The 576322-nt window shown below is 46.3% G+C and overlaps 3 protein-coding genes, 1 long non-coding RNA gene, 1 other non-coding gene and 5 pseudogenes across 15 annotated transcripts; 3 read left to right on the top strand and 7 right to left on the bottom strand.

Moving 5' to 3' along the window:
• The first annotated feature begins 16263 nt into the window (after window positions 1–16263).
• Window positions 16264–48153, top strand: EXOG (exo/endonuclease G). Its single transcript, XM_066628675.1, has 6 exons — window positions 16264–16454; window positions 25437–25586; window positions 29039–29178; window positions 30154–30230; window positions 32832–32946; window positions 47515–48153. The coding sequence occupies exons 1-6, from the start codon at window positions 16271–16273 to the stop codon at window positions 47974–47976; spliced, it is 1128 nt and encodes a 375-aa protein (XP_066484772.1). The 5' UTR covers window positions 16264–16270; the 3' UTR covers window positions 47977–48153.
• Window positions 48154–83487: 35334 nt separating this feature from the next.
• Window positions 83488–95499, bottom strand: LOC136651852 (uncharacterized). The gene is made up of 3 exons (XR_010794547.1): window positions 95365–95499; window positions 94343–94411; window positions 83488–83738 (listed from the first exon to the last, which is right to left on the bottom strand). It is a non-coding gene; the product is annotated as an uncharacterized lncRNA (long non-coding RNA).
• An 84313-nt stretch (window positions 95500–179812) lies between these two features.
• On the bottom strand, window positions 179813–499360 carry LOC136654387 (sodium channel protein type 5 subunit alpha-like). 11 transcript variants are annotated; one of them, XM_066631371.1, is made up of 28 exons: window positions 499146–499360; window positions 424056–424379; window positions 421956–422073; window positions 408925–409015; window positions 401462–401590; window positions 380176–380267; window positions 364799–365029; window positions 352167–352230; window positions 341583–341724; window positions 340762–340959; window positions 331155–331334; window positions 328582–328965; window positions 319095–319227; window positions 316613–316851; window positions 314883–315056; window positions 312803–313159; window positions 280215–280682; window positions 243385–243534; window positions 239990–240113; window positions 233718–233872; window positions 231931–232104; window positions 214486–214608; window positions 199753–200034; window positions 191087–191140; window positions 188608–188749; window positions 186872–186972; window positions 183841–184111; window positions 179813–181986 (listed from the first exon to the last, which is right to left on the bottom strand). In XM_066631371.1, the coding sequence occupies exons 2-28, from the start codon at window positions 424320–424322 to the stop codon at window positions 180761–180763; spliced, it is 6069 nt and encodes a 2022-aa protein (XP_066487468.1). In that variant the 5' UTR covers window positions 424323–424379; window positions 499146–499360; the 3' UTR covers window positions 179813–180760. The 11 variants fall into 11 exon arrangements, with proteins under 11 accessions (XP_066487468.1, XP_066487470.1, XP_066487471.1 ...); XM_066631373.1 differs by lacking the exon at window positions 214486–214608 and adding an exon at window positions 215380–215502 and having other exon boundaries at window positions 239990–240110; XM_066631374.1 differs by having other exon boundaries at window positions 243385–243531.
• On the bottom strand, window positions 231309–231427 carry LOC136655010 (5S ribosomal RNA; annotated as a pseudogene).
• LOC136654699 (5S ribosomal RNA) lies at window positions 280940–281056 on the bottom strand (annotated as a pseudogene).
• On the bottom strand, window positions 284866–284986 carry LOC136655186 (5S ribosomal RNA; annotated as a pseudogene).
• Window positions 455872–455988, bottom strand: LOC136654750 (5S ribosomal RNA; annotated as a pseudogene).
• Window positions 499361–511140: 11780 nt separating the features above from the next.
• On the bottom strand, window positions 511141–563293 carry LOC136651561 (sodium channel protein type 5 subunit alpha-like). Its single transcript, XM_066628083.1, has 27 exons — window positions 563042–563293; window positions 561951–562069; window positions 557298–557402; window positions 556039–556167; window positions 554079–554170; window positions 552085–552336; window positions 550061–550124; window positions 549463–549604; window positions 548569–548766; window positions 546558–546737; window positions 545631–546044; window positions 544458–544581; window positions 543115–543353; window positions 541411–541608; window positions 537378–537731; window positions 534454–534900; window positions 532215–532349; window positions 530162–530282; window positions 528725–528879; window positions 526890–527063; window positions 524734–524856; window positions 523302–523580; window positions 520755–520808; window positions 518761–518902; window positions 517541–517641; window positions 514875–515145; window positions 511141–512522 (listed from the first exon to the last, which is right to left on the bottom strand). Exons 1-27 carry the CDS (start codon window positions 563282–563284, stop codon window positions 511291–511293), a joined length of 6087 nt encoding a protein of 2028 aa, XP_066484180.1. The 5' UTR covers window positions 563285–563293; the 3' UTR covers window positions 511141–511290.
• LOC136654851 (5S ribosomal RNA) lies at window positions 547025–547148 on the top strand (annotated as a pseudogene).
• Window positions 563294–573642: 10349 nt separating the features above from the next.
• On the top strand, window positions 573643–573833 carry LOC136654865 (U2 spliceosomal RNA). Its single transcript, XR_010794617.1, has one exon. It is a non-coding gene; the product is annotated as a U2 spliceosomal RNA (small nuclear RNA).
• The last annotated feature ends 2489 nt before the right edge of the window (window positions 573834–576322 follow it).

Below are 576322 nucleotides of genomic sequence, written 5' to 3'. Positions count from 1 at the left end.
AGTGCTCAAGATTTGGAAGTAACCACAACAGAATTGCTGGTGCTGAAAATGTGGGTTAATTCTGATGGGTTTTTGAAAATCAGTCATTGAAAAGTAGTGGTTTAGGCGAATTTTTAAAAAATCACATATTCCAGATGACTTATCGCTTGCATTAACAGCTTTAAAATTGCAATTTTTAATAGTACAAAATAACATCAGAAGTGACTTTTTGCCATTTTAACGCTGTTAATACAGGCGATAAGTCATCTGGAATATGTGATTTTTTAAAATTAAGTTTTAAATTGAGGGCAAATTTGAACTGCCTTCGTGGTAGAAAATATACTGAGGTTATAAAATGTCAGTCAGCCCAATTTTATCTGTATGTATTTATTTTGCACAGTACTTCTGTTTAGATGGCAGCATGCTTTTTAAGGTGGTATAGCAGGTTATGTAGCAATTCATCCTTTTCCAAACATTAGAATTGAATGTGAAGCAAGCAAACTATCCTGTGTGAGGAAACTGCATGCAGGTCAACGAGAGCTCAGTAATAATAGTAATAATGTCTCTATCTTACAGACATATATCACATTTTCAGTCCTCCAGAATGTCATTACAAACTAAATGTTCATAATGCTGTAGGAAAATCGACAGGTGGCTGTCTAAAAATAGGTAAAATTAGCTGCTGTTACCATGAACAAGATAAAACTTGGCTTCTGATACTTATTACCCCTTTCTGTGATCATTGCTATTCACAGAAGTAGTAGCATATAATCCAATCTTGTGCATTGAAACAAAACTGCCTTGGATCCAGAGAGTCTCTTGGGCAGATAGAAGGCAGTTTCTTTTGTCTTTGGCAGGGGTGGGCAAAATTTCAGCTTTAGGCCTCCTGGACATTTAACAATTATGTAGAGGAGGGTATTTCAGCAGGTGCAGCTTGTCACCTGTGAAATAACAAGCTGCACCTGCTGAAATTCCCTTTTCTATACAATTGTTAAAGGTCCAAGAGCCCTAAAGTTGAAAGTTTACCCAACCCTGGTCTATGGAGTATCTTTGATTTCCACTATATATCCCTTGCTACTTTCTTCCATGCCATATCCCATGTCATTCTGGAGAGTTGTCTGACCCTCAGGAGTGGATGGGGGGGTCTTGGGGGTAGCAGCAGGAAGGAGGTGGAAAAGCACTCTGGCATGAGCGAAAATCTGTGTGTGTTTCCCCCAATCCAAGCCTACATGGCATGCATGAAATGTGAAAATGAGCTGTGGTTGCCAACTTTTTCTTACTGGCCTACTCCTGTGCAAGTTTTAACAGCAAGTTGATATGGAATTAGGTAAATTTTTTCCCCATTCCTTTATCTCCATATTGGGGAAAAATTTTACCAGTGGCTCAGGCTGCTGGAAACGTTTAGTAAAAGGAAAAACTGGCAATTGTAAATACTGCTCTATGATCAAAACCACCTCTTTCCTAAATGTGGATTTCACCATCTTCTTAATTGCTGCATCCAGTTGTAACCCAAATTTGATCAAAGTATATACAGGTAGTAAACACAAAACACAATGTACTGCATTAATCTGTGGGAATAACTTCATTGTCTCTCAACCTTGTTCCGGCCAAGCACAAACTTCATGAAAATGTGTTTTGTCTGTAAGCAGTGAATGGGAATGGCTTCAGTCTCTGGCCTCTCTCAAGAACTGTGAAGTGTTGATGCGTAAATGTAGCTTTATGCAAGTGAGGGCTACTCCATTCTTTTCAGTGTCAGGAAATATTCCATAAGTGCATTTCCATAATGTTGAAGAGATGAAGCAGCCTCTGCTCATGTGGTGCACAATGAGGGCATCAGTGCCACACATGCACCAAGCATACCATTGCATACTAAGCATAATAAATGCATACCATTTCTGGAAAATGGAGATTGGAAAAAAGAAAAAAAAATGGTTTATATAGAGAGGCTGTAGAATTAGGCTTTTTCCATTTCAGCCCCATCCTGATAGCATTTCATTTGTAAAGTGGATAAGGGTTTACTCAGTATTATCTGTCCTTTGGTGTATATTGAATATATATTTTTAAAACTGTCTATATAAGTAATAGGGGAAATGACATTTTTGGGTTTTTTAAAGTTTAAATAAATATAGATACATAGAGTCACATGTTAATGAAAATTCTGGATTGTGTGAAAACTTTTTTATACCACAAATTATTTTTGTAAAGTCTGATATGTTTCTGCAGGGAAAAGAAAAAATGAACAGCCAGGTATGATATTAACTGTCTACTACACTGAGGGTTGAAAGTTGGTGTTCAATAGTTTGGTCTGAATTCATGAACTGCAATGCACTGTAGGGATTGCAGCATGTGTCCATCCCCCATTGTCTTGCATATAAATCCCTTCTGCAAAAAAAAAAAAGCTTGACTGTTTTTGCACAACCATAAAATTTTACAACTCGCAGATATGTTTCTTCATATGTGTGACATATAGGAAATACACATTTGGATAAGCCCTTTGATACGCTGTGTGTCCTGACCCATTAAAAAATCTGAAAACTGCAATAGCAGCACATCAAACTTCTCCTTTCTAAAATGAGAGCCCCAGTTTTAGCAGCCTTGTGTACTCCATTGACAATATGATCTGTAATGAGGTGTTCTTCTCATTCCATTGTCAACGGGTCCTTTCCCTCACTTGAAAATGCACAGACAAATATTTGCAAATCAGATTTCTCTGGATCCCAGAAGTTAGCCCTTTGCTTTCTTGAACTAAAACCTGGTGTGCAATGTAAAGGATGCTTCCATTTCATTTTTTAAAATGGATATTGCAAAGTTCAAATTCTTACATGGTAAACATTTTATACCACAAACCTGGCCTGTGCATGTAGTTTTGACAGACTGATAGCAGTAAATCACACCTTTGAAAGAGTTGAATAGATTGTTGAAAGAACTAAAATGGTTCTGCAGTGGCCCAAGATGGAGGTCACATTCTCTAATGGGTAAGAGGTCAGGAGCATTCCATAGGCTTGGGAGCACCTCCTTTTTCTGTGTTAGCCATAGTATAGTGTCATGTACATACAGAGGTTAATACTAACCACTGTTAGCTTGAAAACAGATTTTGAGCTCAGGGTTTGAAGTTGATTTATAAACCTTGGTTAAAGTTAATCATAGCAAGCATTAACCAGTGCAGGTGAAATGCTACATCTTGGTTAACACTGAAAGGGGCAGGGAATTCATGAAGAGGGTGGAATGCAAGCCCATTCCTAGATCAGGATATATTATATCCGAGCAGGCCAGTGTTCAGACAACATGCCTGATGTATAATACCCCTGAGGTTTTCATCTGAAGAGGCTCAATTAAATGGGATACCTGAAATCGATTCAGAGTTGCATTTCTGAATTTTTTATGTAAGCATGGAATTCTAGGATGAAAATATCCTCATCCTCATCAATATCTTAGGTTACCTTAGAAATCAACTTATCTGTGTAGCTGTAATCCAATGCATGGCCAGAATGAAGGGATTGCATGTGGTGGCCACTCACATGGGCCTTTTCCACTTGGTTTTCACCTGGTTTGGAGGGCAGCAATGAGATGGCAATGTTCATGTGCCATTTTAACCCGATAGCTTACCCCTTGCAAGGTTTGTGATGTAGAACTCCCTTCTCCAGCTCAGCATAGTGCTTAAAATCACCAAGTGCCGTGGTTTATAACTCAAATTGTGTCACAGTCCTTCAGAAGGCATGTCTGTACTTTTCAGATGCTGTCAGATTTCAGCACTGAGCACAGCCTATTGCTTAACAGCCAAACTTACTTCAGAGTCCATTGCCCTATCATACCTCTTATTCCCAGTGCATTTTCTAAACCTACCTGGCCAATATCCTCTTTTTGCTGTGTGCTGCACAGAACATTTAACTTAAAAGAAGATAAATCTGATTTTGTAAGAGTTCACTCATTAAGTAATGATTGATGGAATCTTTTCTCTTAGGATACATAGAAAGGAGGTTCTTTGAGGTTCATCAGTTCTGAATTCTAATGCTATTTTTTGTGCCTTCATTTGTTTTATGCAAAGCAACTGCTGTAAGTTTTTTGTTTTTTTTTCCCATTGGGGAGGGTGCTTTTCATTACCCAATAGTTATTTCTGGATGCAGTCTGTGATCCAGGTATTTCAAGAACCAATTACCTCAAACCTCATGCTAAAACAGTTTTGTTCTCTGGAGTCTTCTTCATACTGCAAGAGTGTAACATACAGTACATAGAAAAGAAACCATGCTACACATGGTGTGTTTATATATAATATATAGATGAAGAAATGGAAATTGGTCTCTTAGGACTGAATTAATAAGAAAAAAAGCTTGTGTTTCCCTCCCCCCCCCCCCAAGATTAAACCAAAAGGGCTTTTGTGTCAAGCTCTCAAATAGCATTGTGTTGGATGTATGTACAGAAAAGGGTGTTACTAAAAAGTGCTTCCTTGCCCTGGTCTTTAGAGTTCTACTTCTTTTCAGTGTTTTGTTGGGAGAGATTTCCTGGTGATCTGGTCAAAGTTACTCTGAACATCTAACATGGCATAAAGGGTTCTCATAACCCTATAAACGGGGTAATTTCCAAGGGGATACAACTTGGACAGAGCACAGGGCTATATTCATTCAGCCCTTGAATATAGATTGATCTTCCCCTCTACCCCATGTACAGCAAATTAGAACACTACCACTTTATGTGGAATGAAAATCTATAGCATTATTTTCACTAATCTTGGTTTGGGTTTTTCAGAAGGGGGAAGCAATGACTAGACCTTAAAGCATCTATTCAGACATTTAACTTTTATTCCAGATCACAGATACAATACAGTACATCAAAATTAAGTCTGTAGCTTTACCAATGTGTCACTGTCCTAACAAAACTTGAATGGTGGGATGGAGATCAGTTCTTCTACCCCCCCCCAAAGTCTTCTGAAAGCATCCGTGTTTATCAAATATTGTTTAACCTTTTTGTGGTTTTGGGGTGGGGGCTTAAAACACTTTTTTCTCCCTTCTATAAAGCATCCTGTGAGTCATTAAATTATTTAATGATGCTCAATACCTGTAAAGGTGGCTACTGCAGATTTCAAAACTTGGTCTCCAGTTCTCTGCCCTACATTTTCACAATGTCATGGCATTCATCCTGACAGTCTATCCACTCTTGAATTTATTTGGATGACCCCACCACCACCACAATGGGAACTGAAGGCCTACAATCTTTCACCTGTGAATATTTGTCACATTTTGTCCTTAAGTTTGGTGATTTCTACTGTAAAGTTGACTTAAGTACAGTTTGTCAGTTCTTGTGGAAAGAGCTTTCTGCATTGTTAATACCAATAGATAACTTACAGTTAAACAACACAGCATAAAACAAAATTCAGGAAAAAATGCAAAAGAAACTCATTTTGTCATTTTTGTTATTGTCCAGTGTATCAGCTACTTCTAAATAGTGCATTTTATTCAAGGAACTGAAATAGTCCTAAAACTAGTCTAGCCTAGTGAGATGTGTCTATCAGTTTTAGAATGAATAGGTACAATTTATTAAGCTGTGTTACTTAACTTGTACATAAAAGGTATAAACAGGAGTTTGCAGTAACTGTTTCTGTGAGATGTTCATTTTGAATGCTCAGCTAACTCCAGTGATGAGAATTAACTAGTTTACAAAATTGCTAAATGCAGAAAGCTCTACCAGATGGTGAAATAATTTAACAAATTATTGGTCCTTGGCTCAAATTCCAATGTACTGTTCGTATACCAAGATATGTGAAATGTAAATGTTGTAGGTTATATTTCACTCTTGTAGCTAAAAATAAATTGTAGACCAGAGATAGCTTGTACTACTGAGTTAACAAAACTTATACTAAAGTATCCACTTTAAAAAAAAAAGTATACAGAGTTGAGCTCATTGCTGTAACCCCTTCGGATTGAAAAGTGTGCTGATTTTTATCTATTATATATTATATATATATATATGTATGTGTGTATATGTATGTATGTACACACACATACATACATACACATGTAAGATGGTCTAACAAAGACATCCGCTATACTGCAGTTATGAAATAAAAATGTTTTGAAACATTGTATCATAATTCATAAATTTGCAATGGATCTTTGTTCCTTTTTACTGTGGTATTTTAGAAATGAGTCTCATGTCTGAAATTAGATCTGCCAAGTTTGGGTATTGCTGCTTCAGCTAAGCACAGGGAGCCTGAATAAACCAGTTTGAATGTACTATTTTTGCCCTCTGTGAAGCAGCTCCACTCCAACGAATAAGAGGAAAAAACTAGAAAGAGCTATTTCAAATTTATCTCTTTTTTGTATATTAAAATAAACAAATTACAAATATTGGCTTTTGTTGTTGTGACTTCTAGAAGCACCTTTCCTTCCTCTATCTTCTGGATAACCAATTTTCAAACTTCATACAATCAGGGCAGGGACTCCTTTCCATATTGACATGTCTACCTAGAAAACCCTGAGCATCTGCCCTGGAATTCTATGCAGAAGATTCTGAGATATATTCTATGGTAATTCAGACAGTCTGTTCTTGCAGAGCACCTGGCACCAACTGATTGTATGCTCAAGAATACACCCAAAACATCCTTGTGACTCCAGATTGCACGGAGGATGAGGAGTCACTGGAAATCTTGTATCTCAGAGAAACTTCTCTACTATAACTTGATTTGCCTGAAAAATTCCAGAGTTCCCAAGAGTTCCCAGGATTCCCCAGATCATCATTTGGAAATTGCTGTTCTAGATCAGACATTCTCCAACTTTGCGGTAGTGAGCTTTCTTTGTCCTAGCCATCGCCCTCAAATGCAAGAAAGTGCTATTTACTCTTGCCAATAGGGAATAAATGATTAGACTGAAAATGGGCTTACACAGACCTAGCATATCCTCTTAAATTATCTAGGGAGGAGCTATGGGGAGACAGAAACTTGTGAGAATAAAAGAGGGTGATGTGGTGAACTTAGTCAAGGGAGCCCTAGGTTTGAATCATTGCATGTTATCAAACTCGGGGTGCAATCCTAATCCCTTATGTTAGTGCTTTCCAGCACTGGCATAGTGGTGCCAATGGGACATATGCTGTATCCTGCGGTTGGATGACACTCACAGAGGCATCCTCAAAGTAAGGGAATGTTTGTTCCCTTACCTCAGAGCTGCATTGCCCTTATGTCAGTGCTGGAAAGCACTAGCATAAGGGGTTAGGATTGTGCCCTCAGTGGGTAACAAGAGCCAGCCACAACAAGCCAGTTGTTGTGAGGATCAAGGAAGGTTAGTGTAACACATGCTACTGTGAAGTCCTTGGGAAAAGGGTAGGTTATAAACGAGACAAACTGCAGCTCCTCCAATTTACTCAGTTTCTAACAAGTCTTGGCTGCTGTACCCATCTTTTGCACCAAGGAAAGGGGAAGGAACTGATTCCTGCCCCCCCCCCCAAGGAAAGCTTGTGTCACACACTGACAGCCTGACCCTATGGACAGGTCTTCTATGTGTGTATAAGATTGTAGCCTGAGAAGCACTGTCCTATATGGCTGTTGAGATCTACTAGCTACAAAAAACTTCTCTGAAGAGCTACTTAAACTATTTTTGGTCAAATAAGAATCCAACAAAATACACAACCATCAAAATAGAAACCATTTGAACAAAATAAACAATATCACAATAAATAAAACAAACTTTAGAAAGGACAGCAATATAACTGCAAAGGCAACAAAGTGAAATTCAAAATGCTTGTTTAAATACTGAGGCTTCCCAACTTCAGACCATGCAACTTTCAAGATACAAAACACTTGGGCATACATGCTAATTACTGTCACTAATCATTATAGTCTAGTTCAGGGTTTCTCAAACTGTGGGTCGGGACCCACTAGGTGGGTCGTAAGCCAATTTCAGGTGGGTCCCCATTCATTTCAATATTTTTAATATATTAGACTGGTATGTGACTGCAGTTAGAGAAATGTTACAGAGCTGTACTTTTAACAGGTTATTATGTATATGCTTTTAACAATGATAGTCACTCCTGGGTGTGGGTAGGATTCCAGCCTAGAATTGTTAAAATTTTCCTGCTTGATAATGTCACTTCCGGTCATGACATCACTTCTGGTGGGTCCTGACAGATTCTCATTCTAAAAAGTGGGTCCTGATGCTAAACGCTTGAGAACCACTGGTCTAGTCCAACAGTTCTCAAAAGTTTTAGCACCAGGACCCACTTTTTAAAATGACACTCTATTGGAACCTACCTAGTTTTACAAGACTTTAAAAAAATGTAATCTAGAATTCATTTATTTACTTACAAGTACAGGTGTTTGCCCTTAATGCCCTTCCTGCCAGTGACAAATCATATATGCGATGGCCGCCACTGGTCACATGGTTGGACCTAGGCAACCCCCTAAGCCTCTGTAGACAAGGTGAGGTCTGTGTGCTGCCTCTGAATGCTCCAATTGCATGAGAGATGTGATTTCCGGTTTTCTGGCATTCTGAACCTTGCAGAGGCAGTGCATGGATGGGTGCTGCCTCTGGGAGGCTCAGAAAAGGCTCCAAAGATGAGGGAAGTGAGCATCCCCTAACCTCTGGAGGCTTTGAATTACATCAAGCCTCGCTTGACGACAGAGATGCTGGTCCACATCCCTGTTGTTAAGTGGTGCACAACTGAATATTTTATTCATTCATCTATTTGCAAAAAAACACGATCCATTTCTTGTAATGCGGCAGCCCTATTGAATAATATCAAGCTTTGAGGAGCTTAGTTATGTGATCCAGCTTTTGCCTGCCCTCCCACTACCTGACCTTGATGGATTTGGAAAAAACATACCAGGAAAAAGACACTCATACACAAGCTTGCAAACTGCAGGCACTCAGCTCTTTACAGAGCAGTTGGCAGAAATCTGGTTTTTTAATAGCCTCAGGGTGTGAGATAATTAGTTATCTGATCTTTCCCTCACCCGTGTTATCACTGGAGGATCTGACGGACCCACCAGAAATCGGATCGTGACCCACCAAGTGGCTGCAGCTGTGGATGGTCCAATCGCTGCCCTCTCCAATAGTACACAGGGAGTGTGCACTTGGGAGACACTTCGTCAGGGACCACCCACAGCCACAGCCAGCAACAAAAGCAGCAACCTGCAAATCTCTATAGATAATAAATATCTAATAAATCTTCTCTAATTATTACAAATTTACCATAGATACTCACCTATAAGGCGAAAAATTTCTTTCCAGAAAGGCAGCCTGAATCATTGCCCCACCTTATCTCTGGGCAGCCAAGCATCCAGGCTGGGGGAAGGTAAGTGAGCCTGCCAGGCAGCCAGCCAATCAATAATGTGGGAGGGAGGGAGGGACCGACCAGAAAGAAAGTGATCTTTGGAGAGGAGGCATTGTGCAGGCTGGGGCTGCTGCTGAGCATTGGCAGCTGCCTGCAAGGGGGGGGGAGCTTCATGTGCTCCTTCAGGCTGTTGCCCAGCTGCAGGAGCTTGATGTGCTGGGCTGCACAGGGCAGGAGCATCTGCCACCACAGCCATCAGCAGCCCCCCCCTCCCCGCTCAGCACTAGCACCCACAGAGGCTGGAGCGGCACCCAAGACAGAGCAGGATGCGAAGGAGGCAATGAACTGTGTGTGCACGCACACGTGTGGGAGGGAGAAGCAGTCATTTGAAACAGCTGAGTCCATCTCTTTCCTTCTTGTTCCCCCTTCCTACTGTATATATTGGCAACCTTCAGTCTCGAAAGACTATGGTATCGCGCTCTGAAAGGTGGTTCTGGCACAGCGTCTAGTGTGGCTGTAAAGGCCAATCCGGGAGTGACAATCCCTTCCACACCAGGAGCAAGTGCAGTCTGTCCCTGGTCTGTCTCCCTGGCTATGGGCCTTCCTTCTTTGCCTCTTTGCCTCAGACTGTTGGCCAAGTGTCTCTTCAAACTGGAAAAGGCCATGCTGCACAGCCTGTCTCCAAGCAGGCCGCTCAGAGGCCAGGGTTTCCCACTTGTTGAGGTCCATTCCTAAGGCCTTCAGATCCCTCTTGCAGATGTCCTTGTATCGCAGCTGTGGTCTACCTGTAGGGCGCTTTCCTTGCACGAGTTCTCCATAGAGGAGATCCTTTGGGATCCAGCCATCATCCATTCTCACGACATGACCGAGCCAAAGCAGGCGTCTCTGTTTCAGCAGTGCATACATGCTAGGGATTCCAGCACGTTCCAGGACTGTGTTGTTAGGAACTTTGTCCTGCCAGGTGATGCCGAGAATGCGTCGGAGGCAGCGCATGTGGAAAGCGTTCAGTTTCCTCTCCTGTTGTGAGCGGAGAGTCCATGACTCGCTGCAGTACAGAAGTGTACTCAGGACGCAAGCTCTGTAGACCTGGATCTTGGTATGTTCCGTCAGCTTCTTGTTGGACCAGACTCTCTTTGTGAGTCTGGAAAACGTGGTAGCTGCTTTAACAACGCGTTTGTTTAGCTCGGTATCGAGAGAAAGAGTGTTGGAGATCGTTGAGCCAAGGTACACAAAGTCATGGACAACCTCCAGTTCATGCGCAGAGATTGTAATGCTGGGAGGTGAGTCCACATCCTGAACCATGACCTGTGTTTTCTTTAAGCTGATCGTCAGTCCAAAATCTTGGCAGGCCTTGCTAAAACGATCCATGAGCTGCTGGAGATCTTTGGCAGAGTGGGCAGTGACAGCTGCATCGTCGGCAAAGAGGAAGTCACGCAGACATTTCAGCTGCACTTTGCTCTCAGTCTGGAGAGGTTGAAGAACTTTCCGTCAGATCTGGTCCGGAGATAGATGCCTTCTGTTGCAGTTCCAAAGGCCTGCTTCAGCCTGACAGCGAAGAAAATCCCAAACAAGGTTGGTGCAAGAACACAGCCCTGCTTCACGCCACTTCGGATGTCAAAGGGGTCTGATGTGGAGCCATCGAAGACAACAGTGCCCTTCATGTCCTTGTGGAAGGATCTGATGATGCTGAGGAGCCTTCCTACTGTATATTCATTCATTCATTCATTCATTCATTCGATTTATATTCCGCTTTTCTCCTCGAAGGGCACCCAAGGCGGCTAACAATCAGGTTAAAAATACAAAACAGCAGATAAAGATTAAAAATACAAAACAGTTAAAACAAGATAAAATATGTGGATAAAATACATAGCACGCAGTGAAAGACAACTTTATAACAACAGTCCTTATGGTGCCTTGAAGGCTTTCCTGAATAAAAAAGTCTTCAGGCCCCGCTGGAATGCTAATAATGACGAAGCAGCTCTCAATTCAAAGGGTATATAAACTTCGAGCATTCCATTGGAAAGCCCAATGTTAGGAGTGAGCCCTAAGTCTGTTAAACTGAGGGTTCACTGCAGAAGGTTTACAACAGTTTTGTAATCACACCTCAGAACTCTGAAAAAATGCCATTGCAACCCACTTCTGAGTTGCAATTGCACAACCGGAAATGGGTTGCATTTTTCTAAGTTCTGAGGTGCAGGGAGCCCTGTATAGGGCTCTGTGGGTCAGGACCCATTAGGTGGGTCACGAGCCAATTTCAGGTGGGTCCCCATTCATTTCAATATTTTATTTTTAATCTTGGACTTGATGCTACCTTGGTATGTGACTGCATTTGGGGAAATGTTACAGACCTGTACTTTTCGCAAGCTACTATGTAAATTCTTCTAACAATGATAGTAAATGGGGCTTACTCCTGGGTAAGTGTAGATAGGATTGCAGCCTAGGATTGTTAAAAATTTTCCTGCTTGATGATGTCACTTCTGGTCATGACATACTTCTGGTGGGTTCTGACAGATTCTCATTCTAAAAAGTGGGTCCTGGTGCTAAACGTGTGAAAACCACCAATTTAAAGCTTCCAAATTCTTTTCCCCCTCTGAATTTACCAGTATAACTAATAACTAACTAACTAATAAATAACTAATCTACCAGCATAACTACCAGCATAATTGCTGGGCTTCCTCCCCCTTAATTATAAATGTATCTGTAAAACTGTGGTTGCCCAGGGGCAATGCAAAATCACTGCAAGGTTGTACCCTGAATTCCAGGGCTCAAGCAAAGTTTTTTAAACAAAAGGGGTTGCTTTTGTTTTTTCTGTGGTTTGGAGTTATATAATACATTGAATTCATGGACTTTAAACTATTGCCTTACAAACGACTTCTGTCCAAAAGATGGGAGAGGAAAGTGCATGGCTCATTTCTATGCTGAAATCTAGAAATCTGTTTTCTAAGCCAGTGGTTCTCAGATACAAACAGCAGCTGACACGGGCAACATCAGGGGAATGTATGATGGTATCAAGCTGGCCCTAGGTCCAACACAGAAGAAAACTGCCCCTCTGAAGTCTGCCACAGGCGAGGTCATCCAGGACTGGATGCAGCAGATAGAATGCTGGGTGCAGCACTATTCTGAGCTGTATTCCCAAGAAAATGCAGTAACCGAGGAAGCACTGAACAACATCGAGTGCCTGCCTATTTGGAGCAGCTTGACAGTGAACCAACCCTAGCAGAACTTCACATGGCCCTGGACTCCCTTGCCTTTGGCAAGGCACCTGGGAAAGACAGCATCCCTGCTGAAGTCCTAAAGTGCTGCAAAGAGATCATCGCCACTGAGCTGCATGAAATCCCGTCTCTGCTGGAGAGAAGGTGGAATACCACAGGACATGAGAGATGCAAACATCTTCATGCTGTACAAGAACAAAGGCAACAGGGGTGACTGCAGTAACTACTGCGGCATCTCTCTCCTTAGCGTTGTAGGAAAGCTGTTTGTCCGAGTTGCACTAAAGAGGCTCCAGGTACTTGCAAAGAGCGTCTATCCAGAATCGCAGTGTGGATTGCGAGCCAACAGGTCCACCACTGATATGGTATTCTCCCTTAGACAGCTGCAAGAGAAATGCGGGGAACGACAGCCACTCTTTATAGCCTTCATAGATCTCACGAAGGCTTTCGACCTGGTCAGCAGGGACAGCCTCTTCAAGATTCTCCCCAAGATAGGATGTCCACCCAGGCTCCTCAGCATCATCAGGTCTTTCCACGAGGACATGAAGGGCACTGTAGTCTTTGATGGCTCCACATCAGACCCCTTTGACATCTGAAGTGGAGTGAAGCAGGGTTGTGTTCTTGCTCTGACCTTGTTTGGGATTTTCTTCACTGTCCTGCTGAAGCAGGCCTTTGGAACTGCAACAGAAGGCATCTAACTCAGGACCAGATCAGAGGGAAAGCTCTTCAACCTCTCCGAACTGAGAGCAAAGTGCAAAGTCCAGCTGAATGTCTGCCTGACTTCCTCTTGGCGACAATGCAGCTGTCACCGCCCACTCTGCCAAAGATCCAAACAACACAGTCCTGGAACGAGCTGGAATCCCCAGCGTGTATACACTGCTGAAACAGAGATGCCTGCGTTGGCTCGGTCATGTCATGAGAATGGGCAATGGTCGGATCCCAAAGGTTCTCCTCTATGGAGAACTTGTGCAGGGAAAGCGTCCTACGGGTAGACCACAGCTGTGCTGCAAGGATATCTGCAAGAGGGATCTGAAAGCCTTAGGAATGAACCTCAACAGATGGGAAACCTTGGCCTCTGAGCGTTCCGCTTGGAGGCAGGCTGTGCAGCATGGCCTTTCCCAGTTTGAAGAGACACTTTGCCAACAGACTGAGGCAAAGAGGCAAAGAAGGAAGGCGCATAGCCAGGGAGACAGGGACACACTACACTTGCTCCCAGTGCGGAAGGGATTGTCACTCCCGAATCGGCCTTTTCAGCCACACTAGACGCTGTGCCAGAACCACCATTCAGAGCGCAATACCAGAGTCTTCCGAGACTGAAGGTTGCCAACACAAGGTTCTCACGTATTTAGTGTCGGGACCCACTTTTTAGAAAAAGAATCTTGTCGGGACCCACCTGTAGTGATGTCATGACTGAAAGTGACAACATCGAGCAGGGAAATTTTTAACAACCCTAGGCTGTGATCCTACCTAAACTTACCCAGGAGTAAGTCCTATTTACTATCATTGCTAAAAGTATATACATAGTAATCTGTTAAAAGTACAGGTCTGTAACATTTCCCCAAATGCAATCACATGCTATGGTATCATCAAGTCTAATATATTAAAAATAAAATATTGAAATGAATGGGGACTCACCTAAAATTGGCTCGTGACCCACCTAGTGGGTCCCGACCCACAGTTTGAGAAACACTGTTCTAAGCCTTACAAAATAGCAGCACAAAAAAAAATCAATAAGAAAATTACAACACTTTCTCTGGTTAAAGAGAGAAAGCATGAAACGTGAAAGGCTATGAGCAGTTGGGAAACTAAGGATGGCCAAAGACTGAGGGAAACCTTGGTAGGAGGAAGGGATGAGGGCATTTTCTTTGAAGCATTGCAGATAGCTGTGCAACAGCAACACACAGAGAGAATCTTGTGGCCCCTGAAAAGGGCTTGAAACGCTGTTTCAGTCTGTGATGTTGGATTTATTGCATGCTTTAAAAAAAAAAAGTTGCTTTGCAAACTGCAGGTTATTGCAATAAATGTCACAGTCTGTTTGTGCCCGGAGAAATCTGTTGCCCTTTCAGAGTCCACAAAATATGTTTTGTTTTAAATCACTTTCAGCTGGGAATGATGCTTGTTAAAAGAGGCCATGTCTTTTGGGTGGCTATGCCCACAGAAAGGGCAGGTGGAGGTAGATGGATGAAGTGTTTCTGTGTTTTGTTTTTTAAATAATAACAGCGGGTTCCCTGAATTTTGGGTTAAAAGTGAGTTCTGTCTCAGAAAGCTGAAGCTGTTGGGGAAGAAATGACCTTCATAGCACTTCCATGGGTCTGAGGAGGAAGTGGACTTGAGGTCAAACATAAGAAGGTCCTCACTGGATCAGGTCAAGGGCCCATCCAGCTTCCTGTATCTCAGTCACCAATCAGTTGCCTCAGGGAGCACCCAAGACAACAAGAGACCTGTGTGCTGGTGCCCTCCCTTGCATCTGGCATTCTGACAGGCTCCTTCTGAAACCAGGAGGTTGCACATACCCATCACAGCTTGCAACCTGTAACAGACTTTTCCTCCATCAATTGATTCAATTCCCTTTTCAAGACATATAGGCCAGACATCCTCACCACATCCTGTGACAAGGAGTTCCACAAACTAATTACACAAGTGTATTTCCAATAGAATACGAGTATCCTAGTGCCCTCCCTTATACCTGGCCTTCTGAGGTAGCCCACTTCTAAAACCAGGAGGCTGTACAGACCCATCAGTTTGTAACCTGTGATGGACTTTTCCTCCAGAAATCTGTCCAATCCCCTTTTAAAGGCATCCAGGCCAGATGCCATCAGGACATCCTGTGGCAAGGAGTTCCAAAGCTAAAGGACTGCTCACAACTAGAGATGAGACAAGCTTAACCCAGGAGGGATACCCATCATGGCTTGTAACCCATGATGGACTTTTCCTCCAGAACTCTTTAAAAGGCATCTAGGCCAGATGCCATCACCACATCCTGTGGCAAGGAGTTCCACAGACTAATTACATGCTGGGTAAAGAAATATTTTCTTTTTCTTTCCTAACTCTCCCACCAATTTTAGTGGATGTCTCCTGGTTCTGGTGTTGAGTGAGAGGGAAAAGAGCATCTCTCTGTCACTGTGGGGCTGGGTTGGATCCAATCCCCTTTTAAAGGAACCTAGGGGGCATCCTGTGACAAGGGGTTCATCAGACTAATTACACAGTGGCGTTGTGTGAGAGGGAAAAGAACATCCCTCTAACCACTCTATCCATCCCCTGCTGATTTTGTGCATCTCAATCACGTTCCCTCTTAGAGAACTATTAAGGGCATGTAGGCCAGACGCCATCACCCACTTCCTGTGGCAAGGAGTTCCACAGACCAATGACACGATGGGCAAAGATGTCTCCTCTGTATACCCCTCAGAGGTGAGGGCGGGGAGTGGACAGATGTCTTTCCCGCCTTTTTCCCCCCCTCAGAGGTGGGGGCGGGGAGTGGGCAGTTGACTTTCTCGCCTTTTCCCCCCTTCAGAGGCGGGGAAGCAGAGCGAACAGTTGAGTTTCCCGCCCTTTTTCCCCCTCAGAGATGGGGGTGGAGAGCAGGCGGTTGACTTTCCTGCCTTTCTTCCCCCTCAGAGGTGACTTTCCTGCCTTCCCCCCCAGAGGTGGGGGAGGGGAGAGGGCAGTTAACTTTCCCGCCTTTTCCCCCCTCAGAGGTGGGGGAGGGGAGTGAGCTGTTCAGTTTCCCGCCTTTCCTTCCCTCAGAGGAGGGGCGGGTGACAGCTGCCCACGGGGGGAGGGGCCCAGCTTCCCCAGCCCTCCTCAGCGCTCCTCGAGGCCAGGAGATGGCGGAGGCCGTGGTGGCTCGTCTTGCCCGGCGCCGCTTCTTAGGCGGCTTCGTGTGCGGTGCGGCCGTCGGGTTGGCCTCCGCCCAGCTCCTGAGGGGCCGCCGCACGAGCTCCCCTCCCCCTTCCCAGCTGAACCCCGCTGCACCCCTGAAGGAGCCACAGCAGGAGGGTAAGAAGCCGAGTGCGCACGCGCAGTGGCAAGCGCACGCTTTCACCTCAGTGTTCACAGGACGCGAGAGATGAATCGGGAGGGGGCGGGGCCGTGGGCGGGATGGGCGGTTGCCGCGCGACCTCCAGCATGATTGACGTGTTTCAGAATAGGATGGCATGAGAGGGACCTTGGTGGGTTGGACGTGCACCCCACCCCTCCTTCTCCCACATAGCCAATCAGATGCCTCCCTGGAGCCCCAGCAGTGACCCTCCCCTCTCCTCTGCCCAGCAAGTGGCCTCCTGGGTTAGATCGCCTCTCACCCACGAGGTTCCATTGAGCCGGCAGGTCTCATGGTTGGAGGCCAGAAAAATAGTTTTATTTTTTTATGGATTGTACTCAAGACCTACGCTACAATTTATAAATTATAATTAGAAAATTCATTAAAATTTATAAAAACTATTACAATTTATTAAAAGCTACAAAAATTTATTATATCTACAATTTTATATATATTATATATTTATATAACCTATAAAAACATGATGATTACAAATTACAAGTATAATTTATTTTTATAAATTATATGTTACAGTATAAATAATATAATTTTTGTCAATTATTTATAATTATAAATTATAATGGAAAAACAAAGAAATCCATGAAGAGAAATAAAGCCATTTTCTCTGGCCTCTAACTATTAGACATGCTGGCTAAATGGAACCTCCTGGGTAAGTTTTAATTTTTTGCAGATTTTGGGTTTTGTTTACAAAAATGAGAAGTGCAGAAAGTGTTGTTAGGTGGTTTTTTTTAACATATTTTTTTAATGTCATCACTGTTTTCATCTACCTGTACTTATAACTCTTGATGAACTGCACCTCCATTAATGTGTCTCCCTCCCCTGTAACTTTTCCAAGCTATGGCTATGAAGCTTTTGTGGTCTAGGACTGAGTCTCCATCAGGTGCATGAATTTATTCTCACACTTGGGTACCAAGGCAAGGGTGCATCATGGTTGACAGTGGAGTGAAGAGCAAGAGGTCTAAATGACCTCAGATCTCAAGATGCAGTAAGATCCCATCCTGGTTCCTGACTCGGTTGCAAAGGTTTGCCTGGAAGTAAGAACGGGCATAATTCCAAACAGCTGGTTCTTGCCAGCTCAGTCCTGTTGCGCTTGTGTGAAAGCACCAGAACAGTTGAATGCGCTGGTGCAAAAGGGCCGATGTGGCCATCTGTAAGTTAAATGTACGTAACTCAGGGACCCAGGGTACAGTTGAGCTTCATGCAGCGATGTCGTAAATCTCTTGCTATGCAGGCTTTATTTTGGACCCCACACTGTACAATTAGCAATGTGTGTTTGTGCACATGTAGCCTTGTTCTCGCAGCATATCCAGGGTGAATGAACATGCATATAGGAGGGGGCAGGATCATGACAGCAGACCCCACCTCAAATCTACACACATCCAGTTGAATCTCGGTGTTACAGAGGAAAGTGCGTCATGCACCTGTCTGAATGGCATCAGATCCACAAATGCTCCACAAATTTTGATTGCATCAAAATCTTGCAGTTTTGAAAGGGCTCTTGGAACAGACCTTTGGTTATTCATTTATGAGCATAAGCCATCATAGTGGCAACGGCTGCGATTCTGTGCATGCCTACCTCCAAGTATGTCCCATTAAAATCAGTGGAGCTTGCTTCTGACTACTAATGGACAGGGTTATCCCATAAGAGACTGAGCATGATGTCCCCTTGATGTTTGGACCTTGTCATGAACTCGCTAGGTGGCTGTAGATGAACCACACTCTCAGCCTGTACAGTGTGTCTTTCCAGTCTTCCTCATCATGCAGCATTTAGTACTTTGCTAGCATTTAGGTGCCAGGTTAACAACTGTTTGTTTTGCTCAGGCATTTAGAGGCATCTGATACTGAGAATTTATGCTGTTTTTACGACCCAATCCTATCTTCAAGGTGTGTTGTCATATGTCCACAAAGCAGTGTGGTGCAATCACAGCCCCACGGTCATGATAGGCCACCTGCTGAGGGACATGTCATGCTTTATGAAGTAATGACAAGGGCATACTGAACCATTTTAACTCAGACACTAGCATAACCTGCCAGCAGAGAGACCAAAAGGGGGAGGGGGAGAGATCAGGTTGTAACGGGGGCAGGAAAACCAGGAAGAGCAGGTGTGGACTGGAGGATTGCAGGGCCAATTCTAACTGGCAGGATCCATTCCATCAAGAATGGAGGTGTGCCAGAGGCTTCCCACCTTTGCAGAATGGAGTTTGCCGTTGAGGCTTGGACCTGCAGTCCTCCGATCCATGCATTCTCTTTCTGGTGCTTAACTGCAGTGGCTGCAGTTGGATCAATTGCCTGGTGACAACCAACATGTCTGGCAAGCAGAGGATCACCACTTCTGCCCTGGCAGTTTCAGAAGCCCATACTGGGCTTCAGTGGCAGCACCATAATAGCCCTGTGACTGCGGTGCACATGCACAGTGGTTACCCAAAGACAAATCACTGCTTAGTGGTTGCCCCGCTATCTGTGTTCTGTGGTTGCAGGACTATCGTGGCACCCATGCTGTGCCTGATGTAGTCTTTGGAATGGCATTCCAGAGTAACTTTGGGTTCCTAGGGATGCTGGTGGGCTTTCATTTACTTACTGGAAGCAGCAGCAGCTGCCCAGGAATGCGGGGAACCCCACAGAAGCCTCTTGCAGGGCTCTCCAAGCCACAGAGAATGTAAAAATGATTGCGACCCACTTCCGGTTTCATGATTTTGGCTCTTCTGCAGGTTGGTGCAACATCTAAGCCCTCTGGCTTGCTCTTTAAGGGCCAGAGGCTGCTGACTCCCAGCCTGTAGGAGTGGGTGGAGCTGGTGGATTGGGACACCTGGCCTGTGGCTGACCCTCCCCCATTTTGGCTCTTCTGCAGGTTGGTTCAACATCTAAGCCCTCTGGCTTGCCAGAGGCGTGAGCCTTTGGCGCGAGCCAAAGGGCTCTTTGCCCATGGCTCTTCGCCTGTGGAGTGGAGCCTGGAGCCCGGAACATCTGTTGCTGTCGTCACCAGTCACCCTGCCAATCCCCCCGTGGATTGATAAGCGCCAGCCACGCTCTTCTCCTTATTTCTGGAGCCTTTGAGCCTGTCAACATACCAACATCAGCCTTTTTAATTGAGTGAGTGTTAGTGTGAATGTGATTGCCTGGCCTGAGTGAGAGTCGGGCCAGGAGGGTTGAATGGTGTACCTGCCTCTGTGAGAGGGGGGTAGGGAGGGATGGGCTAGAGAGCACCTCTGCCTCGGTGAGAGAGAGGCAGAGGTGTGCAGCCTCGGTGTGAGGGGGGGTGAGGGTTGCTGCATTGGTTGGTTGTGGTGTGTGTGTGTGAGTTTGTGTGTTTTAGTTTTATATTTGTGTGGCTGTTGTTGGTTTGTAGGTCAGTCCGGAACTATGTGTCTGACACCACGGGGGAGCTTGGGAGGGGAGGGAGGCCACCATCACTAGAGTTACGGGCAACGGAAGGTATGGCGGTGGGGGTTGGCCTGGACGTTACAGGAGAAGGAGGGTCAGTCGTAGACAGACTGTCCCTCTTTCTGGCCCTCCTCTCATCCCTCTGACCCTTGGCATGCCTGGCAACAGCCCCCTGAGTCTGAAACTGCTGCTTCTGAATGTCAGGTCCGTGAATAATAAGATCTATTTAATCCAGGATTTAATCCTGGAGGAAAAGGCTGACCTGGTATGTATCACGGAGACCTGGTTGGGTGAGCTGGGGGGGGGGTTAGCCTTTCCCAAATTTGTCCACCAGGTTTCTGGGTTCTGCAGCAGCCAAGGCTACAGGGGCGGTGAGGCGGGTTTGCAATGGTCTACCGGGATTCCATCCGTCTTACCAGAATCCCTGTTCAGCAGTCCACCAAGTTTGAGTGTCTTCGTGTTGTGTTGGAGGGGCGAGACAGAACAGGGATTCTGTTGGTGTACCGCCCTCCTTGCTGCCCAACAGACTCCCTGCCTGAGCTGATGGAGTTAGTCTCGAGCGTGGTGTTTGAGTCCCCCGCCTATTGGTGTTGGGGGACTTTAATGTCCATGCCGAGGCCCCGGGAACAGCTGCGGCTCAGGATTTCATGGCCTCCATGGCAACCATGGGTCTGTCTCAAAGAATATCTGCCCCAACGCATGATGCGGGACATATGCTAGACCTGGTGTTTACTGTTGGGCAGGTTGATGGTGATCTGGAGGTGGAGGACATTAAGATCACTCCTTTGTCATGGACAGATCACTTTCTGGTGGGATTTAGGCTTGTTGCGGCCTCTCACATCTGCAATGGCGGGGGATCACATGTTATGATCTGCCCTCGGAGGCTGATGGATCCAAATGGATTCCTGAGGGCTCTGGGGGATTTTCCTGCTGCCAGAGCTGGAGATTCACCTGGCGCTCTGGTCGATCTCTGGAATACGGAGATGGCCAGGGCCCTGGATGAGATCGCTCCCGAGCGTCCTCTGCCCAGTCGCAAAGTCAGAGCGGCTCCTTGGTTTTCTGAGGAGCTGCGAATGATGAAGCGGCAGGGCAGACGACTAGAGCGTCAGTGGCGAAAGACTCGTACCGAATCTGACCATACACGGGCTAGGGCCCAGTTGAGAGCGTATTCTAAGGCGGTGGTGGCAGCTAAAAGGGTGCACCTCTCTGCCACCATTGCATCTGCAGAGAACCATCCAGCTAAGCTCTTTCATTTGGTCCGTAGCCTTTTACATCTGGCCCCCCTCTACTGGTGGGGAGGAGCACACAGAGGCTCACTGTGATGAGTTTGCAAGACACTTTGCAGAGAAGGTCGATCAGATTCGGCATGACTTGGACGCCGCTGTGGGCATGTCTAGTGATGTCCCCGGGGCACCTGTCTATCCTGCTATTTGGGATTCTTTTCAGCTTGTAGGGCCTGAGGATGTGGACAGGATTCTCTGGAGTGTGAGACCTGCTGCTTGCCCGCCTGACCCGTGCCCGGCATAGTTAATTAGGGCTGCCTGGGAAGGGCTGGCGGAGTGGACGGGGAGGGTGGTGAACTCATCTCTGAGGGAGGGGGTGCTCCTGCCTGCCTTGAAGCAGGCGATGGTTCGCCCCCTCCTGAAGGAGCCCTCCCTGGATTCTACTAATTTTAACAACTTTTGGCTGGTCTCGAATATCCCATTCCTGGGCAAGGTGATTGAGCGGGTGGTGGTGTCCCAGCTTCAGAGGGTACTGGAGGAAACGGATTATCTGGACCCATTCCAATCTGGCTTCAGGCCGGGGTTTGGGACCGAGACTGCCTTGGTCGCCTTGGTGGATGACCTTCACCGGGGGATGGACAGGGGGAGTGCAACCCTGTTAGTCCTGCTGGACCTCTCAGCGGCTTTCGACACCATCAACCATGGTGTCCTTCTGGGTCGGCTGGCCTGGTCGGGGCTTGGATGCACTGTTTTGAAGTGGTTCCGGTCCTTCCTGGCTGACAGATCCCGGAAGGTGGTGCTGGGGGATGCCTGTTCGGCACCCCAACCTCTTAGATTTGGGGTGCTGCAGGGTTCCATCTTATCCCCCACGCTTTTTAACATCTACATGAAGCCGCTGGGAGAGGTCATCTGGGGGTTTGGAGTGGGTTGCCATCAGTATGCTGATGACACCCAGCTTTATCTCTCCTTTCCCCCTGATTCTGAGGAGGTCCTGGATTCTGGAGGTTGGGGTCCTGGATCGCTGTCTGGAGGCGTTTAGGGGCTGGATGTAGGCGAACAAGCTGAAATTAAATCTGGATAAGACAGAGGTGCTCTTGGTTCGGAAATCCACAGCTCGGGTACTGGACTATTGTTCTGCTCTGAATGGGGTTGCACTCCCTCTGAAGGAGCAGGTTTGCAGCTTGGGGGTTCTCCTGGATCCACAGCTGCTCCTGGAGTCCCAGGTGGTGGCGGTGGCCAGGGGAGCCTTTGCTCAGCTTTGGCTGATTCGCCAGCTGCGACCATACCTGAGCTGCGCGGACCTGGCCACAGTAACCCATGCCCTAGTGACATCTAGATTAGATTATTGCAATGCACTCTACGTGGGGCTGCCTTTGAAGACGGTCCGGAAATTACAACTAGTACAGAACGTGGCTGCTCGTGTGGTTACTGGGGCACGTCGGTTTGACTCTGTCGAGCAGTTGCTTCAGCGGCTACACTGGCTGCCGGTTCTGTTCCGGGCCCAAGGTGCTAGTTTTGACTTTTAAAGCCCTTTACGGCTCGGGTCCGGGGTATTTGAGGGACCGCCTCCTTCCCTACAATCCTGCCCGTGCTCTTAGATCATCTGGGGGGGCCCTTTTGACTGTGCTGCCACTAAGAGATGTGAGAGGGGTGGCAGCCAGGAAGAGGGCCTTCTCGGTGGTGGCCCCCGAACTGTGGAATACCCTCCCCTTAGAATTGAGAACCGCTCCCTCGTTGCTAACATTTCGGCATGGACTGAAGACCTTTTTTATTTCAAAAAGCTTTTAATTGTTGACAGGCTGGCTGGCGTTCTTGCTTTTTTATATGAGAATCCACAGGGTTTGTTTTTTGATTTTTAATTATTGTAAATTGTTTTAATGATTGTTTTTAATGTTGTATTTTAAATTGTTTGTAAGCCGCCTTGTGTGCCCTTTGGGCAAAAAGGCAGGGTATAAATTAATAAAATAATAATAATAATAATAGTAATAATAATAATGATCACATACCGGAAGTGGGTTGCGATCATTATTGTTACATTTCCACAGCTTGGGGAGTCCCTCCACAGGGAGGCTGCTGCTACTTTCAGAAAGTAAAAATAAGCCCCTGGCAGGGCATGATTCTGGGAATTGTGTTGCTGCATTTCCCCTTCCCCACCCCTTAGAGCAGGGGTGCCCAAACCCCGGCCTGGGGGCCACTTGCGGCCCTCAAGGCCTCTCTATGTGGCCCTCAGGGAGCCCCAGCCTCCAATGAGACTCTGGCCCTCCAGAGATTTGTTGGAGCCCACACTGGACCGATGCAACTGCTCTCAGCATGAGGGCAACTGTTTGGCCTCTCGAGTGAGCTGTAGGATGAGGGCTCCCTTCATTGCTTGTTGTTTCATGTCTGTGATGCAGTAGCGGCAGCAAAGGAAAGGCCAGCCTTGCTTTGTGCAAGGCCTTTTATAGGCCTTGAACTACTGCAAGACCTTCATTCATTCATATAAGTTCATCTTTAATATATTCATTTATGTAAATTTATTCAAATTTGAAATGTAAATTAATTCGGCCCCCGACACGGTGTCAGAGAGATTATGTGGCCCTCCTGCCAAAAACTTTGGACACCCCTGCCTTAGAGGAACAGCGACACTTAGGCCACAATGCCCCAGTTTGAGAACCTCTGCCATATTACAGGAGGCTACATATCATGGAAAGAAGCTGGGATACATTTGTAGATGTATCCACTTGTTTTTAGCATCCACTTTTATTCTTTTGATGTCTGATTCGTAGAATTACCGTTGGCATTTCCTCTCAAAGTCTTAAGTTAATATCCTGCTCTTCCAGTGGTCTCCCAGTCAAGGAGCTGTTTAGGTTCTCATCACAAATCTTCAGCAACACTACAACCTCAGAAACTCCCAAGACATTCACTGGTCTTCTATCTAAAGAAGAAGCACTTTGGGGAAAAAATCAATCTATTGTTAAAATACTTTGTATCAATATTGCATTTTAGGCTCTTGGAAGTTATGCTAGTTATATTTTACAAAACGTACTGAAATAAATGTGCTCAACAGAATAGAGTACATTGATTTCTTTTACATATTTCCTTTTTTAACAAGGTGCTGAAAAGTTACTTTTAACATTTATTTGCCGTTAAACAATAACAGTACAATAATAGTATGCTTTTTTAAAAAGGCAAAATCTTTTACCATGGCTCAAAAATCAGACAAAGCAACCTGTGGTTTCTTCATAAACCATTAAATATAAATTGAATTAAAAATGACATCCAGCTACTTTCTCCCTCAGCACTGTACTGAAAATCAATCAGCATTGTACTGAGAAAGTAGTTTTCTTTGGCTCTGTCATGCCTGTAGTTAATTACTAGCAATGACATATTTTTCATTTTATGGTGGCTTAAGTGTATTTGTATTACTATTATAAAAATCAATGTGAAGTGGTGGGCGAAAAGCTGTGGTATGCAATCTACTCGTTACTTTCAAGCATTGAATGTTTTTGAATATGTGATAAGTGAAGTGAGTTCTCAAATCAATATCTACAGGTGTTTACTCCTGGTAAGATAGGATTATAGCCTAACTCTTACTGAACACAATGGGCTTACTTCTGAGTAAAATTAAATAACACGGTTTTCAAACGCCTCTAGCAATCTCTCTTGTGTTTGGTTGATTTCTTTGGGTCTCCATTTTGTTTCTGGAAGGGCTCCTCTGCTTTTTGCAGGATTAGACCAACTAGTTCCACATTCTGTTTTTTAGGTACATTCATGCTAGTGTATGTACATTCATGCTTCTGTACACTGTCAAGCAAGGCATGATAGTGATACATGTTGTTTTCCCCCACTGCTCAGAGGAATGCTGCCTCTGAACATACAAGCAGAAAATTAGCAGTCTGAAGCTTTCCTCATCATTGTATTTTCATGATGGGAGAAACTCAGCTGCAAAATTCCTGCTCATCCTGAAGCTATGAAAGACACAGGGATTCTACCAGGAAAACATCGGCAGCCCTACACATGGGTGTCCAACCCATATAACTTTGAACCTCCTATCTCCTTTATTGTTTTTGGCTGTATCTCATTGCTTGGGCATCTAAAAATCTGGTCAAGAAATCTCAAATAGTTCTTTATGTATTTAACTGTGTAGCCTGCCCTGTCCCTTAGGGTTGATAGCTTAGCGCCTTTGATTTAAAGCCAGCTTTAGTGGCTTAAAGAAGATTTGTGAGACTTGTGACAATTGCTCCATCATGAATAAGATTGGTACATGAAGATGTTCTTCTGGTTCTTGGGGATTTAATGTATTTTTCAGCTGTCCTTCAATAAGCATTATTCTGTCTGTTTCTCTCTTAGAACCAGTGACAGAGTCTCTGTTGAAAAAGTATGGCTTTCCTGCAGCTGGAACACAGACCAGATGTTACACCAATCATGCGTTATCTTATGACCAAGCAAAACGGGTCCCGAGATGGGTGATTGAACATATTTCCAAGGACAAGACAGTGGGTAACTGAACATGTGTGTGTGTGTGTGTGTATCTGCATTGTTGTAATTGGTTTCCTTGTGACTTGGAGGCAATACATCACAGGCAATGCATGAATATTACAGTATCTCATTTTGAAGATCTTTCCCAGTTCTGCAGCTGTGATCTAGCCAGATAAATTCTGAATTTTGATGAGCAGCTATTTTTTGCACATGCCACCCATCACTCTTTCATTGTAAAACTCCCTTGCGGGGCAGCAGGTATAAAAGGGACATACTTTGCCACTGTGGCTCACTAAGTGAGAAAGAAAATCCAAAATAGGTAATGCCTTCCTTAGGACAAATTGAAAATATACAAGATATTAAACAGCAAATTTTTCAATTCTGTAGGATTCACCAGTTTAAATGGAAGGAGATTGGTTGATATGGGACAATTAGAGAAGGTCAGTGAAATGTGAGGGTCCATCCTATGGATGCCTGCAGCAGCCTACTGTGGCCTACTGCCACTTGGTCTAGTGCCTGCAAGCTCATGAGCATCTTTGGCAGAACCCAGTGATATCATCTTGATTCTAGTATTTATTATGCAAATTACAGCAGGCTGGCATTCAGTCAAAAAGGTCTTTATTCTTATGCTTCCTGCTCACAATTCTTTTTAGATCCGCTTCTCTTTGTGGTCCTTTGACATGGTGGGTGGGAAACATAGCAATACCTGATGATGGTAGCTTGACAGTTCCTCCCCCCCCCCCTAAAAGCCACTTTGGGAGGGGATGGACTGTGAGCAGAACAGCGGGGAGGATGCTTTTAGCTTTTTCCCTGCCTACTGTTTCTCCACACTCGGTGTCCACCTCCCAAACTGGTTTTTCAGTTTTAAAGAAGAGGACTTTGGAATACAGTTACTATAAGGCTGCATTTTAGTGTAATTGGGCCCTGAGACATAGCACTGTCTCTTATGTCTCCTCCAGCTTGCTGTGGGAGCTGTTTGAGCTATGATTGCAGGTACTTAAAACTTCTGACAATAACATAATTTGTGTTTTCCACTTTACATCACTGAAGGAGAATGCCTGATCCTGTAGTCTGGGTACAATTCTTAATTTCACCACTTCCTTGTTATGCCCTCTTTTGCCCACATCTGACTTGTACATAGCCTTAGGAGGTGCAGGTGCTGTGCAACAGTACTATCTGTAGTTGTTACAGATGCATTTGGGTATTAGGCTGCACCAGTGCACTGCTAAAATAGTCTACGCATAGCAAGCCTTAGGATGAGGTCTAAATCTCATATTCTTAAAATATGCAGTGATTATGCACACAAAAGACAGCAAAACACATAGACGAACAACTCTTGCTAAGGGAGAATCAGCCTGGCTTCTGTAAGGGTAAGTCTTGCCTTACGAACCTTTTAGAATTAATTGAAAAGGTCAACAGGTATGTGGATGCAGGAGAACCCGTGGACATTATATATCTGAACTTTCAGAAGGCATTTGACATGCTGAACCCTACACGAACAAACCTACCTCTCTGCCTCCCCACTCCCTCCACCCTCCCGCCCGCCCTCTCTCCGCCCCCTGCCTCCCCATCATGCCTCCTCCCTGCCCTCTCTCAGCCCTTTGCCAGCCTCCCCCCTCCCCTGAACACCTCCTCCCCGCCCCCCTCCCCACCCTCACTTACCATGCCACGGCTCGGCAGTCTTGAGATCGCTAGCCTAGCACCAGCCAGTGCTGGGTTAGCACAGGCAGTAGCCCAGCAGTAGGACTTGTAGACGTGCTTTATTTATTTATTTATTCGATTTGTATTCCACCTTTCTCCCCAAAGGGCACCCAAGGCGGCTAACAACCAAGTTAAAATACAAACAAAGATTAAAATAAACGTTAAAAATACAAAACAATTAAAACAAGATAAAATATATAGCCCTTTGGGGAGCACATGGATGAAGCGGATTATCTGGATCCTTTTCAATCTGGCTTCAGGCCTGGCTTCAGGATGGAGACGGCCTTGGTCGCCTTGGTGGATGACCTACGCCAAGGGCTGGATGGAGGGAGTGCATCCTTGCTAGTCCTTTTGGACCTCTCAGCGGCTTTCAACACCATCGACCATGGTGTCCTTCTGGGACGATTGGCCGAAGTGGGGATCGGAGGCACTGTTTTGCAGTGGTTCCGGTCCTTCTTGGCCGACAGATCCCAGATGGTGGTACTGGGGGACTCCTGTTCGGCACCCTGGCCCTTGAGGTGTGGGGTGCCGCAGGGTTCTGTATTGTCCCAGCCAGTGATGTGGGACAAGATCTGGCCACGGTGGTCCATGCCATAGTGACATCAAGATTAGATTATTGTAACGTGCTCTATGTGGGGCTGCCCCTGAAGACGGTCCAGAAGCTACAGCTAGTGCAGAATGCAGAGGCTCGGGTAGTTGCTGGGTGTCGGTGGTTTGACTCTGTCATGCCGCTACTCCGGTGACTGCACTGACTGCCCATTCGTTTCCGGGCTGAATTCAAGGTGCTGGTTATGAGCTTTAAAGCCCGAAACAGCTTGGGACCAGCGTATTTGAGAGACCGCCTTCTTCCGTATAGTCCGGTCCATTCTCTGAGGTCATCAGGAGGGGCCCTGCTGGTTGTGCCATCATTGAGAGTGGTGAAGGGAATGGGGGGCAGAAACAGGGCCTTTTCAGTGGTGGCACCTGCGCTATGGAATTCCCTCCCCTTTGAATTGAGGACAGCTTCCTCATTATTGACGTTCTGGCAGGGCCTGAAGACTTTTTTATTCAGGAAAGCCTTCAAGGCGCTATAAGGGCTGTTTTTATAAATTTATAAATTATGTCTTCTATTGTGTGCTTTTAATCTGCTGCTATATATTTTATCTTGTTTTAATTGTTTTTAAGTGTTTTGTGCTGGATGACTCCACCACCTGCTCAATCACTTTGCCCGGAAACGGGAGGTTCGAGACTGGCCAATAATTATCCAATATAGAGGGGTCCAGAGAGGGCTTTTTCAGGAGGGGCAAACCACTGCTTGCTTTAATGCCAGAGGCATCACCCCCTCCCTCAAAGATGAATTTACTACCCTCTCTATCCACTCGTCCGGTCCCTCCTGGGCAGATCTAACCAGCCAGGCTGGGCACAGATCCAGTGGGCAGGTGGATGGCCTCACATTCCAAAGGATCCTGTCCACATCCTCAGGTTCTACAAGCTGAAAAGAATCCCACAAAACAGGATTGACAGGTGTCACTAGACATTGTCAACAATGCCTTATGGCACGTTTGCAACAGTGCGCGACCGCACAAAGCCGCTGCGCCGAGCTCAGGATTGGGCTCTAAGACAGCTCTTCTCAAATCACTCAGTAATGATGTGGTCTCAGTGTACATCATGCAGTCACTTTGCTGAATCTAAGCAGAACTCAGTCTGATCAGTGCCTGGATGCTGCCTTGAATTCCACCAGGGGAGTAAGGCAGGACAGAAATGTAACACTAACTTGTTATCTTGTTTCTTAGGCAATGCAGAGAGGAAATACTGTAAATTTAGACCAGATCCAAGCATACCTCCAGTGTTCAGTGCCATGAATGAAGATTATCTTGGGAGTGGCTGGTCAAGAGGCCATATGGCACCAGCAGGAGATAACAAATACTCACCAGTAGGACTGCTACTAAAATTTTTGGCTTCTTTGAAGGAAAAGAGAGGGAATATTAAAAGCAATATATACCATGATTGTTTTCAGCAGCATTGGGTAATACTTAAAACATGGAACAGGAATCTAGGAATTATGGATTCTGTTCTGCTGTTTACTATATGTACTATATTCACAGACAAATCTCTTCACTTTTGAACCTAGCCCATAGCCAACAGGAGGGAAGTGAGGGCCCAATCCTAAACAGTGCCCGCTGGCTTATTGCCTGCATGCACTGTCACAAACATGCCGTAAAGCACGTTTGCAAGCCCTTAGTGCCAGTGGAGCACCAGAGCTAGCCCAGTGCCAGCGTAGGTGGCAGATGCCTAGCCCAGTGCCCGTAGCCCAGTGCCCGTAGCCAGCCCAGTGCCAGCGTAGGTGGGGGAGGCAGGGAGGAGGTGTTCTGTGGCGGGGAGAGGGTGGGGAAGAGGCATACCAAGGGGAGGGAGTGGGGCGAGAGGGAGGCGGGATTGGTAGAGCTCAGCTTCACCAGATCCTGAGCTCCATGTGGGGCTATGCGACCCAACATGGAGGCTTTTGATTCTGTGGCAGCTCAAGGGCTGCTGTAGAATCAAGTAGCCCCATTGTGGCGCTACTTCCCTTCCCTGGGGGAAGGGACAAAAGTCCCCTTCTCCCAAGGAGCCACCGGCGGCTGCCCTGTTGCGCACAGGATGCCGCAACAGTCCCGGCGGAACAGGCAGCTCAGGATTGGGCTGCAAGTAAATTTTTTTTAAAAAGCATGTGATAGCCCATATAATTGAGTTATGACAGAGCATTATTGTTTTCTATGAGAAATGTGATAGCAATTTTTCCTTGTTGTTTGCTATTAGTTAAAGAACCATATATTAATTGTGACCATTTAATCCTTCCTTAGTTCTTAGTGTTTAAGCAGGCCTAGGCACCCATCCAAATTTCAGTTGCAATTTTTTATTTTTTTTATAGAAAGCCATGACAGAAACATTTTATCTGTCCAACATTGTCCCACAGAACTATGAGAATAATGCTGGATTCTGGAATAGGTATGTTGTTCTAGGTCAACTAAATGCATAATTTAAAAATGGTTATATTTTTACCCACCTTGATATTGGGTATTATTACACCTTGATAAAAGAATAAGCAGTAACCTAGAAAAAGCATGAGACTAGTTTGCTATGGTGAAATGGGTGGTGACATATTAATTGTATGCTGGTGATCCAAATAGAAAAGTCCTGCACAGTCTGTTTATACAGTGAGAGAAAATTTGTTTCGGGCAAGTGGCAAGCAGGTTAAATTTGACTGCATTTACTTTAGTCCAGGGTTCAAATATTTTATTTATTGAGATGTAGAGTCTGTCTGTGAAGGTTCATAGTGTGTATAACTCAAAGCATATAAATTCAGAAATGGAATAACACTTCATTACTGAGATACATGCTACCATGTAAACAGTTTACTTCAAACAGTGAACATACCATGATAATGGCTTCAGTAAATTTGGTAACTGCTAATGTGGGTAGGTTCCCTGTTTGGTCCTCTGCTTTCCACTTGTTGCAAGCATATATGCTCACCTCAACTCACTAAGCATGATGCAAACAATATGCTATTCTTAAACCTAAAAGATGTAAACAAAGTCTTCTTCTTCAGTGGTTCAGCAGGAGGTAGTCTCATCCAATAGCTCCTCTAAGATGCCAGTGCCAGCACAAAACAATCAATGAAAATTACATGTTGGGTAGAAAGGTTGCCATTTTGAATAAATTAGGGTGCAATCCTGAGGCACCCATGGGCTGGTGCAAGCCCCTTTATGTTATGCCAGATCCCAAGCCCCTTTCCTGGGGAGATTGGTGAGGCTTCAAGCCACTCTGCTGTCCTCGGACTTTTGTGTGCCACCTTGGGAGGTGGTGCAAGTCTGAGGAGATCCAAAGAGGCAAGGGCGCTTTACCCAGGGGTAAGGGGAAAAGTGTCTCCTTGCCTCTGGCTGAGCTGCCTTGGGCTCCTATCCTGCGCTGGATACAGTGCAAGCCTCTTGGCTTGCCTGTTCCAGCGCAGGGTAGGATTATGCCCTTAGTCTGTGATGTCTTCTCGTGGACAATTCATTTGAACGTATCGGTTCTAGAAATGCACTTTCTCAAACTTTGCTTTTATGTGCATGATGCATCATTTGAAAATTATTATACTGGAAATGAGACTATTTCAGAATTGTTCCATAAGGCCAAGGCTTTTCAAACTGAGGTGTTGTGACGCCCCAGCCTGCGGGCCCTAGCCCCTGCTCCCTTAAGGGGCGGGGGGAACCTGGAGGCAGGGAGGAGGCAGCGGCATGATCCCTAGGATTGCACCGCTCAGGGGGGCTGCAGGGGCTTGGGTGTACTTACTCAAGCCTCCTGCAGCCTCCCCAGGGTGCGGGGAGCCCGGCGCGACTTGTGGCAGGGCTCCCCGCAGCAGTGAAAGTGGATGCGGAGTGATCGCGCTCCACGTGGGGCAGGGCGCGATCGCTCCACATCCACTCTCCCTGCTGCGTGGAGCCCTGCCAGAAGTCGTGCCAGGCTCCCCGCACCCCGGGCAGGCTGCAGGAGGCTTGAGTAAGTGCACCCAAGCCCCTGCAGCCCCCTGTGCGGTACGATCCTGGGGATCATGCCGCTGCCTTCTCCCTGCCCCCGCTGCTTCCTCCCCCCGCCCCTCCAAGGACTTAGTGGCTCTCAAACTCTCAGAGAGTTTGAGAACCACTGCATAGTCCCATAATCGTTACCTTTTAAAAGCATGATTTGAAGTCCTAGTGCATCATATCTTATTTACCTTGTGAAGTCAGGCCAGGTTGCAGTTCTGTGGGTGGGTTTTTTTTTTTTTAACTTCCAATATTAACTTTTTTAACTTCCAACATTAATAATGGAATACCAATAACTATAAAGAAAAAAATAAACTGTTAACATGTCCTATACTGAGTCCCTTCTGATATGCAAATATGAAGTAGCATTTGAAACAAACTTTGCAAGGAAAAAAGCCAGATGAGTTATGACACCTTATAGCACAAAAGCTTTAAAAAAAACGTGAAGAACAAAACAGGACATGAGAAGACTTGGAGATGAAGGTTAATGGTGTGGCTTTCAGCTACTGAGGTTGAGCAAAGATACTTTGTTATGAATGGAGGAAAGAGATTTAGGTTGCAATCCTAACCACACTTTCCTGAAAGTAAGCCCCGTTGAACAAAATAGGACTTACTTCTGAGTAGACCTGGTTAGGGCACAGTCCTAACCAACTTTCCAGCAGTGACATAGCTGTGCCAATGTGGTGTGCACTGCATCCTGCAGTGGGGAGACAGTGAAGGAGGTCTCCTCAAGGTTAGGGCATTTACCTGGCCTTGGGGCTGCATTGCGGCGAGGTCACTGCTGGCAAGTTGGTTAGGATTGCGCCCTTAGTTTGTGATGAGGTTGCACAGCTAAAGATTCAAGATTAAGATTTAAGAATAAACTGAAAATTAATACATCACCTCCTTTCTGGCAAACATTTCATCTGTTATGCTTAACACAATGTCCGTAGCATGTAAAATATTATTTCTCCTACCCCTAGTGCCCATTTGCCCAGGCATGGTTGAATTTTTTGATGCAAAGTCCAGCCCATCTGTTTATCCTATCTGTTTGATATATCTACAGAATGGAAATGTATTGCCGGGAACTGACTGAAAGATTTGAGGACGTCTGGGTTGTTTCAGGACCTTTGACATTACCCCAGATAGGTGATGATGGAAAGAAAAGAGTTATCTATCAGGTAAGTGCCTCCACCCTGTGAACAAAATTGCATTACTAGAAACAAAGTCTGTTTTATGATTTTTTGAAACTTTTAGCCATGCATTTGTTTATAGGATTTTATTGAATGCACCCCTGAGTTTGCATGCAGGACGAGGGCAACAACAAAATGGCAGGATCTGAGGAAAGGAGGTGCTGCTGCTGTTGAGAAATGATTCCAATTTTATTTTATACTACCCTCTGCTGTTGAATGCAAGCATGGGATTGTGCGCATGGAGTAGGCCAGCAGTCTAAGGTACTAACCTTAAAGACGTGTTTTGAAGGTGGAACAGCAGCATCTTGTAGACTGTGAGCAGTGTGCTTAGAAACAAGACAGGGCAGTGCATTCCCTAAAGTATGTGGAGCAGGCACTGCAGGCTACAGTAAACATGAGGATGTGGGTTTTTCACAGGACTGTGGGTGTGCTGTGTGCTATATAAATCAACATTCTGTGAACTATGCCAACGTGCCCGCAGATAATCTGGAAAGGCAAGGTACAACTTATTTGAAACAGACTTTGTATAAATCAGCTTCCTTCTCTGTATTTGGTTCTAATCAAATACGGTATGATAGTTTAATATTGTATTTGGTTCTACTCATGAGGCAGGTTGAAATTGTGTATGGGGCATCACCCACCTCTGTATTTTAAAAGACTTCACGAAACCTGACATACTTTCAAACTTCTTTTCACAATCATATGGGCTAGAACATTTTTTAAATGAAACCTGAGATTCCCAGAATCCTTACCTGCATTTATAATATAAGTATAATAAAACTGCAATATTACTACTAACTTTAGATGGATTTTTTGTGCCAGGGTGGTGTAGTGGTTTGGGAGGTGGACTTAGACCTGGAAGGTCCAGGTTCAAATCCCACCTCAACCATGAAGCTTCCTGGGTGACCTTGGGCCCGTCACTTTCTCTCAGCCTCACCTACCTCACAGGGTTGTTGTGAGGACAGAAGGAGGGGAGCAGCTATGTACACCGCCCTGAGCTCCTTGGAGGAAGGGTGGTATAAAAATGTGAATAATAATAATAATAATAATAATATGGTTATTTTTAGATCTCTTGAGGGAGAGGAAAATACCCCCAAAGTATGGGTCACACCATTGTCCCTTGCTTTTACTCGGGCTGTTTATTGCTGATTGCCAGGGGCATTAATTTGAAACTCCATATATGCTGATGTTCTATCTGTTGGCTGAATTTGGTGTATCCCAAGGCACCTGGCCTCAGTTTGTCTGTCTTGGTAAAGACATTTGTTGCAAACATAGACTGATGACCACATGTGGTATTTGAGCGAGTTGCATAATATGGCTGGAAATGTAAAACAGAATGCCAATAGGAAGAATCTGTTCTGTGTCACTGGTGAGGCAGAAGCAGTTTTTCCATCTTTATCCAGAGCAAATCAAAATGACAGTGTCTTCTTTTATACATTGCTGTTCTCCAGTGAACATCAGCTTGTTGACTTCTGTCCGCTAGATGATTTTTATTTCTAAATGTATCCTTTTGCAATTATTTTTTCTTCGTACGCGTCACTCAGAGTGAGTCCATATTAAATGTATAATTTAGAACTTTGTCACCAACAGTTGCCACAATCTGCTTTTTCTTGTATTTGCTTCATACTTCAGGGGAAACCTGGTGTTAGAAAGGTTTTCACTGCTGGAATGTTTAATGGACCATCAGTTATATATATTTTAGCTAACCATGCTTAATCTAACTAACCCAAATGAAAGGAGGCATTAGCAAAGGCAAGTAATATTTTGCAGACAGGCTCATGCTAACATTTGATTCATTTTTTTGAGTAAATGCAGTGCTGCTTGGGGAGTGAGAGATTGCCTTTAAAGATACTTCTGTCATGAAATAATATAGACCACGTTGCTGTGTGCTGAAAGGCTGATTTCACATTTCATTTTGGTATGGAAAACACCATAAGATTATTTTATCAGTTTGACTTGGTGAATATATTCTCTGAATATATTCCATTGTTATGAGAGCTGGCTTTTGATTGTCAGGTCAAATTCAAGTTTTCAGAAACTCTGCCAGATGTGTTAAAATACCAGCCCCAACAATACAAGGATGTGTTCAGGCAACAATTTGCCACACAAAACTGTATTTCATTTAATCATAGATCAGATCCATTGTTCTTCCTCTGGGGTCTGTCTGTCAGACTCTGCCCTGATTTTCAATATCTCTTTTCCCCTTCCTGAGCAACTGAAAAACGACTGAACAAGACTGCAATCTTATGTACAAATAACAGGGAGTAAGGGCCCAATCCTGTCCAACTTTCCAGCACTGACATAGTCACAATGCAGCCCTGATGTAAGGGAACAAACGTTATCTAATCTTGAGGAGGCTTCTGTGACTGCCCCTCTGCCACAGGATGCAGTGCATACCCCCTTGCTGCAAAATTCCTGTACCCATTTACAATCTTCATAGTATTATGAAAAAAGACATATAATCACAACCCACAATTTTACTAAATAAGCCTTATGTAGTGTTTATTTTAATATTACTGTCAAGAAGCAAGAGCATACCTAAGACGCAAGGTATGTTTTACACACAATATTGATAACAATGTTCTCTGAAGAAGGAAAGGCAAATTAGTAACATAGAACAAGAGATCAAATGGTATATTTTAAATATCACTTGAATAAATGAACATGTTCTTTTTTTCCAATTTCTAAGAAATTTAGCCTCAGATAATGAAGACAGGGAACAAAATGTTGCTACTGCTTATGGAGGGGGCATAGGATCTTTCCATTGTACTCAGGATAAGAGAGATGCCCTCTATTTCATTGAGTCAGTCTTTTTTGTACTTCTACAGATATCATCAAAGCAGGAACAAATATTGAGAATGTGTAGAAGCCCCTTGGAGCTAAGATTTCACTGTTAACTCAAAGGCTCCTTAAAGACTGCTTCTGACAGAACCCAGAAGAGATGGGTGTGTGATAACAGGATGAACACAGTGCCCAATAACAAAGTAATCTAAAGAGTAGTGGGGGTTAGTGGAGGGAACACCATATATTGTTAAGAAAATATCATAACCTAAAAAACACATTGTCTAATAATCAAGAGAATTCTACACCAGTCTGCTGCTAGTTCTCTTTCTTTAAAGAATGCTTATAATAAAGCTCGAGTGAGTGAGCTGGGCCTGCAGTGATATCAGTTGGAATAATGTTATCTATAGGAAGATATTTAATGGTCAGTATCAACCCTCAGGTGACAGCCTGGGCAAACCAAGCATGTTCATGGAGATGTTGAACCTAAGGGAGCCATAGCCTTAATCTAAAGCAAGAAGGATGATGCATTTGCAAGTCACTGTACAAGATTGTTACTGCCAAATGAATTTGGGGCAGGGAGTGGCTGTTTGCATTACTCCTAATCCTAGGTGGCTGCTGAAAAATGAATATACAGTAAAGATGTTGTGGCAATAGTTTATGGGTTATATCCAAATCAAATGATTCCTAAATGCCTTTGGAATGAATGGGACTTGCATTACTGACAACAAACTTTTCCATTGATTAAAATGGTGCTTAATTGGATTCACTTTGTTTGGGTACAATGCAGTAGCTAGAGGGGGGTGCAAAGCAGTAAGTTCTGTACGGAGCCTCACTGCAGCATGCTAGTGGCCCCCTTCCCCTTCAGAGACAGGCGAATGCCTCCATTTTGCTCCCCATACCTGGAATGACTTTGAAGGGGAGGGGCCGCTTGCACCCTGCGGTGAGGCTCCTTGCAGAACGTAGTGCTTTATACCCCCCTCTAGCTATGCCACTGGCACAACCCAATGTGTGTGGTTCACTTTGAAATGTTGATAATTACTCTGTGTTCACGTGCTTTAAAAATACTAGAATTATTGTTACCTGATTGCAATTTAGCTCAGGGCAGACTGACAGATGAATTCGTCTGTACAATGCATAATTAACCCATGGTGATAATCACCTACACTGCATGTTTTGATGACTCCTAGCATACTGGGGTCTTGCAGTGAAACTAACTGGCAATAGATTCAGGACGGACAAAAGACATCTTCAAACAATGCATAATTAGCATATGCCCTTCATTGCTTCAAAATGTGGTGACAGCTACTAGTTTAGATGGCTTACTAATGGGATTGGACAAATGGATGGAGGAAAGGGCTATGCATAGCTATGAGTCCCGATGGCTGTGTGAAACCTCTGTGTTCAGAGGCAGCATATCTTTGGATTCCAGTTGCTGGAAGGAGCAACATCAAGAGAGAGCTTTTTATTCTATTAATTTATGTAGATGTTTGTATCCTGCTTTTCAACTTCCTAAGAGGCCTTCAGTCTGGTTCACATTTGGCTAACTGTGAGGAGCAAGGTGTACACTTGGCTTTTAAAGGCACAAATACTAGTCTTCATGCCATGAAAGTGAGTTTCCCTGAGGCAGCTGGTGAGCCACTGGTGGGAAAAAGATGCGGGACTTGACTGATGGACCTTTGGTCTGATCCACCAGGGCTCTTAAAAGTAGGGTTAGATTGTTCATAGGGTGTAGGTTTATAGGAGATTGCTACCGCCATCATGGCATGGAGAACCTGGCTGGCCACTGTTGGAGACAGAGCACTGGACTAGATAGATGAATCTTTAGTCTTGACCTGACAAAGATATTCTTATGGTGCTGTTTGTAGCAACAGTATACAATCATATTTGTGTTCAGGCATCTTTTCCAGAATTTTGAAGCATACTCAGGAAGGAAAGGGTTACTGTAGTACAGAAAGAATTTTCATGGCTGCTGTTTTAATGCATCTGACAATATTGTTGCCTCTGATGCAAACAGAACTGTGCAGGGTTGGATAATGTGTGCTTGCAGCTAAGTCTTGATGGAATTTGATTTCTATTGACTGTATCCTGCAGAAATCTTGGGAAATTGCCATCTCGGAGGCAGAGCTCACTGTGACAAAAGCCCAGTGATCACCACTAATTTTGTTTACCATCGCACATTGCATTGTCCACTCACTAGAGGGCACTGACTTCATGAGACCTCGATACATTTCTTTCCTTTCTTCCTTTCAACCAGTTTCTGTTGGAAACAAAGCAAGCGTCCTCCATTAAAGAAGGAAGACATTTAAGATGTCTTTTTCCACCTGCCTTTCAGGTCACCCTCTCTGATAAAGACAGAAGGGTTAATGGATATTGTGCACACTATTGCTAAATGCCAATAATAATTTATCTTCGAGAGCTGACAGGCAGAGTGTTGCTCTCAGTTGCCAACTGTATCAGAAAAGCTGGGTGAAAATGAATTTTCCTTCCAAGGTCAGACTGGTGAGATTTTGGTGGCTTTTCACCTCTTTCAGAAGTGTATAGCATCACTTGCTTTTATGATTCATCTGGGCTTTTATATTACTAAACTTTCAGCCCAATCCTAACTAGTTTTCCAGTGCCAATGCTACCCTGCCAACAGGCTGCATACTGCATTCTGGGGGGGGGGGGGGCAATCACAGAGGCCTCCTGAAGGTAAGGGAATGGGGCTGCACTGCAGATGCATTGGTGCTGAAAAGTTGGTTAGGATTGGGCTGTTAATTCTTTTAGTTCTCGTAGTTTTTTAGTTAATTCCAGAAAAGTAATGCCAGTTGTGTGCCACATAGAAACCACACATTTTATGGTCCCAGAATACATTCTGTAAATTAAACAACTCTGTTTAATTACTATTGATTTTACTTTTTTTTTCATTTCGATCACATACTCTCAGAGAGAGGCAGCCCAGTCGTATTGGTTGCCCTGCTAGAGGATTGCATGTTCTGCCAGTACTGGCTGGTGCAAAACATCTGTAAAGCGTGCTTCAGCAGCACGCAGTGTAGCGTTGCCAGCAGTTGCATAACTAGAGGGGGTGCAAAGCACTAAGTTTTGCAGGGAGACTCACCGTGGTATGCAAGTAGCCCCCCCCTTTGGAGCCATTCTGGGTGGGCGGAGCAAAATCTGGGCATTTGCCTCCGTTTTGCTCCTCCCACCCAGAATCGCTCCAAGGGGAGTTGCTGCTTGCACGCTATGGTGCGTCTCCCTGCAAAACTTAGTGCTTTGCACCCCCTCTAGCTATGCCATTGACTGCCAGAGTGCCATCAGGACGCGTGTCACTAGATTGCTGGCCATCTGCCAGGACAGGTAAGACAGCAGGGGGAGGGGGAGGGTGAAACGGGGGCAATGAGGGGGAGGAACAGGGCAGGGAGGCTGTGGGAGGGGTTGAATCAGGCAGTGATGCGGCACATTGGATTCTATCTCTTTCAATAGCAGCCTGGCACAGGGTCTCTGAGGAGACCCACTGTGGAGCAGTAGGTATTAATACTACTACTACTACTAATAATAATAATACAGTATTTATATACCGCTTTTCAACGGAAAGTTCACAAAGCGGTTTACAGAAGAAAAAATCAAATAACTAATGGCTCCCTGTCCCAAAAGAGCTCACAATCTAAAAAGATGCAGAAGAACACCAGCAGACAGCCACTGGAAAAGACACTGCTGGGGTGAGGTGGGCCAGTTACTTTCCACCTGCTAAATAAAAGAGGAGCACCTGCTTGAAAAAGTGCCTCTTAACCAGTTAAGGAAGTTAAATTTGTTTCCGTTCTGAAGCCCCCTGCCTACTGGATATAGCACATGCTTTTTTGGCATGGCAGTACCAGAGGTAGGGAAGAGGAGAAGATTGGGGTGCTAGTTTTTTTATTGGTTGTGTTAATAGCAACTAAGGTTGTCATTGATAGGATTGAAAGCTGTGACTGAGTAATGAAACTTAGAGCCCAATCCTGATGTCTGCAGCACAGCTCCACACTGCGGACCTCAGTCGGGGCTCGGTGCCGGGCTCCTGCCGGAGCTAGCCCAGCTCCGTCTGTCGCTGGGCTAGCGCATGGCAGTCGCCTGGGTTCTGCGGCTTGGTGGTCTACCGGACCGCTGGGCTGCGGAATGGGAGTCGGGGGTGTGGTCGGAGGCCTGGGGGAGGCGTGTCGGGAGGAGGGAGCGAGGTGGAACCACGGAGCCGAGCTCCGCAAGATCCAAGGCACTCCTGCAGGGCTGCGTGCCCTACAAGAGCTCCTTTAGTGCCAACCTTTTGGTTGTCGCTAAAGTGATAGCCCCATTGCGGGGCTGCTTCCCTTACTCAGGGGAAGAAGACAAATGTCCTCTTCTCCCGAGGAGCCTCCTGCGGTAGTGCGGGAGGCGCAGGATCCAGCAGCAGCCCTCCACAGAGCCGCTGGACCTGGGTGCTGCGGGCAGCTCAGGATTGTGCTGCCCATTGGTAAGACTGCAAGTTAAAGGCACATGTGTGTATAAATACTGTTTTTGTTCTGGATTACCTAATAGAAAATGTGAAATAGAAGTGTTAAGGTGGCAATTCTTTCTACAAGTTACTTCAGTATCTCAAAAAGAGGTTTCTGGGTTTAAATTTTGGTTACATGCAGATTGACCCTGAATGTTGTACCATCCTTTTACCAGCATTTTAATTGCACTTGAGCACCTTACACAGGAAGGGAAAATTGGTGACCATTCAATGGTTATTGCAGTCTTCTGGTCCAGGAATGCCTGCTTCAGCATGACAGCCCACCCCATTCTCAAATACTAGTCAAGCTAAACATCTGTAATACTTCCACAGGATGTTCGTGTTTGATCTTGTCAGGACTCCCAGGGATGATAGTTCAAGATTGTACAACAACCAAGTTTGTGTGTGTGTGTGTTTAACTTCTGTTTCCAGGAGAGGTCAAAGAGCAAGGGCAATGGAATTCAACTGCTTGAGTGTTTTCTGGCCCTCAGCTGTATAAAGATATTGTCTTGTTGAATTAGGGAATTCAGTCACTACTCTGGCTGGGAGAAAGTTAAATCTGACTTGCCCCAGATACCTGTGGCAGTAGGGAATCTGGAGACGCAATTACACTTAACCTTTGTTCCATGTATGCTACCAATAATTGGCAGTGGCAGCGATAAGCAGGCACAGTGCCGTTTTCAAGCATTGTAATTATTTGCTTTGCAAACCTGTCTGCCAAAAGCGATTGGTTTTTCCCCTCTCTCCATTGATTTTGCTAAGTTGTTGTACCTGTTTTAATTGGGAATGCTGCACAATAAAAGGACTGTAGTGTGTTCAAAGCAGGTACTAAAGTTGGCATGCATTAGTTACAGCCAATAGTAGCAGCCCTCACCGATAGTGCCTCAGACCAAATAGCAATTTCTTGGCCACAGCATCACCTTTTAAAAGGGTCTGTAGGCCTGTAAAATACTATTTTGGGTTGACTGGGGATTACACTATGTTGAATAATGTAGAGGGATTCCCTCTACCTTATTCAACATAGTCTAAGGCAGTGGTTCTCACACATTTAACACCGGGACCCACTTTTTAGAATGAGAACCTTTCAGGACCAACCAGAAGTGATGTCATGAACGGAAGTGACATCATCAAGCAGGAAAATTTTTTAATAATTCTAGACTGCAGTCCTACCTACACTTACCCAGAAGTAAGTCCCATTTACTGTCATTGTTAAGAGCATGCACACAGTAGCCTGTTAAAAGTACAGATCTGTAACATTTCCCCAAATGCAGTCATGTACCATGGTAGCAACAAGTCTAATATATTAAAAATAAAATATTGAAATGAATGGGGACCCACCTGAAATTGACTTGTGACCCACCTAGTGGGTCCCGACCCACAGTTTGAGAAACACTGGTCTAAGGACATCTCCATGAAATAATTGCATATTCTTCCCCGTTTTCCTTGGCAACATTCCCCACCCTTTCCTCTGCTGTATCTGTATTGCCTAGTTTTGTTTGTGAGGTTCTTGTGGCAGGGACCTGCCCTCTCTTGTGTTGTAACATGCCAAGCACTTTGATGGCACTATAGAAATAATTATTATTCAGACAGCCCAATGGTTGAGCAGAAATTTGAGCCAGCTGGCTGACACTCTTGGCCACTACAAGACATTAGAAGACTCTCTTCTCCCTTCACATTCTCCCTAGCTGGACTGCAGTGTTGCATATCCCTCCTTCCAGGGTCTTACATATCTCTCCTTCCACAATCTTGCCCTGTGAAGGAGGAGAGTGTTGGCCAGGTACTTGCATCTTTCCTTCCTGCTGTCTACCTTACTTTCCAAAGTCTTAAAAACTACAACTGCATTGTATAATCTTAAACTGGTTTAACTGTCATGGCGTCCCCCTCCAAAGAGTTGTGGAAGTTGTAATTTCTTTGAGTTAGCCAGAGAGTATGTTATAGACCAGGGGTGTCCAAAGTTTTTGGCAGGAGGGCCACATCGTCTCTCTGACACTGTGTCGGGGGCCGGGGGAGAAAAGAATTAATTTACATTTAAAATTTGAATAACTTTATATAAGTTTACATAAACAAATATATTAAAGATGAACTTATATGAATGAATGAAGGTCTTGCAATAGCTCAAGGCCTATAAAGGGCCTTGCACAAAGCAAGGCCATTTCCTTTGCTGCTGCTACTGCATCACAGACGTAAAACAACAAGCAGTGGAGGGAGCCCCCATCCCACAGCTCATGCAAGAGGTCAAACAGTCGCCCTCACGCTGAGAGCAGTTGCATTGGGCCAGTGTGGGCTCCAACAAATCTCCGGAGGGCCAGAGGCTCATTGGAGACTGGGGGCTCCCTGAGGGCCTCATTGAGAGGCCTCGAGGGCCACAAGTGGCCCCAGGGCCAGGGTTTGGGCACCCCTGTTATAGACTGTGGGAGCAGAAACCATATACCATGCAACTGTCAACCTAAAAGGCTTGGTTTGACAAAGCCACTCAAGTGGAGATGGAATAGGAGATTGGCTGCAAAATAGGGGTTTGTTTCAGTGACTCCCTAGAGTTCAGTAAGGGCACATTTTCTGAAGTATTTTGGAAGGTTCAAATGTGCCAGATCAGCAGATCCAGTGCCTTCAATCCACATGGCAACCATGCCGTTCCCCTGCACTGTAGATGAGGAGATTGTGAATGATAATTGCAAAAGGACATGTCCCATAAAACATAGTGCAATATTGCACTTCTAACAGCTTTTAATCTCAGCAAGTCAGCAAATACTGTAGAAAGATTGCTGCTGTTCTCTGGCCAGGATGCCTTCTTGCAGCTTCAAACAGGGACTCTTGAAAAGATCATTCTCTGCATGTGGGTAGAGTGTTGCAAATCAAAGAAGACATGAGCACGTGGATAATCTTTAGATGCTTTCTGTTCAGCTACCAGGAGGGCATATGTTCTCGGCATTTCTTAGACAAGTTAGAGAAATGTGTGTCAGATCTAAATAATGGAGATTGATGTGCAAGTTCTGAGTAACATAGTTACATCAGAGCAAAAGAACATAAGAACTCTGCTGAATCAGGTCAAAGGGGACCCATCTAGTTTAGCATCCTGTTTCCCACAGCTGCCTCTGGGAGAGAAAGGCATAGTAGAAGATCCACTAGGTGGCAGTCAGACATCAGCTATCTAGCATGTCACTATTTTCTGGTCCTAGAAGATGAAGATAGTCTTTTCTTTCAAATCTATACAGATATGGCTTATTATCATGCTGATTTTTTTCAGCTTGCTTGGGCTGAGCACTAATGTAGAACAATGCACATTACTTGTCTGAAGACGACACTGTAATAAAACAAAAATGTATGCTGCAATGAAGTTCACATGGTGGAAGTAAGACTCTTCTTGTTCCTGTGTTTGTCAGTAGGATAATAGTGAGATTCTTTTCTGAGTAAGATGTTGCTACTTGCCTTCTAAAGAAGGAAATTATGCCATAGCTTGGAAAATGGAAACCTTAATACTTAATCCTTAACCACCTTTGGCCTACTCCAGAGGCAGAGATTTCAAATTTTTTGAAAGTACCATATTTTCCAAATGCCACCTTTTACGGGTAGTGCTTTTCAAGCATCACTGGAGCCAACAGCTACACACAGGAGTGGGCAGCTTGTCTCTTGGTTGGGGTCTTCTTTCTCCAACCATGTGTTTCTTTGAAGGACCAAGTAATTGTGCAGCTGCATTTTGCCCAATGGTGCACCATCACCCAGTGGCATTACTAGGGGTGTGTGGGCCTTACTGGGTGACATGCACAAGGGGGGGTGACACCACTACTGGCCTTTTTTTTTAATCTTGGTATTTCTGAATAACACCATCATATTATATATCAATCGATGCGTAATTTCATGCAGAATGCAATCTCTATTCTATCAAGAAATATAGCCAGAAAATCAGCAGAGGCAGGGCACTGGTTCTGGTTAGCTTCTGGTTAGCACAAATCTAGTGGACTAATCGCCCATCAGAAGAAAAAGGTGTTCAGAGGTTGTCAAAGTCTCACATGTTCACACCAGCTGCACTTCCGATAGCGGAAGGACACACAAGGCATACGAACTGATCTTAGTAGACAGGCAGACTCAGGGGGAGGGAAATGGTCCTCTAGGAATGTCCCAGGCCTAAATCCAGTTAAGCCAGATCGGGCTTCCTCTTTTGCTACTCTTGAAAGGAGTGTAGTGTAGCCTTCCAGCTGCCTTGTGTAGATCTCTCATTTGCACAAATGCATGTTTCATATTTGCAGTGTGGAGTCGCAGCCACACAGAAGCACTTTGGAGCAGCAACTGCATTTGTGTTAAGGCTGGAACTACTTCCAAATATGAACAACATGTTCCAGTGTGCCTCAGCCAGTGGCTCTGATAATAGGAATTCCATCATATGGGGTAACAGCTTGGTCTTCTAGAAATATGTATTGCATATTTTGGCTGTATTGGCTGTAAGTCTTTAAGACAGTCAGCCTGCTTTTTATGCAAAGATTAGGTTCTGGACAGCCCAATCCTAACCTGCACTGGAACAGGCAGGCCGACTGGTCTGCACTGTATCCAGTGCAGGGTTGGAGGTGGCTGTGGCACAATTCAGGGCAAGGGGATATTTTTCCCCTTACCCCGAGCACTGCCCTAGCCACCACAACAGGGTACTTGGATCTGTGTCAGCTAAATTGCTGGCGCTGATCTGAACAGCCCAGTATTAGGCCTGCTCGAGAGTAGGGTTAGCATCTGGCCTAAGTTTCAGAGGCTAATCACCCCCTCCCAGTCCCAGCCCACCCATTGGTCCACCTGCTACCCATCCTCCCCTACCCTGGAATGCCCATGAAGTGCCCTCCCTCATGCCGGCAGCCCACTACTGGCACAAACTTACCCTTCCCAGGGCTTGCTCCAGCACAGGAAGGCTGGCTCCCGCAGTGGCACAAACATACTTTATGGCACATTCACAACACCCAGAAGTGCAACACGCCAGTTTAAGTGCAACTCTGGATTGCACTGTAAGTCATCGCCTAAGGGAAAATGGGGTATAGACATGACCCCTTATCTGTGTTGGTTCCATGCCCTCTGTTAGGCTCAGCTCAGCAGCTGAAAACATGTGACTTGCGGATTCACAGAGAAACTGGAAGTGACATTTTTAATGCCTTATAAGACATTTATAATAATAATAATAAATAATAATAATAATAATACAGGTATTTCTATACCGCCTTTCTTGGTCAGATTTCTCCTTATTCAAGGCGGTTCACATAGGCAGGCAATTTAAATCCCCGTAGGGATTTTTACAATTTGAAAGAAGGTTTCTATCTTTCAAGAAACCACAACATTCAGATGTTTCTTTCTTGATCTAGTCACACATTCTGGCCTCCATCCTCCCACGCTCAGAGCAGATGGAATAGCTCGGCTCAGCTTGTCAGCTGCTTCAAGGTTGCACGGTGCCGGTGGCCTCGAACTGGCGACCTTCGGATGGTATCTTCAAGCAAATAGAGGCTCAACCCTCTAGACCAGACCTCCTTCCCTATCTGCCTTATATGCCTTATCTGGTTTTTGTATCCAGTTTCTAATGCCTTTAATGATCCACGGATAACTGAACCTGAAGATACAGGATTCATGGATATGGAGGCTCCCCTGTTTGCTCAAAGCTACCTTAAATCTGCAAAATATTTACTTTAAAAACTAAAATCCTTTAATAGAAACATGATAATTTTATTGACTGAGGGGTCAGCAGCTTCATTCTTGCACTCACTCCAGTGCATATACTTAGTCAATGGGATGGCCTACACTATTCAAACTATTGTTACTCTTTTTTTTGTTTATTTCCCCGACATGCATGCTTAAATTTGTACAAATAAAGTGTGCATAAGATGTGGGCTGGTTGTTACTGATCTTTAAATACCCTTGTTTAAGTAATCTGCTGTAACTGGCGTTACAATGAAAATCTGTGTGTGCCACAAATAAAAATAATTGTGTGTCTTCAGTAAATATTTTTCTGTTCTTACAATCACAGTAAATTTAACAGCTCTCTCTTTTGTTGAGTTTAATGGCAAATCAGTTGTATAGGGTACAAGACAGAGCTTGCAATCAGTGTTCTGGGACAATCTTCAGGGAAAAGTCAAACATCAGTGAAATTTTACACAGCAACAGCCTAAACCACTACAGTCTTGATGAAATGTATACAGTGCAATATAAACCAGTTTAGTTTTAACCTGGTTTAATTGACATGGTTTCCTTAAACTGATTTGAATAGTTTTCTAAAAGGGTTGCGAATGATCGAACCATTTAACATGTCCGGGTGGGAAGACCATGGTAGTGTCAAAGAATTAAAATCCATGTTGTTAAAAATGTCCAAGGTTTCATTCTGTAACTTTTTCAAAACTTCATCAGGTAATGAACCTAGATAGAACACATTGCTCTAAAGCAGGGGTCTCCAAACCCCGGCCCGGGGGCCAGATGTGGCCCGCAGTAAGCCTCTATCCGGTCCACAGCCAGGCTTTTGTCCCCTGAAAGCCTCTGGCCCACTCAGAGCTGTGCTCTGGCCCAGAGCTGTGCTCTGGTTGTGCCTGGAGGGTGTTCTGAGGACCAGAGAGGTAGAATGAATGAGTCCATTCACTCATTCATTCACTCATGTAAGTTTCATCTCTAATTTATTTATTTAAATTTTATATTTAAATATTTATTTCCAGCCCTCAACACCATGCCAGATATTTGATGCGGCCCTCTGGCCAAAAAGCTTGGAGACCCCTGCTCTAAGGATTGAGAATGCTTTATAATCAAAATATGTAAGTCTCCTGAGCTGAAATCCAATGTTCACTTGCCTGGGGGTAAGCTCCAATGCATATAGTGGAGTTTATTTCTGAGTAAACATGCTTAGGAGTGGAGAACAGTATTCCCAGCATTCTCTGGCAGAGGAAATGGGTACATGGCTTAAAGTGTAAACATGCTCTTTCCAGAAGATTGTGCTCCCTTACACAACCCTTCTGCAAAACCTATTCTTGTCTCTGTCAAACCATGAAGATTATGAAGTGACATGACAGCAGTTGTGCTGCTTTAAAAAAATTCCTGTTTCTTGAATTCATCCTTTTGTGAACAGGGGCATTATCAATTATTAGTTTGAGTCTAATATGACAGGTATGCATAAGAGAATTACAATTTGTCTGATACTGGGGGAGAGGAATCTTTAATATGGTGTGTGGATGATCTCTTTGGCAGTTGCACATTACATAGAAAATATTTGTTCTTAATGTGGGAGGATTATGGCCTAGTTTCAGATGAGTTTGAGTGATAGAATCTCTCTGCTCTGCTGATAGGTAATTGGAAAAGACGACGTTGCTGTGCCTTCACATCTGTACAAAGTGATCCTCGCTCGACAAAATGAAATGTCCACAGATCCCTTGGCACTTGGGGCCTTTGTGGTACCCAACAAACCTATTGGATTTGACCGCCAGCTGCTGGAATTCCAGGTTGACATTGAAGACCTGGAGAAAATGTCAGGCCTCGTTTTCTTCCCGCAGGTGAATAAAGCCCAAGACGTTAGAAATATCTGTGAGGTTGACACTTGCAAGCTGATGGGCTTTGAGGAGTTCACTTTGTATATCACCACTCGGAAGCTACAGAGTGCTCGGACGGTTGAAAGATTGAGGAAGATCATGTCAGAGTTGCAGGAAAAAGGAATCGAGCCTGATGAGTATCTCTTGAAAGTTTACAAAAGAAAGGAAGAGGAATTGGGAATACAAAAGCCAATGGAAACTAGAGAAGGGAGAGCTGGCTGAGGTCCACTTTTCAAAACTGTGTTTGGAGTGCGTGTTTCCAGTAAGAAACTGTTGTATAGGTAGGCTGCTGGTAGTGATAAGACTGACAAAATCTTGGACAAGCCTTCCCGTGGCTTTGCTCTCTTTGGTGAAAGTGGGATACTTCTCTGTAAGAAATGAAAACCATTACCTTGGCTCAGGACAGTAATGGGACTTGTGGTAACTTGTTTGTACTCTTTTCTGAATTGTCCATCAGATGTTGGGATTATCCAGAATCCTTCTAGGAATACTATAAACATAGGAAGTGGTTGCCCTGGGAATGTAAGCAGCTCTTGCTTTGATATCACTTCCCCTTTTCTAACACGATACTTTAGAAGTGACATTATTTTGGAATACAGCAAGTTAAAGTATGTGCCTTGGTTTTTACATCTGATGCTATTTTTAAAATAGAGCAAATTTCTATCAGTGTCTTTCTTCAGCACAGCTTTCAACTACCTTTCTTGATCATGAGAACCTGGTTATCCAAAAACATCTCTGTATATTCCCTGTGTAAATATAAAACTCATGTAAATAACACTTCTGTCTAAATGTAACATGCTTGAGCTTGGAATGTTTTGGGTGTTCTGGTAGGCAAGTTGTTCGTTGTTTATATGTTTGATTTTCCCCCTCACTATAACAACATAATTAAATTGTTTTCATTAAATTAAACCAATTGGGAAAGTTTTTGGTTCTTCAACAAAGCCTCTCTCTTACTACTGCTGTGGAAATCCTTTAGTGTCCCAGCTTATTTTTGTTCATGTTCACTACTTGAAACTGTATTCACTTGAAACCAGTATTTTAAGCTGTAACTTGCACATAACAATGTGTTGAGAACCTGTTTGTTATTTTAAGTGTGAGTTAAAATAAACGTTTTCCTATGATTTTAATTTTGACTTTGTCTTATAGGATCAACTGTCTCCGTGAGCAGGTGTGTGCTTAAATGGAGGGTTTTTTTCCCTTTCAAGCCCTGTGCCATATCATACATTGCTTTTTAAACACTGGAAAAGTTAATATGCAAACACTGGAGACGGGCAAAGGATGCAATATACCAAAAAGAAAAGGATGTGTTACATGTTCTGGTCTATCTCTCAGCATCTCTGAAGCACAGATATGTTCTTTTCTTGACTCTGAGGTACAGATTTTGTATTTGAGCTGCAAATACTATCAAGAAAATTTTTCCAAAGTGATGAGGTTTTTAAAACTATGTTCACAAAATCATAATTTGATTTTCCCTAAGGACAGCTTTTTTATTAGTTTTTTTTTTTTAATGATTTGATAGTAGGTCATTTGGTAAAAAAAAGATCAAGTTGTCAGGGTATTATTATTATCAAACAATGGTCAAGTATTTTTAATGCAAAGAGAACAACAAAAAAGATTTTGGCTTTTCCTTACATCAAAATTGAGTATTCAGGAGTATCTTGAATGGTTTCTCCAACTACTCCCTTCAGTTCTTTCAACAGCTACAATTTTTTTAGAGCTGAGTCTAATTCCTCACTGGAGCTGTGTGGACCAAACTGCCAGATCTCGTGAGAGGAGGCAATCCCTGGTTCCTGGAGCAAGCAAGATGGAGTCCTGTGTGGTTCTAGGAGATGGCTTTTGTAACTGATGCCTCCTTGTGTTCCTGTTCAGAGATTCCTGCAGTTCTAGCAGATTGAACTTGTAGAGCAGAGGCCAACAACCTATGATCAGGCCACCATCCAGCCCATGCAGAGCTCAGCTACAGGGACTCTACAAGCCTAGACAGACGGCTTGCCGTTCCCTGTCCAGCACAAGGGCTCCCAAGCCAACTGATTTTATTTTTATTTTTCACATTCCAAAGAAAGCTTAGGGCTGTGTACACAGCTGCTTCCCTCCTTTTGCCCTCACAACAACCCTGTGAGGTAGGTGAGGCTGAGAGAAAGTGACTGGCCCAAGGTCACCCAGGAAGCTTCATGGCTGAGGGGGGGTTTGAACCTGAATCTTCCACGTCTAAATCCACCTCCCGAACCACTACAATGCCCTGGCTCTCATTTCTGCATTGTCACTTCTGGGAGATCAGCAACTCGGCTCAGCAATTGGGCTTAGCAAAAGCCCAGTCCTATCCAACATTCCAGCACCAATGCAGTTATGCCAATGGGGTGTGCCCTGCATCCTGCAGTGGGGAGGCAGTCTTGGAGATCGTTTTGTCTCTGTTTTGCTCCTCCCACCTGGAATGGCTCCGTAGGCAAGGGGAAAGGGCCACTCAGCAGGTTCAACCTAAACACTGGGCCCCCTTGCTGAAAAGGTTGCTGACTCCTGCTGTAAAGGGAGCTTTGCAGTGCTGCTACGCTTGCCCTGATTTCTGCAGAGCTAGAGTGCAAGCAGCTCTTTTGCTGTCCTTTGTAACAAATAAAAGAGGTAAGCGGCCACCAATGTAGTGGCAGTTTCACAGAAAACTTAAATGTTTGACTGTGTTCAAATAATAGGCTGGCACACCAACCCTCTTTGGCAGTAATAATAATAATAATAATAATAATAATAATACAGGTATTTCTATACCGCCTTTCTTGGTCCTCAGATTTCTCCTCGGACTTTATTCAAGGCGGTTTACATAGGTAGGGTAATTTAAATCCCCGTAGGGATTTTTACAATTTGAAAGAAGGTTCTATCTTTCAAGAAACCACAACATTCAGATGTTTCTTTCTGATCTGGTCGCAACATTCTGGCCTCCATCCTCCCACGCTGTTAAATAGTATAACCTATTTAACACACTCTAAAATTTCATTCTGCATCATCCTTACTCTTGATTAAAAAAAAAATCTTCCTCATCTATGAGGGAAACTTTTAAGAAAATCCATTCTACTCAGAGTCATACAATAAATAGTATTTGGTGCTTTTCATGTTAAGACCTGAGTAACATTCACAGAAGAAGGATGGTTTTGTTGTCCTTGTTCCATGGAAAAACTGAAGCAGATAATTAAAAGATTTGTCAAAACTGCCACTTCAAATTGGGGGAAGGAAAAGGGGTGAGGAGTGTCATGGGTCTGATGCCATGGCATGGGTACTAGAGTTTAAAATGCCTTCCTTTAAAGACCTGTCATCCATCTCAGCGTGACACCGCAGGAGGCTACTTAAACTGTTCAAAACTGGAACACTTCATTTCAGATAGTGAAGGGTGCTGGGACTGCCTTGTATTTACTCGGAACATTTCACAATCAAACTCCATAGACTTGAAACCGCAGCTTCCTTGTGTTGTCTTTCATCATAACATAAAATAAAATATGTGTATTATTCTCAAATGTCAACGTTGTTTTGTCAAATAATGTCAAAGGGCCAATGTATGATCTTGAACAAAAAACTTGCACAACCAAGTCACTTCTTACTTGAAGGGGGTGACAGCCCCTTATCGCTGCTCTTCAGAGTCAGAAAAAGGGAAGTGGAGGATTGTACAGCATCTTAAGTGTTAAGAACTCCCTTTGCACGGAAAGCTAGTATGTCAAGGGCTAGATGAGAACCCTTCTCTATCATAGGTTAGCTTGCCAGGGATTTTGACAAGGTCTGATCGTGGGAGCATGAGGAGCAGGTATCACTGAGGGCAGCATTTGATTAGCCCTAACAATGAGAAGGTGCTCCTTCGACCCACTTGCCTTTGCTTCTTTCCCTGGATTAGGAAGAAGAAGACAGAGTGGAAGTGTGGAGGAGAGGAGAGTGGTGAGCCAGAGTGCCAGAGGTGCCATTCTGCTTGATCCCCCTCCTTCTTTTCAAATTCTAGGAGCAGGAGAAGCAGGCATCACTAAAAGCCCAATCCTATCCAACATTCTAGCACCAATGCAGCCATACCAATGGGGTGAGGAGGCAGTCTTGGAGGCCTCCTCAAGATAAGGGAACATTTTGCCCCTCCCACCTGGAATGGCTCTGAAGGCAAGGGGAAAGGGCCGCTTGCACATTATGCTAAGGCTCCCTGCAAAACTTAGTGCTTTGCACCCCCTCTAGCTACGCCACTGATGCTAAGTGCCATCTTGCATGTATCAAAAATTGTAAGGCTGCCCTGCCATTTTGTTTCTAGATTTCATCAGGCATTTTGGGTGGCATTCAAGCAACTGGCCTTTAGAGGGCACTCAAGAATAACATTCATTAGAAGTCCATGCAACTCTTTTAGGCATTGGAGGGCTTGTGGCCAAACTATACATTGCCTTAAATGTGTGTGCCTGCTACTGACCTGTGTCTTCCTGCATTTTCTGGTAATGCTTGAATCATAGCAGATGCTTGGCACGGCGGCATTGTCCCCACTGCAATTTATTGGCTGCTCCTTACAGTGGGTTGGGTGGGGCAGGGAAATGGTGACCATGACACTTAGAGAGGAACCACAGCTCAGTGACAGAACCCATTTGGGTACAGGAGGGCCCAGATTCAATTCTTGGCAGCGTCTCCAGGCAAGCCTGGAAAAAGACCTCTGCCTGGAGAGCCACCGACAGCATAGACAATACTGAGCTAAACTGACCAACAGTTGGACTCAGTAGAAGGAGCCTCATTGGTTCATTCCATGCAGCTTCTCCAACCAACAGTGGCCAGGGCAGTAGCATGGCTATAGGGGCAGTGGTGCAGTAAGTATTGCAGGTGCCACAACATGCTGTGTCAGCGGCCCCTCCCACACGCTGTCGGAGCCATTCTGGGCAGCAGTGCTTGCATGGCACATTGCAGCGCCTGTAATGCTGACCACACCACAGCCCCCTGTAACTATGCAACTGGGCCAGAGTACATTGGGGGGGGGGGGTGATAGGGATTGGCAGCAACTGCCATGCATTTGGCCTTTAAAATGGGGGAATATGACTTGATTGTCCAGCATATCCTTTGGCGGAGAGAGATGCTTCGCTATTTTAATTCTGTTGTAAGAACATCATTTCTTGCTTGTGGGGCCGCTACAACCATCAGAAGAAGCTGTGTTCATGGTGTGATTTAAGATGTACCTGCGCAGACTGGTTGGACTGTTTGGGATATTTAAAATAAACTAAAGTAAATGTCAGGGAAACGGTGAACAGCCTGTTGAAAAACTCCAAGGGCAGCAAAGAGGATGGTTCCATGTGGTGGTGTGGTGTATAATGAGTAGTGCAAGGGAATTTCCCCTTCTTGCTTTGGTGAATAATATTCTCCCCTTCCCCGTGCACTGTTTAGCAATTGTTCCATGCTGTCCTCTCTCTGGTGTTGTCTTGTGTGCGTTTCACTGAGCAGTTCAAGGTTATGCCAATGACACACCTCCTTAGTCATCACTTCTGCACAGAAACGTATTAGGAAGCGGCCTGCATTAATGTAACGCTGCTGTCTCAAGCAGCAAAGACAGTGCTGAGCTCTAGTTTTCCAGTCGATGAGAGAGGTTCTGAGAGAGACTGTCTGTGTTTAAAATGTCCAGTAACCATGGGCCATTGTTGGATTTTGGATTGGGAATCTGAAGGATGAAAGAGAGGAGGCCTGGCCCTACCACTGCAGCTACAATCAGGGCCCACCCAAGGCCTTTTGGTGCAAGTGCCTGGTCACTGCCATTGCTGCCTGTAATGGTTGTGATGGCAAGTGGGAGGGCTTGCTTTCATGCCACATTGTGGTCCCTGCAGTACTTACTAGGCTACCACCCCTCAGGCTATGTTACTGCCAGGATGTGAGGGGCAAGGAGAGCAACAAGATAAAATAGGGCAGTAGTTCTCAAACGCTTTAGAACGTTTGGGATCCACTTTTTTGAATGATAATTATCTATTTGGACCCACCAGAAGTGATGTCATTATCCAGGAAGTGATGTCATGGCCGGAAGTGACATCATCAAGTTTTTAAAATCAAATTTTTAACAACTCACATAACAAAAATCATATCTGATTACTTAAGTAGTAAATAAATTAAAAGTTCACAATAAGTTTTTAAAAATATTTAAAATAAAGAAGAACCCCTAGCAGTTGCTGATATCTTTAAAACAAATTCCCCAAGGCTGCAATACTATCCATACTTACCTGGGAGTAAGCCCCATTGATGATTATTGTTAAAAGCATATGCATAGTAGCCTGTTAAAAGCACAGATCTATAACATTTCCCCAAATGCAGTCACATACCATGGTAGCATCAAATCTAATTTATTAAAAATAAAATGCGCATTGAAATGAATGGGGACTCACCTGAAATTGGCTCATGATCCATCTAGTGGGTCCTGCCACACAGTTGGAGAAACACTAGAGTAGGGAAAGGCCAGAGAGGTTTGATGATAAAGACAAATAATTTTGTGCTGAATGTGGATGGAGATGGGAAGTTCATGTGGGGATTTAAGGAGAGGTATTGTATTCCATCACAGTGACTGTCTTAAAATATTGATTTGATCATATTTACACTTAGCTTCACTTGTTCAGCTTTCAATATGGTTTTCAAAGGGTTTGTGATGTTTTTGTGGCTGTAACAGCAATAGAAAGAGTGAAGAGTTGAGAACACAGAAATTTGAAAAAAGAGTAAAGAAGGACTAAGGGCAAGGAAATCATTGAGAGCTGATGTAACATAGAGGCTAAGAGACCAGGCTACATGTTGAGAAGTTCCTGACTGAAGGCTCGCCTGCCATGAACTTACTAGGTACCGTCTGGCAGGTCTTGCTCTCTCAGCTGGGTCTCCATTTGCAACACGACAATCATTCCACTGATGACTCTATCTTGCTGACTTCTTGTACTGGCCACCAAATAATGCATGCAAAGTGCTTTGAACAGTGAAAATGCTGTATAAATGGTTACTTACTATTCATGTAATGATAGTTGTTTTATGTATATATAAATATAGAAAATATTCAGGGCACTGAAGTTCCACCCCCACCTTCTGGGCTGTTGAGGATTCTTCTCGGTCTGGTGCTGGTTTCTGATACGTTGCCAGACATTCCCTGCACATTTTCACATGAGTCCCTGCAGCTGCTATACAGACCTGAAAATTGACTTATAGAAAACAAACATTGGAATTTTCGGTCCGTCAAATTCTGTGCCAGATGTTGAATCCCACTTTTCTGCAGCAAAGCAATGGCCATTGGAATACCCAGAACATTCACTTCTGTTTGTTATTTTTAAGATCCCAAAGGTGCTTTTTATCACTTTAGCTGTGACGGCTGTGACATCATTGTGCTGGGTGTTACGCAGGGGGATAGAAGATTGGAGGAATGTGCCATGCTCCTTTGGCTATAGGCAGTGAGGGGGTGCAAAGCACTAAGTTTTGCAGGCTCCCGAATACGCCATGCAAGCGGCCCCTCCCCTTTGGAGCCATTTCGGTACACCTCCATTTTGCTCCCCCCTCCCAGAATGGCTCCAAAGGGAAAGGGGAGGGGCCACTTGCATGTTGCATTCAGGAGCCTGCAAAACTTAGTGCTTTGCACCCCTTCTAGGTATGCCACTGGCTACAGGAGGATCATCTCCTGCGCTTCACCTCCATCATTAGGGTGTTTGAGAATGTTTTTATTATGACATTTTTGCACAGTCAGGTTGGTGTTATTGACTGGTTTGTTTTATCGAGACATTGAGTCTTGGGATGCCTGGTTTTTCCCCCTATAAATACCATCAAAAAATGTAAGCTGTTCCAAGTAACGCTGCCTTTTGCAGTTGACTGATGGTAGTTTCTGTGGCCCCAATGCTGTTCAGGTGCTCTTCCAGGTGTATTGGAATACAGCTGAAGTGCCAATCACCACTGGGATCACTTTGGTCTTCTTCTGCCACAGCCTTTCAATTTCCATTTGTTGTATAACCTCTTCTGGTTGGGCTAGACTTGTAATAGCATATAATTACTTCTGCTTAAGTGACATTTCTTCCAGTAGCAGTCTCCAATCCTGGTTGCTCAACTATTATTATTATTATTATTATTATTATTATTATTATTATTATTATTATTGCTGCTGCTGCTGCTGCTGCTGCAGATTTCATGATTTTTCATGACTGAAAGGCAGAAAACAGTGTTTTGTGTTTTTATTCCACGTTCACTCCAAGTTTTATTCCAAGTTCACTCTCACTCCAACTCCTCGTTTTTATTAATTTTAAACACTACTAGGTAGGTGATATATAGATGATATAGTGCAGATATAGTGCAGCAGATATGGCCACAGTATTATTTCTAACTGGAAAAGTAGTCTATTTTAATTTCTGGATAATGTCTTAAACCCCAAAATGCAGTATTTTGTGTTTTTATCTGGATATTTTAAACACAAAATGTGGTTTTTGTGTTTTTATGTATTTGTAACATAACCAAAAAACCACCTCTACCTATCGTTTCTTTCTCTGCAACACCACAAACTTGGGGTCCAGGGATGAATATATAAAGCTGTCTTCTAGTGAATTATAACATTCGTACAGTCTTAGCCCATGGTTTAATGTCAGAGTTCTATGTCATTATGTCCATTATGTCCAGAGTTCTATGTCATTTTGTTTACCATTGTTCATGCGTACGGGTGGTGCATAGTCATTGAATCATGGTTAGTGCACATGCCTGATTTCTGTATGGTGGCACACTGACAGCTCAATGCTATCCAATGCTGGTGCAGTGGGGCCTCCAGGTCCACACTATATCCAGCACTGGATTTGTGCAGGTAAGAAGTCTCCTTGGGGTAAGTTTGAGGTTCTCAAACTGGGGCTCATGGCGCCCCAGCTTAAGAGCCCCAGCCACTTACCCTTTAAAGGGTGAGGAAAGAGGGAAGGCAATGATGTGACCCCCAGGATCGCTCTGCTGCGGGGGAAGGGGGGCTGTTTTTTAAACTTAACTTACCTGCTGCCGGGGTCTGAGGGGTGCGGTGAATCCCACGGTGCACTATGCAGGACTTCCCGTGGCTTGTAGAAAGTGGAAATAGTGATTGCAACCCACTTCAGAGTTGGGATCGCGAAACCGAAAGTGGGTTGCAATTGCTATTTTCATTTTCTACAAGCTGCGGGGAGCCGAGCAGAGTGCTCTGTGGGGCTCACCACACCCCTCGGGCCCTGGTTAAGTTTAAAAACAGCCTTGCCTTCCCCATGGCATTGCATCACTAACTTCCCCCTCCCCTGCAAAGACTTAGCTTGGGAGTTTCACTCCCAAGAAGTTTGAGAACCCCTGGGGAAAAGGAACATTTTGCTGGCGCAGAACCAAGTAGATATGTGTAGGACTTTCAGGGCTGGGTTGGGGGTTAGGATGACAGAGGCCTGCTCTGATATCCACATCCCCCTCCTGGGCTTGAACTGCCCACTCCCCACCCTGAAACACCCCTTCGCCACCTGCGGAATGCTCTCCCTTCCACCTCTCTGCAGCCTAGCGCTGCACTTACCTGTCCTCGCAGCTATTGGATGGGATGTGGCACCCATGGGACAGTGCAGGTCCTCCCACTGGCACCACTTACTCTCAGGGTGTCAAAAAGCACTTTATGGCACTTCTATGACACCCAGCGCCTGTGCTTTAGCCGCAGCGCCAGCACTCAGCAGCCTTAGGTTAGGGCTGGGAGAAAAAGGACGGCCACTCAACTAGCCTAGGTTGCTCATTAGGGGTTTAGACTGGCCCTGGTTCTCCAGAGTTTCAGACAAAAGCCTTTCCCAGTCCTACCTGGAGATGCCAGAGATCAAACCTGGGACCTGCTGTATGCAAAGCTCTGCCACTGAGTTCAGTCCCTCATATGCAACTTTGATGAACATGACATGGCTTGACTACCATCACTGCCTCTTGAGAAAGAGAGGGAATTGGCGCATGACCTGATCACACTCTCTTTCTCTCTGCTTGCAGTTTTGACCCTTTTAGGCTGCCCCACATCTGATGTACTTGGGTTACTCAAACATTCAGTAACTGAGCCAAAGCTTCAATTATGAGAGGTGTTTATGCACACATGCTGCTCACACACATTTATTAAACTCCAGTGCTTCCCTGATCCAAGACGGTTTCTGCCTAAGGCAGCATGGCTGAGGAAAAGAGCCACATCAAACTGCATCAGGTCTAAAAAAAATACAAATCTCAAGAGCTACAATCTTTACTCGATTTGTCCCTGATTAAAAGCCTTTTGAACTCAGTGCAGCGGCATAAGTGGAGGGGGTACAAAGCACATAGGGCCCAATCCTATCCAATTTTCCAGTGCTGATGCAGTTATGCAATGGGGTGTGTGGTGGAAGGGCAGTCCCTGGGGTCCTCTCAAGGTATGGGAACATGTGTTCTCTTACCATGGGGCTGCATTCTGGCTACACCAGAGCTGGAAAGTTGGATAGGATTGGGCCCTACGTTTTGTGCATGCCTCCATTTTGCCCCTCCTGCCTGAAATGGCTCCAAAGGAAAGGTGGAGAGGCCACTTGTAGGCTACATTGAAGCTTACCTGCAAAACTTAGTGCTTTGCACTAAGACATAGTGGAAATGGAAAAGGTGCAAAAGAGAGCGACTAAGATGATTGCGGGGCTGGGGCACCCTCCTTATGAGGAAAGGCTACGGCGTTTGGGCCTCTTCAGCCTAGAAAAGAGATGCCTGAGGGGGGACATGATTGAGACATACAAAATTATGCAGGGGATGGACAGAGTGGATAGGGAGATGCTCTTTACACTCTCACATAACTCCAGAACCAGGGGACATCCACTAAAATTGAGTGTTGGGCGGGTTAGAACAGACAAAAGAAAATATTTCTTTACTCAGCGTGTGGTCGGTCTGTGGAACTCCTTGCCACAGGATGTGGTGCTGGCGTCTAGCCTAGACGCCTTTAAAAGGGGATTGGACAAGTTTCTGGAGGAAAAATCCATTATGGGGTACAAGCCATGATGTGTATGCGCAACCTCCTGATTTTAGAAATGGGTTATGTCAGAATGCCAGATGCAGGGGAGGGCACCAGGATGAGGTCTCTTGTTGTCTGGTGTGCTCCCTGGGGCATTTGGTGGGCCGCTGTGAGATACAGGAAGCTGGACTAGATGGGCCTATGGCCTGATCCAGTGGGGCTGTTCTTATGTTCTTATGCACCCCCTCTAGCTACACTACTGCTTTGGCTAGTTCTTTTGCTAATGGCTGAAAGACGCAACCTGCAAAAGTATGGAAATATAGGACTAAATGAGGGATGGAATAAATATATAAGGGAAGTAATGACAAGGTTTTCACCCACCTAAAGGGGATGACCAACTGTATTACAAAGACTTTTTTTTTCTTTTTGAGAAATGGCTCCCCTTTATGATGATCACAAACTCTTCAGAAAGCCAGTTAAGATACCAGCAAGGCTTAGGCCTATTTATACACCAATCAATAATGTTTCCTCTGAACAGGTTAAGCTGCTACATCATTTCTTTTATGGTAATAATTTGTAAAAAGCAAAAATTGGATTTCTGTTCTGTGTTGTCTTTCCTAATGTTGAGGAGTTCTTTCCTTCTTTCTCATTTACTGTTTTTCCTTTTATGCTCCACAGAAAAAAAAAGTCAAAATTAAAATTTTTAAAAACATTTTTTTGAAGAGGCTTCCTTGATAAATCAGGCAACACATTTTAAAAACTGTTAATTATTTTAGTAAAAGTGCTTATCAAAACTGCAGTTGACAGATATCTTATTTATTCTTTAAATGTAATTCTTTTAAATAGAGCCTTGTAAATGCTGCAATGGCACATCAGGGGACCCACAGCAGTTCTCTTTTTTTGGGGGGGGGGGAATTTTCAGTGGGAACATGACAAGTAAGTAAATGCTTAAACACTCTCTGCAGTCCTGATCCAAATCAGGCACCCACACAACTACTATTTTTACTTTAAATCTGAAACTCCACAATGACATATGTACCGTCCTATCTAGTTTGGCCTGACAATTATATAAGATGTCCATGGATCAGACAAGAAAGACTCCCTAGGGCTCAAGTCTTGTTGTGACAATAGTTGGGCAGCTGGGAGTTAAGAAATGTGTGCTGGTTGCTTCTTACTTTGATATTTTGTGTTGTTGCTGTTGTATGACAAGAATATAGAACATGCAGTGATTGTAAGAACCAAAACCGTATTTGTAATAAGATGTTTGCCTTCTGGTTTCACCTCTTTCTTGAAATGTGATGAATGTTGTTGCTGATTCTACTGCAAACCATTCCAGAGACCTGCCTGTCATAAGAACATAAGAACAGCCCCACTGGATCAGGCCATAAGCCCATCTAGTCCAGCTTCCTGTATCTCACAGTGGTCCACCAAATGCCCCAGGGAGCACACCAGATAACAAGAGACCTCATCCTGGTGCCCTCCCTTGCATCTGGCATTCTGACATAACCCATTTCTAAAATCAGGAGGTTGTGCATACACATCATGGCTTGTACCCCGAAATGGATTTTTCCTCCAGAAACTTGTCCAATCCCCTTTTAAAGGCATCCAGGCTGGAATCCAATGTACCTTCTACCCACCACCAATTTTAAGGGCATCCCTTTGCATGTCATTCAGTTATTTCTTCAGCTTCTTCACCAAGATTCAGCTCTTGGTGTACTATCTGCTAATTTGAGAAGAAGGCGACGGATGTAACCCTGTGTCAAGATCAGGCATCAGTGTGTCACTATTGATTCTTTCCTCCTAATATTAAAAAAAATGAATGCCTCTAATATTTATTTCAAATGTACCCTGTTTGGGGGCATATAATATGCCCTGTTTGGGAGCATATAACCATGAAGGTGACTAGCAGCATACATAACAATGAAACATAAGATTAAAAACAGTTAAAGAAGGAAATCAATCACAGCCATAAAGCAGTAAAACTAGGCACAGGAGCCAATCCATCAATTAACAGCTAGGCAGAAAAGAAGGTCTTCTTAACGACCCACCTCATAGCCAGCAGCAAAGGGACCAACTGCGCTTCCCAGGGTAGGGTCATAGTCTGGATGCAACTCTTGAAAAGGTCCCATCCCCACCAACAGACTTCCAAAGGTGATGGAACCTGACCTGTGATGATGACCACAACAGATGAGTTGGTACCTGTGGAAGAAAGTGGTCCTTCAAAGTCCATGTCTCAGGCTACTTAGGACTTTAATGACCAGCTCCTTATCTAAATATCTGGACACCAGTGAGTGGATGGGCATGTGAATGCCCCAGGGCTGAGTGTCATATGTGATGTTGTGGCAGCTTAGCTGTCAGGAATGTTGGCCAGCCCGGTGCCTTTGGGAAAACCAGAAGCAAGTTGTGATGGCAGCAGTGCTTCTCTGTTGTCGCTCCCCCCCCCCCCCGATGTGGCTCCTGAACCTAGAGGTTCTCTGTACTGGTCATGACTAACAGCAACTGGCCAACAGAAACCTCCTATAAGTTGGACTATCGGCCTGAGCCCATGCAGCTGTCATTTGTGTTGCCCTGGCTGATCGTTTTTCTTGTGGCAAGGTTTGTTGCCTAGCAATAAGTGTACACAAGAATATGTATATATACCCAAAAAGTGCTCCACATGCGTTCTGACTCTCTGCTGGGGAGACAAGCAGCAATCTTGGCTGGGTTATTTTTGAATTGACACCTCCTGTAAGTGTGCAGGAAAAGTGTTCCTTGCGACGTTGTCAAGAGTCGCAATCAGCAGGGATCGAGGAAATACATCGTCCTCTGGTTCAGGTCTGTCTAATCAACCCCACCTACGCGCAGTTCTTGCGGTGCCATTTCCTAATAGCTGTCTGCCAGGGTAATGAATGGAATACCTGGTGTTCACATAAAGTTGCAAGAAGGTACCAAACAGTGGTTTCAGGGCTTTACCTAAAAATACTTTGGAGTGTCCACTTGGATGGATTAGGTCAAGAATGTCAAATGAGACATAATGCAGGTCTCCCCCTCCCATTTGCTGAAACTGTGTACAGCCCAGCATTGCACTCCCATGTTGTTCTTCAAACCGCTCTGCCAAGGTGCTTTCCCACCTGGCGAGAGCCAAATTAGCAGTTGTGGAACAATAAAAGCCCCGGAATAATCATTCTCAGAAAAGCTGAATGAAAACCATGGCAGTCTGAGAAGACGACAACAGTCAGCCCCCTTCAGTACTTGGAGACTGACAAGGCAGGGCATGGAGGAAGGCAAATGTGACTTCAGAAAGAGCGTTTGTGTTGCTGGAATCTAATCCCAAGAACCGAAACTGGACTGCAGAACCTTTTTGAACAGATTTCATTTTGAAAGCAAAGAGGGGACAAAGCAAACATCTCCCGGCGGCCTGAAAGTGCTTTATGGCACTTTTGCAACACCGTCGCACCGTTTTGCAGCACTTGTGCTAGTCCATTCCCATGTTTGGATTGTGCTCTTAGTGAGCTGATATCCATGCATAACCTGCTGCTGCTAATCTACCCATTCTGTCCTTCACCCCATTGCATTCCTTTGCCAATCTTCCTTTCTTCATGCTTCCCATTCCTTCCCCATCTGTTGAAGCAGAAGGTCACCTGCAACACAGCAGAGGGAAATGTCCTTTGGTTTGCTACTACAAGAGAATTCCTGCTTCCCACAAACTTGTATCCAAAGGGTCAATTTATGCACAGTGGCGTCACTAGGGCTTGTGTCACCTAGTGTGGAATGCTGCACATTACCCCCTTGATGGACCTCCTCCCATGCAGGGGCAGGGCAACGCCCTGAGCTGTGGTCATGGTAATGCACTATTGCCCACCCAGATGGTTTTTTGGTTATAACTTTTGAAAGAATAGAGATATTTCACCATGGCTTGTTTCACTGCATTCTGCATGAAATTACACATTGAATGATGTAGTATTATTCAAAATTACCAAGATTTAAAATTTTTTGTCCAGTAGTGCTGTCCCGTCCCCCCCTTGGGCATCACCCAGTGCAACCTGTACACCCTGCACCCCCTAGTGACTAGACATTATGATAAGCACATGCTTAATGCTGACATGCATGTCTCTTTTAAACTAAATGGCAGTTGAATGCTGCTTCCCCACAGACTGGAAATGTAGCATGGGGTTCACATGGGCTTTGATCTTCCCACCATGGTCCAGATCTATATGCCCAGGGGGGAAAAGTTCTCATCAATGCAGTTGTAGGCAAGTATAAGGAATCTATAGTTGTGTAATGAGGTCCCATCTGGTGGAGAACTATTCTAGTGGAGAATTTAATTTAGGAGCCTGATATTTCAAGGGCAGAAGGCACAGTGTGTTTCCTCCAGCACACCATTTGCTGGATCTGTGGAAGAAGGGTTTCTGAATCTATGGAGAATCTATGGAGAAAGCCACTGTCTGAATCGTTCTTCGTAACCTTTATGAGAATTAAAAAGCTGGAGGATTGCTCTGTTGTATTTGCTGCCCAGCTACCCAGGAGCTGCCATCAACTGTCCATAAAGTTGGAAATGGAGCATGCAAGAATGGAGGCAAGAGGAGGATGAAGTTGCATGAGGTATGCAAGACCCAGGTAATTTTTTTCCCCCAACACTTCTTGGGAATGAAAGAAAAAAAATGTTAAAGTGTCACAGTGGAGCAAAAGGGAGCGCATGTTTACCCTGAAGCACAATAAACAATTGTTCACGACACACTTCACCCATGTCAGATGTTTGCAGCTTTTGCTTAGCTGAACTTGCCATGCATCACTGGATGCTGGAGTTGGGGATTGGTGTGTTGCACGTGGAATGTCTATAATGTAGGGAATTTGCAAAATGCTGCTTCACAGGCAACATCTCGTACATACATCTGTTGAGAGCCAGGATGATGCAATGGTTTAGGAATTGGACTTAGACCCAGAAGATCCAGGTTCAAATCGCCACTCAGCCATGAAGCTTCCTGAGGGCGCAATCCTAACCCCTTTTGTCAGTGCTTTCCAGCACTGGCATAGCGGTGCCAATGGGACGTGTGCTGCATCCTGCAGTTGGATGTCACTCACAGAGGCCTCCTCAAAGTAAGGGAATGTTTGTTCCCTTATTTCAGAGCTGCATTGCCCTTATGTCAGTGCTGGAAAGCACTGACATAAGGGGTTAAGATTGTGCCCTCAGTGACCTTGGGCCAGCCATGATCTCTCAGCCTCGCCTACCTCACAGGATTGTTGTGAGGACAAAAGGAGAGGGGGAACTATGTGCAAGCCCCCAGCTCTTTGGAAGAAGAATGGTATGAAAAATAAATAAAAACAGTGAAGCTCATCCCCAAGTGGAAGCGCCCAGGTGGTGCACCAAGGAGAAGACATAGCCCTTGTCAGGGGAGCAGCCATACTTCCAAAAGCTGGAGTATAGCACCAGGTGGCTGTACTGGCAATGTTGGACCAGGCTTCAGTCTATGCTCATAGTTCACACTATATTTATTTGTGACATACATCCTATCTTTACTTCATCACAGTACTCAAGACAGCATACCTAGGGTTGTCATAGAGTAATCAAAGTTCTCTGAAATGATGCATTAACCCATTCCAACAATATCTTTTACCAAACGTAAAGGAAAACATTCCTTGAACTGTGTTAGGTGCTGGCTGACCCTTGTTACCTTATCGCTATGTTCCAGGTATGTGCAAAGCACAAGACATGCAGGCTATAAGTGGCTGAGATCAAGATGGAAAGAAGCTGACAATGGTCAGTGCTATACACAGGTAATTTGACTCTACATCTTTGTAGTGACTTTCAATTCTCTCTCTCTCTCTCTCTCTCTCTCTCTCTCTCACCTGCAAAGAACTCAAGAGTAGTTTTTCCAGGAAGAAACCAATTTTGCTGAGTCACCTCAGGCCGACCAAGCCAAAATTATGTCAGCATCAAATATTGGAAATTATATGGTAGAGTGATATCAGATCCTAGACTTACATACTGGCAGGACTTCATCACTCAAATGATAGCGTAAATCAGCCCGAGCAGTTCCTGTGAGTCGTTGTGAATTTTTGGGAGTTGTGCTGTCAGAGGGACACAATCCAGAGTCACATGGCTAGTTTTGCCCCCCTCTAGGGTCGCTTTTCTTGAATAGCACCTCTTGCATGGCAAGTTTACTCAGCGCGTGGTCGGTCTGTGGAACTCCTTGCCACAGGATGTGGTGCTGGCGTCTAGCCTAGACGCCTTTAAAAGGGGATTGGACAAGTTTCTGGAGGAAAAATCCATTATGGGTTACAAGCCATGATGTGTATGCGCAACCTCCTGATTTTAGGAATGGGTTAAGTCAGAATGCCAGATGTAGGGGAGGGCACCAGGATGAGGTCTCTTGTTATATTTTGTGCTCCCTGGGGCATTTGGTGGGCCGCTGTGAGATACAGGAAGCTGGACTAGATGGGCCTATGGCCTGATCCAACAGGGCTGTTCTTATGTTCTTAACTACAATTCCCAGGAGGCCTTGCAGGTCTCTTGTTATCTGGTGCGCTCCCTGGGGCATTTGGTGGGCCGCTGTGAGATACAGGAAGCTGGACTAGATGGGCCTAAGGCCTGATCCAGTGGGGCTGTTCTTATGTTCTTAACTACAATTCCCAGAATGCCTTGCAGGTGTCTTGTTATCTGGTGTGCTCCCTGGGGCATTTGGTGGGCCGCTGTGAGATACAGGAAGCTGGACTAGATGGGCCTATGGCCTGATCCAGTGGGGCTCTTCTTATGTTCTTATGTTCTTAAGTTGCAGGACTACCAGTTTTATTTACAGGAAATGCGTGAATGAAGAAGCATCTCCATCCAAATGGTCCCTTTAAATAAAACAGGAAGTCCCACACAAGGAGCATGGTAAGGGGTGACACCAGCATTGGTAGCAACTGAGGTCATGCCACCCCTGGTTTTGGCTACCTGGTGGAAAATAGCTGCTGGACAGACACTTTACATATCCCCAGATCTGAAGGCACTTCGACTTCCTTTCTAAACCTGAGCCTCTATGTTGCTATTTTCTCACATCTCTGGGCCTGATGTACACGACAAATGTACATTTTTTACTATACCAGTTTAACATGGATGTGGTTCAGGATGCTTCAGAAGCAAAAGGGGGTTTAAATCCCCTTGTGCCTCTGTAAGTCTCCTGCTTTGCTATGGATCGCCTCAGACCTTGGTGCAGGATCCACCCCCTCCCACAGCCTCCCCGGCTGGATTCTGCCCTCCCCCACTCCCTCCCCTGCTATCTTACCTTGATTGGCAGGCATCTGAGGATCAACTGGCATGGGCAGGAAAGCTCTGGCCTTTCTGCCACTGCCCCAGCAGCAAGCTACCCAGGGGACTGCTGGAGTACCAGCGAAACTCATGTTCTACTGCCACTCAACCACAATAAGATTGGGCCATGTTTAGATGAACCTTAGAACTTCAAAACCAGTAGTTTACAACTGTAGTGCTTCAGCTGTATGGAGGCTACATCCATACGTGCATTCTTATTCTGTGTTTGGTTTAACCCTGTATGTTGATGTGCAACCCAGAGGGGACCTGTGCATCAATACGTAACACTGTTCAAAACTGTGCATCAATATGCCACACCACAACAGAGCTGTGGGCAGTGGCGTCACTAGGGTGCGCGTCACCTGGCGCGGGATGCCAGCGCGTCACCCCCCATGCAGTGGGTGGGGCAACACCCCAGGTGGTGGGTGTGGTGATGTACCATCGCTCTGCCCCCACTGGTTTTTTGGCCGTACCTTTTGATAGTACGAAGATAGAACACATTCTGCATGAAATTACGCATTGATTGATATATAACATGACAGTATTATTCTTCCAAATTATGATTTTAGTGATTCTGATCACTAGTGGTGTCACACACACACCCCCGGGTGTCAACTTACTAACACCTTATTGCAGCAGTTCTCAAACTTTTAGCACTGGGACCCACTTTTTAGAATGACAGTCTGTCCAAGACCCACCAGAAGTGATGTCATGGTGGAAGTGACATCATCAGGCAAATTAAAATAAATAAGTATAAATAATTAAAGTAAAACAAATAATTAAATAAGCAGAAGCCAGCCCTGTTCCTCTGTAGCCTGCCTGCAATAACACCCCCGTCCAAAACCAGTAAGGTTTTCAGTGCCCACTTCAATTTAAGAACTTCTGTTTAAACCAGATCACTGTCAGGATCCACCTGGCTTTGCAAGTCTCAAAAAGGTTCACCTTATCAGCTGAAGCCTCTGTTTTGATCCTTTTTTAGTGAGGGGGGCTGCCTTCTGGAGCACTTGTTTAGCTGCAGGTGCATAGGATCAGGACCATTCTGGTAGCCTTGCAGTCTCCTTCACCTGATCTTCCACACCAGCCAAGGCATGGTTGCTTACTTGCAAGTAAATGCGACCGTGAGGCTTAGTTTCGCTTTCCATAGGGCTCAATACATTCATCTGCTTGGAGGGAGGGACTTCCTTCTCAGGTGTTTTTGGGGGCTGCATTCATTGGATCAGGACCATTCTGGTGTTGTTGGATTCCTCTCAGCCTGCCCTTTCCAATGGACTAGGGCAAGTTCATCTACTCACGAGTAAACACGCGATACAGCTCGGTTTCACTTTCCATAAGGATCCATGTATTTTTCGTACTCTGGTTTTTTGGCCATAGCTTTTGATAGAAAGCAGATATTTCACTCTGGTTTATTGCTTTGCATTCCACTCAAAATTCTGCATCCAACGGTATATAATATGATGGGGTTACTCCTAACCACTGCAATTTTAGGGTGTCACCCCCCCAGTGCGCGTCACCCGGTGCGTCCCGCACCCCCCGCACCCCATAGTGATGCCACTGGCTGTGGGATCTACCCTGTAGCCATACCATCCTGGGGGCTATATGATATCTGGAGTGGAATCAGCCCTGGATTGTCCTGGGCCACATTCCTCCGGTCCTGGTTTTCTATCTGCTGCAGAATGAGAGCATGAAGAAAATGTTTGCTTGGTTGTTTTACATGCAGGTACCACTGGGAAGTTGAAATGGTAAAGGAGTTTCAGCAAGCTCCAAATTAGGACAGTTTTAGCCTAGAAGAATCCTTGTGGACTGACGGGCATGGATTATTCCAGGCTTTGCTCTATCATTGCCATGAGTAAGGTCAGTTCTTGCCTAACTTTTCATTTTGTTACATTTTTAGATTTGGCCAGTCATGCAGTTTTCAGAAACAAAGCAAGTTTGAAGTCTGAGCATTTATACAACCCAACTTGCTCTGTTTCTGTCCGAATTGCACTTATGATGCAGAACAAAGAGTGTATCTGTTCATGGTTTGAATAGGCCCCACATAACAGGGGCAAAAATCTGGACAAATTTCTTATGCTACCCTGGTGAGCCACTGCATGCAAATTGCTTACTGCCAGTGTTCGCTCTAAAAATCAGTGCCATTGCTTGGAGCCCTCCTATGGCTGTGCAACGATACTATGGCATCTTCCTGGTATTCAGTGATGACGTCATTATATCGTCACCAACTTCTGGTTCAACTGAGCTCTGAGCTGTGCAGAGCTTAGGGGGAACACTGCTTTCCACACGTGCCAATGGAGCCATATGGAGACTGGCTCTGAGTTAGCACATGGACCTGGCCTAGGCATTACACTCATAGCTTGTCAAATGATTCCTAGCCATGTTGAGAGTCCTTTCCCCACCCCAGCTGGCAGCCACCAATGACATGGTGCAGGGGCAGGAATCTGATAGGGTAGGAATTTCCTGTGGGCTCTACAACATGTGAGCCAGTAGGGTATAGGGGTCAAAGAAGTCAAATTGATTGATTGCACACTGAGCCAGTGGGAGGCAGTGGTGGAAGTGTCAGGCTAGGAGCAGGGCAACCCAGACTCAAAGTCACTGTTCAGTCATGAAGCTCACTGGTCATCGAATGGTGAGTGCCTGCGTGTTGCCATCACTGCCCCTGAATGGCTCTGATGACAACTGGGAGCAGCTGCTTACAAAGGGTGTTGTTGCACCTGCTGTACTTGCCACGCCACCCCCTGGCTACATGCCTGGTGTTGGGGCCTGACTTTTTGTAGCAGCGGAAGGTTAAAATGATGTGTAGTTGGAGAAAGGAGAGGAGAGAAGAAAGGAATGCCCATCTCTATGGTGAACATCATGCATCAATGGCCTGCCTGGCTTCGTGACAAAGTCCATGTGCAGAACGTCCTAACAGCCTGTGCTGATGGAGTCCACCCAATGACCAATACAAAGCAGGACAGCATTTTTGCCATTGCAAATATCCCTAGCACTGCTTAGAGTGTGAGGGAGGGGTGTCTTGCTGAGCGTTTACCTGTGAGAGTGAGATTGAAGTGACCTCTGGTTAGCCTTGAGCGGAAAAGGGGCATCGGGCTGGCAGCTGCTGATCAGATCTCATATGGTGTTTTCCTCTAGATGGATGCTTTCGAACAGTGAGACAAGAGCAGAGGCTGCCGGCAGCACAGGAAAGCCCCCAGGGCAAAAAACAGGCAGGTTGACTGGCTGGTTTTGTTCCCTTCCCTGGGCCGGATTTCTGCTGTATTGAACAAGCTTTTTCACTGATGAGCAGGTGGCAAACAGCCTCTTGCAAAATCGACAACGGCCATCGAAGCAGAAGTGTCTCCCTTCTGCACAGTTTTTTTTGAGAGGGTACTCAAAATAAGTCATGCAATGACATGTATTTAAAAGATTTATATCCCACCTCTCCCTTATAAGGGAAGAATCCCCAGAATAAGTCATCTGAGGTGGCACACAATACACAATATGATAAAATACTATCTATCTATCTATCTATCTATCTATCTATCTATCTATCTATCTATCTATCTATCTATCTATCTATCTATCTATCTATCTATCTATCTATCTATCTAAACCTTAAACCAGTAAAATAAAAGCATAACCAAGCACAAAGAGCAAAGCAAAAAGCAAAATTTAAAAACCACCACAAACCAAAGCAACTCCCAGACTAATTTAACTAAAATCAATATGATTTCTGCAAATTTATTATCTACTGGCTGGGTTTTACGCGAGCAAGACTTCAGGTGAGCTGCCTGCTGAACAATGTCGGTACATACATTGAGAGCTCTAAAGTTTGTATCATTAGGAAGGTAGATTTTGGTAGGATCACATTCCCAATGATGATATTTTATATGCTTTCTGCAAATTTGGTGTTTCTCATATTCTTGAATGGACCAAAAGGTGGTGGTGGTGGTGATGATGTTGATTATAATACAGGATTTCTCTATTGCCTTTCTCACTGACTCTCACAATGAATGAGAATTTTACAGTCCCAAAGCAGTTCACACAGGTGGGCTATCACTAAACTCCTTTTTTTTTTTTAACTAATGGAGTTTTTACAATCAATGTTCTCTTTCACTTCCAGGTGTCTTGCCCTCAGGTCGTGGTCATCATTATTCTTACTGCCTGAACTTCCAACAGGAGCAGCCACAAATCAGCCAGGTGTTATTCACTCTTGGCAGCTGACCTCCACACTCCTTCACCTTGGGGCTTATCGCCCGAATTCCTTTGCCCTCCTGCAGGCCAGCTATTAGCAGCAACAATGACTCCTCATGGCTCAGGGCTTATCAGCTGCATTGGTCTCTCTTCCAAATCATGGCCAGGGTTACTCCTACTTAGCTTCTTTGGGCAACGCAGCATCTTAACCAGCAGACCACACCCAAGACAGGAGCAGATACCTCCACTTCCTATCAACCTCTGCCTTCCAACTGTCATATCCTGGAAAGCAGGAACATCACAGAAAAGTGCTTTCTGGAGATGACTGGTCTCATGGGGAGGTGTGAATCCCCACTGCAAAACTCTTCAAATGCTGCTTTAGGTGAAATCTTGTGGATGTGCTAAATGCCCTAAGAAGCATCACTCCATTGTGATGTGTCTTGCCATGTGTGATGGTGCTTGGTCCTGTGTCTCCTGCAGTTTTCAAAAGGCAGAGGTGAGCAGGAAGTAGGTGGAGGTTAAAATGATGACCTAGATAGCAGCATGCCCTGAGAGCCTCCACTCTCATTTCCTCCACACATTTCTTTTCCACTCACCTCTGCCTTTTGAAAACTGCAGGAGGGGAAGAGGAGACAGTCGAGGGGTAGCTGCAGCTTGTGTAGCAGGAGGAGGAGGAGGAGGGTGGGGGCACAGAGCTTGCATGGGGCATCGCTTGTCACTCTGATGCCAGAGGTGACTGCCTCACCACTCCTCAGCAGCAAGCCAGCTGTGGTCTCACCTGGAAATGTGGATGCCCTACCAAATAAGGAAAGCCTCTACGTCAGTGGTTCCCAAATGTTTTAGCACTGGGACCCACCTACGTTTACAAGCTGAACTCATTGCAGGACAACCAGCTGCTATCTTGCAAACTGCAGGAGCTGAGCTCTTTGCAAGGCAATCAGCAGCTGCCTTGCAAACTCTGGGAGCGGAGTTCTTTGCAGGGCAATTAGCAGCCATCAGGTTTTTGAACAGCCTCAGAGCTTGAGGCAATTAGTTATCTGATCTTTCCATCACCCTTGTTTTCATTGGTCCTACTCGACTGACCAAAATTGGGTCATGCCCCCCAAAATTGGGTCACGACACTTTGGGCATCTCTGCTCGATGGCCCTCCTCAGGAGCAGCCCAATAATAATATAAAGAGCAAAGAAGCACAACTGAATAAATTGCAGCACAGGGAGGGAAAGAGAGAATGTAGCCTTTTCCACCAACCTGCCTGGCTCTGCTGGCCCCTTCCCCCTTGGGCTACACTGCATGGTGCAGAGGGAGAAAGAAATTCCGTCCTGCCTTTCCCCTGACGGAGCCTTCCCTTTCGCTCCACTTTCTTTTCCTCTCAAACGTGTTAGCTTGAGAATATCTGCCGGAGGACAGAGCCTCTGTTGATTCTGATTTTTTGGACAGTGCCTAGCAACGGCAGGTGCTTTCACCACAACACAAATTACTGAGTGTTACTAACAGGCTGCTGAAGTCCTCTGGACTCGGATGGAATGGCAGCAGCTCAGCAGTGTGTAGGGTTGCAGGCTGTGACTTGAGAAGCCAGGCACAGGAAGAGCAGCCTTCCCACTGGAAGGGATTCTTGCTGAGCACCCCCAGCTCACTGATGAGAGATACAGTTCCATACAAGCCTCATCTCAGACACCTCCACTTTGCTACCTCCCTTGTTTTCTAGATTGCAAGCTCCTTGCAGCACAGACCTGCCCTCTCACTTTTTGTAAAGGGCTGTGTACTCACAGATGGAGTAAGAATTATAGTAATAACAGCAGTCATGGGAAGGGATAGAGATCGGCCAGAACACCTTTTTTACACAAGAGCCAAAGAACATAAGAAGCAGTCTGCTGGATCAGGACAAAGGCCTATCTAGTCCAGCTTCCTGTATCTCACAGTGACCCACCAGATGCTCTCTCTCTCTCTCTCTCTTCAGTAACCTTTATTGGCATATTAAGAGTTTACAAAAACAAATATATCAAGATAAAATAGATACAACTTAACAAAAGATGTTAGCCTGAACCAGATGCTTCAGGAAGCACAGAAAACAGCAAGAGACCTGCATCCTGGTGCTACTTTCTTGCACCTAGCATTCTGAGGTAGCCTACTTCTAAAACAGGAGGTTGCACATACCCATCACGGCTTGTTACTTATGATAGACTTTTCCTCCATAAATCTGTCCAATCCCCCTTTAAAGGCATTTAGGCTAGATGCCATCACCACATCCTGTGGGAAGAAGTTCCACAGACTACACACTGGGTTAAAATATAGCAACAAAGGCAGGTGGGACCAACGAGTTGACTTGGCTGCTTTAGGCTCATGCATTTAGGCTTCAAAAATAATGCCCCACTTAAGGCATAGTAAAAAAACAGGTTTTCTGTATTGTTTTTCTGGAGAGATTCCCTCTTCTCCCCCCTCCCCCACCTCACTGTGCAGCAGAAAAACATAATAGGGAAAAAAATGGTAGGCTCCACAATCCTTCTCCTTAATCACATCTGAAAACATAGGGCGCGCTAAGGCCGAGAAAAGCCTTGCAAAAGCCTGCAGATTATAGCTCTTGCCAGAGCATGTTCGGAAGCACAATGGTTCAGGTTTATTGCTGGCACAGTTAACAAAAGAGGGATTAGGGAGGGACATTTTAAAAAGGCCACGCAGGCAGGGAACCACCTGTCCAAGAGCCAAAAGAATGGGAAACAGATTGCTGCCAGAATCACGGGGATGACCAGAGAGCGACTCCACCTGATCACACTTGCCGCACAGAACCAGGAAAGAAAGATGCAAAGTTCCTATAGCAAAAAGACAGGATGCAACATACTCCAGTGATTGCGCTTTGGGTTAAGTCATGGCCAGCCCATCTGTGAGGCCAGCTGATGCAAGTTGGCAGATTGCAAGGGGGTCCGAGAGGGCAGCAGACTTGGGGTGCCTTTCACCCTGAGACTCTTGCCACCGCTGCCTCCTTCCAACCGGCCACCAAGCCACAATGAGCAAGAAGCAGATCATTCCCCTCCCTATTTATTATTATTATTATTATTAACAGTATTTATATACCGCTTTTCAACTAAAGTTCACAAAGCGGTTTACAGAGAAAAATCCAATAACTAAATGGCTCCCTGTCCCAAAAGGGCTCACAATCGAAAAAGATGCAAAAAGAATACCTGCAGACAGCCACTAGAACAGACACTGCTGGGGTGAGGTGGGCCAGTTACTCTCCCCCTGCTAAAAAGAGGAGCAGCAACTTGAAAAAGTGCCTCTTACCCGATTAGCAGGGGTTACCGTGCTCCTCACGCACTGCCATAAACCCAGAAGTGCAAGACTTCCTGTTTCATTTTCAAAAAGTATGAAGCAGGAAGTTCCACATTTCCAGGTTTGACAGCAGCGTGCAAGGAGCATGGGGACGGTTTTGGTGTGCTTGTCCTTTCTGAGATGTGGTGACACAAAATGTACACAATACTCCAGAAGAATTAGAGGAGCTGATTGCTACCTTTAAGAGTGAGTGGCTCAGCCCCCCCCCCCCCAATTCTCAGGCTCCCTAATTCTCCACCCAAAGCAGGTGACTTCACATTACTGCATGGAAGGGCTGACCTGGACTCTTCATCTTACAGCGGCAGTTCTGCTTTGTAAAGTTGGAACAAAGCATGATTGAAGTTAGTGTGGCGACAGGACCAGGAGAGGTAGTTTCTGGTACCCATTACTATTTCTTTCCCCTGGACTGGATTCTAGTCAGGTGACTCAAGTTTGAGTAGCAAAAAGATGTGTTTTCTGCTGACTCATACAGACTTGAATCACCTGCATCAATGTCTTGGGCACTGACTCTAGTCTGAGACCACTGACTCGGCACTAAGTCCCCATGCAGGCAGTCTCACGTTTGTCTGTCTCTGAGTGTGCTTACTACTTTTTTTCATGGCATGAAAGACCTCATGAGGCCACCATTCAGACTGGGCAAGCAGCAAGGGAGTTCCAGTCAGGAGGCAGGGAAGAGGTAATGTTTGCTTTTGCATCACAGCAGGAGAGGGGGAGGCAGGAACAGGCTCTCTTGTCCATCTCTGAAGGAACCGATGGTCATTGGACGAAGGATGGGCAGTCTGATTTCTTTCTTTGGATGAGGTAGGGCAGAAGGAAGAACCCAAGAGGGTTCTTGCCTTAGAATTGGCTGGGCAATCAGAGAGGGGGGAAAAGAAGGCAGGGAAGCTGGGGGGAGGAGGTAGTTTGTAGTGATCATGCTTTCCAACCACATGGCTCCTTTGTTATTTGGGAAGAGGAAGCCTCACTGAACAACAGGTGCAAATGGGACTACTTCTGAGTAGAGCTGCCAAGGATTGGGGTCATACTGGTAAGCTTCCCAGTTGCTGTGTGTGACCCTCCTCGCTCTTGCCACTTCAGTCCCCACTCTGACGCAGTCCATCCCTCCTCTTCCTGCCTTGTTTACAAATTGGATGGGGGCATTAGGGGAGTGATCAAAGAGAACTCCAACACACACACAGGCTGGCAGCAGCCCTGTTTCCCCCTCCCCCCACCATTGGAGCTGTGTCTGACTTTTTAAAGGGAATGACTCAAATCTATGAGTCCCCAAAACGCTCTGGACAACTAGGAAAGTCCTCCTCTTAGGACTCATTTTTAGTCGAGTCGCAGGGGGTCGAGACTCATGACTCACCTTGAGTCAAACTGCGTTGGACTCACCCATACCTGCTGGGAATTGATCATTGGGTTGATTTGTTTTTTAAAAAGAAACCATGTGGCCAGTGGTATAGCTAGAGGGGGTGCATAGCACTAAGTTTTTCAGGGAGCCTCCCTTTTGTTTCTACTGCTGGAAATGACTCCGAAGGTGAGGGGGAGGGGCCCCTTGCATGCTGTGGTGAGGCGTCCTGCAAATTTAGTGCTTTGAACCCCCTCTAGCTATGCCACTGCATGTGGCTAAAACACCAATATGTGTGTGCGTGGAGGACTACAATACAGGTGAGATGAACCAGTCTTTCATACAGCTGCAGACTGAATAAGGGAGCCAAAATCCATTCTGCAAAGTGGGAAACCCATTCATGAAGCCCATCACAATAGGAAAGGGGGAGGGGAAGAGACATTAATTACCCAGCCATGATTAGATTATGAGAGAGCAGAGGAAATAGGACTAGCCCTATGTTTGTGTGTCTGGCATGAAACACTTACCTAATTCAATCAAGATTCATTAACTAGTGCAGAGTGTGTGGCTGGAAGAGATGAGGAACACACTGAATCTGGAAACGTGTGTGTGTGTGTGTGTGTGTGTGTGTGTGTGTGTGTGTGTGTGTGTGTGTGTGTAAAAGCTACTGCATGCTGTTTCTTCTAAAATCTAGGCACCAGTTTTTAGAGCATTGTTGATCCATGAAACACTCATCTAGCACCCATTTGTGTTGCTGGAAAGGAACTGGCCCATTAAATTAACTGGCTCTGACCTACAAAAGAGAATTTCACAACAGAATTCCTCATTTCCATTTCACACATCCTGACTACAAACCCTCCTAAAGCAGCTTGAGCATAGTTCTCATAAATGTAGTCAATATATATTTTAAAAGCCGAGCCATGCTGTCAGTCACATAGAACTACTAGTTGCTATGGCAGTGCTGAAATGGAAAATTTAATGTAAATTTGTGTCATCAGTATTTACATCAGAAGGATCTGCAACCTTTGCCCATAAACTTTCACTGTTCTTTTTGTGTGCAATGTTCTTTTTGTGTGCAACTAAAGATGACAAATGTATGGAGCTTACTGTGATATTTTGAAGAAGAAGAAAAAAAGAGGGGGGGGGGGAAATGAAAGAAACCACTAATTCCTATACCACTAAACCACTATAGCAAACACATCGCAAGGGAAAGAAAAGCTGACCAAATAAGAGACAGTTAATTACTAATCCTCCCAGCTGTGCTGATCTGGGAAGGAATAAAACAGATTTAATCTGTAAATAGAAGGCGCTCAGTGTTATAGGACAGAACCTTTGTTGAATGGAACCTACTTGTGAGTAGACATTATAGAACAGGGGTCTCCAAACCCCGGCCCGGGGGCCAGATGCGGCCCGCAGCAAGCCTCTTTCTGGCCCGCGGCCAACCTCTTGTCCCCTGAAAGCCTCTGGCCCACTCAACTGAACATGACCAGAACTGTGCTCTGATTGTGTCTGAAGGGTGTTCTGAGGGCCAGAGAGGTTGAGTGAATGAGCCCATTCATTCATTCATTCATTCATTCATTTATTCACTCATCTAAGTTCCATCTCTTATTTATTTAAATTTTATATTTAAATTGTTTTTCCACACCACACCAGATATTTGATGCGGACCTCTGGCCAAAAAGTTTGGAGACCACTGTTATAGAAGGATCTTGGCCACAAGGAAGGACATTGCTGGTAATACAGGGTTATCTTAAGGGCTGAGGACAGTCTCTGTTTTAATTCCATGTCCAACTATTTGCAATTTTTCTGCAATGCTGAAGAGCACTGCCCTTATGGAAGCAATCCAGGTGCCCCTCTCTCACACACACTTTCCAATTCCCAGGAGGGTCATTGTACAGTGGGAGGCAGAACTTCTCTGTGGGGTAGCTCCTTCAGCCCTGAAGGATCTGTCTATGGAAAGCCAGGAGACAGTTGATGATGAGTTGTTGGCCATTTGAGTGCATTAAACAATTAGGCCAACAAACACGAGGAATTAGCAAAGGAAGTACATCCTTTGCTAATTCCTTTCATTACCTTGCATTAAGATTCTTGTCTCCCAGATGGATGTTTAACAGCTGTGCTGTTTCAAATGCTGAGAGAGTCCCATTAACAGCTTTCCAGTGCCACAGGATTACTCTTAAATAACACCTCCACAAGACTGTTGTCTGCCAATCCTTTTCTCCTTTTTTTGAAATGAACAGGCTTCCCAGCTAGATAACTGGAGGAACACAGTTCTGTTGGGTATAGCAGAAGGTTATTTTCTACAGCAATAAAATAGGAAGATGCTGGTTTTGAAAAGCTATGATGATAAAGTAGTGTGCAATTAATTTAGGAAGGAAAAACACACACACTTTCCAAAACAAAAATCTGAAATTCACTTCTGACTGTTGCAGAACAACAACATTCCTGTGGAAAATTTTGATTTACTGTCTTTTGCGTGGTTTGGGAAAAGATTTGGGGGAACAGTTCAGCTTTCTCTGTGCTTATATGTCTGAAATGGAATATCCATTTGATCAGTCAAGGTATGCCAGAGAGAGACCTGCGAGCTCAGGAAGTTCCATCACATTCTCACATTGCAAAGAACCAGAATCCAAGACAGAGCTAAGAGATCAGATTCAGTGTTCTCAATGACAACCATTACATTACATGGGAAAAAGTAGGCAGGCTGCAATCAGATATGGCTGAGAGGGACCCACATTTGCTGAGGATCCCTGACTCTGGGTCACTCAAGGCAGTCCCCAAGTACAGCCACTGACTTACTTCCATATAAATGCCAGCTTCCTTACAATGCTAACCGATAACTTCCAATGTGCAGATCCCACTTGGTTTTTACCGTCCCAGGTCAGCCCAGCTGGGGGATTAGTACTGAAATGCTGCTTAATTGATCAGCTTTACTTTCCCATGCAATGTTTGCTTCATTAGTGGTTTCTTTCATTTCTTTGCTCCTATTTCTATGGAGAAACAGTAGTTGTAGATGCTGGTGTCGTAAGGTCATCCCTGATTCTGAGTGCCCTGGTTCTTGCTGATAAGGAGTCCAACCTCTTGGTCACTTGCTCCAAGGTCTTCCCAGGATTTGGAGCACACAAAGCAGTGGGAAAATGGTCACTGAAACCAAAGCAGAGCTCACGTACACATCTTGCATGTGCTGTACTACAGCTTCTCCTGCAGTATTCTAGTTTGAACTCACAAAGAGAAAACACAAGCCAGCGTCTCTTTGAGCTCTCCTTGGCCTCCTGTACACTTTGAGACAAGTGACTCAAAGTGCACATTTGTCAGTTTTGTTTTCAAAACAAAATGTCCAGCTCCCTTGGGCCTTGTTTTATCTCCTTTATTCAGTTGTAGGGACAGAAATACACAGTCACAGAATTTTCCTGGGAATTACCTAACATTTATACTAGGATTGACCTTAAAGGGCACCTCCAGATTGGGCTTGACTGGAGTTGGGTGTCTTAAAGAAAAGGGGAAATAAAGGATTTTGTTTAAAAGCTTTCATAATTCACACCCCAAGACCAAATTGGGCATTTGTTTAGCGCAACACTGTCTCAGTATTAACACATGTGTGTTTGCCTGCATTTAATATTTATTTTTGTATACAGTTCCTGCAATTTTGCAAATATATATGAATGCCATTGTATTAATGACAATAATCCCCTGGGGGCTGGGGATAAGAATAGGCCCTCAGTTTGGCTGTACTTATCATAAGAGGCGACTAAACAGCTACTGGGTAGATGGGACTCCTTAGCCTGGGAAGGCAGCTCATCTGAGAGAAGGAAAACTCTGATCCCAAACCTCCACTGCCTTGTGGCTACATCCAGTTATGGAAAAGGCTTCAGGAGTCAACCTCGAGGCAAAATCCGGAGCCAGAGTTACTGAGGCAGTTCATGGCTGAACACAGTCATGTTCTGGCAACTCCTGCGACGCCACTGGAACCAACCGTATTGGCCTCTGCCTTTCTATTGGACCATTTCAGCGATGTGGAGAGGGGGGATTTGCTGCATGGGTAACGGTCTATCCTCCATATCTACTTTACCCAGGCTTCGCGCACTGGAGAGGACACTCTGTTCCAGAACCACCATTCAGAGCGCGATACCATAGTCTTCCGAGACTGAAGGATGCCAACAACAATGACAATAATCAGTCCCTAGGAAAATTCCTCACTTACCTGGAGACTATATAAAAAAACAACAAACCAGGGGTGTGTTGGCAACCTTCAGTCTCGAAAGACTATGGTATCGCACTATGAATGGTGGTTCTGGAACAGAGTGTCCTCTCCAGTTCGCAGCTGTGGTCTACCTGTAGGGCGCTTTCCTTGCATGAGTTCTCCATAGAGGAGATCCTTTGGGATCCGGCCATCATCCATTCTCACGACATGACTGAGCCAATGCAGGCGTCTCTGTTTCAGCAATGCATACATGCTAGGGATTCCAGCACGTTCCAGGACTGTGTTGTTTGGAACTTTGTCCTGCCAGGTGATGCCGAGAATGTGTCGGAGGCAGCGCATGTGGAAAGCGTTCAGTTTCCTCTCCTGTTGTGAGCGAAGAGTCCATGACTTGCTGCAGTACAGAAGTGTACTCAGGACGCAAGCTCTGTAGACCTGGATCTTGGTATGTTCCGTCAGCTTCTTGTTAGACCAGACTCTCTTTGTGAGTCTGGAAAACATGGTAGCTGCTTTACCGATGTGTTTGTTTAGCTCGGTATCGAGAGAAAGAGTGTCGGAGATTGTTGAGCCAAGGTACACAAAGTCATGGACAACCTCCAGTTCATGCTCAGAGATTGTAATGCAGGGAGGTGAGTCCACATCCTGAACCACGACCTGTGTTTTCTTCAGGCTGATCGTCAGTCCAAAATCTTGGCAGGCCTTGCTAAAATGATCCATGAGCTGCTGGAGATCTTTGGCAGGGGTATGGTGAAGGAAAGGAAGAGCAGTGGTCAGTTTTGCAAATGATGCTTGGCTGTCCCTGCCTCCCTCTTTTTTTTGGCCCATGCCTTTCCATCCTTTATGGTCCTGCTGCTGCTGACACACTTGACAAGGCCACAAAAATAATAATTGTGGTTTGTTATGACATCCATTTTCATGGCAGATACTGAAGACCCCTTTCCAATGAGACCAAAAAAAACCACTACAAGAAAGGAAAATAACCAAATGTGCTTGCAATTAGATCTCCTGGTATGAGCACACAATCTCAGATAATGTTGGGGTAGATCAGTAGTGCAGTCCCACCAGCTACAGCGTACTCCTCTTGATTCATGGCTGCAGGGGGAAACTGGATACACAGGACACAAACCAGGAACCAAAAACAAATGGCATAGTCCAGCATTTCCCAAACAGTGGTTCGTGATCCTCTGGTGTGTCACAACCTGATTTTCAGTGGGTCACAGGCCAACTGTGTCAGGAAGCAACTTTTAGATTGTGCCGGCGCAAGACCAGCATAATTGGATGCATTGCACTATTACATCATGCCTCAGAATGCCTCGTGGAAGCTGCCCACAAGGCATTGTCAGGTGTGATGCAGTGCAGTACAATTTGGCCTGTTAATGCGGGTCGCTGGCTGGGTTCGTGCTTTACAGCTTCCTGGTCATGGGGTGGATGACAAAGTGGGTCATGAAGGGAAGAGGTCTGGGAACTGCTCAACATTTTGCTGTCCCTTTCATATTGACAGTAAAATGTTTTGGTAGCAAAATCCTCCTGAATTCAGAGAGGAATGACTCACTCAGCAGGAACACAGGATTCCTGATGATTCAAGGGATTCTCTGTGAGGACAAGAACATTTGTAGGGAACAAAAGATGGCCAGCTTCACCTGCCAACTGCTGTCCTTCCACCAAACCACTTTTCTCCACTTGCCCAAGACCTGCATCAGGGAATGTATCCATTTACTCCAAATACAGTACCTTGATTTTATTTCATTTGCAGACTGTTCCATGGTTCTGATACATGGTCATCATGCACAATTTACCTTTGTGACGCAAGGCAACATGTGTCTAGAAATCTGTATCCATCAGAGTACGTCCAGGACATTCCACTGCCTGTAGCAAAGGATGAGATGGCACCCCCCCTCCCCCCATACAGAAACAAATAAAAATAGTAGAGGGCTGTGTTGGTCCACGAGAAGAAATACCCACAATTCAGAGGAAGAGGATACTTTATTTAGAACAAACTAAAAGTAACCAAGTATCAACGAGCAGCTGTTTGAGTACTACAGAACTCTTCATCAAGCAGATGGTTAGCAAAGGCAGTGGGGAGAGCCTGTTATAGGGACCCCAACAGTCTGCAGTTTGTAAATTATAAAGTAATACTTTACCCAGTAGCCTTGAACTACCCAGCATGGCATGGGATGGTGTTAATACACAAAAAGGGTTGCTTGGGTGGGGTGGCCAACCTTTCAACGTTAGGGCTCCTGGACCTTTAACAATTGTGTAGAGAAGGGAATTTCAGCAGGTGCAGCTTGTCATCTGTGAGACAAGATGACACCCCCTGGCTTAAATAAAGGAAAGAAGCCAGAAATGATTAAGTCCTTCTCCTGACCATTCTGAAAATAGAAAGCCTGTGAGTTTGCTCAGACTGCAACCCTATGCACATTTATCTGGGAGTAAGTCCTGCTGAATTTCATGAGACTTACACACGAGCAGCAGCTTGTGCTGTCCGGCTAGGCTCCAGTCAAAACTTGCAACACACAGGTCCATCCAATGCAGAGATCAGGGAAAGAAAAAGCAAAACTGATATTTAGGGAAGAGTAAATGGGGGGGGGGAGAAATGGGCAGTGCTGGAGCAAGTTACGGGGAGAATGGAGATAGAGGACAATGCTGGAGGTGGGGGAGGAGAAGATGGAGAGTATTGGAGATATGAGTGGGGGAGAAGAAAGGGAACAGAGAAGAGAGGTAGGAGGGGAGAAGAGAGAGAGCAGAAGCATAGGCAGAGGGGATGTCTGTGGTAGTTCCCATGTAAGTGGCCACTCCCCCTCAGCGTTGGAGCCATTTGGGGCAGTGGCTGCAACAGACTGCTATACTTACTGTGCCCCCCCCCCAGGCGACACCAGGGACAATATTTCTGCCTGTCCATCTGCTTGCTTTAAGATTCAGTGAGACTCACAAACAGGAGATGTGGAGGCTGCTCATTTAGGCTGGGGCTTCAATTGCCACCTGCAGTCTGTCATGGGAAGAAGAGCAGGAATGTTGCTGGTGAGGCCCCACAGCATAGTTCCCCGAGTAGCAGGCAGCTGCTCTTCCCCCCACACTGCCAATGTGTTGGTTTCAGAGTTTGCGCAGAGCTCACAAGGAGGCACTGGCTGCAGTGAGGGCCAGGAAGTTTCCTTATCTTGCCAGCCCAGCTGGAGCTGAGCACAGTGAGTTCAAGCTGTGCTAATGCACGGGCAGGCTTTGCCCCCTCACTAATCTGCCACTCAATGCAAACAGCTCAGCTTGCCTCATCAGCCAGCCAGCCAGCCTTGGTGTTCATTCATGGCATATGCAAGCAAAGAATAACCACATGTGTTTCCTCCAGTATTTTAAGAAGATCTAAAATACCCAGCAACACAAGCACACAGACTCTCGTGGGGTCACAGGCAGTTGCTTGGCTCACGTGGGCCTAAGAATTTCAGAAAACTTGCCAATCCCATATCATTATGCTTTTCAAAAAGAAAAAAATAAATAGGTGTTCAAATGATAATTTCTGATCAGATTACACACACACACACACACACACACACACACACACACAATGTCTCATGTATTTTGTTGTATTGTTTGGGATTGGAGCTTTCCCAAGGCACATACATGCAATGCATTTTTACGGCTCGCCATAAGAACATAAGAACAGCCCCACTGGATCAGGCCATAGGCCCATCTAGTCCAGCTTCCTGTATCTCACAGCGGCCCACCAAATGCCCCAGGGAACACACCAGATAACAAGAGACCTCATCCTGGTGCCCTCCCTTGCATCTGGCATTCTGACATAACCCATTTCTAAAATCAGGAGGTTGCGCATACACATCATGGCTTGTACCCCATAATGGATTTTTCCTCCAGAAACTCATCCAATCCCCTTTTAAAGGCGTCTAGGCTAGACGCCATCACCACATCCTGTGGCAAGGAGTTCCACAGACCGACCACACGCTGAGTAAAGAAATATTTTCTTTTGTATGTCCTAACCTGCCCAACACTCAATTTTAGTGGATGTCCCCTGGTTCTGGTATTATGTGAGAGTGTAAAGAGCATCTCCCTAGCCACTCTGTCCATTCCCTGCATAATTTTGTATGTCTCAATCATGTCCCCCCTCAGGCGTCTCTTTTCTAGGCTGAAGAGGCCCAAACGCCGTAGCCTTTCCTCATAAGGAAGGTGCCCCAGCCCCGTAATCAACTTAGTCGCTCTCTTTTGCACCTTTTCCATTTCCACTATGTCTTTTTTGAGATGCGGCGACCAGAACTGGACACAATACTCCAGGTGTGGCCTTACCATCGATTTGTACATCGGCATTATAATACTAGCCGTTTTGTTCTCAATACCCTTCCTAATGATCCCAAGCATAGAATTGGCCTTCTTCACTGCCGCCGCACATTGGGTCGACACTTTCATCGACCTGTCCACCACCACCCCAAGATCTTTCTCCTGATCTGTCACAGACAGCTCAGAACCCATCAGCCTATATCTAAAGTTTTGATTTTTTGCCCCAATGTGCATGACTTTACACTTACTGACATTGAAGCGCATCTGCCATTTTGCTGCCCATTCTGCCAGTCTGGAGAGATCCTTCTGGAGCTCCTCACAATCACTTCTGGTCTTCACCACTCGGAAAAGTTTGGTGTCGTTGCCGTTTGTTTTCTAAAATGTTTAGGAATTTTGTTGTACAGGTAGAAATCGAATTGCCAGCCCTCAAAGGCGCACCAACCGTTCTCCAAGCTGGCAACTTAAGCGGTTTGATCCCGGGCTCTCCTCTTGCTTTTGAAATCTCTACCTGTGCCGGCAGCTGAAATGAAAGGTCAGTTCCATTTCTAGGCTGTTCAAACAGAGACTGAATCATTTAGCAGTGACTCATGTGAAAATTAACTTGATGCAAATGTTAATTTGACAACCTGAAAATAGAGAGACAGTTTCAGCCAGATCAAACGCTGGTTGGGTGGGTGAGAGGGGGGCGTGTGTGTTTAGCTGGTTTCGTGTGGTGGCAAAAGGATGGAGCTTTGAATCAGGAATTCCTTGGGTGAATCTTGCCTGTGTCACAAGCTTGCTAAGTGACCATACTGGGCAAGCCCCTTCAACCTGCAACCTTCAACCACCTGCATCTGCAATAGGGGGAGAGAATATTGTCTGACCTTGCAGGGTCAATGTTCATCTACTTATTTTAAACCCTTTTTGCCCTGTCTTTCTTGCCTGTCTTTCTTGCCTTGCAATATAAGGACATCTGCAAGAGGGATCTGAAGGCCTTAGGAGTGGACCTCAACAAGTGGGAAACCCTGGCCTCTGAGCGGCCCGCTTGGAGGCAGGCTGTGCAGCATGGCCTTTCCCAGTTTGAAGAGACACTTGGCCAACAGTCTGAGGCAAAGAGGCAAAGAAGGAAGGCCCATAGCCAGGGAGACAGACCAGGGACAGACTGCACTTGCTCCCAGTGTGGAAGGGATAGTCACTCCCAAATTGGCCTTTTCAGCCACACTAGACACAGTTCCAGAACCACCTTTCAGAGCACGATACCAGAGTCTTTCGAGACTGAAGGTTGCCAACATGTCTTGCCTGGTGCGACAACATGATGACAATGCAATTACCTGAAGTGCTTTGAATGCCTGAATGTGCTCCATGAACAAGTCATGCTCCCTCCCTCAACTGGTCCAAACCAAAGGAAATGAAGCCTCTCTTGCACTGAGCTGTGGATGATACCTACATTTTTGGCAAATGTTAGCTCACAACAATTCCAAGTGCCCATGGGGGAGGGTAATTATTTATTCGTTCTGCTCCTTCTAAGTATGCCAGTCTTCTGTTTCCTGTGGCACATATTACAGTGGGCAACCCATCACATTAACGCCTCAGCAGATTTGCCTCTATCAAGATCCTATGAATGACACATACAGCACAATTCTAGGCATTTATACTCAGAAGCATACATTACTCTTAAATTCCTTGGCTCGCTCTCAGGAAAGGGTGCAAAGGACTGCAGCCTTGGTGTCTATACAGCATTTTTTGTAAATGCTCAAAGCGTTTCTCACACATGAGATCACTAATCCCTGCAAAAATTCTGTACAGTAGACCAGTATTAATATCCCCTTCCCTCTTCCCCATTACTGATGAAAAGGAAGCCAGAGATAGTGGAGTTCATAGAGCTCATGGTGAATGAGATTCATATCACTTTGGGTGTCATAGCGAACACGTCGAAAGGCACAGGGCAGGCTGCACACATCACTTCTGATTCACTTTCTAATCCTTGAACTGATTCTCCATTTCCACAAACAGCAGTGCTTGCCTTGCTGCAGTGGCTGGGTGTAGGGAGGTCTAGCCTGCTGTAAAAAAAAGCAGAACTGATGTCAAGGTCAGGATGCTTCTTTTTCCACCCACTGGCTCCATATCTCTCTACTGCCACTTCTTTGGAAGGGGGAAGATGTAGGATTTAGTGCTGGAGAGGAAGGTGTGAATATCCTCCAGACAAAAAAAAATGCATGGTCTCAGTTCTGATATAACAGTGGTCTTCAACCTTTTTCGTGCCATGATCCCAATAAATAAATAATGAGACCACTGTTGACCCAACCCCCCTCCTGGGACTCTATTCTCCCACCCACACCCATGTCGCCACCCATCCCATTCCCCCTTAATGCCTTCCCAGCACTGTTCACTAACAAAATATTCAAAAAAGTTACCATGAAGCCTGGCACTAGTGAAAGCTATTTTAGCCCCATTCCTAAGGATCTGAGCAGGACTGGGACACCATCTCCTGGTACCTGAAGGTGTACACCAGATGCCTCCCCCTTTACCGAGTGGTGCTCTAGTCCAGTGGTCTTCAAACTTTTTCATTCCTGTAAGTTGCCACGACCCCATAAGCCCTCCCCTTCCCCGCAATTGGTTTCCCAACCCCAAGGTTGAAGAACACTGCGATACAGGATTTTGATGTTTGATTGCTTGCATTCCAGTTGAACTCTGGGAAGCCGTATTGTCCTTAAAGGAATAATTTTTTTTCACTTTTTTTTTGAGAAAAAAAAGCTTCCATGTGAGTCAGGATGTAAGCTCTGAGGTGGCCCCATGTGCTCCTGAAATGTGAGCACATGTGTAGGGGAGGGGGCTATTGAATGTCAGAACTGGCCAGAAGGGTGGGGTTACGTAACGCACAACTCATCATTTTTCTTCTTCTGGCTGTTCCAAAAACACTGCACAGCCAGGCAAACATCACTGTGCAAAATCAACTCAAGGTCTGATGTATTTATTCGGGTGGACCCAAAGAATGCTGAGTTCTGTGTAAAACCTAAAGAGATATAAGGGAAGTCAGAATCCTTAACCAAACAAGCCTGTCAAGCAAATCAGCCCAAGTGACATTTAAAATGTCTTTTCTTTTCAGGTTACAAATTAAGAGCTGAATCAGGAAGATTTCCTTTTCCCAAATGTGGAGCCTCTCAACAAATACTGAATCCCCTTTCTAGAAATGATCTCCGCGGAACGAGTTATTTGCGCCTTTGGGAAATTATGGGCTGCTTCGTACACTGTGCGTATTTTTGAAATCATTTCTGAAGCAGTGCCACAAAACTTCTGACCCCTTGTGAGCTCTATTTGCAGAAATATGATTACTCCCATTTGAAAGGTTTGTACCTTTCACCAACTACTTTCACTATCAAAGTAGTGGCACCAACATTATGGAACTCCCTTCCCCTTGACTTGAGAATGGCTCCCTCTCTTGATACTTTTTGGCGAGGCCTGAAGACCCTTCTGTTTAAACAAGCCTTCTGAGTTCATGGCCTTTTTAACATCTTTTCTACATCTTTTAGTATTTTTTACAGGCCTGATCTGCTGCTTTATGCTCCTTTTACCTGACTTTTCATCTGACTACTGTTTTTATGGTATCTGTTAATGTAAGAACATAAGAACATAAGAACAGCCCCACTGGATCAGGCCATAGGCCCATCTAGTCCAGCTTCCTGTATCTCACAGCGGTCCACCAAATGCCTCAGGGAGCACACCAGATAACCAGAGATCTCATCCTGGTGCCCTCCCTTGCATCTGACCTTCTGACATAGCCCATTTCTAAAATCAGGAGGTTGCGCATACACCTCATGGCTTGTACCCCGAAATGGATTTTTCCTCTAGAAACTTGTCCAATCCCCTTTTAAAGGCATCCAGGCCAGATGCCGTCACCACATCCTGTGGCACATTAAAAAAAAAAGTGTTTTTAAAATGTGTTTTTAATATGTTTTTATCTGTTGTTAAATGATGTTTCTAATTTGTTTTTAACATGCTGTAAGCTGCCCTGGGTCCCTTTAGGGAGAAGGGAGGGGTATAAATAAAGTTTATTATTATTATTATTATTATTAATGATACATTTTGCAAATTTATTTCACCTATACGAAGCTGCTCATACTGTCATTTGTTTCAGGTGGCAATTCTATACACACTTAACAGGGAATAAGGCCCATTGAGAATAGTGTGTAGGGGCTTGAGACGGGCGTGCCCCAGCAAGAGCATCAGGCTTGCTCAGGGGGAAGGGGTTAATGCACCCTGGTCCTCCTCCCTGGTTTGGTTGGTTTGCCCTGGGTCTTGGGAAGGAGCTGTTGACTGCAGAGCCTTGCCTCTCTTTCTGCTCTGCCTGTCATCACGGGCCACCCGCATCTTACGGGGCTTCCTGCTTCCTCTTACCTTTCCCCTTCCTGCCTGAGGGGTTGAAAAAGGGCACCTGCTCGCAGCTGCCGGCAGGTGCCTGCCCTTAGGCATCCTTGACCCCACCCCTGGGTCCACTGAGCCAGTATGGGGCCCTGGCTGCTGGTCTCTGCCTTATGGGACTCCTGCCCTGGTAAGTTGGGATCCCCGGGGAAAGGGGGACCCCCAACATAGTGGAACTTACTTCTGAGTAAACAAACAGGTGGGGCCTCTATCTGTGGATTCAGCAATTGCAATTTCCCTTACTGTGGATGCTGGGCCCCCGATTGCTCCCCTGCAGATCTCCCAGATGCGGCTGGAACCACATCTGGGAGATTTTCTGAATCTCGTAGAAGCTGCACGCCACTGCACATGGCCTCTCCAAGGCCCAGAATGCCACCTGGGGGCTTTAGAATGCCACTTCTGGTTTTCGGCAAAAGCCGGAAATTGCATTCTAAAGACTCCGGTGCCTTACTGAGCTTCTCCGAGGCTGCGCGGGTTGGCATGGTGACTCTCTGAGGCCCAGAAGGGCACTGGATGGGAAGAAAATCATGGATTTGAGTATCCACAATTTTCAGTATCTGCAGAGGGAGGGGTCCAGGAATGCCTATCCAGGGATGTAGGAAAGTAAATTACCTCTTCACATCGTTTTGCTTCAGGGAAATGTGTGAGCTTAAGGTATTTCTCTTGGTCCTGCTCATGAATGCTGCATCATGCTAACCCATGGTTTAACATTTTCTCTACATGTGACTTCTGTCATTCCATTTTCCAAAAACCTATGCCATTGTTCAAGATAAATGAATGCTATCCTTCAACATAGGAACAGCCCCGCTGGATCAGGCCATAGGCCCAATAGTCCAGCTTCCTGCATCTCACAGTGGCCCACCAAATGCCTCAGGGAGCACACAAGACAAAAAGAGACCTGCATCCTGGTGCCCTCCCTTACATCTGGCATTCTGATGTAGCTCACTTCTAAAATTAGGAGGTTGCACATTACGCATCATGGCTTATAACCCGTGATGGACTTTTCCTCCAGAAATTTGTCCAATTCCCTTTTAATCCAGTCCAGCTGCCATCACCACATCCTGTGACAAGGAGTTCAGCAGACTAATTACATGCTGGGTAAAGAAATATTTTCTTTTGTCCTAACTCTCCCAATACTCAATTTTAGCGGATGTCCCTGGTATTGTGTGAGAGGGAAAACAGCATCTCTCTATCTACTCTATCCATCCCCGGCATATTTTTGTGCGTCTCAAACATGTCCCCCCTCAGGAACCTTTTTTCTAGACTGAAGAGCTACAAATACTGTAGCCTTTCTTCGTAAGGGAGGTGCCCCAACTCATTAATTGTTGTAGTCGCTCTCTTTTGCACCTTTTTCATTTCCACTATGTCCTTTTTGAGATCTGGCGACCAGAACTTAACGCAATACTCCAGGTGTGGCCTTACCATCTATTTGTATATAATGGCATTATAATATTAGCCGTTTTATTCTCAATACCTTTTCTAATGATCCCAAGCATAGAATTGGCCTTCTTCACCGCCGCTGCACATTGGGTTGACACTTTCATTGAGCTGTCCACCACCACCCCAAGATCACTATCCTGTTCCATCACAGACAGCTCAGCTCAACAAATCACCTTAGCCTGGAGTGTGACATGTATAGCATCTAGCATCCAGTAGCAGAAGGGGAGTGAGGCTGTGGTCCATGGAGGTCAAACATAAGGCCCATGGGCCGAATGTGCCCCCCCAAGCAATTTATCCAGCCCCCATTATAATTGGGCTCTCTCAGCCTGATAATTGGGCTCTCTCATATCTTGAAAATATGAACAAGTTTTGCACATTTTCTCATCTATCATTTGTAGCTAATGAGTTTCTATGTGAGAACAAAGTGCTTATCTTGAGCTATCATCTGCTTAATTATATCACTACCTGTTTAATGATGTCACTTCCAGCTATCAGCAGTGAATGCTAACTTCAGCCCCCTGCATGAATCAAGTTTGACACCCCTGCTATAGTCATTCGAGGTCTGCCACTGACTGTTTATTTCAGGCTAAAAAGGAGATAAACCTTCAGTGAAGAAAATGGTTTGTGAGTGGAAGCTTTCCAGTAATTAGAGAGTTTCGTTAAGGTTAAAAGGTAGCTGTACCCTTTTCTAATAGAAACTTTACTGTGCAGGGCTGCTGAGTGTGTGGATGACCACAGCGAATAAACTCTTTAAAGGAAATTGGGAGTCTGGAGTGGTTATTGTGTGCAGCAAATTAAGCAAGTATATCACAAGGAAATGTAGAGCCGCTTCATTCAAAGGAAAGCCAAAAAAAAAAAAAAAAAAAAAAAGCTTGTTCCATAAGAAAAATATGATTTGCTTAAAAAAAAAAATGCTTTCCTTAATGCTTAGTAAAAGTCTTGTTACAATTATCACTGACATATTTTAATGCTCTCCGGAAAAATGAAAGCATGATGAAAGCCACCAAGCATTCAGTTTTAATTGTTGCTGCACTCTCCCAGAGGGTTTTTGCCAAAGGACTAAGCATTAAATGCTTGTATGGGCTTCTTGTGAGGACATAAATGGGACATGTATGCTGGACAGTGAATCAGGATTGCACAGTAAGAACTGAGCTTAGGTTTTTGGTTCAAGGTTACTTAATATCAAGCCAGACACAAAGTAGAACCAGCTGTAGATTTGGGAGGAGGGGAACTCCACACCCCAGAACATCACCATGGTCCACCTGGCCCTGGAAGATCCCTTGCACAGTGCTGGAACTTTGCACATGCCTTTGGGTACTGTTGCATCCTCTATGTGCTCCAGCATCCAGATGCCTCAGCCTTGAGTGCATGCATCACACAGACCATTTCAATCATTTCAAAACGTTCTCCATACGATGCACATATGGAGGTGCATTTGTGTGGTTCACATTGCCTGTACCTGTATTTTTAAAAGATGGTTGTATGTCACCATGCATCAAAACCATCAACGCAGGAGATTATCTAAGGCAGTAATATAGCTAGAGGGAGTGCCAAGCACTAAGTGTTGCACAGAACTTCACTGCAACATGCAAATGGCCCTTTCCCTCTCCCCTTCAGAGCCATTCTGGGCCACTAGTGCAAAACTAGGGGCACAATCCTAACCAGGTCTACTCAGAAGTAAGTCCTATTTTATTCAATGGGGCTTACTCTCAGAAAAGTGTGGCCAGGATTGCAGCCTGAGAGCCCAATCCTATGGTCCGTGCCATGGAGGTGCAGTGCAGACCACAGTCGCAAACGTGGCATAAGGCATGTTTGCGGGGCTTTCCGCCCGGGCTCCCGCCGGAGCCGCCTCAGCTCCGGCCGGTACTGAGCCAGCGCATGGCGGATGCCCGCATTCTGCAGCTTGGCGGTCTAGGTGACCGCCAGGCTGCGGAATGGGAAATGGGAGCATGGTCGGGGGTGTGGGGGAGGCGTTCCAGGGAGGGGGGAGGCATGGTCAGGGGCGTGAGGGGGCGTTCCTAAGGGTGGGGGAGAGGCGGGTCCGTGGAGCCGAGCTCTACAGGGTGCTCGGGCAGGGCTGCTCGCCCTACACAAGCGCCTTCACTTTAGCGGCGACTAAACAGTCGCTGCTAAAGTGAGTAGTCCCATGGCAGGACGGCTTCCCTTACTTGGGGGAAGGGGACGAACGTCCCCTTCTCCCAAGGAGCCTCCCGCAGTAGCGCGGGAGGCTCTGGATCCGGCGGCAGCTCAGGATTGGGCTGCCCATGTCCAACAAATGTACAACAATTGGTTGTGTTGGAAGACAGATGTGAGCTTAAGGAGAAAAAGTTTGGGTCCGCATTAAGAAAGCAAGCAGGATTATTAACTGGCTATTTGCCATTTTAGGACATGCACACAATGATGACTTGTTGTCCAGGCATTCAATTTTGTACACACAATTCTTTTGTGAGGTTTGTAGGCCATTAAAGGAATGTCAACTGCCTTAACCAACTGGACTTAGGTTGAGGTCTGAACATTTTTTTCCAGCTCTGGTAGTCTGAGGTTCCTTATTTAATTATCAAAAGACTGAATTTAGACTAGACAGAAGTATTGCTGGTCAACAGGAAACTTGACTTGGGTGTTCAGCCTGTTCTTGATGATGATGTTGATGATGATGATGATAACAACAACAACTTTATTTTTACCCCGCCTTTCTCCCCAAAGGGACTCAAGGCGGCTTACAACAGGTTAAAACAGATTAAAAACATAATTTAAAACAAATAAAAAACATATTAACAAATATCATAAAAACAGCAGTCAGATAAAAAGTAGTCAGGTAAAAAGAGCATAGAGCAGCAAATCATCAGGCCTGTAAAAAATATTAAAAGATGTTGAAAAGATGTTAAAAAGGCTGAGAACTCAGAAGGCTTGTTTAAACAGAAGGATCTTCTGATGGGATATTCCTCCCACTGAGATAGCAAAATTGCCACCTAGGAAGGGTCTTGGAGAAGCTGGTGGCAACAATGATAAGGGGTACTTTTTGAGAAACTGTGGTTGGTGTTCCAACCATATCCCTTTTTGAGAAAAGCAGAGTATGCAACATACTCTGACCATGCAGGGCATGAAGAATATATGAGCTTCAGAAACACTCCAGATGAATGGAGACTGACATTAGCAAACACTCAGCTATCCACAACTTGTAACTACACATTGCAGTGAAGTTCGTCAGTGATAGGCAAGCTGTCTTTCAGCTAATCTTATCGGCCATGGCTGAACTTCTCATTGAGGAACACCTGATAAGCTCCCAAGTTTATAAGCTTTCTCTCTGCTTTGGAAAAACACAACAATCTTGTGGATTATCATTTTTGGATCAAAGCCTCTTGAAAGGAACACCTGTGTACTGAAACTATAGTGTTAGGTATCATGAGCTTTTTAGAATTGGTAGAAAACACATTCAGACACATTATATGGGTTTCTATTTTGGATATCTGAAATCACCACACTTGTTGGAGAGGTATCAAGCTAAATCTCAAAACAACTTACTGGAAAGGCACAAGCTGCTGCCACAACACCTATCGCGCGCTTGCGAGTCAAGGATCTTTCAGACAAGCCTCCTCCTATCTCCCATCAGCCAGCACCTTCTCCACACCATTCCAGGCTCAGATAAGTGATGTTTTTATTTCCTGAAGGTTCATTTGCATGGTGACATACCGTTCCTCACAGTCCCATTGAAGGGACTGATAGGACTGCGCATATTGGGTGTCAGGCAAGAGGACACTGAGAAGGGACTTGAGTTGCTGGGAAGCAACTTCTAAGTAGACATTTGGTGCTAGTCCGCTACCTCCAGCAGTGAAAAAACTAGATTTTTGGATGAAGGAGAACCTTTTCCCCAACTAGCAAATGCCCAGAGTGAAGACGGCAGCCATCATTTTTCATACAAGAAAATATCAGGTTCACCTCAGTTTGATGAAGATTTAAACTTGCTTAATAGTCATTTCCTATTCCCCAAGATACTCCTGTAACTCTTGGTGGGGAAGGTTAGGGAAAGCTAAAACGTAATTTTCAGCATCCTCACTAAATTATGGTTTCCAGGATTCTTTGTGGGAAGCCATGGCTGATAAAACTAGTACAAAACCGACATAAATTTGTAGCATAAGCTAGAGTTACCACTGGAGTATAACCCAGTCAAGGAAGCAATGGAGGAGAAAGAAGGCCTTGAAAGAGACTTTCCACTGTCAGAAGATACTTCTTGAGACCTGTTTGCCTCAGGCATTTTAATGGCAACCTGTGGCCATTTTAACAGCAGTATTTCAATCGGTGGCTTCTTCATCCTGAACAAGTCAAATTGTGTGGACTGAGCTAAGGTTACTGTGTTCTGTACTGGGGCAAATAAAATCATTATTATTATATGGCAGGGGTCCCCAAACCCCAGCTCAGGGGTCAGATTCAGCCCTCGGAAGGATTTCATCTGGCCCCCAAGTTTCCCCAGCCTCTAAGGGCTAACAATAACTCAAAAGATGCACTTCCGAGTATATTCCTCATTCAGCCACTACACGTGCTGAATGTAATGCAATCTAATGGAAAGAAATTATTCCATTCCATTCAGCACCTCTATTGACTGAATGAGGTTCATACTGATGCTGGGAGACCTGGAACATAATTATAAATTAAAGTTTGTTGAACTTAAAATGGAGCAGAAACTGAGACCAAAAAAGCTTGTGAACTGCATTGCAGGTTGCTTGATGCTTTTTCACAATTCATTCCTCCCCTTCCTGTGCAAATCAATTTTGCCCTCTGCTCCCCTCTTCCTTCCAACCCCACCCGCTTACTATATTCAGTAATCAGTTCTCCATATTTATTTATTTTTCGGTCCTTGACACCATGTCAGATACACAATGCAGCCCTTGTGCCAAAAAGTTTGGCGATCTCTGTTAAATGGCATATAAACATTAACCCACACATATGAACAAGGATGCACATGTGCATTGGAAAGCTGCAGAAATGTGTGATAATTGTGTGCGATACACATGTGATAATGTCACAGCTCTAGGAGAGCTGCAGACCTGATCTGACCAGGGAGTGGAGTGCAAGGGCAAGGTGGAGAGAGACAGAGGCAAATGATAGAGAAAGGTAGAGACAGAGAAGGGGAAAGAGAAAAGGGAGGAAGAGAAGAGGAAAGAGGTGGTGGGAAGGACCAGGGGAAGGAGGAAAAGAGGATGGTTAAATGGACTTCTGTGGGCTAGCCTGGGAACCTAACAATATTTTTAACCTTGAAAGGGCACACCAAGTTCCAAACAACCCACTTACAAGCAAACTTCTGGAAAACAAGCCATGTGTGAAGTTGGGACTTCCTCTATTTGTAGGAAAGTTTCACCTCTGAAAAACAGAAGACGCACAGTTCAAGATGGGACTAGTTCAAATAATGCTAATAATCCCCTTCACTTCTAGATGAATATACCACGTGCAGGTCCACACCTGTCTTGGAGCCAGTGGCTTGGGACCACATCACAAGGCACTGCAGTTCTCCAACGAGCACGGATGTCCTTGTTCACATGCATAGGTTGGTGTTTGTTAGCCAGATAATAACAGCAGCAGCAACAACCGCTACTACTACTAAGTGAATAAGTTAGGAATTTTTGTCCTTGTGTCTTCTGGGGACACTTCCTCTGACCACTTCCCTGATGGAAACCAGAAAAACTAGTGGACTATTAGGTGAATGTACCTGAGTTTACAAATGGTTGTTCTAAAGTAACCATGCAGCAGCCCTTTTGCTGTTACCACAGTCCACATGTTGGTAGTTCTAGGACTGTGTCACTAGATGAGGTCCCTCTGTAGATTTGTTATATATGTTTCTTTGACTATACTGGGAAATGGTGGTTCTGGAACAGCGTCTAGTTTGGCTGAAAAGGCCGATTCGGGAGTGACAATCCCTTCCACAACGGGAGCAAGTGCAGACTGTCCCTGGTCTGTCTCCCTGGCTATGGGCCTTCCTTCTTTGCCTCTTAGCCTCAGACTGTTGGCCAAGTGTCTGTTCAAACTGGGAAAGGCCATGCTGCACAGCCTGCCTCCACGTGGGCCGCTCAGAGGCCACGGTTTCCCACTTGTTGAGGTCCATCCCTAAGGCCTTCAGATCCCTCTTGCAGATGTCCTTGTATCGCAGCTGTGGTCTACCTGTAGGGCGCTTTCCTTGCATGAGTTCTCCATAGAGGAGATCCTTTGGGATCCAGGCATCATCCATTCTCACAACATGACCGAGCCAACGCAGGCGTCTCTGTGACTATAGCTTACATGCAAAATCATATTCAAAACACGGAAAGCAAACGACTTACCTCACCAGTTCTTCATAGGAATGGATGTGAACAGCGCGGACATAAAGTTGACCAAAAAAGGACATCGAGAATTTGACAATCTGTTCCCCGCCCTCAGTCTCACCCAGACAAGGGCTGAGTTTTCATATGCTGCTGCTGACTGGTGATGTTTAGCTATGACATATGAAGCTAGGAATCAATCACTTTGATGTTTTATCTTATCTGAAAAGATAAGGCTTAGTGGCCTGTTTGGTAGCTGTTGTAATGCTACTTTAACAGCCTCTTCCTGAAGTGCGATAGCCGTTCTTTATTGCCTGTTGTGAGAATGGAAAAGTTGACACCACAGCTGCCTGGTGAAATGGCCGTCAAGGAACCCACATAAGATGGCCACAGCCTGTCCTTGTTGAACACGGCTCTTTTTTTTGGTCACAATGAATAGTTCCCACCAGGGGGCACAAAAAGTCCCTTAAAAGAAGGATTATCAACATGCGTATAGTTCCCCCCCCCTGTGATTTAAGGAAAATGCCCCCAATTCCCACAGATAGGACAGGAGGCAAGGGCCAGGAGGCACATGTTCTGTGAGTATGCCCATCTTTCACCATGTGGGGTTAGTTGAGTGTTATATTGCCCAAACTGGCCCCTTGTCTTTCTGAGGAGCTCCTGATGCAGTGGAGGAGTCAAGCTGGGCCTCAGGAATTCTGAAAAAGCCAGGAAGTTCATCCCACTCCCTCCTTCCTGCCATGGTGCCTAGGAGAAGGTCTTGCTGCACATTGCTTCTTTCACAGGAAAGCCATAAGGGTTGCAGCTCTTATACTGGAGAGCCAAACAAGCACACCAAAAGTCTCTATTGATCAGGGACAATCCCTAATTTTGTCTATATATGATAAGGCCCAAATCCTGACCAACTTTCCAGCACTGACTTAGCTGGCATGTGCTGCATCCTGCAGTTGGGTGGCAGTCATGGAGGCATCCTCAAGGTAAGGGAGTGTTCCCTTAACTTGGAGCTGCAGTACCCTTACCTCAGTGCTGGAAAATTGGTTAGGATTGCACCCTAAGTCTTTGTTAATGTGGGTTGCTAAAGTTCTTGTTCTTCAGGGGTTGTCTCCTCCTGCAGTCTCTGTTCTGACTGACAGAAAGGAGCAGACGTGATGTTGGGCTCAATTGGGCAGGTTACTGGCCAATGTGGCCCATGTGGTCAGGCCAGTATTCAGTACTCAGGCCAACCCTCAGGCCAACTGGTGGCAACGGAAGCACTGGCAGAACGGAGCAGCAGCAAGGTGCGGGGAAGAGGGTGGATCAGGGCCAGCAAAGGGATGGGTTCAGTGGTAGCAGCACCTGCCAAATCCAAACTCTCTTCCCAGCCTCAATCCCCCCAACCTGGGTCAACATGGACTTACCCCAGCTATAGAGTTGGTGCAGTTCTGAGTAGACCCAGCGGCGTGGCACAGCTAACCACGGGGCAAGGGGACAAATGCTCCCTTACACTGAGGAGGCCCCCAAAGGTCAAAATTACCCTGCAGGATACATTAGCACCATTGCACAGAGTTAGTTAGGATTGGACTGACTCCCTGGCAGGAGCTTATATACTGGGGTTGGTATGATTTGGCTGTGTCATGTAGACTGTATCCTATGCGCCATCATAAGAAAATGGGTGGAATGGGGGTGACATGACATGTTCTTTTCTGTTTTCCCCCCTTTCCTATTGTTCCCTATGAGCTTACTGCTTCCTAGGCCAGCTCTTTCATTGGCATCGTGTTTTTCTGGCATCAGGGACACGTCCATTATCTTAAGGGGAGTTAGGACTTAGATCAACTCCTAGTCCCTCCCATGATATGCCCCAAACTCCTCTCTGCTTCCTCTCCACCAGCAGAGTTGTACCAGCTTCTGAGCTACGTCAGCCCAGCACCCGTGCTGCATGTGCTGGTGGTGAAACCATCCTTGCATCAGGGTGCGTGGACATACACTGGTGTATCGCAAGGTTAGGATGTTAATTACTATAACAAATTAGAGAGAGAGAGAGAGAGAGAGAGAGAGAGAGAGAGAGAGAGAGAGAGAGTGAGAGAGAGAGTGTACAGCATTTAGTGATCATGTACACAGAGACTTGGCACAGTGATCTGTGCTCACAAGGTACGAGGCTCACAAGGTGATCTGTGCTCACAAGTATGTTACAAGCATCACATGTCCATATTTTCACCTGCAATGTACCAGCCACCATTCACCCCCCCCCCCGAAGCACATTTCTTCATATCTGAAGAAGCTGCTAAACTCAGATGTTATTTTATTACAGCATTATGAAAACATGTCTTCTCAAGCTCAAATAAGATATATTTATCTCTTAGGTTACTTCTTTGGGAGTTTTGCTGTAACACAGTGTTTCCCCATCTGTGGGTCAGGACCCCCCCAGTGGGCCACAAGCTGATTTTGGTGGGTCACAAGATGATTTTGAGTGGGTTTTTGAAATATTAAAAAAAAATTTGCAAGTACCTTTGCCCGATTTGCAAAAGAAAATTGTTAGCTGAAATGCTAACCTGTGGTATAAGGTAATCTTCATTCTCCCAAATTAAAATGTCACATTTTCCAATTTTCTCTAGTAATTGTCAGCAACTGTTACCCTGCAGATGCCCGATCTTGTCTGATCTCGGAAGCTAAGCAGGGTCAGGCCTGGTTGGATGGGAGACCTCCTGGGAATACCAGGTGCTGTAGGCTTATACCATAGTCTTTCGAGACTGAAGGTTGCCAACCAGTCTAGTAACTGGCATGCAAAAGATCATATGTGAACCCAGTTGTCTGGCCTGGAAGTCCCTAACTCCACATCTTGCTGTCTGGTTCAGCTTTCTAGGAACCCTGGGATGACTGTAAAGGTTTGGGGGAACATTCCTTGAAAACCATTTCGAGGGAGAGTGTAGCAAATGTCTACAACACACACACACACACACACACACACACACACACTGTCTCTAGCAGCCTCAGGAGCATAGGATTCTAATTATTAATCAATAATAATAAATAAGATATTATTTATTTCTAGATCTCCTTTTTTGTGTAGTGGGTCATAATAGATTGTTGTTTCCGGTGTTAAAAAGTTTGGGAAGCACTGTTCTAACAAAATCCACCATACATGCTCTGGTGCAGGGGGAGGGGGTGTTGCAACATTTCCACCAATCTGTGGATAGTAAAACCCAAGAGGATTATCCTGGAAAAGAATTGCCTTGCTTGAAGACAGTGTTTGGAATATTTGAGGTTCAATAACAAATCTGATTGTATGTCAAAAGAAAGAACGAAAAGATCATCTTTTGCTTTGGAAAGTCAAGAAGGAATTTTGGAATGTTGGTGAGGAACGTTTTAATTTTGCACACTCTGAGGAAAGAGTGCTATAAATGTTGACTGTGAGTCCTTAGTGGAGAGGTCAAAATTAGATCTCACACTCTTCTTCACCTGGCTCCAAGGGGAACCTGAGAAGAACACCTCAGTCCCTCCAGGCAGAGGAAGCATCAACCTCTATGGTACAATCTGCAATGAGATTTAACTGTGTTCCCTTCGAAATGCATTATCAATGCTCCTTGGACTGTGCAACTAAGATCCTTGGAGCTAAACTCCTTCAAATTACCTATGTACGAGCTCTGGTATGATTCTTGTTCTATGTGACAAGTACGTTTTTTCCCCCTTAAATCTAAATGGGTTGTTTAGTACAACCTTTTTCTCTTGAGTGCTTGATATAAATTGATTGTTTATGCTATTCCTCAAGCCTGAACTACAAGAGTAGAGAGTTTCGTATCCCTCCTAATAAGCATCACACCTTCTGGTTACTTGAGTAGTTTGTGGCTAGTCCAAAGACCAGGGTGTGAAAATTTTATCGATAAGAAGCACAAACTTTGACAGATCAATAATGCGTTGATGACCGAGTCCTATCCTCCCATCATCCATGGATACAGCAGTGCCAAAATGGTGGCTGCTACATTCTATGGTGGGAGCTGTCCAGGAAGTCTCCTCTAGGTAACAGAACAATTGTTCCCTTAGCCAGAGGTAAGCCTCTGTGGCATGGGTGGGTCAACTCAGACCTACAACAGCTAAATAGCTGTCATAAGTCCACATTGTCCTGTGCTGCAGAATCAGGCCCAGGAAGGGGGCTAGGATAGCAGCATGCATCCCGCCGATCCCGCCCCCTTCCTAGACTCACTCCTCCTCCCCTCCCTGCCTTCCAGTACCCATTTTGCCCCCTCTCGACCTCCTTTCCATCCTCCTGCCACCCACCTCCCGCCTCTCCCATCAGCTTACCCGCTCTGGTGATTGGACAGCAACAGCTGACACGGGCTTTTCTGATGGGATGTGCCACACTGAGGACTGAACTGTGCAGACCAGTCCCTGGAGGAGTAGCAGGTGTGAATAATCCTATCTTCTGGCAGGGGACTGGTCAACTTTAGGTAGTTTTTCCAGTCTTTACAAACCAAAAAATGCAAGGCTATAATGAACCTAAAGGGAGCCTTGCTGGGTCAATACTTAAGGCCAATAATAATAATTATTATGCCTGAAACTGCTTCCCAGAACAGCTAGATCACACCACTTATCTGACTTCCTTAAAATCTTTTCTCAAAACCCACCTTTCCCATGAGGCCTTGGGCACAAGCCCTTTATCCTAAGTGCAGGCAGCTCAAATAAATGCATGTTGTCCTCCTGTTTATCCATCCTTCCATCTCCCTCATTTTCCTCTGTTGTCTAGTCCATGTTGAATTATAGATTGTAAGCTCCTTGGGGCATGGACTAGCCCTCTTGTAGTTTGTAAAGTTTGTAAACCAGGATGAGGTCTCTTGTTATCTGGTGTGCTCCCTGGGGCATTTGGTGGGCCGCTGTGAGATACAGGAAGCTGGACTAGATGGGCCTATGGCCTGATCCTGTGGGGCTGTTCTTATGTTCTTAAAGCACATTGTTGGCATACTATTATAAAAAATATGTTCTGAGATACCTATATGTAGGACTAAAAAGCAAGAGCCCTTCCACAATCTAGTATTCAGAGATGTCCTGTCCATGAAAATAAGGTTGATTTAGCTCTTATGGCTAATAGCTGTTATTAGAACCATCCCCTATTTTCTAACCCAGGAGAATAGCTAGAGGGAGTGCAAAGCACTAAGTTTTGCAGGGAGCCTCACCGCAGTGTGCAAGCAGCCCCTCCCCCTCCCCTTTGGAGCCATTCCATTTTGCTCTAGTGGCCCAGAATGGCTCTGAAGGGGAAGAGAAGGGGCCGCTTGCACGGCGCAGTGAGGCTCCCTGCAAAACTTAGTGCTTTGCATCCCCTCTAGCTACACCACTGCTCTAACATTGAAGAACTCACTCAGGCATTAAATGCTGCCTGAATGCTTAGTATTTTACTTGATGTATTTGTTGGAATCTTGGGGAGGAAGCCTGGAGTTAACAGCTTCAGCGAGAGAGAGAACTTCATTTGACATTAGATATACATTAGTTCAGCTGAGTTGGTGCGTAGGAATTATATTATGAATGATTGGATGGAGAATTTATGCTTTGCCATTTTATTATTGAGGACATCAAAAGTTAAGATGCCAGCCTACTATCTCCAGAAGGCAGAGGGCGCCCTTCGCCTGTGCATGGTGATTTGAAGAGCGTGGGTCAGGCAAGCTAATCCCTCCTTCTGCCCTCACTGAGTTTTCTGCAGTTGGGCAGGAATCCAGGAGTGCTCTCTGGGTTTTCAGGATACAAACGCATACCAGCTTGCATTCCACAGAGGGGTACCCTGGTGCAACACCCCTGTTCTTCTCCCACCTAGGATTGCCGCCAGAACCCTTTCCAGCCACACCAGTACTCCTTGCTGGTGACTCACTCCTGCCTGTTTCCTCTGCAACCTGCCATCCCGCACTGGCTTCAGGAACAGACCTTGGAAACAGAAAGATGACCAAAACAGTTTCCCTGACAAAACGTCGGGGACATGCCAGACAAAGCTCAGTACTTTTCAATGCTATTCATGTGCACAGCTCACTCTTTCATTGAAGTTAATGGACTTCAGAGTGATTCATTTGGACCAGCTCTTGTTTTCAGTGTTTCATAGCATGTTCAGTCCCACCATGGGTCTGGGTGCACTGCTGCTAGAACGACTGGAACTCTAAACACACCCAAAAACATTTTACTATCTGGACAGGCAGTTGGGCAACCCCAGCCCATGACTTTGACATTGGAGTCCAGGGATGAGGTCCCCCTCCCAACTCTTTGCTTCCTCCCTGAGTATGCTGAGTCCCCAAGAGCTAGTGAGTTTTCCTTCCTTCTCCTCTGTTCTTGTCCTTCTGCCACACTTCCTTTTCCTGGACAGCAGGGTGACCATCTAGAAATCTGCTACTGGTGCTTCCATGCAGAGGTGTAACTAGGGCAGAGCCTTACGCCAAGGGGGTGCATGACTGTTCCTCAGGCTCAACCCTAGTTATGGAGGAGGCAATGGTGGCTTTGTGCCCCTGTTCCTTCTCCTTCAAAGGGAGGCTCCACAGAAGAAAGAGCAGGGGATACAAAACCACTGCGGTGAGCACTCCCTCCTCTGGGAGAACCCGGAAGTGATGTCACAACATCATATGACATCGTGATGTCACTGCTCTGGGTGCCAGGGCAGTGTGCTACACCTCTGCTGTCACGCACCTCCTTCCCCTCTCCTGCTCTTCATTCTGAAAGGTAGAGGGTGACACCCCTGGCTTAGATGACTTTAAAAGAGATTAGGCTAGCGTTTCTCAAACTGTGGGTCATGAGCCAATTTCAGGCGGGTTCTGTAGCACTTAGCTCAGCCACTATTGAAAATGCACAGCTGAAAATATTGGGCTCTCCCAGCTTGATAATTGGGCTCTCTCATATTTTGAAAATGAACAGGTTTGCCCATTTTCTCTTCTGTCATTTGCAGCTAATGAGTGTCTATGTGAGAACAAAGTCCTTATTTCTGGCCATCATATTCTTGATGATGTCACTTCCTGCTTAATGATGTCACTTCCGGCCCTCAGCAGGCACTATGAATGCTAACTTTGAGTCTCTGTATGAAAGGAGTTTTAGAGACCTGAGCTAGACTGAGAACAGTCCAAAAGGGGGGACTGTTGTAGGGGTTTCCCTCCCCCAATGCTTCCATTATCTGCCTAGTAATTATAAAGTACAATATTAATTAATTGAATTCAATAATCAGGATAGTAATCAGGTGATCACCCTGACCTTTAGCAGTAAATAGGACATGCAAGAGATTCATTAGTTATGATACGTAAACAAATTTGTAGCAATTTGCTTACCATGCCTCCCCTCGCATCCTATTTATCGGGGAGAGAAGTGTGAAGTCTTAAATTCTGTCTTCAGGGTGTCCAGTTGAAAGGATTTAGGTAGAAGGATTGAGAAAACATCTTCCCAGAACTGCAGAGAACCTCTGTTGATCTGGGGGACAGCAGATTAGGGCTAAACCAATGTGCTCTGATGGAGGAAAGGCATGCTGGCTGGAATTATTCATACAGCTTATTATTGTGTCTTTCAAAAAGAGTAATAAAACTTTACTCAGTGCTAATTCTTCAGCTACAAGTTCTTCTATGGATAATTCTAGAGCAGTGGTTCTCACACATTTAGCATCAGGACCCACTTTTTAGAATGAGAATCTGTCAGGACCCACTGGAAGTGATGTCATGACCAGAAGTGACATTATCAAGCAGGAACATTTTTAACAATCCTAGGCTGCAATCCTACCCACACTTAACCAGGAGTAAGTTCCACTGACTATCATTGTTTAAAGCATATACAGAGTAGCTTGTTAAAAGTATAGGTCTGTACCATTTCCCCAAATGCAGTCACATACCATGGGAGCATCAAGTTTAATATATTAAAAATAAAATATTGAAATGAATGGGGACCCACCTGAAATTGGCACGCGACCCACCTAGTGGGTCCGGACCCACAGTTTGAGAAACATTGTTTCTAGAGTATTGCCAACCACTCTTCTCCACAGTCCACAAACGGTACTGACCAAGAGCAGAGAGCTTGTGACTTGTTCAAAATCACTCAAAATTTGAACCCAGATCCAGGTCCAACACTCTCTACATTCCACATTGGATCTCATTTCTCTTTCCCTGTTTGTGACATTCCCTGATTCCATTCCTGTACATAACATGGGACAGTAACAAGGACACAGACGCAACTGAATGCAAATGGCCAAAGTCGCGTGGAAGGGGAGGGGGCACACAGAAATGCAACCAGAGACATGATCCAGCCTATTTTCAAAATGCAGAAGTCCTCCTCTTTAGATTAGTAAGTGGACACCACCACAATGTGTCCAAATTCTGGGAAACAGTCCCGACCAAGACCATGTAACAGAATCCCTCCAGCCTCTCCTTCGCCAGTAATCTCTGCATCTAAAATCAATACGCTTTGCTGAACCCCATCCATTTGTCATGAGGGTTTGTTTCCTGTGATGATTTCTTGTTCTCTTGCCAGGTAAGTCCTTGGCTAGTGATGCCAGCCAAGTCTGGCTGTACAAATGTGCCAGTGTGCCTGACTGCCAGACGGTGTAATAATGCAGGCTCTCAAGATAACCACATTGGAATGGAAGCAGGCTTGGGACATTAATTGCCTTTCTAAAGGCCACCCAGTGAATCTTGGGGTGCAAGCACATGAATCTGTGGCTGGAGACAATCGCTTTTTATGAAGAGGCAGATGTGGAATGGGAGAAACCATGGGTTTCCCAAGGTCCCCAGCCTAATTTATGGGACACGCAGCACAGTTCTGCACAAGAGCAAACAGGTTTGGCAGGTTTCTGAAGTATCACCATTAAAATGTACCTGTTTGAACAAAGAAGCCACAGTACTTAAAAAGCAAACAAAAAACTCAGTGGTTCATATGCGGTGAGCAATGATGGCTCTCTCTCTCTCTCTCTCTCTCTCTCTCTCTCTCTGAACCCTCTGAAAGAGCAAAGAGTGTCTGCTTCCAACCTGTTTTTCCTTGTCATCTTACTTTCCGGATTTACCCCCCTCCCCCGGCCCCTACTTACAATGCAATTGTATCTCAGCAAAATCCTGTCTGCAAACAATTAACAGTGCTATTTCCTGGGATGGTGTAATGCCTGTGGTATATTTAGCGGGTCTTAGAACATTTGCTTCAGTGTACGCTTAGATTGCTTGGAAATCCTTAAGTGTTTAATAATGTACAATCGGAAACCAGTACGGCAAGCCTGCACAATCTGTGACACAGGATGCCGAATGCAGTCCAGCACTGGGGCCTGCCAGGTGTTATGACTCCTTCTTTTTGTTCAGTGAGCATTGGATGGGTCAGAAGAAGCCAGCAAGACTCCAGGTGCCCTATACAGCAGATGCAGGGGGGTGTGTGTGGAGGGGCAGGATGGATGGCCTGGGATCTAGTATTGGCAACCTTCAGTCTCAAAAGACTCTGGTATTGCACTCTGAAAGATGGTTCTGGCACAGCGTCTGGTGTGGCTGAAAAGGCCGATTTGGGAGTGACAATCCCTTCCACACTGGGAGCAAGTACAGTCTGTCCCTGGTCTGTCTCCCTGGCTGGGGGCCTTCCTTCTTTGCCTCTTAGCCTCAGACTGTTGGCCAAGTGTCTCTTCAAACTGGGAAAGGCCATGCTGCACAGCCTGCCTCCAAGCGGGCCGCTCAGAGGCCAGGGTTTCCCACCTGTTGAGGTCCACTCCTAAGGCCTTCAGATCCCTCTTGCAGATGTCCTTGTATCGCAGCTGTGGTCTACCTGTAGGGCGCTTTCCTTGCACGAGTTCTCCATAGAGGAGATCCTTTGGGATCCGGCCATCATCCATTATCACGACATGACCGAGCCAACGCAGGCATCTCTGTTTCAGCAGTGCATACATGCTAGGGCTGGGATACTGCACAATTAAGTCACTGTGCTTAATTGTAGTAGGGGCACCACCTGACTTTGGCCTCTCCTTTGTGTAATCAGGCTGCACTCTCAACCACTCACTCCTTTCCTCCACTCTACTTGCTCCACTCTACTTGCTTAAGGTCCCCAACAATTCAGAAGATGGGCTGGCCCTGGTGATGGATAAAGGGTATACTTGCACCTGTGCAAATGCCCCAAACAGTTGAGTACCCACTTTTCTTTGACGCATGAACAATTCATAGGATCTGCACCTCTGCACAGGTTGATTGAGCATCAGTCACAAGCCAGTGCACAGCTACGTAGGGGAACCAGAGAGCAGGTGCTGTGCTTCAAGCTTCCTGAAGCTGAAGCAATATCTGTACATCCTTCTGAGCTTGGTGTCCTCCCAATTCCTGAGCTGGGAGGGTGTTCTGGTGCCTACTGCTGCTGTGTGTGGGCACTTGCGCTGAGGTTCTCCAGCACCATCGCCACTCACCCCCTCCCTCCTCAATCATCATCTCAGCACAGGGCTGCAAAATACTCCTGTCACAAAGCTGCAGGGGATTGTCTGGATACTTGTCCAGTTTCACTCTTAGTGGAATCCTGCATTCCAGTGGCATAGCTAGAGTGGGTGCGAAGCATTAAGTTTTACAAGTGCCTAAACGTGCCGTGCAAGTAGCCTCCCCCACTCCCCTTCAGAGCCATTCTGGGCAGCGGGAGCAAAATGGAGGCATTTGCTTCTGTTTTGCTCCCACAACCTGGAATGGTTCCAAAGGGGGGGGGAGGGGCTGCTTGCATGGTGCGTTCAGGCGCCTGCAAAACTTAGTGCTTTGCACCCCCACTAGCTATGCCACTGCAGCATTCTTGTCTCTTTTTCTGCCCCCTCTTGTTTTTCTTCCACATCCATCTCCTCCTTCCCACAGGCAGCCTGTCTGAGTCTCATCCTCCCTTGCTTAATAACAGTGAGTCACTATTCACACAACACTAAATTAAGCTGCTAATTAAATATGGGGTTTTTCTCGTTAGGGCTCTAGACACGCTGTACTTAAACAGCACACTAAATTATTGTTTGCTTGCATTCTTCTGCCACCAAAAACTTTTTCCTTCAGCTCGACTGAACCAACAACAAGCCCGCACTTGCAAAGGCACAGATTCCAATTCTCTTTGGGCCTTGCAGTCCTTGTGCATCAAAATCAAATTCTGTATTTCAGCACAACAAAGGCTGGGGAAGCAATTTCTGTTTGCTGTGTGGAATTCAGCCTCTTACACGGAGTTATTGCCGTTTAGGAAAAAATGCTCAGGCCTCGTTTCTCTGGTCCCAGAACAAGTGTGTCCCACGGGGCCCTCACTAGGAAAGGCCTTCTCTGTTTCGAAAACCCGAAAGCTTGATAGATGTCCTACATCTCCTTTTTTAAAATTCCTCACATTGTTTAATATTTAAATGCTTTTAAAAGGTCACTTTTTAAATTCCTCACACTTTTAGTAGCCTGATTTAAATACAGTATACTTGTTGCCTTGTTCCTGGGATCTGTCCAATCTTGAATGCACTCTGGAGACCAGATGGCAAACTCATCGACTCCTGTATGTTTTGAGATACCCCAGGCACTAAAGCGTTTGGCCAGCCCCCCGTTGTCAATTTCCTCTTATCTGTGCACAGCAAATGCCAGGAGGTACCACAAAACTCTAGGACTTCAGATTTGTGAGAGAGCATATACTTAAGAACAAGGACTTATCTAGACCAGTTCCCTGTTTCTTAAGGTGGCCCACCAGATCCATCTGGGAGCACTCAAGACATTTGTATCCTGTTGCCATTCCCTTGCACCTGGCATTCAGAGATAGGCTACCTCTAAAACCCAGAAGTTGCATATAGTCACCTGAACTGGAAAGCTGTGATGGGGTTTTCCTCCATAAATCTGTCCAATGCCCCTTTAAAGACATCCAAGCCAGGTGCCATCACCACATCCTGGGGCATATCACCTAGGGAGGGTTAGGGTCATAGGTTTCCAATCAAGCATTTCACTTTCCTTCTATCCTTGTTAAAGCTTTAGGCTGTCTATGGAGAGTCAACATATGAGCAGGAGTAAGCCAAGAATGATGCCCCCATGCTGATACATCAGTTAGCCACAACCCCAGGCACCCACACATTCAGCACTCATCTACAAAGGGGATTCACACACAGGTGTTGTCCTCCTTGTTATTTAGGATCACTCTAAATTGCATGCGCATGTTCAGCAATTGCCTTTGCAGACAAGCATGGAGCATGTGGTCACCCAGAGTCATGGCTGGCTCCCATTCTACTGTTTGCTCCCTGCAACTTCCTTGAGACCACATCACCTTCTCTCTCTTTCTCTCTCTCTCTCCTTACCAAGAGGACCTGGGCCTGCCACTCATTGTTCAAAACATGACTTGTATGCTTCCAAAACTTTTTCTTTCACTTGCTTTTGATGGGTTCCAGTAAATGGCACATAATCAGGTCACCCCAAATAAATATACAGATTCAGGGAAATAAGTTTGCATCTGTATCACCAAGCACAATCTACATTTTGGTCTCATTTTGGGACTTGCCATCTCTGGATCTCTGAGTTTGGCTAAAGTGCTCCACATATGTCCTGCTCAGGCCTCATTTAAAAGTGCTTTCCCCCCACCCTCCCAACCAGCCTCCCGCATTTAGCAGTAACACCTTGTGAGTCCATTAGGAATTGACTCCTACATTCTGCAGAAGGTGTGTGCCTCTATGTGAATGCCTCCCCTAACCTGCTGGTAGGGTTTCTGCTCAGTGTATGGCCATGGGAGATCAGTTCTCACAAATAGCCACTGAGGAGGTAAAGTTTTGTCTAGGCTGCATCACTGCAGGGGCTTGCCCACCTGACTGAATGCTGTTTCATACAAAATAAAAAAAATCCCCGCACAAAGAAAACTAGCATGTCATTAGAAGGGAAGGTCCAAATGCCCAACTTGTCCAGTGCTTTGGTTACCACAGTGCCCAAATGGATTATAGCATGTGGGGGTGGGGGTCTGAAGTGGCATGTAACATTTGAGCTCTTGCATGAAGCAAGTAGGGACCTGTTTGCCATGAAGAGGCAGCCACCAAGGCTTCGGGGGAGGGGGGAGCAACAGTCAAATTCCTACAGAGGGTTGCCAGGTTACAATGTGGAGATTGATGCTGCAGCCTTAAATTTAGCACATGATGGTTCTCCTTGCCATCTCCCACCTTCATGTCAGGAAAAAATTCACCTGCTTAATTTCTTCGTCTATTAGAGACACATGAGCAGGACCAGTGAGATGGCCCTCAAGGATATCATATTGTGCTTTTGCAGAATACTGAAGTCTGTCCAATACAGATGTGATTTCTCATGCTGCGTACACTGCACTTCATTAGAGGAGCCATATGTTGGAGCTCAATCTGAGGTTGCCCTTACACAGCATCAGAGGAGTTCCAATAAAAAAAAAAAAGGTGGCAACTTTAGCTTTTGAAACATGCTGGTGGCGGAACTTTCCCTTCCTAAATACTATTCCTGGAGAAAGAGGTGGAAGACGCTGGTGTCCAAAGACAACTGAGAATACAGTTTGGATCTTTTGGGGGGTTGGTAAAGTGTTGTATATTTTGTATTTTGGAGACTGCACAGAGGCTTACAAGTCTGCCTTAATAGCACAGACCGGCTGTTTGGGTTTAAAAAAAGAAACCCAAACCCCAAGCTAACCTTTTGTTTCTCAGACAAATGCTCTTTTGTACTGCGGATGTATGGTATTTTCTTCTGGTTTTAAATTGGTTCCTTGATTTCTCTCCTTCTTTCTTTATCTGCTCTCAGAGACTTTTCCTGATTAGAAGAGATTTTGCACTTCACTACTTGATTAAATAATGAATACATTTCTGTTTGATTTGCAGTTGCTTACTTAATTAAATTTCTTTTCAGTGCCCCAATTTTCATTATAATTTCAATTTTGCATTTAATCACTGTGTTGTTCTTTGCTGCCACCTTTCCTAATAGGGGTCTATTCTCCTGTCAGAACGCTCGGAGAACTCAGAGGGGAATTACATGCCTATATCAAGGGCAGAAAAAAAATCTCCTATTGGTGCAGTTATTTGTGAAGTTAATGAGGAAAGGGAGAACTTAAAAGAGGTTGAAACATTTTTTGTTCCACGTGTGTCTCAAGGAAACCTCCATCTAAATACCTACGGAAAGTGGTGTAAAAATGGTTGACGCCTATTAATTTTTGTGTGTTTCTTGATGCATAATTGGGATTAAGAAATGGTCTCTCTAAGACTAAGACTAAGCCAGAGTGCAGGCTGTGAATCTTGTAAGCACTAGGGAAACTGGGTCAGACAAGAACAGGCTTGTTGTCAACTGTCCCCCTTTAGAAGGTAAACTACTGCCACAATTAGGATTGATCAATCTCCCATTTCCCTTTGGATCCACCTGTGAGTTTGACATCCTTTAACTCAGTTTCCTCTCAATGCTTCCAGTAAAATGAGCTTTGCAAGAGGTGAGCTGCTAGGGCAAACTGGAGCTTACTGTGCCACTGTGCTCTTACCCAAATGTCACATCCATTTCAATGGAGTTTGTTCAGAAAAAATTGCTAGGGGGTTGTGTTCAGCATCACAATTGTGTTGGCAACCTTCAGTCTCGAGAGACTATGGTATCGCGCTCTGAAAGGTGGTTTTGGAACATCATCTAGTGTGGCTGAAAAGGCCAATTCCGGAGTGACACATCACAATTGTGTTTATGTATACTAGCCTGGTCTCATGTTAGCCCACTTGCAATGAATCTGTGGCTAAATGTATGCTGGCATCCATATCATCATCAACAACAACAACAACAACATCGTGCCTTTGTGCAGAGAAGCCTGAGGATTAGAACCAAGCACATTCTTTAGAAGTGTTCAAATCTTTACAGGAAAGACTTTCAGATACTTGTAATCACATCAAGACAGACTTTGTCCAAGCTGCCCACCCTCCATGCATTATGGTCTGCCACGTTTTTGAATCTCTCTCCTCCACCTTGTGCTTTACTGGCAGGCAGCACAATCAGGAGTTTTTCTAAGCCCCAAAGGTTCACTAATGCATCGGCTTGCACCCTTCACCTTAATGCAGACCTGTAGGTATGGTAGCCCACCAACAAGGCTACTGTCTGACCAGGAGAAAAGTAGCCTGGCCCTGTTCTTATACCCAACAACAGCTCAACATACAGAAATCAGTAGAGGAAGTTTTTCACAGCCTGGAGATAACCTCATTGCTTATTGCTCACTGTCTTGGTTGGGATCACAGCAGGGGAAGTGGGGACTTTTAACTCAGCCTCAGGCCTGCTCCATTGCAGGGACCCCAGGCCTGCTATTTTGCTATTTGTCCTCAGTGAGAAGCTGCCATTGGTGTAAATAATCATTTCTTGCCCATTTCCCGCAGCGCCCTGCTTCCATCTTAATCCAAACCGCATCCTCCCACAGTGGTTATTTAACGAAGGGGAAAAGTGCAGGAGCAAACCATGTGATTAATGTCGTGTCTCATTTGTCTCTTCCCAGAATGCTGGGTTTATGGCCTCAGTAGGGTCATGAAGTTGCTGTGATGAACAAACTCACCTGAACGGGCATAGGAAAGACTGAGCATAAGAGTCCTGGAAGGAACACACATAGTATCATTGTACTGTAGGTTAGAGTTGCCTGACGTCATCCCAACCCATCTTCAGGGTGATGGGCCATCTCCAGTAAAAGCCAATGTGGATGTAGTGGTTAGAGCAGTAGACTCAGAAAAGAGAGCACTGGGTTTAGATCCCCACTTTGCAACAATGACCTAGGGCCATTTCTCTCTCTCTCTCTCTCTCTCTCTCTCCAGGTTTGCTGGGAGCATAAAAGGGGGGAAGGAGGAGCACATATGCCACCTTGAGATCTTTGCAGACAGAATGGAAGAAAGTGGTACCTAAGCCCACTTGGTATTGGCAACCTTCAGTCTCGAAAGACTGGTATTGCGCTCTGAATGGTGGTTCTGGCACAGCGTCTAGTGTGGCTGAGAAGGCCAATCCGGGAGTGACAATCCCTTCCACACCGGGAGCAAGTGCAGTCTGTCCCTGGTCTGTCTCCCTGGCTATGGGCCTTCCTTCTTTGCCTCTTAGCCTCAGACTGTTGGCCAAGTGTCTCTTCAAACTGGGAAAGGACATGCTGCACAGCCTGCCTTCAAGCGGGCTGCTCAGAGGCCAAGGTTTTCCACCTGTTGAGGTCCACTCCTAAGGCCTTCAGATCCCTCTTGCAGATGTCCTTGTATCGCAGCTGTGGTCTACCTGTAGGGCGCTTTCCCTGCCCGAGTTCTCCATAGAGGAGATCCTTTGGGATCCGGCCATCATCCATTCTCACGACATGACCGAGCCAATGCAGGCGTCTCTGTTTCAGCAGTGCATACATGCTAGGGATTCCAGCACATTCCAGGACTGTGTTGTTTGGAACTTTGTCCTGCCAGGTGATGCCGAGGATGCGTCGGAGGCAGCGCATGTGGAAAGCGTTCGGATTCCTCTCCTGTTGTGAGCGGAGAGTCCATGACTCGCTGCAGTACAGAAGTGTACTCAGGACGCAAGCTCTGTAGACCTGGATCTTGGTATGTTCTGTCAGCTTCTTGTTGAAGCAGACTCTCTTTGTGAGTCTGGAAAACGTGGTAGCTGCTTTACCGATGCGTTTGTTTAGCTCAGTATCGAGAGAAAGAGTGTCGGAGATCGTTGAGCCAAGGTACACAAAGTCATGGACAACCTCCAGTTCATGCGCAGAGATTGTAATGCAGGGAGGTGAGTCCGCATCCTGAACCATGACCTGTGTTTTCTTTAGGCTGATTGTCAGTCCAAAATCTTGGCAGGCCTTGCTAAAACGATCCATGAGCTGCTGGAGATATTTGGCAGAGTGGGTAGTGACAGCTGCATCGTCGGCAAAGAGGAAGTCATGAAGACATTTCAGCTGGACTTTGGACTTTGCTCTCAATCTGGAGAGGTTGAAGAGCTTTCTATCTGATCTGGTCTGGAGATAGATGCCTTCTGTTGCAGTTCCAAAGGCCTGCTTCAGCAGGACAGTGAAGAAAATCCCAAACAAGGTTGGTGCAAGAACACAGCCCTGCTTCACGCCGCTTCGGATGACAAAGGGGTCTGATGTGGAGCCATCGAAGACAACAGTGCCCTTCATGTCCTTGTGGAAGGATCTGATGATGCTGCAAGACCCGGGATCAGAGAAAAGTGGAGGAATTTGCACAAGCGCTTGAGGAATCTCTTCCAGGCCCGGTCGATGCAAACGCATCCAACAGATGGGAACATTTCAAGAATGCCGTTTACAACACCGCCTTGTCCATATTTGGCAAGAAGACCAACAAGATGGCAGACTGGTTTGAAGCCCACTCTGAGGAGTTGACACCAGTCACTGAGGAAAAGAGAGCTCAAGCAGCACACAAGGCCTGTCGCAGTGAGCGCAACCTGCAGGTCCTCCGAGCTGCTCACAGCAAAGTCCAGCAGACTGCCAGGAGATGTGCTAACGACTACTGGCTTCAGCTCTGCTCCCAGATACAGGTAGCAGCTGACACAGGCAACATCAAGGGGATGTATGACGGTATCAAGCAGGCCCTAGGTCCAACACCTAAGCCCAATTCAGGCAAAATTCTGCCTGTTGAGACCCCACATGGATGGCAGGGCAGCAAGAGCATGCTAAGCTGCCCTGCCCCTCCCACCAACGCACTCCAGAAGCCCCACCCTCTTTCCAGTGCATGCATTTTGTGTGCAGCAACAAATGTTGCATGCATGGGGGTCAGCTTTGGGAGTGTCGCAGTTGAAGGTAACTTGCTGTGCATGGTTACTCCCTTCCCTGCCATGTGGACTTTGAAACATGCAGAGTTCTGTCTGATTGGGGGATGGATACAACCCAGTACAGCCTTTATACTAGTTTAGCCATTCTGGCTTCCCCCAAAGGATCCTGGGGATTGTACTTGGGTGGGGTGTGTATGTGTGCTGAGAATATCATTAAAAAGTCCTTGCAGACTGACAGCTCTCTGACTTTTCTGAGGAGAGGGAATGGTTATTAAACTCTATTAGCCTGTGGGGTAGCTATGTCCCAAGAACATGCCTGCTGCATCCAACAGGTGCAAGTTTCTGTAGTGTGTGCGAGGGAGGTCTACGATTCCCCACTCACTCTCCAGCAATGCTGAGATTCCATCCAGCAGAGGGCAGCATTAAGGCATCCAGCAAGGCAAGCAGACCTGGTGTAGGTGTTAATTGAAGCACAGGCTTTTGATACCACACAAAAACCACCTGCAGGGAATTCCTCTTTAAAAGTCCTTCAGGCAACTAGCTAAATAGCATGAAAGAGAGGAACTCTTAACAGGTGCTTTGTTAAATGCTTCTGCAAATAATGAAAAAGGAGACATCAGGTTGTTTTTTTTTTAGTAAGAACTTGTGAGCATGTTTTATTCTGCCACTGAAGTTCAGAAACTCACACACACGTGTGTGTATACCTATGCATGCTGTATCATGCTTTTTTGTAGCGCTCTGCAAATGATCACCCCAGCCTCAAACGGACCCTAGTTACTCGAGCAGTTCCCATTTTGGGGGCTATGTTACCTGTCCCTTGGAAATCATTGTCCCCATTTATCTCTCTCTTTACCCTCGGGTTGGATGTGTGCCTTGTTAAAATCTCGGTTTGATTGTGTGAATTGCTTGCATGGTCAAGTCAGCTCCCTCCCCAAGTCTCTAAAAGTAACATTTTTGGGGAGAAAGGTATCTTGGCTCTAGTACCCACGTGCTCATACCTGCACATAAACATTAAGGTGCATCAAGCCATGCATGATTGTACAAGCCATGCTGTGTATGTGCAACCTCCTCATTTTAGAAATGGGCTATGTCAGAATGCCAGATGCAAGGGAGGGCACCAGGATGAGGTCTCTTGTTATCTGGTGTGCTCCCTGGGGCATTTGGTGGGCCGCTGTGAGATACAGGAAGCTGGACTAGATGGGCCTATGGCCTGATCCAGTGGGGCTGTTCTTATGTTCTTAACTACAATTCCCAAGAAGCCTTGCGGGTCTCTTGTTATCTGGTGTGCTCCCTGGGGCATTTGGTGGGCCGCTGTGAGATACAGGAAGCTGGACTAGATGGGCCTATGGCCTGATCCAGTGGGGCTGTTCTTATGTTCTTAACTACAATTCCCAAGAAGCCTTGCGGGTCTCTTGTTATCTGGTGTGCTCCCTGGGGCATTTGGTGGGCCGCTGTGAGATACAGGAAGCTGGACTAGATGGGCCTATTGCCTGATCCAGTGAGGCTGTTCTTATGTTCTTAACTACAATTCCCAGGAGGCCTTGCAGGTCTCTTGTTATCAGGTGTGCTCCCTGGGGCATTTGATGGGCCGCTGTGAGATACAGGAAGCTGGACTAGATGGGCCTATGGCCTGATCCAGTGAGGCTGTTCTTATGTTCTTAACTACAATTCCCAGGAGGCCTTGCAGGTCTCTTGTTATCAGGTGTGCTCCCTGGGCCATTTGATGGGCCGCTGTGAGATACAGGAAGCTGGACTAGATGGGCCTATGGCCTGATCCAGTGAGGCTGTTCTTATGTTCTTAACTACAATTCCCAGGAGGCCTTGCAGGTCTCTTGTTATCAGGTGTGCTCCCTGGGCCATTTGGTGGGCCGCTGTGAGATACAGGAAGCTGGACTAGATGGGCCTATGGCCTGATCCAGTGGGGCTGTTCTTATGTTCTTATGTTCTATATCAGGCAGATGGCCATTTTGCACATTGCAGCCCCCACCCCCAATGTGTATTGATGACTCTGGATCTCTCTCCAAGTAGAAAAGCCTGTTCCCAACATGTCATCATAGACTTATGTAACCAAAGAAACAGAACCCAGGCTATGACTACACAGATCAAGGTTAGCACTACTATTCTTCCTTGGAGAAACATCTGAGCATTTCTGCTCAGGAGCCAAAGATGTTTCTATACGGTACGAGAGTTTTTCAGGAGGGCTCAGCTGCATTTTGGGCGAGGTGGGGTCACAGCAGGTGGGACGATCTATGGTGACCCTGAATGCTTCTCTGGGAAAGCATCAGGCACTGCGCCTTTGCACACACCATTGTGTAGTGAGGATGCCAGGAGCCCCCTGTCTCTGCCACGCTGGGTAGCCTGGCCTTTACGGATAGGCAGCTTGGAACAGGCGATCCCTTTCATTCATAGTATGCACTGCTTGCTCAACTTAATGAGGAATCTTTGGCTAGTAAGGCCCCCTGCCTGCGACTTCCATGCCTACATGACCTGCAGCTTCCAGCTCTGTGACCATCACACTCCCAAAGATGTCCTGCTCCTTGAAGTGACTCTACCCTTTCTCCCTTGTGCCCTGTATGCCTGGAACTGCCACCAAGAACGCTGGCACAAAGCTGTCTCTCTTCTTTAAAATCCCTCCTCGAAAATTCACCTTCGCTACAGCCCCTTAGTTACTATTACCTAAAGGGATGAAGCCAAAGTCCATGTAAGTAAATGAAACATATGTTAGTCCCCTGTTCTTCATGTCTCCTGATTTCTTCCCTCCCTCTATTGCTTCCCCCGTATTGAATTTTAGACTGTGACTTCCTCCAGGCTGGGACTGACCTTGTTTTTACTTTTTAAGCATCATGCACCAGATGCACATAATCCCATGGTATGCAGACTCACCTTTCAAAAATTCCAAACCTCTCCCTTTGCTACCTCTTCTTGCGTCGCATTTCCCACCTGTGTCCTGCTCCTAAGGAAAACCCTGGGCTCTTTTTTGCTCACACAGAGTATCAAAAAACAAACAAAAAGTACTGGCAAAGCTGGCATTTGTTTTTTTCAGTTCCAGCGTAACCTGCTCTTCCAGTCCTGCTTTGTAGCGCACATAACTGGACACAAATGACAATTTCTGTTAAATTGTAATCTTTTGCAAATGCATGTTCTAAGACACACAGTAATCACTGAATTTCTGGTGTGCACTCAGAACCATGTAAATGTGTAGGACAAAGCGCTTTAGGCAACAGCCCCCTTTGTGAATGGGCGCCCCTCTCAAAAGCTCTTTCATCGTTGCAGGGGGATCTGGAAGTGAAGAATCTTCAAGAGGGGTAAGAGTGGGAGGATACAGTCCAGCGTTTTTCCATTTTTTTTCCTTCTCACACTGACCTCTATTCTCTTCTCTATGGTCTTTTTCTCTTGAGATGTCACTTCTGGCTTCTGGAGACTCTTCCAGGTTCTGCAACTCTGTTTCTAGAGCAACTGTCCGTAGTAATGAATTGTCTGTCCACTGACGGAGCCGGTGGAGGAAGAGGGACAGACAATTTGTTATTACAGACATTTACCCTAGAACCAGAGCTGCATTTCCAGCCATTTTCAACTGTTCCGTTTCAAACTCCTGGGGCACACCTGTGGACCTTTTGTGGCACACCAGTGTGCCATGGCACACCGGTTGAGTATTGCTGATCCCAACACTTTCCCTACCCTCACCAGTAGGACTTACCTCTGGCCTATGAAAAAGAGATCACCCCTTATCTCCCCGATTCTGTTCCAAAGGACTGGAGCTCCAGGGGCCCTAAAACCTAGTCACTTAGTAAAATACTGTCTTGCGGGCAGTGCTGCAACAGGCTTAAATCCTGACACATCTTGTCATGGTGGCCTTAAACACATGGCCTGACAGAGTGACTTGGTGAAGCCACCAACACTAGATGATCCCACCTGTTGGTCTGGCATCTGATCTTAAAAGTGCTTCACTTGATTCTACATCTTAAATTCTTCTTTTTTTACATGCCAGCCTGTAAGTTCAAATCATGTTTAATTGCCATCTGGCTTCTCATGCCTTTTGCAAATGCACAAAAGGAGGCTGTAAAAGGTTTTGGGGGGCAGTGAAATTCTCTAATTAACATTGTATTTATATTTTTTAAAACCTGCCCAAGCCACTCTGCCAATGGAGAGTGAAGGGGGAGTGAGAGAATGACTTTGTCTCTAAGCTCTTTTGTATTGTTAACTTTTGATTATTAGGCCACTTGGATGTTGCAGAAAAGATTTTCTCTTCATGATGCTCCTTCCCCCTCACTGACATGGAATTTTTTCTTGCTTAACATCTCTTCTCCTACTGGAGCTGCAGCCATCACTGGGCAGAGTCAGGCCTACCAATTCCTGTCTTCATTTTATGTGCAAGGAATTTGTTGCAGCTCTGCAGCGTAAACACTGAAGTTACAGGAAGTAGCTTTACTAGAGGGTGCGGACTGCGCTGGGTGACACCCCTGGGGTGTGTATGACACCACTAATGGACAAAATTTTGGAAACTTTTTGGAAAATTTGTATTTATGAATGATACCACCATGTTATATATATCATTGGAAAGATATTTCTTGCAGAATGTAATGAAACCAACTGTGTTGAATTATCTTTAATCTATCAAAAATTATGGCCAATTAACCAGAAAGAGAAAGAAAAAAAACTACCTTATGTAACAAAAAGTGGATTTCCTTAACTCATAACCGACAAACAAGGCTGATTGTTCTGAGAGCCAATGAGGTGTTATTATGACACAGCAGGGAACCAATAAGGTGTTAGGATGAGTCAGCTCTCATTTCCATGTATCAGAGCTAATACCAGAACTCTTATTTAGTTGTGTGAGTGCCATCAAGTTGGCCGTTGGTTTTTGTTGGTTGCGGATTTGTTGGGTGACCTGTACTGTTCGATACAAAAATAAATATATAATGTTAATGGGGGGGTTACACCAACTGTAGTGATGCCACTGTATTTAGGTTGTGCATATGATACTGTACATTGTAATTTATTCTGTATGGTCTGGTATGGGAGGTGGTCCATCATGGCGGTGATGTCATGACCTCTCACACCAGGTGATGCAAATCCTAGTGAGATTTGTGGTTACCAGAGTGGTCAGTACTGACATTAAAACATTTGTGCACTAAAAGCAAATATTCAAGACAAGGCCTCCAGGTCTCCTCTACTCCCAGTCAAAACTGGATGGAAGCAAAGCCTCCATAAGTTGGACAGAAGGTGGAATTTACTGGGAAAAAATCCAAAATGCCCTACACGTTTTGGCAGAAGAACCCTTCCTTGGGAGCACAGGAAACCTCTTAATGCGTGCAAGAAATTCTGCAGCTTATGGTCTTCTTTAATGAAACAAGAGAGAGAGAGAGAGAGAGAGAGAGAGAGAGAGAGAGAAGGGAAACTGAGCCATGGGAAAACAGGGAAGAATCTGTAATTATTCTAATTAAACTTAAAACTTAGTTATGTAGAGACAAGAACTAAGGGGATTACGGGGTTATGCCAAAGTCATCACAGAAAAGATGAGTTTCAAGAAAGGAGTGAAAGAGAAGATGTCTCTAAGATGTCTCTAAGATGTTGTTGGATGACATTCCAAGAGAAAGGGGCAGCATTAGTGTAGCTAAGGGGAGCAGGACTCTGGATACGATGTCTGAGGGGGTTTCAAGAGACCTCCTGGACATGACCCAAAGTGCCTTCTGAGAGGTGTTCTGAGATGTGGGAAGGCTGCAGCTGGCCCCCATGCACTCAAAAGGCCCCTGGAAGCCTTGGATCGGCACTTGTGGTTTCAGGCAAAACCATAAGTTTTAGGCTTTTAGGTTTTTCCGTTTTTGCTGAAAACTGGAAGTGCCTTTCAAAGGCCTCCAGAAGGCTTTCTGAGCACTGAAGGGGTGTATAGGGAGTGCCAAAAATTTATGTACCCCCCAAGTGCCCGATGTCCTAGCTACACCACTGGGGGCAGCAAGGGAGAAAGCGTGGAGTCATTGGAGGGAGCAGGAGCAGACAGATGGTGGAGATGGAACAGCAAAGGTCACCACAGGTGGCCCATTTGCAGGGTATAAGAGCTGAGAGCCAAGGAGAGGCAAAGCCATGAAGGGTTTGGAAGAAGCTTGTGCTGGATCTGGGAGCAGAGGAAATTTGTTCCTCAACAAATATTCCATTTCCCCCAATTCTTCATTTTCTGTGCATCTTTTTAAAGATGGTTGTTGGGCTGTTCTCCTTTCTTCATCCAAGCAAATAATAAACCTGCCTGATGTACATGTGATCCTTACATTCTGTTGTGTGGTGTAGCTCCTGGTCAAAGATATTTTGCTACGAGAGGCAGAAAAACAAAAAAAATTGCAGCTTCTTCCACTAATGAATATGGAACACAATCCATTAGGGTTTTTTGTTTTGCCACAACCTCAATAAATAAAGTATGCGACTGGGGACGCACAGTCAGTCCATGCCCCCTCCTGGGACCCACCCCTGCTCCATCGCTGCCCACTCCCCACCCCTCCCAGCACTGGTCACTGTAGCCATATTAGAGAATAAGAGCAGAAAAAGTTACCATGAAGCCTGACAGTAGTGAAAGCTATTTTAGCGCATGAATCTGAGCAGGACTGGGACACAATCCCCAGGTATTTGAAGGGGTACACCAGATGCCTCCCCCTTCACCTGGTAGTGCTCTCATCCAGTGCTCTTCAACCATTTTCAATCCTGTAAGTTGCTGTAATGCCACAACTGAGGCTTTGCGACCCCGTTGGGATCCTCACCCCAAGGTTGAAGAACACTGTATTAGGTAGTTCTCTCCAACAACCCCAACTGCAGTGAAAAGGAACTGCCCAAGAGCTTGGCAAGAGCCTCACTTCCAGGAGAACAGCTTAGTGCAGTGGTGTAGCTAAAGGGGGGGGTCAAAACGCTAGGTTTTTCAGGCACCAGAATGTCTCTGTAAAGTGACCCCTCTCACTTGCTTTCAGAGCCATTCAGGGCAGCGAGATCAACATGAAGGAGACCTCTCCGTGTTGCTCCTGCAACCCGGCATGGCTCTGGTAGCAAGAGGAATGGGCCACTTTCACGGGCAATCAGGTACCTGAAAAACTACACATTTTGACCCCCCTCTAGCTACACCACTGGCTCAGTGGATTATATTCCAATAAGTCAGGTCTGACTGTACTACCAGTCAAACTTGTACCTGAAATTTGCCACGCTAGCTCTCCTTGCCTTATTGTAGGTTCATCTCAGCCAAGGTTTCTAAAAGCTGAAGTTGGAACTACAACAGCTCAGTTGCTTTTCAATCCAGAAGGAGGTGGGTGAGGATTAGCCATGTCTATGTTTCTGACCTACATAGGCTTCTGCTTTAGGATAATAAACATGTTGCTGGAAAGTCATGATGAATAAGCAGAGCTTTGTGGAGCCCCAGGTCAGATGGAACCCCTGAATTTGCATTCTCAAGTTGTAAGCAAGTCAGCTCATGAAGGTGTTCACTGGCAAGGCTGAGTTTGTGGAATATTAGCCTTCCAGGAACAATTTCCTATCAATCCCACTTCTTCAGAAACTTCCGACTCTGCATGACAAGAAAGCCCAGACTTTCTTACATGGAGGTTTAGGTGTTGGGTCCTGGAGCTAGCTTGGGGATGGGATTTGTGTGCCTGTGGTTGGAATATCTGGGAGCACCATGGAAGTGGATGAATTTGCATAGTAATCAGCATGTTGTGCAAATGTTATAAACTCCTTTCAACAGTGCTCATCTCCAGGGCTGCAGTACTTCCTGCTACTGCATGTTGTTAAAATGAGCTGAACAGAACTGCTTAGTTCAGGCCCGTGAACAATCTGCAATGAACTACTGAAGTTTCTGCACCAAGAAGTCCCAAATGAAACGCATGCAGCTGAAGGGCTGGCCCACGACCTCCTAATGCTGAAGTGACATGCCAAATATGTACCTTTACTATCTAATGATATTCTAGCCTCTGATCCTGCCACTTCCTGGAGTGGAAAAGGAAGTAGGGATGAAGTGGAAGAGGAAGTGTGAAGAGGAGAGTGATGGGCTAGAGCAGCCATTTTCAACCACTGTGCCATGGCGCACTGGTGTGCCCTGAATGGTCTCCAGGTGTGCTACAGAAATTTGGGAGAGGGTTATTTATTAATAGGGTCATTGGGGGATTTGAGCCCCCCACTAGCAGTGTGGTGTTCCTTGTCAATTGTCAAAAATCTAATGGTGTGCCTTGACCATTTTAGTGCCTTCCCAATGTGCCATGAGGTGAAAAAGGCTGAAAATCACTGAGCTAGAGGGTTGCTCTCACCTGTGTCCTTAGGGAGGTTGTGTGCATGGTGGTGGCCAGATGCTATGAAAACTCCAACAGAATTTGATCTGGGATGGTCATTCCACCCATGCAAGTCACCATGGCAAGTCACCATGTGTGGCCACACCCTAACATGTTTGTAGAGAACCAAAGAAGACTAGCTAGGGGTATAAAGATACCTAGTTGGGGAGGCAGAAAGCACATCAGAAGAAGATCAGAGCATCTTCTCAATGCTGTGGACAGGTAAACTAGCAGTGCTCTGAGAGCTACTACCGTATAAGTGGTAGGTTTAGTTAAATTAGGAGTATAACTTTATTGTTTTAACATGTATGTTAAATTTCTATTGGTCTTTTATAAAGGGATGCAATCATAACTGTTTCATTATTAATAAATATACTTTAGCTATGAGCTTGTATTTTTTTTGTAAGTATCTGGAACTGTGGCCACTCTAAATTCAGTTTTGCTATTTGAGCACTCAAGTGTTTGGGTTAAGTTGTATAGCTTTTACTGGGTCCCTGGGATTAGGGCCAGTGTTGCCTGTGGGAGCTATTCATAGCTGAGAGGCCATCCGGTCCCCTCCTAAGAGGCTGTTTGTGTGCCCTAGGTTGGTAATAGGTTCTACAAGCCTGTGAATTTACAGTGTTGACCTTGTTTCATTACCTACGAGAGCCATAAGAACTTAGAGTATATAAAAGGAGAAACATAAGAACTGATCATCTTGCTTACCAGAATAATGAAAGTTTCTCTTTAGTCATTTCCTATAAGGCAGACTAGTTGTGACTTTCTAAGGATGATGATGCATAGTTCTAACACAGTCTTATTCAACAGCTTGGAGGTTTTCATAGAAGGTAGTCTTCCTCACTGCCTTAGCTGAAGAACACTAATTGTTTGCTAGAGATTGTAGTACTGTTAGTTTTCTTCGGGAGAAGTTGCTTGGCATCTTGGGACCTAATCAGCATGACTCAGCCATGCTTTTAAGGAGGTTGCTCCAGCAACATGACTCAGCCAATGCACACTCCCAGTGGTGTAGCTAGAGGGGGTGCAAAGCACTAAGTTTTGCAGGAAGCCTCACCACAGCGTGCAAAGGACCCCTCCCCCTCCCCTTTGGAGCCATTCCAGGCAGGGGAGAGCAAAACAGAGGTGTGTGCTCCTATGCATGTCTACTCACAAATATCACTGTATTCAGTGAGGCTTACTCCCAGGAAAGTGTGTTTAACAGTGGTTCTCTTTTAGCACCAGGGCCCACATTTTAGAATGAGAATCTGCCATGAGAATCTGCCAGGACTCACTGGAAGTGATGTCATAACCAGAAGTGACATCATCAAGCAGGAAAATTTTTAACAATCCTAGGCTGCAATTCTACCCACACTTACCCAGGAATAAGTCCCATTTACTGTCATTGTTAAAAGCACATAACACATTAGCCTGTTAAATGTATTGATCTGTAACATTTCCCCAAATGCAGTCACATACCATGGTAGCATCAAGTCTACTATATTAAAAATAAAATATTGAAATGAATGGAGACCCACCTGAAATTGGCTCATGAAATTGGCTCAGAGGTGAAATTGGGACCAAGTGGGTCCCAACTCACCGTGTGAGAAACAGTGGTGTATAGGATTTCAGCCCTAGTAACACAAAGTCCAATGGTACTTCCAGCACTTGTCATTTGAATGAGTATACTGAATGAACTTGTGATGTGACAATCAACTGGGAGGAACACTGTCACTACAGCTTGAGTATCCCTTATCCAGGCTGCTTGGAACAGGAAGGTGTCTGGATTTGAGAATAATTGCATAAATATAATGAGAAATGCTTCTTCTTGCTCTCTGCACCATTACCCATTCAGGTGTCTGCTGGCCTCTGACATTTTTCAGCGGTGTCTGCACAGGTACACACCACAGAGCAGAGAATAAAACTTACAGCCTGTACCTGCACAGTATGTGGGAATGAAAACAAGACCTTCTCGTATTCATACTACAGAAAGTTTGAAAAAAATGCCTTGGACAAAAATGTCTGGATTTTGGAATAGTCCAGATTTCAGATGTCTGGATAAGGGTGATCTTCCGGTTTTTAGAAAACACATCAACCTACACAGCACTTTGCAAATAAATAAATAAATAAATAAATAGGGGTCTACTTGACCCCACCATCTCCTTAATAAAGTGCTTTTTAATAGCATAGCAGAGTTAAAAATGGGTTTCCAACTAGCTGGAGACATACTATATATATTCCCTTCTGTGAACAGACAGGGAGCCTTTTGTTTACTTCCCAACTCCATGCCAATCCCTTTGACTTGTAAAATATATTGGCACAGAGTCTGAGCCCATTAAGATTCACATTTAATATTTACAAATTCCTATTTATTTATTTCCAAATGCCTTTCTGTCTCTTTCGGCTTCCTGCTATCATCCTTCCCTCCATGCATAATGTGTTGTACTGAGACAGGATTAGGGGTAGGTCAATGTTCAGGCAAAGTCTGGCAAAGCTTTCAGTCTTCACCAGTGGCATAGCTAGAGATGGTGCAAGGGTTTAGTTTTCAGGGAACCTCAACACAGCATGCAAGCAGCCACGGTGGTGGGAGCAAAACAGAGGTGAATACCCGGCTCTGAAGGTGAGGGGAAGGGTCTGCTTGCATGTTGCGGTGAGGTTCCCTGCAAAACTTAGTGCTTTGCACCCCCTCTAGTTACATCAGTGTTTCAGCCTTCACCAGTAGCATAGCTAGAAGGGGTGCAAAGCACTAAGTTTTTTATGGTGCCTCTCTGCGGCATGCAAGTGGCCCCTTTCCCTCCCCTTCGGGCCATTCTGGGCTGCTAGATCATAATGGAGGCCCGGAATGGCTCTGATTGGAAGGGGAGGGGCAGCTTGTATGCTATAGTGAGGTTCCCTGCAAAACTTAGTGCTCTGAACTCCCTCTAGCTGTGCTACTGGCACGCACAGTCCCACACACTTGCCTAAGTCTTATAGACTACAGTTTCTCTTAAACACTGGAGAGCGAAGTAGGATATGCGCTTGGCCCAATGGAAGTTTGTTTTGTGGAAACAAGGGGCAAGTCACCCATATCACCGTAATCATTATGGCATAATGGATCCTTTTGGCTTTGCACATGAATAACACATGCCCCAATTGAGTGACTGCAGGAGGAATTATGTACATGCAGAAAAGCTAGCCTGTGTGTGCCTCCTGTTATGGAAGCACACTGCCTGTGAAGCTGCCTTATACCAAGCCAGAATATTCCCTCACCTTGCCCCTGGCAGCTAATATCATGGGGCTTAGCAGAGACCCTTCCCAACTCTTTGATCAAGTACTGAACTCACAGCCTTATGCCTGCCTAGCCCAGGATGTCACTGAGCTAGGGCTCCTTCTCTGCAAGTGAAAGGAGAATGGTTGCAGTTGCTTGGTTAATGAGGCAGTAGCAGTTGGCAACCTTCAGTCTCGAAAGACTCTGGTATCGCGCTCTGAAATGTGGTTCTGGAACAGCGTCTAGTGTGGCTGAAAAGGCCGATTCGGGAGTGACAATCCCTTCCACACTGGGAGCAAGTGCAGTCTGTCCCTGGTCTGTCTCCCTGGCTATGGGCCTTCCTTCTTTGCCTCTTAGCCTCAGACTGTTGGCCAAGTATCTCTTCAAACTGGGAAAGGCCATGCAGCACAGCCTGCCTCCAGGCGGGCCGCACAGAGGCCAGGATTTCCCACTTGTTGAGGTCCACTCCTAAGGCCTTCAGATCCCTCTTGCAGATGTCCTTGTATCGCAGCTGTGGTCTACCTGTAGGGCGCTTTCCTTGCACGAGTTCTCAATGTGTGCAAAAGCACTGGAAGAGTGAAAGAACTTGGCTCTTTCAAAAAAAAACAACATACTGAAATTAGAATTTGTGCCAAGACCTGGGGAACTGGTGGCCATCTGGTGGAACTGTGGCTAAGCTGAATATAAACAAAATCTGGCAAGAGGTTGCTACCATCCAGTGGCATAGCTAAAGGGGGTGCAAAGTGCTAAGTTTTTCAGGGAGCCTCACCGTGGTGCGCAAGCGGCCACTGCCCCTCCCCTTTGGAGGCATTCTGGACCAGGAGAGCAAAACAGAGGCAATGTTCACACCAGGAGTATCAATTCATGTGGAGAGATCCTGTGTAGTGGCCAATTGCAAGCTGGTTTTGTGGGGAAAGGACTAGGGAGGTGAGGGTAAAAGGCGCAGCAAAGTGGATTTATTTTAGTAATTCAATGAAGTGAAAAAGAAGGTGGCATTGGTGGGATTTTGGCGAGACAAAGAATGATAGCGAGGAGTTGGTGGGACTTTGCTGAGTCTATGGCAAGGACCAAAGTCACCATTCTGTTTCTATGAGTGCTTCACATTGCCGGGACTGCCGGGCAAGACAACCGAGATCAAGAGAACCTTCAGAGCAAAGCGGATCTCACAGGCAGAAAGCAGGCTATGAAGCCATCCCTACCATGCAGTAGTTAATGTTCCACAGGCCAGATAGCAAGTGAAGGACAAAGAACACAGGGTTCTAGTGTTCAAGGGTTTTATAAACATATCTCCATAGAAATCCTATGAAACCTTCATGGGGTGAGCCAATCAGAACTTCTCCTTTGCTAATGGAGGACCTCTGCTGGATGCTGCCTTTGTCTTTCACCCCCAACTGAGGATGTGATGGCTAATTTGAAGATTTGCGGTCTCCTTAACATGCCTCCTTGTTTGAATTCCAGTCATGGGCTGGTGAGGAGGACTCTGGGGGACGGGGGAATCCTTCTTTTATTTTCCAAACTTGTTTTTTTGCATAATCAGGAGCTCTTAAGGGGTGGCTGAGTTCAGAAAGTACAACAGCATTTGGCATAATTTATTTTACTGAAGAAATAGCGTAAACTACAAATGCGATAGAACACCTGTATTTTGCCTCTGACGCATCCTCGGAATCACCTGGCAGGACAAAGTTCCAAACAACACAGTCCTGGAACGAGCTGGAATCCCTAGCATGTATGCAGTGCTGAAACAGAGACGCCTGCGTTGGCTCGGTCATGTCGTGAGAATGGATGATGGCTGGATCCCAAAGGATCTCCTCTATGGAGAACTCGTGCAAGGAAAGCGTCCTACAGGTAGACCACAGCTGCGATACAAGGACATCTGCAAGAGGGATCTGAAGGCCTTAGGAGTGAACCTTAACAAGTGGGAAACCCTGGCCTCTGAGCAGCCCGCTTGGAGGCAGGCTGTGCAGCATGGCCTATCCCAGTTTGAAGAGACACTTGGCCAACAGTCTGAGGCAAAGAAGGAAGACCCACAGCCAGGGGGACAGACCAGGGACAGACTGCACTTGCTCTTGGTGTGGAAGGGATTGTCACTCCCGAATTGACCTTTTCAGCCACACTAGACGCTGTTCCAGAACCACATTTCAGAGCGCGATACCAGAGTCTTTCAAGACTGAAGTTTGCCAACAGTCGGAGTTCAGAAAGTACAACAGCATTTGGCATAATTTATTTTACTGTAGAAATAGTGTAAACTACAAATGTGATAGAACACCTGTATTTTCAATTTTGGCCTTCTGATGACACCCCCCTTGCTTTTGTCCCTATAAATCCCATTGCTACGTCAAAGATCTGATGACAGACCCACTGTGGTCCCTACCAATGGCAGCAGTTGGCAAAAGCCCCAAAACTCACCTCTGCAGCTCCTGCATGAAGTTCCTCCTGATTCCTTACTTCAGGAGAGCTTCCTGTTATCAGGGATGGAGGGTTATGTGACCTTTAAGTGTGAACAAGCCAGAGGACCGAGGGGGAAAAAATTCATGCGAGCAATCCTGTAAGGAACAATTTCAGTGACAAGGTGCTGAGAGCAGGCTGTCAAATGCAGTCATCAGGCCCTACATACTTGATCTGTAGCCTAGGTTCACAAAAGCAGAGTTTATCCAGCATCTGGCAGGCCTCAATGACAGGGAAAGAACTCTGTGCTGGAGCCCAACACCCCTGTGTTCCTTGCTTGAAAGGAAGCAAAACCTGCAACTATATAGATTACATTTCCTGGTCTTATCTTTTTCCCAGAGCAAGGCTCTGTGCTACCTGACAGTGGTAAAACAGCACCAAATTCTGCCAGATCTGATAAAAGAAAGGGGTGATCCCAGTGTAGGAATGGAGGGAAAATGTAACCATTGCTAGAATCCAAGCTTCAGCTGTCTCTGCTTCTGCTTTTATAACTGCTTTTCCCTCTGCGGGGCACAGAGATGTATCTCACAATCTCCAGTGGTGTCGCTGGGGACTGAGGGCCGCACCAGGTGACATACACCGGTGGTGTGTGTGTGTGTGTGTGTGTGTGTGTGTGTGACACCACTACTGGCCAAAATTTTTTAAAATCTTGGTATTGTCTAATAATACCATCATGTTATATATCAATCGATGCATAATTTCAGGCAGTGCGCAGTGAAACAAACCTTGTTGAAATATCTCCATTCTATCAAAAGTTATTGCCCAAACACCAGTGGGGCAGAGCAATGGTACATCACCACACCCCCCACCTGGGACCTTGCCCCTCCCACTGCATGGGAGGATGTCCATCATAGGGGTAACATGCTTGCCTCCCTAGCGACGCCACTGACAAGCTCTTTGGCATTACATGGAGATAACTGAACTCATTCCTATCATTGTTTCATGTATGTACGAGATTTTCGTAAATATCCTGGAGATTTTTATACTGTCTTTTGCTAGGCCACGTGTTTTCTCCTATAGGAGCTGTTGGTCTAGCTGTCAATCTTTGCAAGAAGCCTTCACACAGTGATAGAGCACAACCTCTGCATCCAGGGGGTCCCAGTTGCAATCTTCAGGATCTGGGGTGAAAGAATTGGAAATGCTTGCATGGGATGGCCTTTGTTTGATCCCTTGGACAGCTGTTGGCAATTGGAGTAGGCAGCACTTGGAGCACTAGACCAGGGGCCTAACCCAACAGCAGGGAGCTTCATGTGTTTAGACTGCTTTGTCCCTTAAATCTCATAATTCAGTCTAGAGAGGAGATTTGCCCAAACAATGGGGAGAAAATGGGGAAATGTTCTTTGCAGTCGCTCCCCACCTTGAAATGGCTTTTCTTCAGACTCTCATACTTAACTTAAATTTCACTTATTGTGTAGAAAGTTGTTGGCATTCCTTGAACATTCTCAGATGTTTCTTTCAGGAAGGAATCCTGAAAGTCTCCACGTTTACTTTTTTGAAATGTTGATGTCAGCAAGTTCTCCATGGACTTTTGAATTTGGGGAGAGAGGCCATTGGGGAGCAAAATGGGAATGAAAAGCTGCACTTGATCTATTTGACCCCTGCTGCCTCTCAGTGGGGTAGCTAGAGGGGATGCAAAGTGCTAGGTTTTGCAGGGAGCCTATTTGAGAGAGAGAGAGAGAGAGAGAGAGAGAGAGAGAGACTCTAATGATACATCTAGCATCATATGTGATTTGCTCCCCCCCCCCCAGTTCTTTTCTTTCTCAGCCTCTTTGTATCACCCAGAGGCACGAAAGCAGGTGGATATCATGTCTGTCTGTCATCTGGTCTCAATCAGGGTGTTGGAGCTGATGGCCTGGAAGCTTTGGAAAGTTTTTTTTTCGGCCGGCTGATAATAGGGCAGCAGGCATTCTCAGTGTTGCACATTCTGGAGCAGCAATCTTATCAGCTCCACTTAGGGTGCATTCTGTAGGTACATGTCAGGCTAGCCGTGAAGAGTGCAGTCCTGAACTCTGTCAAGCAAAACTCCAGACTTGTGCAGGGGATGTAAAAGCAGCTCAGGGGCACCCACCTCTGTTGTCCTCCTAAGTCATCTAGCTTTCGAATGCCAGATCTGCTTGGCGGTTTCCATATTTCAAAAAGCAGATTTCTTCTTCAGTGTAGCCAGTTTTCTTTCCCAATACTGCAAAAAGCTGGATCTGTGTTTAGATGTCTTCAGGAAACAGAAGGTCTATTCCCTGGTAGTGTCAAAAGGAGCATTTTAATTAATCCGCGTCTTTGATTATAATGTGAATCATCACGACCATTAGGCTTAGCTGAAGTCATGTGGAAGAGTTCAGATCTGTGCTAATGGCAGGTCCACAAAAGCCACAGTTACTGAGACATTCTTATTTTTAAGTTGAAACTGGAAGGCTGCTGCAGTGGTGTAGCTAGAGGGGGTGCAAAGCACTAAGTTTTGCCTCCATTTTGCTCCCACTGCACAGAATGGCTCCAAAGGGGAGGGGAGGGGACACTTGCATGGCGTGTTCAGGCACCTGCAAAACCTAGTGCTTTGCACCCCTTCTAGCTATGCCACTGGGCTGCTGCCTCTTCCTCCTCTTCCTCTGCAGCCTTGTCCCTTCAGGACTCCAGTTAGTGGGCTCTCCATCATTCTCTGAATTTATTTCTCTCAGCATTCCCCTGCTGGGAGGACAAGCCATTATTACCTGCAGGAAGTCATGGCCTCTAAGAGTGCTATCTTTCCCCTCTACCTTTCTAGTCTACCTTCCATCTCCAGGCTCTGGTCAAATTGATCACTGGGAATCAGATTAACAGAAGGAAGAGGTATCACTGGTGTGGCATTGGAGCGAAGCGACTGAGCTGCAAATCAAGGCTTGCCTGCTTTCAATCTCTCGGCTACCATGAATTCTCATTAAGTGACCTGAGTCAAGCTACACTCAGCCGCAGCTCCCAAATTGCAATATGGGGGTGACAATACTGATCTTACAGGGTTGTTGTAAGAACAAAATATATGCAAAGTGCTTTGCAAACTAGGAAAGCTCAATGAAAATGACAGGCGTTACACAGGCCAACACACATGTTGCTGTCTGCAAAGTTAGACCTATTCCTGGGTATGTTTGGGGTGTTGATTCCAAAAATGGCATGGGTTTCGCCCCATCATGTCTAGTTTTGGAGATACATCATAGCCTTGTTGGTGAATGGTTTGAGCAGCTTCCTCGTGAGAGCTTCCTGCACCCCCTCTCATGGGCCCTGAGCTACATCAAGCCTTTCAAATCAGGTGGCCATATGGGAAATTGGAGTCCTGGACAACCTAATGGCAATGCTGACCTTGCAGCTGCCTCAGAGAAAGGGGACCCCTCCATTAAAAAAAAAGAAAAGAAAAAAAAAAGAATGGTAGCCAGCAAAACAGTCCTCCTTATCTCTGTGAGCTTCTACTGCAACACTTGATTAAAGCTCATAGACGCAGGGCAAAAAAACATTAACTCGCATCAAGCAGACTTTGATGCAGCAAGAAAAATCCATAAAACATTTGTGAACTCCTCTGGGCTTACGGGATTCCTGTGCAAGAAGTTAAGTTCAGCTAAGTGTTGTTTAAAATAGATTGGAAATAATTGTACCACCTTGATCAGCAAACTGCACCATAGGGAAACGCCATCCAACGGGGTCGATACATTGACGGCAATAACCCAAGCAAAGCGACTCCCAGAGAACATTCTTGATGAAAAGGAACGCAAGATGGGCCGTGCTCACTCTGAACCTGCTTTACCTGGTGACTGAGTTCACAGAAATACACAGAAATGGAGGAAGATTTCTGTAGCTTGAATGGAAGAAGAATCCAGCTGTGCTGGTTGGGGACCCGGCTAGCCCCCAGATGTCTCTGGTTAACCATAACCTAAACTGCGATCATTTAAAATATTTATATACCACTTTCCAGCAAGTGGCTCTATAAAGCTTGACACAGCAAAATGAATGAGAAGATGGTTCCCAGTCCCAAAGGGGCTTACAATTTTTATTTTTTTAAAGAAAGACAAGAGGGCAGCTGCTATTGGAAGGAATGCAGTGCCACACTCTCCATCTGGTAAATATAACAAAACCCACCACTTCAAAAGATGCTGCAGGCCCAGTTAACAGAAGTTAAGATGCAACTTGCCCCTGAGGCTGTTAGGTAGGAGAGCTGAACTCAGTGGCTGAACTCTTACTTTCCATGCAGAAGTCCCAGGTTCGTTTGCCAAATAAGGAAAATCCCAGGCAAGTCACACCAGTCAGCACAGATGATACTGAGTTCAGTAGCATTCCCGGTGGGGGGGGGGCACAGTACCTGGTTTGCATTGTGCCTTAACATGCCATGTAAGTAGCCCCTCCCCCTTTCTGTCGTAGCCATTCCAAGCATCAAGAGCAATGAGGAGTGTTACTCTCAGCACCTGGAATGGCTCTGACGGCAAGCAGGAGGGGCCACTTACATGGTGCACTGAGTTACCCTGCAAAACTTAGTGCTGTGCCCCCCCTCTGGAAATGCTACTGACTGAGCTGCATGGAGCTCAGGACTGGATAGGAGAAGACAGCTTCCTATGTTATCTGATCACCTCTCTCTCTCTCTCTCTCTCTCTCTCTCATTTCATTTAAACTTCATAACTATTACAGTCTACAGAGCTTGCGTCCTGAGTACACTTCTGTACTGCAGCAAGTCATGGACTCTTCGCTCACAACGAGAGGAAACTGAACACTTTCCACATGCGCTGCCTCCGATGCATTCTCGGCATCACCTGGCAGGACAAAGTTCCAAACAACACAGTCCTAGAACGAGCTGGAATCCCTAGCATGTATGCACTGCTGAAACAGAGACGCCTGCGTTGGCTTGGTCATGTCATGAGAATGGATGATGGCAAGATCCCAAAGGATCTCCTCTATGGAGAACTCGTGCAAGGAAAGCGCCCTACAGGTAGACCACAGCTGCGATACAAGGACATCTGCAAGAGGGATCTGAAGGCCTTAGGAGTGGACCTCAACAAGTGGGAAACCCTGGCCTCTGAGCGGCCCGCTTGGAGGCAGGCTGTGCAGCATGGCCTTTCCCAGTTTGAAGAGACACTTGGCCAACAGTCTGAGGCAAAGAGGCAAAGAAGGAAGGCCCATAGCCAGGGAGACAGACCAGGGACAGACTGCACTTGCTCCCAGTGTGGAAGGGATTGTCACTCCTGAATGGGCCTTTTCAGCCACACTAGATGCTGTTCCAGAATCACCATTCAGAGAGCGATACCATAGTCTTTCGAGACTGAAGGTTGCCAACAGGAACTATTAGCAATGGATGGAATTTGAGCTCATTTCCATTTCTCCACCCAGGCTTATTCTGATTTATCTTTACCTGATCACTGATCAGATTACCAGCAAGTTCTACATATCTTGATTTGATTTTGCCCTTCACTAAAACCAATACACACCTAGCTGGTGGTTACTATAGATAGGAAGCCAATAGTATTGATAACTAGTTGAATATTTACAATTAGTACTGAGGGCTAAGTGAACACCCACTGGCTTAGACCAAAGTGGAGGCCACTGCTTGTGTTCCTTGGCACTGCCAGAAAGACATACTTTTGCCTGCTTGTCTATAGAATTTCTTCAGTGAACATGATTCTACTGAATCCAAGACATTGCCCACTGTGTTTCCTACCTAAGATATCAGTTTAGAGTCACAAGCACCTCCTATCCCATCTGTCTTGCACATGACAAGACAATCCTGGGCAGTGAGCATTTCTACTCACTCAGCATTTCAACAATCTAACCTCATCCTTTCTGACATGCAAGTAGATCACAAAATGGCTGGAGTAACAAAGTTGAAGAATCTGCCCGTCATGCCATGAAAAAGACAGTTGTGTCAAGTGTGCATCTTTTAGACTCCTTTTGCCAACAGGCTCATGGGAGATGTTTTGGATTAAGGAAAGAAGGACCCTTGTAGGTCCTTCATCATTGTAACGGATACAGGGCACAATCCAGCTCTCTCCCTTCCCTTCAGCATTCACTTCCATTTTGCTCCCCATGCCTGAAATGGCACTGAAGGGGAGGAGGAATGGCCCCTTGCATGTTGTGGTGAGGCTCCCTGCAAAACTTAGTGGTTTGCATCTCCTCTAGCAATGCCACTGGTGATGGATATCCTCCAACCAGATCCTACAAATAGACCACATGCCCACCATGTTCATGTTATCATGTTTTAAGTAAAGAGCTGTAGTCAGAAAAAAACTTTGAGGGGTTCTTGTCTGGCAAATGATATATTTTTCTTTTTCTTTGGAAAAGTGGTTGTGTAACTTTAGTGGTATCCCAGAGCAAGATTCATGTAAAACCCAGTCTTGGATAGACTCAGAGTTCCTGCCTTCCTGCTTTAAAAATTCTAATTAAATTAGCTTTCAGGGATTGAATGTTCAGAATTGGAACTGTGATGGGGGCCTGAAACTACTCCCCAGAACACTGGCACAATGTCACAAGTAAGGAGTGACATTTCCTCCTTACTTAGTAAGGAAAAAAATTTCCTCAAAGAGTTTGAAATATTCCATCAGTTCCCATAATGTAACTGGACCCAAGTACATATAACTACAATAATTGCATATAGTTCCTCTGCCCCCATCTGCTTTCCTTCTTCTGTTGTCTCCTCTGTGTTGAATTTTAGATTGTAAGGTTCTCTGGGTAGGGACATGGCCTCGAATTCTTTGTAAAGTTCTTTGTGCACTTTATGTTAACATTTATAGGACTTTATGTGTAACTAAGGGCACAATCCTAACCAGGTCTACTCTGAAGTAAGTCCTATTGTGTTCAATGGAACTTACTCCCAGGAAAGTGAGGTTAGGATTGCAGCCTAATAATAACAGTAGTGGAACCTGCTTTGTGAATTTGTCATTGAAAAGTGGGATTTAAGCACCAAAATTAAATGCAAATCAATGATGGATTTTATGTAATGCTTTACATATGTGCCATGTGCTTTTTAACAATGATGTATGCCAGCATTTTAATTATATTTATATTTTACTATTCATACACTATAAGCTAGCTGTAGATAGAAGTGTAAAATGTGACGCAGGTCTACTTTTCTTCTGAGCGGGTGGTGCACCAAATTCAAGCTGCACCTCTGCGCAAGTGGGGGAGAGTCATGTGCATGCCCCTAGAGAGCCTCCTTTATTTGGAAGCTGAAGTAACCATGACTTTGTTTAGTCAAGAAAAGAGAGGCTTGTAATGCCCCAGATTCTCCCGCCACCTCCCTCAGCTGCCAATGTTTTCACAGGATGTGTTGGGCATTGTTGCCATTTTAACACCTGATACGGTGTGAGCTTTCTTGCCCGCATCAAGGATGCTCATGCCAATGTAACTGTCGGTTTTGCATTCCCTAATTCTTCTGTGTCACCTTGTAGGAAAAAAAATGCCTGCAGTCAACGCACGAGGATAACACAGCCTCTTACTCCACTGGGCAACTATCTGATATTTCAGAGTAAAGAGTTCAAAGAGGATTAAATCATCTCTGGCAATGAAAAAAAAAGAAAAAGAGAGAGAAAACCCCCACCATGCATTGCTTGCGGAGGTGGCAAGGGTGGCAGCTGCTCTGATAATTCATGAGCTGAAACGATGGCAATGCACATGGAGGAACACTCTGGAGTTAGCCTCCCATCTCCAGAAGGGGTTGGCCTTTATTCCTGGCAGCAGCAGAGGCAGAAGGAGGGTGGCAACAATACTGCATACACAAGATTGCGCCCGTATGCGCACTTTATTAATCCGGAATACAGGCCACTCCCCAGTTCTGTCCTTGGAGGCTGCAGTGCAGACTCTGCTGTTCCTTCCTTTGGGACTGCCATGGCTAGGACCAGTTTGCTGGTTACCGTAGCAACAAGTAGTTGCCACTAAACCTTTACTCCATGATCAGGCTTGAAAGCACACTTGGCAGCTTGAATCACAGCTGATTCACGGCTGCCCTGAATCAGGGCCTTGGATGATCAGGGGGTACAAAGTTCCTTTTGGGTCCCTTTCTGGATACAGAGTTTCTTTTGGGCCCCTTCCCTTCTCCATTGATTTATAATTTCCTATGATCATTGAATCCAGTGGCATAGCTGGAGGGGGGTGGCGCACTCAGTCTGGCAGGGAGCCTCAGCGAGGCGGGCAAGCTACCCCTCCCTTCGGAGCCATTCCCAGTGGGGGGGGAGCAAAACGGAGCCATAGGTTTGATTGGATCCTAATCTTTTGCAAATTACAGCCCAATTCTAAGTGGTCTACTCAAAAAAAGTCCCACTATGTTCAATGGGGCTTGCTCCCAGGAAAGTGTGCATAGGATTGTAGCCTTAAATACACAAAACTATGTGTATTTATGTGTTTTAGTCATTCAGCTGTATCCAACTCTTGGTGACTTTATGGCCAGGGGTCTCCATGCCACTCTGTCAAGCATGACTTCTTTCGATTGTTGGACCTTTATCTTGCATCTGTTTTGATGGTATCAAACCAGGGCATTCTTTGCCTGTCACGTCTTCTTGTTCCACTGACAATTCCTAACATCACTGACTTCTCTAGTGAATTTGCACACATGACATGGCCAAGGCAAATCAGACGTAGCCCTGCAATTTTGGCTTCTTATGTAATAAAGCTATGTAGGCTTACACAAAACATGGATGCTTGTCTTCACACAATATATGCAAACATTTTCTGAGATACCAGGAAATTTCCGGTTCCTCTCCTTTGGTTTTCAGACCCCCTTTTTTGAACATAGGCAGTGGCATCGCTAGATGGGTTCAGGGCACACAGAGTGGTGACACCACTGTTTGCCAAAAATGTTTAAATCTCTGTATTTTTGAACAATACCATCATATTGTATATCATTTGATGCATAATTACATGTGGAATGCAATGAAACAAACCACGTTGAAATATCTCTATTCTATCAAAAGTTATAGCCAAAAACTGAGCCGGGAGTAGGGCGATGGTGCATCACCACACCCACCTCCTGGGGCATTGCCCCTCCCACTACATGGAAGGAGGTCCGTCATGGGAGTGACAGACTGGCCTTCTTCACCAGGTGACGAAAACCCTAGTGATGCCACTGACCCCAGGCCTGGGTATAATTTATACCTTGCCCCCTCCTCTCATGGGCCCTAGCCCTGATCCCGTCACTACTAGCCCACATCTGCCTTGGCGGTTTCAAGTGCTCTTCCTTTGCATACACCCAGCAACTAATGAAGAATTCTTCAGGGCTTGTGTCAGATTTCCTGAACCTCTGCTGGGCTCTTGTACCCCAATGACTTCTCTTTGGGTTCCCAGGACCTCTAGTCTTCATTCAGGATTGAAGGGCATTAAATGTGGCAGGGCATCTTTGGAATGCATGGCATTATTTGTACCATTTCTTCCTCCAAGGAACTAGCAGTGCCATACATGAAGCTGTTCCCAAGAACCCAGCGAAGAGGGTTTGGCTAAGAAATAATGACCGCTGCCTCTTTGGTTGGAAATTTAAACTGGGAAACTCCTAGTCCAAAACTACACTCTTCTCATTTGTAGACAGAAAATGGACACTAGCATTGTATACTAGTGTGCAGTGCTTTTTTTGTAAAAAAAAAAAAGGTGCAGGAACTCACGACTTGTTAATCTTTTATTTATTTATTTATTTTTAAATTTATTTAAAATAAAATATTTTATTTAATACATACATACATACATACATACATACATACATACATACATATATATATATATATATATATATATATATATATATATATATATATATAATATTTATATAATATATTTATATATATTTTTTATTTAAAATAAAATAAATCTTTTATTTATTTATTTATTCATTCATTCATCTCATTTCTCTGTCTTTAAATCCCCATTCCCCAACTACTTAAGAACTAGAAAATGAGGGGAGATAGTCAAGAGAGAAGAACAAAAAGAGACGGACCACCTCTGGAGCACACACCAAGGATTATATCACGGCTTGTTGCATGTATTTGCAAATATGTAACAACCAAAAAAATTAATTAAAACTTTTAAAACATTTAATAAATATTGGTTAAAACAATTGATGAAGGCAAAATATAAAAAATGATTCCATTACATCACTCTACAGATTTGTTTGAACCCAAATCAATTGGCACACAGGGGAGAGGGGGCAAAAAAGATGGGTTAATTAATTGATTAATAAACAAGTTATGGATCAAAAATCATGTGGTCACATACCCTCTATTGGCTCAAGACATTGAAACATGATTGGTGCAAAAAAAAAGAGAAATATGTGATCAGATAACAATGAATGCGCAATATAAGCACACAAGGCGGGGAGCAGAAGAATAAACACAAAAGATGAATTGTAAAATAGATAAATTATATAATACCAGAATATAATCTATTTTACAACTCATCTTGAACCAATAGAGGGTGTGTGACCACATGATTTTTGATTCATAACTTCATAACTTAATCAATTCATTAACCCATCTTTTGTGGTTCCCCCCTTTCCCCTGTGTACTATGTCCCCATTCCCCATTATAATAATAGTGATTATTAAATATAGTCTAAAAAAACCAAAAATTAATAGACTACAATGATCTGACCTACTGCACAGAGGAATACATATTTCCTAAGTGTTGTTATAATACAGCAAGGACACTTAAGCTTCCCCATTTATAGTTAAAAACCTAAATCTCCTGTTGATGACATTACAAAGCTACTAAATTATTAGTAATCATTTTTGCTTAATTAATTTAGATCAGCCAAGCCTTATATTAATAACTATAAAAATGAATGAATTACTTGCTTCTGAGTAGACCTGCATAGGCTTGGGCTGCAATCCCATCCACATTTTCCTGGGAGTAAGCCCCACTGAACACAAGGGGACTTACTTCTCAGTGGACATGCCTAGGCTGTCTCAGGTGCAGGGGCTGCACTAGCCAGCTTTCTTCCCCCCCTCCTCTTGCCAAGCCAGTACCTGGGTGCTGCAACCCGTCTCCCTGGCTTGCTGTCCCTCGTCGTCGTCCTCCTCCTCCTCCTCAGCACATGTCCCCACGCCCTCACCGGCTTGGTAGCTGAGCGTGGGGAAGCAGAGCGCGGGGAGAGGAAAGGCGGGCTGGGCTCAGGTGAGGTGAGTGCGGTGAGGCAGGGGCAGTGCTTTTTTTGTAAAAAATAAATAAATAAAAGGTGCAGGAACCCACTTACAAGAACAAGTTTAAGATTAACAAGTGTAATCTTTTATTTATTTACCTCCCCACCTAAAAAAAAGAAGAAGAAGAAAAATTATTCCTTATGGGGATTTGAACCCCCAAGCTCTGGCTCCACAGACCAGCACTTTAGTAACTGAGCCATTGGAAGTCTTAGGCTCAAAGTGTTTGGAACTAATACTTGAGGCGCTGATGGCCACCAGCTGGGCTCAGGACCTTATATATTAGGTCTGAACACTGTAACTCTAGGCTTTCCTATAGCCCAATGGAGAGAGTGCTGGGCTGTGGAGCACAAGGTTGGAGGTTCGAATCCCTTCTTAGCCAGCAGTGCTGGGTGGCGCAGGGAGGGAAAAAAGGTGGGGGCCAGGAGGAGGGTTGGAGGTTCGAATCCCTCCCTAGCCAGCAGTGCTGGGCAGCGCAGGGAGGGAAAAAAGGTGGGGGCCAGGAGGAGGGGGGAAAAGGTGGGGGCCAGGAGGAGGGGAAAAAAGGTGGGGGCCAGGAGGAGGGGAAAAAAGGTGCCGGAACGCCGTTCTGGTGCATTCCATTACAAAAAAAGCCCTGCTAATGTGAAAAACAGCATATTAGTGTATAGTGGGAGGGGAAGAAGGGAGGCATCGTGAACAGGGAGGGGTACCAATTTCCCAGCTGAGTCAAAGTGGCACCTTTTAAAGTGGGGTCCTTGTCCATTTAGCAGTTGGAGGGCAATTGTTCCTCTTCATCCCAGCATGGCATCTTTTCCAGTGGCTGTTGCCTCTTTTGTATCCTTTGTAAATGGTGAGTCCTTATTTCTTTAGCTACATAAACCACTTTGTGGACTCTGTATTGGCAACCTTCAGTCTCAAAAGACTCTGAAAGGTGGTTCTGGCACAGCATCTAGTGTGGCTGAAAAGGCCAATCCGGGAGTGACAATCCCTTCCACACCGGGAGCAAGTGCAGTCTGTCCCTGGTCTGTCTCCCTGGCTATGGGCCTTCCTTCTTTGCCTCTTAGCCTCAGACTGTTGGCCAAGTGTCTCTTCAAACTGGGAAAGGCCATGCTGCACAGCCTGCCTTCAAGCGGGCCGCTCAGAGGCCAGGGTTTCCCACTTGTTGAGGTCCACTCCTAAGGCCTTCAGATTCCTCTTGCAGATGTCCCTGTATCGCAGCTGTGGTCTACCTGTAGGGCGCTTTCCTTGCACGAGTTCTCCATAGAGGAGATCCTTTGGGATCCGGCCATCATCCATTCTCACAGCATGACCAAGCCAACGCAGGCGTCTCTGTTTCAGCAGTGCATACATGCTAGGGATTCCAGCACGTTCCAGGACTGTGTTGTTATGAACTTTGCTGAAAAGCAGTATATGAATGTGAATATTAATAAAAATATTATTAATTATTCTCTCCCTCCTTTTTTCGGGGGCGGGGGGAGCAAATCAGTTGTAGTGCAGGGACTAAATGAGTGCATGACAATCTCATTGTCTTCAGTGGAACGGGAGCTCCACATATGGAAATTGAAGCTGCCCATTTCATTGAAATGAAGTCTGTATGTTTGAGAGCTCCGTGTGCATGTTGAGGCAGACATGTGCAACACACAGGGAGCACATGCATTAGAACCTGTGCAAAGTGTGTAAAATGAAGCCACCATTTGAGGAATGAAAGAGGTAGATGGAGTTGATCCTACACTCTGGCCCCAATACTGATTTTTGAAGGAACTCTGTACATTCTCCGTTTAGCACTGAAAAATATGTACACTTGCCCATTTAAAATAATATATATTGTGGGGTTCTTTGCCAGTTAGTGAGCAAATGAAACAGATGAGCTACTTTCGTGGGTCTGGTGGAATATGCAGCTAAATAAATATTCCAATATCAGCTTCAAAATAGACATTTCCCTCCAACTCAGAACACACATTTTTTACACGTACGTAGTATAAATCTGTACATTTTAATTTTCACAGTGCATCTCATTTCCAAAATTCTGAACTGTTCAGAATTCATTATATGCTAGCAAGATAGCAATCCAGTTTCCAAATAACCCTGAGAGCCAAAATAGCAAAGCCGGCTAGAAAACTTCAGTGGAAGGTACTACAGCCCAGTTATACTCCTGTTATTACTCGTGTTCATTGTCTCTTGCTGACTGCCTTTGAATTTATGTACAATTTGGCTGCCTTTGGCAATTATGTATATATTTGTCTGGAAGAGTTATTGATCTACTAATTAACCTGTTCAGAGATGACAAATGGGAGAGTTCTTTTCTTGAGGAAGGAACTACTGAAACTGTTTTGATGCATCACCCAATAAACCTTCATAAAGATGAGAATATTTTCCAAAATAGGAGAAAAGGTGCTTTACCTATTCGATGTCTTAAGTGGGTGCAGTTGTAGGTTATTACAAGTCAGCTCTGATGTCTCCGTTTTGCACATGCCAGGCGTACACCTCCGTTTTGCTCCCCCACCTGGAATGGCTCCGAAGGGGAGGGGGCCGCTTGCATGCTGTGGTGAGGCTCCCTGCAAAACTTAGCGCTTTGCACCCCCTCTAGCTATGCCACTGATGCAGTTAATCCAGTTTCCCATGGCCTCCCTTCCCAGACACTCTCCACCACAGCTGGACTGATGCCAGCATAGCTGAGCAAGGAATCTGTCCTCTGTCTTTTGCTCCTAAGGGGTCCGTCTTCAGCTCAGTTAAAGATATGTGACTGTGAAATTACTTTGGAAGCCATACTTGACCTGACACATTTCAACAACGCTGTCAAAGTTGTTATGATGTCTCACAATAGTTCGGGCTGTAGAAGGCTGGGGTGGGAAGAGGGGCTGCAAGGTTTTCATTCATCTCCAAGAGAAGGCCATAGCTCAGTGATAGAGTCAGGGGTGAAGTGACTACTTCAGGTGGCATCAACCAGTTACCTCCATTGGATACTTCACCCTGCTCCAATGATGCTTGTGCTTCCTTGCCCAGTTGCAGAATCATTAGACTTTCAGGTCTTCAACCTTCTTCATGCCACAACCCCAATATATATATATATATAAAGCATAAGACTGGGAACCGCACTGTTAATTGCATCCCCCCCCCACCAGGACCCTCTCCACCTAACCCCACCCACATAATGTCTTCCTAGATCTGTTCACTGTAACCAAATATTCTTATTAGAGAGAGCAAAAAAAAAAAAAAAAATGTGCCATGGAACCTGGCACCACGGAGGCTTCACGACACTATTGGGGTCCTGACCCCAAGAACACTGAAGAACACTGGTGTAGATTACCAGTGCCACTCTACTCCTTCTCCCCATTTCCTTGTTCCTTCTTTCACCTTTTGCCTTTTCAAAAACCAGGATGGGATAGGAGTGCAAAGCAGGAGGGGATGTAGCACAAGGGCCAGGAGAAAGTCAGGGAAAGGGGAGGGAGTCTGGGTTGGGCAGGAGGAAGAGGAAAGCAGTGGGGGGCACCAGAGGTGGAAAGCCTCCTGGCAGGTCCTTGGTCAGGAACATTTTGGGGATGATGCCTCATGGCTCCACTTCATGCGTCTTCAAATGTTCAAGAAACTTTCTATGGTCACTCATACATTTCTGCAGGTCAGTGGAGAATCCTATCCTTGGCTAGTATGAGGGATGCTTGAGGGATGCAAGGTCCTTGGTACACTGGCTGCAATGTGCAAAGAGGCCAGGTGAGAGAGGTAAAAGAAGGATCTTCAGTGGGGCTCCTCAAAGCTATGCCAGCTCTTCTGCTGCTTTAGCTCTGAGAAGACCACTGGGGGAAAGCCCAGGATGGGGGTTGGCTTTGCCGAATCAGTCTGCTGTCCCGATCTGCATGCTGCCTCAGGCATCAGGAGGTCTTGGGCTGGCCCTTAACTGTGCTGAGACTGTGGGGGGCATGTATGGAAGTTTAATGCAAACCCCAAGCCACACTCATTTGATTCAAATCATGCCTTTCTGTAGTCTTTTGAGAACAGCAGCTAAAGTGGCAATCGGAAAAGGTAAGGGGGCAAGAAGCTCCCACTCCCCAGTAATGCAAGACTGCCCAGAAGCAGAGCTCAGACTGGGACAGGGCTGTTTCTTCAGGTGAGAACTGTCCAAGCAGGGCACCCAGATACAATGGGGGACAGAGTGCCAACACCTTTAACCATTTTATAGAAGAGGGAAGTTTGGTTGGTGCAGCTTTTTGAACCCTCTCCATGTTGAGCTGCACCTCCCCAATACACATTTGTGCAAAGCTTTGTGGGCTTCCAATGCCACGATTGCCCTTTTGTCCCCTCTCCTCCAACATGCCTCTCTGAGGACGAAAACAACCAACGCTGGTCCAAGATTTGCACTTCCCTCCCCTTGAGCTTGGAGAGGACATGTGATGAGAACCGGACCGTCTATTGTTGTCACGGTAGCTCTTGTTCGCCAGAGTGCCGAGCACCACCAGGGTGATAAGGACAACTAATGAGTTTACAGCCTATCTCCTCTGTGATAGCAGCAGTTGCAGGCAGGTCCCGGTGACATTCTAGAGCTTGTTCCGTGAGTTGGCAGAAAAATTAATCCCTGTGCATTAGTGATCGAAAGAGGAGGCGGCAACGGAAGAGAAACATGCCTCTTTGAGGATCAACATGACGAGGGAGTCTCCCTGAGATAAAAGCCTCCAAAATGCTGCTCAACCCTCTGGGATCCTCAACCCTACTCAGTGACATGCCAAGCTTTTTATAGTCCCACAAGCGCAGAATTTAGCACAGAGGAATAATTCAACATCCTGATGATTTCAGCGGTCATGTGTATTTGCAGGGTTCGAACCTGCATAGCTATGAGGAAGCTGGGCAGGTGGTTGAGACCTCATGGATCTGAGAATGTGCTCAAGGGGAGGCTGGATGGGATTCTCCTGGCTCAAAAGGCAGGGCAGCAGAGTGGTCATCAAATGCCACCTCTGGCGAAATAACTGTAGGCAGTAAAATAGCCAGAAGGAGGGCATAAGAACATAGGAACAGCCCCACTGGATCAGGCCATAGGCCCATCTAGTCCAGCTTCCTGTATCTCACAGCGGCCCATCAAATGCCCCAGGGAGCACACTGGATAACAAGACGACCTGCAAGGCCTCCTGGGAATTGTAGTTTAAGAACACAAGAACGGCCCCACTGGATCAGGCCATAGGCCCATCTAGTCCAGCTTCCTGTATCTCACAGAGGCCCATCAAATGCCCCAGGGAGCACACCAGATAACTAGAGACCTGCATCCTGGTGCAATGCGGTAAGTACTGTAGGTACCGCAATGTGCTGTGTAAGCAGCCTCTCCCACTTGCCACCAGGCATAGACAGCAATGCTCAGGGACCCGTGCGTTGCTGTCTATGCCTGCAATGGCTCTAACAGCGAGTGGGAGGGGGCTGCTTACATGGTGCATTGCAGTGCCTGCAGTACTTCCAGCACTGCCCTCCCTCTGGCTATGCTACTGCCTACAGTTATTTCGCTATAGGTGGCATTTGATGACCACTCTGTTGCCCTCCCCTTTCAGTCAGGAGAATCCCATCTGGCTATGCTGCTGACTGTAGGAATTTCAAGGGAAGCCAATGCCAATTTTGATCAGAGCAGTGGCATTTCTTGGGGGTGTCAGGGTGGGATTCACAGATTCCCACGCCAGAAGCATGACAGATGACACAAAATAATATAAATATGCAAATCTGAACAGATTTATAGAGGGTGCAAGCTCATGAAAATTGAAGGGAGGGAAGATTTTTCTCCAGAAAAGCAAAGAAGCAAACAACAAAATTCCTAGAGGGACCATGTCAAGCTGCCCTCGACTGCTGGCCAAAAGCAGACTGCTGCTGCTCCCGTGATGAGCTGTGCAGTTACTATAGCAAGAGATTAATGCTTTATTAATCTTACAGACTTGCAAGTAGTTTACCTGCATTTAGGAAACAGTAAAATACCCTGTTTAAGCCCCGATGTGGAGACAGAAGAAAATCATTTCCATGCAGTGGCCACAGTGTATCTGGGTAGTGGGGTCCAGGGGTCGGACTCTCTGTGCCATTCTGGCAGCTTGCTCGAGGAAGGAGTTGCTGGTCTCTCTTTTCAACCATGCTACAGCAGCAGCACTGCAGGTGGTCAGAGGCTGGTACTGTGGTTACAAACTCAGCAGGGATCAAGTTGCGCAAGGAACCAAAGGAGTGTAGGCTACTCCTATAAGGTAGCTGGGGAGGGAAGGGGAGAAGTGGGGAGAAGATAGTGAGACAGATGTGGACATCTGAACCTCCCTCCTTCCCTCCTTTCACAGCAGCCAATAGTATTTGCTCACAGAGGTCTTAGAAAGCTTCCGGAAGAAACCCATTGGCTGCCACATGACTCAAGGCAGCCAAGTAGTTGACTTCAAACATGTTGAGTTGTACAGTGATTCTTGGCTTTCTCAACTCTATGTGTGACTTGCGTGCATAGAGTTAAGAAATTTCAGTCTCACCTAGGGTGTCAGGATATCAACAGTGCCACCAATCCCAACCTCTTCGAAGCCCCATCTGCCCATCCTCAGCCCCACCCCATTTCACCCCCTCCCTGCCCTCTTTCCCACTACCCCTCTCCTCTCCTGCTGACTTACCTTCGTCATCGATTGGCAGGAGAAGCCTTCTCACCAGCACTCCCAGCAGTGTACTGTGGAGTGCACCGATGCAGCGCCTTTTGCAACTGGTGCCCAATGCTTTATGGCAGTTAGCAAAGCAGTGGATCTGAGGATGTGCTTAAGATTGCTTAAGAATCTTAAGGATTTAGATTGGGCTCTATGCCCTATTGACCACACTGCGACATTTCTAGTAAAGATGCATAGGATTGCACTGTAAGTATGTTTGTGGCAGCAATTGTAGTGCTTGTCTATATCTGGAGCGATGGAACAATCCAGTCCCACCTGGCCCAGAGACATGCCAGAATGTCCTGCCCTCTTAGGTTCCCTGCGTGAGTCAGTCCTCTGGTTTCTCCATGGGCAACAGTGAAGCATGCCTTCAGCTGTAATTCAGAAAATTAGTCTGCCGCAGGGATGGGAAGTCTTGCAAACACACGTTGAGATTCTGCTTTAATTCAGGTCTGTTGTGAAACGCTGGTGAAGCATTTGTCTCAGCAAAGGCGCTGTTAATTAAAGCCTGCTGGCCCCAGCGAGGCAGATGCAATTCATATTTGAAGTGACCGTTTAATGGAGACCACTTTGCCACGGAGATGTCGGTGGTGGATTGAGTCTAATTAAGGGTCTAATGGAGGTGTCACTTTGCCTTAGGTGGGCGTTCATAACAAGCAAGGCTTCCCACGGCGCCTGTGAAAATGAGCACGAGGACCTGTCCCTTCCAATGCCGGGAGCCTGCAATTCTGCGCAGCTGGGGTGAGAGGGGAGCTGCGCAAGCCACTGCAGGGAGGCATCCGGTACAGCTGGAGCATCTGCCTGGACACCGTCCCCACGGGGTTAATGGAGGGCGGCCTAGGCTGCAGCTTGTGCCTGATTGCTTTTAATTAAAAAAAATTTAAAGGATTTATGTTGGGATTAAACGGGATAATTATTGATTGATCTCTGCCTTGTAAATTGAAGAGCACTCGGATTAATCACTTTTTAAGCAGGAAATCGTTCTCCGCTCTCTGGACAAGGGAGCGGCTCTCAGGCCTCTTGATCATTTCGCTTTCACTGAAAGAGAAATCCAATCCTGTCGCTTTGCTCTCCTGCTCTGCAACAGAAGCTTTGCTGCAGACTACGGAAAACAGGCGGTTCCTGGGATGAGCATTCCTGTAGACAACCATGGACTGATTGCGTATGGACATGAACAGCGAGAAGGGGCCATGGTCTTCATGCCCTGCTCAGCCACTTCCTAGAACCAGCCGGCTTTCCAGCTTTTGCAGCAGGATGCTGGACTAGCTGGACCTCTTGGCACATTCGGAAGGGAGTTTCTTATCTGCCAGCACTGGACAAGAGAATTGCATGCTCCAGCTCGGCCCTGTTTATATTCTGGGGCCTCTCCCTGGTTAAACACTGGCTGGATTTTTCTGTTGGGGGAAGACACTTTTGGTAGGTGCCTTTTTAAAACTCTGGGCTGGCTTGGATGATATGCCCAATTGATCTCACTCATATGTGATGAGGGAATATGAATGCACACTTCTGCCCCATCCCTGCACCAAGGTCCACATAATTATACAGGTGCACCCCCTGTATCTGTTGGGGTTCTGTACCCGCAGACAGTGGCGTAGCTAATAGCCAGGTGCCAAGCTCAAAATGATGCCCCAGAATTGATGTCACAACCAGAAATGATGTCACGCCCAGAACATAAGAACAGCCCCACTGGATCAGGCCATAGGCCCGTCTAGTCCAGCTTCCTGCATCTCACAGCGGCCCACCAAATGCCCCAAGGAGCACGCCTGATAACAAGAGACCTGCAAGGCCTCCTGGGAATTGTAGTTTAAGAACATAAGAACAGCCCCACTGGATCAGGCCAGAGGCCCATCTAGTCCGGCTTCCTGTATCTCACAGCGGCCCACCAAATGCCCCAGGGAGCACACCAGATAACAAGAGACCTGCAAGGCCTCCTGGGAATTGTAGTTAAGAACATAAGAACAGCCCCACTGGATCAGGCCATAGGCCCATCTAGTCCAGCTTCCTGTATCTCACAGCGGCCCAGCAAATGCCCCAGGGAGCACACCAGATAACAAGAGACCTGCATCCTGGTGCCCTCCCTTGCCCAGGGTTTTATAAACTGAAAATGGGGCGGAAACCTGTTTCCTCCCCGCAGCAGCTCACCACCCACTTGCTCTGCCACCTCCTTCTAGTCAGTGGCATAGCTAAGGCATCCATTTAGTACTTGGGGTCAAAGAAGATTTGTAGCTTCCCCCAGACAAAATCAAATTTATTTAAGTAAATAAATAAAAAGTGTGTCCCTGATTGGTTTGAGACACTGTGCTGGGGTGAAGAGGGATGGTTATTCTCCCCCTGCTAAATATAAGAGGAGCACCACTTCTGGGTAAAGACTGGGTAAAGAATTCCATTTTACCCAGTTAGCAGGGGTAACTGTATTACTATACTTGGAAATGAGAGCTGACTCATATTAACACCTTATTGGTTCTATGCTGTAACATAATAACATGTCACTGGCTCTCAGAACAATCAGTCTCATAGGTACGTTTTGAGTTAAAAAAATCAACGTTTTGTTCCATAAGGCAGTTGTGTTTTCATTTTCTGGTTTATTGGCCATAACTTTTGATAGAATACAGATATTCCAATGTGGTTTGTTTCATTGCATTCTGCATTAAATTACTTTTCCAATGATATATAACATGATGGCATTATTCATACATACCAAGATTTTCACAATTTGTCACTAGTGTCAAGCTCAGCTTGTTGCCTCCCTAAAGCTTAGTGCAGCTGCTACCCTCTGCACCCCCTTAGCTATGCCACTACCTGCAGATGCGGAAACTGTGAATATGGGAGACCCCCTATGTATGGGAAACCCCTATGGGAGGCCAAGCGAGACTATGAGGAACGCATGGCCAGCAACATTAAGGGGAATAATAAAAGCTTCTTCAAATATGTTAGAAGCAGGAAACCCGCCAGAGAAGCAGTTGGCCCTCTGGATGGTGAGGGAGGGAAAGGGGAGATAAAAGGAGACTTAGAGATGGCAGAGAAATTGAATGAGTTCTTTGCATCTGTCTTCACGGCAGAAGACCTCGGGAAGATACTGCTGTTCGAACGGCCCCTCCTGACCAAGGAATTAAGTCAGATAAAGGTTGAAAAAGAAGATGTTTCAGACCTCATTGATAAATTAAAGGTCGATAAGGCCCTGATGGCATCCACCCAAGAGTTATTAAGGAATTAAAGAATGAAGTTGCAGATCTCTTGACTAAGGTATGCAACTTGTCCCTCAAAACGGCCACAGTGCCAGAGGACTGGAGGATAGCAAATGGGAAGCGAATCCATGAATCTGCAAGTAACTGAATCCACAGATACCAAATCCGCAGGTAGGGGGCCTGCCGTTGCTAACACACACTGCTTCAGAAACAAGTGGAGATCCAATCTGTTTCCTATGGAAGGAGTTTCATAAACGGCACTATCTCAAAGAAAGTCCCTATTACTACTGTGTTGTTTTCAGGTGCATATAGTGAATATCGGTGACCTCAGGGCTAGCCCAAGGCTTCCTGAGGCCTTGGGCGGCATGCCAAATGCTGTCCCACCTTACTCTATATGCCAGCTGCTGCTCTCCCACTCTCCAATGCTCTAGCTCCGCACTCTCTTCCCCTCCACCTTTCCTCTTCCTCTCTGCCCCCCTCTTCCTTTTCCAAGCCAAGAAGTGGAAAGAGAAGGAGGAGTAATGGAGGCAAGTAAGTGGGCAAAGATGGGCACTCCCTCCTGCCAATCTGCTACCTGAGTCAACCACTTCAGTTGACCTCATGGATGCGCCAACCCTGTGTACATGGTCCCCTTAAATACACCCAGGCTCTAGATGTCCCTCTCCCCCCTCCCGCCATTAGGAGCCCTGCCAGGAACTTGCATCTAACCTTGTCAATAAATAACTGAAGTTACTAACATCCTTGTGATAGCTGTCAATAGAAGACAGCACACCTGGCATTTAGCCCAGCCTCTCTTCTAGAAACTATTCCTTCACAAGAGCCATCGCTCATGCCAAAGCAGACTTTGGAAGTGTTGAGTCATTGGCAGAACTAGAGAGGTCAAGCAGGGTGGAGTTAGAGTAGCCTGGTCAGGCTGAAGGTAGAACCAGGACAGGGACTACTTGATTAAAGGTGAAGCCTGATGGAATCTGGGGTTTACCGGTGTTTGCAACAGACTTCCTTCCAGAATGCTGTTCTACTGCCTGGGCCACTAAAATGCTGTTTGCTAGAATTTCTAACAGAGGGAGGCACAGTGACTCTTTTGTTACAAATGTCCAGCTTCCTGGCAGCCCTTTTCTGGGACCTCAGGCAAGGCATAAGGGGGCCGTATGTCTGACTCAGCAGTAACTCATCAGTGCACACATGTACTTTACACACCATCCCTCACAGCACAGCCACCACTGATCCAGAAAAAGATGCTGGGGCCTCTCGCATGACTGCAGCTGTCCTTCCCTGCGAAGGCGAGAGGCATCCCAGAAATCTTGGCATCCCACTTGGCAGGGATTATCAAATGACACCTCAGGCTAAAAGTGATCCCTAGGCAGAGACAAGAGGTTCAGGACCCAGCAACCCTTGTCACAAAGCATTAACCCCCCCAAAAAAGAAGAAGCAAAAAAAGCTTGATCGGGTTGCGCAGAAAGAAAGGAGAGCCCATAATTATGAACAAATAAAGGCAGTCATAAAGGCAGTGTGAAGAATCATGGCTTAGGCTTGGTTTGCAGAAACATGGGGACCTGGGCTGAAATTCCTTCCACACTGTCACCCACACAAGCGGAGGAACCGAGAACTGAGTTTTCTTTACTCAGCGTGTGGTTGGTCTGTGGAACTCCTTGCAACAGGATGTGGTGAGGGCATCTGGCCTGGATGCCTTTAAAAGGGGATTGGACAAGTTTCTGGAGGAAATATCCATTACGGGTTACAAACCATGATGTGTATGTGTAGCCTTTCAGAAATGGGCTATGTCAGAATGCCAATGCAAGGGAGGGCTCGAGGATGCAGGTCTCTTGTTATCTGGTGTGCTCCCTGGGGCATTTGGTGGGCTGCTGTGAGATACAGGAAGACCACTAGATGTGGGCTGTGAGATACTAGATGGGCCTATAGCCTGATCCGGTGGGGCTGTTCTTATGTTCTTATGAGAACTGAGGGAGGGCACCATTGCTCAGGCGTTACTTGTGGGAGGTGCCTGGTTCAATCCACAGCATCTCCAGTGAAAGGAACCAAGGCCAAAGGGGAGCCCACTGGAGACCGTGTGTGAGTAGTTTAGTAGACCAGTGGACTGACTTGGAATGAAGTAGCTTCCATTTTTTGGCTGGCGATTGACTCTGGACTCTGCATGCTCACAGCCCCCCCCCCCAGCGCTATTTAGATACAAAAGGGAACAGGGATATGTTGCGGTCAGTGGTGGAGCAGTAAATTGTGCAGCGGTGAGCCGCCAATCTACCACCTGAACATGTAGGTCTGCAGCTCAGGAAGGATCATGGGAAGTCTGGGGTGGGGAGTAGGCAGGGCTGGTGGGGCATAAGATTGGCCTGCTAGACATTAATATACCTGTCCCCTGGCAAATTTCTCCATTTGCCTTCTGCTGAGCATGATGCTTCTTCTCAGCGCAGGGCTTTTGGAAAAAAAGGCAGCACCTGAGCATCTCTAGTGATTCATGTCCTGCTGATGCATGTCACTCTTCCTGCTGCAGGAGAAGTCCTGGAGCTCTGCTTGCCCCCAACCCCTGTTCCACCTCAATTTTACCCTTATTGGTAACATTAGCCTTTGTGACAGTCAGGTACAAAATTTCTGTTGAAGCTGCCTCTCTCCACGGTGGGGATACCTTCACCAGATGGTTCGAACCAACAACCATTTTACTGGGAACTACCAAAGGAATTAAAAATGGCTGTTTTGCACACTCTGTAGCAGAGGACCCAAGAAACCGTGTAACCTTTTCTGTGCAGTCAAATGAGCTTTTGTCTGACTGGGGTCAAACAGCACATTAAAGGCTCGGTCCTATACAGCACTGATGGAGCTGTGCCAATGGGGCACATGTTGCATCCTGCAGTGAGGGGGAAGTCATGGAGGCCTCCTCAAGGTAGGGGAACATTTGTTCCCTTACCTCAGGGCTGCATTGCAGCTGCATTGGTGCTAGAAAGTTGAATAGAATTGGGCCCACTGAAGCGTGCATGATTAACATTTACATGCCTTTTTAAAAAAAAAGTGTAAATAAGGGGGGAATCTGGATCAGGATCATACAGTGGGCTCTCCTCATCTGTGGGTTTGGAACCCACGGATTTGACTTAACATGGGTTCTGAACCCATGGCTAGAGGGCCTCACCGAAGCTCCTGGACATGACTGGAAGTACCTTTCGGTTTGCATCCGGGCAGTGTTCAGAAGTGCATGGAGGTCACACGTGAACTCTGCATGCCTCAGAATAAGTCCCAGAAACTTCTGAGATGCATGTCCTGTTTTTTAAAAAATGGAAGTGTGTCCCAGAAGCTCCCGGATGCAGATTCCGCACACCGCCTCCCTGAGCCTCAGAACACCTCTGAATGTGACTATAAGCCACTTCCGGTTGCGTCTGGAGGTCCTCTAAGAACAACCCCCCCCAATGTGGGGAAACGCTTGCATGCATTCCAAGTACATCAGGAATTCAGGGCCAGGCAATCCACCCCCTCCAGTTCAGAACATCATCCTGACCACCGCTCCTGACAAAGAGATGTACACCAAAGCCCCCCACTCTGTTCCAGGGAACATCGCTCTGTGCAACGGATTGCAGCCGACGCTGGGGATTAAGAGAATGCATTTGCCATATCCATGGGTGAAAGCAGCCTCTGCTACCTGCTTCCTGCTCGGCACCACCTCCACTGCCTGACCGTAAACATTTCCCTCGTATTCCTATAAGTAGCTTAACTATATCCAGTCAAACATAAAACCAGACAAAGGGGATTAAAACATTATCCTAAGGCTAGGGGGAAATTGAAGGCATTTACCTGAAATCCATACTGAGTTAGCATCTCCGCCATGCTGATGGGGCAGCCTCTTTCTCCCGGGCCTAGGGGGTTGTGCTCAAGTAGGTTCCATGGGTATTAAGCAGAAAGGGAGCTGGCCCGCATCTCAGGATTTGTCATTCACCCACAACAAAAGCTTCTCCCCCTTTGTGAATGCGGCCGTAGGACAGCACCAGCTTGTGCTACGTGCTTTCAGGGGTGGCTTTGTGCATTACAACATGTGATGTACATAAAGTGACGCACCTTCCTGCATTTCGCCACCAAGTTAACTTGTCTAAAATGGACACCCAGTCATTGCCTGCACGAGGAGCCCATGAAGTGACAGGACGCATGGACTCCCTTTCGACACAAGACAACAAGGTGGTCAAAGGTGGTGGCCGTTGAGAGCCATTGTGGAGTCACGCTTATCACGTGGGGACGAAGAGCTGGATTCAAATCCCCAACCAGGTGTGAACGTTGTGCTACATACTTATCAGTCAGTCTTACCTACCTAATGAACATGGGTGGGTGGGGGAGAAATCTTGGCAGGATCATACAGATAGCCAGTTTACCAAGTGAGCTACATGCAAACACTGCTACATTTGCTCCTTGCTACGTGGCTAGCAGAGCCACCGATACAGCACAGGGACCTGTGGGTTTGTTTTTGTTTTTAAGAAAAGCAGCCCTGTGTATTCATGAACAGTCTGGAGTTTCGGAAATGATTTTCTGCCCACAAATTATTTATAGGATGTTATATTTTGGGAGGGGCACATTCATTTTGTGTATTTACCTGCACATTTTCTAAACTACCTTTCCATTTAAAAAAGGTATTATACAATCAAATATAATAAAAAACCAAAAACTTTAAAATCAGTCATAAGCACACACACACATGCGCACTGACATTAACTGCACTATATGTGTAACACTAAATGCACACTAAATGCAGCCAGCTTCCCAGACAATGTGGCATTGCCATTTTCGCTCCCACAAAAACATGGGGGCTTGCAGTTGTGGTAAGAACTTTTCCCCCGCATAGCTCCTGCTGTGCCTAGGGCATTGTGGGAAATCAAAATGTCGCCACCAGCTGTGCAGATGTGCTCTCTGGCCACTGGGAAGGTCAAGTCCACCCAAGGGAATGGGTACAAATGGGAATGAATGGCATTCTGAAAATGAACCCCATCTGTACCCATGAATTTATGCATTTCAAAGTGCCACACGAAGCACTTCCTTTAAGGCTCCATTGTAAATAAATGCAGAGCATCCTCATTTATCCAAGTGGCACACGATACCCATTCACACATGTGCGCAGACATACATGTCAGATACTCAGGAGTGTCCCTAAACAGGAACACTGTTTCCCTGGGCATTGTGGAAATGGGTCGATATAGAGCATTCAGACTGGATAATAGGTATGGAGGGCTTTAGTAACTGAGAGCCTGCTCTGTCCCATTGGAGGGTGAACATTCTCTCCCACAACACTTGTTCATTCTTCAGACACCTGCCTGGCTTTGCTCAGATATGTGCCACAAAAGAGCAGCTGATGCTACGACAGCTGCAAAGCAGAGGTCATGTGGGGTGCCCTCAATCAGGCACTCCCTAGATTTGAGTGCCTCAATGGAACACTGCAGAATTTGGCTGAAGAGGATTCTTGTGGGCATTGTCTGGCCCAGATGCTATACATGTGGTTAGGAAACAAGATAAAATACAGGGGCAGTTGGACATCCTTTTAAGGTTTGGGGTCTATAGACAGAACATGCATGAAGGGATGGAATACGATGGGCATGCAGGATCAAGACTGGGTCTGAAATGCAGGCTTAGCACCCAAATGGAGGGCTCACCCTGACCTGCAGTGGTGTGGGAGACACTGCCTTGTGTTGCTATCCCACACTGCACTGGGCAGTGTGTATAGAAGACCTCCATTCACAGTCAATGCTATTGAACTTTATGATGCACATATCTTGTTGGCATCCTTTAGTCTCAGAAGACTATGGTATCGCACTCTGAATAGTGTTCTGGAACAGAGTGTCCTCTCCAGTGCGCGAAGCCTGGTTAAAGTAGATATGGAGGATAGACTGTTACCCATGCAGCAAATCCCCCCTCTCCACGTCGCTGAAATGGTCCAATGGAAAGGCAGAGGCCAATACGGTTGGTTCCAGCGGCGTTGCAGGAGTTGCCAGAACGTGACTGTGTTCAGCCATGAACTGCCTCAGGGACTCCGGCTCTGGATTTTGCCTCGAGGTTGAATCCTGAAGCCTTTTCCATAACTGGATGTAGCCACAAGGCAGTGGAGGTTTGGGATCAGAGTTTTCCTTCGAGTCCCATCTACCCGGTGGTTGTTCAGTCGCCTCTTATGACAAGTACAGCCAAACCAAGGGCCTATTCTTATCCCCAGCCCTCAGGGGAAGGTTGGCAACCTTCAGTCTCGAAAGACTATGGTATAAGCCTACAGCACCCAGTATTCCCAGGCAGTCTCCCATCCAAGTTCTAACCAGGCCTGACCCTGCTTAGCTTCTGAGATCAGACAAGATCAGGCATGTGCAGGGTAACAGAAATATCATGACATATATCAGACATGCTTCTTTCATGTATCCAGTTCCAGAGCAGGATGCCATCAGACTACTGTCAGAAACTGAACTCACAAAAAACTCTGAACAGGGATGTAAAGGAGGTCCAGCCTGTGTGCCATCACCCAGCAAAGCATTGTTCTACAGAGAGACCTTCAAGGAAGCCTAGCATATCCAAAATGCCTAGCCCATCTTTCTTCTTTTCTGCTCATTTTCTAATTGCCAGGATTATTTCACATTGGGAAGCACATGGGGATTATTTCACATGGGGAAAATAGTATTCCTCACAGGCCATCTGGTGCAGTTTCCTCTCCTGTTGTAAGCGAAGAGTCCATGACTCGCTGCAGTACAGAAGTGTACTCAGGACGCAAGCTCTGTAGACCTGGATCTTGGTATGTTCCATCAGCTTCTTGTTGGACCAGACTCTCTTTGTGATTCTGGAAAACGTGGTAGCTGCTTTACCGATGTGTTTGTTTAGCTTGGTATCGAGAGAAAGAGTGTCGGAGATCGTTGAGCCAAGGTACACAAAGTCATGGACAACCTCCAGTTCATGTGCAGAGACTGTAATGTAGGGAGGTGAGTCCACATCCTGAACCAGGACCTGTGTTTTCTTCAGACTGCTCGGTCATGTCGTGAGAATGGATGATGGCCGGATCCCAAAGGATCTCCTCTATGGAGAACTCGTGCAAGGAAAGCGCCCTACAGGTAGACCACAGCTGCGATACAAGGACATCTGCAAGAGGGATCTGAAGGCCTTAGGAGTGGACCTCAACGGGTGGGAAACCCTGGCCTCTGAGCGGCCCGCTTGGAGGCAGGCTGTGCAGCATGGCCTTTCCCAGTTTGAAGAGACACTTGGCCAACAGTCTGAGGCAAAGAGGCAAAGAAGGAAGGCCCATAGCCAGGGAGACAGGCCAGGGACAGACTGCACTTGCTCCCGGTGTGGAAGGGATTGTCACTCCCGAATCGGCCTTTTCAGCCACACTAGACGCTGTTCCAGAACCACCTTTCAGAGCGCAATACCAGAGTCTTTCGAGGCTGAAGTTTCCCAACATGATCTGGTGCAGTCCAACCTCATTCTGTAGCATGTGCAGGTCAGGCCCAAGATACTCACTGAGCAAGGACAGCCACAGGTGTGAGGCAACAGAAAATTTCAGGTCCCAAGGGTGATGTGTGCAGCCATGATTCTTCCATCTAAATACTTTGCAGACACAGTGGCTTCTCAGGTTGAGGATGTTGGCGCCCTTCAGTGATTTACCAGTCTGTGCTCTTTCATACCACACCATGCTTGGTGAAGGCTGCTTCTCTTTGTTAAAAGGGCACTGTGCGGCTCCTGGCGCATGGCACGGCTGCCCTGCTCTAAACAGCAACAGGACATTTGATCCAGCAAACAAATAGCCAGCTGCAAAGGAAGAGCCTGCAGAAAAGGCTTTGCCCTGTGGAGCCACAAGATCACCTCGGCCGTGCCCAGCATGACTGGTGAGAGATACCCAGGCTGGACAACTGTGACGGTCAATGAGCTTGTGTACAAAAGCTCACAACACATTCCCACCTGCTCACGCATTCCACTGGGTTGAGTCGGAGGGATTCTTGCTAGTGGTCCATCACTTCATCCATGAAAAGGAGCAAGCAGAGTGGGCTCCCTTTGAGAGAAGACTCCCTGGGACTCGGTCCCAGAAGTGAATTTCAATACAAGAGCCCTGTGGTGAAGCAATAATAGTGTCTGAGCACGTGCAGATGGCATTTTGCTCAGTGAGTAACTGTCAGGTTACTGTCAGCAGCTGTTGAGTGGGAAATGGAGTCACTACCGGAGACCCAGCCAAAAGTCTATCATTGGCCTGGCAACACCCCAGACGAAAGAGAAGGTCTCGGCAGCTGTTGGGAGAGCCAATGGACAGCTTTGGTGGGCAGAGTCATGGGGACCCCTGAGGCAAGGATCTGGTGGGACCCTACATGGTAGCCCCTGCCAGGGTACTGGATGCTACTGCTGCCACTGGCACAGAGGGTTCAGGGATAGGCCTTCTCAGGGCCCACGAGAGGGGAGTGCAGGGGGTAAATTGTACTCGGTCCCTGGGTCAAAAAGGGGTCCTTGGAGCCAAAGTAGGGGGCCTGAACATTTTCTGGAACCTCAAAAAATATTTGCCTATATTGTGTGAAGATTATTATTCACATTTTGTGTAAGCCTACATAATTTTATACACAGGACCACCCTGTTTGTAACCTGCGGATTTAACTCACTGTGGGTTCCAAACCCGCAGTGGCGGGCCAGACCTGAGCTCCCAGGTGCAACTGAAAGTGCCTTCTGGTCACATTCAGTAGGCTTTCTGTGGCCCAGGGAGGCTGTGTGTGACTTCTCGGGGACTCAGAAAGACTCTCAGAGGTGTCGGAAGGGTACTTTCAGTGCAGAGAACATGAAACACCTGTTTTGAGGCCATGAAGCTCTGAGCCCCATACAAAGCCCAGCTACGGACCCTTTCACTCACCCCATATGCATCAGGAGTTATGGTTCAATGTGTACCACTCAGATGGGACAGATATCAGGCAGAATTGATCCCGGATGCCTCTTTTTTTAGGGCTTCCTTATACATTACATTTTTTTAGGTGTACACCAAACACAGGTCAAGTTTACACCTAACAATGCCAACCATAAATATGAAAAACGCAGGAATCATACAGGTGCACTCACGAGGCTGTGCCTGCTGGCTGCTGAGGGCACGCTCAGTGGCAAACCCCAGCCTGTTGCTGTGTCGTGTACAGATGGCCTTTATACATGAATGACTAATGCCGAGTGGCAATTTGCACAAGCTCAACATTTTGGAACACTTCAGAATTCAAATATCATGTTTAGCCTTTTGAACCTTTTCATACTTCACTTTTGACATTAGATTTGGAGGACTGGCTTTCACAAAATGTTCGTCTTGAGTCTTGCTCATTAACTCACAATGGGAAACAGCAGCATGTCTAGTTTGGTGCTTTTGTGCTGCCCTTTTCTCCCCGCTAAAGTTTCAGAATATTAATTTGAAATGCTATAAACAAATTTAGTCTAGAAGAACTTGCTTAAGGGATCTGCACCATATTAGTTTTCTTGGACTTTTTTTGATGGTGTAAAACTGATGTTGTCTAACTGAGTGATTCTCAACTTTTTATCATGGGGATCCAGTTTTTAGAATGAAAATCTGTCGGGACCAAATGGAAGTGATGCCATTAACCTGGGGGTGATGTCATGGCCAGAAGTGACGTCATCAAGCAGGAACATTTTTAACAACCCCATATGACAAAATCAAATCAAATCAAGTAAGTAAATTAAAAGTTTACAAAAAGTAACTTTTAAACTTTGTGTAAAAAAGTTTAAAAATTTGTTTAAAATAAAATAAAAACAAAGTTGTTTAAACTTTAAACTTTTTGTTAAAAAGGTTAAAAATTTGTTTAAAATAAAAAAAGAACCCTCCTACCTCTCCCAAGCAGTTGATGATTTGTTTAAAAAAATTTCTCAAACAACCCAAAGGTTGCAATTGTATCCACATTTACCTGGGAGTAAACCAGACTTTGTATTGGCAACCTTCAGTCTCGAAAGACTATGGTATCGCGCTCTGAAAGGTAGTTCTGGCACAGCGTCTAGTGTGGCTGAAAAGGCCAATCCGGGAGTGACAATCCCTTCCACACCGGGAGCAAGTGCAGTCTGTCCCTGGTCTGTCTCCCTGGCTATGGGCCTTCCTTCTTTGCCTCTTAGCCTCAGACTGTTGGCAAAGTGTCTCTTCAAACTGGGAAAGGCCATGCTGCACAGCCTGCCTCCAAGCGGGCCGCTCAGAGGCCAGGGTTTCCCACTTGTTGAGGTCCATCCCTAAGGCCTTCAGATCCCTCTTGCCGATGTCCTTGTATCGCAGCTGTGGTCTACCTGTAGGGCGCTTTCCTTGCACGAGTTCTCCATACAGGAGATCCTTTGGGATCCGGCTAGCACTAGAAACCAGACTAGAAACCAGACTGGCTAGAAACCAGACTAGCACTGTTAAAAGCATATACATAGCAGACTGTTAAAAGTACAGATCTGTAACATTTTCTCAAATGCAGTCACACACCATGGCTGCATAAAGTCTAAATTATTAAAAAATAAAATACACATTGAGATTAGTAGGGGCCCATGTGAAATTGGCTCATGACCCATTTAATGGGTCCCGACCCACAGTTTGAGTTAGAAACACTGGTCTAACTCCATATACCATCCCAGAAACACTGGTCTAATTCCATCTACCATCCCGGGTGGCAGGGAGAGAGAGAATGCATTTTAGTGGGAAGAATGTGTGTGATCCCTTTGCATATCCAGCAAGAGACAGTCAAAAGGGGACAATCTAGGAGCAACTCTCGCTTTCTCTGCTTCCCGCTCTCTGAAAGGGGAGTTTGCATTTGTCCAAAAGCTTCCATTAGCTTTGCATTCCAGTTATAATCCCCCATCCCTAACATGGTAGCATCTGTTTCAGAGCCAGTATTATATAACCACAATTGGCTTGCATTGGGATATGTCAAAATTGCAAGGGGGGGTGGCAGTGGTGGGATTGAGCCGGTTCGCCCCGGTTCTATAGTACCACTTCCTAGTTTACCTCTTGGTTCGGAGAACCGGTTGTTGGCTGGGGAGCGCACGCGCAGCTATGACCCTCCTGCGACTGCGCGGAGAATGCAGGAGAGGGCGCGAACGGCCAGCCTGCAGCCTCGTTGATGAGGAGCAGTTCAGCTGCTCGCCACGCGCCTCTCCTCCCTGGCTAGGCTCAGCACTCCCGGTGAGTCGGGGGCCCAGGAGGAAGAGGAGGGCGCTGGAGCCCAAAGAGCCCCCGCTGCCCCCAAGGGCGAGCCCCCCCCGCCACCATGTGTCCCCACCCGCTAACGAGGGAAACAGGAGCAGTTGCCCGCCCTGTGCTTGTCCTCCCCGGCTGAGCTAGCTGGCTCAGCTTTCCCGGTGGGTCGGGGGTGCAGGAGGAAGAGGGGGATGCTGGAGCCGCTCCCACTCAAAGAGCCCCCGCTGCCCGTGAGGGCGAGCCCCCCCTGCCGCCATGTGTCCCCTCCCGCTAACGAGGGCAACAGGAGCAGTCAGCGTGCAGCCTCGCGGACTAGGAGCAGTTCAGCTGCCCGTCCTTCGCCCGTCCTTCGCCCTGAGGATTGCAGCCCCAGCAGAGTTTGCCACACTTTCCTGGGAGTAAGCCCCATTGAACACAATGGAACTTACCTCTACGTAGGCACTGAGCACAATCCTAACCAGGTCTACTCAGAAGTAACTCCTATTTTGTTCAATGAGGCTTACTCCCAGGAAAGTGTGGATAGGATCCCAGCCTCAGTGACGAAGATGAGATGCTTCCTTCTTCACATTCTGATTGACAGTGGCTGCAATCCTAACCACACTTTCCTGAGAGTAAGCCCCATTGAACAAAATAGGAGTTACTTCTGAGTAGACCTGGTTAGGATTGTGCTCAGTGCCTACGTAGAGGTAAGTTCCATTGTGTTCAATGGGGCTTACTCCCAGGAAAGTGTGGCAAACTCTGCCACACTTTCCTGGGAGTAAGCCCCATTGAATACAGTGGGACTTACCTCTGAGTAGACACTGTCAGTCAGAAGGCGAAGAAGGAAGCATCTCATCTTCGTCACTGAGGCTGCGATCCTATCCACACTTTCCTGGGAGTAAGCCCCATTGAACACAATGGGGCTTACTTCTGAGTAGACATGCCTAGCATTGCATTGTCAGTCTGGAGGAGAATGAAACGCAGCCCTGGGACCTCCAAGGGGCACCTCCTCCTTCCAGCTCCAGACTGCAGGAGTTTTTGGAGCTCCCCCTCCACCTTTGATCCAGGCAAGAGGGTCAGTCTCCCAGTGTCTCACCCCACCAGTGGCTCTCCCCAGAAGACTTTTTGCCCCTAAGAGACATCAAACCCCCCCCCCCATCTCTCACACAGGAAGGGACTGAAGATCGCTTATGTCTCCCTGGCACACTTCTCCAGCTTGGATGGGCTCAAGGTCCCCAGTGAGAGGAGCCAAGGGAAAACTTGCCTTCCCATGTGAAGTGCAAGTGCAGCTCCACACCTCCTGCTGCCGCTGCCCAGAGCAGATGGGTTGCCAACCCCTGGACTAAGCTAATTACTGGGCTGGGGCACCTTCCTTATGAGGAAAGGCTATTTGGGCCTCTTCAGCCTAGAAAAGAGGCGCCTGAGGGGGGACGTGATTGAGACATACAAAATTATGCAGGGGATGGACAGAGACAGAGTGGATAGAGAGATGCTCTTTACACTCGCACAAAACACCAGAACCAGGGGACATCCACTAAAATTGAGTGTTGGGAGGGTTAGGACAGACAAAAGGAAATATGTCTTTACTCAGCATGTGGTTGGTCTGTGGAACTCCTTGCCACAGGATGTGGTGATGGCCTAGATGCCACCTGGCCTAGATGCTTTTAAAAGGGGATTGGACAAATTTCCAAAGTCCATCACAGGTTACAAGCCATGACATGTATGGTGCAACCTCCTGATTTTAAAAATGGGCTACGTCAGAATGCCAGATGCAAGGGAGGACACCTGGATGAGGTTTCTTGTTATCTGGTGTGCTCCCTGGGGCATTTGGTGGGCTGCTGTGAGATACAGGAAGCTGGACTAGATGGGCCTATGGCCTGATCCAGTGGGGCTGTTCTTATGTTCTTATGCAGCCCTGATCCCCTCCCCTATTTTAACAGTAATTATTGCCTACTCTTTATTCTATAATTTCAGGGAACAAATGTTCCCTGCCCTCCACCACAGGATGCAGTGCATGCCCTATTGGTACAGCTGCACTGGCACTGGAAAATTGGATAGGATTAGGTCCTAAGTCCTCTTAACTGTAACTTTCCAGCACCAAGTCCTGGAGGTTTCCTTGTGACAATGAAATGTTTGTTCCCTTACCTCGGGGCTGCATTGGCTCTGGAAAGTTGGATAACCCTTAGGCTGCAATCCTACTCACACCTGGGAAGCAAGCCCAATTGACTATAGAATGTGATTTGCTCCTGTGTAGGCTTGCATAGGATTGGGCTGCTATTCCCAGTGTCCTGAGGATGGTACAGTTAGCATTGCTCCTTCTCTTGAAGAAAAGTTCCTTTAGGTTATTCTCCCTCCCCCCACGCAAGTGAAATGCCAGGCTGACTAGAAATTGAAGATTTTTTGAACAAGTTTGCAAATTGGGTTTAGGTCTTATCACCTAATGAAAAAGAACTGGAGAAGCACTGGGAAGAACTTGTGATCAGGGTGAACCTCAAAACCTGCAAGGCTTGTTACATGTGCTGTTAATTTTCATTTTTGGGCTGGGTTGTGGGTGCTGGGCACCTACACAGCTGCAACACTTTCGAAGGACTGTGGTGGGGAAGTTCTGCCTCACCTGCCTCCCCACCCACTGCAGGCCCCTGCTTTGCACTCCCTGGTCAGTAGCAGCCCTCAAACTTGTGGGAGACTCGCCACTAGAGTAGACCAAAGTGATGGGTATCTGCTATTGCCTGTCAGAAAGCAACCTAGAAAAATAGTCCCCTCATAGTACCTTTTTGCTCATTAGTGAAACTGTCCTTCAAGGCTGCCATTCTCTCTCAAACCCTGGAAGTCAACAACTCCCCTTGAACTTGTTGGGCTTCTGAGTAGACGTGCATTGGATTGCAGAGTTGGAAGTTGGAGGGGGAAGCTTTAGAGTTCACTGGAATTCTTTTTGGGGCTGGGTGGTAAAAGCAATAGAGCAGCATTTCTCAACCAGTAGTACTCATACCACCAGTGGTACTTGAGGTGGTGCCCAGTGGTACTCATGGCAGGACCCTCCCCCCCAGACCTCCACTGCCTGGCAGTGAGACCAGCAATACGATGCAACAAACAGTGGTAGGAGGCTCAGTTCTGCTTTTCTTGCACTCAAAAAAGCCTTCCCATCTACCCTGGGAGCCCAATCCTATGCATGTCTACTCAGAAGTAAGTTCCATTATAGTCAATGGGACTTACTACCAGGAAAAAGTGGATAGGATTGTAGCCTGAGCCTCTCTCTTACCGTGGTTTGTTGCATCATGTCTGGCCTCTTAGTTTGGAAATAACTGGTGATAAAGTCATTCCAGTTACTTCCAGTTGTACTTCCCAGAGGTGGGCCATGCAAAATGGTACAGCGGGCGAGAGGCAGATGCTGAGGAATGCTGTAATAGAACAAAAAAGAAGGGGAGATATAAAGATGTTACTATGCTGTTGTTGCTTTTGGTTGATGATGAGGTGTCAGACTATGTGCTCAGTGCACTTTTGCTGACCAGATGTTCACCACTAAAAGTGAACCAGATCCTTGAGAGGATTGACTGCTCTGGTAAAAATCACCAAGTTCCCACTGAGAAGGAAGGTGGCCCAGCTCAAAGCCCAGTGCAGCAAGCTGGTTTGTGCAGATGTGAAGGTGCTATGCTGCTGTGGTGTCTCCAGAGGTTGGTAACCTGGAGCCCTGGCAGTTCCCACCTCCTCTTCTTGGTGCCTTCCTGATTTCATTATACAACTGCCTTGAGAATTCAAGAAAAAATGTCCATGTGAAGTGTGCATGTCAGCCGCATGTTTATCCTCCTTGGAAACTAGTGGCCAGAGGCCTGTAAGTATGACTATAGAGGACAGAATTGCAGCCTTGCAATTTGGATTTAGACATTGGGTTACAGTAACTTGGTTAAAGTTACAGTGCAATCCTATGACTGTCTACTCAGAAGTAAGTCCCATTATGTTCAATGGGACTTACTCCCAGGAAAGTGTGTACTGTACAGTATAGGAGTACAGCTGTAGTCTTTCAACTTCCTTTGCAGCAGACAATTGAAGCTGAGTTGCTCATTAGGACATAGAACCTGTTGTTAATTTATTTGAATCCCACCACTGGGGGGTGGTAGTGAGAGAGAAACCACCCGATTACGAAGGAGAGCAGAGGAAAAAATGTTGCTCAGAGCATGACTCTTACTACAGGTCTGTGTGCTGGGTTTCATCACAAACACTTTTTGACCAGGGTTGCTTCTGGGTCACAGACACATTTTAATTTGATTACATTTCAAAGTCACTTTTGAAGAGATCTGACCCTAATTTGGATAAGGGCCAAAAGAGGTGAGATTTCAGAGGTGAGAATACAAAAATCAAGGGCGATTTTTTTTAAAGAAGAAGCAAGGAAAGAATTCTCAAACAATGAGATAGTGGGATTACTCACAAAGTAAGTCCTGCATGTCAGATGGGTCAGGAAGCTAAAAATATCTCACTCTTTTTTTTTTTAAGTGACTGGCAAATAGCATTAAATTGAGACAGACGGAAGCAGATAGAGGGATTATGAAGCGGTTCACTTAGGATTGTGGAGTTCATTCCAATAGCTGCTTTTGCAAACAGGAGGGAGGCGTGGGTCTCGGGTGCCTCTAGGGTTGCCAACTGCCTAGAAAAAACTGCTCGCGAGTCTTTTCACAGCAGCTTGCATTTCGGCAATGAGCAGGCGATCACGTCGATCTCCCTGTCACAGAAAACTTCACCTGCTAATTCCTGCAGATCTGGTCACTGCCAAGGGCACAGCAACAGGAGTCAGTTTGAAGTGGGCTACCTAGAGGATGTGTCAGTCCTCTATCCTGTTTCACCCATTCCAAGTTTGGCTTCCTTTATTTTTTTTAGCCAGGTCAACTGAGGTCAGAATGCTCCTGCCGCTGGAAACAGCTGCTGCATGCCTAGTTCTGCACTTGGAACATGGGGGGGGGGTCGGCGGCTTGTAACTGAGGAGGGGGCAATTTGGGGGGAGGGGAGTGAACAGTTTTGAAAACATTTTAAGAACGAGGGGCTTAACAGGAGGGCAGTGGAGGTTCTCCCGGCAGTGGCTACTCCTGGTAGTTGCTGTTTTTCCATCGCCCACAGTGTCCTGGAAGCAGTGTTGTAGTAGGGCTTTCTGGGAAAAAACAAATGGCAGTTACCAGGAGCAGCCACTGAGGAGACCTTCCCTACAGCCACTTCTTGTGTCTGTAGCAAAGAAAAAAGGAGAAACATGCTGTTCGCACCTCCAACCTGGTAACATACAGGTGGCACCTTGTTATCTGTGAGGAATCTGTTCTCAGACCTCCTGTAGATACCAGAAACCGTGGATAATGAAATTGTGGTTTCAGCACCTTTATACCCTCCAAAGGCGAGTTCAGCACAGCTCTGGAGGATTTTCTGAAGCCTGCAGAAAGCCAGGTTTCAGAATACCCCAGAGTGCAAAAAAGCATGGCTTCCGGTTTTCCTTGAGGAAGCCGGAAGTGACTTTTTTTGCCCTTACAAGGTACTCTGAAACCAGGAAAAGCCCACACTCCGGGGTCATTCTGAAGCCCACAGAGGCCAAGGGTGGATGTGTGCGGCCTCTACAGGCTTTAGAAAACTCTCCAGAGGCAACTGGAATACAGCTCCAGTCATCTTCAGAGGGTTCAGTTTAGGCCAAGTTCAGCTCAATGCGGATCTGGGGAACCCATGTTAAGATGGATCCTCAAAAGAAAAACCTGCAGATAAATAGGCTCAACCTGTATTCTGAAAACATTATTGCCCCACAGGTGAGTCCACATCCTGAACCATGACCTGTGTTTTCTTCAGGCTGATTGTCAGTCCAAAATCTTGGCAGGCCTTGCTAAAACGATCCATGAGCTGCTGGAGATCTTTGGCAGAGTGGGTAGTGACAGCTGCATCGTCGGCAAAGAGGAAGTCACGCAGACATTTCAGCTGGACTTTGGATTTTGCTCTCAGTCTGGAGAGGTTGAAGAGCTTTCCGTCTGATCTGGTCCGGAGATAGATGCCTTCTGTTGCAGTTCCAAAGGCCTGCTTCAGCAGGACAGCGAAGAAAATCCCAAACAAGGTTGGTGCAAGAACACAGCCCTGCTTCACTCCACTTCGGATGTCAAAAGGGTCTGATGTGGAGCCATCACACATGATGAACATCACACATCACACATCACACATGATGAACATCACACATGAACCATGATGAAGGGTCATGGTTCAGGATGTGGACTCACCTCCCTGCATTACAATCTCTGAGCATGAACTGGAGGTTGTCCATGACTTTGTGTACCTTGGCTCAACGATCTCCGACACTCATTCTCTCGATACCGAGCTAAACAAGCGCATCGGTAAAGCAGCTACCACGTTTTCCAGACTCACAAAGAGAGTCTGGTCCAACAAGAAGCTGACGGAACATACCAAGATCCAGGTCTACAGAGCTTGCGTCCTGAGTACACTTCTGTACTGCAGCGAGTCATGGACTCTTCGCTCACAACAGGAGAGGAAACTGAGCGCTTTCCACATGCGCTGCCTCCGACGCATCCTCGGCATCACCTGGCAGGACAAAGTTCCAAACAACACAGTCCTGGAACGTGCTGGAATCCCTAGCATATATTCACTGCTGAAACAGAGACGCCTGCGTTGGCTTGGTCATGTCGTGAGAATGGATGATGGCCGGATCCCAAAGGATCTCCTCTATGGAGAACTCGTGCAAGGAAAGCGCCCTACAGGTAGACCACAGCTGCGATACAAGGACATCTGCAAGAGGGATCTGAAGGCCTTAGGAGTGGACCTCAACAGGTGGGAAACCCTGGCCTCTGAGCGGCCCGCTTGGAGGCAGGCTGTGCAGCATGGCCTTTCCCAGTTTGAAGAGACACTTTGCCAACAGTCTGAGGCTAAGAGGCAAAGAAGGAAGGCCCATAGCCAGGGAGACAGACCAGGGACAGACTGCACTTGCTCCCGGTGTGGAAGGGATTGTCACTCCCGGATTGGCCTTTTCAGCCACACTAGACGCTGTGCCAGAACTACCTTTCAGAGCGCGATACCATAGTCTTTCGAGACTGAAGGTTGCCAATACCATTGCCCCACAACCAAAATACCAAATATCCCCAGGCTGCTCCCTGCAAATGGGAAAGTAAATGTGGGCAGGGGGGCATTTTCATACAGCCCTACAAAATAGGGAAAGACTCGTAACTTTCCAATTGCTTTGCCAAGGATCACTGCGTAGGGCTTTCCCCACTGCTGCCCCCATTCCCCACTGCTGAATGCTCTTCTCCATCTGCCACATGCATTCCTCACTTGCTCAGCAGTAGCTTATCCTCCACTGATTTAAAAAGCCAAGAGGGCGTTTGTTCTTTAGGTTAAAAATATACTAGGAAAGCATAATTGCCCAACAATCTGTTAACAGGAGTTCAAAATACACCTCGGCAACAGGAGTGTGTGAAACGGCAGCAGGCTGTGCACTGCCAAGGGACTGAAGGTTCATGTGCACATTCTTGTACACATGTCTGGGGACAAGGTACATCTCCCCAAGGATGGCCAGATCAGAGACACAGCAACCCTGAGATTCAGGAGGTGGTATGACCTGCTGAAATCATAACGTGGAGCCTGGATATGTTGCTTAGTTCACACTACTGGAAAAAAAAATCGTGTGCATGATGAAACTGGCATGAAGAAGAGGGAAAGGAAAAAATCAGGGAAATCCTAATCGTTTTGAGAGGAATTCCACCCATCTCCCCATTTTTCCATTGACAAAATGGCAATCTTTTCTTTTTCAAAATGAGTATTTTTTTTTTTTTTTTAAATTGGTACAGCTTCCTTCTTCCTTTGCAGGCCACTGAGAGATGATGGGGTGGTACATCAGCAGCACATGGGGACAAAATACTGACAGTGTTTCATCAGGGCAGTAGTGTAGCTAGAGGGGGGCCAAAAGTCCTGCAGGCATCACAACATGCTGTGCAAGTGGCCTCTCCCACTGGCTGTCAAAGTCATTCCGGGCAGTGGCGGCAACACACAGGCACTTTGCCAAACCAAACAGTGTCTCCTGCGAGTTGCTTGGAATAGCTCTAATTGGCTCTGGGTGGGCCTGCTTACATGACACTTTGTGGCACCTGCAATACTTACAATTTGGCTCCCCCCCTCAGCTATGCAACAGCCCCAGGATCCAGGATATGGGGGCTGCCCTGGTAAACAGGGCAGCTGGAGCGGGAAAAGCGTCACAAACATATGCATCGGATTGATGTGCGGCAGGACCAATGTCCAGTGGTGGACCTGCCATTCGCTTGATGGGGCAAGCGCCCCAAGCGCAGAGCCTCACGCATCTCTAGGACTGCACGGAAGCCTCACTGAGGCTCCTGACACGGTCGGAAACTGTGCTTCTGGTTTGCCGGAAGCACAGTTTAAGAGCCTGGGGAAGCTTCAGTATGCTTCTCTGGTGCATCCTAGAGTCGCACAAGGCTCCATGCGTTCCAGGTAAGTGGGGGGGGGGGCAGATTGGCACATGGGGGCACTATTATGAACCTTTGCCCCAGGGCGCAGGGCTGGGGAGGTCTGCTACTGCCAATGTCTCCCCTAGTCATTGCTTTAACACCACTATAGGTAGCCTCATCTCCTGCTTTGAGCACTCATACGATTCAATCATTTAGTCACTATATGACTGCATTACACCCTCACTGCACTCAGAACTATCTTGCTATACCTCCTGAAAAAAACCATGTAGCCTGAGGGCAGGTCTGTCTGACCCTGTTCAGAGGCTGAAGAGGAGATGGACATTTGGAACATTAAACCTTTACCTGTGTTCCTGATGAGCCAAAGCAACTACCAGCTAGGAGGAGCCAAGGTGATGGTACATGAATGACTCACACAGTACCCCGAGCTGACTCAGATATGTGACAAGGTGTCTGTGATGTGTGGCATCAACATATTCAGATGGCAGTCCACCTGCAAAGCCAAGCCAGGTGAAAGGGATTCTGGGGGAAGTGGCACCTTTAAATGAAAAGACTGCATTTATTTAGCAGCATATAATCACATTTTTTGCATCCACTGAGTTGCCAGGTCACAGCTCAAGACTGGGCTTGTCTTCTTAACACAGCAGTTTACAAGCATTCTGCCTTGGAGAGAACATTCTCCACTCTGATTCCATTGTTGAGGAACTGTTGAACATCTGTCACCAGTGGCATCACTAGGAGTGTGTGGACTGTATCAGGTGACACCATGGGGGGGGGGGGTTGACACCAAAAGTTTTGGAACCCAGGTCTACCCCCAGTAGATTTGGCATCAGTTTTGTATTTTATGAGCCCAGGTCTACTTATCTCTGGAGCTTAGGCCTACCAGGCTTCACAAGGCAGAGCCCAAGCCTATCAATTCAGTAGACCTGGCCTCCATCTCTCACCCTCCATGAGGCCAGGGGGATGGGAAATGGCTGGTCAGGCAGATTAGGTATACCCAGAGCTACAGGGGCGGACATGGTCCATGGGGCTGACACAATGAGTTACTACGTTGTGTGACACCAACACTAATGACACAATTGTCTGCTATAATGCCCCAACACATTGCAAATTACTGTGAACCATGTCCAGGGGCAAGTTCTAAGGTATGTGCTCCGTCCCTGTGTGCAGCACCAGCCAGGACATCATCCTGCGTGAGCTGAGGGGTTGCCCCAGAAGGCACCCAAGACTCAGATGCAGTTGTGCAGGGAAGAGGGTCACGGTGGGAAATGACTCTGTATGCTGGGCTTCCAGGGAGGCTTGTGCCCCTTCAATCCAGAAACTTGGATTGTCTTAGAGGAGGAGGACTTCATCAGTGTGAACTCACTCCCTTTGTTGCTGTTCAGGCATTTGCTCTTCAGACTGGGGCATGGGGTGTGTTTCGCCAGATTCCTGGTCCAAGCTTCACTTAGAGAATTATGTCCACTTTCAGCTAATTAGCTCCCCTTCTTTTCCCCAAAATGACCCTAGTTCTGCACTGCTGGACCCCACCACCAGGGTAGCTCACCTGTTCATCCTGTAGAGGTCTGACTCTCTCCTGCCAGCAGCTTCTCCAGCCACTACAGCAGCACCTTGGTCCTCAGCAGGTCTTAGGCGTGGCAGCCACACACCAATCTCCAGGGTCTCCAGCAGTCTCCAAAGTCCATTCACCCATCTGTCCTTTAGTTAGTTAGTCCATCAGCTTCGCAGTTCATTAATCCATCAGTTCAGTTCAGCCAAAAAGCCCCATCACGTCCTTCAAGCTTTCCTACTACCCACCAAACTCTCCCTTTATCAGGTGCTGCTTTTATGCCTGAGAGCCCTATTGCCTTCCAGTGGCACTGCAATCTAAGGCCCTGCTGTTGTCCCCATGGTTGCCAGCCAGAGCAAGGGGCCACTGTTGACACCACACCACACCCTATCTCCTTGAGGGACCTTGCGCATTTCCATTATAGGGTAGCACTGCTTATGCAATTCTGAATCCAGCTGAATCCAGTGTTCTCGTGAGCTCCAGGGCAAACTAGATGAGATATGAAACACATTATTGTCAGTGTTGTGCTCCCCCCCTTTAAATAGCAGGTAAGGGGAGGAGTGTAAGAATACAAGGGCTAAAATAGCAATAACAGTGGTTTATTCTTGTCTTTGTTCACACAGGTCTGAGCTGGACATCTTCCTTGGGACAACAGTGACATGCCCAGTCATAACTAACGTGAACGATTTACCCCACCTGTTTTGGACCATTCAGTGCCAACCACTGGCACATTTATTACAGAGCTCTGGGTATCTGAGGTCTGGGTACTACAGGGTAGGTAAGGTGGAGGTTAACACCTTGCCCCTTCCATTTCCCTCCCAAATTTAGCCCCCAGTTGCATATTTGGGGCAAATTGTCACATTGGGGGGATTTTTGTTGGGGAAGTGGTGGGCAAGAATGGGTTGCACTCCCTCCTCCAGCCACACATTGTAATGGAAGATCAGAAGATCATCAGGTGGATAATGTGGTGTTGACAGCGATTCCATGTTTTGACAGCTGGTTGACAGCTCTGGGAAGGGCAGGGCTGGCTCCATAGCTGTAATGGAGCCTATCAAGGCCAATGGGACTCTGATAGACACCTGAGCTTCATTTGACCTTGATGGGACTTTGAATGGACTGAAGAGATGGCTCAGCTGAGCCTAATTTGGACTTAACAAGGTAGCTCACAGCTGAGCTACATTTTGGATTATGAGACATCCAAGGATAAAAGGCAGCTTCAGAAGGACCAAAGGCTACCCTGACCCAGAGGAGACCTGACTTACCTGGACTTTGACCTTGGACTGTGAGTTGGCAATCTGCCTTTATTGGACTGGGACCTGACTCTGACTTTTGCTTGCTGCACTTGTGAGTTTAACAAAGGAAACTAATCAGCCTTAAGGGGGCACAAGGCCCAGTGGGGAGGAGCTGTGGCACAACACACATCAGTCCCAATCTAGATCCTCCTTGCAGATGATTTTTAAAAGAGAAATAAACACGAGAGAGAGAGACGGCCCTAATGTCTTGTTTGACCTTCTGACTCACAAGGGATGAGAACACCAGTGGCATAACTAGAGGAGGTGCAAAGCACTAAGTTTTGCAGGGAGTCTTACCGCAGTGTGCAAGTGGCCCTTCCCTTCAGAGCCATTTGGGGGGAGGGGGAGCAAAGTGGAGGCAAATGCAGGGGGCAAGGAGGCAAATGCCCCCGTTTTGCTCCTCCTGCCTGGAATGGCTCTGAAGGGGAGGGGGAGGGGCCACTTGCACACTGTGTAGTGAGGCTCCCTGCAAGACATAGTGCTTTGTTTTGGGAGAGTTCTCTGCTGGAGTGCATGACTTTGCTGAACGAACCAAGAGTATCGGAAGCAATGCAAATCCTTCAAAGCACGACATTGATTTCATGCATTCCCAGAATGAGGCTGAGCCCAGGTACATGATGTTCTTGAGTGACTGACTTGCTGGGTTGCGAAAGTAGCTTGCGCTGAAGGCTTGACAAGAGCTTACCTATAAGTCTGCAGTTCAGCACCTTCACTCAACATTCTGGGTCTATCAGCAACATTACAGGATTCTTTTACTCATTGCCAAGGGCTGGCTGGTATTCCCTTGGGGGGGGGGGGAATCCATACACTGTGCCGCCATGGTTCTCACACATTTAGCACTGGGACCCACTTTTTAGAATGAGAACCTGTCAGGACCTACAGGTGATGTCATGACCAGAAGTGACATGATTAAGTAGGGAAATTTTTAAGAATCCTAGGCTGCAATCCTACCCACACTTACCCAGGAGTAAGTCCCATCTATTATCAATATTAAAAGAATATACATAGTAGCTTGTAAGAAGTACAGGTCTGTAACATTTCCCCAAATGCAGTCACATACCATAGCAGCATAAAGTTTCACATAGTAAAAATAAAACATTGAAATGAATGGGGACCCACCCTGAAATTGGCTTGCAACCCATCTAGTGGGTCCCGACCCACAGTTTGAGAAACACTGCTGTACAGTATTTCTTTGGTACACTAATAGCAGCTCAAGAGGAGCTGGGTCATGACCTAGGCACACTCATGCCTGTAGGTTGCAACAGGTCTAGGTATGTCTAGATTTGTGTTGGAATGAGGCTCTGTTCTTGGAAAAGATGACCATCTGTGCAATCCGGTGCACATCTACTCAGCCGTAAGCTCCACTGAGTTCAATGTGGCTCACTCTCAGGTAAGAGTGTAGAGGATTTCAGCGAATGACTCAGAGGCAGTTTTAGTGGAGAAACATGGAAACCTTTGCTGCAGAAGAAGGCAACCAACATGCTCACACTGTCCCTGTGGGGAATGGCTCAAGCTTTTTGGTGTCTGCTTTGAGAAAAAGAAATGATCAATTATGACATTATGCCTGGTGTGAAGAAAATGAACAGAGGGAAGTTTTTCCCAATAACCAATCACAGAAATCAGGGTAACCCACTGAAGCTGTCGGACAGGAGATTCGAGACAGACAAGAGGAAGTACTTCTCTTCCTGATGCAGAATGAATGTATGGAATTCTCTGCCACAAAATATGCTATTAGCCACTAGTTAGATAACTTGTAAAGGGAATTATGCAAGATGAGAGGTCTACCATATAAGCGGCCTTGCCCACTCCCCATTGGAGACAATATGGGCAGAGACTGCATTGCAGCTGCCATTGTGCCAGAATGGCTCCAATGGATAGTGGGGGGGGGGGGCTTACATGGCTCATTGCAGTACCTGCAATACTTACCATGCTCCCCACCCCCTGTAGCTACGCGACTTCTGGTTGGTTGGCAACCTTCAGTCTCGAAAGACTATGGTATACGCCTACAGCACCTGGTATTCCCAGGCGGTCTCCCATCCAAGTACTAACCAGGCCTGACCCTGCTTAGCTTCTGACATCAGACGAGATTGGGCATGTGCAGGGTAACAGTTGCTGCCAACGCGACCTCTGGATGGGAGACTTAATAGTCTGGGAACCATAAAGAAGCTGCTCTGAAGCCTTGGAGAAAAAGTAGGGTATAGGCATAATGAATAAATAAAAATGAAAGAAAAGAAAATGTAAATCTTACATTACGAGAATCAGGAACAGCCCAGCAATTAAGTGATAGCGATCTATACTTTCTTCTTGGATATTCTCCAAATGTGGGGTTGTTGTTCCTAAAACAAAATATATTAAAAATTAAAAGACTGTTGGAAGAGTTTTATTTTTAATGTTCAATTAAATGAAACTGATCTTCTGATTTAAATTCACCCTGATCCACCGAGGGAGAGCTAAGTTTTGAAGCAGATTTCTGCACGTGGATTCCCTCGCTAGATTGGAAACTGTGCTTGTGGATCAGATGAGGATAAGTACAAAGGAAGCTATCCAGCCTGATCCACATCCTCGCTGCAGCACAGATATGCATCCAATTTAATAGCTTGGGCTGTTATATGCCTGAAACTGCTTTCTGATTGTGTCACTGGGTTAGAGCCAGGCAGCCCAATGCAATGTAAATCCCTGTGCAGCAATTCAGAGGCACCGGTGTGGGCTACGCTGTGTCCTGCAGGGAATTTTTGGCTGATGAATTCTCCTTGGGGTAAGGGGACATTGGATCCCTTGTCCCAAGGTAAGCCCAAGCAACTGTAATGAGTCAACTTGGAACTGAGTTGGCAATATCCCGCTGGTGCAAGTCCCTGTTGATCCACGCAGGCAGATCAGCCCCGGGGAAGGGCCTTCGCATGATTTGATTTTGTCCATAAACCACTTTGTGAACTTTTTATGTTGAAAAGCAACATTTTCATATTATTAGTAATAATAATAATACAGGTCTATTCTTCCTGTCTACAGATTTGGGACCTCCAGGCCTCTGCAGGCCTCAGAAACATCTCCAGATGTAACCAGAGAACACCTCCACATCTGGAGGTCCTATGGCAGGACCAGTGGATTTGCTTATCTGCAGGTTTCGGTATCCACAGGTGTGTGTACTTGGGTGTGTCTGGTAACAGATCCCCCATGTATACTGAGGTCCAACTATAATGATGATGATGCCCAATGTCAGCCCCCAAATGGCCTGCAATTAATCTTTGTCACCCATCTGCTGAGTCCATCCCAGGATTTGGACAGAACTGGGAGAGCATGTCTAGAAATTCTAGAATGGAGAGCAGTGCACTCCTTCCTATACACAAAGAAGGCCCTGGGCCATTCAATTATCCCTGCAACTGTTAACTCCACTGTGCCTCCTGGTTCCCATTTCAAAGGGTACCTGGTCCCTCTTATGACTACAGGTAGCTTTCAACAATTTGTACTGATTACAGCAGTGGTTCCTAAACTGTGAGAGCTATTTGCAGAGTAATTAGCAGCTATCTGATTTTTAAATAGCCTCAGGGCTTGAGACAATTAGTTATCTGATCTTTTCATCACATGTGTTTACATTGGAGGCTCTGCCCAGCCCTTTGTGACCCACCCAAAATTGGGCCATGATTGAGTTTTGTTTTTTTTTGTAAATAAATAAACAAATAAAAAATCACCTGTAAGTAAATAAATAGAAAATATTTCTTTTTAGATCTCCTTTTTAAAAACCTTGTAAACCTAGGTGGGTCTCATAAGATTGTCATTTTTAGAAGTGGGTCCCATTGCTAAAAGGTTTGGGAACCACTTACAACATGGTGAAATCCTGGCTTTCTTTCTTTCTTTCTTTCTTTCTTTCTTTCTTTCTTTCTTTCTTTCTTTCTTTCTTTCTTTCTTTCTTTCTACCAATGTTTTTAAGACTTTTCATGACTTCTGTTTTGGAGGTGAGTCATTGTCCCATTGCTTCCTTCGCCTTTCGGTTCTATTGCAGGGAAGGAGCAGTCCACCCAAAACACCATGTGGTAACATCGCCATTAGATGACCTCCCAGTGCTGCAGGTTCATCTTCAACTGGAGGACGAGAGCAGTTCTCCACAGGCTTAGTTAAGTGTTGCCTAAAATTAATGGAAGCCTTTCTATAGATTGCACTACACCCTTTAAAGTGTAGCAATTAACCTCCCGATAAAAGGGTTACCTGACTAGGTGCATTGATTCCTCTTAAGATGCCAGTTCCATTTGGTTGCAGAGGGAGACCTGAAGGAGTTCCTGCAGCTGCTGGGACTGTAAAACAATCTGACACGTGAAGAATTATCTGTTCCTAAAGGTCCATATTTCAAAAAAGAACTTGACGAAAGTTGCTGTTTCCTGGATGCAAGGCAACTAGTTCTGGGCTGCAGTGGAAGCCTTCCATTTAGCAACTTCATTTGTGGGCTGTGATTGATCCCTTAGTTGATGCTTTGGAGAGGAGGGCCTTTGACCCTATGGCTAGGATCAGCCCTAGTGCTTGGTAAGGGGATGGGAGCACATTCCTGCATTGCCTAGGCAACAATGGGAGGCTTCCTTCTCTTCCTGAGCAACACTGTGAGTCATGGGGGAGACCCTCTTCCCTAGTCAATGCAGTGAGGACCTAGTCTATACATGCAGGAGAGACTTGCAGGGAGTTTTTTTTCATGGGGAAACAATGAGAAATGGCACCCCACCTGCAATGGCACTTTGTCTTCTCATTCTGCTGCATGTGTAGGCCAGTAGCGTAGTTAGAGGGGGTGCAAAGCACTAAGTTTTACAGGGAGCCTCCCCATGGCATGCAAGCAGCCATTCCTCCTCCCCTTTGGAACCATTGGGGGGGGAGCAAAATGGTGGTGTACATCTGGCTCCCAAGGAGAGGGGCTGCTTGCATGCCACAGGGAGGCTCCCTACAAAACCTAGTGCTTTACACCCCCCTCTAGCTACACCCCCCTCTGGTGTAGGCCAGGCCTCAGCCAATGTAGCAGAGCACAGCAAAGCTTGCCGTGCTGAGGCTGATTGGCTTGTCTAAGGCCACCAGGGCAGTCCTGATCTACAGTGCAGTCTCTGAGCCAGTACACGACACCACCTCACTTCCAGTACCTGTGCTGGAAGCTAACAAGTTCTGTTGGTCTCACTTCAGGAGCTGAGAAACCAACTCTGCCACAGCCCAGAACAGCATCCTTGAGAAGCCATTTAGCTGTGGGGTCAGCCATGGGTCTCTAGTAGCAAGGTGCCATGCGGGGTGGAAGGTGAGGCAGAGTTCTTTGGAAAGTGCTGCCACCACTGCAGCTGTGATGACACAAGCACTTACAACCCACACGCTCCAGCCACTCAGAGTGTGTGGGTGGTGAGTATTTGCACCCTCACAGCTTCTGCAGCAGCAGCTGTGCTGTTTGAATAACCCTGGCGGAGCGTTGCTGCCTCCCCTTCTGCCCCCACGCCTCATGTCGCTGGTCTCTAGAGCCACCTAGTTGCCCAAGATGCTCACAGCCTCACACCATCTGGTCAGGCTCTGCCTCTCTCTACCCCATCTTATTTAGCCCCTTGAGTAACTATAAGCACTGAGCACTGAGCAGGTGGGTGGTGAGGTACAGCCTCCTCACCAGAGTCCTTCAAAAAGCACTGCTGCGGGTGGGTGAGGTGTACAAGCTGTGAGCATGGGTTGTGAATGCTTGCACACCTCACAGGGTGGCAGCGCTTTTCGAAAGACTCTGGTAGGGAGGCTCTGCCTCACCTGTCTCCCCACCCACTGCATGTCTCCTTTCCACTACTTGAGGAACACTCAGATTGGGGAAACAGCTACACATGCCCTCCCTGTTCAAGCACAGAAGATTGGTGTAAAAGCAAAGAATGAAGGCCCATAGCCAGGGAGACAGACCAGGGACAGACTGCACTTGCTCCCAGTGTGGAAGGGATTGTCACTCCTGAATTGGCCTTTTCAGCCACACTAGACGCTGTTCCAGAACCAGAGATACCGATACCATAGTCTTTCGAAACTGAAGGTTGCCAACTATGTTTCAGCCACTGACTGCGTAATTCAGGTAGACATTATGTGTATATTGAAGTCTGATAGCCACCTGTGGGGACACTCTCGCACACAGTCCAGGTGGAGCAGGTAACTCTCCCTGACGGGTAACAGAACCTACTCAGGAGTAAATATTCCAGGACTGGACCATCATGATAAAAAAACTCCCATCAAACTAGACATAGCCATCAAAGTATATCTTCCAAAGGAATTTTCATTATTTTCACAACAATTTCTTGTGGCATATGGGCATCTCTTTCACATGCAAGGGGCCAATTTTATCCTCAAGAAGGAAGAGTATGCATGTACAAAGTTTATTACTTTTGAGTATTACTAACCTATTTCTCAATTAAAAAATAAAACCCAGGAGTTAAAATAAGTCAGCCTCCCATATTTGATGGGGTTTTCACCGAATACACAATCACAACAAATTTACTTGTGAGTAGACGCAGGGGCCTGAGTAAGTCATATTTGTTCCATCCTGACTGTGTGTGAAAAGGGCTCCTGGAGGGCTTCCTTATGCAGACCTAAATGCAGCAAGTAACAGAAAGTAAAATACTGTGGCCCTGTTTGTGATAGTGGTGATCCTGTCCCTTTAACATTGCAGCAAAACTAAGATTAAAAAACATCTGTATTTTCTGTTTATTTTTATGCAGGATTATTTCTTTGCAAAGCAGGCAACCCTAGTTCCCTGGAGGTAATCTGGTTTTTAACTGACGATTGGGAGCTGGTATTCTGGAGAGCGTGATTTCATTTAATTTTGCTAAAATTAAATGTTGTTTTGAAAAGGCTCAGGAAGAAACCTACAATAGTTTACATATTTCACTGAGTGTTAATTTTAGTTTCAAGAGACTTGGAGAAATGATATAACAGATTTGAAAAAATTATCGTTTGAAGCTGGGAAAAAAATTAGTGCTGTAACAGAACTCTTGGGCTATGTTTGTCTAAGGTTGCAGTTCTATACATACCTGGGTATTAGTCCCATTGAATTTAATGAGACTTACTTGTGAGTAGATTTTCATAAGATTGCACTGTAATGCTACAATCCCTAAAAGAAGAATCTTAAAAAAATAAAACATTTCTACCTCTGTAACTGTTTATTGGTTTTAATATCATTTTAGTATTTATAGATGTTGCATTCATTATTTTTATGATTTTTTTTTCAACAACTGTTGCTTAATTTGCATTGATTGCTTGGCAATGTGATATAAGAATTAAGTAAGTAAATAAATAAGAATCCCTGGAACTGGATTGGGGTCAGGTTCAAAGTGGTTTCTGAGAACACGAGCATTATGGGAAGAAGACAGTGAGGCCTTAATGAAATCTATAAGCCGTTCCAATGCCCTCGATCCCTTACAAATGTTAGCTGTGTAATGTCCCCTCCTGTACTTTTTAAAATAGTAGTTAAGGGGGTTGTTAGAACAGACAAAATAAGAATGGAATTAGGGCGCAATCCTAACCTCTTATGTTGGTGCTTTCCAGCACTGACATTAGGGCAATGCAGCTTTGAGGTAAGGGAACAAACATTCCCTTACTTTGAGAGGCCTCCATGAGTGACACCCAACTGAAGGATGCAGCACATGCCCCATTGGCACCGCTATGCCAGTGCTGGAAAGCACTGACATAAGGGGTTAGGATTACACCCTAAGTCTTTTGAACTCCTTGCCACAGGATGTGGTGATGGTGTCTGGCCTAGATGCCTTTGAAAGGGGATTGGACAGATTTCTGGAGGAAAAGTCCACCACATGTTACAAGCCATGATGTGTATGTGCAACCTCCTGGTTTTAGTAGTATTCTACCTTAGAATTCCAGGTGCAAGGGAGGGCACCAGGATGCATGCACCTTGTTATCTTGTGTATTCCCTGAGGCATCTGGTGGGCCACAGGAAGCTGGTTTAGAAGGGCCTGTGGCCTGATCCAGGAGGGCTTTTCTTATGTTCTTATGCCACAAAAGGCAAGTGGAGGTGCTTCTCTTTTTTATCTGACTATTGTTTTTATGATATGTTGTTAATATGCTTTTATCTGTTTTTAAATTATGTTTTTTAATTTGTTTTAACCTTGTTGTAAGCTGCCTTGAGTCCCTCTGGGGAGAAAGGCGGGGTAGAAATAAAGTTAATAATAATAATAATAATAATTCTCTGCAGTTCAAACTCTGGCATAAATAGGTTGACATTTCAGCAAGCAGAGCTGTGACTAAGATTGAGGCTTCTCTCTCTGATTGCAGCCTCTGCTAACATTTGCACATGATGGTGAGTATGGGAAGGAAACAACATTCAGAATTTCCCCGATTCTAAATTCTCCGGCACTTCCCAGTAGATTAACAGTATATTCTAATCTAGACAATTGCAAAAGACATAATGAAAGAGTGGGAGGGCCCAAGAAGTGCAATTATTTTGTTCTTCCTGTTGCAGTTAGGCTTCTCCATGTCATCTAAAATTGATCTTGCTTCTAGTCAGTTTATTAGAACATAAGAGCAGCCCTGCTCTATTAGATCACAGATTTAGCTAGTCCAGCATCTTACCCCTCACCCCTTGGAATCTGACAAGCAACTTATGAAAGTAACAGCCCTTCCCGCTTGTTTGTTCCAAGCATGCAAACCCTAAAGGGCCGCATTCCACCAGAGCCTTCTTGCTCTGGAGCAGGTAAGCCAGTGCAGGATATGGGAGGAGTTGGGGAGGGCAGAATGGGGATGGGCGAGTGAAAGGAACAGGGTTGGAGAGGCTGCGGGAGGGGTTGGAGCTAGCGGCAATGGCATGTGCCAGATCCTGACCTCCACTTTTGCAGCATCCCTGCTGATTTTCTCTCCTTGGACTGGCACAGAACGTGAGATTTATGGAGGGGGGAAAAAGGGATTTAAATCCCCTTTCCCTTCCGAACCTTCCTGCTCTGCCCCCTCCTTTTCATCACAGCTGCACCAGCAGGGAGACAGGAAGGACAGGATCGGGCTGTTTGTTATATTTCAGGGTAGGGCTCCTATGGATACTTTGTTGGCTTGTGGGAATCTATTTGCAGTGCAGTTTCAGAATCCTTGATTATTCACCTCCTTAAGCAGTCTTCCTCTCCTCTCCACTCCTCAATGGTGTAGCTACAGGAGGGGTGGCACTGTTAGTATTGCAGGCAGCGCAATGCGCTGTGTAAGTGGTCCCTCCCACTCACTGTCGGCGCTCCTGCACCTCTTCCTTGCTGCCCAGAATGGCTCTGACGGCAAGTGGGAGGGGTCGCTCACACGTCGTGTTGGGCTGCCTGCCGTCACTGCCTGCAATACTTACCACGCCACCCCTCCTGTAGCCAGGCCACTGCCTCTCCTTCTGTCCTTAGCCGTTCTTCCACCAACAGCTAACCAGTCCTGCCCTCCTAAAAGCAAAACGTAATGCCTCTTAAGATAAATGCAAGTGAATGCTTGCACAGCTTCAGACAAAATCGTTGGTGAAAACATTCTGTTTCCAGACCATTTCGTTGTTATCCTGCTGTATGGTGCGGTGGGGAATTTTCCCAAGCCAGAAAGTATTTGTAAAAGGACTCAGAGCATCTTTTGCCACGTACAAAGCAGATTCCAGCAGCATTCTGAAAAAATAGTGCTTTTATTGGCAGGTTTACAAGCAGAATCCATTAGTGTCTAATATCCTGCAGGACAGAAGAGAAAAAAAAAAATCCAAAACAAAATCCAACCACCCATGTCTTGCTTTCTCTGACATCACTTCCTTCCTTCTTTCTGTTTTCCCTGGGTTAAACTTCAGGCAGGCAGCCGAATGTTCCAAAGGGGGGGAGGGCTCTGCTGTAAAACAAGGTTCAAATGTCACTGACTTGGTATTTTTGCCTGGTAATGAATTTCCTTGATGAGCAGTAGCATCTCCTGTTGTTCTGGAAACCATCCCTGGTTCCCAGTTAATCACGTAGAGTGTCCGCATCGTCCATCTCCATGGAAAAAGAGACAATTATATCTTTTTCTTTAAGTAAAAAAATATCAAATATAATAAATTTATGAAAGACCATTCACAACATATACATTAAGTGTTACATTGTTGCTACAGCAGCTCTGTGAGTCCTCCTTCCCTCCCTCTTTCTCTTCTCTCTCTCTCTCTCTCTGTTCTCGTAGAACGCAAGGTCGTATGTTTGTTGTAAGTAAATGCACTAATATAAGTAAGACCTTAAAATGAAATTATGCGGTCAGGTTTTATCTGTGGATAGATATAAAGTATTTACTGTTACAGTCTAGTCACGTCTCCATAATCACACCACTGCTTTAGCAGTTGTGACCTTGTTCTGGACCCCCCCACCCCACCCCAGTGTATATATAAATATAAACATTGAGCAAAGTTGAAGAGAGCAGGGTCAAAGGTTATATACCTATATAACACATTGCCGCACAGCCCCTCATTAAGGGTTATTAACCTCCCTTCTTATTTTCCTTTGCAACTAATGTTTTAAAAGGCTGCTTCAACTGTTGTGTAGTTACAGCATTACATTCTGTAAACAATATATTTTTTTAAAGTGTTCTAGACCAAAACATTTAAACAATTGACTCTTTATCTCTGTCGGGTGACAACTGATCGTCCAGATGTTCATCGCTTTTGCTAGAGTCCGTCAACCGTAGTTGAAAATTGTCACTGGTGCCTCTGGTGACGCTATCGTAAGAAGGAGGGAAAGATGTGGAGGAGAGGGTTTCGGACTTGTCTATTGGCCTGCAGTAGTTTTCAGTCATCATGAATGCAATGAGGCCTTCTTTCTCGGGCGCGTCATCTCCAAGGTGGCAAACGGTTTGACGGTACAAGAAAGAGGCCTGCTTGAGAGAGCGCAGGAAGAGGTGGCTTCTATAGGCCCTCTGGATGACTATGGCAGAAACCTCTTCCTGTTTTCGCCTGAGTGTGGTTGTGATAGGTTCATAGGAGATCTTTGATGGATTGGCAGCCATGAATTTTTCCTCCATCTGTATTTTGAGGGCATCCATCTCTCCGGATTCTCCCAGCACTCTTTTGGTGAAAGCAAACAGAATATCTAAGCAATGGATCCTGTCTCCACTCACCATGGGCAGGTCCATAGCTATGAGCTTAATTTTGTTGGGCTTTGCGATACGTAAAGGTTCGGAGAGGGCATCTGCAAAATTGGAAAGTGCATCGTACTCGATAAACTGAGTAGCTTCTGGGTCAAACCTCTCCCAAATTTCATAAAACATATCAAAGTCATCCTCGCTTAGAGGCTCTGTACTCTCTTCAGTGGCAACACTGAAGTTCTCTAAAATAATAGCTATGTACATGTTTACAACGATAAGGAAGGATATAATGATATAGGTAACAAAGAAGAGAATCCCCACTGCAGGACTGCCACAGTCTCCCTTTGAACCATTTGTATTATTATGGTGTGGGTCACAATATGGTGGTCCAGTGTTCAAAATGGGATTGAGAAGCCCATCCCAGCCAGCGGATGTAGTGATTTGGAAGAGACAGAGCATGCTGTTGGCAAACGTCTGGAAGTTGAACATGTCGTCGATCCCATGTTCCTTCTTCACATACGCAAAGTTGGCCATGCCAAAAATGGCATAAATGAACATAACCAGGAAAAGCAGGAGGCCAATATTAAACAACGCGGGAAGGGACATCATTAAGGCAAACAGGAGAGTTCGGATTCCTTTGGCTCCTCTTATAAGTCTCAGGATCCGACCGATCCGCGCCAAGCGAATGACTCGGAAGAGAGTAGGGGAGAAAAAATATTTCTGGATGATGTCAGAAAGCACAGAGCCTTGGGAGAAGAAAGGAGGGGAAAAAAGAAACAAACATCTGGTTAGGGCATTAGCAAAGGCTGTAGAATAAAAACTCAAATTTAGGGCATGAGCCTTCCCTATGGCTGTTGGCAGTGTGCAGCCTCTGGGTCTTGCACCAGTGGTAGCTCTCCACAGAATGGTGGAGAGGTTGCTGCAATGACAGCCTGTGTGGTGTGGCAGTGCACATTCGTCCCTCAGGATCCACAGGGAGTTTGCTTCCACCCCCCTTCCCCCAATACTGATATCCACAATACTGAAGTCCCTTTCAAAAACATTTTAAAAAGGAAAAATCAGTTAAGAAAATAGCCTTTCCTACTTTCACGTTGCAAAACTGCTCTATTTGCAAGGCTGCAGACTAGTCTTCTGTCCCCTTGTAAGCCACTTCCTGGTTGAGCATCACGCAACCAGGAAATGGCTTACAGGAGCATAGGCCTGCAAATGGCACATTTTTGCATGCAAAGGTAGGGAAGGGTATGTTCTTACTGATTTTTAATTTTTTAAAAAATGTTTTTAAAAGGGGACCACACATCCATGGATAGTGCCAGACCAGTAGATAAGGCAGGTTCACTGTACCGGGTGGATAGGACTGGACAATCAGTATACCTAAGATAGCAGAACGTAGGCTGCAATCCTATACATGCTCACCTGAGAGAAAGCCTCGTTGAATAGGACTTATTTCTGAATAAACATGTATAGGATTGTGCTGTTACTGTCTCTGACCCCCCCCCCCCAATGCAGTTATGTGTAACAAGGTGTGCATCGCAACTAGTGGCTCTGGAAAACAATACACTTCTCTTTTCACATCAAAAGATACAAGAAGCCAGCCCAAAGAGACCTAATTGGAATCACGGCGTCAGTGTGGCTGTGCATTCAGAAATACACCTGAATCCATGCTGGTGTTTCATATGGAAGCCTGTTTGCAGGCTCAGGGCAGACCCTGTAGTTGCTCACAGCAGTGCTGAGAACAAGGAAAAGCAGAAGGGCTGACTGCTACTGAGAAGGCACAAATGAGCACTTGGCCACTGGCATTTCAGCTAAAGCAAACGTCAGAGACAACTTGGGGGCTCCTTCCTCCGCAGGCACAACATCTGAAGAATTTCAAGAGAAGCCAGAAGAGTTTTGATAAGACTACTGAAAGTTCTCAGGAGTTCTTTGCACATCCTACAACACTGTGGGGAAGGAGATGGCAGGAAAAGGCCACAGTTGTACATCTATTTGACATCACATCCGTGATCTGATAAAGCCATGTTTTGCAATGGTGACTGCTCTCGTGAATGTCCAAATAGATGTCTGATGTGTGACCGTTGTTCACTACCTCCTGGAAAATGTTCAAGCTGTTGGTTGAGTTCAGGAGGTGATGAACTTCTATCTAGAGCTCTCAGAGATACACTGGAGCTTACTCAACAATGGTCAGCATGCCAACAGGTGGAAGATTGCCTTCCTGCATCATACTGCAGTGTCATACTGTAATAGCATCATACTGTAATAATCACATTTGGGCATGAATAGTTTTTTTAATAAAAATCTGGAACATACCTCCGTGTACCAACTACCCGCCCCCACCATATGTCACTGCTCTGTAGCCAGTTTAGACTATGGGCCCAATCCCATCCAACTTTCCAGCACTGAGGCAGCTGTACCAATGGGACACGCTTTGCATCCTGTGGTGGTGGTGGGCAGTAACAGAAGCCCCCTCAATGTAAGGGAATGTTTGTTCCTTTGTCTCAGGGCAGCATTGTGGCTGCATCGGTGCTGGAGAATTGAATAAGATTGAGCCCTATGTGATTTTAGAGAAAACACTGTCTTCTCTGTATATGCTGGGTTTTACTTACCCACAATTGAGAGAATCACAACCACAAAATCAAATATATTCCAGCCGTTGGTGAAATAGTAGTGTCTCAGCGCCAGCATTTTGAAGATGCACTCTGCTGTGAAGATGGCCACAAACACCAAGTTGATTTTATAAAGGATGTTCACTTTTTCCTGACTCTGATCATCTGTTTCCACCATCATGGTCACCATGTTTAAGCAGATAAGGAGCATGATGCAAACATCAAAGGCTTGTTTCGAGACAACATCAAAAATGAAACCTTGATACTTGTTCTGGAAGAAATTAAAGAAACTTAATAGTCAGAGGATCAAAGTCTTCATAGCCAAGTCAGACAATGCCATATACCTGTTTGAAATGAAGGATGGTGGCTTTCCAGTTGTTCAGAACCTTCCCTCAGGGCCCAATTGTATTCAACTTTTCAGTACTGACGTAGCCCTGCCAACAGGGTATGCACTGCATCCTGTGGTTGGGCAGGAGACAGGGAGGCCTCCTCTCGATAAGGGAACATTTGTTACTTTACCTTTGGGCTGCATTGCGGCTGCATTGCAGCTGGAAAGTTGGATAGAATTGGGTCCTTAGGCTGGGCTTTCATGCCCAGAACACACTTTCATGAGAAAACATGGAAGAAGTCAAGGGGGTAGTACTGACAGATATCTCAAACGGCGATTGACGCAGGGCCCAATTCTATCCAAATTTTCATTGCTGGTGCAGTTGTGCCAGTGGGGTTTGTGCTGCATCCTGTGGTGGAGGGGCAGTCACTGGGGCTTTCTGAAAGTATTGGAATATGTGTTACCTTAAGGAGGGCTCTGTGACTGCCTCCCCACCATATAATGCAGTGCACGCCCCATTGGCACGGCTCCACTGGCACTGGAAAATTGGATAGGATTGGGCCCTAAAACAGTGAGGTCAAGGGCAGACAAAACATTGTGCCGAAGCATTCCTTGTATTCTTCATAGATAAGAACATCAGATCCACACTGGGGGATGTGAGCCTCCCACTGGCAGCACAGTGTGCCTTGTCAATTAAAAAAAACTGATGGTGTGCCTTGACAATTTTAGCACCTAGAGAGGAAAAAGGTTGAAAATAGCCGATCTCATCCAGCAATGTACTTCCCACAGTGGCCAACCAGTTTGGTCTGGGAAGCTGTTGCTTCTCAGCAGTTGACATCCAAAGGCAAAATGCCTGTGATGCTCAAAGTTCCATATGCCCATCCTGCCAATACCAGCAGATAGACCTAATCACAGATCAGAACGGGTCTCATCTTCCTTTACAGAAAACTATCCTGGTGTCCATCACACGATTGTGTGGCAGCAAATTCTCTAAGGGCGCAATCCTGACTGTGCCTTGGACTGGCACAAGTGCCTCGCGCTGATCCAGGAGGGTTGCAAACGTGCCATAAAGCATGTTTACACCTCTTCCAGAGTCGGCTGGGCCAACGCAGGGATGCACGCTGGCCTGCGGAGGCTGAATCCAGCCTCTGTGCTGACTCGAGCAGGGAGACTTGTGTCAGCCGAGCTCAGCCTGTGCAAGGGTCTAGGGAGAGGAGGGAGGCGGCGAGAAGAAGGTGTTCTGGGGTAGAGGGAGGGCAGGTGGTGGGCAGTCCCTGGGGTGGAGTGGACTGTTATGACGGATCCCAACCCCATTCCCCGAGCAGCAGTCTCCTCGGACTTATGCCACCTCCGGAGGTGGCGCAAGTCTAAGGAGACCCACTGGGGCTGTGGTTGCTTGCCCGGGGGTAAGGGGAAGAATTTTCCCTTGCCTCTGAGTGAGCCACTTCAGGTCCCAATCTTGCGCTGGATGCAGCGCAGGCCTCCTGGTCTGCCTATTCCAGAACAAGACAGGATTGCACTGTAAATCAATTACGTATTCTGTGAAGAAGAATTTTCTTTTGTCTTTCCTGAATTTACTGCCAATCAATATCACAGGGTGACATCAAGAACAAGTACAATGAGAGAAGAAGGAAAACTTCCCTCTCGCTCTCTCTGTTTTCTCACAAATTCTCCAAATTTGCAACTTTTCCTTCCCTAGAATTCCACAAAATAACTACAAGCACCCCCCTTGCAGGGGACTTGTTATGTAGTAGAGGGAGGGATGAGAACCTGCTTACTGGATAGAAGCTTGGGAGCAGGAGAAATCATCAGCAATATTGGATCAGTGAGAGATGGAATGGAAGGACCCCTGTGAGATCTAACCAGTGGCGTCACTAGGGTTTGCATTACCCGGTGCAGGAGGCCAGTGCATAAACCTCATGATGAACCACCTTCCGTGCAGTAGGTAGGGCAACACCCCTTGAGTTGAGCATGAAGATGCACCATTGCCCCACCCCTGTAGGGTTTTTTTGGCTATAACTTTTGATAGAATAGAGATATTTCAGCTAGGTTTGTCTCATTGAATTCTGCATGAAATCACACATTAAATGATATATAACATGATGGCATTGTTTGAAAATACCAAGATTTAAAAAGTTTGGGCCAATAGTGGTGTCACTCCCCTGTGTGCATCACCCAGTGTGGCCTGCAACTCCCTAGCAATGCTACTGGGTCTAACCCAGAGAAAGGGGAAATCTTATAATGTGCTAATCATACCATGCAATCTTGGTAGACATTTTGGGGTCATGAATATCAGATGATCAGGTCAAGAAAGTGGGACCAAGGCTCCATACAATTCTTAAAAGATTGCACCTTCCAACACTGATTTTAACAGAGCCAGATTTCATCAAAACTCAGGGCCCAATCCTATCCAATTTTCCAGTGCTGGTGCAGTTGTGCCAGTGGGGTGTGCGCTGCATCCTGTGGTGGAGGGGCAGAAACTGGGGCCTTCTTAAGGTATGGGAACATGTGTTCTCTTACCACAGGGCTGCATTGTGGCTACACCAGAGCTGGAAAGTTGGATAGGATTGGGCTCTCAGTAATGTATTATTATTATTATTTTTAATGACTAGGGCCATAAATTGGGCAAAGTGATTCTGGTAGACATTGTTTTTTGCAGCAGAAATTAGGATGTAGAAAGACATTCAAATATAGTAACCTCACCAGTGGACGTGGGATGGGTTTTTGAGGTTTTTTGGATCCCAGTTTTTTCATAGCATTATAGTATTTTTTCTGTTCCTCTGTCATAAAGATATCCTGTCCACCTAAGTATAGGGAAATGCAACTAATATTATTTTGGAGAAAAGTCTACTTATGCAAAACAAGCAAGGCTGAGATATCCTATCACAGAATCACAGAATCAGAATTGAAAGACTATCAAGATAATTGTGTCCAGCTCCCTTGCCAATGCAGGCCATCCACAACTACATCTCTGCTAGATGAATATCTAGCCTTTGATTAAAGGCTTCCAACACTGAAGAGTCTGTTACTTTCTAAGGCAGACTATTCCATTGCCAAACAGTTCTTACCATCAGGAAGTTCTTCCGAATATTTAACCAAAATCTGTTTGCTTTAATTTAAACCCATTTGGCCTGGTCCCACAGAAATCTGCTCCATCTTCCACATAACAGCCCCCCACCCATATTCACAGATCGTTATCATGTCACCTCTTAACCTCCTCTTCTATAAACAAAACATGCCCAATACTTTCAATCTATCCCCATAAGACATGGTCACTGGTCCCCTCACCATCTTAGTCACCATCCTCTGGACCTTTTCTAGTTTGTCAATATCCCTCTTAATGTTTAGCTTGTCTCCCACTTACAGCCCAATCCTACTGAGTTTTAGTGCTGGCGGAACAACGTATGGCAGTCATGAAACGCGCACTGAAAGGTAGTTTGTTCCCTTTGCATGCCATGAACCTCCACTGGAAGTATAAACACAACCTAGCGCCTTAAATTCTTTCACCCTTTGACCAAGATCCTCATAGTTCTTTACAATTTGTCCAAGGCTCAGCCTGGCAGTGTTGTTTGTTTCCATTTGCTGAGCTGTCTAATTCAACCTTAATAAGAAATGAAACTACACATAGGTTCTTGACAAGTTGAACACTTTGCTGTTGTTTTTTAACCACTCACAATGTACAAAGGTGATAATCAGAGTTTTAGCAAAGCAAAAATTGTTTATTAAGCCTATGTTCTTCAGAACCCATGATGACAGTGTATGGATCACAACTGTTTTAGACCAAAGCTAGTGTCTGTGGCTGCCCTGCCAGAGGCAACTGGTTTTCTTCTTGAGCCCACAGTGGTTGCTTCTCATTACCAGTGACCAGGTCACCTGTTTTGTTGGTAGCAGCGGACCTTGCAACTCTGAACAAAACCAGCAGTTTTGCACTGGTAAGTGAAATGGCATAATCCACCTCTGATGAACAGGCCTAACCTCAAGCAAAGACCAGTTATCGTTTAAGAACATAAGAACAACCCCACTGGAACAGGCCATAGGCCTATCTAGTCCAGCTTCCTGTATCTCACAGTGGCCCGCCAAATAAAAAATATATTGAGAGCCAGGATGGTGTAGTGGTTTGGGAGGTGGACTTAGACCTGGATGATCCAGGTTCAAATCTCCCCTCAGCCACAAAGCTTCCTGGGTGACCTTGGGCCAGTCACTTTCTCTCAGCCTTACCTACCTCACAGGGTTGTTGTGAGGACAAGAAAGAGGGGAGGAGCAGCTGTGTAAACCGCTCTGAGTTCTTTGGCGGAAGGGCGGTATAAAAATGTGAATTAAATAAATAAATATATTGTTGTCTTGCCCATGAACTATGAATTTTCACAGTTGTGTTCCACCTAAATATATTCCTGGTCATTTGACAACTGCTGGCAGAGGTTTAGCAAATAAGGTACTACTTATCTTTTTCTTCTGTTGATTGAAATTGTCAATGATAACACCTATGAAGAGATTCAGAGTGAAGAAAGAGCCAAAGATGATGAAGATCACAAAGTAGAGGTACATGTACAAATTAAATTCCCACTCAGGTTGCTGCTCACGCTGCAAAAAATTAATGGAAAAAACAGAAAGTATGGTGAAAAACCATCATCAAGCCTCAACCAAACCATCTAAGTTAAGCAGAGAGTTGAACCAAACCTGAGCCTAGACCCTCCAAAGTTGGGTCAAACAGAGAGGGTTTTTCTTGAGTCAGAACTGACCCTAAAATCTCTTGGTTGCCTTGAACATGAAATAGAATCAAATCCCAAAACACAAACCCATTCTAAATAAAGCCATTCAATAATCAGGCATACAGCTTGCCATTATAGGACTCATACTTTTGTTTCCTGGGTGTTTTTTTTAAAAATCATTTTGTTTATAAAACTTTTAAAAAATCCAAAAAGTAATTTGTCCCCAAGCTAAGCAGTTAGTGTTTGTATTCATTTTACAGAGTTACACAGCAAGCAAAACAGTTTGCTATTATTCTGCGTGACATGCATTTCATCTGATTCAAAGATGCCTCCAAGTGTCTGAACCAGTTACCGAACCACTTTTTAAAGTCAGTTGCCTGATTTGGAGTTGAATGGGAGAGTAAAAGAATATTGATGAATCTGAACTGGAGTGGAACACAAATTTTTAATGGTTCAAGTACCTTGACGTCAAGCCATTTAAACAGCCATAGTTCTACAACATTTTATATTCAACTAGGTAGCATCCCTTGGGTATTCAGTGGGAACCATGGTTCACCCATTGCATACCTGACACGAATGGAAAACAATGATGTTTGTTTTTTATTTTATGTGAGAGTAACTTATCCTTAAGGGAGAAATGAGCACAGGCTCTGTACAGACCTTCCAACATCTAAACTGGGGTGGGTGCATGAGCATGACCTTGCCGCTTCTTCTCCAGGCATGGATTTTGCACATATTTGTTGCACAAAGAGAACTCAAAGGGGTTCTTAAATAAGCATGACTTATGACTCAAGTCATGCTTATTTAAGCCCCCTTCCTTTCAGCTGAACTCAGAGCCCAGTCCTATCCAACTTTCCAGCACTGACGCAGCTGCAATGCAGCTCCAAGATAAGAGAACAAACATTCCCTTATCTTGAGGAGGTCTCTGTGACTGTCCCCTGACAGCAGGATTCAGTGCACACCCTGTTGGCATGGCTGCATTGCTGCTGGAAAGTTGGATAGGATTAGGCCCTAAAGCTCAATCACCTATGGACTGGAGTCTTACAGCCCAATCCTGGGCTCAGTGCTGTGGCTTCGTGCCACCCTGCACTGCCATAAGGCATGTTTGCGAGCCTCACTGCCAGGCTGCCGCCCATGCTAGCCCAGCACTGGCTGGTGCTGGGCTAGCGCTGGGCTAGCACCGGGCGAGCGCCCAGCATCCACGGCTCGGCGGTCTCATGGAGGGGGTGGGGAGGAGGCGTTCCGGGGAGGGGGGAGGGTGACTGGGGGTGGAGTGAGGGCTGGGGGAGGCTTGACGGGGAGGTAGGGGCGGGGACTGGGGCGGGCGGGAGGTGTGCCGGGGGAGGAAGGGAGGTGGGTCTACGGAGTTCCGCTCCACCGGATCCAAGGTATTCATGGAGGGCTCAGCACCCTACACGAGCGCCTTTACCGCCGACCTTTGCGTTGCCAGTAAAGTGAGTAGCCCCATTGCGGGGCTGCTTACCTTACCTGGGAGAAGGGGACAAAAGTCCCCTTCTCCCGAGGTGCCGTCTGCGGTAGCCCGGAGCGCACAGGATCCAGCGGCAGCCATTCTCAGTGCTGCCGAGGCTGGGCAGCTCAGGACTGGGCTGTTAAATTGTTCAAATTTCAAAACTCACATTTTTGGGAATTTTTTTTTTTAATCAAAAGCTGAACCAGAAACTTTGGTATTTCTACCTGCCAAAACATAACTAACCAACCAACTCAACACATTTTAGTAAAAGAAAAGTCCAAAATGAAGCGTGGAGAGAAGTGACAGCAGATAACATCAGTCACAGCTCAATGAAAATTTTCCATTCCAGGCTACCTTGAATTGATAAGTACACTGTGGTCTTTCATACCTCCCATAACGTACAATGAGGATGTATGCACTGGGAAGGATGGGGCCAATTCAACAAGGATGGGGCCATGCCTCAAGGGTAAAGTTTAAGATTTGTCTGCAGAAAGTCCCAGGTTCCTTTCTCCAGATACCTGGAGAAAGGCCCCTCTCTGCACCAGAGAGCAGCTGCCAAACAGTGCTGTGATGAGGTCCTGGATTCCCAACCAGTCACCTCCATGTTCTAGTCCAGCTCCAATTCCTCAGCTAAAGTTTGTGCAGATGACAGTTGGCAAACAGGATAGATTGGCTCACAAACATGCAGCAAATTTCATGCAAGACACCAGACAAAAGCATTTGATTTTGTCAGCCCACCTCTCGAGAATCCACCGCAGCATACATAATTTCCATCCAACCTTTAAATGTTGCCTAGGAAAAGAGATGCAATGTACGTAATTAGGACAATCATAATAAGCATTTGTGTTAGCGATTATTTTACTGCTTTGTGCTTTATCTGCAGTATTATGGGGGAAAATATTTCTCACTCTTAATCAAATACCCAATTTGCTACATGAAATTTGGCTTGCCTAAGAACATGAGGCTGGCAATTCAATTGGCCATTTTCTCTTACAGGAGACTCTTATTAAAGTTTTAAAATAAGCTCTGAATAGACTTTTTTTTTTTTAAAGAAAAATTAGCTCAACACTGGTATTTGATAATTGTAAACCAGTAAGGGCGCAATCCTAACCCCTTATGGCAGTGCTTTCCAGCACAGACATAAGGGCAATGCAGCTCTGAGATAAGGGAAGAAACATTCCCTTACTTTGAGGAGGCCTCCGTGAGTGACACCCAACTGCAGGATGCAGCACACGTCCCATTGGCACTGCTATGCCAGTGTTGGAAAGCACTGACATAAGGGGTTAGGATTGTGCCCTAAATGGGACACTGTGCACATGCAAACAAAGGAAGATTTCATAGATGGTGGCTTCGACTGGTCTCTACTCATGGAATGTTTTCTAGGGGGAAAAAAAAAATCAGAACATTTCCAAGAATTGTTTGGGAAAAATGAAAACCATTAAAACATTTTGACCGCTTTAGGCTTTTTTTTTTTTTTTGCAGTCAGCTCAGGCTGTAAGTCCTCAAGGACCAAACGAGACACTACATAGGAAATCCAAGAGGGACTCTCCCAACATCATTTGCTTTGCCTAAAAACAGTCACAAGGGATTGGGGCTGAGTTGCTAGGGGAGCACAGCTGGTCCATCCATGTGGCCACCTGGGTTGCATCAGAGGCAGTGTACAAAGTGAGTGGAGGCAGCAGATACAGGGTGTCTTTCACCCCGAGTCTGCTGTTGCCACCTCACCTCACCTCAATATTAAAACCTCACCTGTTCTTAACCAGTACCATTCAAACCCAGCAACACACATGACAGCAAAGGTAATACTTCTGCCAGATGCCCAAGTTCAGATGCAGCAAGTCTCCAAGGGAAGAGAGTTCCTAGAGTTGCAGGATGCTGCAACCGGGTCTATGGCCTGCTGCCACCCCTGACTTGCCCCTGCTGCCTTTGCTCTCTTCCCTACCCCCACCCCCAACTTCCTTAACTCCTTACCACCCTTCATCCTTGCACAGAGTTTAAAGCAATACATTCCCTTTAAACTTTAAACCCAGTATGAGGATGGAGCAGGGAAGAGAGGCAGATAAACCAATCCCCACTCACTCTTAGAAGCAGGAAGCCGTTCAATGCAGCTTGCATGTGCGGCAGGGAGGTAGCAGTGGCAGTGGCAGACTCAGGGTCAAGAGGATCCCCGCGCTACTGTCCTTGTGTACTCTCGTCATCTGCCACCAATGCCGGTCACACCTGCCAGCTTCAAGGCAATGCCAGATGTGGGTACATTGATAGCATTTTGAATCATGGCAGATCGTAAGGGAGCACATGGTTATTTACTTATATGGGGCAATTTGCTTCACCTTGATTCGTTCCATCCTGCTTTTGCAACAGTCCAAAATCTCCAAAATGGTGTCCGGCAAATTACATGTTCCTTCCCCTTCTGTGGTCTGTCCCGTTCCCCTTTACTCAACTCTGACCCCCTTTCCATATTCATTTACCAGTGCCCCAGGATTGGAATCCACATCTTTTCTAATTTCAAGTGTAAAGCAGAAAATTGCCTTTGGAAACTGACACGTGGAAAATATTTTCATAAACAGGACTTAAATGGTTTAATCCTATATATTGATACTTTTACAGTTAGTTTCATAGTCTCCCCCCCACCACCACCTTTTCATGTTTTTCTAATCCTGCAGAAGGCAATCTGAGCTGGTTACTGTCCCTTTCCACTTAGCAACTGATTCTCCTGTCCAAGGTGGACAGAATGGGTAGAAAGAGGCCAGAGTCAATCTACAGCATGCTTTCAAATTGCTATAAGCTTACCTTGCACATCTCCCCTATTGTAGAAGCAATCTTCCATCTCTACATGGCATTTTCATCAGGGGGTAAGATTTAGGCTAGATTCTAGCCAGAGAACAAATCGGGACATTTCACATAACCCCCCTTCCAGACACTGAACATCATGACTGCAGCGTGTGAGCTGATCGGATAGTGATAAGACATTGTCAGATAGCAGAGCTGTCAATGTAAGTTTTCCGAGGGGCCCAGCAGAAAGATAATGCAAAGCCCCGTTGGGCTTCTGGAATCCTTCGCTAGACACTTCCTCAGCAAAGAGGTGGTGATATCGTGGAGGGCAGAGAATATGATGCTGGGAAAAGAAGCCATCGGGGAATTAGTAGTCACTTACAACCCTGATCTGGAGGTGGCAAGATCTTCACAGGAGTGTTGTGTGATATTATCCTGCCTGGAAGGGATCCAGGAAAATACTGCCTAGTATTGAAACCAATGAGGGGAGGAGATTAAACAGCTGATAAATTCATCTCAGGACAAGCTTATGGTTGATGATTAGGCATAGCTTAGAGGGGCAGCGTGGCAGTTTGCTTGAGGCTTAGAGCCAGCAGACTGTGGCTAATGAGAAACGAAAATAAAAGGACAAAAAAAATCAGCAAAGCACAGATGAAGACCACAATCTTGAGTCTGTGCTTCAAAGCGGAAAAGCTGCGCTTGGAAAAGGCCACTGGGCATGAGACGGAAATGGTCCAGCCTAAATTGTCACAATGGCTAAAGTCCTAGCTCTGTCTCCCTCTGTGTGCATATGACAAACCCTATATCCAGTTGGGGATAATATTATGAGCTGTTTTAGCTCCTTTTGCCTTTAGCAATTTACATTTGGCAACAGTATCTTTGATATGCCAAATGGAGACCTTGGAAATCTGACCATATGGACAATAAGAGTGCTTAGGAAAAACTCAGTTAAACTAAGCAACAAGAAAATTGGCAAAGGTGAGAGATTCCACACAGGAAGGAGGGAGGAGAGGCAGTCTTCAACGGTGTACCTTGTGTCCTAAGCAGCAGAGCTGGTAGGTCAGCAACGCGGCCCGCGTGGAATTTTCCTGCTGTTTTCTGCAATATTGCTTTATGACACATGCTGAATTTCAGTTAAAGCAGCTTTACAGCTGTTTAAAGTCTACTTTGAGACTGGAGTTAATTGCAGCGTCATAAACTGATGGACACAGAGGCCGAGCTAAACCCAAAGAAACACTGAGAGAAACAGCCACTGATATGTTTTGTGTCTGAGACTTTCCAGAGACTTTTGTAGTCCAATATATACTTTTGTGCTTTATCCCAGCAGGGCATAGCAGACTTTTTTTCAGAACACAACACCTCCAGCTCCTTTCCCCAGGCTTTACTAGAGCAGAGAATGCTCCCTTAAAAAAAAAAAAATCAAACATTCCTTGTCCAACTCCCTGCTCTATGTACTGAAGTGAAGTCAGTGGCGTAGCAGAGGGGGCGCAAAGCACTACGTTTTGGAGGGAGCCTCACCACAGCATGCAAGGGGTCCCTCCCCCTCCCTTTCAGAGCCATTCCAGATGGGAGGGAGCAAAACAGAGGCATTCGTCTCCCTATATTCGCCTCCGTTTTGCTCCCCACTGCCTGAAATGACTCTGAAGGCGTGGGGCTGCTTGCATGCTGCAGTGAGGCTCCCCACAAAACTTAGTGTTTTGCACCCCCTCTAGTGATGCCATTGAGCGTAGTCACTTGTCGTGGCCTTCCAAGACCACGGTGCCAGCATTTTTGCAAATAACAGCTCTAGGAGGCCCCCAGTCTCTGTCGCAGGACACATGGCTTTCAGTCAGGGAGTCCTAAATTCAATCCCCAGCACCTTCAATGAAAGGAACTTGGGCAGCAGGATGCGAAGGGCCTGCTCCTGAGCCCTAACAAGCAGCTGCCAGTCTGGGAATACAGAACCGGGTTGAACTGGGGAGGCAGTGTGCTGGTCTGACTCAGCATAAGGCAGTATCATATGTCCACAGGAAATTTTGCTCAGCCCCCTCTCTGACTTCTGAGATTTCATCAAGCGTCGCCCACGCACTGTCTTCTTGACTCCGTATCCTTGAAGGCTAAAATAATGAAAATGGAGATTTGCAGGGATGTTGCTTTTCTGCTTTTTGCCTGGTGTGATCAAGGACAAGCAGCCCAATCCGACCCAACTCCCCACGCAGCAATGCAGAGACTCCTGCTATGTCCTGCAGGGGAGTTTCAGCATGTTGAGGCCTCCTTGGGGTAAGGGAACATTTGTTCCCTTGCACTGGGAGTAAGCTCCAGCAGACGCCATAGGCCAACTTGGATCTGCACCAGCAATATTGCTGGTGCAATTCTGCATTGCTCCATGAAGATGGATTGGGCCTGGGAAAAGGGTTAGGATAGCTGCCACGGAATCTGCCCTTCCTGGGTCAAAGCTGATCTCCTTCTGCCCTATCTCCTCCTCCTTATGACCACTCCCTCCTCCCACCTTGTTCTACCTCCTGTGTGGTCTTAGCTGTATCTGCAGGCATCCCCAGTTATGGTTGTTTGCCACTTGCAGAGGTGGACAAGTGGCCATTGCTGCCCAGAATGGCTCTGATGGGAAGTAGGAGAGGCCACTTACACAGCGCATTGTGGTGCCTGCAATACTTACTGTGCCCCCCCCCCGTAACTACACCACCAGTTCCCAAGAGCCCCAGCATCTGTCAGGTACCTTTTTTCTTTTCTTTTAACAGCATGCCCTGGAGTGAGTCCAATCAGAGTCCACATTCCCAGCGAGGCTAGACAATGACCTGATATCACCATAAAACCAACCAGAGGCATGGCAGCCACCAGGCCCTGGGACTGCCAGGAGTGCCATTGTTGCCACTCTGCCAGGACTATGAAATACACAGCAGTCTTGAAAATTGGACTGGTGCTGTGTTTTCAAACTGCACCATTGATAGTAGCTAGTGATCCATAAGAGCCCACTAAAACATGTTTGCTGAATTTTACTTCCTCTTTCATTTCAGAGTACTACTTGCAGTTAGAATGTTACCAACTGTAAGTAGGAAAAAACAAACAGATAAAAAGCTGGCTCTCAAATAAGTGCAGGGTCCAGAAATATCTGGTGCATCATGACATCAATCTACGAAATGCTCCAGTAAATTTCACATAATCTTAGATGCGGCCATTTAGCTTCAAACCGCTCCTCGTTTCATTAGATACGGTTTCTGCTGAAATGAAACACACTTAACTGTGTTCACCTGTTGCAGCATAAAGAACAAAAAACCTAATGACATCTTGAAGATTAACCATGCACTTGATGAACTGGACTGTAGCTCCCAAAGCATATGTTACAATAAATTGGTTAGTTTTTTAAAGGTTTTTAAGGTTATATTCTATAGAAATGTGAAATTTGCATATATTTACTCTAGAATCAGCACATGCAAGCTACTAAACATGGAAAAAGGTTATAGCTCAGTGGCAGAGTACCTACTTTGAACGCAGATCAATGCCTGGCATCTCCAGGTATGTCTGGGAATGACCCCTGGCTGAAGCCCTCAAGATTCTCTGCCAGTCAGTGTAAACCAGCACTTCCCAAAGTGTGAAGAAGCCTCATTACTTACCAGAGCCTTCAGAGGTCTCTCCCGGCCTGGCGACCCACTCTACGGGCCTCTGTGGGCCTCAGAATGGGCCTCTGAAGCATCCCCAAGCCACTTTCAGTTTTCAGAAGCCACTTCCAGTTTGCTTCTGAAAACTGGAAGTGGCTTATGGAGGCTTCTCAGGGCCATTCTGAGGTCCACAGAGGCCTATATTGTGGATTGTCGGGCTGGGAGAGTGCTCCAGCGTCACTGGGAGCATCAAAACCTACTGCAGAGGATGAGGTGGGTTGCAGCACTGCAAAGTTTAGGAATCCCTGGTGTAAAAACACTGAACTAGCTAGACTAATGGCCTAACGCAGGGTAAAGCAGCATCCTATATTCAAGCATCCTCTAGTTCACCAAATGTGAAGACTAAAGAGAATCTATTCCTCACTGTTGAGAGTGGGAACCCTACTCAGAGATCCCGTGGCAAGAACAGAGGGAGCCAATCCTCTTGGGCAGTGGTTCTCACCCTTTTTAGCCCGGGACCCACTTCGGAGAATGACAATCTGTCTGGGGCCCACCGGAAGTGATGTCAGCAATCTGGAAGTGATGTCATAGCCAGAAATGACATCATCAAACAGGAAGTGACATCACTGTGATGGCAGAGCTGGTAGTGATGTCATCAAGCAGGTAGTTCTTGCCTAGAAACTCAAACTGTAAATGACAAGAGACAGTATTCCAGCTCAGAAGCTTCTAATTCTCCCTGCCCTCGCTACCATTGCTATCAAGCAAAAAACAAAACATCTGGAACAAACTATTTGTGTATTTATTTACTACTGTTTTTATTTTGTCTTTATTTACAAAATCTCAAGCTACTTCTTGTATTGCGCTTGAAGCTAACAAACATTGATGTGGCTATTGATACTGTGCTCAGCACTAGCCAGAAACAAGTGCACCCTACTCATGCACCTCAATACAAGAAGTAGCTTGAGCTTTTGTAAATAGATAAAAACAGTAGTATCCCCCTCAGAAGGAAGATAAACAGGGACGCTTCCCCTCATCTCCCCCAAGCCCAAGCACGCCTACTCAGAACTGACTCCCACTATTGGCAATGGGGCTTACTCCCAGGTAAGAGTAGACAGAATTGCAGCCTAAGAAAGAAGTAAGAAGAGGGGAAGGGTGCACATCAGAGAAGCGGCTGGGGGGGCAGCACTCTCCCTAGGTGCTTCTCCCCCCCCCACATGCCAGGCTTGCCCTCCCTCCTCTCCCCCCGGCTGCTCTCTTGGCAACCAGGGATCCCCCCTCACCCCAGCAAAGATATAAAGAGAGGACGTGCTAGCCAGGGCAGGAAAGGATCGTGGCTTCCAGGCGATTTCAGAGAGGGAGAGAGGTTGTGATGCAGAGGACGAGAACGGCAGTGGGCTGGGGGTGGCTTTGATGCTGCTTTCAAAGCAGGCTCACAAGAGGGGAGCTCAAGCGGGTCTGCCGCTACTCACCCAAGCCCTGTGTTCAGGTCTGCGCCTACACTCTCCAGCCCAGTCCAGCTGCGGGGGGGCGGGGGGAGCTGCTCTGTCTTGCAACCCCGAGGCAGCCCATCCCATCAAGGAAGCCAAGCTGACAAAGACTGGTGGGGAGAAGCCTGGCTGGCTCATCCACATCTCTCCTGGTCCTTCTTTGCCTGCAGTCCAAGCCTGCACTCTGCAATTGGCCCCCCTGAGGGAAGCCTCCAAGTGCAGAGGGAGGTCCAGCTGGAAGGCAGCAGCACACTTTCTGGCACGCTGCTTTCTTTACACACGTGCAAGCCGCTCTTAGTTACTTCTCAATGCCAGGAAGTTTAAAATGGCGAAGCCCAGGCTTTGCCCACTTCCAAAATGGCACCACCTAGGTCTTTTGCCATCTTCCAAGATGGCTGCCGCCAGCTTCTCGCGATCCGCCAGAAATTAGATCGCGACCCACCAAGTGGGTCCAGACCCACAGTTTGAGAACCACTGCTCTTGGGTATTTCTGTGCATGTGCAAACCAGCTCCCTCCACTGCCATGACTGGAGAGACCTGACTGCCCAAGGACTCTTTGTGCACATCTGAATGGGCATGGATGACTGAATCTGTGCAGCAACGTACAACACAAACTCTTCCAGGTCCTTTATGTTCCCTTCACTGAACAACATAAAGGCCAAATAAATGCAAAATAAGCAAAAAATAATAAAAAAAAAATTAGGAAGGCTTTCAGAAACTGAACTAGCTTGGCAGAATAGATGGTAACATATTTGCCCCAGGTGGCTTTCTCAAGGCTGAATTAAGAAATGTCCCACTTTCACCTGGACCAGGCCAGACATCTCAGTCTTAGCCCAGAGTCTGGTTTTATTTGTGAATGGGATGAAGGGCATTGGCTGAGGAGGAACGGAACAAATTTGAAACATTGGTAATTGGCAGGTATGATGACCAAGGTTAAGCTACCCTGATTTATGGCTTAGGACAGGCTTAGGTCCAAACATTTTGGCAGGAGGGCCACATCATCTCTCTGACATTGTGTTGGGGGCCAAGAAAAAAAAGAATGTACATTAAAATTTGAATAAATATACATAAATGAATTTATTAGAAATGGAACTTATATGAATGAATGAAGGTTTTGCAGTAGCTCAAGGCCTATAAAAGGTTCCTTCACTGCCACTGCTGCCTCACAGATGTGAAACAGCGAGTAGTGGAGGTAGCCCTCGTCCCACAGCTCAGGTGAGACGTCGAACAGTTGTTCTCACGCTGAGAGCAGTTGCATCGGGCCAGCACAGGCTCCAGCAAGTCTCTGGGGGGGGGGGGCAGAGGCTCACTGGAGACTGGGGACTCCCCACGGGCCAGACTGGAAGTCCCTGAGGGCAGCAAGTGGCCCCCGGGCCAGGGTTTGGACATCCTGGTTTAGGATGTAACCTCTACAAGTCTATCAAGTGCCTTAAACCTTATTTAAAGTTCTCTCATGTATCCTACTCTATGAACTGTAGGGATGCCTTTCGGGATTCAAATATGACTACTCAACTAAGGTTACTTTAAATACATGGATGCATATTGAACTTACCACTTGCAAGAGAGCCAGGTAGCCGGCACCAACATTGTCAAAGTTGACTTTCACTTTTGTCCAGTACAGTTCTCCCGTCTCGTTCAAATTCTGGCATTCACTCTTGTTGTTGACTATTGAGTGGTCCAAAGGATCATCCCCTTGTGTCTTGTTAATGCATTTCCCAAACTTCCCGGCAAAGAGGTTGACTCCCATGATGCTGAAGATGAGCCAAAAAATGAGGCAGACAAGCAGAACGTTCATGATAGAAGGGATGGCACCTACCAAGGCATTGACCACCACCTTTGATGAATGAGAAGAAAGCATGCAGTTATTGTAGGAGGTATGTTGGAAGCCACAGACCCCAGCTGGCTATTGAATGCGCTATCCTAACCCAGGCCAGGACTCTTGCAGAAAGGCAGGCTAATGCTGAATATGGTCAATGCTTTGAGGAATTTAAAAACTCTTTTAACTCATGCAAGTCCCTCTGTGTTTCAGGGGAGACTCCGTCTGAGATCCACCATCCTGGGGAACATCCTACTGTTCTTCTCAGGTAAATAGCAAGAGCATGGCCTAGTAAATAATGAGTGAAACCATGTCCATGATGTCGGGTCTATGAGCTGCCCTTTACTCCTGTCTGGCTATAAGATTGTGAGTTCCTGACTCAGAGGCAGTGCTCCTTCTTTTAACAGCTTCAAGGCAGCAAGATGTTATCCAGACTCAGATGGATTCTCACCCCACTCTTGCCTCCTATTGTCTTGTTGACCTGTACCGCCAAAGCAAAATTGTGGTGTCCAGATCAAGAGCTGATTACACTGGGGCAGAACTTGGTGGCCTGCTGCTGGATATATTCAGGCCATCAGAAGAACCTTCTTTTATGGGTGGTTACAATCTTAAAGTATTTTTACTAGCCCAAAGTCCTTTGAGTGGATGAGGCTAAAAAAATTAATAGGCTTTGAGGTTAAAAAGTTAATATTAATACTAGTTGGTCTCCCAAGTAGTAATATATATAATTTTGTTCATCAAAAGACAAAGATGTTTTCTTAAGATGGCTTTGGATGCAGTAGAGATACTGAGCAGAACAAAGCGAGGCCCCCTTCAAAATGATTGAAGGCAGAGATTTTCAGCTGGTGTGCCACAGGACACATTGGTGTGCCATGGGAGTTTGAAGATCACTGAAAAAAATCTTCCATGTTCTGCAACTCTGTTTCTAGGGCAACTGTGGGTGGTAACAAATTATCTGCCCCTCTTCCGCCCCTGGCTCTGCCAGCAGAGAAAAACAGGGATAGACAATTTGTAACTACAGACAGTTACCCTAGAAACACAGCCACAGACCGCAAACAAGTCTCGTAGAAGCTGGAAGTGACATCAGAAGAGGCGAAGACCATTGGTTCTTCCCAACCATCCTTGAGCAAACATAAGTTGGACAAACTTAAGCTGTGAAACGGGCAACTAGGATCTGGTCAACAGTCATTCCTGTGATTGCACTGGCACATTTTTATGTGTGGGAAGGGGGTGGGGGAAGAGAGGGCTGGTGTACGTATTGACTATCTGGAGCTGCCCAGTTTAAATCTTAGTCCTGAACTCACTAGCTTGCTTAAGGAAAGCTGTCCCTTTCAGCCCCCACCCGAAGATAGCAATCTACCTTATAATTTACTATCTTATGGGGCTCTTGTAAGGGCTCCAACAAGACAATACACAGAGGCAGGCCAATCTGCCATCCAAAACAGTGGCCGATATTTTGCCCCACTGCAAGTCTGCCACCTATCCCCAGCCCATGCCAGCCAGCCAGCCAGCCAGGCAGCACACACCCCTGCCCCAGCATCACTGTTCTTCACTGCTGGTGGTTCTAAACTGGAAGTAATAGAATCCTAGAATCCTAGAGTTGGAAGGGACTTCTAAGGTCAGCTAGCCCAACCCCTTGAATGTGGCAGGAAATTCTCCTAGAGCATCACCAGCAGGTGCTAGTCAAATCGCTGCTTGAAGATCTCCAGTGAGGGAGAATACACTACCTCAGTGGAACCACTTTGGTTCTAGCATCTTCCATGCTGGCTCCCACTCAGTGGAGGACAAGGTGGAACTTTGTCCACTTGTGAAAAGGATCGCCACAGTGGTGACCTCCGGTGTCACCCCTGTAAACCTCAGCAGTGACACTGGAAGAAACAGGCCCCCTCCATCCTCATTCTCTTCTCTCACACTCTCCAAGTCCACCATTCAAAGTGGCCATTTAGTTGCTAAGCTACCCCGATCATACATATGGCGTACTCTGAACTTTTGGAAGTGCTATACAAATGCCAATAATAATCGTTTTCTAGTGTCCACATTCATGGGAATTGCTGTTGACATGATCACGCAATTCATACATTGCATTTGTGCCCCAAGATGTTTGCTCACATGAAAAAAAAATTGCTATTGTTTTGCTAACTTCCTTTGTTTCATGGCCTTGAGTACACAGCGAAGCAACTACGTCATGTATGTGCACCACCAAGGCCCAAATTTTATTCTTGAAATCAACTTCTCTATATAACAGCTCCACGAAATCTGCAGTGATCGTCTACAGTCTTGAGCGGCCCAATCTACAAATCTAGAGGATGCTGTTGTAATTTGTTCAAGACAATATGGGTTAGAAATCAATGTCTCAATGGAATACTTCAACTCTTGTCAGGCATGTGGCAATCAACATGGGGCAGCTGCTGTCCAGTTCAGACATTTACCTAGTCAGGGATCCGATTCATTCAAGCAGGCCATTTGGTTCCATGATGCACCAAAGACAATATGTGGGGTGAACATTCCATGTGGACTATCTATGAAATAGCCTCAAGTGCACAATTTCCCTCCCCCCCCCCCACTTTTTCTAAAGGAAAATAAATGCACAAACTGGGCTACCTCACACATTTCTTTAGACACATGATGGAGCGGGGAGGTGCCCACTTGCTTCTCTATACCAGGTCTAGAGTTGAATGGCCGACTGCTAGCTATCTCAGCTGGACCTACCGCTAATTAAACCTCGCTCTTGTTTTTCCAATCTTTGTACACTGCATATCTCTGCCTCCTGCACCTTCTATGAGCACCTGCAGAACTTTTTCTCCCCATGGTCATAAGCAGGCTCAGTGAGCAAAGTAACATGTTTAATCAGGAAAGCAAAAATAATACTGTGAAGTTAAGGACTTGTTCCTTAAGGCCTGGTCAGGAGCCCGGTGATGTCATTGGGAATGATACTAATTGGCTTTGAGAAGGTTTGGGATCAGGAGATGTATATCAAGGTAATACCATCATGGAAAGAAAAGTCACATATACAACATGGTTCTGAAGCAATGAAAATGGATTATGGGGCCAGACACACATCACCATCACTGTTGTGTAGTATTCAGGAACAGCCACGTGCATTCCAACAGACAAAAGGACAATCAAATTATGGACACATCATTCGACATTCTGGACCACAGCACACAGTACAAAGGGTCTCCGCGCATGCAGGGCATCGCAGCAAAGGCATGGGACATATCCAACAAAAGAGTCATGACTAAGCAATACCACAAGGCTTAGTCACAGCTAACTTGCATTCTTTTTCAATGGCAATTAGTCATGACAAACTTGTGCTGGGTTGTTTGTATCCTACTCAATTAGAAGCTTGTACAGTCTTCTCTAAGCCTGGCATTATCACAGACCCACCAGCTCTGTGGTCAAGCTGGAGCCGAGGAATATTGACAATTACAATATTCTACTCTCTGTGTGGCTTAGTCATAATCTGTGAATTTGCCCTTGTCAGTTCACTCCTTTGTAAGTTTTGGATTTGTTTTTCAGTCATTGCCTTGTCTTCTTAGCTTTCCTCTCCTGCCGCTTGCATCTCTGAAACTGTGACAAAATGATATTGATCTCAACCAATATCATTTGGATTCAACTGTGAATCAGATTATGGAAAATGTCACTTCAGGCTGTCTAATAGGCAAGCGCACAACTTTCTGACAAGCCAATAATACAAAGTTCATTCCAACGTACATTTTGTGGCCTCTGTAAGTTAGAAAAAGAAGCAGCAGACCAGAAGATTTTATGTATAAAGGGGAGGGGGATTGACTTTGGTACATTAAAAAGAAAACACAATGAGGCTGTTTCAAAAACTTCATATTTCAGAGAACAAGAATAGTACCAGTGGCATAGCTAGAGGGGGTGCAGAGCACTAAGTTTTGCAGGGAACCTCACCGCAGCATGCAAGGGGCCCCTCCCACTCCCCTTTTGAGCCGGGAAAATTAGTCAGTTTTGCTCCTACCACCCAGAATGGCTCTGAAGGGGAGGGGCCCCTTGCATGCTGCAGTGAGGCTCTGTGCAAAATTAGGTGCTTTGCACCCTCTTTAGCTATGCCACAGCTCAGTATAAAAGTACAGCATTTCTAGCAGAACATTCCCTGCACCGCAGAAGATTTTAGCAACAAAGAATGGAATGGATATGACAAGGGAAACTTTGCACCCATGTGTGTTTCTATATTTACCTTTGCATATGTATACAGCAATACCTTGCACTTTAGTCTGGTTAGGACCAAAGGATGGATGAAAGTCAAAAACTGATGAATTTCAAAACAGAGCTTGACTGTGCTTGCAAAGTTATTTTGGCTATTGAAATACTTAGATAACTGTATACCACATGTGAATGCATGTTAATAAACAGAAAGAAAAGAAAAAAAAATTAAGAACATTGATGAATGTTGTGGAAGGTTGGATGAAATTGGATGAAAGAGGAAAGCACTTGGATGTAATTTGAAATGTGGTTATTATTGGAAATTGCTGAAAGAGCAAAGCGATGAAAGTCAAGCGGATGGAAGTCAGGGTATTGCTGTACTGGCAGAGAAGACACAGTGGCTTGGAAAATTGGATAAAGCCCCAGGAAATCTTTCAGCAGAGAGCTCCCAAAATTTTTGGTTCCAATTGTTATTTGTGTGCATGGCACAACTGTGGCCGAATGATCATTATGTTATCAGAAATAAAACAGGCCAAAGTGAAATGTGGGGTGGGGGGGGGGGAGTGATGATGACTCATATTTGGTCTTTGGCAAAGTGATGCTTTTTGTTCAATGTCCATCTGCACCAGCCTAGAACTACTGCAAATCTACTGCAAGTCACATACAGGAGAGACCTTAAAAGAGGGAGGTTTCCAAAAAGAGGGATAACAAACGTGCATAGCATCAGGATACAATCATGCAAGATGAGAAGACTGCAAAGAATGAATCAGGACATGCACCACCCACCCCCGTTCCATCTGGGATCATCAGAAACACTCACACAGGTGACAAAGACACAAAAACAGGGAGCAAAATACCTAACCCCATTCCAAATGTATCAGTAGTGGTGATGCCAAATGGACCTGAGCCTCATTGATGCCGGCAGCTGGGTGTTTAGAAAAACTAGAGGCTATTAAGATGAACACTGAAATTTAGAGTGAAGAAAGCTAATTTCTCTAGAGCACAGGGAGATTGTCTTTGGGCGCATGTGTCCCCCTTTCTTTTTTAGTTCCATTTTAAAGTATGCATATATAAAATTGCTTGTCCTCTCCTGCTGATCTGTGCAATAAAGGACACAGTGCTTTTCTCCCTGTTTTCTCTCTAGTGTAGGGCCTAGAATCAAGAGCTGAGCTTCTTAAGGAACATATTTCCTCCTCATCCATTTAGTGGCACTTTAGAGAGCTGCCCAGTTGCCCTCTCTCCTATGTTTATAATGCCACAAGCGTCTACACTGTGTCACAATGAAGGACTGGACCAAGGCACATGAGTACCAGTTGCTGTTATGTACTGAACTGGTACTTAATGCCACTTAGGCAGCAATCCTAACCCATTTTCTAGCTCTGACATAAGGGCAATGCAACTCCGAGGTAAGGGAACAAACATTGCCTTACCCTGAGGAGGCCTCCATGACTGCCCCCCAACAGCATGATGCAGCACATGCCCCACTGGCACAGATATGCCAGTGCTGGAACGTTGGTTAAGATTGCACCCTTAGGGTGCAGACTAGTGCACATACAGACTGGGACTGACACTGTATTCCCCCCCCCCTTCTGCTATTGAAGCCCAGTTGCCTCCTAACTTCACAACTAATTTCACAATTCAGTCTGGCAGCAAACTGAATACTGGTTCAGTAGTGTTGCTTGCTTTTTCCCATGCTTCCCCAGCAAGACAGGTGTGATGCCTGCCTTTTTCTAAAGCACTGTATATACCTTTAGGCTGCAATCCTATCCACACTTACTTGAGAGTAAGCCCTATTGGAGTAAGCCCCTGCTAATTGGGTAAGAGGCACTTTTTCAAGTGGGTGCTCCTCTTTTTAGCAGGGGGAGAGTAACTGGCCCACCTCACCCCGGCACTGTCTGTTCTAGTGGCTGTCTGCTGGTGTTCTTTTTGCATCTTTTTAGATTGTGAGCCCTTTTGGGACAGGGAGCCATTTAGTTATTTGATTTTTCTCTGTAAACCGCTTTGTGAACTTTTAGTTGAAAAGCGGTATATAAATACTGTTGATTGATTGATTGATATTGACTATAATGGGACTTATTTCTGAGTAGACATGCATAGGATTGGGTTGTTAGTTTAACAAAGATTTGGCCTTGTTGTTATTCTCTGTGCTGCAGGACACCGGACCTGTGTATACCTCAATACATGGACACCAAACCATGTGAGGCAGGATGTATACAGATATGATTGTATGTGTGCCCTGCTGATTCCAATGAACTTTTCCACTGCAGCAATCAGGCATATATACATACAGATGTACACCCAGATACCCTCATCGCACATTCTGTCAAGCCTGTGGGGAGAGTTGGCTCACTGGGTATGCAGCATTTATTATGTACTATCTTCCTGCCAGTGCACTCAAAGTGATTCACAGTTCAGAACAGCGGTTCCCAAAATTTTTAGCATGTAAGAAACGGTTTCATTTTACCAGCTGCTCAGGCCTCTGTGGCTATAATGGTAATTGGACAGCAGTGCTCCCCCCCCCAGTAGCAGGCTGTTTAGCCCCTGAATGCACATAGGTTAGGCTTCCCTGTCAGTTTCACGAACCACCAAAAATTGGGTTGTGACCCACTGGTGGGCCACAGACCTATAGTTTGAGAACCGCTGGTTTAGAATAATGAACTTACCATTTAATAGACACCATATAAAAGAGGGGAAAAGACAGAACAACGAAAACAGCACACTGAGATAATATGCCCACTGCAGTTGGTCTTGGCGCAAGACCCAAGACAAGTCTTGGTGCAAACGAGCCAAATGGCACTTGGTCCCAGCTGAGTGAAAGGAGAGGGTCTCATTGTACCGCTTCTCCCTCCGCTGAAGCCTGGGAGAACGGCTGCGAAGGGAGACAGTTATGGGAGGAACCGGTTGGAGCCAGCTGAGCTAACAGAGGGAGGCCTTGCTGTCTCAGAAGAGCCAGACCATAATGCTGCTGATGGAAACAGTGCAGCCTGCCTGGACGGACCCTGCGCTGGGACGGTAAGCGGAGTACCTGCAGTCTCAGCCAGCACCTTGCAGTGCAGCTCATACGCTGGCAAGGAATCTTCCATGCCAAGGCATCATGAGGTGATGTGAGTGAGTGGAGCGCTGTCACCAGATTGCCCTTCCTCCTGCCCAGCCCTGAGTCCAATCAGCTTAAAATCAGACCCCTTCCCCATAAGCAGTTGGTAGTGATGCTGTTGCTGGGTGTCTTGCCACTGCTGCTCATCCTGGTGAATAGGGGGGCACATGCAGGTGGAGGGCCCTGCAAAAATGTTTTGCATTGGCCAGCTCCCAAGGCTGGCCCTGAGTTTGCGGGAGTAAGGCTGCAATCCTAACCACACTTTCCGGAGAGTAAGCCCCGTTGAACAAAATAGGACTTGCTTCTGAGCAGACCTGGTTAGGATTGTGCCCTCAGTGAAGGAAGCAACCACCTTGAGGTCTGCTAATCACCTTAGCGGAAATCAAGGAACAAGAATCGAGTGCAGAGAGTCCTCGTCTGCATGGTCCTCACCTGTCCTGCACCTCTAAGCGTCCTTCCCTTTCCACTCCATTCTGGCTCTGAGATCAATACACCAGGACAGGCCCCATTAACTTCAAAGCAGTGCCACCAAGCCTGAAAACTAGGCTATTCATCTCATAATGTGTTCCCCCAGGACAAACCTACAAGCTATTATCATCTTCCCGCTTGATGTATTTGTACCTCAGTATTAAAACGACTTAATACATCTCTTATGAGGGCTGGGTTTCCTTGCGCATTCTGGAGCATATCATCAGCTGGTAATAATGCGAAGCTGCCCTGTCCCTGACTCATGGTTAAGTGTGGCTAAACCTACTAAAAATAAAATAACTTGATTTTCCTGGGGCACGTCGCTGTAATTACTCCTTACTCTCACTGACGACTAAAGGCAGCCATTCTGGGAGAGGAAAACAGAAGATCCAGTCCGAGGTCAGTTTGACCCCACTGGTAGCAAAAAAGAAGACAAGCTGATAGGGCAAGAGCCTCTGTGCAGAAATGGGTGGGTTTGGATGTGGAAGCCCTGAGTTCAAATCCAACTAAGTTTTCCATTTGTGAAAGCAGAAATGATTATGGATGTGTTCTATTAGGAAGCTGGATGTATGAATCCAGAAATTTCTTCAGAAACATAAAGGGTCTTTCCTAATTCTCCCTAGATATGCCAGGAACTGAACCTGGAACCTTCTGCATGCGGTACAAGTGCTGAGCTACAGCTACTGAGCTAGAGACTCTCCCCAAATTTTTCTGTGGAAGTATTACTGAGATGAAGAGGCACCATACCATGAGTACACTAGTGGGGCACCTGGTATCAGAGACCTGGTGAGAGTTTCGGCCAGCATAATAATTGAAAGTGGGCATTCAGGCACACTGATGATGAACACATTGAGTGATTATGGACTAGTAGCCCAATCCCATGCATGTCTACTCAGAAGTAAGTCTCATTGGAGTCAATGGGGCTTACTCCCAGGAAAGTGTGGATAGGATTGGGCTGTGAATCAAGCCATCTGCTAAATGAGAGAAGGTGCCTTCATAGCTATGAGTGAAAGTTGATGTGTCTAGATACATATGTTCCTCACAAACTACAAGGGCTATTTAGGGCCAAACTACATTACGATTAATGCATGGTAATTAGAGTAATGCATATTCAATTAATACATTACAATTAATGCATTTTCAATTAGCACTGTGAATTGATTAGATGGGACTCCCTCAATCCTGCTAAAGTTATTTGCTTCAAAATCACTGGGACTGAAAATGAGTAACAGCTTCCTTGCCATTTGTTAACTGTTTCAGTTCAGTCTAGAGCTGTGGTTCCCAAACTGTGGGTCAGGACCCACTGATGAGCCCGACCCGATTTATTGTGGGTCTCCAAAAGTTGATGGAAAGATCAGGTAACTAATTGCTTCAAGCCCTGAGGCTATTAAAAAAAAATCAGACATTGTAGCCTCTAACTGCCCTACAAGGAGATGACCTCCTGCAGTTTGCAAGCATGTGTAAATATAGGGAGATAAATGTTTGAGGGTCTTTTTCTAGTTATTGTTATAAATAAATAAATAAATAAATAAATATTTCTTTCCAGATCTCCTTTTTAAAGGTCTGGTAAACCTAGGTGGGTCTCAATACAGTGTCATTTTAAAAAGTGAGTCCTGGTGTAAAACGTTTGGGAACCAGAGAAAGACAGGATTAAATTTTTAAAAAAATCAACCAATGTGTTGTCCAGCTATATTTTTGCCACTAACAGTCCTAGTTCTATATTTCATCTAGGGAATGCTGGGAGCGTTAGGACAGATAAAAGAAAATATTTCTTTACCCAGCATGTAATTAGTCTGTGGAACTCCTTGCCACAGGAAGTAGTCATGGCATCTCACCTAGATGCCTTTAAGAGGGGAGTGGGCAAATTTCTGGAGCTCATCATGGGTTACAAGTCTTGGTAGGTATGTGCAAGCTCCTGGTTTTAGAGGTAGGTTGCCTCTGATTGCCAGATGAAGAGGAGGGCACCGGGATGCAGGTTGGGTCTGTTGTCTTGTGTGCTTCCTGAAGCACTTGGTGGGCCGCTGTGAGAAACAGGAAGCTGGACTAGATGGGCCTTTGACCTGATCCAGCGGGGCTCTTCTTATGTTGTTATGGGAGGGAGGAAACAAACACCATTACATTTTACAGCCAAGGCTGGTACTGCAAACAAACAGAGAAATAGATATGCAAATATGGTACAATCATGCACAAGGGGGGGGGGAAGGGCTTGACAACTCAAACCCACATTCACAAACAGGTGAGATTGCGAATAAGCATATTCATGAATATGTCTCCAAATTGCAAAGCTGCCTGTAGGAGAAAACATGCCACTGCTGTAAATACCAACTCTCTCTTCCAATCACTTGCATGATGGTTACAAAACATCAAGGATATTTTGGCACATTTGCAAGCAACTATTTTTAAAAGAGTCATATTTTTAATATTTGCTTATTGCAAACACTTATTTTTTTCTTCCCTCCCCCAGTGGCGTTCCGGTGGCCCCTCTCCTTCCCCTGTGGAGCCATTCTGGGTGGTGGAAGCAAAACAGAGGAGTACGCCCCAAATGGTTCTGAAGGGGAGGGAGAGGGGACGCTGGAACGCTGTGTTCAAGTGCCTGCAAAAATTTAGCACTTTGCACCCCCTTTAGCTATGCCACTGCGCCCCCCCCCCCCCAACATTTTGGCCAATATAAATCTGTATTTTTTGTTTGTATCACCTCTCTTTACATGTGTCTAGATTGGAAATTTTTAAAACAGAGAGTACCAGCCTGAAACATTGCAGACACCTGCGGGGAAGGAAGCAGAAAGCCATCCATTCAATCTCCCTAAGCGATGGCAGGATCCTCAACACACTGCAGGGGGTGCACACACAAATATTTCCCCCCCCCCGCAAGACCCTAGGACAGTGGTACTCAAACTTTTCCGGCCAGTGGCTCCCTTGACCCCTGTGGCTGTTGGCCATGACTCCCCATCATGTTCTTGAGGGCTGACAGTGACATCATTAAACAGGAAGTGGCCAGAAATATTAACTATATTAATATTAATTATATTAATCATATCATTAATTAAATGCAGATCTTAAAAATATATTATTAATACACAGCAATATACATGCTTTATAAATGATCAGCTGCTAATCACTTTTGGAGACAGGATGCCGGAGTAGGTAGATTTTGTCTGGTCCAGGAGGACTCATTTTTTTAAACTTTGTTTTATCAAATGAACTTTGTGAACACCAATCTGACCAACATTACACACACACACCCCTGTGGACCCCAATCCAACTAGTCATTTCTCCCATTCTCCTTGGATAGGATTGAACCATTCATTCATTCATTCATTCATTCATTCATTCATTCTTATTATTATTATTATTATTATTATTATTATTATTATTATTATTATTATTATTATTATTATTATTATTATTATTTAGTTCCAGCAGCTGGTGGGAAAAACAAAAATAGACCATGAAAATATATCAGAGCTGATAAGGGTTTGGTTAGGAAGCTGATTTATCTCCTATACTAGGAGATGCACTCTAAGTCTTAGAGTCAAAGGGGCTTACTCCCAGGAAAGTGTGGATAGGATTGGGCTGGCAATCACTTCATCAATGGCTGATAAGTATTCCCTTCAAATAGCAAGATTCAGCACTTTAAAAATACAGCCTTTCCTCTTCAGTCAAACAACAAGATTAATAAATCACTTTAAAAACAGTACCCTTTTTCTGCTCCTGGCCAAGTAAAGTGTGTGCTTGTCTCTCCCCTCTCCCTTTGCCAACTGCATGGAAACAACTTTAAGGGGAGGGGGAGGAAAGCGGGAAGGTTTGGAGATTGAAAGGGGGAAGAGGGAGGGGGTTGAAAAGAGAGATTTCACTTTGATGAGAAGCGATCCCAGGCTGGGAACTAGGAACCAACCAGACAAGGATCAGAGAGAGTTAAGGACTGCAAGTTGAGCATGCTCAGTACTCAGTACTCAGATCATGCTCAGTACTTGCCAGATGGGGGTTGGAGTTGAAGAGCGAACACAGAAGGCGAAAGCCTCGGAGTGGAGGGAGAAGAGGGTGGGCGGCAGCAGCCACTCTCGCAGCTGACGGAGGGAGAGGGAGAGCTGACGGAGACGCAGAGACGGGCAGAAGATGGGCTCGTATTCTGCCCAGGGGTGTGACTGCATCTCTGCAAGAGGACATCCCGCACCTACCCTTTGGGTTCCTGGCGCCTCCCTAACGAGCTGTGCCTCACAGTTTGAATAACACTGCCCTAGGATGTCACAAGCAAAGATTGAAGGGTGCCGGTTGTCAAGGGGCCTGCAAAGTGGACTGCTCCAAATAGCCACATGCAAATGGTCCAAGCACAAACATGCCTAAGTTCCCAATGCACTGATGAGTGGCAGGTGCAATTAAATGAAAGGCAGGCAGGCATAGGAGAATGACACAACAAGCACAGTGAATCCTGGCATCCCTTCAACTGGAATAATCCAAAGGAATCATTTGCATTCTTTCAAGTTCACATTCAAATACAACTGCACTGCACAGTTTGCGTCACCAGGTGCAAGAGGCCAGCACATCATCCCCGTGACGGACCTCCTCCCATGCAGTAGGCGGGGCAATATCCTGGCTGGTGGGCATGATGATGTACCATCAACCCACCTCCGTTGGTTTTTTTGGCCATAACTTTTGATAGAATGGAGATTTTTTTCATTCCATTCTGCTGTAACTTGCACATCAAATGATATATAACATGATGGTATTAGTCCTACAAACCACAGTTTTAGCAATTTTGGTCACAAGTGGTGTCATCTCCCTGTGCACACCACCTGGTGCAGCCCAAAGCCCCTGCATTTCCCCCCCCACGATGCCACCAGCACGACACACTTTTTTTAAAGAGTAAGCAGAGAAAAAAGTGATTGATTGAAAAAAATTTGGGTTGATCGTGGTTAGCACTTAAGAAGTTTTTTTTTAACATTCTTTTAAATTATTATTATAGAGGATAAATAGTGAAAAGTAAAACTTAAGAAGTTTTTAAAGAACCTGAATTGAAAGGGCAAGTTACATTTGCACTGGCTCCTGCACACATATGCATTTCAGTTGCTGAGTATCTCTCCAATTACCATAGGGCCTTCCTTTGCAGAAACCAACTTTTGGCCGCAATCCTATCCTGCGCTGGAACAGGCAAGCCAAAAGGCTTGTGCTGTACCCAGCGCAGGATAAGGGCCAAAAGTGGCTCAGCCAGAGGTGAGGGGAAACTTTACCCCTTACCTCTGGGTAAGGCACCCTGGCCCCAAGGGGTCTCCTTGGACTTGCACCATCTCCTGAGGTGGCACAAGTCCGAGGAGAGCAGAGTGGCTTCAAGCCGCTCCAAGCTCCCTAGGAATTGGGGTTGGGATCTGGCATAACTGCTGGGTCCCAGCCCCACCTCCCACTCCCCACCTGCCCGCCCCCAGGGCCACCCACTGCCCACCCTCCCCCCACCCCAGAACGCCTCCCTCCCGCCTCCTCCCCGCCCACCCCAGAGTCTTGCATCAGCCAAACTTGGAACTTGCGCTGGCCTGAGGGCACCTCAGGATTGTGCCCTTTGTGTATTTGTCTATTGCAAGGAAAATCAGGTCATTTAAACCCTTGTGCACTATTTCAGGATGGATTGCAGCATGACTACACCTTGCCATTCAATCCAGGGCTGGCTGGATGGTTGATTTTTGTATCGGAGCTCAAACAATTACCTGTGAATAAATATGCCTGGTTTGGGCCAGAACGTGACACAAGCAGCAAAATACCCTGCCACTGAGGTGCGTGTAAGTCTGGAAACTATAGATAATGCTACATAAGGGCAGATTGGGTGAGGTATGCGCAGAGAGTGCCCGCAAGATAGGAACTCGGACTGTACTCACCTGCCAACATGCATCAAGTTCAACATGAGTGGGCACAAATGATGCAGGCTCCAATCCTAAACACACTTTCCTGGGAGTAAGCCCCTTTGAAAGTCATAGGATTATGCCTGAGTAGACAGGCATAGGATTGGGCTGACAGTTCCCAGCCCTATCCCTATACAAGCAGTACAGTGACTGTCTGGGCCACTGGTAGGGTTGGCAAGCACTGCAGACAGTGGGAGCCTTCTTCCCAACACTGTGTGGGCTTTCTGCACTTACAACCTTGCCTAAACCAGTTCATGCCCTCTTCCTCATTGTCATAAAAGAGAATGACATCTCCTGCTTCTCTCCTCACCTTTTTATATTCACACTTTAATGCAGGCTCTGTGTTGAACTGCAGAGTCTGGTGTCACTCATCTCACCTGAAGGCAGACCAAATATGCCCCCCCCCCAGACCACTGACTAGACTACAACACAATTGAAAACCAGGAAGCCACACTGATTTCTCTGACGGGCCTTATAACAAAGGCATAATTTCTCAGCCAGATGTCACCCCTTCCCTGAAATCTGTTTGTAAATTGCTGTAGGATAAGGCTTGCAGCAAGATTAGCTCATAATGGAATTCACTAGGGAGTCAATCAGAGCTGAAGCTATTCCTTCAAGCAAGTCAGATGATTTTATCAGAGGGAGAAGGAGAGGGTATTTTGCTTTCGGTTTTGTGACACAAGAGCATTATCAGTCATTTCACTTACAGCCTAAGATGAAAACAAAACAAAGAACAGAACAAATGGATGGATGGATGGACAACGGCCCCTCACAACATGCTGTTCAATGCGCATGGATAGATGAACTTCGATGATGGGTCTTGTAGGGTTTTGGTGTTCAGTTGAATCTTACCCTCATCCCTTCAAATCGTGACAGTGCTCTTAGGGGTCTCAGAGCTCTGAGGGTCCTAAGGGATTTAATGGGACCCATTTCGGAGTATCCAAGTGTACTAGCTATGAGGCTTACTAAAGAGACCTGAATGGAGACACAAAATGGAAAAGTCCAGACTGTTAGCAACATCCTACCACATTCAGCTTCTCTTCTCTGTTTTCTTTTCCACCTGCAGAGATAAAGCTTATTAATCAACACATGGAGAAAGAACCTGAATGGGGGAGAAAACCTTGCGTTAAACCAATGCAGGGAAAATATCCACAAGTCCAATGCAAGATGAAACCATGAGACTTGGAAATCAGTGGATCCCCACTATAAGGGTTGACTTTTTTTCCTCCAAGTGACCACATGGAACTCTGACCGACGTCAAAAGGATGGCTGAGTCTAACACAGACAGTGTTCTTTGCAGCACAAACTTTGCTTTTGGTTCTTTTTTTTTTTTTTTTTGGTGACTGAAAAGAAACAGCCGTGGTGTGGGTGCATCTCCCGTTATTAAATTATGCGAACACTGTAATTTTGTGCTCTCAAGAAGAATCGCTTGTAGGACCCAACCGTTTATTATGCCCCTTTTTTTAGAACGTTGCCAATGCCAACTAAATGATCAGTCACATCTATATCCATAACATTCGGTATTTTTTGTTTTTTTTAAATTGCCATTGGATCTGTGTTTACTATGGTGGGCCTGTCTCTGAAGGACTATTTAGACAAGCTGATTTGACTCCTTATGACTAGGAAATGAAACCGCCATGTGGCACCTTAAGGAAAGACTTGACGGGCTTGCTCCCTGGAAGAAAAAGAAAAGTGTTCGTTATTGAAGGAGCACACACTCCACAGACACTGAAAGACAACCCTTACCCTTATGCTTTCAAATCGGGATAAGGCCCGGAGGGGCCTCAAGGCCCTCAGCGTCCTGAGAGATTTCATAGCGCTCACGTGGTCATAACCGAGAAAGCTTGCAATCTGGCAAACAACTGCAATCTGTGCAGATTGAATGGAATTGGAAATTACTGGTCAAGATGAGCACAAAAAGAGCAGCACACACAGAGCGAGAACAGCACAGTCCAGGCAGATCGCCACAACCAGGGCAGATTCCTTGCAGCAGCAGAGCTAGGGGAGGGAGACGGTAAGAGGCGCCACAATGCACCAGGTCATGGGGCATTGCGGTACCTGCAGCGCTTACCGTTTTGCTCCCTAGCTACTCCACCGATTCTCTGGACTACTTTGACCCAACCCATGTGCACAAAGACACTGACAGTGAGTGGTAGGGCAGAACAGCAACTGTCACCTGGGTCTTAGATGATGCTCTTTGTGAAGTGGTTTCACTACTCTTGTTCACTTGATCGTCTGGCGCTCAAAGCACATTCTCATCACCTCCACATGCAAGTGTGAGCTGGCCCTTAGATTTGTTGTGTTTTTTTTGTCTGACATATGGTGGGAATCAGGAAATATTAGGCTCTCCAAAAGGATTCAGTGCAGGAGAAGCTGATAAAAAACTAATCTGTCCCACAAGGGGCAGTAACCCATGCTGTACACACAGTCTTGTTCAGGGCCAGCCCAATTCCTCCTGAGGCAACATGCCAGATGGTGCCACTTTGCTCCACCAACTCTCCAGGGTTCTAACTCAGCAGTCTCCTCCCCACTTCTTCCTCTCCATCTTTCTCTTCCCTTTCCTTCCTTCCTGCTTCCACCTTTGCAAGTTAGACGGAGGGCCTTTTCAGGTGGTGACCAAATTTATTTATTTATTTTTCACATCTCCCTTCCTCCAAAGAGTTCAGGGTGCTGCACACAGCTGCTCCCCTCCTTTTGTCCCCACACAACAACCCTGCAAGGTAGGTGAGGCTGAGAGAAAGTGACTGGCCCAAGGTCGCCCAGGAAGCTTCATGGCTGAGGGGGGGATTTGAACCCAGATCTTCCAGGTCTAATTCCACCTCCCAAACCACTACACCAGACTAGCCAAACTGTGGCACTCCCTGGGGCATCTTTATCTAGGGTCTTCATTACTATCTTTTAGGCATCAGGCAAACTCTAGCCATTCCTTTTGGGTGCTAATGACATTTGATTGCCTTTAGGATATATGATCTTTACTTCCAAGGGATCGTTGTTTCAATAGTTACTTAGTTGTATTGTTTTCATTGTAATTGCTTGAATGTTACTGCTTTTACAATGTTGATTGTTGTTGGTTAGTTGGTTTTAATCTTGTTGATATTATTGACCACCTTGAGGCATTTTGGGGGAGGGGGAAGAAAATGAATCCCAAAATAAAGATAAAAAATAATCACACAGAACACGAAGTTCTCCTTGTGGTAACTTTGGATCTGTCTTTCTTTGGGAAAGAGGCTATCACACCTCGAATGTAAACTGTCTACAGCTGTCCCCCTGACATAGATTTGCAAGCTTTCATTGTCTCTTTTGAGGATTAGGTAGCGAACCTCTCTGGCATCTCTTTGGCATCTCTCTCTCTCTCTCTCTCTCTCTCTCTGGGGCTGGAGATAGTCCATAGGTTGAAGAAAGTTGCCTAAACACTCTGCTGTTGATTGTGAAGGTATTTCGTTTCTCCCTGTCAAATTTAATTTATGAGGGAAACCTCAACAGTATAGACTTGGTGTTGCGGACTTGATTAAATGTGACCTGGGAAGATATTTTTAAAATAATCAAACAGCTTTCAAAATCCATGCTGACTGCCCCACATAGCCCAGGCAAAAGTGGAAGTCAGCATTTTTCAAAGAGAGCTCCCGCCCCCCCACCCCGGTCGCTTGCCCCATGATGCTTCTCCAGTGCAAGGTTGTTAAGACCTGATTCTTTCCAAGAGGATGTCTTGATCCTCTGACATTCTATGCATATTGCGCCCAGAATGCCATCTTGCTGGAACACCACATAGCTGTGGTCGATGTTTTAAAGTGTTCACACACTTTATTTTGCATGATTTACATGGCAAGCTCAGATCTCAAAGATACGAGTCTCCTGTCCCTATGGAATTGAAATATAACTAGGTATCTAACTAGTTAAAATATCCTGCAGATACTACCAGTACTAGCCTGGAAATACTATGGGATGAGTTTTGTACAGATGAACTGCATGGGAGGAAAGCATAGATAAGATTTTAAATATTTTATATGCATAAGGTATCCAGCACCTATTGGTTCGGTCAGGCCGCAATCCTACATACATTTTCCTGGGAGTAACCTCTATTGAATACAATGGAATTTACTTCTGAGTAAGCATGTACAGGATTGTGCTGTAAGGCATTCATATTCCTATATAAGTGCTTCACAACTCTGTGGGTCCACCCATCTGCCTACCTTTGCCTCCTAAGCTAGACTGAGGGAAAGATAGCAGGTTTTGTTCAGCGGATTCAGCAACCTTTCACTGGGGAGACTGCTATCCAAAAGCTCTTTCCTCTAGGAACTACATAGAATTATTACTTTTTTGGAAAGCCACTAGTGCCTCTGGAATTTCAGCTATCATTACACTAATCTCCATCCTCCTCTCAGACCTATTTGCATGGCTAGCAATCAAGGGGCAAAGAAAAAGAAATGCCCTGGAAGGAAAAGGTCAAGAATGAAAGTGGACATAAAGAGGTGAGCAATGCTCACCCACTGCAAACCAACTTTTTGGTCACATCACATACATTCTCATGTTCTGGTAGGCATTATACAGAGAGGTTTCAAGGGTACATGGCAATAAACATACAAAAAAGCTCTAAATGCAGGGAGTAATCTAAGATGGGCTAACTGATTATGTATGTTGTTGGCAACCTTCAGTCTCGAAAGACTCTGGTATCGCGCTCTGAATGGTGGTTCTGGAACAGCGTCTAGTGTGGCTGAAAAGGCCAATTCGGGAGTGACAATCCCTTCCACACTGGAAGCAAGTGCAGTCTGTCCCTGGTCTGTCTCCCTGGCTGTGGGCCTTCCTTCTTTGCCTCTTTGCCTCAGACTGTTGGCCAAGTGTCTCTTCAAACTGGGAAAGGCCATGCTGCACAGCCTGCCTCCAAGCGGGCCGCTCAGAGGCCAGGGTTTCCCACCTATTGAGGTCCACTCCTAAGGCCTTCAGATCCCTCTTGCAGATGTCCTTGTATAACTCCAATAAATGGAATGTCAGGGGCAAGCCCCAGTTCATAACATAAGAGTTACAGGACTCTAACTTGTCAGTCATCCTTGCTACTCCCTGGGGGTCACTGATCCCCCACATGGTGAACATCCAGAGAAATCATGATAGCTGGAATTGAGGAGCCAGGTAGAACTACAGAGAAAACTGTGGGTCAATAGTAATGCAGAGGAATGTGAGCAGCTTAGTCGGAGGATAGATTTGCAAGCCCATCCCTCCATGACCGACCTCCATCATGCCACATTTTGTCATTATCACGCACTGGAGTGTTACATGGATTCCAATCCCATGAAAGATTCTGATTGTGGGTCACCATGAATCTGGCAAGCTCCACTCATAGGTCAAGTGGGATTTGTGCTGTGCCCTGATCACTCTTACCAAAGGCTGAATTCTTTTTGCTCACTCAGGAAAACACTAGTGGGAAAAGGGACACAACATGGCCAAAATGTTCCTAGAGATGTAAGGCTGTCATAAAGAGGGAAAGTGGCAATTTACCTGGCAACTGAAGAAGCACAAGAAGCAATAAGATGAAGCTGCCCCCAACCAAGACCCAGGAAATGGGGTGAAGGCACAATAACCTTGCTGAAGCAAGCAGGTTTGGTCATCACTGAGATAGGTGACTATGTGAGACAGTGGTGTAGCTATAGGGAGATGGTGTAGTAAGTAGGGCAGCTGCCTCAACATGCCGTATAAACAGTCCCTTCTGCTTGCTGTTGGAGCCATTCTGGACAGTGATGCCACTGCTGCCCCAAATAGCTCCAACTGTGAGTTGGAGCGGCCACTTACACAGCATGTTGTCGCCCCCTGTAGCTATGCTACTGATGTGAGAACCTCACAGTTGCTACCTTTACTACTATGATTTAAAAACAGGGAGTTTATCAATGTAATCAATGATAAAACTAAATTGCTTTTCAAATTAATCCCAAAAGACTATGGATGAAAGAGTAGCTGAACAGCGGAACCAGTTTTCTGAGGCAGATGCGTATCTAGTGTCCTGTCAGGAATGTTTTGATTCTCAGGAATGTTTGCACTGTCAAGCTATAGATCAGACAAAGCGATAGGCAGTGTTTGCTGCATGTGCTCTGAGCCGCCACAGACAAGACCTCCATTTTGCTCCCCCCTTACTAAAATCCCTCCCCCATTTTCATCACCTCCAACTGCAGTGTCAAAATTGGAAAGACAGTCAGAGTCAGCCCCAATTTAAGTGTGAAGGTGTTGTGAATGCAGCGTAGAAAGTGGGAGAAAGTCACTTTTCAAACACAGGTACAATTCAGCCAATGTAGGCATGAGATTACACATGTGGAAGTCTCTCCAGCAGGAAGTCTGAGTGTACCCTGGCAGGTCTTGAAGCGTGTCCACGGTTACATATTCCTAAATGATCCATATTTTTACTATTACCTAAAAATTCATATCATATGCTTAATTTGCAGTTCACTCTGACTTTAACCCAGTGAAACAGATGACTATTGTTCCATTTTACAGATAAGGGAAACTGAGGCTGAGAACATGAGTTGCCACAGCCACAGAATGACTTGAGAGCAGCAATGGGAGTTGACTTCAGTCGTCCTTGATCCAAGCCTGCAGCACTATCCACTAGTTCAGTGGTGTCCAAATGTATTGGCAAGAAGGCCATATCATCCCTCTGACACTGTGTTGGGGGCTGGGGGAAAATTTACATTTAAAGACTTGAATAAACTTACATAAATTTACCTAAGTGATTAGAGATGGAACTTATATGAATGAATGAAGGTCTCGCAATTCAGGTCTTGAAACAGCAAGCAGCAGAGGGAACCCTCAGTCTGTAGCTCATGCGAGAAGTCAAACAGTCAGCCCTTGCACTGAGAGTAGTCAAGTTGGGCCAGTGTGGGCTCCAGCACATCTCCAGAGGCTCATTAGAGACTGGGGGCTCCCTGTGGACTGGACTGGGATTCCCTTAGGGCCACAAATGGCACCCAGGCCAGGGTTTGGACACCCCTGCACTAGATAGACCACATCAGCCACAACTGCATCTTGTGCAGATAAAGGAACTGTCTGGCAAAGAGAGTATTTGGTTTATTATTATTATTATTAACAGTATTTATATACCACTTTTCAACAAAAAGTTCACAAAGCGGTTTACAGAAAAAAAAATCAAATAATTTGGAAAGACGCTGTTCAGATTCTCCACCTCAGGCATGAAGTTAAATGGGCAGCCCTGGACACTATGACTAACCTTAATGGATACCTGAGCACTGGCTGTGAGGAGAAATACAAGGGGTAATAATTATGGAGAGTAAATAGTGGTCCTGAACTGATCCCCAGCCAGCAGTCCGTGCAAAAGGGAAACCATTCTGTTGTTGTTGTTTTCGACCCAAGTTCATTTCAGTACAGAGCCAAGTGGAAGGTCAGCTCAAACATTATTAAAGACTTCCTAGCATTTGTCCCAGGGATATGACTGCAGATTGCAGGACCATGTGACAGCCTGCTCAGAGGAGAGGGCATGCAAGGTGCAAGCTGGCCAAAAGAATTCAGACAAGAAATATGTATGCAGAGTGTCTCCAGCCCCCTGCCCTGCCCTGCCTCCTTTCACATTGAGCCTGCTGTAATCCTTGGTGTTTAGATATTCTTGTCCCACCTGTTTCATATTCTCATTGGCTGTGGATGTTTTTAGCTTGTCACTGTTGGTGACTTAATTTTAAGCTATGGGGAAAACCGGTTGCTGTGTGTATCCACTCAAGCAAAAACTCAATACCTTTCGGCATCCAGACAGCCCAGTGCTTCCATCACTGCTCTGTTCACCAGACATTATTGACTATCTCCTGTTCCTTCAGATCTGCGTCCAAGAGAAGATAGAGCAGCTGGAATGCGGAGCCCGGGCAATCCATCTAAAGTGGCAGTTCAGGTCCCAAAGCAAGGACTTGGTGAGCCTTCCTGTGTAAGTACAGGCCCCCGAATGCCTTGTCCTCCTCCTCTCACCTCCCTTACACACCTCCCTTTTTGTGCATGTCTCACTTTGGTCATAAGACCTTCCCATACCAGAGAATTGTCCCTGATTTTACCACAAATCTGCATCTTGGATATGAAACAGACTTCTACTGAGAAGCTGAAATTCCTTTCACCTGGTATGCCAGAGATTGACTTTGGGACCTTCTGTCCTCTAAACCAGGGGTCTCCAAATCCTGGCCTGCAGACCACATCTGGCCCTCAACACCATGTTAAGATGTATGATGTGGCCCTGGGGCTGAAAAGTTCGGAAACCCCTGCTCTAAACAGATGCTCTGCCTAGTTTTGACTCCTCTCAATGATGGGAATTGAATTTGGAACTTCATAGATGTGAAGTTAGAGGCCAAACCTGTTAGAAGTTAGATGTGAAGTTAGATGTGAAGTTAAGAGGTCTTTTCACCTGTATGATCTCAATGGAACACAGTACTCATCCTCAGTACTGCTTGAGGGTTCTGGGGCCTGAGAATTAACTCCCCAGTGTGCCATTTTTCTCTACTGAAATTCTCCCCAAGGGGACTTGGAAGTCACCTTTCTCTATTCACCTGGCTGATCTCTATGTTTGTCATAGGGCCAGTTGGTCTTTGAGGTTTCACATAGAAAGTGGCTCTTGTGCCAGTAATTTTGTAATACCAATGTAAAGCCTACACTTGTCAAGTGCCTTGAACTAAACAGGAAAAGAGGGGAGAGGTGGTCTTGCCTCAGTGACCCTCTTCCTGAGTCATTCCCACAGGTAGAGAAAGATGGGGAGAGAAATGAATTGTAAAGGTTTCCAGTGGGATAGATGTCTTTGTCTCTCCTAGTTGGCACTGAGAGCGTGTGGCCCACCAACACAGGAAGATAATTAAATATTGGGGAAATATTCAACTTATTCTAATGGTGACCAAAATCACATGATGCCTTTCTTGGTTCAAGAGCAAGACCGATTAGCAAATTAAGGCAAATGAGACCATCGCTAACCAGCTGTGACAGGGAATGAACTGGATGTGTAAATGTTGAAATTTATGACAAAGCACTTTCCAGAGTTCCAGTTTGTTAAATCACCTGGTGTTAATCACTGCTTGGAAGGAAACATGTATTGCCTGGAGGCTAATTAGTAAATGCTTCTTTTAGTGTCATTGATTGTGAACTTGCTCTTTTAATGACAAAGCCTCATTGCTCATATGAGAAATCCAATGTTACTGTTTGCATTTTTGCCTCCTTTCTGATTATCAGCTTGCAGATATTGGCCCTGTTCCACCGAAGTACATAGAGTGCCTTGGTTCTGCTCCCCCTGTCAGTCACGGAGGCCAGCAGCATCTCCATTGCCATGGCGATAGGGATATACCTGTCCTTCCTGTGATGCCTGGCAACCTAGCAGTAGCTGAGGAGGCCACAGAGTGCGTGCCTCCATTCAGTGGCGTAGCTAGAGGGGGTGAAAAGCACTATGTTTTGCATAGTGCAAGTGGCCCCTCATTCTCCGGGTTGCCTCCGTTTTGCTTCCAACACCCGGAACGGGTCCAAAGAGGAGGCGTAGGGACCCCTTGCACACTGCAGTGAGGCTCCCTGCAAAACTTAGTGCTTTGCACCCCTTCTAGCTATGCCACAGCATCTATGGCTTGCCCTGCTGGCTTTATTATTAGGAATGAAGAAGCCAGTGAGGAGACTGCTTTTTCCCTCTGCTATGAGCCAGGGAGGAGCAGGAGGAGGGTGGTTTAACACCCTCAGCTCCATACCTGAGACCACAGTGACAAGACTTTTCTCAGCAGAGTTACTTGGGTGCCAAAGGCATTGCTGAGGATGGCTGGTGCACTCATTTGTCAAGGGCTGCATTTTTGGAATGGAGGCTTTGAGAGTTCACATCACAGCACAAGTGTGCATTGTTACTGGTTCAAGGTGCTAACCAGCAGCTGTTCTGCATGGCAGTGGCACAGCTAGAGAGGGTGCAAAGCACTAAAGTTTTGTAGGCGCCTGAATGCGCCATGCGAGCAGCCCCTCTGCCTCCCCTCTGGAGCCATTCCAGGTGGAGGGAGCAAAATGGAGGTGTCTGCATCTGTTTTGCTCCCACTGCCCAGAATGGCTCTGAAGGGGAGGGGCCACTTGCATGCCGCAATGAGGCTCCCTGCAAAATTTAGCGTTTTGGACCCCATTTAGCTATGCCACTGGTGCATGGTGCTTGACTGGTCTTTGTACACATGTTGACTTGCTTGCTACTGCATTTGTTGCCAGGCTCCAAAGGCCAGATCCTTATTTTTGTCAGGGACTAATTTAGGGTCAAACTACAGGAGTACACCTACCCAGCAATAAGTCCAATTGAACTCAGTAAGATTTTGTTCATAAAATAGTCATCAGAGAAATGCCTTCATCTCTTAATCTGAGCATTGCAGGTTCTCCTTTGTATAGCGCAAGTGCTTCCATCACAGACTGAACAAATCAAGCCCCCCTTTGTTATGGTTTATCTGCTGTTCTATTGTTCTTTCTCTCCTATCACAGCAATGTGTTGGAAATTCAATACTTTCTCTTTTTTTCTGAGACTTTTTTTTTTAAAAAAAAGATATACAATTTGAAGCTGGTAGTAGTTGTTTGGGAACAACTGATTACAGCAGATTGAGCAATTACAGTTGAGGCAGTTCAAACCTCCATCTTGCTAATCAACGGGGGAAAGAAATTCAGAAAACAATTACAGTCATTACAAACCATCAATATATTTACTCCACATGGCACGTTTTTCTCCCCTCAAGGTGATTCAGCAGAAGGGTGGTCTATTCAGTCTAATCCCTGAATGAGATGCTGTTAATCTGCTAGCCTCCCAAACAGCCTATGACGGCTCTCTTTTTTACCCAGAATTGTACAGCTTATTTTTTTTTTAAATGATATATTCCAGGCATTTTAAAGGTAATGTGGAAAACCTGGAAGGGATACAGCTTTCTAGGAAATAATCTGAGAAGGTGGTTGAACATGCATTGCAAAGAGGGCCTTGCTGCTGAGTGTGAAATGATCCCCAAATTAACATGTGGGAAGAAGAAGACAGCCGCTGCTGCAAGGGTGTGATCACCGAGAGATGATTCCCTCTGCATAGGGGTTGCACCTGGATACAGTGTATTGCAGAAGATCAGTGCTCTGCATCAGCCAGTCCTTTGTATGTCCAGGGGCCAATGGGATGCTAAAAGATGCTACTCTCAGATGCACTGCGGGTTGCTGTCACTGCTCTGAATGGCTCTGACGGGGAGCAGGAGGGGCTGCTTACAGGGCATGTTGTAGTGTCTGCAGTACTTACCCTGCTGCCCCCCTCTGGCTACACTACTGAAGTACTGTAATGCCAAAACAATAAAGGCAGCCCTGAGACCTCCCAACATGAAGTTTGCCACTTCATGTGTGTCCGTAACAAGGAGTGTGTCCTTAACAAGGAGTCACAACCAGTCCTAGCTCTCTGACAAATGTATCTATCTGCCTGTGTTTTCAAGGACCCTCTTTGCCATGAATCACCTGCCTGTTTTGAGGTATATATGTAAAAAGAAAAGAAATGCTTAGGTTAACACCCAGAAAAAGAGTAGTGTGTGGAGATCTTTGGATTCCAAGATAATTTCATATCTTTAAACCTGATATATATCTATATCTATATCTATATCTATATCTATATCTATATCTATATCTATATATTTGAGATGTAGTTTTCCCCAGGAAGAACTTGCATTTTGAAACAACATTGGAAATCGGCTTGACGTTAAGCCATTCTCTTCAAGTAAAAGTAGGTGACCAAGGATGGAGAGAGCAACAGCAGGATGCAGGCAGAAACTAAATTAGAGCAGAGAAGTGGCCAGGAGCTTGAAACTCCTGGAAAATGGGACCTGGAAAATGGGACTTGACCTGGCAAAACTTTCTGAAATCTGGAAGGCCTATTATGATAATGAAGCTAATATCTGAAAGGAAATTCTGGAAAGATACTGTGATGTGGCCAGTTCACAAGCCCAATTCTAGGCATCCCAAAACATAAGAAAGAGGGAACTTCTGGTAATTCAGCCAGGAGAAACTGGGAGATCTGGTGTCAGGATTTCCTTTGTTTTATTCTTCATCTGTTTCTGCTGATTACCTATTTTCCAGCCTTACTTCTTCGGCTGCTCAGCTGATAGCACGCAATTTTGACATGCTTTCCCCCCCCCCTCCTCTTTGCAAATCAGGCACATTCCTCTGAAACGTATTGGAGCCCATTATCAGAGATCATCCTTCAGGGATTCTCTACCGGACCAAAATAGCCTTTAGTTGAAGGATTATTGTTGCACTTCTGATGTCCAGCTTTGCAAGCAAGAATCTGCTCTAGTTAGCCACAATGATGAAACGGTCTTATGCTGCTCCATATACACAGATCAGTGCCAAAGACCCGCCACAGAGTCAGGTAGGTAGCTGAATTGGAGGGGAAGGGAAACAGCACAGCACTGGCTTGAAAAGGGAATTGGATTTGTCTGCTCTTTCAGTGTCCATCTCCTTGCGAGATTATTCAAAATGACCAATTTGCTGGTAGAAACGTTTGCCAAGCAATTACGTTTGAAAAGTTTCTGCACAGGGCTCAATTAGTCAACCTACCAATTACTCTGTGGAGTAGGATGTGAGCTGTACTGGGGCACTACTGTGACCTGATTACCTGGAGTTTCCCAATGAAATAAAAAATATGCCTATCTATAAGAGCCAACATAACACACTGGTCAAGAGACTGAGTAACAAAACAGAAAAGTCTCTAGCTCAGATCTCACCTCCAGAAGCAGCCTTGGATAAACAATAGTCCCTTATCCTCAAAGTATCCATCTCATGATGGGGATCCATAATCCAGGGTTGAGTATAAAACATTTTGAATACTCTAAAAACACCATAGAACTGGCTAAGCATTACCTTGCTTGCTGCCCTGAACTCCTGTAAAATCTCCGCCAATATATGGTGGCTGCCCCATCATCAAAAATGCAGGAGGGAGCCAAGGCCATTTGTCCATATCTAGACTTTTCTAAACGTTGTTGTTGTTCAGTCGTTAAGTCATGTCCGACTCTTCATAACCTCATGGACCACAGCACACCAGACCCCCTGTCTACCACTAACTTCCGGAGTTTGTCCAAATTCATGTTCATTGCTTCCATGACACTAACCATCTCATCCTCTGCCATCCCATTCTCCTTTTGCCTTCAATTTTTCCCAGCATCAGTGTCTTTTCTAAAGAGTCCTCCCTTCTCATGAGATGACCAAAGTATTTCAGCTTCAGATTAAGCATCTGTCCTTTCAATGAACAGTCAGGGTTGATTTCTTGTAGGATTGACAGATTTGATCTCCTTGCAATCCAGGGGACTCTCAAAAGTCTTCTCCAACACCATAATTCAAAAGCATCTATTCTTTGGTGCTCAGCCCTCTGTATGGCCCAGCTCTCATAGCCATACATTGCCACTGGGAAAACCATAGCTTTGACTATACGGAACTTTGTCGACAAGTTGATGTCTCGGCTTTTGATTAAGTTGTCTAGGCTTACAATAGCTTTCCTCCCAAGAAACAAGCGTCTTTTAATTTCATGGCTGCAATCTCCATCTGCAGTGATCTTGGATCCCAAGAAGATAAACTCTGTCACAGCTTCAGTTTCTTCCCCTTCTATGTGACATGAGGTGATGGAATTGGATGCCACGATCTTAGTTTTTTAAATGTTAAGTTTCAAGCCACATTTTGCACTTTCCTCTTTCACCCTCATCAAGAGGTTCTTTAGATCCTCCTCACTTTCTGCTGTTTCTAAAAGTTCTAATAACTAAAGTATTAGTTAAAGCTGTCAGGTCCTTGGCCTGATCCAGCAAGGTTCTTCTTATATTCTTAAAGTACTAATAGTTGACCTGGAAGGCAAAGAAAAGTACTCTCTATACAACAGAAGATACAAGGGAGATTACCGATGGGTGAAGCTCAAGTAGAAGAATTCTGCCTGTCTGGGGGCTGTCCAGCCCAGGTCTAGGCAATGAATTAATTATTTGCCACTTGAGCCACTAAATGGGAGGACCATCAGGGGCTAATGATGTCATTTGCTTATGCTAGAGTCCAGGGCCGTGGGGTGTGTAGCACAACTTACTCCTTCTCTGCTGAAAGGAAAGTATGTGGAAGTGTTTTGTTAGATATTTATTGAGCAAGCTTGCTTGTTCCTGCTGGTGATGAGGGCAATTTTTGCAGAATGGTGTAATATTAATGGGTCCTGATTTAGTGCTATGATGGCTGCAGAGTGCAACCTAAGCTCAATGTTTACAACCGAGTCGTACCAACAATCCACTTTGCTGCAGAGAGATGCCATGCCCGATCAATTGTTCTTCTTACAGTCATCCAACCCTCTATTTATAGCAGTGATAATACCTAACACTTTGAGAGCTCTTCTCATCTTCAAAAAGTCTTTGTGAGCATTAGCTTAAGAAATTAATAAACAACATGCCCCCGAGACACTGTTGGATGATGCATGGCTATCTCCGTTGTTGTAGGAAGAACAGCTGGCCCTAAATATTTCCACACTAATGTTACTCTCATGCAGGAGGTGCGGGCTGGAGGATGAGCTGTTGGGGGACCGAGACTGTGTGAAGGAGACGGTGAGAGGCTGTTCGTGTATCTCTGTGGAAGAGTGTAGAGGAGTCAGCTGACAAAATCTGATAGCATCTTGAGAAGTAGTCTGAAGCTTGGTTTGCAGCTACCTGTGAGAGCTTGGAGTTGGCAGCCAGGATGATGACTGCAGAATGAAGGGAAACACCTGGAGAAATGTCCTAGGAGATTTTCTCATAAATTACTAACTGAAAAATGGGGTTTATGTTCAGTCTGCTTATGGAATGAGAAAGGCGGTATATAAAAACTGTAATAAATAAATTGTGCATCAGCAACTTTGCAGCATCATGCATTGCAAACTACTGTTGGTGCATCAGCAAGTCTCATCCTTGGCTCTTATTTGGTGGCAAGTAGTAGTAGGCAGCCTTCAGTCTCGAAAGACTATGGTATTGCACTCTGAATGGTGGTTCTGGAACAGCGTCTAGTGTGGCTGAAAAGGCCGATTCGGGAGTGACAATCCCTTCCACACCGGGAGCAAGTGCAGTCTGTCCCTGGTCTGTCTCCCTAGCTATGGGCCTTCCTTCTTTGCCTCTTTGCCTCAGTCTGTTGGCCAAGTGTCTCTTCAAACTGGGAAAGGCCATGCTGCACAGCCTGCCTCCAAGCGGGCTGCTCAGAGGCCAGGGTTTCCCACTTGTTGAGGTCCACTCCTAAGGCCTTCAGATCCCTCTTGCAGATGTCCTTGTATCGCAGCTGTGGTCTACCTGTAGGGCGCTTTCCTTGCACGAGTTCTCCATAGAGGAGATCCTTTGGGATCTGGCCATCATCCATTCTCACGACATGATCGAGCCAACGCAGGCGTCTCTGTTTCAGCAGTGCATACATGCTAGGGATTCCAGCACATTCCAGTACTGTGTTGTTTGGAACTTTTTCCTGCCAGGTGATGCCAAGGATGCGGAGGCAGCGCATGTGGAAAGCGTTCAGTTTCCTCTCCTGTTGTGAGCGAAGAGTGTTCTTGCACTCTTGTGGCAAGTATGCTGGAGGATGAGGTGGCAAGTATGCTTGTGGATTTAACCCATTTTTGCCCAGCCTACAGGTGTATACATTTGGTCCCTGTTGCGTATATGCAACTTTGGGCAGAAATGGCATAAGCTCACCAAGAGAAACGCTATCAGGACCAGGCTTATAAAGAGGTTGTTGGGGGCTTCTTAGCCCCCTGCTTTTATGTCTGTCTGTGATGGTCTGTGGGGAGAGAGCTGACGATGACTGAGGATGAGAGAGGCCTGTAGCTCTTGTGGTGGTCGAGGGATGGGGCAGGTTCTGTGCTCAGAGAGTGAGTAGCAGCGCCCAGCAGAAGCACAGGCCAATGGCACCATCGGCCTATGCCTGGCACTGCTAGCTGCTGCCTAGGGATGGAGTCTGCACTGTGCTAGCCTTTCCTGCCCATCACTAAAGACTTCCTTCAGTAAGGCTGGAAGCCATTTCTTCTCTGCTGCTACGCAGGAGGCGGTCAACCTGCTCAGATTCCCCACGCCCACACCTTTGCTTACAGGTCATGAGAAATATCAAAAGACATAGGTAAGAACTGGAGTGTGAAGAAAAAGACCTTAAAAAAAACCTCTCTGCCTGCCTGTAGAGCTCTACACAGCTTGGGAGCTGGGGCTGGAAAGAATGTTTACTCCATCAGCCAGCCTGTATATGGAGGTTACCTATGGAAACCTTACTGCTGGTCCCCCTGCCATCTGAGATGGGGAGAACGGAGGCCAGGGACAAGCTTTCTCAGTTGTGGAGACTCCCCCAGGAAGGCTCTCATGTCGTCACCAAACAGTGGAAGGAAGTATGAAGTGAGCTGGGGGGTCTGGTGCAGCCCGAAAGAAGAACCAAACCAAGAGTGGAAGCCAGAAACTCCTACTAGAGGACAGACCACCTGCCAGCTTTCCATTTTAGCATGTCTCCTTTAGGATTGCTTACAGATGCCTACTCCACTGTTCCAGACCTTTGTGCCCAGCATCTGCAATCTAATGCCCCACTCCAGATTCTGAAAACAACACTTGTCACTGGATTCTGGGGAAAGAGAGTGCAGGACCCTATATTACAGGGGCTCATTTATACCAATAGAAAGGGGCAGAGACGTAGTATAAAAACCAGACCCTCTTGAGCAGTGGTTCTCACACTTTTAGCACCGGGACCCACTTTTTAGAATGAGAATCTATCAGGACGCACCGGAAGTGATGTCATGACTGGAAGTGACATCATCAAGCAAGGGAATTTTTAACAATTCTAGGCTGTAATCCTATCTAGGCTTACCCAGGAGTAAGTCCCATTGACTATCATTGTTAAAAGCATATACACAGTTGCCTGTTCAAAGTACAGGTCTGTAACATTTCCCCAAATGCAGTCACATACGTTGGCAGCATCAAGTCTAATATATTAAAAATAAAATATTGAAATAAATGGGGACCCACTTGATATTGGTTAACCTCTGCTAATTGGATTAACCCCTGCTAATTGGATAAGAGGCACTTTTTGAAGTGGGTGCTCCTTTTTTAGCAGGGGGAGAGTAACTGGCCCACCTCACCCCAGCAGTGTCTGTTCTAGTGGCTGTCTGCTGGTGTTCTTTTGCATCTTTTTAGATTGTGAGCCCTTTTGGGACAGGGAGCCATTTAGTTATTTGATTTTTCTCTGTAAACCGCTTTGTGAACTTTTAGTTGAAAAGCGGTATATAAATACTGTTGTTAATAATAATAATAATAATAATAATAATAATAATAATAATAATAATAATAATAATATTGGCTCGCAACCCACTTAGTGGGTCCCGACTCACAGTTTGAGAAACACTGCACTAGAGCATTTAGATTTACTTTTAGATAGTGGACCCTATGAGGACAGGGAACCATTCATTTTTTTATTTAGCTATGTAAACCACTTTGTGAACTACTTTTTTGTTGAAAAGCATAATATAAATATTCTTAATATTATTTTATAATTATTATTATAAATAAAATGTGAAATCTGTCCCTTGAATCTGATCAGTGGATAAAAGCATTAGAGAGTTTGAAGGAACCTCAGGAATCACAGCTCCAACATTCTGCAACAGTAGATGCTCTTATTTCTCCGCCCTGATGCCCTGGGAGCTCCATTGCCCAAATGGTTGGCAACCTTCAGTCTCGAAAGACTATGGTATAAGCCTACAGCACCCGGTATTCCCGGGTGGTCTCCCATCCAAGTACTAACCAGGCCTGACCCTGCTTAGCTTCCAAGATCGGATGAGATCAGGCATGTGCAGGGTAACAGCAACCAAAGTTTGCATCCAGAAAGTTGAACCCATTGCTTCTTGCTCCTCCCTCAAGTACAAAATTGCTCTCCCTATTCTTAATGAAAGCTTTTTCAACAAACTGAGACATTTCAAGGCATGGGAAGGCAATAGGATTAAAAAAAAAAAAGGGAGGTTTGACATTCTTCTTCTTTTAATTTGTCATATATGCTTACTTTTATAGGTAACTCTTATGATGGGGACAGGGGTTGTTGCTGCAAGTTGCCCTAGTCCTACGTTCCTGTATTCTGCTACAGAGGCAAGCTGGGGACTTGGGTCTGGTGCTAGGGGATCATTGAAAGGCAACAAGTTCAGGATCTAGAGATTTCACTCTCTGCTGAAAAGAGTGGCCAATTAACCTCACAAGTGCATCTTAAATTGTACTCAGGGAGGAACGCAATTGAACTTATCCATATTCATACTGGGAAATGTGTTCACATCATTCAAAAACTGAACTAAATCCACACAATCAATATAGAAAATGTAACACTTACATCTACAATGAGGAAATCAAGCCAACACCAGGCATTGGTGAAATACTTCTTAAAGCCATAAGCTACCCATTTTAGAAACATCTCCAGGACAAAGACGTATGTGAAGATCTTGTCAGCATATTCCAACATGGTCTTAATGTTCTTTCTCTCTTCAAGATAGATGTCTTCAAACGCCTGCAAGTGGAAAGCAGCCTATTGGAGATTTACATGTTCCAGATGTTCTTTGGAAAACATGAAAAAGGCTCTATGTATAAATGACAACATGAGAACAAACTATTTATGCTGATTATTGCCCCACTGTAATACTAAATTTGATAAACGAAGCCATATGGTGGTAACAATTAAAATGAATTCATGATCTGTCTTTCTGTGTGCACTAAATATTGCGCAGGAAATATAATGTATAGCCCTGGTTTGCCGGCCAATCCAACCAGAGTACTCAGACTGAAAGAATTTGCAGCTTGAACCACAAACCACTTGTGGTCCTCTAAAGATGTAAGAATTGCCTACACTGGATCCAGCCAAGCAGTACCCAACCAGATGCCCTGTGAATTCTTAAGTGAGGGAGTGAAGGTGATCGTGTGGCATCTTCATGAGGTCAATCAAAGGGAGGCTGATGCTTACTGCCATCATGCTAAAGACTTCTGGGGGAAAAAATGGCGCCTGCCCATCCAGGGCGCTGAGACCACCATCACTGCTGCTGGCAAGCTCATAACTTTCACACAATTTGCCAAAATTCAAACCTCAACTTTGCAGCAACAAAAAGAGAGGCAAGACTGGGGGAGACGTTTCAGCTCAGCCCTAGAGCAAATGCACAGCCCAGTTTTGTGCCCTGCAGAATGTGGGCATAAAGAAGTTCTGAAGTTCAGGCCCAGCCCTGGCCCAACAGCAGACGTGGGTGCCAGATTGGGCTGGTGTCTGACCTTTCTCTTTTCTGATAGAAGTGGGGAATCCACCGCACAGGGCTGCACTGCTGTAAATCTGAGAGGTCAGCAGGGTCAGGAAAGCTGCAGCAATCTGGCAACTTAAATGCCTCTTTGCTCTATATAGGGGATGTAGTTTCTGACACTGGGGTGACAGTGTGATCCCTGTAAAACACAAGGAGCCAGCATGGTCCAGTGTGGTCAGATTTTCTGGAGAGGCGTGAGTTCAAGTCAGGTCAATTCACCCATGAAACACACTGGTCAGTTGCCCTCTCTCAGTTTGACCTATCTCACATAGGTAGTGAAACCTCCCCTACGGAGGAGAAGAAACACTTGTGCCAGCCTGCATTCTTTACCCAATAAGTTAAAAGCATACCTGAGTTCACAGGCAATGCCAGTGCCAGATTGCTGGGACACCCCTAGCACCCTCCTGGTGATGCATTGGCCAGTATCAGTGCCACCTTACTGAAGGCTTAGGTTGACCTGGCCAGATGGGCCCATCAATGGGCTTTGGCCCTCAGCCAATGCTTAGTCTGACCTCTGAGGTCATCCCTGTGAAGTGTGCAGTTTGGCCCTTGTGTTCCTAGATTTTTTTTTAAAAATTAAATATCACCCAAGAGCAGGGATGGCTGGAAGGGAGACAACTCAGACCATGTTAGCAACATAGGGAAGCTTGGAGCAACTTCCCCTCTGCTGTGGGCCTTATTCAGCCCATGCCTTGCCCACTGCTGTTTCCTCTGGGAGGAAAGCTCCCACCGGCAAGATGGGAACAATGAATTGTGTCACAAACAAAACAGAAAAGTGTCACAAACAGAACTTTCGCAACACACATGTACACATGTAAGTTGCACACTGTACATTTACCAGAGCACCACTGCTGAGGAGAATCATAAAAATGATGAACGTTTCAAACCAGCTGTGTTCAACTATTTGGTAACAGGTTTTCCTCAGCCTCCACCAAACTTTGCCGGGAAATTTTGTGGTGTCCACTGAACAGCACGGGAAGAGTCGGACACAAGCTGAGAGAACAAGGAAGAAAGGAGGATTAGGATTGACCCCTTAGTAAGGCAACTGTTACCCTGCATGTGCTCAATCTTGTCTGATCTTGGAAGCTAAGCAGAGTCAGGCCTTGTTAGTACTTGGATGGGAGACCGCCTGGGAATACTGGGTGCTGTAGGCTTATACCATAGTCTTTCGAGACTGAAGGTTGCCAACCAAGGCAATGGGGCAGCCTGAGCTGGAGTTCCTGGAAGAGGCAGAGCGAGGGCCAGGGTTTGATCTGGCAGAAACTGTGATGGAAGCCAAAAGCCCTGTTGGCAGTTGCAGACATGCTCAGAAGACCCAAGCAGCTGATGTTGCTTGCAGGAGCCCCTGCTTCCTAACTGCACCCAACACTCAAATCTATATTTACAGATTTGGTAATTAAAAAAGCAAAAATTACCAAGACATCATAAGCCTCCAGTCATCTCCCCTGTAAAGGAAACCTGAGCCTGGGTTGGGCTACAGTTCCTGGATCTTCTCACTACTTGGGGAAGTGGGATACAAGGATGCCATGTTGCAAACCTCCCTCAGTACCTGCACAAATATGGATCGATTAACACTATGGGGGGAAAGCCATGAACTAGCTTGCCTACTTTGTGTACTTGTTGTCCATGATGAGCGATATCTTACTGTCCTTCGTCCTTCACTGTAGAAACTTCCTTGCGAGATGGGGTGTGACTCACTGACAACAGTTACAAGTTTGCTCAGAGGCACGTAGCTCAGCCAGCCAGCAAACCTCCTCAAGGAACAATGGCAGAGCTTTTAATGCAATTTAAAGTGACGCTTGTCACCCCCACTGCGTCTGCTGCTTTCTCCGAGAGGGAAGGTTTTCAGCCCTGTCCTATGAAACAGTCAATTCATTTTCATAGCGGGCAACTTTTTCTCCCTCACTCAGCGCTTGCCTTTCACAGCGCAATCCTAAATTACATTACGAGAAATCGGTGATGTGACAATGGTTTTTTGGGAGGAGGGGTGAGTTGGGCATAGTGTATTTTGAGACAGCAGGCTTTTACCGCTGGGACAAGTGGAAGATAATTCTGGGTTGTCACCACTTGGGAAAGCTCCGTCAGAGAGAAATGCTTGCAAATGAACTCCAGAAAAAAAAAAAAAGCCAGCCCTGTGCATTTTGTGCAAAAATGTTCAGCTTTGCATTGAATGCCTGCAAAGGTGCAGACTATAACTCTGAATGCATACAAAGCTTCTTTATATCGAGGCAGACCACTGGTACATCTAGCAAAGCGCCATCACTCTGGAAGTGGCTCTCTAAAGGCTCAGATGGGGAGGCTTTCCCATTACCAACTGTTTAACAGCGTTTTAACTGGAGACATCAAGGGAGAGCACGTTTCCACTTTGTATACTGGGTAAGAGGAGAAAACAAGTCTTACAAACTACCACCTGTATTCTCTGACTATAATAATATAGCAAGAAGAGCTATAGGGGGGCATAGCAAAGGGCCAGCTAGCAGCATAGCTACTACATAGGAAGGCAAGGTAATATTGCAGAAGTCACAGTACACCCTGTAAGCATCCCCTCCCACTTGCCATTGGATGGCAACGGCGCTCCGAGCAGCAAGGGCAACTGGGTTTCTGTCGCTGCCCAGAATGGCTCCAAGGGTGAGTGGGACCAGCTGCTAATCCAGTGCGTTGCAACATCTGCAACACTTACCATGCTGCCCTCCTGTAGATATGCTACCGGTGCCTTTGCAACTGAACAGACTCGGGTTCAATGCCCAGCATCTCTAGGTAGGTGGGAGGGCTCCTGCCAGACCATACTGAGTTCGATGGACCAATGGACTGATCCAGGAGTACTTGGGGTGTTTTTATGGAAGCACCATAGCTCACCAGCAGAGCACCTGCATTGCATGCATGAAGTTTGAGAAGGTTCACCCCTGGCTGAATTCCTGGGGAGCTGCTGCCAGTAACTCTGACAATACTGAACTGTATGGACCAGAGGTCTGATACTGCATTCGTATTCAGCTTCAAATGTTCAACAGATGTGTCCCATGGGGCTTCCGCCTACCCATTTTGGCTTCAAATTCAGGGTCAATCCAATCCGTGTCTACACATTTTCCTACGGACCAAACTACGTACCTGTGACACCAATCACAGATCTCTTGAAATCTTAAGCTTAAAAAGAAATTCTGTGTGAGTCCAAGAGAGAGAATTGGCTCAAGGCACTGGCCCCCAGAAAAGGCATTATTTGCACACACAACCTGCTGCCGTTTTCCTGATTGAAATCACACAGGTGAAGCTGCCGATAGCCTTACTCAGGAGCTGGGACTGTTACTTTTCACCAGTAGGGCTAATAGCAGCAGAGGGCAGAAATTTTGATTGGGGAAAAGGGTTAAACTGCCAGTTTGTACCCCCTGAATTTCAGAAAGACCATCACGGCTTAAGTCAGAATGGTTTAAGTCAGAATGCCAGATGTAGGGGAGGGCACCAGGATGAGGTCTCTTGTTATCTGGTGTGCTCCCTGGGGCATTTGGTGGGCCGCTGTGAGATACAGGAAGCTGGACTAGATGGGCCTATGGCCTGATCCAGTGGGGCTGTTCTTATGTTCTTATGGCTCTCCACTCTAATGTGCAGTTGGCAAAATGACTCAAATTTTTCCCTTGTTGAAGTGGAAAATCTTTTCTGTTGAGACAACACTGATGGCTGCTGAAATTAACTCGGCACTGAATCAGGGCAAGTGAGTGATCGGGGGACAAACTCATCCCTGAACTGAGCCTGCAGTAACCCAGTGCAGAGCACCTGCTTGCCACCCAGATGTTCTTTCCTACCTCTCATCATTTAGTGCAATGTACCAAACTCTCTCTTTAATAAGCAGCTCATCATGAAATATGGGTCACTGTCTTATCCCCCTATTTATCATGTGCATATCTATTTAAAAAACAAACAAACCCCAAAACTGGAAACTTCTTGGATAACCGACAACATTATTCTGGGAACAAGCATACTACAATCGCATACACCAAAATGCTTGTGCACTGAAATCCTTGCCCTTTTCCGTCAAGTGAATTAATGTTGGGCTATTGCATTTTAGCAAACCTGCCAAGAAAGCACCCAGGACCCAAGGACATCTTCACTCCCTGCAGGGGTTCCATTACCTCATTCAATCATCCTACACATGCCAGAACACTGTTTTGCTGACTGTAGGGGCCCTTGTGTTCCCTGAGAGTCATCCCCATCTGATCCTCTCTGAGCAGGCTTGTTGCTGAGCTAAATAATCCTTCGGGATATGTACGCTCACAGATCTATGACAGTTCGGCTCACCTTATTCCCTCCCTCTCCCTCTTCTCCACCACAACACCCCGGGGAAGAATCCTATGGAACAATCAGCTGGAACAGAAATTCATTTTGAAGAGCACAAGCCTTTCAAGAGATTGCACACGTTAGAGAATTACACAGAGCAAAAATCTCCCATCGAGCCATGTCACGTCTTCGTATCCTTGCTTCTCAGTACTGGTGGAGTTGAGAGTTTACGGGACTCTGGCATATTTCAATCGTAATCATATTTTAATCATAAAGGTTAAAAAAAAAAGCAATGGTGTCTTATGCAATCAGCCCAAGGTTACAGGAAGCACCCATGGGTGCCATGGGGGTGCATTCCAGCAAGAAAAAAGGGTGGAACTGGTGTCATTGAAAAACAACAACACTGGGCTAATGCCAGAGAGTGAGTGAGTGAGTGAGTGAGTGAGTGAGTGAGTGAGTGAGTGAGTGAGTGAGTGAGTGAGTGAGGTTTTACTGCCACAGCCTCTGATCTCTGCTACACCCCCTGTGCCACCCCTTTACATCTCCCCCACCTCCCCTGTGGCTCCTCCACATTTCTGCTCTCCTACCACCATCCCCTGATCTCTTCCACGCCCTCTCCGAGTTGCCCTCCTCACCGCCACGGCCCTCCTACCTCTTGCTCTGTGTCATTTCCACATGCTGGGAGAGCAGGGAAGGGAGACAGGAAGTGGGCAAAGACAGCTGGGCTACAGCCACTTCTCTGCTCTTCTTTCTCTCTACCGCCCTCTTTGTCTTTTAAGAAGTCAGTCAGTGTGCAGGGAGAAGGGGAAGGGGGGGTAAGCCCTGAGCGGTGACCATAGGGCTGGCCACTAAAGAACCCTGGCGAGCTGGGGCAGCCTGCCTTGCTCAACTGCTCCTCAACCCCATTAATATGAAAGAGAATTTAGCCACACCGTGCAGTGTTTGGGGGGACAACCAGGATATGCACGCAAGTGAGTCAAGCTAATCTATATTGCCAGAAAAATTAAAGGCCCAAGGCAGTACTGTGACTATCGATGCATCAATGGCTCATTCTATGCATAAATGGATATTGTACGTCACAAACATTTCCACTGTACTATAAAATCCATGTGTGTATGTAACTTCGTTACAAACTGGAAAAGGGGACACCTGTTAGGCAAAGGCGTCACTTGGGTCCCAGTGTGGGAGGCCAGTGTATCACCCCCCATGACGGACCTCCTCCCATGCAGTGGAGGGGGCAACGCTGTGGGCAGTGAGTGTGGTGATGGACCATCACCTGGTTTCCACTGGTTTTTAGGTTATAAATTTTGATAGAATGGAAATATTCCAACGTGGCTGGTTTCATTGCATTCTGCATGAAATTACACATTGATTGATATGTAACATGATGCTATTTGAAAATACCAAGATTTTAAAAATTTTGGCTAGTAGTGGAGTCACCCTTCCCGCGCGTTTCACCCAGTGCAACCCGCACTCCCCACACCATCCTAGAGACGCCAGTGCTGTTAGGTGAAGATGGTTTACCTAGGAACGTGCCTTGAACTTGTTGGATCATTTTGGCATGGACTAGTGTTTTCATAATGAACAGTGCTAAGCTGTATCAGTATTTTATACTGTGCAACATCAAGGCCTATCAATAGGTAGAGATGATGTATTGCTGGATGTTTAGTAGCCCAGTCCTACCCTGACTGGACAGCTGGGTGCAGCAGCTCCAAAATGAGCACTGCTGTGTCCAGTGGCCCCTGGAGGCAGTTTGTCACCTTCCTCCCTTAAGGACATAAGCTCTTTCTTGCTACTGTATGGGTTTACTTGAGTCTGCGCCAACTATTTTGCCGATGCAGACTGGAGAACTTCCATGTCTTTGCAGCCTGACCCGAAGGATAGGATCCAGAAGAGCAAGGCTCTGATAGTCCCACCCTACTCCCAGGCTGGTCACTCCCCCTGCCCCAGAATGCCTCGGACTGCGCCCAAAACTTGAACTGCCACCCAGTGGTGTAACTTACCTCTGGGTGCTCCTGCAGCATCTCCACTCAGCACTGAGCTATGTACTAAGTGGTGCTGGGCCACCACCAGTGGCTGCTCCTTTCTGGGTGCTGCAGGCATGCCTTACAGCATGTTTGCAACACTCAGCACTGGCACTCAGGGAGGATAGGATTAGGCCCTAGATTACACTAACACGTTTTGGGGATGTCATTTTGGGGAAATATGATTTCAGAGAAACGGAAAGCTAAGTTCACACTTCACGCGCATGTCAAGGTTTAGGGGAAAAAAACTATGCATGCTTAATTTTATGTAATAGGTGTGTGCCAAATGAGACAGCAGAATAGTCTCTGTAACTATGGATACCAATAAAGCTATAGAAAAGGTTGTGCATCTTTGTAAGACTGTGCACTCCAAGAACAGCTGGCCTGTGTTGGGTGTATTAGCCTGTGCTCTGGGCAATGGCTCTTAATAAAGAAGAAAAGAAAGAATCTCTAAATTAGAAGCAACTTGTGTTTGAGTGGGTAATTGCTCTAGGTTAGAACCCCAGGGCAGCAGCTGGTTTCCCAACAATACCACAGTAAAAGATTGTAAAAAATCCAGAAAGTCTTTAGTCAATCAACTGGTTCCTTTCAAGCATACACCTCCCTTCCAAGTTGAAGTGGTACAAGCCAGTCAAAACTCCCCCATATAACTGATCCATGCATTTCAGCTGATTTGATGGGATTCTAAATGGTTCTTCACATCTTAGTTTTTTCAATAATATCTCATTTTCCTTCCAAATGTAAGTGTGAATAATTTCTTAATCATTAAAAAAAAAATTACAGTGAAGGCAAAGAGGAAGTCAGAGCAAGTCATCCTTACATTCTGGGAAGCAGTCCTCGGGTTCCATCATTTCTTCTGCCAGCTCTGGCATCTGTTCCAGTAGCTCCGGCGGGATTGCCAAATCCACGGTGCTGCCTTCTGAAAGGCTGATTTCGTCAAACTTCTAGGGCAGAGATGGGGAGGGAGCAAAGATGAGGAGGCAAGGAAGAAAAAAACAGCATTAATCAGTCTTCTCTTAGGGAGGCTGCAAAACAAGTTGTTTTGTTTTAAACCTTAAGGAGGTTTAAAACAAAACAAAACACCTAATAATACGAAAGCTGTAGCCATCTTATGGCCATGAATTCCATGCATTAATTGGGTCTTGCATGGTGGAGTCCTTTCTCAAATCTGCCCTGAATCTTTCGACCCATCAGATTCATCAACGGACTCTGAGTTCCAGCATCATGAGAGAGCGAGAAGAAGTCTAGATCTACTTTCTACACACCATGCAAAAGCAGTTTGGGGGGAGGGGAGAGGGGCTTTGACTTACAGAGAACCCCCCCAAAAACCATGTGGAGGGGAAAAGTTTTGGGGACAACCACATAAGTTAGCAAGGAGAAAGAAAATATCTCCTTGAAAGGCTTTGGGGCAGCTGGAGCCATCCGAAACAGCTGCTCAGGTGCTCTGAGAAATGCATTAATTTAATTCAATAATTAAAGGCTCCTGTGATCAGAAGCGCCCATCCACCAAGGAGGCAGCTCATGAAGTCCTGATTTGCTGCTCTAGCTTTGCCTCCTTCCAATTATCCCCCACTGGAATGGGTTATTCTGTTGCATCTCTGCTGTGATTGGCTCATTCAGTGCTTTTGCTGACACCATAGAATTAGACAGGCAGAATCTAGAGGTGTCTACCTGTTGCAGCTCCATATGAGTTACTGACCTGGGCTTGCCAAGCATAGAGAACACAGAGCGATCAGTGACCCCTCTTTGGTGGGCTTCTCTTTCGGTGGGTAATTCTTGCTCTCTCACACTCTATGATTAAAAATTTTTAATCCAAAAAACAGAAGTGTGCTTCTAGTTCTTTAAAAAAAAGTGCTAACAGATGTTTAGGAAATATTGCTTTGGGTTCCAGAGGATGCTCTTCATACAATCCCCATTAAGACTTTAGCAGGGAAGGGATGTAATTAATATCATCTATCTCCTTTTAAAAAGCTGTCATCTGCAAAAAGCTTTTAGGTGGCTAAGCATGAGAGGCAACTTCCATGCGCAGTTATGGATCAAACATAAGTGATAACAAAAGTGAGAAATTCTGACAATTCACAACTTTTAGAGGAATGGGTGGAACTGCCGAGTTCCACTCCATGGCACTCTGGCGAAGAGTGGAACAAAATCATTTGGCTCTGTCAACACTCTGGAGTGAATGCAGAAGTCAGAATGACATCCTTAATTTACTGCAGGCACTGGAAGTCTCCAACTCAGTAAAAGTTCAGTAAAAACAAGGATATATTGCTCGCGATTTTGAGATGCAAGGTGGGGTCCTAGAGTAGCCTGAAAGGGACACAAAAAAACATCACCCCTGTACTGGACTGTTGGGATAGAAGGGGAAAGTCTATTCCAGGCAGCTGAATTTCCTGAATCACATGCCCCAAAGCATCTGGCAGAGAAAGGAAGACACAAAAACAGGGCTTCCTTCAAGAGGTCTTTGTTTCTGGAATGTGGCCAGTAACAGAACACTCCAGAAATGCTTCACACACACCCCACTGTTGTTTTTGTACGGCAGTGGAATTCTACCCCATCCCTAACAATTCTGCATATTTGGAAGTACAAAGGGTAAGTTGAGACATCCGGAAGCTTCTCCAGCATGTACAAATCCTCCTGAATTCTGCCTATTGGGGTTAACGTCTCCAACTCTCCTCTCAGTGACCTGAGAAATCTGCTAACGCACTTCCTACCCATGACTCACTCTGTGCTTGGCGGCAGCCATACATTTCAGAGCAGCTCACCAAACAGATCAGCCAGTTTTGTCCTTGAGTGCCTCACGAGGCCTCACAGAGCCTACTCCTGAACAGTGTGGGACGGGTGCTTGGTTCTGTCCTGCACAAGCGGAGCCTTCAAAAATAGCTTCCTGGGGCCCACGGCTCTTTCTGCACCTCCTCAAGGGAACTTCCGCCTCGTTCTTCAGTGTTCCATGGAAAGGTGCCACGTTCTTTCACCTCCTCTTAAAGAGTCACAAATAGAATCTAATTGTGTTTTTCTCTCTGAAGATGGCATTTGTCTTCTGGAACAGATGCATTTGAAAGTGGGGGAGGAAGAGAGCTTGCAGTTGTTGCTGCTTCCTCTCATCCTATTCCAGTCATCACTGGAATGTTCCGACTAAATTGGAAACGTTCCAACAACAAAAGAGGCCATTTTCCCATGTTCGCAGAACGGAGGAGCCCCAAACAACCAGGTGCTTGCAAAATGCTATTTTGCTTAGGATTATTTCAGCAGGATAGGTTCTCATGCTGAAAGCACTGAGGCATTTCAAAACATCATCGTGCATCACGTATATCCTCCCCATTCAGTGGTGTCAAAAATCTAACAGGTTCACACGAACCTGTGGGCTTCCATTTAACAAAGCTCTGCACCCACAGGACAGGCAGCTGGTGATGTCTTCAATGTCTGTGCCACAGCAAAGCATGCAAGCCGCTGGTAGGTACCATGGTTGCAGCAAACATTCCCTCCCATGCAATGTCCTACCACATGCAAGGAACTTGGGGGCGGGGGGAATGACAGTCTCTGTGACTGTCCATTCAACGTTAATTTCTGAACATATATGAAAGACAACCAGTAGAGTAGCTAGAGGGGGTGCAAAGCATTAAGTTTTGCAGGCACCTGAATGAACTGTGCAAGCAGCCCCCTCCCCTTTGGAGCCATTCTGGGTGGTGGCTGCAAAATGAAGGCATTTCGCCTGGAATGGCTCTGAAGGGGTGGGAGAGGGTCCACTTGCACGGTGCGTTCAAGTCCCTGCAAAACATAGTGCATTGCACCCCCTCTAGCTATGCCGCTGCAGACAACCAGGTGAGCGCAAATCTAAAAGAAGGGTTCCAGCTGGTGTGTGCTTTTCACCAAAGTCTCTCAGACTTGATACCGGGCTAGGTGGCTCATGACTCCAAAACTCACCAGTAGTAACCAATTTTTTTTCAAATAAATAGTGCGTTCTAGAAGTCTGTTCCTAATTGCTCTGGAAATTTCTCTGCACTAACGGCAGCCATTCCTTGTTTCACATCTGTGATGGCCGGTCCTCCTAATTTTTCTTCAAAGCTTTTTTTTTTTTTAAATGATGCTTCTTTCAAGATCACAACACACGCATGCAGCCCCGCGCAGCCCCCACTGCAATTCCTGGTGCATGCATTACTAAGCTTGGGCAGCGGATGGCATGCAAAAGAGCAGGCAGCAAATGCAGAGACCCGTTACCTCTTTTTGCCCTACTGGCGAGAGGGGAGGTTCAGTCTTCGACTGTTTGTCCGTCTGCAACTCACTTAACTCTTCACAAATCTCAGAGGCCTGACTCTGAACAGCGGGACTTTTGTAGTGCTGTCCTTTCAGTTGCTGCTGTTTGTCCTGCTGGAGATAATCCTAGATGGGTTGGTTTCCTTTTTCTTGCACAGCATGCTCATATCACCAAACATGCACCCCAACAAGAACAGGCAATCAACCTTCAATACACCTCTTTCAAAAGGGGGAAGAAAAAGTTTTGCACATCACTCATGACTATGCTGTTATTACAACAACTCCCATCGCACTTTGTCAGGATCACCATCAGATGGTGAACCTCTCTGAAAAGGCCTCCTTCAGCAGGCCTCTTTCAGCCCAAGCAGTTTCATGTGGCTTTTCTTGGTCACTGACAGTTCCTGTCTCAAAATGAGCTGCTTCTTCCTGCTAGTAGACCTTGTGCAACAAAGGACCTCGTGTGTACAATGTGAAGATCCTGTTTCTCACTGCCCTGAACGATCCTGCTCCATCACTGGGGATTGTTCAACATTACCAGAACCTCCATGGTCTTTGACCACATTGATCTTGCCAGATTGGGCAAACTTTTCAAAACTCAGCTATAATTTTCCTGCATCTTCCCCACCTCCATCTGTTCACTAACCTGTTCACTAAAGCTCCGACCCTGCAGATGTCCAGGACTTTCCTTTCTCCCTCAGGAAGTCCTAGCCCTTCAAGGGGAAAAAGATACAGGTGCATGATGCACTTCTAAAGTCCAAATTGCTTTACAATCCTTTTTCTCCTTCAACCTCAAAACAACCTTTTGGGGTAGGCCCCAAATTTTAGAGATGAGGATTTCAGGCTAAGAGAATGGGACTTGTCCAAGCCCAGTTCAGACTGCAATTGTTCTATCACTTCCTCAGTTAAAGTCAAATCCTACAGTCCTGCTACACAGTGGCAAAAGGGTACCAAAATAGCTGCCACCAAACCTGGTCTAAAGCAGCCATCATGAGCTGATTGGGAAATTGCTGTGGCTTCTGCATTCTCCCACAAGCCCTGGTGCATCGCACTAGCATGGTGCTAGACCAAAGCACAGCACCTAAGACTCTCTGTACCTCCCATGGGGGCAACCGGTTTGCAGACCTCTGATGGTACACCATGAGTGCTAGGAGCAAGAGGGAGCCCTGTGTACACTCTGCCATTCACTACCTATTCTAGGAGGAAAAGTGAATGCTAATTCGGGGGGGGGGATACCCTTTTTGTCACTGGCCAGGCAGCCATGGGGGGGCAGCATGAGCAAACTCCACCCCCTGACCTCTACATACTTACAAATGGGCTTGGGACCCTATGCACATAGAGCACTTGGCTTGAGTCCAGCAGTGTAGCCGGGGAGGGGGGCAGAGCAGTAAGTATTGCAGGTGCCTCAACACACCATGGGACAGTGCTAGCAACAGACAGGCACTCGCTGTTCAGTGAGAGTCTGTGCATTACTGTCACTGCCCCAAAGGCTCCTATGGCGTGGGAGGGGCCACTTATACAGTATGTCATGGTACCTGCAATACTCACCACCCTCCCACTCTGGCTATGCTACTGCCTGAGCACAGAACCTGTTTATAGGTTCTCATTCCAAAGCTCTAGTGAACGTACTGTACCATCGCGCTTACTTACGCAGTGTACCCTCTTAAACAGAAACAAAGCCTTTTCTGGTTTCAAAGATTTGCTCAGGAAAGTCTTACGGAGGGCCTTTCCTGCTATTTCCAAAAGCCATTACAAGCAGAACAGGGTTTTTAAGCAATCATTCTTTTCACCTCTTTACATTTGGCTCATGCCTCATTTTTTACATTTTATTGCTCATACCCGATGAGCCTAATATTATTAGCTGCGTTTTAAAAACATGGCGCCCCTTTCCCAGCCCGTCACAATGATTAGCCCACCCACCTCTGCGGTACAGTTACCTCACTGTAGGAAACAGTGAACGCAAGGAGAAGAAAAATGTTTTATTTCATAAATGAAATTGCACTAAAGACAAAGGAAGCTTTTGGTTAAGTAAATTTTTGGTTATAAATGTTCTCCGTTTGTCAAGTTTATATTAACTGCCCCCCTTCAAACACTTCTTTGATTTTACAGTACATTAATTTAAGATTAAATTACTGATTTCCCGCTGCAGAGGGCACACAATTCAATGTATGTTTCACCGTAATAAATTGAATTTTCAATGCCCCAGACTGGACCCTGTGCTTAAAGTAAGTGCTCCATGTAATTGCCAAACAGGGTTCTGAATCAAGTCTCTGTGGGCCAACCATCGCTTGGCAATTAGGAGAGATGGAATTAGCAACAGAGCTGGAGAAAATGTGGTGGAATTTCTACCTTGGAACAAGAGTTTTGTAGAGAAATCCATCTTCATTTGAGACGTTCATGTCACTTTTCAACCCCTTTGACCAAACGGACTGCAGCCCTGCCTGTCAGCCACAAGGTGGCGCTTTGACAGCAATTTCCTTCCCTATTGTCAGCCGCACAAACAACATCTGGCAGCCTCTGTGCCTCAAACCATCCTGCCGTCTCAGGATGACTCCATGGCCCTTGCTATGCAGCAGCAACCACTGAACAAAAAGGGGGCTGTCCTCCTTCTGGCCCTGCCTCAGTCACCGTGGCCAGGAAACCCGGCAGCAACTTGCTCTCATTGCCGCTGCCACCACTGCTCTTCCCAGAGATGTGGCAGTGCAATATCTGCTCTTCTTGGCATGGACCATCCTCTTCTGCTACCAAGACCTCCTTAAGCAGCAGGCTGTGGAGGTTCCCCTTGCATATCCCATGTCTGCACACTGCCCTGCCACAAGTCCACCATCTTATTACCCAGCACTAGCTGCTACCATGGCCACCGATCCTCTCAGAGGACCATCAGTGGTGGTGGCAGGTGCTACTGGACAACAGGGGTGTCTCCCCTGCTCCTGGGCCTATTCTGCTACAAGTCTGTTACCTGTGATAGAGAATCTGTCCTGCCACCACTGTATGTTTTAGAGGAGCGGCAGCTGCTGCTCTCTGGTAAAGGGACCGCCCCTCCTGCGCCCAGGCTGCACCCAAGTGACGACCCTTGCAAATACCCCATGATACCACCACATGGGTGACAGCAGCCCTTGCTAGAGAAATGCTTCTCATCAAAAAATATTGCTCCCACCCGTCCTCCTGTGTGGTAGGAAATATATGGCAGGTGTCGGTTGGAAATAAAAATGTAGGTTTCCCTCCTCAACTATTAAAATTACCCAGAAAGGGGGCAGGAAGGACAGTTTGGTGTAGTGGCCACAATCAGTGGCAGCAATAGGGTCTGTGTCACCAGATTCGGAAGGCCAGAGCGCCACCCCATGATGGACCTCCTCCTTTGCAGTGGGTGGGACTCCCTGGACAGTGGGTGGGGTGATGCACCGTCACCTCAACCAGGCTGGTTTTTTGGCTATAACTTTTGATAGAATAGAGATATTTCAATGCAGTTTTTTTTCATTGCTTTCTGCATGGAATTGCACATCAAATGATGTATAACATGATGGTATTATTCAAAAATACTAAGATGTTAAAAATTTTGGCCAGTAGTGGTGTCACCCCCCTGTGCGCGTCACCTGGTGCAACCCGCAACACCCCTATCGATACCACTGACAACTATGCTTCATTGCTTTTTGGGGGCATTGTGTGCCTCCTGCGAAACCTTTCCAACAACTGAACCAAAGAAAATGTTAGCTCAAGGTGACCTTGGGCCAAGTGACTTTATTTCATTTTTGAGAAGGGGGGGAAGAGGGGGGCTCACAGTTTCCAACAACCTACAGTTTCTGCTTCAGTGTTCTCAGCAGTCAGGGGATTATTTTCTTAACATTTAAACAATTTCATTTTTCAGCTGATCAATTTTGCATGAGGCACAAATGCGGAACCCAGAAAAGCCAGAGAGTGTGAAGCTGACAAGCCGGGAATCGGTTGCACCTCCTCTCCAGGAAAGCCCTGGCTTTTAATTAAGGGTTTGTGCACGGCTGCTGCTTCATCCAGGCTTGAACTACTTTGACAAACCATGTTCTGAAGTTGCCTCCTCTTCTCCTTTAACGGCTGGGGAAACCTGCTCACTTTGTAAATGCTCTTTTCTGCATTAACCTTGGCTACAGTAGCGCAGCTACAGGGGGTGGCACATTAACTATTTCAGGTGCCACAATGCGCCATGTCAGCAGCCCAACCCACTCACTGTCAGAGCACAGTTGCCATCACTGCCCAGAATGGCTCCAAAGCTAAGTGGGAGGGGCTGCTTATATGGCAGATTGTGAGCTGCCCCTACTGTAGCTACACTACCGCTTAGCGGTGGCTCCTCTTCCCCACCCGCCATTCATCAGCCATTCCCTGCTACTCTGGCTGTAGAAGTGCTCCTTTGATCCTTCCTGGCAAGGTTCCCTCACTGTGAACATGAACTGAATGCCCTCCTTGCCTCCCCCACTACCAGCAATGTTGTGACTAGAGCACTGCAGGGAGTTCATTAGGGCTGAGGAGTTTTTATCAAGACCCCATATTTATTCCACTCATTTATTGGTTACTAGCAATTGTAAGACTGTGTTTGTGTGTGTTTCTCTGCTTGCGAGTGCGTGGAGCATGTGCAGTGGTGCTCTGAGACCACTGGCTTTCACATGGAATTTGGTCAACTGTAGTGCTCGGACTGGGCTGCGCATGTTTTTTGATTTCTCTTTTGAGCTCCTGGAAGTGTGGAAAGGCAGGGTGGACACCTTCAAAAATATGTAAATAAATCAGATCGGATTCGATGGTGGCCCTTGGTGAGGCAACACAGGGCACAATCCTACCCTACGCTGGAACAGGCAAGCCAGGAGGCTTGCGCTGTATACAGCACAGGATAGGGGCCAAAAGCGGCTCAGCCAGAGGTAAGGGGACATTTTTCCCCTTACCTCTGGGAAAGGCACCCTTTCCTCTATGGGTCTCCTTGAACTTGCGCCACCTCTTGAGGTGGCACAAGTCCGAGGAGAGCGGAGCGGCTTGAAGATCTGGCATAACAGCCGGATCCCAGCCCTGCCTCCTGCTCCCCACCCACCTGCCCATGGGGCTGCCCACCGCCCACCCTCCCCCTGCCCAGGAAAGTCTCCCTCCTGCCTCCTCCCTGCCCCCTCCCCGCCTACCTCAGAGGCTTGCGTCAGCCCAGCCACGCCAACACAAGCCTTGGTGCCTCCGTCAGTGTGGAGGCTTCTTCAAGCCTCCACAGGCCAGTGCATCGCTGTGTGCCAGCCTTGCCGACTCCTGAGGAGGTGCAATCTTGCCTTACGGCACATTTGCAACCCTCCTGGGCCGGCACAAGGGACTTGTGGCTGGATTGTGCCCTCAGTCTATCAAAAAGTAAACCTAACCGCGCAGCATAATCCAAAATCTGCAAATCGCATATCTACTTCAAAAACCACACAAATACTACACGTGGGTGCATGCACATCATTTGTAATAATATAATTCATACGTATACCTGGGAAAACAGAAAACAATCATGCAGTGCTGGGTTTTGTTTTTTTAACCTCTCTCACCCATGAGGAGTAGGGCACATAATAAAACAAGCCAACAAACAAAAAACCATGCTGTTATCCAAAATCTGGAAGTGGTCAGTGATGCTGTACTGCATTCTGTTGTATAACACAATTTGTCAACTTGATATGGGCTAATAATAGGCTGCTAGACAATGACAGCTTCTGTAGCTGAGAGGCTGACCTGCTGGCTAGGACTTCCCTGCTTCCAACTTCATCTCTTCCCCAATTTTTCTAGCTCTCTGAGAAATAATACATTTTTGAATGCCACATAAATGCAGTATATATCATTATACTATAATCATTATAGTATAATCATTATAATATATCATATATTTCTATATCATTTCTATATATATATTTAATTGCTTGTTTCGAATGGACATGTGATAAGACAAAGAAAAAGCTCAGAAATATAACAGACCCCAGAAGGGGGGGGTATTAACTCCCTGCCACCCAGCCACCCTGCTGCAACCCCCTTTTCCAGCTCGATCCGCAGTTGTGGGTCAGGGGATCGTGCCCAGGGAGGCGGATGAGGTCACAGCTTCAGGTGGTGAGCTAGAGTTGTTTATGGAAAAAATAAAAATCAGTAAGAAAATAGCTCTCTCTACTTTCATGCCACTAAATAGCGCCGACGGAGGGCTGCACGACTTAGGCCACTTCTGGGTCACATGGCCCCCTCTTTAGGCCCTGGTTTGCCCCAGAATGCATTGCAAAACTCAGAAGTGGCTTACAGGAGTGCAGAAGACTGCCTTAAAGCCCTGCAAACGGTGCAGTTTTGTGGCACAAAGGCAGGGAAGGCTATTTTCTTACTGACTTTTATTTTTTTTAAAAAAGGGGACCCCGCCCCATCTGTGGATAGCGAAACCTGTAAATGCCAGACCCCAGTTTGATAAAGTAGGAGAAACTGTTTTGACCATTTCTGGTTAGCACTTTGTCTCCATCAGGACAGGCAGACATAAAATCAGACTAGATGGAGCAAGGAAGAACCTTTTGTTCAATGCAAAAAAAAGTCAGTGGATAAATGTTTTTTTTTTTTTTAACTGATATTTTCCCTCCCAAAGAACTGTAATCGTTAGGCAAATAATTTTATTCAGGCAGTTCCTCTTCATCAGTTGCCTCTTGCCACAAAATGCAATGCAGTCACAACCCTTGAGGTTGTTTGCATAACATAAGGAGATGGAACATGACACTAAGACCCAGTCCTATCCACAGATCCAGAGATCCTGCCACAACATCCATTGCACCCCGCAGACTGGATGAGGACCAGGCTAGCTGGGAGTGGAGCTTCTCCACTTGGCCCACAGTTCCTTGGAAAAAGCAAAGAGCAGGCAAGGAGGTGATACTGTTCTTGGACTACACTACTGCGGGGGGGGGCACTGTTTCTGTCTGAACACTTCCTTATAAGGAAATAATCACTGTGCACAGAAAACTAGCATCTCAGGGAAAAGTGCTAAGCTACGACCTTCCTTCTCCTGTCCGCCACTGGAACATATGGGTTCTTTCTCATTTTGATGCCACCTGTATTTGAAAAGCCAGTATAATCCTGAGAATTATATCCCATGAATCCTGTAAAAATGTGAGCTAGTTCACCTCGGAGTGAGCTGTAATCGATGATGGAGCGGAAACAAGCAGGGTGTACTTAATTTTGTGTGTGCCTTCACACACAAACACTTTCCCTTGAATTCCAAACAATTTGTTATGTTTGCTGAAACAATAGTAGTTCCATTGACAGCAAAGCTGCCTGCTGTGGGTGGCTTATGCAATCTGGTTGTAATTGTTTTGTGTCAAGTTGCCAAGGCAGTATTTATTATTCTAATATTTATTGAATCAGTGGCTTTTCTCATTTATAAAGTGCAAAACAAGGTAGCAAGACAATAATGCTATGCAGACAAGCGGATGGTGGGCTCTTGTGCAGTTTTCCATCAGATATTTTCAGAGATAGAAGTGCCAATTGTATATCTCTGGTCTGATTCTTCTTACCCAGGGGGTTTGATTCTTCTTACCCAGGGGGTAAGCCTGGGTTTGGGCTGTATTTCTGCAGGTTGCAGGCAGGGGCTTACGTGCCCAAATATCTACGATGAATTATGTATAACTGCATTGTGGATGCTCATGGAAGGAAAGGTGTAAATGCAAAACCCAGCACAAAGAAAGCTAGCATCTCATGGTTCTAACAGCATTTCCCCTGACACCTTGTTTTTTTTATATGCAGGGAACTTTTTGTACAGAAAGCAATTCCAGTTAAAGGAGCTCACATGTGCATTCTGAAATGGTACAGACAGTGGCATCACTAGGGTTTGTGGCACCCAGAGTGGGAGGCTAGCATGTCAGTAGTGCGTAGTGGTGTCACCCCCTCTGTGCGCATCACCCATGGCAGTGGCAGCAGTAGTATTGTGACCATGATAGTGGCAGCAGCTGTAGTATTGTAGGAAGGACACACCAGTTCTGGGCTCTCTACATGGTCACTCCTTGCTGGCACTTGCAGCTAGGTTTTTGACAAAGAGAGGAAGATGGAGTGGTTTGTCTATTACTGCAACACCCATTTGGAGCAAGCCCACAGAAGTCAATTTGCGGAGGGCCCTATAAATCTGGAGCAAACTTGGCTGTATCCTTAAAGCCAGCTGATTGCAAATGTACATGTCCATCACTCCAGACTAGAAAGTCATGGATCAGTCTAGAAAGAAGGCGCGTGATGGGGGGACATGACTGAGGCTTATAAAATTAGGCATGGGATGGATGGAGGGAAGTTCCTTTCCCTCTCACACAACACCAGAACCAGGAGCCATCCACTAAAATTGTTGGGCAGGACGGTTAGAACAGACAAAAGGAATTATTTCTTCACCCAGGGTGTAATGAATCTGTGGAACTCCTTGCCACAGTATGTTGTCATGGTACCTGGCCTAAGAGTGGATTGGACAAACATCCATCACAGTTTACAAGCCATAATGACCATATATAACCTCTGGGCTTTAGAGGTTGCCTACCTCTCAATGCCAGATGCAAAGGAGTGGCAACAAGAGACATCATGTTGCATCTTGTTGTGTTCTCCTTGAGGCATCTGGATGGCCACTGTGAGGTACAGGAAGATGGACTAGATCAGTGGTGTCAAACATAAGGCCCCGGGGGCCAGATGCGGCCCGCGGAAGCTTTCTAACTGGCCCTCAGGCTCTCAGCTGCTGAGCAGTGCTGAGGTGTTACTGCTGCAAGGGTAGCCCACATGAAAATTGGGCTCTATTATATCTTGAAATATGATCAAGATTTGTGTATTTTCTCTTCTGTCATTTGCAGCTAATGAATTTCTAAGTGAGAAAAAGTGCTGATTTTTGGTCATGACCTGTTTAATGACATCACTTCCTGCCTAATGACTTCACTTCTGGCCCTCGGCAGGCATGATGAATGCTGTTCGGCCCTCGGTATTAAATGAGTTTGACACTCTTGGACTAGATGGTCCCTAGGCTTGATCAAGCAGGCCTCTTCTTGGGCTTCTTATGATTCCTATTCAGTTTTGAAAGTATGTTGTATACAGAGAGAGGAGGAGTGGGACTGATGACATAAGTGTTTGTCTGTCTGCGGTTCAGTGTCTCAGTGGCACGAAAAGCACTGAACCCAGGGACACTTCCTCTGCGTAGACCTGGATATTGCAGGGTTTGCAGTTCCATGAAGGCAGCATCATGTTCAGTGCTGTCCCCCTCAGGAAATCACTGAACCAAGGGAGGGGACAGAAATGCATTCTGTCAATAAGTGGAAGCAGAGACCTAGATGATGCACTCTCATTCCTCCTCTCCCTCATTACGGTGTAGACCAGTGGTTCTCACACATTTAGCAATGGGACCCACTTTTCAGAATGAGAATCTGTCAGGACCCACTGGAAGTGACATCATCAAGCAAGAAAATTTTTAACAATCCTAGGCTGCAATCCTACCGGTATGTACCCAGAGTAAGTCCCATTGACTGCCATTGTTAAAAGAATATACATAGTAGCTTGTTAAAAGTACAGGTCTGTAACATTTCCTCAAATGCAGTCACATACCATAGGAGCATCAAGTCTAATATATTAAAAATAAAATATTGAAATGAATGGGGACCCACCTGAAATTGGCACGTGACCCACCTAGTGGGTCCCGACCCACAGTTTGAGAAACACTGGTGTAGACTATTGAATGTAGCCTTTTCAGATAACCATCAAGATTCAGGGAATGCACTGAGATAGGAAGAAACTGAGGTGCACACAGAGGTGTCCACTGGCACAATCTACACACACACACGGTTTTCTCCATGTGATTAGAAACCCTGAGCTGCACACATTCCCTTTCAACCGCTGGAAGGGATTGCACTTGTGCAACCAGGTTCGGTTAATACTGAAAAATTACCTTAGCTAGAACCATGCTACTGGAAATGAAGAGAGATGGGTGAAACCTGTCCTCTGTTCTGCACAGATATTTCTCCCTTCTCTTATTTTGGCATTTCATGTTCAGGACACATTTTTGCAACGCAGACCCAAATTAGTATTGTGTGTCATGTGTAGCTAATTTTAATTTGGCCTAACTGCCCATAATGGTTCTCATTTAAAAGCCCAGAGATCACTCAGCAGTAAAATATCAATCAAAATAAGTACAATATCAATCAAAATCAAAATTAGTTTCATGGCACAAAAGCTTTTGCGACGCTTTTCTCTGCAGATCAAATGACAAGGTACTCAGACCTGTTGCCTGTTCTGGATGGTGTTCTTGTCTGCAGTAGTTGATACATGTTTTTTTTTTTTTTTGCACCAGGGTGGAAAATTGTGGATATTGGTACCTCTACTATAGCTGAGCAAAGGTTTGTCCTCCTGAAAAGCCTCCATTATTATTATTTTTTTTTTTTTGGGGGGGGGGGATGTCTCAAAAAGATGTGAGGGAAAGAACATGTTCCCTACTACTATGACCAACACACTTTCTTGGTACCCTGATGTGCAATGGCATTGCAACATAGGAAACATTAGAAGGCAAAGTACTGGCTTTGTTTGATCCCAGAGACAGATTTGACTGGCTACATGATGCTCAATGCCACTGCACTTGTCACATGGTAGAGAAGAAATCCTGGGTGAAAACATGGCAGTGAAGCAACAGCAGAAGGGGCAGGAAATAACTGTGCGTGCTTTTGGAGGTGTGCATCTCAGTGGCATAGCTAGAGGGGGTGCAATGCACTAAGTTTTGCAGAGAGCCTTGCCACGGCATGCAAAGGACCCCTCCCCTCCAGAGCCATTCCAGGCCCAGGGGGAGCAGAGGTGTATGTCTTAGTGCTTTGCACCCCCTCTAGCTATGCCACTGGTACAACCCCAAGCTCCTCTTTCACCTAAAAAATAATAATTACTGAGGACCAACTTGGACATTATCAAAGTTCTCTCGTGCCAACATTTGCAATGGCTCCGATTCATCCCTCCAGTTCGTCCCGTGCACAGGATTCTATGAGACATGAATATGGATTCTGTGTATTTTAAAATACAGAAAAATACATTTTTAAACACATGATTGCACCTGCTGCAATTTCCATAGGAACCGCATGTGCATGCCTAAAATAAACGCATATTGAGATATGGACTTTGTTTAGGTGGTATCCCCAAAAATGCAAGGAAAACGCAGAAGAGAGCAGAATGGAAATCAACAGAAAGTGTGCAAAGTTTGGGCAGAACAGAAATGGGGAGATCTGTCCATCCTTCAGTTCAAAACCTGAAATTCATCAAATATTTATATCCGATGTTATGTCCTCTGCGGAGCAATAGCATATTAAAAAATAAGGCAGCAGCTCCATCACTCTAAAGAGTCCGTTTTTCAAAATTAGCCTGAAGTGGGAGAACTTGGCAGAGGGCAAGAATGACAATGCTAATTCCTCCTGTTATCAACTCAAAAAGGTACAGAAGTGTTCCTAAGTGCATTCGCTGTGCAGAGTCCAAACCACTACTGTTCACGAAAATGGCATGCCAACGTTTTAATCAGCGTGCCCTTTATTTTCCTCTTGGTAACTGGGCTCTCTCCACATTGCAGTATGAAGAACTGGAACAAATGGGATCTGCCAACAAACACTTCATCTCTGAAAGACCAGAGTTTGCTTTCTAAGGTTTGCCGCGGATTGCCCAGCGCTTTCAAGCCCCGCCTGAAATAACCACAGAAGATGCTTTCCAATCAATTAAGGCTCTTATGTTCTCGTCGTGATTAAGAAAGCTCAGGAGTGTCACGGCGGAAGTAACAGGTACTTCGTTGCTACAGTTTTTCCAGTTTCACTGCTTGCAGTCAATTATACGATGTAAGAGCTTCGGCCTCCGATCGTGGGCCTGCAACCGCACTCACGCAAGGAGGCTGGTGCAAACACCCCTCAAATTAAAAGTCAGACTCAGTAATGTGCCATTTTTGCCCCACATACTGTATACAAGGAGGCCTTAGGAGCTGCAGGGTCCAACGCAAAGCATTTTCACAGGGGCCCCTACACCTTGTCCTCCCTACTCACCAGGATGAGCAGCAGCGGTGAGGCACCCAGCGGTGGTATCACTGCTAACTGTTTCCATGGGGGGCAATTTCAAGCCCCTCAGACCTGGGATGGACAGGTGGGAAATGCTCCACTCGCCATGCTCGCCTTGTGATGCCTTGGCATAGAAGATTCCACGCCGGAGCATTGGTTACAGAGTGAGGTGCCAGCTGTCCCTGTGGGTGCTCCACTCACCACTCCAGTGGGGCCCCTCCTGGTGCAGCACCCAATCTGGCCAAATGGGTCAAAAAACTGCCCTAAGGCCAGCCCTGTGTACACATGAAACTGAGCAATGCTGAACTTGGTCTAAGTCAAAATCACTCCCCCCAGCTTGTGATATTCCCCCAGTAGTGATATCCCACTACCTCCCTGTCCTGCCCAAACCCCAAACCAAGCTCTGCCTGGAGAATTATGCCCACTTTAAGCAAATTAGCTCCCCTTCTTTCCCCCAACAAGTGACCCTGGTTCTGCCCTGCAGTCCTGCTGGACCCCACCTCCAGGGAGGCTCACCTGTTCAACCTGCAGAGGTCCTCTCTCCTGCCAGCAGTCTCCCACCACTACAGCAGACCCTGGGTCATCAGCAGGTCTTGGGCACAGCAGCCACACACCAAACTCCAGTGTCTCCAGCAGTCTCCACAGTCTATTCACCATCAATTCCTTAGTCCTTTAATCCAGTCTGTCCTTGCTCAAGCTTTTCCTCCTCCTGTTACCCACACCCCTTCCTGCCTCAGGTGCTCCCCATATCCCTGAGGGCCCTATTGCCTTCAAGTGGCTGCAGCTGTGCAACACACTCCCGAGAAGCCCAGGCCCCACCCCCAAAGGGGCCACCGCTGACACCACACCTTACCTCCTCGCCAGATCTACCGAGACTCCAATACACTCCCTTTCAGGACCAGCCTGGAACCAGAAAAGGCTAAGACTTCCCCAGAGGAGGAACAGGAGAACGACCCAACCACCAGCCCCAGCATGTTCCAGGACTAGACTATGTTCCAGAGCCAGTGGACTTTGACAAACACTCCAAGAATATCATCCTGAAAGTCTAAAGCAGGGAGGGGAGGCCCTGTTACATCCCTAATTGTTCACCCTTGACTCTCTACTGACCCTGTGGGCAGTAGGCTTTTGTTGTGTGTCCCCCTCCCCCCATAATTGGATTAGGTGGAATAGACAGCTGGTATAGCACAGAGGCTGAACTACAAGTCAGAACTGCCCTGGTTTGAATCTTGCCTCTGTCGTGAACTCACCAGACGGTCTTAGGTAAGCGGATTCCTCTCCACCTCAGTTGGTTTCCCAGCTGCAAAAGGAGACCACTGATATGCACTAACCTTACAGGCTTGTTGCGCTTAAAGTGGGGCGCAGCTACTTGAAACAACCCGATTGCCTTTAAAAGGGAATTACACTGATTTCAAGAAGAAAAGTCCACCACAGATTACAAGCTGAGAGGAGTATGTGCCACCTCCTGGCTTTAGAAGAAGTAGGCTTCCTCTGAATGCCAGGTGGAAGGGAGTGGCAACAGGAGCAGGGGTCTTGTTGTCTTGTGTGTTCCCAGAGGAGTCTGTTGGGCTCTTGTGCTATACAGGAAGCTGGACCAGATGGGCCTTTGGCCTGATCCAGCAGGGCTCTTCTTAGCAATTCCAGGAAGAGTAGTCGCATAATGGACCATTCTTGCTTCAGAGACTCATCCAACACTTAGCAGCAGTAGTGTTGAGCGTTGAATGGGCAGTGCAAATCTGGTAGTATGAAGCCTCTTGTCTCTCAGCCCTACTCAGAGGAGGAACAAGGAATCAAAGGGGCCAATCCTGCCCAACTGTCCACCACAAATGCAGCTACAGCACAGCCACAAGATAGGGTAACAAATGTTCCCTTACCTTGAGGAAGCCTCTGTGATTGCCCCCCCCCCACCACCACCACAGGATGCAGCGCATGCCAATGACCTCACTAGGGGGTGCTGGGGGTGTGGGGTGCACCGGGTGATATGCACTACTTGCCAAAAAAATTTAAATCTTAGTATTTTTGAATAAGACCATCATGTTTTATATCATTTGATGTGTAATTTCGTGCAGAATGCAATGAAACAAACCACATTGAAATATCTCTATTCTGTCAAAAGTTATAGCCAATAAACATTTGGGGGCAGGGCAATGGTGCATCACCATATTGCCCCACCCTCTGCATGGGAAGAGGCCCATCATAGGGCTGATGCACTGGCCTCCCACACAGGGTGATGAAAACCCTAGCGAAATCACTGCCGCACGGCTTCATCTGGGCCCCACTTCAGAAGGAACAGCAAAGCCAGCGATATCCTTGTTATCTACAGTTCTTGCCACTTTCATCCTGCCCAGCCCCTCAACTTGGGTGCCAGCTGAGCTTCCTTGGCTGAACAGCTCCACTGCTGTTTAAGCCACTGTGCCAAGGTCCTTGTGGCCCTGCTGGACAGCTCCTGCTCTGCTGGTAGGACAGAGAATGGAAACCACACAGCAGTGAAGGAAGGAACGGGACGCCAGTATGTGGGCTCTGAAGAGGCTCCCCTTTTAGATAGTATTATTTGGAGGGAACTTGTGGACATGAGGACACGTTTGCTCCATCTTCCTGGCAGCAGTGCAGTTTCCTCAACCTCAAACGTGAGCTTTGCCCTCACTCTGATTTGGCTTCGTCAAGATGCCGTGCCGCTAATGAGATTTGGCTGCAGGATGATATTCCATAGCCAAATCAGAGAACGGTCAATGCTCCGTGTTCTCACTCTGATGCCGGGAAATGGGGAAAAAGAAATGATGCCAAGCTGTGGCAGGAAAAACCGTCACCCCCAGGGTTGTAAACAGGAAGTGAAGAAGGGGCCAACAAGCTGATGGGGGGGGGGGACATCATGAAATCTTTCACTATTCCTCTTGAACTGAAAATGCTCCCTTGAAAACATTTGCTCAGTCTTATGTTGAAGAAGGACCGTACGTTGCAAAGGACTGTATGTTGCCGGCTTGGAAAGAGACTTCCGGACATTGTGACCACTGCTATACTGGAGTTATTCTGAGGCAAAACATTTATATAGTTTTATTCCTATGATACGATATATTTTTGATGGTTTAGAAAATGCGTATCCATGAACCTAAGGCATGTTTCCAGGCTGGAGTCAAGGGTTGGCCAGGCTTGCCATTCATGGCAAGGGTTGCTTCACTTTCTCCCTTTCAGTATCTATACGTTTGTGTGTGTTTGTGCCTCAATATTTTTACATTTTTTCATGCTTTAATAAAATGGATCACTAGTGACACTTGACTTGGGCTTCCAAGGGTTCAACATGCTCTACACGCATTACCTGGAAATCTTACAACAACAATCATACCATACAATAGCGGTTTTCAAACTCTCAGGGAGAGTTTGAACCGCAGTAAGTTCTTGCAGGGTAGGGGGGAGGCTTTGGCGTAGCTGGTGGGGGGGGCGCCGAGCAGGCAGCCTGGCGGGGAGCCTCAACCCGGCGGGCAAGTGGCCCCTTCCTTCAGAGCCATTCCCGGGGGGGGGGGGGGTAAAACGGAGCCGTATGGCTCTGTTTTGCCCCCCCCTCCGGGAATGGCTACAAAGGGAGGGGCAGCTTGCCTGCCGTGCTGACGCTCCCTGCCAGGCTGGCTGCACTGCCTCCCCAGCTCCGCCACCGGGGCAAGGCAGCAATGTGAACCCCAGGATCATGTCATAAGGGGGCTGCAGGGACTGGGAGGCACCCACAGGTCCTGCAGGGACTGGTGAGTACATCCCAGTCCTTGCCTCCCCCCTGCCCCCACCCTTTAGGGGGAAAGTGGCCAGGGCTCTCTGGCTGGGGCGTCTCGACACCCTAGTTTGCAAAGCCCTGCCTTACAATAACACAATACACCTTCCAGTGTGTCTCAGACTGTGGGTTGGAACCCAACAGGTGGGTCAAGAATCAATTTCAGGTGGGTCCCCATTTATTCCTTCCCCTCCCCTACCAGTACAACTGTGCTGAAAAGGCTGAAAATATTTTATTTTTAATATATTAGACTTGATGCTACCATGACATGTGACTGCATTTGGGGAAATGTTACAGATCTGTACTTTTAACAGGCTACTATTTATATGCTTTGAACAATGATAGCAAATGATAGCAAATGATAGCACTTACTCCTGGATAAGTGTGGGTAGGATTGCAGCCTGGGACTGTGGAAATTTTCCTGCTTGATGATGTCACTTTCCAATCATGACATCACTTCTGGTGCGTCCTGACAGATTCTCATTCTGAAAAGTGGGTCCCAGTGCTAAAAGTTTGAGAACCACGGTCTTCTAAGATTGTATTGTATCTTACTATAATATCTGTAAGGTATTATTATCTCCATGTTGCAGTTGGAGGGCTGAGGCTGAGAGAGTATGTGCCTTGCCTAAGGCAATCTAGTGAGTTCCTGGCAAAGGAGATGTTGGTATTGCTGGGGGAGGGATGACTACCCACCAGGCAGCCAATATTGGAGCATTATGGGAGGTTGCCACTGGGGCCAGAGAAGGTTGTGGTCAGGCTCCCTCCAGTCTCCCAGCCTATCAAGTGGTCCAGTAGCCTCAGATATAGGCAGGGGGAGGGGTTTACATAATCCATTGGTCCTCCGTCCTGCTTGCAACCTTGTTGAAGTTCACCGGCTGGCCAGAATCCTACCTGCTAACCAACCTCCTCCAGGCTGCCCTCATCACGACCTATAAGAACATAACAACAGCCCCACTGGATCAGGCCAAAGGCCCATCTAGTCCAGCTTCCTGTATCTCACAGCGGCCCATCAAATGCCCCAGGGAGCACACCAGATAGCAAGAGACCTGCAAGGCTTCCTGGGAATTGTAGTTAAGAACATGAGAACAGCCCCACTGGATCAGGCCATAGGCCCATCTAGTCCAGCTTCCTGTATCTCACAGCGGCCCACCAAATGCCCCAGGGAGCACACCAGATAGCAAGAGACCTGCAAGGCTTCCTGGGAATTGTAGTTAAGAACATGAGAACAGCCCCACTGGATCAGGCCATAGGCCCATCTAGTCCAGCTTCCTGTATCTCACAGTGGCCCCACCAAATGCCCCAGGGAGCACACCAGATAACAAGAGAGCTGCATCCTGGTGCCCTCCTTTGCATCTAATGCACCTAGCCTGGAGTTACGGGAGCATCCCTGCCCCCTTGCTTCACCCCTTCTTCCCAAGCCTGACCTGATAGCATCCCGGCCCCCTGATCCTGGTTAGCTGGCTCTACTCCCCTTGCCCCTGACTGGCCTCTCCCTTGATTGCAGGGGGACCAATTGCCTTCAATCGAGGAGGGGGGGGTGAGTGCTCACACCTGCTGCCAGAAGCCATGGTGGAGATGGTTGCCCTGCCACCCGGCATGCCATTGCCACATCGGTCCTCATTCCTCCACAGGGGCAGGCTACCGCTGGGCCCAGTGCACCCCCTGCATCACAGTTACCACCACCATGGGAAAGTTTGCTGGCTGGGAGCTCGCCTGTGTTGGGCACCCCAGGTGAGTGCGGCCCTGGGGTGAATCCTAGAGAGGTGAGATTCAGACTGGAGAGGTCCTGGCTCATCGTTCAGTCTCTTGGTCACTGCCAGTTTTCAGGTACCTCCATGAGATGATCAGTAATAGTGGACAAGCTTCCCAGCAGGATACAGCCTCCCTCAGCCAATCTCTCATACAATGCACAGTGCACAGGGAGTGGTGGGGGCATCCTTGGCCAGAGGTGTAGATCGTTGGGTGATAGCCAATGAACGGATGTGCAGCCAGCCACAAAACACTATGATTATTGGCAAGCCACAAAACACTATGCTTCACGCTGCTGTTTTGTGGCAGACATTGGGGGTACCTAGCAGGAGATGCCGGATGGACTCCCTGAAGGTAAAGAGATTTAACAACTCCAAACTTGAGACATGGAATTTATTCTGCTCCTCTTATTTTATGGCTGTGATATAGCAAGAACAGCCTGAATCTCTCTCTCTCTCTCTCTTACACACACACACACACACACACACACACAAATGCATGATTAATGCCACTTCTCCCAAAGGGATTTACTGTATGAAATGTTCATTTCAGAGCAATGTTTTGCTCTGGGGGGAAAAGAAGGATCCTGAAAATGGTAGGCAGCAGACCGTGACTGACCTCGAGACGGCTGTCTGGGCATTTGCCCGAACGCATGTTGCAAAGTAAGCAAGGTCTGGTATAGTTCCTTCTTGTGCCATGACTTTTTAATGACCATTCGTTTTATTGCTTTTGTCTCTCAGCATTTTGTGGCCCTCAGGCTGTGCGCTATGGATACGCCCACTGAAAAATGCCTGCTTTCTGCACACTCGTGAACATAAATGACAACAGAACAAGGTCTCAGATCTTAACTAAATGGTGGTATCCACAGAATTAGAAGGTCCTGAGATATCATGGGGAACAACCTTGTACTTGGGGCTGTAGGTGTTTTCTATGTTTGCAACCAAGTATAGAATCTGGCATTGACCTGGGGTGGTGGTGGATTGGGAGGTTTTGGAGGTGAAAGGAGATTTCAATCCCTTTACATCTCTGTAAGCCTCTTGACCTGAATGGGTCTCCTTAGACCTGCCCTTGCAATTTCACTAGCACAAGTCTTAGGAGAAAAAGGGGCAGAGTGGCAGCAAAAATGGGCTATAAGATCCAGCATGTGCCATGCTGGGATCTATGCTGGGGGATCCACCCTGGGGATCCACCCAGTCCCACAGCCTTCCTGCCCCATCATTCCCCTCTCCACCCCTTTTCACCCTCCCTATGCCCTTCCTGTCTCTCCCACTGGCTTACCAGCTCCAGAGGATAGAGAAGAGCCAACGACATGGACTTTCGGCCAGCATCCCAGCAGCATGCTACTCATTGCACTACTGGAAAGTGCTTTCCAGCGTTTTTTCAGCAGTGGCTGGCAATGGAACATGCATTCCTTTTCCAGCCAAGGTCCATAGGCCTGGGCTGTTAATGTCCCCCAACAATATTCACTCATCATGCACTGAAAAATCAAATGTTGAAAATCACTGTTCTAAGGTATAAGGACTCAGCGTAGCCCCAACCCTCCCTGCAATTGCATCAGCTCCCAGACCTGAAAGAATCACATAGCCTTATTGTTTCCCCAGTGACAAATCTTTCTCCAGTTTGCATATTACCTTCATTTCTACTGAAGAGTGCATGCACCAGTCTCCATGTGGCAACAGACCATGCCCAGAACTGCTTAGCTTCAGCCAAGCTGCTGAATCTTCCTCCTTCAGCCTGAAAGGCATCTCCTGGTAGGCCTTTGAATAATGCTTTTGAGGTTCTACTGCCCCAGTTACATTTCATAGGGCAGAACTCAAACCGTTGAAACTGTTATTGTCCTAGAGGTACATTTCTGAACTTTTGCAAGCTGGGTGGAGTGGGGTGGGGGTGGGGGGATTCTACACCAAAATTAAAAAATGAATTCTGCATCCCAAAAGGCACCCCATTTTTTAAAAAAGTTTATTGTTCTACAGCACATTTTTAATATAATGTTTTAAAAAATATTATATTTAAAAAGTTATTTCGTTAGTATGTATTTAGCATTTATTTTGACCCCAATTTAGAGGACTGTAGCAGAGTTGGATGTCAGAATCCTGGGAACAATTAGGGAGTGAACCTGAGACCAACTGCTTTTCCTTATTAACTCCTGGTGTCCCAGATCCTCTCCTACTTTGACCCCAGAGTGAAGGAAATTTGCGTCCTTCCCTATGGACTACTATAACACAGTTGTCCTGGGCTTTCTGCTGTTTCCTCCTCTTCCTGCAACCCTCCTTCTGTTTTTCTCTGCTTTGCAAAATCAGAGTAGCCCAAAGCAGATGTAGAGTGGAACAAAGCTATTTTTTTTTAAAAAAAGCTAGGGAAGTGTGTGCATGCATGTGTGTCAGAATTAGAAGTTACATTCGCCTGCATTAAAGGCGTGCGAGGATTTCCCTTATAGCAGCAGGCTTTCCACATGCTCATGTCCATATGACCCAATTAGTCAGCCCATCATAACAAATGTATAAAGGCAACCGCCAAAGATGAGTGAGCAAATGTTGCTGCTGGTCTGCACGGCCCCTGTGAACGGCATTCAAATCTGTGCCAGGCAAAGAAAGGATTTCATCGTTATTGTAACTTTTGAAAAAGGCAACCATTGGACAGCACAGAACGCCGTAATTCTGCCCCTTTGTTTCTGTTTGGTTATTTACGCTATTTCTGGACTACCTTTCACTGAAAACCAGTTCATGAGGCAGTCCTTCAGCCCTTCCAAAATACACATAAAAACAATTCCTACAAAAATGGAGGAGGAATGAAAACAGAAACTGAAGTCCACATTAACGGTACAGCAATGCAATTTCCAGTGGGTGAAACATTTGTTACGAGCTATATGTCATGGAAACAGGGAGCTCATAAAGTTTGTTATGAGCTATATGCCAGGGAGACAGACCAGGGACAGACTGCACTTGCTCCCGGTGTGGAAGGGATTGTCACTCCTGAATCGGCCTTTTCAGCCACACTAGACGCTGTTCCAGAACCACCATTCAGAGCGCGATACCAGAGTCTTTCGAGACTGAAGGTTGCCAACAACATGGAAAGATTTGATACAAGAATGAAACCTTCCAGGTTTTGCAAAATATGGATGATGAAACCTCTGATGAGACCTCTGGGTTATATGAGTAATGGCCCAATCCTATAGGCAGACTGGGAAGGAGGTGGCATCAGTGCTACCACTATTCCCTTGCTAACTCGGTAAGAGGCACTTTTCAAGTGGGTCAGCTGGTTGGCAACCCTCAGTCTCGAAAGACTATGGTATAAGCCTACAGCACCCAGTATTCCCAGGCGGTCTCCCATCCAAGTACTAACCAGGCCTGACCTTGCTTAGCTTCCAAGATCAGATAAGATCAGGCATGTGCAGGGTAACAGTTGCTGTCTCCTCTTTTATTTAGCAGGGAGAGAGTAACTGGCCCTCCTCACCCCAGCAGTGTCTTTTCTAGTAGCTGTCGGCTGGTGTTCTTCTGCATCTTTTTAGATTGTGAACCCTTTCGGGAGAGGGAGCTATTAGTTAGTACTTAACACCACTGCTGCCACCGCCAAGACTGAAAGACATTTACAGTCCCAATATTGATCACTGCTGGTCATGTAAGGCCATGGGGGATGATATCTATCACATGTTTAGTGACTGTCTAAAGAGAAAAAGGGTTTGGAGAGGAGTTGTGCAAAAAAAAAAAAAAAGGATATTATTGGCTGCTCCCTGCAAAATAACTCTGAAGAGTGCTTTTTGGAAGCAGTAAAAAAGTAGTACTGGTGGAAGATTTACAGTAAAATCCTAGGCATGTCCACTCAGCAGTACATCCACTTAATTCAATGGGACTTATTTGGAGGTTAGTATGTATAGCAGGGGTCTCCAAACCCTGGCAAGGGGGCCAGATGTGACCCACAGCAAGCCTCTTTCTGTCCCGCAGCCAGCCTCTTGTCCCCTGAAAGCCTCTGGCCCACTCAACTGAGCATGACCAGAACTGTGCTCTGATTGCGCCTGGAGGGTATTCTGAGGGTCAAAGAGGGCTCATTCATTCATTCATTCATTCATTCATTCATCTAAGTTCCATCTCTAATTTTTTTATTTAAATTTTATATTTAAATTTTTTTTCTGGCCCTCCACACCATGCCAGATATTTGATGCAGCCCTCTGGCCAAAAGGTTTGGAGACCCCTGGTGTATAGTATTGTAGCCATAGGTTTAGAGATCCTTTAGAGATTTGGGTTGAAATGGCTGCTCTACTGCAAATATCATGGAGGCACTACAAGAGAGACCGACTCACCACTATTCTGTATCTCTTCCCTTTCAATTTTTGCATCATGTACAATGTAATGCTATTCCCCATTGCCAATGGCAAATGATCTTGAGATGGGACAGGGAAACACACTGTGTGCTGACATGTGATGTGTAAAATGAGGTGTTAGTGAGAAGAGGGGGAAAGACACATAGAGAACTCCTCAAGCTTTGTTCATTCACAGACTGTATGTTGATATACTTTTGCTCCTTTCCAGAACCTAGCAGAGACAATCTGAGCCATTAGCAACATACAGTGGGCCCTTGCTATCTGTGGTGGATCGGTTCCAGGACTCCCCACGGATATCGAATTACATGAATAATGAAATTTGCAGCTGGAGGGCCTCAGAAACACCTCCAGACTCACTCGGAAGTTGCCAGTGTGAGGTTCTCTGGTTGCATCCGGAAGGTCCTCTGAAGTCCTCCAGCCGCAAACTCGGCATCCATGGATACTGGATGCTGGATTAATCTATCATATATACATACCGCAAAAGAGACTGGTAGATTTTGTGGTATGGAAAATATCAACAGATACCACTGCCCTTATGAAGTGAATGGTCACAGATTCTTGGGTGGGCTACTTGATTGCAAAGACCAAGCTGACACTTGGTCACAAGCTGCTGAGGCAGCTTTTGCTCAGCATTGGCTGAGATAACAGAAATTAAAATTCTTCTCAGTCAAACTACACCTCTCTGTGACTGGAGAAATGTTATCTCAGCATCTGAACTTTCGGATTGCTGTGCTCAATAGCATAATGGGGGCCGTTTTCTTTAAGTCCTAAGGGTTTCTTCCAGGCTCTATGTCTGGCCTTTTTGTTAAGAGCACTATCTGATGCTCTTCACCGGAGCGGAGTTCGGCCAGGCTTGCGCTTGACGAAGGGTCAAGAAAGAGTAGTGAGGAAGGTAATCTACACTAGCCCCCTTGCTGAGGACAGGGGCCCCTACTGCCAAGAGCCACAGACCATGACCTGTGAATATATTTCCCCTTCCCCAGTGAAAATTGCCAATTATGAAAGATGCTGATGAAGAATGCTGAGCTGAGGCTCCTGAAAGGAGCTTGTGAGGCTGGTATTGCTTTACTCAAAGAGGAGGAGAGGATTGCAGAGGCCCCAGAAATCTTCCCTCGAGTCTGAGCTAGAGAAGAATTCCTGGTATACCCATCATCCGCCATACACGCACACAGCCCCACATGCTCTTTCCTTCCATGCAGCCCCAATCCGCCAAACCACCTTCCACTTTAAAATCCAACCTATCTTTCCAGGATGTCTGTGGGAGTAGCAGCAGAACTACACCCCCAGTATGAAAGGGAGCATCTCTCCTGCACATACTCCGACATGTTGCATCACATGTATGTTAGTCCATGGCTCTTGAAAAAAAAATAATTTTCTCAAAGGCTACTGGCATTACAATCACTAGACAGTGTGCCAGGACATGGGGGGGGGGGAGGACCTCCCTCCTCTCCCTGCAGGAGGCTCAGAGAGCTGCCACTACTGGTGTAGCTATCCCAGCTGGGCAAATCAGGTAGTTAAAGGAAAGGGGGGAGGCGTCTGGATCTCCTAAAGCAACGGAATAACAATGTAGCTAGACAGGGTGTAAAGCGCTAAGTATTGCAGGGAGCCTCACCGCAGCATGCAAGTGATCCCCTCCCCTTCTGAGCCATTTCTGGAGGTGGGAGCACAACGGAGGCTCCCTGCAAAACTTAGTGCTTTGCACCCCCTCTAGCTATGCCACTGGCCACATGGTTTCATGGTACGCGTCTGTTTTGCTCCCCCCCCAACCTGGAATAGTTCCAAAGGGGAGGAGAGGGGCCCCTTGCATGCTGCGGCGAGGCTCCCTGCAAAACAGTGCTTTGCAACTCCTCTAGCTATGCTACTGCAATGGACCTACTCTAAGAAAAAGCTGTTGCCACAACAAAGTAAAAGCTCACAATTTCTGTGCTTCAGTTATACAGACTAGAAAAATCTCAGATGATCCTGGATACATATGACCTATATCCTTGCCATGCTTGTGGGAATTTGCTTTTAGTCATTTGCACTGCCAGGCTAGTCATCATTTCTCTGGAGCTATACTCTCTGTGACATAAATGAAGGAATGATTAGTCAAGGGCTGCCAATATCCTCTTCTAGAATAGCTTGTAGATCCTGGGATTGTTTTCTATCTGGCTCGCTAGTGAGCAGCTTCAACTGCAAAGTTGAAATACCTTAAGCTTTGACAAGTTTGACACCCGGTGTCCCACACACAGAGAGACCCACTGGAGAAGAAGTCCCAAGGTTAAACCTCCCAAATACATCACTCATATAGTTGAGTTTTGGAATGGGGGGAAAAAACTGCCATTAGAGAGTCTCACCTTGTGATGTTTGACTTATACCAGTCAAACATGAAACACTCTCTTCAGTGTCTCTTTGGCAGCCTTTGGCATTAGATCCATTCAGTTAACCACACTGTGTGTTCTGCATCAACCAGACACAGTGGTTCCCAAACATTTTAGTGCCAGGACCCACTTTTTAAAATGACACTTTGTCAGAACTCGCCTTTTAAAACCTTTTTAAAGGTTTAACAGACTTTTTTTTAAAAAAGGAGTTCTAGAAAGAAATATTTTATTTATTTATAAGTAATAACAGCCAGAAAAAATCCTCAATCTTTCTATATGTACACATGCTTGCAAACTGCAGGAGCTGAGCTCTTTGCAGGGTAATTAGCAGCTACAGTATCTGATTTTTCAATAGCCTCACGGTTTGAGGCAATTAATTATGTGGTCTTTCCATCACCCTTTGGGAACCCACCAAAATCAGGTTGGGCAACCCACAGTTTGGGAACCACTGCTCTAAGCAGTGTCGGTATTAATTAGTACATCACATTGGCAACCAGCCTTGTTATAACGTACACTCCTATATGTGGGAAGCGAACTGCTTTTTTGGCTCTGGACTTTCTGTTGCATGTCTCTGAATTGTCTTCATTTGCCTGCTTTGATATATATCAGTGGTGACTCTCCAGACAAATCTATTTCATTACAGGAAACCCCTTGGGAAAGAATCTGGGGATAGAATGGTGGGTTTCCCTGGGATGAATGTCAGACAGGAACATTCATTAACAAGCATTGACCCATCTGCTGTTCTGGCCATGTTTCCTGGACAGATGACAGCAGATTCAACCTGCAGATGCAAGTGCAGCCACCATATTTTGAATGCTGTTGTTCAGCTTGGCAAATATTATGCAGCAAGCCACTCTGACCTCTTCTAGCTTCCCCTCTCCTGGTATTCCTTCTTGTACCCTTCATGCTGGATCTTAACTGTCCCCTGTGGTGAGTCACAAGTGTTACGCACTGGAGCACCACCCTGGGCAGTGAAGGGTTCCCAGGTCCTGAAGTGGTTCTGCCCACACAGGCTGGTCATTGTCCCTGTCCTTAAAAGAAGGGCTATCACAGCTTCCTGCTTGAGCTGGGATGTTACCTGGGCAATGTCAGTCCTTCCTGACTGTTGCTCATCCTGACACCCAGGCTGACAGTTCAGCTCTGATTTCTGGTGTAGCATCTGACTCTTCGCTTCTTATGGCTTTCTCATTTTTTTTCTCATTTGTGACTTCTCTGTTTGAGGCTCTTATTATTCTTCATTACTTAATTTATACATTTTATGGCATTTTTGTATTAACAGATGCCTTGGGCCTTTTGATTGTAAAAGGGAAAGGTGGGGATATAAATGTTTTTAAACAGATAAGCAAGCTCCTGGCTCTAACTGGAGGGTTCGGCCCCAACATATTCCAGCAGTTTGTAACATCTTCAGAATTGTGGGATGTACATAAGAACATAAGAACAGCCCCACTGTATCGGGCCATAGGCCCATCTAGTCCTGTATCTCACAGCGGCCCACCAAATGCCTCAGGGAGCACACCAGATAACAAGAGACCTCATTCTGGTGCCCTCCCTTGCATCTGGCCTTCTGACATAGCCCATTTCTAAAATCAGGAGGTTGCACATACACATCATGGCTTGTAACCCGTAATGGATTTTTCCTCCAGAAACTTGTTCAATCCCCTCTTAAAGGCATCCATGCCAGATGCCGTCACCACATCCTGTGGCAAGGAGTTCCACAGACCAACTGAACGCCGAGTAAAGAAATATTTTCTTTTGTCTGTCCTAACTCTCCCAACACTCAATTTTAGTGGATGTCCCCTGGTTCTGGTGTTATGTGAGAGTGTAAAGAGCATCTCTCTATCCACTTTATCCTTCCCATGCATAATTTTGTATGTCTCAATCATGTCCCCCATCAGGTGTCTCTTTTCTAGGCTGAAGAGGCCCAAACACCTCATAAGGAAGGTGTCCCAGCCCAGTAATCATCTTAGTCGCTCTGTTTTGCACCTTTTCCATTTCCACTATGTCCTTTTTGAGATGTGGCGACCAAAACTGGATGCAATACTCCAGGTGTGGCCTTACCATAGATTTGTACAAGGGTATTATAATATTAACCGTTTTGTTCTCAATACCTTTTCTAATGATCCCAAGCATAGAATTGGCCTTCTTTACTGCCGCCACACATTGGTCGACACTTTCATTGACTTGTCCACCGCCACCCCAAGATCTCTCTCCTGATCTGTCACAGACAGCTCAGAACCCATCAGCCTATATGTGAAGTTTTGATTTTTTGCCCCAATGTGCATGACTTTACACTTACTTATATTGAAACACATCTGCCATTTTGCTGCCCATTCTACTAGTTTGGGGAGATCCTTCTGGAGCTCCTCACAATCAAGTCTGGTCTTCACCACTCAGAAAAGTTTGGTGTCGTCTGCAAACTTTGCCACCTCACTGCTCACCCCTGTCTCCAGGTCATTTATGAAGAGGTTGAAGAGCACCGGTCCCAGGACAGATCCTTGGGGCACACCGCTTTTCACCTCTCTCCATTGTGAAAATTGCCCATTGACACCCACTCTCTGCTTCCTGGCCTCCAACCAGTTCTCAATCCATGAGAGGACCTGCCCTCTAATTCCTGGCTGTGGAGCTTTTTCAGTAGCCTTTGGTGAGGGACCATGTCGAACGCCTTCTGAAAGTCCAGATATATAATGTCCATGGGTTCTCCCGCATCCACATGCCTGTTGACCTTTTCAAAGAATTCTAAAAGGTTTGTGAGGCAAGAGTTACCCTTACAGAAGCCAGGCTGATTCTCCCTTAGCAAGGCCTGTTCGTCTATGTGTTTTGAGATTCTATCTTTGATGAGACATTCCACCATCTTACCTGGTATAGATGTTAGGCTGACCGGCCTATAGTTTCCTGGGTCCCCCCTCTTTCCCTTTTTAAAGATTGGTATGACATTTGCTATCCTCCAATCCTCTGGCACTGTGGCCGTTTTGAGGGACAAGTTGCATATTTTAGTCAAGAGCTCAGCAACTTCATTCTTTAATTCCTTAATAACTCTTGGGTGGATGCCATCCGGGCCCGGTGACTTATTGATCTTTAATTTATCAATGAGGTTTGAAACATCTTCTCTTTCAACCTCTATCTGACTTAATTCCTTGGTCAGGAGGGGCCGTTCGGGCAGCGGTATTTGCCCGAGGTCTTCTGCCATGAAGACAGATGCAAAGAACTCATTCAATTTCTCTGCCATCTCTAAGTTTCCTTTTATCTCTCCTTTCCCTCCCTCACCATCCAGAGGGCTAACTGCTTCTCTGGCGGGCTTCCTGCTTCTAATGTATTTGAAGAAGCTTTTATTATTCCCCTTAATGCTGCTGGCCATGCGTTCCTCATAGTCTCGCTTGGCCTCCCATATCACCTTCTTACATTTCTTTTGCCACAGATTATGTTCCTTTTTATTCTCCTCATTAGGGCAAGACTTCCATTTATGGAAGGAAGCTTCCTTGCCCTTTACAGCCTCTCTAACTTGACTGGTTAGCCGTGTGGGCACCTCCTGGACTTAGTGGAGCCCTTCTTCCTTTGCGGTATACACTTCCGCTGCGCCTCTATTACTGTTGTTTTAAGCAGCCTCCATGCACTCTGGAGAGATTGGACTCTTTTTACCTTTCCTTTCAACCTCCTTCTAACCAGCCTCCTCATTTGAGGGAAGTCTGCTTGTCGGAAGTCAAGGGTTTTTGTGAGAGATTTGCCTGGTATTCTTCTCCTGATAAATGTATGGCAATTGTACTCCAGATATTTTTTATGGCTGTTTGTTGCCTCCTGTTCTCCCTCAACCTGGGTATCTGTCACACAAAGACACCATAAGGCTCTCTCTCTCTCTCTCTCTCTCTCTCTCTCTCTCTCTCTTTTTATATATCTTTGCCTCCACCAGTCTGCAAAGTCTTCCTCCCTGTCTAGGAACAGACAGAGCAGGCTTGTCAATAGTCACTCAAAGCAAGCAATTATGTCCTAGAGGCAATCAGACAGAGGAGCTGTTATAATTTGGAAGAGAAAAGCTTGCTTTCCCCCCACTCTTCTTGCTGGCTATCGGTGCGACAGAAATGACGAAGCCAGATACATGTGGGCAGGCTAGACCATAAGAAACTAGTAATTGTTGTGGGCTTAAGTACAAAGCTGAGATAAAGAAGCAAAGCATCTTGACTGAGATTTTAACTGTGGTAATGGGACTTCTAGTACAGGGACACATTTGCCGGCTCTCAAGAGCTCCCTCCATTATGTCAATGGAAGGAAAGCTAAATAGGCAAAGAATCATGTGCACTTGTAGACCGGAGCTCTCTGCTGAAATGAATGGGAAATCAATTCATAGGCACATCACAAAGAACATGGCACTCTGGATTAAAAAGTAGGTTTTGGGGAGAATTCAGTGAGCTCCGTAGGTAGAAAGAATGAGAGGCTTAGAACCCAATTCCCAGCCCCCCCCTGCAGTGGCATAGCTAGAGGGGGTGCAAAACACTAAGTTTTGCACGGAACCTCCTTGCAGTGTGCAAGCGACCCCTCCTCCTACCCTTTGGAGCCATTCTGGGTGGTGGGAGCAAAATGGAGGCATTTGCCTGGAATGGCTCTGAAGGGGAGGGAAGGCGCCTCTTGCATGCCACACTGAGGCTCCCTGCAAAACTTAGTGCTTTGCTCCCCCTCTAGCTATGCCACTACCCCATGCTATAGCATACAGCCATGCCAAAATGGTGGGAGGCAGGCAACCTGAAGGCAAGCAGCTTTCCTTATCTACGCATAAGACTACAGGTCGCCTATGGGCCTCCTCAGGCAAACATCAGCTGTTTTGGTGGCATATGTTCAAGGAGAGAAAAGGAGCAGGGAAGTTTGGGAAAGAGGCGATTAAGATCCAGCCTGTGCTACGGCCACCAGAACCATTCCCTCCCTCCTCCGGTACGCCCCCAGTTCCTCCCCCAATATGCCCTGTTACTCCCCCTTCTCACCCATGAACACGCTGGCTTGGTTGGCAACCTTCAGTCTCAAAAGACTATGGTATAAGCCTACAGCACCCAGGATTTCCAGGTGGTCTCCCTTCCAAGTACTAACCAGGCCTGACCTTGCTTAGCTTCCAAGATCAGATGAGACCTGGCATGCACAGGGTAACACCTACCTACCCACACGCTGGCTTACCTGCACCCAAGCAGGGTGCCTGCTGAACCTTTTCCATCCTGCACTGCTGTAGGTAAGTCAGAGGGGAGATGGAAGAATGGGGGGTGGGTTGGGAGCAGGCCAAGTGCTGGGGGCTGTTCAGTGGTGGGAAGGGAGGACCTTGGCAGCAACAGTGCTACTTCCTTCCCAGCCCAGACCTATCCCCAGGATTCTCCTTGGACTTTTGCCAGCAAAAGAGATGGTGTATGTCTGAAGAAAGCTATTGGAGGCCAGACAGGCTACAGTGAGATGAGTAAAAAAGATTTGTACTTCTAGGACCCTCTAGTTGCCCCCCCCCCCCACCATAGCATGAAGCTCATGCTCCATCAGCACCACTGCGTCATGCAGGCTGGAAGGGTTTGGCTTGGACCCTTAGTGGGTTGTCTATACTAAGGACAGGGAATGCATCCCCGCTGGTTCTACTAGACCTCTCAGTAGCATTCAATACCATTGACTATGACATCCTTCTGGACCACTCTTGTCCAGCTTCAGCTGGTGAACCTACTGCATTTATTTCAGTCTCTCATGGTCTTGGCCACTGTGAAACAAGCTTCTTCTAAAGGACTCTCTTACCAGCCAATCAACAACCATGTAGGCAATGGGAGGAATGATGGCCTCCTATCACCATGCAGCCAATCAGATTTGATGACGTCAGAACCAGGGGACATCCACTAAAATTGAGTGTTGGGAGAGTTAGAACAGACAAAAGAAAAATATTTCTTTACTCAGCGTGCGGTTGGTCTGTGGAACTCCTTGCCACAGGATGTGGTGATGGCGTCTGGCCTGGATGCCTTTAAAAGGGGATTGGACAAGTTTCTGGGAGGAAAAATCCATCACACAATCCACATTGTGTATGTGTAACCTCCTGATTTTAGAAACGGGCTATGTCAGAATGCCAGATGCAAGGGAGGGCACCAGGATGCAGGTCTCTTGTTATCAGGTGTGCTCCCTGGGGCATTTGGTGGGCCGCTGTGAGATACAGGAAGCTGGACTAGATGGGCCTATGGCCTGATCCAGTGGGGCTGTTCTTATGTTCTTAACTACAATTCCCAGGAAGCCTTGCAAGTCTCTTGTGATGCTCCCTGGGGCATTTGGTGGGCCGCTGTGAGATACAGGAAGCTGGACTAGATAGGCCTATGGCCTGATCCAGTGGGGCTGTTCTTATATTCTTACGTCATGTCAGTAAATCAGAGCAAGAGCCATGTTTCTTGACTCAATCTGAATCGGAAAACATTTTCATCCCATTACACAGGCCTACTAAACAATGCCTGAAGTGAGGAGGAGGTTTTTCATGGAACCGAAGTTTTGGCCCAGTCGTACGCACTTCATGCATTTTGTGAAGGTGAACTTTTGCTGGTCACCGTGTTGACACCTTGAAGAGGAACCTGCAGCAATTCAAAAGTCTCTAAAAAGAATACACTTTTGTCACATGACATTTACGTGTTTAAAGTGTGCACTTAAGGACAAGAAGAGTCTTATAGCATCATAAAGGCTAAACAAAAACTTACACACAGTGGCATCACTAGCGGGAAGCAGGGCCGCACCAGGTGACGCACAGGGTGTGACACCGCTACTGGTCAATTTTTTAAAAAAATCTTGGTATTTTCAAACAATACCATCATGTTATATATCACTCAATGTGTAATTTCATGCAAATCACAGTGAAGCAAACCACGCGGAGACATCTCTATTCTATCAAAAGTTATAGTCAAAAATCCAGCGGGGCAGGGCGATGCTGCATCACTATGATCACTGCCTGGGGCGTTGCCTGGCCCACTGCATGGCAGGAGGTCCATCACTGGGGTGATGCACAGGCCTCCTATACTGAGTGATGTAAACCCCTAGCGATGCTACTGCTCTTTCGTTGGCAACCTTCAGTCTCAAAAGACTATGGTATCGCGCTCTGAAAGGTGGTTTCAGACGGGAGGAGAGAGGCAGCAGCATGAACTTCATGGAAAATAGGGGTCTTTTGACCAGGAAAGCTTATGCCACAATACATTTATTAAGTCTTTAAGGTGCCACGACACCGTCTGTTGTTTTTGCTGCATCACACAAACAGAAATAGCCCCCTGGAAATATTCAAAACAGTTCTACATTTAAAACATGTAATTATGCGAAGTGGCCCTCCAGTTCCAATTAATTACACTCTGCTTCGTGTATCAATTCTGATAACATTTGTCTTCCTCCTGTGGCTATGCGAGACAGCCCAGAACCTTCCTCTTCCCACTGCCAAGAACTAATGGAGCCATACAAACAAACAAACAAACAAGCCCAACCAAGAGCAATCAAAATGTTAGATTTGTTCCTCTCAGTAGACAGATGCACACACTCCCAACAAAATAAACTGTTGAAGACTGGGGGAGAGGCTATTAATCAATGTTGCATAGAAGACAGCAAGTTGGCCAACGATCAATGAGCTCATGCACTTGAGAGACTGCTGGGCCAAAGACGAGCACAGCCATGACACTGCTCCAACTCCCTGCTTACAACCAGCTCAAAGAGAGGTGGAAATTTCTTTTTTTCTTTTCAAAGCTCTAGAGAGTTGAAATGCCAGCAGTCTGCCAGGGCTGTTACATGGATTCTATCCAGTCGGTAATGTCAGTTAAACAAGAGGAACAAAGTGGAAAGGCCCCCCTGGGGAGGATGGGTTTTGTGCAGGGGGATGGATGTACCTAGTTATTCTGGGGGGAAGGAGGTGGGGGTAGCAATTTCAAAGGGAGAAATAAGTTATTAACAGTAGGGGTTATTTGACTTCGCGACTATGAGCGTTGCCTTAGGTGTGCTTACAGTTTGCTTTTCGATACCAAAAAGGGAAGCAGCAGAAATAAATAAGTGGAAGACGAAGCGACTTTCCTGCTGCTTAAGAAACTCAAGTGAATCACAGAATGCCAAAACCAGACTGTAACCTTTCCGTTTGGATGACGGTTTCCAGCCTTCTTTCTAAACTAGAAACTAACGTGCATATTTTCATCAAAAAGGGGGTGAGCTGCTCCTCCACTGGCACCTTTAAAAAAAGGGGGAGTTTAAACGCTTTTGGGGTTCATAGGAAGAGAACTGCTATTATTCATATTTTTTTTTAATTAGTTTTTATTCTTGTGCTTTATTCTTATTTTGTGCACTGCCTTGAGCATAGGAAAGGTGGCATATAAATAAATAAATAAATAAATAAATAAATAAATAAATAAATAGTCTGGGAACCCATCATTGGTTCTACCTCTCTCCTAAGCTTCCACCCAGGAGAAGGCTGCCCCTAAGAACATAAGAACATAAGAACAGCCCCACTGGATCAGGCCATAGGCCCATCTAGTCCAGCTTCCTGTATCTCACAGCGGCCCACCAAATGCCCCAAGGAGCACACCAGATAGCAAGAGACCTGCAAGGCTTCCTGGGAATTGTAGTTAAGAACATAAGAACAGCCCCACTGGATCAGGCCATAGGCCCATCTAGTCCAGCTTCCTGTATCTCACAGCGGCCCACCAAATGCCCCAAGGAGCACACCAGATAGCAAGAGACCTGCAAGGCTTCCTGGGAATTGTAGTTAAGAACATAAGAACAGCCCCACTGGATCAGGCCATAGGCCCATCTAGTCCAGCTTCCTGTATCTCACAGTGGCCCACCAAATGCCCCAGGGAGCACACCAGATAACAAGAGACCTCATCCTGGTGCCCTCCCCTACATCTGGCATTCTGACTTAACCCATTCCTAAAATCAGGAGGTTGCGCATACACATCATGGCTTGTACCCCATAATGGATTTTTCCTCCAGAAACTCGTCCAATCCCCTTTTAAAGGCGTCTAGGCTAGACGCCAGCACCACATCCTGTGGCAAGGAGTTCCAAGGAGTTCCCCTGTGGCTGCCCACTCCCTCCCTCCACGTATTGCTGTCCCAGCACTGTCCACTATAACCAAATATTCTTATTCGAGAAAGCTGAAAACGTTACCATGAAGCCTGGCACTAGGGAAAGCTATTTCAGCACAACTTCTAAGAGCCTGAGCGGGACCGGGGGACGATCTCCTGGTACCTGAAGGGGTACATCGGCCTCCCCCTTAAGCTGGTGGTGCTCTAGGTCAGTGGTCTTCAACATTTTTCATTCCTGTGAGATTTGGCAACCCCACAACTGAGGCTTCGCTATCCGTTGAGGTCCCAACCCCAAGGTTGAAGAACACTGAACTAGCCTACACCTACAGCAGAATGGGGTGGGGTGGGGGGTGGAGTGAGAGGTTTTCTTGCATTAAAAAGAAACAGCCTCCTGGCAAGAAGCAAACTAGCTTAGCATGGACCCAACTTGATGGACACATTCTCCCTGATGTCACAGGAAATTGGGCACCGAGCATGAGAGACATTATTGGAAATTCTTGTTCCTTCATGGTTGCAATGCATCTATATTTAGGACTCCAGCAGGGACATGTGGTGGGTGGGGAGGCAGATGAGGCTGAGCCTCTCCACCAGAGTCCTTCGAAAAGCGCCACCGCTGTGTGAGGCACCCAAGCTCTCACACCCTTGGGCGCCTCACATGGTGGCGGCGCTTTTCAAATGACTCCAGTGGGGAGGCTCTGCCTCACCTGCTTCCCCACCCACCGCACCTCCCTGGACTCCAGTACCTTGTGCCAGCTGACTATCCCTTTCTTGCTATCCCTTGCACATGGAATAGCATCAAAAACACCCACGTTGCACCACCTCTCAACCCCTTTCTTCCTTCAAATCCCTTCATATTCATGTCTTCCACAAAGGCTTTGAGGGTCTCAAACTTGTTTGCAGAGCTGTTCTATCAGGTGTCCTGGATATCCTCCTCAAGTAAGTGACAAGGGCCCGTTTACACTACCAGACTGGCCTCACTGTCACACTGAGGTCATCACATGCCACATCGCCCTGCACCATCACCATGGGCTACATTTTTGGAGGCTCGCCTGCTAGATAATCTGCAGAGTGAAATGGATTAGAAACCCCTCAGATAAGGGATTGCAGCAGTACTTGCTCAAGAAAGAAGCGTAATAACACTGACAAAATCTCCACCAGTCCAACATGCAAAATGTCAGTATTTTCTTGCCTAGCTCTGGCCTTGTTTACACACTCCTTCAATTATTCCTCCATCTGGAGTAATCCTTTGTCAGGACTAATGAATATTCCTTCCTTAGGACTGGACAACATTTGGAATGGGCTTCATAGCAGCTTAAAATACAAGAGGGAATGGACTCCTACTGGAACTGGAATCAAGGGCTTGGTCCAGTGCCTTTGCATAGCGATGGATTTCAAGATCTAAGAAATCAAGGCCAGAGATGTGTAATTAATGGTAATCCATCACAGTAGAAGTTTTTAAACAGCAGCCGCAAAGCTCAGCAGTAGTCCCTTGATCATGGCAGACAAGTACTGGGTGGGTTTGGTACTCTCAGGTCAGACTCCCGTGACCTTTTCGTGGATCAGCGAGAAGAGCGGAGCACCATGGAATGCTCCCTTCTCTGGAGTACACGGGGTTCTGCATCAGAGGAGCCCCATCACATTAAGCAGTGACATAGCTAGAGGGGGGCAAAGCACTAAGGGCGTAATCCTAACCCCTTATGTCAGTGCTTTCCAGCACTGACATAAGGGCAATGCAGCTCTGAGGTGAGGGAACAAACATTCCCTTCCTTTGAGGAGGCCTCTGTCAGTGACACCCAACTGCAGGATGCAGCACACGGCCCATTGGCGCCGCTATGCCAGTGCTGGAAAGCACTGACATAAGGGGTTAGGATTGCGCCCTAAGTCTTGCAGGGAGCCTCACTGCAGCATACAAGGAGCCCCTCCCCTTCAGAGCCATTCCAGCCGGTGGGCGCAAAATGGAGGCATCCACCTGGCTTCAAAGGAGAGAGGCCACATGCACGCTGTGAAGAGGGTCCCTGCAAAACTTACTGCTTTGCACCCCATCTAGCTACCCCACTGCATGTTAGACAGCGTCCAACCAGCTTTTTCCAATATACCCAGCGCAAGATTCGAAATCTACCTGTTGATTCATTAGTGGTGGGCAAACTCCACTCACCTCAGGTTAGAAATGGGTCATCATTATGAGCATCTTTGGAGACCCTCCCCCCAAAAAAAGTCTGTGTCCCCTCTAAATTCTAAATTGACCCATAAATAGCATTGGCAGCACTGTTATCATGTTACCTTGAACTTTCATCTATTTTTGTCCAAACCCTGGACACCAACTGTTGCTCAGATAAAGTTGTAGAGAAATGCCTGAAGGAATAATGTTTATGTTTTATGTTGCATTTATGCAGATTATGTTGCAACATTATGTTGCAGATGCATTTATGTTGCATCTGAGCATTGTGGGTTAGCTAAGCCAATCGGCTAGGCCAACCAGGTGATTACAGGGTTTTGGTGACATAACTGATTGTCTTCCCATAAAACCTGCACATTCTCATCCCCAAGGAATGTTTCAGCCGCTGGGGTTCTTTAAGAAGAATTTCACATAGTGAAGTCTTGCTTAGAAGGTCAAACCAAGACATTTTTCAATCCTCATGTACAGAAGCTTTGTGCATTTTATGTCTCAGGTAAACACAACTATTCTTACCGTAATAAATACTGAACTCTCAAATATGAAGCATTCATGAAATATACCAAACCAACTCACAGGATATGACATTTATTTATTTTAAAATATTTATACCCTCCCCTTCCCCTCCCAATCACCCAAGACATGCTTATCACCCAGACCAAAAGTATGACTAAAGGTCTCTGTCTACTTTGCGAAAGACTTCAAGTTCTAATGACATTTAGGAAGATACAATGACACAATGAACTTGTATTACTAAGTTCTGTGTCTCTTTAGCATGGGCTTCCCCTTGCAAAAACCCTTGGAATTGTAATTGAGTACGGTAGTGAGAATTATGTGTTCAAGGACCCTTGAAATCTGTGCAGAGTTCTCTGGAACAGGGAAAGGACAAACTGTGTCATTAAAACAGAAGTGTAGAGATGACCTTGGAAGTCACAATGCCAAATATTTCTTTGCTAATACAAGCGTCGCACTCACTAATGGGCAAAGAAGAGGGCTTTATTTTAAAATATATCTAAAATCAGTCCTTTAATGAAAAATTGAGCCAGGAGCAGTGCCGTTCTTGAAGTTCGATGCCCGTATCTTTGCAACCAACCCTGGGTGTCCAATCTACAACAGGGGTGCCACCTGTGGCAAAGGCAGATGTTCTGGCATTCCCAGACAACAGGCAAGCCTGGCTATTGCATAGATTCAGAATTGTGATGCAGCCTCTTCCTCCAGTGCTGCACTACTGCTTGCTACACAGCTCCATAGACTAGAAGCAACCTCCACCCCAAAGTGTGGGGGGAGGATGCACATTTCATACAGAAGTAGCATACACCTTGGACCTGACTTGGTGCTCCTTTGTCAGAAAGGTTGGCAACTACATCAATAAGTCTTTTGAGGAGGAACTTACCTGGTCTGTTTCTGTGAAGGTGCTCTGCTCATCATCTTCAATATCAGACTCCCCCACAGCAATGGGCACACAAATAGACAAGTCTGGATTGGTCATAAAGTCATCATTGGGGTTGTTAGCCACCTGCGGTTTCTCCTGCTTTCTTGCAGTCCCGTCATCGGTGTGATTCTCGTTCGGGGTCACCTCTTCTTTGCTGAACTCCATGGCAGTGTGGTTGTTGACACAATTGTGAAGAACGGCTGGGTTCTGGGCGGCAAGCTTCATCATGGCTTTCTTCTCCGCAGTGGCCTTGGGCTGCCTGAGGACGCTGCAGCAGAAATCCCACATCGCACGCTTGGCATAGTTAAGACCCCTGTTGATACGCGCGAAGGCAAGCTGCAGGTTGTTCATCTCCCCATCCTCATCTGGTGCTGAAAGGTTATCGGCACTAAATGAGCTCAACAGCAAGGCAAGAAATAGGTTCAGCACCTGAAATGAAGTGAAATTAGGACAATCACCCTGGAGGATTAGCATTCAGGGTTTGGGAATTCAAGTGCCCTCATAGGTGGTAACTCTATCCACATGCAGGATGGACAAAAAGAAGGACTGCTTCACACAATGTATAAAACTAGTGGTGAGGTCCAGAAACAAAGTGGTGAGGTCCAATCCTATGGGTACACTGCCCCACTGGAACTCATGGCCTGGCGGTTGGTTGGCAACCTTCAGTCTCAAAAGACTATGGTATAAGCCTACAGCACCCGGTATTCCCAGGCGGTCTCCCATCCAAGTACTAACCAGGCCTGACCCTGCTTAGCTTCCGAGATCAGACGAGATCGGGCATGTGAAGGGTAACAGTTGCTGTCCAGCATGCCAAATGACAATGCCCATTCAGGGTAGCCAGCCTGCCTCCACAAGAGGAGGGCAGCCACACCGGTGGCCTGCAGAACCGCTCTGGTGCTGGTCAGTTGGCCCAGGAATGGGTGGGGGAGAGGCAGAATGGGGTGGAGACTGGGGCAGGGAGATGTGTGTGTTGAGTTCAGGAAGTGGGCAGTACTGGCCAGTAGAGGGGGGTGCAAAACACTTTTGCATGGTGCCTCACTGCGGCATGCAAGCAGCCCTCCCCTCCCCTACAGAGCCATTCTGGGCCGCTAGAGCAAAACATGAGACACTGGAATGGCTCCAATGGGGAGGGGCCACTGGCATGGTAAAGTGCCGGGCAAAACTTAGTGCTGTGCACCCCCACCGGCTATGCTACTGGTATTGGCAACAGCAGTGCTGCCAATATCCTATCCCATTTCCTGGTCTTGATCCACCTTCCTGGGTGCACTCAGGCTTGCACTAACTAAATCACTGCCACAAGTCTTGGCACAAGTAGACCCATTTGGGCAGCAGAAGCTTACCCCAAAACAAGGGAGCAAATGTTCCCATACTGAGAGGAGACCTCAGGGACTGTCCCCCTGCAGGATGCAACACACTCTCTGGTAGCACAGCTACATCGGCAGGGAAGGGGTTTAGATAGGATTGGGCATAAGGTCTCGAAATGGGCACTGATCGCTAATGAAGTCGTCTCATGCCCTGTTTGTGCCTCCCAGGAGGCTTCTGGCTGGCTCCTTTGGAAACAGAAAACTGGACATGATGAATTTCAGGCTGATCCAGCAAAGCAACACTAATGCTCTAAAGATGGGGCTTGAACCCAGATCTTCTAGATCTGAATTAGAATGCTCCTGCCACAGTTCATCATGCCTTGCCATAAAAATACGTCATGGAATAGGCTTCCTGAACTCACTCTTAGAGCTGGCAGTCCCGTTTTCTATAGTGTTACTTGAAGACATGCTAGTAATAGTCAATATTTTGCAAACTCCACATGAACAGGCAATGAGCATCCACAACTCTCCACACACACACTTTTTTTTTTCCAAAACATAGAAGAAAAATATAATTTTCTATGACACGTCCAAGCCCCTGCATAGACAAACCACCATGATATTTTACAGCCCATCACTTGAGAACTGAGTGACCTACTTTGGAGGAACCTGGACATATGGCAAGATAATGCAATGATATTTCTGCTTTCCAAATAAGACTCAGTCACCCTTACGAGAGTTAATGAAAATGCTTCCAAAATTAGGTGCTTTAAAAAAAAAATCGCATTCAGCTTTCGGATTATTACATTCATATTGTGCAGCGTATAACAGAATTACATGCAGTTATGGAGGATGATGAGCAGTGATGGACCTCCCATTGTATTCAATGGTGCAAATGCCCCAGACATGAGCCTTTAGGACAGGGCCTCTCAGAGGAATTTTATCAGGGCATACAAAGTTTCTTTTGGGCCCCTTTGCAAAGGGGGAGGGGTGAAACAGTGGGGGAGAGTGGTGACAGGTGAGCAGAATAGGGGTAGGGAAGGGCGAAGCAGGGTGAGGGGAGGGGAGGTTTACCCATCCATGTGGCATCAGCAGTGTCCCCAGCATCCCGTACGGGCAACAAGACTGAGTAGATAAGAAGATGTCAGATCCCAGGAAATTTCTGGGCCCCTTCCTTTGGCTTCTGGGCCCCCCTTTAGACCCTGGGCCCGGGTACAAATTACTCCCTTTACCCCCCTCTCCTAGGTCCTGTTTTAGGACCCCACAGAAGCCTCTCTGAGGCTCCCGACGGGGTCGAAAACTGTGCTTCCCTTTTTCTGGAAGCACAGTTTGTAGCATCGGGGAAGCCTCAGGAAGCTTTCCCGATGCAACCTACAGCCGCACAAGGCTCCGTGAGGCTCAGGTGAGTCGAGGGGCCATCGCAGACCTTTGCCCCGGGGTGTGGGGCTGGGGAGGTCCACCACTGATGATGAACCTGTCATGCTTCCAGTGAAAAGGCATTGGCTCAAGGGAGTCCAAAATGGCAAGGAACACTTGTCTACACCACAGAGTAGCAGAGTGGAACATCACCAGCTAAAAGGAACAGGTAGCAGGTAAAGAGCAACTGCCTGAAACCCTTGGGAGCTGATGCTTGTCAGAGTAGACCAGGGGTGCTCAAACCCCGGCCCTAGGGCCACATGTGGCCCTCAAGACTTCTCAATGTGGCCCTCACGGAGCCCCCAGTCTCCAATGAGCCTCTGGCCCTCTGGAGATTTGTTGGAGCCTGCACTGGCCTGACACAACTGCTCTCAGCGTGAGGGCAACTATTTGACCTCTCGCGTGAGCTGTGGGATGAGGGCTCCCTCCACTGCTTGCTGTTTCACGTCTGTGATGCAGTAGCAGCAGCAAAAGAAAGGCCAGCCTTGCTTTGTGCAAGGCCTTTTATAGGCCTTGAGCTATTGCAAGACCTTCATTCATTCATATAAGTTCACCTTTAATATATTCATTTATGTAAACTTATGCAACTTTATTCAAATTTTAAATGTAAATTAATTCTTATTTTTCCCCGGCCCCCAACACAGTGTCAGAGAGATGATGTGGCCCTCCAGCCAAAAACTTTGGACACCCCTGGAGTAGACGATACTTTGTTAGGTGGACTCAGTATAAAACGGTTTTGTGTATTCAGAGTGCCTCTATGTTCTTCTCACTTGCCTGAGGAAGCAAAGCTTGGCCAGGGACCAAGGACCATCTTTTGGGCCAAGGGCCATCTTCTGTGGTAGATTACAACCTGGAAGAAAAGGGAGGTGTACATGGTGGGGGACTTCTCCCAGCTCAAACGCTGGGGCTGCCAGTTTTGACAGGTCTCAGGTGTGTCTCCAACTGAAGCTTCTCAACTTGCTCCCAGGGTAGTGAGATGACAGCCTGGCTTTCTCTGCATTTGCCAAAAGACCCAGTGGTTGCTCTGGCCAGTAACACAGCTATGGGGGAGGGGAACAAGGTATGCATTGCAGCCTGCCACAATATACTGTGTAAGCAACCTCTCCCATTCACTGTCCAGCATGTTGCTGTCACTGCCCACAATGGCTCTGACTGAGAGTGGGAGGGCTTGTTTACATGGTGAACTGCAGTGCCTGCAATATTTACCGCGCTAGCCCCCTGTAGCTACGCTACTGGTATCAACTCCATCCACTTTCCCAACTTGCCAGGAGAAACGTCACCACTATTCCCATGCCCCACTGGCTTGTGGGAAGGAGAAGATCATGGCAGCTCTGCCCACCAGATGGAGATTCAGTCCAGCCTTCCTCATGTATTCAGTACTGTACAACCACATGCAGATGAAACTGGCAAGAGTGAAACCCGAGTCCTTACAAAGATTCAGACACTGAGGAAACGTCACGAGGATATCCACTGAAATTCAACAGGAAAAAAAAGAGATTCAAAGTACAGAAGAGACATCATATCAGTGCCGTAGCTAGAGGGGATCAAAGCACTAAGTTTTGCAGGCGCCTGAACGTGCCATGCAAGCAGCCTCTCCTCCTCCCCTTCAGAGCCATTCTGGGCAGTGGAAGCAAAATGGAGGCATTCGTCTCTCTGCTTCCCTGCACTCGCCTATTTTGCTCCAACCACCCTGAATGGCTGTGAAGGGGAGAGGAAGGGGCTGCTTGCATGGCGCATTCAGGCACCTGCAAAACTTAGCGCTGTGCACCCCCTCCAGCTATGACACTGCATCATATTTATTTTATGATGCACAATTATACTTTGAGTCTATGTGAGAAGATTTTCTTGAAGTCCCTGGTTGGCAACCTTCAGTCTCGAAAGTCTATGGTATAAGCCTACAGCACCAGGTATTCCCAGGTGGTCTCCCATCCAAGTACTAACCAGGTCTGACCCTGCTTAGCTTCCAAGATCAGACAAGATTGGGCATGTGCAGGGTAACAGTTGCTGCTATGCAAACTGCTAAGAGCCTGGTTGGGAACAAATCTTAAAGGGGGCTCAGCAGAATTGGCTCCACCTATTGCACAAATCAAAAGGGTTCTGATTCCCCCTCCTCTCCAGCACAAACATCCAGGGTTTTGGTAAAGCTCTCCACTGATGCCATTCAACCACCTCAAGTGAGGCAAGGGACTCTTCAGCCACCTAGCCCCGGTGCATCCAACAGAAGTGCCATCAGAGTCCTCCCTTTACACATCTCTGCCTTGATTGAATGACATAAAAGACAAATTTGGACAGAATTTCTGCAGCTGTTCACACAAGAATTTGGTGTGGATTCCTTTGCTTGAGCCTTAACTCATGGGAGAGAAAGTGGCCAGAAGGAAGCAATAAACATTTTGGGGGTCATGAGCTAGGATAGGGAGCCAGATGGAAAAGCTCTGGGAACTAGATTGGGTTCCAGGGTCTCCACTTGCTTTGAAAGCTCATTTAGGGTTTGAAGAGGAGTGCCTCAAGCATGACCCAAAGTGCTTGGGCTCACAAGTGGTGTAGCTAGACGGGGTACAAAGCACAAAGTTTTGCAGGCACCTGAACACACCCTGCAAGCAGTTCCTCCCCCTCCCCTTCAGAGCCATTCTGGGTGGTGGGAGCAAAAGAGAAGTGGAATGCCTCCGTTTAGCTCCTACCCCCCAGAATGGGTCTGAAGGGGAGGGGCCACTTGCATGGCGCTTTCAGGCACCAGCAAAATTTAGTGCTTTGCACCCCCTCTAGCTATGCCACTGGGGTTAACCTTCAGAGTGCAACATGGAACAGAGTCCAGGTGCCTGCAAGAAAGTCTCCTCCTCCCACATGTGTCCCACATGTCTCCCACTACCTGCACACTGAGGCTTCCCTCTGGGTGCACCCACCATCCCAAGTGAGACGGATAGTGCCTGAGAAGTCAGTATTCTTTGTGGTAGTGTCTGTAGCATTCTCTCCTTGGTGCCTTAACTGCTTTCTGGAACCAGCAAAGACATTTTTCATTTTCCTGGGAATATTTTTTATCACCTTACACGAATCAGGTGGTAAGATATTACACTGCTTTTTTCAGTCTGCCAGTTTTTATTTTTATTCTCATTTAAAGAAAAAAAATGATTGCAATTTTTCCCCCCTGATTTTACTGTTTTATTTGTGTGGAATCACCCTGGAAATTTTGACTAAATGCATGTATACAATATACACACATAGCAACAAAAGACTAAGGGCACAATCCTAACCAGGTCTACTCAGAAGTAAGTCCTATTTTGTTCAATGAGGCTTACTCTCAGGAAAGTGTGGTTAGGATTGCAGCCTAAGGGCCCAATCCTATCCAATTTTCCAGTGCTGGTGCAATTGTAGCAATGGGGTGTGTGCTGCATCCTGTGATGGAGGGACAGTCACTGAGGCCTTCTCAAGGTATCTGAAACATGTGTTCCTTTCACTTGCAGCTGCATTGCAGCTGCACCGGTGCTGGAAATTTGGATAGGATTGGGCCCTTAAATGAAATACAAGAACATAGCACTTAACAGCAGGTAATAACCAGACTGCAATTTCCAGCCTTCTCAGGCATCCCACAAAGACTACATTGCAACTGTCCAGTGCAGTCTCGAAGCTTCTAAAGTATGAGTGACAACACTAGATTAGGTGCACTCTTCCAAGAAACCACAATGATTTCAAAAGCAGGGAACCCCAGGCCCCAGGTGCCCAAATTCTGGGTGATACTTTATGTAGGCAGGTTGCTCTTTTATCCTTTTCTTGGTCTCTTTCTGTTTAATTACTAAAATCCGAGCCTAAGAATTATTGCAAGCCAACATGACCTTAATTGCACGGCTACCACTTGTTCCAAAGTATCCTGTCATTATTAATCCATCAGGCACTCACCATAATCACCGTGATTAGCATGAATGCATTTTGGCATCAGTGGCATATATTCCATTGTCCAGTGAGAAAAGCCTCCATCGTCCCCAGCACTGAATGGACAGGTGTTTGAATTCGATGAATGGATCAAAGCAATAAACCAAAAGCGGGAACAAAAAAGCTAATTGCATGGTAGTAAAATGACCTTTTCCATTTCTGTAAACTTATGTTCAGTAGAGAATGGTACGCACAGCAGGGATGGCATTTGAGGTACTAGAGCAAGTGACCACCTAACACACAGACATAATGAGAACTGATGCAGGCAATTGGCTCCATTCCACACCAGAAATTCAAATTTCCCATCTCAGAAAATTCTGCCAGGGCAAGAGATATCTCAGGGACCTACTGTGTAGCCAATGGAAATGAAGTAGCCACAGCTTTGGAAACAAAATCACATCATGTTGTTGTATGCTTAGAGTGGGGAAAAAAGAGAAAAGACCTATTTTTAAAAGCCATCTTTCAAGAAATGCAGGGACATTGAAACTTTTCACATCTGACATTCATCTACTGGTAGAAATGGGAAAAGCCAACCCTCTAGACATTGTTTGAGAAGAGCTGTCACGGGCAGAACTCTCCTGAGAAAAACTCCTTTTCTTCCTAAAAGACAGTTCCTTCTTTAAACTGAGGCTGATTAGAAAGCAGCCTGTCACATTCTGACCAGAGCTCTAGGTCACGTATCCCACACAGCCTTCCTCCTTGGTGTAAACTGGAGTCCCACAACAGCCTTGACTGAAACCTAGGCCCCACTGGTCATTGGTCCAGTTGCTCACTTGACTTGGGAGAGGGAAATTTGAATTTATACCAGCTTATCGGAGCTAGAAGGGCTAAGTGACCCACATGTGGGATAAAAGAGAGTGGCCCAGCTGGACTGAGAGAGAGCAAGATGCCCGGGAATTGGAAGATGTCATTTGGGTTTTGCAAGGTGCCAGCCAAACCATGCCCGATCTCGTCTGATCTTAGAAGCTAAGCAGGTTCAGGCCTGGTTAATACCTGGATGGGAGACCGCCTGGGAATACCGGGTGCTGTAGGCTTATACCACAGTCTTTCGAGACTGAAGGTTGCCAACCAGCCAAACCAAGACACAAGCCATAATGCTGTCTGATTAGGAAAGGGTTAACTCTCAAGAAGCCCTGTCTCTCTGGTGCAAGGAAGATGCTGTATTGCAAGTGTATGTTTGAAGTCAGGGAAGTCTAGGTTAGACACAGCATTCACCCACCACAGACACCCGCCTATAAGTCGATCCCACAGATGAGTCGAGGGCAGGTTTTGAGCCAACAATCATGGAATTTTCTATGACCCTCGGATAAGTCAGGGGTTAAACTTAGGGGGGTGTCTGACTATAGTTTTGTCTAATCTTACTCGAGGCCAGATCCTGAAAAATAACCCACCACTAATTGTTACCTAAGAACTGTAGTCTCTAATTTATTAAAAAACATAGTAAAAGATCATAAGATACATTTTTATTCTTTTTAAATTCTGGTCTTCATCACCTTTTTGTAAACACTATCAGAGTAAGTGCACTGCAAACTACATACCAGTAAAACAGTGGTTCCCAACCTGGTATTCATGTACTCCCAGGGACACTCAACAGGACCTTTAGGGGTACTTGAAAAAGAATGGCATAATGGTAGCAAAGGGCAGGTCGTGCTCCAGAATGCCTTGCAAGGACCAGCAAGGCAGGAAGGGAGGTAGCTAGTTGGCTGTGAAAGCCCCACCAATAGCTAGTTTTTGGTCATCAATTCATGTATGAACCAGTGATTGAAAACCAGCACAGTAAAAAAGCTGAAACATAATATGGAAAGTGATCAATCACCCAGAATTTCTCAGCACACTTCTGGTGCAAAACAGTGCAAAGGCAGAGTCTTCTGTTCTTCAAACAGAGAAAAAGAGAAAACCCTGTGATAAATATATGAAGTCTGGGCTTTCATAGAGAGGAGATGATTATTAATTACAAACATGTTGCTAATATGAAGGGTACAATTTATGGAAATAGGCTGCCAAGAGATATGCAAGTGAAAAAGGTTGGGAACCACTGCAGGAGAACCAGGAATCAAATCCAACTTTAAGGTGTCTGGTGTGTTAAGCCAGAAGCTCTACATACAACATACAATCCATAACACATAACTGGGAGTGTGGAATTCAATTCACAGCAGACAGAAGCAGCTGCATATATTTGCAACCCTTTTTACTCAGAAGTAGACCCACTGCTTTCCATGGGTGTTATTCTTAAGTAAGGGCGCATTGAATTGTATCCTGCTTCAGATGGAAAGGAGGATTCCCATCCTGGTGTTTCGAAAAACAGACCTGCTTTGCAAGCATTTGCCAAGCAGAACCAGGCTGCAGCAGAAGGAAGGAGAATAAAAGGTTAACCAATTGCTTCTAAGGAGCTGTGCCTGCCTGCTGCTGGAGAAACTTGGCGCCTGTCTGTCCTTGAGCAATAAAACTTTTCAAAGTTGAAAGGCTTTGGCCTCTGATTGACCTGGAGATAAGGCGAAGTGAGAATTGGAACTTGATTACTTGGCAAAAATTTCACGTACTATAGGCGAATATCTACGGTATTTTGTTTTTTGCCTCTTGATCTCAAATATGTAACTTGACTGACTGTCTGCTTTTTTGCCTTGTTTCATTTTAATCCCCAATAAATCTTTTCCTTTGATTTGTATAAAACCAAGCTGCCTAATGCTTTAACCCAACAAGGAATCAGTCTCCCATCTCCAACAACTTGCTCAGCCTTGGATGTTACCCAGAGAAGGTTGGAGTGCATGTGATTGTCTGGAGAGGAGTGGGTGAGAGAGGACGAGAAGCAAAGCAAGGAGTTTGGACAAGCTGGCCCCATCATTCTCCCTCTTCAAGTAACTCAGCATGAGGGCTGTCAGTCGGCAGACAGACTCCACTCCTTGGGTGAAAGGGTGGAAACATGTCCCCAACTCTTTATTTCTGGTGGCAGCTAGAATCCAGCTGGGGGCACAGCCAGCACACGACTGTGTGGTTTTGATCTTATCTCAGAGTGGGAAGAAGCACCAGATTTCAGATTCCCAGAGGGGAATGAGGTCCTTCTTGGCACCACCATGGAGATCGCTGCAAGGGATAAGACAGAATCCTTTCTTCTGCATGCCCTCGGATTCAGCAAACTATCCATGACCATACCACATTCTCATAAGGAGGTGGGCAGATCCTGCCAGGTGACCTCCCTTTCTGCACAGACCTTTCAGTGAGCCCTCCATTTGGCCTTAACTAAAAGCTTCTATGAGTAAGTGTGACTGAGCCCAGGGCCACTCCGGGTTCCTGGGACTTGAGGGCCTTTGCATAGTAGCATTTAGAGCAACAAGGAGGCCCTCATGCAGTACCAGGCACTACAGGAAACTTTGGGAGAAGAAAGGGGCTACAGGAAGAAAGTTGTCAGTGTGTGTGGGGGAGCGGCAATTTGCTTCAGCCTCAATTTCATGCTCAATTTAAGCTGTGGATGTGGCAAAATATCTGGCTTCCCTGAATGACTTCCACTGAGGACTGGGTGGTGGGGGTTAGAGGTTTGCCCATGACTTGTTGGTTCAACAAAAAAAAAGTATCATTTCACAGCCTGAAATGACAACCACCACAGGCTGCTACGTGACTGACGCCACCTTGAACACGTCTTGGGCCTCCCTTGGCACCCATATTGTGAAATGGTTCAGGCTCCCTGCCCATCAAAGATGTACCCATTGAGGGGTGCAGCGCTCCAACATTTTGTTTTTGCTGCTTTTTTATTTAAGTCTTTCAAGTATTTCTTTTTTCATAGCTGGGTAATTTTATCCAAGTACACCTGTGCCTGTAAAGAAGATACCTTTTCATTCTGGGTATTATTTATCAGAGGTTATTTGTGTTCTCTTACAGCCATTTTAAAATAAACACACTCAACACACAGACACACGTACACAGAAGCATATGGAGAAGTCTCTGCTTTTAAGCAAAGTAAACTAAACCTGAGACACCACTGCTTGCTATTATTTTTGAAGAGCCAGCTTGGACGGCACACACTCTAATGTTTAGATACATCAAGCCATTTTATGTGCGGTGTCCATTTGCTTGATCTACCCCCTCACTTAGGTTGTCACTTCTGTTGAAGTTACCATGGACCAATTTTAACCACAATGCATCTGCACATGCTTTTCTAATACAGGAATAACTCATGATGAATCTGCTCCCAGTATACAGCTTTTGCACTAACTAATCCACTTCTGTGCTGTTCAGAAATCACTATTCTTGAAAAACTGGGGTGCAGCAAATTTCCTTTGGTGCTGACACAGCAGAAATGAGTCCCTTGCGGAGACACACCTGCGTCCTGGAATTAATCAGAGGAAACAGATTAATTTTCCAGTTGTCTGCTGACTGCCCATAAAATAGGTCCCAATTCCAGATCAGGTCCAGAACAGATTAGGCTCTGCCATAGGCCAAAGGATCCCAGCCAGGATCTCTGATGCAGTGACCTCACTGAAGCTTGGCAAGTCTGGGTTGGCAAACACCTGGATGGGTGACTGTCTGGGAGCTGTACCTATGCCTCCTTGAATTCCATGGAGGAAAGACAAGATATACATATGAAATGGCCTTCTACTGAATCAGATCATTGGTCCCTCTAGCTCAGGGTTGTCTAAACTGAACTGCAGCAGCTTTCCAGAATTTCAGACAGGGTTCTTACTCAGTCCTACTTAGAGATGTTGCCAGGGTTTGAACATAGGATCCTATGCATGCAAAGTATGTGCTCTTCCAGTGAGATACATTTCAATCCATGCATGTAAGTCATTACTCGATAAATGCAACAGCAAATGACGGCCCTGCTTGCAGATGCTGGACGACACAGAAATAACATCACAGACAGAAGTCCCATAACGCTTCAAGTACAGACCTGTGCAATGATGCCCGTTCAGACATTCAGCTCCCATTCCTCAAGAGCCAGTTAAGAACCTAAGGAGCCCCGCTGGATCAGGCCACAGGCCCATCTAGTCCAGCTTCTTGGATCTCATTGTGGCCCACTAGATGTCTCAGGAAGCACACAACAAAAGACCTGCATCCTGGTGCTTTCCCTTGCATCTGGCCTTCTGAGATAGAGCCAGGAGGTTGCACATACAATTGATGACTCACTGATGAACATATAAATTGTCTCCATTGAATTTGACCTGACACTGTTTCTTCCTATGGTGTTCAATCTGGGAGGCAAGTTACCCCTTGACCCGGCAGCCATCAGGCAATGAGGATATTGTGCGTGTGTGAACCAGTCCCTTGTGTAGAGATGATGTACAGTCATATATGTGAACCAAGCAGCTTGAAGTCATGCTGCTTTCAGAAAGCACTGAGCCCAACCTGTCTCTTCCTTCACCCCTCCCCAGCTCCTTCAGTGTCTCTGAGGTAGAATCCATTCACAGAAGGCATCGAGAATTGCATCCTGCCCCTGTCCATCAATATCTTCCCAGATAACAGAGCGCTGCTTTTTTCTATTCGCAATCAGGACTCAGCACTGTTCAACCTGAGCTAGCTGAGGAAAAAAAAAACATTCTGCTGTCTGAAATACATTCTGGAATTAGAGCAGATATAACCTCTCTGTTGCTGTGGTTACTGTCCTTACTTGAACAATCATATATTTCACATCTGAATCCCCCCCCCACCAATTGTATACAGGTTCCCAATCATCCCCCCCTTTATCCTTATTACAATTTGTCAACCCCATGAGAACATAAAGGAACATGTCCCCATGAGAACATACATTTTGTCAAAGGCTCTCCCTTGACTTCAGAAAGACAATACATCCATCCCTTTTTCCTGGGGGCCTTCATTTTTCAGGACACTCAGAGGATACTGAGGGTTGACAGCACTCACTCAACACCTCGCTTGGGACTGTTCGGGGCAGAAAATCCTATCATGGGTTTGAGAGGGGTGTTCCTGGGGCAGTCAGCCTCACGCGGTCAGGATGATGACATACATCGCGCCTCTTGGGGCAGTGGGGATGCTCTGGAATAGCCTCACTTGGCTGAGTTCAAAGGTATCCCTTGATTCATTTATATCCTGACTTTCACTAGATAGTTCCATGGCAGCTAACAAGAGTTTAAAAAACAATTTATAATACTACCAGGTCTGACAATCTAAGATAGCAATTAGAGACAGACAAAAAAAATAAAACACTCCAGCAACCGCGGATACCGGAACAGACAAAGGTGTCCTTGAGTACTGGAAGTTCCACATCCAGGGAGGCTATGTATGCAGCAGATTACGGTGCAAAACAGTCATGCCTTGCTCAAAGGTGGTACATACAGAGCTCCCCTGAAGTTCTTAATGGATGCATAGATTCATATGGCTGAGGGAACTCCTAATTGAGGGTCTCTAAACTATATAGGTTCTAAAGGTAATGACCATAACTTTGAATTGGACTTGGAAGCATACAGGAATCTGGTGTCATTCCTGCCTAATGGGAGTAATGTGCTCCCACCCCCCCACCCCCCCGCAACACAAGTCCTGCATCATTCTCAGCCAGTGGCAGCTTCCCAATACTTTTGAAGGGCAGTCCCATGTCAAGCATGTTGCCAGAATCCAAACCAGATGTGAACAAAGAGTGGGTGACTGTGGCCAGACTTCCTTCCTCAAGTAAGGGCTGCAGCTGGTGAACCAGTCAACGCTGGGTGAAAGCACTCCTGGGCATGTGGTCAGAGAGAGGCTGGCAATCATCTTCTGACACTGGCAAACAGGGATTGGTAGATGATGTGGACTAAGATGGGCTAGTGGTCAAGTTCCAAAGGAGAAGGTAAGACAGAAGCTCATGTGTTGCCCCTTCTTCCACAGATACAGTCAATTCTCATTATCTGATGGGATTAGGTTCCTGGAATACCAAACTGTGGATAGGGAGTCATTGATCCTATGAATTTTTGATCCTCCTGTACATTGCCATCACTGCCTGGAATGGCTCTGATGGCAAGTGTTGGGGGGTTGCTTACACAGTGCATTGTGGCACCTGCAATACTTATCGCACCGTCACCCCTGTAGCTACACCACTGCTCTTTGGCTTCAAGCAGAGATAAGAGACCTGTAACATTAACTGGAAATGTGCTACTGAATCTGGGGTCTTCTCTGCTAGCAAAGTATTCCTCTGTCACTGAGCCATGGCTTCTCCTGCCCACAATCTGCCCAGAAGAACCGATTGTCAGAAAGCTAGGAGATCATCATGGCAAAGCACAAGTATGTGGCCTTACCTACTGCAATTTCTAAAGCAAGAGTGGAGCTGGGTCAGCTGAAACTGTCAGGAATGTCTGTCCTCTTCCTCTTGTTAGAAGGAAGACCATTACTTTTTTAAGTAAACACACAAATTCGCATGTTATTTTGATAACAGCATTTGATTTTCTTAGTGAACATTCTGGATACTGTGCTGTGAAATTGGAATGCTCTTATATTGAGATGACACACAACCTTGCAAGAAGCTACATAAGTCTGCATGCCAGTGGCATAGCTAGAGGGGGTGCAAAGCACTAAGTTTTGCAGGCAGCTGAACGCGCCGTGCAAGCGAACCCTCCCCCTCCCCTTTGGCGGCATTCCAGTCTGTGGTAGCAAAAGAGAGGCATTCTGCCTCCATTTTGCTCCCACTGCCCAGAATGGTTCCAAAGGGGAGGGGGAGGGTCCGCTTGCACGGCACATTCAGGCACCTGCAAAACTTAGTGCTTTGCACCCCCTCTAGCTATGCTACTGCTGCATGCATTACCTTGCTCTGTGAGTCCTGGGAACTTAAAACACTGAATTAATTCAGTTTGGAGATAACTGAGAGTACTTTCGAGATTGCAAATGGAAACAGTACAGAAAGGCAATTTCATGGCGTTGGCAACGCTGGAGCTCTGAGAGAAAGCCAGAGACCCTGTTATCTAATCCATCTCCTTCCTGCCAACAGAGAATCCTTCCCTATAATAGGAGTACATTTGCTAACCCTTTTGAAAATCATCAACCCCGAGTAAAGTTTCTAAAAGGAAGCACTCCTTCCAAAAGCAATTTACATGACCAGTTATCTTCTATATTGTTCCCTTTTGGGCTATTTCAGCTATTTGTGCCAGGATAAGAAGCTTATTTCCACACTCCCAGTCCACTTTCTTCTTTATCCTGCAGCGAAGTCATAATCCTACACTTTTGACATCCTATGTTGTTGATTTCCGAATGACTGTGAGATCACACATTCCGTACTTGGGCCGTGGCTCTTACGGCCAAGTAAGACTCAAGATATTGAAGGAACATAATTTGTTTTCTGATGCATCTTATTTTAAGAAATGTCTCCAAAAAGTACAGCCTTCCATTTCAAAACAAAACACAGCTTCATAGAACATAATGGATGATGTTTATGCCTGAAACCTTTAGCTCCTGGGAATTACGTACTTGCACACAGAATTCTGAAAGTCAAGTCACTTAAGGAGAAGAGGATGTTCCCTAGAGACCCAAATCACATTTAGGGTAGAATTGATCACTTATTTTCAATGGAGCTAAGCGGTGCGGGGTTCATGTTGGCCCAATCCCCTGGACTACTGGTGTTGCGGTTGGGCCAACCAAACCGGAACCATCGGGGCCTGCTAGTGGCTCCAGTTGAACCAACGAAGGGAACACTTTGGGAGACAAAGCAACTGAGCCTGATCAAGCTGGAGTAGACTTGTGAGAAGGAGCAAGAGGAGAAGAAAAAGGAGGAGGGAGCCAGGACAAGGGGAAACTGGACCTGACCACTAGCTGAGCAATATGGTCCCCTCTGCAGAAGGTTACTGTGTCTGTGGAGGGACCTGGGATTCCCTGGACCCTGCACCAGCTGGGAATCAGACCCCCTTGTCCTGGAGCACCCTCCAGGGGGGCCTGGCTGCTTTCACAGCCTACACACCCAATCCAAAGGGCTCTGGCAAGCCCAACATCTCCCCCATTGTAAGTCCACCTGTGGGAGGAGGAAGCTGGTTCCTGCCTCGAGCTTACTGGTGAATAAATGCCAACATTGATCCATTTAAGCTCTGGCAGAGTCAGCAAAAGAGGTACAATCATCATGCATGACCAGCGAGAAAAGATGGAACAGGGAGGGTCTTGAGAAGAAACATCCATTGAGACCCAGGACACATCTGCACCTCAATAAAAGGAGTGCTGTAGCAAGTCATGATTAAGACCCTGTTATGTCTCTTCTAACTCACAGACAGAGAGTTTCAGGCATAGATGGAGTCTCCTCTCATTTGTACTGCCAAATGAGAGCTCTGGGGAAATCCGTGTACTGCTGGGTGCCCATTTGATGAGAGGGCCAGGGACACTTATCTCTGACAAGCAGATTGGTGGATGCCTGGCTAGTGATGTGCATTCAGTCCAATAGAACACAAGATCTGAGGGCCTGGGTAAGAATACTGAAATACGAGTGGCCATTTCTGTGGATGATGAGGGCATAATTATTTAGAACACAGAACGGTTGTTTATGGCTCTGTTGGCATGGCAGCTGGTCACACATCTGATTTAGGTCTAGAATGGTCTATGAAAAGAGCAGGCAGTGCCTCAGGAAAGAGCAGGGATATTCCAGGTGATGCAACTTACACATTGCATCAATGTGCAATGTACTACCCATACTGATCCTAACTAGTATATATGCCGTGGGGATTAGGGTCACATTGGACATGGCTACTAACAGTTATCATGGCCTGATGAGGGGATAGGTTGCTTTATCAGTGTAGCACAGGGGGCACAAACCAGTCAAAACGGCCGCAGGGGGTGGAGGGGAGTTAGTATTTTGCCCCTGCCACGGCTCTGATCCTGATTGTGTCCACTCTCAGAATTATTTTTAGTGGGGGGGCGGGACGGACTTCCATTGGTTTACAGTTTGCTATTGGCTTAAAAGAAGTACTGTGTCTATTACTTCCTTCACTGTGTTCCCAGCTGATAGCCATTTCCCTTAGTCAATAACACATCGCCCCTCTGGACCATAACTGTGCGGCAGGTGCATTAACTACACCCCTTCTTCATCTCCTACGGAGAAAACATCTTAACCTATTTTCTATATAGGCGCCAGGTGCTTTTGCTGCCCTACAGGGTGTTCACGCCCATGCATGCACACGCAGAGAACGTCCTAGGTGTCACGCAGCTGCAGATGTTCAGGACTAACTTGGCATGCTTTATTTGTTCATTACGGTGACAGCCTGCTTTCCCTCTGAGAATTGCATTCAAGGTCCCTCACCTGCAACCTTGAATGGTTCACAGCTGTGGGTGGCGAGTGCTGGTGGAATGAGCGTTCCTCTACTGTGAGCTGCCGGGAAAATGCCTTACTGTAGTTTCCAGCAGCATGCTCAGTGGTGCGCTGCTGGGATGCAGTAGGAAGGTTAGTGCCTTCCCTCCCGTGTCACTGGCTCTCCCACCACAGCAGGTAAGTCAGTGGGAAAGGTGGGAGTGGAGGGGGAAGGGCAGAACAGGGACTGGGAGACTGCGGGAGGATCTGGCTTTTGTGGCAAGTACCAGATCCTATCTCCATTTCTTGCAGCCTCCTTTTCCACTTTCTGTACTCAGATTTGTGCTAGAAAAATTGCTTAGTGCAGGGCCGAGGAGACCAATTGTGGGCTGGGAGGCCTACAGAAGTGTAAGGGGATTTAAATCCCCTTTTGCCTCTTAAGCATCCCAATATTCCTCCCCCCCCCAAGAGCTGCATACAGCACACCCATTTTTGGTGCAGCTGTACTAACAAGGAGAAAGGATGAGACTGGGCTCTCAGTTCATGAAAAGTTTTGTTCTGCTTCATGTATAAACAGGCCCTCAGCTTTGCTCATGCAACATTCAGCCAAGTGCAGACAAAGTCATCATTTATATTTTATTATATAATGTAGCTAGGAAATAAGCATGACTGAGTTTTGGATATTAGCTAATCCCATCACAGAGCTCCCCCGCCCCCCCCTGCACACACACTCTGTCTCTGATAATCAATCAATATGTATCTTTCATGAAAGTTCCTTTCCTACAGTAAGTGGTGTAGCTAGAAGGGATGCAAAGCACTAAGTTTTGCAAGGAGCCTCACCATGGCATGCAAGCAGCCCCTCCCCTTTGGAGCCATTTCAGGTGGGGGGAGCAAAACAGAGGCGTATGCTACCCAGAATGGTTTAGAAGGGTAGGGGGAGGGGCTGCTTGCATGCCATGGTGAGGCTCCCTGCAAAACTTGGTGCTTTGCACCCCCTTTACCTAAACCACTGACTACAGTATCTGTTAAATTCAGGTCTGAGTCTTTTGCTTCTCCCATCAGTTTTGTGTCCTAATCTCATACCCGAGAATTTCCAAAATAGGCAAGAAACCCTTGCAGTGGTATGCAGATGTCCTCTGAAACAGACGGTGAATGGCGCCATCTCCTTATCCGGGCTGAAGATGGCTCAGGTTCACCAAGTTTCTTTGTAATAACGTAAAATGTTTACAAAGTAAAAAAAAATTTGTTATTGATTTCAAGATGAGCAAGATGAGAAAGGTTCCTAGAGTAACGCAGCATGAACAAATGAGCCATGATTTGATAGGGTTTAATGTTACACATCCCCTAAAACAGAGCTCAAATCTGTTTTCCAATGAAGAACAAACCAGTTTCTTTTTGGGAGAGTTGCCTACCCTTTGGACAGTCCTTGCCCAGCATTTTCTTCAAGCAAAAACAGTGAATACATTATCTTAAGGTATTTATGCTTAAGCAACTCACATAAGACCTTTGTATGGCAATGTTAGAGTCCAGAGGACACCAACAAATTCTCTTGGTAAAGTTTGGCGGCTATACCATGAAAGTTCATGAGCAACATCCATCGTACAAGGGGCTCTCTCGCCTTGTAGATGATGTAACAAATGCCAGTGTCTACCATTCATACCAGTAAGCACTAATGTGCTAATATTTTTAGTTTGCAATGGACTGCTTGATGGTGGTGCCGCCAAGTTTGCAGCGGTGCTTGGCCACTGAGCTACAACTTCACCCCCGGTTTATTGGTCGGTATACTATTGTCTGGAGCTGGATTTATCTGATTCAGGGAACTGCCTGCCTTGCAGGCACAGGGCTGGGTGATGCTGGAAAGGTCTCAGCAGGGTACAACGCAGGCCTTCAGCCTGCTGAGCAAAGCGTATCTCCTCACAATGGAGTGCACAATGAGTATCAAGGCATGGCAAATGTCCACAGAGGATGCCGCCACCGAATCCTACCCTCCTTGTTGGTCTGAAAAGCCTGACATGGAGGTTCTCAAGTCTGTGCCTGCAAAATAGCCAGCATGGACTTGAGAAGCCCTATTGTGGGGCCTGCACCCTTATTTGGGGGAAAGGGTCAAATGTCCCCTTCCCCTGAGGAAACCTCCAGCAGCTTCTCGGCACCTGCGGGATACAGTGGTCGCCATTTTGACACCGCTGTTCATTCGGGTGCCACAACCATTAAGATTGGGCTTTAAGAGTGAGCGATTGGCCCAAGGTCAATAAGGGAGTTTCATGGCTGCATGAAGATTTGAACTCAGGGACTCCTGCTTCCAGTCAAGGGGGAAGGGAGGAGGGGGTGCGAGAGTCAGTATCACCTCCAAGGAGTGGGCAAGGGTTCTTCTGGACACCAGAGAGCAGTGGGGTTCTCTTTCTTTCTCACCATCAATATACAGATTGGCTTGTTAACTTTCATAGACCTGCGTACATGACTCCTTCTCCAGATCTCCTTGCCATATCTACCCACCTATCTGATTTTTATGCCACCTTTCCTCCAAAGGGGTGAGGACAGTGTACATGTCCCCACATTTTTGTTCTCACAACAACCCTCTGAGATAGTTTCATATGAGAGGCAATGACAAGCCCAAAGTCACTCAGGAAATTTGAAGTCTCCCTGCTACAAGCCCTGCACTGTCATACCACAGTGGCTCTCCAGACTATTTTTAAGACGCTGGAAGGAACTGAGGGGAAAGAAAAAACCAAACGGGTTTGTAAGAGAGCACTCTCAGAGAGAGCACCAGCTAGCAAGCTCACAAATGGAACGGAAGCAAAGAGGATTATAAATGGAATGACAATTGTTTTGAGTCTCGTATGCGGGTGTCCCAAAATGTGCTTATTCATCTGCTACGGCTTCCTCTCCATGGCTAAGCAGGATGTGTCTGGAGATGAATCCACTCTGCTTAACGAGGTGTCCAAGGTGATGTAATAGACTCTGACTCTTCTCTTCTTATCGCAGACAGCGCCTTGGGCATTCTGGCTGCTTCCCTAGATCTCTCTCGCGTTCCTTCCCATCACTACAGCTGCGCGTATTCTACAGTTACGCCACATGAGGGGAGAAATTGGCAATGGGCACAGAATTTGGCAGAACGAGACTCTGTGCTTTAAAAATAAATAAAAAAACAAGTTTCCAGTCCTTAGGGTTTAAAAGCAAATGACTCAGTAGCATAGCTATGGGGCGGTAAGTAATACAGGTACCACCCACAATGCATTGCCATCACTGCCCATCTGGCATGGATGCCTTCAAAAGGGGATTGGACAAGTTTCTGGAGGAAAAAATCCATTACAGGTTACAAGCCATAATGTGTGTGTGCAACCTCCTGATTTTAGAAATGGGCTATGTCAGAATGCCAGATGCAAGGGAGGGCACCAGGATGAGGTCTCTTGTTATCTGGTGTGCTCCCTGGGGCATTTGGTGGGCCGCTGTGAGTTCCAGGAAGCTGGACTAGATGGGCCTATGGCCTGATCCAGTGGAGCTGTTCTTATGTTCTTAACTACAATTCCCAGGAAGCCTTGCAGGACTCTTGTTATCTGGTGTGCTCCCTGGGGCATTTGGTGGTCCGCTGTGAGTTACAGGAAGCTGGACTAGATGGGCCTATGGCCTGATCCAGTGGGGCTCTTCTTATGTTTTTAACTACAATTCCCAGGAAGCCTTGCAGGTCTCTTGTTATCTGGTGTGCTCCCTGGGGCATTTGGTGGTCCGCTGTGAGTTACAGGAAGCTGGACTAGATGGGCCTATGGCCTGATCCAGTGGGGCTCTTCTTATGTTCTTATGGCTCTGATGGTGAGTGGGAAGGGCTACTTACATGACGTGTTCCACACACCCCCATAGTTATGCTATTGCTGTAGCATAAACCACTTGGTAACAGAAAATACTGCTTCACATTATACACAGTTAACAGAATTCACTGCCACAAGATAGGAATCTTGTGCTGCTCCACACGTGGAGCAGAATGAGGTAGGAGAGAAGTGAATGAGGTGGAAAAAGGACTGTACCATTTCAGAATGTATGGGGGGGGCTGTTTTTGAGTCCTCTGAGTCGAGTCAGTGATGACTAACCTCAGAACCGCTAATTTCAACAGAACTTAAACTTGACTAGCTTCCTCCGAATGTAGGCAAAAATAAAAAAAATGGATATGCAATAAAAATGCAAACACAACAGGACATGGCCATTGCCTTTCAACTGTGACGAGCCCTTTTCTAGTAGTTATTATTATCTGCATTTGTTTCACAGGAGCTTAAACACACAGGACTGTGTTGGATTGTAGCATGAGATGGCACATTTTAGAAAGGCAAAAGAAAACCTCTTCAGTCGAAACATCATCACTTATCCTTTTACAGCAGAAAATTTCATTCACGATCAAGGGGAACGTTTGTGGTCAAACTGCAGCTCAGGAACAGGGAGGTCAAACCAGCGTGCAGCCGACCAGAAGTGATTGTGAGGAGCTCCAGAAGGATCTCTCCAGACTGGCAGAATGGGCAGCAAAATGGCAGATGCGTTTCAATGTAAGTAAGTGTAAAGTCATGCACATTGGGGCAAAAAATCAAAACTTTAGATATAGGCTTATGGGTTCTGAGCTGTCTGTGACAGATCAGGAGAGATATCTTGGGGTGGTGGTGGACAGGTCGATGAAAGTGTCGACCCAATGTGTGGCGGCAGTGAAGAAGGCCAATTCTATGCTTGGGATCATTAGGAAGGGTATTGAGAACAAAACGGCTAGTATTATACTGCCATTATACAAATTGATAGTAAGGCCACATCTCAAAAAGGACATAGTGGAAATGGAAAAGATGCAAAAGAGAGCGACTAAGATGATTACTGGGATGGGGCACCTTCCTTATGAGGAAAGGCTACAGCTTTTGGGCCTCTTCAGTCTAGAAAAGAGGTGCCGGGGGGGGGGGGAACATGATTGAGACATACAAAATTATGCATGGGAAAGATAAAGTGGATAGAGAGATGCTCTTTACACTCTCACATAACACCAGAACCAGGGGACATCCACTAAAATTGAGTGTTGGGAGAGTTAGAACAGACAAAAGAAAATATTTCTTTACTTGGCGTGTGGTTGGTCTGTGGAACTCCTTGCCACAGGATGTGGGGATGGTGCCTGGCCTGGACGCCTTTAGAAGGGGATTGGACAAGTTTCTGGAGGAAAAATCCATTACGGGTTACAAGCCATGATGCGTATGTGCCACCTCCTGATTTTAGAAATGGGCTGTGTCAGATGAAAGGGAGGGCACCAGAATGAGGTCTCTTGTGATCTGGTGTGCTCCCTGGGGCATTTGGTGGGCCGCTGTGAGATACAGGAAGCTGGACTAGATGGGCCTATGGCCTGGTCAAGCGGGGCTGTTCTTATGGAGGGGATACAAAGCACTAGGTTTGTCAGGTGCCTGACAGCGCCATGCAAATGGCCTCTCTTCCTTCCCTTTGAAGCCATTCTGTTTGGTGGGAGCCATTCCAGGCCGCATCCTGTTTTGCTCCCCCTGCCCGGAATGGCTCCAAAGGGGAGGGACCACTTGCGTGGCACATTCAGGTGCCTGTAAAACTTAGGACTTTGCACTCCCCTCTAGCTATGCCACTGGGTGCAGCCTTTGCTTGGAAGCAAATGGTTAATTATTTTAAAAATATCAACATATCTACATACTGAACGTCTATCTCAAGACCTAACCATCACTGTTCCGTGACAGAAAAACAGAGACAGGGCACTTTCACTCTGTACTATAATGTGGGTCAGAGTGACCTAGGGAGCAACTTAACACACGCTGGGGAAAAGGAATGTTGTTTTTCCCAGCAGTCTACTCCAGTGACACTCAATTACACACTGTGAGAGCACCTTCTCCCCTCCGCCTCCACAATGCTGCAAGGTACACATGTGATATGTGTTGCTCAGACAAAAGCACAAGCAGCTGCCACGAGCAATAGAGAAAGCTGCAAAGGAAAGAGAGAGACAGAGGCTAGGAGGGCCAGCTGTGGGCTCCCTAACAGCATCCTGTTATCTATACATTGCAGTGGGAATCAGAGGTGGAGGGTAATTCAAACCCTGCACATCTTAGAAACCCCGTTCCTGCAGCCCCGGAATGATTCAGGAAATCTCCTACACCTAAAAGCTTTACTGGCTTCTCCATCAGGATAGCTTCCCATCACCAAAAGTGATGTCTCAGGTCACTGATCCATCCTGCAGCTCTGTCCTGTTCACTCTGACTAGCAAAGACCCTCCAAGGTCTTTTCCCCTCTGCTATCGGAGGTCCCCTTTAACAGGAGGTGGTAGGGACTGAATCAGGACCTTCTGCTTGCAAAAGAGGTGCTCCTCCTATTGGGCTAAGCTCCTTCCCCAAAAGGCACTGCCTGATCAAGCCAGAATTGCACTCCAAGTGAACAGGTCTGGCACTAAAGCACCCAATCCTCCTCTGTGCAAGCAGCCACTTAGGAATGTGAAGCTCAAACCACGCTCATCCTTTCTCCCCTTGCCTGTTCCTACTCTTATCTCTGCCTCTTCCAGCCTCTCCTGAGCTTCTCTGGCTTCACGTCTTGCTTCACTTCCTGTTCACGGCCATCTGACTCACCTGCTCCCACTTAATTTTGACCACGCTGTTCTGATCCACTTGTGATTCTCATTTCACCTCCCTGAATCAGAAACTTCAGCTCACTTCATCTTGCTAGAAGGAATTCCCCAGCACATAACCACCGTCTATTGGGGATGAAAGCAGCAATCCCTTCAACAAGTGAGTTACACAGTCATGCTCCTGTATCTGCAGGGGTTCTGTTCTAGAACCCCCCATGGTAACATGAAACTGCGGATACGGATGAATGCCTCACTCCCACCCTCCAGAGCTGAGGGGAGCACCTCTTGAGGATCTTCTGAGCCCAGCAGAGACCCCAGAGGGCTTCCCCAGGACTCTTATGCCTTGTAAAGCACTAAAAATGCTACTTCCAGTTTCACAGGGAAACTGGAAGCTGTGTTTTTTAAACTGTTGGGCTCAGCTTGATCCTGGCAGAGGCTGCAGACGAACGTCTGTGCTCTCTGCTGGGTTCAGAGGACCCTCCGGAGGCAAGGGAAGCAGTGCTCCCCTCAATTCAGGAGGGGGCGTGCATGGGGGCCCCCTATGGACCAAATACATGGATAAGTGAATCCATGAATATGGGATCCATGGATATGCCCCGCCCCCATATACTGTACAGTGTGCACAGATCTACTTGGAAATGTGAGGGTAGAACCTGGTATCTTCGTGAACCATGTAGACACTCTCCTATTGAACTATGGCCCCAATTCATCTCAGCTAGCCAAAGTCTGTGCCCAGGACTAAGGTCTATGAAATCTTGGTACACCTCATAGCCCTGACCACATTCTCATCCTCAGACTTACTTTTGAGTCTTCCACTCCAGTGTTCATATTCTGTTTTTATTTGGTTGTGGAAGAAATGTCTGCCTTCAGCAGCTAAACTCTCTCATAGCAAATTGTGCTGGTTAAAAATTGAAAAATTCTGCTCTGATCTCTTGAATAAATACACTTTAATGACTTTGTGTCTGTTAAATATTTAGGAGCCAGAGGATATTGTTGATAAAAAGAATAACATCCACTCTGGGGCACCAGATAGCTGATATACAAGTGTGTACAAAATTAGCAGCCCCTCTGCCACCAAATTAAGAACAAATTATGATTTAAACATCTCAAAAAATATTTTCATTTTATTTATGTGGATGAACAGTGCTTTCTGGGGAAAAAACTTAAAAATAAACACCAGCTTCAGTGGTAATCACACTGCCTTGCAGCAAGCCTACCAAACATGTTTACACAGGACAGAAAACAGGAATATTTTAGCAAAACTCAATCAGAAAGTTTTCAGTTTCTCAAAAAGCTTTCAGCAAGTCAGATTCTGCTGGACCTACTGTTCCCCATCCCCATCTCTCTCTCTCTCTCTCTCTCTCTCACTCACACACACACACACACACACACACACACACACACACACACACACACACACACAGACTCACCCCTTGCAATTCACTATCATTTTCATTTCATAGCAAACCTTAATGAATCATCTTTCTATCTGTGCATTACAAGGACGTGTGGTGGGTCAGGAGCCAAGTGAGGCAGAGCCTCCCCACCAGAGTCTTTCAAAAAGTGTCGCTGCTGTGTTATGAGTGCTTGCACACCTCCCACGACGGTGGCACTTTTCAAAGGACTTCGGTGGGGGGAGGTTTTGCCTCCACACTCTGCATGTCCCTGGTGTGTGCATGACATTTTGAAAATCAGTATATGTCAGCATTCTTTGCAAAATGAAGAGTTCTGTTTCCTTGCACACACACACAGAGCGCGCTACAAATGCCACATGCTTTTGACAGAGATGAGTGACTTGAGTGACTTTGCCATGTTTGGTTCTTTTCTTGTTCCATGGGTTCACTTTCTCCCACATTCCGCTTCTCCTGAATTTTGGTTTAGACTTTCTAAGATTAATTTCAGTATTGGACAAATTCAGTTCAATGCAATTCGCCACAGCTCAGTGACATAGCTAAGGGGGTGCAGGGAGAAGCAATCGCACCAGGCAACAAGCTTTGGGGGGGGGGGCAACAAGCTGAGCTTCACTGGTGGACAAAATTGTAAAAACACTGGTATGTACGAATAATACTATCATGTTATATATCATCGAAAAGGTAACCTAATGCTGAATGCAATTAAACAAACCACAATGAAATATTTATATTCTATTAAAACTTATGACCAATTAAGCAGAAACCTTTTTATTTACTTAATAAATTAAATTTGATTTCATAATGGAGAGAGGCTACAAAATCTTCTTTGACCCTGAGTATCAGATGCCTTAGCTATCCCACTGCCCCATTTTCACTTTTTTAAAAGTCTGGGTGTGAGGTCACTTCTGGAAGTGATGTGACTTCCAGGGCGTCATTTTGCGCTCGGCACCTAGCTACACTTTCATCAGCCGCACCACTGTCGCAGCTTTCCTTAAGTTTGATTCATTTCATGAGCATCTTTGCCAGCCCTTCTCTGTGCCACCAACGCACGCCCATGCGACGATAAAGCACTGCCAAAACAGCAGTCCTGATGAGACCAAACATATGACACCTTCTAGATCGTTTCTGCCTGCTGTGTGACTGAACTGCATGTTGGGTCTATGACATTACAATTTCATAATACACAGAAGTGAACACATGTATCAATATACACTGATCATTACAAAAATTGATAAACAGCACCTAGCTTGTTTATATAGCTAACCATTGATGGTTTTCCTCAGTGAAACAGGACTTTAGCCAGCTTTGATATTACCATAGTATATCCAGCTGGGGAATGTTTGGCTGATGCCAAAAACCAGCTTACTCTTGTTGCTACAACCTTATGCACATTGGTGTTTGTTTTGGTTAATAAGAACATAAAAACACAAAACTCCACAGTTTGGTGTTTAAGATCTCTGAATATAAAACACAAAACTTTGGGGCTTAAGATACTTTCCAGAAATTACAACAGATTACTTTTCCAGTTAGAAATAATACTGCAACTATATCTGCCGACACTATATCACCTACCTAGTACATTTTTAAAGTGTTTAAAGTTAATAAAAATGAGAACTTGGAATGAAAACTTAGAATAAAAACACATAAGACCGCTTTCCGCTTGATACTTTTTTTTGAAATCACAAAATCTGAGAAAAAATAAAACCATTTTCAAACACCTCTGCTTATGCAATAATAGTTCTCTAGTCTTACTCTGTGTTTCACTATCAGTGATTTTATTGTCCAACCCAACCACATAAGCACTGTATAAGGTAAAAATGACCTCACATTCCGATGCCCTTTTTCACCAATTCTGAGAGTTTGGCCCTGTGCATCTACAGGGTAAATACAGGGTGACCCCCAAAAAAACAGAACCCACAAATCTTTGAATAAAACTGTTAATTTTAATTTTTCTTCTTTTTTCTTTCAGGGTATTCAAGTCAACTTTGTGCATGGAATATTGGAACAATAATCTTCCTCAAACTCAATAAGTTTGAGTCCAGTAAGTTTCTTGAAATTTACTGGACCTTTGCAGGATTTAATAAAATTTTTAGGAGTTCGGTTTTTTTTGGGTCACCCTGTATTTGGGCTTAAAAAGATAAGTGGCAAATACAATTCACAATTCTATTGAGAGGAAGCACCAGTGGAATCAGCAGGGAGCTGGTTTGTCAGTGGAAAGGCTGGAGCAACTGAGGTCTGCCAGTGCAGGTAAGCTCAACACGATAGGAGGATGGAAATGGGGGTGAATGGGTTGAATGCAGCAGGGGATGGTGGAATGGGGAGAAGATGAGGGAGGGGTGGGTGGATCAGACCTGGGAGAGTGGCTGGTTCAGTGGTGGTGGTGCATGCTGGATCCAGAACCCCCTAGGTTTGATAGGCCTGCACTGATCAACACGAACTTCCACCAGCAATATCAGTGATACAGATCTCAATTGATTTGTTGGGGTTTACACCTTACCCCTGCTGGGGTTTACCCCGGAGCAAGGGGACAAATGTCCCCCAGAGTCAAAAATCCCCGGCAGTATTCAACAGAAGCTACGCCAGTGCTGCTGCATCTCCGCATGGGGATGTAGGTTGGGCTGCAATAGCATAATCACTTCTGCTTGTCCTGGAAGTCTGAAATGTCTTGCTCCATGTTTCAGAGGAGGAGTGTCAGGGCTATCAGTCTCATGGTGAATTTGGAAGAATGCTGATAGCTAAGCCCACAACAGTCAATTTGAGAGCCTGAAGAACGACTCACTCAGACTGAAGAACCCACCAGAATACTGTTGGCAGCCTTCAGTCTCGAAAGACTCTGGTATCACGCTCTGAATGGTGGTTCTGGAACAGCGTCTAGTGTGGCTGAAAAGGCCGATTCAGGAGTGACAAGCCCTTCCACACTGGGAGCAAGTGCAGTCTGTCCCTGTCTGTCTCCCTGGCTATGGGCCTTCCTTCTTTGCCTCTTTGCCTCAGTCTGTTGGCCAAGTGTCTCTTCAAACTGGGAAAGGCCATGCTGCAAAGCCTGCCTCCAAGCAGAATGCTCAGAGGCCAGGGTTTCCCACTGAGTTGTATAAGCCAATGTGGAATCCTATTGGTCCATTGTACTCTCTGCTGGGTCTCAGTTGAGCTGTTAGTGCCAATAACCCCCTGTGGCCATCAGCAAAGATGGTGCTGAAGTATAGCAGTCCAGCGAGTCCCTCCTCTGGTGACCTGGGCTGCATACCAATGAAGCAGTCCGGATCTTTTTTCTAATTGTATCACCGGATAAAAGCAGCATTGCTAATTCTATACAATTGCTCAAAGCTTCCCCTCAAGAAGTGGCCTTTTTATCTGGGGTCCAAAAACTTTCCAGAAAGGTGCTATTTTTGATGGCCCTGATCATAAGTACCATGATCCTCTTCATTTATCATCCCAAATAAAATGAGCAATACAGTCACATGCTCTGGATCTGAATGTCTTCAGCATAGTAGTTTAGAGGTCATAATTCCTAAAGTTCTCTCTCTCTCTCTCTCTCTCTCTCTCTCTCTCTCTCAGCAGCTAGGTACACTCGCTGAGCTAACATGTTAACAATGTTCAAAATCACGCCGCAAAACTCTCCCACAAGAGACAGGTGACAGCGCATGGCTCCCCAGTGTCAGCTCACATGATGCACCATGGGGTGCAATTACATTCCGTTGGCAAGTGCCAGGAGTGATGATAGAGAAAGTGCCGATAACGAGGCCCTCCGTCGTTCCTTAATAACCTGCCAGCCCACAGTTTGCTGTATTAACCCCTGTGACCTTCATTTCCATCTAGACCAGGCCAAGCCATTTTGCAGAATTTCACTGTAAACATCATTATACAAATCGAGTACTCCCAAAACCATTTCCCTGCAAACGTGGGAGACTCGTCCTATTTGTTCTCCATCAGACCCTTAGCCAGAGCCTCAATGACACTCAGAATGCAATGTGATTACAGTGGCACATTACAATGGCGCTAAAGAGAGCTACACAGACCCTAATTTGGTGGCTGCAATCAAGAGATTCAGTCCTATAGGCATGACTATCATCATCTGACTGGGATTTGGCAGCCGCACAGTTGTGTTGTGATGTGCCAAGATGCATCTCAGGAAGTTAGACTTTACGCCACAGGCTTAGGAATTGCTGACATGTTTTCCCAGCCACGAATGTTAACACCTAGAGATGATTACGCATACCTTAAAGTCCAGCTCAGAAGAATGGCCCTTGACTGAAAATACCTCACTGAAGGCTTACAAGATAGCACTTGGTGGAAATGTAACCAGCTGACAGATCTCGAGAGATTAAAACTTTTAACGACTCGACAAGTAAAATGGTTTGTGAAGCCCACTCCACACACTCCCTATACTGCTCTGGACCAGGGTATCTTAGAGATCGCCTGCTCCCGTACAATCCGGCTCGTCCTCTTAGGTCATCAGAGAAGGCCTTTTTACAAGTGCCGCCGCCTAGGGAGGTACGTGGGGTGGCTGCAAGAAAGAGGGCCTTCTCAGTAGTGGCACCAACGCTATGGAACTCCCTTCCCCCTGACTTAAGAATGGCTCCCTCTCTTGAGACCTTTCGGCGAGGCCTGAAGACCCTTCTGTTTAAACAAGCCTTCTGAGTTCTCGGCCTTTTAACATCTTTTTACATCTTTTAATATTTTTACAGGCCTGATTCTTTTATGACTTGCTGCTGCTCTATGCTCTTTTTACCTATTTTTTTACTCTGACTGCTGTTTTTTATGATGTGTTAATATGTTTTTATTTGTTTTTAAATTATGTTTTTATATGTTGTAAGCCGCCTTGAGTCCCTTTGGGGAGAAAGGCGGGATAAAAATAAAGTTATTATTATTATTTATTATTCTGTGTTGCTAGCCCAACATGGCAGCTGAGCACATGTGTGAATTCTGCAACTGTGAGGGTGAAGTCAACTGGTTGGGTATAGAGACGGGGCAAATGTTTAGTCATGGGGTACTCAACTCTGCAAGCTTGGGGAAAGGAAACTGAATAGCAGGTAGCAGTGAGTCCCAACAGCAATGAACAAGGCCTTCTAGGGATACTCCTGCAGGAAAGGATGCTCTAAATGTTTTTCTCCACTCTCCCTCCCTCCAACTCCATCAGGAAGAAAAAAATGCACACATAGTATCATTTTGCTTTCTCCATAAAGTGAGCTTGTTTGTCCTTTGGGGAGGGAGCCAGCAGCCCGTGGAGAGTGGACATTTCTGCTTCTTAAACGTTAAGTTGAATGTTGGAAGAACCTCCTTGAGGCTGTTTGACTGTTCATCTTTGATTAGTTGAGGGGTGCAAATGCTACTTGACCATTTCTTGGTGAGAAAGACCTATACCAGGGTTTTTCAAACCCTGCCCCACTGGCCACATACAGCCCTCAACACCATGTTAAGGTAATATGATGTGGCCCTGGAGCCAAAACGTTTGGAGAACCCTTACCTACACAGTCATCCCAGCACACATCCATATACCAGGAGTACCCTTGTATGGGAGAGCACCAAGGGTAAGCTGCCTGCACCTGGACTCTGTGGGGGTGTGTGTTTGAAGGGGCATAAAACCATCTCCATGAGAATCTTTCCCATTTCAGGTGTAATAATGTCACAGAAACAGCCAAGAACTTCAGAGCTGGGAAATAAATCTCTGCCACCTACGTACAGGCAGGAAATGCCATCTCCAGCAAGCCCTCAGAAATCAGTAACACATTCAGGCCGTGACTCATTGCTCCTGGAAGGAGATCCAGAGTTCAATTCTCTGCCATGCCACTGAATGGGAAAACCAGGCCACTGATGCATCAGGCCACCTTCTGTAACCAGTCAAGCCACCAACATCACTCGGACTGCAGATCGTCCCAGCTGATTCACAATCCACCCCTTGACACTCCACAAATTGGATTCCACTCACACGTGAAGGCTGAGCACTTTCTGAGACATTAAATGTACGTTATGCTCCGAGGAGAGTTAGCAACTGGTGTCCCACTGACATTGCAGCCTCTCCCGTTCCAGGCTGAACAACATGAGAAAAGCAGTCAAGCACTTCAGGAAAGGAGAGAGGAAGGCACCAAAACTCAAACCTGTGCTTTTCAGACCAAAGTCTCCAACACCAGTTCCTGGACCCAGAAGCCTATTCCATTTATTTATCCCACTTTTCCATTAAAATGTGGAAGACTGCCAACAACAATATACAGGCATGCAAAAAGAAATCAAACAAACAAAACTGAGTTTTTACTTTATGAACATGGCACATGAAACAATTCTAGAGAGAAACCAGCCCTGACGTGGAAACTGTATTCTGACATGTAGCAGGCAAAGACTCTGCTGAGCAGGTGAAAGCAGAAGGTTGCGTAAGTCCTTCTGCCCGGCCCGACGCACCCAAAGGTTCCATGCAGCCTGCCAAATGACAAGGTCAGAATCACAGTGCGAGCACTCTAAGGCCTGAACTCACTCTGAGCCCTGAAGTTCTATGGAAGCGATTTTCAACATTTTTATTCTCATAGCACAGACCTCTATAGTTCTCGCCTCTTGGAGATGTGACTTCTGGCTTCTGGGAGATACCCCCCCCCCCAAGAAGAGAGAGGCAATTCATTACTACAGATAGTTGCTCTAGAAACAGAGCTGCAGAAACCAAAAGAGTTTTTCAGCCATTTTCAACCACTGTGCTCCAAACTTCCAGGACACACCTGCTGACCTTCCGTGGCACAGCACATCGGTTGAAAATTACTGCTCTACGGGCAAGTACTGAAATTTCTGACAATTAGGGCGCAATCCCAGACACAAGCACTGACATAAGGGCATTGAAGCTCCAAGGTAAGGGAACAAACATTCCCTTACTTTGAGGAGACCTCCGTGAGTGACACCCAACTGCAGGATGCAGCACATGTCCCATTGGTGCCGCTATGCCAGTGCTGGAAAGCACTGTCATAAGGGGTTAGGATAGCACCCTAAGTGACTGGAGAGCATGACAGGTGACACAATGGCAACTAGGATGACCAGGTCTCAGGGTTTGACTTGAAGTTGCAAAGTTTTTGGCTTCCTTCCCAGGCTCTCCAGGAGAAGAGGTTAGATCTGAGGGTAAGGAGCCCAGTCAACATATCAGACTATGTTCTGTCTGGCATGAGGGCTTTTGTATTCACGCCACCTCTTCCAGCAAGTAGGGGGAGCTAGGCTCTACCAAACACAGCCAGGTTCTCCCCCCCCCCCAGCTACATGCTGCCTGCTGTTCCCCCTGGGCTGTACCATTATAGCAGGGGTGTCTCTAAACTTTTTGGCCAAAGGTCCACATCAAATATCTGGTACAGTGTCGAGGGCCGGAAAAAAAAAATTAAATAATAAAATTTAAATAAATACATTAGAGATGGAACTTAGATGGATGAATAAATGAATGGGTTCAAATGCCCAGGATTTATCCAAGCACCAACACAGCCTAAGAAATAAAGCACACACCTAAGTGGACCCCCATTCCCCCACCCCAACTCCGGTTGTGTTTGGTCAACTGGGCCAGAGGCTCTCAGGGGATCAGAGGCTGGCTGTGGGCTGGACAGAGGCTGGTCGCAGGCTGCATTTGGCCCCCAGGCCGGGGTTTGGAAACCCCTGCCTTATAGCAACACACACCTCCAGGCCCTTCCACTTCCAGGTTTGACCCCTTGAGTCTCAAAGTCTGAGCCTCAGGCAACCTGCTAATCCTAGGATAAGTCAGTGTGTGTTGGCCTACTTACCACCAGGTTTCCAATCACCATGACCAGCAGGAAGACCAGAAGGCAGAGAGGTTGCTGAGCCACTTTCATGCAGTCCCACATGGTCTCAATCCACTCTCCACACAGAATCCGAAAGATGATGAGGAAGGAATGGAAGAAGTCGTGCATGTGCCAACGGGGCAACTTTCCTGTGGTGCTGATATTGTGGACGTTCAAGCAATACATCTCCCCAAAGAGCTGCATCCCCACCACCGCAAAGATGAAAACGATGATGGCCAAGACGAGTGTGAGGTTTCCCAGAGCTCCCACAGAGTTTCCAATGATTTTGATGAGCGTGTTTAGCGTCGGCCAAGACTTCGCCAGCTTGAAGACCCTCAGCTGTGGACAAAGCATCCAAAACACAGCTGAAGGCTTGCAGAAGAGATCGGGAGCAGACAGTCGCCATTTAACAAAACAAAACCAACAGTACACTGTGTGACACAGAGAGGTTGAGGGCCCAATCCTAAGCAGTGTGCACCAGCTTACCACCGGCATGCACTGTCGCAAACATGCCATAACATTTGCAAGGCCCTAGCACCGGTAGAGCGCCAATGCTAGCTTGGTGCTGGCTGGCGCTGGGCTAGCGCTGGTGGATCACTGGTGCTCCACTACTCGGCAGACCACCAGGCAGCAGAGAAGTAGGTGGGGGTGTGGGGGGAGACGGAGAGGAGGCTTTCTGGGGCACATCACCTGGTGTGGGAGGCCAGGGCATCACCCCCATGACGGACCTCCTCCCATGCAATGGGCAGAGCAACATCATGGGCAGTGGGCATGGAGATACACCACTGCCCCGCCCTGCTGGTTTTTTGGCTATAACTTTTGATAGAATAGAGATATTTCAGTGTGGTCTGTTTCACTGCATTCTGCATGAAATTACACATCGAATGATATATAACAGAATGGTATTATTTGAAAATACCAAGATTTTAACAATTTTGGCTAGAAGTGATTTCACCCTCTGTGTGTGTCACCCAGTGTGGCCTGCACCCCCTGTACCCTCCTAGTGACGCAACCGATGCAAAGACTAGACCTTCCCCAGATATTCCTCAGTTTTGATATTCACTTTGAAGATAGCTCAGTTGACATAGTCAACCATAAAAAACAAACAAAAAAAACCTCACCTCACCATTCACATTCTTGCAACAGTTTTTGACACCCTTTCCTTCCTTCAGCTCCAGTTTCCTCTTCCTCTTATGCCCTCAGAATCCTTGGCCCCATTTGCTCACACACACTGCCAACTGGCTGTGGTGACTCACATGGTGTGGTGGACATCGTCATGTCAATGGTGCAACACTGACCAAATCCCATGAGTCACCCTAGTCAACTGGACACAATAGTGGTTTGGACAAATGAAGTCAAGGCCTGAGAGGGAACTGTGTGAATGTGCTTGTGAGAAGTGCCAAAAATAGCCCCAAACAGGAGTGGCTGCACAACACTCATAGAATGAAACACAAAATCAAGTAGTTTCAGTGTAGCCCCAGCCGACGGCCTTTTGGTCTCCAAGACGCTGTTTCTGAATAATCATAATACTGTAACGGGCTGTTTTTAAACTGAATATTTTCAACCAACTTTGCCATTTAATTTGCAGATGTGAGAAACTGAAGTAACAACAATTAGAGCTGTTTATAAAAGTGTTTGAGGTGATGACTGTTGATATGAAAGCTCCAACTGCGGTCGCGGAGCTTTTCACACATGTGCATCATCGCCTGATGCTGCAGCCTTCAAGCAGAGCGCATGCATGTAGGAGCTGACTCTCCTTCAGGGATGTGCAGCGGATGGAGAGGCAGGGAAGGCGGAGCCTCCCCACCGGAGTCCTTCGAAAAGTCTGTTTCATTGCATTCTGCAAGAAATGCAGCCCTGCGATGGCGCTTTTCAAAGGACTCTGGTGCGGAGGTTCTGCCTCCCCATCCACCGCATGTACCTGCTCTCATTCCCTTCCCAGATCATGTGATTAATTTTTTTCCTCTTTAAAAAAATACTGATGCAAAGCAGTTGCATTTTGAATAAAGGGGGGGGGGAGAGAGAGAGAGAGAGAGAGAGAGAGAGAGAGAGAGAACTTTACCAGTCTGAAGGAGCGTAGCACAGAGACATTTCCCATGCTAGACAGACTTAGTTCCATCAGGCTTAGTGTGACAATTATACTGTCAAATATATTCCAGCCTTGCTGAAAATAGTAGTAGGGATCCAGGGCTATGATTTTGAAGACCATTTCAGCTGTAAAAATCCCAGTGAAGACCTGCGGAAGGGAACAAAATATTAAACGGTAAGCAGGATTTCATGTCATGGGTGGCTTCTTACAACTGTGAGAGCGCAAGTGAAGAAAGAAAGAGCTATCTCCTTTCCCTCCAGTTACTGGGCTGTCACACTTGCAGATATAGCTGCACATTTGAGCTCTTTTTAAGCATGAATGTGACCCAGTCATTATTGTCACCTACTACGTCCGCCTTTTGCTAAGAACAAGACAACAAACCCACATGCTGTGTAGATACCCCCACCAGGAATCCAGGACTGGGTGTGGATCCCTGCTAAGTCTAGAGATGGTAGTAAACCCAGGTCTGTTACTGCATAATGGGTGAAAAGGCCCACAGTGCTAGCAAGCTGAATGCTGTGTCTGTCGGATCACCTGCATAACATATTTAGCATACTTGTAAACAAACATTAACGTCTGGGAACAAGCTACCTCTTGAGGATCCAGTAGACTCAATTTAGTCTCCTCTATTAAACAAACAAGTATTCACAATAGTGGGAAAGGTGCCATTTTAGGAATGTAATGACAAATAGAACTGATGATGATGATGATGATGATGATGATGATGATGATGATGGATTTAAAATGGTACCTTGGAGTCTTTATACAGAGACCTCAGATTCACATATTTTGGGCTTTTGAGTTGTGCAGCGAACTGTATGTCTGTGACAAGCATGAGTCTGTAAATACTTGCATCATAAGTCTTCCTTGTCAGTACCGGATAGGAATAAAGAATAAAGCTGTTCTTTTTAAGCCCCCAAACAGCCATGTGGAGGATGGACCGACGGACGAATTTATATTCACTTCCTGCTTTAAGTCTGTCTGGTATTGAGGAGCTTAAGGCAACATGCAGTTAAGGCCAGACTCATCAGAGCTAGAATTGGCAGGGGTTTCCTGCTGAGGTCGCCCTTGTTGGTGGCATAATATGTGTAAAGATTCCTGGGCAGTTACGGTGGGTGAGGTTTGCATGACCCTTGTGCTAAATAATGCTTCCACAAATGGAGCCAAAGTAACTGTGAGCAACTGTGGACAACTAATAGGGAAAGGACATGGAGATAAGAACATAAGATCCCTGCTGCATAAAGCCAAAGGCCCATCCAGACCAGCTTTCTGTGTCTCACACAGGTCCACCAGATGCCTCAGGGAGCACACAAGACAACAAGAGACTTGCATACTGGTGCCCTCCCTTGCAACTGGCATTTGAGGTAGCCTACTTCTAAGATCAGGAGGTTGCACGTACCCACCATGGCTTGCAACCTGTGATGGACTTTTTCTCCATAAATCTGTCCAATCCCCTTTCAAAGGCATCTAGGCCAGGTGCCATCACCACATCCCGTGGCAAGGAGTTCCACAGACTAATTACGCTCTGGGTAAAGGAATTTTTTCTTTTGTCTGTTCTAACTCTTCACGCCTTCCAGAGGCATCCGGCTGACCACTGCTGGAAACAAACCTCTGGGTTGCTTAGACCCTGGAATCACCCATCAAGGCAATTATTTCCCCCCTTCAGCTTGAACAGATCAACTGTTAACAATGAAGCCGCTTACCAGATTTCCAATGTTGAGCACCTCCTCGAACTCCTTAGTCATCTTGTAATGATCCATGGCCATGAAGAGAGTGTTCATCACGATGCAGAGGGTGATTGTGAGGTCGCTGAACGGATCCATGATGATGAACTTGACTTTCTGCTTGATCAACAGCCACAGAGGGCAACAGTCCCAAATGAGAAATCTAACTGCAAAATGATTCCAGCAGGGGGGGCACTTCTGTTGGGATTCCTCAAGCTCTAAGAAAGAAGGAGCAGCACATGACTGGCCTGTCAGTTAATGACAGAGAAAAAGGCCTGGCAAGGACTCAGTAGAATAGCCATAGGGGGTGGAGCAGGATGTATTGCAGGTGCGTTGCCTTCGCTGCCCAGAATGGCTTCGAGGGTGAGTGGGAGAGACAGCTTGCATGACATGTGGCAGCACTTGCAGTAACCATGTGACCCCCCATAGCTACGCTACTGCAAGAACTGAATGTGCTCAGTGGCCTTTAAGAGCCACAGTCCTGAAGAGGGCAATTGAAAAACATCAGTAGAACTTCAGGGTGGAGCAGGGAGAAGGACTTGGCCAACATGAGCCTTCAACAGCTTAAAATATCCTGAAAGTGGGCATGGGGGAAGAGAAGGAGGTGCAACATTAGCCACTGGTTCGACTTTCTGTGACTATGATGATAATGGAGGAGTGTGCACAGGGCTTGCACGCACAAGGCCACAAGCTCAATTGGTGTCCTCTCTAATTAAAAGGTAGACAGGTGTAAAAGTTCATTCTGCCTGAGACCTTTGAGAGTTGCTCGCAGTTTGAAAAGAAAAGCCTAAGCAGGATGGCTCCATGGGCTGACTCACGAGAAGGCAATTCCTTATGATATAAAGTGCAGAGCGTTTGCAGATCTACATGCATGTTAACTCACTGACCCTTACAATAAACCTGTTGGGTCAGTGGGATTGCCCCCATGTTATAAGTGAGGGAGGGGATGGGGTTTAGAGAGAGTGGCTTGCCTGCAGTCCAATCTATGATAAGGCTGGATCTAATCTCAGCTGTAAATAGAAGAGGACTGCCCTGACTCTGCAAGGAAAACATAGAGGAAACCCGCAAAAGGGACTGATTTTATGCCAACGACACTGAGATAGTTATCCCAGTGCATTTTAAGTACAGCTACTATTCATCAAGGAAAAGTAAAGGTAAAATAATACAAGGCAGTCCAGAGTAAAAATATAGCATTACTCACAGTGATGATTCTTAGGGTAGACTTTGCATGAATCTCAATTTTTTTAGTGTATTTCAATATCTATCAATAAATTGGGACAATTTTATCATGTCATTGAAATAAATACTTTGCATCTTTCTATTCCAACCTAGTGGTGGAGATAACTTTTCCCTGCAGCCCCAGGTAAGAAGCTTCTGGAAGTGGTATAGCAACAGCACCAAGACAAGTGTCAAGTAAACAGATGGCCTTGTCATCAACGTAAACAAACTGACTTTGGGTGGCCTGGATCAGGATGGTTTGAGGAACGTTTCAACGAGTTTCAATGTTTTAAGGCAGTGGTTCACAGATGTTTTGTTTTCCGGAGCCTTTACACTCCTAAAAGGAGTTGGGGCAGTGAAATTCAGCTGTATCCAAATGACCTTGCTTCTTGATGCTTGGCCAGATTTGGCACCATAGCTTAACATGGCAAACAACTGTGTCAGCTATATGTCTGTTCCTTACAAGCTCTAGTTTCTGAAAGCCATGGCAGTCATGACAGCCTTTGTTAAAGGTGACCCATGCAGAAATGTTTGGGCCACTGCCATCTTCTGCGTCTTCCTAGTTGATGCAGAACTAAACAAGGGTTGTCTTCTCTTAAAGACAGCAAGATCGAGATTGTTAACGTGGGGTGGTTTAGATACAATCCCCAAATGGAGGCAGCTGGAATATCTGCCTTCCAGGCATAAGGTACAAGTGTGGTGGAATGGTGAGATGGTGTGAGTGGACAGCACCACTTTGGAATGCAGGGGGAGGAAGTGCATCCCTCACCATACAAAAACACCTCCCTTTTATACAAAACCAGCAGAGGAGACAAAGGACTGAGGAAGAACACTCTGTCCTGGCATACTAGGTTTCCATGTGTTTTATGTGGAGTAGCACTCAAAAGCATTATTCCACACCAACACACACAGTTGGTCTATTCTGATCCTACAGGCAACTCCTCAGGTTTGGAGCTGGGCACCAGATTTCAAGGAAGACTCCAATGGAAATGCAGCAACTTGAACTGGCTAGGCGGGCAAAGAGTAAAACATAACTGTGCCACTGTGTTTTACAAATGAAAAGGCAAATAACATTACTGATGAGAGGCTGGGGCATCTCCTTCCTTGGAGAAAGAAATTCTTCCGTAAGGATGTCCTATCGTTCAGGACTCAGCTGAGCTAGATGCTTGATGGGGGGGGGGTCTCTCACTAAGATTCTCTGATTATACGTAACATACATGTTGACTTAAAAGGAACATCATACCTTCCATGGCACTGGTAATGATACTGACGGCACTCACGGCTCGCTGTCTTTGGAAATGCTCCTCTGAATGATCTGCTGAAAGGCGATGGGGTGACAAAAGCTGCTTCCTGTTCACTTCTTCTGACAGAGTGGTCTGTTTCAAACACACACATTGAGTTAATAACAGATTGACAGGAATTTGTGTTTTCTTATTGGCTTCCACTTTTAGCACTTCCAAAAGGTGAAAGGGCTGTGTGAGATCTACAAAGTTGTGGAGTCCAAGTAGCACCCCTGAAGAACAACTCTCAGTCTGTTATACATGTGATTACATGTGGGGTACAAGCCATGATGTGTATGCGCAACCTCCTGATTTTAGAAATGGGCTATGTCAGAATGCCAGATGCAAGGGAGGGCACCAGGATGCAGGTCTCTTGTTCTCTCTGGGGCATTTGGTGGGCTGCTGTGAGATACAGGAAGCTGGACTAGATGGGCCTATGGCCTGATCCAGTGGGGCTGTTCTTATGTTCTTAACTACAATTCCCAGGAAGCCTTGCAGGACTCTTGTTATCTGGTGTGCTCCCTGGGGCATTTGGTGGACCGCTGTGAGATACAGGAAGCTGGACTAGATGGGCCTATGGCCTGATCCAGTGGGGCTGTTCTTATGTTCTTAACTACAATTCCCAGGAAGCCTTGCAGGACTCTTGTTATCTGGTGTGCTCCCTGGGGCATTTGGTGGACCGCTGTGAGATACAGGAAGCTGGACTAGATGGGCCTAAGGCCTGATCCAGTGGGGCTGTTCTTATGTTCTTATCTGATTGACAAAGAGAGCTGGTGGCACCAGTGGCGTAGCTAGAGGGGGTGCAAAGCACTTAGTTTTGCAGGGAGCCTCACCACAGCACGCAAGCGGCACCTCCACTAATGTTCAGATTCATTTTGGGCAGGGGGAGCAAAACGAAGGTATTCTGCCTCCATTTTGCTCTCCCCCACCTGGAATGGCTCCAAAGGGGGGAGGGAGGGGCCGCTTGCACGCTGTGGTGAGGCTCCCTACAAAATCTAGTGCTTTGCGCCCCCTGTAACTATGCCACTGGGTAGTACAAGTAATGTGTGGAACCTGGGCTAAGCGGCATCTTTTAAATGGTGATTCTTTTACATTGAGCAGAGGAAGGCCAGTTGCCCCTTTAAAAAATTTTTCTTGGGCTGTATGCTAGTATCTTTTTTAAGATGGTGAGTCAATTTGGGACAGGGAAACATCTTTTCATTTATTTTGCTGTGTAAAGTATCACATAAATTTTTAAGAAAAAGTGCCATAGCCTGGCTGCAGGACCAGATTTGAGACCTCCCCACCCCAGTGCTAGTTGCGGGGCAGGTAATGCCAAAAGACCAACCTCCACTCCAAGGATAAGCCCAACTATTCACAAAAAACTTTACACGATTCAGAATGCATTGTTGTGTCAGTAGAGAGCAGGGATGCCACAGAGAAGATGCCTCTAGCAAGCAGCCCAACCACATTGCACAAACCTCTGTTCATGATTGACAGTCCAGGTGAGCTTCCATTAGGCAAGCCCAATACTGTGGGCTATGAACACTTGTGCCACAATAAATCTGTCAGGGTTGTATGCTGGGGTGTCCTTCCTTCCACAGAAGAAAAGAAACCTTATGGCTTCTGTAGGGGTAAGTCTTGCCTCACGAACCTTTTAGAATTCTTTGAAAGGGTCAACAGGCATGTGGATGTGGGAGAACCCATGGACATTATATATCTGGACTTTCAGAAGTTGTTCGACACGGTCCCTCATCAAAGGATACTGAAAAAACTCCACAGTCAGGGAATTAGAGGACAGGTCCTCTCCTGGATTGAGACATGGTTGAAGGCCAGGAAACAGAGAGTGGGTGTCAAAGGGCAATTTTCACAATGGAGAGAGGTGTGAAGCAGTGTGCCCCAAGGATCTGTCCTGGGACCGGTGCTTTTCAACCTCTTCATAAATGACCTGGAGACAGGGGTGAGCAGTGCGGTGGCTAAGTTTGCAGGCAACTCCAAACTTTTCCTAGTGGTGAAGACCAGACGTGATTGTAAAGAGCTCCAGAAGAATCTCTCCAAACTGGCAGAACAGGCAGCAAAATGGCAGATGTGTTTCAGTGTAAGTAAGTCATGCACATTGGGGCAAAAAATCAAAACTTCACATATAGGCTAATGTGTTCTGAGCTGTCTGTGACAGATAAGGAGAAAGATCATGGGGGGGGGGTGGACAAGTCAATGAAAGTGTCGACCAATGTGTGGCGGCAGTAAAGAAGGCCAATTCTATGCTTGGGATCATTAGAAAAGGTAGTGAGAACAAAACGGTTAATATTATAATACCCTTGTACAAATCGATGGTAAGGCCACACCTGGAGTATTGTGTCCAGTTTTGGTCGCCACATCTCAAAAGGACATAGTGGAAATGGAAAAGGTACAAAAGAGAGTGACTAAGATGATTACTGGGCTGGGGCACCTTCCTTATGAGGAAAGGCTACGGCGTTTGGGCCTCTCAGCCTAGAAAAGGGGCACATGATTGAAACATACAAAATTATGCATGGGAAGGATAAAGTGGATAGACAGATGCTCTTTACACTCTCACATAACACCAGAACCAGGGGACATCCACTAAAATTGAGTGTTGGGAGAGTTAGGACAGAAAATATTTCTTTACTCAGCGTGTGGTCAATCTGTGGAACTCCTTGCTGCAGGATGTGGTGACGGCATCTGGCCTGGACGCCTTTAAAAGGGGATTGGACAAGTTTCTGGAGGAAAAATCCCTTATGGGTTACAAGCCATGATGTGTATATGCAACCTCCTGATTTTAGAAATGGGCTATGTCAGAATGCCGATGCAAGGGAGGGCACCAGGATGCAGGTCTCTTGTTATCTGGTGTACTCCCTGAGGCATTTGGTGGGCCGCTGTGAGATACAGGAAGCTGGACTAGATGGGCCTATGGCCTGATCCAGTGGGGCTGTTCTTATGTTCTTATGTACATCCCACAATTCTCAATTCTCTAAAATCAGGAGGTTGCACATACACATCAATGCTTGTAACCCGTAATGGATTTTTCCTCTAGAAAGACGATTACTGGGCTGGGGCACCTTCCTTATGAGGAAAGGCTACGGTGTTTGGGCCTCTTCAGCCTAGAAAAGAGACGCCTGAGGGGGGACATGATTGAGATATACAAAATTATGCATGGGAAGGATAAAGTGGATAGAGAGATGCTCTTTACACTCACACATAACACCAGAACCAGGGGACATCCACTAAAATTGAGTGTTGGGAGAGTTAGGACAGACAAAAGATAATATTTCTTTACTCAGCATGTGGTTGGTCTGTGGAACTCCTTGCCACAAGATGTGGTGATGGCATCTGGCCTGGACACCTTTAAAAGGGGATTGGACAAGTTTCTGGAGGAAAACTCCATTACGGGGTACAAGCCATGATGTGTATGTGCAGCCTCCTGGTTTTAGAAATGGGCTATGTCAGAATGTCAGATGCAAGGGAGGGCACCAGGATGCAGGTCTCTTGTTATCTGGTGTGCTCCCTGGGGCATTTGGTGGGCTGCTGTGAGATATAGGAAGCTGGACTAGATGGGCCTATGGCCTGATCCAGTGGGGCTGTTCTTACGTTCTTATGTTCTTAACCACCAGCCTTTAAGGTGCTACAGTCTTTTTCGTGTTTTGCAACAAAAGATCACCATGGCTTCCCCTGGGCAAGTCATTAAGTAAGACTGCAGTTAGCTAAGTGACACAGCTTTTGTTCCATGCATGGTTTTGACGAACCTTCCTGTCCTGCATGCTCAACATTTTCACCTGTCAGTTCTGGCAAGCCTGAGATGTTTGTTTTCCAGTCTCAATCTTTGCTAATGTTTTTGAATGACGCAGAGATACCAACAGGTGTAAGGATGCTAGGAAATGATCTGTGGCAAACAAGTTTTGCTTTTCAAGAGGAGGAGAGATTCCTGGCACAGCTGGCAAAACACCTAATACAACTGAGGATGCCCAACTGTTTAACCCCATGGTGGCATGGAATGAATTTGTGCAACAAACAAGCATTCCAGCTTGGGCACAGGAAGGGTTCCACCCAAATAGAAGAGGATGGAGGAGGAGCTGTGAAGATCTACTGTGCTAATTTTATCAGTAAATAGAAAAAAAAGGGTCCCTCATGAACTGTTCAATATTGTGCCAACAACACTCTTCAGGTTTGCACTTTGCATTTGAATTTTAATCATGTAAAGTTCATCAATTTTAGCAGAATTTACAGGGTCAGGAAAATAACATCTTATTAGAATCAATAAATGTTCTGAATCTAGTACCTGAGTTTTCAGGGGCAATTCAGCAAGTTTTCAGACGCAAATAATTTAGACCTGTTGCCGTTCACCAGTGAATTTATTTATTTAGCGTATGGCATATAATACATGGACTTATATAACAATTAGACTAGATCAAATGTCAATGTCCAGTTCATCCAGTCATTCAAGGACAGAGTTGCCTTCACTGAAAAAGTCAGACCATGGGCCAGTATACACCCTCAGTTTGCAGCCAGACACAATGTGGTATATGGTTTGGCGGGAGAACCCGCAATCACTCTGTGGGGTAGATACTACCCCCCCCATTTAAACACTGAGTCCTGACTATCACCATGTAGGGTATAGATCCTGTTCAAAATTTTCCAGTGCTGGTGAGGAAAGTCGAAACCTGGCACCTTAAGTGTAGGATCGACTATATAACTACCCGTTTCTGGGCATTTGACTGCCCATTCAGCTTTCCATTGGGCATTGATGTTAAAATTGTTATGGGAGTGCCAGAGAAGGCTTCCTGGATTTAAGCCTACCGACTGATAGATGAGGAAGGTCGGCATGTACTGGTAAAAGTGGGTTGTTGGTGATTTTTCTATATTCTATAGGGCTGGTGGTGCTATGTGGCTCAAGACGGGGAACCAACAGACAGTAGTGGGTCTTATACAGCCACTTAAGATCCTCATGGTTTCATTTACTGGAATCAATCTTGCTAGTATGACAGCTGTTAAGCCATACTGGAGCGTAGTATTCTACTGTGGAGTAAATCAATCCTAATGCTGATGTTCTGAGAGTAGCTGCTGAAGCTCCCCATCTTGTTCCTATTAATGTCTGGAGTATGTTGTTTCTGGTATTGATTTTTGTGGCCATGTTCTCGAGGTGTGACTTATAAGAGAGAGACCAGTCCAAAGTTACTCCAAGATATTTTGGATGAGTAGGTTGTTATTTAGACAGACCTTCAGGGCTGCATTAGCTGATTTATTGTTAAGGTGAAAGCATGTAGTCACCATTTTGCTGATACTGGGTATTAACCTCCAGTCAGCAAAATATTTTCCCAGGATCTTAAGGTCTTCTGAGAGGAGACCATCCAGCACCTCCATGTTTTTTTCCCTGCACTGCTAAAGCCAAGTCGTTGGCATATTCAAATTTATGTCCCCTTGTTACTGGCAAGTCTGAGATGTACAGGTTAAATAGCGTGGCTGCCATTACAGAACCTTGTGGGATAAGAATAGGCCCTCGGTTTGGCTGTACCTGTCGTAAGAGGCGACTAAACAGCCACCGGGTAGATGGGACTCATCAGCCTGGGAAGGCAGCTCATCTGAGAGAAGGAAAACTCTGATCCCAAACCTCCACTGCCTTGTGGCTACATCCAGTTATGGAAAAGGCTTCAGGAGTCAACCTCGAGGCAAAATCCAGAGCCGGAGTCCCTGAGGCAGTTCATGGCTGAACACAGTCACGTTCTGGCAACTCCTGCAACGCCGCTGGAACCAACCGTATTGGCCTCTGCCTTTCCATTGGACCACTTCAGCGACGTGGAGAGGGGGGATTTGCTGCATGGGTAACAGCCTATCCTCCATACCTACTTTACCCAGGCTTCGCGCACTGGAGAGGACACTCTGTTCCAGAACCACCATTCAGAGCGTGACACCATAGTCTTCCAAGACTGAAGGATGCCAACAAGGTGGGAGGCCATTGTTTAGCCTTCCTACCTTACTTGCATTGCCCCCATTATGATCTGGAAAGATCTGTCACTTAGCATATTGTTAAGTAATTGATACAGTTTTTTACAGGGGATGATGTGATACAATTTATATAGCATACTCTCCCTCCACATGGTGTCATATGCCACAGTTAGGTCGATAAATACAACTGTAGTTTTTACTGGTGAAACTGTAGTTTTTACTGGTGAAACTACCGGTGAAACTGTAGTTTCACCAGTGAAAACTGGGAACTAAACATATAATGAAGAACAGGGGATCTGCTAACAAAAATTGAAACCTCCTGATATGTGGTGATGATTTGTGGTTATATGTGTTGATGATTTATATAGATGTTTGTGTTTAGCTTTATCTTGATGTATAAATTTTGTTTTAAAATGCATTTTGTGACCCAATTGCCAATATCTTGTTGTGTTATGTAACCTGTGTAACCCTATACCCTAGTTTATCCCATATCCCTACTCCGTATCTGAAACAAATAAATAAATAATTTTTAAAAAATTGAAACCTCCTTGTTGAGTAGCTCTTCCTTTCTGCACAGTGTGTGATGGAATATCATCACATCTTGAGTGTTTCTCACCGCTACTTCACAAAACCGACTGGGCAGCAGCTCAGAAATTTGAAATGATGGCTTCCTTTACTACATACAAGAGGGAAGAGATGAGGGAACTCAACACAGGATTTCCATTTTGGGGGTGGCAGTCCTGTGTCTGTCATCTAGTCTCACTCTCGCATATTGGATTGTGAACACCGATGGGTCCTTGGCTGTTTAATGATGGGACACAGAAATTATCTTTCCCGTTTTTGTCTTGACTTGTCTTGTTTTGTTCTCGCCCACTTCTAAGCCTCTCACTTAGGTGAAAAATGGCAATCTCCAGGTCTCTTGCCAAAAGAAGACCGACTTGCTGCAGTTGCTAAAGAGACACAGCTAAGCCCCAGTTGGAAATGATCCTTCTTTTGCACTTTAACAGCCCAGACGTATCCCCTGCGTGTTCCACCATGCAGAAATGCTGACAGAGTGCATGCTGCATGCAGCGGTGAGGGGCACAGTGACTAGTTGGTCTGGGAGAGGGAAGTAAAAATATTTTTCACATAACCCTTTATAGGCTGCCTGGCAGACAGTGCTTCTCCTCAGCCCTACACCAGCTATTTTGCTGAGACACAGGGGCATGTCAGGCCAAGAAAATGCGGACAGAATCCTAGAGTGTGCTGTCACTGTGGGGGATCCACCCTTGAAGCATCTGCTGCACACTCTGCTTCATCTGCCCCAGTGTGGTGTCTGGGAGCTGCAGTGGCATGCATGGGGCCACTGGGGGCTGTTTGAGCCAGGGCCCCCAAAGCGCACTGCAGTGAGGTGTCTTTTATGACTCTGCTGCAGCATTTACAGTAGAAGACCACCCTGTGAGTCACTAAAAAGAGCGGGCCATTAGGTAACTCTTCGGTACTTTCTACTGTATTTGCAAGAGGACTTTTCAAGCTTGTTAGATGTTCGTCTAAAGTTTGTTAGATGTTTCAAGGATGTTCAAAGGATGTTTGAACAACTGTCTGGAACTCCCATAGCCCCAGCTGCAGTGGCATAGCTAGAGGGGATGCAAAGCACTACGTTTTGCAGGGAGTCTCAGCGCAGCATGCAAGCAGTCTCTCCCCCCCAGAACCAGGCATACACCTCTATTTTGTTTCCCCCCCAACTGGAATGGCTCCAAAGGGGAGGGGCCCCTTGCATGTTGTGGTGAGGCTCCCTGCAAAACTTAGTGCTTTACACCTCCTCTAGCTACACCACTGCCCAGCAGTTAGCCTAGGCTCTTCACAGACAAATGAATTTGCTTCCAATTGTTAAACAAAACAAAAAATAGTATGTTCTCAAACTGGAAGAGTCAAATTATTGCCTCAAGGATACTAAGAAACTATAGTGCATGGTTTTGGGTGGCTGGGAGGAATTAATGATCCCTGATGTCCTTAATGGACAATTCTCACCAGACGACTATTCCCAGAATTCTTTGGAAGTTCAACTGGCGCAAAACCAGTGCATGTGTAGTATATAGACATACCCTTGGATGATAGCGTTGTTTTAAAACCAACTACTGCACAGAACACTGTTCAGCTGTGAACTGACACCACCATTTAGTCTGATTACTTGCGTCTTTCTGACAAGGGTAGCTCTACAAGGCCACAGGCTCATCGCCAATTAGCTCTTAGCTCATTTCATGGGGTCTTAATAGATTAAATTCCAAACCTGCTTCGCAGAAGCAAAAGCATCCTTCCCTCTGCAGCACCAAAGTGAGCATCTGTTGCTATAGCGCCTTGGTGAGATTTCCTAGACGACCACAGAGGGGCCAAGAGTGCTTTCCACTGGCTGCCCGCTCCAGTTAATTTTCAACAGACATTTGTCAAAACAAAATCGGCACAGGGTGGCATCGGAGAAACCCTAGCCGTGGTTCCTGTGTCATCTCAGTGCTTGAAACTGATGAGGCACTTGTAGAGCTCCTGCCAAGAAGACAGGGGAGATCCCTACTCCCTTCCATGGGATTTAGAACCAAGCGCTTTTGTGAAAGACTGAGAGTTCTCATCATCTACAGGCTGAAGTGGGAGTCGAGAGCATCACTCTAGCTCTGACAGAGAGCAACAGTAAATGAGAAAATGAAGCACCGTCATCACCATCACTGAGCTGTGAACATTCTTCCAACAAGGTTCAGAGATCTCATTAATGAATATACAAACATATAAAGGACCATTCATAAGCGGCACTCTCCACAGATGGCATTTTAAGTCAGGGCTAACACTGGCTATTAGCAGAGCATAAGTGGCTCTATTTTGTGTCGCTTCCAGTTAGGTTTAGGTAAATGTGACATGCTTTTGAATACCACCCCCCCCCCCCAAGAAGTAGAGCAGGTTCACAATCCTATTAGAACTTGCAAACACTTGCATACCTCCCAATGGCTTGTCTTCCATAATAACAATGATTCCCATCACCCCCTTAAGGCTGAGAAATCACAAAAAAACACAGAAAGTGTGATGATGGTTTAGGCTGCAAATCCTAACCTCACTTTCCTGGGAGTAAGTCCCATTGAACACAGTAGGACTTACTTCTGAGTAGGCCTGCTTAGGCTTGTGCCCTTAGACAGACAACTTGCACTGTTCTTATGGAGGGGGTACCCAGCCAGAACCAGTAACGTAGCTACGGGGGTGGTGGTGCCATTGCCACAGTGAATGGCTCCGACAGTGAATGGGAGGGGGGGGGTTTACATGGTGCGTTGTGGCGCCCGCAATATTTACCCACCACCATACAAGCTACTGACTGCTGATGCTGTTATTGATAATGATGATGATGCGAAAGAGACAGCAGAGGTGGCAACAAAAATGTGGGCAATTTCACTTCCTTTTGTGACCCATGAACCCCCCTCCCAATTTGGCTGGAAGTTCTCTTTGCAGAACTGTCTTCATCTGAATGCTAAGCAAACAACACAAAAGCGGACTCACCGTGTCTCCTGTTCCAGGCTTCTCCGTGATAACTGGTGGCAACAGCACATCTGTGGGAGAAGCTGGGCCTGGGCTCCCCGCGCCTCCTCCAATCAGGGAAACCACCCCATTGCAATCCACCGAACTGTTCCTCTTGCCGTTTTGGGTGTAGTTTGGAGAGCTGTGGCTTGCCTGGCTTTGCACACTCAGCCTCCGCCCATTCCTCGGGACCAGCAGGGAACCCCGTTGGCTTTCACTCTCCCCAACGGTGCTAATGTCATCGTCGGCAAAATCCGTCTCTGAGCCAATGTCCCTGCTTCGCAACCGGAAACTGAAGACACTTCCGTGGCTGGCCTTGCGCTTCACTGAATTTTCCACTGAGCCGGAAGTAAAACCCAGAACAGTCTTGAAGGACCCAAAAAGGAGAGAAAAGGATAAGAAGGAGAAGGAAGGGAAAGAAATTATGTTCAAAGTGCATTTACTCTGGAGCTCGGAAGATGTTTAATTTTAACTCTCCTGGCTGGGAATGCTTTCTCAAGTATCCTGATCAAATGCTCCTAACACTTCTACACTAGGTGAGTGGTTCTCTAGTTCATGGGGAAGTCTTCTTTTCTTGCCATTTTTTTTATTGCAGATACTAAGATGCAGGTTTGGCCCAAGACCTCCTGCTGCTGCCTGCCAAATTCTACCCCTTCTTGCCCCATGATTTGCCAGCCTCTGTTCTTCCCACTTTCCAATGGTCTTATTCATCACTCTCCTCCCCTCCAATTTCTTCTTCTTGTCTCCCCCACTTCCTTTACCAATCCAGCAAGTACCAATCCAGCGAGTGGAAGGAGAGGTAAGTAGCTGGGTGCCCCACAGAGATGGGCACCCCAAGCCAGGGCCTAGGAGAGAGGGTAAAGGGGGTAATTTGTACCCGGGCCCAGGGTCAAACAGGCGGCCCAGGAGCCAAAGGAGGGGGCCCAGAAATTTCATGGGATCTAACATTTTCCAATCTCACCTGGACTCAAAGTCCACATGAGATTCTGGAGACGGCATCTGGCTGCAGCTACTGGCAAGCCGTACATGCTGGGCCAAGGAATGCATACATGACACTCCTTGTCAAATCTGGGAGGAAAACGGCCTGATACACAAGATCTTTGGGTTGTGGATCTACTTAGCATGAAGAAACATAGAGGAATTCAGGAGTAGAGCTGTGGGACTACAGAAGGGTGTTCTGGTGCACACAGGACACTTTCCGTCTAGTGTAAGTCTAAATATGATGATGCTAATTTTCTGCATGTTTTTCTATATTTCAAAGATTTTAGAGAGACTTAGGAGTGTGTTTGGTTTTCCATATTACTGTATCTAGCTGCCAATGCTGCATGAGCAAGTAGACCTGGGCTCCAGAGACTTTTCCAGCTTCCTTCACCCTCCCCCCACCCTGTTTTGCCCCCCCGCCACCATTCTGCTTGCCCATCACCACCCTCCCCCGCTCTGTTTCACCCCTTCCCCCTTTGCAAAGGGACCCAAAAGAAACTTTGTTCCGCCTGATAAAATTCCTCTCAGAGGCCCTGCCCCCAGCAATCTGCTTCCTGACGCAACTGCCTCAATTGGCCTCGTGGATGGATCGGCCCTGCCAAGATATCTATGTGCACTCACTGAGTTATGACCCTTTCCTAAATGATGTCCTGTGTCCCTTCTAACTTCATGAACTAATTGACAAAGGTTCTTCCACCCTGCCCCATAAAAGCGGTTGCAACCTGTCCTCAGTGAGGGTGCCATAGGTGTTAATCAAGGCAACACATAAACACAGCTACAACAATTTTCACAAACCCAAAGGCCAGAGAAATAATTGCTACAATAGCGGAAACTGCTGCAAAAACTATTCAGGAAGACCATCGGTTTGCACAGTATTTTTCTCCACATGTTTGCAGGCGTGCATTTGCCCAAACAACACACTGCAAAGAAAATGAAGTGGCTAAAAGGACTATGTGAACTGGTTCTGTGAAAGGAAGGAAAAGAAATGATGAAATAATGATCTTCTAGAAGGAGAAGCAAATGAATTGGCAATTGGCAAGGACACAGCCTGTAATAGTTCTTGAAGCTGATTGCGTTTGTCAATAAAATTAGAAGAGGTCAGGGAATGTAAGGACATGAAAATGGCTTTGCTCCTGCCAAAAGGTGCTGAGTGCCTCTTTGGCACTCAGGTGCAGAGTGCCCAGGAGGTACATTGTTAGCCCATAGTGGTGTAGTTGGAGGGGGTGCAAAGCACTAAGTTTTGCAGGGAGCCACACCGCAGCATGCAAGCAACCCCTCCCCCTCCCCTTCAGAGCCACCTCTGGTTCAGTTATCCAAGCCGCCCACCCACTGCACCCATTACCTTTGTTTTTTCTTCTTACCACTGGCCAACCAAACTTGCCTCTTCCTTTAAAAGACTGCTATAAGCAGGCAAGCTTATAGAAAGATACTGCAAGATCCACCATCACATCAGGAGGATAGAATTGGGTCATTAATGTAGCTAATCTAACACGGGTAATACTTCCCACAAAAAAGTGGGTCAGGAGTCCTTACTGTGGAATGAGCCTTTTACTGCCATTTTAGAGAAAACTGACCGGTCTTCGTTGGCCATCCTCAGATTCAGATTTGGGAACCTTCTGATCGTCACCGTCATCTTCTGCCCCAGATGACTTCTTCTTTCTCCTTCGGCTTCTTCGTTCTTTGGAATTCTTTGATGCTAAAGGCGACATTTCAAATGAGCTCAGTGACATTGAATCAATTCCTCGAGCCAGTGCCTGAGAACATAGAGACACAGCGGCAATATGTTAGATTCAGAGCTACCTTCGATAACAAAATGCAAGCAATCTCCCTTGTTTGCCCTTTCATCTAGAGCAGGGATGTCCAAACTTTGTGGCAGGAGGGCCACATCATCTCTCTGACACTGTGTCGGGGGGGGGGGGGGAATTAATTTACATTTCAAATGTGAATAAATTTACATAAATGAATATATTAGAGGTGGAACTTGTATGAATGAATGAAGGTCTTGCAATAGCTCTAGGCCTATAAAAGTCCTTGCACAAAGCAAGGCTAGCCTTTCCTTCGCTGCCATTGCTGCATCACAGATGTTAAACAGCAAGCAGTGGAGGGAACACTTGTCCCACAGCTCATGCAAGAGGTCAAGCAGTCACCCTCACACTGAGAGCAGTTACATCAGGCCAGCATGGGCTCCAGCAAGACTTTGGAGGGCCAGATGCTCATTGGAGACTGAGGGCTCCCTGCAGGCCAGATTGTGAGTCCCTGAGGGCCGCAAGTGGCCCCCGGGCCAGGGTTTGAACACCCCTGATCTAGAGCAGGGCTTTCCAAACCCCAGCTGGCGGGCTGGATCTGGGGTTTGGAAAAAGCCCTCCCCCTCCCGTAAGCAGCGCTTACCACTCTGCATTCCTGTGCCCAGATCAGCTTGAAAGAAATGAGCACAGTGGCAGAATGGCAGAAAGCGCCACTCAGGACGGGGAGAGCTTTCACAGGACATGGCGGTTTCCAGTTTGGAGACCTCTCATCTAGAGATCTCACCAAATTTCACCCAACATTCAAAACCAGTCTGGGGTTTCTCTTTAGTCAAAATATTTGAAGAATGTTAAGGAGTCAAAAGAGTTGTATAATCTTATAAAATTTCTCAGGGGGGCAGCTCCCACAGATATCTATTTAAAGGCAATTCATTCAGACAGGACACAGACTCCATAAAGGGGGATTCATAAAGGAAGGTATGCCTGCTTCATCCTCAATGGCCTGGGGCTTCAATTTACTTTGTGGGCAGCAGTGTGCCCTCTTCTTTCCACCATGCACAGTACATCATATACAGGTCAGAAGCCCCATGGGGGGGCCTTGATGCATGATGGCTGGATTTGCAATATTCTTTCCCCCCTCAAAAGGTGGGGGGGGGCAATTACACTAATCTGCAATTAACTGCAGAGGAAAACACATCGCCTCAATTTTACCTACCCATATCTATTAGCAGCTTTGGAGGGGAGAGTGGATCAGGGTTGTGTTGCAGGGGGAAAGATCAGACACCTCTTTCCCACCCCAGTTAAAGAGGAGAGGTCCCATGGCTGCTTTTTGAGGAGAAGGAGGAAGAGGAGAAGAATAGTTTCTATTGGCCTGGAGTGAAAATGTGAATCTGGATCTTCCTTATCCAGATCTAGCACCCTGACCCAGCGCTACACTTCACTGACCCTCTCCGCATGACTCTCAAAGTGAGAGGTAAGGAACCCCAACAACATGTACAGAAGTCATGTGCCAATCCTGACAACATCCACATATTTGGACAGAGACAGAGGTCAGTTTTCTGAGAAATCTCTGCTTCTTCCGGGAAAGCTAGAGGAACAGTGTGTGTTATTTCTGCTGATACAGTTCCTTTTACAAACAAAATCCTATCCCTTGAATTGGCAGGACCTGTTGTGATCAGAGATCCAGAGCAATAAACACAAACTGCTGGCTTAAAAATTCCTCTGCGTCGAATACACAGATAAGACGGACTTTTTTCCACCACATGCCTGGTCAGCAGGCTCTCTGCATCCACTATCTGGAGGAATCGCTGCAGGAAAAGTCTGATAAGACCAAGAGGTGCTAGAAAGCGAGCTGAAACCAAATCAGGGGGGAAAACATCATTGTCGTGGTCCTCATCATATTACTACATACAGTGGCATGGTGCAGGGGGGGGCGGGGGAGTGAGGGACACATCGAGTGATGTGTACGGGGGGATGACATCACTACTCACCAAAAATTTTAAAATCTTAAATAATACCATCAAGTTATATATCATTCAATGTGTAATTTCATGCAGAATACAATGAAACAAACCATGTTGAAATATCTCTATTCTATCAAAAGCTATAGCTAATGAACCAGCAGGGGTGGGGGAATGTTACATCAAGGACCTCAACGGTAGCGTTCTCGGAAGTGCTACCTGTTCCATGCGCTGGGCCAGCTAGGCAGGTGGAGATCAGGGGTCTCAATGCATGGATGAGACGGTGGTGTAGGGAGGAGGGGTTTAGATTCGTTAGGCAGTGGGGAACGTTTTGGGACAAGCGGGGCCTGTACAAGAGGGACGGGCTCCACTTGAACCAGAATGGAACCAGACTGCTGGCGCATAACATTAAAAAGGTGGCAGAGCAGCTTTTAAACTGATCCCTGGGGGAAAGCCGACAGGAGCCGAGGGCCTCCAGTTTGGGACTCCTCATCCCTATAGGACTAGGATGGTGAGGTTAGAGAACAACAAGACAAAGGCAGAGTAGGAGAAGAAATTGGGAACGGTAGCGTGATGGGATGTGATAGACGGTTTGGCACAGTGAGAGGATGCCGGGATAAAGGAGTTAATAAGCAGCCCATCCTGGGGCATTCCATGTACAAATGCTTTTATGCAAATGCCTGAAGACTCCGAGCAAAGATGGGAGAACTGGGATGTCTGGTGACAAGGGAAAACATTAACATAGTGGGCATAATGGAAACCTGGTGGAATGAGGACAATCAATGGGATACCGCAATCTTGGGCTGTAAATTCTACAGGAGGGACATGGAGGGGAATGTTGGAGGTGGGGTGGCCATTTATGTTAAGGAGAGGATAGAATCCAGCAAAGTAGAGATTGAAGGTGGGTCCAACTCCATCGTAGAATATCTGTGGGTTAAATTACCAGTCCTAAGGAGCCATGTAATACTGGGGGCGTATTATCGTCCTCCAGACCAGAAACCAGAAGGGGACCTTAAAATGAGGAAACAGATCAGGGAGGTGACAAGGAGGGACAGGGTTGTAATCATGGGGGACTTCAATTATCTTCATATTGACTAGGTCAATTTGTGTTCTGGTCATGAAAAGGGGACCGGATTCCTTGACATGCTAAATGACTGTGCCTTAGAGCAACTAGTCATGGAACCCACCAGAGGACAGGTGACTCTGGATTTAATATTGTGAGGTACACAGGACCTGGTTAGAGATGTGAATGTTACGGAGCCATTGGGGAAGAGTGATCGTGCTGCGATCCATTTTGACATGCATGTCGGGGGAAGAGCACCAGGCAAATCTCTCACAAAAACCCTTAACTTCCGACAGGCGGACTTCCCTCAAATGAGGAGACTGGTTAGAAGGAGGATGAAAGGGAAGGTAAAAAGTGTCCAATCTCTCCAGAGTGCATGGAGGCTGCTTAAAACAACAGTAACAAACGCCTAGCGGAAGTGTATACCGTAAAGGAAGAAGGACTCGACTAAGTCCAGGAGGGTGCCCGCATGCCTAACGAGCCAAGTTAGAGAGGCCATAAAGGGCAAGGAAGCTTCCTTCCATAAATGGAAGTCTTTCCCTAATGAGGTGAATAAAAAGGAACATAAACTGTGGCAAAAGAAGTGTAAGAAGGTGATACGGGAGGCCAAGCGAGACTATGAGGAACGCATGGCCGGCAACATTAAGGGGAATAATAAAAACCTCCTTCAAATATGTTAGAAGCAGGAAACCTGCCAGAGAAGCAGTTGGCCCTTTGGATGGTGAGAGAGGGAAAAGGGAGATAAAAGGAGACTTAGAGATGGCAGAGAAATTAAATGAGTTTTTTGCATCTATCTTCACGGCAGAAGACCTTGGGCAAATACCGCTGCCCAAACGGCCCCTCCTGACCGAGGAGTTAAGTCAGATAGAGGTTAAAAGAGAAGATGTTTCAGACCTCACTGATAATTTAAAGATCAATAACTCACCGGGCCCTGATGGCATCCACCCAAGAGTTATTAAGGAATTGAAGAATGAAGTTGCTGATCTCTTGAATAAAATATGCAGCTTGTCCCACAAAACGGCCACGGTGCCAGAGGATTGGAGGATAGCAAATGTTACACTGATCTTTAAAAAGGGAAGGAAGGGGGACCCGGGAAACTATAGGCTGGTCAGCCTAACATCTATACCAGGTAAGATGGTGGAATGCCTCATCAAAGAAAGAATCACAAACCACATAGACAGAACAAGCCTTGCTGAAGGAGAATCAGCATGGCTTCTGTAAGGGTAAGTCTTGCCTCACGAACCTTATAGAATTCTTTGAAAAGGTCAACAGGCATGTGGATTTGGAAGAACCCGTGGACATTATATATCTGGAGTTTCAGGAGGCTTTCGACATGGTCCCTCACCAAAGGCTACTGAAAAAACTCCACAGTCGGGGAATTAGAGGGCAGGTCCTCTCCTGGATTGAGAACTGGTTGAAGGCCAGGAAACAGAGAGTGAGTGTCAATGGGCATTTTTCACAATGGAGAGAGGTGACAAGCGGTGTGCCCCAAGGATCTGTCCTGGGACCGGTGCTTTTCAACCTCTTCATAAATGACCTAGAGACAGGGGTGAGCAGTGAGGTGGCTAAGTTTGCAGACGACACCAAACGTTTCCGAGTGGTGAAGACCAGAAGTGATTGTGAGGAGATCCAGAAGGATCTCTCCAAACTGGCAGAATGGGCAGCAAAATGGCAGATGTGTTTCAATGTCATGGACATTGGGGCAAAAAATCAAAACTTCACGTATAGGCTGATGGGTTCTGAGTTGTCTGTGACAGATCAGGAAAGAGATCTTTGGGTGGTGGTGGGCAGGTCGATGAAAGTGTCGACCCAATGTTCGGCGGCAGTAAAGAAGGCCAATTCTATGCTTGGGATCATTAGAAAAGGTATTGAGAACAAAACGGCTAATATTATAATGCCGTTGTACAAATCTATGGTAAGGCCACACCTGGAGTATTGCGTCCAGTTCTGGTCGCCACATCTCAAAAAGGACATAGTGGAAATGGAAAAGGTGCAAAAGAGAGTGACTAAGATGATTACTGGGCTGGGGCACCTTCCTTATGAGGAAAGGCTACGGCGTTTGGGCCTCTTCAGCCTAGAAAAGAGACGCCTGAGGGGGGACATGATTGAGACATACAAAATTGTGCATGGGAAGGATAAAGTGGATAGAGAGATGCTCTTTACACTCTCACATAACACCAGAACCAGGGAACATTCGCTAAAATTGAGTGTTGGGAGAGTTAGGACAGACAAAAGAAAATACTTCTTTACTCAGCATGTGGTTGGTCTGTGGAACTCCTTGCCACAGGATGTGGTGATCTCGTCTGGCCTGGACGCCTTTAAAAGGGATTTGGACCAGTTTCTGGAGGAAAAATCCATTACGGGTTACAAGCCATGATGCGTATGTACAACCTCCTGATTTTAGAAATGGGCTATGTCAGAATGCCAGATGCAGGGGAGGGCACCAGGATGCAGGTCTCTTGTTATCTGGTGTGCTCCCTGGGGCATTTGGTGGGCCGCTGTGAGATACAGGAAGCTGGACTAGATGGGCCTATGCCCTGATCCAGTGGGGCTGTTCTTATGTTCTTAACTACAATTCCCAGGAAGCCTTGCAGGTCTCTTGTTCTCTGGTGTGCTCCCTGGGGCATTTGGTGGGCCGCTGTGAGATACAGGAAGCTGGACTAGATGGGCCTATGGCCTGATCCAGTGGGGCTGTTCTTATGTTCTTAACTACAATTCCCAGGAAGCCTTGCAGGTCTCTTGTTATCTGGTGTGCTCCCTGGGGCATTTGGTGGGTCGCTGTGAGATTCAGGAAGCTGGACTAGATGGGCCTATGGCCCGATCCAGTGGGGCTGTTCTTATGTTCTTATCGCCACACCCACTGCCCAGGCCATTGCCATGCCCACAGCATGGGAGCGGGTCCATCATGGGGGTGACAGACTGGCTTCCTGTATCGGGTAACACAAACCCAAGAGATGCCACTGACTGCACGATCTGGTAGCAAAAACAAAACCCCATCAAGAATCACAAAGTAGGAAGCAGATGACCAGGAAATGGAAAAGCCAAAATTAGCACATTGGGTAGATGCTACATGCTCTCTTCATTGCCATGTACCATTTTTCAGCCAAACTACACATTATGCAGAGTGAAGTGGTAAACTGAGTTAGCAGACTGCTTGGGGGGGGGGGTGTCATTATTTTACTAAATATCTTTTGTCCTATTAATTCTCTAAGGCCCAAATCCTAAACAATTTTCCCACACTGGTATAAATATGTCAATGGGGCATGTGCTGCAACCTGCAGTTGGGTGGCAGACACGAAGCCCTCCTCGCGGTAAAGGAATGTTTGTTCCTTATCCTCAGAGCGGCATTGCCCTTAAGTCAGTTCTGGAAAGTTGGTTAGGATTGCGCCCAAAGGATCTCAAGGTGATAATAGAAGGTTCCTCCTCTCCATTTTATCTGAAATATTGTATGCTGAGAAATGGCGACTGGTTCAAGGTGAACTTCATAGCTGAGTGACAATTTGAACCCAGGTCTTCCAAGTCATAGGGTACAATCCTAACCAAGTCTATTGTGTTCAATGGGATTTACTCCCAGGAAAGTGAGGTTAGGATTGCAGTCGCTGTCTAGCACTCCACCCATCCCTGATCCCACAGACACATCCCTATCTCTCTCAATAGCTGGCAGATACCTAAATGGAACATTCTTCAGGAGAGTCTGTATGCCACTGAATACCAACTGCTGGGGAGTAATGGTGAGAGAGGACTGTCTCCTTCAAGCTCTGTCTGTGGACTTCCTAGAAGCACCTGGTTGGAAGCACCATGTGCAGTAGATTGCTGGAAGGGGGAGCACTCTAGTCAAATCCAGCTGGGCCCTCTTGTACTCTTATGATTTGATAGCTTATTGTATGCAGGGAGAATTATGTTTCCTCCACACACATGCAATTTGAACCCCATGCAATGCAGGGCTCAGGCCAGGGAGCTCCAGTTGAGTCTGGCCTTCATTCTTTACCATTGGGGGTCACTTTCTGAAGAAGACAACCACAAGCAGTTCAAGTCACGACACAGCACCATAGCCCTGAATTGTCCTGGAAATCAGGGGATCCCAGAGAGACCATACCATGCCACTACCTGCCTTAAAGCTTCCAGATCTGCTGCTTTCCTTCCAGTCTGTGAAATTTATTCATTTGGTCACATTTTTAAAACCACCCTTCCTCCTAGAAGTTCAGGGTGGTGTACAAAGTTCCCCTACTTCACAACAACCCGGCAAGGCTAAGAGATAATGACTGGCCCAAGGTCACCCAGGAAGCTTCAAGAGTGCGGGGATTTGAACCTGGATCTTCCAGATTTAAGTCCAACCACTACATCATCCTGGCTCTCCAATCAATCCCTCCATACATGGCCAGCCTATCCCTGATACAAAGTGCTGACTCTGGGCCCAATTCTAATGAGTGCGTGCCGGCTCACTGACAACGCGCACTGTCGCAAACATGCCATAAGGCACGTTTGCAGGCCCTAGCGCTGGTGGAGTGCTGGTGCTAGCCCAGCACTGGCTAGCCTAGGCTAGCACCGGTGGAGCACCAGACCTCTGCTGCTCGGTCAGTCATACAGACTGTCAGGAAGCGGAGAGGTAGGTTGGGGTGTGGGGGGAGGTGGGGAGGAGGCGTTCCAGGGTGGGGGGAGGTGGAGGAAGGGCGTGGAGAAGGCAGGGAGGAGGCGTGCTGGGGGAGGGAGCGGGTTGGGAGGGAGGCAGATCCTGAGCCTCTGTGTCCTCTGAGCCTCTGCCACCGCCCAAACTGGTAGCTCTTCATTCTACACCGACCTTCGGGTTGTCACAGAATTGAGTAGCCGCATTGCAGGGTTACTTGCTTTACCTGGGGGAAGGAGACGAAAGTCCCCTTCTCCTGAGGAGGTGGTGGCAGCTGCCTGGGGCACGCTGAATGCAGCGGCAGCCATTTTTGGCTCCCCTGCAGCCCCCGCGTGCCAGGCAGCTCAGGATTGGGTTGCCTGTCTCCACACCTCCAGATTACCTAATCACGGGTAATCTGCTGCCTGTTCGAGGCAGACTTGCCAGAGTTTGGACCTAAGGACCAAAACTGAAATGACGCAGTTCAGATTACTACCAAGGCAACTTGAGCCATGCGTACATCAGTCCAATGCATGAATAATTTTACATGGGAGAGCCTTCAATTACGCAATGTTCTATCTTCATGCTGAAGTGTCACATTTCCAACAAGGCTCTACTACAGGGGTGCTCAATAGGTGGATCGTGATCTACCGGTAGATCGCGAGGCAAAATGAGTAGATCGCAGAGTGCCGACCCCCCCCCTTTCAGGTGCCTCTGGGAGGAAACGCCGGGAGTAAGGCCCATTGTACTCAATGGGGCTTACTCCCAGGTAAGTGTGGCTAGGATTGCAGCCTCACAGCCTAATCCTAGGCATGCCTACTCAGGAGTAAGTCCTGTTATACTCAGTGGGGCTCAAGGTACACCAACATACATTGTACACATAAATGTTATATGTTATGATGGTGCGAACATTGTAAAAAAAACTCTGGTAGATCTCCGGGCCTTGCTGGGTTTCAAAGTAGCTCTCGAGCCAAAAAAGTGTGAGCACCCCTGCTCTACTACAACATAATCAACTTCAAATGAGTAAATCAGCTCTTCGAGGGGTTGCACTCTCAGCATATCAATCCTGCACTCATTTCCAGATTGGAGGACTTAGTCTCCCTATAGAGGAGTCTGACTTGATTTAATGCATTCTCACAAACAGCAATAGTCATTTAGGGCCACCTATCCCATGCAAGCTGGAGGCAATTCATTTATGCTAATCTGTGCTATTGTAATACATCTCTGCACCAGCGTGCCTGGTTTATGGCTGATGAGTTATTTTATTTACACAAGAGAAACATCAGCAGCGTTTAAACAGCTGCCCCCACCTATTATTCCACTTGTTGAATAATGGTACACTAATGGCAGTTTGAAGTTGGAAGATCAATAAAAGCAAATCAGAAAAAAAGAATGCTAATTAACTTGAACTAATGGCAAGGGCTGCAAATACGGAATGCAAAGCCATTAATTTCCTTCTCGTAGGCATGGGAATATCTTTGAAGATGATGATAATAAACCAACTGTCTATTTTTAACAGGTGCTCACACACTCACTGCCAATTAACACACGGTGTTGCAGTGCTGCTGTAAAGGACTAAGGAGATCAAACCAGGAATATGGCAGCAGAGCCCACATACTTTATGCCCCAGACCACCAAGCCAGCTCTCAGAAAGAGGAAGGCATTGGTTTAGTTTTTGCTGCACTGCAGCACCACTCAGGTGATGGCCGTAGAGAGTATTGCAGCCCAGCTAGACCAGGTGAACTGGGAAGGAGAAAACAAAAGGGAAGTCAGCCCACAATAGGCAGACCTTCCTCATCAAAGTGTACATACCTCCTGCTCTTTCTTCAGTGCCTCCATGGCTTCCCGGAACCTTCTCTCTTTTGCCTCCATTTCAGCAATGGTGGCTTGGTTCTGTTCTTCGTATGCCATGGCGACCACAGCCAAGATCAAGTTGACCAGATAAAATGAACCCAGAAAGATGACCAACATAAAAAAGATCATGTAGATCTTGCCAGCAGATCTGAGGGTCTGCATGTATGAAATTTAAAAGAAAGAAAGAAATTTGGGGTTATTCATTTATCTATTTAAATGATTTTTATCGCTCTTTTCTTTATCATCAGATTTTTTTTCTTTAAACTTTTGTAAAGCAATGAACTGCTCAGGCCTGGCTGATAGGTATGACCAAAATAGATGGGGATGGAGATAACATGGGGTCGTTAACACTTCAGACTAGTGGTCCCAAACTGACCTGTGTCACATCACCCCACCCCACCTCATCTTCCTGGCTCAGGTGAGCGCCGCTATCCTGAATTTTACAAAATTTCGTGAGATCCAAAATGTCATGAGATTTGGGTACCGCCATATTGGATCTCATGAGATTTTGCAAGATCCAAGATGGTGGTGGCCAGGGGGACAGGTAGGAGGCATCCCTCTGTGCCTCTGTGAGTGTGCCATGATCCCTAAGGCCTCATGCCTTACACTTTGGGAACCCCTGCCTTAGACTATGCCAGAAGTACGTGCCAAAGAGTTCCAGTTCGTTATGCCAGTTCTTTAAATTTAGGCGAAACCCAGCCTTTTCTCCTAAATTTAAAAAGCCAACGATGACAAGATCACAAGTTTGGATTTCACATGTCAACACATGAAATTACTACCTGTTGGTAGAGGCGCTCCCAGCAGTCCTGAGTCATGAGGCGGAACAAAGAGAGAAAGGCCCAGCCAAAAGTATCAAAGCTCGTGAAGCCGTGGTCAGGGTTTTCACCAGCCCTCAGACACCTGTACCCCTTGGGACATGTACTGCAAGAAGAAAAATGTCAAGAAATAAAGGTTAGTGATGATAGAACTACTCTCTGCTCCATTCAGAATTGGATCATCTGGAGAACACTTAAAAAAAATACCATTTGTTGACAAGGTCTAAATTGCTGGCTGAACCTCATTGTATCACTTTATCATTTTCAACTCTCTTAACATTTCAACTATTTCTGTCCAAGTTCCCTGGAGCCTTAAAAATCACATTTTTGGAGGTGTTTGCTTAGCTCTATCTGAGCTGTGGTTAGCAGCCAGGGCTGGGGTAAAAACAGACTTCACTAAAAAATACATTCTTCACATGGGCAGAATCTCTTTTTATTTTCCAAGATATAGAAAAACTCCTCAGGGAAATGACAAGTGATGTTTGACTTTAAGTATAGCTTAGAATTACAATGGGAACATTTGTATTCCAAGCAATCATACGTTATGGTAGCATCGTAACAAAGGCCATAAAGTAGACACAATCAATGAGGAGCAGAAAAATACTATAAGGTCTGTCACATGAGTGTCAGCTGGACAAGTACATCAAGACTTGGCCTCTTAGACCCATGTCACTTAATCTACCCAAGGAGTTACTCTCAGCAAGCCTACTTACTTACTTAGTAAGTAACTATCCAATCCTATCCAATGAGGAAGGGTTTACAACAATGGAAGACTCTTCTACTGCTGTAAAATGGCCGCCAATAGTGGGCACAGTGCTCAGTTGGCAGCCATTCTGTTGCAAGAGGTGACAGAGCAGCGGCTTTGCCACTGGACCTCGCCATGCCCGCCAGTCTCAGTAAGCCAGTAGTGGGGCAGAAGGTGGGCAGGGAGGGGGTGGGAGTGGGAAGATTGGGGGTGTAACTGGCGGGAAGGAAGGACCAGGGCAGAGAGGAAGCGGGGGGCGTGGATGTGGCAGCAGTGACTCACACAAGAGGTGGCACATGTCCAAAGACACCCGTAGGTAGCTCCACAGTGTATTCAGAGTTGTATAAATGTTTTTTGATTTTTTTACTTATCTCCCATTTGCCCTTGAGTTGCCTCCCCCACTGCATGCTTTTGGTGCAACTGCATCAGCACTGGCGAGGGACAGAATTGGGGCCTGTATGTTAGTAAGCCTTTGAACCTACAATGCTTTCTCATGTTAGCATAATTCTCTTTACTTGACATTGTTCAGTCTCCAAATATAGTATCCACTATCACCTCTTGTACTGACAGTGTGACCTAGAACACTGGTCTTCAGTTGGCACATCCTGACTCACAACTAGGCTGCAACTCAAGCTACTGTATACCGCACCAGAGCCACTGCACCTCCTCCAAAAAAGTTATTTTGAGAGAAGAAGGTGAAAGATGGGAGAAGACGACAAGAGCAGAGAGAGGTGGAAAAGGCAGTAAAAGACACGACAACTTCATGGAGGAGGACAGGCTGATCTATGTCTAAATGGAAGCTCCAGGTTCAGGGGCAATATGTCAATGAGCTGGAGGAGCAAAGGTGATTGGGGAATGTTGCATTCAGGCCTTGCTTGTGGGACTTCCCCAAAGACATCTGACTGGCCACTGCGACAAGCAGAAAACTGAACTAGACACACTTTCAGTCTGACCCAGCAGGTCTTCTCATATGGTCTTATGATACAGAGGGAAAGAGAAGAAACCGGAAGACATGAAGGTCCTATGAGCTGGGTTCACAGTCTGAAAAGGTTAAAAAAAAACCACCCAATCTGCACCACAAGCTCTGCTGTGTGGTTCCATCAGAGACAAAGTACAGGAACCAGAGATGGAGAATTCTCAGCAGAGCTGCCACCATGGTTGACCTTTACACATGTGGACACCTGTCTAGTCCCACCCTGTCTGCTTTTTAAAAGAATCTGAAGACATTTTTATTCTGCAAAGTATTTACTAGCTGATTTCATCCTGCACAGTCCTTTATGAAATACTGTTATTGACAGCTGCCGTTTAATTACTTTATACTAATTTATGGTATTAATTGTATTTTGTTTTTAATCTGTTAGGCAACACTTGAAAATACTGCTTAAAAGGTGAGAGAAAAAACCCTAATATATAAAGACGACCTTCTTTTGATCCAAAACACCAAAAATAGATGGTGGGAAAGGCTTTCAGGGAAGCTTCTCTACCATGATAGATCTCACTAAGGAAACCTTGATATAATTTTGAAACCCTGGGCTTCTTTTATTGTATTAGAATATTTATGTCTGAACTTTTGGCACTCAACGACCCTCAAAGCAGCTCCAGAATTCAGGAAAATCACTGTGCTAGCATATTCTGAAAGCATTATAAGGAATTTGACTAAACCAGGGGTGTCAAACATAAGGCCCACAGCCAAATGTGGCCCCTGGAAGTAATTTATCCAGCCCCTGTTATAATTTGGCTCTCCCAGTTTGATAATTGAACTCATATCTTGAAAATATGAACATGATTTGCACATTTTTTTTCTTCTGTCATTTGCAGGTAATAAGTTTCTATGTGAGAACTAAGTGTTTATTTTTGGCCATCACCTGCTTGATGTTGTCACTTTCTGCTTAATGATGTCACTTCCGGCCCGCAGCAGGCAGCATGAATGCTAACTTCAGCCCTATGTATAAAACAAGTTTTACATCCCTGGACTGAATCCTTCCCTTTTGTTTATAAAGCACATCTCTTTAGGATTTCATGCATGCCTAGGGAGTGGGAATTAGCTTGTCAAGATATCAACATCTGCTTATTTAGAAGGAATGGCAATACCAACATTCTCCATTAATATAAAGCATCTTACTAGAGGAACATCCATTGGACACCACACAATTAATCACAATAAAAATTACAGTGCTATTGATTAAGGACAGTTAACAGCATCCATCCATCCATCAGGCCATAATCAGCTTCATGGGCTGGCACCAGTATAAGAGACTTAAAAGGTTTTTTTTTTTTTTGTCATATCAACAACAGAGATTGGACATACCTGATTATTAATGACGATGGAGCCAACACAATTAGCTAAGAGGGCTTTTTAAAAGGATTAGACAAATTTATGGAGGACGCGTTCTATCAACAGCTATTATCCATGAAAGCTGCCATGGAACTTCCATATTGAGAGGACGTGTATCTCTGAATGCCAGAGGCTGGTGACAAACCGCAGGAGAGGGCTGTGGCCTTTATGTCCTGCTTGTGAGCTGCCTGGAGGCACCTGGCCAGCCACTGTTGGCAACAAAACACTGGGCAAGATTGTCCTTCAGTGGACCCAACAATACGCTTCTTATGCTTAGGCAATTCAAAAGTGCCCTGGCTCCAATCTGGGCCATCTGGGCAAGCCAAACGGCAAGTTGCATAGCAACGATGTGTGGTGGGTGGGCAGGCAGGTGAGGCAGAGCCTCCCCCACTGGAATCCTTTGTTAAGCACCACCGCATGGGAGGTGTGTGAGCACTTACGACCTACATGCTCAGGTGTACTTGCACACCTCCCATGTGGTGGTGCTTTTAGAAGGACTCCAGTGGGGAGGCTCTGCCTCACCTGCCTCCCCACCCACTGCACCTCCCTGCTGTATAGTGGGCTAAGAAACAAAGGAAATTTAAGATGAAAAACAAAACCAGCTAGAACACAGACACACATGCAAGACATCAGAATATCAGCAGATCAAGAAACTGTAATGGGTGGTTAACTAGTGCTCATTTATAATGGCAAATCACTATCCCTGCCTGACAACATTAAACTGAAAATACTCTCCAGTGAAGGAAGACTATTGACCTGAAACTGAGTAGCTAAACAAAGCGGGGGTGGTTTCTCACATTGCAAAAGACCTGCGTATTTACTACCGTCGGCACGACTTAGGCTGCACTCCTATACACACTTTCCTGGGAGTAAGCCCCACTGAACACAATGGAACTTACTTCTGAGTAGACATGCATAGGATTGTGCTGTTAGGCTCTGTTCTGCTGTATTTGGGGCTACAGTGTGCAGGTGTCCTCCACAGGTCCTTCCCCCCCACCTGGGGGAGACAAGGTAGGCAAAGAACAGAAAAAAGAGGAGATGTGATTGGTTGCTGGAAGACACGGGTCACAAGTTAGGGCTCCCAGAAGTTAGGCTCCAGTGGTTTACCACAGGTTTTCCAGGAGGGCTACATTTCCCAAATTAGTCCTACGATCTGCTTCATAAACCCTGCTCGCTGGTCTGCCAGCGGGCACAAGGTTGGTTGGTAGAAACTAGAAACAAGGTCTTCTCTGTGGTGGCGCCATGCCTTGGAACTCCTTCTCTACAGAGGCTTGCCCGGGAGCCACCCTGGTTGCTTTTAGGCCAATGACAAAAGACTGATTTTATTCCACCAGGCTTTTGTATGATTTCATCATTGTTTTAACTGTTACTTTTATGCTACTGTTATATTTATTTTAAAGTGTCCTGTTAATATACTATATATACATTGTTTTAACTCTGTATAGGCAGAGTTAAAACTGTGTGCTGCGCCCTGGGATGTTTTTAAACCTGAAAGGCAGGGTACAAGTCTTTTAAATAAATACAGGTTAGCCCTCTACATCCATGGGAGTTCCATTTCTGGAACCCCTGCGGATGCCAACCTCAGTCCAACCTGTCTTCTGAGGCGCAGAGAGGTTGTGACCCTCAGAACGCCTGCTGAAGCCTTCTGGCCGGCACTTCTGGTTTTTGCTAAACCAGTCCCCTCTGGGTATCCCAACATGGGTTCCAAACCCATTGATGAAGAAGACCGTAGATGAAGAGGACCATAGATGAAGTGCATGAATTTCTGTTACAAAGTTAACAGATCTAAATGCCAAGGGCACTTGGCTGCAACTCAAGCCTAATCAGTACTCGATCAGCCAATCCCCAGAATCCATCTGGCTCCACCAACTCAGGAAAAACCTCAGTGCAAGAGCACGATCTTCAGTCTGAGCCAGTTCTCTCACTAGAGGGAACCTCACCTGGACAACCTCCTGCTCCTTTTGGAACCTGACCATCCGTCAACTCTGACCACTTGCCTAGGATTCCCCTTTATGCCTCTGGTCACTCGGAGCTTTGGCTGCTGGTTTCGGAACGTGATCTCCTGCCTATCTTGAACTATACCACTGTTCGGGCTGTTGGGTACAGAGGCTGCATGTTCTGGACCAAGCTACTCACTTCTAGTCCCACTGGGCTGACAACTGGCTTTCTCCAATCCCCACGTTAGTGATGTTCACAAGTGTTGTATTGCTGAGAACCACACATTTTGGCAATGCATGCTTCAAACATAAGACGAGCACTCTAAGCAAAACAAAGTGGTCTTCCAGGGCCTGTTCCGAGCCTGACAGGTGGTGTTTGCCCCATCGTGAAAGGAGGCCCTGCATCAGGAGCTATGAGGATAGAATCATAGAGTTGCAAGGGACCTAACAGATCATCTAATCCAACCCCCTGCCTCTAACAGATTGATTGATTGATTGATTGATTGATTGATTGATTGATTGGATTCCACTAAATTGAACACCCACTAAAATTGAGTGTTGGAAGAGTTAGAACAGACAAAAGAAAATATTTCTTTACTCAGCATGTGGTTGGTCTGTGGAACTCCTTGCCACAGGATGTGGTGATGACATCTGGCCTGGACGCCTTTAAAAGGGGATTGGACAAGTTTCTGGAGGAAAAATCCATTACGGGGTACAAGCCATGATGTGTATGCGCAACCTCCTGATTTTAGAAATGGGTTATGTCAGAATGCCAGATGCAAGGGAGGGCACCAGGATGCAGGTGTCTTGTTATCTGGTGTGCTCCCTGGGGCATTTGGTGGGCCGCTGTGAGATACAGGAAGCTGGACTAGATGGGCCTCTGGCCTGATCCAGTGGGGCTGTTCTTATGTTCTTATGATTGATTGATTGCTGGAACAGGGAGAGAGAGAGAGAGTGTGTGTGTGTCTTTTTTTCACGGCAGGTACTGGGAGAGGCTGAGTTTAAGGGGGAGGGAGGGGGGAGAGTGAGTTTCCATCCTTGTGGCTGTGCCTGCCCAGGCCTGCACCTCCCCACATGCCACCACACCCTAATCTTTTGCAACACGCTTCATATGAGAGAAGGGCTTCTGCAGCCAGATATGCCGTGTTTTGAAGGCAAAACATTTTTTTTAAAAACGCTGCTTTTGCAAAGGGGCTAATGAGTGGCTGAAAGGTTTTTATGCACTTTTAGGGACTTTCTAATGAAACATCACAGCGGCGGAAGCAGCAGCAACAGCAACCGAAATAGTTCCCTAAAGAGGTTTTAAAAATAGCATTGAGATTCACTGGAGAACTTTCTAAGGCCTCATTCTCCTCCTAAATTACCTGTATTTATAGACTGGGGTGAAACAATACACTCACAAACCAACAACGCAGGATAGATCACCCTTATAGAGCATAAAAAATTTCTTCAGTCTCAATCTATAAATGAAAATGAGGATCCAAGAGAGAATCGAGGTAATTAAGGTTTCTACAGCAACAGTCAGCGGGAGGCACCTTCAGGTTGCCCCAGTGACTTGCTTTTTTACCTTGGTGTTTGGAAGCGCAGCTTTTGCAGCCATATCTTCTCAATGCAGTAGATGGCAAGTGCGGTGGTGTAGCTGGAGGGGGGAAGGGTTAAGGCTGGCAGGGAGCCTCAGCGAGGCGGGCAAGCGGCCCCTCCCTTCGGAGCCATTCCCTGCGGGGGAGCAAAACAGTGGCTCTCTAGGGAGGGGCTGCTTGCCCGCCCTGCTGAGCCTCCCTGCCAGACTGGCTGCTCCACCCCCCTCCAGCTACGCCACTGGGCAAGTGCATCTTGAAGGCCTGTATAAACCAGCTGTCCAATTGCCATTTTTTCCGCTTCCTTTCTTGCAGCACCACAAGCAAACCCCCTGTACACAAAGTTTTTTTCCCATCACTGGATTTCCATGCTGGGGAAAGCTTCACCTGTTGCACTTTCACCAGTCACTCAGCTGTTTTCTGTGGACTACTGTTGCTCTGTGTCCTGTTCTTTACCAGGGATGGGGGACACAGCTAAAGAAAAGTTACTATGCTTGGCCCAGTTAGCCGAGGGTCCCATTTGGTTAAAGCAGCGATTTTCTACCCGAGTGGCACACTGGTGTGCCACAAAAAATCTGCAGTGTACCCTGGCAGTTTGGAGCACAGTGGTTGAAAATTGCTGAAAAACTCCCAGTAGCTTTTTTCTAAGGCAATCATCTGTAGTAACAAATTGTCCATTCCTCTTCCTGGGTCCCTTTCAGGGAGAAGGGCAGGATACAAATAAAGTTTATTATTATTATTATTATTATTATTATTATTATTATTATTATTATTATTATTATTACTACTACTACTACTATTATTCCTCTACCAGCTCAGCAAGATGGCAATGCTGCAGTACTTTGCCCTGACATGCTAGTTTTTCATAGGATGAAGATCTTCCAATATGGAGGTGCATTCAGATCTCCCACATGCAGACAGAAGCCCAGAAACCATTTTATCGCATGATGTTGGTCCAGAGGCTCCTGGCCAATCTCCAATGAAAAAACCAACAGGTTAACAGCTCAAGAATTTCTGTGATGTCACTGTTGTATATTGCAAAGAACTTTAAAAATACAGCCCTCTTCTTCCATCTCTTGAGGGAGAACCCTCAAATTAACCATGAATGAATTTCTCCCTTGCGCTTCTGAGGCCTCCCTCCTGCGTTTCACTTTTCTGGTCTTTTCTTTGAAAAAAATCCACAACACTGATCAAGTTTCCAGGAAGAAAAAAAAAATTAAATAGCTTGAGAAAGAACCGGTAATAAGACTCCCAAAGAACGTCGCTTAGCTTTGAACTAGTGAGAAATAGCGTTCTCCCCCGCTGTTTGGAAAATTGTATTATCATGCCCGAAAGTTTCACTGTCAGGAAATTCCCTTTCTCATCATTCCCACAATTAAGTACAAGACCAGGACTCCAACATTAAACTGGCTCGGAGGGTAGATGATTCCACTAAAATCAGTAGGAGCACAGAACGTTTGATCAGGCAATTTCAATCTGAGAAACTGAGAGCTCGGGGCACACTTGTGTGCATCTCAAGGTTATTTTGGTTCTTGTATGTTACTGTGGTAGGGAGTGAAATGGGGGGCAAATTGCATGTTATTATAAGGGGGAGATCAATGGCTGAACTAGGAAAAAATGGAGGCAGCACAGAAAAAGCACAGAGCAGGGGGGCAAGCTTTGTCTCAGATGCTAGATTTTGGAAAAATCAATACTAGCATTTTTCACATGAACACTCTTGACAATATTTACTTTGAAGCAGCCCTATTTGTTTTGATGGAGTAACCACAAATTTCTAGCCATGGTGAGAAGGGAGTGAACTGGGAGAGGTCACTCCACCACTTCACCCCTCCCCACTGGTGCTACCTATGAGGAAAGCTTCTGAGGTCTTTGGGGTACCTTTCTGGGCCCTTTCTGTGTGCACTTCTGTACTGCAGCGAGTCATGGACTCTTTGCTCACAACAGGAGAGGAAACTGAACGCTTTCCACATGTGCTGCCTCTGACGCATTCTCGGCATCACCTGGCAGGACAAAGTTCCAAACAACACAATCCTGGAACGTGCTGGAATCTCTAGCATGTATGCACTACTGAAACAGAGACGCCTGTGTTGGCTCGGTCATGTCGTGAGAATGGATGATGGCCGGATCCCAAAGGATCTCCTCTATGGAGAACTCGTGCAAGGAAAGCGCCCTACAGGTAGACCACAGCTGCGATACAAGGACATCTGCAAGAGGGATCTGAAGGCCTTAGGGATGGACCTCAACAAGTGGGAAACCCTGGCCTCTGAGCGGCCCGCTTGGAGGCAGGCTGTGCAGCGTGGCCTTTTCCAGTTTGAAGAGACACTTGGCCAACAGACTGAGGCTAAGAGGCAAAGAAGGAAGGCCCATAGCCAGGGAGACAGACCAGGGACAGACTGCACTTGCTCCCAGTGAGGAAGGGATTGTCACTCCCGGATTGGCCTTTTCAGCCACACTAGACGCTGCTCCAGAACCACCTTTCAGAGCGCGATACCAGAGTCTTTCGAGACTGAAGGTTGCCAACAAGTTGTGGGCCCTTTCTACAGTGACATAATGCCCATGCATACACATGCTTATGTGCTGTGGAAACCCCATCAGTGAAACTCCAGAGGCCTGCTGCTGCCCTCACAGCCACAGCATTCCAACATGCCACCATGTGCTTGCCCTTTTAGAAGAGGACCATGTTGCTTTTGCATGGAATAAACAGAAGGGATGCACTCAGCAACACCTGTGGAGTTGGGGAACAGGCCAGTTTGTTCCACCAGTAGCGCTAGTGATCCCAAGCTTGAGAATCAAGAAGTCTCAAACGCAGCATCATTCCATGCTGTCTTCTGTTTCTTGGTCAGCCCAGGACAGTGATGGAGAACCTATGACATGCGTGACAAAGGCAGCACACCACGACATTTTGGGTGACATGCCAGAGTTCACCGACACGCCACAACAACTGAGTTTGTTTTACTCGTATTTCATTTTTATAATTATTTGATGTTTCTTTATACAATACATAGCACCACACATGATTGGACTGTATTTTTTTTAATTAATGAATATGTAAAGAACTGTTTCTCTTTTGTTCGTGTGTGTGTCTCACACCAAGCCTAAAAGGTTCGCCCTCATTGGCCTAAGACAGTGGTTTTCAAACTCTCAGGGAGAGTTTGAGCCGCTCTAAGTTTTTGCGGAGGCTGGAGGGGAGGTAGCGGGGACAGGGGAAAGGCAGCGGCATGATCCCCAGGATTGTGCCTCTCAGGGGGGCTGCAGGGGCTTGGGTGCACTTACCTGAGCCTTCTGCAGCTTCCCGGGGGTTTGGGGAGCCCTGCGCAGCTGTGTGTAGGGCTCCCCGCAGCTTCAGAAGTGAAAGTGGAATGATTGCACTCCACTTCTGCTTTAGCGGAGGCAGGGCATGATCGCTCCGCTTTCTCTTTCAAAGCTGCGGGGAGCCCAGCAGTAGGTCGCGCAGGGCTCCCTGCACCCCCGCCAGGGTGCAGGAGGCTCAGGTAAGTGCACCCAAGCCCCTGCAGCCCCCCAAGCAGCGCAATCCTGGGGATTGCGCCACTGCCTCCTGGCTGCCCCCACCCCTTAAGGGCAAAGAGGCCAGGGTCTACAGGCTGGTGTGTCACGACACTCCAGTCTGAAAGCCCTGGCCTAAGTTGTGACAGAATGTAGCAGGGACTTGCGGTAGATGGGGAGGCAGGTGAGACAGAGCCTCCCCAATGGAGTTCTTCGAAAAGCACCGCTGCCGTGTGAGGCACACAAGCACCTCTGGTGGGGAGGCTCTGCATCACCTGCCTCCCCGTCCACCGCACATCCTTGGAACAAAGAACTAAGAAGTGATTTCCAAAGAAGAAGGTGATTACCAACAGAATGTACCACTATAGTTAAAGGGAGGCTTAAAAACAAGGAACTGATGATGATGATGATGGCGGCGACGACGACGACGATGATTAAACTAATACTCACCCAGCATCTGAGCCGTTGCCACACAATAAGAAATCCATGGTGCCCTCTTTAATGAAGTAGTTATCTGCAACACAAATTCAGCAGTTGTCAATTCCTAGCATTTTTTCCATCACAAGAAGATAGAAACTAAAGAGGTTTATATATTGTATTGCATAATTTTACCATTATATGCAAAACTCCCAGAATGTAGAAAGCTAGCAGATTAGGGTAGAGACTAAGCTAGATTTATTCTCCCTGAAACACTTTGCTGTATATAGTACTTTCTTGTGGTTAAGTGGAGAAATATTCAAAAACAAGATATGAAATCACTCAGGACCCAGCAAGACTACATATTAAAGACTAATTTTATAGTCATTCTGGCATTTCAAAAAATCTTAGGAACTGTGGTTCTGTGAATGGAGGGGGGGAGTTGGAGGCTAAGGTTATCAAAGGAGAATGTTTCATGCCTGCTTAAAAAGGTCCAGTTCCCCAGCCGTACCCTCCCACAGACAGATCCAGCTCAAAGGCCTGGAATGCAGGGTGCCTCTGTGGGAGGTGCAGAGGGACTTCCTTCTTCCAGGTAATTTTCAAATGCATTGCAGTGTGCCTGGCATAGTGTGTATAAGTGATGGAGGACCAAAGGAACATAAGAAGAGCCCCACTGGATCAGGCCACAGGCCCATCTAGTCCAGCTTCCTGTATCTCACAGCGGCCCCACGAAATGCCCCAGGGAGCACACCAGATAACAAGAGACCTGCATCCTGGTGCCCTCCCTTGCATCTGACATAGCCCATTTCTGAAATCAGGAGGTTGTACATGCATATCATGGCTTGTAACCCATAATGGATTTGGAAGGGGTCCATACAGCCCTATAGCAATCCTCTTCCAGATTGGGGTGAATACAAAGGGGGCCATGGCCCCCCCTCAATTGCCAAGTCAGCGGGAAGGGTGACTGCTAGGATGGGGAGAAGCCCAAGAATGGCCAGAAGCCCAGGTCTACCCGGCAGGTAGATCTGGGCTCCAAGTCCAGGCAGGAGCCCAGGTCTACCCGCCTAGCAAATGGCACCAGAGGCTGAAGTTCAGCCAGGACTCAACTCTACCTGCCTGGTTGACCTGGGCTCTAGTGTTAAGGTAGTGCTCGTGGTCCCTCCCAACACTGGATCTGCCCCTGTCCCAGGTACAAGGTCTGTGAACGACCTGCACAGGATCATGCCCTCCTTCTACACAATGTCTATCCACTGTTCAGCCCACTTTTGGGTTTTTCATTTACTGTAACAGAAATTTTCCATGTTTTTCTTCTCATGGCGCACTGATCTCTGTAGTCTTCTCTATGGCCTTCTCCACTTATGATGTCACTTACAGCTTCCAGGAGACTCTTCCAGGTTCTGTGGCTCTCTTTCTAGGGCAACTGTCTGTAGTAAAAAAAATGTCTGTCCCTCTTCCTCCTTTGGTGGAAGGAGAGAGAATACATTACTACAGGGAGTTGCCCTAGAAACAGAGCCACAGAACCCAGAAGAGTTTTTTAGCAATTTTCAACAACTGTGCTCCAAACATCCATGACACACCTGTGGACCTTTTGTGGCACATCAATGTGCCACAGCACACCAGTTTAAACTGCAGCATAACACATCCAGCAGGATAAAGATGTAAAATCCTACAGTCTCTCCATCCCATGGATCTGTCAACACTGTGGAAGACTTGAACTAACGAGCAAGGACCCAAAGAGAATCTTATTTTCAGAGATGCTGCATTGTCCTATCACCTATGAAGAGCAATTAATTCCTGAAGTGTTCTCTGCATCCATTTCCCCCCATCCGAGAGGGATGTTGGGTGTGATGGTGTTGAGTGGAACTTAGCTGTCTCTGAATGTGACAAGGCGCCTATAAAGCAAAACAGCATGACTGCGGCAGGAAGGAATGTTCAACCAACAGCCTCATACCAGTTACGGGATAGATAAAAGATAGCAGGGCCTCAGTGCTTGTATGGTAGGGTTTCATGGGAAGGGGGAAATCACTCTGAGTGACACAAAGGGAGAGACTTTGACTCTGGCTCCCTGGCTTATGTACCTCTAAACCAGCAATTTTCCATCCAGTGTGCCACAAAAGGTCCGCAGGTATGCCACAGAAGTCTGGAGCCCCGTGGTTGAAAATCACTGAAAAACTCCTCCAGATTCTGAGGTTCTGTTTCTAGGGAAACTGGCTATAGTCTCGAATTGTCAGTCCCTCTTCCTCTGCTGGCAATTCATTACTACAGACATTTTATTACTACAGACAGAAACAGAACCGCAGAACCCAGAAGAGTCTCCTGCAAGCCGGAAGTGGCATCACAAGAGGCAAAGACAATAGACCATAGACGTGCAGTTAAAAGAAAAAAAAAAGCTGAAAATCGATGCTCTGAACTGAACTAAGGCCTGGTCTAACTAGGTAGCAGAATGAGGTGACACAGCCCTACAGGTAGCAGAAAGGAATTGCCCCACTTCAGCCTGCAGGTGGGGAATTTACGTGAAATAAACAAACAAATCATACAACAATCCACTTCCCTGAACATAGAAAAAATCACACACCAAGCTAGGATGAAGACCTTTCTCTCTGGGGTGCTAGTTTTTAATCTGCAAGAAACTTTCTTTATCCCTACCACCTGGAGACTTAAGTGATGGAATCTGTGATGGAATCTGCAAAAAGAATGGCTGCAATGGTGTGGCCCAGAATAGCCACAATGGTGAGTGGGAAGGGCCGTTTACATGCCACATTGCAGCACTTATCGCACTGCCCCCCCGGCTATGCTACTGTACTCATGGTGAAATTCAACTTCTAGAGGCTTCAGGGAGGGAGATGAACACTGAAGGATGTTGCAGTTGGCAACCTTCAATCTCGAAAGACTCTGGTATCGCGCTCTGAAAGGTGGTTCTGGCACAGCATCTAGTGTGGCTGAAAAGGCCAATTCGGGAGTGACAATCCCTTCCACACTGGGAGCAAGTGCAGTCTGTCCCTGGTCTGTCTCCCTGGCTATGAGCCTTCCTTCTTTGCCTCAGACTGTTGGCCAAGTGTCTCTTCAAACTGGGAAAGGCCATGCTGCACAGCCTGCCTCCAAGTGGGCCGCTCAGAGGCCAGGGTTTCCCACTTGTTGAGGTCCACTCCTAAGGCCTTCAGATCCCTCTTGCAGATGTCCTAGTATCGCAGCTGTGTAGGGCGCTTTCCTTGCACGAGTTCTCCATAGAGGAGATCCTTTGGGATCCGTCCATGACAACTCCAAAAACTCATACTAAAAGAATTTAAGAAGGCATTACGGACGCTGATTTCCCTGGAACTAGAACAGAGGGACTCTTGCTGGAAAATGGGAATAGTTGGAGTGTATTGTATGAATTTAACAGGGACCCTGACATCAGAACCGGTAAACTGGGAGCATTTGAGCATATCAGGGACATTTTCTAACAATTGCAGGCTATAGTAGAAGGGAAGCCAAATAGATCCCTAAGGAGATGTTTCTCAACTCCCCTGTCCTACTTCTGGCCTTCAGAAGCCCTCCTAACTTTCCAGAAAGATGATCAGAAACAGACTCCCCCCAGATCAGGTGACAGTCATTCCCTCAGGCAGGTAACTAAACCTGGCCTCAGACAGAGGTGCAAAGTCTGCCAACACATCTTTTCCACCACAACAATAATTGGAGCCAAAAGTCAGGCTTTCAGACTACAAGAGAACTTCAGTCAGAGCATTTTGACAGCCTCATGCAAGGCAGAAACACTAGAAAGGAAATTACGGAGGTGAAACCAGTTGGCCTTTGAGATGGCAACAAACTCACACTGCAAAAAGATCATAAACAAAAACTTCTTAGAGCCCATCAACAGAGCATTTTCTTGAGCAGAAGCTCTCTTCCGTGCCATAGCCATGAACTCATTGGGGTGGACCTAAGGAAAATGATTCTCTCTCATCTTAACCCCAGTCCTCTATGTGGCGCTAGCACTTCGGCCCTTCCTTCCAGAATTCAACTAAAGATTTCTGAGACAGTGTGTGCTGGAAACAACTAGATAGTAAGCCAGTGGGATAGGAGCTGTTTGGGTGAAGTAAATTTCACCTGTCTTACAGAGCCTCATTTGTCTTCCCTTAAAATTCTAAGATGTTTCACCTTGAGAGTAAACCTAAAATTTGTGTCAACTTTCACTGTGTACGAATGTCAGAATCCCACAGAGAAATTTCATTTGATTTATTCCCAGGAGATACTCAAAAATCTCTTCAAATATTAGTTTTCTGAAAGTCTGGTGCCACTTCCATTTTCCATAGTACAAGTTTTACTCAGGGAACGGGAGTCTGACTCTCCACTGGCATGCCAGGAGAGAAAAGATTATTATGGGCCATGGGGTCACACATGTAGTACCCTCAAAAAGTGTGTGCCATGGGAATGTCCACATTCTTTAAATCCAGCTCCTGGGAAAAATGATTGCCCGTTCCAAATTTGTCCAGCCTATTGATCTGCTTTCCTCTCCCTCCCAACCAAGCAGCATATTTGCTTATTGCCATTTAACCCTCATAAATCTAGGCTGACTCATAGCTCTTTAAACTGCACTTTATTACTAAGTGTACCCTTAATATCTCCATCAAGACATATTTTCCACTTCCAGGTTGGCAGGAATGAAATCTTAAGCTTCTTTCCTAGAAACCATAATGCCCACCCACACACAAAAACCCATATATAGTCGCTTTCTGATCAGCAGAGAGTTGTTCAAGTATCATGCATTTGCCAAAAATAATTACAAACATATATAATTCATCAGTTTCACATCACCTATGGATGGATATGATCTAACTCAGTGTTTCTCAAACTGTGGGTCGGGACTCACTAGGTGGGAGATGAGCCAATTTCAGGTGGGTCCCCATTCATTTCAGTATTTTATTTGTAACATATTAGACTTGATGCTCCCATGGGATGTGACTGCATTTGGGGAAATGTGACAGACCTGTACTTTTAACAAGCTGCTGTGTATATTCTTTTAACAATGATAGTCAATGGGACTGACTCCTGGGTAAGTGTGGGTAGGATTGCAGCCTAGGACTGTTAAAAATTTTCCTGCCTGATCAATAATAATAATAATAATAATAATAATAATAATAATAATAATAATAATAATAATAATACAGGTATTTATATACCACCTTTCTTGGTCTTTATTCAAGACTTTATTCAAGGCAGTTTACATAGGCAGGCTAATTTAAATCCCCGTAGGGATTTTTGCAATTGAAAGAAGGTTCTATCTTTCAAGAGCCACAACAATTCAGATGTTTCGTTCTGATCTGAACTCCATTCTGGCCTCCATCCTCCCAGGCTCAGAGCAGATGGAAATAGCTCAGCTTGTCAGCTGCTTCAAGGTCACATGGTGCTGGTGGCTTCGAACTGGCGACCTTCGGATGTTATCTTCAGGCAAATGGAGGCTCAACCCTCTAGACCAGACCTCCTGATCATGTCACTTCCAGTCATGACATCACTATCAGTGGGCCCTGACAGATTCTCATTCTAAAAAGTGGGTCCTGGTGCTAAATGTGTGAGAACCGCTGATCTAATTGGTTCAGGAAACAGTGCACAGTTGGAAAGAGTCAGGTGGTCACCTGAATTCTGAATGCCCGGGTCCCAAAATAGAATGTTCCTACCAACCCCTAGGTTAAATCATTCTAACCCAGATTTTATATGCTCCAGTTGTCCTCATGGCCATGCCAAGGGAAATACCTTGGTATTTGACCTTGAACAATCAGTTATAAACCATGAAATCAAAACCAGCAGAGAACCATATCCAGTCAGTCAACAAGCCTTCTGGAATAAAAAAGGTGTTCACCTTCCACTTACAAACAGTAGGAGGAGCAAAAGGAGCCAAGCAGACCTTTCTAGGAAGGGAATTCCAGGACTGTGATTCCATCCTCAAAAAGGTCACATTTCCAGCACAGCCAAATGAATTTCAGTTAATGGAGGTCAGAGAGAAAGGCACCTATAACCGAGTTTAAAATCCAGGTGGGTTGAAATGGCAGAAGAGTCCCCATTAGAATTTGCCCGTTTTCTGCCCTCTCCCCAGCAATCCAGAGGTTACCTTGCACACGCCCGATCTCGTCTGATCTCGGAAGCTAAGCAGGGTCAGGCCTGGTTAGTACTTGGATGGGAGACTGCCTGGGACTACTGGGTGCTGTAGGCTTATACCATAGTCTTTCGAGACTGAAGGTTGCCAACCATGTGGAGAGGAGCAGGATCACACCCATTCAGACCACACCAATTGCCCAGGTGCCCGGAGTGATACCTGCTATGCCCACGCGTTCCATGTTGGTGTGTCCAAGGCAGTATGTAATTGGCACAATGGACAGGCCCACCCGATCAACTGCAAAGTCAGGCAAAGCAGAAATCACATGCTTCATTGCCCTGGAGTCAGGTATGCATGCTCAAGTTATCATGGAGATAGTCCTTTCCATGAAACAGCTGCCCCTACGGATGTATGATGGGGAGGTACCCCCCCCCCCAACACCACAGGATTCTTTCCTGGGGGCCAATGAAACTCAGCTGTTGGGAGAACACTAATATGACACTGTGGTATACCCATAAAGCATGTGGATCCAACTACATGTTCAGAAATGACATTTCTGCCTGACAAACACGTTGAGCCTCATTATTCACACGGGTTTCGTTCCAAGCACTCACGTGGATGGCAAAAAAAACGCACTATAGCAAATCAATTTAAAAAACAAAGTTTTTTTAAAAACAGCCTTGCTGACCTTTGTGATGTAAGATAAGAGCCATTAAGAAGACAATCCATCAATCAGACGTCCTCAAAGGGCTTAGAAAGGTGCTTCGCTCAGTCCCTCCCTTCACCAATGCAAAGTGATCACCTTTCTTTCACGTGCTCAGGGGGAAGGGAGGGGTTCGCTGGAGAGAGAAGGATTGATGGATTGTCAGCCAGCTGCCCTCTTTCTCTCTCTCTCTTTCTCATTAAGGAGGCTATTGTTAAAGGACTGTTCAGTTTTTTAAACTGATTTTAAAGGGGTGCATTTTTCCCCTTCTCCAGGGATCAGCACATTCCTTCTCCTTTGCAGGGGCCATTCATGTTGAGTCAAATCCGTGTATAAAAAAATCAGTGTATAAATAGGCTGGACCTGTACTTTGTTCCTACCAACCTGCAGTCCTGCAGGTAGTACTGCAGTTCAGAGGCATCACTAGGTTTGCATCACCCAGCAAAAGAGCTCAATGCATCACCCACAGAATGGTCCTCTTCCTGTACCAGACCATACAGAATAAATTACAATATCATATGCACAGCCTAAATGCAGTGGCATCACTAGAGTTGGTGTAACCCCCATTTATTTATTTATTTATTTATTTAAATGCACAACAGTACAGGTCACCCAACAAATCCGTAACCAACCAAAAACCAGTGGCCAACTTGATGGCACTCACACAACTAAATAAGAGTTCTAGTATTAGCTCTGATACATGAAAATGAGAGCTGACTCATACTTAACACCTTATTGGTTCCCAGCTGTGTCATAACACTCTTGTGTCATTGGCTCTTGGAACAATCAGGCTCATTGGTCAGTTTTGAGTTGGGAAATCCACTCTGAAGGAGCAGGTTCGCAGCTTGGGGGTCCTCCTGGATTCGCAGCTGCTCCTGGATTCCCAGGTGGCGGCTGTGGCTGGGGGGGCCTTTGCTCAGCTTCGGCTGGTGCGCCAGCTGCGACCGTACTTGGATCGTGCAGACCTGGCCACGGTGATCCATGCCACGGTGACATCGAGGTTAGATTACTGTAACGCGCTCTATGTGGGGCTGCCCCTGAAGACGGTTCGGAAACTACAATTAGTACAGAATGCGGCGGCCCGTGTGGTCACCGGAGCCAGGCGGTTTGACTCTGTCAGCCCGCTTCTCCGGGGGCTGCATTGGCTGCCCATTCGTTTCCGGGCCCAATTCAAGGTGCTGGTTTTGACCTTTAAAGCCCTATACTGCTCTGGGCCAGGATATCTTAGAGACCACCTACTCCCGTACAATCCGGCTCGCCATCTCAGGTCATCAGAGAAGGCCTTTTTGCAAGTGCCGCCACCCAAGGAGGTCCGGGGGGTGGCTGCAAGAAATAGGGCCTTCTCGGTAGTGGCACCAACATTATGGAACTCCCTTCCCCTTGACTTGAGAATGGCTCCCTCTCTTGAGAGCTTTCGGCGAGGCCTGAAAACACTGTTGTTTAAACAAGCCTTCTGATTTCTGGCCTTCTTAACTTTTTATACATCTTTTAGTTTTACAGGCTTGATTCCTCGGTGATCTGCTCTTTTACTCTTTTAATCTGACTACTGTTTTTATGGCCCTGTAGTGTGTTTTTAAATGTTTTTATCTGTTTGTATTAATGTTTTTTAAATTCTATTGTTTTTAATGTTGTTAGCCGCCCTGGGTCCCGTTAGGGAGAAGGGCGGGATAAAAATAAAGTTTTATTATTATTATTATTATTATTTTTAGACTCAATCCTAACTGCACCCTGGGCTGGCGCAAGTCCCTTGCACCGGCCCAGGAGGGTCGCAAGTGTGCCATGAGACACATTTGCACCTCTGTGGAAGTAAGCCACATTGGTACACAAAGGTGCACTGGCCCACGGAGGTCAAATCCAGACTCTGGGGCAGCAGGAGGCAGTAGGTCTGCGCCAGCTGAGCTTGGCCGGCTCAGGGGGTCGGGGGTGGGTAGAGGGCAGGGAGAAGGCAGGAAGGAGGTGTTTTGGGGTAGGAAGAGGGCAAGCAGTGGACGGGCCCATGGGTGGGCAGGCAGGAGGTGGGGCCAGTTATGCTGGATCCTAGCCCCTGTTCCCAGGTACTGCGGAACACCTCCTGGCTGCTCCATTCTGCTTATCAGATGGCACAGATCGGCGTAGACCCATTGGGGCCACTGTGGCTCTCCCTGGGGTAAGGGGAAAAGTTTCCCTTTGCCCCTGGCTGAGCCACAGTTGGCCCAAAACTGGCGCTGAATACAGTACAGGTCTGCTGGCCTGCCTGTTCCAGCGCAAGTTAGGATTGCACTACCCATTACATAAGGCACTTGAATTTTCCTTTTCTGGTTATTTGGCTATAACTTTTGATAGAATACAGATATTTCAACGGGTTTTGTTTCACTGCATTCTGCTTTAAATTACACAGGAAATTATATATAACTTAATGGTATTATTTGAAAATATCAAGATTTTTACAATTTAGGCCAGTAGTGCCTCATCTGGTGTGGTCCACACCCCCTGCATCTCCCTAGTGATGCCACTGACTCATAATAAATGGCTCCAAACAGCGTGTGCTCCACTGGACAAATCTCTCTCTCTCTCTCTCTCTCTCTGATTCCCCATAGATTCCAACTGCTACACCACTTCCTAATGAACAATGACAGGCTTTTACTTAATCTAGTCCTTCTTTGATCGAATTCAGCATCCCTAATCCTCACTTTATCTACATGTGCAACATCAATCTTACAGCAATTGAAATGTGGAATCTTATTATCTGGTGTGATCAATACCCCTCAAACAACGTTAAGTCATTCACCTCTACATAATGCTCCACAAAATGATTGATCTCCCAGCACTGCCATTCATATTTGGTCCAAGGGTTGCCATATACAGTCATGCCATGCGTGGCCACGTAATAACCATAAATCTCAAAAATGGGAAAATACGTTATACGAGCACGCAGGGCAAGATGTGGCTGGGTTATTTCAAATCAGTCTGCCACTCTTTCCTTCTATGACTCCTGAAAACCTTTCCTGGTTTTCCTTCTCATTGCATCATACCTTCCAACCATTCATAAGTGATAACAGGGCATGCGGGTAGCATTGTACCCTGTTTCAACTGGAAAGAAGGTCTCTTTTTTTAGTTAAAGTTATGCTAAAAAAAACATTTGTCCCAGCAGTGTAGCTGGAGGGGGTGCAAAGCACTAAGTTTTGCAGGGAGTCGAGCCTCCCCATAGTGTGCAAATGATCCCTCCCCTTTGGAGCCATTCCAGGTGTATGTGGGGGGGGGGAAGTCATCTGCCTTGACTTGTTCTAACCTTCCGGTACTGACCCCTTCTCTGATTCTTGGTTCCTGATTTCATCCTCCTGGGTGCCCCTTGGCAGCTGCCTATGGGCTTAGTTAACCCAGAGACATTAAATCCAATGCGCGCCCTCCTGCTTGCTGTCTCTGTCTATTGCTCGGCTGCTTTAGGATCCAGATTCATTTTGCAGCACAGTACAGCAATTTTTCATCTGTTAATTTGATTTCTTTACCCTTCCACAAGGCACCTGCCCAAACATGTATCTCTTTGGAATGCTCTGTTTGCACCGTTATCCTCCTACAGCAAGAACTAATCCAGATGTAAAATCCGGAATTGCATATTTTGCTTTTGCTTTGAAAAGTCTCCAGATAGACAGTCTCAGGATCCATCCGACACTTCCACTCACTGCGGGTGACGTGTGGGAAAAGTCTGGTGTTTCTGCACAGACAGTAATGGTGGCTTTTGTTGGCTTCTTTTCTTATTTATTTAAAATATTTATTCCCTGAGTGCTTTTCATTACATCATGCCTGACTCCAATACAAGGGGGCAGAATAGAAGCAGCCAAAAGAAAAAGTGTATCGTGGACACAGGAACACTCAAAGCAATGAAATCTAGTTTATGAAACTCAATTAAGCTGCAGCAGTGGCATAGCTGGAGGGGGTGCAAAGCACTAAGTTGCAAGTGTGCAAGCATCCCCTCTTCCTCGGATCTATTCCGGGTGGTGAGAGGCAAATGCCTCTGTTTTGCTCCCCCACTCAGAATGGCTCTGAAGGGGAGGGGCCGCTTGCACACTGCAGTGAGGCTCCCTGCAAAACCCCCTGCGGTGAGACTCCTTGCTTTGCCCCCGCTCTAGTTATGCCACTGAGCCACCGTTCCAAAGCATCATCAGCTCCTCAAAATCATAACTCTTCCTAAAATGTCAGAACAGCTCAGGCAGACTAGGCCAGGACAGGACAGACCACAGATGAAGCCAATTGAGGTGGTGGACTGGGGGAGTCAAGAGAAGGTGGTGGGTGCTCTGGACTTGCCCTGCCTCTGCATGTCACCTTCACAAGCCACCTGCCCAGACATCCTGTTGCCAGCAATGCCTCTTTCTCTCTGTACTCCCCAATTGAAAAGGCAGAGCCTTGGGAGCAGAGGAGACATTATTTGGAGGAGATAGTAGAATTGCTCTGATGGTGAGTAGGAGGGGTCACTTATCTAATGCATGTGTCACCTGAAGTACTTACCACGACCCTTATAACTACACAACTGCACATGCACACACCTTTCTCACCACTTGCAAATGAGCTAGCAGTGAACAAAGAGAGGCCATTTATAATCAGCCCTAGACAGAACCATATTTTCTCCTTGTTTCACCTGGTCCCTGCCAAGCTTGGGTCCGAAATAACACTCTCTGGCTGTTTGTTCACTCTTCTTCCTCACTCTTCTTCCTCTTGCATACTGCCACAGCAGTATAGAGAGTAAGGCATGTAGGATCCACTGCCAGAGTCCCAAATTTAAGACCCCGGGCACTTTGCAAATATAATGCTGTTGCAGTAGCAGCTGCCACCCGGCTATTGGAAAGAACTTACTTCTTCAAGGTTTGCAGCACACTGGTTCAACAGGCTTTCCTAGGGAGGGAGCTAATGCTAAGAGGGCCTCGTCTTTTTCTCATTTCCTACTGTTCTTTATTTTCCTACTACGTATATTTTATGTATGTTCTACTGCAGTGGTTCTCAACTGATGGGTCGCGACTCACCAGCTGGAGAACCACTGCCCCTTTCCCTTTAAGGGCATGCTCCGAAGCATGCTTTTCCATGCTCAAAAAAGCCCTCCCGACCATCCTGAGCCTCTTACTGGGCTTGATTGCTTTGCATCTGGCCTCCCAACCCAAAAGTAACTAGCGATGTCGTCATCACCAGTTACTTCTACTGGTACTTCAAAGAGGTAGATCATGTGAAGTGCTACGGTGGAAGACAAACATTGAGAAACACTGGTCTAGCCTGATCTCCTGGACTGGTTGGCAGAGGATTTAAACTGCCAAGGCTTTTCCCCAGTAAGGGCCCAATCCTATCCAACTTTCTAGCTCCTGTGTAGCCACAGTGCAGCCCTGTGGTAAGGGGACACATGTACCCATTCCTTGAGGAGGCCCCAGTGACTGCCCCTCAACCACAAGATGCAGCACATACCCCAGTGGCACAACTGCACCAGCACTGGAAAATTGGATAGGACTCGGCCCTAAGTTGCTTGTCCAAACGGGGAAGAGAGGGGAATGGGACAGGAATGAATGTGCTCTACTAGATGCTACTGCCCTGGTACAGTTGCTGGCAATCCCTTGTTGGACCCTGACACCTACCTTATATCCAAATAGCAGAAGAACCCAGAGTATAACTCTTCTTTGAAAATCTTACAGCCCCTATAGGTTGAAGGGACTCTTAGCAAGAATTTTAAGTGTACCAACTGAGGAACAAATAATAGTCTTTAAAATGTGAAATTGAGGGTGTCTTTAATTTTTCTGAACACTGACTTTAAGAATCAAATCTCTGCATTTTCCCATAGTGCCAAATTTGGATTTAAAAAATTCTTCTCTATTCACATATCCAGGCACACCATAAGGACCCAACTTGCATTTGCAAATAGTGGGGAGGAGAGAAGTTTACCTGGATCACTTAGAAAGGCATCCAAGTTTTCCCACGTCTTCTGGTCTGAAGCAAACGAGTCATTGGTGGAGTTAAATTCAGTATAGTTCCGGACACACTTGTGTCTCAGATTTCCCATAAAGAGTTGGAGCCCTATGAGGGCGAACACACTCAAGCAAAAAACGGTCAAGATCATCACATCTGCCAGCTTCTTAACCGACTGGATAAGGGCACCTACGATGGTCTTTAAACCTAGAGAGACAATGGCAAGAGATTTACAGACCAAGACATGAAAGCTTACTGTGTCATAGCTCCACAAAAATACGAGAAAAACTTAGGCTGCAATCCTACACACGTTAACCTAGGAGCAAGCTCTACTGAACACTGTGGGCTTGCTTCTGAGGAAACACATCTAGGATTGCAGTGCATGTCTGGTTGCATTTGCAACTACAAGACATACACCCAATATTGATAATGCATGGCATAGGTAGAGTTCCAGCCAAATTGCACCTAAGGAAAGGTTCAAGGGGAATTTGGAGGGCTGAGCTTGTACAAAACAAATACAGCTATTCTGCAGGAAGTTGAAGAATTTCAATAAGAATAGTAACATATTTGTTCATCTCCAGGTAAAAGTATGGTTAAAAAAAATCAGCTGGGAACACTCTCATGTTCTAATTTCTGCAAATCTTTTTCTATTTAGGCACATCTTTTTCTTTCTTAATGTGATTCTATTCCATTAAAATAAAAGGGACAATTGCCATTGATTCTAGGGGAGTGTTATGAACCACCTCTCTCCCCCTTTTTAATGTGACATTAAAGTTCTAGAACTCAAGTATTTGGGAGCTGATGCAGGGGCAGATCCAGTGTTTGTGTTGCAGGGGGGTCAACACTACCTTAACTCCAGAACCCAGATCTACCTGCAGGGTAGACCTGGGCACCTGGTTGAACTTGTGACCTCTGTGGTCAGGTTTTGCTGGGTGGGTAGACCTGGGCTCCCGGTTGAACTTCTGGGCTCCCTGGCCAAGGTTTGCTAGGCAGGTAAACTTGGGGTTCCACCTGGACTTGGAGCCCAGATCTACCTGCTGGGACTTGGAGCCCAGATCTACCTGCTGGGCTCCCAGCTGAACTTCTGGGCTTCAAGGCCAAGTTTAGCTGGGTGGGTAGACCTGGGGTCCTGCTCGGGCTTGGAGTTTAACTTCTGGGCTCCATGGTCAAGGTTTGCTGGGTGAGTAGATACAGTTTGGGGGGGGCACACAACCATGCCCTCCCCTTGGATCCACCCCAGAGCTGATATAGTGCTTTAAGATGAAACTGTTTAAGCTCAAGTAAGCTGCAACTATGTCTGGTTCTATATTTCTAACAGGGTCATTCCAGATTATACATACCCCAACTGATTGGCCCCACATGTTCAGTGATATGTGTATTCATGGTGCACACACATCCTGCTCCTCCCCTCACTTGCTATGATTTCCTCTTAATTGCATGGGGAAGGAGTTGTACATCATTGACTGAATTGCAGTTTTAGTCATGCTTTCCTCCAATAGGATGAGGTAAGTATTGTTCAGATTGGTCCAAAGCTATTTGCCTATGTTATATTACTTTAACCACTATATGTATATTTACAATTCATTTGATATTGTTCAGAACTTCTCATGACAATAACTAGAGAAAACTGTAATGAAAATATATTCCAAGTCTACAGGAGTGACATGTATTTTTGTGTCTGTTTTTAGACTGTAAGTTGAATGGGGTAGGGTCCTGTCCTTTCCTTCTGAAAAAACACTCTGAATAGAGATGTACATGAAATTTGAATTATATTAAAGATCTGGAGAGGACATGAAACCCAAATTTAAAAAATCTGTACTTTTCGTTGTTTTACAGGGGTGGAGGGGGACAGGAGTGAATGTCATGATTTTTTTTTTTTTATCACAATACTCAAAATTAAGTTTGCTGCTCCTAAAGCTTCTGTTTAGATGATCTCAAAAAAGTAAGATTTAAAGCATTTGATTTTCAAAATTCAGATTTCAAAAGTTACAAAAATAAATTGGAAAATGGGTCAAAAATGTTGAACTTGTGCAACATTTTACATTTACCATAGTGCTTAAAAAGCTCAGCAAGGCAGGGTTCTGGATGTCCGGCTTTTGATATGACCAGATTTGGGAGTAAAAGAGACATTGGGCTACTTACAAAACAAACACTTGGCATTGTGTGTGATGAAAAGCTGCAGCCCTCTCCCAAAAGGAGGCAGGTGTTTCCAAAAGACAGTTGGCTTGGCTGACTGTGTCATTGGCATAGCTAAGTGGGCAGGGGGGTACATGTCCCCAGGTACCACACCTAAAGAGGATGTCAACCCACACCCCTGATGGTGGATCCTGAGGCCGTCTGAAGTTTTCTGAGGCTTGGGTGTTCGGCCTCCCTGTGCTTCAGACCACCTCCTGGACACCCTTTGGGGATGTTCTGGGCACCTGGCCTCTGGGGGATATTAACACCTAGGGGTGTAAAAACTTTTTGGGCCACGGGTGCCAGATCCCTTAGTTATGCCACTGGACTATGTTGTTCACAGACTCTTTGTTTTACCAAACAAATTCCTTCAGGGTTTCCTTCAAGCAGGGTTTGACAAATATCCACTTCTGAAAAGCCCTACAGCTTCGGGGGAATTCCCTCAATGAGAAGATCAAGAACGGTAGACAAGTTTCCCTAAAAAAACAACTTGCCCACCACTTGCTACCCAAATGTATAAAGATCCATTTGACCACTAGTCCATCCTGGCTAGAACAGTCCATTTTCACTGGTTGGCAGTGGCTCTTTCCTACCCAGCTATCTGGGGTCCTTTTAATCAAGGGTTGAACCTGGTATCTTTTATGCATGAAAAACACATGCGTTAATATTGAGTTACAGCTCCTCCTCCCAGAATGTGCTTTGTGTCTCATCAAGCCCTGTACCGTCTACCTGGCTAGACAAGCAGGCTACTCACAATCTCAGGCAAGGTGCTTTCCTAGGCCTGCTACATGAGATTCTTTCAAGGAGAGATGCTGGGACTAAACATGCAAAGTAGATACTGTGCCACTGAGCTATGGAATCTTTTCTTCAGTTTGGAGCACTCACTAGTTACATGGAGTAAAAATAAAGCTCCAAGAGGCCTGATCAGCACTCCCACATGAACCAAATGCGCACTCTTTTGGTTCATGTGGAGTTCCGGTTCTGCTTTTCCACCAGTGTGCCGCAAAAGGTCCACTGGAGTTTGGAGCACAGCGGCTGAAAAACTCTTCTAGGTTCTGTGGCTCTGTTTCTAGGGCAACTGTCTGTAGTAAACAATTGTCTGTCCCTCTTCCTCCACTAGCAGAATGGAGGTGAACTGACAGAGGGTGAGGAACAGAATTCCATTACTGCAAACAGTTGCCCTAAAAACAGAGCCACAGAACCTGGGAGCCTTCCTTATGAGGAAAGGCTATGGCGTTTGGGCCTCTTCAGCCTAGAAAAGAGACGCCTGAGGGGGGACATGATTGAGACATACAAAATTATGCAGGGGATGGACAGAGTGGATAGGGAGATGCTCTGTACACTCTCACATAATACCAGAACCAGGGGACATCCACTAAAATTGAGTGTTGGGCGGGTTAGGACAGACAAAAGAAAATATTTCTTTACTCAGCGTGTGGTCGGTCTGTGGAACTCCTTGCCACAGGATGTGGTGATGGCGTCTAGCCTAGATGCCTTTAAAAGGGGATTGGACAAGTTTCTGGAGGAAAAATCCATTATGGGGTACAAGCCATGATGTGTATGCGCAACCTCCTGATTTTAGAAATGGGTTATGTCAGAATGCCAGATGCAAGGGAGGGTACCAGGATGAGGTCTCTTGTTATCTGCTGTGCTCCCTGGGGCATTTGGTGGGCCGCTGTGAGATGCAGGAAGCTGGACTAGATGGGCCTATGGCCTGATCCAGTGGGGCTGTTCTTATGTTCTTATGAGAGTCTCCCAGAAGCTGGAATTGATGTCACAAGAGGTGAAGACCATGGAGAAGACCATAGAGATCACAGTGTACCATGAAAAGAAAAATGATGAAAATCACTGCTCTAGAACATTCCCCGCAGCCCTTTGAAACACAGAGTGACTGCATGGTCGCTCAGCAGAAAAACTGGTGGCAACAAAAAGGTTGAAAATTTGAAAGTCACTGCTTTAAGGGAATATTCTTATGGATGTGTGCAGCAGTAAGACCTGTGTAAAAACTGCCTGTCTGATAATTGTTTTAAACAGAATGGAGACTGAACGGCCAGACTGTCCATTTGGAGATGGTTTCTAAAGGTATGTACAGACCAGAGCTCTTGTTAAAGTTTGTTAAGAGTTGCCTTGATCTGCCGCTCCGTCTTCATTATACCTGGACAAATTCTTTGTGCTTCCTCCTCTTAGGATTGTGGGGTCGAAATAAGAATGTGTGATGAGCACAGAGCTGTGTTGCTCTCCACACATCAGCAAATGATGCCTCTGCTGATTGTGAACTAGCTGAGGCTGGGCAAGGTCAGAAGGCCCTTCTCTTACCTGCCCGCCCACTGAAATACAGAGTTTAGCAGAAATGATGACTTGTCTCTGATAAATTGGCAAGTAGGCACAAAACCCACATACAAGGTAAATCACACCAGAAACCAGCCAGTTTGGAATACCCTCAATCGTGTGATTTGCTTGAACTTTCATCACTAGCCTATATTCTATACAAGGGCAGCTTATTTAGGGCTGGGGAGACACACGTTCAACATCCAGCCACACACCTTGCTAAATTACCCTGGGCCAATGAGCATCTCTCAACCTAACCTACTATAAAGGGTTGTTGTGCCTGCCTGACCTCCCTGGAAGAAGGGCAAAATAAAAATGTGATAAATAAATAAAAGACATGTGCAACCCTTAAAAATGCATGCGTATCTCCCTTTTTTGAAACTGCTCAGCTCAGTGGCATAGCTAGAGGGGGTACAAAGCACTAAGTCTTGCAGGGAGCCTCACCACAACTTGCAAGATGCCCCTCCAGCCCCCCCCCCCTTCGGAGCCATTCCAGGCAGTGGGTGCAAAATGGAGGTGCATGCCTAGCTCTAAAAGGGAGGGGCCCCTGCAAGACTTAGGCTGCAATCCTAACCACACTTTCCTGAGAGTAAGCCCCATTGAACAAAAGTAGGACATACTTCTGAGTAGACCTAGTTAGGATTGTGCCCTTAGCGCTTTGCACCCCCCTCTAACTACACCACTGGCTCAGCTCAACATGGGCATCAGAGGGGCAGACTTCTAAACCACCATGATAACCCTTTTTCCTTGTCAGTAAGCGCAGACCATAAAAAAAGGGACTTGCCGGATGTTATCAAGACATAGGCTGTGTGTCAACCCTGTATCAATTGTATCATGTTATTAATAATATGCTAGATCTCTTATCAGAGGATGCAAGCAACCAGCACGGCAAGGCACACTGCAACTGAAACAGCTTTTTAATCAGCTGGGGAGTAAAGAACCACCCCATCCTTTTACAACAGTGAGTTTTAACGAAAAATCAATATGGGGCCTGGGAAGGGAAGTCTTTTTAAATGTCAAAAATGGTTGCTCACCTGGGGTCATTCTTTGAGAGACATGGCCCTAATAGTGCCAATTTTTAAGGTCCAAAAGTATAGAAACACAATTTCAAAGTGTGTTTTATTCATCCTGTTATTATGTTTTTAAATAGAAAGATAATCCCCTCTGTGCTGGGTTTTTCATGTTTAATCTTCTCAGGCAATCAGAATGTTTCATTTTGATATTTCCTCCCCCCCCCCCCCCGCCCAACATACAGCCTGTGAGCTTATATAGGCAGACTCATATAATGGGTGGCTCGCTGAGCCAAATAACACATCAGTTGTGTACGGGGGGGGGGGGGCCTTGATAAACCTGCTTCTTGCAGCCTGCCTCAAATCACAGACAAGGGCTGAGATGGGAGCGGAAAGAAGTCACAAACCTGGCAGGCCCCCAAAATGTAGTCACCAATCAATGCATCCGTTTGGGGGGCTTGCCAGCACGGATTGGTGGCTACATCAGTGGTGTAGCTAGAGGGGGTGCAAAGCACTAGGTTTTGCAGGGAGCCTCGCCACAGAGTGCAAGTGGCCTCTCCACTTCGGAGCCATTCCTGGTGGGGGAATTTGCTGTTTTGCGCCCATCACTTGGAATGGCTCCAAAGAGGAGGGGCTGCTTGCAGGCTGCGGTGCGGCTCCTTGCAAAACCTACTGCTTTGCATCCCATCTAGCTATGCCACTGGGCTACATGTAGTGTGTGTTTGTGGGGGGGGCGGGGAACTTACACAGGATTTTGGTGTGCAGAATCCCCTGCAGCAATCTTCTAGCAGTAACAGGACAGACTGTAAAAACCTGAAAAAGTTATCATTTCCTGCCAAAGGATATCAAGGATTGTAATATTCACACTATAAACGCCTACTGTTTCCAGCAGGGAAATGCCAAGGTGAAGGCTTGAAGGTATTAGCATACCCAGGGAGCGGCAGCTCGGTAAGTAGTGCAGGCGCCACAATGCACTAGGTAAGCAGCCCCTCCCACTCACCGTCAGAGCCACTCTGGGCAGCGACGGCAAGTTGGAGGGGCCATTTATATGGCGCGTTGTGGTGCCTGCGGTACTTATCATGCAGCTCCCCCTTTGGCTACGCTACTGTTTGTAGGGCCTCTCCTGTGTGGCTGTGGCCTTATTCCTGCCACTTCTTCACTCCTTCCCCAAGCGCAAACCTTGGGAAAGACTGTGATAGCTCAGTGACAGAGCACTTGCCTTATATGCAAAAGGTCCAGGTTCATCCTCAGGTAGGGCTAGGAAAGACCCATGTCTAACACCTTGGACAACAGTTGCCCATCAATGCTGCAGGGGCTGCGTTAGATGGACCAGTGGTCTGACGTGGCAGAGGGAAACTAAGGTGCACTTCACTTCTAACTTAACCAGCTGAGCTTCTCTGGGCCTTCCACTGAACAGTCAAAACATTCCTTCAAGTTCTTCTGAGAATTTGATAGGAACACTTGAAAGATCCTCTCCGTTTCTGGAGGGGACTGAGCAAGGCTCGTGCAGCCTGAGTCCCCACTTCCTCACTGATTGCATAAGTCATGTGACTGTTTTCCCATGAAAACTTCACTTGAACACGAACATTTCATCTCCATGATCATTTCTCCAGCAGTAGAAATAAGGATAATGCGGAGAATAATAATTGCCCATTGTTGAGTGTCTCCATTTGTGTTAAAAGCCTGGGATCGTTTTGTGTTCAATCACTTCAATTTCTGCCTGACAATCACACCACTGTCAAAATGGGGATGGAAATGAAAGTCCTCATGAAATGGCTACACTTGCACCTCCTTTAATAACCACGGGCCAACCAATAACCGTGGGCCAACCAAATTAAGCTCTCCCTGCTCCTGACCCTTGAATCATATTCTAGTCATGTAGAAATCCAGCAGGTGCAGCTTTTCAGAACAGGGAGCAAAAGTGACAGGGAGCTAAAGTTAACCCGCTAAAAAGCCATTTCTGCCCAACGTTGCATATACGCAACAGGGATCAAATGTGGACACCTGTGGGCTGGGCAGAAATGGGTTAATTTCTGGGTGGTGGGAGGTGGTTAAAGGTACAGGAACAGAGCAGACACATGCGGTGGGTGGGGAGGCAGGTGAGGCAGAAGCTCCCCACCAGAGACCTTCAAAAAGCGCCGCCACCGTGCAAGGTGCTCAGGTGGAGAGCAGAGCGCAGAGCATGCATGGGATGCGCTTTAGCACCTTGGGTGGTGGTGGTGCTTTTCAAAAGACTTCGGCAGGGAGGCTCTGCCTCACCTGCCTCCCCACACACCACAGGTCCCTGGAGCAGAGCTGGAAAAAAGTTGGAAACTCCATTCATGCCCTGAGGTACCATTAGGTTATATATCAGCTGCCTTGAGGTGGAGATGAAGAGAGAGCAAGAAAAGCTTTGCTTCTGGGTCTTTGCACTCCTGGGAGTGAACTGCTATGTTCTGCAAAGTAATTGCTAAAATGTATTCAAATTTCAGCTGCGATTCAGCCTACTGGGGGGGGGGGGATACTAATCCAGCCCTGTTAGGATGCCAGTGGAGAGCAACAGCATTACAGCTTAAAGGAAGGGATTGTTTCCTGGGCTGCAAAGACATCCCTTGAACTCCTGCCATCAAGCATGAAAGAGAACATTCCAGAAGCAGCTCCTTCATTGGTCCTAAGAGAAGAGAGCTCTGGGAGCCATTGGCACAGTTTTCTACTGAACTACGGGGGCATTCTGAGCCACTGGCATTTGGGGGGGGAACACTTAGTAGCTTCTGGAGCCAGGTCGCTGGTGTTGACCTCTCCTCCTCGCCGTCAGAGTCCTCTGAAGGCAGGAAGAGGGACCACTTTACACCAGTGGCCAGGTGCCTGAAGAAACTTAGTGTCTTGTCCCCCTCCAGAAATGCCAGTGTTTTGAGCTAACCCTTAAAATCTAGTTACTATAAGAATTATGGTGTGTGTGTGTGTGTGTGTGTGTGTGTGTGTGTTTATCATTTATCATTACTAAGCTTAAGTAGGGAAGCTTTTCATGAGCTGTGCCCTCCCTCCACAAGCGTTCCCCAACCCATCCCATCCCAGGGGTTTATCAGTGGGGCATGGAGAGAGGTGAAAATGGTCACAAGGAGCCTCTCTTCGAAGCCTCCAGTGAGAGATTCTCATGACCGCATCATGTATCCAGATCTGACTGGCCACATGGCACCGTGATGCCATCTCTCTTATTACCTGACTGAATGGAATCACTCAGGTGAGGGGGGCAGGCAGATCACCCAAGCAACAGCATAGAGGGGAAAGCAAAGACTTTTGCAAATAGCAGGGAGAAACTTACTGTGGAGAGTGTTTTATGAGAATATTTTGAGCTCTCAGATATTTTTATGTAGTGGCATAGCTAGAGGGGGTGCAAAACATTAAGTTTTGCAGGGAGCCTCACCGCAGAGTGAAAGGGGCCCCTCCCCCTCGGAGACATTCCAGGTGGTGGGCTGGCCACCTGGAATGGCTCTGGAGGGGAGGGAGGGGTCCCTTGCACTCTGTGGTAAGGCTCCCTGAAAAACTTCGTGCTTTGCACCCCACCTAGCTACACCACTGTGTTCATGGCGAATATTTGGAACATGGAAAAATGGTTGGTTGGCAACCTTCAGTCTCGAAAGACTATGGTATAAGCCTACAGCACCCGGTATTCCCATGCGGTCTCCCATCCAAGTACTAACCAGACCTGACCCTGCTTAGCTTCCAAAATTAGATAAGATCAGGCATGTGCAGGGTAACTGCTTTGGAAACTGATGAAACTTTTGGCCTGGTCTCTCTTGGAGAGAAAAAGGAGCTGGTAATGGATTTTACCACTTTGAATGCTGTTCTCTCTGGTTCCTTTAAAGGTTTCCATTTAAAGGTTTAAACCTTTCCATTTAAAGGTTTCCTGAAAATAAAAAAACCAGCAAAGCAGATGGAAAGTTTTTTGCCTGAAGTTGCTTGTTTTCTATTTACAAGTTTTTGGTGCAGGGGAGAATTCAAACAACGCAACCTCCCGCTGTGTGAATTGGTCTATTCTACCATCCCAGTACACTGCCACCAGGTTTTGCAGTGTTGACCAGGCTTTTCAAAACTAGTTTGTGTCATGACATAGAGATTTACCTAAAGGGGGGGGGGGGAAGCGGTTAAAAAGACCTTACTGGGCATGAGTTTTAGCCTTTAGCTTGCTTGAGACAGCTGTTTAGATCCTAACCCAATTACATGAAGACCAGAAGCACAAAACTCACTGACATCTTTTTTATTCCACCTTGCTATTCTAGGAATGGGCTTTGCCAAGTGCAAGTCAAACCCACCAAATGGGGGAGGAAGAGGCAGTGAAGGGGGTGGGGGTTGTTTACATCTTATTGCTAACAGACCTGTAAATAGTCACTTTTTTTTCCCCAAAAGGGGAAATGGAATTGCCAGTGACTCCCTGCCTGCTCACAACCTGGAGAGGAAACACCATGGGTAGTGAATGTGTCAGCATGTCTAGAAAGGGCCCCTATGCGGTGGCATAGCTGGAGGGGGGGCAAGAGCAGCCATTCCAACAGTGGCCATATGGCTCCGTTTTGCTCCCCCTGCCAGGAATTGCTCCTAAGGGAGGGGCTGCTTGCCCGCCCCGCTGAGCCTCCCTGTTGGCCTGGCAGCTTTGCCCCCCCTCCAGCTACACCACTGCCCCTATGTCAGGTTCCAGGTGGGCATCCAGGTGTGACATCATGAACTGGAGGAGGGTCTGGGCAGGCTGTGTGTGTAGCAATGTCCAAGGAATGCTTGTGACTTACTGAACCACACAGAGCCCACCAGTCGTGGACTGTGGCCACCCACATGCTTGACAAATAATACCACCATGAAGTTCCAGCTACATTGGTAGAACATTATTATCAATAAACCGGAACTCCTGCAATAAATATGCAGACACACACACAGTAAAAACCAAGATGTTACCTATAAAATGTTCTGTTTTATTGGCCAATCAATGGTGAGCAACTTACTCCTTGGCGGTGTGCCTTATTCTTTTGGGGCAACAATTATACCTCTATATCAAACTGTTAACATTAAGCGCATGAGGACATCATTAGAAGTCAATCCCACAAGACACAACCCTCCTGGCAAGTCCTCCTGCACAAGCTGAAATAAATGGATCTTTAACCCAGCCACTTTGGGTCCCCCCTTAGGGAGAGATAAATGGGATAAAAATACAGTAAATCAACACATAAAATCTTACACTTGCATTGTTCACATGTGCAGGGTGACTTCTCAGTGGATTGCACCCATAATCTGGTTTTCCACCACACATTAGAAGCCATTTTAAGCATTAAAAAGAGCAAGCACACCAAGCGTGGGAAATCAGTGAGCATCCCTCAACACTACGCAGGCTCTCCTATGACAACTGAATGCATTATTCATATTATTGTTTTTGGGGCATCTGTACCAGATGTTGGCAATCAGCTATAGTACATAGCAAACACTTCTGTTCCTAGGCCTTGGGGAAAAAAATTGTGATTAGCATGATGGTTGTGAGCACCTCGCCTCATCTCCTTATGTAAGATTGTTTTGCTCTGAATAGATGGACAACAGTTGCTAGTCAAGACTATACTAAGCTGAAGGGGTGGATGGTCTGAGTAGAAGGTAGCCTCTAATGCAGCAATTTTCAACCAGTGTGCCATGGCACATTGGTGTGTTATGAATGATCCAGAGGTATGCTGTGGGAGTTTGAGGGAGGGTCATTTATTAGTAGGGCTATTGGAGGATGTGAGCCCCCCATGGCAGTGTGGGGTGCCTTGTCTATTGTCAAAAAACTGAAGGTGTGCCTTGACAATTTTAGTGCCATTCATTCATTCATTGAATGAATGAATGAATAAATGAATGAATGAATGAATGAATTTTAGTGCCTCACCAGTGTGCTGTGAGGTGAGAAAGGTTGAAAATCACTGCTCTGCTGTTCAAATGAACACACAATTTCATGACTAACACCTTGCCTACACATGTGGCAGAATGTGAAGGTAAAATGGACTGTATCATCATCATAGGTGTATGATCATATTTGTAATGCTCCCCTGTGTCAATATCTCTTTTACACAGAAAACGGCACATTGAGCTAATTTGAGCTAATTTCCCTCTTGTGCTATCTAGCTGAAGGGGTGATTTTGTTTTTGTTGTTTTACAGACAGAACGCTCAAAACTGGAATTCCTCACCTACAGTCTCAAGTGATGCAGTTCTCCTCTACCACCCCAGCTTCCTACCAAATCATGTCCCTTCCCTTTGCACCCCAGACTGAAAGTAACAATCTTGCACACATTTAAGTGGGGAGTAAGTCCCCCTGTAAAACAGCAGGTTGTACTTCTGTATAAACATGCATAGGATTGCACTTGGAGTCCTCTTGAAGTTACATTGCCATCCTCTCAAACAAATAAAAATAGGAATTACCACCACTTTTCAAAGTAGAACTTAGTATGGGTGGGGTCATGACCTAGTTCCAGTTGCGTCTGGGAGGTTTTCCGAGTCTTGGAGAGGCCTCAAGCAGCGGCGCACTGCCTCTCCGAGGCTCAGAAAGCCCCAGAGCATTTTTGGACAGTTTTCCACTCCAAGGCTCAGAGAGGGTCTTGATGTGGCCAGAGCAAGACTCCGGTTGCATTCAGAGCAAAAGTGGGTTCCAAAACAGAGGATTTTGTTACCCACGGTTTTTGGTATCCACAGGGGGTCCAGGAATGGAACCCCCATGGATAAAGAGGCTCCACCTGTAGAGTTTTTGGTTCTACTATCCTAAGGTGGAATTTTGACTGAAGATAGCAGGCTCTGCTAGTATAACTGAGAGTTCCACGTAGGCAAAACTTCAGTAGGAATTTCCAAGGAAGACAAAGGGACTTTGATATGTTTCTCAAAATTTCTCAGGGTTGGGCAGGGAACGTCTCACAAACCCTGCCTCAAACAAAATACTGGCGGAATGGTATTTTAAGTTTCCTGCCATTCTAAGAGCAAACGCAGCTCAGTGGCTAATAAACTGGGGGCAAGAGTTAATCTCGCAGCTATGCTTTAATTTTTTTTTTTTAAATCAGGCTTTGGGTGAGACACTCTCAGCCTCAGTTCTCCATCGGAGAAAGGCAAACAGTAGTGGCTAACCTCACAGTGTTATTGTGTTGGTGCTAAAAATTGCTCAGCGCTTTGCAAAGTTATATGCATTACATAAAATGGGGAGATATGTAATGTGTTAGAGCAATAAAGAACATGGTCTTGGCAAAAAAAAATATGGCTGAATTAACAATTATGTAGTGACCCTGATAAGATGGCTTTCTATACTGGTCTGCTGCAGACATACTCTGGGAGATGGAATGACTAGGACTTTGCTTCAACTACCACCAAATTTCACATATGCAAATGTTGCAAATTTTGAAATTCTCACTAATGAAAAAAAACAAAAACACTTGCAAAATTTGAGAACAAAAGAAAATGCGTGTGATAAGCCCGATGAAATTTTGCAGGGGTCTGCACACCCAGGCGTTTCAGAGTTTCACCTAGCAAGATTATGAAGTGAATTGATACCTCTGAAGCAAAACCACTTGAATCATTTTGGAGGAAACCAACAGTTTCAGTAAGACTGCTAGATTTGCTTTGGCCCCGACTCCTGAAGCTGAAGAAAGGATGGTCACCCGGCATCCACTGTGACCCTGGGTCACACAGAGTTGGGTCTACTTACGCAGGCAAGGCCAGCTCTAGCCTCCGCTCTGTTCAAAATGAAGACAAGATGGAAGCTGAAAGGTGCACCCTGGGGAAGCCAGTACAGAGGCAACACGAGTACAAAAAGTTTATTTTGGTTACTGCCTCATCTGCTCATTCTAAGTCACAGTGCTCGGCACTCAGTTAAATTATGTCAGGTCTTCGCCAAGCGAAAACCTTTCCAGAGAGAAATGTAGAGCACACAAAACCATTGCAACGGTCTTGCCTATGAAATTCCTTTTGTTACACAGCACAACGCACACCTCGTCGTCACACTGACCCTGGGAAGGATGTGATACACTGACAGGCTTGCCCAAGGCTATCAAATAAGCTAGCTATTTGCAACCAGCATGCCACGGCACACTGGTGTGCAGCAAAATTCGCAGGTGTGCCACAGGAGTTTGGAGCACGGCGGATAAAAATTGCTAACACACTCTTCCAGGTTGCGCAGCTCTGTTTCTAGGGCAACTGTCTGTAGTATGCCTCCGTTTTGCACCCCCTGCCTGAAATGGCTCCGAAGGGGAGGGACTGCTTACACGCCGCAGTGAGGCACCCTGCAAAACTTAGCACTCTGCACCCACTCTAGCTACCCCACTGTTTGTTGCTGTTTGAGGTGACATACCTTTTTTTAAAAAAATGCTGGAAGCGAGAGGGAGAGAGCTCAGTCTCCAGATCAATTAAAAATTGATTCAATTTTTGCCACTGACCTCAAGGGGAAAGATACACTATAGTAGGCACCCTGCAAAACTCCCTTCCAAAAAATACAGCTGTAGTAACTACAGTATTCACACCTTAAATATACTGTGAGTCAGATAATGTGTGCCGTTACTGTGGTGTTTTGTTGCAATGCAAGTGCCACAGTGTGAACATTTGCAGACTAATGGAGTGAAAAACTCTTTCCATTTTCTAAATGGATGTTGATTCCTTTTTTCTTCCCCCCCCCTTTTTTTTTTAAAAAAGCAGTCTCTTTAGACTATTTTGACCTGTAATTGCCAACATCTGTTCAGGATAATCACCTGCAGAAACTACCATGCACGGGGTTGTTTTGCCATCTTCTCTACCTTGCCATGCAGGTCAAATATGTTAAACACTGAGGCTGAACGAGACCTGTCCATAGATACACCAGGGGCATTTGCTATTTTTTTCCATCGATCTGTTTTCAGAGAAAACTCCATTGCCAATTTGAGAAAGAGAGAGAGAGAGAGTGATGAAAGCATCCATAACTACACATCTTAATCACTGATCAGGACAACAAGATTTACAAACACTTTTTACTGAAGCAAGATAATGAGGGAGGGAAGGACCAGCAGGCACAATTCACCCAGAATTTCCCCCTACACAAGCCCCACTGAAATGAATGGGAGCTGCACAAAATAAGTGTTACAATGTCTTGTGCTAAAGAACATCCTGGTGGATTGTGCCCAAATTCACTAAGAAACTGTGCTGAACCACTGATTTATTGGTTTGGTTTAGAACTATATCAGTTCAACAGATAACAGTGAGGCAAGACAAGAGGAATCCTTAACTTCCTTATAGTGGTGGGTGCATGTTTTCTTGCCAACCACAAATTGCATTCAATTTTCATTTAATGTGCTGATTAGTTTTGATCAGCTGTATTGATTGACCTCATTAATTTCTGTTAAAACTTCTGGGTTTTGTCTGTTTTCATATGTTTTAATTACCCCAAAGCATTCCTAAACAATCCAAATTTAGTATTTTATTTATAAATACCAACATTTGAAACAATGGATTCATTCTCGGATTGCACAGAAAAGAGCAGTATGGGAATTTTGCATGTGGCATTCTGCAATTTTAACAGTCTGGGAGGTTTTGGAGACTATAGGACCCCTGACTTACTTAGACCCTCCCATGACTCATTGTTCGGCGCACTGGGCAGTAAGCGCTCTCCATCATACTTGATCAAGGAGCCCTAAAGCCCCACAAAAAACACATGCGCTGAGGGGGGGAGAAAACATATGAAAAAGTATTCTATTGACAGGTCCCATTCCCTACACTCACCCATTCCCCAAATTAAATACCCATCAAGGCTATAGCTGTGTTCTACCAACAGCCATTCTGCAACCAGGAATGGTGTGGAAGCTCTGAGAGTGCAGCCCAAGTGTTTAACCTGAGATTGTTTTTTTCACCTGAAATGACTGAGATTGTTTTCAGCGCCCGAAGAACTCTGAAGGTTCGTAAGGCTGATACATTGCCCAGGTACACAAATTCAGTTATGTATCTGCAAATAAGGAAAAGTCACACACAAGAAGAAGACTGTGACAAGAATGCCAGCAAAATAATGACAGCAGAGAAGAGGGAGGCGAGAGCAAGTGAGGTTAGAGGGGAAGGGGGTTGGGGAGACAGGAAAAAAAAAAGGTCACTTGTAGTCAAGAGCAGATATGCAAGGATTCAGGACACCTTACCTGGAACCATCGAAATAGTTTTTAAAGCTCACAATACCCTGACAATCCGAAGTGTGTAAAGACTGCCTAGTTTTGTAAATTCTCCTACAAACCTGTTGAATTAAACCACAGTTATTTGGAAATATGCAGCAGAGCACACTGGTGGACACACCTGCATGAGCATTTCACTTGTTTATAACTGAGGGCATGGTTTTTAAATGTTCTGTCTTATAGGAACCCTTGCCACCTTGACTGTCTTCTGTTCCTGCTGAAAATCCCACACACATCATAGGAGATTTCAGCCCTTTAGTGCACCAGTCAACCTGGGCAGAGTGCGACCGTGGCCTGCTGGGCCTCATCGTTTGTCCTACACGAAAGAAAAGTGAGACATAACTGAAGTACTGTCTTCTTATTTCAGTTATATCTCATTTTTCTTCCATGATGCAACTCACAGAAGTTCCAAGCTGGTCGTCCGTTCAGGCGCTGACTCCACCAACCCAGGTCAGAATAGTTTCAACAAAGTTGCTGTATCATGTGCATCATTGCAAGTGGCGTCACTAGGGTTTGCATCACCCAGTGGAGGAGACCGGTGCATCACTCCCATGATGAATCTCCTCCCATGCAGTGGATGGGGCAACACTCTGGGCGGTGGGTCTGGTGATGCACCATTGCCCCAGCCCACTGGTTTTTTGGGTATAACCTTTGTTAGAATAGAGATATTTCAGTGTGGCTTGTTTCATTGCATTCGGCATGAAATTACACATCAAATGATATATAACATGATGGTATTATTCGAAAATACAAAGATTTTAAAAGTAGTGGTGTCACCTCCCTGTGCACATCACCCGGTGCAGCCTGCACCCCCTAGCAACACCACGGATTATTGCCGGCGTAAATGGAGAGGGTACTCTAATATGCCCAATGGTCACCTGCATCTATTTATGTATTCAAAAGATTTATATCCCACCTTTCCTTCCAAATCAATGGAGTGCTCATTGAAAGGAAAAAATTGGTAGCAGTGGACGAATTCTCATCCCAGGATGCTTGTCCACCAATACTGACGTTCTCATTGAGGAATCCCCAAATAAACTTTCAAGAACCCAAAAGGACTCCAGAGTACACTGACTTTTTGCAAAGACAAACAAATCCACATTTGTTCTTGAGGTTGGGACACACACCATATTTTCTGGACACAAACAAGGTGAGATGACTGCATAGGACTTTGTAGATCAACTGAATATTATCATTGTGAGTGATATAGAATGAAGAGCCTCAGCAAGGAATTGTGTTTTATACAACATAAGCTTCATTAACAGATGCACACATTGCCCACAATTTGAGCTAACAGGTAACAATTTCCTGAACAGTGAGACGATAGTCCCTTCTGATCAACCAGACTCAAAAGTTGGAGAGGGTCAAGCATTACATGGAAGAATCTTAGAGAAGAAAACAAACACTGAAGCTGGAAGTCAAGGGTCAACATAACCAGGACACCAACTCAAAAGTATTTTTTTTAAATTCTAAGACTCAATCCTGGGATAATATGATCGAGACTCTGAACACTGGCAAACTGCTGTTTCATTATCTCTGAGTAAACACTCCCTACCAATCAAGCAAGAGGAAGACTTTTAAGTTAAAAAGATGGAGGTTACAACCAGCCTTAAACTACAGTAGTTTTGCATCTCTAATAAAAATAATATGCCCCCCCCCCAAAAAAAATCCACACAAATCTTAACTTTAACATGCTTTAAAAATATATATTTTACTCCTCCCCTACCCACCTAGCCCCAAAACGTTCACAAGTAAGGATTTATTTAGGAATTGATTTAGAGAAGACACAAAGTGTAAAGTTTATTGAATTTGTTCAGTTACAACTTAGCTTTATAGCCTTAAAATTTATCAGAAAGGCTTTAAGAAATAAATTGTTTCAAGTAACTCTCCAGGAAAGTTGAAAACATTCTCAACTCAAAATTTCAGATTATAGTTTCATGGGTTGTTGAATTTTGGATTTGTGGTTGGGTGGGTCAATTTCAGCATCTGCACGGAAATCCTCTCACCAGGTGTTCATGGTGGGAGATTCCACTTCTTTCTAGCTTACAACTGGCAGGAGGCATTTACCACAAGGACAGAGAGAGAGAGAGAGAGAGAGAGAGAGAGAGAGAGAGAGAGGGGCTGCAGTGGCATCTTCCCCACAACTCTGCCCAAGTTAAACACAGACACAACTAACCTTCAGGTACATTAATGACAACAGAGACAGACAGAAGGACAATGGCATCATGTGCTTCAGTGGCTTAACACTTCCATACCAAAGCCCCCCACCCTATTTATAAAAGCATTCTCTGAAAAGCTCATTTCCTTAAACCACACACTTCAAGACTGTATCCTGCCTGTTAGCCAAAAATACGTCTCCCCTGGCAGCTAGTGACAATTTAAAGGAACAAAAATAACAATGCACTTAAAACAAATTACGGTAATTAGAGCCAAATCAGACCTGATTATATACCAACACAGAGCACAATCAGAGACCTTCTAAACATATTTCCCACCTTATTTTTTTCCCCAAATATTAAAAGCTTCACAATGAAACAAAAGACCAAAAGGAAATGTAAGATTAATTAAAACTTGGAAGACTGTGTTATTGCCAATTACTGCTGAGGTGAATGAGCATTGCGCTTATCTTGCTTCTCAACAATTGAGCTTGGCACAGAAATGCCACAGGTCATACCTCTTCCATTTCATGGCTTTTGATTCCTTTTGCCACCCCCTCCCCTTTTATACTAATAGATCTGTCAAGGAAGGCCTCACTTCATTCATCTGTTGAAGTGGGCTCTGGCCCACGAAATCATATGCCATAGTAAATCCACTAGGGATGACATCCGGGGTAAAGCTTTCATGAATGGGAGCTGATTCTGTTCACAGGGAGAGCTTTGGTTCACAGAAGCATTACTCTGGATGCCATCCTTCACCTTTCAAGGTGCCACAACAATCTCCGTTACGCTTTTGCAACACAGCTACTTTTCTGGAATTAAAGAACAAGCACCGGCCCACATCAAGGTAATGAATACTATCTAATTACTCATAGATCTGTCACACCTTCCTCATTGTGCTGTTCATTTTATTACTACAACTTTTCAGAAAGTCAAGGGAATGGTCTGGCTCTCTGAAAGCATAGAGCAGGGGTGCTCAATAGGTGGATCGCGATCTACTGGTAGATCGTGAGGCAAAATGAGTAGATCGCAGAGTGCCGACCCCCCCCTTCAGGTGCCTCTGGGAGGAAACGCCGGGAGTAAGGCCCATTGTACTCAATGGGGCTTACTCCCAGGTAAGTGTGGCTAGGACTGCAGCCTCACAGCCTAATCCTAGGCATGTCTAGTCAGGAGTAAGTCCTGTTATACTCAGTGGGGCTCAAGGTACACCAGCATACATTGTACACATAAATGTTATATGTTATGATGGTGCGAACATTGTAAAAAAAACTCTGATAGATCTCCGGCCCTTGCTGGGTTTCAAAGTAGCTCTCGAGCCAAAAAAGTGTGAGCACCCCTGGCATAGAGGGTATATTGAAGTTACCATGCCGACACCTTGAGTCACCTCCCATTTCCAAAGATCAATCAGCTAGGTCCTCCAACCATATCGACCAGAATCCTCAAGATAAACCAAGAAAGAATGCGGATTTATCAGCCTCCAAGGACAGACTATTCCAAGAAGGGTCCCTCCTACTGAAAAGCGAGATGTCATCATGGACAGCCTACCTGCCTTCTAAAATGCTGAAAATTAGGCCCCCTTGAAGAGTTTTGAGTGCGATCTAAACACTCAAAACACCCTTCTTGCACAGATGTGCAAAAATCACAGCTTCTGACACACTATTCAGATGACCAAGAAGCCAGATGACCAACTTTCATGCTGCATCCTTATTGGGTCAGCTTGCTATGCACCCACAATGCATAGCAATAATAGTACTAACAACATCAACATCAACAATACTATTGCATTTGTGTAGCACTTTAAAGTGTTCAAAGCTCTTCAAGTGTATTACCGCAATAAAATCCTTACAGGGACTGTAAGAGAAGTACTATTCTCTCCATGTTGCAATTTGCTTGGGGGGGGGGGGAGAGAGTAACAGGCAGTGTAGCATAGCTAGAGTGGGCAAAACGGTAAGTACTGCAGGTGCCACAATGTGCCATGTAAGCAGCCCCTTCCACCCACCATTGGAAGCAGCAATGGAATCCATTCCATTCCAGGCAGCAATGGAATCAACAGCCACTCACTGAACCAAATGGTGTCACCTGCATGTTGCTGTTGCTGCCTGGAATGGCTCTAATGGTGAGTGCGAGGGGTCGCTTACATAGCGCACTGTAGCACCTGCAGAACTTACTGTTTCGCCCCCCACTAGCTATGCTACTGGGTAGAGGAGTGACTTGCCTAAATTCCCCTACTGAGACCATGGCAGAAGTGAGAACTTCCTGATTCATAGCTCAGCCCTGGTGCTACATCAGCACTCCAATCTGGCTCCATCTGTAATCTGTGTCTTCTTCTTCCGAGGGACACTATCCTAGGCATGAGAAAGTCTGCAATCAGCAGAGTAATTTAGTAAATCCTAAATAATCCACAGCAGTGTGGCCACAGGCTGGCAAAACATCCTCAAACACCATGGATATCTTCCTGGAAAACAAAGCACCATGCAAGGTGCTTATAACTCATGTTGATGTGTTCCTAGCATCGTACTCATCAGTGCATTAAACTGGAGCCTGCCATGCAGATGACCACCACTGCTGCCATTCCTCCTACATGGCAGCAATGGGAAATGATGAGAGGAGTCCCTGCCAGGAAGATAATACTCCTGTGACTGTGACTCAACGTGAGAGCTACAGGCTACTTGTTGAAGAAGCTATCTAGGGTGGATTGCCTTCCCTCTTGCTCCCTGCTCCAGAGCATGTTCTGGTGGGCCACAGCAAGAGACTGAACCTGTGCTAGCCTGCATACATTATTCTCATTGACACAGCCTTCGCCAGAACACAGCTTCCAGGGACTCAAAACACAGCACAGGTAGCCAACATTTGAATGGCTTTATGAATTTTAACTGTTTTCTTTCCTCATAATATACTCTGGACAAAGAGTGCTATAACCAGACATAGGTAGCAAAGTTATAGAAGGCATGACTGTATTGATTGATAAAGAGCCAACTGATTGATTAAGAGCCTCTTCAGCATTTCAGAACACAACGGACAGGTACAAATGCTGCCACCGGCTCTTTGTTCGGCATGTTCATTCACAGAACATTCTAGGCTCACAGAGTTCTTGGTCCTGTTACCAGACAGCATCAGGACACCTTGACACCCTGCACAGACTAGAGGGATGTTTTTTTTGCTCTGCACAAAGTGCCGCGGACACAGATGGCATCACAAGAATTAACTCCTTCTCCTAAGTAGGAAATACAATTGTTGTGTTTTGTGCGGACACTGATTTCCTGTCTGACCATGCTGAAATAAGCAGTTTGCAACCAAGGAACAGGCCGTGTACAATCACAGCAGCATTGCAAGGAATTCCAAAAAGTCACTGGCTCACAAAATGTCGATGATCGCCTTTTTGACCATGCATAGGCTGGAACTAAAAGTTACGATGGGTCCGAGTCAAGATTTCCAGTACCCTCCCTCCCTACTTTCAACGCCCCATTTACATGTGATGAAAATTTAGGCAGGGCACCTGATTCATTTTTCAAGGGGTGGAGGGAGAGAATTGGGACCATGTGAAACATCCCCCCCCCAAAAGTCCTCTGCACAGTGTGATGCAGAAATGATTTTTTTTGGGGGGGGGGATGAAAGGGCAGCTGCAAATGGGGTTGTCATTCTTCCCCAGAAGATCTCCATGCAACACTAGATCAGAATGTAGTGCTGGATTGAACACCTTTGGAGAGAGAAATGGCAGCCTCCAGAGATGGGTACTGTTGTCATCACCGTTGAATACAGGTCACAGTGACAAATAAATGCAGAAAGAGTTTTGACACCCCCCCCCCCCCAAGAACCAAATTTCCAAATTTGAGCTGAAAGTTACCATTGGAAATTTTTGGTCCAGATGAGTTATGGAGGAAGTGCAGCTGCTGCTATAATCTCTCCACCCCCCGCCCCATGGTAAGGTCCCATAAGGCGAAACATGTTTTAAAACATCACTGTGCTCCAGGTTTCTCCTCTTCTGTTAGAGCAGCCAATCAGTGGAGGAGACTTGGTCCAGGAAGATCTGAGTTCAAATCCCCACTCAGCCACAAAGCTTAGTGGATAACCTTGGGCCAGTCACAAACACTCAGCTGAACCTACCTCACAAGTCATGGGGACTTGTGAGGATAAAAATAAGAGCCATGTTATGGCTGCCTCAAAGCTTAAAATCACAACACAATCCACCTCCTCCATTGTAAGACAACAAGTCCTTAAAAGCAAGTCTGCAGTAGGTAAGACATTCAATGGGAACTAAAAATATGTTAGATTTTATTGGCATAATGCTCGAAAGACCTGCCTGGTGGATAGCCAAACATTTGGAGTTGGCAACCCTTCACATGGCCTGATTAACACAGTAGTTTTCAACTGCAGCTGCAGTGAAGCTAATGAGACCTTGCCATTATTTCTTGATGCAGCTAGCATTTAACTAACACATTTATCTCCTGTTAACAGTCCAATTAATGCAAACAGACATGAAACAGGATGGGCAATTCAGATCAAAAGGTAACATCTACAAATCTTCTTAAAGTAGATTCTTGGATCTATTTTGCTGGGGCAATGGGATTGGAATGCCAAGCAGGATTGGGCCTGAGAGAAGAGTGGGCTTGGTGGCGCCAGTGCTTAAGAACATAAGAACAACCCCACTGGATCAGGCCATAGGCCCATCTAGTCCAGCTTCCTGTATCTCACAGCCGCCCCACCAAATGCCCCAGGGAGCACACCAGATAACAAGAGACCTGCATCCTGGTACCCTCCCTTGCATCTGGCATTCTAACATAGCCCATTTCTAAAATCAGGAGGTTGCGTATACACATCATGGCTTGTACCCCGTAATGGATTTTTCCTCCAGAAACTTGTCCAATCCCCTTTTAAAGGCGTCCAGGCCAGATGCCATCCCCACATCCTGTGGCAAGGAGTTCCACAGACCAACCACGCGCTGAGTAAAGAAATATTTTCTTTTGTGTGTCCTAACCCTCCCAACACTCAATTTTAGTGGATGTCCCCTGGTTCTGGTGTTATGTGAGAGTGTAAAGAGCATCTCTCTATCCACTCTTTCCATCCCCTGCATAATTTTGTATGTCTCAATCATGTCCCCCCGCAGGCGCCTCTTTTCTAGGCTGAAGAGGCCCAAACGCCATAGCCTTTCCTCATAAGGAAGGTGCCCCAGCCCAGCAATCATCTTAGTTGCCTCTTTTGCACCCTTTCCATTTCCACTATACCCTTTTTGAGATGCGGCGACCAGAACTGGACACAATACTCCAGGTGTGGCCTTACCATCGATTTGTACAACAGCATTATAATATTAGCTGTTTTGTTCTCAATACCTTTTCAAATGATCCCAAGCATAGAATTAGCCTTCATTACTTCCGCTGCACATTGGGTCGACACTTTCATCGACCTGTCCACCCCCCCACCCCCAAGATCTCTCTCCTGATCTCTGCTTGCCATATCCTAGCCCCTTCTCTGGCCCAATCTTCCAATTTGGATCAATTCGGACCTGTGCCAGCTATGTAGTTGGTAGGAGTTCAAATTGACCCATTGCACAGGCTATGGTTTGCCCGATGCAAGGGGACAAGTGACCCCCTCCCCTGAGGAGGCTTTCTGCCTATTAAACTCCCCCACGGGATTGCTGGTGTCACTCATTGGCAAAGAGGTTTAGATAGGATTAGGCTGTCCTTCTAAGAAATGAAATGTCCTTAAATGAAATATGCTCAGTGCATTGCTGGGGGTGGGTAGGCCACACCGGGTGATGCGTACAGGAGGGTGACACCACTGCTGGCCAAAATTAGTAAAATCTTAGTATTTTCAAATACCATTATATTATATACCAATTGATGCATAATTTCATGCAGAATGCAATGAAACAAACCATTTTGAAATACCTCCATTTTTTCAAACCTATAGCCAAAAAATCCAGTGGGGGCAGGGCAATGATATATCACCATGTCCACTGCCTGGGGCACTACCCCACCTACTGCATGGGAGGAAGTCCATCATGGGGGCCTCCCGTACTGGGTGACAAACCCTAGTGGCGCCACTGAAGATGCAAGGTTACTTGTACGTTATTTAAGCCATTTCTGCCCAACAGTGCATATACACAATAGAAACCAAATGTGTACACCTGTGGGCTGGGGAGAAATGGGTTTGTTGCTGCTTCATGTTGTCTCCCCAAGGGGTCCCAGCCTGCCACTTGCACCCAAACATATATATACACATAATTTTCCAGTTTGTATAGAAATGATAAATATATGCAAGATCTGGGTGCTGTTCAAAATTGAATAGTACCAGCTAATATCCTGTGTTGAGAGAGAGAGAGAGAGAGAGGTGTTACAGAAATCTTCCAAAATGTTGCCCCAACAACATTTTTGGTGATATTTAAATTCTGCCTGCTAGATTCAAATCAGGAAAGAAATTACTAGTAACAATGGAGGGAGCTTGAAGAAAAGCTCCTTCTCTTTCCCTCCACAAGTTTCAATTTTCCTTGGAAATGATGCAACAAGCAACCAAGCCCCCTTACGTGGCTGCGGTGGTGGAGGCAGGGACCTGATTCCTCCCTCTGTCACACCCAGGACACTTCTATGAAACACCCCAGGCATGTAGGGACATAGGGAATGTTATTTACTTGAGCCCTCTCCTTAGCATGGACATAACATAGACTTAAAACTACGTGCCCCAGTGCACCTTGCATCCATAAGAAGGACATCAGTTGCCCTGGGAAAGCTCCATTTCCCAGAGTCCCTGATAACTGGAATGCTGATGCACCAGTTTTCAAGTAGAGAAGCAAGGAGAGAGAGAGAGAGAGAGAGAGAGAGAGAGAGAGCTCTGTATCTACTGCAATTACAGAAGGTAAACAGGTATACATGAGTGATGAGGTCTTCCTCAGTTTGGATTACAGTCCCAGCTGGAGGAGAACAATAAGAGGAATGGTACCTTGTTCAAAATAGAAGTACTATAAGCTCCAAATTAATTATTCCAAATCTGGTAATTACCGTACATGTTTCAGAGACCTCCTGCTCAGCATTCATATAACACCTTCTGAAAGTTCAAAGCTCTTCCTACACAGTAGCTTAGCTCCCCTTACAACAACCCTGTGAATTCAGCCTGTATTATTACCCTGATAAATGCTCTCATCACTGAGATGTGAAGGGAGAGGGAAAGAGCACTGAGCACTTGCCAAAGAGCACTGAGTGATCTTGTAGGAAACAAGATTTGAGCCCTGGAATTCCTGGCTCATGGTTCAGTTATGATGGTGGGGGGGGATTTCCTCTCTCAGTGAGGACCTCCCTCTGTTCTGACATTCGACTGATCAGCAGTTTAGACTGAAGCAGACTGCAGCTGTTAAGTGCGAAAGCACATTCACTCTCCGCTCTGCTTCTGAGCATATGGGCCTCCTGCTGTCAGATACCTCCTGAAACACTGTTGGAACTCCCACCCCGGCAGTGCTCAAATGAGAAATAAGGGGACTTTGTACAATTCCACATGGAAATTATATGATGCGGATTCAGACACATTGGATTTCCAGAAAGTGCAATCGATACACAACCCACTGTGGAGCGCCAAGCACTGTTGTTTGGCAAATTTGAAAATAAAAATAAAAACACCGGTTTCAGGTTGCACGCCAACCCATTGCAGCTCTCGCCCTGCCACTTTCAGAGGGAAAAAATAATTATTTTCTTACTAGGGCCAGCCCAAGTCTATTCACTGTTTGGGGCGAGAAAATCAGCTGCTGGGCTCTGCGCTACTTCTACAGTCGGCAGAACTGGGAAGAGAGTAAATGGAGTGCCTGATTGAAACAATTCTCACATCCAAGAAGAGGAAGTGGCTGCATCACTTCCTGCAAGGATTTGCACTGTGCCTCTCCACCCAATCAGGTCTCCATGACACATGGGGGGAGCAGCAATCCTCTTACCAAGGATGGGATCAGAACTTGGCCAAGTTCAGTGGCGGACCTCCCCTTGTAGATCATGGGGCAAATGCCCCGGGCGCAAGCCTTTTGGACCCCCTCGGAAACCTCTCTGAGGAAGCACAGTTTAAATCTTCGGGAAAGCCTCTGAAAGCTTCCCCAATGCAGTTTACGGTCGCACGAGGCTCCGTAAGCCTCAGGGAAGTGGATTTATGCACGGGGGGGGGGGCAGAGAAATCCCACGAGGACTGCCAAGGTCTCACACTCATCAGAGAGTCTAACTAACAAGGCTGACCTATGAACCTTCCATACTAGTGGCAGCAGTAACAGGCGGGGGGCCATGGGGGCACCAGTGTAGGGCTTTGTCCCAGGGCCCCCAACAGCTTGGTCCTGGCAGTGCAATGGAGCAAGAGTAAAAAAGTCTATGGTACAAGTCTTTCTCTGGGCAACAACCTTGAAGTGATACCATTGTAGACCTGCCCCTTGAGGTGTGTGGTGTCATTGCTTCTCATCTTGTGAGTGGAGCTTTCATTTTCTTCCCTGGAAATTTATTGCCAACAGATACAGATCAGTGACAGCAGCTCCCTGTTAACTATTGCTGATGAGCAAATTTTGTATCACCCATATTTCTACGAAAGGAAATGGAAGCGCCACCCAGGGCAACCCACAGCTCCAGGAAGTGGGGCTACGGCCTTTAAGGTCATCCTTGGAGGTCCTTTTCCAGGGACCCACTCCCCTCGAAGGATCTGCAGGTGGAAACTGGAGAGGAAGCTTTTTTCAGCTGTGACGTGCTGCGTCTAGAATGTTCTCCCATCACATAACCGCACTTCATTTTGGTATCAGGCAAACCCCTTTTGATTTTCTCAGATGTTTGGAAACATTTTGTGTTGCTGCTCTGCTTCTTTGTTGTTTTCACAGCGCCTGCTGTTTCCTTGTTTGAAGTGCAATTTTATTATTTTTAAACGGTTCTAAATGATCTGTTAGCCACCCTGGGAGCAAGAATACATAGGGGGAGGGGAACAAATCTTTTTAAATAAATCAATAACGAGCAGCTCTGGACTCTCTAGGAGCTGAGACAAAGCGGCCCCATACCTCCTCCCAAAATGGGGTTGTTCCCACCCACCCCCCTTTGTAACAAATAAAAGTTAATTTTTTTCCAGGGGTTGTCTTATGCACATAAACCCACTGGCACCCACCGGTTAAAGTAGAATTTGAATTTAAAAGCCTATTTTGCCCTTTTGAAAACTGCAGAAGCAACGCTTAAGTACCCTTGCTTAAGTGGTTGCTGGAACGGAAGCCAAGTAGGACTTAAAAGGGAATTGATGGGATTTCAACTTCACACAGGATTGTCTGGTTGCCATGGTAATGCCCTTTTAGGTACCACACAAATTTTCTTTTTTTCCAAAAAAAAGGTCACTGCACATTGCCCACCCCCCTCTTCGAGGGGCAGTCTCCTAGGTTGGGATGCTGTCTGCTCTTTGCCCTGGGATGTTCCTATTTTAGTTCTCATTTGCCAGCCAAGCCAGCATCTGTCCTGAATAGAGATCCTTTGTTTTATTTACGAGAGCTTAGAGCCGAATAATTAAGAATTTGCTTTAAACAGAAGATGGGAGCCTCTGAGTAGCGCACATGCATACCGCCAGGGTGGCTGCCATCTTGCCAGAGCCAGCAGATTGGCAGGGGCAGAAAAAGCAACACCTGCTGCCAGAGCTCCAGACCTGCTGTGGCTCTTTCTCTAATTGGGACAGGAGCCATGCAGGTCTCCCTTGTTCCATGTGGGCTGAGTACGCTGCCAGGTTCTGCAAAGAACACCGCACTGGATCAGTATCTTGCCATATGTGCCAGAGCTTGGACAGGATTAGTACGTTAGGAGCACACAAGGGCTGACAGCAGCCTGTCTCAGGCACTATGGGAAGATTGCCAGGACCAAGAAGCACAGGCTAGCCTCATTGATAAAGTCCACAGGCAGCTGGATGCTCAGGTTCTGCTCTCTGTCCTCCTGGATCACGCGAGTAGGACTGGGTGGGTCTGATTTGAGCTCATTTCTCATCGTTGTTGTCTACAAAAAGTAGCTTGGCACATCAGAGGACGGCCAAGGAGATGCTACAGGTTTACCAGGCTGGTCTACCTGATGGTATAGGATTGATTTCACCCCTTCTGGTACCTTCATTTATCAGGCAAGGATGATGTCTTGAGTCATGTTGCAAGCTACCTGAACTCCCACTGATTTGACTGCAGACTAAAAAAAAAAAAAGGCTTATACTGGGACCACATCCCTGAGACGTACACACAGAGATCCCTGCAGGGTCAGGTTGATGCATCTACCTGAAGGAAAAGGGGAAATCACTGGCCAAGCAAGGCAGGTGGAGGTCACTTCTTAGAAGCAAGGTGGAAAGGAAGAAAGTAACAGAACTTTCAAAGGGGATACGATAAATCTGCGGGAGGCGACAAGTCTTTCAATGGTTATAGTCATGATAGCAATGTGGTAGCGTGTTCAGAGGCAGTCACTAAAAGCTAGTTGTAGAAAGCAACTGCAGAAGGGGGCTCTAGCCTTCATGCCCTGCTCATGGGCTTTCCAGAGGCATCTGGTCATTCATTGTGGACATGTGAATGCTGGACAAAATGGCTCCTTGCGCTGATCCAGTAGGTTCTTCTTAACCTCTTGCCTATCTTACAGTGGGCACTGGAACAAGGAGAAAGACATGCACAGTGGTCTATGATATCAAGCGTTGTGGCACTCTATGTGGGGCTGCCCTTGAACACCATCCAGAAACTGCAATTGACCAGAATGCATTGATCATGTGGTCCATGGGGCATAGAGGTTTGATTCTGCTGTGCTGCTGCCCCTTCAGCAGATGCTGGTGTCCAGGGTGCTGGTTTTGACCTTTAAAGCCCTATACTGCTCTGGGCCAGGGTATCTTAGAGATCGCCTACTCCCATACAATCCGGCTTGTCCTCTTAGGTCATCAGAGAAGGCCTTTTTACAAGTGCCACAGCCTAAGGAGGTACGTGGGGCAGCGGCAAGAAATAGGGCCTTCTCAGTAGTGGCACCAACACTATGGAATTCCCTTCCCCTTGACTTAAGAACTACTCGCTCTCTTGAAACTTTGCGGCAAGACCTGAAGACCCTTCTGTTTAGACAAGCCTTCTGAGTTCCTGGTCTTTTTAACATCTTTTTAACATCTCTTAATATTTTTTTTAACATTTGATCACAGGCCTGGTCCTTTTCTAATTTGCTGTGCTATGCTCTTACCTGACTAGTTTTTATCTGACTACTGTTTTTATGATATGTTTTTTATCTGTTTTTAAATTATGTTTTTAATTTGTTTTAACCTTGTTTTGTAAGCCGCCTTGAGTCCCTTTAGGGAGAAAGGCGGGGTAAATATAAAGTATAATAATAATAATAATAATAATAATAATAATAATAATAATAATAATGCCCTTAAATGGTATATTTAAGGGGGGTATCATAAGGACCATTTCCTCTTACTATTTATTATTTATTTTATTTATAACCAGACTTTCTTCCCAGAGGGGAGCCAAGGCAACTAACAACCATTAAAATACGTAAAAGATATACATAAAAAACTATAAAATGCAACTAAAGCTATAAAATAGAGAATAAAAGCAAAACAGCAGCAATGATAAAAACCACCGGTTATTTACTAAAAAACAGCCATCATATCCTCTACCAGGCATCAAAGGCTTTCCAGAATTAAAAAGACTTATATGAGATGGATCATCCCCTGAGTCATCTACAGGGACTTTCCAAACCTCAGCAGCAATCAGCTGAGGTTAGGTTAGCAGCAATGAGAGACAGGGCCTTCTTGGTGGCAACACAGCTCCCATGGAATTCCCTCCCTTTAGGCTTCTGAATTGCACACTCCCTTTTAGCCTTCTGGCAGGGACTAAAGACCTTTTTGTTCCATTTTGCTTTAGCTTTTTCTTATTTGATTCTCCTCTTGGTTAATGGTCCTATTGCTTCTCATTGTGAAGTGGACTCGCCTTATCTGCACCCACAGATCCCACTATCCGTGGGGGGTCCAATTTTAAAAATATTTTTTTTAAAGTAAAAATCAGTAAGAAATTAGTCTCCCCTACCTTCTCACTGTAAAATTGCACCGTATGCAGGTCACAGTCTTCTGTACTCCTGTACGCTCCTTCTGGGACACGCAATGTGTTCTTTAATGAGCCGGGGCCAAGGGAGGGGTTCGCATGACCCGGAAGCAGCTTACAGGAGTGTTTAGCAGCCCTGCAAACAGTGCAATTGGGGGCACAAAGGTAGGGAAGGCTATTTTCTTACTGATTTTCACCTTTTAAAAACATTTTTAAAAGATACTCCAGTTTCCGTGGATATCGGTATCTGCAGGGGAAGGAGGAACTGAACTCCCACAGATACTGGGAGACTACAGGTTGAGTCTCTGTATCCACGAGGGTTCTGTTCCCAGGACCCATGTGGATGCCAAAAATTGTGTTAAAGGAGATCCATTTAAAAAACAATGTCCCTTTGCTTAGTGATTTAAAAACAGCCCTGCTGACCTTTGTAATGCAAGACAGAGGCATCAGACAGGCAATCAATTCTCTCTCCAGAAGTTTAGAAAGGCCTCACTCAGAGGCAGGGACCCCTCCCTTCACCTGGAGTGAGGTGAAAGAATGCAAAGAAAGAGAGGTGATAATCACTTGCATTCTTTCATGTGCTCAGGGGGAAGGGAGGGGTAGCTTGCCCAGGAGTGAAACATTTCTAAGTGCCTGGAGAGAGAATGATTGATGGATTATCTGCAGGCTGCCCTCTCTCCATTAACGAAGCTATTGTTAAACGACTTTTTTCTTTTAATTGAAAGGGCCCTTCTCATTGCACTGAGATAAAACCATGGGTGAAAAATCTGTGGATAATTAGGTTATACCTGTACTTTTACAGGGACTTTTAAATTGTATTTTATGGAATGAATTGTTGTTGTTGTTAGCTGCCTATATTGTGACAAAGGGGAAAGGCAGGTGGTAAATGTTTTACAGAAATGAAATTACAGGGTAAAGAAGCCTAGCAGACCATGGCAGAATGAGGAACAGAGCCTGTGAATTAGGCAAAATAAAGATGACCCATAGAAAGGGGGGATAGGTACACAGGGAAAGGACAGGGACCAATCACAGTGAGGGAGCAAAGCAAAATACCAGGAAAGTTGGGTATTTTGGGCGCAAACAGGTTAAGACTTTCCCAAAGAGTTACTGTAGCTCAAAAATCAAGGCTCATCTTGTGGATGAACTGAGACTACCTGTGGCCAAAGCCCCGGCCAAACCAAACCTTAAACATTCCATTCATCCTTCAGCCAAAGCAGGAGAGTACATCCCAAATGCTTTCCTTTTTAGGGTCACTTTCTCTCATCACTTTGTGTTTGTGGAGCACCAGGTGCATTGATGGGGCTGCCTAGAACTATCACCATCTTGGGCTACCACCATATATGTAGCAAGGTAGATCTCAAGGGCGCCCTTTCTTTCTTCTATCATTGATTGAGATGAAAGACAAATTGACCAACGGAAATAACACAGCACAGCCCAGCACAGCCCAGCCCACCAATAAACAATATAAAACAGGTGAGCTGCCACAAACAGTCAGTGGTGGGGGAGAAAGAAAAGAAAGAAGGAAAGATGCAAGGCTGGACAACAAGAGAACACCAGGTAGAACTTAGGAGGAGGTACTTGTGAACATTTGAAGCAATGAAGCTGTCTTGTGCTGAATGACAGACGTTGGGTCTATCTAACCCACTGGTTTTTAACCTGTGGTCTGTGGACCACAACCGATCAGTGAGACGCTGTGGTCCACAAGGTCTCAGGAAAAAAAGATCTCCTTCTATCAGTTTTAGCATTTTGCCAAGTAAGCAATCCCCCATGGACCACTGAAGTGTCAGTGTGGGCAGTCCATTTTCCATCCTCTCTGGTAGTCCAAGGGAGGGCACCAGGATGAGGTCTCAAGGGAGGGCACCAGGATGAGGTCTCAAGGGAGGGCACCAGGATGAGGTCTCTTGTTATCTGCTGTGCTCCCTGGGGCATTTGGTGGGCCACTGTGAGATACAGGAAGCTGGACTAGATGGGCCTATGGCCTGATCCAGTGGGGCTGTTCTTATGTTTGTAACTACAATTCCCAGGAAGCCTTGCAGGTCTTCTTGTTATCTGGTGTGCCTCTGGGGCATTTGGTGGGCCGCTGTAAGATACAGGAAGCTGGACTAGATGGGCCTATGGCCTGATCCAGTGGGGCTGTTCTTATGTTCTTATGTTCCACGGGGGAGCACTCACTCGAGAGACACTTTCACACAGACCACCAGAGATGGTGGAGAACAGATAACTCACAGCCGGCAACAGAAGCAGCCCACAATCTTCTCTACCAAAAAGAAATCTAAAAAATATTATCTAATTCTTACAAATTTAAACTATTTTTTGTGTGTGTGCTGTTATCTGGGGGGGTTGCATGAGGGTTGGATGATGATTCCAGTTTTAGTCTCAGTGATCTGCAGGCTGCTAAAGGTTGGGAAATACTGAACTAGCCCATCACAATCTCCTTGATTGACAGGGGCTTTCCAGAGTCTCAAGAAAGTGTCTTTCCAGTACCCAGCAGCTGAGATTCTTAAAAAAACATTTCCCCCCCTGGGGTTCACACCTACAATCCTGACATTAAAGTCTGGTGCTCTGTCAACTGAGTTAAGCCGAGCTCTAGTGGTGTAGCTAGAGGGAGTGCAAAGCATTAAGTTTTGCAGGGAGCCTCACTGCACCATGCAAATGGCCCCTGACTCCTCCCCTTTGGAGCCATTCTGGGCAGGGGGAACAAGATGGAGACATTTGCAGGGGGCCTCACTGCGGCATGCAAAAGACCCCTTTCCCTCCCCTTTGGAGCCATTCTGGGTGGGGGGAGCAAAACGGAGGCATTCGCCTCCGTTTTGCTCCCCCCATCCAGAATGACTCCACAGGGTGGGGGAGGGGCACTTTCACGTTGAGATGAAGCTCCCTGCAAAACTTAGGGCTTTGTACCCCTAGCTATGCCACTGTTGTGTTCAACATATCCCTGCCCCAAACCAAAGACATACAAAGTCTTGACATATAAGATAGAAGACTTGGGGACTGATGGAGGTATCTTTTCTATTCTTTTCTTTTTAGCGATATGCTTGACCTCTGTGCTAAGGGCCTGATCTAGACCCGTGTGCGCCGGCTCATCGCCGGTGCACATTGTCGTAAACTTGCCGTAAGGCACATTTGCAAGCACTTACTGCAGGTCTAGTGCCAGAGCTAACCCGGCGCGAGCCCACACTGGGCCAGCTCTAGCGCTGGGCCTACGATCCACCACCAGGAGGTTGCCTGGATCTCCTGAGAGTGGAGAGGTGAGTGGGGAGTGTGGAGTGAGGTGATGAGGAGGCGTTCTGGGGCAGGAGAGGCAGGGGAAAGGCAGGTGAAGGTCCAGGAGGTGTGGCTTGGCGGAGGAGGGGCAGAAGGAGGTTGGAACTGGTAGAGCTCTGCTCCACTGGGTCCTAAGCCCCGTGTTGGACCGTGCAATCCGACACGGGAATCTCCGATTCTGTGGCAGTTCCTCATTACGAGGCTATGTCCCTTACTCAGGGGAAGAGGACAAAAGTTCCATTCCCCCAAAGAGCTACTGCAGGCTGCCTGGTTGTGCTCAGGATACCGTGGCAGCCATTTTTGGTGCCACGGCAGTCCCGCGTGCCAGGCAGGGAGCTCAGGATTGGGCTACCCAGGAGGGAGATACATGAGAGTTGTGGTACTATAGTTGTAGTTGTAGCTATGAACACAGCCTGTTTTATCTGCTTGTAGCAGAATTGGTGGGAAAAGAAGTTCATTGCTGTGCCCGAGATCAGGCCTGATGAAACTACACAGCCCACGACGGCTCAGTTCCGCCTTGGCTATTGAAACAGTAGCTGGCAAGCCTTGCAGCTTCCAGGCCAGCTTGTGGGTGCAGAATGCTGGCAGCAAGATATGGAAGTACCAGGAGTGGGTCTGATTGATCAGAGATTAAGGAAAGACAAGTGTGACACAACTGCGCGGTTTCACACAGGGCTCACGTCATGCCAAAGCTAGAAGCCGCCATACCACTCTCAGGGCCATGTCATGTCAAACCCAGAGCTGCTGAAAGCCGTGCATCGGGGGTGGTGGTGTCTCCATTCTGAGACCTTCTCCGTGAAAACCGTACAACATTTTAAAATTATAACTAAGCTCTGCATATCCATGAAGAGAAACTGCACTGGCTGCGTCATGAACTGGTGCAGGGAAGCACCACATCACATGACACATGGGACTGTGAGCTCATCCCTGACCACTTTGGACAGCCTACCACATGGACCTTCCCAAAAGTTTTGAAACAAGACAATATCCTGTCTCCTGCAGCCTTTTTATTTTTTAATTTTTTGCTTCTTTATTTAAATGTGAACAGCAGTGGGTCCCAAATGAGATGGGGGCTGCAGACAGGGGGAGACTTTAACCTGCTGCCCATTGGCCTGCTTATTCCAGCACAGGGTTGGGCTGTTAGGGCGCAATCCTAACCAACTTTCCAGCACTGTGCCAATGTGGCATGCGCTGCATCCTGCAGTGGGAGGCAGTCAAGCGGGGCCATGTAAGGTAAGGGCATGTTTATCACCTTACCTTGGGCCTGCATTGCGGCTAGGTCAGTGCTGGAATATTGGTTAGGATTGCGCCCTTAGTTTTTCATTAGTGAAAAAATAAGCACCTACCCCATGGATAAGGACCTAGGGTTTCTGGAGAGTTTTCCATCCTACCCCATCTCTTGGTCCCAACTCACAAGGCATTGTATTGGCAACCTTCAGTCTCGAAAGACTATAGTATCGCGCTCTGAAAGGTGGTTCTGGCACAGTGTCTAGTGTGGCTGAAAAGGCCAATCTGGGAGTGACAATCCCTTCCACACCGGGAGCAAGTGCAGTCTGTCCCTGGTCTGTCTCCCTGGCTATGGGCCTTCCTTCTTTGCCTCTTAGCCTCAGACTGTTGGCAAAGTGTCTCTTCAAACTGGGAAAGGCCATGCTGCACAGCCTGCCTCCAAGCGGGCCGCTCAGAGGCCAGGGTTTCCCACTTTTTGAGGTCTATCCCTAAGGCCCTAATCAAAATACTATTTCCCCTGGAAAAAAGGCTCTCAGTGGCACCAGTAGAACATTTTTCCAGGATAAACAGAGGCCAGGCATAGCTCTCTGCAGATGAAGATTGCAGCAGGTGAGAGGATTAAAGCAGTCCTCCCCCTCCCTGCTATGGTCCAAATCTATCCGCTATCAACTCTTTTTAAAAGCATCAAGAATAATTGCACATTAAACATCACATTAGTTTGGCCCTCAGTCTTGATTGTGATAAGATCTCAAGATCAAGCTGTGTGGCACTAAAGGATTTCCTACCAAAGGAATGCGCAGTTGAAAAGTACATCCAATATATGAGATAGATGCTGCAGTGCACCCCCTCCCAGTGGCCTTCTACAACTCACTCTCAGCCCTTTGAGAGTGTATCCTCCAACGTTTCATAGATGAAAATCAAAACACATCCAGCAACATTTACTACCTGAAAGGTGGTTGGGCATTGTGTGTCTGTCTATGGGCATTGACACTGATCTCTATTGAGTTCCACGAACTGATCTCCTGAGATCAATACAGATCAACTTTCAATATTATTATGTTGTTCTGAAGATAGGGAATCACTACTGAATCAGTTTAAGCCCATGGTGTATATTTGTCCTTGGTGGTAGCTGTGAGACTCGATTACACAAAGGCTAAGCAAGTTGGAAACTGCATCCCATGACTGTCTCTGTCAAAGGGGTTTGATTCAGTATTCATATTTGGTTGGCAACCTTCAGTCTCGAAAGACTATGGTATAAGCCTACAGCACCCATTATTCCCAGGCCTCCCATCCAAGTACTAACCAGGCCTGACCCTGCTTAGCTTCACAACAGCAGCATTCTACTCCTCCCCCACCCAGAAGCAGACCAATCAACACCCCAGGCAGGACCAGTGTCCCAGACAAATGTCCCAGTAGCCAGTGATTGGGTGAGTCTGTCATTTATGTCAAAGTAGTTAGACACACTTGCTTGTTTTTGCTTCTAGGGATTAAATGGCTACTCTTCTAGAATCAATTTAAAAGACTGTGTTGGAGGAGCACCAAAATAAGTGTTTGTGGATGCCAGCACAGCTTGGTAAATGAATTGACAAAGGTTATTAGTAAAACTAGGGATGGTCTTAAGCAACAATTTTCAACCAGCCTGCCATGGAACATTGGTATGCCACTAAAGGTCCGCAGGTGTGCCACGGGAGTTTGAAGCACAGACGTGGAGAATCACTGAAAAACTCCGCTGGGCTCTGTGGCTCCGCTTCTAGGGCAGTTGTCTGTAGTAGCTAATTGTCAGCAGAGCTGGTACAGGAAGAGGGCCTGACAGATTGTTACTACACAATTGCCCTACAAACTGAGCTGCAGAAGCCGGAAGAGTCTCCCGGATGCTGGAAGTGACATTGCAAGAGGAAAAGGTCATAGAGAAGTCCATAGAGGTCAGTGTGCATGCAAAGAAAAACATTGAAAATTCTCCTCTCAAGAATCAACCTCAACTTCCATGCCTACTAAGCCACAAGAATATACCTAGGAATGACTTCAGGAGTCTGCCAGTTTGGACAACAGTGGAGGGCCCACTTCCAGCATAGGAGCCACTGGACTCGGCTGACCTCTGAACCCTACAGTGGCAATGTTGGCAGTCAATACATCCGGGGGGGGGCAAGGGGAGAGCTTTGCCCCAGGGCTCCCAGAAATCTGGTGCTGGCACTGACTATATCACCAGTGAGGGCAGGCAACTATGAAGAGAGCTTATGGGAATCACAGAGGAAGCCTCATCTCTGATCTAGACATACATTTTTTTAGAGAGTAATAACAAAACACTACTTACGCCATGACAATGACAGTAAAATCCAGCCAATTCCATGGATCCCGAAGGAAGGTGAATTCTGTCATACAAAATCCTCTTGCCAATATTTTTATCAATGATTCAAAAGTGTAAATGCCAGTGAAAGTGTACCTGCAATAGGAGAAAGGTCCAAGAAAGAGTGAGAGAATTAGAAAGCTGCTGATGGAGGAGGAGAGGGTGGGGAGTTTATTCATGCATATTCATTACTCAAAGTCTAGTGATGATTTGCATGTATGAAGAACCTATTAAGGGTCAAAACACCACAAAGATTTCCATTGGTCCCCACAGTGGAGGGTGTGTCTACATGCCACTCCCAAGTCATGGAGTGATGTATGCATGTTTGAGACACATGCTCTTGGGAAGCGATCCATTCAAAAGGTCTAGTGATCTGTACGCTGCCTTGCTTCTGCTACTTAGGGTGCAATCCTAACCCCTTATGTCAGTGCTTTCCAGCACTGGCATAGTGGTGCCAGTGGGGCGTGTGCTGCATCCTGCAGTTGGATGTCACTCACGGAGGCCTCCTCAAAGTAAGGGAATGTTTGTTCCCTTACCTCAGAGCTGCATTGCCCTTATATCAGTGCTGGAAAGCACTGACATAAGGGACTAGGATTGCATCCTGAGATACACTGGAGTTGCAAAGGGTTTACTGCATTGTGATGTTGCCAAATGCTATAATTACCTGGTTTCAGGAATGGCATCAGGATCAGTCAGGATAGGTCCAAGACCGTCACAAAGCCCAGAGGCCATCCCAACAAGAATATTATTATGTAATACAACTGTGCGTCCCTTCACTGCATGGCTTTGATCCTCTGGTGGGGCTTTCCTGGGGAGCAGTGTGCCAGCAGCAATCCAGGCCACCCTCCATTCTGCCATCAGGGAGGACCAGGGCCCAGAACACCATGAGACGGCCCCCTGCAACCTGGCACCAACACTGTCTGGTCTCTATAAACCTGCCCAGATTGCAATGCACTGATGTGTTATGAATTGAACATCATTTTCCTTAAAAGTTCTTCAGCCTGAACCATAAAACAAGATTTTGACCATGTGCTGGCAGTTGAAGTCTGGTTTTTGTCCAAGCCCAGGTCTCTACTTGCAGATCAGACGGAGTTACGCAAACACTCCCAAAGGATGTTTTTTAAGGCTCTAGGGGACTTGGACAAGCATTAGATGAAAGGTAGAGAGTCCATTAAAATTATAAGGCTGTAGCCACCATTGCACGCACACGCACACGCACACGCACACGCACACGCACAGAAGAACTTTTTAAAAGCATTCTCCAGCTAATTGTTGACCCAATTCTGGAATGAGCCAGGAGAAATTCACCCACAGCCAGTGCTGAATGTGCCCTCCAGTTGAACTTAATCCAGCAGGCAGAATTCTGGTGCTGTTTAAGAGATGCTGAATTCGGTGTATTCAGCTATAGTGGAAAAAAATAGTTTTTGGGGATTACAGTTTTGTAGGGTGCATGGCAGAATCCATGTATGAAAGAATGTCTCTAAAAAGGCAAAAAACACTCTGTGAGTTAGGGTCTAATCCAGGGGTGCCCAAATCCTGGCCCTGGGGCCACTTGCGGCCCTCAAGGCCTCTCAATGCGGCCCTCAGGGAGCCCCCAGTCTCCAATGAACCTCTGGCCCTCCGGAGATTTGTTGGAGCCCACACTGGCCGATGCAACTGCTCTCAGCTTGAGGGCGACTGTTTGACCTCTCACATGAGCTGTAGGATGAGGGCTCCCTCCACAGCTTGTTGTCTCACATCTGTGATGCAGCAGCAGCAGCAAAGGAAAGACCAGCCTTGCTTTGTGCATGGCCTTTTCTAGGCCTTGAGCTATTGCAAGACCTTCATTCATTCATACAAATTCATCTTTAATATATTCATTTATGTAAACCTATGCAAATTTATTCAAATTTTAAATGTAAATTAATTCTTTTTCCCCCTGGCCCCTGACACAGTGTCAGAGAGAAGGTGTGCCCCTCCTGCCAAAAACTTTGGGCACCTCTGGTCTAATCCTAACCAACTTTCCAGCACCAGTACAGCAGCAATACAGCCAAAAGATAAGGGAATAAATGCTCCCATATCTTGAAGAGGCCTCTGTGATGCACCCCCCCCCCCAGGGCCCTGGATGCAGCACATGCCCCATTGGCACAGCTGCACTGCCACTGGAAAGTTGGATAGGAATAGGCCCTTCAGCTCTGTGTGTTTCATGCAAGTGATCCAATCCGCACATAATACAGAAAGGAAAAGGAAAAGCAGAACAAAAACAGGGTCACCAGCCAGTTGGACCTGGACTAAAATGCCTGAATTAAACCAAGCCCAACTGCCAGGGCAGGAGCAAAACCGCTGGTTCTTTGGAAGAATTCATCACCACAGGGTATGGTAGAGGTAACTGACTTGAATGGTTTTTTAAAGACATATGACAAATGGAGGAGATTTTTATCAAGGACTCTGAACCATAACAGCTAAAGGGACAGAAACAAGATCACTCTCAGTACTGGATCACTTGGGGAAAGCAGGGGCTTTTCAGTCAAAGATCCCCCATGTTCAGGGCAAACACACTGGCTCTTCTGTTGAAGCTAAACAGGTCTGGCCCTGTAAGTTGTTCACAGGAAAAACCACCAAGAACAACATATTGTACAGTATATGCTGTTGGGAGGTCCCGGAAGGGAGACAGGCTACAAGTGCTAATAAAATAATATTAACTTAACCGAGGCCACATGCACCTATTGGAATGGTGGAAACATCTGAGGATTTGGACCAGTTGCATAGTTAGCGGGGATGCAAAGCACTAAGTTTTGCAGGGAGCCTCGCCGTGCTGTGCAAGCAACCCCTTCTCCTCCCCTTAAGAGCTATTCTGGGAAGCTCTTTATTCATTTTATTCTCCCGCCTCCCCAACTGGAATGGCTCAGAAGGGGAGGAGTCGCTCGTAGGCTGTAGTGAGGCTCCCTTCATAACTTAGAGCAGGGGTGCTCACACTTTTTTGGCACGAGAGCTACTTTGAAACCCAGCAAGGCCCGGAGATCTACCAGAGTTTTTTTTACAATGTTCGCGCCATCATAACATATAACATTTATGTGTACAATGTATGTTGGTGTACCTTGAGCCCCACTGAGTATAACAGGACTTACTCCTGAGTAGACATGCCTAGGATTAGGCTGTGATGCTGCAATCCTAGCCACACTTACCTGGGAGTAAGCCCCATTGAGTACAATGGGCCTTACTCCCAGCGTTTCCTCCCAGAGGCACCTGAAGGGGGGAGTCGGCACTCCGCGATCTACTCATTTTGCCTCGCGATCTACCGGTAGATCGCGATCCACCTATTGAGCACCCCTGACTTAGAGCTTTGCAACCCCTCTAGCTATGTCACTAATTTGGACTGGCCCCTTTTGCAGGTTGCTTCCTCGCTCAGCCCTGAAACCTTTCACTCTCTTTTGTGGTTTCAGAATTGCAACCTTAAAGCATTTAAGCCTATTTTGCAATCTACAAGGAAAGGCCAGGCATTGCTGGCAGGTTTATGCTAAATGTGTGTCTTCACAATCTGGGCAGCCATTAAGTTGGGCGTGAAAAATATCAGTCTTGTGGTAATATACTTGCAGTGATTGGGAAGGGTAGAAATTTAAAAGCATGCAAGTTTTGGGTGTTTGCACTGAGCCTCTCTCAACACCCCAAAGAAGCCTTTCTCTAGATCCAAACCCCGGCCCAGGGGCCAGATGCGGCCCACAGCGAGCTTCTATCCGGCCCACTGCCAGCCTCTGATCCCCTCAGAGCCTCTGGCCTAGTTGACCAAACATAACCAGAGTTGTGCTTGTGGGGTGGGGGAATGGGGGTCCATTTAAGTGTGTGCTTTATTTCTTGGGCTGTGTTTGTGCTTGAAGAAGTCCTGGACATTTGAGCCCATTCATTGATTCATTCATCTAAATTCCATCTCTAATGTATTTATTTAAATTTTATATTTAATTTTTTTTTTCTGGCCCTCAACACTGTGCTAGCTATTTGATGCGGCCCTTCGGCCAAAAAGTTTAGAGACCCCTGCTCTAGAGCAGGGGTGTCCAAAGTTTTTGGCAGGAGGGTCACATCATCTCTCTGACACTGTGTTGGGGGCCGAGGAAAAAAAGAATTAATTTACATTTAAAATTTGAATAAATTTACATAAGTTTACATAAATGAATATATTAAAGATGAACTTGTATGAATGAATGAAGGTCTTGAAATAGCTCAAGGTCTATAAAGGTCTTGCACAATGCAAGGCTGGCCTTTCCTTTGCTGCCGCTACTGCATCACAGACCTGAAACAGCAAACAGTGGAGGAAGCCCTCATCCCACAGCTCACGCAAGAGATCAGACAGCTGCCCTCAGGCTGAGAGCAGTTGCATTGGGCCAGTGAGGGCTCCAACAAATCTCCAGAGGGCCAGAGGCTCTTTGGAGACTGGGGGCTCCCTGAGGGCCACATTGAGATGCCTCGAGGGCCGCATGTGGCCCCAGGGCCGGGGTTTGGGCACCCCTGCTCTAGAGTATCAGTTTATACAATTAAATGTATCAGTTTACTTGTCAAAAACCATGTATCCTGAACACAACTGCCACTAGACAGGGTGATAGCCACTGGCTTAGATGGCTTTATAGGGGCTTAGACAAACACATAGAAAGTAGGTTTTTCAATGGTTACTACTATTAGTCAGGATGACTGTATAGATAGAACCTCCAAGATCCGAGGCAGTGAATATTAGTAATTAGTGGGGAAGGGGAGCAACAGTGGGAGAAGGCTATGGCCTTCATTCTTTGCTGGTGAACATCATGGAGGCATCTGGTTGGCCTGGAAGCAAGTCTGATCTAGCAAGACACACTGCCTGCAGGCTGCTTACTGAGAAAGAGTGTCGAACTCACTGACCAACTGTCAGGACCTGAGTCTGCAGCTAACCATGAACAGGTGATTTGAGAGATGTGCACGAACACCCAGCACTGGCAAAGGGGGTAACTGCAAAGTGACCAACCATACAGGCACAGAAATCTTTTTATACCTGCAGCAGGGACTGGGGGAATCCAGGTGGGCACCTATTATAGGGGCACCTGACCTCTACAAAAACTTCTAGTCAGGTGTGCTGGTTGCTCTAAGCAACTCACAGAGAGTGATTCTTGCTGGCTACTGATCACTGCCAACTTTGGGCCCTTCTGCCTTTGCCTCAACCTTAGCTGGGGCTGACACCAACTTTATTCTCTGTGACAGCAAGTCAGGCCGGGAAAAGTTCCAGGATGAATCCAATGCATCTGATACATTCAGTGAAATGGTCTGATGTGCTCAAAAACTTATGCTGCAATAGTCAGTTGTCTTTAAGGTGCTTCAAGACTCTGTTGTGTATTTGTCTTAACCCAAGATATGACCAGTGCAGAGATTTGGGTACTGTCGAGGCCTGAAAAGTTGCAGAATAGGAATTCTAGCTATCAGAATGTTCTCCTCCTCACTGTGACAGCAGATCTCAGCCGGGTTATCCTTATAACACAAGCTATCCCAGTTACTTAAACTTTGGGATGCTTGAGCTCCCTGCCTTAATAAAATGGGTTGTGTGTCATCTTAATCCGCGATGCTTCCTAAAATGATAAACAATAACGAGGACTTGAAATGCATCAACTGTATCCTGAAGTCAATGTATCAGACAGCTGGAAGACTAAGAGGACATTGAATTCAACCCCATAAAACTAGGGCAATACCTTTGTGCCAAAAGAAAAATAGCAGCACAATCCTATGCATTTTTACACAGAAGTAAGTCCCATTGCATTCAGTGGGGCTTGCTCCTAAAGAAGTGTGTATAGGATGGCAACTTGAGATCCAGAATGCAGGAAGAGGAACTGAAATAAAAAGCATTTTGCAGAATATTGGCAAGACTGAACTTTATAAATCTACCATGGGGGGAGGGGAATGAACTTACACCCACTCCTTGCAGAATGTTTCTGTATATTTATTGTTATTTTCAAAAGACTTTAAATAGCATTTACTATTCCTCTCTTAATTTCCTCCCCCCCCCCCCGTATTTTATCTCTTTCCTCACTTCGTCTGGTTAATGTCAAGCCTGTTTGGCTGTATTCTTTAAGTGGTGAAATGATATAAAATTAAATTTCAGAAATATAACGTTGCCAAAAATGACCAGAAAAATTCGTCAGTGTGTGAGAGATTTGTACAAGTCTTGCACACTGCTAGAGAGATGCTGCTGTGAACAGGGTTGGCATTTAGATGGGGGAAAATATGCTGTCATTCTCCAGTTCTCCTGGAAGTTGGGGCCTGCATGTTCTTGAGGATCCTCCCTCAAAAAAGGGCATTTTGTCATCTTCCCCTCCCGGCGCCAGCCACCAGGAGCAGATGGCCATGTTTATCATCTGTCAGTCAAAAATAAAAAGTGTGTTCTGGTTGGCTCAATGAGCCACATTAATTGTTTAATGCACTGCACTTTGATTAAGCTTCTGCATCTGGGATCTATTTCCAATAGGAACCATTTGCAAAAATGCAAACTTGCTGTACTTTTTCTATTTAAAAAAAAAAAAAAAACAACCAGATGGGGAGGTAGCTTTTATCTCTTAAAAAATGGGAAAGGATAGAGAAAAACAAGGTTGAGCCTGAAGTTTGATTTCTTGGACTTTCGGCTCAAAATTGAGAGGGCACAGGGTGAAAAGGGGGGGGGAGGCAAAACCAGATAGTTTTGGTTGTGCTTGGATTATTCAAAAAGTGGGGAGATGGTAACAAATGGCAGCAAGAGTTTATTTTCTTTTCAAATCTTTCTTTTGCTGTTTTGTGACGTCATATCACTCCAGGGGTATTCCAGCAGGAAAAATGGCAGAGATAAGCTCAGCTGAGGTTGCCGGCAGTAGTGGCAAGCAAGCAAGAAACCACCACTAACTGCCTCTTTACAAAGTTTCAATTCATCCATTAAAAGAATCACCTTAACACCCCACAATTCACGATTCACTGAGCAGTGGATTTGGGGGAAAGATATTTTGTCTTAGCTCAAAGGAAATGTGGATAATGTTCTTAAAGTGTGATCAGCTGAGCTTTGGAAGATAAGTTTAGGGAAAGCCTGGGAAACACATGGAGCACATGGGGGTGTCGCTCCTAGGCGCCACTACCCCCTCGGCTACCCCCCTGTGGCCTGCCACCTAGGGCCCCCCAACCCACTGCTTTGTCCATCACCATGGACAAAGTCAGTGTCAGCAGTACTGAAATAGAAGGACCAAGAGTCTGACCTCGCCTAATGTCCTACGTCCCTTATGTGCTATTCCGTAGCCCAGGCCTTAGAAAAGTTCCAAGACAAACTTACAATTTGAACCCTTAATGTTCTATCCATGCACTCCAGGTCTAATCAATCACGTACATTCTAACATTCTGGTTTTCAGCTTACCCTCATGGGTATAGTATCAAACAGAACAGGTAATGGGGAAAGAGGAAAGCAAAGGTACAGAGATACTTACTCGACGTATTTCATCCAGTGGAAATTGTCCGACCGTGCCATGAATACACAATTGGTTAAAATAGTGCACATAATAAACATACTGAATAATGTACAAATGCGAGTTAAGGAAACAACTTTAAATGTTTTAACACTTTCAGTAAAAAAATAAAAAGGTTTTACAATAAGAGCTTTGCACTAGTAATTACGATGACATTTTGTTTTTTACCCAAGTGTTTTGTACTGGTTAATTAACCATTACTGTGTAAAGTGCTGAATTCATCTTGACAAGAGCAGGGGCAGTGAACTGAGCAAAGTGACAGTGTTTGGCCAAAAAACCTGACCATTTAAATGTATGTAATTCATCATACATACATCCATTCCATAATAAATCCAAAAGTACAACAAGGTTTGAAACTTTAGTATAAAACCAAAATTTAGCTCCTGCCTAGAGAGAATTGACTGATAAAACAGAATAGAAAGTGAAACTAACTGTTTTAACCTAAGGGGCCATGTCAAAATCATCACACAATTCAGCAAGGGACCATTTCTAAATTCACCACACTTACCAACAGATGTTTCCACTATGTGACACACCCTCCTTGTAGAACTGGAGGTCTGTTTATTATTTTATTCCCTGGAGCACAACATGCGGGTGAAATTGAACCTATGCTTGCGTACTCAAATAAATTAGGCCTGGTTGATATATATACTGCACAAACAGGAAAATGGGAGGGTTTGGAGGTGATAGAATGGGCTACACTACTTCTGACTGCACCAAAAGAATCACATTTCAATGCTGCTTTCTGTATATAAAAAATCTCAATATGTAGAAAACTAGAAGTGGGTTGGGACAGAACTTCTCCCCCAGATGCACTAGGATGTTCTTTTTACTTACAGAGTGTTCAGCATCTAAAATTTAAAAAGGACACAGAAGAGACACCAGGAAATAGCCCATTGAAAAAGATTGTTATGCTGGTACAATAGGGACAGCTTCTCTCTCGCTGTGAAATATAAGAGAACAACCCCTTAAAAAGTGCCCTTTTACCAGTTAGCAGTGGTAATAGATAGACAAAAGTAACAGTTCTCTGTCCCTGGGAAATTACAATCTCAATTTGGACTTTGGAGGTTGGGGTAGACAAGAGAGGAAAAAGCTAACGCTGGATGAATGTAGTTGCATAGGGCTTGTCTAGGTGCAAATGAAAGCATTTCATTTAAACCAAGATTTGAAGAGAGAGAGAAGCTTGAAGACAGAGCTTCTCTGGGAGTTCAAGGCATAACAAGCAGCAAGGCAGAATGAATAAACTCTTAAGAGAGATGAAAACTACAGACCGCTCAAAGTGATCCAAGCAGTGACATATCCTGAAATTTACTGATAATCGGCAACATATTTAAGAATGCTATTCATCCTGCTTGGTTATCGGGGCAAATCATCCAAGAAATTGCCAGTCTGGCTACATCATCAATCTTCTCCTGAAACTACACTGTGACAACAGGGCAGTGATCTGAGCTCAGAAAGAGCTCCCTACAGTGTCATCATCTAAATGGCGCAAAAATGATCCTTTAAGTAGGATCACCAAGTCTGTTGAGTGGGAAATGGGATATTTTCTTCCCTGCCCCACCTCCATTGTCAAAAATCAGCTCTGCTTGCTAACTAGCTGGGGCTATTCCCACCTGGAAACTTAGAAACCAATAATTAGGCTCAAGGGGACTAGTCATCCAAAGAGTGATTCAAAAACATTTTCCACTACAGGGACATATTCCTCCTGATGAATGACTGCAGAGAATAGCAGGCCTCGAGTCTCACTTGGTGGTGTTATTACTTCATGAACCTCCTTAACAGGGACAAGCAACCGAAGGGCTGGGGCCTCCATTTGGCTCCCCCAGGAGTTTTTGCTCTCCCCCTCCCACCAGCAAAGCTACCAATCCCAAGGACATCCCCAACATTATGCATCTTCTCCCAAGTGAGCCAAGGACTCTTTCAGGCAGTGTGAACAGCAGCAGAGCAGATCTGGCAGAATTGGTCTCTACTGTTTCTCAGGCAAACATGCAGAGGCAGGCACAGGGAAAGTCTTGGTGGCTATTCATGCAAGGTACCCAACTACGCATTATTTTAAGCCCACTGTTTAAAAAAAAGGGCGGGTTTAAAATCAGAAGTGTCTCTTCCTTCACAAAAAGGGGTGTGCAGATTCCGACCATAGTAAATGGAAACAATGGCGTAGCTAAAGAGGGTGCAAAGCACTAAGTTTTGCAAGGAGCCACAACGCAGCATGCAAGAGCCTACCCTCTCCAAGCCATTCTAGGTGGTGGGAGTAAAACGGGGGTTTATGGCTGGAATGGCTCCAAAGAAGAGGGGGAGGGGCCCCATACGTGCTGCAGTGAGGCTCTCTGCAAAACTTAGTGCTTTGCACCCCCTCTAGCTATGCCACTGCATGGGAAGGCATGTTACCTTTTCCCAAGGCAAGATTTTCCTCCTGACATCCCAAAGGATGTAGCTATTTGCCCCAAGACAGTTATTTGCAACAGGAGGAGAACAAGGTGATAGACTACCAGCATGCTAAGCAGATTGTCTGTAGTAATGGGTCATAAGAACATAAGGGTCTGTAGAGTTCAGCTTCTCAGAATCTCCACTTTTTTTCTAAAAAGAAACTTCCTAATTCTTAAGGTTGCAGGTATGGATATATAACTAGAAAAAAAGCACCTGAGAAGCAACATGATTGAGACATACAAAATTATGCAGGGGATGGACAGAGTGGATAGAGAGATGCTCTTTTCCCTCTCACACAGCACCAGAACAAGGGGACAGCCACTAAAATTGAATGTTGGGGGAGTTAGAACAGACAAAAGAAAATATTTCTTTACCCAGCATATTATTAGTCTGTGGAACTCCTTGCCACAGGATGTGGTGATGGTATGGATGACTAGAAAAGGGGGTTGAACAGATTTTTGGATGAAAACATCACAGCATGATGGGTACATGTAACCTCCTGGTTTTAGAAGTAGGCTACCTCAGAACGCCAGGTGCAAGGGAGGGCACCAGGATGCAGGTCTCTTGTTGCCTTGTGTGCTACCTGAGGTATCTGATGGGCCACTGTAAGATACCGTAAACGGGACTAGATGGATACTTGGCCTGATCCAACAGGGCTCTTCTTATGTTCTTATGCTTTAACATTGTGGGAGTTACTAAATGAGATTATCAGTAGTCAAAGCGGGCAGGGCTAAAGTAGAGTTTCTCATCTCTCCCTATGTGGTGTAGTGGTTTGGGAGGTGGAAGATCCAGGTTCGAATCCCCCCTCAGCCATGAAGCTTCCTGGGTGACCTTGGGCCAGCCACTTTCTCTCAGCCTCACCTACCTCACAGGGTTGTTATAAGGACAAAAGGAGGGGAGCAGCTGTGTACTCCGCCCTGAGCTCTTTGGAGGAAGGGCGGTATAAAAATGTGAATAAATGAATAAATAAATGCTAGGTGGTCAAAACTGCAGGATAACTGATGCAAAAATAAGAAATATTGTGCATTGTTGCTTAAACTGTGAATTCAAACATGTTACAGAATTCCATTTTGCTGCTGTGAACGTCTGGTTACGTGGTACAGATTTTTGACTGAGCTTCCCCCCCCCCCCCAGTACACCCAGTCATGCCCATAGCCCTAGATTTCTGTCTTTCTCAAATGATAATACCAGCTCATTAAATGCACATTTATCTTGTATACACTCCCTCTTTGGGTAAAGCATCAAAGGCAATGGAAGCAAAACGCATGCTTTGCTGAGTCATGAGTGACATGCATTTTAATAATCTATTTAAAGCAGCCCATAATGTAAGCACTTTGTTGAATTAGAGCCATCAAGCCTGTGCTTTTGCATACAGATCTGTGCATACGGTCTGTAGTACAGCATGGATGCAAAGAGTTTAGAGGCAGCTAATTTCCTTTCCACAAATATATACTCCTGGAAGTGTGCTCCATCACAGGAGCTCCATTTCGCAGTCTTGCTAAAACCACCCACACTTGCTTAAAAAGCAACACCAGTGCACTCACTCAAGGTTGCAGTTAGGAGGAAGGAGACGCCAAAAATATAAGGCCTTCAAGTGTGGATAAAGAATGAAATTTGCCTTGCCTTACTTTCTGAGCCTGATTGCACTGACAGCATCCAGAGAGCAAGAAGCGACAGCCCCAAGGACTCCCAGGAAATGTCATGAGGTGTATGTGTCTTGTGGCCAATGAACATGGTTGGGAGCAAGCAATTTGACCCTCACCCTGTTGGTGAAGAGCAACAGCAAAACCAAATAAAGCAGCAACGTTGCCTCTTCACTATGGAAACACCAGTTATCCACCACGTTAATTTCTCCAGTGCTGATATTGTAGCTGATACAGAGGAAAATTCTCAATGCCCACATTCAATTCTATCTGATTTCACTTCCATTCAGGGAGACCTCTGCAGCAACGAGACCCACAGACTCTTGCACATAATGCTCAGAGAAAAAAAATGAATGTGACCGTCTGCAGCTAGAGCAGACAAGCTCCTTCACTGGAAAGGTGAATCTGACAAGGGGCCTATCACCATCCTGTCTAGTTTATTTACCAGCTTCCTTCTTTCCAAAGACTCTACCACCACATGAAGTTTTAATCCCATCCAAAGTGACAACTTTCCCTTCTCTCAAAGAGACCAAACTGCAAACCACTTGACTCTCCTTGGGAATTTAACCTCTACAGTAAAGGAGCTTCTTGGGATTTGCTGGCGATCTCTGCTGAAAAAGCTTGTCAGTTTTACCATCGCTCTGTGCAAGGGTTGTGACCAATTCTCCTAATTTAACCAGAATGTAGTGCATTTTATAGCAGCAATCTCAAACAGCACTGCAACCAACATACTAAAGCAGTGGTACTCAAACTTTTCCGGCCAGTGGCTCCCTTGACCCCCGTAGCTGTTGGCCATGACTCCCCATCATATTCCTGAGGGCTGGAAGTGACATCATTAAACAGGAAGTGGCCAGATATATTAACTATATTAAATATAATATTATAATATTATATTTATTATCATCATCATTGGCATCCAGTCTCGGGAGACTATGGTATCGCACTCTAAAAAGTGGTTATGGAACACCGTCTAGTGTGGCTGAAGAAGCCAATTCGGAAGTAACAATCCCTTCCACACTGGGAGCAAATGTAGTCTGTCCCTGGTGTGTCTCCCTGGCTGTGGGCCTTCCTTCTTTGCCTCAGCCTGTTGGGCAAGTGCCTCTTCAAACTAGGAGAGGCCATGCTGCACAGCCTGCCTCCAAACAGGCTGCTCAGAGGCCAGGGTTTCCCACCTATTGAGGTCCACTCCTAAGGCCTTCAGATCCCTCTTGCAAATGTCCTTGTAGCGCAACTGTGGTCTACCTGTAGGGCGCTTTCCCTCCACAAGTTCTCCATAGAGGGGATCCTTTGGGATCCAGCCATCGCCCATTCTCACAACATGACCAAGCCAATGCAGGCGTCTCCGTTTCAGCAGTGCATACATGCTAGAGATTCCAGCTCGTTCCAGGACTGTGTTGTTCGGAACTTTGTCCTGCCAGGTGATACCGAGGATGTGTCGGAGGCAGTGCATGTGGAAAGTGTTCAGATTCCTCTCCTGTCGTGTGGGAAGAGTCCATGACTCACTGCAATACAGAAGTGTACTCAAGACGCAAGCTCTGTAGACCTAAATCTTGGTATGTTCCATCAGCTTCTTGTTGGACCAGACTCTCTTTGTGAGTCTGGAAAACATGGTAGCTGCTTTACCGATGTGTTTGTTTAGCTCGGTATCGAGAGAAAGAGTGTCAGAAATCGTTGAGCCAAGGTACACAAAGTCATGGACAACCTCCAGTTCGTGCGCAGAGATTGTAATGCAGGGAGGTGAGTCCACATCCTGAACCATGACCTGTGTTTTCTTCAAGCTGATCATCAGTCCAAAGTCTTGGCAGGCCTTGCTAAAACGATCCATGAGCTGCTGGAGATCTTTGGCAGTGTGGGCGGTGACATATTATATTATAACATAATAATATTATATTATAATATAATATTAAATATTAAATGTATATTAACTATATTAATATTAATTATATTAATCATATCATTAATTAAATGCAGATCTTAAAATATATTATTAATACACAGCAATATACATGCTTTATAAATGAGCAGCTGCTGATCACTGTTGGCGACTGGATGCTGGAGTAGGTAGATTTTGTCTGGTCCAGGAGGACTCATTTTTTTAAACTTTGTAAGCATACCAATAGAATTGTTTTATCAAATGAACTTTGTGAACAACCAGTCTGACCAACATTACACACACACACACACACCCCTGTGGACCCCAATCCAACTAGTCATTTCTCCCATTCTCCTTGGATAGGATTGAACCCTTTATTAATTTAATGAAATTCAGTTTTTCCAGCAGCTGGTGGGGAAAACAAAAATAGACCATGAAAATATATCAGAGCTGATAAGGGTTTGATTAGGAAGCTGATTTGTCTCCTATACTACGAGATGCACAGCTCAAGCCTATGCATGTCTACTCAGAAGTAAGTCCCATTAGAGTCAAAGGGGCTTACTCCCAGGAAAGTGTGGATAGGATTGGGCTGGCAATCACTTCATCAATGGCTGATAAGTATTCCCTTCAAATAGCAAGATTCACCACTTTAAAAATACAGCCTCTCCTCTTCAGTCAAACAACAAGATTAATAAATCACTTTAAAAACAGTACCCTTTTTCTGCTCCTGGCCAAGCATAGTGTGTGCTTCTCTCTCTCTCTCTCTCTCCCCCCCCCCCTTTGCTAACTGCATGGAAACAACTTTAAGACTCCTGGTGACTGGTAAAATAGGAAGCGCTTTATTTGGGGAGGGGGAGGAAAGCTGGAAGGTTTGGAGATTGAAAGGGGGGAGTGGAAGAGGGAGGGGGTTGAAAAGAGAGATTTCACTTTGATGAGAAGTGATCCCAGGCTGGGAACTAGGAACCAACCGGACAAGGATCAGCGAGGGTTAAGGACTGCAAGCTGAGCATTCTCGGTACTTGCCAGATGGGGGTTGGAGCTGAAGAGCAAACACAGAAGGCAGCAGCCTGGGAGTGGAGGGAGAAGAGGGCGGGGAGGCAGCAGCCACTCTCGCAGCTGAGCAACGCCCGTTTCTTCTGCTTTAAAAAAAGTGCAGAAGACGGGCTCATATTCTGCCCAGGGGTGTGACTATATCGCTGCGAGAGGACATCCTGCGCCTCCCCTTTGAGTTCCTGGCGCCTCCCTAAAGAGCCACGCCACACAGTTTGAATAACACTGTACTAAAGTATAAATGCCCCATGCTTAATGTACACACTAGTGTCTAGGAGTGTAAAAGCTTTATAGGGCCAGGAGCAATCCTCCTAGGCCCTTGTCTCACCTACTACACAAATGGCTATAATATCACTCTTAGCCATCCATTCTGATAAAGCTGAGGTGCAAAAAAGGGCAGCCTAGCAGCCCCCTTCTCTGGCAAACCATGACGGGGTACAGGGCACAAGGTGTCTCAGTGGGCCCTACTGCCAAAAGTTTGAAACACTGAGCCTTACCAATTCAAAGGAAGGAAAAGCATATCAGATCCAACTAGTGAAATTTCTCAGCTGGGTAAGTGGTTCTATGCATCTCTAAGGGCAACCTGCACCAGGTCCTATTAGTTTGTGCCCTTCTAAAACATGCTCTCTTCCTTCATCTTAACTGCAGGGTACTCCTTGCAAACAGCCCTAAACTGAGCAGTCTGATTTTCCTCTAATTGGAAAGACTGCAGGTGAAAGTAAAGTCAAGTGACTCCAGAAAGCTTTGGCTTCAACAACAAATCTCCCACTCAGTAGCCGGAAAGCCTTCAGTCAGATCTTTAAGTGAACTTCCTCCAGTGAGGATGGTGAAGAAGCTGACACAGGAACACTAGGAGGTCAAGGAGATGAACCCATGCAGAACGAAAACAGACAGTGGAAATGGCAATAGGTAGGCCAAGCTTTGCGAAGCAGTTACAGCCAAAGTTACACCAGACAACAAAGTTTGACAAAGGTCATTCCCCCAAGATTAAATTAATCATTTCTTACAGATTTTGAGGTGCTGAACATGAATATGACCTGGCTCTATCTCTCCTTTCCTCCAGACTCCAGGGTGGCAGTTGAGGGCCTGGAGCGCTGTCTGGAAGCAGTGAGGATCTGGATGGGGGCTAACAAGCTGAAATTAAATCCGGATAAGACAGAGGCTCTCCTGGTTTGGAAATCCTCGATGCAGATGCTGGATTATCGGCTTGCTCTGAATGGGGTTGCACTCCCTCTGAAGGAGCAGGTTCGCAGCTTGGGGGTCCTCCTGGACTCGCAGCTGCTCCTGGATTCCCAGGTGGCGGCTGTGGCTAGGGGGGCCTTTGCTCAGCTTCGGCTGGTGCGCCAGCTGCGACCGTACTTGGATCATGCAGACCTGGCCACGGTGATCCATGCCACGGTGACATCAAGGTTAGATTATTGTAACGCGCTCTATGTGGGGCTGCCCCTGAAGACGGTTCGGAAACTACAATTAGTACAGAATGCAGCGGCCCGTGTGGTCACCGGAGCCAGGCGGTTTGACTCTGTCAGTCCGCTTCTCCGGGGGCTACATTGGCTGCCCATTCGTTTCCGGGCCCAATTCAAGGTGCTGGTTTTGACCTTTAAAGCCCTATACTGCTCTGGGCCAGGATATCTTAGAGACCGCCTACTCCCGTACAATCCGGCTCGCCATCTCAGGTCATCAGAGAAGGCCTTTTTGCAAGTGCCGCCACCCAAGGAGGTCTGGGGGGCGGCTGCAAGAAATAGGGCCTTCTCGGTGGTGGCACCAACATTATGGAACTCCCTTCCCCTTGATTTGAGAATGGCTCCCTCTCTTGAGAGTTTTCGGCGAGGCCTGAAAACACTGTTGTTTAAACAAGCCTTCTGATTTCTGGCCTTCTTAACATTTTTATACATCTTTTAGTTTTTTACAGGCTTGATTCCTCAGTGACTTGCTCTTTTATTCTGTCTTTTAATCTGACTACTGTTTTTATGGCCTCTGTAATGTGTTTTTAAATGTTTTTATCTGCTATGTATTAATGTTTTTAAAATCTGTTTTTTTTAATATGCTGTTAGCCGCCCTGGGTCCCGTTAGGGAGAAGGGCGGGTTAAAAATAAAGTTTTATTATTTATTATTAATATGACAATGAAAATGCAAAATTGGTTATGGTTTGTGACAGATCCGCAATAGACAGATCCATACACATGTGCAGGTTTGTTCTCAATATCCATGGATGATTCATTCCCAGACCCCCAGCAGATATGAAAACCCGCAGACTAATGGAATCGTCAGGTGGGCCATCAGAGGACCTTTGGACACAACCAGAAGCACCTTCCAGTCTTGTCCGGAGGTGTCAGAAAAGCGAATTTCACAAAAACCAGATGTGCTTTTTGGGCACCTCTGGAACGTGTTCTGAGACCCAGAGAGGCCATGTACAGTCTCCCCGGGTCTCAGAAAGCCTCCCAGATGTGACTAGAAGGTTCTTCTGGTTGCATCTGAGAGGTCAGGTAGGGTCCTCCAGCACAGGTTCAGAATCCGTGCTGAGTCAAATCTGCAGGTTCTGAATTCACGGATTTAAAAAAGCCCACCTATACTGGTAGATGTCCACTTCCTCCCCACCACATATGTATGCTATGCATTTAGTTTCTCCTAAAGCCAGTTGACCGATTTCAATGTCATTTTCATGTCCAGCACATTGAAAATAGTAAAGATTAGCTATTTTCATTTCAGAGGCAAATTGAGTGCGTTTCAGTGTTGCTTAAGCCCAAGAGTTGAATTTAAGTCAGAGCCTACTTTCGGTTTTAGGTTTCAGCCCTTCAGCATGTAAATCAACAAGAGAAGGTGCACCAAACATGCACAGAGAGCTTTTTCTTCGTGACTGAACACTATCTTGATCCTGAGTAGGAGGAGTAGTGTCTAGGTGAAAGGGTGCAAACTACAGGCCACCATGTGCTCCAGCACTTTGTTTAGAAATAAAGCCATTCTATAGTACTAATAAGGCAGACTCAGTTCTCTTCCTGCTCCATCATGACACCCCACACTGCGGCTGCTGCTTCCTGATCAGTTTTCAACATTGGTTATCATCATCACCTGTGCTTCTTTCCACCTGCCTATCTCCAGTCTTCTAATCTACAGCAACCACAAACCACCTGCTTCCTCTCAGTGTCCCAGACCTCACCGGATCCGCATTCCATTGTTTTTTATCCTTCCTTTATCCTTCCTTTATCCTTTTTATCATTGTTTTTTATCCACATGCCATTGTTTTTATCCTCTACCACAATCCCTTAGGTGCTCTCTCTTCTTTCCAAGTCTGTGAATCAGCTTTCTGCCACCACTATCTCTTCTCTTGAGATTTTGCCAGCATAAAATGCGGTAGCCATTTCTAAATCTCCTATTTCCTGCTATAGAGTTACTTGAAAAGAGGAAACACTAAAGCATTTATTGGTAGTTCTCATTGACAGTATACAATGGTCTAGTTTCACAAAGACAAACATCACATGGGTCTTCCGCTAATCTAACAGGGAACTGACCCGCTTGGAGGCAGGCTGTGCAGCATGGCCTTTCCCAGTTTGAAGAGACACTTGGCCAACAGACTGAGGCAAAGAGGCAAAGAAGGAAGACCCATAGCCAGGGAGACAGACCAGGGACAGACTGCACTTGCTCCCAGTGTGGAAGGGATTGTCACTCCCAAATCGGCCTTTTCAGCCACACTAGACGCTGTTCCAGAACCACCATTCAGAGTGCAATACCATAGTCTTTCGAGACTGAAGGTTGCCAACAACAACTGATGGTGAACATCAAAGTAGATTTAGAGAGGAGGATGACCTCCAGCAGGGATACAGTGTCTCTCAATTCCATTGCTCTATGGCTCTGCAAATGCTCCTACCATATTTTTACCTATTAGGTGGAAAGGGAACAGAGCTAGTTGTTCTCATGCAAGTTCGTCAATAGATGCAGATCTTTTTGTTTGCTCCCCTAACATTATTGCTCAAATACTTGCTGATTCAGGTGCCATTCTGCTGGGTTATTGACTTGGAAATAAAGCTGGCCTTGGGTTTTGTTTTTTTAAAAGTTCTCTTGATGTGAATGGCTTTTATCGACAGACAATGATGCCCTATTAAAGATAGGAACCAAGCTCCTTCCTACTCAGGGGAAGGAATCTTTCATCCTCCTGATCACTGATGGATACAACACTGATTAGGCAGTTCAAAGTCACTTATGCATACAAGGAAACCAGTCTTGCAGGAACAGAACTGCAATGAGACAAATGGGCTCCAGTTCAAGTTCACAGTCCTGATTTGGGTTGCCATTTTATTTTTCAGTCAGCCCCTGATGCTCTTCCTTCAGTAGGGACCTGATCTGCAGACATGAACAGGTGATACTATTGTACAGCCATATCACCGACACCTTCACTGACTGTTCACAGATAAAGTTGCTATTAACTGCAAAAGAGCAGGCCAGAGTGATTTTTCCTGGTCAGTTGGCAACCTTAGTTTTTGATACTGAATAAAGATCCTGGGTTGACACATGGTACCCGCATAGCAAACTACTTGCAACCACAGGGCAATGTTTGCCAAAAGACCAATATTCCCACATCTTAATCATCCCAGGGCATCAGAGGAACTGAATAACCACCCTAGTTTCCAAAGCATTGTTATGTAGCTATAGCGTGAATTCCTTTTACAACAGCTTCAGAAAGGAGAGAAATTCTGAAGGTGATGCTTTTCTTAGGCCATGCTAAGAAATGCTTCACCTGTTGAATTTATCTGTCTTCAGCTGCTTTTAAGGTTGTCAAAAGGTTGTCACCTGTTCACCATGCCTACCCAAGAAGATGCAATCAAGTCAATGGACAGATGAACATAGTTTAAAGTTAGGATATGTGTTTCTCATAATTTCCCTTTCTCAGCGGCCCTCATCTTCAGTAGTTAGGTAGGTGGACCTATTTCCAAACTGCTCTTCCCAGAAAGACTCACCTGGGACCAGTCTGATGTCCATTCAGTCACCAGGCATTGACCTCTTAATTTGTCCCAGCATTTCAACTTGACTAACAAAGATCTGGGCAGAACTTCATTTCCCTACATAGCTCCTTGCTATGACAGACAGCCCAATCCTATGCTTCCCAGTGCCCGTTGGAGCAGCGGTGCTAAAGCAGCTACTGCTGTATCCAGCGGATGCCGGGAAGCTGCCCAGAGTCTCCTTGGGGGAAAAAGACTTTCATCCCCTTCACCTGAGGAAAACCCCAGCCCCAGCAATGGGTCTCCTAGTGTCTCTGCTGGCTATTTTGCCAGCACAGATGCAAGAGTCTCTGTGTTGGGCTCTGCCAGTCCCACCTCCCTCCCACTCCAGTTCCTACCCTGACCTGCTCTCATTCCACCCTTCCCCTCCCACCAGAGGTTCCACTTACCCCAGCGGTGGCACATCCCCTTCCTGCTGCCACTGGGCCCAGAGCCTGACTAGCACTGGCCCAGCACCAGTGCTCCCTACTCTCCAGGTGCTATAAACATGCTTTGCAGCACGTTTATGGCACCCTGAGCCAGCACTACGGCTCATCGCCAGTGCTTTAAGTATAGGATTAAACGCTAAGGCAACAATCCTACATATTTTCCTGGGTGTACGTTGCAGAGAACACAAAAGGACTTACTTTCGAGTAAACATGCAAGTGTGTGCTGCAACAAATGCAGAATGAACAATGCAAAATGAGAGAAATCTTGAAAATGTGTCCATTTATGTAATCTGTGCAGGTTGCAGAATTCAGCTGTTTTTGGTGCAGAACCTGGATTGCCTGGGCACAGGATTTTAATGGCTTAGTGCAAGATGACAGTCATTATTTAAGACCAGCAGCTTAATTTTTTTTCTATATGTGATTGCATCAAAATAAATTAGGCCCCAATTTCTAATTCCAAAAGGCACCAGTCCTGAAAGACAGTTTCATGACCAGGACAAAGGCCAATGAGTACAACCACTATGTCATTTTGTACCAAGCTGATGTACAAAGCAGAAAGTCCAAGTGAAAGGATATGAATGTACCAAAATTTTAATTGCTGCTCTTCTGACTGGATGGAAAGGACTAAGTATATACAAGGCAGGAGTGGCACTAAATCGAAAGATTGTCTTCCCTTTGTTCAGTACTATAAATGTCTGGAAAACAAAAGAGGGTGAAAAAAAAACATTTACTGTCCATATGAAGCACTTAATAGGATCCTTCAAAACCAATAGGTCCAGCTATTGCATAGGTTTCCCAATTAAAACAAACAGACTAGGCTCTTGAAAAGCAAACCTGCACAAAGGAACCTGCACAAAGGAACCTGCACAAACCCAACATTGCACAAGCCAGGCATCGCTGTCCACGTAAAAGAATATGCTCAGTAGCACAGCCTGTTTTGATTGAAGAGTAATCATGGATGGTAGCCAGCAAGCACTCACATGTACTCCTACAAAGAAAGCAGGGCCACCCTTAACACAGATTGGGCTACATAGAGCATCGTGCTGTATGGAAAAAAGGAGACGGGAGCATGGTTTTCCCTATAAAATGAACAATTTGGACACCATTCCCCATTCTATGACATTGTCTTCATTATGCAATCTCTTGTACAAGGCATTGCTTTTCTCATTTATTTAATCTCTGACCCACAAATCATTGTACAACTATTTATCAACATGCCATTTGACTGGGGACAAAAATCCATAACTGCAAATACACTACCTCAGTAGCATAGCTAGAGGGGGGGCAAAGCACTAAGTTTTGCAGGGAGCCTCACCGCAGCGTGAACAGGGCCCCTTCCCCTCCCCTTCGGAGCCATTCCAAACTGGGGGAGCAAAATGGAGGCATACACCTCTGTTTTGCTGCCCCCGCCTGGAATGGCTCCAAAGGGGCCCCTTGCACGCTGTGATGAGGCCCCCTGCTAAACTTAGCTTTGTCCCCCTTTAGCTATGCCACTGGACTATTTTCACTGCAGAATCAGAAAATTTCAAATATTTCCAGAGCTCCTACTTCAGTGCATTTCTTTCACATCTGTATGAATACCTGAAAAGACACAAGTGCTCTTTTAGAATCTGGACCAACACCCCAAAAGCCCCTTAATTTGGTGCTGCAGGTCTATTAATGTCTTGGCAGGCATACCTCATCAATGGATTGTCAATACTTTTTTTCTGGCTCTTTAAAAACTGAGGGACATTCAGCAGGTAAGGCTTTCTCTACCACCACCTCAGCACACTGGGGCAAAAACTGACTTCCAGAATCTCTATTTTCACTCAGTCTTTAAAGGCACTGGAGCCCTGCTAGGAAAAAAACCAAACACTGACAAACATGACACATGGTTGTGCACATGGCCCAGTCCATAACACTGAAGCATCGCCCCACAAGATGGTCCTTTTTGATTGTCTAAACTGGACATGTCTGTCTACAATTCTTTATGGTCATTGCTTGCAAATGCTTCACTGATGAAAAAACAGGATTTTTTTCTCTTAAGATCTGGAGAGACAACCTCTGCGACCATGCATTTATGTATATATTTGCACATGGTACAGCATGGTCATGAGTGTGTGCACAGTTGTGATAATGATGCCTTCAACTAATAATGTTGCCATTCTCTTTTCTTTTTATTTTATGCTTCAAATAGCAGCCCAACCTGCTGCAATTTAGCAAATGAAGCTTAAGGGATAGAAAAAGCTTAATTTCTGCATGTCAGTATATTGTAAAGGCAAAGGAAGAGGGTCAGCAAAAGAAACAAAATCCGATATCCTGGTCATCTTACTGGGAATCAACACCTGGAAACCACTAAGTGGAATGGGTAGAATTGTTTAGGGCACTTATTAGATCACTTTATGGCCATCAGCACTGGATCATGATGCAAGAATCCTTTCAACATGACACACATATTCTTAGACCAACTTAAAACTGGCACACGGCCCTCAGTATTGAAAACACTTCCCCACAATCCCAATCACCCGGTTTTAAGATGTTAAGCACTCAGAATTAATTCTCACATCCTTAAACCAAGAAGGCAATGTTTCCAATGGAAAATCAAGAGGAGGAAAAGGGAACATCCACAGACTTCCTCCTCTCTCCCTTCCGCCATCTTTAAAAACAAGCGCAGAGCTAAACGTGTGACGGATTTAACCTTGTGATCACTGTAGAAAGGGTCAATGTCCTCCAGGGGTTCTCCAATGAGCTCTGATGGAGGAGACCCATAGATATCGGGTAGCTTCTTGCAAGCCTGTAAGTCAAGCTGGGGTCGGGGTTTTTCTTCGTCGACCGACTGTTCCCTATACTCCTGCTTGGCGTTCCTCGCGATCTTCTCCGCGATACGCTTCTCAATCGCAGCCAAGGACTCCGGCGTGAACCGGTGGAAGCTGTTAGAACCCAGTGGTAACAAGAAGTCGGCCATCTTTTCATCCTGATTCTTCTTTGTACTGGTCTTTACTCCTAAAAGTAAAAAAAACAACTGTAAAGAGAAGGAGAAAGAAGAGGAGATAGAGGTAAGTAAGCAGGAAATGGAAATGCAACTGCAACAATTTAATGATATTCAACAGAGGTCATCACAACAGTGGTCTGGCAACAGGTCATGCATTAAGTTGCAGAAAGCAGCAAGCTGTGCTTGTTTTGTTAACAGCTCTGGGGCAAAAACTCCATTGGAAATGCAACGTCCCACCTCATTACTGTGACAGCAGGCAGGGGACAATATCGCCAACTTTTGAATTTAAAAATACTGGGCCCCTGGGCAGGGCTAAGGGATGGGGCCAGGGTAAGTCAACCCCCACCCTGTCCTAGTACAAGAGAAGCCTGAAATCACATGGGAGGAGACCATAATGCGCCTCCTTTCCCTGCCAGCATTATTTCAGCTCTCAAAAAAATGATCCCATTTACATCACCTCAAGAAAAGGCTGGGGAAGGGGGCACACTCATGGCGCTGAGGTCCCATCAGCAAGAACACACTGGCACCTCCTATAACCTCCTGTAACTTCAAGAACTGCACAGAAGGAATATTCCACCATGTGTGACTACTCCTGCCTCTGCAATTCTATGATGGGAAGAGGTGCATCTGGCAACAATCTCTTTTCTCTAAGAGATGCTCAAGGTCGTATCTGGCAGTACCTGTTGCCTCCAACTTTTTTTCTGTTCTGAATCATGTTACATAATGGGTGCCAGATAAATAAATGTTCTTGTTCATTTCAGTGTAGCTCCAGGCAGAGAAGTTAAAAGACCAGCTCAGGACACAGGAACCAGAAGAAATGGTCAGAAAAAATGGGGAAGGAGAGGCTTTAGAGCATCAATTGTCAATATTTTTCTTCTCAAGGCACACTGACCTCTATGGTCTTCTCTATGACCTTCATCTCTTGTGATGTCACTTCTGACTTCATGGAGACTCTTTCAGGTTCTGAGTCTCTGTTTCTAGCACAACTGTCTGTTGTAACACACTGTCTGTCTCTCTTCCTCTACTCTGGCATTGGAGAAAGAGACAGATAGTTCATTACTACAGACAGTTGCCCTAGAAACACAGCCACAGAACCCGGAAGACTTTTTCAGTGATTTTCATCCACTGTGCTCCAAACTTCTGTTGCACACCTGCTGAAGTCCTTTCGCATCACACCGGTTGAAAATCATGGCTTTAGAGCAATGTTTCTCAAACTGTGGGTCAGGACCCACTAGGTGGGTCACAAACTAATTTCAGGTGGGTCCCCATTCATTTCAACATTTTATTTTTAATTAGACTTGATGTTATCATGGTATATGACTGGGAAACTGTCACAGATCTGTACTTTTAACAGGCTACCATGTATATGCTTTTAACAATGATAGTAAATGGGAATTACTCTTGGATAAGTGTGGGTAGGATTGCAGCCTAGGATTGTTACAAATTGTCCTACTTCATGATGTCACTTCTGGTCATGACATCACTTCTGGTGGGTCCTGACAGATTCGCATTCTAAAAAGTGGGTCCCGGTGCTAAACGCTTGAGAATCGCTGCTTTAGAGAAACTGGAAGCGAAACACAATACAACACTTGGAAGAAATTAAACTTCACACTGGTCACCTGACTGAGTAAATCTTGACAGGAAGGGTCAGTGCTTTCTTTTATAAGCTGAACTGAGCTGGAGCACAGGGGCAAAAGCAAGAGCGAGGAAACATGGAGCTGAGGAGAGTCTTCTGCAAGTGGATCAGAAGCTGTGCTGAAAACTGAATCATGAATGGTTTTGGCCACAACAGGGAACAAGTCTGGATAAGGTTTACTGAATAAAGTCAACCCTGTTTATTTTCAGTCCTCAAATCCCCCCCCCCCCCCATGATTTCAAAACGTTTTGCCTTGTATAAATTTGCTCCTTGACATTTTTTTTTTCCAAATATCTATGAAACATTAATTCTTGCTGTTCAACTATCTGGGTTTAAAAAAAAAAAAAATGTTTGGGTTTTCCTGCCCCAAACCTATGAGACAGTCCCATTGTCCTCAATCCTGGTGGAGGGTCTGTTGTCCTGAACAAACAACTTCAGGTAGAGGATTGCTTTAGTGGAGGCAGTCCTATAAAGAACTTCCACTAGGTGGGAGTGGGGAAGCCCACAGGCGGGGAGAGGCAAGAAGGGGACTAAGCAAGTTGGTTTTGCTCATCTTCCCACCCGCTCACAGTACAGGCTACTGAACATGACAGCAGCCATCAGCAGGGGTCAACTCCTCACTAATGTCCCAGAAAAACCCTGGGCAGGATCTGCCATCTGTAAATGAGAGGAGCTCAGCTGAAGTCACTACATTATGCAGGGGATGGACAGAGTGGATAGGGAGATGCTCTTTACACTCTCACATAATACCAGAACCAGGGGACATCCACTAAAATTGAGTGTTGGGCGGGTTAGGACAGACAAAAGAAAATATTTCTTTACTCAGCGTGTGGTCGGTCTGTGGAACTCCTTGCCACAGGATGTGGTGCTGGCGTCTAGCCTAGACGCCTTTAAAAGGGGATTGGACGAGTTTCTGGAGGAAAAATCCATTATGGGGTACAAGCCATGATGTGTATGCGCAACCTCCTGATTTTAGAAATGGGTTATGTCAGAATGCCAGATGTAGGGGAGAGCACCAGGATGAGGTCTCTTGTTATCTGGTGTGCTCCCTGGGGCATTTGGTGGGCCGTTGTGAGATACAGGAAGCTGGACTAGATGGGCTTATGGCCTGATCCAGTGGGGCTGTTCTTAAACTACAATTCCCAGGAGGCCTTGCAGGTCTCTTGTTATCAGGTGTGCTCCCTGGGGCATTTGGTGGGGCCACTGTGAGATACAGGAAGCTGGACTAGATGGGCCTATGGCCTGATCCAGTGGGGCTGTTCTTAAACTACAATTCCCAGGAGGCCTTGCAGGTCTCTTGTTATCAGGTGTGCTCCCTGGGGCATTTGGTGGGGCCGCTGTGAGATACAGGAAGCTGGACTAGATGGGCCGATGGCCTGATCCAGTGGGGCTGTTCTTATGTTCTTACATGAAAAACTGGAGCGATGGGATAGTAATAAGGTGAGGAAGATAACTCACTGGTGAGGAAGATAGGACTGGTTTGCCCAGAATACTTTGGTAAAGTTATTCCTGCATCTGTGTGCAGGGTAAATTTCTTGTGTAAATGAATGCCATGCAAATATGGGGCAGTAACAAGCTGCATCTGAGAATTATCGGTTCACACAATATGTCTCCCACAGACACAGAAATCCCTCTTCCCCCCACTAACTTATGAATTGAACATTTTTGGTGCCACATGAAAACATTAACACATGTTGCCCCCAAACATTGAAACTTCTCAGATCTGGCGAGCCCTTTTTACCCACCTCATGGTGGCATTTCCCTGTAAAAAAAACTACTCATATACATGCCCTAAGACTGTACATTGAGCTTTATCTGCCAGACTAAAGCCCTGTTCCTGCAGAGTTGCAGTCCCTGCTGCGGAGCAAGCAGCCCAAGATAATTCACAGCCATGATTCTTTTCCACAGTCACAAGTCTGTCAGCAAACAAAGCTATAACTGATCTCAGCATGACAAAGAGAGTCTTTATTGACTCAATTTGTGTGAATGAAACAGCCCTTCACATTGCCAATTTTCCCGGTTCCAACTTTGTTTTACGATGGACTCATTACATTGTTATTGATCTCACCACATCAAAGGAAAACAACTGTCACGTCTATTTTTTTTCCTTCTAATCGTCCTTTGCCATGCTGCCTGCCTCAACACAGTGTAAGAACACAATGAATCACACACAGGCCCGGATTGCAACAAGACTCTGGCCTTTCATTCAGATTTTGCCTTTATTTCTTTTCATGGTTAGCAAGGAAATTACAAGGCTTCTTATAACTTTGCCAAAAAGAAAAAGAAAAAAAAAGGCTTGGGAGATCCAGGCCCTTCTGTAGTCCTGGCAACTTGCTGTGTTACACAGTTTTGCATGGAGGCATCTGACTGGGGGGTTTAAATGTGTGTGGGGGGGGCGTGTTTTTAAATTTACAGTCCAATCCTAACCAACTTTCCAGCACCGATGCAGCCACAATGCAGACCCAAGGTAAGGAGACAAACATTCTGTGAATCCCCCTCCCCCCCCCCCAGTGTATTCAGAAGACACTTTTCTTCTCCGTTGGAGATGCATTTTTCAACGCGTGGCCAAAATGATTTTTTTAATCCACAAGCAAATTTTCAATAAGTAATTCATCAGAAATTTAAAAGACCTGAATATCTAATCTATTTTAATCATACCACTTTTGAAGCCAAGTTCATCCTGGTTGGGGGGGGGGAGGTTTGCAAGTCCAAGAACTCCCTCTGAGAGCTGCCCTGGTAGCGCAAGATGTAGGGGACTTGTCTGATCTTGGAAGCTAAGCAGGGTCAGGCCTGGTTAGTACTTGGATGGGAGACCGCCTGGGAATACCGGGTGTTGTAGGCTTATACCATAGTCTTTCGAGACTGAAGGTTGCCAACCATAGGGGACTTGAGTTCTGCTGCCATATTGCTTTACAGTGAGTTAGCCAGTATAAGGTTCTGAGCACCTAAGTGGCAGTGGTTTGTAACCAGTGTCCTCAGCAGCCAGGATCTGGTGCGAAAGACTGAACTCTCTGGTTCCAGGTGACACCTAGGAGGTAGAGCCAGCCTGTCTGATCATTATTAGCTGACACAAGGCCTAATCCTGATCCAGCAAGCACTGGCCTCTGAGTTTGCGCCACAGTCCAATTGCCTTTAGTATGATGAATCTGTCTAGCTCCTGCTTCCTTTTCCAAGTTACGGCCTTGGAGCCTGACCATGGCTTGCCTTTGGGTCCTCAGATCCTTGTTTGCTTGCTCTGGAACCTGATCCCTCCCTCTGACCCAGCAACCCTCCTGGGTCCCAGAATCTGACAAATGACAGCCTGATATTTATGAATGTGGTTGGAGGATTAACTCACATATGATCTAACACCTGGGACAGGTAAGATGCCTACCTCTGTGTTCTTCCTAATACTTGGCACCATCACTTGGTATACAAATACTTGGTAGGCAGCTTTTCATGGGGGAGCATTACATATGATGATGATGATATTTTCGCACAGTCAGGTAGGTGTTATTGACTGGCTTGTTTTATCAAGACATTGAGTCCTTCCCAAGGACCTGGGATGCCAGGTTTTATCCTATTTAGATATTATAAATACTGTTGCAAAACATAAGCTCTTCCTAATAACACTGCCTTTTGCAATTCATTAATGGTAATTTCTGTGGCCCCGATGCTGTTCAGGTGCTCTTCAAGGTGTTTTAGAATAGCACCAAGGGCGCCAACCACCACTGGGGTCAGCCTTTCAATTTCTACTTGTAAATCTTTATATTTTGTTGTTTTTTCCTGTTCTTTTTCTTCTACTCTGCTATCACCTGGCATTGCTATATCGATAATTTTGACTTGTTGTTCTTTTTCTCCTTGACTACAATTATGCTTGGTGAATTGTGTGATAGATGTTTGTCTGATGTCATTATATTTTGACATCTTCATTTTCAACAACTTTTTTCAATTTTGTGGTCCCACCAATTTTTGGCTGCAGATAGCCCATGTTGTTGTTGTTCACTTATATGCCACTTTTTATCAGAAACCAAAAGTTCACAGTGTTTTATGAGAAGATGGATGGTTCCCTATCCCAAAGGGACTTTGGAATCTAATGAATAACCTCCCTCTTGCAGTCTGGAGGGGTACAGTTGAAAGATGAATTGTGTTATATTTCTGAATGTGCAGTTTCACTCTCATTCTCTTTTGGGGTGAGCGGGGGGTGGGAGTAATTGAACCTGGCTTAAAATGTAACATGACCAGGCATTCTTCCCATTACCCACTGGGCAATATTTTTGACCTTCGGCTAGTCACGATGCCACTATTCTCTGATCTTAAGCTATTCACCTCCATAATGATAGTATAAGCATCTTGTTTTCCCCAGATCCCTGCCCTGCCAACCCTTCTAAGAACATAACCTCACATCCCCAATGAACATCTGCTCTAAATTAACAGCTCACAACATTCACTAAGGAACAGATCGCACGCAAACAAACAACACTGCGAAGCTCATAATAAGAACGTCCCGAACCTGTCTCCCTGCCTTCCCCTCTTAAACAGCTTTGCCTGTGTGGATTTGATTTATTATTCACACGCCACTCTTTTTGCAAGCAAGTTGTGTTCAGAGCGGCTTACCCCAGTATTGAACTCATCAAATCGTGTACACATCTACCAAAGCAATACAAAAAAAATCATGCAAATGTGTCATCACCATTCAAACAATTCAAACTATCTCGGCAAGTTTTAAATAAACAAGGAATCAGCTACTCAAAAAACCAGGCAAACATCTCAGGCCATTAAACAAACCACTAGCAGTTCATATTACCGTAATAAAAGCTAGCAAATGGAGAAGTGTCACCTGAAGACAGTAATCCATGGCAGTGGCATAGCTAGGAGAGTGCAGGGGTGCAGTATGCACTAGGTCAGTGATGGCGAACCTTTTAGAGACCGAGTGCCCAAACCGCAACCCAAAACCCACTTATTTATCACAAAGTGCCAACAGGGCAATTTAACCTGAATACTGAGGTTTTCGTTTAGAAAAAAGAACTCATACATTAACATCTTTTAACTACTATTACTTGTAATCAGTAATGAACTTTTCCTCTAGAAATTTGTCCAATCCCTTCTTAAAGGCAGCTAGGCAAGTTGTCACCACTGTTTCCTGTGGCAAAGAGTTCCACAGACTAATTACATGCTGGGTAAACAAATATTGGCAGGGAGGGGGTGGCTGCAAGACCTTGCCACTGCTCATTTTCTCAAACAAGAAAATTTTTTTTTGAAAAAAGCCCACCCACAGAAGTGGGCTCTAAGGCTGCAATCCCAGCCACTCCTTCCTAGGAGTAAGCCTCATTGACTCTAATGGGGTTTACTTCTGAGTAGACACGCACAGGAGCAGGCTCCAAGGCTCCAATCCCAGCCACTCTTTCCTGGGAGTAAGCCTCATCCACTGTAATGGGGCTTACTTCTTAGTAGACACGCAGGACTTGTCTCTGCCTGCGCTGTTCACCCCCAGCTGCGCCTGCGCTGTGGAGGAAAAGCTTCTCCTGGCACTGAGTGGGGAGCTGCTCACGGAAAGGCGGGCTGCAAAGGCTCGCAATGGCTGAGGAGGAGGGCGGCTCAGGATTGGCTGGTGGTCAGCCAGTGAAGGGCCCTGAGCCATTCCAACAGAAAAAGCCAGGAGCCTGCGGGATGCTGATTGGCTGAGACTGCTGGAGAGTTGGGGAAGGGAAAAACAGGGACCTTAAGCCGGCAGAGTGGGCAAAACTGAAAAGGGAAACAAACTTGGGGCAGGTGGGGCGATGGGAGAGGAGGGCAGTGAGCTCAGGGGGGAGGGAAGCAGCCCGCCCTCCCCAACATATGGAGGCTCAGAAAAAGCCTCCGTTTTCTTTAAAGTGACATGCAGCTTCAGCACCCCTCCCCAGGCTGCCTGGCTCCAGGTGCCCCCAGAGATGGCTCGGAGTGCCCCCTCTGGCACGCGTGCCATAGGTTCGCCACCACTGCACTAGGTGATGGTACAGATGGGGAGTTACCACTACTGGCCAAAACTTTTTAAATCTTGGCATTTTTTAATAATACCGTCATGGTATATATCATTTGAAGTATAATTTTATGCAGAATGCAATGAAGCAAACCACGTAGAAATATCTCTATTCTATCAAAAGTTATAGCCAAAAAAACCACTGGGGTGGGGTGTTGCCATGCTCACTACATGGGAGGTGGTGTACCAGGGGGGTGACACCCTGGCATCCCATACTAGGTGACCCAAACCCTAAAGATGCCACTGATCCATTGTGTTTGGGAAATTGTAACTTTTCACTGGGACAGAAAGCCCCTGCAAAATGTCCCTTTTCCCTAGGGACACTGGGGCAAAATGACTGCTTTGGGGAGGTATTAGTTCCTTTGTGAAGTCAGCTACCATTACATCAATCGTCACCCTCCTCTCAGTCATAGGTGCGTGCTCAGCAACCAAGGGACAAAATTGTCATGCTCCATAGCGCCAAATTTAAAAAAACAAAAACATAAGAAGAGCCCCACTGGATCAGGCCAAAGGCCCATCTAGTCCAGCTTTCTGTATCTCACAGTGGTCCACCAAATGCCCCAGGGAGGGCAAAAGACAACAAACACAATCTGCGTCCTGGTGCCCTCCCCTGCATCTGGCAATCAGAGGCAGCCTGCCTCTAAAACTAAGAGCTTGTACATACCTACTATGACTTGTAACCCATAATGAACTTCTCCTCCAGAAATTTGTCCAATTCCCTCTTAAAGGCATCCAGGCAAGATGCCATCACTACTTCCTGTGGCAAAGAGTTCCACAAACTAATTACACGCTGGGAAAAGAAATATTTTCTTTTGTCTGTCCTAACTCTCCCAACACTCATCTTTCGTGGATGTCTCCTGGTTCTGGTGTTATGTGAGAGGGAAAAGAGCGTCTCTCTATCTACTCTGTTCTTCCCCTGCATGATTTTGTATGTCTCAATCATGTCTCTCCTCAGGCGCTTCTTTTCTAGACTGGAGAACCCCAAACACTGTAGCCTTTCCTCATAGAGAAGGTGCCCCAGACCAGTAATCATTTTGGTTGCTCTCTTTTGCACCAAAGGCATGTATGCAGAGGAGAGCAAAATAACCTGCACTCTTCATCCACTTGCATGCTGTCTAACTTCCTTCCATTCCCACTGGATGAGCAGTTCACCAGTCAATGAATACTTCTCTAAGCTATGGCTTTAATGGACACAGGAAGCACACTGACTGGCAAATGTTAATCAGTAATGCAACATTTCGATCCAACCTGGCAAGGTCCCGATTTCCACATCAATGAATTAAAGCATCTCCTGTTGTTAAATAAATAAATAAACACACACCACTGTTTGTATGTTTCTGCAATTGGATCAACAGATTTCTAAAAAACATATTAACTTCTTCCTTCCCTGCCTACTCACTTTCAAGGTTTTTCAGAGCCCAGAGCCAAAATTGCCAGATTGTGACTTGTTTTCTCTCTTGTCCTGGTGGCTACAGTGGTGTAGCTAGAGGGGGTGCAAAGCACTAAGTTTTGCAGCAGATCCTCCCCCTCCCCTTCAGAGCCATTCTGAGCAGGGAGAGCAAAATGGAGGCATTTGTCTCTTCTCTGGCATTCACTCCATTTTATTATTATTATTATTAACAGTATTTATATACCGCTTTTCAACTAAAAGTTCACAAAGCGGTTTACAGAGAAAAAATCAAATAACTAAATGGCTCCCTGTCCCAAAAGGGCTCACAATCTAAAAAGATGCAAATGAATACCAGCAGACAGCCACAAGAACAGACAGTGCTCCCCCCCCCCAACCTGGAATGGCTCTGAAGTGGAGGGGGAGGGGCCCCTTGCATGCTGCGGTGAGGCTCCCTGCAAAACTTAGCACTTTGCACTCCCTCTAGCTACACCACTGGGTGGCTACTACCTGATCAATGCCTGCCCCCAACCCTAATCCTAACAGCCATGCCCTGCATCCAGAAACACAACCTTCCCTTGATCAGGATGGGCAGGAGGTCTGGTCTAGAGGGTAGAGCCTCTGTCTGCCTGAAGATAACATCCACAAGGTCGCCAGTTTGAGGCCACTGGCACCGTGCGACCTTGAAGCAAGCTGACAAGCTGAGCCGAGTTATTCCATCTGCTCTGAGCGTGGGAGGATGGAGGCCAGAATGTGAAACCGGATCAGAAAGAAACATCTGGATGTTGTGGTTCTTGAAAGACAGAACCTTCTTTCAATTGTAAAAATCCCTATGGGGATTTAAATAGCCTGCCTATGTAAACCGCCTTGAATAAAGTCTTGAATAAAGACCAAGAAAGGCGGTATATAAATACCTGTATTATTATGTATATTTGTGCACATACAATAGTTTTCCTGCCACTGCACATGTGGTACACTTATCTGCAAAAGCAAATATGTGATTTTCACAAAACAGATAATTGCCACGTGTCACAGGCCTGTTGTTACCTGCAACTGCACCGCACAATCCCCATTCAAAAAAAACACAGACACAGAAGCAGCAGCACAAATCTGAATCACCACTGCCAGCTGCTTGAACACAGGCAGCTTTATAAATTAATGAAGATCTGAATCATTACGACCCTTTGTATCCACAGCCAGAACAGCTTACATGATTAAACCACTGAACTTTATTTCAAGGCTTCAGACGCAAACCTGTCGCCCATTTAGGACACTCATCCTCAATATCAATTATGTGGGGCTTTTGCTTTGGCAGCTGAAAGCCATACATATTCATGGCATTCCTGCATTGAGTCCTACCCGAACACTCCTGGAGCTTAAGAGTTTCAACCTTTTGTCTGTAACCTGATGAGCTACCAAAAACCTGTCGCAGAGGGACTACTCAAATTAATTATAAAACCCAGGGCCCACAATGCCTGATCACCTGATTGGCTGTACCCCTATCAATTCTGGACCTTGGGCTTATTCTCCTCCATTCAGTGGCATAGCTACAGGGGGGCCCATGGTAAGTACTGTGGGTGCCGCAACACACGGTGTAAGCAGCCCCTCCCACTCAGTGCAGGTTTCCATCGCTACCCAGAATAGCTCTGACAGCAAGTGCGAGGGGTCACTTACACAGCATGTTGTGGCACCAGCAGTACTTGCCACACTTCTGCTCCCTGTAGCTCTGCCACGGCCTCCCTTGAATGGCCTGATTATGACTTCTTGCTTTTCCATTCATGGATCTTGCTCTAAGATTTATTTTTTGACTATTTTTTTGACTTGAAAGTTAAGGTAGATCCAGGTGGCAAAAACTCAGATTAGAGCAGTTCCGTTCCTGCCCTTGAATCTTGCCTTGCCTTTGCCTCTCTAGACTCGCAGTACCCGATGCCTGCCCCATTTTTAGTATTGCTTACCCTCATAAATCATGCTAGACTTCACCACATTCCTCAAAGTACTTATATCTGGATGCTTTGGGCAATTTCACAAATCACACAGAGGCCAACTCAGGCTGGTCACCAAGTAGGAGCTCCACAGTGCTCTGCAGCCAACTAAAATGTCCTGATTATTAGCATCCTTGTAAGAATGTCATGTTTACGAACATGAGTTCATCACATCTAAGCTGTATACTTTTATGGGGACACTTGAGACATCTGAGATTTGTACTTTAAAATGTATGCGTGAAGTTGCTTTTACAGCCAAATGATATTGTGTGAAGGGGTTACAATTCTCTAACAACAAAATCCCCTGCATGTTTACTCAAAAGTAAGTCCCACTGAGTTCAACGGGACTAGATCCCAGGAAAGCCTATGAAGGATTGCAGCCTAAAAGGTCTTTGCAATGGTGATGCCAAAGCCCTTTCTGTTATAAACAGGATCCACAAAGCCAATGGCAACATATTAAAATTATCACTCAGTTAAAGAAAACTCAGGCAATTAATCAAACAAGTTTTAACCAATTAAATTTGCTTATATTTGGCACAAGGCAACCATTTTGAAGAACAGAGTGTGTGAATTAAAAATAATCAACATTTTTAAATGTGTTGCCCTATGCATCAGAAACATCCCCTTTTATTTTAAAAGTTGTAATTAACCCAACTAACTGATTACTCAATTAAAGGTTGCAGACGTAATCAAAATATTAAACATCCTACTGCAAAAATAACCTAATCATCACTACAGCCTATTTAAGGCAACCAAAGAAGCATCAGAATCGACAATAAAATCTAATTGGCAAACGAAAGCTATGGGTTACATGAAGGCAAAGTGTCCAGGAATTTCTGGAAACAGGGGCCCCCAGTTCCTGGGCAAGCAGCATTTGCACAGGAGACAGAAAGCAAATGTCTACGCTGTTTGGTTGGTAGAGTCATACATATTAATATTTTGAGAACAAATAACTCAGATGGTTGCGAAGCATAAATCAGGAGAACAAGATCAGTCCATGTGAGCTCTGTAGATGGCCCTTGAAAGATCTCTCCTGAGTCCTGTTGCCTGTGATGATTTGCTAATCCCCCAGTCCAGCAAGACACCTATAATAAAAGTGCAATTCATCGCTAACATTTCACCCCTTTGCATTTACTCAGAAGTAAGTCCCACCAGGTTTAATGGGGCTTTCTGACAAATAAATATGCATAAAATAAATGTGTACAACACCTTACTGTGTTTAGAATGCTTGACTCTAGCATTTAGATATTTTTTGCTCCATGCCTCTTTTTTACTAAGAAAAGTAGCCTTTTACTCTTTAACATCTGTTTGAGTATCAGGATTCCACTTTAAGTATAGTTTACATGTTTGATTGTGTTAGATTCACTTTCCAAGAATCTTCTCTTAAAGAGAGAGGCACTAAAATAAAAATTTTTTAAAAAAGATCTGATTTTTTTTGTAAAAAGTCATCAATTTTTGTAACCTTTGTGTTTTTACAGAAAATTTGGTTGCTGTTTCAAGAAAAATGCATGAGAACTACATAAAAATCAGAAAGAGTTCTGAGAACAAAAGATGATAAAGGGTTTAGATTGCAGGATATATTTGGAAAGGTCAAAAGCACTAGGCATCCTCCGCTAAGAGAAAAAAAGGATGACAGGAGACTCAATAATAGTCTTCAAAGCTATGTAAAGAACAGGGAGGACAAAGGAACTTCTAGCCCGTTACCACTAAAGGTAGGAGAAGTGGCTCTTGAATCCATTTGCAGGGAGTCAGTTTCAGGTTTAAAAAACACTTAGAAAAATGTTCTAGTTTTTCCAACTGATGAAACTGAACCAGTTACCAGAGGAACTGGAGATATGAACTTCCATCAGTTTACAGCATAATCCTATCAGGCCTTGTGCCTGCGGGGCGAGTGCTTGCCCTGGCACTGTAAGGCACATTGCGGCAGCACAGACAGAGGCACTGGCACTAAGGACTGCGCCAGCCTGCCAATGCCAGTTGAGGACCTATGCCCGCTACAGCAGGTAGGCTTCCGTGGGCTGGTGGAGGGTGGAATGGCGCGGGGAGGGGGTGTAAGGGAAGGGTGGGGAGGGAGCTGATCAGACCCAGGAGGGGAGCAGAAAGCAGTAGGAACCCCAGCTTTGACACTTTTTCAAGACATTTAAATTCAGACCCCAGTATGAGCAGATTCCATATCCACAGAGGGGTTCTGGAACAGAACTCCCACAGATACCAACCTGTACTTCCTAGTAAGTGCCTTAGAATCAGAGCCTTCAAGCTGTCTCATCACCAGCCCATGTTGACCCACTCCCTGATGTTACGAGAACTACTATGCCATGCTGTCATCTTGCCCAAGGAGTAGGGACATGGCAGACTTTATGAAAGATGTGGTTAGTTAGGAACAATGTGAAGCCATACAAACGAGCATTTTCCTGCATGTTCTAACCAGGGGCAGATCCAGTGTTTGGTGGGGGGGGGGGGGGAGGGCATGAGCACTACCAACTCTAGAGACCAGGTCAACCAGGTGGATAGACCTGGTCTCCAGGTTGAACTTGATGGCCTCTGAGGCCAAGGTTTGCTGGCTGGGTAGACCTGGGCTCCCATTCCAGCCAATCTCACTAGCACCTGCCCAGTGAGTGTTCCCCTGGTGCCTGATTTTACTTCCCAGCCTGGTGGGAACCCTTTCCTGCTGGCAGACAGTTTGAGGGGGGCCACACACCCATGCCCCCCCCCTTGGATCCACCCCTAGTTCTACCACATGTCTGTACCGGGTAAATTCTTCTTACTTCTTGGTAGGGTGTTACACACAATCTTTCTCTTGGGATAAGATTTGCCCTTTCAAATCTTATCCCAAAGGCCCTTTCATTGGGCCTTTGAGCACATGTGTAAGAAGGGCAGCAGGTTCTGCTGGGCCTTATGTACCTTCAACTTTGCACATCTCCAACAATCACGCCCTTTCATGCTGGTTCTGGCCTCTCCCCAGTGCAAATACTGAACTGGGTGGAGCCCGGGGGCTTCACATTCTCCAGTGCTGGCCACCAGCATGGAATTCTGTCTGGGATAGTGAAATCCAAGCTGACTGGCAAAGAAGTGTTTAGAAACAGATTATTGTTTTTACTCCAAGAGTGGTGGGTGACATTTTTTCTGAGGCTTTCACTCCAGCTGACCCCCTTCTACTATCTTTTAAGAAAGATGGGTCCACCCCCCTCTCTGCCCGTCACCCTGGCTTCCCTCCTGGGCTCTCTCTGTACTGGTCTTCCAACACAGGCTGCCTGCCACTCACACTCTACAGAATGAATTACCACCAGAACACTCGACTCTTGCCTTAATAATGAACGGCAGTTTCAGAGGGGTGGCTGAAAGCTACCCTGACGTGAATCTTGAGTGCTAAATGCAGGAAGAGTGAAAAGATCTGATAAACCCTTTTGAAAGCACCTGGTTTCCAATAAACATGTGAATTATAGCCACTGACAAGGATTTCTCTTGATCGAAATTGCAGCCAGCCCCTTATTCTTCTTAACAGAAAGGAAAGAAAAGGAGAGGAAAGGAAATTAGGGCTGAGACAAAATCACTCATGAATTTTCGCAATTTTGTTCTTGCATATAATGAAAAGCGCCTCCTTTCCCCATTCTTTCTACAAACCGCTCATAGTTTCAAACGTTTTTCAGACATTTTTCAACTTGCGCAACATTACGCTCAGAACCACGTCTATGGCCAATGCATCACTACAGCCTCTCTGCTATGAGATAGCCAGGTAATTTATTTTGAAGGTTTATACCCTACCTTGCAATCAAATGATCTCCAAGGAATCTCCCCTAATTCTCAGGTATTTCTGCATCTGCTTTTGTCCTTACAAAGCCTGTGGCAAGCCCAGGAGAAAGAGTCTCCTCCCCCAGAATGCATTGGCCATGGCAACCCATGTGACTTCGTTTTCTTTTATGGCATTCAATGATGTCACCACATCAGGGAAGATAGCGCCATAGCACTGTATATTCTCTTAGTTCCCAACCTTTAGGACCCCATGAACCACTTAGGCCAAAACTGGAATCATTGTGGACCACATGCAGCTGTGGGTGGTCTGTCCTCTCTGGTGGTCCATCCTCCCAAATGCTCCCCCATGGATTATCAGAGAGGACGGAGTCACTTCAGTGACTATGGGTGCAGGTGGTCTCTAGTGGTCTGCAGGAGATTGCTAGCTCAGTGAGACACTGGAAGTGATCAAAAGCCATTTTTTTCCTAAGACCTCACGGACCGCTTCCCTGGTCTCATGGACCATAGAGTGGGAACCAGTGCTCTACACCATGCAAAACAACAACAACTTCACGATGATGATCATGTATGATGCACACTGGGGCAAAGTACCCCAACTTCACGTATACACTGATGGAGTCTGAGCTGTTGGAGACAACATAGGAAAGAGAGAGAGGCTGATAAAAATGTGCATCCAGCAGCCAGCACCAGTGAAGAAAGTACATTCCATGCTAGGGATAATTAGTAAAGGGATCAAGAACAAGACTATAGTTCCAAAGTGGATCCACGTGCTACACTGTTCATCCTCTCTGGGCTCATCAGCTGTCATCAGTTGATCAGCTTGTTCTTCCATCTTCTCTCTCCCTGTTATTGTCACCAAACCTTCCCTTCTATGCTTAGGTAAACCACCATTTACAATACTGCTCTGAAAAAGATCACCACCACAAATAAACAGGATAAACTACACCCTCCTGCAAGCACAGGTCTATGCACGGATTTCCAAAAGGAATCACAGGAAGGAATTCTCCTGCTCTTTTTATCCTCACTCACTATGAAAGCGAGAATGATTTCCTGAGAGTGGGCCTGTAGCAAGGCACCCCACCATTGCCAAAGGGGGCCTTTCTGTTCTTCACACAGAGGTAACTGGTGGGTCTACTCCTCTCCAGGCTATTTCCACGAACACAAAGGAATTCTAGAAATGCACCTGTTGCGGGGAAAGTTCGGAGAAAAAAGAAAGGAGGAAAAGAATGACAGGCAGGTACATGCTTAGCACATTCTACAAGAGCATCAGTGCTTCACTATGAGTCTTTGCTCTGTACCCTCCAAAGGAAGCCACAAACTGGCATTCCTCAAATATCACAGATCAGCAGTACATAGCTAGAGGGGGTGCAACACATTATGTTTTGCAGGGAGCCTCACTGCAGCGTGCAAGCTGCCCCTCCCCCTCTCCTTTGGAGCCTAGGGGAGGCATATGCCTCCGTTTTTCACCTACCACCCGGAATGGAGCCAAAGGGGAGGGGGAGGGGTCACTTGCATGCTGCGGTGAGGTTCCCTGCAAAACTTAATGTGTTGCACCCCCTCTAGCTATGCCACTGCAGATCAGAGCTGCCCATGGGCACATAGCAGAACTCTTAGGAAACAGAGAACATCTGTGCAAGAGTTTCCCCTCTGATCTTTGCAGTTTCTTATAAGTCTTCTGCGTCCATTAAACGCAAAGGCAGCCGCATAATTTATGAAAAGTGATGAGATTTTGATCTTTGGCCATCAATACGTCTGTGGCCTCTGGGCCAAGTACAATTATCAAGACGTCCACCTGGCTGGGATACCCATTAGAGGCGAGACAGCCAGCTCAGCGCTCATCGAGACTTCCTGCTCTTCCAGGTTCCAAACAATCTCTTCAGTCACCTGCAGTACGCTCAGCTTAAAGCAATCCCAAGGTATGAAGTGCCAAACCCTGGCCTGGTCTGATTTATTAAGATGGTCACAATGACAGGTGCTTTCCAACAGTGAGACCACAAGGATAACAGTCAAGACTGACAGTTCCCATAATCATTTTTAGGGGCTCTCAGCAGAAGCCAGGATTCATATTCAACTCCTTGTGTCACATTTGGAGAGAGGGATGAATTAATCAGCCTGTCGGAAGATAACAAGGTTGCCTCTGCTCAGAAAACTAAAGCAAGAGGAAGATGGATTTCTTTGAAGAAAGGATTCCATGAGATCCCAAGATACTTGGGCTTGTGTAGAGTTGAACAATGTTTCGTATGATCCTCTGCCTCTGTAAGCACAAAGATGGCATGCAGTCCACATCACATCCAGTTATTGTTCATGATTTTGCATCCAATTGCTGGGATTTTTCATTTTTTGCACAAATGCCTATACATTTTGCAGGTCTGTTCTTAACATGTCTGTCTTCCGCTGTCCTTCTTCACGCTCACGGTTCCTCTTATCCCTGGTAATTATAGGAGCACTTTAAAAAGCTTTGTTGATAGTGAACGTATCATTTCATCACCACTCCTGGTTAATTTCAGCAACTCATGGCACAATCCTAAACAGAGTACTCAGTTTGTGACAGTGGCATAGCTAGAGGGAGTGTGAAGTGCTAAGTTTTGCAGGCAGCCTCACTGCAGCGTGCAAGCGGCTCCTCCCCTTCAGAGCATGATGCAACCAATAGGAGTTAGTGGCACTGGTGGGTAAGCATGTGCCATCCTCCCAGTACCAGTGGAGGCCTTGATGCATGTCAGAGCAGGTAAGCTCTGCACTGGGCAGTGGAGGAGCAGGGGGAGGAAGGGGAGGAGGTTAACTGGTACGGTGGGTGGATCAGGCAGGGAAGAGGGTGGGCTTAGAGGCAGAGTTTTATGCTGTCTCCCTTCCCAGGCCAGATCCACCAACATGGATCCACTCAGGCTTGCACCCGTGACTTAGCATGTGCAGGTCTGATCAGACCCCCTGCCACAGCTGATGCTCTCCCCAGGGCAAGGGAACAAATGTCCCTTTCCCTCAAGGAGACCGCCAGGCCACAGAATTTCCCTGCAGGATACAGCACAAGCCACACTGGCCCTGCTGCATCAGCACAGGGGTATTTCAATAGGATTGGGCTGTAATTTTTTTTCAGCACAACTAAGCATACTACTTCACAAGCTCTGAACCTACAACAATCATATTGTGCAATCATATGGATAGTGACTGTCCAGGATCTCAGGCAAGTATCTCTCCTATCTTTAAACCAGAGAGCTTTAAGTGAAGATGTCAAGGATTGAACATGGCACCTTCTACATGCAAAGCATACATCATGTCACTGAGCTATGACTTCTCTCATAGCTACTTTGGCTGCAATTGTACAAAATTAGCATTTTGAAAGAACAAAACAGTATTTATGCAGATCGGCAATGTATGAAGAAAGAAACTATGCCTGAAATTCTCAAAAATGCTTTTGTCCAGCTCTGTGAACCACACTACGCTGCCTTGAGTTCTGGAAGTGACAGCAGTGCAATAATAAATAAATAAATACATCTGTGGGGAACTAAGTCACAGCAGACTTTGTTTACAACTTCTTCGAACTGGGATCAGTTGCCCATCAAGTATACTGCTGGACCTGGATTCTCTGAAACTGGAACAAATGCCTTTCAGGTGTGGAGACAGAAGCCCTAGCTAGATTTCACAAAAAACTATAGATTCCAAAAGATGAGAAGTTGTGGTAGAACTTTACTCTGCATTGGCAAGACCTCACCTGGAGTTCTGTGTCCAATTTTGGGCACCTCACTTTAGGAAAGATGCAGCCAAACTGGAGCAGGTCCAGAAAAGGGTGATGCGGATGATCAGAGGGTTGGAGAACAAGCCCTATGAGGAAAGGTTGAGGGAACTTGGTATGTTTAGCCTGCAGAAGAGAAGGCTGAGGGAGCAGGATCATGTTGGCATCCTTCAGTCTCGGAAGACTATGGTGTCACGCTCTGAATGGTGGTTCTGGAACAGAGTGTCCTCTCCAGTGCGCAAAGCTTGGGTAAACTAGGTATGGAGGATAGGCTGTTACCCATGCAGCAAATCCCCCCTCTCCACGTCACTGAAATGGTCCAATGGAAAGGCAGAGGCCAATACGGTTGGTTCCAGCGGCATCGCAGGAGTTGCCAGAACGTGACTGTGTTCAGCCATGAACTGCCTCAGGGACTCCGGCTCCGGATTTTGCCTTGAGGTTGTCTCCTGAAGCCTTTTCCATAACTGGATGTAGCCACACGGCAGTGGAGGTTTGGGATCAGAGTTTTCCTTCTCTCAGATGAGCTGCCTTCCCAGGCTGATGAGTCCCATCTACCCGGTGGGAGTAGGATAGCACACTTCAAATACCTGAAGGGCTGCCATATGGAAGAAGGAACAAATTTGTTCTCAGCTATGCCTAAGAGTAGAACTAATCTACTGTAGTACAAACTGCGAGAGAGGATATTCCTGTCAAGATTCAGGAAGAAATTCATGATGATCAGGGTTGTTTGGCAGTGGAACAGATTGCTGAGGGAGGTAGTGGATCTTCAAATAGGCACCTGCCGAAGACGCCGTTTGAAGACTTGCTGCTACAGGCAGGGGGTTGGACTAGAAGACCATGTGAGTTCCTTCAGACTCTATGATGCTATATGATTCAATATAACCCTCAGTGAATCATAACATTTCCAACTATATGTGGGGGACTACAGATTTAAATATCCCTGCACAATAGAAAACAAAAACAAAACAGAAGAGCTATTTGCCTGTGGAAAACTAACATATCTGAGATAAGAGTTTCAGTATAACTTTCTCTCTTCATGTGCTACTTTCCTCTATGTGAGAATTCCTCTCCCCCCCCCATTCAAGCATATTATTCCCCCATTTATCTTATGTAGTTGTTCATTCTCAAGATTATTATTATTATTATTATTATTATTATTTTATTAATTTATACCCCGCCTTTTTGCCCAACGGGCACACAAGGCGGCTCACAACACCTTAAAATACAACATTAAAAACAATCATTAAAAACAATTTAGAATAATTAAAAAATCTAAAAACAAACAAACAAACAAACCCACCCCGTGGATTTTCATATAAAAAGCAAGAACGCCAGCCAGCCTGTCAACAATTAAAAGCTTTTTGAAATAAAGAGGTCTTCAGTCCACGCCGAAATGTTAGCAACGAGGGAGCAGTTCTCAGTTCTAAGGGGAGGGTATTCCACAGTTCAGGGGCCACCACCGAGAAGGCCCTCTTCCTGGCCGCCGCCCCTCTCACATCTCTTAGTGGCGGCACAGTCAAAAGGGCCCCCCCAGATTATCTAAGAGCATGGGCAGGATTGTAGGGAAGGAGGCGGTCCCTCAAATACCCCGGCCCCGAGCTGTAAAGGGCTTTAAAAGTCAAAACTAGCACCTTGAATTGGGCCCGGAACAGAACCGGCAGCCAGTGTAGCCGCCGGAGCAACGGCTCGACAGAGTCAAACCGACGTGCCCCAGCCACCACACGAGCAGCCGCGTTCTGTACTAGTTGTAATTTCCGGACTAGTTGTAATTTCCGTTGTAATTTCACTGCCTTATGGTTCAAAGGCAGTGAACCATAGACAGTTCTAAAACTTAGCTGTTGGCTAGCCTAAAGGAATACAAGTCCTGATCCCCAGTTCTTGTTTTCTGTACCATAGTGTAGGGCACTCTGGGACCCAACTGGTTCCTTTTGACTTCTATTGCCCACTCCACAGAATGCGTCTAATTCCCAATTGGCTTTGGCAATGGATTCCACTCCTGCCACAGGGCAGAACTGATCTGCACTGTCAAGGTTCAGTTACACATCTGATAGCAATCAGTCCACATGGTGTGCATCCCTAATGCAAATTATTTAAATATAATCAATTAATTGATCAGTTAAAAGGCAGAGGTTTAAAGAAACTGACATATGAGACTGCCATCTATGGAATTGAGCTGCTTGGTCCATCTAGCCCAGAACTGTCTTCTGTGACCAGAGTGTAAATGGTCAGAGAAATCTTGGAAATATAATCTATCTGGTCAATTAACTGGAGATGCCAAGGATTGAACCTGGAACCTTCTTCTTGCAAAACAAAGTGCTCTGCCATTGTGCTGTGGCCACATGCACTAAAGGGTTATCTGTTTTAACTATCAGGTACCAGTGGCATATCTAGAGGGGGTGCAAAGCACTATGTTTTGCAGGGAGCCTCACCGCAGTGTACAAGTGACCCCTCCCCCTCCCTTTCAGAACCATTCTGGACGGGGGAGCATAATGGAGGCATCGGAATGGCTCAGAAGGGGAGGGGGAGGGGCTCCTTGCACTCTGCGGTGAGGTTCCCTGCAAAACTTAATGCTTTGCACCCCCTCTAGCTATGCCACTTGCAGGTAGCCCTAATATGAACTTTGTCATTTGATTTGTTTTTTCTCAATTTCAACCTTTAAATTAGATAGTTGGCATTAAAACAAACAAAGGACACAGTTCTAATGTATTATTCAAAGGTAAGGAGCCATGATTAGATATTTTTTCCCCCTTTGGGAAAAGGTGGCAGCCCAAAGACTGCTAAGCAGATGTTGACTGCCTGCTAAGCATTTTTTTAACGCTCTGATTACACAGGCAAACCCAGCTGCCTGTTTTGCAGGTAGCGTTTCCAGGTGTTGGGCTTTGTATTCAGAAAGCTCTCACAGCTGTGAGCTGCTTGTCTTGGAATTCACCTCACACTTCCCAGGATTGCAAACAGTGATATCTAGTGCCTAATTGCAGTGTGGGGAGGACAGAGTATGCATGCCATTTGTGGAGGCTCAGGCCACTGGGGAAAAGTCACTGCTTCCCCTAAAGCCCAGCTCTTAATGCTGTGTTAGTACTCTCTGGCCACAGGGATGGACACAGAAGCTTGGAAACAACACAGTTCCCAGGTTCATATCTCAACTTTGCTATGCATGTACTTTGCCAACCTTAGGGCACAATCTTAAACAGGTCTACTGAAAAGTCCTGTTGTGTTCAATGGGATTTACTCCCAGGAAAGTGAGGTTAGAATTGCAACCTTAGAGTCCACTCCTAGCCATATCTACTCAGAAGTAAGTCCCGTTATAGTCAATGGTACTTACTCCCAGCTAAGTTTGAATAGGATTGCAGCCTTAGTTCTTAGGCTCTATCTTGCAGCCTGAGGACTCAAACCTATCCAACTTTCCAGCACTGGTGCAGCTGCAGTGCAGCCCAGAGATAAAGGAACAAACATCCCCTTACCTTGAGGAGGCCTTTATGATTGCCCCCCAACCCCAGGCTGCTGCACATGCCCCATTGGAATGGTTGAATGAGTGCTGGAAAGTTGGATAGGATTGGGCCCTAAGTCTCTCCATCTCCACTAGGGGGATAGTATTCTTACTGACCTACGTATCTTGTCCTGGTTTTGCAAGGATAACTCTAATATTCTGAGTTTACTTCTTGTTCTTTTCTTTGGTAATTTTTTAGTGGAAAATATTTATATTGCGCTGAGTTGGGAGAAGTGCACCTTTTAAAGGTGGTGGACAACTATATGAAAATCTAATAAATAGTTAAACAAACCCTTGTGCATGCAAAGGATTTGGGTCCCTCAAAAAGCACTAAGCAAACTATTATTGTTTTATCATTATGACTATTACGAAGTCTGACTTACTTCCACTGAAAGATACACAATGCACTCCATGGCCCACTTTGGTTACTATGTTTTTGCAGGTATGAAATTTATTAATCTCCCAGTTGTTCACAATCTCTACCATCTCAGTGCTGCTGTTCCAATAAATAATGTATTTGGTTTTTCTGCTATTTTAATTTGCATTCATGTGTTGCCTTGAGCTTAGCGATGAAGTGACACGTACACAAATAATAAGTCAAAACAGTTAGACAGACCACATAGATCGACTGTTCATTGTATAGTGCACCTTTCAACACATCTCTCTGACTTTGAGATAGATTTGTGAAGCACTGATGGCCTCCAGAGTTCCTTCAGCAAGCCCCTACTTTGTGTTTCGTTTAGTTTATTGTGAAGTTTTTGTCCTCCTTTTTCATCTCTAAGACATGCCCAAGGCCAATCAAAAATAAAATAAATCCAGCAGGGCATACAGGAAAAACCATTATTTGGTAGGCTAGGGCAGTAGATATCAGGAAGACTAGATTCCCAAGGGCCACCAGGGCCCATCTTCCCATGATGGCTGCCACTGACCTACAGTCGCTCCCTAAGAAAGTGACCTCCTTTCCTGACCTCCACATGGCTGTACTTGTTCCGGAAAAGCAGAGACATTCTGCTTTTTAAAAACAAATTAACTGCCCAATCCCATGCAGAGCCTATGGCAGTGGAGCTTGTGAACCACTGATGTAAATCTCGTTACTACAGAGCAAAAGGTGCACCACTCACATGCGCTCTGGAGCCACCAGTGCAGAGGCCCTGTGCACCCACCAGCAGATCCCAGATGTCATGCCAAAGAAGATACAGAGGCTGTGGGGGCAGCTTGGGGAAGGACAGGGTGAGGAATGGGGTAGGCAGGGGGCAGCGGATCTCTACAGCACTAAAGCACACCAAAATCCTTTCCGTTTTCCCATCTTGATGCCCTCTGAGGTTCTTTGGACTTACACCAGCTAAATAACCCACTGGCAGTCAAGCAGCTATGGAGAATAAGTAAAATATTTTTACTTACCTCCCCCAGGCTGTCTGGTCACCCCTTCCCCAACTACAGCGTAACACTGCATAGTGTAAACTGGTGGGAGTTGGGATTGAACAGTTAGACACAAAACGGCTGGGCTGGTTTGCTGACCAGGACAAAGTACGCGCCACTCATTTCCTCCAGTCCACATTTGAGTTCTTCACAGGCCTTGGTGTTCCCTCCTCCTTCTCAGAATGGCTACTGGCTCCCCTCCCAGAGCTTTCTTCCCAGATGAAAGCACTGGCTAATGCTAACCCTCTCCTAATACCCTTCTTCACAGCAGTGGGACTGTCCTTAATAGCCACTGAACGCAGGAGCAGAGAGCAATTGTTGACTCCAACCAACGTTCCATCTAACCTAAGTAGGATGACCAGGCGTGGCATGTCGGCAGAACGTCTTCTCCAGGCAACACCTTCTGATGCTTTCAGTTTCCCCTGTAGTTTTTGAAAGTTGAAATTACAAACCCCTTAGCAACAAAATGATACCTGCTGGGAAAGCTGACTGTTTAATGGACGTGAACTCTGGGGTCTGGCAGCACCGTAGCAATTCTAGAGAGCTGAAGGACCAATCTGCAGATTCAGCTACTAAGATGCTTCTCTGTCTAGAAGAAAATCTATTGCTCCAAGTCACCAGCAGCAACTTTTATGGGAAAAGACAGGCTTGGTCATTGTACACTACGTATAGAACATATATGTAGTTCCAATATACCAGCTTCACTGGTTACCAATTTGTTTCCAGACCCAATTAAGAATGCTGGCTTTGACCTTTTACTTATTTTATCGATTTCCCCAAAATATATACCGCAGACACTCGCCTATAAGTCGATCTCACAGCTAAGACGAGGGCAGGTTTTGAGCCCAAAATCATGGAATTTGCTATGACCCTCGGATAAGTCAGGGGTTTAACTTAGGGAGGTGTCCGACTATAATTTTGTCTGATTTTACCCGAGGCCAGATCCTGAAAAATAACCTCCCAGTAATTGTTACCTAAGAACTGTACAGTCACTAATTTATTAAAAACACAGTATATATACATAGTATGTATACATCTACACATACATGTATACATACAAAGTATGTATACATACATACACTATTTTAATACTGTTTTTGCTATACTATATATACATAGTATAGCAAAAACAGTATTAAAAATAGTCTCTAATTTATTAAAAACTATGATCTATCTCATATATCATAAGATACATTTTTATTCACTAATTTTTTTAATTGTTCTCTCAACAACCATTTGTAAACACTATCAGAGTAAGGCCACAAACCCATCCACACTTTCCTGGGAGTAAGCCTCATTAACTTTAATGGGACTTACTTCTGAGTAGACAAGCCTAGGATTGGGCTCTAAGTACACTGGAAACAGCATACCAGTAGAACCATTAATGAAATCCTCCTTTAAAGTGCCTGGTGCCTTAAGCCAAAGGCTCTACATAGAACACACAACATACAACTGGGAGTGTGCAATTCAGTTCACAGTAGAGAGACAAGCAACAAGGAGTGACTGAGCAAGTGCAGCTGCACATAGTTGCACCTGATTTACTTGGAAGTAGACCCTATGTGGAGGAAGGGCAGCGGCGCCTCCAGGCCTCGTGTGGAGGTCCTGGCAGGGGGATATTGCAGAAGCAAGCATGCTCTCCTAAAAGCTTACCACATAAGCAGCAGTTGCAAGTGCTTCAGAGCTCCTGCCAGCATGCAGCTGAGATCTCTGGCTAAGATACCTGTTGCTGCAGAATAATTCTACTTTAAATTCTACTCTCTGCTTTTCCTGTGTTCTGCATCTTTGCAAGGTCTCCAGGACTCTTCCAGTGAAAAGGACACACACGCAGGGAGATTGCTTCTCTCTCTCACAGATGCTCCCCCCCCCCACATACACAAATGCAGGGACTTTTCCCCTCCAGTCCAACTTCATTGGTGAGGATAGGGGGAAATGAGGTTAGCAAGGAGGTTTGCAAAAAGTTTTGCAAAGCAGAGACTGAAGTGCAACTGTATACAGTAAGGGGAGAGGTGGAGAGGAAAGCAAGAGGAGGGAATAGACTGGGAGCCCAATCCTAGGCATGCCTACTCAGAAGCAAGTCCCTTAATAGTCAGTGGGGCTTACTCCCATGAAAGTGAGGCTAGGATTGTAGCCTTAACTGTTTCAAGTGCTCTCTCTCTCTCTCTCTCTCTCTCTCTCTCTCTCACTCACTCACTCACTCACTCACACTCACTCACACACACACACAAACTTTTCCTTTTATAAAAGTTAACTCTTCCTCTCCCCCCCCAGTACAACTTCCTCAGTGGTGAATGATTATGGGGAGAGGGGCTAGCAAGCAACAGAGAGTTTAAAGTTTGGATTCAATAAGGGGGAGGGGGCAAAAACAAGAAGAGTAGATGGACTTAACCCTTTCAATGGCTTGAGAAACAAAGTACAGCCATCTGCTGGCTGCCTCTCTCTCTTTAAAAAGATCACTCTCCCCCCTTCCCCACCCTGTCCAACTTCATGTGTGGGGAGATGGGAAAGGGGTTAGCAAGTTGGGCTTTCCAATGGAGTGCTTGAAGTTTAAATACAGTAGGAAGGGGGGAAATGGGAACAAGAAGGAAAGAGGAGATGGACTCAGTTGTTTCAAATGACTGCTTCTCCCTCGCTCAGACGCCCCCTCCCACACACAGCTCATTGTCTCCTGCTCTGTCTTGGGTGCTGCTCCAGAGATGCCTCCATGGTCGCTGGTGCTGAGCGAGGGGGGCTGCTGATGGCTGCGGTGGCAATTGCCCTGCCCTGCCCTGCCCTGCCCTGCCCTGGGAGCTTCTGCAGCTGGGCAACAGCCTGAAGGAGCACGTGGAGCACACCCGCACCACACCTGCAGGCAGCTGCAAGCGCTCAGCAGCACCCCAGCCTGCACAGCCTCCTCTCAGCAGAAGATCACTTGCTCCTTCCCTCCCACAATAGTGATTGGCTGGCTCACCCTCCTCCCTCCCACCCTCTTGCCCCACCCTCTGCTTGCCTGCCCCAGATAAGGCGGGGCAATGATTCAGGCTGCTTTTCTGGGAAGAAATTTTTCCGCCTTATAGGTAAGTATCTAAGGTATATATTGTGCTTGTTCTCCAGGAACTCAGAAGAAACTCTTAGCAAATCAGCGCAACAACAGATATCAAACTACAAACCAATTTATGCTGAAAGACAAAACCATTGCAGAACAGAACAATCAAATCAAGAGAACAGCAGGATAAACAGACAGCACTTCTGTCTTAAGCTGGTAAGGAGAGCTCTGCTGCATTGTATTTTTTTTCTCCATTTTTTATCAATTTACATTTTAATAATTGCTGTTTTAAAATGAACTGTAGGTTACCTTCAGGATCTTTTCAAGGTTCAAATTAGACATGCACAATGGCATTGCTAGCTGATGCAGGGGATGAGGCCCGCACCAGGTGACACACAAAGGGGGGGTGATGCGCACTGGGAGGGTCACACACTAATATCTTGGTTTATATGAAAAATACCATCATGTTATTTACCATTCAATGTGTAATTTACAGCAGAATGCAATTTAAAAAACAGAGTGAAATATCTCCATTCTAACAAAAGTTATGACCAAAAAACCAGAAAACAAAAATGCAACTGTCTCGTGTAACTAAAAAGCACATTTCCTTAATTCAAAACAGATCAATGAGACTGACTGTCCAAAGAGCAATTGATGTTATTATGACACAACATGGAACCAATAAGGTGTTAGTAAAGTAATATCCTGGGGAGGGGGGGTGATAGCACAGGTGACCAAAATCACTAAAATTGCAGTTTATAGGAATAAGATCATCATGCTGTATACCATTCGATGCATAATTTACAGCAGAATGCAATGAAACGAACTACTTTGAAATAGCTCTATTCTGTCAAAAGGTAAGGCCAAAAGACCATGGTATATTACCATGCCCAGTACCCAGGTTTTTGCTCCACCCACTGCCTGCGAGGAAGTCCATCCTGGGGGTGATGTGCTGGCCTCCCACATCGGGTGACATAAATCCTAGTGATGCCACTGGATGTGCACAAATGAGTGCTTTTGGTCCTTGCATATTTTAGGTTTTTGACAAATAAAGCAAGGTTTGTGTGTATGTGGGAGTGAGAGAGAGAGAGAGAGACCATGCAGACAACAGACAACCATGGGGAGGAATAGGGGCCCTTAAGCATTTTGTCCCTGCTGCCTAACTGATCTCATACCTCTCCCCGTGTGCTATTTATAGTTTTAAAAAAATGGGTTTGGAACTGCAGCAAAGACTAGTTCTAACCCCCCACATGGTTTCAAGCTGTTTTGCAGCCCCCAATGCCAGCGCTATTTATCAAAAAAAAAAAATTACGAATTCAAGAGTCAAAATCTTGCATTTTTGCATGCATTTTGTTTGACCTTAAGAAAAGTGGGGAAGTAAGTATCTGAATAAATAAATAACAAAAATCCTCAGCTCCTAACTCCTCCCGCGTTTAAGGGAGGGGGAGAGAAACAGAAGCAATACTTCTCAGGATGTGCTAGTTCCACTCAATACTGCGCTAATCAGATCTCACTTGTTTGGGGGACCACATTTTAAGGAGGAGGCTGATGAACTGGAGCAGGTTCAGAGGAGGGCAATCAAGTGGGGTCTGGAAACCAAGTCCTGTCAGAAATGCTTAAAAGAGCTTGATATGTTTCGCCTGAAGAAGACTAAGGGGAGATATAAGAGCTGCCTTCAAGTATGCATCTGAAGGGCTGCCATGCAGAAGAAGGGAAGAGTCTACTATCTGTGGTTCCTCAGGGCAGGACTAAAACCTGTAACAGGGAAGGAGATTAAAGGTAGACGTAAAGAAGGATTTCCTAGTTTTAAGAACTGTCCTGCATTGGAACAGTCAACCTTGTGCAGAAACGGATTCTCAATCACTGGAGGCCGTCAAGTAGAGTCTGGAATGCCATTTGTCAGGGATGCTATAGCTTCCTTAGCTGAGCAGGGGGTGGGCTAGATGACCTCCAGTTCTCCTCTAACTTCAACATTCTATAACTGATTAGCAATCTAATAGTGGGCACCAAAAGTCATCGAGATATGCAATTTGTGTTACAAAACAAACATGTGAATCGGGGGGGGGGGGAGTCACTGGATTGGCAGGTTTTTTCACATGCCAGAAGGTGTGTCATCTCACACTTCTCCTCAGGTATCAGATGGGCTTAGGGATGGAACTCTCTGTTTCCAATCTATGCCAACTTGTGCCATTTCCTTTGATTTGTTGTTCTATTCTATTCTGCTAGAAAGCCCCAGTTTTTGTTTTTTTATGTCACTGGAAAAATATCTGTATTTAAATATACATTTAAACACAAGAAAAAACACACTTTTCAAGAATTTCCTATCCAAACAGCTGGTGTGATAATACATTGCAAAATATACATCTAAATATGTATTTTTCTACAGATGTATGGAATACATAGTGTTCATAGTCACATCCTTACCAAATAAAAATCTGATTCACTGGGAAGAGGTGTTGAACAGCATGCTCCATCATAGGTTTCAGCAACAGAGAAATATGATTATATTGCTAAGTGGAACATATGCTTTTTTATATTAATAAGTATGCATATAATTCCATATCAAAAAAATCACAACATATTTAACTGTAAAAGTGTTCCTAGGAGAAAGTTGGGCTGGTGATATCGATACTAGCCAATACGTACCTACCACAGGTGGTATTTTCCACAATTCAGACTGATCCACATTGAAAGATTTTCAGTAGCATTTTTTAAAGAGCCTTCCCTCCAAAATAACTATGTTTGGAAACAGGGCAGTGGTATCAAACACCCCCAGTACTCTTAAGGCCCTTAGTAGATCTTCTGATTCAAAATTAAATCCCGTACACTACTTGCATGGCCGGCACTCCACAGAACTCCTGACAGCAGAAAGGAAACTGTACGTGGAGACTGCAGAACTTCTGCCATCACCTGTACATTGGCCGTAGGGGCAGATCAGGGCAGGGACTGGGCCAGGCTCAGGGTGGAAGGGAGCAGAATTTCAGAGGCAGTCACATACTCTGAATTTTATCCCCCTTCGTAACCTGGAAGCTCTCCCCAAGTCTCTTTAGACTTATGCCAGTGAAAGAGCTGTGGGAATCCACAAAATCTGTGGGGATCCACTGGGGACCAGGCCGCCTACAGAAGGGTAAAATGTTCTTATCTCTCCTGGGCTGCCTGGTCCTCACACCAACCCACAGCACGCTGAGCTCACTGCATTGGTGTCACTGCATGCTCTGGGCTGGCCCTGGATAGGATCACGCCATAAAATTGTATGTATGTCTTTGACCCTAAGATTGAGCAGTAAACGTTTCGCAAGCCACGCATGCGACAATCCAAGCTGCAGCACTCTTACTAGTTACACTTGCTTAAGCTCATTAATTTCAACAAGAGGAAGCGCATGGAAATAGACACATGACAGATGCAGCCGAAACAAATAAATCTCAGCATTCTCGTAGTTTCTTTCTGGTACCCAGAAGATGCGCAGGCAAACAATGAGAGCATTCAGCCAATGTGACAAATGCAATATGTTCCCAAGCCTCCACTGTATTTAGTTTTCAAAAATTTTAGCTGCCAGACATCAGATCAAGAGAAGCGGCGCGTGTGTCTGTCATGCTGGCAGGACGCCTGATGAACAGCTGGGAGCAGAATTCTATCCATCCTAAACATGCAAAGACTCTGCTTAGCATGTGGACCTACCAGATGTCTCTGACACTTTTCGATGTTCTTCACTGACCACACAAACCCCAAGCCTTCTAGGTCAAAACGTAGGCACGTCCTCTCCTGGCATGCTTTGTGCCACAAAAACAGCGTTCCTGCTTTCAGAGGACAGCCCGCACTGGATCTTATCCCCTCTGGCAGCAGCCTCCCTGCTCCCTCTCTCTCGAGCTTATGCTGCTAAACTTGCTGGCGCAGGTCCGAGGAGACCCATTGTGGGTCAGGAGGCTTACGCATGGGTAAGGGGATTTAAAATCTCCTTTCCCCTGTTGAAGCCTCCTGACCTGCTCTCCCCCACACCATGGAATGCAGTGTTTGCCAGCTTGGCATCACTGCAACAGTTGTGGTGGGGGGGAGGGGGGGTGAAAAGATTGGGCTCAAAATCTTGTACAGAAAACACAATTCATACTGTGTATTCAATGTTTAATTTCAGAATTGCGGCTGGGCCCCTCTGATCTGTCCCCACCACGGTGCCATCGCTGCAGGGATGAGGGCAGTGCAGCTTGCACTGGGTGATGCGCATGGGGGGGAGGGTGACACCACGACACACCAAAATTTTTAAAATCTTGATATTTTTGAATGCCATCATGTTATATGTCTATTGATGTGTAACTTCATGCAGAATTCAAAGGCGCAAACCCCACTGAAATAGCTCTATTCTATCAAAAGGAATAGCCAAAAAACCAATGGGGGTGGGGCAATGGCACATTACCATGCCCATCACCTGGGGTGTTGCCCTGCCCCTTGTGTGGGAGGAGATCCATCCTAGGAGCAACGGACTGGCCTCCAGCAACAGGTGACCTAAACCACAGTGACGCCACTGCCCCACCAGGCTGCCTCCCCAACAAGTTCTTTTTAAAAGGCTCTCAAACAAAACACACAGCATTGCGTTCTACTCTTCTCGTTTTTGTAATACAAACGTCCAAGTAAACTGGCATGACCCTTAGAAGACTGCCCAAGGCAGGGTAGACAAAAGAAAGTTGCTCACATAATTAATCCAGGGAATTTACTGGCAATGGCCACACACTTACAGCCCAATCCTAGCCACACTTTCCTGGGAGTAAGACCTACCATAAAGGGATCTACTTCTGTGTAGACATGCACAGATTGGGCTGTTAGATGGCTTGAAAAGGGGACCAGACACATTAATGGAGGAATGGAGGTCTACCCATGGCTGTCACTAGCACCATTATGGTTTCAGAAGCCATGGTTGGCAACCTTCAGTCTCGAAAGACTATGGTATAAGCCTACAGCACCCAGTATTCCCAGGCGGTCTCTCATCCAAGTACTAACCAGGCCTGACCCTGCTTAGCTTCCGAGATCATGGTATAAGCCTTCAGCACCCGGTATTCCCAATCGGTCTCCCATCCAAGTACTAACCAGGCCTGACCCTGCTTAGCTTCCGAGATCATGGTATAAGCCTACAGCACCCGGTATTCCCAGGCGGTCTCCCATCCAAGTACTAACCAGGCCTGACCCTGCTTAGCTTCCAAGATCAGACGAGATCGGGCATGTGCAGGGTAACAGTTGCTGTCACTCAGAAGCCATGTTCCATAGAATACCTGCTGCAGGTGAGCACCGCCAGGAGTGGGCTCTTGCATTTGTGTCTTCCTCCTGGAGACACCTGCTTACACACTGTGGGGAGTAGGATACAGAACTAGGTAGGCTTTTGGTCTGCTCCTGCAGGACTCTTCTTATGTTCTTGCATATACTGATGCTGGCCAAAGAATCATAGAGTTGGAAAGGACCTACAGGTTCATCTAGTCCAACCCCCTGCCTGTAGCAGAAAATCCTGCTAGAGTATCTCCAGCAGAGCCTCTGCTGGAAGACCTCCAGTAAGGGGGAATCCATCACCTCTCTCAGCATTCAAGGGTGAAGCTGAGGGCATCCATTACTGCAGGGCAGCAATCAGCAATCACAAGAGCATAGAAAGCTCTGCACTCCCTTCAGGGCACGGCCAGTTGGAAGGAGCTCCCAAGAACCTGACCTGCAGTCAAATTCATGCTGCACCTTCCACGCAGTCTCTTCCCTTCCCCTTTCGATCCACTCCTCTGCTTCACACAGAAGCTCCTTATCCCTGCGCTCTGCTGATGTGACACTACCTCGCTGGGTGCTTGAAGGCCCTGCTGCAAGTCACGCCACACAGGTTACGGTGTTTCAAGTTTGTCTACAGATGGGAGCCGAGAAGACAAATAAAAAATTGATGCAGCGCCCTGGAGATGAATTGTTTTATTGCAAGCATGGGGTTTCATGGGCATGAATAATAGCCTATTTCAGCAGATGCCAACAGCCGCCCAAGCAACAGCATGCAGGGGCAGAGAATAGAAGCCAGAAAGAGGCAGAAGGTTCATGCATTTACTGGCCACAACTGCCAACAGTGTGTGTGTGTGGGGGGGGGGGGGGTGAGCTATGTGGCGCAGAGACAGCCAGGGTCTGTGCAGGTGCAGAACAATCAAGAGATCTGCACAGCTGTGAGTCAAGGACACGTGGTGTGTCCCTGTTTCTCCAAACTGTACTCGGAGGCAAAGACTAGAAATTTTGCAAGCTGGCACAGTAGTGTAGCTGGGGGGGCAACACAGTAGGTACAGCAGGTGAGCATCTTGTGAGCTCTGCCTATTTCCTCACAGTTGCTGTCTGAGCCTTGCCCCAAATGGCTCTGATGGCGAGTAAGAGGCCACTTACATTGCGCATTGCAGCTCCCCCATACTTACCTGCCACCCACCCTCCAGCTATGCTACAGAGCTAGTGACAGCCCAGGAATTGTAGCTGGTGCAACCACACATATCACCTTGTTAAATCCTTGCATACTTGGAAGGCAGGTGAATATCATCTCCCATTTGACTGATGGGAGACAGAGGGGAAGAGGCCAAAATCTGCCCAAAACAACCTCCTGAGGGCCCGGGAGGTAAGAAATTGGGCTTCCTAGATCAGAGTGCCCCTTAGAGTGATGCAACTTATGGCACAGTACAGTGGCTGAACTAGAGGGGCTACAAAGCACAAAACATACACCCCCATTGCCTGGAATGGCTCGGAAGGGGGGCCCGTTGCACACATTGGCAAGGCTCCCTACAGGACTTCGTGCTTTGCACCCCCTCTAGCTACGCCACTGCACAGGGTAGCTCTGATGGGGGCTTCTCAGTAAAAAGAAGAAGAAGGTGGTCCTTGTCAGAGCAGTTCTACATCATTACATAGTATCATTTTAGCAGGCCTTTGTGCTAAAAAAGAGGGGGATGACGGGTGGTTCATGAACCTTTGTGTGTCGTCCCCCCATTCCCAAAATGGCCTCTTAGTTTTTCCACCAGAGAACGTGGCAGTGAAACGTGGGGAGAGGAACATCTCACTGGTTCTGATGGAAAACGGAAGTCCTGCTGGGCCGGAAGAATGCTCTGAAGCAGGATAAAACCAAGTCAGCAAGGTGAGAACTTGGAGATAAGAACACAATGTTCCTAGTCAGAGAGGCACTAAAAATGCAATGACCACAACCAGATATGCAGAAAATTTTTCTCCAGATGAAGAAAATGACTTTTTAAAGCAGCCCAACCAGGTTCATGGCTTTTGCAGAACTGATGTTACATGATTACACGACAGCTGAGTCTCCATTTTTGGTTGGGGCCTGGCTCTGTGGCAGGCTAAAATCACGAGTGTGCTGTGCGGTGGCGGTGGAGTGAAGAGTGTTGGCCTACAGGCCCATGTCAGAGAAGAGTTGCCAAAGGACCAGAAACGAACTTGGCAAACGGACATTTCTGCTACCTATTAGGGGAAAAGTATGGCATCCCCCAGTGGCGAGGAGGTTCAACTCTATTTTAAAAAACTAGAAGTCCCTTTGGATCAGCGTTTTCCATGTCTCTACATGCAGTGGTGTAGCTAGAGGTGGTGCAAAGCACTGTTTTGCAGGGATCCTCACCACAGCGTGCAAACGGCCCATCCCTCTCCCCTTCAGAGAGCAGCAAAACAGAGGCTGCAAAACGGAGGTACATCTCTGTGTCCCCCCCCACGCCTGGAATGGCTCCAAAGGGGAAGGGGGCCGCTTGCATGCCACGGTGAGGCTCCCTGCAAAACTTTGTGCTTTGACCCCCTCTAGCTATGCCATTGCCTACACATATATGGCAAAACTGTACACTTTAGATCAGTGATTTTCAACCGATGTGCGATGGCACACTGATGCGCCGCAAAAGGTACACAGGTGTGCCATGGGAGTTTGAACACAGCAGTTGAAATTGTTGAAAAACTCTTCCAGGTTCTGTGGAAGGAAAAGGAACAGACAGTTTGTTACTATAGACCAGGGGTGCCCAAACCCCGGCCCTGGGGCCACTTGCGGCCCTTGAGGCCTCTCAATGCGGCCCTCAGGGAGCCCACAGTCTCCAATGAGACTCTGGCCCTCTAGAGATTTGTTGGAGCCCACACTGACCCAACGCAACTGCTCTCAGCGTGAGGGCGACTGTTTGACCTCTCGCGTGAGCTGTGGGATGAGAGCTCCTTCTACTGCTTGTTTCACGTCTGTGATGCAATAGCAGCAGCAAAGGAAAGGCCAGCCTTGCTTTGTGCAAAGCCTTTTATAGGCCTTGAGCTATTGCAAGACCTTCATTCATTCATACAAGTTCATCTTCAATATATTCATTTATGTAAACTTATGTAAATTTATTCAAATTTTAAATGTAAATTAATTCTTTCCCCCCCCGGCCCCCGACACAGTATCAGAGAGATGATGTGGCCCTCCTGCCATAAACTTTGGACACCCCTGCTATAGGCAGTTGCCCTAAAAACAGCACCACAGAACCCAGAAGAGTCTCCTGGAAGAGGCAAAGACCATAGAGAAGACCACAGAGGTCAATGTGCCATGAGAAGATAAATGTTAAAAATCACTGCTTGGCATGTTTTCTGTGGGTCTCACAGGTGTTGGCAAAATCTGCTTCCTAATCAGGTAAAAAAAATGCCTGCTGGGAGTGCAGTTAAAAGAACTCTGGATAAGAAATCACAAGTGTAAGGAGTTCAATTGCAACTATAGGTTTTCTTCTCCCAAATCAGAATATTGACTCGTGTATCTCACGTTTGTTTACTCTGCATAGCAGCAGCTCCCAAAAGCTGGTACTTTGGCAAAGTTCTTGCCCACTCTTTCTAGCCATGATTGGTATCTCAGAGGCAGGGCTGGTCCAAGATCTCATGGCAGGTTTCCAAATGCTGCCTGCCCCTAATCTGGTGATGTGCCGGCCTCTGTTCCCCCCCATCCCCTGGATTCGGAAAAAAGAGCGGGAAGAGGTGGAATTGAAAGTGCGAAGGAAACAAGAACGATAGGCTCGAGTGTCTCTGACAGTCTTGCCCACCCCTCTCCTCTCCTCCATACTATGACTTCTGCACTGTCGCACCTTTTCCTTCTCCATTCCAGGGAGTGGGGAGAAGTAGGAGAAAGAGGAGCAGTGGAGGTGAGTGGGCAGAAAGAGGGGAGACTCCCTGCCCACTTGCTACCTCAGGCAAGCACCTCAGTTGGCCTCATGGATGGGCCAGCCCTCACTGAATTTGATAACTTCTGCATACAAAATAGGTGCTCCACCACTCTGAAATCCAAACCTTTCAATGAGAATTTCCAGAACCACACAGACTCTGGCCCATGCACAGGCTGCCACTGTGACAAGTCTAGCAAGTCCAGAAACTGGGAAATATTCTCCAAGGAACAAACAAAACCCCACAAGTCAACTAATTGTGCATCATATAGTTAAGAAACAAAGTATAGTTAAGCATCCATGGATATTAAGTAACTGAAATTCATAATTAAGGCATAGATTCAAGGACTGGCTGGTTTCACTGCATGTGTGAAAACACTCATTGTGTCCAATTCTGGGCACCTCCCTTTAAGAAAGACATGACCAAACTAGAGCAGGTTCAGAGGAGAGCAAAAATGAAGATCACAGGGCTGGAGAACAAGGACAGGTTGAGGGAACTTGGTATGTTCAGCCTGGAGAAGAGAAGGCTGAGGGGATATGATAGCGCTCTTCAAATATCTAAAGGGTGTCATATGGGAGATGGGAGAAATTTGGTTTTAACTGCCTCTGAAAGTAGAAGTAGAACCAAAGGGTACAAATTGCAAGAGAAGAGATTCTGATTGGACATCAAGAAAATATTCCTGACAGAAAAGGCAGTTCGACAGTGGAACAGACTGCTGAGGGAGGTAGTGGACTCTCCCTCACTGCAGATCTTCAAGCAGAAGCTCAACAAACAGATGCTCTAGGGGGATTTCCTGCTACACATGGGGGTTGGACTAGATGACCTTTTAGGCTCCTTTCAACAATATGATTTTATGAAAAGGGTTGGACAGCAATTAAGCCTTTGGGCTGCAGAATTAGTGAGCCCCTCCATCCCAGAAGGTAAGAGTCAGAGAGCTGCTGTTCCCCCCCCCCAGCAGTATGCAAGTAGAAAGCTGCACATCATGTCCGATCTCTAAGATGGAGATGACATGTGCATTTCCAAGCACTCCGGAATCTTCCCCCATTTCCAAATTCTGCTTTTCCAAATTTAAATGGCACTACTCCTGCTCCCGGTAGCGAGAAGGGACACACTTCCCCTCCCAGTAGCACAACCTGCCTTCCTCAGTGACTGGCCCCCACTGCCCTGCAGCTACAGAAAGATGCAACCCCCAGATTCCCTTCATGACAACCTTGGTGACAAGTTGACAGTGTGCCAACTGCCTGCCTTCTGTACCCGTTTGCCTGCTCCCATTTCCTTCAAGGCTTCTCTCTCCTGTGAAACTGAGCAGGTCAGGGGAGTCCTTGTCGGTTTCGCTGATGTTCCTCCTCCCTTGGTATTTCTTGGTTTTAAATTATGCAACCACAAATACAGAAGCAGCAGGGAGACTTTGCAAACATAAACTCATTAAGTACCAGGAGAACCTGAGTGTGCAGATCCCATCCACAAAGTCTTTTTAAGAAGCATGCACAAGACTGAACCAGGTGTCTCCTTCTAACAAGCGAGAAGGTACTTTGACGATTCACAGCTGCTGCATCACGCTGGCAAGGCCTGGCTTGATCACCTCACTCAAAAGGCAGATCTGGTGGGCAAATTCCTCTGACAGCACTGGGCTACGTATGTTGTTTGAAGAGCTGTAATTCCACAGATGCCCAGCATCTTGTCCCTTCCCCTGATGCGTATCACTCAGGTTGCTCTCAACAGAAGGAGAACCACAGCTCTGTGCAAGGTCTGCACCCAGTTAGATGCTCTCGTCATTCTTGTTTGCTTTTCACTTCCAATCCCACCTCATCCCTCTCTTCCTTTCCTGATCCACGGAATGGGGGGAGCAGAGGGTGGCACATCATGAGATTGAGGGCAGACAGTATCTGGCAGGCTGCTGTGAGGCATCAAGGATGTCTCAAACCAAGAGGCCTGCCCAGTCACCGTGCACTCTGGGCTGCAGTTATATTGCAGTGCAGAAGCTGCTTAGCAGGAACCTTAAGGACAGCCATTGCGCATCCTGCCTTCTCTGCTCATGCAGGAGGCAGAATGATGAGTCCTGACATGGCTCAATATATCGGTCTACAAAAATGAATCATCCAGAAAAGGATGGGGAGGAAGCAACAGCTCTTAAGCACGGCAGCTCCGCTTAGCGGCATGACTTGGTTTGCCCTTGATGGGAACAACGGAGGCGCCAGAAGCCAGCCTTGTGCCTTCCTTGGCAGTGACCCTCCTTCCCACAGCTTGCTGAAAACCACAGTGTGCCAGCAAGGGAGCCCCAAACCAGCACCCAGATAGCTGACAAGCCAAGCTCTCCAGGCCGTCCCTGCTACATGTTGCATGGCTAATGCACCTAAGAGCCTTGGGGGATATCGCATCCGTTATGACAAGCCAGAAAAAGCCCCATGTTCTGAATGCTGAAGCTCGCTTGTGTATTTTCTTTTACATTTTTTTTAAGATGGGGGGGGAGATGTTGCTACTCAGACATACAACTTGTACTTTCAGATGAACTGGCAAGTCATTCCCCCCCCTGCCCCGTTCATCTCTTCCATTTCATTTGTTTATCTTAAATGTCCCTGTTTTAACCATTCACGTTTCTCCTGGGGCAGCTTAACTGATTTTCTCAGGTTCAGTGATAAGGACTTCCAATGGAAGAAGTGAAATCTCTAAGGTTGCTGCCCCCAAAACGAAAGATTCTGTTTCTTTGGGTAGGTTGTGCACAAAAAGTAAAAGTCATCTTTAAAAAGCCATTAACCAACATTAAACTCTGTCTGTTTATTAAAGCAAACCCATGGCAAATCCCTTGCCTCTACCCAGGGTGTCTCTAGTCTACCATCCGGAGTGAGAGTGACTACTTCCACTTTAAAGAGGAGAGCAGAGGCAGTTTCCTGGGATATCTTCAGAGGTCCTGCTGTGAAGAACATCCCAGTAACATCTGGACCACTTTAGAACACCAAGTGCTCCTTGGTCCGGTGCAACACCAGCCTAGGAGGGGCGCAAACGTGCCGTAAAGCACATTTGCGCCTATTCTGGAGTCAGCTGGGCTGATGCAAGGACATGCGCCAACCTGCAGAGGCAGCATCCAGCCTCTGTAGCACCAAAACCAGGTAAGTCTGCACTGGCCAAGTTCATGAGGAGGGTGGGGAGAGGTGGGAAATAGGCGTTCCGGGGCAGCAGGAGGGTGGGTGGGTGGCACGAGAGCGGGGGTGGGGCCAGGACCCAGCAATTATGCCAGATCCCGATCCTGTTCTTGGGCAGCTAGGGCCAGCTCCAGGCTGCTCAGACCTGCCCCATCTTCTTGAGGTGGCACAGATCTAAGTAAATCCATTGGGGTTGCAATGGCTCTCTCCAGGATAAGGGGAAGTGATTCTGCTTGCCCCGGGCTGAGCCACTTGCAGCCCAAAACTCACGTTGAATATGGGGCAGGCCTGCTGGCCTCCCTGTTCCAGTGCAAGTCAGGATTGGGCTGTTAGTCCTTCTAGCCTGCATGTAAATCTCCTTCACTTGCCATTTGAAAGTTTCAGATGCCAGTTTCTATATTTTGCACCATTACCAACTTCTGAACATTGGAAAGGGTGGCTTCTGGATCCAAACAAGGGAGCATCTAGTCCAAAGCCTCCCACAGTGACCAGTCAGATGCTTCCAGTACTCTTTCAAGCAGGGCACAAAAGGACCTGTTGATCGTCCCCCAGCAACTGGTATTGGCGGCATTCTGCCTATGGACACAGAGGGTCTATTTTGCTATAATGGCCCATAGCGATCGATAGACCTTTCCTTCTCTGTGAGTTTGTCTGACTCCCTTTTAAAACCATCTAAATTAGTGGCCATCACCACATCTAGTGGCAGCAAATTTCAGAAAATCAATTTCTGCATTGTGTGAAGAAGTACTTTAGTCTGTCCTGATCAATTTCATTGGGTGACCCAGAGCTCTGTCATCATGAGAGAGAAAAGAAGCACTCTCCAATCCATGCCCAATTTTATAAACTTCAATCAAGGGGTCTTTTTTGTCTAAATCAAAAAGCCTCATGCACCACTCTGTCCTTGATAGGAAGGTCTTCCACATTTGGGTTGCCCTATTTTGCACTTTTCCAGCTGTATGATCATCCTTGTTTGAGATGGGGCAACCAAAACCATACACACTGTTCCAAACACAGCCTGACTCCAGATTTACATAAGTGGAACATATTCCCTTTCCTAACAATCCCTTATAAAGCATTTTCCTTTGATGTTTAAGAATACCAGTCTTGTTAACAAGCCTAGAAAAGAGAAATGGGAGGGGGTGGGCCATGGAGGGTCTTGCCAGCTTTGATTCAAAAATGCTGGTGACTGAACAAGAACATGGGGGAGGGGGATGAGCAGTCCCCACAGGTGAAACAGAAGCAGAGAAGGTGACAAGCTGTGGGGGGGGGGGAATAACACAACCCTTAAAGTCTCTCAAACAGCAGGGTTCAAAATAGGGCACTAAAGAATGAGCTCAACATCCTGGAGCCCTAGTGTGCAGAGATCCAACTATACCCATAAGTTTGCACACACTGAAAATTCCAGCTTGACTGAAAACAGTTCTTTGGCTTTAACATGCACAGAAACTGGCAACTGGCCTAGAGGTTAAACAGCAATAGGTTAAGTTGTTTTATCAGGTCAGCTGGCAACCCTAAGCACGAACACCAGGAGCAGAGCCAAGGCAGAGTTGCATAGCCTGGATGCAACAGGAGAGGAAACTGAACACTTTCCACGTGCGCTGCCTCCGATGCATCCTCGGCATCACCTGGCAGGACAAAGTTCCAAACAACACAGTCCTGGAACAAGCTAGAATTCCTAGCATGTATGCACTGCTGAAACAAAGAAACCTGCGTTAGCTCGGTCATGTCGTGAGAATGGATGATGGCCAGATCCCAAAGGATCTCCTCTATGGAGAACTCGTGCAGGGAAAGCGCCCTACAGGTAGACCACAGCTGCGATACAAGGACATCTGCAAGTGGGATCTGAAGGCCTTAGGAGTGGACCTCAACAGGTGGGAAATCCTGGCCTCTGAGCGGCCCGCTTGGAGGCAGGCTGTGCAGCATGGCCTTTCCCAGTTTGAACAGACACTTGGCCAACAGTCTGAGGCTAAGAGGCAAAGAAGGAAGGCCCATAGCCAGGGAGACAGACCAGGGACAGACTGCACTTGCTCCCAGTGTGGAAGGGATTGTCACTCCCGAATTGGCCTTTTCAGCCACACTAGACGCTGTGCCAGAACCACCATTCAGAGAACGAAACCATAGTCTTTCGAAACTGAAGGTTGCCAACTAACTAGTTGCAGAATGAAACCTAGAAAGCTGGGATAATGGAAGCAGAGCAGGATCTGTCAGTGAACAGGAGGAGCCGGTAACCTTCGCAACCATCAGCAATAGGAACCAACTTATCAGGACCACACCACTACCCATCAGGCATACATTTGCAGGTCTTAAATGCATATGCAAGATGTATCACCACTCTTATGAGATTATCTGACAGAAATCTGTAGGCTGGGATGAACATCTGATGGATGTAACCTTTCGCAACTCCATCAAAACTGATGCAATTTTAAACGGGCATTCCCACCCCCAAAGGCAACATAGGGACAATATATGGAAGCAATAATACAGAGTGCCCACAAAAACACTCCCTGATTTGCATGTTATACTTACTTGAAATCAGGGAGTGTTTTGGTGGACACCCTGTATAAGAGGACAGGAACCACAAAACCAGGGCCTGGCCACTTGGAGTGGGTGGGGCAACACAACAATTCTGAAAATGATCTTGGATGGCACTCCTGTCAGCAGGCAGGTAGACAAACCAGGACAGTTACTAGGATTCCAGAGTTAAGCTAGAGTCAACAATTTTACAAGACCAGCAGGAAACCTATTGGCCTCTGATGTCACCTGACCCAAACAAATTTTGTAGCTGCAGTGCCATCCTCTGCCACCCTGCAGTGAAAGAACTGTAGTGCACTCAAGGACAGGCAGGCAGCTCCTCCCTCCAGCAGGCTACCATGTTGGTGGAGAGAACAACACTCTAGTCCAGTCCCCCACCACTCCTAGTATACAGCAGGTCAATGAAGCACATGCTAAATGCAAGGGGTGGGGGGTCAGATAGCCAGTGAGAAGTAAGTAAAAAAACTCCCAGTAGGCCATTTGATTGCTTATGGATCTCCTTGGGGCCACACTAGCTATTTTGCTGGTGTAAGTCCAAGGAGAGGATGGGGGTGGGATGCGTTGGACAAACGGAGATCGGATTTGGCTTGCTCATTTGCTATGAAGATCCACTCCCTCCAGCCCACTGACCACCCCCTGCCCTGCCTGTGGACCACCCCTGTCACCAACATACATGCTCAAGTGTGACCTGGATGGGGCATTGGTGCACGCAGGGAATCACGGATTCTTTTGTGCTTGGCATTATGGTGGTGTGCCATTTACGGTGACAGAACATGAGTCCTGCTGTTGTAAAGGGCAGATAGGATTGGGCTGTTGGTTACCTGCAAGGCTCCCTAGTCTTCATCCATTGGTACCATACCCATCATTCTAGTGAACAAAAGCCACAATTCTCAAGATCTGTTTGCTGGGGAAATTTTTCTACAGGAATGTCAGTGACAGAGCTAATTCTCTATCTGACAGAACACTTGAACTTTATTCTTGACATTTAAGTATCTAAAACATTGGGCAGATTCTAAATTAACACATCTCCTTCATTGCTGCCAGGGAAATCCATTTGCTCTCCTCTCTTCTCTAAAGCCACTGACCATTGTGAGATGTGCAAAGAGTACTCTTCCTGCCTCCTAGCTGGACACAACAAATTGAAATCAATGGGCATTGATCTCAATGATAGGTTTCTATATTTAGCTGGCTGTTTAGTAACCAAAGCATAGAAAGAAAATCAATAGGGCCGCATTACTTTTTTCAGAAAAGAAGATGCCTTCACATCCTCTGCCCTTAAAAAAAAAGAAAAAGAGAGAAGAAAAAGAATGGAAAATTGTCTCGATGATGTGACTTCCCGAGTTACATGGGATTCAGGATGCAAACACAATTGTTTATCCATCCCATCACTGGATTTTTCAGCCTGACTTCACATCACATATTATTGATCAGGACAGATAAAGAAAGTACTTCTTCACACAATGCATAATTATTGTAGGAAATTTACTGCCAAAAGGTATAGCAATGACTACTGGATTCAGAAGGGGAATTATGCACAGTCGTAGAGGAACCATGGGCTCATCTTGGGACATGATGATTACACACAGGGCTGGTGCCAGGCTGTCTTGTGCCCCAGCAAGGCTCACTATTTACACCCCCCAACATATTTCTTCATCTTTATAATTAATTATATTCCATAGCACTGTTATGATATTCATATTAAAATAATATATATACCGCCAATTAAATTTTTTAAATGGGTTTTTAAAAAAAACTAATCTGTATAAAACTGTGCCTCCAAAGGTCTGCCCCCTAGGAGACTGCCTAGTTGGCCTAATGATAGTACCGGCCCTGGTTACATGGAACTGCTATTTTCAGTGGCAGTCTACCTCTGAATCCCAGTTGCTTTGAAGAGCTTCCCAAAGCTGTGTAGGAGCTTCCCAAAGGCTTCTGGTTGGCAACTAAAGAAAGCAGGATGTTGGACAAGTTGGCTTCTTGATGTGATCCAGCAGGGCTCCTTCTATTACATTTTTAGGTGTGCACCAAGATTTTAAGTGCAGTTTCTCAACAGAACATGTGAATGAAACAAATGTGAAGTTGGAAACATGCATGTTGTACAGGTGCATTCAACATGCAGCTGGGACTGGTTGCAGCTTCCCTGGCTGACAAACACTGGCTTGTTACTGAATGGTGTGTGAAACAGGGTGAAACAGACCTTAACAGAAAGCATCAAAATGTTGTTCTAGCACTGAAAACTAGGACTCTTCTACGAGGCATTTATTTGGGCCCAGATGAGTGTGTGTGTGGAGGTCTTGAGCAGAGCTGGTGGGTGTGATCCCAATCAGCCCTTTCTGTGCATTCCAGTATCGCATTTGCCTAGCATTAGTGTGTGCCTGCACAATCAGGTATGGGCTTCCATACCCTGGAAAATGGGGAGTTCCAGGCAGCATGTACAGGACCCATCACATGTTCAAGTGCACACATGTAGGTTCCATGCAAACACAACCCTTGAATGCATGGGTGTTGGGCAGGACCAGTGAGTGCAACCAGTGGTGTCACTAGGGTTTGTCACCCAGAGTGGGAGCCAGCATGCCACCCCTATGACGGACCTCTACCCATGCAGTGGGCAGGGCAACGTCCCAGGCAGTGGGTGTGTGAACCAGGGGACATCCACTAAAATTGAGTGTTGGGAGAGTTAGAACAGACAAAAGAAAATATTTCTTTACTCAGCGTGTGGTTGGTCTGTGGAACTCTTTGCCACAGGATGTGGTGACGGCAACTGGCCTGGACGCCTTTAAAAGGGGATTGGACAGGTTTCTGGAGGAAAAATCCATTACGAGGTACAAGCCATGATGTGTACGCACAAGCTCCTGATTTTAGAAATGGGTTATGTCAGAATGCCAGATGCAAGGGAGGGCACCAGGATGAGGTCTCTTGTTATCTGGTGAACTCCCTGGGGCATTTGGTGGGCCGCTGTGAGATACAGGAAGCTGGACTAGATGGGCCTATGGCCTGATCCAGTGGGGCTGTCCTTATGTTCTTAACTACAATTCCCAGGAAGCCTTGCAGGTCTCTTGTTATCTGGTGTGCTCCCTGGGGCATTTGGTGGGCCGCTGTGAGATACAGGAACCTGGACTAGATGGGCCTATGGCCTGATCCAGTGGGGCTGTTCTTATGTTCTATCACCCTATACCTGCTGGCTTTTTGGCTATAATTTTTGATAGAATAAATATATTTCAGTGTGGTCTGTTTCATTGCATTCTGCATGAAATTATGCATCAATTGATATATAACATGACGGTAAATACCAAGATTTTAAAAATTTTGGCCAGCTGTGGTGTCGCCCCTCCCCCGCACGCATCACTGGTGTGGCCCGCACCCACCACAACCCCTAGTGACGCCACTGGGTGCAACATAATTCAGCCCCCTCCATGTGTTCATTTGGGTACAAATGAATTCTGGACCAGGAGTAAAATCTTATGGGGGGGGGGGAACTGTACTATGCAAAAGATGCATTCTTTGATAGACACACTTGTGCACTTCTGTGATTTTCACTGTTTTCATGGGTTGTGCGGCTCTTCCCTTCTTCATACTCCGAGGCTGCCTTGCCAGCAAAGACCCCTGTCACTGGCTCCCATTGTGTTCATGCTTTTTTCATACTGATGGCATTTTGCCCGGGACCAAAATATACTGAGAGAAGCTGTCACAGCTGGAAACAATAAAGACTGCAACTCTTGCAAGAATGCCCCATCTTATGCAATCTCCAAGATGATTTCTAGGCCAAAGAGGCATGTGAATATCAGATGTTGATATGAACTGATCCGTCCCAACATTTTTGCTGCTGCTCTCTTCTTTTCTGCCTTATTTATTCCTCTCCGTGATTAAACAGCAGCACATTTTATTATCAGTCTGATCACAGCGATGGAAACCGATTGAGATCCCAGAGCTGAGAAAACAGCTTCCTGCCCTCCTGACTCTACCACACAGAGCGACTGGTACATAATCTCAAGTTATGGGTCAGGGCTTGATTAAAGGCAATGCCGCCCTCCATCTGCATTGCAAACAGGTCCGTGTAGCTGCTCAGGCACGTCTGATGCAAATTTGGGGGTTCCCATCTCAGCTGAGGTGTTTGAGGATTCAACAGGAATCCAGGAGTTCTGCTAAAACTAGCAGCATTTATTCCTGGGGATTCAGAGATCCCTAGTTAGAATATTCATTCCCCCACACACACACACACACACACACACACACACAGAGTGAAGCACCAAAGGGAGTGTCTCACACCAGGGCCTCCAGCAGCCAATCTCCAGCTCTTTTCCTCCCCTACCACCAGTGTTCTCATACCTCCACAAGCCCACCTAATACAGCTGCACAGGACAAGGGCGCCCTCTAGGCTGCAGTACCAGCAGGAATACTCCCATCAGACCCTAGAAAACCCTGGCTTGTGCTCCAGCTCCTCGCTCTGTGCAACCTGCAACCCAGTGTAGCTGCTGAAAAAGGCTCACCTTGCCCCCCCCCATTTCCCTCTTTCCTGACCACAGCCCATAGAGAATTTCTTCACCAGATCCAAACTCCCGGCAGGGCAGGCAGTGCTGGCGAGAGGCACACCTGCAGAGGTCCAAATGTGCTTATCTGACACGCTTAGTTTTTCTGCATTGAAAAAGCAGCTGGGAAGAGACTGATCTGAATCAGGACCATAGCAGGGAGGGGCAGGCTTCAACTATCTGCCCCGCTGTAGTTCTAACCCGGATTGAGATGCATGACTTTCATCTGACACAGGGAGAACCCCCCACACACACACACACACACACTGAAGCCAAGGGGAGCTTGCAAATAGGTGTCCTAATCAAAAATTGCTTTTCTGCCAGCCTTCTCTTAGAAACTCGTTTTCCCTCCCTGTGCAATTCTCCTGGCACCGATGCAGGCTCTCAGATAGAAAACTGATTGCAGACCCTCATAACCCTGGAGGGAGGTCCATCATGCAGTCCAGATACTTGCAAAAGCTAATGGGCCAACACAGTCCACTGGGAATGATCCAGCCTTCCCAGTGGAAGCAACTTGGGTTCAAGCAAAAGGTCTTGTCCCGCATGCCCTGGTTGTGTGGCTCTTCCCTTTGAATACAGAGGACAAGGGGAGGGGGCTTTTCAGGTCAGGCGGATTAAAAGAAAGTGCTGGAATCCAAGCTCTGCCTGGATGGCAACTCAAAACCACACACTTCTAAGAGACAACCGTCTTCCATGATTTCTAATTCATTTTTGACTTGTCCTTCCTCAAAGGAGCTCAGGATGGCACACATGATTCTTTTCCCCTCTTTTATCTTCACAACAGCCCAGGAAAGAAGTTGAGGCCGAAAGAGAGCTTGTTGCTCAAGGGAACCCAAGACGCATGGTATGGACTTGTACTGAGGTTTCCACACAACACAATACTGGCTCTCAACTCCTCATTCAAATTTTTTAGCCCTCGCCAATCCAACTACACCACTGGTCCCCAACCTGTGATCCAGGGACCACAAGTGATACGTGAGACCCTGAGAAGTGGTCTGTGAGATCTCAGAAAAAGAAAATAGACACTTCTAGTGTCTTCACTGAGCGAGCCATGGTGGTTCACCATGAACCACCAGAGAGGACAGACAATGGACCGTCTACAGCTGCTGCCAGCAACAAAAGCTGCAGCCCACAAATCTTCTCTATAATAAATTTAATAAATCTCTAATAAATCTTTAATTATTACAAATTCAATTGTATTTGTTTTGTGGGGGGGATGGGGTGAGGGTTGCATGTGGACTTGGTCCAGGACAATTCCAAATCTTGCCTCAGTGGCCCGTGGGCTCCTAAAGCCTGGGAACCACTGACCCACACAATCCAGATTGAGACGCAGTAAAAGTACACTGCAGGAAAGGTGCAGCTTGGGATTAGGAAAGCAAGAGCAAAGAGTGACAGCAATGCACTGGCTGCACTTGTTTAAGTCATCTTTCGAAAGCATGAGGACTAGAAACTTGAAAGCAATGGCTGAAATTCTCAGAATATCCAATCCTGTGCTAGATGCTAGACTCAGAACTTGCTAACGAATTCACAGACCCCTGCAAGTATACACAGCCTGCACCAGACAATATGACTCTCCTCTTTCGAAGCATGTATTGCAACAAATGAAATACTAAGTCATTTTCCGTCAGGGTACCAAATGCAGGTGGGGGGGATTAAAAAGAAAGAGGCGATAGAAAGACTCCGAATGCCGTACATCGTGCCGTCATCCCTAACCGAGGACTCGCCCACAGAGATGGAAATCTCTTCCAAAAAATGTTCTGAGAGAGACTGTCACAGTCAACTGGCCTAATGCTGAGCCAAGGCTCAAGATAACATTTGGGCAAAAAATATCTTCCTGATCCTGATAAACAAGTCAGACCCTCCACAGGAACAGCTGCAATGGAGATAAACCTCCTCTAAGCTGAGCAATTCGCTGCAAACCAGCTTGATTTCCGACCATTATAATCAGCAGCAGAAACACCTGCAATCCATTCCATGGCTGGGGCGTCGCAACGACTGAGAGAAGGAGAGGGAGTTGGTCCCTGATTCAAATCTCACCAAGTCAGCCATGACCTTTCTGGAAGCAGCAACTTTTCCCAGTCCACCACCACTGGCAAGATGCGGTTTATATAACGCTCAGGGCTGGTGTCAGGAGTGATCCAGGACTGGCACAGGCCAAGGGCCATCTGAGGAGCCACCTATTCAGGGGCAGTACTGCAGCTCAGAGGAAGAACATCTGCATTGCCTTAAAAGGTCCCAGCTTCAATCCTCGGCAAAATTCCCATCTGAAATCCAGAAGAGCTGCCATGCCGACAATACTGAGCAAGACAGACTAATGGTCTGGTTCAATACAAAGCAGTTTTCTATGTGCTCCTCCTCATGACCCACTGCCACCAGTGGCAGTGGTGGTGCCCCAAGTGTCAACGTGGGGCAGGTGGGGGTGTCCAGTGTTGAACTTTGCCTCAGGGCCTCCAGAAAGCAGTGCAGATAATACTGGTCTACCATGCAGAGCTGTTGTTGTAAGAAGTAGCCCAAAACTGTATGCAAAGCACACGGAAGTATTAATATAGATGCTCAAAATCCTGGAAGGCAGACCTGAGTGCATAACATAAACTCCCTGGGTTATTCAATTTAGGGGTGACCCAAGGGTTGGGTGGATCGGGCCCACTATCTCTGGCACAAGTCCAAGCTGACCCACAGCATCTGTTGGGGCTTACCCTGGGGCAAGGGGGCAGATGTCCTCTCACCCCCAAGAAGACCTCCAGCAGCTGAAATTCCCCCACAGGGCCCAGCATCACATTAACAAGTACCATTGCATCGGTGCAGAAGGGGAATTTAGTTAGGACTAGGCTGTTAGTCTGAATCCACCACAGTCACTGCAAACCTCCTGCAGTCACAATAACTGTAGTGGCCTGCAACAGTGTACAGGGGAAAACAGGGTCATCTGTGCCTCAGCGGCTGAAAATCAGGACTGGGGGGGGGGGGATTTTTTGCAGGACAGAAACAGGACAATTCCAGTTGAAATGAAACATGGGGAAGCTCTGGGGGGTGAGCTGCTACTGCCGTGACAGGTTTATCTATCCTTTCCACCAAATTCTTTCTTGAGTACACATGTGTTAAACTACACAATTTTAACCAGCAAAATAAAGACGGTTCTTGTGCAGTCGTAGATATGAAGCACCCAAACAAAAGACTGAATTTGGCATCCAAGTTAGAGTGGGGAATCTTTTCACATGGTCAAAATTCCACAGGTGAGCCTTCTCAAGAATTATAACAATGTTGATCTGGATGAAGTAACCCCAAATACAGAGCCAACCATCTGAACCAATCACCAATGCAAATGAGAAGTGTCGCGGTGGGGTACACGTGATGCTTGACGCATTGATGTTTATGTGAATGACATCCAGCGGAAGAATCTGAAATGTCACACAAGCCTCTTGCAGATCTTCTGAAATCGTGGAGTTTTCATGTTGCACGTCATCTGTGCATGTGCCAGGGAACCCCACCCCCACTTCTGTTGCATTCCTATCCCACCCCCTGCTCTCCCCGTGAACAGAGCTTCTTACTGCAGACAAACACTCTCCATGAAAAGACCTGGGCTTAGGAGTGTGGCCAGGGAGGGCTCACCAGCTTGATCACGGGCATTGTGAAACTGTGGAGACCCTTCACAGCTCCGTAACACTTGCACTGAGTGATCCCTGTCTCCCTCGATTCCTTCACATCTCCCCCTTCCAGGTGCAAGCTTTACTTCCCCATGATGGAGCATCATTCCACAGGCATTCTAAAAACTGATAGTGGCGCTGACCTTTTGGGGCGCTGACCTGAGAAGACCACTTCCTCCACCACTTCCTCAGAAACCTGGCCTGTTCATGAGGTAGTGGACTGGCAAGGAGAGCCCTCTATCCACCTATCTCCAAGGCGCTAATATTGAGGGGTGCTTATTTCTCACTTTGCAAATTTTGACTCCTCTTAGTAAATTAGGGCGCAATCCTAACCGGCCATTATGCTGGTATAGGTGGCCCTGGAGGGTTGCAAACGTGCCTCCTTAGGCAGGAGTTGCGTTGGTGCATTCAGATGCGCTGATGCACGGATGGAGGCAGAAGCCTCCGCCGTGGCTCCCGCGCCGCTGCTTGTGTCGGCCTGAGCACCGACATAAGCAGCAAAGGTAGGTGTGGGGAGGGGGTGGGAAAGGGCGTTCCTGGGAAGGGGGAGAGTGGGGGGATGGCGGGCCTGGACACGGGCACATGGGGAGCCAGGGGCGGGGCTGTGACCCCGCGTTTATGTCGGATCTCAACCCCCATCCCCAGGGCGAGCGGAGCGGCTTCAAGCTGCTCCACTCTCTTTGAACTTGTGCCACCTCTGGAGGTGACGCAGGTCCAAGGAGCCCCATAGGGGCGCGCAGCCCTTACCCACAAGTAAGGGGAAGAGTTTCCCCTTGCCCGTGGCTGGGCCGCTGCTCGCTTCAATCCCCCGTTGGATGCAGCGCAAGCCTCCTGGCTTGCCTGCTCCCACATGGGTTAGGATTGCGCCCTAGGTGCGTTTGTGCACCTTTATGTTCCACAGCTATCTACCTGTTACTAATGTGCTCTAATCAAAGCAGATTCCAGAGTCTAATAATAATAATAATAAACTTTATTTGTATCCTGCCCTTCTCCCAGAAAGGGACCCAGGGCTGCTAACAACATGTAAAAAAAAAAAAAAGAGTCTAGTCCTTCACCATAAAAAATAAACTGTAAAAAGTTACAGTGGAGGGGATACTAATTCCAGTGCCTCAGTTTCCCCCCAACCCCCAAAAGATATCTTTGCCCTCCTGGTACATAAAATGGGGTGAGCCTAACACTCTAAAAAAAAAAAAAGCAGAAAAAAGTTTCATCTCTCTACTTTTCACAGAAAAAAGTTCAGAAAGTGTGTGTGTGTGTGTGTGTGTGTGTTTTAACCCCACATTAGGAAATCGTTGTGTTCAAATGCCACTGGGGAAAAAATGGATGTTAAAAGACAGAAAAAAAGACAGCTGCTGTCATTCCCAAGTCCTTGAGAATTCCCCTTGGGTCACTGAACTACTCTTCCCAAGTCTGTGACCAGAAGTCTGTGACCATACTGTGACCAGAAGGACAAGCTCTGATGGGAATTTTCAGTTCAGCAATCATTATTAAAAAGGCTCCATGTGCCTATTGATTCCAGAGTCTTCATCTCCTGCCCATTGCCCAGACTGCGGACCTTTCAGTTCCCCTGGATGCAGTGGCATAGCTAGAGGGAGTGCAAAGCAGTAAGTTTTACAGGGAGCCTCACCATGGTGTGCAAGGGGCCCGTCCCCCCTGGAGTCATTTTTTGACATTTTTATGCCTCCATTTTGTTCCCATCACAAAATAGCTCCAGGAATGATCCCTTCTGAAAGGTCCTTTTTGAATGGCCCTTTGTCATGCTTGAGGATAATGGAACTTTGGGCAGGAGCTTTCATATACACAGCAATGCCTCTCTGATGACTGAGAAACAACTGGAGGGAACACCACCCTTAACCCTCAAAAGACTTTTGTTAGACTTTTTGTGCAAGAAGTGCCTCCTGGTTGGAAGAAGGTATGCTCAATCCGTCAGAGACCCAAGAGGCAGCTTCCCAGAAAGGAGGTCAATTGTGCTGTATCTGAACAATGGTTGCAATTGTGCAAATCCAATTTCCTGTGCTGCAAAAATGCAGCAGACTCCATGTGCTGGCAATGGATTGGAATCAGAGAAGTCCAGAACAATGAATCACTCAGAGACACAGTGGAAAACCTCTTCTGCAAGTAGTTAACATTGAAGCTTCCAACTGACTGCACACGGCAGGGGAATTGTTGGTACGCATTATGGCCAACATGATTGTAGCAGCTACCAATAATAATAATTCTTCTATTCCTGGGTCATGCTCCCTTTTGAAAAATCCTTAAAAGAAAATTTTAACTGTTTTGCCTTTCAAGGCAGGAAATCTAACCTGATCAAACCTGCGCTTTAACACGACTGTACTACTGAACCTCTGGTCTGCAGCAGAAATGGCAAGACTTTGCTTGCAATCAATCCTGCTTTGGGCTGTACTAGACAGATGTCAACAGAGGTGTGAGAACAGAGCATCCGCTTAGACTGGCGTAAATGAGATCTCTCACTTTCTGGATGCGCTTTCGCTTCTGAAGTTCAATCCTCAACTCTCAACTACATTCACACTCCAGACCTGTTAAGCGTTTTGCTTTATATTGAATACATATAATTAAGTGTACTTATCTAAGTAAGGGTGTAGTCCTGAGAATGAGTTGGGCCTGTGCAAGTCCCTTGCGCCAGCCCTGCAGGGTGGCAAACGTGCCGTAAAGCACGTTTGCGCCTCCTCAGGAGTAAGCTGAGTCGGCTCACGGAGGTGCGCCAACACACAGAGGCTGATTCCAGCCTCTGTGGCGACTTAATCCATGAGCTTTGCGTCAGCCCGGCTGGGGGTGGGAGAAAGGTGGGAGGGAGGCGCTACTGGGCAGGAGGAGGGTGGGCAGTGGGTGGCTCTGGGGGGTAGACAGTTGGGAAGCAGGAGGCAGGGCTGGGATCTGGTAGTTATACCAGATCCCAATCCCTGTTCCCGGGAAGATCAGAGCAGCTTCAAGCCGCTCCGCTCTCCTCTGACTTGTACCACCTCAGGAGGTGGTGCAAGTCCGAGAAGACCCATTGGGGTCAGGGCACCTTACCCAGGGGGTAAGGGGAAAAGTTTCCCCTTGCCTCTGACTGAGCCACCTTGGACCCCTATCCTGTGCTGGATACAGCACAAGCCTCTTGGCTTGCCTGTTCCAGCGCAGGTGGGATTGCACCCTAACAGCCTAAGCCTATCATCCCATAGCATGCAGCCACACCAATGGAGCATTACAAGTGGGGGGGGGGGGACCTGAAGGTCAACAAGAAGTAAAAAAAAACAAACCCCTCAGTATGCCTTCTGGTCACCTCTGGTTCTCCTTGGCATAAGTCCAAAGAGAGAGACAACACTAGCTGGAAAACTGGGGATAGACTCACAGTACCAGTTGCTGCCAGTAGGTAAAGTAATGCACATTAGGATTAAAAAAAAAAATCAAAGCTTCACATATAAGCTAATGGGTTCTGAGCTGTCTATGACAGATCAAGAGAGAGATCTTGGGGTGCTTGTGGACAGCTTGATGAAAGTGTCGATACGGCGGCAGTGAAACAAGCTACAGTAGTTTGGAGAGAGATCATTGACTGTGGTGGCTGGGATCTGAGCTGGGTCTATAATGGACTTTAGTGAGACAAGAGCAGCCCATTAGGCAGTTACTCCCCCAATGGATTGCCATGGATCAGTGGCCCTACTGAAACCACTGTGACCCTCTTCCTCCTACCATGGTCAGCCCATCTATGAGGCCAACTGAAGATATTGGATCTGCACCCGAATGGTGAAGGGCACTCTGTCCACCTTCTTGCCTCCATTGCTCTTCCTTCTCCTTCCACCCCCTGGAGTGGAAAAGGGAAGAGGGAGACAGAAAAGAAGATGCGGAGAGTGGGCGGACCAGAGGCTGGAATTTCAGTGGATAGGGGGGCAGCATTTGGCATCAGGATGTCTCGGACCAGCCCTACCACGTCCGCGGGTCCTGCAAGCTACCTTCAAAATGTAGGAATGATAGAAGTAGGGAGACGCCGCTCTAGGCAGCTAGTCTCCACGCCTCTTTCCCTTCCTCCCTGCCTTATGGAAGGTAGACATGCAGGGAACCAGGAAAAGAGAGGAAGGTTGTAAGTAGGGTAAACACGACCAGGGTTGGGGATAGATTTGTGCAGGATGCAAAAGCAACACAAAGAGGTGAGAGAAGCACCTGGTGCAGGTCGCAGGTGCCAGAGGCCTTCGGTTGGGCCCAGTGATGATGGCATCCCTTACAGCAGTGATTCCCAAACTGTGAGCCAAGGCTCCACAGGGCGCTGCAAAAACCAGCCACGGAAGCCATAGAATCCTTGCAAAAAAAACCTGCCACCCTATACAATGTATAGGATTGTAGTCCTATTGGGAAGCGGCGGTCAATGGCCCAGTAGGTCAAGGAAGCCGCCGGTCAAAAAAGTTTGGGAACCACTGCCTTATAGGGTTTGAGACCTAGGTATCTGAAGAGCCTCCACCTCTCCTCCCTTACTGCTCCACACCCCATTTGAGGTCTAGTTGCTGGGGATATTGGATAGGGCCTTCTCCGTGGCAGCACCCAGCATAGGAATGCTTTACTGCCACACACTTAACTGGCCCCCTTCTTTTTAGGCACCAACTTGAGATGTTTTTGTCCAGGCATGTCTTTCAGTCATAAGCAGTGGCGTAGCTGGAGGGGGGTCGGTGCACTCAGCCTGGCAAGGAGGTGGGTGAGCGGCCCCTCCCTTCGGAGCCATTCCCGGTGGGGGGGGCAAAACGGAGCCATACGGCTGAGTGCTCCGCCCCCCCCAGCTACACCACCGGTCATAAGCTCTGTAATCTACCATCCTGACAATTGCTGCTGCTTCTGACGCTTGTTTTTGATTTGCTTTAACATTTCTGTCGTTTCCATAATGCATTTTAAAAAACTGTATGGATGCGCATTTTTTATGAGTGTCGGGAGCCTCTTTCTATTACTGAAAGGCCAGGGAGTCCTACAGACAGGCATTGGGTGCTTTCTGCTACGTATGAAAAACACCTCCTCACCCTACTCCAGAATGCTAGAATCCTGAATGGTTCTTAGAACGCAGCACATCAGAGCAGTACAATAGCTATGGGGGGAGTGCAATAAGAATTGTAGATGCCACACCATAAGAACATAAGAACAGCCCCACTGGATCAGGCCCTAGGCCCATCTAGTCCAGCTTCCTGTATCTCACAGCGGCCCACCAAATGCCCCAGGGAGCACACCAGACAACAAGAGACCTGCATCCTGGTGCCCTCCCTTGCACCTGGCATTCTGACATAGCCCATTTCTAAAATCAGGAGGCTGCACATACACATCATGGCCTGTAACCCATAATGGATTTTTCTTCCAGAAACTTGTCCAATCCCCTTTTAAAGGCATCCAGGCCAGACGCCGTCACCACATCCTGTGGCAAGGAGTTCCACAGACCAACCACATGCTGTGTAAACAGCCCCTGCCACTGCGTTGCCATCGCTGCCCAAAATGGCTCCGGCGGTGAGTGGCAGGGGCCACTTCCACAGCACAGTGTGGTGCCCGCAATACTTACCATGCTGCCTCCCAGGTAGCTATGCTACTGCATCAGAGCATTCAAACAAGCCGGTTCAGGATTCCCAGCGTCTGCCAGTGGGGCAGGGGGGGGGCGGAGGAGGCATTTTAACATTTGGCAAAAAAATGAAATAAAATATGGTGACTCAGCAAATCACTAAAAGACATATGGCACCCAGGTGGGGGTTGAAGGGCAGCCAGTAAGGATGGGAACTGGAAGTAGAGAACTACATTCAAAGGGCAACAAAAACAGGAAGGGGAAGGCCACGAGTGGAGAGGAGCTGGGTTGTCTCTGGCGTTTTCCAAACAGAAAGGTAAACTCGAAGCAGGCTGGGAAGGATGCTTTTCCATGGTCTTTTGATTAACTGCAGCAACTGAGCTTAAGCAGGATGACGGCCTCATGTGTCTGAGCCCGGAGATGCCCTCATCTGTGAGCCTTCAAATCGGTTTGTCAGCTGTGCAAAGGGAACACCAAAGTCACAGCCACTGGGAGGGAGAGAGGGGGAGACAGACATCGGCATGATTTGCAACATTCTGCCTGCATGTATGGAAAGACCAGACCCCCGGCAATCCCTGCAGGGTTCAGACAGGTCTTGGAGGGCAGCTAGATGCGATGGGGGACTTGCCGGAGGGTCTGCTTCTGCCCCACTCGTGTGCCTGGATTCTGCTTCAAATCAGCGGCATGCTGAGTCAGCAGGCTGCCACCCCGTTGGTGGTCCGCTGCCTGCGGCGCCTGCTTGGAGGAAACCGCGGTGTTTGATTCAGAGAGGAGGTTTGCAACGCTGTGCAAAATTTCAGGTTTGGAAAAGGAGAGAAGGAGCCGGGCACAGCGCATCCACAGGGAGCAGGGAGAGGTTGGAATCTGGGTCAGCAGCAGGTCAGTGCAGAGTGACCTTGTGCAAGGCTAAAAAAACGTCCTCACTCCCAGTGGGGGAAACTGATTGTAGCTCAGTGGTAAAAAAAAAATTCAATCACAGGCTTGCCATTCAGGTGTCTACATTTAGCTCAGGTGGCAAGGAGGACTTAGAGAGCCACTGTCAGTTTGGATAAAGAGCACTGGGAGAAAGGAGTCCCTTCACTTACAGTGGAAGTGTATTGCCCACCCCTTCACATTTTGCGTAAGAGGCTCTCACACAAACAGAGCTTGCACAGAGGCAGTGCTGCCCAGTGGCAATGCACTAAAGCTGCATCCAGAAGGATGGCCCCCAGCAGAGGTAACTGAATTGCTGGGCATTGAAGGGACAGCAAGAGGGTGGAAAGGAGGCAGGGAGGGGGTGTTTCTGGGTGGAGGGAGGCAGAACGGGGGGGGGGTCAGACCCAGGAGGGGGCGGGATCAGCAGAGCAGGCCTCTGCCGTATCCTGTCCCTCTCCCAAGCCTGAACGTCCTACATGGGGGGATTATGCAGGGGATGGACAGAGTGGACAGAGTGGACAGAGTGGATAGGGAGATGCTCTTTACACTCTCACATAATACCAGAACCAGGGGACATCCACTAAAATTGAGTGTTGGGCGGGTTAGGACAGACAAAAGAAAATATTTCTTTACTCAGCGCGTGGTCGGTCTGTGGAACTCCTTGCCACAGGATGTGGTGCTGGCATCTAGCCTAGACGCCTTTAAAAGGGGATTGGACGAGTTTCTGGAGGAAAAATCCATTATGGGGTACAAGCCATGATGTGTATGCGCAACCTCCTGATTTTAGAAATGGGTTATGTCAGAATGCCAGATGCAGGGGAGGGCACCAGGATGAGGTCTCTTGTTATCTGGTGTGCTCCCTGGGGCATTTGGTGGGCCGCTGTGAGATACAGGAAGCTGGACTAGATGGGCCTATGGCCTGATCCAGTGGGGCCGTTCTTGTGTTCTTAAACTACAATTCCCAGGAGGCCTTGCAGGTCATCTTGTTATTCGGTGTGCTCCCTGGGGCATTTGATGGGCCGCTGTGAGATACAGGAAGCTGGACTAGATGGGCCTATGGCCTGATCCAGTGGGCTGTTCTTATGTTATGTTCTTATGTTATGTTCATGGGGCTGCTTGGACTAAATGGCTGACGCAGATTTGAGTAGCCCCATTGGGCAGGCTGGGGCATTACACAAGGCAAGGGGAAAAGTATCCCTTTATTCCGAGGAGACCTCCAGCCTGCTCTTAACGAGCACTGGATACTGCAGAGGCCGTGTGGCCCTGCTGCACCAGCACTAGTTAGGATTGGGCTGTAAGTCTCTTCTCTTCCTGAAATGACAGGAAACTCATTCTACACAGCTCTGGATCTTTTTAGAGACCCCTTCTCCAGTTTCAACTCCAGCAGGGGCAGACTCAAAGGGGGAACCATGGGTGCATGCCCCCCAAACTGTCAGTAGGGAAGGGTGTCTGCCAGGATAGGAAGCAAAATCAGGCACCAGGGGAACACCCACTGGGCAGGACACTGGTGAGATTGGCTAGAATGGGTGCCCAGATCTACCTGGTAGGTAGATCTGAACTCCAAGTCTAGGCAGGAGAGCAGGTCTACCCAGCCAGCAAACGTTGGCCATGGAGGCCATTAAGTTCAGCCAGAGCCCAAGTCAACCTGGGCTCTGGAGTTACGGTAGTGCTCATGCCTCCCCCTCCCCCCCAGCACTAGATCCACCCCTGGCCTCCAGCATATGCTAAAGCAACATCACTCAAGCTGCCTTCGCCAGCACACATAGCACAGAACAGAACATGCATCATTATGCCATTCAAACCAGGATGAGCCGTTTTGAGTTTTTCATTCTTCTCTCCTCAAAGGTTGCCGCTGTAGTTTCTATAGCTGCACCTTACATAACTGAACTTCCAGCGTGTCAGAGTTCAGCTTCTGATACTAAATACTGCTAGACAACTGGCCATGAAAGCATTACTCCTCCCCCCCATGATGAATTTCACATCCCAAGGCCTGTTTAATTTACAGATCCCTTTAAAGTTCCCTTAATAACTGTTACAAGAACTCAGCCATGTCAAAAAGGGGGGGGGGCTACTTGCATTCACCAAAGGAAGTCTCATATGCATTGTTGGATAAAACTACACACATGGGTTTTTACATTCAGTGCGACAGTTCATCACTGGTGGGTTAACAGCTAAGCAAGAGACATTTAGCAAGCGATACCCAAAAATAGCTGCCTAATACCATAATGCTCCAAATTTCAAAATGATGCATGGCTAAGGAAATTGGCAGAACTGCCCCACAACAGTTCTGACAATTGTGGGGGTTATCTGTCCATCTGGGAACAGCTTCTCATTCTGTACAGGATCAGGGCCGAGCTGAAATTTCACAAGTTTTGCCTTTTGCATTTTTGATAGGGGAGAAGGTTGCAAATGGGGATGGCATTTTGGCAAAGGCTGCCCAGTCCCCAAAACTTGGGCACTTCATTGAGCTTACTTCTCAGAACTGTGCAATTCCCAAAGTCTTAGGGGACAGCCCCACTAACAGGAATCTGCATACAGGGTGTTCTGCCAAATCCCAATCCACTGCACCTTGTGCCCACTTAAGGCTGATTAGTTTCCCTGGTGAAACTCACCAGTGCAGCAAGCAAAAGTCAGAGTCCAGTTCCAGTCCACAGATTACATGTAAACCAGTCCAATCAATGAGAGTTGCCAAATCAGAGTCCAGAGCCAATAAGCCAAGTTACAGTCCAAGGTGAGGTTCAAGGTAAGTCAGTCAAATCAGTCAGGGTGTCAAAGTCAATATGCCAAGTCCCAGTCCAAGGTCAAAGTCCATAAGCCAAGTCAGTCTTCTCTCCAACCTGCACCACTGGTTCCTCCAGGTGCTTATATGCTCCCAGGTTCACTTTAGCCTCTAATGGCTACAGCTGTGCAGCACACCTCCAGCTACCACCTGGGCTTTAATCCTGCATTTACTTAGAGCAAGGGGCACTGTGGACACCACACCCTATCTCCTCGGTAATATCTTCCGCGATTCCAATACACTGAGTTTTGATGGAAATAGTGGAAACATCTACAGGATGGTCAAAAAAAGAAACAAAGCAGCTTTTTTTTTACAGCAAGTACTGTAGGTGGATACCACAGATACTCGCCCATAAGTTGATCCCACAGATAAGTTGAGGGCAGGTTTTGACACTCGGATAAGTCAAGGGTTAAACTTAGGGGGGTGTCTGACTATAGTTTTGTCTGATTTTACTCAATGCCAGATCCTGAAAAATAACCCACCACTAATTGTTACCTAAGAACTGTAGTCTCTAATTTATTAAAAACATAGTAAAAGATCATAAGATACATTTTTATTCTTTTTAAATTCTGGTCTTCATGACCTTTTTGTAAGCACTAACAGAGTAAGTGCACAGTAAACAACATACCAGTAAAACAGTGGTTCCCAACCTGGTATTCATGTACTCCTAGGGACACTCAACAGGACCTTTAGGGGTACTTGAAAAAGAATGGAATAATGGCAGAAAAAGGTAGGTCATGCTCCAGAATGCCTTGCAAGACAGGAATGCCTTGCAAGGACCAGGGAGGTAGCTAGTTGGCTGTGAAAGCCCCACCAATAGCTAGTTTTTGGTCATCAATTCATGTATGAACCAATGATTGAAAACCATCGCAGTAAAAGCACATGCCCGATCTCGTCTGATCTCAGAAGCTAAGCAGGGTCAGGCCTGGTTAGTACTTGGATGGGAGACCGCCTGGGAATACTGGATGCTGTAGGCTTATACCATAGTCTTTCGAGACTGAAGGTTGCCAACCAACCATCGCAGTAAAAAAGCTGAAACATAATATGGAAAATGATCAATCACCCAGAATTTCTCAGCACACTTCTGGTGCAAAACAGTGCAAAGGTCTTCTGTTCTTCAAACAGAGAAAAAGAGAAAACCCTGTGATAAATATATGAAGTCTGGGCTTTCATAGAGAGGAGATTATTATTAATTACAAACATTTTGCTAATACGAAGGGTACAATTTATGGAAATGGGCTGCCAAGGGATATGCAAGTGAAAAAGGTTGGGAATCACTGCAGGAGAACCAGGAATCAAATCCACCTTTAAGGTGTCTGGTGTGTTAAGCCAGAAGCTCTATGTATAACATACAATCCATAACACATAACTGGGAGTGTGGAATTCAATTCACAGCAGAGAGATGCAGTTGCATATATTTGCAACCCTTTTTACTCAGAAGTAGACCCACTGCTTTCCATGGGTGTTATTCTTAAGTAAGGGCGCACTGAATTGTATCCTGCTTCAGATGGAAAGGAGGATTCCCATCCTGGTGTTTCAAAAAACAGATCTGCTTTGCAAGCATTTGCCAAGCAGAACCAGGCTGCAGCAGAAGGAAGGAGAATAAAAGAACAAATTGCTTCTAAGGAGCTGTGCCTACCTGCTGCTGGAGAAACTTGGCGCCTATCTGCAGCCTGAGAAACGAAACTTTTCAGAGTTGAAAGGCTTTGCCCTCTGATTGACCCGGAGATAAGGTGAAGTGATAATTGGAGCTTGATTACTTGGCAAAAATTTCACTACTATAGGTGAGTATCTACAGTAATTCCTATCCATTACTGCAAGGTTCACAGGCTAGTCTGTGCTTGTAAGAGGCTCCAGCAACGTTCTCCACCATCAGTGCTCTTCTCTTAATGCACAGTTGGCTAACTCCACTCTATCCAACTTGTCCCTTGTGTGAGGACTACCCAAGTGCTTCTGGGACTCACATGCACAGAGCAAGCTGCCATAGATCAGGCACCACATTTCAGATTCAATACTTGCCAATGGAATCAGATTGCACATTCAGCTGTGCAATACATCAAATGAAGCACATGCATTTGTCAGGTCCAAAGTCTATCGAGTCAACCACAAAGCTTCAAGCACAACACCAACCAGCGTTAACTTCTTGCCCAAAGACAGCAGCAGCACCACCATCCAAGCAAACAATTCCCATCTTCCATTAAAGGAAGTTCCTTAATGGAAACCATTAAGGCAGTGGTTGCCAAACTGTGAGCCATGGTTCCCTGGGGAGCCACGAAAACCAGCCAGCGAAGCCACAGATTCCTCAAGAAGAACTCACTGCCCTACACCATGTATAGGATTGTAGCTCTAATAGGGAGCTACGGCCAATGGCAGAGTAGGTTAAGGGAGCCATCAGTTGAAAAAGTTTGGGAACCACTGCATTAAGGGAATCCCATTGCAGCACTCCTCTATGGTGAAAAAGAAACCTGTGAGCAAGCAGAAAGCTAGCACAACAAGGACTGGGGCTAGAACCTCTCTCTTGGGTGTTCTAATTTCCTACCAGTTGGAGTGGCTGGTGGTTGGCAACAACCTTCAGTCTCAAAATACTGTGGTATAAGCCTACAGCACCCGGTATTCCCAGGCGGTCTCCCATCCAAGTACTAACCAGGCCTGACCCTGCCTAGCTTCCAAAATCAGACAAGATCGGGCATGTGCAGGGTTAACAGTTGCTGCCCCAGTTGAAATAGTAAAAAAAAAAAAATAGACTCCTCCACTTAGAATTGTTTTACAGCACATGTATATTCAACCAGCAGTTTTTTGACACATTTAGGATTATGAGCCCATGCAGATAGCAGAGGAACAGCTAAGTAATAAATATAACTCAGGCAAGTGAGCCAAGCTACTCGCTACACAGAAGAGCAGTAGAGCAGGAAGGAAGCAACGTTTGGAAGCACCCAGGAACTGGTACATTTGGAAGGAGGTGATAGAAACTTTAAGTAGGTACAACTGCACAATCTCTCTCTCTCTCTCTCTCTCTCTCTCATTCAGCAATGATGGGTCTCTTAAGTCGATTAGCTAATAGGATGCTTGATTCCCAGATTCAGAATTAAAACAGAAAAGGTTTCAGAAAGCAGGGGTTTGACAGAGAGTTGCAAAACATTCGAGCTGCAGGCTGGATTAAGCAGCTGATGACTAATAGCAGGTTAGGAAGAAACTTCCCCAGTGGGTAACTTGGTCCATGAATTCAAAGCATACAGCAGGGGTTTTCTACCCTGAGAGATGAAACACGGGGTGAGGCAGGACAGGGATCTGATCTGGGATGGCAGCTTCAAGGATACTGAGAAGTTCCCGCATCCCTGTGCACTTGTGCCCTCAATAATAAAGTTTTTCTCTGAGTTACCTCTGTTGTTTCTAACAGCCACTTGAGAAGGGGCAGCTTTGGTCGAAGAACGGTACAAGGATAGGGATGGATGGATGCATGCCATGTTCTGCAGGGTCAGGCCCCCACACCTATCTTTTTCTGAAATGAAACACACTTCTGGGCATATGCAGACCTCTATGCATTCAAAGTATAAGTGCACAGCTAATTTGATCCTCACCTAGCTGAAAGATACCCACATCCCTTCCAGGAATCAAGACTACCTACTCACACTTTTGCCCAGGTCATTTCAACAGCACAAATTCTAGTCAATTCTTGAAGAGGGAGCGAAGATATGTTTTCAATTCAGCAGAATCTCATCTCATTTTTCCTCCTTATTAGTGGAAACTCTAATTACTCCGAAAAGACAGAAACAAGATAAATCCTATAAGAGCAGGAAATGTGACCTGATTTCTTGCCTGATTTAGAAGCCGTCACTTGGCAAGATAAGCCTAAAGAGGCACTCTTCTCTGCTCCAAGTGGGCCCACTGCTTGCATCTCAACTGAAAACACACATACACAACCAAGATTAGCAAGAAACACAGTTTTGGTAATTTGGGGTTAAATTGCAGTGGAAACAGGTATGGGGTTTTTTGTTTTTTATACCATTCTTCACCATTTTTTCCACTTACTGTGCCCCAAGAAGGTTGGATTCAACATGAAAATGACAGTCTCAGGTCTGATTGCCACCAGCCGACCTTTCAACCAACATTTCTATCAGGACTGTCCGTGAACATCAGCAGTCCTATGCAATGGGAACCAAGGTCCAGATATGGGATCTAGAGATCTGCTTGGGCTGCAAATCCCGTGGGACTAAGAACACAAGAGCAGCCCCATTGAATTATTAGACCAAAGCTGCCAGCCTGTCACTTGGGGGTAATTTCACCCATTCTATGGTACCACATCAAGATATGCTATGATGTTAGAGACCAAACTAGTCAATATGCTACTGTATAAGAGAGGCCTAGGTGATTGATTCTTCTAATGTAAATAAATGGGACCTTTTTCCTCCAGGGCAAAAAGTGGTACAAGGGAGTTGATCTGGAATAGGATGACATTGGGGACAAAGCTTTGCCACCCTCTCCCCCTCCCCTGCAGTCTGAGATAGAACCCTTCCCCCTCTTGCTATTTACACTGGAAAAATCAAGTACCAACACATGCCTCAAACTATGCATGGCCACGTTGTCTCATTTAGTCCTCAGATTCAGCTTGAAGCTGCACCCGATGCTAGTCCCGAACGTGTTGGATGCCTTTTTCTGCAAAAAAAGTTTAGCATTTCACATTTCCAGGGAGACCCTTAATACAAGCTGTGCACCAGTGGCGTAGCTAGAGGGGATGTAAAGCACAAAGTTTTGCAGGGAGCCTCACCATGGCATGCAAGCCCCATCCCTCCCCTTCAGAGCCATTCTGGGGGGTGGGAGCAAAACAAATGCCTGGCTCCAAGGGGGAGGGGGGAGGGGCCGCTTGCATGCCACAGTGAGGCTCCCTGCAAAATTTTGTGCTTTGCACTCCCTCTAGCTACTCCACTGCTGCACACACAGAAGACCAGACCAGTTTGCCTTTAAGTATGTCATTAAAAAAAAATGTGAGTACAGAGTTTGATCTGATGACTCAAACTCTGATCTAGTTTGTCCATTTTGCAACTATTTTTGGTCCAGAACTCCTGGTTCAGTAGTCTAGTTTGGAAAGGGAAAAAGTTCTTCCTCGTGCTTCTTAACTTCACGCATCAAGAAAAATCCACTTTTGCTTCTGCTCATCAGGTAAACTCTCTCTCTCTCTCTCTCTCTCTCTCTCTCTCTCTCTGCGTGCGTGCGTGCGTGTGTGTGTGTGTGTGTGTGTGTGTGTGAGAGAGAGAGAGAGAGAGAGAGAGAAAGTCTTAGAGTTTTTATACATGAGACAAAACTAGCATCTTCGTTTAAACCAATGATCTCATATATTCAATGTAGTCTTGGTAGGTTTAATTTCTATATGTTCTAACACCAAAATACTTCTTAAAGGTATTTTGATAAGTTAATTTTTTTTTCAAGAAGCAAGCTAAAAATGAAGTGCTTCTGTCAACAAAGCAGCAACTAAGGGCAAAATCTATTGGAACAATACCCTACCTGAGTACCACTGAAATGAAACAGGTGCCAGGCAAGACCACAGCTTTGGCATTACATCAACTGATCCCCTGCAAATTCTTAGCCCTTTAGCTGCTCCTGCAGCAGCTTTGAACATGAGACTCCTCCCCTCCCAGAATTGGCTCCACCCACAGGCTGTGAGACAGCAAGGTTTCTTTTGTGGGCTTAGCTGGGACCATTACAGCAACCACAGTTTCAGAGGGGGGATGGAGAGGTGGCAATGGTCTGTTGTAATTCTATTCCCTGTCCAGTAGTACTCAGGGATTGCACTTTGTTCCTGATACTGAATAGGCAAAACAGGGCTGGATTCTGTTGGTGTGATGTCCACCTGTCTCCCTGCTGAGCTGGCTGGGGTGATCTCAGCTGTGATGTTCAAATTCCCTAGGTTTCAGTGTCCATGATGAGCCCCCCCCCCCCCAGTTAAGGGTGGCTCTGAATTTTAAGAGCACCATGGCAACCATAGGCCTACCTCAACTGATATGGCCTAAACGTTTTAGCACTGGACCCACTTTTTGGCATCACAATCTATTGGGACCCACCACAAGTGATGTCATTAACCTGGAAGTGATGTCATGGCCAGAAGTGACATCATCAAGCAGGAAAATTTTTAACACACACATGATAAAACTAAATCAAAGATCTGTAACATTTCCCCAAATGCAGTCACATAGCGTGGGAGCCTCAGGTCCAATATATTAAAAATAAAATGCACAATGAAATGAATGGGGACCCACCTGAAATTGGTTCACAACCCACAGTTTGAGATGCACTGCCCTAAAGCATTCTGCAGGGCATGCATTGGACCTGCTGAGCAACTGGGTGGGAATCTGGCTGTGGAGGAGATTTACTTGTCATGGACAAATCACTACTTAATGGGATTGAGGTTCATCGTGGTCCCTGATCTCCACAGGGGTGGAAACCCACCCAAAGTTTTATATGAATTTCTGATGGCTGTGGGGGATTTTTCTGCCAGTAGGGCTGGTGATCCTGCCATTGCCCCACTTCTGGCATGGGGCAATAATCCAGGGTCCTCTGCCTCAAGTCAAATTCCACCCTGATTTTCTGGGGAGCTGCTGACAGTGACGCAATTGGGCAGACATCTTCAGCAGTGGTGGAGGAAAGTTCTCAATGAGTCTGGCAGAGCAGATTTTAATACCTATTTCATGGCATTTATGGCAGCCAAGAAAGTGCATTGTTCTGCCACCATCACATCCATAAGCAGTTGCCCAATTTGAGCTCCTTTGAGTAGTGTGAGGCGTGGGGAGGGGGCAGAGCAACCTTGGCAGGGAACTGCAACCAATTTGCTCATCACTTTATAGATACAAATTGCTCACATTCACCTTGACTCGAACTCCACATTGACAGTGTCCAGGAGTGTACCCATGGTAACTGCTTGTCCTGTTAGGGATTTTTTTTTTCCCCTGTACAGCCTGAGGAAGTGAACAGGATTCTTCAAAGTGCAAGATCGCCCACGAGTGCACTTCACTCTTGCACACCCTGACTGATTAACACTGCCTGGGGATGACAGGCCAAGCCAGCAAGGGGGGGCAATCCATATATTTCATGTAAACAGCGTGGTGCTGTTTCCCCCTTAAAATGGCAGTGGTCTGCCACCTCTCCCCAAAACTCTCTGTGAATCCCACCAGCTCTAACTGCCAATTTTTGGGAAGTGGTGCTCGAGTGGATAGCAGTGACTCAGCTCCAGGCATGTTGGGAAGAAACTGAATATCTGAGCTCATTTCAGTCTGACTTCTGTCCAGGGTTCGAAACAGCTTTGGTCAACAACAGCCCCTCTCTCACCATGTCAGCTGGTACTGGGGATGCTCTCAACCACTGTCTGGAGTGACAAAGGGCTAGAAGAGGGTGAATAAGTGGAAGGTAAATCCAAACAAGACCAAGGTGCTATTAGTCAGGAAACCTATGACCCAGGTGTCCCCCTGTTTTAGATGGGGCTGTACTTGCCTTGAAGGATCAGGTTCACAAAGCTTAGAATAGGACGTGTCTAGATCAGCGATTTTCAACCTTTTTCATCTCATGGCATGCTGACAAGGCACTAAAATTGTCAAGGCACACCATCAGGTTTTTGAAAATTGACATGGCACACCATGCTGCCAGTGGGGGCCTCACATCCCTATTGGCCCTACTAATAAATGACCTTCCCTCAAATTCCTGTGACACACCTGTGGGCCACTCGCGGCACACCAGTGTGCCACGGTACAGTGGTTGAAAATGGCTGGTCTAGATATTCATCCCCAAATGACTCTTACAATGCAGTGCAGCAGAGAAACCTGTACCTTTCTGCAGATCCCATTAATTCCTAACAGAATTTGGCAAGATCATGCTCTGGTTATCTGGGCCCCAAAGCCATTAAACAAAATACACAAGTCTCCTTTGTGACCCTTTGGCCACGACTGTTGCTCACCACTTTGACTCTGCAAATATTTTAGCCCAAAATGCCTATTCCTTTTACCACCAGAAATCCAGTCAGCAGGGGGAATCCAAAGGAGTAAGCCAAGGAATTCTAGCAAGACATAACTTAAAAAAACAAACATGCGCTTTCATGAGAAGCAATACACATTGGAAAGGTTGTGTGTGTGGAAATAACCAAGTCGAATTTTTGCCGTTCTTCAGAATATGATGTTTGCAGAGCCAATGGCTGCTGTCTGCTTGCTCAGTGGGGTTTCTGAGGATCAAACAAGATGGGATGCAGGAGATCTGTGTTCAGGGAACTTCCCTCTGTGTGCCTGTGTGTTTTACTAATTGGCAGCCCCATGCAGCTGCACAAAAGATCAGAGAGGAGGGGCTTCCTCTTAACCCTTCCACCTCCTGCCATCTTCCCAGTCAAAACCCCAGCCTAAGCTATAAGCACTATGGGGGGAAAAACATAACTGAAAGCAGCTGGGAGGGGATTTTAGACTGGGGAAATCCGAGGTATCCCTTCAGTCTTCCAAGCAGCTTTGGGGGACAGCCAATTCACTGAAAGAAAGGGGGAAGCTCATGGATCCTGATCATGGATACTGTGACTCCTGTCTGGCTTCCAAAGAGCAGCCACTATCCCCCAACCCCCAGGAAGCCACTTGCAAAACTCCAGGGAAAGGAAGCCACCAAAAAAAGTCTATTCGTACGGCTCTGCAATCATGTTTTAAAAGCCAGGGAATCTTTAGACTGAATCAATAGGAAAGACTCTGCTTCCCTTCCTGACCCCACCATGGTTCTTCTCTCCCCTCTCCAGACTTCTCCATTCCAACCGCCTCTTTCCGCACACCACAAACAGGGCCTGCAACCTCACCCCTCCTCATCCTCACCCCCCCCATTCACAAGTTCTTTCCCTTTGTTTGAATGGACATTTGTTACAATGCCAACACTGCTATTCTCCATGCCAAAAGTGTTGATTTGAAAAGCATTGAAATTCTGGCTGTCCAGAAGCTCAAGTGCGGGGGAGAGAAGTTTTTTTTATTTGCTTTTAGTATTTTCATATCAGTCTATATGTGTTTGGAGAGTGCAGCCTGTCAGGTGTAGGTGAGAAAACTGTCCCCAATTCCCTCACCTACACAACAGGTACTGGAGCTCTCGCCCACTTTACAGCTGCTCACTAGACACATGTGTGCTCCTCAGTTGATCTTTGAATAACTACTATGTATGTGTGTTTTTTAAACCCACACAATGCATTCCAGTATTAAAAATTAGTTTTTAAAGCCCTGGCTAAGGTCCAGAATTGAGAAAATCCTGGGTGAAATGGGGAAGACTGTAAAAATTGAGAGCAAGAAACAAAAATAATGAAAACATGCAGTGGCGTAGCTAGAGGGGGTGCAAAGCACTAAGTTTTGCAGGGACCCTCACCGTGGCATGCAAGTGGCCTCTCCCCCTCCCCTTCAGAGCCATTCTAGGCTGCAGGTAGTCACCTCTGTTTTGCTCCCACCACCCAGAATGGCTTCGAAGGGGAGGAGGACCGGTGGCTGCCTGCAACACTTAGTGCTTTGCACCCCCTCTAGCTATGCCATTGAAAACATGAGATTAATATGACTGTATATATAGTGCTAGCCATGTGTATGTTGTTTTACAAGATAGAATGGGATCTCTGTCCCAAGCAGGGCTAACCCAAGATCTCTTAACCACTGAGATGACTTCCCAAAGGTTGCCTCTTCAACCAATCCAGCGAGTAAAAGAGGAGAAGGAACAATGGAAGCAAATAGTAGGGCTAACATGGACACCCCTCTGCCACCCAAGTGCTGCCTAAGGAGATGGTTTCAGTTGGCCTCAAGGGCAGGCCATTCCTAGCCCCAAGTCCTTTACACTCTGAAATTCAACACAGAGGCAACAACAGAATAACAGGAAGAAGATGGAGGCAAATAGAAGAAAATAAGCATTCATTTCAGTCACATGTACTTGGGCTTAGTTACAATAGGAGACCTGGATGTTGGGTCAAGAGCTTCATGGAAAAGGTGAGTGATGGAGAAAGTTAGGCTGTAATCTTATCCACTTTCATGGGAGTAAGCCCCATTGACTATAATGGGACTTACATCTGAGTAGACATGCATAGGATTGGGCTCTAAGAGGGTTGGCATCACAGAAGGCCATTCGATAAATAAGAGCAGCGTCAGAGAGAGAGAGAGAGAGAGAGAGAGAGAGAGAGAGCGGGCAGAGACATGTGCACGAGAAAGACTTGGAAAATCCCCAAGGCTTCCTAGACATAAATACATAAATTAAAGCTGAATTATTAAAGCATATATAACAAAATATGACTTTAAAGGAACGCTGAAAGCTAAACGGTGAAATTAAGTTGATCTAAACTTGATACGCAAGCCAAAGAGTTGGTGTAAGATTTTATGCACAATCTACAAACTGCTCAAGCTGTCAGAGCTGATGATCAGGGCAGACCGAACAAGTTCACAAAACAGGCGATTAGTTTCTGGAATTTGCTGCTGTCAGTCATAGTGATCAGATGGCTTTAAAGCAGGATTTAAGAAACTCATGGAGGAAAAGGGGCCTATCAGCAGCAGTCTATCAGTTATACTGACGAGATGGAACATACGTGTTTGGAAGGAAGATACCTCAGTATGGTTATGGTGATAAGGAGGTGAACCTGTGGCCTGATCCAGCAGAGCTCTTCTGATGCTCAGGTAGTTTTGCCCTTGGAATCACCTTTGATGTGAAGTGGGAAATCAGGGAGGAGCCCAGAGAAGCTTAGTATATTTTCATGGGCAGCCTACTTTGAATGCTGAGCAAAGGAGTCCTTATGGCATTCACTCTATTCATAGTGCAACTAGGTTGGAACAACAGAGGAACCTGCTCCAAGCAATATTTGGGGGGGGGGGGAACGCACACAAAACATTTAAATACAAACATTAAAATGATGTGTTTTCAGTCTAGAGTAGTTAGGATGCAATCCGAACCAACTTTCCAGCACTGGCATAGCTGTGCCAGTGGGGCATGTGCTACAACCTGCAGCTGGGAGGCAGTCACGAAGTTGCATTGCCCTTAATTCGCTGCTGGAAATTTGATTAGTTTTGCACCCTTAGGCATGTTTCTAGGTGGAAAGTCATGCATTAGTTGCTTGGAGGCTTAGCAAGGGCAGCTGGTCAGGCAGGATGGCACTGTCTGTCACAGCTTCTCTCTAGCTCTGCACCTGCAGCATAACAGAGTATGGTACATTCAGCCACTGGTGAATGGTGGTGGCCAAGGAAGACTTTAGCCTGCTGTTTGGAAAAAAAGGCAAGAGAAGGCATTGAGCACAATGGCTTCTAAGCTGACTCATGACAGAAAAGCAAGAGCAGTCTATCTGAGCAGGAAGATCTTGGAGTTTCAGCAGCACCGTCCTAAGAGAACCACAGAGTTTTTGAACTCAGGATTTTACTAATCACTCCCTGCAGAAGAAACTCCTGGTTTATATTTCTAGAGTTAGAGATGGAACAGAGTTACTGCTGTATTTTAGATTTTAAAAAAAATAGAGAAATGGCTAGTATAGTTTTTCCTTCATCCCAGGAGCCCTGAGTGCAACCTGAGTTCAATACAGCCAAAGTACAGAAATGACTAGTGATAACACAATTCTTTATTCCAATTTATTTTTATTGATTGATTGACTGAAGAATCAATAAAATGAAGAATTTACGGTATATCTGTAATGCTGACCAGGGTGAGATGCAAACAGTGGATTTGTACTCCTTGTGGCCATCTGATTAAGCTGCCGAGAAAAGAAACTGTTCTTTGCCCAGGAATCAGTCAACACACACTGCAGTGGTCTGCAACCTCAGGTCCTGCCAATGAGTCGGAGGACTTGGTAGCCACACATAAAGGTGATTGTAGAGTCAGCCCCTTCCACATTCCAGTCTGGATTTTGGGGTTCCACTATACCAAATGTGGAAGTTAAATTCAGAATGGAACCATCCATTCTTGTGCAGAAGGTACATTTCTAGGATTTTGCCTGGGGGGATTCTTGTTCCCTTTTCTTAACTTTTGTGGTCAGTAAAAACACACCAAAAACAGTTTTTTAAAATAGTTTTCATGTGCACCATCACAGAATGCAATAGTAAACATCTTGTTTTATTTAAAGCAAAAATCTTCATATTTTTAAAAACTGGGGGTGGTCTATGCTTCCTCTGTCATCATAACTAGGGCTTGTTATTGTCCTGTCTGGGGAAAAGGACAGATGACGCGTTTGCACGAAACCCTCCAGAACGCTGTCGTATTCGGCACATGGCTTTGCTTACATCTGAGCAGAGCACTCCAGGGTGTTCCTTCCCTCAGACACAGATCACGCTCCTTGCTGATTCAACCAGCCTGCTGATGCTCTCTTCTCCAGGGGACCTTAAATTCCTTAAACTGATACTTGAATCCCCAAACCCTGAAGCCAGGGCAATGCACTGTGGGCAGTCACAGCCTGTTTTTTTAAAAAGAAGCCATCACAATCTAGTGATTTTGCTAGCGGTCCCAAGAAACTCAAGTCCTCCTACACACCCATTCCCAGTACTGGGTGAACTGGGAAACAAACACCCCATGGGCAATAAATGGAAATTTGAAACTCTCAGCTGCTCAGAATCTGCACAGTCACCTGAACTCCTCAGGCATGCATGGATAAGCGTATTTCTAGGGCCTGAAACTCATCACCCAATGACTGCACTGTCCAGTGACAAACTACATGCCCAGAGGTACAACACCATCAGAGAGTTCACACATTTACTCAACTGTAGCATAAGCAAGGAATGACCATGCACATCTGCACCGGGCCTAGGGCAATTCCATGGCTGTTGCACAAGAAATGCAAGTCATAACCTTTCCTAGACCTGAGAACTACAAAACTGCATCCTCAATGCACAGGAAACTGACACCACAAGATTTCAGTGTTCACAAAGGCAGGACTTCACACTAGTAACTGTTAGGCAACCATGGGATCATTTTAATGTCTCTGCCAATCAGTTTTTCTCAACTTTGCAAAGTCCACAAAAGTTAGGAGCCCATATTTTTCCTAGACTGCCTGCTCGCTGCTGGTTTCCTAAAACAGTGGACCTGGGGAATGTGTATCCACAGTGGTACTTGCCAGGACCTTTAGAGGTACTTGAAAAAGAACTGAATAATGGTGGGAAAAGGCAGGTTTGTATTAGAATGCCTTGCAGGGCTGGCAAGGCAAAAAGGCAGGCAACTAGCTGACTGTGAAAGCCCCACCAACTGCTAGTTTTTGGTCATCAAATTGTGTATTATCAGACATGGACCAGTAGTTGAAAACAGATAAATTTACAGGAACTATATTAATTACAAACATTTTGCTAATATGAGAGGTACAATTTATGGACATGGGCTGCCAAGGGGACACAAGTGCAAAATACTGGGAACCACTGTCCTAAAAGATGAAAAAAGAAGAAGAAAAGAACAAACTCTGCCCCCCTGTCTGGTCACCTGAAGATTCCACAACTCACCATAGGTGACTAGAAAATGGATATGTCAGTGCCAGACAGAAGCATGTGATCCTCCCCATTAACTCCTGTTTATATCCCACCCTTCTTCCAAGAAACACAGGATAATATACACAGATGGGGTTACTTCTGTTTAGCCTCACAACCCTATGAGTTTGGGCTGAGAGAGAGAATGTAAAGGGCCCATGGTGGCCCAGGGAAGTTCATGATCTGTGCAATTTAAATTCAGGCCTCCCCAGTCAAATCCAGTGCATCCACTGCATCATGTGGGTTTGCCTTCGTTCCCCATGACTAGAAAAAATGGGGGGGGGGGAATATTTACATCTGCTGATTTGTGCAGCCATAATTTATATGGGTGACAGAACTCAGCTTCTTGTGCTGCAGAATGTACCATACTTTGGAACAGAATATTTCATTTCTGCTCATTTACTAAATTGTCTGGTTCCCTCCGTCACTTCACTGCTTTTTAGATCCTTGGGGAGTCGATATTGAGTTTGTTAACCCTGTGCCAAATTATCAAAATTCACAAGTGGATAAGGGGTTAAAGGAAAGGAAAGCACCCCGACATACAATGTAATATTTAGTGCTCTTGAGTTCAGCGTCATGTTTGTAAATATTATTTTGGGCATTAACTTTGACCAGTCATGTTGGACGAATTACGTAAAAGCAACCTCTTAATGCCGAAACCTTTTGATGTGTAAATCTAAAAATATCGCAACTCCGATCACAGGCCAGCATTAATATTTGCTTTGTGGTCAAGCCTATATTGCCTAAAGAAATGGAGTTTGGTTTATTTCCTTCTTCTTATTATTATTATTCCACAGCCTATAGGTGCAAAGGTCATTTTTCATTTATTTGCCCTGCAAAGCAACCTTCCCAAATGCTTCTCTCCTGTCTCACCCCAACAATTCTCCAAATCACCTTCTACAGAGGCTGCTAAAGATCCCTTAGTGCCACAGAATCCCAGCAGCTTTCCAGTGTTTCCGCCATCCCCTCTGAATAACATGGACACATCGTGGCCACTGGGCTGACCTTTCAGCTCCTCTGCTACCAAAAGCTTATGGGATCTGCCTCTTCCATCTGCAGCTCCACCTGTCCCAGTTTCCCAGGCCAAAAGCAAGGATCAGCTATACGTGTTTGAAAACACATCCCCATCACCACCTCTCTCTCTCTCTCTCTCTCTCTCTCTCTCTCTCTCTCTCTCATCCTTTCCATGTCAATCACACTACCTTGGAAAGCAAAAAGGGGGAATCTGGAATCCATCCACAGGGACAACCCATTAAGATAGGAAGCATCAGATTCAGCACCTTGGACAGAGCTGATGCTCTAAAGCCAAAAAAAAAAAAAAATCCAACATAGAGAGAGCCAAGATACACCCTGCTAATCATTCTTGAAATATTGTTGAAACTGGACATGTGCCTATTGAAGACATTTGCGGGTCTGTTTATTTTTAGTATTGACAAATCCTCTCTGGATCACAGTGTTTATTCCACTAGATGTCCTGTCTTTGGGGAGGGTTACTCATCAGCTATGAGGTAAGCCAAACTGGGTCCTCCGGTTTTGTTTTTTTAAGCCGGACTCAAAATTGAGGGAGGGGGTAAAGGAGACAGGAAAAAAAAGTTACACCAAGAAACTCGTCTATTTCCTCCAAGACCCCTAGAAGTCAATTTTGCTCAAAACCGAACTTGTTGATCACGTATGAAAAGTTCAATTTCCCACCTTTGAATTAGTTTTTCTGTTTTACTCAAATTCTGAAAATCTGCTTATTCCCACCACCATATTTAACTACATGACTTTCATTTTTTTACCTTCATAGGATAGCATTCCTAAGACGTTAATGCCCCTCTTACAGTCCCACACACAGGGGATTGTAGCCATCATGCGTAACCATCGTTTGACAATTAAAAATCTTATTGCTGTACATAGTCCTGTGGTCATTTTTGATATTTTTATGCAAACACCCAACTTTTGATCAACGTTTTTTCAAGAGAGGTTTTCTGGAAAATGGAGGCTGATAATATATAAGAGGTTTATTGTGGTGGTTGATTAGATCTCAGCTCCCTGCTGAAGAGGGGGGAAAAACAGGTCTTTCTTTTTTCAGCAGACATCACACCAACAATATCTTAAAACCTGCCACTCTTTTCCTTTTTTAGGGGGAAATGCAAGGCCACTTTCTTGGGAGCACTGCGTTCAGAGGGACTTAGGCTGCAATCCTATTCCCACTTTCCTGGAAGTAAGCCCTACTGAACTCAATAGGACTTCAGAGTAGACATGCCTAGGATTGGGCTCTTAGCCCTAGGCAAACATGCTCAGGATTTTAGTGTTAGGCTAGGTATACATTTTGGAGTCAACTTGGCCCACCATGAGAGCTCAAACTTTGCCAGTGGTTTCTGTTCTATCTCCAGTTTAAAAGTGGGGCGCTTTGGGACGAGGAGTGGGACTCTTTTGGGGGGTGCAGGCTCTCCTGGAAATTGCAGCCAGGTCTGGTCCTTGCACCCTGGCTGAAGCTTGACATTTTGCTGGTTTGTTTCTTTGGGGTTCCCTCCCCTGGCCCCCCCCAGCCTCTTCCTTTGCAACCTGAAGGCAGCACCACACCAAAAATGAGGCAGGATCCCCACTTGCAAACCCCATCCAGCTGGCAAACTTTGGGATCCACTGGAAGGAAGAGCTGCCGGGGCCAGACAATCCATGCTGGGCATGTGGAGACCCCCACCACCACCCCCAGGCAGAAACCCCCAGCCCACCCCCACCCCCAAGAGGAAGGTGGGAACTTACTGTGGATCGCAGGACTTTCCTGCTGCTCAGCCCAGGCAGCCCTCCAGGGTCATGGCAGAGTTTGTAGGCGCCCACTGAGGAGCCCCAGAGACGCCCCCTGCCTCATCGCGGCGACCCCCGGCCCCTGGGGCACCCCCTGCCCATCCCAGACGGCCGCCGCTGCCCACGGGGCATGCTGAAGTCGCGCCACCGCCTCCGCGCCTTCGGATGCGAAGAGAGCGCCTGGCTGCCTGCCTGGCCGGTCCAGGCGAGGGAGAGGAAGGCGGGAGCATCGCACACGCGCCGCCTCCCCCCCCCCCCCCGGCCCCGGCGCGCTGAACTCTCCCCCAGCCCGTCCCCGGCGCAGGCAGCGCACCGCGAGGAGGCAGCGCCCCCTGCTGGACACCCTCGGCGAGCCGCCTGGGGGAAGTGGCAGGATCGGGGCGGTCCAGAGGCTCACCAAGTCCCTTTGCCAACTTGGAAAGGGGGCAGTGGGACTTGAGCGACAGTGGACTCGGCTCCTACTCTAGAGGAAGCCCTGCTGAACTGAGGAAGAGGTGTTTCTGAGGAAGCACACCTGCTGGCCACATGTAGGCACGTGTAAGCACATGTACCCAGTAGCGTAACTGGAGGGGTGCAAAGCGCTAAGTCTTGCAGGCGCCTGAATGCAGGTGTGCCTGTTGTCTTGTGTGCTCCCTGGGGCATTTGGTGGGCCACTGTGAGATACAGGAAGCTGGACTAGATGGGCCTGTGGCCTGATCCAGCAGGGCTCATCTTATGTTATGTTTAGATTGCTTTAAAAAAAAAAAAAAGTCTCGTAAAACTAGGTGAGTCTAGTTCTAGTCTATGGGCTATGTCAGAATGCCAGATGCAAGGGAGGGCGCCAGGATGCAGGTCTCCTGTTATCTGGTGTGCTCCCTGGAGCATTTGGTGGGCCGCTGTGAGATACAGGAAGCTGGACTAGATGGGCCTGTGGCCTGATCCAGCGGGGCTCATCTTATGTTATGTTTAGATTGCTTTTAAAAAAAAAAAAGTCTCGTAAAACTAGGTGAGTCTAGTTCTAGTCTATGGGCTATGTCAGAATGCCAGATGCAAGGGAGGGCACCAGGATGCAGGTCTCCTGTTATCTGGTGTGCTCCCTGGGGCATTTGGTGGGCCGCTGTGAGATACAGGAAGCTGGACGAGTTGGGCCTTTGGCCTGATCCAGCGGGGCTTTTCTTATGTTCTTATGCACCGTGCAAGCGGATCCTCTCCCTCCCCTTCAGAGCCGCTTGCACGGCATATGCAGGCGCATGCAAAATGTAGTGTTTTGCACCCCCTCTAGCTAAGCCACTCCTCCAAGGAGCTCAGAGTGGGTCACATATTCCCTCTTTCCCTTACAACAGCCAAGTGAGAGCAGTTCGGCTCACAAATGGCACAAAGTCCCAGATTCAACTTGTGGCTCACCCAGGATCTTGACCCAGGTCTCCCCACCAGGAATCTCAAGTACTTGGAATCAGATCCACTGACCTTCACAGGACCAAGACCTAAAAAGGCAAGCAATGCTGCATCCAGTTCTTCACTATGAAAATGTTTCCTGCAATGGGTCTTCTAGGCTTTCTAGGATTCCCCCCCCCTTCACCCTTACCAGACCAGGAAAATGTATAGAACAGCAATTCCCAAACTGTGGATTGGAAGCCACCAGTGGATCCCAACTCAATTTTGGGCGGGTCATGAAACTGACAAGCTAACAGCTGTCAAGGAAAATGTATTGAGCCCCATGGAAACTGACGCAGAGCAAAATGTGCAAATTTTCTCATGAGTAGGTGACCATGCTTTGGTCCACTTTGAATGGCAGGTCTAGGAGAATGCAATACCCCCAGGATGGTCCCAATCCAATGGATACAAGGCCCAACAAACTCTCAAGAAGGAAGTCTCCCCCTCCCATCAAAGCTCACAAGGAAAATGTAGAGTCCTATGGAAAGTGAAACTGAATCATACATGTGTTTTTACTCATGGTTAACTGACTGTGGCTTGGATCTTACTGAAGGCCAGATGAAGGGGAACACAAGGCCACCAGAATAGTCCCGTTCCGATAAACCTCATAAAGCTGGGTGGGTCCCAGCAGAGGGTCATTTTGAAAAGTGGGTCCCAATGCTGAAAAGTTTGGGAACCACTGGTATAGAATAAATATGCACACTTTTAAAAAAATGACAATATTATCAAACTTATCTTTCTGGAAGTAGAACAGGAGTGATCAGTTTCCACAACCCCAGGAACTGTTTCCCCATAGCCCAGGCCCTGCTGGGAGCATGTATGAATGAAGCAAGTGTATTAGTGGAACAAGTCATAAGCATCTTTGTCATAATTAGTGCCCTTCTTCCTGCAGAGGAATATGCTGTCATATAATCAGTGGCATAGCTAGAAGGGGTGCAAAGCACTAAGTTTTGCAAGGGAACTCACCAGAACGTGCAAGCAACCCTGCCCCTCAGAGCCATTTCAAGTGGGGTGGAGTACAAAACTAAAGCATAGGCCTCTGTTTTGCTCCCACAGCCTGGGATGGCTTCAAAGGGGAGGGGGGCTGCTCACACATCATGGTCTCCTTAGCTCTGCCCTTTCCAGTACAAATAGCTACAGGGGCCCTCTCTCCTATACTGCAGCCTGACAAACTACTACTACTGGAGAAGTTGTAGTCAAAAACTCCTTTGCCTATAACGCTGCTCCTGCAGGAGGAAGCAGAGATTCTTGAAGCATATGTGGGGCCAGACTGAGTCCCCAACCCCCAACTGCCTCTCTCTAGCATATCAGCCATTATGTCCCTGACTGGATTCCCCTGAACAGCTGCCAACCAAGAGGCTTCTCTCCCTTTGAAGCAGAGCCAGTGGTTCATAGGATTGCCAACTGTTCAATCCGCCTCTGTTGCTGTGCTTTTAACCTCAACATAATCTGCAGGAAATAGCAGGTGAAGATATTTGCAGTATGACTGGTGCAGTCTGTACCACTGTTAAATAAATGCAGAGCTATAGAGGCTGGTTGAAAAACTGGCAACCCTAATGACCCAGTTGCTTGTCCCCCAATTTACAGCTTTCTCTGCCACAGTTCAGCACCCCCTTGTGGTCAGGATTTTACCAATTCCTTCCTTCGGGGTGTAGGCACAGAGAAGCCCTGCTGCTGGAGTTCAAGAGGCCGGATTTCCTGTCTTTCCAGGGGCTCTGCGATTTATTCCGTGCAGCTCGCAAGATCTGGGTTATATCTTCTTAAGAAGAAAGGAAGAAAGGATAAACTGCTGAACTTTTGAAAAACCTTCCCTTCCAGATACTTGCTGTACAGGAAGCCCTAGAATGTGGTTGCATAATCTTCAGAGTTAGGCAATATCTCCCTCCAATGGCCAAAAATAATGTTGCACCTTTTGACAGCAAACTGGCTGGTTGCTGGTTGCAAACCCTGGGGCATGGGTTGCCCACAAGTGGACCAAGGCCCCCTCCCCCAGGACTAATCTAGCAATGGAATCCATACACCTGAAAGATCTCAGGTATTCCTCATTTATTCTGCCCCATCACTGCTTTTTTTTTCTTTCTTTTCCTGCTACTTTTCTTTACCACATTTTCAGTTCTTTTGGTCTAGAAATGTATTTATTTAGTTGCTCCATTTTAGATCCCGTCTTTCATTCTCCTGCACATTCCTTGCCCTCTGTTTTGCTGTGCTGTTTCTGCATGCCTTTGCAAACCTTCTGATTCATAGCAGTGACATAGCTAGAAGGGGTGCGAAGCACTAAGTTTTGCAGGGAGCCTCACCGTGGCGTGCAAGCATCTCTTCCCACTCCCCTTCGGAGCCATTCTGGGTGGTGGGTGCAAAATTGAAGTGTAACCATACACTTTGGAATGGCAGGGGCCACTTGCACGCCACGGTGAGGCTTCCTGCAAAATTTAGTGCTTTGCACCCCCTCTAGCTATGCCACTGATTCATAATCTGTTTTCTGTCTCTGCTGCTTTTCTCTCTCAGTGCCATTCTATCCATTTCACAGATTGGCAGTAGACAGAGCAGTGAACCAAGGTACAGTTACTCAAAAGTAAGTCCCACTGCATTCAGCAACGCTTGTTCCCAAGGAAATCTGTATTTAGGACTACAGCCTAAGGCAGTGGAGTTCTGGACTGTACTGCTTCAGGGGAGAGGTCACATTTCGGAACATTTAGCCAGCTTTCCAGGTTCTCATATGAAAGCAAGCAAGAAAAGTCTCCCAACAGGCCCCTCCCCCTCCGCCCCCCATGATCTCAAGCTTGCATTCTGAGGCAGGAGAGCAGGGGCCCATGTGTGCACAGTTAAGTTGATTTTTTAATTATTGGGGGGGGGGGGTTTGTTGTGTTTTTTAGATACCTCATGCATGTTGCAATAGAAAGCCAAAATAAATTTTTCCCCCTAATAATTAAAACATAAGCACTTTGATAATCTCCCAAACTGACTTCAGAAAAGTTCAAAAAGCAGTGATGTGGCTCACTAGTTTCAAAAACTCTCAGCTGCATTTCACCGACTACACCTCCCTCCCACGGCCATGTTCTGAGGGCCAGGAAGGCTGCATGTTGCCTCTCTGGCCCTTGGAAGGTCTACTGAGGAAGGCACTTCCAGTAGGAAGGTACTTCCAGTATTTCTGAAAAAAAGATCCTCAGAAAACCTCCAGACGTGGCCAGAGGTTGCATCCAGAGGTGATGTGGAAGTTATGTCACTTCCAAGTTATGGGGTACCATGATGTTATGTAACTCACTGGCACAAGATGCCATGGCATGTCCCTACTGCTCTGAGATCCCCTGCCCTTCCTCAGAGTTTGGAGGGTAGATAGGGAGCAGAGACCCCAACAACCGAACATGATTCCCAGGCTCAGCAAGCAGCAAGGTGCATTTTTGGCTTTTTAATCCTTTCCAAAGTCTGGGTAGGGTTTGGAAGACACACAGCCCTGCTGTCCTCCTGCATCTGAGAAATGGTGGTGGATCTCGGTGTCCTTACACAGAGCTTGGGGGAGGGATTGAAAACGCGTGGTCATGAATCTTCTCCACCTCCTGTAGGACCTTAATGATAGCTCACCACTTCCCAAGCCTCTGAGAGGCTCAGTGTGATGTCAGGGCTCTTCCACTCCTGCTGTCTCCCTGCGCTTTTGCCTGTCGTGACTGGCAGGAACCACCAAATCCAAACTTCATCCTGAGATGTTCCCTCACTTGCTACCAAACGTGGGACTCAACCCCCTTCTCCTATACTCTGTTACCTCGCTCAGAAGACAGCCCCATCAGGCACTGGTCAAGGATCTATACCCATCAGAGGACACAACTGGCTAAGCTAGAATCAGTACAGATGGCAACAATAGTGTCTGAGGTACCAGGAGGTGGGTCCAGTGCACAACTCTGCCCCATGACCTCCTTGCAGCCTGCCACAAGACAGATCTTGCTTTTTCCTGCTGAACTGTCAAGCAACTCACTCTGCCGTCTCCTGTTGTTGGACCTCACTCCCCTTGGAGGTGCAGTTGCCACTTTCCTTATGGATTTTTTTTTTTTTTTTTTTTGCCATTGGCTGATGAAAATTGGGCTTTTTTTGTCAGGCCTTCCAAATTTCTTATAATATTTTCCCAAGAAAGTGTGTGCGCTCTCTCTCTCTCTCTCTGTATGTGTGTGTCCTACTCATCATCATCATCATTATTGCTTTATTACTGCTTTATCACTGTATGTTTTAGCTATCATTGCAAGCCACACTGAGTCTTTGTGAGAACGGCAGGTTACAAAATCTAAAAATGAAGACGTGACGTGTTGCACGCTAAACACTGGTCGGGATTCTTGGTCTTGTTGGGGGCTAAGAAAAGGCAAAAGCACTCCCTCTCTTGCACATTCAGGTGTGGGCATGCATATTACAGGGAGAAGAGGTGGCACTGGAACTTACTAGAGCTTCTCCCACCTCCAATTGGCCAGTGACCACTATTTTGTGTTTGCCAGAAAGCTCTGCTTCAAGCAGTATCACGGAAAGAATGGCTCCAGGAAGCTCCAGGAAATGTTCACCCACACTGACACATGCGCACAAAAATCCATCCATCCACCCATCTGCTGAACTCACTGAACTACACACAATATTGTCCTGGGCATGAGGTTTCCTCCATCTTTTCTCTGGCCCAAGTGTCTCAAAATAGCCCTCCCTAGCAGGAAATGCATCCAAAGCACTGCACAGCTTGATCACTGATTGTTTTCACTTATAAATTAATGAGCCACACTCCAGTGTATCCTAATGTAGAGATCGCCCTGTAAAGTGCAGAGTAATGGTGAATAATCATCACCATTATTCTTATCTGTAAGATGGCCCAGCTGTGTCCAAGCCTGAAAATGCATTGTTACTGTAGTTCCCACCTGTATTCATGCTAATTAATTAATATTAGTGTGTCGTTATGTAACTCAGCTGCGGCTTTGGTAGTAAACACCTTTGAAGTATATAAGTGTTAACTGTGTTTAATTGCTTGGTCATAAGGGTGAGTCATGTGTCCATTCCAGTTTATTGGGTTCACATGGGAGATGTAAGTTACCTAATAAAGCCTCATTGTACATAATGATCTGTCTCATCATTTCCTTGATCTCTGAGGATGGACGGACAGATGGATGGACGGACGGACACAAAGAGAGAGAGAGAGAGCGCTGTGAAATAGAGAGAGGGGAGGGATTTCAGCCCAGCCCTACCTAGTCTTTCCCCCAACTCACACCCTCTGTGGTTCTGCCTATGCCTGTTTTTGAGCAAGTTTTGAGAGAGGAGATTCCAACCTCTGGGCCCCCCACCCCCCAGGGCCGGTGTGATCATAAGGTCAACTAGGATACATACCTCAGAGGGGCATGGTACTGACCTTTGAGGGGCATGGTTTTATACGGTTTAGTTTTCTCAACCCATGTAAAAAAAATGCAATTGACTTTTTTTTTTTAATTTTAAGACAAATTCCACAACAGGGCTATAGAGTATAATTAATTATAAAAACTTATTAAAAAAAATTGGGGGGGGGGAGTTACGATTAGTTAACTTTGCACAAAATAGCCTGGCACCAGCCCTGGCTTCCCCCTCCCCCATACATCTGGAATAATGCTGAGAGTGAGGGCACATCCAGGAGGGTTTAGTCTGGGCTTGTCACCCATTCTTCACCCCAGGGCTAACCCCGCCATGAGACCGACTGAAACAGCCGCTTCAAGCGGTGAGATGGGGAGGAGCAGCAAACGGATGAGGGGTGTCCTACAGCCCGCCTTTCCCTGCCACCCCCCTCTGGCCCACTGCATCGCTTCAGTTGGCTCCCTGACTTTCCTCCCACTCACAGAGAGCAAGCAGGAGGAAGATGAAGGCAGCAGTAGTTTATCTCTTCCTCCAGTGCTGCAGAAGAGAAAAAGACAGGCACACCTCCCTCAGTGGTTGCTGCTGCTCTCCTCTGGTGCCTGCCTGTTTGGAAGTGGGGGGGGCAAGGCAGAGCAGGGGGGGGCAAGGCAGAGCAGAGGCATTGATCTGGAGTCCTACTCTTTTCGCTGCAACTCTTGCACTTTTGCCGCCTTCATGCTCCCAACCCTTCCTGTTTGAAATAAATGGGATGAGCAGAACATGGCGGGAGCATCCCCAGCATGATCTACTTGTCCTGTTCATTTTGAACAAGACAAGGGTGATGCTGGAGCTGAAGGCAAGGGAGGGGGCTAGCTCTGGATCATCTCATCTTGCCTAGCCAGCTAAGCAGCAAGAGGAAGGGTCTGTGGAACTCTTTGCCACAGGAAGTGGTGATGTCATCTGGCCTAGATGTCTTTAAAAGGGGATTGGACCAATTTCTGGAGGAAAAGTCCATTACGGGTTACAAGCCATGATGTGTACGTGCAACCTCCTGATTTTAGAAATGGGTTACGTCAGAATGCCAGATGCAAGGGAGGGCACCAGGATGCAGGTCTCTTGTTATCTGGTGTGCTCCCTGGGGCATTTGGTGGGCCACTGTGAGATACAGGAAGCTGGACTAGATGGGCCTATGGCCTGATCCAGCGGGGCTGTTCTTATGTTCTTAAGGGGATGGCAGTGGTGGCAGCAACAATGGCTTGCAAGGTTTCTGATTTTCCCCCCACTCTTGGAGAGTGCCTAATAGCAGGGGCAGTAGACCGTCCCCAGTTCCAGCAGCGAATCCACTCCAGGTTCACACCCTCTCTACAGGTGGTGTGCATGACATCATCATCCATTGTCCACCTGCACCTTCCCTTGCACAAGTGCTTTTATTGTCAACAGCTACTAAAGATGACAGCTTTACAAAAGAATTAAATTTGCTCAGTTCCCAATGCAAAAAAAAAACAACGTAGCATACTAAGCAAATAACAAGAACGGACTCAAGTACAAATTGATATCATTTGCTGTTGCTAACTCAAAGCGACGACCAGCTCTTTAATGTAGAAATGCTTCCAGTCTGGAAGTTCCAGAAATATAATAGGCGGGCTTGACAATGCCTCCTCCTTGAGCAGAGGCCTCTGGGGTGATTGTGGCCACAAACATCCCCATCACTCTGGAGCAGGCCTATTACATTCCACATGACTTCTACAGCATAAGTGATTTGTAGAAAGCATCCTCAGGCAGCCTTCTTCTCCCCAGGGCCTAATAAAGTGATACATTGTCTGTATATTAGCCCTTACTACATTTGGGCTTGATACAATTAGGATAAAATTACTGTTACATCACCAGGCTTCTTGAAGAGAAATCTCTCCAGTAGCTTCTTGGAAATCATGTCTAGAGCTTGCAGCCGGATGAAATAAACAGGAGGGGAAATGTGACTGTCATCTTTCCGTGCCCTCCTTCGAGTTCCTGTGGCTTTGTTCTGGGGTCCAAAAAGCCTTGGAGCTCTGTGCCAGAGCATCACATTGTCGCATACTGGGCAACAGCAGCAACAGTACAAGGAATGAGTAATGCCCCCCCCCAAACCCAGAGCTCCAGTCTGTGTAGTTAGTCTGTGGAACTCCTTGACACAGGATGTGGTGGTGGCGTCCAGCCTGGATGCCTTTAAAAGGGGATTGGGCAAATTTCTGGAGGAAAAGTCCATTGGGGTTACAAGCCATGATGTGTATGTACAACCTCCTGATTTTAGAAGTAGGTTACCTCAGAATGCCGGGTGCAAGAGAGGACACCAGGATACAGGTCTCTTGTTGTCTTGTGTGCTCCCTGAGGCATCTGGTGGGCCACTGTGATATACAGGAAGCTGGACTAGATGGGCTTTTGATCCAGTGGGGCTCTTCTTATATTCTTAGCTGCTGAAGGGAGGAGGCAGGCCCTCACAGGTTCAGCACCACCCAGAGAGGAGGTCCATCATGAGAACATAAGAACATAAGAACAGCCCCACAGGATCAGGCCATAGGCCCATCTAGTCCAGCTTCCTGTATCTCACAGTGGCCCACCAAATGCCCCAGGGAGCACACCAGATAACAAGAGACCTGCATCCTGGTGCCCTCCCTTGCATCTGACATAGCCCATTTCTAAAATCAGGAGGTTGCACATACACATCATGGTTGCACATACACATCATTGCACATACACATCATGGCTTGTAACCCGTAATGGATTTTTCCTCCAGAAACTTGTCCAATCCCCTTTTAAAGGCATCTAGGCCAGGCACCTTCACCACATCCTGTGGCAAGGAGTTCCACAGACCAACCACATGCTGAGTAAAGAAATATTTTCTTTTGGCAGGACAAAACTCTCCCAACACTCAATTTTAGTGGATGTCCCCTGGTTCTGGTGTTATGTGAGAGTGTAAAGAGCATCTCTCTATCCACTTTATCCTTCTCATGCATAATTTTGCATGTCTCAATCATGACCCCCCTCAGGTGTCTCTTTTCTTGATGTATGAGATGAGAGGAGGTCCATCATGGGAGTGATGCACTGACCTCCCAGAATGGGTGACAAAACCCTAGTGACACCACAGGTCCTGGCAACCACATGATCTTTCTGGTTGGCCATCAAGGCCAGTCAAAATTTGTGGACTCCTGGTGATGGTGATGATAAATTAAGCTTTGGACTGACTTGAGCTCAAAACGCAGGCTTCTGGCTTTGAAGGCCATGAGGACCAAAGAACAACCAACACCATTTCAAAGAAAATCCACTGAGTCACTACACCTGTGTTTCTGGATTGCTACTTAGTCTGTTTATTGTTTCATAGCAACAATGGCACCATCACAGCTACAATGATGTGGACACATCAGGGCAATTCTGGTACATTCATCATATTGAGTCTTTTCCAGTAGAAGATGACGTCTCAGCAAATCATGCAGTGGCTACATTGGGGGTGCAGGGAGATCACAACTAAAATGGGATGTTTCTTGGAGCCGTGATCTGGATTTTACGTCTATTACTTTGTACAGTGCCATGCGGTGGCATAGCTAGAGCGGGGGCAAAGCACTAAGTTTTGCAGGCACCTGGATGAGCCGTGCAAGCGGCCCCTCCCCTTTGGAGGTGTTTTGGGTTTGGGGAGCAGAATGGAGGCATACGCCGTGCTTTACACCCCCCCCCAGCTATGCCGCTGGTGCCGTGTACATTCATGATTTCTCATAAATCAATAATTATAAAAACATGAACAATTTTCCATGTAAAAAAAATCTTATTCCTCAGGTGTGCTTCTCAGTTAGCAATTAAGTTATGGTTTTGTATAATCCTTCTGTCTGAAAATGAATGAGGGGGGAGTCTGTCCCTCCTCCTTATAGCTCAGTTCAGAATGATCCCCCCTCAAATGTGTTAATATTCATTCATTCATTCATTCATTCATTCATTCATTCATTCATTCAATTTTTATACTGCCCTTCCTCCAAAGAGCTGAGAGCGGTGTACACAGCTGCTCCCCTCCTTTTGTCCTCACAGCAACCCTGCGAGGTAGGTGAGGCTGAGAAAAAGTGACTGGCCCAAAGTCACCCAGAAAGCTTCATAGCTGAGAGGGATTCAAGCCTGGATCTTCCAGGTCTAAGTCCACTTCCCCACCCACTGCACCACCCACCACCAATCCCACAATATGGGATTTGCCTCAAATAAACTTGCTGGAATTCAACCCTACACTAAGTGAAATCACCACTGGAAGCCTGATGGGGCTGGAAGACCCCCACCCCCCGACCCTCCCCTTTCCCAAACTTACTGAAGTGAATGAAGAATTCTAAAACCATAGCAAGGACAACCTCTAAGGCAGCCATTTGCAACCTTCTTCATTTCACAGCACACCGATAAGGTGCTAGAACCGTCAAGGCACACCGTCAGTTTTTTGACAATCAACAAGGCACACTGCACTTTCAGTGGGGGGCTAATATACCCCCATGGTCCTATTAATAAATGACCTTCCCCCAAATACCTGTGGCACACCTGCAAACCATTCCTGGCACACCAATGTGCCATGGCACAGGTGTTGAAAATCACTGCAGGGTATACCAGAAATATGTATTGAGTGCAACGACTTTTGGGGGAAAAAATCTCTTCTTTGGAGGCATTGTATTTTGTCCTCTATGTAGCAAAGTAACTTCCTTTAGATTGTCTCTCATATTTTTCCCAGCTGCCATGGTTCCTTCCCTTCTGTCTTCCTTCCTCCTTTTCTCAGAAAAGGTCTTTTCTCCACAAAGGCCTCAGGCTTGAATTGCCATGAGCTGGGATGCATTGGTGAGGACATCTCTCATGTTTCCTGGTGGCAACAGGCAATCCGATCAATACACCAAAGGCCTGGCCTGGGTCCCTGGGTACTAAGAGGAAGCTGAGGTCTGGAGGTACCCTGCTATGAAAGGGCTCTACAAAAGACTCCCAGTCCATTAGAAGCTTGAGCTAAGAGCCCATCAGACCACGCAGGAATCAACAACATGAGAGGAAGTTCAAGCATTCCAGGCTGATCTAGGCTGCACCCAGATCAGAAGTAGCTGGACCTTGGTTTCATGGGGGGTCCAGCACATTATATTCCACAAATGGAGTTCCACAATATCCTGGCTTTACAGTTATGACCTTTCACTGAGCCTTTCTTTTGCATGCAACCAATAAAATGAGCAATGGTAACAGCAGTACAATAAAAAAATGATAAAAAGTTATCATCAGAGAGAGTCTCCTTGGATTCTTTTGTAGCTTGGGTATTTAATAGGAAAGCTGTTGCTTGGTGTCTTTCTTGCATTGTGTCTTTATTTTAACCCTATTATAAAATGTCCCTGACAATTTTTTACATACTGGATTTCTTGCCTTTGTCTGGAGACAGATGACCATCCCTAGGTTTGTCACCTTTCAGAGACTTTACTGTTTCCCCCTTGAGGTCATCATCAACAGCTCCAGTAACACTGGTGTAGGATGGAGGAATAGATTCTACAGAAGGTGTTTTGGATTTGGTTGTGTCTCTAATATAGTTTTCATTCATCAACAGGGCAATGAGACCATCTTTTTCTGGAGCGTCTTCCTCAAGGACGTCGCCGTCACTGGTTTTACGGCGGTGTAAGAAAGAAGCCTGCTTCATAGAACGTTGGAGCAAGTTTCTCCGAAAGGCCCTCTGGATAACAGTGGCAGATGCTTCCTCCTGTTTCCTTCTGAGTGTGGTGGTAATTGGTTCGTAGGAAGCTTTGGATGGGTTGGCTGCCATGAATTTTTCCTCCATTTGCACTTTGAGAGAGTCCATCTCTCCAGAGTCTCCAAGCACTCTTTTGGTGAAGGCAAAGAGAATGTCCAAGCAGTGGATCTTGTCCCCACTCACCATGGGAAGATCCATGGCTATCAGCTCAAGTCTGTTTGGCTTAGGTATACGCAAAGGCTCTCTCAGAGCATTGGCAAAATCAGAAAGGTCAGAGTAGGAAATGAACTGGGTTACTCGAGGGTCAAATTTCTCCCAGACTTCATAAAACATTTCAAAGTCATCATCACCCAAAGGTTCAGTGCTCTCTTCCGTGGCGACGTTGAAGTTCTCCAAAATAACAGCGATGTACATGTTCACAACTATGAGGAAAGACACAATGATATATGAAACAAAGAACATGATGCCCACTGCAGGATTTCCACAGTTGCCTTTCGAAAAAGTCGAGACAGTGTTGATGCTGGGATCACAGTCTGGAAGCTCAGTGTTTAAAATAGGTTTGAGAAGTTCATCCCAGCCAGCAGACGTTGTGATCTGAAAGAGGCAAAGCATGCTGTTTCCAAAGGTCTCAAAGTTGAACATGTCATCAATCCCAGCTCCCTGTTTGACATATGCAAAATTTGCCATGCCAAAAACGGCGTAGATGAACATGACCAGGAAAAGCAAGAGGCCAATGTTGAACAGAGCAGGGAGGGACATCATCAAGGCAAAAAGGAGAGTCCGGATTCCTCTGGCTGATCGAATGAGCCGGAGGATTCGTCCAATTCTCACCAGGCGAATCACCCGGAAGAGTGTAGGTGAGAAGGAAACCACAAGACCAGAAAGCACATTGCCTAAAAGGGAGAAAAATAAAACAATTCAGGTAAGTCTCAAGCATATTTTTAACCTATTATGAGGTTTAATTAGGGCGCATATTTTCCTGGAAACAGTGGCATAGCTAGAGAGGGGTGCAAAACACTAAGTTTTGCAGGGAGCCTCGCCGCAGCGTGCAAGTGGCCCCTCCCCTTCAGAGCCATTCTGGGTCACACCACCCAGAATGGCTCCAAAGAGGAAGATAAGGGGCCACTTGCATCCTGTGGTGAGGCTCCCTGCAAAACTTAGTGCTTTGCACCCCCTCTAGCTACGCCACTGCTTCCAGGAAAATATGCGCCCTAATTAAAACATTATAATGAAAACAGGACAAGATCCCTGGTGCTTAAAACGCATATCCAATATAAAATTTTGAGCATGATCCAGCCAGTGCTAAGCACTTTTGCAGTCTCATTTGTTGGGATTTGGTCGTCGTCGTCGTCGTCGTCCCCCCGCAAGGGGGCACTTCACAGGACACAGTCCTTTCATGGTCTCAGGACCCACAGGTCCCATTCTGTCACTCTGTGCACTAAAGGAGGGAATTTTCCCCATCATAGGCTGTTCCTTCCAATTCCTGATGTCCGTATTCTTGTTTCCCTGTGCTGAAGCCGCTTATATGCTTACGATACACTTATGATTACTGTGTAGTTCCTTGGCCATAGAGCCCACCCTTGCCTATAGAGTAGGGGTGGTCAAACTTGCTTAAGGTAAGAGCCACACGATAAACTTCAGATGTTTGAGAGCCTCAAGACTTGAACAAATGTGCATGTTTTATTGTTATATGCACATTTTCTTATAAAAATTTGATAAATGTTAAGAAATACATGTATGTACTAGTATTTATTCATGTGTGTAGCTTTTAAACTGTTAATTTGTAACAGTTTCAAAAGTGCAAAGGGGTAAAGCAGCTATTTTTTTATGACATTAATGATTATGAAGATTGAATTTTTGAAGTTTACCATCTGTGATGAAATAAAGGAACTCAACCAATATATTTCCACAAGCCGCACATTATACGTCACATTATACGTCACGGAGCCGCATGTCACCCCTGTGAAGGTACCAAGTACAGTCTTTGGCAGCCTGTCCAGGTAGGACTGAGAAGAGACCCCATCTGAAATCCTGGACAATGACCATCAGTCAGTTTAGGCCAGTGGTTCTCACACATTTAGCACCCGGACCCACTTTTTAGAATGATAATCTGTCAGGATCCACCAGAAGTGAAGTCATGCCCAGAAGTGGAAATTTCTTAAGGAAACTGCAGGAAAATTCTAATCAGGAAAATTCTTAACAATCCTAGGCTGTAATCCTACCCACACTTACCCAGGAGTAAGTTCCATTTACTATCATTGGTAAAAGAATATACATAATAGCTTGATAAAAATACAGGTCTGTCACATTTCCCCAGGATTTCCCAAAGGATCTCCTCTATGGAGAACTCGTGCAAGGAAAGCGCCCTACAGGTAGACCACAGCTGTGATACAAGGACATCTGCAAGAGGGATCTGAAGGCCTTAGGAGTGGACCTCAACAGGTGGGAAACCCTGGCCTCTGAGCGGCCCGCCTGGAGGCAGACTGTGCAGCATGGCCTTTCCCAGTTTGAAGAGACACTTGGCCAACAGACGGAGGCAAAGAGGCAAAGAAGGAAGGCTCATAGCCAGGGAGACAGACCAGGGACACACTACACTTGCTCCCAGCGCGGAAGGGATTGTCACTCCCGAATCGGCCTTCTCAGCCACACTAGACGCTGTGCCAGAACCACCATCCAGAGCGCGATACCATAGTCTTCCGAGACTGAAGGTTGCCAACATATTACACATTTCCCCAAATGCAGTCACATCCCATGGCAGCATCAATATATTAAAAAATAAAATATTGAAATGAATGAGCACCCACCTGAAATCAGCTCACGACCCACCTAGTAGGTCCTGACCCACAGTTTGAGAAACACTGGTTTAGGCTATACTAAACTAGATGGACCAAGGGTCTGATTCAGTAGAAGGCAACTTCATGTGTTATTAATGTGTCCTTCAGGCAGGCCTTGTAACCTTACCAAACTAGAACAGCCAGGCTATTGCTGTGCTACCCCCAGGAAGACTTTTCATCAGTCTGGCAGGCAGTGAGATGCTTGCACATTGGTGCCAACCGTGGCTCATTCCAGCCCAGCTGATTGCGACACAAAGCCAGCAGACAGGCCCACGAAGCGCAGCTCTCAGCGCCACAAATTTCCGTGACAGGGATTTAGAAATTTGTGTTTAATTCGACAGGCTTGAAATGATTAACTTTGGCTGGCATGCCGAGAGCGAGAGCAGAGCATGCAGTTCTGCAGCGACTTACCGACAATTGACATGATCACAACGACCAGATCAAAAATGTTCCACCCATTGATGAAGTAGTAGTATCTCAGAGCCACCAGCTTCATGACACACTCCATTGTGAATAAGGTGATGAAGAGAATGTTGATTTTGTTGAGAACCTTCGTCTTCGTAGGGGACTGGTCCTCTGCCTCCACCATCATAGTGACCATATTAAGGCAGATGAGGGCCATGATCACAATATCAAAGGCTTGGAGAGTTACAATATCAAAGAAGAACCCTTGATATTTGTTCTGGAGGCGGGGGGGAGGGGGAGGGAAGAAAGGCTGTTCAGTATTTGATGTTGAATTAGTTACACATAATCCCTCCTTATTACCCTAGACCAGGGGTGCCCAAACCCCAGCCCAGTGGCAACTTGCGGCCCTTGGGGACTCCCAATCTGGCCCGCAAGGAGCCTCCAATCTCCAATGAGCCTCTGGAGAACTGCTGGAGCCCGTGCTGGCCCAATGCAAGTGCTCTCCGCGTGAGGGTCACTGTTTGACTTCTTGCGTGAGCTGTGGGACAAGGGCTCCCTCCACTGCTTGCTGTTTCACGTCTGCGATGCAGCAGTGGCAGCAAAGGAAAGGCTGGCCTTGCTTTGTGCAAGGCCTTTTATAGGCCTTGAGCTATTGCAAGACCTTCATTCATTCATGTAAGTTCCATCTCTAATATATTCATTTATGTAAATTTATATAAATTTATTCAAATTTGAAATGTAAATTAATTCATTTTTTCCCCGGGCCCCCGACACAGTGTCAGAGAGATGGTGTGGCCCTCCTGCCAGAAAGTTTGGACACCCCTGCCCTAGACAGACCAATTTATGCCATCTGAAAAACAGAAACCATTCATTTGCGATTTGCTCCAACCAGAAAAGAAACCCTCAAACGTGGAATGATGGAATATCCCTTTCAAGCATGCCCTGTGCAGCTCACTGGTAACTTAGGACAACCATGATCATTCATGCCAATTTCAGCATTGCAAGGAGAACACCCTTCACAGCATGAAAACGTAACATTGCTATTAACGAGGATTTCGGAACAACCCCTTGCTATAATGTTTTCCCATCCCCTGGCACAACTGTTTCTTGCTTGTTTATTTAATTGTCAGTAAATGCCTCTCAAAACAGTCATCAATACTCTGGCTTGGAAACTAGCCAATAGCAACAGAGGATCAAAGGTGACATGGAGGTGATGTTTTTAAATCCAAGTGTAAAGGTGTAAGGTTGGGTGTGAATAAACCCAGATCGGATACAATCACACTAATGCAGGGGGTGTAAGTCAAATTTAGGAATCAAAAAGCAAGTGTGGGTGAAGAACATAGAACTTTTCACCACCCAGGCAGAGACTAACGATTGTGCAACACTGTTTTGCACTAGTTGGAGTTTTCAAATAGTCTTCAAGGACAGCCCCGTGTAAGGAGTGTTACAGTAATCTAAACATGAGGTCACCTGTGTGTGGACAATCATAGTCAGGTCTGACTCACTCCAGCTGGTGTACTAACCTATGCTGGGCAAAAGCATCTCAGGCCACAGCTGACACCTGGGCACCCAGGTAGAAGACTAGGTCCAGGAACACTCCCAAAATGGCAACCTACTCTTTGAAGAGGATTGCAACCCCATCCAGTATAGGCTGACTCTTCATAATCTGGGTCACAGATCTCCTAATAGCACCTCTGTCTTCTTTGGATTTAGATTGTTTGCTCTCATCCATCCAGTGGCATAGCTAGTGAAGATGCAAAGCACTAAATTTTTCAGGGAGCCTCACCGCAATGTGCAAGTGCACCTCCCCCTCCCCTTCGGAGCCATTCTGGATGGGGGGAGCAAAACAGAGATGAATGCCTGGCTCCAAAGGGGAGGGGGATGGGCTGCTTGCACACCACAGTAGGCTCCCTGAGAAGTTTAGTGCTTTGCACCCCCTCTAACTATGCCACTGCATCCATCCCAGTACTAACTTCAGATAGCAATTCAGAATCTCCACTGCCTTCTTAATGGCAGATGGAATGGAGATGCAGAGTTGGGTGTCATCTGCATACTCTACCCTAAACCTCCTGATAACCTCCCCCCAGCAGTTTAATGTAAATATTAAATAACATGTGGGGGGGGGGCGGAATTGAACCCTGTGCGATGCCAAAGTTCAGAAGCCATAAAGTCAAGCACAAGTTCCCCAATACTATCTCTGAAACCTACCCCCCAGAAAGGACTGGAGTCACTACTACTTAGGCTGCAATCCTATCCACACCTATCGGGGAGTAAGTCTCATTGATTATACCAGGACTTACTTCTGAGTAAACATGCTTAGGATTGCATTGTTAGTGTCCTCAAGTGCTATCCCTGCCAGTCATACTAGGATATAATGGCAGTTGTATCAAATTTAACTCACAAGAGCTGCCACTGATCCTTAGAAGGAAAGACCATTTCTTATTATAATAGCAGACCAGAATCAATCAATCTTGCAATTTAAAAAAAAAATGCAGAAGGTGCCCTTAACTCTCCACCCCAAAGATTAAACTTCAACTTCAACTATTAAAATTGGCCCACATCAATCAGTAACATGAAGTATGCTCATCCACCAGTTAAACCATTTGAAGTCCACAACGCTATTCTTTTGTATAGCACTATTATCTTTTCACCCAGAACGACGTAGTTCTCACCAGTGGTCGTGGGATGGGTTTTTGAGGCTTCTTGGATCCCAGTTTTTTCATGGCATTGTAATATTTTTTCTGTTCCTCTGTCATAAAAATGTCCTCTCCCCCTAAGTACAAGGAGGTAATGCAACTAATATTATTGGAGGCAAATTAAATATGGTTTCAACACAACAATCTTAAAATCCTAACCAGTTTTTCGTCCTTTTTCTTTCTGCCCAACAGGCCTTTTCATTATGTAAACCAGAGCAGAGACAATGCTGACCAATCTCACAGCAATCCTGGGCATGTCTACTAGGAAGTTAATCCCACTGAGTTCAATGAGGCTTAGAGCATTCATATATACTAGAACAGGGATGTCAAACTCGTTTCATACAGAGGGCCGAAGTTAGCATTCAGGGCTCCAGCTGAGGGCCGAAAGTGATGTCATTAAGCAGAAAGTGACATCATTAAGCAGCTAATGGCCAGAAATCGAACCCCGTTCTCATATAGAAACTCATTGACTGCAAATGACAGAAGAGAAAGTATGCAAATCTTGAACATATTTCAAGATTTGGGAAAGCCCAATTTTCATGTGGACTGACATTTCAGCTGTAACACCTCAGCAGCTGAGAGCCTGAGGGCCAGATAAAAAGCTTCCAGGGGCCGTTTCCGGCCCCCGGGCCTTATGTTTGACACCCCTGTACTAGAACATTCAGAATTAATATCCAGTTTTACAGAGACCCTCACTGGAGTGAAACCGTTTCCTTTTTCCTTATGATTTGGTACATGAATGATGCTTACTAGTTTTTATTCATTCTTTTATTTGTATTTGCTTTTACTGATTTCACCGCATGATCAGCCAGGTTATGTCCTATGCACAGTTTCTTGTGTAAGGCTCCCACACATCCCTCAGTATTTTGTATCTCCAACCACTGTGTGCCCCCTGCTTTTTCAGCCCCAGATAGACCTCTTAAGTTCATGGGCCTTCAAAAGTTTGGACATTAAATTGACATTAAATTGACACCACTCTCATCTTTAAGAAAAATCCAGGGTGATGATGAACAGTGCACTACTGTCGCTGCCCAGAATGGCTCTGAAAGTGAGTGGGAGGGGCAGCTTTTACAGTGCCTTGTGGCACCTCCAGTACTTACCGCGCTACCTCACCCCACAGCTATACCACTGGGAGAAGGGCCTATCCAATTTGATTCTTCAAGAGTTGATACGGAAATAGAAAACTTTATGTATACTTATCTGTTTCTTCTGTTGACTAAAATTGTCAATAATGACACCCACAAAAAGGTTCAGAGTGAAGAAAGATCCAAAGATGATGAAAATCACGAAATAAAGGTACATATATTTGTTATTTTCCCATAGAGGCTGTTGTTCTATCTGCAAAAATGGAAAAGACAGAAAGGACAGGCAGGCAATTAACAACCTTATCCTGTTGTTAGAGGTGTTTGAAAACGGTGTTATTTAACTGACTCAGTCCACTGTAGGCACAATTCTAACCAACTTTCCAGCGCTGACTTAAGGGCAATGCAGCTCCGAGGTAAGGAAACAAAATTCCCTTACCTTGAGGAGGCCTCTGTGACTGCCCCCCAACTGCAGGATGCTGCACATGCCCCATTGGCACAGCTGTGTCAGAAGCTGGAAAGTTGGTTCGGATTTGACAATTTAGTAAGACATTGGCTGCAATCCTGTCCTCACTTTCCTGGGAGTAAGTCCCATTGAGCACAATAGGACTTACTTCTGAGTAGACCTGCATAAGATTGTGCCCTTGGGCTGCAGTCCTATCTTACTCACCAGGAACCAACACCTCTAGCTATTGGGCTTCACCTAGCGCCTGGCAGTAGTACCTGCTTTATGGCAGTCACATATAGCACTCTAGCAGGGAGCAAAGCCGTGGGTGTTTGGAACGCTGCCAGAAACGCACAGTGGCAGTACAATGAAGGCCCAGCAATTCAGGTCGGTTGGGGGAGGCAGAACAGAGGAAGAGCTGCTCAACCCAGTGGCATAGCTAGGGGGGTAAAGCACTAAGTTGTTCAGGGAGCCTGTCTGTAGGGTGTGGGTGATCCCTCTCCCTCCCCTTCAGAGCTAGGAGTATGCCTCTGTTTTTCTCCCTCTGCCCAGAATGGCTCCAAAGGAGAGGGGGAGGGACCATTTGCATGTTGCAGAGAGACTCCCTGAACAGCTTAGTGCTTTGCACCCCCTCTAGCTGCACCACTGACTTGACCCATGACTCTCTCAATATTTCTCTGCCCAAAATTGTTCCCTCCAAGACATAAGAACATAAGAACAGCCCCACTGGATCAGGCCACAGGCCCATCTAGTCCAGCTTCCTGCATCTCACAGCGGCCCATCAAATGCCCCAGGGAGCACACCAGATAACAAGAGACCTGCAAGGCTTCCTGGGAATTGTAGTTAAGAACATAAGAACAGCCCCACTGGAGCAGGCCATAGGCCCATCTAGTCCAGCTTCCTGTATCTCACAGCGGCCCACCAAATGCCCCAGGGAGCACACCAGATAACAAGAGACCTGCAAGGCCTCCTGGGAATTGTAGTTTAAGAACATAAGAACAGCCCCACTGGATCAGGCCATAGGCCCATCTAGTCCAGCTTCCTGTATCTCACAGCGGCCCACCAAATGCCCCAGGGAGCACACCAGATAACAAGAGACCTCATCCTAGTGCCCTCCCTTGCACTGGCATTCTGACATAACCCATTTCTAAAATCAGGAGGTTGCGCATAACATCATGGCTTGTAATCCATAATGGATTTTTCCTCCAGAAACTTGTCCAATCCCCTTTTAAAGGCGTCCAGGCCAGATACCGTCACCACATCCTGTGGCAAGGAGTTCCACAGACCAACCACACGCTGAGTAAATAAATATTTTCTCTTGTCTGTTCTAACTCTCCCAACACTCAATTTTAGTGGATGTCCCCTCGTTCTGGTGTTATGTGAGAGTCATGAAAGGAAAACAATGTCAGTGTTACTGGCTGCCCCTGGGAGGGGTGGGATTTGATAATGCAAAATGTTGTACGGCCAAGACAAAAATAAAGTCTGCTAGATGCTTCTGTCAGGAGGTGGGAGCTGCCATTTTGAGTGGCAGCCACAGATTTTGTGTCATGTTGACTTTGGCCCAGAGCAGAATTCCATTATATTATTATTGTACACTACAGGTGAAAATGTTTATTACAGCCGGACCCAAAGAGAAGAAATAAATTGTGCATTTATGACTTACTCCTGTTGAATCCACTGCTGCATACATGATGTCCATCCAACCTTTGAATGTCGCCTAGAAAAAAGCAGATAAACATAGTTCATTAATGCCCATCAGGGTACGGAAGGCAGGCTGGAATAATGGAATTATTGCATCCATCTTCATTCAGGAGATATTGTTCCGACACCCACACCTGGACCACAGCATCTGAAGAAGTGTCAGCCCAAAGGGTATTATGTTAGACACCGGATCAGAGGACTGCAGGCTTGAATTCTGCCTGGCTTGAGTCCTTGGGTGCTAGCTTTAGGAAAGGGGCCTTAGCTTGATGGGAGTGCTCTGGCTTTGCACCCAGAAGAACCTGACTTCTGTTCTCAGCATCTCCTGTGACAGAATTTCAAGAGCCTGTCCATGAGACTCTGCAAGCTATTCTTGTAATCCAACCCATCCTCTGAGGAAGCCTTTTTAACCATACTGCTATTGATGGAAGTGAGAGGGACGGCTTGAGGAACAGGGCCTTCTTGGTGGAGGCACCTCAATTGTGGAATTCATTCCCCTTGGAATTAAGAATGGCTTCCTCCTTGGAAACATTTTGGTAGGGTGTTAAGACCTTTTCATGGCATTGGGTAGCTAACACGATGAACTGGCATTTCAATCAAATGTAATTTTAATTGTTTTATATGATTAATTGGGGTTTCTCTTATTTTTAATGTATGAATTTTTTAAATGTTTTATTATTGTTTCTAATTCTGTAAGCCTCCTGGATTGCCCTTACCAGGAGAAAGGTGGGGTATAAACAAGCAAACGAACTACTGGAATAGACACTACTGATTAAGACGGATGAATTTTTTGATGCACTGTGATGCAATTTGCCATGTCAAACAGAGTTGACCAAGGAAGTCATTTAGTGGCAATTGACAAATTCCCACTTAACAAACCACCAGATCCATGTGTCAGGCTGGGAACTGCAAATGAACCTGTATGAAAATGGTTGGCATGTTGACAACAATACATTATGCATTTGACATGTATTTTGGATAAAAGAGCTTCACAAAACACAGCTTCCTTGGCAGGTGGCCAATTAAAAATCATAATAAAAGGGTCCAGGAAGTTTCTTGGAAACAACAGACCTGGCAACCTACATTCTGTGCAAGATAAATTAGCTGGAACTATCATTAACCCATTTCTGCCCAGCCCACAGGTGTACACATTTGATCCCTGTTGTGTACATGCAACATTGCGCAGAAATGGCTTTATACGGCTAGAACTGTTAAACACAGAGTGGACGTTTTGCCGAGAATGTTCCAGCACAGCTTCTGCAAAGCCATGGATTGATCCATAGACTGAGCAAATCAGGTATTAGTTCTAAAGAAAGCCTTTAAGGGGAGGGAAGCTCCTGGGCTGAGGGAGTGAGCCCAATCTCTGTTGCACTGCAGCACCCCCCTGAGAATTATGGGGGTCACGACTGTGACTCTTCAGCCTCTACAGCATGAGGAGTCAAAAGGGGCCTAGCTGGGTCTATAGATGGGTTGCTCTAGCCCTACTTCCTTAGTCTGAGAAACTTGTCCTGTATAGCACAGACCACTTCACTCTACCTCACTCCACCTACCTGGTATCTAACCATCCTTGACCATGTTCTGCTGCCCCTGCTTCTTATCTCCCTTCTTGCCAACTATGATCCAACTTTGCTTGCTCCAGAATTGGACCCCTGGCTAAAACCTGTCCTGCCCTTTCCCTGAGCTGGATTCCTCAATGTAAGGCTAGAGGAATAGGACCACAGTGAGCAAGCCCCTGGCTCCAATAGGACTAACAGCGCAACCGAAGCCTTAAGTGTCCTGAGGTCTCACAACACCAGAACCAGGGGCATCCACTAAAATTGAGTAGTGGGAACAGACACAAGAAACTTTTTTACCTAATGTGTAATTGGTCTGTGGAACTCCTTGCCACAGGATGCATGCCATCTGGCCTGGATGCCTTTAAAGGGGATTGGACAGATTTATGGAAGAAAAGTCCATCACAAGTTACAAGCCACGATGGGTATTTCTAACCTCCTGGTTTTAGAAGTAGGTTACCTGTGAATGCCACCTGCAAGAAGTGGAATCAAGATGCAGGTGTCTTGTGTGTTCCCTGAGGCTTTTGGTGGGCCACTGTGAGATGCCCGCCTAGCTGGTCTAGAAGGGCTCTTCATCTGATCCACCAGGGCTCATATACAGGGGGAATAGGTTCCAGGCATGAAAGGGACTGTTTCCTCAGGGAAGTCAGATTTGGGGAACACAAACTATGGGGGCTCTTGTTCCTGGAGCCTTTGTCTCATGGGCTCCATATTAAGCCCAAGGTCTGGGCCTATCACCAGATCAGCTTGGTCCAGCACCAGCCCCAGGCTCTGAATCTGAGCCGCTACATGGGGTGGGGGACATGACATGGCCTGCCTCAGATGCCAAGCTTTGTGGAAGGGGACACACAAGCATTTGGCTGAGCAGAACCTGCTTTTGCGATTGCTATCAATGAAGGTAGCAGGACGCAAAGAGGATACCGAATGGGGAGGGAGCTGCATTAAGAAGTAAAACCTACCACTTGAAGGAGAGCCAAATAACCTGAACCGACGTTGTTGAAGTTCACTTTAATGGTTGTCCAGTATATTCTCCCAGTGTTATTAAAGGTTATGCAATCTGTCATATTCCAAATACTTTCATTTAAGCTGGCATTCTCTAGAGTCAGATTAACGCATTTCCCAAACTTCCCGGCAAAGAGGTTGACTCCCACGATGCTGAAGATGAGCCAAAAAATGAGGCAGACAAGCAGAACGTTCATGATTGAAGGGATGGCCCCTACCAGGGCGTTGACCACCACCTTTGATGAATGGGAAAGAGGGTGAGTGAGTGGGGAAAACAGGACAGGAAGGGGAGGGGAAAAGGGGGGAAAGGAAGAATTAGCAAAAAGACAGGGCTCTCCACCACTTATTTTTTAAAAAATTCTTTTTCAGCTGATTGACAGCCCTATCCTATCCACACTTTCCTGGGACTAAGCACCAATGACTCTACTAGGACTTACTTCTAAGTAGACATGTGTAGGATTGGGCTGTGAGATATATACCCTCATTAGTGAATGGTTCAAGCAGCTTCCTCATGAGGAAGCCATGGTGTAGGCTTCCTCATGAGAAAGCTGCTTGAACCATTCACTAAAGAGGCTATGCCGTGTCTCCAAAACTAGACGTGATAGGGCAAAACGGATGCCATTTTTGGAATCGGCACCCCAAATATACCCAGAAATTGGTGTGTTTAAGGAAGCAAAATGCGTGTTGGCCTGTGTAATCTGTCGGGACCCACTGGTACTGATGTAATTAAGCTAGAAATTGATGTCATGGCCGGAAGTGACATCATTAAGCAGGAAAACATTTTAACAATCCTAAGCTGCAATCCTACCCACACTTACCCAGGAGTAAGCCCCACTGACTATCATTGTTAAAAACAAATACATTATAGCCTGTTAAAAGTACAGATCTCCCTAAATGCAGTCGCATGCCATGTTGGCATCAAGTCTAATATACTAAAAATAAAATATTGAAATGAATGGGGATGCACCTGAAATTGGCTCACAACCCACCTAGTGGGTCTTGACCCCACAGTTTGAGAAACAGTGCTCTATTGAAACAGGTGAGTTCTCCTTCCTCTTTCCTACCTACTCTCTGTTTCTAGGAGCTCTGAGACACATTGGCTGATGGAGAGGGTGCAAATGCTTCAATAAATAAATAATACAGGATTGCAGTTCTAAGAAAACTACAGCATGCTGTTCCAGAAGCTTCCAGAGAGGGAGGTATTCACTGAGACCTCCTTCAGCGCCTCTTCTAGAATGATGTGCAAGAAGTCAGGAATAAGGAAGACCAGAAGGCGGTGTGGAGTCATTCTCTAGCAGCGTCCCCTTTGGGATCAATGTAGTGGCCTTCAACATAAGCAACATGCAGACCCAGAGTCACTGGGTCAACGTTCGGCAGCATTCGTCTTACCCTCATCCCTTCAAATCGTGACAGGGCTCTTAATGGCCTCAAAGCTCGCAGGGTTCGGAGCGATTTCATGGCTCCCATTTCAGCTACTTCAAGCAAACCTGCTACAAGAGTAACTAAGGAGACCTGAAGGAAGAGGAGAGTGCAGACATTTGGAACACAGAGCAGAAGGGAACCAATTCATTACGCGCAACCCAGTCAAGCATAACTCCCCGTGCAACAATGCAGTGGCTCCAACATGGTGTCAGCTGTGTTCCATGGGGGTGTTTTGGCCTCCAGAGGCCTCCTCGGCGCAAGGAAACATTTGTTGCCTTGCCCCAGGGTGAGCCACTATTGGCCTGGTGTGTCTATTCAGACCTGCGCCAGCAATAATGCTGGTGCAAGTCCTCATGGACCTGTGAATGTGGATTGAGCCCAGGAACAGGGCCTTGGATTTGATGGATGCCACTGCCACTCAGGGACATCCGATGGGTGGGGAGGCAGGTGAGGCAGAGCCTCCCCACTGGAGTCCTTCGAAAAGCACCACTGCTGCACGAGGCATGCAAGCACTTACATGGCAGCGGCGCTTTTTGAAGGACTCCAGTGGGGAGGCTCTGCCTCACCTGCCTCCCCACCCACATGTCCCTGTTGCTGCTGAATCTCCCCCCTTCCCGGTCCTGATCAACCTCCCTCTCTGCCCCCACCCCATTCAACCACCCCCCTCCTCTCCCCCATCCCCTGCATAATTATACCTGGAGTGGTGGGCATGTGGTGCCAATCACTCAGTGCTTTCAGCAGTGGCCAGCCCATGCATTCTAACTTGTCGCCTTTTGCAACAGACAGAAAGCACTGAGTACCACTGGAATGCTTGTTCCAGTCGCACAAGCCATAGTTAGGATTAGGCCCACATCTTACCTTCCCACTAGGCACACATACACACATCTCTACAGATGCTAAAACAGTACTTCAACAGTGGCATAGTTAGTGGGGTGCAAAGCATTAAGTTTTGCAGGGAGCTTCATTTCCGTGTGCAAGAGGGCCCCCCCTCCCCTTCAGAGCTGTTCCGGGCCACAAGAGCAAAACAGAGGCAACCTAGAATGGCCCGGAATGGCTTTGAAGTGGAGGGGAAGGGCCCCTTGCATGCCACAGTGAGGCTGCCTGCAAAAATTAGTGTTTTGCACCCCCTTTAGCTATGCCACTATTTCAAAACAAAAGCATAAGACCAACTCCTATTTTGCACAGATTGTTTGAGATGGCTCACTGTGAGATAAAGTCTAGCCCAGATTGACTCTTCTTTTGCCTTCTGCTCTTACTTCAACACAGGGGGAGGTGATAGCCACAAACATCCATCAGTGAACTCCTTTTAATTCAATCCATATCACAGGCCTACAAAATTGAGGTTCAGAAAAGTTTTCCAAACTTTATGGTGGTTTGATATGAATTTGGGGTGCCGATTCCAAAAATGGCATCCATTTTGCCCTATCACGTCTAGTTTTGGAGATATAGTATACCCTCCTTAGTGAATGGTTCAAGCAGCTTCCTCATGAGGAAGCCATGGTGTAGGCTTCCTCATGAGGAAGCTGCTTGAACCATTCACTAAAGAGGCTATGCCGTGTCTCCAAAACTAGACGTGATAGGGCAAAACTGATGCCATTTTTGGAATCGGCACCCCAAATATACCCAGGAATCGGTGTAACTTTAAGGAAGCAAAATGTGTGTTGGCCTGTGGAATCAGCATAGTCATTACAAACCTTCTTGGTGTTTGTAGGATGAAAAAAGTGGTCTGTTTTCAAAAAGTTCTTTCCCAGCTCATCAAGTTGGTACGTGCAAGCTGACAGTGCCAGATAATGCACCTTATTGCACTGCACGATGGGAACTGTGGTTATCAAAACTAGTTCTTAGTAGGGAATCACTTAGAAATTAAACTCTCTGTGCCCAAACCATGCAAACCCAGGAACCCATGAGACTTAGATCTCAACCAGGGACAACAACACATGGGAAAGCCTTCCAGAGTCCGGGGTTTTCCTCCAGAAAACCATGTGCCCTAACGCAGAGCTGTGGCCCATTGCCAAAGTGCAGTCCCTTGCTTCCCTTTAGGTGACGAAACTGCAAGAAGGTCATGTTCTCTTGTAAACCAGTGGGTAGACCCCTAAACCAAATTGTTCCAAGGCAATACTTACATCTACAATTAGGAAATCAAGCCAGCACCAGGCATTTGTGAAGTACTTGTGGAAACCATAAGCCAGCCATTTCAACAGCATTTCAAGGACAAAGATGTATGTGAATATCTTGTCAGCGTAGTCCAGCATGATCTTGATATTTTGTCTCTCACTCAGGTGTATGTCTTCAAATGCCTGAAATGAGAAGCAGGTAGGTATGTCCCTTCCATTGTGCTCTAATGCTAATCTTCTTAGACAATCCTATGCATGTCTGCTCAGAGGTCCCATTATAATGCATGGGGATTACTCCCAGCTAAGTGTGGATTGGACAGTAGCCAGATGTAACTTTTCTTTTTCAGCTACTCAAGCCAGTGCCTGAAACTGGCTCTGAGATCAAACCACATGAGCACAGATTTAGATTTCGTATGCTTACTAATACTAGGTCTGTGTGCACAATATTTGCCAATGAAAGTGTTGGGAGCAAAAGAGGTGTTTGGGGGAGGGGGTTGAAGGGGCTCTAAACATTTCCCCTTAAGAAAAATCACTCATTGCACTTTTCTTGCCCTTTTCAACTGTTTGTTTTGTTTGTTTTCACTTTGACACCACTTCACCCCTTGGTAAACAGAGACCATTAAAACAGGAGAGATTCTGCCATCATCCTATCTTGATTTGCAGCCCAATCCTAGGCATGTCTACTCAGAAGTAAGTCCCATTAGAGTCTATGGGGCTTACTCCCAGGAAAGTGTGGATAGGATTGGGCTGTCGGTCTCCAAAACTGTGCCTCTGATCCCATAAGACAAGACATGTGCTCAGTAAAGTGTTGTTCCCCAGGATGTGTTGTTCCCTATCTGTTGATTCCCAGGATGAAAACCTGGATCAGGAACTTGTGTCAGATTTCCTGAAATATCAACCAGTAATGCAAGGAGTGGTATGAAGAATGAAGGACTGAATCCAGGCTCCCAGCACCCCTCTCCAACAGCTGTTTAGAATTGTAAATGAATCTGCACATGCCTGATCTGATCTTAGAAGCTAAGTAGGGTCAGGCCTGGTTAGTACTTGGATGGGAGACCACTTGGGAATACCGGGTGCTGTAGGCTTATACCAGAGTCCTTCGAGACTGAAGGTTGCCAACCACAACCACATGATATTTCTTAAGGTATTTAAATCAATCTGACATAGTGAACAAGCCCCAATCCTATCCCCTGCAACAAAGCTGATACAGCATCAGCAAAAAGGCATGCACTGCATCCAACAATGTGGGGGGATGGGGACATGAGGGCTACTAAAATGTAAATTAAAAAAAAAACACTTATACTTATCTTCACGTAAGCCCTGGGGCTGCCTATGGGTCTTCTCAGATATGTGCCACCTCCTTTGGTGGCATATGTCTGAGGAGAGAAAAAGGTGGGGAGGCTTGAAATGTGGGATAAGATCTGCTGTGCACCATTGCCACGGATTCACTCCCTCCTGATTTCCCCCTACTCCTGGTTCCTTCCCCCTCCCAGCCCAGTTATGCCCCCAGTCCTACCCCTCCCTACCCTCATCCCCACCCCCACCTCTGGTTTACTGAGTCTGGTAGGCATGACTGTCACCTCATGCAACAGAATGGCCACTGACGGAGTGCAGAGCAAGCCATCAGCCATTTTACGACAGCAGAAGACTCTTCTGCTGTTGCAAACCCCTCCTCCCTCCTATCCAGGATTGGGCTGTCAGTCAAGTGATGGTGCCCCCCCTTTTGCCTGTTTCTTCCTACTGAAATGGGGTGACAGCTTAGCGCTATCATCTCCGTTTGCTCTGCTCTGCCACACGTGCTGCTGAAGCCCCAGATTTTCTGCCGGGTGGTGAGAACAGCTTACCAGAGCTCCACTACTCAGCAGAATCATGAATACAATGAAACTTTCGAACCAGTTGTGCTCTACAATTCGGTAGCAGGTCTTCCTCAGGTTCCACCATAGCCTGCCTGGGAATTTTGTGATGTTCACTGAACACCAAGGACAACGCTGAACAAGCCCTGGATAAGAGAAACGATTCATGACGTGCACGTCACAGCCGTGGCACTGACCCCTGCACAAGTTCATATCAATATCAAGTTTTCTAAGAGAACTGCAATGTTCAACTTCCTCCCACAACTAGCAACCATTAGTGGCATTCCTGGTGTTCTGACTTCTTAGTCAGAAAGCATAACTACATTATAGAAGACATGCAACACCATCACCAAAAACAACCACCCCATTTTATGCTCTACCCTTTGCATAACATGTACAGTGGAATCTACAGGGGCTGAGTTCCAGAACCCCCTGCAAATGCCAAATCCATAGATGGTCAAGTCCTATTAAATAGCCTTCCATACCTGTGGGTTGTGACCTGATGCGTGGAGCTCCACAGACCACACCAGCTGCAGCATTACAGGGCACTACTCGGGCGCGCCCTGTAGCCAAATCTGGGTTGCGCCGAGTTCCGCAACCTGCTCCATTGGCCCCGGGTGCACCCCCAGATACATAATGGAATCATTTCTCAAACTGTGTGTCATGATGCAGTTTGGGAAATGCTTCTGCTATGCAATTGGGGACATGCCAGTGTCAATGGGAGTAGATTGCAGGCTTCAGCGCAACCCAGAAGCAACTTCTGGAAGCATCAGACGCACCCAGAATGCCCCACAGAGGCACTTCCCAAACTGTGCATTGCGACACACATTGGGAAACTCGTCCCAGAGCAGGTCATGGGTCTCACACGACCCAGGAGAGGCTTCAGGGAGCTCCAGATACTGCCCTGTGGTGCTGCAGCATGGTGGCATAACTGGAGGGGGGGTGGAGCACTGGCAGGAAGGTGGGCGAGCGGCCCCTCCCTTTGGAGCCATTCCCGGCAGGGGGAGGCAAGCTGCACAGCTCTGTATGGCTCTGTTTCCCCCTCCCCCACCAGGAATGGCTCCAAAGGGAGGGGCCGCTCGCCCACCTCGCTGCCAGGCTGAGTGCTCCGCCCCCCCTCCAGCTACGCCACCACTGCAGCATCCACGATTGGTTGAATCTGCAGGTGCGGAGCCCACAGATAAGGACTGCCCACTGTTTAATTTCTCTCTGTGCCCTGATGTCAACACTTGGTGCATTTTCCTCTCTGCTTCACATCCTTGACAGAGGCTGAGCGAAACAAAACACAATGACATCAGAACACAGTCAAGTTTCACAATCTCACGGTGGGAGCAAAGTACCCAATACAGGTCTGCCACTTTCAGCAGCCGGTAAAATTGAATAAGTTGAAAATATGATTCTCTGCACATAAACTGGTAAACTGCCTACTTTCGGGGAAACAAGGGTCTGGCTCCATAAAGTCCTCAGATAACTCAGGGATGTGCTTCAGTAACTCTTCAGGATCTGTGAGGTCCACAGTGCTGCCTTCTGAACAGCTGCTTGTGCCAGCCTTCTAGAGAAAAAAATACAGGTTGAGTCTCATTATTCATGAGTGGGTTCCTTCCCAGAACTCACCTGGATGGCAAAAATCGCACTATAACATAACAATTTAAAAAAAACATTAGGTGATTTAAAAACAGCCTTGCTGACCTTTGTGATGTTAAGATAGAGTCATTAAGATGACAATCCAACAATCATTCTCCTTCCAGGCCCTTAGAAAGGATGACCTTTCTTTTGTGTTCAGGGGGGAGGGAGGGGGTCGCTTGGAGAGGGAATGATTGATGGATTGTCATCTGGTTGCCCTCTCTCTAACTATTGTAAAGGACTGTTTTCCTTTAATTTAAAGGGCCCTTCTCATCCTGCTGAGATAAAAATCTCTACAACAGTAAGAAAAGCATTTTCAAGGGGTGCATTTTTCCCCTCCTCCAGGGATCAGCACATTCCTTCTCATTTGCAGGGGCCATTCCTGTCTAGTCAAATCCATGTATAAAAAATCCTGTGTAACAAGGTACAGCACTGAGTTCTCCTGGAGATGTTGCCTGTGTCTGGCAGTTAACTCGTACACATCCGAAATGTATAGATATGAAGCCTACATTTCCGAAAGTCAAACACCAATCCTCCCTGAAGACCAAAAGAAGGACCCAGTGAACTACTTGGATTTAAATTCCATTTTGACTGATGGAAATTTGTCAGATTTCAATGACTGAAGGGCATATTTTTGTTTCATTTTTTAAAATATTCATATTTTTCTTTTGTCTTTTCTATATTGTTGTTTGTTGGGCAGCCCAATCCTAATCTGTGCTGGAACGGGCAGACCGTCGGGCTTGGGGCTGGCTGTGGCTCAGCCCAGGGCAAGGGGAATTGATTCCCCTTTCCCTGGGTAACACCGCAGCAGCCCAAATGGTGCTGCTTGGATCTGTGCCACCTAAAGAGGTGGTCCAATCCGAGCAGCCCGGTGCTGCACCAGATCACCCAGGAATGGGGTTAGGATCCAGTCAAAGTGCCAGATCCTGGCTCCACCCCACACTCATCCCCGGCCCGCACACTGACCCACCTGCCACTGCCCTCCCCCTGCCCTGGAATGCTTCCATTTCACTCTCCCCCACCCTCCCAGACCCCTCCCCAGATCAGAACAAACTCACTTTTCCCCTAGAGCAGGGGTGCCCAAACCCTGGCCCTGGGGCCACATGCGGCCCTTGAAGCCTCTCAATGTGGCCCTCAGGGAGCCCCCAGTCTCCAATGAGCCTCTGGTCCTCTGGAGATTTGTTGGAGCCCGCACTGGCCTGACACAACTGCTCTCAGTGTGAGGGCGACTGTTTGACCTCTCACGTGAGCTGTGGGATGAGGGCTCCCTCCACTGCTTGCTGTATCACGTCTATGATGCAGTAGCAGTAGCAAAAGAAAGGCCAGCCTTGCTTTGTGCAAGGCCTTTTATAGGCCTTGGGCTATTGCAAGACCTTCATTCATTCATATGTTCATCTTTAATATATTCATTTATGTACTTATGTAAATGTATGCAAATTTTAAATTCCAGACTCCGACACAGTGTCAGAGAGATGATGTGGCCCTCCTGCCAAAAACTTTGGACACCCCTGCCCTAGAGCAATGGCGCTGGAGGCAGCCTCCTGACTCTTGAGGTGACACAAAAGGGACTTGCACCAGCCCAAGGGTTAATTGGGATTGCACCTTTAGTAACTTAGCTACAGGAGGTGGAAAGTATTGCAGGCGCCACAACACACTGGGTAAGTGGCCCCTCTCACTCCCACTTGGAGTCATTCTGGGCAGTGATATCAACTGTGTTGTGGCCCCTGCAGTAATACCATTCCACCCTCCTTTTAGCTACGCCACTGGTCTGGTTCACTCTGTGCTGTGACTGGGACATATGGTCAACTGGTTGATGCTCTGACTCTGTTTTCCTCTTGTACTGGCAGGTGTCCTTTACCTCTTTTTGTCTTGGCGATGAGGGCCCAGCTTTCCACTGTGGGCTTAATTCTCCGGGCGAGGAGATTTCTGAAGTTCGACTCCAGGCATCTGAGTTCTTGCTCCGCTCTCCTCGCAATCGCAGCTGGTTCTCCTGCTGAAGATAAGTCAGATGGCCAGGCACTCAAGAGCATTTGGCAAGGATTCATTTTGTTTTAATAAATCTGCGCCACCACCATTAGTACACCACTGTTAGTACACGAGGCTATACGTGATCTGCCAAGCAGGTCTCCTTCATCACAGCTAGTCTGGCCTTCAGGCAGGCAGCAAATCCAGAAATTTCAGCACATTTTTGATGGGTCACGATATACGGTTGGTGGGACCTGCTGCATTTGCTGGGTCTCATATGCACAGACCTCATCTTACTCAGTTTCAGCACTGAATAAGTACCTCTGATGGGGGAAATGCCCTCTCAATCCCCGTCTACTGCTTGTTTTCAGTGCAACATTCTCCCAGTTGGATTAGCCAATGTTCCCCTTTTTAGGCCCAAATCCTAACCAATTTTCTAGCACTGGCATAGCTGTGCCAATGGGGTGTATGTTGCAGTTGGGTAGAAGTCACAGAGGCCTCCTCAAGATAAGGAAACGCTTGTTCCCTTATCTTGTTTGTTCCCTAACCTTTGAGCTGCATTGCTTGGAGGTATTATCCTATCCCCCTTCCTGCCCTCAATCCACCTTCTTGAGTCCACTCAGACTTACACCATTAAAATTGTTGGTGCAGTTCTGAGTAGACTGGCAGCTCAATCCTATGCATGTCTACTCAGAAGTAACTGTGTCTACTCAGAAGCGGTGTGCCCCAAGGATCTGTCCTGGGACCTTCAACCTCTTCATAACTGACCTGGAGACAGGGGTGAGCAGTGAGGTGGCTAAGTTTGCAGACAACACCAAACTTTTCCAAGTGGTGAAGACCAGAAGTGATTGTGAGGAGCTCCAGAAGGATCTCTCCAAACTGGCAGAACGGGCAGCAAAATGGCAGATGCATTTCAGTGTAAGTAAGTGTAAAGTCATTCACATTGGGGCAAAAAATCAAAACTTAGATATAGGCTGATGGGTTCTGAGCTGTCTGTGACAAATCAGGAGAGAGATCTTGGGGTGGTGGTGGACAGGTCGATGAAAGTGTCGACCCAATGTGCGGCGGCAGTAAAGAAAGTCAATTCTATGCTTAGAATTAGAAAAGGTATTGAGAACAAAACGGCTAATATTATAATGCTGTTGTACAAATTGATGGTAAGGCCACACCTGGAGTATTGTGTCCAGTTCTGGTCACCGCATCTCAAATAGAATACAGTGGAAATGGAAAAGGTGCAAAAGAGAGTGACTAAGATGATTACTGGGCTGGGGCACCTTCCTTATGAGGAAAGGCTATGGCGTTTGGGCCTCTTCAGCCTAGAAAAGAGACGCCTGAGGGGGGACATGATTGAGACATACAAAATTATGCAGGGGATGCACAGAGTGGATCGAGAGATGCTCTTTACACTCTCACATAACACCAGAACCAGGGGACGTCCACTAAAATTGAGTGTTGGGAGAGTTAGAACAGACAAAAGAAAATATTTCTTTACTCAGCGTGTGGTTGGTCTGTGGAACACCTTGCCACAGGATGTGGTGATGGCATCTGGCCTGGGTGCATTTAAAAGTGGATTGGACAAGTTTCTGGAGGAAAAATCCATTACGGGGTACAAGCCATGATGTGTATGCGCAACCTCCTGATTTTAGAAATGGGCTATGTCAGAATGCCAGATGCAAGGGAGGGCACCAGGATAAGGTCTCTTGTTATCTGGTGTGCTCCCTGGGGCATTTGGTGGGCCGCTGTGAGATACAGGAAGCTGGACTAGATAGGCCTATGGCCTGATCCAGTGGGGCTGTTCTTATGTTCTTAATTCCCATTAGTGTCAATGGGGCTTACTCCCAGGAAAGTGTGGATAGGATTGGGCTGTCATTTGGCCAGTGGAGGCTTACCCCTGGGAACATTACAAATGTCCCCTTACCCAGAGGACACCTCCAGGACTCCTCCCCCAGGCAGGATGCAGTACACATTCCAGTGGCACAATTAATAGGATTGGGCTGTTGGATGGTATCCTGGCAACTGATGTATTATCATCATCTCTCACCTCGATTCACACTATGTTGCTCAGTCTTGCCTTGAACTTGAAGACAAGCTGGCTGAACCTGAAGCCAGCTATCCTAGGGCAAGCATCTTACCTGCTTATTATAGTCTGTCTCCAGCAGTGCAGTCTGTTTCTCCCCAGCATCTTCAGATTCCTCACTGTCCGACTCTGCATCTGCAATAGGGACGCAGACGAACACGCTGGGATTGGTGATGAAGTCATCCAGGATATTAACAGAGCACCTCTCCTCATTATTCTCTTTCTCTCCATGGCTGCAAATCTCTTTGGAGTTTTTGCCATCTCTTCTAAGCTCCACCCCATTTGTCTCAGCATCACATTTTATTTTCTTTGGGGCTGCCTTTCGCTTGAACCCGAACGCTTTGGTACAGAAAGCCAACATGGCGTGTTTTGCTGCATGAAGTCCTCTGTGGATCCGGGCAAAGGCAATCTTCAGGTTGTTCATTTCTTTGTCGTCCTCCGGGAGTTGGAGGTTGTCAGCACTGAAGGAGTTCAGTAGCAGAGCAATGAACAAATTGAGAACCTGGAAGAGGCAGAGGAGCAAATGTATGGCAACAACTGTAGTACTAGAATCTGAACATTATTACTCTCTTGAAGGGAGATAGAAACACTTAATAACTGGGCCAGGGTGGGGGAAGCAAGCCAGGCACTTGTTTTCACAGTCAGGTTTGTTATTATCTGGATCTGCTCTGGTCATGGTGGACTCCTGGACATACTCTGGACATCGTGCTCTGGACATCATGCTCGGGACATGAGGTACAGGGGAAATAAAGTTTCATGCTAACTCAGAATACAACAAACATTTCAAAGGGTAGCTTTGAGAGTATCGATTTTCATTATTTTTCTTCTCATGGCATACTGACCTCTAAGGTCTTCTCTATAGTCTTTCACCTCTTGTGATGTCACTTCTGGCTTCCGGGAGTCCCTTCCAGGCAGAGCCGGCAAAGAAAGGAGGGGCAGACAATGTTCTCTATAAAACCTGCAGTGTGGTGTTAGGTGTCGGTTGCAATGTGCATTTGACAAGACTACTGTAGAGCAGGTGACCCTAGCACAGGAAGGCCCTTAGGTGTGGGACAAATTGGGAGCAATTAGTCCAATTAAAGCTGGCCTGGCCACAGACAGTTGCCCTAGAAACGGAGCTGCAGAACCCAGTTTTTCAGCAATTTTCAACTGCTATCTCCAAACTCCTACAGCACACCTACAGGTCTTTAAAAAAAAATTAAAGCTCCTTCTAGAGACTGGAGAGGGGTTCCACTGGTAATGCTGTGGTCCACAGTCAAGCACCCATCACAATCATGACACAACCAGTAACCGAGAAAGCAACAGCTTGTCCATAGCTCATGTTGAAAACCTGAAGAACTGATCCAACAGAGCTCACTGGAGAGAACTACTTTTAGGGCAGACGTTTCTCAAATAACCCACTATCCTTTGTGCAGCCCAATCCTATCTTGTGCTAGAACAGGCAAGCCAGGAGGCTTGCGCTGTATCCAGTGTGACATAGGGCATCAAAGTAGCTCATCCAGAGGTAAGGGAAATTCTTCCCCTTATCCCTGGATAAGCCACCGTAGGGCCTATGGGTCTCTTTGGACTTGCGCCACCTCCTGAGGTTGCACAAGTCCAAGAAGAGCAGAGTGACTTGAAGCCACTCCATGCTGCTCAGGAATGGGGGTTGGGATCCAGCATCATAGCTGGATCCCAGCCCCGTCTCCTGCTCCCCACCCGCCTTCCCCTTGCCCCGGAACATCTTCCTCCTGCCTCCTCCCTGCCCACCCCAGAGCTTTGTGTTGGCGAAGCTCAATTGGCACAAGGCTCCCTCCGCAAGCTATAATGGAGGCTGGATGCAGCCTCCGTGGGCCAGCACACCTCCGTGCACTGACGCAACTTGCTCCCAAGGAGGCACAAACATGCTTTACAGCACATTTTGCGACCCTCCTAGGCTGACTCAAGCGACTTGTGCCCAGACCCACCTCCTCAGAGGTCCCAGAAACAGTTGTTCATCCCTTCCTGTCTCACAATGACTGGATTTTGTTTCCTACTAAGTTGGCGTAAAAAGAGAAAGAAGCAGGAGGAAACCCCAGATGATTAAAGAACAGGGGTGTCAAACATACGGCCTGGGGGCTGGATGCAGAAGCTTTTTATCCAGCTCTCAGGCTCTTAGCTGCTGAACAGCGCTGAGATGTTACTGCTGAAAGAGCTTTTATAGTTGGCAACCTTCAGTCTCGGAAAACTCTGGTATCGCGCTCTGAATGGTGGTTCTGTAACAGCGTCTAGTGTGGCTGAAAAGGCCAATTCGGGAGTGACAATCCCTTCCACACTGGGAGCAAGTGCAGTCTGTCCCTGGTCTGTCTCCCTGGCTATGGGCCTTCCTTCTTTGCCTCTTAGCCTCAGACTGTTGGCCAAGTGTCTCTTCAAACTGGGAAAGGCCATGCTGCACAGGCTGCCTCCAAGCGGGCCGCTCAGAGGCCAGGATTTCCCACCTGTTGAGGTCCACTCCTAAGGCCTTCAGATCCCTCTTGCAGATGTCCTTATATCGCAGCTGTGGAATACCTGTAGGGCGCTTTCCTTGCACAAGTTCTCCATAGAGGAGATCCTTTGGGATCTGGCCACCATCCATTCTCACAAGCAGCCAACATGAAAATTGGGCTCTCCCATATCTTGAAATACAATCAAGATTTGAGTATTTTCTCTTCTGTCATTTGCAGCTAATAAGTTCCTAAGTGAGATAAAAAAGTGCTTATTTTTGGTTATGACCTGTTTAGTCAAGAAGTGATGTCATTAATGACATCACTTCCGGCCCTCATCAGGCATCATGAATGCTATTCAGCCCTCTGTATGAAATGAGTTATAGACACCCCGTTATAGAAAGTTGCCACTTCCAGTTGTTTTTAAAGACATACAGCACAATTAGGATATTTAAATTAAAAAAAAATTCCCTATAACAGAAGGGACTATTTTGATCATGGGAAAACAAAAACAAAAAAGAGTTGTGGGGAAACTCACCACTAAATTTCCAATCACCATGACCAGCAAGAAGACAATCAGGCAAAAGGTCATGTCAGCGACGACCATACAATCCCACATGGTGTTGATCCACTCTCCGCACAGTATTCGAAAGATTATGAGGAAGGAGTGGTAAAAATCCTCCATGTGCCAGCGAGGTCTGCATTCTTCCGATATGTTACAGCGTTTCTTTGCATAACTGGTGCCAAACAGCTGCATTCCACAGACGGCAAAGATGAAGACGATGATGGCCAGAACGAAGGTGAGGTTCCCCAGAGCATCCACCGAATTCAGAATGATCTTGATCAGAGTATTTAAGGTCGGCCAAGATTTGGCCAACTTGAAGACTCGCATCTGTTTGGGCCGGGGAGGAACACAGTGCCAGACAACATTAGGTTTTGCTCGTTAAAAAACGGCCAAAATAGTTTCTGCAGGTGTGACCAGCAGCACTAACAACCCAATCCTATGCTTGTCTACTCAGAATTAAGTCCCATTGAGTTCAATGGGGCTTTCTCCCAGGTAAGTACTCATAGGATTGCCTACATCCTATGCACACTTTCCTGGGAGTAAGCCTCATTAAACACAATGGGACTTACTAGTGAGTAGATATGACTAGGCTTGCTCTGTAAGTCCAACAAGCAATCCATCTCTCCTTATCCTCTGGGGAGCATGTGAAGTGTTGTTGAGCTGGGACTAGCCATATTCATACATCTGACCTGTAGTGTATACTCTGGTGGGCAGAGTGTATACCCTGCAGAGTCTCACCTTGGTGAGATCCTTTTTTTAAACTAGTGATGATGGGGATTGAGTCTTGGGGGCCAAACTCCATGTTCAGATAAACACATGAGTTTGGTTCTTTTGTGTTAAATGACAAATGGGGGCATGAAAAATCCCTCAACAGCCACAGTGGGGATAGGGAGACTTTAGACCTTAGTCCTATCCTGATCACACTCCTCACCTGCTTTTTACATTTTTTGTAAAAGCCACGGTTTTACAGCGCGACCTTCAAAATCTGGGGTCAGGTCATTGCCCATCTATGAATGCACTGAATGGACTTAAAGAGGCTGCTCCTCAACTTTAATTCCCCCATCTGAAAATAGCATTCCTCATGGGGTACACCTAAGGTTGAGCAAGGAAATTACCACCTAAAGTTTAGCAAAGAAACTACAGAGGTGTCATTACTAGGGTTGCAAGAGCTCATTGCATCCTTCCTGTGATGGTCCTCCTCCAGTAACAGGTCATGCAGAATAAATTACAATATCATATGCACAGCCTAAATACAGTGGCATCGCTAGGGTTGGTGTACCTTCCATTAACTTTATCTGTTTTAATATATAACAGTACAGGTCACCAAATAAATTACTAACCAACAAAAAACCAGTGGCCAACTTGATGGCACTCACACAACTAAATACCCCAGACACTCGCCTATAAGTCGATCCCACAGATAAGTCGAGGGCAGGGTTTGAGCTAACAATCCTGGAATTTTCTATGACCCTCGGGTAAGTTGGGGGTTAAACTTAGGGGGTGTCTGACTATAGTTTTGTCTGATTTTACCCAAGGCCAGATCCTGAAAAATAACCCACCACTAATTGTTACCTAAGAACTGTAGTCTCTAATTTATTAAAAACATAGTAAAATATCATAAGATACATTTTTATTCTTTTTTAAATTTTAGTCTTCACCACCTTTTTGTAAACACTATCAGAGTAAGTGCACTGTAAACTACATACCAGTAAAACAGTGGTTCCCAATCTGGTATTCATGTAGTCCCAGGCTCCTGAAGTCCGTGCTTTATAATTGTCAATTTTAGTTTGGTATGTTATGGTTCTGGTATGTTATGGTTATGGTATGGGCAGGAGGTCTGGTCTAGAGGGTAGAGCCTCCATTTGCCTGAAGATTAACATCCACAAGGTCGCCAGTTCGAGGCCATCGGCACCGTGCGACCTTGAAGCAGCTGGCAAGCTGCAGCTGAGCTGTTCCATCTGCTCGGAGCGTGGGAGGATGGAGGTCAGAATGTTAAACCAGATCAGAGTGTAACACCTTGAATGTAGTGGTTCTTGAAAGAAAGAACCTTCTTTCAATTTGTAAAAATCCCTGCGTGGATTTAATAAGCCTGCCTATGTAAACTGCCTTGAATAAAGTCTTGAATAAAGACCAAGAAAGGCGGTATATAAATACTGTATATTATATTATTATTCTCTAGTCAGCTCTTTTAAGTTTTTTTTTTCCTTGTATATGTAAGTGTGTATGTATTGTAACTGTATGACAATAAAGGTACTGTTTAAAAAAAAAAATGTAGTCCCAGGGACACTCAACAGGACCTTTAGGGGTACTTGAAAAAGAATGGAATAATGGCAGAAAAGGCAGGTCTTGCAATGCCAGAATGCCTTGCAAGACAGGAATACCTTGCAAAGACCAGCAAGGCAGGAAGGGAGGTAGCTAGTTGGCTGTGAAAGCCCCACCAATAGCTAGTTTTTGGTCATCAATTCATGTAGGAACCAGTGATTGAAAACCAGTGCAGTAAAAAAGCTGAAACATAATGTGGAAAGTGATCAATCTCCCAGAATTTCTCAGCACACTTCTGGTGCAAAACAGATTCTTCTGTTCTTCAGACAGATAAAAAGAGAAAACACTATGATTAATACATGGTCTGGGCTTTCATAGAGAGGAGATGAGGGCTTGTATTATTAATTACAACATTTTGCTAATATGAAGGGTACAATTTATGGAAATGGGCTGCCAAGGGATATGCAAGTGAAAAAGGTTGGGAACCACTGCAGGAGAACCATGAATCAAATCCACCTTTAAGGTGTCTGGTGTGTTAAGCCAGAAGCTCTATACAATCCATAACACGTAACTGGGAGTGTGCAATTCAATTCACAGCAGACAGAAGCAGCTGCATATATTTGCAACCCTTTTTACTCAGAAGTAGACCCACTGCTTTCCATGGCAGTTATTCTTAAATAATGCTGCACTGAATTGTAGCCTGTGATTTTATTTCTAATGGAAAGGAGGATCCCATCCTGGTGTTGAAAAAAAAGACTTCTGCCAAATGCCTGCATTTGCAAAAAGGAACCAGGTTGCAGCAGCAAAAAGGAACGGAGGAGAATAAATGGTTGGAATTTTCCAGTGAAGTTGCTGTAGAAACAAATGACCTCCTGCCTGCCTGCTACCAAACTTTTCAGAGTGGAAAAGCTCTGCCCTCTGATTGACCCAGAGATAAGGCAAAGTGATAGTTGGAGCTTGATTACTTGGCAAAAATGTTACATACTATACATGAGTATCTACGGTAAGAGTTCTAGTATTAGCCATGATACATGGAAATAAGAGCTGACTCATCCTAACCCTTTATTGGTTCTCTGCTGTGTCATAACAACACCTCATTGGCTCTTAGAACAATAAGGGCACAATCCTAACCAACTTTCCAGCACTGGCATAGATGTGCCACTGGGGCATGTGCTGCACCCTGCAGCTGGGGTGGCAGTCATGGAGGCCTCCTCAAAGTAAGGCAATGTTTGTTTCCTTACCTCAGAGTTGTATTGCCCTTAAGCCAGTGCTGGAAAGTTGGTGAGGATTGTGGCCTAAGTCTCACTGGTCAGTTTTGAGGTGAGAAAATCCAGTTCTTATGACATAAGGCAGTTGCGTTTTCTTTTTTTCTGGTTATTTGGATATAATGCTGATAGAATACATATATTTCGACTTGGTTTGTTTCATTGCATTCTGCATTAAATTACCCATCAAATGATATATAACATGATGGTATTATTTGAAAACACAAAGATTTTAACAATTTAGGCCACTAGTGGTGTCGCCCCCTCCCCCCAAGTGTGCCCCCCAGTGTGTTCCGCATCTCCCACACCTCCCTAGCAATGCCACTGGTCAATTATTTCAAAGTGCTGTATGAATGAGTAATTACTAATACGTAATCTTTTGCATGAAATGTAACTTTTGGGGAATCCTGCCCTAAACCCCTACAAAATTTTTTGTGCTTCTGTGTTGGTTGTTTGGTTTTAAAAGGATGAGCAATTACCAGCCTTAAGGATCGTAAGACCGAGAGGCTTCCTTTCCTGCCGCCCTTTTTGGGCTCGTCTTTGAGCATGCTCAGTTCAATCATGCTTATGAAAACAATTACACTGTCAAAGATATTTGCACGTTGCTGAAAATAGTGATAAGGATCCATAGCAATGATTTTCAAGATCATTTCTGCAGTAAAAACTCCCGTGAAGACCTGTAAGATGAAAAAAAAAAGGCATCGTCAGATCTAGACGTACTGCAATCCTCTCTCCTTTTCTCAGAGGTACGTTACATTTATGCAAAGAAGCTGGCACGGGGAACTATCAATGGGACCTACTCTCAGGTAGGTGGATAGGATTGTAGGCTCACAGCCCAATTCTATGAAGGACTAAGCTGCCAAGCTGTTGTAAACCGGTCCCCAGAAATGTGTGCAGCATGAAATCTATGGCCATTTTGGAACCACTGCCGCAATCTCTTGTGTCCACCAGCAAATGTAGCCTGGTGGTGAGTGCAGGGATGGATAGAACAGGGTGGGGATCAAGTGCTCCGGGGCATGTCAAAGACTAGCAGGGGGCAGGTCTTGGTGGCAACGGTGCTGCCAATATCCTGAACCTCCCACGTGGACTTAAGAGCACCTCCTCAAGTCACTTGGACTTGCACCAGCCACAGGGCTGGCGCAGGTCAGAGTTGCCCCTTAGGGGACCATGGCACTGCAGAGTAGGGCAAGTTAAACTTTATCTTACTTCACTCTCCAATTGCATCATGGCATCGTCTGGTGCACTCCTTCAAGGGAGGGCAATGCACTCCGCAGAAGTGACGTTCCTGGGTAGAACCCAGAAATGACATCACAACATCATGTGACAGCTTTGCCTTGAGCATCACAGCATCTAAATTCGCCCCTGGGTGGGGGCCAGGAAGCACAGAGCCCTTTTGGCTATGCTCATGACTTTTTCTAATCCTATAATATTCTCTTTATTTTACACCTTTCGTAAATGTCCTATGACCTCCCCATTGAGGTTGTTCTTTGGGGTTTATGGTTAAGTCAGCAAACACTTTCATTTGCAGGAGGCATTTCAATGAAGCCTTCACTTGAAAAAACTGATTTCTGCGTTTCGGGGCGGGGGGAGGGATTGTGTTTTTGTTACCTGATCTTACATGAGTAACATTGCAATGCATGTGTACCCTTGTCTGTGCCAAGGATAAGAGAGGAAAGGAGGCAGGCAGGACAGAATTAAGCCACCAGCAAACAATAAATACAAATATAGTTACAACCATGGATGTGCTGGAGTCACTCTGCTCAAGTTGTGACTTGAATCACGAGTCGCCAATCCCCTGACTTGACTCTACTCGCGAGTCAAAATGGGCAGTCATCACAACTCATCCTGAGTTGCTTATCGAGTCATTTTTTACTCAGTTCAGATTCATTACAAGAAATGAGTCACAGTGTGAGTCAGGCACAGTAAAAAAAATGCACAGAGAGAGACAAGCACACACAAAAGGAAGCTGGGATTCAAGACTTTTTGAGTCATGGCTCTTTTTTGAGTCATTGGCCCTGAGTCATGAGTGGGGTCCGAGTCAGTGATGTCTGTGACTTGAGACAACACGAGTCATGAAAAATCAGCACTTTCATGACTCAAGTCGAGTCATCACAACTGGAGTGCCCATCCCTGGTTCCAACATATGCTGATGTGGGATATCTTCCTTGTCAGAATTCACTTACCAAGTTACCTATTGAAAGCATGAACTTGAAATTGTCAGTCATTTTGTAGTGCTCCAGTGCCATGAAAAGAGTGTTCATCACAATGCAAACTGTGATCAAGAGGTCGGTAAATGGATCCATAACCAAGATGCTCACTCTCTTCTTGATTCCCAGCCACAGCGGGCAGCAATCCCAAATAAGATATTTGCGGGCCAAGTTGCTCAAGAACGAGGGACATTTCCGATTGGACTCTTCAAGTTCTAACCAAGAAACAAAACAAAGTAAGATATTCCATCTCGAAAATTTTAAAAAAGGGGGGACCATGAAAATAAGAACCCAGCTTAGGCACTCAAGCACTTTTTATCCAGTTGGCTTCAAAGGAGAGAGAGTTAAATGCCCACTTCCCATCAAAATCAGTGAGACCTTAAAAAAAAGCACTTAAACCAATTTTCGCTGTTTCACAATAAAAACTGGGCCTCTTTTTTTGCTGTTTACAGCAGTTTGATGATATGGGGAAGCCTGCAGAAGGGGTTGCAGGCTCCCCAGACCCTCTGGAAAGCCATAGTGACCCCCGGATAAGTAAAAAACCTTTTGTCTCTGGCAGCAGCGTGATGGTGATTGTGTCACTGCCCCCTCTCCTCCCCCATGAGCAATTGCAGCCCAATCTTTTGCTGCCCAGCACGCTGGGGTGTGTGGGGGATGCAGGTTGCACCAGGTGATGCGCACAGGAGGGTGACACCAGGTTGCCACAGGAGTGACTTGCTAGTAAAGCCCCCTGGGGTCAGGAGTAGGTATAGGCAGCTTGAGGTGGCCTCAGACAGTTCACCAAGGGTGGGGGGGGGGTTAAGTCACCCTGATCCCCTGCCTCAGTCCTGAGGCACCTTAACTGTTCCCACGCAGGCAGCCTTCCCTCAGGCTGTCTGCTTCACCACTCCTCAGACTGCCTGTCATCACTGTCCTCCCTGGCTTTATGGAGCTCCTCAGCTCCACCCAGCTCCTTCCCCTTCCTGCTTGTTGGCCTTAAAGGCACCCCAGTTCCTGCTCTCCCAATACATTCCCTGGTATCTAAGGGCGTGGCAGGCAGTTGCCTGCCAGGTCGGGGGCCTGTTTCCTCCTGCTGCCCCCTCTGGAGCAGTGAAAGTGCCACGGGCCCTCCTGGACTCCTGGAGGAGCTCTTGGGGTCAAGCGCTGTCAAACCACCCTCTCCAGGTAAATCAGGGGCTTGCAGGTGGGCTGGCCCCTGACACCACGCCCACTGCCTAGGGTGTTAATCCTCCTACTGCACGGGAGGAGGTTCATCATAGGGGTGACTTGCTGGCCTCCCACACCACTGCTGATTAATATGGAACAAGAAAAGCCCACACCTTCCAGGACACTGGTGATGATGCTGACTGCGCTGGCTGCCCTTTGCCTTTGCAATGGGTGATGATAAAGGTCCACTGATAATCGGTGGGTTTGGAGCATCTTGTTGGCTTCATCATATGTAGTCTGTTCAGGGAAGAAAACAGCATACGTCATTATGGAAGGCATCTGGGCCCTGCACATGCCTGATCTTGTCTGATCTCAGAAGCTAAGCAGGGTCAGGCCTGGCTAGTACTTGGATGGGAGACCACCTGGGAATACCGGGTGCTGTAGGCTTATACCATGATCTCGGAAGCTAAGCAGGGTCAGGCCTGGTTAGTACTTGGATGGGAGACCGCTTGGGAATACCGGGTGCTGTAGGCTTATACCATGATCTCGGAAGCTAAGCAGGGTCAGGCCTGGCTAGTACTTGGATGGGAGACCGCCTGGGAATACCGGGTGCTGTAGGCTTATACCACAGTCTTTCGAGACTGAAGGTTGCCAACCTGGGATTTGCTCTCAGACACAGATAGCCATGGATAGGAATGCGAATGGAGTCAGGGAACCCAACAAGTGATTCTTTAAACGCTCCTAAACTAGAATAAGACACCAGTTTCCCCAAATGCTGCTAAAGCCAAACAAAAGGAAGCTGGGACCTCGGATTCGCCTGAGCCCCAAGGGGATCAGCAGAACTGCACGCTCAAGAAGGCACCAGAGGCCTCTGCTGAGAACCCCAGCAACATGACCGACCACCCTGTGGCATAGCTGGGGGGAGGGCAGAGTGGTAAGTACTGCAGGCTCCTCAACACACCGTGTTAGTGGCCCCTCCCACTTGCCGTCGGAGCCTTTCTGGCAGTGACGGCAATGCCTAGGAGTGCAAACGATGGTGTGGAGGGGGTGCTTACGTGGCGTGCCCGCTGTACTTCCCGCCCCACCACCCCTGTAGCTGCACCACTGCTCTGAACGACCCTGCAGCTTGTTAGCGGATGGAGCCACGGGCCTCTTCCGTGCTGCAGCCACCGGCACACCTGCATGGTGGTTCCAAGAGTCACGTGCCAGTCCTGCCACTATTCGTTTGAAGCAGCCGTGGTTGGGGCGGACAATTTGTTTCAACTCCAGTGCAAAATGGGTAGACAACTGCAGCATGGTCTGCACAGAAATAGCCTCCCTACAGAATGCCCCATCTGGATGCCAACGTTTCTACTCACCAGATCACCTCTGCCAGGGTTTTCCATCACTGGAGGAAGCAGTAGCCCTTCGCCAGAAACGGTCTCTGTGTTAAACGGCCTTGGCCCGCTGCTTCCCATCAAGGCAACCGGCCCATTGCAGTTGTCTCCAGCGCTCCACTTGCTGGGCTGCATGTAGCTTGGAGTAGCCGGGCGAGAGCCGTGACTGAGCTGGCTCTGAATGCTTGCCCGCCTCCCCATACGTGCAGCCAGCAGCGAGCCACGCTGGATCTCGGTCTCCCCAGTGCTGCTCGATTCATCTTCCCCGATCTCTGTCTTTGAGCCCAGGTCACGAACAGGTACGTGGAAATTGAAGACACTTCCGTGGCTGGGGCGGCGCTTCATGGGGGTTGAACCCGGCCCGAAGCCATGACTATAGAACGCCTATGGGAAGCAAATCAGCAAACAGAGCGATATGGAATCTGACACTCCCCTTCCGTTACGAAAATGCATCTGTAAATCAAATTCATGTAATATCAAGAGCAATGAGAGGCCTTTCCCGACAGCCCTGATAAACGCAGCAGAAAGCTTTCGGTTCCCAGGGGTACCATCCCTCCAATCAAGAAGCCTGCTTTTAGAGATCCACTAGAAAGCTTCCAAATTACCAGTGCCCAGAAGCCTGCCTGCCCACACACCCCTCTGTTAATCACCAGTAGCCCAAAAGGCAGTGGGGAAGGAGCCATTTAACTTCCCTGGCAGGTGGCCTTCAAAGGGACTGATTTCAAAGTGTCTCAGGGAAACCTTCTTCCTATTCAACCTTAGATGGGGAAAAAAATGGAACAGAAGAAGATCTCTTTCTCCTTTGAACTCCTCTGTCTATGAAAACAGGGGCTAAAGTATATTCAAGCATCAAAAATGTAACTGTTGGTGTAGGAAGCACCTCAAGCAACTAATTACCAGTTTCTGATGGCTGTCACTAGATGGCACCTTGGGGACGTTTGGATCTTCTCCATGATCTTCCACTCCTAACGATAACTTCTTCATTCTGTTGCTTCTTTCTTTGACCTCTTTGGATGGCACAGGTGACACTTCAAATGAGCTATGAGACATGCTGTCATTTTCCTTAGCGGTGAGTTCCTGGAATGTGGAAAGGCAAAACTGGGAACTGAAGGATTCAGAGCCAAAAAATGTCTGTCCAGCATAACATCCCATTCACAGATATCACGACTCCTGGACTACCCAAATGACTCACAAGCGCATCGTGCTGTTTTTCTTGATTTTTACAGTCATCGCTTTGCTTGGAAGGCCTCACTTAAGAGATCTGTCTTGTCTGGCAGGTGATAACTGCTTTTCAACCCTAAGTTTCCTGGTTCTGATAGATGGTGCCTTGAAAGTGGCCTTTGGTCTCCTATGGAGGTATCACAGCTAACAGCCCAATCCTGTTACCTTGCACATGCCCGATCTCATCTGATCTCGGAAGCTAAGCAGGGTCAGGCCTGGTTAGGACTTGGATGGGAGACCGCCTGGGAATACCGGGTGCTGTAGGCTTATACCATGATCTCGGAAGCTAAGCAAGGTCAGGCCTGGTTAGGACTTGGATGGGAGACCGCCTGGGAATACTGGGTGCTGAAGGCTTATACCATGATCACGGAAGCTAAGCAAGGTCAGGTCTGGTTAGGACTTGGATGGGAGACCGCCTGGGAATACCGGGTGCTGTAGGCTTATACCATGATCTCGGAAGCTAAGCAAGGTCAGGCCTGGTTAGGACTTGGATGGGAGACCGCCTGGGAATACCGGGTGCTGTAGGCTTATACCATGATCTCGGAAGCTAAGCAAGGTCAGGTCTGGTTAGGACTTGGATGGGAGACCGCCTGGGAATACCGGGTGCTGTAGGCTTATACCATGATCTCGGAAGCTAAGCAAGGTCAGGCCTGGTTAGGACTTGGATGGGAGACCGCCTGGGAATACCGGGTGCTGTAGGCTTATACCATGATCTCGGAAGCTAAGCAAGGTCAGGTCTGGTTAGGACTTGGATGGGAGACCGCCTGGGAATACCGGGTGCTGTAGGCTTATACCATGATCTCGGAAGCTAAGCAAGGTCAGGCCTGGTTAGGACTTGGATGGGAGACCGCCTGGGAATACCGGGTGCTGTAGGCTTATACCATAGTCTTTCGAGACTGAAGGTTGTCAACCAACCAGCCCAATCCTATCCTGGGTTGGTCCATAGTGTGCAATGATGCTCAGCTTCATGCTAGGTGGTGGCCAAGGACCAGGCAATGACAGTGCTGCTGCCTTGTCCCCGATGGGCCTACCTGGATTGCGCCAGCTTTTTGCCTGGTAGAAATCCGAATGGGTCCAAGGGGCAGGTTAAACCTGGCATAGGATGCTGCCAACATCTGCCCCCAGTCTGCCTTCAACATGCCCCCCGCGGCTGACCCTTATCCCTGCCCTGATCCTCCCCCCCCGGTTATGCCCCAGAGCGTCCGCTCTGCTGATGTACCTGCTCGGGTGGGGGCTCCAGAGGTTGTTGGTGTCTGTCCAGTGCCACCAGCCTTTGTGTCAGTGGCCCCGGCCCCTGTGCCATTGTAGCATCTGCTGCACCTGCAACCTAGGCCTTGTACTGGCAGAACTCAGGTTCCATGAGAGCAAGGCTTGCAAAGGACTGGGCAGTAAGTGGCTGAGCTCTTGCTCTGCCCACATTAGATTCTGGATTCAACCCTTGCTATGCACATTTTAAAACCCCTCCTTTGAGGACAGGCAATTTTGCTGTGCTTCTGCATTGGTAATCTGGCCTCAGCAGAAGCTGAGTAGAAACAGGCAAGGACAGAAAAGCAAATCCAGGGGAGAGAAGAGTGAGTCGCCAACTCTGGGGGTAGGTACTTTAGCCTCACAGGGGGCACTCATTTTCTTTGCTAATGTGTTTCTTGTGCCCTGGCAGAGATTTTGGGGGAAGGACTGCTGTGCACACCTCGTGCTCCTTCTTCAGCATCTCCATGGCTTCCCGAAACTGTCTCTCCTTCGCCTCTGTTTCAGCAATCATGGCCTTGCTCTGCTCCTCGTACGCCAGTGTGACCACCGCTAGAATCAGGTTGACCAGATAAAAGGAGCCCAGAAAGATGACCAGCATGAAAAACAGCATGTAGATCTTCCCAGAGGCCCTGAGCGTCTGCAGGAAGAAGACACGTGTGAAGCAACCTTTGCTCACGGTTTTCATCCGTTTCCTCGAAATTGCAGAACAAAACACCACCAAACGGATGCAGAAAATATGAACCAATAAAAAAGACATAAGATACAGTATGTAAACTACAAAGCACAAACAAATGCCAAATTTAAGCAACATAGGCTGCAATCCTAACACACTTTCCTGAGAGTAAGCCCCATTGAACAAAATAGGGCTTACTTCTGAGTAGACCTGGTTAGGCTTGTGCCCATATATAGACCTGTCAATCAGTGGCGGATCTGTCCCCACGACGCCCAGAGCAAAGGTCCACAATGGCTTCCTGCACATGAGGTTCTGCACCCAGAGCATTTGCCCCTTTAGTTCAATGCTCTGCCATCAATTCTTATGTGTTTTATTTTTCCTGCCAACACAGGACAGGATTCATGGCTTCCCATTCCACTATTACAGTGTTTCTCAAACTGCAGGTCAAGACCCACTAGGTGGGTCATGAGCCAATTTCAGGCGGGTCTCCATTCATTTCAATATTTTATTTTTAATCTATGAGTTGCAGTCTGAAGTGGCGCAGTCCATTGTACCAGTATTCAATTCCACCACCTCATTTTGCTGCATGTGTAGAACAGGCCTGAGAAAACAGCCAAGCAAGCCAGTTCAAAGGGTTCACACCACAAGAGGCAGCTGTACCTGTTGATAGAGACGTTCCCAGTTATCCTGAGTCATGAGACGGAACAAGGACAGGAAGGCCCAGCCAAAAGTGTCAAAGCTTGTGAAGCCGTAGTCTGGATTATCGCCAACCTTTATGCACATATAATGTGGCGGGCAGGAGCTGTAAAGGATACTTTTCTCAGAAGTGGCAAAAGTCTCCAGCATTTAGATATTAAGAGGGGTAAAAAAACAGCTACATATTGAAACATTTGCATGAATTAAAAAAACAAAACACTCCCCATATCCAAAAGAGTTTCCGTTTTCAGTTGGTGTATCCGGGACACAGTAGATCTTAGATCTCACCACATGAGGGCGCACTGCCACACAAAAATGACAAGCCACAGTTGTATTGTGGTTACTGTAGTAGAACACCAAAGATGAATTCAGGAACTGGGACCAGGGAGAAGAAAACTAAGTTGGAACTGAATTTAGCTTCAGCTGAAGAAGCAGTTCTGTCCCACTGTTACCACTGCAAACGAATTAGCTGTCATTGTGCAACTGAAATCTACGTGTATAATGCAAGCAAGTGGCAAGAGTTTAAACAGCATGAAACAGCAACAGAGTCGCATACACTCACCCAGCATCGGAACTATTGCGACACAAGAGCACATCACTGGTGCCATTCTTCAGTTTGTAGTTGTCTGCAACAAAAACGACCTGGATCAATATAGACAGGCTTGCTGAAAAGACAGTTGCTGTGCTAAAGCCATATCTTGCCTTTCTCCCAGGCTGGCAAGCGATGTGGCATGCAAGAAGTTCCCAGGGAAAACTTTACCCAAGCCTGCTCTGTGCCTGAGGCACAGTACCCCTTGCTGTCATTCCTCCTTTTGGGGGGCACACCCCTGTTGCCAGTGGTGTGGCTAGAGGGGGTGCAAAGCACTAAGTTTGCAGGGAGCCTCACTGCCGCGTGCAAGCAGCCCCTCCCCTTCAGAGCCATTCCAGACAAGGAGAGCAAAACAGAGGCGAATGCCTGCAAAACGTAGTGCTTTGCACCCCCTCTAGTTATGCCACTGTCTGTTGCCAGGGCTAGTTTAAAGCCAACTGGACCAACTGCTCCCAATTGAGCCCTGCACCTAAGGGGGCTCCTGTGCTAGGCTAATCTACTCCAGTCTTGTCAACTACACACAACAGCTGATTGCAACTGATGTTTTGATTTTTTTTCTTAACAAAACATAAAATCAATATTTTTACTAAATCGTTTCACAGTCATTAAAACGTGGCTTTGAAACTACTTACACATTTTGTTTGTTTACTTGCAGGCTTACACATATGTAATTTTATATTAAAATATGCTTAGATCCATTTGGTCCATTAACCGACACCTTCAAGGGCGCATTTTGATGGCTTTCTATTCTCCCATAAAGATATAAGGTCTATGATAAATTGTATTTATATCTCTAAGGCCACAATCCTAACCTACACTGGAACAGGCAAGCCAGGAGGCTTGCGCTGTATCCAGTGCAGGATTGTGGCCAGAATCAGCTCAGTCAGAGGTAAGAGGAAACTTTGCCCCTTACCCCTGGGTAAGGGCTGCTGGCCACAATGGGTCTCCTCGGACTTGCGCCACCTCTGGAGGTGGCACAAGTCCAAGGAGAGCGGAGTGACTTGAAGCCTAACTTGATCATAACTTCTGGATCCCAGCCCCACCTCCCACTCCCCGCCCACCTGCCCCCAGGGCCACCCAGGAACACCTCCGTCCCTCCTCCTCCCCCCTACGCCTACCTTTTCCGCTTGTGTCAGCACAGGCGGGCCAACACAAGCAGCTGACGGGAAGCTGGTATGGAGGCTTATGTCATCCTCCGCAGGCCGGCACACCTCAGAGTGCTGGCCTGGCTTCCAGGAGGTGCAAAGGTGCTTTACGGCATGTTTACAACCCTCCTCGTCCAGCCCAAGGGAGTTGGGCCAGGAATTGGCTGCCCTACGTTTTTACAGACCCTGGTTGTGAAACTGGGGCCCTGCAAAAATGTTTCCTATTGGGTTCCGCAGCTCCTAAAGCCAAGCCTTCCTAAGCCTTCCTAAGCCTCCTAAGGCCTAAGGCCTTCCTCCCACATATGTGCTTCCTTCTCTGTAGGTGTCACTGCAAGTTTGTCCCCTTTCCATTCTCTGATCGTTCCAGCCTGTTTGTAAAGAGAGCTGAAGCAGAGGGGGACAAAGATGTTGGAGGTGGGTGGCTGACTTTCTGCCCTTGGGAGTTTATTCGGTCCCCCCAGCCCAGTCCTAATCAATCTCCAGGCTCCAAAGAAGGATGGCAGGTAGAGATGGGCAGGTGTTGCACACAGGGTACCCTTGGGCAGCCAACCACCTCCCCAAGCCCACCACCTGATACAGGTGCTTCAACTTGCCTCATAGATAAGCAGGTTCAGCCAAGCAATCTTCCACCCAGGCAGCTCTAGACCTGCTTAGCTTCAGCAAGCTTGCTTCAGGTCATGCCCTGCCACCCAAGGCTATGTCTTTTCCTTTTATTTAATAAGTTTATAGGCCACTTATCAATCTAAAATAATGTTATGGCCCAGTGTGGCAGAATTTTCAGTCTGTCTCAAAGCTATAGCTAAACAGTGCAACAAATCAATTGTCTCGCAAAGGGCTGAGCAGAATGGGTACCTTTATCCCTGATGAAGTCTTCATAAAGGGGCACGTTCCATTTGTCTACGGGATGCGTTCCGTTGGGATATTCCATAGCTTTGCTCTGGTTGATAAATTCTGTGTAGTTCCTGACACATTTGTGTTTCAGATTTCCCTTAAAGAGTTGAAGACCAATGAGGGCAAAGACGCTCAAGCAGAAAACAGTGAGGATCATTACATCTGCAAGTTTCTTCACAGACTGGATAAGGGCACCAACGATGATCTTCAGACCTTCAGGGCAGGGAAAACAACAATGGAAAATGATGTGCAAATTCAAAATATCTGTAGAACCCTTAAGAGCATAAGAAGAGCCCAGGGCCCATCTAATCCAGCTTCCTGTATCTCAAAATGATCCACCAGATGCCTCAGGAATGCTCAAGACAACAGGATTCCTGGATTTCTAAAATCCAGGAGTTGCAGATAGTCATCACAGACTGTGGTGGACTTTTCCTCCAGAAATCTATCCAATGCCCCTTTAAAGGCATCTTGGCCAGGTGCCATCACAACATCCTGCGGCAAGGAATTCCACAGATTAACTACAAGAGCCCAGCTGGACCCAGCGCTAGGGTGCTACTTTACTATTCCAGTCCATTCCTGAGCATAATTTGAGGTGCTGGTGTTGTCTTTGAGAGTCCTACCTAGCCCTGAAGGAAGGCCTGCTTCCACATCAACCTGCCCATATACTAAGATCATCCTTGGGGGCTCTCCTCTGGGTTCTCCTACCATCTGAAGTGAGGTGGCTGGCCACCCAAGAGAGGGCCTTCCCAGGAGTGACACCCAGTTTGCGTAATTCCCTCCCCAGGGAGACTTTCCTGGTGCCTAAATTATCACCCTTGCAGCACCAGGCAGAGATATTTCATTTCCCCAAGACTTTTAACATATTAAATGCATTGCTGCTTTATAATTGCTATTTTAACATTGTTATTGGGGATGATTGTATGCTTTCACTTTAAAACCCCCTTAAGAAACTTGTTAAAAAGTAGCAAATAAATAGCATAAACAGATATATAAAGCCTGAAGAATGACAACTGTCACCATTTTACTACAGTAAATTATTAACAAGGTATCCCAAGAAAGTTCCTCAAAGGCAAAGTAGAGACAGGTTAGCTCAGTAACGTAGATAGGGGGTGCAAAGCACTATGTTTTACAGGCACCTGAATGTGCCATGCAAGGGTCCCTCTCCTCCCCTTTGGAGCTGTTCCCAGTGTTGTTGTTGGCAACCTTCAGTCTCAAGAGATTCTGGTATCACGCTCTGAATGGTGGTTCTGGAACAGCGTCTAGTGTGGCTGAAAAGGCCAATTCGGAAGTGACAATCCCTTCCACACTGGGAGCAAGTGCAGTCTGTCCCTGGTCTGTCTCCCTGGCTACAGGCCTTCCTTCTTTGCCTCTTTGCCTCAGTCTGTTGGCCAAGTGTCTCTTCAAACTGGGAAAGGCCATGCTGCACAGCCTGCCTCCAAGCGGGCCGCTCAGAGGCCAGGGTTTCCCACCTGTTGAGGTCCACTCCTAAGGCCTTCAGATCCCTCTTGCAGATGTCCTTGTATCGCAGCTGTGGTCTACCTGTAGGGCGCTTTCCCTGCACAAGTTCTCCATAGAGGAGATCCTTTGGGATCTGGCAATCATCCATTCTCACGACATGACCGAGCCAACGCAGGCGTCTCTGTTTCAGCAGCACATACATGCTAGGGATTCCAGCTCGTTCCATTCTCATTACTGTTCCCAGTAATGAGAGCAAAACAGAGCATAATGGTTCCAAAGGGGAGGGGGGGCCCCTTGCACAGCATGTTGAGGTGCCTGTAAAACTTAGTGCTTTGCACCCCTCTAGCTACGCTACTGGGTTAGCTAAAAATCAAGAGCCTCTCTGCTAACTAGAGCTGGTTGAAGCACATGCATCTGTGGTGGAATTGACCCACAGATCTGACCTAGAGCACCTGAACTCCAGACAACTGCCAGAAAATCTTCAAAGACTGTCATACCTGGGAGGATGGAAATGGTTTTTAAAGCTCTCAGCACCCGGAACAGCCGAAGAACACCAACATTGCCAAAGTCGATAAACTCGCCCATATAACTGTAACATCCAAATGTGACGAGAGAGAGAGAGAGAGAGAGAGAGAGACTGTGAGAAGCAAGGAGGGAATGGCTGGCGCATTTCCAGGGGCCTGGCTATGGGGCTCTGTGATAGCCTTGGGCAGGCTGGCACACTTTGGGGGTTGCAGCAGCATTGCCCAAAAGCTGCACTGGCAAGAGTGAGCGTGAAAACCCCAACCCCACCCCAAATGTCTTTCCCTTTCTTCTGGAGGGAAGACAGGTGGTGAATGGACTTTGCTCAGTTCCTGCTGGGGACCCAGCAGGATGGGATCTAAATACCCACTCTCCATGATACAGTGGGAAGCTGATGGCAGCAGGAGATGCTAGTTCACAGCCTGGTCCCTGAGCCCCAATAGGTGGAGGTCCATGGTTCATGCAACTCTCTTAGACAGGTTACACTGCAAGATAGCAACTGGTTCAAGGACACCCAGTAAGGGATTTGGTCATGGATCTCCCAGGGTCAGGTTTGACACTCAGGAGACAACAGAGGGAGGGAAGTTGGGGCCGGAGATAAACTATGGAAGGCTATGCCATGAGTTTGTGTACTTTAGGCTCAGTTGCAGCATAGTAGGGGACTAGGGGCTTTCCTGAGACTCGCAACTTTAAAAAACAAACAAAAAAAAACTAAAGTGTGTAAGCCTGCCAAACTGGAGAGGGTTCAGAGGAGAGTGTTGAGGATGATCAGAGGGCTGGAGAATAAGCCCTACAAGGAAAGGTTGAGGGAACTTGGTATGTTTGGCCTGGAGAAGGCTGAGAGGGGATACAATAGCACTCTCCAGATACCTGAGGGGCTGTCACATGGAAGAAGGAACAAATTTGTTCTCAGCTGCCTCTGAAGGTAGAACTAGACTCAAGGGGCACAAATAGCAAGAGAAGAGTTGCCAGTTGGGCATCAGAAAACAATTCCTGGTGGTAAGGGTAGTTTGGCAGTGGAACAGATTACCGAGGGAGGTGGTGGATTCTCTCTCACTGAAGGTCTTCAAGCAGAGGGTCGACAAGCACCTGCTGGAGATGTTCTAGGAAGATTTCCTGCTACAGGCAGGGGGTTGGACTAGATGACTCTGTAGATCCCTTCCAACTCTACGATTCTATTTTTCTAAGCTTTTTTGGTGCAAAGAAATGCCTGAAGTGTATAGACAATGCCTGAAAATATAGCAGGCTGGAGCTGATGCTGAATAACATTTTTGGTCATCAGCACCCGGGTTTCAGTTCCCTACATGGTCTGTGCCTCTCCCCTGATTTAGTCAGAGCCAAATGTGTGCTGCAAAATGGAAGAATAAATGATGCAATAGAATCATGCAAACATGTTCAATGCATATTATGTATACAGAAGTCGACTCTTCTTGGAGGAAGATTTGGCTAGCCAAGGTACAGAATTTCAGTTTTTGTATTCCACATGCCCTATCTGTCCACAGCACTGATCTGTTGGACAGGAGGAGTCTGAAGTCAGAGCTCCCAGCTTCAAGACCAGTTTGGCCACTGGCCATGCCAACAGACATTCCCTCTGCCCAACAACTGGCCTGTTGCCAGTTGCCTCTGAACCTTGTGATGCCGTGTAGCCCTCATGGTGTACTAATAGACAATAGCCTCTGACTCTAATGGACAGGGTTGGGCAGGCAATAGCACATTCCTGTATCTCAGCGAAGGCCCAGTCACTGTATTTGGCTTTTAACTGAAAGCCCATCCAGGACATAGTGAGCATTGCCTCGCTCACCCCTACCCATGATTAATGGGAAGATATATAATTTTAAGTAAATCCTAAATTCTTTTTAGCCACTGCAGTCACAGCTGCAAGAAGAAATTAATGAAACCATTACAGGCTTTTAAAAGACCAGCACAGTCACTTACGCCATCACAATCACTAGGAAATCCAGCCAGTTCCATAGGTCTCGAAGGAAAGTGAACTCATGCATGCAGAAGCCTCTTGCCAATATTTTGATGATACATTCAAATGTGTAAATGCCCGTGAAAGTGTACCTGGGGTGTACAAATAGGCACAGAAGCAAGGTCAACACAGAAGGGAAGGGGACATGCCAAACATACATTTCTAAGGTATCTGAATGAAGCCATTCCCTGTATCTCAGCGATTTTCAACTGGTGTGCCACAGCACGTCGGTGACATCAATCTGGTGTGCCACGAAAGGTCCACAGGAGTGCCATGTTTGTTTGGAGCGCAGCGGTTGAAAATTGCTGAAAATCACTTCCGGGGTCTGTGGCTCTGTTTCTAGGGCAACTGCCTGTAGTAACAAATTCTCTGTCCCTTTTCCTCCACTGGCCCTGCAAGAAGTGACAATACAAGAGGCAAAGACCATAGAGCAGTGTTTCTAAATGTTTGTCTCCCACTGTACCACTTTGCATGGTCTACCTAATGGAAGTACCACTGGAAGTAACTGACAATGATGTCTCTACCAGTTGTTTCCGGATTCAAAGACCAGATGCAACACGACAAACACCAGTAAGAGGCTCAGGGAGGGCTTTTTTTTAATTGCTTACTAAAATTTATGTATGAAGATGTTAAAATCATTTTATTTGGTCTTTTGTGAGCTCATTTGGTCGTTTGTGAGGGGGTCCTCTCTAGGGGTTGAAAGGTGGGATACAAATCAATCAGTCAATCAAACAATCATTCAGTTGTACTGACCGTGATATTTCCTCATATTATTTTGTTTGCAAACTATATTTTTAATCAGTGTTTCTCAAACTGTGGGTCAGGACCCACTAGGTGGGTCACGAGCCAATTTCAGGTGGGTCCCCATTCATTTCAATATTTTATTTTTAACATATTAGACTTGATGCTCCCATGGGATGTGACTGCATTTGGGGAAATGTTACTGATCTGTACTTTGAACAAGCTACTATGTGTATGCTTTTAACAATGATAGTAAATGGGACTTACTCCTGGATAAGTGTGGTAGGATTGCAGCCTAGGATTGTTAAAAATTTTCCTGCTTGATGATGTCACTTCCAGTCATGACATCACTTCCAATGGGTCCTGACAGATTCTCATTCTAAAAAATGGGTCCCTGTGCTAAATGTGCGAGAACCACTGTTTTTAATAATATATATTTCATGGTTGCACTCACAGACAGAATAAGAAGACAAAAACTTACTCAATATTCTTGCTGAACGGAGACGGGTTGTCCGGTTGTGATTCCGAGACAGTCATGAAGACACAATTGGTGAAAATAGTCCCCATGATAAACCAGGTGAACCATGTGGGTCAAACAAGTTAAGGAAAAACAAGACTTTTTTTGTGAACATGTCACTAAAATTTGCTATGGACGTTTGGTCTATGCAGAGGGGGCCAAATCCAATCCACATAATACTGCCATAATACTGATATGAATAGTAGCATAGCCAGAGGTGGGGTGGCATGTAACCAGAGGGGTAAAGTAGGTACCGCAATGCGCCATGCAAGTGGCCCCTCCCACTCGCCATTGGAACCATTTGGGATGCAACGCATGTTGAACCCCTAAAGCTTTTTGCCCGGTGCAATTGCTACCCCCTTAGCTAAGCCACTGCCCCCAGTATACTAGTGACACCCAGCACAACCTCTCTACCCCAGAAGATCCTCCATCCACACATCTCAACATCTTTAAGATGTTTGCATGAACATTTCATTGCTATCACCCTCCATGAAGCTTTGTGTGACTGAATGACACCAGCACGACACTGGGAGAGAAATGCTTCTCCCTGTTTCAAAAGTCTGGAACCCAGCATCAGCCAATGAATTTGATCGGCTGTATTTTCAGGACAGAAAAACGAAGACACCTTCACAAAACCTTAAAGAAACTGCTTCAGCAAGATCTGGTGAAAGTTACTGGCTTAGATGGCTTCAAAGAGGGATAAGACAAATTAATGGACAATTCATATTCTAGTGGCTATTTAGCCAGGGTCACCTAAAGAAACCTTCATGTTCATAGGCACTGTATCTCTGAGTATCAGTGGCTGGTAGACAAGCTGTGGGGGAGCATCACGCGCTGCTTCTGGGCTTCCCAAGGCATCTCCTTGGCTGCTATTCCCAAACTTTAAGGGAAAGCGGATCGCTGATGCAAAAATCAGAATTGTAGTGGTTATCTACACAGGCGCTAGCCTTAGCCTTAGTATGTTGACAATGAAGCAAAGCACACTTTGCACATGCGCAAGAGCAAACTTGGCGCGGCCTTGGTGACATGCTAGGTCTGGAGCTTTGTAGCCTGTCAACAAGGCGATGTTATAAAGAATCATATCTAGGAATGTGTTCGTGGTTTAGCTAGACAGCTGACTGGTTACAGCCAGTGTGAGTCTCATCATCCTTGTGGAAATTTCCTTATTACGCAGGCTATTGACTCATGGTTTAGTATTGTAAACAAGATCAGAGAATGGAAAACCCCAGCCTGTTGTGAATTGTATGAGAAGGAATAAAAGGCAGAGAAGGCTGAATCCCAGAACTTCTTCTTCTGCATCTGGCCTTCCTTCTGCATCTCGCTACTATATTTGTCTGTTGTATTCATTGCTCTAACTCTTTGCTGCCTCGAGATCTAACTTTCAAACCCTCAGAGTGCTTCTGCTTTTAGCACTCTCCCATCAGGCCACAAGATACAGTCTTGTGTGTCTCCCACCAAGCACCAAGGCCATCAAAAGCCTTGGGCGCTCCCCAGAGCAGCATCTTGCACTGCTACAGGAATTGTCATGGACTACATCCAACCCCCTGCACACAAAAATGCAATTAAATTTGTAACAATTAGATAAGATTTATTGGGTTTCCAGCAAGCCGGCGAGGTAGCGCACACTCCTGAAGCTGCCAGCCAGCTCTCCCAACTTTGTTCAGCTGCTGTGACACTTTGGATTCATGCGTGGCCCTCCAGGGAGTCCCCCTGCCGCCTCCCTGAATGGCTGTGCACAGACGCCAAACGGCATTGCAGAGCCCGGCACAGCAGCCAACTCTGCAGCCGGATGAACCTGAAAGAGCCAGCCAGAGCTGCAGGACTGTGTGCCTCTGGCCTCTCTCAGTGAAAGGAGCAAGCCAGCAGGCCTTGTGCCCCTGCAGCTGATGGTTGGCTCTTCGGTGGCACACTGATCGAAGAGGCCCCGTTTACCTCCAGGCTGATCAAGGTCATGCTGGAGCTTGAGCAACAGCTGGGCAGCCCCAGAAGTGATTGGCGCACAGGAGGAGCCCAGAGGGGGGTGAGATCTGCTTCCATGGACACCGTGCCATGGAGGGGATGGCTGCAACAGCTGTCAGGTCCCTTCAGGACAGCCTTGTCAGAACCAGTTATTAAAATTAGCATTTTTTCCCCCATTTCTCATTTTGTGAGGCCTCACTTTTCAGGTTCTCTTGGGAACCATTGGACTCAGTGGCGTCGCTAACCCATTTGCTGCCTGTTTTGCCAAATCCCAATCCACTGGGCCTTGTAAACCAATCCAATCAATCAGAGTTGCCAATAAGCCAAGTTACAGTCCAAAGTCAGGTTTCAGGTAGGTCAGTCCAATCTATCAGGGTATCCAAATCAAAGTCCAAAGCCAAAGTCCAGTCACAATCCACAGTCTGATTCACAATTCAATAAGCCAAGTTAGTCTCCTCTCCAACCTGCACTCCTTCTATCACCCACCAAACCCTTTCTGCCTCAGGTGCTCCCTATATACCAGAGGGATCTCCTTATGCTCTAGTGGCTGCAGCTGTGCAGCACACCTCCAGCTACCACCTGGGCTTTAATCCTGCATTTACTCAGAGCAAGGGGCACAGTGGACACCACACCCTATCTCCTCGGCAATATCTTCCGCAATTCCAATACACTGCCCAGTGCAAAGAACATTTTGTAGCCCACCCCCACAACAAAATCGCATTTAATTAATTAAATTGGGTCTTTTTTGTTAAAGTGAGTGAGAAATGTTAGTTAATATTTTGAAAAAGCAAGGACATTGAAAGTTAGGGTTGGGTCATAAGTTGTACGAATTTAAACTGTGTTATTTATTTATTTATTTATTTATTTATTTATTTATTTATTTATTTATTTGCCTATTTAGTTTTTTTTATCCCACTTTTCTTCTGAAGGCCTTCCAAAGTGGTTTACAATTTAAATATGTATACATGTAAAATAAAACTGTAAAATGCAATGTAAAAAAGCAGCAAACAATCACAGGCATAATGGATGAACATAACAAGCACATAAAATACAATAATCAATAAAGCATAAAAGCATCAATAAAAGCAGCAGGTGTCAGGTACTACAGAAGACTAAAATCAGGTGGCCCTGCTGAAATAGAAATGTTCTTAGAGACCACTGGAGGCTTCAAAAAAGGGAGGAAACCAAAGGGGCCCTCTTTCAAACCACCACCCCTCTTACTTCCGTAAGTGACGGCAAATCTAAAAGGCGTATCTAATTTAGAGCTCAATCCTGTGCCTGTCTACTCAGAAGTAAGTCCCACTATAGTCAATGGAGCTTACTCCCAGGAAAGTGTGTATATACAGTTTGAGAAGTGCAGGGGAGACAATCATAACAGCCAGCAGCTTACCTGTAGGAACTGAATAGAATAGGGACCGATGAATTAAAATAAATGATGAGATGATGATTATTACTAAGAGGTCAGGCCAGGCCTACTCTGGGTGCTACGTGCTGCTCAGAGCTCCTGCAGCTTGCCTTGCCTGCCTTGCCTTGCCTTGCCTTGCCTTGTGTGCTCTCCTCTTCAGTTTCCTGTGCAAGGAACTCATCACAAACAGACAGACAGACAGACAGACAGACAGCCATCTGAGAGCCCAATCCTATGCATGCCTACTTGGAAGTAAGTCCCATTATAGTCAATGGGGCTTACTCCCAGGAAAGTGTGCATAGGATTGCATGCCCACTTGGAAATAACTTAGATTGGGCTGCAGTTGTAGGCGCACACGGGTTTAACTGTTGCCCCCTTCCCCCTGCAGGTTCATGTGCTGGTCCCAGTGCTGTGTGGAAGGTTGCTAGGTCCAGACAATGTTTGGAGGGGAAGATCGCGGCATCCAAGCCCACCATGACTGGTGGGGGGGGGCAAGATCGCAGCCAGGAAGGCAGGGAGGAGGGGAGGTGAGGGGAGAGGAGCGACATCAAGAAGTTCCCTCTTGGCTGCCAGCCCGTGCCTGCAGTCGAACCAAGGCTACAATCCTATGCAGTTTCCTGGGAGTAAGCCCCATTGACTATAGTGGGACTTACTTCTGAGTAGGCGTGCATAGGGCTGGGCTTCTCTCTTCTCCTGTATGCCTCCCTCCCATGTGCCTGTCTGGAGGAGCTCAGGTGTTGCCCCCCACGCCCCCCAGCAGGCAGCAGAGATTGAAGATCTTGTGGAGCGCTGCTAGGGCTCAACTTCACAGCAGTCGCGGAGGGTAAGCAAGCAGCAGACCATGCAGTCCCCGGCTACTGCCGCCACCACCATCTCAGCTGCTGGGCTGGCTGCTCTGCAGTGCCTGCCCAGTGCCTGTAGCCCACGCTAAGTCGCGGGTGGGGGGCGGGAAATAGCAGCAAGGAGCAGTGTGTTGGCTGCTGCCCCCCCAGTCTCCTCTCCCCTGCTGCATGCCTGCAGCAGCCTCTCTCCTGTATGCCTTGCAGCAGCCCGATACTCACACGAGGGCATTGTTGCCTGCACGTTGTAGCCCCTCCCACCCTGTAGCCCACACGTTGTAGCCCCCACCACCCTGTAGCCCAGTGCACGTGCTACCCCCCTGCACCCCCTTAGCTACGCTACTGATTGGACTTCATGGACTCTTGGTTTGATCCAGCAGTCAGGCTCTTCTTACATTCTTAGTGAAAGGATATGAATGCACCAAAATTTTAATTACCACTCGTCTGATTCGATGGAAAGGGCTGAGGATATACAACGCACGCATGGCTGTGAACCGATAGATGGCTTTCCCTTTGTTCAACACCATAAATGTCTGTGGAAAAAAATACATTAACTGGAAGCTTTGCTATGGGACAGTTGCTGTCAAAGGATATACTCCTGCTCCCTGTACGTGTGTGTGACTTAAAGTGGACGAAACTGAGAATTTCTTAGAATGTAACCTTCTCTTAATGCTTATGTATATCCAAGAGCATTTAATCAGAGAATTACACATGGTTTTGATATTCATTAGGGCAGCGATATTTGATTAATGAGTGAGGGTAATCAATTAAGGGTGCAAACCTAACCCACTTTCCAGCACCAACATAAGGGCAATGCAACTCTTAGGTGAGGGAACAAATAATCCTTTACTTTGTGAAGGAAAGTGTGACAGCCTCTGTCACAGACAGCCACCCAAACTGGCACAGTGTTGTAAAGTTGGTCAGGATTTGGGCCTAAAATACTTTTGATCTACTATATAGATCTACTAAAAAGATAGGTAGAAATGCCACTTCAAAGATGATGTCCTCTATGACTCTCTCTAGACCAGTGATTTTTTTTAACCTTTTCCATCTCATGACACACTGACAAGGCACTAAAATTGTCCAGGAATACCATCAGTTTTCTTTTCTTTTCTTTTTTTACAATTGACAAGGCACACCATGCTGCTGTTGGGGGGGTCACATTCCCCACTGGTCATACTAACATAAATCACCCTCCAAATTCCCACAGAACACCTGTGCACCATTTGTGGTACACCAGTGTGCCATGGCACACTGGTTGGAAATTGCTGCTCTAGACACACACGGACACACTCAAAAATATTTTACTTCCTCCACCCAGGAAAATAGATACAGCAATCCTAAGCAGAGAACGTTAATGATAATATACTTACTGAAAAATAGAATCTCCCCACCATCCTATTTTTAAAACCTCTTTGTATTCACAGAGCAATTAATAAGTTTTTCTTTATTGAGGTATTAATGAATTCAGTTAGACACCCACCCATCCCCCAAAATAACTTCACCTTGTGATCGTGATAGTAGGGGTCAAGATCTTCCAGCGGTTCACCTATCAGCTCTGGAGGAGGGTTTCCATAGAGGGCAGGCAACTTCTGGAATGCCTGAAGGTCAAGCTGAGGGCGGGGCTTCTCTGCTGGGGGCGGGTCCTTGCAGTCTTTCTTGGCCGCAATTCGTTTCTCAATGGCAGCCAAGGATTCAGGAGTGAAACGGCGGAAATTGTCAGCCCCAAGCAACGTGATGTCAGCCATCTTTGTATCTTTCTCATTCCTTCCCACGAGTAGATGTCACCCCCTTGCTGGGGAACTCACACCACAGAGGGGTGACGAGCCACGCGGTGACAAAATGCTCTGCAAATACAGTTTGATGTAGAAGGATAAAGCAGGACATGAGTAGATATGAAAGCCGGTTCAAAACCTAAACGTGTAGAATGTGATAATGTAACATAGGAAGGATGTTATGTCTCCTATGTTATATTTGCTTGCAATATAACAAACAAAATGACATCTCACTGCTGGAAAGAAATGCTCTTCATATTTTATTATTAAACTCATTTGCATATCTGCAATAGAGAACTGTTGCTCATAAGAACATAACACTGGGACTCACTTTTTAAAACAGCATTGTAAGAACATAAGAAGAGCACCGCTGGAGCAGTCCAAAGGCCCATCTAGTCCAGCTTCCTGTATCTCACAGTGGCCCACCAGATGCCTAGGGAGCACACAAGACAACAAGAGACCTGCATCCTGTTGCCACGCACTTGCACCTGGCAGTCTGAGGCAGCCTACTTCTAAAACCAGGAGATTGCACACACCCATCATGGTTTGTAACCCGTGATGAACTTTTCTTCTAGAAATCTGTCCAGTCCCCTTTAAAGACACATAGACCAGATGCCATCACCACATCATGTAGCAAGAAGTTCCTCAGACTAATTACATGCTGGGTAAGAAATATTTCCTTTTCAAACTCTCCGAACATTTATTTTAGTGGATGTCCCCTAGTTCCGGTGTTGTGAGAGAGGAAAACAAACATTCCTCTATCCATTCCATCCATCCCCTGCATAATTTTGTACATCTCAGTTATCCCGTCCCCCCACCCCGGGTGACCAGACGTACTATTTTTCTTGGACATGTCTTCTTTTTTAGCCTCGTGTCCTGGAAAAGAAATGTCCTCCATTTCCCTGTGACTCGGCCCCTGCAGGCAGTGCATAGCCTTCTTGTAATTAATAAATGATATGTAATAAATTATATGTAATATAGTTTCAGATGTAATCATCAGTAATATCGTGTTCAAATTAACCACATGAAATCAATATACGGGTGTTTTTAGCTTGCATTTTATCACGCCCTACATTTTTCTTGGCTGTCCTACATTTTGGGGTGCCTCGTCGCCTTTTGTGGTCATGGTATCTGGTCACTCTGTCCCCCTCTTACTCTTACTTACTATAAACTTACTATACCTACTGTTTCAGCATCATTAGCAACCAGTTTCAGCAGGACTAGCAGACCTTTCATCTCGGAAAAATTCGAGTAAAGCCCATCCATTTGGTGATGTCCTAGAGAAATCCATGATTTATTATATTGTTTCTGTAGTGACATTCATGAATACTGGGCTTTGCATAGAAAGAAAAATAAGTCCCTGCTTCAAAGGCTCACAATCAAAAAGAGATTGCAGAATTGTGTTTTTTTCTGGTTGCAGAAGTTGGATTTCCTTGATGTTTGTGTGTGTGTGTTTTAAAGCACACAGTATATCAGCCCTCACTTTTCTCTATCCTAAATACAGTAAAAGCCATCTTTGAGGTTTAATGCTAGTCTTCATGTTCAGGATAAATGGGGGGGGTGGAGTAAGGGGGAGATAAACAGGAAAACTAGCTCTGAATTATGTATGGCCTGATATCACTCCTGCACAGACACTGGGGAAATACGGTAATGGTTCTTTTGCGCTCTGTGCCAAGTATTGCAGGCGCTCACCAGCTAGCACCCATGGTTCTTCTGCCACGGTGTACCCAGTGCCAAAGGGTCACAGTTGCTTTTTGAAAATCCAACTGGATACACAATCTGGGGTTTTGCTCTGATCATCCACACAGCTACAACCAGAGAAATTTAATATCTGGGGTGAAAATCAGCCTGAGAATCTTCATGCCTGTTTTGTAAAAATTCATTTTTTAAAACATGTTTTGGGCCCCTGAGGTTTTATTTAACTAGTATGGCAAAGACCCCCTGATAGGCCAATTCTCCATTAACGTATTTAACTCTTTTCTTTAAAAAAAAATCAAATCCAGTGGCCAAAAACCACACTTTGTGGCAGTGAATTTTATTAACATATTGTGTGCTGTATGAAGAATTTTCTTTTGTTTCAGTGGTGTCACTAGGGTTTGTGTCATACCCTATGAGTGACCTCCTCCCCTACAGCGTGTGGGGCAATGTCTGGGGCAGTGGGCATGATGATGTACTATCACCCTGCCCCCACTGGTTATTTAGCTATAGTTTTTGATAGAATAGAGATATTTGAATGCCGTATGTTTCATTGTGTTCTGCATCAAATTACTCATCAATTGGCATATAACATGATGGTATCCAAATATACCAAGATTTAAAATTTTTTGGTGAGTAGTGATGTCATCCCCCTGTGCACGTCAGCTGGCGCGGCCCGCACCCCCTTGCAAAGCCACTGGTCTGTCTCAAATTTCCTATAGATCACTGAGTCATTCATTCAAAAATTCATTTTTCAAAATAAAGTGCTAAAACATGATATTGGTTGGCAACCTTCCGTCTCGAAAGACTATGGTATAAGCCTACAGCACCTGGTATTCCCAGGCGGTCTCCCATCCAAGAACTAACCAGGCCTGACCCTGCTTAGCTTCCGAGATCACACAAGATTGGGCATGTACAGGGTAACAGTTGCTAGGTGCTGTACAAAAATTGCCCCTGAGAAGGAGAGAGAGAGGATGGATCATATTGCATCTTTGCTTGGGGCACCACAGAGTATTCCCAATTTTTATGTGCTATGGGCAAATTAGATGGTGGCTCATGAACAGGATGCAACGATGTTGGTGGTTTTTATGGTTCAATCAGCCCCTAATCCAGCAATAAGAGGTCTATATTCACTTATTGTTCCTGCTAGAGAGAAAGGGGGAGCAGCAGAAGGCATCCACATTCTGTGCCAGTGCGATACCTTGGCCCCCTCTCCTCCTTGCTCCTTTTCCTGCGCTTGCAGATTATCTGTTCAGAAAGCGGAAGATGAGCTCAGAAAACACTGCTCCATGCAGGATCTATAGACTGGGGTCAATTAGAGTCAACATGATTTTGCTCCCAAAATTTCTCCGGCAAGTCTTCAACCGCAAAATGGGGACATCATCATCCAGCTATCCTACAGGTGACTGAATACCTGCTCAATAGTCCTCATAAGAACATAAGAACAGCCCCACTGGATCAGGCCACAGGCCCATCTAGTCCAGCTTCCTGTATCTCACAGCGGCCCACCAAATGCCCCAGGGAGCACACCAGATAACAAGAGACCTGCAAGGCTTCCTGGGAATTGTAGTTAAGAACATAAGAACAGCCCCGCTGGATCAGGCCATAGGCCCATCTAGTCCAGCTTCCTGTATCTCACAGCGGCCCACCAAATGCCCCAGGGAGCACACCAGATCACAAGAGACCTCATCCTGGTGCCCTCCCTTGCATCTGGCATTCTGACATAGCCCATTTCTAAAATCAGGAGGTTGCACATACACATCATGGCTTATAACCCGTAATGGATTTTTCCTCCAGAAACTTGTCCAATCCCCTTTTAAAGGCGTCCAGGCCAGACACCATCACCACATCCTGTGGCAAATGTTTCAAAACAGTATTTGATGCTCTGTTAGGTTTAACTTCAATATTTGATGCGTGGTCGTGTTTGATATTTGGCCTGTCATGTTACGCAGTCCTGTACTATAGAAATGTGATAGCCGTTAGCATCTTACAGCATCTGATAGCTGACATTCAGTGGAATTTAGTATCTTACAATGTCAGATGGTTTTTTTACTCAAACAATTCTCTGAGAAGTCACATCAAATTCACATCAAATGCCTACCAAAGTGATCAACAGAGGACTCAAAGTCTAGAGCAGTGGTTCCCAAACTTTTTAGCACTGGGACCCACTTTTTAAAATGACACTCTATCAGGACCCACCTAGGTTTACTAGAATTTTTAAAAAAGGAGATCTAGAAAAAAAAATTATTTATTTATTTATAAGTAATAATAACCAGAAAAAAAAGACCCTGAAACATTTATCTCCCTTGTTGGCAACCTTCAGTCTTGAGAGACTATGGTATCGCGCTCTGAAAGGTGGTTTTAGAACATCGTCTAGTGTGGCTGAAAAGGCCAATTCGGGAGTGACAATCCCTTCCACACTGGGAGCAAGTGCAGTCTGTCCCTGGTCTGTCTCCCTGGCTATGGGCCTTCCTTCTTTGCCTCTTAGCCTCAGACTGTTGGCCAAGTGTCTCTTCAAACTGGGAAAGGCCATGCTGCACAGCCTGCCTCCAAGCGGGCCGCTCAGAGGCCAGGGTTTCCCACTTGTTGAGGTCCACTCCTAAGGCCTTCAGATCCCTCTTGCAGATGTCCTTGTATCTCCCTATATTTACACATAATTGCAAACTGCAGGAGCTGAGCTCTTTGCAGGGTGATTGGCAGCTCCAGTATCTGATTTTTGAATGGCCTCAGTGCTTGAGGCAATTAGTTATCTGATCTTTCCCTCACCCTTTGGCCACCCACTAAAAATCAGGTCGTGACTCACCAGTGAGTCCCGATCCACAGTTTGGGAACCACTGGTCTAGAGCATTCCATTGCAAAGAGATACCATTTTGCATACAGTGGGCCTTCAGTATCCGCAAGGGAAGCGTACCAGCGCCCCCCCCCCCCATGGATATCGATTTCCGCAGGCGCGGAACACTCTCTAAGGACCTCCCAGACATGACTGGAAGCCCCTTCCGGTCACATCCTGGAGATATTCTGAGGCCTCCAAAAGGCACTTTCAGTTTTCAGCAGATGGAAGCCAGGAAGGAGGATGGGATATTAGCATGGCTGCTTCCTGCTGGCCTCAGCACATATCCTTCCATGCCCCAGTCTCCTGCCCATTCTTTTCCCTCCCCATTCACCCCTGTGCTGACTTACTAGCACAGGCCAGAGACTGTTGGCAAGTGGCTGCTTGCCACTTACATTGGCAGCCCAGCTGGACAGAATGGTGTGCTGCCTTTCACAATTCCCATAAAGTATGCTGCGCTGCTAGAAGGTGAGTTCCAGCAGCACAGCAGGCCGATAAGATTGAACCCTCAGTTTAATTGAATAGATTTTGAGAAGGACCCAACCAACCATTTTCATGCGGTATGGAAGACTGAGTTTCCTGTATACTCTCTTGGAAGAGGGACAGATGGAATACAAATGTGATAGATTATTCTACATCAATTCGTCTAATTATATCAGCTAATCGTCTCCAAGAGCCACCACTACTGAGACTCTTTCATGAAACCTGAGGCTAAATTACAAGGCAATCATCTTGTCCTTTCCACCAACTCCCTCTTCTAAGAGCTTCTTCCTCTGAAAACCCGTGATTAAATAAGTAGCTATCACCCTGTGAAATTAATCAAGGACACACAGCCCAAGTCTGTGAATTTTCAAAACTTTGATCCTGACACTTGCTAGAACATTTACCAACTATTTTAACGGGGGGGGGGGGGGATAAATAAATAAATAAATAAATAAATAAATAAATCAGCACTGAGCTGCATAAAGCTTTAATCTGTGAGATGGCTGCTAGTGTTACATCATGAATTGCTCTTCAATCTAAAAGGCAAGCCCAGCTTACCATACATCTCTAGGCCCCTATTCGAATGTCTTTGTTCCATCATTCACATGTCAGTTTCAATACAGCCTATGTGGATTCTCAGGAGGCCACTTAAGCCATTAAGCCCATGCTCACCTGGATAAAATAGCACTGGCCTAAGGCAACACTTTTCCTCATTGTTTGATTTCACATTTTTAAATTGCAAACTACCTGGAATGCCTTTGCAGAAAGAAGGTATATAAATGTAGAAAATAAATCAGAAACCTCCCCTCCTGTTCTTTACTGTGTGCTTCAGGTAGGGCCGAGGTAGGAGATGGGGGTAAAGGGGGTAATTTGTACCCAGGCCCAGGGCCAGAAAGGGGACCCAGGAGGGGGCCCAGAAGGTTCCTGGGATCTTACATTTTCCTATCTCACTTGGGCTCTAAAGACTATTCTGGCTGTCACTACCCTCCCACTACCCAATTTTGCACCCTGTTCTGCCTGCCTCCATTGCCCCCTCCCCTTTTGGGAAAGGGCCCCCCCCCAAAAAAAAAAACTTTGTGCCCTCTGATAAAATTGCTCTCAGAAGCCCTGGCTTCAGGCAAGAGGCTGAGGAGGAGGAGGAGTTGGCAACTGGTGGGCTCAGGGGTTGCATCAGGGAATTGGATTTGGCCCGTGGCAATCACTGGCTGACCCCCTGGAAGATAGGAATGACCAGGGTTTAACCAATCTTGTTTGGAAACCCATTCATGAATTCTGGTTCCTTTCTTGATTCACCTTTCTGGAGATAAAATTGTCTTTGAATTTGAACGAACATTTTAAAGGCATTTATTAATACTGTTAATAATAATAATAATAATAATAATAATAATAATAATAATAATAATAATAATAATAGGCTTCTCTTGATTTTCACACACTAAAGGCTAATATGCTCTTAAATGTTTTATGCTCCTAAATTCCCTCTTCATATTAAACTCATATGTATCCTCAATGCGGTCATTCACAGAAATTTTGGTAAAACCATGAGGTCCAAGCAGCATATTGAAATTTCACAACAAACAATGTATTACTCCAAACCATTTTAATCCATTATTAAGGCTAGAATACAAAAAAAGAAACATATAGAACCACCATCCTGGCAGAGAAAGTATCAGCAAGGCTTCTAGAAGGGATGTCCTACTTCACTACTCTTTGAAGTTCTACAGAAGTGAAATCCTATACATGTTTACTCAGAAGTAAGTCATATTTTGTTCAATGGGATTTACTCCCAGGAAAGTGGGTATGTGATTGCAGCCTAGATGATCTAAAAACACATCATGAACTTAGAGTTTTAAAAATATCCAACACCCTCAAAAAATTGTTAAGAAAATGCAACAGTTATGAAATAAGAGTTCCTTTCTTCTGAGGGATCAGTGATTAGTTGAAAAGCTTTCAGGGAGCTTAAATGGACAGTTTTACAAGGGAAGGAAGCAAGCTGTGGGGTTCCCCCACAGAGCTGCATTAGATATGGTTCCATGTAGCATATTCAAAAATGTTTTGGAGTCCAAAGTCACCAGTGATGTAGCCAAGTTTGCACATAGCATCAAATCACTCAGGATGTTGAAATCCCAAGCAAACTGTGAAAAGCTCCAAAAAGATTTCTCCAAATGAGTGACTGTACAATAGAACAGCAAAGGAGACATTGGCAAGCCTAACCTCACTTTCCTGGGAGTAAGTCCCATTGAACACAATAGGACTTACTTCTGAGTAGACTTGCTTAGGATTGTGCCCATAATGTAAGAAACTGCAATATGATGGAACAAAATATACTAAATTTACATGTACACAGATGAGGTTCAACCTTGTAGTTTCCACCCAGGAAAAAGATCTTAGGGTGAAAGAAAAACTTCGCTGATCTATCCAGTAGCAATGAAACAAGATAAATTCAGTATATTTGGAATTACTAGAGAAGCAGATGAAAACATAAGAGCCAGAACCATAATACCATTCAAGACGTTGATGGTGAACCCCGCTTGGAATGCTGTGTGCAGTTTTAGTCATTCTTTCTCAAATTAAGTATTGTAGAGCTGGAGAACATGCAAACACTCCCTCTTTCTCATAATGTTAGAACTAGGGGTCAACTCAGCTATAGGTCCGCATTTTAAGCAATTCAGAATTCTGACTACCGGTAAGGTCACAATGTACTGTATAACATGCCTGTTCAAGCAATGTCCTAAACTTTCTGTCCACATCTTAACCCCGTTTTCACAAATTCTCCTAAATTCTCCTTTTCATGTTTAATTAAAAATACAAGTGACTGCTAATTATGCTTAATAAACATGTTTCCAGATTGGGCGGCTTCATTCATTTAACAACCTGGTTGCTTTCAAATTACAAAATTCAGTCAACATCCATCCATCCATCCATCCATCCATCAGTTGTCAATCAAATTGGTTGACCACATCTCAACATTATAGGAGATGTCATGTTTCTCAAAGTCTTATGTCTGCCTGGTGTCATTGGAAGTCAAAGCAGAGAATATTTCAGTCTCCCCCCCCCAAAAAAAATATTTTCACTTAGTGCAGAATAAAAAATTGTCGGTGCAAGATTCATATATCTCCTCCTTCTTTTGTTTTCTTTAATATAAAAAGAATCCAGCCCAAGACATTAGCAAATCCACCCTCTCAAGGGTGTTGCTTCTAAATCACACCACTCTACATTCTGGGGAAAAAACAAAGGAGGAAATTATTATTCACCACAACAGAGACTTACATGCTTATTCTGGTCTTTCTAAATGGAACCTTTGCTTCAGTGTCCCAAAAGGAAACCATGATCTCCCAGTGCGTCTTCCAATGGTGAGCAATTACCCCTCATTGTAACCCTTGCTCCTTTGAGCACCTTCATTTCCACACAGGCTAAATTCAATCCACGGGAGAGGGCGTTCCTTGTATGTAGGGTGTGTATTGGAAAAGGGCAGGGTGGCTGGGGAGAGGCAAGGAAGAGTGCGTGTTTGTTTAGATGTTGAAAGTGACTAATGCAGCTTTGCACAGTCTCCTGGGGAAAGCTGTAACTTGAGTAAGCAAGCTTGGGAAGGCTCCTCCTTGGCTCTTCTTTTGAAACATTATTCTAGCCCTGCAGAAATGAGAGTCTTTGGGGGAACTGTACGATCACTGCCTTGGGTAAAAAGCCGGAAGGCACAATGATTGAGCCCATGCTCTTGGGGAAAACCGTCCATTTTTGAAAACGTTTTAAATATTTGCATACGTTTCCAGTTCTTACCATCAGAATCCAAGGGCCTGACCAAGGAGCTTCAGTATAGTAGGCAACTCTCCAGCCATAGCTGCACTGCTCAAGAAACTACTTGGTTGGTTGGTCTGTGGAACTCCTTGCCACAGGATGTGGTGATGGCGACTGGCCTGGACACCTTTAAAAGGGGATTGGACAAGTTTCTGGAGGAAAAATCCATTACAGGGTACAAGCCATGATGTGTATGCGCAACCTCCTGATTTTAGAAATGGGCTATGTCAGAATGCCAGATGCAAGGGAGGGCACCAGGATGAGGTCTCTTGTTATCTGGTGTGCTCCCTGGGGCATTTGGTGGGGCCGCTGTGAGATACAGGAAGCTGGATAGATGGGCCTATGGCCTGATCCAGTGGAGCTGTTCTTATGTTCTTACTTTCAAAACTTAGGGCAAATTCATTCATAGCACAGAATCCAAAACAGTGTGGACGGACAAAGGTGGGCCAGTCCCTCTTGGGTTTGCACAGAAGAACTTTTGCATAGCATTTTTTAGACCAAAGAAGCCACTGACTTCCATGGAGGGACCTGTTCTAGTGGCCTCTTGTTTGGCCATACGGCCAGCCACGCTGGAGAATGGGACAAGGGGGCGTGACCCTCAGCATTAGTAGTAGTTGGCAACCTTCAGTCTCGAAAGACTATAGTATCGCGCTCTGAATGGTGGTTCTGGAACAGCGTCTGGTGTGGCTGAAAAGGCCAATTCGGGAGTGACAATCCCTTCCACACTGGGAGCAAGTGCCGTCTGTCCCTGGTCTGTCTCCCTGGCTGTGGGCCTTCCTTCTTTGCCTCTTTGCCTCAGTCTGTTGGCCAAGTGTCTCTTCAAACTGGGAAAGGCCATGCTGCACAGCCTGCCTCCAAATTAGACTTAATATTAGACTTGATGCTACCATTTTATTATTTATTTATTTTTCACATTTTTATACCGCCCTTTCTCCAAAGAGCTCAGGGCAGTGTACACAGCTGCTCCCCTCCTTTTGTCCTCACAACAACCCTGTGAGGTACCATGGTATGTAACTGCGTTTGTGGAAATGTTACAGATCTGTACTTTTAACAAGCTACTATGTATATTCAAAAGAGAGCAAGAAAAAGATGAACTCTGGGGCTGGCACTGAACACCAATAACTAGAATTATGCAGTCTAAACAACTGGATGACCAGAGCTACACATGTGAAATAGGAAGGCAACACTGCCTCCTGGTGGAAGGATGAGCTGCAGAAAAGAATGGTGCTCCACAGCTGGCCATTAAAGGGTTATCAGAGCATGATGGGAAAGGGGTGGAGTTATGCAGATTCGACAGCTGCCATGAAATTGACACGGGGAGATGAATTCTAGAGAGGGGGGCTCAACCGTGCCCCAAAGGAGGGCATTAGCTCTCACGTGTGCAGAGGCGCATTTGTAGAATGGATTGCACATGGCGGTGAACTAGAGTGAGCGAGTTGTGCCAGTGGGCCATGGAGGGCGAGCGCTGTTCTTGGAAGTTGGAAGAGGTGGCCACATGTTGGGCTGTGGGTTTTTCCAGCCATGTAGCATCGCTTCTTGGCCTATCGGCTAAGATCAAGTGTAGTATCTGTTCTTATCAGTTTAAAAACTGATATGTCCTCTATTTGAGGACTATATTTTAAATGGATTTTTGGAGCTGGGAGATGGAACAGGGGCTTGCTCCATCCACTCCACGCATCGACCTGGTATTGCAGTACCTCTAGGAACGGTGCACCTCCCTTTGGGGAGAATCTCACTGGTCAAAGACAGATGGATGCAGCTTTTCTCTTTTCTTTTTCTTGCTGGGATCTCTCTGTTTCTCCCAAGCTCTTTTTCTGGGTCTTCATCTTTTGTTGCTCTGGGCTATCTATCTATCTGTTGGCAACCTTCAGTCTCAACCACAGTGTCTAGTGTGGCTGAAAAGGCTGATTCAGGAGTGACAATCCCTTCCACACCAGGAGCAAGTGCAGTCTGTCCCTGGTCTGTCTCCCTGACTATGGGCCTTCCTTCTTTGCCTCTTTGCCTCAGTCTATTGGCCAAGTGTCTCTTCAAACTGGGAAAAGCCATGCTGCACAGCCTGCCTCCAAGCAGAACGCTCAGAGGCCAAGGTTTCCCATCTGTTGAGGTTCATTCCTAAGGCTTTCAGATCCCTCTTGCAGATGTCCTTGTATTGCAGCTGTGGTCTACCTGTAGGGTGCTTTCCTTGCACGAGTTCTCCATAGAGGAGATCCTTTGGGATCCGGCCATCATCCATTCTCACGGCATTAGCAGCATGTAAATAACCACTGATTTAAGTCAAGTTCTGAAGAAGCAGCTTTCAGATTACCACTAGCTTGATGTCCAAAAATCATCAAGCGATGATCCATGCAGGAGAGATCAGTCTGATGCACCAGCAAGCAAACTCTGCCATTGAATTAGTTCCACGAATTGCATTGAGAAAGATTTGCTCGGCTATTTGGCACCACTGTTTTCCACAACATATTATTTAAAATTAAGAGCATGTAGACGAGGCAACATGTTCAGATCAATCAAACAGCTCAATGACACAAACTCAATTTACTCTTAGCATCTTGCTCCCTTTCCTGGGCTTGTGTGCCGTCCTTATCTGACATTTTATCCGACATCTCTCCTTATCTGATATCTGGGGGCGACGGGCAACAGAAGATTGTCGGCCAAATGGTGACAAACCATGATGTGCATCTAACCATGTTGTAATCTGGTTGCCTGAATCGTCCTGCAAAGTGGAACAAAAACTGTCCCTCTGTATCTGAGTTCATTAGAATTCTGAGAAGCAGGAAAGTGGTGACATCTCACCCTTCTTCTCCCGAGCTTGGCAAAATGGTATGGATGGATGGCTTAGCATGCAGGGCAACAGTTATGGCAGGAGGGCTGAGGGAGCTTGGCTCTTTAATTTTCAGCTCTCATTAAAAGAAGAGGCACAGCTTGGAACCTTAGCATTGTGTAGAGACAGAGTGGATTCCGAGCAAGTTGCTCACTACAGTGGAGATATTCCACAGGTAAGGAAGGGGGTCCTTGGACCATTAGACCCCAGGGACCTGCAACTGCTACCTGAGGAACCTCTCATCCATGGCCAAAGGTGGGAAGAGGACCCTCCACTTGTAACAAGACAAGCAAGAGGGGAGAGGCCTGAGTGGGACCCTATAGGAAGGAGGGTATTGAACCCCAGAGACCACCTGTGTTTTCTTTGCAACCTTAAATGGTTGTGTTGAAAAACAGAACAAAACACTCATTAGCTGCAACTCTGCCTCTGAGTGTACCTCAGTCTAGCCCAGTATCTTTTTCAAACCCATTAGATGTGGAGCTATTCCCCTGGAAGGCAGAGATGACAAGCCTCCTCTGAGCTCCTGGGAGGAGGAACAGAATGGAAATGTGATAATAATGAAGGGAATAGACTTTGAGTGATTTTCTAAGACTCAGAAATAACACTGTACAGCTGGGCTTTGCCAGCAGCACATCACATAGCAGAGGCATCCACACGCAGCTCCAGGGGCTTTCTCAATTTATTGAATCTCCTGTATTTATTAACAGTGTATTTTGGGAGGGAGGGCTGGAGGTCTGTGGTAGAGCCCCTGCTTTACACATGCAAGGTCTGAACTGCATTTCCTTCCAGGCCAGAGAAAAATGCCTGTTGGCAGTACGGATTTAGTGGGACCCAGTACCAGGCTGCATTCTATGCAGTGGCATAGCTAGAGGGGGTGCAAAGCACTAAGTTTTGCAGGGAGCTTCATTGCAGCATACAAGCAGCCCCTCCCCCTCCCCTTTGGAGCCATTCTGGGCAGGGGGAGCAAAATGAGGCGGTGTGCCCAAAAAGCCTCCCTGGAATGCTCCCACTGCCCAGAATGGCTCCAAAGGGGAGGGGGAGGGGCTGCTTGTATGCTGCAATGAAGCTCCCTGCAAAACTTAGTGCTTTGCACCCCCTCTAGCTATGCCACTGATCCTGCTTCTGCCACAAAAACACATCCACAGAGACCAATGTTAATTAGCATCACAAACTGCAATGTAACACGTACACTTAATGAACATAGTAAACATAATAAACTGCAAATAAAGACGCAGTAATTAAAGTTAAAGAACTACAGCAAGGTGACCCTTGCAGTAGCAAATCTCATGAGGCACTACAGGTATGGTTGTACACCAGCCCTCAAAAACTTTCCAGAAAAGCCCTTTACACCATTCATGCAGAGAAGCCTTTCTAGGGAGGACATTCC

The sequence above is a fragment of the Tiliqua scincoides genome, chromosome 5 (genome assembly GCF_035046505.1).
Source record: "Tiliqua scincoides isolate rTilSci1 chromosome 5, rTilSci1.hap2, whole genome shotgun sequence".
Classification (NCBI taxonomy): Eukaryota; Metazoa; Chordata; class Lepidosauria; order Squamata; family Scincidae; genus Tiliqua; species Tiliqua scincoides.
The sequence above is the reverse complement of the archived record's forward strand: the minus strand, read 5'-3'. Positions and strand labels throughout refer to the sequence as shown.

Coding starts and splice junctions, on each gene's coding strand:
- LOC136654387 (XM_066631371.1), bottom strand. CDS start 424,322: ATGGCCGACTTCTTGTTACCACTGGGTTCTAACAGCTTCCACCGGTTC. Junction 422,074..424,055: donor CTTTCTACAGTGATCACAAG/GTTAAATCCGTC, acceptor TTTGTTTTCCAG/ACATTTATAGTACTGAACAA. Junction 200,035..214,485: donor CACGATTTGAAGGGATGAGG/GTAAGATTCAAC, acceptor CATTCATCAAAG/GTGGTGGTCAATGCCTTGGT.
- LOC136651561 (XM_066628083.1), bottom strand. CDS start 563,284: ATGGCTGACATCACGTTGCTTGGGGCTGACAATTTCCGCCGTTTCACT. Junction 549,605..550,060: donor CGCAATAGTTCCGATGCTGG/GTGAGTGTATGC, acceptor TATCCTTTACAG/CTCCTGCCCGCCACATTATA. Junction 532,350..534,453: donor AGACAGACTATAATAAGCAG/GTAAGATGCTTG, acceptor ACTTATCTTCAG/CAGGAGAACCAGCTGCGATT.
- EXOG (XM_066628675.1), top strand. CDS start 16,271: ATGGCGGAGGCCGTGGTGGCTCGTCTTGCCCGGCGCCGCTTCTTAGGC. Junction 30,231..32,831: donor AATGCTGGATTCTGGAATAG/GTATGTTGTTCT, acceptor ATATATCTACAG/AATGGAAATGTATTGCCGGG. Junction 32,947..47,514: donor AGAAAAGAGTTATCTATCAG/GTAAGTGCCTCC, acceptor CTCTGCTGATAG/GTAATTGGAAAAGACGACGT.